This window comes from Meleagris gallopavo, chromosome 2 (assembly GCF_905368555.1).
Source record: "Meleagris gallopavo chromosome 2, MGAL_WU_HG_1.1, whole genome shotgun sequence".
Lineage (NCBI taxonomy): Eukaryota > Metazoa > Chordata > Aves > Galliformes > Phasianidae > Meleagris > Meleagris gallopavo.
This window is the reverse complement of record NC_139405.1, coordinates 41,683,139-42,220,283: the sequence shown is the minus strand read 5'-3', so window position 1 is coordinate 42,220,283 and position 537,145 is coordinate 41,683,139. Positions and strand designations below refer to the sequence as shown.

The 537,145-nt window shown below is 39.6% G+C and overlaps 11 protein-coding genes across 36 annotated transcripts; 3 read left to right on the top strand and 8 right to left on the bottom strand.

The window, feature by feature from the left end:
* Window positions 1–59,492: 59,492 nt before the first annotated feature.
* Window positions 59,493–60,765, bottom strand: PRR18 (proline rich 18). Its single transcript, XM_085219876.1, has one exon. The coding sequence runs from the start codon at window positions 60,726–60,728 to the stop codon at window positions 59,697–59,699; it is 1,032 nt and encodes a 343-aa protein (XP_085076002.1). The 5' UTR covers window positions 60,729–60,765; the 3' UTR covers window positions 59,493–59,696.
* A 1,138-nt stretch (window positions 60,766–61,903) lies between these two features.
* On the bottom strand, window positions 61,904–76,531 carry SFT2D1 (SFT2 domain containing 1). The gene is made up of 8 exons (XM_010707088.4): window positions 76,374–76,531; window positions 71,865–71,951; window positions 70,198–70,280; window positions 67,441–67,522; window positions 66,316–66,351; window positions 65,551–65,609; window positions 64,094–64,123; window positions 61,904–62,589 (listed from the first exon to the last, which is right to left on the bottom strand). The coding sequence occupies exons 1-8, from the start codon at window positions 76,521–76,523 to the stop codon at window positions 62,550–62,552; spliced, it is 567 nt and encodes a 188-aa protein (XP_010705390.2). The 5' UTR covers window positions 76,524–76,531; the 3' UTR covers window positions 61,904–62,549.
* Window positions 76,532–82,780: 6,249 nt separating this feature from the next.
* MPC1 (mitochondrial pyruvate carrier 1) lies at window positions 82,781–91,579 on the bottom strand. Its single transcript, XM_003204070.5, has 5 exons — window positions 91,374–91,579; window positions 89,028–89,031; window positions 87,081–87,177; window positions 84,489–84,621; window positions 82,781–83,754 (listed from the first exon to the last, which is right to left on the bottom strand). Exons 1-5 carry the CDS (start codon window positions 91,442–91,444, stop codon window positions 83,736–83,738), a joined length of 324 nt encoding a protein of 107 aa, XP_003204118.2. The 5' UTR covers window positions 91,445–91,579; the 3' UTR covers window positions 82,781–83,735.
* A 14,109-nt stretch (window positions 91,580–105,688) lies between these two features.
* On the bottom strand, window positions 105,689–371,142 carry RPS6KA2 (ribosomal protein S6 kinase A2). Of its 3 annotated transcripts, none has more exons than XM_031552440.2 (22): window positions 370,930–371,142; window positions 367,694–367,738; window positions 198,542–198,658; window positions 194,383–194,464; window positions 174,660–174,740; window positions 173,846–173,925; window positions 171,011–171,117; window positions 163,474–163,511; window positions 162,478–162,620; window positions 157,105–157,175; window positions 156,175–156,263; window positions 149,352–149,416; window positions 140,483–140,585; window positions 137,623–137,753; window positions 136,050–136,175; window positions 121,974–122,063; window positions 120,725–120,883; window positions 119,423–119,584; window positions 114,864–114,940; window positions 108,913–109,030; window positions 107,811–107,948; window positions 105,689–107,431 (listed from the first exon to the last, which is right to left on the bottom strand). In XM_031552440.2, exons 1-22 carry the CDS (start codon window positions 370,990–370,992, stop codon window positions 107,306–107,308), a joined length of 2,211 nt encoding a protein of 736 aa, XP_031408300.1. In that variant the 5' UTR covers window positions 370,993–371,142; the 3' UTR covers window positions 105,689–107,305. The 3 variants fall into 3 exon arrangements, with proteins under 3 accessions (XP_031408300.1, XP_085075999.1, XP_010705389.1); XM_085219873.1 differs by lacking the exons at window positions 367,694–367,738; window positions 370,930–371,142 and adding exons at window positions 361,746–361,837; window positions 363,495–363,609; XM_010707087.4 differs by lacking the exons at window positions 367,694–367,738; window positions 370,930–371,142 and adding an exon at window positions 264,550–265,059.
* A 19,823-nt stretch (window positions 371,143–390,965) lies between these two features.
* RNASET2 (ribonuclease T2) lies at window positions 390,966–412,422 on the bottom strand. Of its 2 annotated transcripts, none has more exons than XM_003204063.5 (10): window positions 412,261–412,422; window positions 408,141–408,245; window positions 406,495–406,561; window positions 402,937–402,992; window positions 401,987–402,044; window positions 401,032–401,102; window positions 397,514–397,627; window positions 395,462–395,507; window positions 395,177–395,251; window positions 390,966–393,197 (listed from the first exon to the last, which is right to left on the bottom strand). In XM_003204063.5, the coding sequence occupies exons 2-10, from the start codon at window positions 408,227–408,229 to the stop codon at window positions 392,967–392,969; spliced, it is 807 nt and encodes a 268-aa protein (XP_003204111.3). In that variant the 5' UTR covers window positions 408,230–408,245; window positions 412,261–412,422; the 3' UTR covers window positions 390,966–392,966. The 2 variants fall into 2 exon arrangements, with proteins under 2 accessions (XP_003204111.3, XP_010705388.2); XM_010707086.4 differs by lacking the exon at window positions 412,261–412,422 and adding an exon at window positions 408,804–408,826.
* Window positions 412,423–417,873: 5,451 nt separating this feature from the next.
* LOC146544951 (uncharacterized) lies at window positions 417,874–419,965 on the bottom strand. The gene is made up of 2 exons (XM_085219872.1): window positions 419,476–419,965; window positions 417,874–418,424 (listed from the first exon to the last, which is right to left on the bottom strand). Exons 1-2 carry the CDS (start codon window positions 419,906–419,908, stop codon window positions 418,345–418,347), a joined length of 513 nt encoding a protein of 170 aa, XP_085075998.1. The 5' UTR covers window positions 419,909–419,965; the 3' UTR covers window positions 417,874–418,344.
* Window positions 419,322–438,978, top strand: CEP43 (centrosomal protein 43). Its single transcript, XM_085219871.1, has 12 exons — window positions 419,322–419,455; window positions 423,776–423,829; window positions 425,455–425,509; window positions 426,155–426,243; window positions 427,631–427,762; window positions 428,491–428,574; window positions 431,792–432,009; window positions 434,162–434,271; window positions 434,820–434,888; window positions 435,633–435,672; window positions 436,292–436,385; window positions 436,779–438,978. The coding sequence occupies exons 1-12, from the start codon at window positions 419,366–419,368 to the stop codon at window positions 436,851–436,853; spliced, it is 1,110 nt and encodes a 369-aa protein (XP_085075997.1). The 5' UTR covers window positions 419,322–419,365; the 3' UTR covers window positions 436,854–438,978.
* A 15,124-nt stretch (window positions 438,979–454,102) lies between these two features.
* CCR6 (C-C motif chemokine receptor 6) lies at window positions 454,103–466,474 on the top strand. 3 transcript variants are annotated; one of them, XM_085219869.1, is made up of 4 exons: window positions 454,103–456,072; window positions 457,344–457,517; window positions 463,128–463,207; window positions 463,298–466,474. In XM_085219869.1, the coding sequence occupies exons 3-4, from the start codon at window positions 463,199–463,201 to the stop codon at window positions 464,381–464,383; spliced, it is 1,095 nt and encodes a 364-aa protein (XP_085075995.1). In that variant the 5' UTR covers window positions 454,103–456,072; window positions 457,344–457,517; window positions 463,128–463,198; the 3' UTR covers window positions 464,384–466,474. The 3 variants fall into 3 exon arrangements, with proteins under 3 accessions (XP_085075995.1, XP_031408298.1, XP_010705386.1); XM_031552438.2 differs by lacking the exon at window positions 457,344–457,517 and having other exon boundaries at window positions 454,104–456,072; XM_010707084.4 differs by lacking the exons at window positions 454,103–456,072; window positions 457,344–457,517 and adding an exon at window positions 459,878–460,335.
* A 9,510-nt stretch (window positions 466,475–475,984) lies between these two features.
* LOC104909699 (uncharacterized) lies at window positions 475,985–516,417 on the top strand. Of its 18 annotated transcripts, XR_014882159.1 has the most exons (24): window positions 475,991–476,209; window positions 477,031–477,328; window positions 479,788–479,884; window positions 480,894–481,139; window positions 481,714–481,809; window positions 483,577–483,652; window positions 483,936–484,041; window positions 485,505–486,873; window positions 487,989–488,100; window positions 490,877–490,903; window positions 491,990–492,143; window positions 493,358–493,573; window positions 495,373–495,519; window positions 500,678–500,836; window positions 501,517–501,628; window positions 502,003–502,109; window positions 502,372–502,527; window positions 503,796–503,900; window positions 505,540–505,680; window positions 506,707–506,791; window positions 507,161–507,281; window positions 508,039–508,255; window positions 512,131–515,484; window positions 515,580–516,417. XR_014882159.1 is itself a non-coding variant. In XM_085219850.1 (23 exons), the coding sequence occupies exons 2-22, from the start codon at window positions 477,089–477,091 to the stop codon at window positions 508,226–508,228; spliced, it is 4,062 nt and encodes a 1,353-aa protein (XP_085075976.1). In that variant the 5' UTR covers window positions 475,991–476,209; window positions 477,031–477,088; the 3' UTR covers window positions 508,229–508,255; window positions 509,287–509,862. The 18 variants fall into 18 exon arrangements, 17 of the variants coding, with proteins under 17 accessions (XP_085075991.1, XP_085075992.1, XP_085075990.1 ...); XM_085219850.1 differs by lacking the exons at window positions 512,131–515,484; window positions 515,580–516,417 and adding an exon at window positions 509,287–509,862; XM_085219853.1 differs by lacking the exons at window positions 512,131–515,484; window positions 515,580–516,417 and having other exon boundaries at window positions 475,989–476,209; window positions 483,586–483,652; window positions 508,039–509,862.
* TTLL2 (tubulin tyrosine ligase like 2) lies at window positions 511,231–515,749 on the bottom strand. Of its 3 annotated transcripts, XM_085219867.1 has the most exons (3): window positions 515,618–515,749; window positions 514,986–515,106; window positions 511,231–513,115 (listed from the first exon to the last, which is right to left on the bottom strand). In XM_085219867.1, exon 3 carries the CDS (start codon window positions 513,113–513,115, stop codon window positions 511,490–511,492), a length of 1,626 nt encoding a protein of 541 aa, XP_085075993.1. In that variant the 5' UTR covers window positions 514,986–515,106; window positions 515,618–515,749; the 3' UTR covers window positions 511,231–511,489. The 3 variants fall into 3 exon arrangements, with proteins under 3 accessions (XP_085075993.1, XP_019468406.2, XP_010705377.2); XM_019612861.2 differs by lacking the exon at window positions 515,618–515,749 and having other exon boundaries at window positions 514,986–515,132; XM_010707075.3 differs by lacking the exons at window positions 514,986–515,106; window positions 515,618–515,749 and adding an exon at window positions 514,775–514,921 and having other exon boundaries at window positions 511,231–513,119.
* A 5-nt stretch (window positions 516,418–516,422) lies between the features above and the next one.
* UNC93A (unc-93 homolog A) lies at window positions 516,423–536,814 on the bottom strand. Of its 2 annotated transcripts, XM_085219868.1 has the most exons (11): window positions 536,678–536,814; window positions 536,398–536,490; window positions 535,769–535,828; window positions 533,111–533,309; window positions 530,787–530,968; window positions 529,793–530,022; window positions 526,740–526,865; window positions 523,678–523,895; window positions 522,436–522,571; window positions 520,955–521,086; window positions 516,423–516,923 (listed from the first exon to the last, which is right to left on the bottom strand). In XM_085219868.1, the coding sequence occupies exons 4-11, from the start codon at window positions 533,195–533,197 to the stop codon at window positions 516,658–516,660; spliced, it is 1,377 nt and encodes a 458-aa protein (XP_085075994.1). In that variant the 5' UTR covers window positions 533,198–533,309; window positions 535,769–535,828; window positions 536,398–536,490; window positions 536,678–536,814; the 3' UTR covers window positions 516,423–516,657. The 2 variants fall into 2 exon arrangements, with proteins under 2 accessions (XP_085075994.1, XP_010705382.1); XM_010707080.3 differs by lacking the exon at window positions 535,769–535,828.
* Window positions 536,815–537,145: the final 331 nt, after the last annotated feature.

The following is a 537,145-nucleotide window of genomic DNA, read 5'->3' as shown; positions in this document are numbered from 1 at the left end:
TTGTTTTTGATAGCATCAGAAATTAAATGCAATGATCGTTGCCCTAATAGCATTTAGTAACCAGGTTTAAAAATCCTCCTACTGAAAACCAAATCATACATATGCTCCAACTACACATTTTGTGTGAATAAATATACAAGATCATGTGCACATATAGCAATAGATCACATATGCCACAGCTCCTCAGTTAACAGAATTGCCCTTGTCTACATAAGCTGCAGTACAGTAAATCACTTTCTTGTTTTTGTAAATTATGACAGCGTTCACTGTGTACTCAGATTTTCCCAGACCTTCAGCATGGAGCCACACAGCTGTATCTCAACAACAGACAATCAGCTGAGAGGTTAACACCTAGCTGTTGTAACACTACCGTGACTGGGCAGCACTGCAGGTCCCTTCAGGAAAACAATCCTAACTTCTGCCTACAGAAGTAACCAGCAGCTGGAAGCACATCCAACCACAGAAAAATGACCTCTTGGTGATTGTACAATCAATAGTCATACAATCAATAGGTATACAGGGATTAGGTTTAGTAAGATTATCACAGTGGAAAGATAATCAAAATAAACAGAAATGCTCACCAGTGTCACAGGCTCACAGTAAACTCCACAAGGAGCAATCTCCAGAAACAGATCCTTTCTTAGTGTTAGTCAGCTTTTAAATGGGATCTAGGAGAGGTGGAGCCAGGCTCCACCCCTTCCAGTAGCACAGGTGAATTGCCTTCACCTTTGCTCCCGTGGCTGACTCATTGCTCGCCTGTGTTCAATCAGAGGTTCAGGCTGTGATCAACAGTTCCCATACAGTGACAAGGCAGTTATCTGCCCTAGCTGATCTCTTTAGTACCTAAGGCCCTCCTAATACTGATAATGCTTGGACTCTTCAGTCATACCTGCTTTGTATAAGCCCTTTGCCTCCCTAGAGTCTCATTTTCTCATTGTTTCAGCATAAGGTGTGTTTTGAGCCTTCCCACATCCTACAGCATCTCTGCAATGTGCCTGTAGAATGTATGTGGACTGTTGTTACACATCACTCTTTTGGGAATGTCTGTCAAAGAAAGAGAGAAAGGTAGGTATTCCCCAAAAGAGCAGCAAAGTGTGTACTGGTTCCCTTTGGTTTTTAAACGTTGCCAGTAACTTCTCTATGGAATGGCTGCATTCAATGATGAGGTAAATTGCACATTCATATTCAGAATTAGTGGAAATGTAAACAAGGTTCTACTGGATGGGTGCCATAAGAATCCTTTCTCATCAGCAGTGCTGTGATAGACAATTACCGTACAAAAATGCCTCAGGATTTCCAGTTGTTTAAGCATCTTAGAGGAAGGATGCTAATATTCAAATGTCCAAGGTTTGAAGACTGCAATGGTAGTGGCAAAGCAGTTATTGACTTGAGAGGGAGCAGATACAACCTATGAGAGTTCTAAGAATTGTAATATTTCAGAAGTCAGACTCAAATATACAGAGTTTCTTTGTAGTGCTCATAAGAGCTTAGGAATATCTCAAATCTTTTGTTTCAGAACATATTTTGAAACAATGATTTGGTTTTGGCATTCATTGATATACCAGCATATAAGTTCAGAATATCACAGTCTCTTGAAGACAGCATTAATCCATTAGGTATTTTCTTGGCCTTTACTTAACCTGCCTTCTCCGTACATTGTAAATTACCCTTCTTCATATGCAGATAAATATTTGAACTGGCAGTCCCACAAAATCTTACATTTATGCTATTGTTTAACACGAAATCAGACCAACAATGACTTCAAAGAACAATTAAAAAAAAACAACAACCTAACCTCTTCCTTAGGTCTTCTTTGCTTTGAGAAGTTCTCTCCGAATTTTTTCTGCTCTTTCCCAAGTTCCTAATTCCATATTTCTTTTCTAATATTCCAAGACATCTGCTAGATCTGAGGAAAGGGACTCCAGTACCTCTGCAGGAAAAGCTGCCCTACAATTTATTTTCTGTCTTAAATTCAGGAAGGAAACTCCGTCAGGGGAGCAGTCCAAGCCACATATCAGCCAGAGTAAGTGATTTTAGATTGCTCCTACAGTAAATATCCTTAAGCTCCTGTTGAAGACTGATGGGGCTGCTGGTGTGCATTCACACAGTTCTATTGAAATGCCTCCTTGTCAAAAGTCTGCACTGCCTTTGGTTTCCAAATAACATGAGATGCAATGTCATGGTCAGAACATAGCTTCCAAATGGCTTCGGGATGACAGTGAAACTAGTGATCACTAGAATTTGTTTCATATTGCAAAGTCAGAGATCTCCAGTTATCTAGTTAAGTCTCCTCACAAAGGAAGGTTTCCTCCTCTTACACTGCTGTACTGTAAATTGCTTGAGAATTGCTGGGAAGGATGACAGCATTTTGTCACAGTTGTGATTAAAAGACTGAATCCTAAGGGCCCCTTTATATTGCCTCTCTTGTTGACCTAATTCAAGTAGAATTTCATTGTTTTCAATGCGTGGGAGGAGGATTCAGGTGGAAACACCAGCAAATTTCTGCTCTGTCCCAGAGAGGTATGCGAACAGGCAGCAGAAGTGAGCTTTTAGAGAAACGTTTTTAGTGCCTACTGGTGTCTGCCAGTTTTTGTAGGTTCCTAAGGAAGCACAAGAATTCTTCTACAAAGTCATTTATGTGCTGCAGTGCAACGCTTGACTCTTTTGATCTCTGATATTGGAGATAATGAATGCGTAGGCACCTTCAGCTTCCTCAGCATTGCCCGGCAACCCAAGGGACCATAGCAGACTGCTGCTCATCCCATTCACACCAGGATAAATCACACACTGATTATCTCAGCATAAACTAGAAGCAAACTGGGGTTTAAAACCGTTGCGAGAATTTGAGTAGAACGGTGCTTCATTTGCAATAGTAAGCATATTAAAGACAGTGAATAGGTAGAAGAGACACATCACTTTAAACGCGGTTCTTGGTTGCTCAGATTACTTTTGGCAGTTATTCTTCTCATCTTAATATGGTGGCTATGAGAGATGTTCATGATTCTGATGAGAAATTTGGGCTATTTGTATTGTCCTTCCAATGCTGGGAAACCTATAGCTGTTCATTCTCTCTCTCTTATCCAAGTGGCTGTACCTCTTTTATGCAGACCACCACCACAGCAGCAGGTCAGTACCATGCAGCTGAGGACTCCCTGTATGCTGGCAGCTAGTTCCTTGCTAAAAGTTTGTCCAATTATTTGAAAAGAGTCTTATTTCTGCACATAAAGGATTTCTGACAATTTTAAGAGGTGCAACACCAACTGATTTTTATAACTACACTTTTCGTCACGGGCATAAATGTGCTTCTAAAAACACTGTTAGGCAAATTAGGAAAGAAAGTCCTTTATTTTATACAAATGGCTGAAGCAACAATTTAGCATATTTGCATGCAAGTTTCATGGAGCCTTTCCTGGACTTGTGTATGTCCCTCTGGAAGAAAATACAGTTGTGCTTAATGACAGCATGATGATGGTTCCTTCTTTGTCATTTTGTCTGCTATCAGTGGGACTTCAAATACTCCAAGATTTCCCCACGAGAAGAAAAAAAAAGAAAGCTTGGCTGTGGCCACGCAGCTCCAGAGGGCCGTGGGAACCAAGAGCAGGGCCTGCTGGTGAGGGAGGTGGGAAGGCAGCATTGGAAGGAGAGGGGCAGTAGTGGGGGAAGGGGTCACGGTGATGTGGGGGGAAAGGAGCGGAAAGGAGAGCTGCTGCCAGGAGAGGAGGGGAAGCCGGGTGGGAGAAGTGTCTTTGTTTAGTGAAGAGAACAAAGGGCAGGAGAGAAGAAGGTAGCAGTGTAGGAAAAATACATCGCTCATACCCACTTTGAGTCTGCACCCATAAAGGGACAAATGCAAACACACGGAGGGGCTTGATTAGCTCTGAAAACATAAAGGTAAAAATCTAGTGTGGCAAGGGTACAGCTATCATATTGCATTGACCTTGCCATGTTCTAAATTTATGGTTTTTAGCAGCTCAGAAGTACTGATTTCCCTTAAGCAAGGCTGATTGCTGCAAAGAAAACTGGCCTCACCCACAGCACTCTACGTTTTCTATAAATCTGAAGCTTAAATTTGTGATGTTTCCTACTCCAGCTCTCCTAAGGGGCGAGAGATTTATCAGGAAGAAGATGGTTTTAATGTCAAAGCTCTTGCGCTGTTTGTAATTCTAGCTGCTTTGTTTGGGGTGAAAACTTCGTGTGGAAAACAAAAGTACCAGATGTTGGTGGGGAATAAATATATAACTTCAGTAGTCAAGAAGACCATATGTAATATCAAAAATATTATTTTTTTTTCTAAATTAGCCCAGTCCTTTACTGCAGGATTGAATGCTTTTCTCCCAGCAGTACTACCACAGAGCAGTCAGCATTTCAATGTAATCTGCACTACAATGCCCTATGTTAATGCAGACAGATACTTCAAAAACAACACAACATGTTAATGGTCCCTCTCATATAACTCATGGGCCTAACAATTAGTAGCCACTTTTATTAGCAGTTAAGTGCAGAAATATACCATTTTAAAATCCTACAACCTTTGTTCTTGATTTTAGGTGACTTCAACAAAATGTGTCTCTACTAATTCTTTTGAAATCTTGCATGTCTGTTGTAAATGGCAGTTTAACCCCCAGTTTGTTGCCTATAAGACAAAGAAGCAGGGCGCTTTGTTTTACTAAAACTGCTGGTTTCTTTTTAAAATTTATAAGTAAAGGATAGCAAACTTTCTTTGCAAAGTGGGTAGGTTTTTTTCTTCCAGCTCTTTATAAGTACTTGGAACACTGAAAATGATAGTTGGAAAATAATCATACTTATCTTGATGTGAATGGGATTAAAATCTCAACATTCAGTTATAAAATTATATTCAGCACATCAATGTGTTGACTAACACAGCTGGCTCAAAAAGTGAGCTCAAAAGTGAGGACTGCCCATGACTTCCAGTAATATTCTTACTATGAGTTATCATAATAACCATGCTCTCACAAAGTGCACCAATAAGTCCCATTTTTGTTGTTTTGTTAGGTGTTATCTCTTGCTTTGCCTTTCAAACATCTACCATTTTACTTGCTGGTTTAAGACATGCTGGTTGCGTTCTGTACAAAACAGACAAAGCTAGCAGCTATTTTTGGAAGAAATTAGCTTATTCTCCAGACTGCTTTTTGTAATAAAGTTTACACTGCGCTTACATATGCATCCTTGGCCCTGTTGGTAACCAAAGTGTCAAAGCCTTAAAACTTCTGTGTGGTAAATATGCTCCACAGGCTGACTCACTTAGCAGTACCATTAAGAAACAGTCTGCCTAGTAATGCCTGCTGTAGGGCTTCTGTTCCAACAATTTGAAGAACTGGGAGGAGCAAAATTGCTGGCACTTTGGCTTCATCCATGTTTAAATGAGTGGAGTTGGCAATCTGTCCTCAGGGATAAAAAGTACCTGCAAAATTTTGCCGTTTTCCAGCTGTGACAGGAAAACAAATTTGACTGTCCATTTCATGTTCTAAAGAGCCTGGAAATCAACACATATGTATATAAAATATGAGGGGTTTTGATCTGTATAAAATCTCTAGGATATACACACTTCCTTCTCCATCATAAATGTTCATAAACTTTCTGGTTTTTCTTGGAACTCCTCGCTCTCAATGAACATTTGTACTTTAAAATACTGTTTGTGATCCATGTGTAAGGAGCTTTCTGTTGTATTTTTTTCTCCACTGACATTTTTGATTTAAATGTTCTCTTCCTTTGCAATATTCTCTCATACTACTGAGTGTCATCTCTGCTACACAGATCTGTGATCTCTTTATTTCTATAACTAGTTATTGAGAGACTCTCAGACAGCCCACTCATGTGAAGTACAAAGTCTTTCATAAAATGAAACTGAAACTTGTTTTCTTCAACATACCAAGAATACGAACACACTTCTGAATTCAAATATGCTAATTGTACATATTGTTCCCTAGGAAGCTTATTTTTTCATATTCTGTTTTGTTGCTTGTACATGCTGGTACATGGAAGATCTTACACTGAGAAACATTTGCCTCTAATTAAGCTTTAACACTAAAATAAAAAATCTCTCTGAGCCTTAGCTCAAATTGAGAAATTCCTGTTTCATAATATCAATATCGGCTTTCAGTTGCGGTAATGCTGTCCCTTCTGTAAAATCAATCTGCAATTTTTTTACAAAAGAGGAAGATAAAAGAGCAGAGAAAATTCTTATCTTCATGCAAGGCCAGGATCATCGTTAATACTGAGACTTCAAAGTGTGGTCTACACCTGATACAGCTTTTTGAGAAATTAAGAAAATGCAATTTCTAGTCTCTGCATTCTTTTCCAGTTTGGAAGGTTTCTTCTTTATCAGCATAACTAGTAACTCTTGATTTAGCTTCCCAAAGTTATAAAACAAACAGAAGTGTATTCTTATACTGAAGGATTAAGCCATGTACATCAATAGAGTCAGTCCTGAACAAGACATTTTACTCATACTAGCTTCTTAAAAATACTCTGGTACTTTGCTACTTATTTAAGTAGAGACAAAAATGTAGTATTTGCAGAAGTAAGCATTTTCATAGAATGTATGTAATTTGAACTGGAAAGTTGATACAAAAAAAAATTTGCTTTTAAGTCAAATCTAAGTCCTAATACTTCCATTTTTAAGCCGGTTTGAATGTTTGGAGCCAAGTACACCACCTGCCTGGAAGCCAGGTTCCACATAAGGATGGTAGCTTATTGCCATTGGGCCTCCCTTAGCTGCCCTGAATATCCTATATTTATGTAGGAATCAAGGAGGTCCCCCCTCTGGTAGTGCTCCAGAAGTTCCATGACAGGGCACAGCATAGGAGGCTGTTGCAGATGGAAGCCCAGCAGCAATTACTGCTCCCATAAGTCAGAGGGACACAGTAAGAATGCAAGTTGAACTGACCCAAAACAATTAGTATAATTCCAGCAAAGTGAGATAGCACAAAGAATTGTCAAAGACTGCACATGTTGCTTTGTTGTTTTCAGGCCTGAGTGCAAAGCCAAACCCAAACCTCTTTCCAGTTGATTAGAAATTGGACCAAGCTTCCCAACTTGGTACAACTGACTAAAATCCCTAGGCTTTATGGAACTGAAGATGATGACCCAGAATAAATGAGGACAAATACATCAGCACTGGATGCTTCAGAGCTACCTCTTCAAGAACTAGAGGCACAGAATTTGTTTCATGTGGGATTAAAGCACTGGATTGCTGATGCCGTGGACTGCATGATATAGCAAAAACTCTTTTTAAAACACTTGCGATAAAAAATTAATTTAATGGATCTAATTTTAATGCCCACTGCGTAGCACTGTGTTTGCAAAACAATAATATTAGATATCTAGTTTTGGCTGTAACAGGATTATTTCTATCTCTTCATTTAACTACATTTCTTTTTGGGAGCACATTATCGTGGCTTTTCTCTTTCAGCTGAACTAACCTACTGGTAAAATGCTACTCAAAACACCTAAACCAATTTATTTTAAAACAAACTGTGAAAATTGTATTTGCAGATATCTTTGCATTCAAAGAAGCTCAAAATAATGTTCTTTTAAGGGTACCAAAATTGGCACAAAAGACACACATCCCTGGAAGGTAAGGGCATACCTTGCTCTGTTTGAAGAAATCTAGCTTCAAGTTAACAGAGTTATGGACTTTTCAAATCAGGCATCCTGGTTTGCACAGCAGGTTTTTCTTAACTTCAGAAGCAAACACTAGGATGTGATGTTCTGAATATTCACTTTCAGCATATTTGAAAGCTCGCACCTACTTGTACTTGACTGTGTGATTACTTTAAGAATTTCATTGTTTTGAATCACAGTTACTAGAAGAAAAAAAGGTGTTGGAGACCTTATTCTTATAAAAAATCTGGTTTCTGCTTTCAGTCTTCATGAGAGAATATAAATGTTTTACTCACAGTACTGAATGCAGCGTTACCCCTATCTCTGGATAACATCTATTAGATAACTCCAGCTATCCACCACCTTTGAGCCTAGATACTGGTTTCATGCTGGAATTTTTGAGTGAAGAAGAAAGTACATTTCTGCCAATTACTATGATGAGATTTTATGATGGCTACCTCAGAAATGATTCCCTGTGAGTGACAGAGGGTAGATAAGTGAGAAGAGTAACTGCAGAGGTGCTTCCCTAGCAAGCTCCATTTGGGCAGCATAAACTTTCCACTGACAATGCCTGTCCTTTCCCAGGAACTGCAGGAGATGAGACATTTAACAGAGATGCTTAAAAATAGGTCAAGTAAATCCTATCAAAATTAATTACTGTTTCATGTAGGTTTGCTTTAAGAGAGCAAAGCTCAGATTTAATATCTATGCTAAGCATGCAGCATCAAAGAAGTAATCAGAGGAAACCTGCAAGAGAAACCTGTGAAAGAACAGTGCTTAAGTGTTTTGGTTTTTAAGCGTAAATTCAGTAAGAATATCCCATAATCTGAGATTACCATCATATGTTCCTTTGCTGGTTTTGATACTTTTCAGTAAAATACTAGCTAAAGGATGGAAATATTTGTTTAGTTCTAATACTACTGAGTGGTAGCACAACCAACCCACCTGAGTTGGCCATAGTGACAACACAGACAGGACCGAACTATGTTCTCCTGATCATAGAAAAATCTTCACAGAACAGGGAGTGGTTGAAAACAGACATGAACTCCTGCATTTACCATGTTCTGGCTAGATCCACTATTGACTTTATCAGAAACAAACTTTTCTGAAGAGTCTTTAAAAATAAGCCTCCTGGTTAGTTTTAGCTCTCAAGAGGAAGAGTGCTGGAGGGCACTGAAGCCACAGCCTTGTCTGCCTACGAGCCCCCACTCAGTATTTCCAAGTTTCTGCCGCATCTGCCCTGAGATCATCACGTCAATTATACCAAACTGCACAGTGGAATAAAAGAAGTCATTCCCATGTGCAAACTGCCTGCCTCTGGCACCTACCACCTACGTGTCTGCTACAGGCTTTCACTATGAAGCATATAGCTTTAGTTGAGACCCACACACACACACTTGTGCACACACATACACACCCTACAGTAATACTTGGAAAAGCTGCTTTAGTCATGTTACCTTGCAAACCCTTCATTTAACAAACAAACATAAAACCCACCAAACCAAAGCATAGAAAAAAGCTCATTCTTTGATTACTAACCAGATCACGGATGCTGCACTCATTTTCAACGGCTGCAAACAGGTTGGTGTTTTCCAGACACCTGTTCCAAGTAACACCAAATAACACAGGAACAATACCTTATTTAATCATCAGAGGTTTGTGAACCTCTTCGGCTCCATAATTTGGGTATTCACTGGTTAACTACTCTGAATAAAATCATCATTTCTGCAACTGGGGATACTGCAAGTAATGCTTGTAAAACAAGTGTTAGTATAACACCTACTAAAATTCCACATAAATCCGTTAAACAGTGGAGTTCTACTATCTTAGATTAAACTCAGGAGATGTGAAAGCATCTTCATATCAGTTAAAATATCTTCACATAGAATGAATGTAACATACCTCCTGGATGATGTCATATTAAGAAAAGCAAGGTGATAGGTATGATGCAAAGTAACTGCCCTGTACTGTAACTGACAGTAAGGAATTTGAGCAGCTTTTTTTTGTTGTTGTGGTGTTGGTTTTTTTTGAGGCAATCTTAAATTTTTAACTGTGTATGCTCTGGCCAATTCATTGAGTCCTTATCTTTGTTTTTCTATATGAATTCAGCAGCTTTCTCACCTCCTGAAGGAAACATATTGACTAGAAAGTAAATAAATCAAGAAGTTATAGAGTTATTCGATCTCTACAAGTCTAGAAGAACTTGACGATCAGCTGTGAGCAAAGGCCATAGGTGTGGAGCTTTGGAAGGCTTCAGAAACCTCAGTGCAGGATCTATCAGAACTGATGTTAGTGACTCATCATGCAGCACCAACTACTGTCTTCCACCAGAGTGAGCCTAATGCAACCAGGAGAAGTGTATAGCAACATGAGCAGAATCCAACCCAACACACGCTTAAGGAGCTGTTCAGCTGTACACTGAGAGCAAATGATTGCAGTACTGTGTGGGATGGCTTTTCTGTCCTGTATGTAGCACTAAGCAAGAAAAGGAGCCTAACAAAAATAAATCCCTGTGACTAAGAACAATGAAGAGTGAAAGTGCTACTTACTTAACTTTCAGCTGGAACTTCTGTCCTCAGGACTTTTAAAGTTGCATTCCGTAAGCAGCATGTTATAACCACATGTAGCATCTCTGGATTTACATAAACAGCACCATTTCTGTGAGTGATTGTAAGGGCTTTGATGTGAATACTCATGTGCATTGTGTCTTTTTATGATTGGAATTAAAAGAGAAAATGCTCACACATCTGCTTACAGAAATACTTGTCCCATCACCTTTAGAGCCAAAATAATACACTTTTTAAAAGGGTGACAAAAAGCCTTTCATAGAATCATAGAATGGCTTGAGTTGAAAGGGACCTCGAGGATCATCAAGCTCCAACCATCCTACCGCAGGTAGGGCTTCCAACCTCCACATTTATTACTAGAGCAGGAACCTTTCACGCTTGGCTAAATTATTTTACTTTTGGCAGTAATAGAGCGTGCCCATTCTTACTAAAAAACATCTGTTTTTTCCGTAGTTGTGCCTTTCAAGCACCTGAGTAGTCGCCGAAATGGGAAGGGTGAGGACTCGTGGGAAATACGGAGTTAACGCAACCCAGGCCTGTTGCCATGAATAGGAAATGGCTTACCCCTGCAGTCAATTTGCCTAATTGATTAGAAGCCTGATTGCTCCCTTGAAGGGCTAGATCCCCTGAAGGGATATGCATGCACAGAGACAGCAAACTTACAAGGCAGCTTCACAGAAAGGAATCTCCCGTGCTGCTGGAGCCTGGGTTGTGAACTTATTTCTCACCGACCACTTTGGGAACTGAGCTCACGTCCATCTCCAGCGCGTTCCCAGCACAGAACGGCTGCGGACTTGGAGAGAGGGGGCCTGCAGGAGAAATCTGAGTGCTACGTCCCGCACCAAGCAGCGGCTGGCACAGAAAGCAGCCAGCATGGGAGTCTCAGCCCCCTGCGGAGCGGCTCTCCTGTAGAAGAGATGTCATTTCGCCCGTTCAAACACTCCCCCATCTGTAAACAATAAACCAAAGAACACAGATCCCTTCTTCAGTCTCCTCTTTCATTTCTCAGAAATAAACCAAGAATTCTGAGAGACAGAAACTCTACGGCTCGGCAAGCTTCCCCAGGGCCCAGACACAACGGAGCGGCTCTGCAGCTCCCTAATCAACTCAGGAAAGTGACTTGTGAAGCCCAGCGGCAGGAAGCGGTTTATAGTACAGTAACTCAGCCCATTGTCTGGGCTTTTTCAGCTCGCCTTCATTACTATTACCATGATAAAGACCGGTGGTTTTCTTTTTTTCTTTCTTTTTTTTTTTTTTTTCCGACTTCCGTTTTGCCCCTTCAACTCCCTACTTGCTCTTGACTTCTCTGAATTTCACTTTGATACTCTGACACCTTGGTTGTTCTCTCAGACGGATATCATTACAAGAGTTCAAATAAACTCTTTTTCTTTTTTTTTTTTTTTTTGGTAGTGGTGAGGTTTGATTTGTTTTTTTTGATGGAAGGAAGGAGAGAGTGCGTTGGTAATGGTTTCTATTTATTCACTCAGCACTGATGTGAGGAAAAACCAATTTTCCTTTTCCCCTCCTCACATGCCCACCAGTTGCTGAGATTCCCGGACGGTCCCCCAACCAAACACAGTCTGGTCTGTTCAGCTGGTAGGACTTGGTTGCTTGGGCTGCAAAGTGCCAAAAGAATAGCAAATGTATTTCTGTGGTCCCATACGCAAAGTTATCTCTCTAATCAGATATTGCAGAATTCTGCTTCGCTTTCCTGAGAGTAGAAAATGAATCACAACTTCCGTTATGGTTCACCTGACAGTGGCTTAAATAGATCGGTTGTGTCACTTAAAAAAAAAAAAAAAAAAAAAAAAAAAAGGCAGTCAGCTGGTGAGGGCAATACAGTCCTTGCTCAATCTCTAATACGGAGTAAACAGGAAAACCAAAGTGGAGATATGACTCTGACTCTTGTGGTGTTGGTAAGCCCCAGAAACTAGGGCACGTGGGAAAAGTGAGCCCAGCCTCAACAGAAGAATTATTTCTCTCATCTCCATCTCATTATCTGTCACTAGACATACTGTTGCATTATTAGGAAATGGAGCTGTATTTCTACAGGAAGACAGATCTTGTTGCTTTTCATCCTATTACTTCTCAGCTCCTTTATTTCTAGTCCGTTTGTCCTTTGTACATGCATATATAATTGTTGTGGCTCTTAATTTAGCATTACAAGGAGACATAGCTTTGAAGGTTGGACTAGATAATGAGGGTTCGACTAGATGATCTCTAGAGGTTCCCTTTCAGCCCCTACAATTCTGTGATTCTATGAGTCCTTTGACAAAATACACTGGTTTATAAGAGTCATATATGAGGAATAGAGTGCAGTGATCTGGAGGACCAAGTAGTGGGTGCATTTATGAAATCTGTGTATGACCCCAAGTGGGGAGAGACTACCAGGAAGGTGGGCTTAAAATATGACATGTTGGAAGCATGGTCTGAAGAAGTGGCAGGCTACCCAAAGACAAAAACAAGGTAGTGCACATGGGTAAGAATAATCCACTATCTGAATACAGCCTACAAACCAGCTGGTTAAAAAGTGAATGCTAGAAAAAAGCTGAGGGGTTACGGAAGACGCAGGTTTAGCAAACCGAAACACTGGAGGAGGAACTAGAAATGTAACTCTTACCTGGAAATCTCAAAATATTACCATCTCTTTACAGCTGATGACAGCTTCCAGGGTGGCACTGCAACCAGTGGCATTTCAAGCAGTGTATGGAACAGCTGCATGGTCTACAAAATGCACTTAATTAAAAAATAAAGACTGAAGGTATTATGGTATTTACCCAATATTGCAAACCTGCAGAAATGAAGTTATAATATATCTACTTAATCATTCCAAGAGGGAAAATGCAAAAAGATACTAAAGATGCAGGTGGGAGGTTTAGGTTCCAGGTTAATATGTATGCTCTAATGGTAATGAGAGGGGCTCCATCCAGTCCAGGTTTGACAGAGACAGCAAGATCCCCAAAAGACAAGGATCTGTCAGAAACAAGTAGATCTCATCTACAGCTGCACCGGGCAGGGGAATGGACTAGGTCGTCCTTTCAGGTTCCTTCTACTTCCATGATCCCAATAGCCTAGTAAGCCTGGAAAACACGCAGTTGTAATTGATATCTCCTCATCCCTTCAAACATCGTACAGACTTTGGCAATGTTTTCATAAAAGAGTCAATCTTATGAGCTAAGCTACCAATTCACCTTTAGTCTGCCATATTCTACAAAAAGCTCTTATGTGCTCATGCTTCTTTATTATAATACATTAGGAAATAACCTCTTTATTCCTGCAATATGAAGCATTCAATGACCCTTAAACACTATTTAGAATTTTATAGTCGATTGGTCTATAGAAATGACTTTTGAAGATGTCATGAAATCTGCTTAGTCACTGATCTTAAACAAACAGACAAAAAAAAACTCAACAACTCCCCCAACACTTCTATATAGAGATGTATCACTTAGATACATCTGTCTGCATGCATTTGTGTATGCTTTCCTGTGAATTCATACATGCAGAAAGTGAAAAACAAACGTCAGTGAATGACAGACATATATTATAATGTATTAAAATATATTTGGTAAAAATAAATCAATATTTAGACTAATTTGCATTAATATTTTTTACTCAAATTATGCATTTCAACTACAGCTTATCAACATGAGTGGAAACATTCTTTTAAAATTTCTGTTTAGAAACATCACTTGAAAAAGCATGACAAGAAGAGAAAGGCTTCAATATATTTTTAATTTATACAAACTGGCTGTATATAACACAACACACAGTTTGGTACTCCCTCTTTGTTTGCCCTTAGAAGTTTTTAAAACACTGTGTGATGCTGAACCTGATTCAGCTCCTGGCTAAGGCTGGGACATCTCTACTCGATTCTATAAATTTATACCTCTGTGCAATGTGACTTTCTCTTTCTTTTTTCCTTTCAAGCAGAGCACATAGGCAGACTATTGCAGTTACAAATCACAATAAAGTTTTATGTCATTGACACCATCCTTGGACTTTACTGTGAGATCACTCTGCACTTTACAACGGGACAGTAGATCATTTTGTTGCCTTTTTTTTTTTTTTTCCCTGCCTTTCAGACTGAAGGAACTCCAATGTCTTCCCAAATAAATTTTCCCAGGCTTGAGCAATATCCTCTAAATGCATTTTGTTTTAATCATTTCATACAACTTCTCAGCCTGGTAGATGGCTCATTCTGTTCTGAATTATTAGAGTGTCATATTTATAATTATCTAAATATAAGTTAGGATGTATTTTGCATCTGCTTTTCTGAAGGCCTATAGAGCTTCAAGAAATGTTTGGCTTCGCTTTTGTTTTCCAAATTTCAGTCTTCCATTTGGAGTGCAGACTACACATGAATTAGAATGCATTTGCCAGATTTGCCACATGAGAAATGAAAAATATTTTGAATGTTCAAATTTCAGCATCTACTGTGAATTATCACTATGGGTGCACAAACAAGAACATGCAAATATTTGAATCCTCCTTACAAGAAAAAGCTTGTTTTAATGTCAGCAATGATACATTCCCATATGGGCACACATAGATAGCCTTGTGCTTAAAGTATGTTTGTGTGTAAGGATTTTCTGCCACAAAGCACATCTTAGAAAAAACACTGCTGTGTGTTAAGATCTAATCCTAACATTGACGGTTAACATCAAATACAGTTACTCTTGATTGACTCTCTTGCAAATTAAATGCATGTGATTCCTACATGGATGGCAATTCCACTTTCTATCTTCTCTTTCCCCATTTCCCTAAACACATGTTAATGTGCTTAGAAAGTATTAAGATTGTGAACTTTTGGCCTCTTCAAGACACAGGAAAGTTTGGTTCCTGAGTGGTTTTTTTTACAGGATCCCTCAGATGGGGCTTTCTGCTATAGTAAAGGAAAACAAAAGCTACATCCTGGAGCTATCGTGAAGGCTGACCCAAAGTTAACACGATATATATTTATAAAAAATTCTATACATGTCCCCAGGTGCATTATGGCTGCTGTGGGAATGGTCATTACGAGTTTCCTGGCTATAGAGTGATCAAATCCTAACACTGCAGTAATGTCATTTTTCATACTTGAAAGACACAGAAGGTTTAGGTTCAGACATCCCCAAATGGAACCAGCTCTTTTCCCTAGTATGTTAAACTTAGCAATAATAAGAAGAAAAGAAAAGAAAGAGAAAAAAGAATAGCCACATGCAGATGAAACCGTAAGTTTTTCTTTCAGAAGTGCCTCAGCATTTCCGAGGATCGCCCGCCCTTTCACATTCACTCTGCTGGCCAGTAGCTCAACGTACCTGAGACAGCTAATTAAAAAAGGAAGTGGTCAAAGTCATGCTTTTTTGTAAACTTCAAAGGTGATCCCTCTCCTTCCTCCTCTTTACATTTTACTGTCTGGCTCTCTGCCCATCCTGCAGCTGTTGGCTGCGCCTGTGTTTCGTGGCGTCAAACCTGCCTCCTCACGGTCCATAAAGTTACAGCAGGGACCGCGGTGCGCAGGTGTGGGAAGGACAGAAGTGCAAGATGGGCCCGTTAATGATTTTTCTGGCACCCCATGCTGAGCCGCTGAAAAAAGAGAGCGGCTTGCAGAAGGCAAGCGACTCTTTGTTTGCAAAGGTATTTGAGGTCATATTGCTTCTCCCACAGCAAAGGTGTTGGGTTTTCACTTTACGGGCTGTTTGCAGAAATGATTCGCCTTTTCTATGGCTTTTAAAACACGCTTTGAGGCCTTATAATTGGATACAGGATTTGTATCACACCAGTATGAAAACTCTTACTTTTCATTTAAACCCCATCTGATCATTTAATGGTCTTATTAAATGATAAGCAGCCAGCTCTGGCAATGTGAATTTAGGTTCACTTATGTCATAAGCTTTAATTCAGAATTCCTGCACCATTTACATTTTGGGCAATTAACACAGAGAGCATCAACTGCTGGAAAAAAGAAGAAGAAAAAAGAAGGGTAAATCACAACATTGTAATTTGCTGCTCCTCTTGAATTAACAGAACAATTTGGTTACTAATAACTAAACCTCCTATCTTATGAAATTTGCTTAAAAGTCTGCTTTATTTTGAACAATGTCTGCATGGTAGGCAGCATATCAGCAGGCTCAGAAAAGAACTTTTAAAAACTCCAGATCAAGATTTATAAAAATGGGTACCTGACCATAATGGGCTACAGCCACCCAACTTCAACCAGTGCCTCTAGCTCCCACTAGGAGACAGTCTGAACAGTTGCGTTTGAGCTTTAAACTCATCCCTAAGCCCCTGGTTAAGTGTAGGACTTCCAGCACTTCTGTAGCCCCTAGGTCTTAGATCCTCTAGCATCCTAATCTTTTAGCATCTATTTTTTTTAACACTGGCCTTCTGCATCAGTGTTTTAAAGCCAGGCAGTATTTGGTGCTAAGAATTAACAAGCAGAGAAGGACTGAGGGAAACAGCTAGTGAGGAACATATTGAGGAGATGGAAGGCTGAAAACGAGCTATGAAGGCAGATTAGTGCAGACTGCACTGTCATCTCTGATGTTTGCCCACACAACATTTGTTTACAATAAAAATTTAGCATAGCAGGAATTTGTCTGTGCATCATTCTGAGCTGGGATTTGTCTACATATTCTATAAGATGGCTCCAATTTCTGTTGTTACAGCGTCTAAGAGTACTACTGGATGCTGCACAAACCTCAGTGATGCACATCCATCTCATCCTACATGACAGCAAAGAACACTAGACGAATTTCGGGCTCCTGACCTGCAGGTATTTTTTTCCCCCTAATATTCCATTTCCCTGAATAACCATTTCTGATTCAGCAATCCTCAAAAATTTGAACAAAAGAAACAGGAAACTGAAGATGAAGAGTGGTGACCATACATGAGTTGGAGCCAGGGTGTTATGCCTCAGTAGCAGCTGTGGAAATTGTGCCAGTATCTTCAGCATATCTTCAGCATGGAAACACAACACAAACTGCTCGTACCCAAACTCCACAAGATGAGTCTGTGTCCAAAACCAGCAATCAAATAAGGTTCAAAACATAACTTGGGATCAACTCACAGAGTATGCACAAATAGCAAAGAAACAGAAAGAGTTACAGTGAAGCTAACAACTCTGTATGCTTTTGATAGAAACTTGTTTCCCAACTGCCAGGAGTAGGAAAAGGTGAATGCATTATCACTTTTGCTGGCTCTCATGAGGCCAGACTAACCCTCAGCCATCCATCCTGCAGCAGACTAAGAATCTTCTTCTTTGTGATGCATTTCAACTGCACAATGTGAGAAACAAAACCTTTCAAACCCAAGAGATCTCAATATCCTTTGTGCTAAACCCAGAAGAGCACAAACAGGCTGTAAGTACTTTCCATTTCTTATTTTCTTCCTTTTCAGTCAATTCTCACCAAAGAAACACTAAATTATATTGCAGCTCAATAAATCCATGGTAATACGACAATGGCTAAATGTCATCTAAGCTGGCAAACTGATGAGAAAGGCAGGGGGAATTCTGAGGGAACAGTTGGCATGAGAAGTGAAATGGGGCAGCCCAGATATGGTAATGAGGGAAATGAGAAGGGAATGAGAATTCCCAAGCACAGCAGAGAAAGTGTTGCTGTCCTGGAGAGATGAATGTAGAAATTCTGTCCTCTGCGCTGCAATTCTCCCAGCACTCTTCAGCATGGTCAGTAGAGCAGGGGAGGTGATCCTGCCCCTTTATTCCGTGCTGGTCTCACCTGGAGTACTGCAGCCACATCTGGAATCCTCAGTACAGGAGAGCCATGGACCTGTTGGGGCACATCTAGAGGAGGGCCATAATAAATGATTCAAGAGATGGAACACCTCTCCTATGAGGACAGGCTGAGAGAGCTGGGGCTGTTCAGCCTGGGGAAGAGAAGGCTCTGACATACCTGATAGTGGCTTTTGAGTATCTAAAGGTGAGCTACAGGAAAGAAGGGGACAGATACATTAGCAGGGTCTGTGGTGATTGAACCACAAAGAGGAAATGACTTCAAGATTAAAGAGGGTAGATTTAGCTTGGATATAAGGAAAAAGTCTTCTACAGTGAGGGTGATGAGGCACTGCAACAGGTCACCCAGTGATGTAGTTGATGCCCTGTTCCTGGAGACTTTCAAGGCTAGGCTGGTTCAAGCCCCGGGCAACCTGATTGAGCTGTTCATGACCCTGTTCACTGCAGGAGAGTTGGACTACATGGTCTTTAAAGGTCCCTTCCAACACCAAGGATTCTGTGATTCTATGATCACAATCACAATCGCATGATTGAGCAGCAACATGTACGCACAGAGAAAAAGAAGAAAACAGCTGAGGATATCAGGTGAGCAAGGCAATATGAGAAGAATGTGTAACAGAGAAGAAAAGCTTTAAGGAGCTTTAAAAGTAAGAAAAGATGTGGATTCAATGGAAGATCCTACTGTGACTAAAGCAATAGGCCAAGAGGCTACTTTCAATTCTACACTCCGAAGAATGGAAGTATCTGTCCCTGGGAGGACCAAACTTCATTGTGGAACTAAATGCAGGTTTGAACAATGGGTCAGTGCAACAATCAGATGGCATTCAGGCAAAGTTCTCCCAGTATCTAGTTACTGAAGGGTAAAATGCACCATTTCATCCTCAGCAGCAAGGAACAAGGAGGACAGCCAAGTTTAAAAAAAACTAATATACACATCATACTTAGAATTAGCGATATGTATTTCATTGGCACATTAGAAATGAAAGATTGGAGGAGGAGGCACAGTACAGTCACTCCCTAAAGCAGTACACAAGTAAGGCCTTCACAACTCCAGTGACATATTAGCTTCTTGTTGCACAAGGCTGGATTACTCCTTATGTATATATATCAGTGAAGCAAGATTAAAGCCAAAAACATACCCTGAATGACTTGGTAAGATGTATGTTTTTTAATTTTAAAAAGGCACACAAAAGAGGCATCAAAATTAGACAGTTTCTTTTTCTTTTAAAAAAGATGGTTATAACAGAAGTGCCACTTCAATGGGACAGTTCAATAGGGTGAGGATTGACAAGTTACAAATATTTTCCTTTTCAGTTCAAATAATTTTGACAGTGAAGAAATCAAACCTTGAGAGCTTTGAAGTGAAGATTAACATAACCACCCACTGACTTATCAACTCTGTGTAACAATGGCTACCAAATGCAACTCCAGTAAGGCCACTGGAAAAAACTGCCAACAAACATATCGGGTTTTTTTCCACATGCTCAGCTTAATAAGTGCAGAAAAAAAATCATACAAAAGGATCCAGCAAGGGCTGAGATTTCACACTTAGCTTAGGAAATATTTGCTCAGTTTCTTTTTGCAACGGCAACACACCGATCCCCACACTCTGTCTGAACGCTGTGATCAGATGGGAGAAACAAAAGACAGAAGGATGTGTTTATCAAATGGGATGGTCAGCTCATTATGATGTATTTGCCCCTAGTTGTGCCATCTTTAAACTGCATCTTCACCTGGCAAAACATAGCAAATAGAACTATGTGAGAGACTATATTTTCCTCTATTCAGGTCAAATTCCACTTATTTGAAAGAAAAAAGAAAAAAAAAATCTGTTGACAAAGACCACATTCTATTTTTCTGATAGGAAGTTTCAAGCAAAAGTTTGTGTTAACACCTCAAATGATCTACAAACCTACAAACCCTTAGACGAAATAATTTAATGCAATGATTTACTAAATAAAAACAATTAATGCAGTCAGCATTTTTTTTTTAATTATTACTATTTTTTGACAAATTTGGTTGGAAATTCCTGTGTGGATGAAGTACACTTTGATTTTGTAATGGGTCCAATTAAAAATTTCTCTATGAAATTCTAATCAGACATGCAGTTGACAGCAGCCAGATTCTGAACTGGTATATCTAGACAGGCAGGTTTGACTAGAGAAGATCCCAAGCAATCTGATCTAGATTTGAAGCTAGCGTTTCTAGGAGCAGAGGTCAGACTAGAAACCTCCAGCTGTCCCTTGCAAGCAACATATTTTCAATGATTTTGAGTGCACAAAGCAGTAGATCTGATCCAGTCCCCTTAACAGAGGTGCCCTGCATCACTGCAGATGACATCTTGAAAGATTCATGGAGTAATATGTCTGTGCATCTACCTGGGTACACCCAAGGCATCTCAGATGGAAGTAGGTGACTACAGCCAGGTAACTGTGTTGGTGCTTGCTGCGGTGAGCCTGCCAGGCTTCTGAACAGGCTCTGCACTGAGGCATGTTTTCCATCAGCCTTGAGCTAGTCCACTCTTTGTTAGGACACCTCTGTGCTGCATGAGATACAACATAAAGTAGATACGCAGCCTTCAGACAAGAAATAGGTCACATCTGCAGCCACCACTGAGCACAGTGGAGATTAAAAGTGACATGTAAACTCAAGCTTGAAGATGAAAAAAGGTGGTGTATTTCACTGGTTTTGTGTTGAGGTGTTTTCTGTATGCTTTGCTTTGTTTTATTGCTGGGTTGGTTTTTTTTGTTGTTGTTTTTAAATTAAGAAGTCACCACTCATCTGGCCTATCCCAGAAAAAATGCTGAAGTGTAGCAGCAACCCAAGTGTGTTCTGTGACATGAAAGGAAAAACAGCATTGCTTCTGAATATTTCTTTAGCCAGCACAAGTCAGTGTGATGATGAAGAAGAAAAGGCAAGCGTTGGAGTTATCTGGGTTGCTTGCTTAAGAGGGTCAGCTTGGCAACATGCACTGTGATATAGACCCACTCTTTGCTAGGAGAAAGGAATGTGGGGCTTACCGACAGAGCTGGGAACAACTCTGAAAAGAACTGGAGATCATAAAAGACAAGAAATACACCAAGGGCTCCTGATGAGTGAGTTCCTGAGAAAAGGGCTAGTGAGATCCTTAGCAAAATAGGAAGAGGGTAATTAAGAGAGGCTCTTCTTCACTAGACAGTGGTACCACTGGAAAACAGTTCTGACAAAAGTTATGGAAAAGATTCCAACAAATCTTGGGTCAGGACGAAGCCAAAAATAATTTTTGATTGACTGGAAAAAATATTTCACAGTAAGAGATTTAAGAAGTACAGTCAGTTTAGTTGATAGAAACAAAATAAGAAGTGGATCAACACCAAGGTGCAGATATCTCCATTGGGAAGTATTCCAAATACTGAAGCGTGCCTTAAAGAGTTGACAGATACAAAAGCAATGAAAGGATGTTTTTATCAGAATGCAGATATCAGAGCATAAACTTCAAACAGAGAGTATAATTAACAACTAGCACAAATAAGCGGTACAAAGCAGTGAATTTTCCATTTTTGGTGTCATCCAAAAAAACTAAATGCTTCTCTGTACTACATGTAGTGGCCAAATACGTGACAGCAAGCAAAATATGACTGACCCTTAAACAGGATACTGGGTCCTGTTAAAGGTTCTGGCCTTAACCTTAATGAATAAGGTTTAAGGGACAATAGTAGGAGAAGAGGTCAGGGAGAAAAGGTGCTTGAAGTTCTCAGTCTCCTATGAGTACCAGGTTAAATGTTATGCAGTTCTGGATTTTTTAAAAGAAAGTCACAGACTCCTAAACACTCTGTTATAATTCTTCAAATTCCAAGTTTATTAGTCTTACTGTGGAGAAGTACCATCTCTTTCTCCCAACTGCTCTAATTAAAGAAACCTACAATCAAGCTTTTCCCTTTCTTTCTGACCCCACAGCACAACACACACTATGATTGAGAGAGACAGTTGTTACAAACATCCCAGCCACAGAAGGCAGACCAGGCAGGAGGTCAGCTGAGCAAAGAGAGCACAGTGCCAGCCTCCATGGTCCTGTTCCTCAAGTTAGCAATGTATTATGCCTTGTGAGCAACAAGGTCCTAGTGCTTCACTCCTGCAGAAGGCCAGCACAGCTTACACAGGATTTAGAGCAAGAAAGGGGAGTCATTTCTAGCAATCTTCATAATTGTGTCCCCCACAGTTCTTTGTCAGATGCACACTGCCTTACGCAACCTTAACTCATTACTTTAAATGTGCATGTCCATTTTGACAAAACAAAAGCTAAGGAAATCTCAGTCTCAGAGCAAAGGATGTTAAATTTAAATCCCCTAGTCTTTATTAAAGTCATGAAAACGTGAACTTCCCTTTTGTCTCAGTCTTGTTTAGGAAAAAATAAATATCTAAAAGAAAAATCTTACCAAAATGGTTAACTAGTACACTTTCAAAAAGAAAATTTTCATGCACTTGTAACACAAGTAACACGTTCACTTGCATTTGCTACGTACAGGAAACCATAGGAAAACCAAGACTTTCAAAGATGGAGTTTACCAGACATCTTTTCAGCCTTAATAAAAACAGAAGTATAATTACAAACTTTTTTTTTCTTCTTTGCTTCATGCCCCTGCATGTCAATGTAGATCCCCACTTACTCCTTCAGATCTGTTTCATGAGAGATTTTACACTCGTCAGGCAAAGTGTGCCAGCACGGGAGTGAGCAGTGTGATCGGGTGTCAGCTGCGGCACTCTGAGACATCCTTGAGAACTAGCACATCATTAGTGGTACTTTCACAATGGAATGTGTGGGCCTTCAGTCCGTATGACAGACAAAACTAAGGACGTTCTTATGGGAAAAGAAAAACAACATGAAATAACTTTTCATCACCATTCCTGTAAGTGCTCTTTTTGAGTTTGTTTTCAGCTCTACAACAAATTTATAATTTATTTATAAAACAAAATACGAAACAAACAAACAAAAAGCAACAAAAAGGCCCAAGACATATCTGTTTATTTGAAAAGTGCACTGAAAGAAAAACAATCGGGGAAGATATTTTGCAGTGCAATATAGGGTATCACAGATACAAGATCTGATTCTCCCATCCCTACACCTTGGGGAGCCATTGCCACCTCCCTGAATTAGCAGCAGTTTACACCTACTTGCGCTGATATAAATGACAACACAAAGAGCAAGGTGACAGAAAACAGGCCTGCAATGTATAGCTTTGGCCAAACACACCTGCAGCCCTTCTACAGACCATGACATCCAACTCTCTGTATAGGAAAATAACACTAATAATAATATTGAACTACATATAACAGAGGTCATTGGGCTCATGAGATTTGGTAGCGACTGATAAATACAAAGCAGTAAAATGCCTGCTTTCATATGTTACATTGTAAACACATTTTTAAACGAATCAAGGACTTATTCTTTGGCACAACTGAAACCAAACCTGCCAACCCAGCAGCCACCTGGATGAAGGAAATGGTGAGAGCTCACACTGGTAAAGGATGTGTCAACACAAGGCATCACACTTCCTAGAAAGCACTCATAATTCCCACAGGCAAGTACCCATCCCAGCTTCAAGAACACACCACAGACTGCTTCTAGGTTAAACATGAAATACTTTAACCACACTGACATGTTATCTTAGCAGTTACTGTTTGTAAACAATATGGGGTGGATAAGCCTATGTTTTCTAAAAAGAAGTGATGTTGTAACTTGGTTGGTGCTTTTTTTTTTTTTTTTAACAACAAGGTTGCTGAAAGCACCAAGATCAGTGGTGGCCTTGAGCCTTCCTTCTGTATTCCTTAAAAATGATCTGGCATGTTTTTCCCCGTCTCCACATCTCTATATACCAGTCACTGCAGCCAGGATGCCAAGATGCCACCACTGTTATATTATGGATTTCTCTACTGAAGAAAACACATGGTTAACAACTGTGGGTTTGTTTTTTTTTGTTTGTTTGTTTGTTTGTTTTGTATGTTGGTTTTTGTTTTATGTTTTTTGTTTTTTTTTTCCTGCTTATTAAGTCACAGAGATAACTGGAATTGCTTAATTTCTTACTTAGTAACTTCATAGTGGTCTGTTCTACGGAATTACTGTTCAGGTTATTTCCATTAATTCACCCAGTGTAAGGAAGGTGGCTCCTTAACGTTGCCAAGTCCTAAAAAGAGAAGCCCACTCTGAATTCACAACAAACCAGCTGCTTTGCACTCAATTCCACATGGATTATTTTCCATCTATAACTCTGTGACAACATGCACCACATTTTCTTCTTCCCACCCTGACTTGTCATCTTTTTTTTCTCCTTTAATGCTCATCTTGGTTTTGGCTCCCCAGTTTTGAAGTTATGTCTGTACCTTAAGGTAAAGATAGCCAATGTGCTTTTAACAGGCAAACTCAACTACCAGTAAGTCTGATCTACATTGCTTGCAGCAAGCTGTGGGTGTTTCTGATATCCAGCCATCCTAACAAAGCTATCTCTGTGTTATATTGCAAGTCTTGGATTTCTTGTCCCCATCTAATGATTCTTCATTCTCCTCTGTCTCTTGTCTCCTGTCTGAGTGTTCTTCAAAGCTCTATCCTGGATACCATCTTCTGCACCTTATCCTCAGGAAGCCTCCTTTCTTCACACTGATATAATTATTACCTTCAGGTAAAAGGCTCACAAATCTGCATCTCAATTCCAAACCAATCTCCCTCAGTTTAGTCCTACTCACCTAATAACACTTCAGATCTGCTTCCCTGGGAGGATGGCTATTAGCCTAATGCTAAACTCTGCAGTCCTTACCAAACAGCTTGTTTTTCTCCTTTCAGATTACTTCCTTTTCTGCTCTACTCTTAGTAGTAAAATCCTTCTAAATGCTAAAACTTTAATGCTTGATATGTCTTACCTAACAGTACTGGATTACTTACTGTCATTCAGGTCCTCCTCTACAATGAAACAAATCCAGACATGTTTATCTTGGCCATTTAGACTTGCTGCAAATATTTCCTCCTCCAGTTCTTCAGTGCTCCTGTCATTCTGAACCTGTGATGGTAAGTAGACATTGCACTCCCAGGACTTGGTGCACTTGAACATAGCAAGGTAATCAGTCCATACCAATTTTATTTACATTAAAAATAAAGCACAGTAGCAATAACAAATAATTGTTCCATATGCTCCATGACTTTTTTCTTTCAATATTAAACTTCCACTTCCTGCCCATTATCCCTAAATTGGCACCAAGAACTGGGCAACAGGCAGCACGTGCAGTGCCACGCCAAGCACGCTGTCAAAGTGTTGCTGAAATAAGCCAGCTTGAAGCCACACTGAAATCTCTCCTTCAGATTTGTGTCTGACTCACACTCCTATTTCTAGGTACCAATTTTCACAAACTTTTTTGGAGCCTTGAGATTAAGGAGAGCGTGTCCAGCAGGTCGAGGGAGGTGATCCTCCCCCTCTACTTTGCCCTGGTAAAGCCTCATCTGGAGTACTGTGTCCAGTTCTGGGTTCCCCAGTACAAAAAAGACAGGAATCTCTTGGAAAGAGTCCAGCGGAAGGCCACAAAGATGGTGAAGGGCCTGGAGTATCTCCCCTATGAAGAAAGGCTGAGTGAACTGGGTCTGTTTAGCCTTGAGAAAAGACGACTGAGAGGGGATCTGATCCAGGTTTATAAATACCTGAGGTGTGGCGGCCATAGTGGTGAGGCCAGTCTCTTTTCAGTGGTACGTGGAGACAGGACGAGGGGAAACGGACATAAGCTGCAGCACAGGAAGTTTCGCACGAATGTGCGTAAGAACTTCTTCACAGTGAGGGTGACGGAGCACTGGAACAGGCTGCCCAGGGAGGTTGTGGAGTCTCCTTCTCTGGAGATATTCAAGTCTCGCCTGGACGCCTACCTGTGCGACCTGGTGTAGGGAACCTGCTTTGGCAGGGGGGTTGGTCTCGATGATCTCTAGAGGTCCCTTCCAACCCCTACAATTCTGTGATTCTGTGTGATTCTGTGTGAAAGTGACAAGTGGAAGGGGTGGGAGGCAAAAAGAGGGCTGCTGAGTTATAAACCTCATTTCCTTAGAATAAGAGCAAGACTGAAGAAATTATTTACTTACACATTTACACAATTTACTCAAACATTTAGATCCTCACATTAATTTTGTGCCAATCTTGTATTTTCAGTTGTAATGTGACACAAATTTTTGTGCTGATGGCATATATAAAAACTTTTCCATTTCAGTTAGGGATTTGACCATTGAGCAAAAACCAGCTTCTGGCTTCGGGCCAGCCTGCAGAAAGGGAGCTCATCATCTACCCCTGAGCTTGTGGAGTACTTTGACCACTTTGAGCTGAAAGAAGCAACAAGTATTACATTTAAACAGCCATTTTTCCATCTCGGATCTATATTTCAAGGTGAATGAAATGAAGGCTGCTCACTTAGGACATCCTGCCATTTCAGAAAGCTAATGTACACTTGTTTATTCTCAGCACTTTTCACCGCTTTCTTCATACAGTGGACTACAAACCTGTTTTAGGGGCTGTTGATGCTATGTCAGTACTAATAAATCAAGAGTGCCAAGTGAAGTTTTCTAGTCCTGAAGCTAAGGGGCATGGAGCAGCTTGTGCTTATGCAAGGAAACTCTCAGAGCCCTCCAACCACAGTGGCTGCATGCAAACTGCCCACTGCTAACAGCTCCTGCAGCTCTGCAATTCTGCTGCCAGATTGTAGTGGTTCAACATTATGTTTCAGTGTCTAAGAATATAAAGTTTAATTTTGGTGATTGTATCCAAAGATAGATTGCAGACTGCAGTTCTATGCCCAAGATGCATTTTGTTAAAACTCAAATTTCAGGGGTGAATTATGTGCAGTTCTGCTTAGACAAAAATACATTCCAAGAATAACATTCTCTGCTTGGAGTGACATTTGAAAACAGCACCTATTTTCTTCCTATTTAGATAGAAGTCATTCACTTTGACATTTATTATGTGCAGTGGAATCAGCAAAGAAAAAAAAGAATAGTATCTCTCTACCTACATTTAAACTATTTCAATAGCTGCAATACGGGAGAAACTTGCAAGCCCTATGGTATACTTGTGAGATATTTTGCATATTGATTTTCTCTTTTATTTTAACGCTCGGAAGTATTAGAACGCTAAAACTAAACTTTGAAAATAAATATTCTGGATCCAATCCTTCTCAATTCCTGGGTTGTTCCCTGAAGTAAGCCACTAGAAATGCTCCAGAGCAACGAGAAGTTGGCCATGCTGTGAACTGAATTCAGAACTTGAAAACAAGAACTACAGAGGAAAATTAATTTGAAGACTGTTATTATTTTTATTATTCATTTAAATTCATGAGGCCAAGGATCTTCATTCATCAGGAAATGTTCTAGGCAAAGTCTATGTAAAATTCTTAACAACTCCTAAATCCATTATCAAATACGGATTAAAAAAGGAAAAAGAAAAACAAAACTTTCTGGACCTAATTCTCCACAGGTTTGCACAAGGTGGCTAGCCATGTACTGTACTGGGCAGTATACTGTTATCAGAATTTGCTCACTGTTGCAACTATTACTGTTTATGTGACTAGAAATGTATTCCCAAATGCAAAATACTAGGGGAAAAAAAAAGAAAAAAAAGAATAGAGGAGCAAATCTGCATGTATTTAAATGTTCCCCTTTTTCTTTTCATTCCTCATCCTCAGCTTGAGAATGCTTATAAGATGTCACAAGCTGAACACATAAAAAGGGCAACTCATTTCAGTCAGCCCTTTTAAGACCTTGGCCTCAAGTTTTCTATCATCCATATAGAATGTTTCCTCTAAAAACACCTGGACAGCACCTTGGTCTCTTTCTCATTATTTTGCCAACATAGTAGCCTGAAAAGTTGATTTTTTAACTTTGTTTTTAACTCCAGTGGCCTTTTCCCCTTTTCATACATAAAAAGGCTGCCCCTTCATTTCTCTGCTTTATGTTTCTCTCACGTATTCGTGAACAATCACTTCTGCTTCAGTCAAGCATATAGAAACAAGCACTGAGCCAAGATATATTTGTCTTGGGTCACGCAAACAGGGCCCATGTGGCCTACCTCCAGGCTGGGGCAGGATGAAAGGCCAACCAGGCCTCCTCACGGTTTGGTGACATCTTAGCTCATCCTCCCTTCATTTGGAAACAATTACAAAAAGTCACCTGAAAGCATCTACAAATAACCTCTTTCCAAAAGCTAAGAGAGGATGTTTTACACCCAACACTTACTATCCATTTTCTGCTGTTGCTTGCATTGATGGGAATCACACAGAGAAATCACTTAGGACAAACAATTGTTCTGTGATTTCTCTTTCACTTTGCTTATAAGTGTTTGTGTATATATTCACCTTTATTTCATGTAACTTTTTGCCAGATCCTTATGTTGCATAAAAGTTGATCTCAGTCTTCTTAAAGGCATCACCTAGTATTTATTTTAAGAGTGGACGAAACTAGTTTATAGAATTGACATCTACTCAGGCAGCAAAGCAAGATGGACACAAATGTTGCCTCAAAACTATTCCCAGTGGTAAGGCTTTTATGGCTGTACAAATAGGCCTTTCTATCAACCTACAAGAATATATTAAGCAGGCTGTAGCCTGCAAGAAGAAAAAGTGAGGTTTGCCTGTTCAAACCCCTTCACAGCCTAAAGTCAAAATGTATTCTTTTGATACCTTCCAGTCTAAGGCAAGAAAATAGTATCTGAGTCAAAGCAAAGCTCTAACAAGACCTGTACTCCAGTGCTAGATGTTGCCACATGGAACAATGTCTGCTGTTTTTCTGTCTCATAGTAAGTAACAGCACTGCCCAGGGTAGGCAGAAATGATACCAAGGGAGAGGACGGGAAATCAAAGGAGGTAACTGACTCATTGCCCTTTCCCTCATATTCAGGCATCCCATTCCTCTTCCTGGAGACAAAGATATTGGATCAGTGTTAGGGTGCTGCATGCCTGCTACTACTCTGTCAAGGGAGCATAACTTCTCTAGTCAAAACTGAAAGCAACCAAGACCACACTGGTGAGTGGAAGGAAGGACATAAGTCCTCTATGGGAACACTATTATAACTGCTAATTTTATAACCATCACCTAGATTACTGCAGTGAATACATTGGAATCCTGGAGATACAGAAAAAGTTGCTCTGATGATCATTTACCACAGTGTTTGATTTCAGTTGTCCTGAAGGGAGAACAAAAGCTGTATCATACAAGAACATTGAATGAGGTAATACATGAGAACATCTGCTTCATATCATGGAGACACATAAATTTTAAGAAGTAGAATGGTAAAGAAAGTTTGTTAAAATTCTACCACAAAACATCACATAACCCTCTCACTTATTTTTCCTCCCTTTCAAGCCAAATAACCTTATTTGAAAGAAAATTCAATTCTGCTTCCTGTTCTTTTCCATATCTCATTGTAATCAGGAAAAAGGGAAAAAAAATAAAAAGAGAAATAAGATTAAAAGTTCAGCTTCTTTTACTGCAAATAAGTCTTTAGTAGACTGGATATACTTCTTCTCAGATTCCTCACTTACACAATTGCTATTTCACCTCATAGCAGCACTGTCAGAACTCACCAATGCTGGCTCCTTCAAAAGTGACCTGAGGTTAGAAGCTGTATACAGATACTTTGTGTATTTTAAAATAAAAACAAAAGTCATACAATCTAATACATGAGATAAAATTCCTGATTTGTAATCCTATAATTCAAAAAGCAAAAGTATACAACTGCTCTTGTCTTTCAAACTGCTTCATTGTATACATTATCATTTGGTAAACAGGCTCTAGATTTATAAATATATTAAATAGAAAATTTCAGCATGGTACTGTGTACCTAATTTGCTGTATAAATTGCTGTATTTATGGTATAAGTCATACGCCTAAGACAGGCAAATTCAGACACAAAATGACCACTTGTTTATCTATACGCAATTTTAAAAAATTGGATTTAAGATTAGAATATTTAATCTGGCAGGAAGAAACTGAAGCTCACCAGATCTTTCATTCCTGTAGTAACAGCATTTTATTTTTGTCCCTTGCAATATAAATGAGTTTAGTGTGTCCAACATGTGAAATACCTTTGGGACAGAACTGACTTTCCTAAATTAAAGGAGAGATGGATGGAACCATTGAGTTCACGATCATGCAACCACTTTGACTTCTCTCCAGAGCATGCAGTACTTAGGAAAAGAATGCAAACTGCAAATTAAACCCTCAGTTATCCTCAGCAACCTGACAGTCTGGCCCAAGAAATACCGCTAAGTCCAGCAGATTGGGAAAGTGCTGTGCTCATCGCACAAAGGTGTGAAGAAAGTGGCCCGCCCAAGCTCATCTCACAGGGCACAGCTGGTGAACTGTACACAACAAGGGGAAGCAAGTGGACTTTGGGGGAGGAGGTGAGAAGGGGGCTGAGGTAAAAATGGGGGGTATTTTTCTTTCCTTCTTATTCTGCTGCTTTCCTTCATTTTCAACCAAACACTTTTCATTGACAGCTTATTTGAAAAGTGATTTCTATCCAAACAGAAGAGTCAATTTATTCAATTAATATTATTGGGAAAGGTAGTGCTATTGAATCTCTTCATGCATTCTTCAGTCCTGCTGTCCTTTAAAATGATTTCTCGTACCTTCCGTCTAAAGCACTTTCGCATGGGACACACAGCAACAATGAGCTGGAAGGGAAGGTGTTCTACCAAGAAAACTGTGGCTAACACCAGTAAAGATACTTCTAATACTCTCCCTATCTCCCTCTTGTTCCATTTACATACCCTCAAACCCTCCCCCTACCTGAATACCACTTAGTATGGAACATCAAAAACTTGCATATCTTCACCAAGATTCTCTTCTTTATCTTTCTCGTTCCCTCCTGACAGTAGCAGCAACTTTCTGTATTTGACTCAGATTTTTTCTAGCCTGAAAACTCTGTCCAAATAATTAATATTGTTCTCCTCTAATTTTCTACTGTCCCTTCCCAATATTAGACACAGAGTTATTCCTGCAGTACGACAGTAGATAGGATTTCAATATCAAATTAAGAGTAAGACAAATAGGCCATCTCAAGCCCTCAAAGTAAAAGATAAGAGTGTTGATTCTCATTCTCACACTTGCGAAGTTGCAAAAAACTGAGAGTCAAATGCGACATGCCAGAGAAAACTGCCTCACAGTACCTGTCTCCTGGAATATTACAGTAGTCACAGATTTGTGTAAGACAAAGATATTTTGTGATAAGGACAGAGTGTAAGTGCAAAGTAATCTACGCTCTGTATCTGCTGACATATAGACTACTCTCCATAAGTCAAGGGATGAGTTTTGAACAATTTTAGACTTTTCCCTTCATTCACAGTAATCTTGATTCAACCAGCAAGATGAGATCAGTGAGGTAGCTACAGTGCACATATACACAGAATTATGGCAAAGACTGGGATACAAAACCACCTAAGTGTGTAAAAAAAATAGAGAATGCTTAAGAAAGGAGCAAGATAACAGAATAACTCTATCTACATATTTCAGTGACTTTTAAGAGGATCAAAATGAGTAAGTTATAGGAAAATTATCATAACCAGAAGTCTCAGTATTTTTCATCCTAACCCAACAAAGACTATTGTACTTGAGTAATCACCTCAGTACTATAGCCAAGTCAATCACGAACATCACCTTTCTTTTTTCTTGCTGTCACGTTGCTGCCAGTTTTTCAAACCTTTTTGTTTTGTTTTTAAATCTAAACTGCTTAAACATTCAGTTATGAACAAACATCCACGACGTCCATCTTTCTTGTTTTATATCCTCAAGTTCATCTTTAAGCTGCGAACTGTGGCAGTCCTGTGGAATCAGCATCCAAAAGTCTACAAAGTCCTGATGATTCTTTAAGATCCCACAAATAATTAGTTAAGTTCACAATCCAATAACAGTCTAAGAGAATAAGAGAGAGAATCAAAAACAAAAAACACTTGATTATCTAGTAGTCAACAATGCAAGAATGTTCTCTATTTCACTGAAACCTGCTTCCACATTATCTGCTTTGCTTGAGAAGGCATCTCAAAAACTGGCTGAAATCTAACATACTACAGAAGTTGCTTTCAAACATAACCTTGACACTATCAAACCGATTCAGTTCTTCACAGTTGTGTTTCTGTACGTAAAAATGAAAAGAGCACAAATATCTAAGAGTTCTTTGAAAATAAATATGCACAGTAAGAATTAGTTGCTGAATTGAGATACTGGTATTTTTTCCTCAGAAATCCACATTGCTTTTTAGGTTTACTAAAATTAAATCTTCCCCTTGATCAGTCAAAAATAAAATAAAATAAAATTTAAAAGTCCAGTGCAATAGAAATAGATGACACAAGATCTTGGGATTAGAATGTTTTCACTGGTTCTAATTCTTCCTTGATCAGTAATGAGCATACATAACTATTCACCACAAATTATTCAGTGTCCCAGTTAAAAATGGCGGTTTCACTCCTGTTCCCAGCAGGGAGGTGTTCACACCATAGCTGGCACTAGCAGGCAGTCTTGCTAGGGAGACAACAACAGGGCAAGCAAGGATCTGAAACATCAACTTGGACAGCAGGATAGTGGTTTATTTTGTATGTTTGTTTGTTTCTTAGGTCCCTTTGGAATAGGACGGAAAAAAAATATCACTAAATCAAAGATTTGCATCACGTGTGGGAACTCTTTCATTAAGCCTTCAGCTCACAAGATTCCATCCTTTGTCGTCTCTCACAGACTGCTCAAATCCTATCCTATAAAAGCTGAGATTTATGGGATTAATGAATATTTTTGGAGAATGACTGTTTAAGAAAAGTCTGATTCTGTCTAAGGTGTTCTTTTGTTTGTTTGTTTGTCTAACCATACAGAAGCCTTGTTATAGACAAACTCCCCAGGCATTCACATAACACAATTTTTAAAATTATATAATACAGACTGTAATAGATCGGATAATTTTCAAAATTCAAAAACAGTATCCCATGCAATGTAACTTTTGAGATGCACCAGATAATTACGGGTCTGAGGTACTTAGCATCGTGAGACAATTTGCAGTGCAGCACTTGATGTCCAGGGATACACTTAAAAGCAAAATAAAGTTTTGGTCAGTATTTTTATTCCTTCCAGTAGCTGGGAAACAAAGCACAAAACAAATGACAAGTAAACACTCAGCCACAGGAAGCCATTAACAACAGTGGGCACCAATTAGGGCTCAGCAGGTATTCTTTACACCGCCTGGTGCTCTAGCTCCTCCTCAAATACTTTGGCATAACACTCACAAACTCAGTCTTAGGAAACAACAGGCTGTTTCATTTACTCAGCAATTTGTAGCCACATATTCCTGCTGATAGGCCCATAAACCTGTTTGTAGTCTTCTTCTGTTTCCCTTCAAGTTTGTGTCATTAGAAACTACAATTACTGTCTGTCCAAAGAGAATACTTTGCAGGAAAGAAAATAAAATTGAGATACTGTGATCCCTTTCTTTTTTGTCTTTCTCCTTTTCAACTTCTCTTTTGGAAGAAAGTGCAACACACAACGGCAATCAGAGAAAATACTCTGAGCTCTTTGGTTTTGGCAGCAAGGACATTACTTTTTCAAAGCACAACTTTTTGGTAAAAACAAGTTAAAAAAGGATATTACTCTAATGATTAAGACAAGGCTTTAAATAATTGATGAAGAACTGCATGAAAATATATGCTATTTCAGCCAAAAACATTCCATAAAATACATGCAATTTTGATTTCCTTCTATCAACAAGTAGATACTTTGTTTCCATGATCCAAAGAACCTAAATAAAATTCCAAAACCTTTTGAAGTTTGTCTCCAATTGTGCCTTACATCATCAACCCTTTGGCCAAAATCACAGAATTTTATTAAAATGCAAAAGAAAGTAGATTATTAGTTTTGCACCTTAAGACTGTAAAAAAAAAATGAAGTTAGAACCCCTCAAACCACAGTTTTGCCATTGGCTGTTACAGTGCCAAAACAAAGTTCATTCTTACAATTATATCACTTTAAAAAAGAACAGAGGAAAAACAGAACACAGACCAGAGAAGTTAGAGCTCTTTTTAGGATGTGTCAGAATATAATGCTCACTACATTAACCTTGTGACTGCCAAAAGCTGCGGTGACTTCACATGACACTTCTGCACCATTGCTGCCAGATGAGAATTAACCACAGCATCATCAGCTAAGACTTGATAATTTCTGGCTGCTTTTGACATTATGGGAAAACAAGAAAAGCAGACCATGATTGGGCTACCCTTGTCAGATCCTGTTACCCCTTCAAGACTTACTTCTGCCTCTCTATTTTGCCTTCATTTTTAATCATGTTTTTCACCTGTTTCTGCTATTAAAAATAAAAAAATAAAATTAAATTAAAAAAAAAGCAAACATCAGCAGATCAGTGAGTTAGTTTCCTGTAACACTGCATGTTAACCCCCATTGGCTGTTCACAAAGCTGTACTCAACTACCTTTCAGCTACCTTACCAGCACTGCTGCTCCTAGTAGCTCCTACTGAAGCCTGCAGCCTGACAGAGCTGGCCACATACCTAAATCTATCACAGAACATAGCAGAGCTGTGCAGAGATAGGCAACTCCATGACGTGCAAGCTCAAACATCCTTCTTCACAGCCCAGTGGACATGGCTGTGGTAGAAACTTGCTCAATCTTCCCAAAGAAGACTGCTTATTCCATAAGAGTTTAGTTCAGACTGGCCTTTCCCACATAACAAACTGGTGAAAGTTTTGCTGATTTCAGTGAGAGGACCCTGGACTTCTGTGAGATCTACTGCACCTGCATTATTGCATCCTCATACAAAGATTTCAGATTTGTCTTACTACTTCTCAAAAAGATATCTGGGGCTAAATCACATCAAATTATGCACTCCAGTGCTGATCATTTAACGTCAGTAACAAATCCATGCCCAAAACTCCGTAAGAAAAGAGTTAATAAGAAAGGTTCCTTTATTTCTACAACTGTGTGTGTATATATATGCATATACATTTATCTATTTAAGCAATTCTTTTAACATTAAGAAAATATCTTTGAAAACTACAGTTTGTACACTGAGATCAAAAGAAGCAGTCCCCCTCTCACCTGAAGCCACCAACTAATCAGGAGATGGGTCTATGCCAGTCATCTAGGCTCTTTCTCTATGGGGCAAGAGAGATAAATGCCTCCAGATTGCATTTACTCCACTGCAGGAGGTGAGAACAGCAGGTGAGATGAATCACTCTGGCATTGAAATCGGCTGTAGCTGGGGGCTCAGGTGACTGGCTTAGGAGTGGTCCTTTGCTTTTAGTAGCTGGCATTAAGAAAAATTACACAGACTAACAATATATATTTCTACATACTTTTTAGAAATAGTTCACATTATATTTAGACTCATGAAAGAAGTCAGATTTTAAATGCATCATGACAAAAGATCATCATACATTCTCCCTCATTCGAGCTGAAAGTCACTGAATCTATTATAGTCAGATTTTTTTCCTAAGGAAATAAGGTTCACATTGTTCTGCTTTCACATGAAAATGAGATTCACACATTGTGTTACTTTTTGCAAACATGATAGTTGGTTTCATTCAAATGATATAAAAATTGGAAAAAAAAAAAAAAGCGTATATCTGACTACAGTGAAGGAAAGATCTGTCAGTGCTGGCCAAAGGGGATAAGACAGAACATACCAACCCTACAAAACAGATGAAGCTGTAAGAGCCATTTTGAGGCACAGATCCACAGAGGGAACTTGTTTAGTTCATTGCCCCACCTCCCCCCAGTACCACAGTGGGGTAGACTGGGGGAGACAACTGTCTCTTTTACATCAGGATTTCTTCAACAGTGCAAGGTTCATGCAACTGTATTTATGCAAACAATAAAAACAGCTTTTAGTATTGATAACTCTCAGTGGCACCTCTGGCACTGCTGAAGCAGGTACCATTATTTTTTTCTCTGTGCTTGCTAAGTATATGATGGCATTCATACTAATAAATGCTAAGTAAATCCATACAAATGAAAGATCTCAGACCAAACAACTACTCAGATCAACTGGACACTGACTGTCTTTAGGTCTCATGATAAATGGTTTAAAGCTCTAATACTTATTTTATATAGCGAATGATAATTAATGCTTTGATCAGGTTCACACCTGACATTCTTTCAAGGCTGGCTGATAAGGAAGACATTCAGTTCCCTACCGGTAACATACATGGTGTTCAGTACCAGTTTCTCCTTGCATGAGAAAGACAAAGATGGGAGATCAGATAAATACGATTAAGTGAGCACCTGACTGAAAGTAGATATGGATTTAAAAATCAGAGTCTGATCTCAAAAAGCAAGTAAAATGAAGAAATGAGATTTGCCCTTCAATCCACTGCTACAGCTAACTGAAAAGATTCAGATACCAACCAGCAGCACACTGATATTTAGAAGTTAATAAGTAACTGCCACAGCCGTAACTGAAACGCCAGCCTACGCACTGCTTTTCACAGCACATGTTCCTTTAAATACAGCTATAAGCATGTCACACTGACAATCCTACTGAAATTCAAAATGGTTGGGGAGAGGAGCAAAAAGGTTTGGTTTCCTTGCTGGTTCACAGCCACTTCTCCTGCAGTGTCATGGAGCTCAGTGTTGCACTTTAGCACTGCAACTACCAGCCAGACTGCAGAGAAGTAAGAGGGCTGTGAAACAAACACTCACATACACCTCAGAGATCAGCAGATTGCTGACTCATCTACATTTTCACAGCCCCTATTTCCAATATTAGCTCTCAGACAACCAAAGCCTAGGCATCTGCAGGCAAGGAGCAGAGCAGAGCTCCTGCTCCCCGTGACCTATTACATCTGTACATTCATACACCGTGCAACTGTAAGTCTTGGGATCAGAAAGGCAGTGTACGTGAAGAAGCATTAAAGGACATATTTAAATGTCTTGCTGCACAGGAGATGGCAGAAGATATCTTGTAATACTCACTGCAGCCAAGAGAGAACAGATATCGGCAGGAATTCTTCTAGAAGAAAACTCTGCACTTGGTTTTTCCTACAGTCATTTCTCCCCCTTCCCCTACAACATTCTCCAAAATGTATTTTTCTGAAGAAAGCTCTTGTAGAAAAATTTCCAGATTACCTTGTTCTTTTCTCATACAGGCTACTTTGTAAAAAAAAATATATATATACATATATGTATATATACACATATATATATCTACACATACTGGCACACTGGCACAATTTGGCCTGCAATCTGTTGATGATTTCATTTAAATATGTTATTTAAATAAATAAATTAGTATTTACTTAGATCAATAATTCACTTAAGTTTAAATAAACGTAAAAATGACCAATTTTTTGCCCATGTATTAACGCATTACTTTCCTGAGCCAAAGATTTTAAGTCCTAATAGTTCTGCAAACTCCATCAGCGTAAATGCCTAAATGGATCGAGAACTCCATGCTGCCTAAGATGCATGGCAGCTACTTTAAAAGCAGTGAAATTAACAGGGTCTGGGTACACATATCTGGCCATGCCTACACCAGTGAACAGCATAGCATAGCAAAAGCTGGGCCTGCTGAGTGAAAGTCAGTGCTAGGACCCAGCATCTCCCTTGGCACTTTTATTTTGGGCTACTTTTAATCCATATCTGTGGGCTGGTTGTGTGCATGATCCTCCATTCATCCATCCCTGAAGTCAGCCACAGAGTGCCAAGAGGGGACAACTGGAGACTCAGTACAGAAGAGGCTACAGGTCTGAATTAAATGTTAATGTAATGAACTAGTGGTGAAGCAAATTTATGGAGTCCTTAATCCACTGACCTAGGATCACTCTCTAATGTTTCTAATGAACAAAGAAAATCGGTTTGACAGTAAAGAAAATGCACATGTTGAGTAACTAGGTCTAAAGTCATTCACTACATAAATAAGCTTCCAATTAAAAATGGTAGGGATAAAGATTATTTGAATTTTGTTGGCAGCCATGGTCTCTTACTTAAATATGTTTATTTTCACCACCACTGCTTTTTCCCATATGCAAAACACTCTGGGCATGTACATGCAGCCATGTCTGCCAGTGAACACAGCTGTAATTGAGCAGGTATGGGCCTTTGCAACAAAAAAGCTGAGCCGTCCTACCCACTTGTACAGATGCAATCTTACTACATAAGCAGATCTTAAGCAGAGAAAAAAAAAACACATTTTAAGATTTCATTTCCGTATCAATCCATGTCTACAACACACTGAGGAAAATACTTCAAATGCTCAAGATCTTGGAAGGGCAAAAAACTGAGGCTTTTGTATGTTTTTAGACCTTGAGGCCACGCTGATCCCATTCACGAGATTACAAAAGTTGAAACATTTTTTGTGTGCAGGTCCAGGCGGAGGAGGCCTGTGTTTTTCAATCACCCATACGTCTATTTGACATTAATATACAGCGGGAAACAGCGATGCAGAACCCCTGAGCAATAACATGGGAGTAAATCCTGTAAAAAGCAGCATTAGCATACTTTTACCAATCTGAATGACAATTTAGTAATTGGAAACACTGACTTCCACACGGGCTTCCAGACCCATTGACACGTGGGTGTGGGGAGAACCCGTCTAGAGGCCGCAGCCAGCAGCAGGCCCCAGGCAGCAGGAAACCTTTAAGAGAATTTCATAATATTTTTAAAGAATCCTTAGCAGCACACATGATAGGACTGAGATTTCACTAGGGTGACACACAGCAGCATACACAGGGACCCATCCTATTCCTTCCCCATCTGCAGCTCTCAGCTTGTCTTACACAAATGCCATGCTGAGTATGAGCCCCATTCTGGCAATATTTGCACCTCTCATAGTGTATATTTTACCCCTTTCACAAGCTCTACAACTTCCAACAAAGTCATCTAAGTGATTCTGGAATCACTTTTCAGCTACATGAGAAGTATCTTGTTTTCCACCTGACAAAACATGCAGTTACTCCATCTCCCCTGTAAACAGACATTACTTAGCCAGCACCAGGCTACAGTTTAATAGTGACATATCAATCCAGCTTACTGCTTACTAACATAAACCAAACGTAAGTTTAAGTTGCAATCTGTGATTTACATCATTTTGTTTCCAGCTGCACTAAATCAGTGTTAAACCAACAGAAGTTTAAAAGGTAGTTTCCCAGTTTACACGGTGTACTCTGAAACAAGTACAAATTAATGTGACTAACCATTGTAGCCCACAGTTCAGCTTCTGCAGTCCTTTCTTTCTAACCAGCATTTATTTTACCGAGAAAGAAAATAAGACCTAAATGTTTCATTTCCTTAAGATAATTTATACAAGTCAAAATTAAAACTTAAACTTTGCGATTAAAACAATTCTCTTTCAACAGTGACTGTGCTGCTCCAAAAATAATTCAATGCTTCTCTGTTAAATTCAGAGAAAAGCATTTCCTTAGAAGAGGAAATTCTCTTAAGGAAGTTGTTTTAAGATAAATAAAAGTTCAGGATGAAGCCAGCAAAAGGTGTGAAGGATTTCTCTTTGATTTCCCAGCTTGTGTATTTGGGCTCAGACACAGACTACATTTTATGCACATATTAATAGGATGCTAATGAGCCTACAACTCCACTTTAACAAGGACTCGTAGAGACAACCTGATATGTGGCACCAGATATGCCTGTCTTCTTAAGCAGAAGATTTATTTCCCTTCTTTATAAGGAGAAAATCAGATTACTTATTTTTAACTACAAGTTCAGGTGAAAATATCCTGCAAAGTTAGACTACAACTTTTCGTAGGATGCTTCTCAGCTAAAGCAAAAGAACAAGGTAGAAGATTTTTAGAGTAACTACGAGATAATTTAGTCTTTACTGGGAGTATTACACAAAAAATAAGACCAGTCAGTTGCAAACCTGCATATAATTACTAGGTCAAGAAAACAATCCTGATATCAAGACTATAGAGCAGAAAAATTGTTAGCATATATTTAAAGTTTGCTACATTTCAGGGAAATCTTTGAGAGAGATCCTATGTAGTCTTGAACATCAAAGAGATTAAAAAGAGAAAGAAAAAGTTGTAAAGACTCATCTCAGCAATGTATATATCCTACTTTATAGCTTTCTTTAAAAAAAAAAAAATAATAATAATAAAAAAATTCCAGGAATTGTATTGAGTAACATTTTAACTAATTCAACTGCACACTCGAACAAGTCTTCCATGTCTTTTCCCCCAAAGTAACTTTTCACCATTTCAACTTCATTTTTTATACTTCTAATGCTACAAAATAGATTAGAACAAATATGCTTTCATAAATAGAAGATCAAAAAAGATCTTTTGATTAAAAATCACACACAAAACAGAATATTTTTAAAATAGTGATTTAAATTAAAAATAAAAATACTGAAAATTAGCTGTTGACAAATATCTCTTTACCTGCATGAGATTTCTTTAAATCATTTTAATACAATTTTAAAAATCATAGTACAGATTTTTTATTTTAATTGAAGAAAATCATTAGGACAAGTATTTTACAGCACTTTGGTTTTTTTTTCAGTACATAGTTGTATTTTCAGCCTAGTCAATTGGCCAGGATGTGTGTGGCTAGACACTACACACAATGAGTACAAATGCCTTCTCCATGCCTCGGGATGTCCTCAGCTTTACACTTTTCTTGCCAGCTCAGGGCTGCACGGACAGTATTGGTGCATTTGGTTACAGAAGCCAACAAAAAATGGGCAACTGCTAACTGCCAGCTACTCTTCTTTGTCAGGTTGAAGAAAGTAGTGGCTTTTGTGTCTTTAATGTGAAAGTAGAGATCTGAAATTACAAAGCAATATAGCGATGTGAATGCTGGCTGACATGGGATTCCCCTACCCTGCCCTGCCATTTTTACATGGCAAGTTTCGTTTCTTTACTTAACCTTCTGCTCAAGAGAATGAGAAGAGCAGAAACAAAGTCCCATCCAAAGTTGTCTCAAGACTGTGCTGCAAATGATTCACAATGCTCTTGTGCTCATGTAATTGACTTCAAATGATTCTTATGAAAATAATGAAACGTACTGTGAAGTGACCCACCCAACACTGCTCCAGAAATGCTGTTCCTCACATTATCTGGCTGCAGCCATCACTGCACAGTGACTTAGACAAAGTTGTTAATTTTTAAATCTCACCTGCTTGCATGATGGCTGCACTGGAATTCCAGCTTTGAGGAGGCATGTATTGAGCTTCAGGTAACAGACTTGCTTGCAGAGCAAGACAGACACCTCCAGAGGACTATCACAGTATCTTGAGCACTGTGCTGCTCTGATTGTATGACAGGTTATGTTCAAAGAATAGGAACAACTTATGTAACTACTTGTACCTCCCGCAAATCTGCTTCTATTTCTTGCATGCATGAACTATCAAGCCACGGTGTAGGCTCAGTGGAGGAACATCTTGACCCTCAGAAAAATGAGCTCATTGGAAGGAACCAACAACAACAGACATCTCATGAACTGGGATGGAAAAAGCAAGAGAAAGATGAGAGGCATTACTTCTTGTTGTGATTTTAAATCTAAAGACATGAAGTTACTAGAACAGGAAACTGAAAGTGGAAGTTCACAGCCTTGGTACAAGTAACCAGTTTCTAGGTTTCTATATCTGATATTACATATACTTTTTATCAAAAATACAGATTGCTAATATTATTAAGAACACAGCAAGGCCAGTAACAATAGGAAAAGGGATAAGCAGAATCTAAATTAGGAATGCTCCCTATTTTGTGCAGCATCTGAAGTGCTTGCTTAGCTTGAGGTGTATAAGTACCAAAGGCCTTGGATACTTCCCTTCCTGAGTCCAGGACAGAATGATTGCTTGGTTTTGTCACACATTTGCAGACAAATATTTCCACTATAAACACAGCTTAAAATTCAGGCAGAAAACATTCTTTTGATCTTTCCAGTCTTTTAAAGAGTGTGCATCACATATAAGTTTTTGTCTACTACTACTTTTGTCTACTTACTTTTTCTTTGGAGTATCCAGGTATACTTGTATAAATAATATATAATTATAAAATTATATTAATTATATGTAATTTACCTAAAGTTTTGTGAGAGCAAATGTTCACTTTTTTTAAAAAGTGATATCTGATACTTGTAGACTTTTAAATTCACTTGATATGTATGAGATTACAAACATTTGGAATAATCTGTACTTGAAATGAATGGATTTTTTGAATTATACGTTTTCTTTTTTTACTTGTCATAATATTATGAAATTAGGAATGTCTAAAAGTTTTGGATGTTTGCATTTGCTTCCTTCAAGAAGGTATCTTAAATGCATTTTCCATCACATTACGTGTTGCATACAGCGCTTCAAAAAATGTAAGAATACTTCAGAAAAACAAGGAAAAAAAAATCCAACAAAATCCTGACTTCTGCAGGTTCCACTCAAGCTGCTTTCAGAATAAGTGTGAGAAATTCCCAGGAGGCCCTAACATGGGGAGAAATACCTGCTTCCCCTCTGCTTTAGTTTTTGGGAGCAAGCCTGAACGTTTTGTGATGTGAGATCTGACCAGACTCGTACTGATAGGCAGTGCACAACAGGTGGGCTTTGCTGGATATGAATGGGAAGACATTATGGCTTTGCTATAGCGTGAATCAAAGAACCCATAGAAGCTGTGAGCAATAGATAAGACATCTGCACAAAACCATGCTGATGAGGAAAGGAGTTACTTGACAAACATGACAAAGTCCTGACGAGTCAGTGGCAGATAAGAAAGGAAGATATTAATTGTACTAGTGGTCAGTTGTAGGAATATGGAAAGGAACTTCAGGAGATATATGTCATCTTATACACCACTGTTGTGACTAAGCTAGTAAGCAGAATCAGAAACCACATGAGCTTTGTATCAGTGAAATGATGGCTTTGAGATGTGCCCTTTCAGAGGTGCACACTTATTTTGTCTGCCAAGTCACAAGTGTGCAAATGCTGTGCTTTACTGAGATGTTCTGGTTTCAGCTGACACAGAGCTCATTCTCTTCATAGTGTCTGGTATGATGCTACATTTTGGCTTTAGGAGAAAAACAATGTTGGTAACGCACCAATGTTTTAGCTGTTGCTGAGCAGTGCTGTACAGAGCCAAGGACTTTTCAGTTCTTCAGCTTCTCATACTGACCAGCCAGCGAGGGGCTGGGGGGACGTAAGGAACTGGGAGGATGTAGAACAGGACAGCTGACCTAAACTGGCCGAAGAGATATTCATACCATATGACATCATTTGTAAAAGCATAAAACTGAGAAGAGTTGTCCTGGGGGGTGATGCTGCTCAGACGCTGGTTGGGTATCGGTTTAAGGGTGGTGAGCAATTGCTTTGTGCACCACCTGTTTTGTACATACATTACATATATATATGTGAGATATGTATGATAGTATGTAATATGTAGTATACATGTAATATTATAATTGTTACTGTTAGTGTTATTTCTCTCTTCCATCCTAGTGAATAGTTTTTATCTCACTCTATGAGTTCCACTTTTTTTTTCCCTCCCACAACCAACTGAAAAGGCGGAGATTCAGTGATGGGCTGTGTGGTGTTTAGCTTCTTACCAGGTTAAACTATAAATGAATTTAAAGGTGGCAAAACCTTTGCCTCAGAAGCAAGTCCAGGGTCATTTCTAGGACACAAGTATGGCCCTGGGGTGTCTGGGAGTGAAAGCTACCAGCCTAACAATGTAGGGCTCTGTGGGACCCACCACCACCAAATGCAAAAAACTTCCTCACCTAGTGAAGGTCCAGATCATGTGGGTTGTAAGTCATCAGCATAAAAGCTTTTGCCGCAACATTACCCTTCATATTTCTTCCCTCAGTGGCTAATTGACTTGCAAGGATTTGTCAAGAATTAGTCAATTCTTCATCTGTGTTTCTGCATACTGCTTACATAGTTTGTGCACCAGGAAAATGGTACTACTCTTCCAGAACTAAGTCTCCAATTCAAGAACCAGTGCACAGCATGATTGGTACATTAGCAGATTACTTACTGAGACCACAGAGAGGAACTGAATGTTCAGCTTAAGAGAAAAGTAAAGTAGCAAGAATAAGAATATAATAATATACTATGTACTTCTGGTTATCTTGTAGTCTGTGAAGGAATGTGTTTTAGCAGAAATTGATAGCAATTGCTTAGAATCTCATCTCATATCCAAGGGGGAGTAGGTTTTATACAGGGAAGGTGTAAAGTATGGAATGAAAAGTCCTGATGGAAGAGCCTTAAAAGAATCTGACAGTTAAAGTTTTCTTATTTGTTTTCATTATGAAGTTGAGGAAAACAGGAAGGAAAACAGCATCTCTTCCACCAAACTAAATGTAACGATAATAGATACAATTCAAAGTCAAAGTTTAAGACCAGCAATGAAACAAATCCAGTTACTTGTCTTGGCACAGGAGTTTTGGTGCAATGTTATCCACAGGATTTGTCTCGGGCTGTTCAGCAAAGCTACAGCTTGCACTGCTAAAAAAAAAAAAAAAAAGAAAAAAAAAGGTTTTAATGGCTTTGGACACCTAGTTAAGCGGCCTGTTTCCCAAAAGTGCTGATGACCCAGGAGCTCCTATTGACTTCAAAGCATAGGATTTGGGAATGTTTGTTGCTTTAAGATTTATGGTCTCTCTGCATCCTAACTGAGAGATTCAAGAAATTACAACTGGTAGCTCATCTCCATTAAAATCAGAAAGAAGTGCTAGGCTGATTTGTGGCATCTGTTCCAGAGGCCAACATGTTCATGTCTTTACAGACCCTGCAGAGGGAATAAGTAGCATGAAGAAACAAAAGTAGCACAGAGGAAGATTTACTCAGGGTAAACCAGGCAATTCACTGCAAAACCCAGGAGGTGACAGAAGCAGCAGCAGCAGCAAAAAACAGAGAGAAGCGAGAGCTGTTTTGTGCCTACAAGCTATGGCTATTTGAACAAAATGTTGTTCAGATCACTGCCCTGACTGTATTCCCATCCGTGAGACGGCTTAACAAGATTTTATAAGCACAGAATCACCAGCTGAGAAATAACAATCCAAGACAACATGTGAAAATTCATATCTAGACAAAAAAATACCACGAGGAAAAAAACTTTCATGCAAGATTGTACCCCACTTCTCAAGGAAAACGAGACATGCTCAACAGTCAACGTTTTGAAAGGCTTTCTCCTCTTTTGAGGAAAAAAACCATATTAACTACTAAGGAATAAGAGTCCATAAAAGGATGCCAGTGTTAGCAGCCTGAGTGACAGACAGGAAGGGATCTCCACAATTGGCGTTTGGTGAATTGCAAGCTATAAAAGCTGCAGTTTGCTGGGCTGTCTGCAGTTCCTAGGCTCAGCAGTTTAATTCTGTCTGCTACTAGAAGTTTTATTTAAAAAGACTGATTTCTCAATTTCTTTGTGTATCACATTACAGCAATAAAAGGGAACAAATACAAGCCTCTTACTCTGCTTAGTCGTTGGCTCTACAAAGGCGTTTTTTGACATCTGCCTCCAAACTGCATCTCTTAATCAGATTTCTCAGCCTTTTTGACTATTTTGCTTCTTGTAACAAACAGCTAAGTTCCTTAGCTTAAAGAATGTATTAATTTCCAGTAAGAGAAAACACGTGGATCCTTCAGTGAACACATCAGTCCTACTAAAAGTAACAAAAATCGGCTCCAACCTTCTTGTTACATTACCCTCTCTCACTGATACCTTCATATCTCCCAGCTTTATACCTTTTTTCTTTTTATTCTGTTTGTTTGAGCCTAAAATCAAATATTTGAATCTGAATTCTATCTTAACTACTCATATGCACATATAACTGCACATATTTAGCATTGCTCCACGTGCAGAGGTCTTGACAAATTTTAAGTTAATGCTGAGGGAAAAAAGTCTCTCTCATGCACTGATGTTACTTATGTGTTGACAAAAGATGAAAAATATATATAACCTGGATAGACAAAAGATAAAAGACGGAGCTGATGGAGCCAGACTTGTTTTGCAAACTGAAACTGCTTTAAATTATAAAAGCCCTTTGAATAGTCATTTCACATACTTGTTCCATTCTCTTTAAAAGGGAAGAGACAGGTTTGATCTTTGATATATACCTAAGGAATCTATGTGCATTATATTGCTAACGGAAACTAGTTAATACAACAAAGATGAGGAGACATACTTTTTTTCATCATACTGTTTTGGACTTCCTAGGAACAGACATATTCTAGCACTTCCATTTGATACAAATAATGGCTGACTTAACTGAAAATCGAGATATTCTGCATATTCTGGGCACAGATCAAGCAAACAGAAGCAAAAACATTATATACAAAATAATTTACAAAGAATGTACAGAAAAGTTACAGACCAGTAATAATTGCCAGAAAGTAACTTTTGTAATGGTGGTGGTCTTATTTTCCTGAGGAAAATGGAAGACACCAGAGGGTTTAGTCCACGATCTCTTTATCTTCCCCAGTTTCTCGAAGTCTCTTTTCTCTAAACTCTATTAGAAAGAACAGAGGTGGTTTTTCCTTAGTGGTAATATACTGCTAGCTTGTACACACCATCTGTACATTTTCAAATTCCAGAATATCAGATAAGTATAAAAATCTATGAATCCACAACTATCTAATGTCTACATAAAAAATAAAGTAGAATTTTTCACCAAACACTACTGGTAAATAGAGCAACTCCCCAGCAGATGGCAACATTGGTCTGGCTTTGATTTAGTATCAGCTGGTGTTCACCCACCAACCCAGGAAGAACATACCCACAGCAACAGAACTTCCCTCCTTTGAGCTTGAGATACCTGCATGCCTTGAATCCTACTTTTTTTTGTTGTTTAAAACTATATGTATATCTCTTTATCAAAGCTTATGCTTTGTTTCTATATGCTACCTGAGTCTCCATGTGTTTGGGGTACTAACTGCCTTAATACATGTTGCAGAATCAGAATGCTTGTTGTCTAATGCCACAGGCTTGTACGCATTTACTCTCATGAAGCGGTGTTGGACTTGCTCTTTGCTTAAAGTGGGAGGATTTGCTCCTCCAAACCTTGCCTAGAGATTCAGAGATATGAGAGGCATGGAAAGCCAAACTGCCAGTGACAACTGAGGCAAAGAACTTGTTGAATACTTTGGCTTTCTCCTTCACTGCTGAAGTCTTGATTCTGAACTTAGTTACTCAGTAAATATCCTCAATAGGCATGTTCAGCATTGCTCCACATGCAGAACTCCTGACATATTCTAAGGTGATGCTGGGGAAAAAAAAATCTCTCTCACGCTTCGATGTTACTGATGTGTCAACAAACGATGAAAAGTATATATAACCTGGGTAGATGAAAGATAAAAGAAAGCACCAGAGAGCACCACACTGCTGGCTCATGTTCAGCCAAGTGTCAATCAAGACCCCTAACTCCATTTCCTCTACAAAGTCTTCCAGCCACTCTGCCCCAAGCCTGTAGCATTGCCTGGGGTTGTTGTGGCCAAAGTGCAGGACCCAGCATTTGGTATTGTTCAATCTCACCCCATAGGTCTCAGCCCATAGTCTCAGCCCAGTGATCCAGCCTGTCCAGATCCTTCTGTAGGGCCTTCCTATCTCCAGGTGGATCAACACTTCCAGCCAACTTGGTGTCATCTGCAAACTTACTGAAGGTGCACTCGATGCCCTTATCCAGGTCATCAGTAAAGATATTGAATGGGACAGGCCCCAGTACTGACCCTTGCAGAACAACATTCATGACCGGTTGCCAGCTGAATTTAACTCCATTCACCACCACTCCCTGGGCCTGGCCATCCAGACAGTTCTTTACCCAGCAAAAAGTGTACCTGTCTAATCCATGGACCGCCAGCTTCCCCAGGAGAGACAGTTCTGTGGGAGACAGTAGTCTTGTTATTTTTCACATACCTTGACAACTTCAGTTCCATCTACTACGTATCTTTTCTGATCCCATCTCTGCAAGTCCAGACAGCACCCCAGGTCACACATCCCTGCTTTGATTGTCTGTATATTTCCACCTCTTCCATCAGTTTGATCAGCAGGTCCTTGCTCAGCTATGCTGGTTTCCTGCCTCCTCAGTCTCATCCCTTATGCTGGGGAATGAAAGATGTTTCTTCATCTGTGTACAGTTACAATCTCTGGCACTAGAAAAAAGAACAACTGTCATGCTACTGCACATCACTGTTATGCAAATATCATGACTCTACTTCATCTAAAGGCAAATGTCTTCTAGTTATCAGCAATGCTTGTGCTGAAATACAGCCCCTGATTTCCCACTGAACTCTGTTAGGGGAAATGCTAGAGGTAAGCAATAATTAATAAAATATGTAATAAAAATAAATGAGTGAATTAGAGAAACAGGCAAAATCAGCACAGGTGGTATCAAAATCAGTTCTCTTATCAGCTAATTCAAGGAATTACTTGGGCACTTCACCAGCGCAGAAACTCCTTTTGCACCTGGGTACTAAACAGGGAGTTCAGCTTTTGGGCAACCAAATTGATTCACTGCTAATTGATGAGAAATCTCTACAACTAGTAGTGTCAATTACCTGATAACCTGATAATCTAATGGCATTACCTGATCTTATTCCATTGTATCTTCCTCACTTTCTGCACTAAATGCTTATTTTGTGTTTCTCCTGTCATCTTTAATAGTCTCCCTCTGCTTGTTATTCCGTGCCAAGATAAATCAGTATCAGAACAGAGTGGCAACAAATACACACTGCTCTTTCAGCTATGCTCATCTTTGCCAAAATACAGTTCAGAACTTTGCTGGTGATACGAAGCTGGGAGGAGTGGTTGACACACCAGAAGGCTGTGTTGCCATTCAGCATGACCTGGACGGACAGGGGAGCTGTACAGAAAGGAACCTGATGAGATTCAACAAGGGCAAGTGCAGAGTCCTGCACTTGGAAAGAAATAACTGCATGCAGCAGTACAAGCTGTGACTGACCTATGGATAAGAGCTCTACAGAGAAGGGCCTGGGAGATCTGGCAGAGAACAGATTGGCCATCAGGGTGCCCTTGTGGCCAATAAGGTCAGTGGTATCCTGGGGTGCATTAAAAACAGAGTGATCAGCAGGTCAAGAGAGGTGATCATCCCCCTCTGCTCTGCTGTGGTGAGGCCACATCTGGAGTACTGTGTGCAGTTATGGGCTCCACAGTTCAAGAAAGACAGGGAACTGCTGGAGAGAATCTAGTAGAGGGCCACAAAGATGATGAGGAGCCTGAAGAATCTCCCTTATGAGAAAATGCTAAGAGATCTGGGACTTTTCAGCCTGAAGAAGAGAAGATTGAGAAGGGGGATCTTATCAATGCTTATAAATATCTAAAGAGTGGGTGCTGTACAGAACGGAATTGTAGCCAAAATCCTGCAGGCTGCACCAGTAAGATGCAAAGATTTCCTCCTACGCAACCTATAAAATCCTGCTGAAATGCAGGGCCTCTTGAGCCATGTGTGATGCAATAGCATATCAGGGACACTCATACAGGTAAGCAGATATGGCATAGGACCTGTAGGATATGGGAAATAGCCAGAGTTCTGGATGGATATACTGTCATTAAAACAGCACCAGTTGCTCATATGTAGGCAAGGCTTGCTCAGGGTTTTAATGCAAGAAACAGTCTATGTTGGCTGGTAGAGTGCATATCATAAATTTTGAAAAATCTAGAATTTTACCAGGATATCTAAGAACCAAAGCATTTCTTCGATTACAAGCAAAATTAAAATCATGAGAAAGCATCCTAGGCAAACACAATGTGCAAGTTGAGGATAAAATTGCAGCAAGCTCCGATTTTTGATGTCTAGATTGGAATGGGCTATTTAATGGCAAGAGCACAAAACTGCACTGACTCAAAGAGCTAAACTACTCCAGTTCCTCATACAGGAAAACCTGATGCAGTGCAGTGAACTCTACCTGTGACACATTGAGGTTTTTTCGTTTATTTAAACTACCAACAGCTCAGTGTCCAACTCTAACTTAGCTGGATACTTTCCAAGGCTCAGCATTTTTTTAAATGTCATTCTAAGAAGCAGACCCCTCCGAAATCAATCCTGGATTCCCAAGTCACAAAAGCTATAACTTTTGTGACAGTGCCTCTGGGGTTCTGCTAGCTCTCCCACCAGTGGTCAAGAGGCAACACAATCCAGGAAAATACACTCACTTGCCCCAAATGCCGTTTGACACCAAGTCTGAGTACACCTTTCCCGCGTGCAGGAGAAGGAAGTCTGCAAAAAGAATAGATACCATCTCACAGGAATACCTGTCACTGCTGAAAATGACACTACTTCTTCCTTTGCTCACTGGTACAATTGGTCTCCATGAGATTTCAAGAATGCGAGTGATTGATTTTGAAAGCTGATGAATATCTGATGTGTATCTAGTAAGAAGCAAATGGAACAAGGAAAAAGACAGGAAAATAGAAGCGACTGGCACACAAAATGAAACTTTGTTTTGTTTAAAAAACAAAACTAAACAAAACACCAAGAAAAAACACCACGACTTCCTCCTCCCTCTCATTTGCAAAATCCGTCTCTTTGGCTAAACACCAAAGTACTGTTCAATAGGCACATTGCTCACAGTGGGAAGAATCCTGATTGCATTGCAAGTAATCCTTTGCTACCAAGGATACGAGTAAACATGCATAATCCCAGCTGTTCCCACCCTGCAGAAAGGTCTGCAGGCACCCACTGAGCTGAGAAAACCTGAATGCAGCCCTGGCACAGCTCCTCACAGCCCTCCCCTCCCAAGTGTCGGGTAGTAACAGTGCCTGGAGTGGAGAAACACACCAGTGGTACCCAATGGTACCTTATGGCATTGGGACAGTTTTGTGAGTTCGAGAAGAGGGCTAAAGAAAGAAATTTAAATTCAATAGTAGTAATTCCAACCATGCCTGTAGGATTTTTAAATCCTACATTTGAAAGGTTCTGAGCAGTGAAGTGAAGCAAACCTTTACAGTTCTATTGAAACCAGTGAGTTGAATGAGCACCGATTGCACTGTGGATACAGATGAACGTACTCCCACACCGAGTTAATGCTGAATGACATAGGGATCTCCTGCCTCACAAAGGAAGAACTGATGGATGATGCAGGCAGTCACATACTCCAGAGGCAAGGTAATCCTACCGAGAACCACACAGGCAGATTTATGAAAGAGAAAGGGAGCAGTGCCGTTGACTGAGGTATTTTTTGTTCTTTTGCATCATGTCTCTTAGCACCTGCTCACTCTTCTTCATGCTAACGCTATTTTTCTATTTCCATCTTGCACTAATTACCTAACGATACCATATTTGCCTCTTCTCACACAGAGGTTTCCAGAAGTACCATTTTGAGACAATTATGTAAGCTTCGTAGGGCTGAGATCACATCTCTGTCCCTACACCGGACTGCTGCAAGTCTGTGGCTATTCACTTATTTCCTACTGGCATGATTCTGAAACTTATTCCTGATGCAACATCAAAGGAGCTTGAAAAATGCATAGCACTGCAAACGTGGAGAAAGCTAAAGAAACCCAATTAAACAACCATGAGAAAGCTTTCTGGACCAAGATATTCTAAGATTTCTTTTGATCTTGTGTAACTCAACTCTTCATTGCAAAGCTCAAGATTTTGCAGCGTGACTTTTGCTGCAAGTTTCCATAACTCTTATGGAGCTCGTAGCTCCACTTGAGGGGGAATTCAGCCTCAAAAAAAAAAAAAAAAAGGCAAGCAACAAAGCAACAGATGTTTCTTGGAAGACAAGGCAGTAACATAAGCAATACAAGGATGCAAACACACAAAGGACAGTTATACTGTGCAACATCCTGGCCTGTACACCAGGAAAAGCAGAAAAGGTATTCAGAAGATGGATAATCAAACACATGCTAGGAGACCTGTCCTTTCTTTACGTGATCCAAATTCCACTCCAGTTAAACACAATTGATGTGAAGTCTCTGTAAGTTTATTGCTAAAGCCAGGTATGAATCTGCTTGATGCCATACAAAATTTATCTCTGATCATCATGCATTGAATTATTTGCCTGTTGTGCATAAGATGCTATGCCAAATCTACACAAACTAACACTGTCTTGCAACATGGCTTCATTCTTCTGTTACGGGATGTGCTGTCCACCTTGACTTAAGCATTTAAACAAAACGCTGTAGAAAGTACACATTACAGTCCTAACCTCAGTATTTTATCATTTTCCCCACACAAAAGATCAAACACAGATCTTTGTTGTGCCAAGCCACCCGACACAACATATATAAATAAAGGGCCTGTATCTACAGAAATCAAAAGAGGTATATACTTGGAGTAAGGCAACACTTGGCAGTGACCCATCTAGATATAAAGGCATTCAGCTCACAGACTGGTACTCACAAGTCCAAGTAAGACACCAAAACCCACATCTGTAGTGCTTCCCAGAGCCCGAGGCATAAGTTCTGGAGATTTGCCCTCTCACAGATATGCAGACATTTCTCATAATTACACTGTAGAGGGGAAAAAAGTGCTAAAAAAAACACACTGTTTCTCAAATATACAGTCAGACGTTTCACTACAAATCCTGATGTAACCATCAGAACTTCACTCTATCATCTCCAACGATGAAAACTGTCCTGGAAAATGGAAAACCTTCTGTAACAAGCTATTAGTAGTTAATTTCCTTCCTCTTCATGAAGGAATACACGCTCACATCCCTTTACCTTCCAGAAGAGTGGCTAACAACCAGGCTGTTGTCTCAGTGAGAATATTCTACTTCTCTCCTCCGAGTCCATTAGATGAGACAGAGAGGGCACACAAAGATCTAATGTATGCCTAAGACAAGGGGATGAACCAGATAGATGGGAATCCTGCTTTTTATTTGCTTCTAAAAACGTGTGGTTTCTCTTCTAATTACAACAATCTGGCCAGAAAGAAAGAGTACTCCATAAACAAATTTTCCTCTTCCAAATCCTATTCTCCTATCTCCATGTGAACACACAGCTTCCCACACACAGAAAGTTGCCCTCAAAAATGAAAGAGCTGCTTTTGAAACTGGAGCTCCACCAGTCAAATAGGCCACAGCAGTTTCATGGAGAAGTATTTACTACTCACAGGCAAGCAATAAAAATGCCCCTGAGGCAACTGTTCAAACTGTGAAAAGAGACGGAGTCACACGATCTCTATTTGTTGCCTTTACACACACAGATTCCTCAACAGCTGAAATGCAAGGAGTATCCTATTAGTATGCTCAGGAAGCAAAAGCTCAGGGTTAGCCAGCTTTTTACCAGGCAACATGGTCAACAGCAAGCAGAACATGTCAACATCACCAAACAGGGGGCATAATTAGACAAGGGGTTGGAATTTTCCATTCACTGGTGCAGGGAAACCATGTAAAAACCATCGTGGATGGCAAACAAGCTCCTAGGAAGGTAATTGGGCTGCATAAAGAAGAGCAGATCCTAAACAAGAACTGAAGATGATGTAACTTAGAAAAAGCCTATGAGTACATAAGCAACTGGAGGGTGGGGGGAGTGAATTACTGAAGATCTAACTTTTGCATGCTTGACTTCTCAATTGCAGCATATATGCATATGTAACTTCCTAGGTGATTCTTTTCAAAAAGGTAAAGGTGAATGCTAATCTTCCTCCCAGCTTCTCACACAAATGACCCCACATGCGTGCATTACTCTGCCTTCCACACAACTGCCAACAGGAGTGCAGCGAGTGGCCATGGCTCTGGTACCAGGTTGTCATTTGCTTCCTCAGTCGAGCATGGGAGGAGCTGGGGCAGACCATCTACTTTTGGGTTTCACAGAGCTTTGCTAGCTCTCTCAGCATGGTCCCCGCTTCTGTCAGCCCCAGTAGCAGCAGAGCCTCTGGTTTCTCCTAACTGAGCCTCCTGTCCCTAGAGCCTGGCTCTGATCATAGTCATTATCATTTCCCCAGCTGTACTAGGATAGGTTCACTTCCCCCAGATCTGTTACCTCCAGTTCTAGTTGCTTTAATCCAAAGCAGAGCCTAGGGAAGCTGGCAAAGCACTGTATTCCTGCTGCCATTTCACACTCCCCAACCCAGGTAGCAGCTGGGGCTGCTAATGAAGCTCTGCTCCACCCTTCAGTCCTCAGCTGAAGCACTTCAAGACTCCAGAAAAAAATAAGCTTTCAATTAAGCAAAGCCTTAGCATGTGTGTAAAGTATCAGATTTTATTTGTAATTCATCATTTTATCAAATACAAATAACTTCTCCCACCCCCTCTTCCTTTCCCCCCCCCAACAAAAAGATATATATATATACACACACACGTATATTGAAAGGACTACTAATGGAACAAGTTAACTATCAAATCCCTGCTACAAAGCATGAAGGTATTTCACCGAGTGCAACAAAAGACGCATTTTCTTGTTCTTTTTTCAGTTTTGAGTGTAACCGAACACATTTTACTGAAATTTCAAACACATATTTTAACCTGATTGCGTATTTGGGATAGAATTTCATCTGCTCTGGAAGTAGATTAATGGTTAAAAAACAGCATCAGGATCCAAGAGACATCAGATAGTCCTAAATACAGAAAACTGTTTACCCGCTCGTGCTCCAGTCTAGCACAACCAGTCAGTGCTGCAGCACAAATGTTTGGCAACAACCACAACCAACTGCCGTGACAGAAATACATCAGACAGAGGAGAGCAAGCTGCCGGTCTCATGTAGGTTTGATGTCAGAATATATTATCTGTGACTGCACTTTGCAACTCAGCACAGCTTTGTGTGGAAGGTAAAATGCTCTGATTTACAGCACTATAAATGTTTGCTAAATGCCTTAATTGCCCTCTCTTCTTTCAAAGTGGCACTTTATTATTAGTGTTCAGAGTCTGCTATGAAGAGCAGATCATTTTTTCCTAATTCATTATTGACGTGTTAAAAATCTGTATTTTACTAATATTCCCTTGAATAAGAATAGTGTCTGCTGTACCTCTGCTTCCAGTGATGAACAGCCACATTCATCTCCTTGTTACTATGGCAATATTATGTAGGAGGAACAGAAACAGAATGATGCTTTCATCCTCTGCCTTTGTACTTGGAATATTCTCTCTTCCCACCTCTTTATTTTTGAACAAAACAGCCAGGAAGGGGGGATGTGAATCATTCAGAGAATCAAAACAAAGGTTATTTTATTATCTTTGTTGTTATATTAACTGAAGATAAATTTCAAGGCTATGAATGATATATAAACACCCGAGACCTTAAGATATGATCTCATAAATAAAGTATGTTCTATATTGTAGTGAAAAAAAATGAAGTGCAAGTGAACCACTCAGCTTCATCTTGAGCACAGCTGAACCCTGTGGCTGCCAACCAGTGCCCAGGCAACCTGAGAGCATAACTCATACAACTTACTGCCTGTCCTGGAAACTATTAGGGCCGGTACTCTAGGAACAGCGTCTGGTGGTGTGAAATCCATCTTTTTATATGACCCCATCTAAAAGGCAATGGGAATAGGTGGTTGTATAACCATTAACACCACCTCCTCTGTATCCATTTGCTTCTAACTAGCAGTGTTTAAGGAAAAAGATAAAATTGGGAATGCACAAACTCTGCAGGTGGTCAATGCAGTATGAGCAAAGCATTCAGTCATGCTGGGTATAATCAGAAAATTTATAGCAAAACACCTCATTTGCATTGACTCAGCCACTAGCAGAAAGTCTCCCCAGTTGTAGGAGTCAGAGCAAACCTGGTGAACAAAGATCTCCAGCTCATGGAATGCCATGGTTAAGGGAGCAGTCGCATTAAGGAAATCATCTGTGCGCAGTGAGAGCTGTTCCACAGCCAGGTGTCAGCCAGCAGGGCACAGCTGTCTGCTGAGCAGGTTTGTGACACCCCTTCTGCTCTGCTCAAGGGCTGCATTCGTCCACCAGAGGTTAGAGGTCCAGTGTCTGCCTTCATAAAACCCTTAGGGGCAACCTGTGAATTCCAGTAATCCACAGATTGCAAGATTTTAAATTCCCAGTGGCATACAAACCGGAGTTTATTTTGCCATGTTTCTGTAAATAAATGAAAGCGAAACAAACAAACAAAAAAACCATAATCTGGTTAATCTTAACTTTGCTGCATTTCCACTGGGAGCAGGGAGAAACACTGAGATGTATGTGTTGTTAGAACGCTAGACCAAAAAATAAATAGATAGGGTAAGAATGCCTTACTCTGCACAATAAACTTATTCAAACATACCAGGAAGCACAAACAAGTCCAAAGGGTATTGTGAGCATCAATACAAACCCATTATTTGCTGTTCTGTGGTAATTTAAACATGGCGACATTGCAGGTGGGAATTGAAGACATCACTGGTCACTACCAGTAAGTGGGTCAGAGTATTTCCCATTTTGACAGAAGCTTAAGCTCATTGGAAAAACTAGAAAGCCATGGGATTGAAAGCGGCAGATTAATATTTTTTCTACTATCTGTAACTGTGAGCAATGACACGCTAATGGCACCTTGTGTACAATCCTCCAGATACATCAGCCGAGCATCAAGCCCAAGATGGCCTGCATAAAGTCAGCTTTTCAAAATTAAATGCAGCTCGGTGACTACCTACCTATGAGCTGAGAAAAATCGTTCTGCTTAGAACATATAGAATCATACAGTTGCAGAATCACCAAGGTTGGAAAAGACCTCTAAGATCATCCAGTCCAACTGTTCACCTATCACCAATATTTCCCACTAAAACATGTCCTACAGTACATTTAAATGTTTCATGAACACCTCCAGGGTTGGTGATTCCACCACCTCCCTGGGCAGCCCATTCCAGTGTCTGACCACTCTCTCAGAGAAGAAGTATTTCATCATTTCATCATCCAAACTGAACCCCCTTGGCACAACCTGAGGCCATTCCCTCTAGTCCTATTGCTGGTTACATGGGAGAAGAGGCCGGCCCCCACCTGACCACTACCTTCCTTCAGGGAGGTGTAGAGAGCAAATATGTATGTGTATGACTGCAAACATCAAGCAGAACAAAGCATCCTCATCTCGCGTTTAACACCAGGTCATCAGAGCATGCCTTTTGTGCCAGTTCTGCAGTTGCAGTCATTAGAAACCAAGGTGGAGAAAGCACATTACCATGTGGGGAGGCCCACCGGGTTAGAATCATGGAATTCACTCTTAAGATTTATCATTATCCGCTCCCCTTCAAGCTGTGAATAGATTCTGTTTAGCATATGCAATTGCACAGCATTGTTCCCACTTGGATTCTCCATTCAGAAGATGCCCAGACAAGGAAATTGATGAAAATATTCCCCATCCTCACTGTGAGACTTACCTGGAGAGCTGTTGGTACCTCACTGACAGATGTGACCTGTACAATCAAGGCAATGCTCCTAAACAAACAAACAAACAAACAAACAAATAAATAAAATTGGAATACCCAGAATTACCACAATTTGCTCTCTTCTGTGTTAATCTGAGACCCCATAAACCACACAGGGAGCAGCCACGGCTTTCTACACCATCAACATTGGTTGCAGCTGTGTGTACGCCAGCACGATGCCTTGAGCATGTGTGCAGGGAAGGGTTCCCGTGCAGCACGCCGTATCGCAAGCTGCTACTGCAGCCGTCAGCTGCTGCACTGGCACCAGAGGACAGAACAGCTCGTTGTTCAGCTCTGTCCTTCCAGCAGTGCTGAAAAAGGCTGATAAAATCCCAAGTACAGAGCTGCTTCGTTAAGGCTGACATCTCGCTCTTTATAAATGATTTCACAGCAATTAAATGTTATTCAACTCTTCCATTTATTTTATTTTTTAAGTAGGGACATTTCTTTTTCCGTTTCATTCAAAGCTCAGCATCGACCAGCAATCAGAAGTGCGATGACAAGAAAGATTAGGAAACCATTACATCCTCAGTCAAAGTGCTGAAAACTAAACATCTGGTGACCGTTACTAAACAGCTGGCTTAACCGCAATATAAAACTAATGTAAGGACTGGAAATCATTCCTAAACATTTCATAGGAGTTAGAGTTGATTATGCTTACAGGTGCCTTCCAGCTCAGGATATTCCATGGCTCAATGATCTGTTCTGCCAGCACCTCCAAGTGATAGGTAAGCCCTCACGGAATGAATGACCTAAGGTCCTTCTCCTATACCTCACTGCAAAAACACATGCCTCCAGTTTGATAAAAACAAAACAAGAAAATTTAAAGCCAGGTTGTTCCATCAGAGCAGCGCAGCAATCATCTGCACCTCACTTACCACATGTCATTCATCTAGAAAAGGAGACACATGGAGAATGGTTTTGTTGATCGTAAATCACACTGATGTGCTCAGAGGAAGGAGGGAAGCTCTCTACCCTGAAGCAGTACCGATTACTTTAAACATGCATGGCAGCAGCTGCTCACGGCTCCATCAGCTGCTAAAAGGGGTCTGAGTTGGGAGCCTCGGGCTGAGGCTCCTGCTGACATCTGACATGCACAGAGCAAGGCCTGGCTGGCACTGCCCACACCACCCTCCCCAGTGTGTGCTCCCCACCCGTGACATGGAGGGGAAGCAGGGATGAGTTGACATGGGATGTGCTGGGCACCCTGATACTATTTTCTCAAAAGAACAAAAGGTTTTTAGGTAGAACGAATGAGTTTTAACTGCAATAGAGAGGGAAGCTACATGCAGAATCAACACAAGTAACTTATTATGAAGAAAACAACTTCCTTTGCCCTTCTGGATACAGCCTACAAGACCTACAGACACTTCAGATAAGAGCACTTAAAGGTTGTCACCCAAAGAGAAGAGAAAAGACAGCCAATACCGGTGCTCAGCATTTGCCCAGGCAGCTCTCTAAAAGCTCCCATTCCCACGTGAGTGAGGGGCTCATCTCCAGCCCAGCTGCTGTTCTCCTCACTGCTACCCCAGGAAAGAAGTGGCCCAACGTGCAGCTGGCACAGATCACGCTTGGCAGGAGATGTGCCATTGTTAGGGCAGAGCTGCCCGGAGACGCCGCTGGAAACTGGCGGATGCAGCACAACCACGTGCAAATTCGGGTAAAAAGACACAAAGGCGCGTGTGCTTCAGAGCTGGCGCTACGGACAACTCGCTGTGAAAAGACAATCACTGTCCGTATGTTCTCGTGCCCCACGCTATTTCCTCCAGGCTTTGAGCAGAGCAGTTTCACACCTGCATTGGGTGGGTAATATTTTCAGTGGCCGTACCAATGTATCCCAATATTCTTAAAGCATTTCCGCTCTCATCCCTGAGGCTTAAGAAGGAAAAAAAAAAAAAAAAAAGCGTTTGAACAAACCCAGATCAAAATGAAACACTGCACAGATGCGATGCAGTCTCACTTTATGCAGCCGAATTATCGTTTACCATTTATCTCCCGTTACTCTAGGGAACGGTCACCGCAGCCGCGCATCACTCTGTACACACGACTCACAGCACAATGAAACCCATCGTTTCCAATTCGCGGCACTCAAGCGTTTCATTTTACTTCATAAATTCGATCGAGCGGCTCCCGCACCGGCTGGCAGAATGTTTACCCAGCGCGGCGAACGCCGCCGTTCCACGCCGGTTGCCGATCGGCGGCGGCGGCCGCCAGAGACAAGGAGGGGCGCGCCCCGGCCTCGGGGCCGCCAACAAAGCGGCCGCCGCGCTCCCATCTCCGTGCGGGGCGGCGTCCGGGAGCACAACAGCAGGGAGGGACGGAGGCCGTCGTACCACAGAAGTCACCGCATTTATTCAAATAAATAAAAATGTACAAATGTACAAAACAGTCGCGCGCATCTTACAAAGGAGCGGGAAGTCTTAAAAACGGCGGCGGGAGGATGCCGCTCTCCGCGCCGGGCGGGAGCCGGCGCCGCTCCTTTGTCCCCGGCTGGCGGCGGCGCGGCCCCTCCCGTTACGCCCGGAGGAGGCGGCTCACCGCGCGCCCAGGTGCGGCAGGCTGCCCAGCCGGTCCCCGCGCTCGCGTCCGGCCGCGCTCTCCACGCCTCGCAGCCACTCGGTGCACTTCCGCACCAGCCCTTCGTCCGGCGCCGCGCCCGGCGCCGCCGCCTCCTCCTCTTCGTATTCCTCGTCGTCGTAGCGGTGCCGGTCGTTGAGCAGGGATACCTTCAGCAGGGCGCGCACGTCGCCGCCGGACCGCGCCCCTCGCCGCGAAGCAGCCGCCCCGCCGCCGGTGCCGGGCTGGGCGCGCTGGCGCTCGGTGCTGCGGCGCTGCAGCAGGCGCACGGCCTCGGGCGGAAGGCTCAGCGCGAAGCGCGGCTCCCCCGCCGCCCCGCCCGAGCTCTCGCAGGACCTGCCGCCCGCCCCCGGCGCCCCCGGGCGGCCTCGCGGCTGCGGCGCGCCGGGCTGGGGCCGCGCGCCTCGCTCCGCCGGCGGCCGCCGCTGAAGCGAAGTACAGGGCCAGGAACCGGAGACGGGGCCAGCCCTCTCCGCCGGCGCCCCTCGCGCCTTCCGAGCCGCCTTCTCATCCGCCGGCCTCGGCGCCGCCTTCCTGGGGACCGCCGCCGCCGTCGGCTTCTTGGGCTGCGCCCGGGCGGCGGCCGGGGGGGCCGGCAGGAGGGGCGGCAGGGAAGCGGCGCGGCCGGGTACCCCGTCCTGCTCCTCGCCTCGGGCCCAGGGCAGCGCCGCGCACCGCCCCGCCGGCGGGCAGGGACCCGCCGCGCGCCGCGGCTGCAGCCCCATGGCCGGAGCCCCACCGGCAGCCCGGGCCGGCGGCGGTGCGCGTGTGCGCTCGGCGGGCGCCGCCGGCCGCGGCTCGGTCCTTCGCAGCCCGCCCCCGGCCCACCCTCCGCCCGCCCCGAGAACGGCCCTCCCCTCTCTTCGGGAGCTCGGCGGCGCCGACAGCCCGCGCCGACCGTCCGCGCCCGCCGATCGGTCCCGCTCCGCCTCCGGTACACGGGCGCTGCCCGGTCCCACAGCGAGCCCCAGGCCCGCAGCAGGCTCCATCTGTGCAACGCACAGGAAGCGAGAGCCGCACCGCTGTGCCTTCACAGGCATAGAAGTGCGTCGTGCAACGAGAACGCACTGTCTGACCTGTCATACTGCAAACTAAGACACGATGCGAAGGAGCAAGAGGTGCCACAGAAGCACACAATACGGGCTCAGTATGCGGATAAAGCAGATCACAGATCAAGTCTTCAAGAAAGCGAGAGTAACATGGTAAAATATACCAGTTACATGTACATGACAGTGTGACAGTATATGGATTTTTTGACTGTAGCTCTTGAACTCATTTTATTTTGGTGCTCTAATGCAAACCATTAAATGGATGCTCATCACCCGACACGCAACATAAACAACGCCTCTATGGCCAACACAGCACTAACTGAAGGTCGCAGTGATTCTGTACCCAAGCTGGCGGCCAATGGGCAACAAAAGCTCTGCGACAAACTGCCCATCCCCGAAGCGCTCCTCACAGGATGGAGCCTCCCTGCCATCAGCTCTGGTTGGTGCCACTCTGGCCTCCACCACCAAGGCAGGTGCATCCTCACTATCTGGAGTGAACTCAGCTTGCGGTGATGCACCCAGCGTCCCACCACTCACCGTGGCTTGCACGAGGCAGCACTGGGAAGGTTGTGCCACTGTCTGCCCACACACCGAGTGATGCCAAAGAGGCCCAGGGCCCGCAGCAGGATGCGGGCTCCCTGCTCTTTCACCGCATTATAGAAGTTATCTTGCCTCACTCAAGCTTTATCATCACCAACCAGTTACGGTTTGATGGGCAATTTAACTGCAAGTTCATGCAGCCACCTCTTGTACAGCTTCCCCACACGTGTTAATTTGTGCAACAGATGCTGAGATTTAACAGGAATGCACTGCAAGGTGGCTGCTGAGCCAGAATCCTCAATGCCATGTGGCATTTCCCCCCCATCCTAGCACTGCAGCTCACATCTTTCCACATTCCTTCTTTCTTTCATCTGTGGAATTTAAGTTAGAATGCGAAGTTTGTCCAGACATCGGCAGGAACCACTCCTGCAAGTGTAACTGTATTTGGATACAGTCATAAACATACACTCCCCCCATACATTTTCACACTTTATTAAAGAACGATCCTTAAAGCACTTAGCCCTCTGTAGCTGATTCCTCAGTAAGGAAAAAAGTTTAAGCACCTTTCAAACAAATTTCTGTCACAACTCATTTATTTAGACATTATCCACAAGTTTGTTTAGTAAATAGTTTTTATGTTTAATAGTAAAAAAAAAGTTGAAAATATAGTTTTAATAAAAATCAATGCGCTTTTAACAGGACTTCCACATATTCTCATTAAGCTTTCTCCATAAAACACAAGTAGAGCAATTTCAAAGCAGCAGTTACCTTACCACATCTTTACAATGCTCATAAAACTCTGTCTTTGGAAAAGCACACAACAAAACACGACGCAAACAGAAGCGGTGCTGCAGGTTTCAGACAGAACTGAAAAAGCAAACCCGATGCACACTGCCCAGCCTGCACTGCAGCAGCCCACCTGCACTGGGGAACGAGCTGTGTTACTGCGTGCAGGGCAGTTTTAAGACTGCTCTTTGCAAACTGTTTAAACATACTTTGTTTTTTTTTTTTTGGTTAAAAAGCCTGAAGGTTTCAGGGTGAAAAGTTCATCCCGTGTAGTTTGAAAACTGTTTCTAGTAAAAGTTATTTAACCCCCCAAAGGCAAAAGGGGAGGAAAATACTAAACTGTTACTGGGAATTGCAGGAGTGGAAAAGTAAGGCTTTCCAAGGGAAGTTCACAGAAGAGTTGCTTTAAAGTACACGGCGGTCCTTGTTTGCAATTTATTCCAGACAGGACGTGAAGCATTTTATCACAGCGTCCCTTTGAAGAGAGAAAAAAAGGCCAGGTAAGGGATTTGTGGGTTCATTTATAGACATCAACCATAATGTACAGAAAATGAAAAAACACTCCAACAATTTAAGACAGTAATCGTTAACCAAATGCAAGCTCTGAACTGACACAGGATGTTAGTACCCATCCATCACCAGCAGGAGCAAAAGCTCATACCCATTCTGGGCTCTGCCCTCACCGCTCCTGCACTGCATACAGTGTTACAAAACTGCTGTGCAGCACTTTGTGGCTTAACCAAGGCTCAGGGCTGTTTCACAGTGACTGGCCATCAGGGCTAGAGGGCACAGCCAGACCCAGGCAGCCACCAAAGCGAGTCTGAGCCACTCCTGAGATAGCAGCAGCTGGCCCTATTGGGACCGTCACATGGCCACAGGAACTACAAGAATTCAAACCATTCATTTTGACCGGTGAAGCTTGGGATGTCAGGAGGAGCAAACCCACAATGTGAAACATCAGTTAAAGTATTTCACCCATTGCAATTGTATCAAATATATGAACTGTCTTTAAAAATTCATGCCGCTTAATTCTCCGTAGACCAAATCACAGAATGGCCTGGGTTGAAAAGGACCACAATGATCACCTAGTTTCAACCCCCCTGCTATGTGCAGGGTCGCCAACCACCAGACCAGGCTGCCCAAAGCCACATCCAGCCTGGCCTTGAATGCCTCCAGGGATGGGGCATCCACAACCTCCTTGGGCAATTTGTTCTGGTTGTGTCACCACCCTGCGTGAAAAACTCAAGCTTTAAAAAGAAGTCTGTATTACAGACTTTCCTGCAAAGCTGCAGAAATGCTATAGGTTGAGAAGATAAGAGGAATAGATAGCAATTGCCGTTTTATTTCCTCCCCACTTTCACGACAGAAAACCTCATTAAATAATACACACGAACTTAGAAGCACCTTACTCTTTGGAAAACATACTGCCAAAAAGCCACACTGCATTTTACACGAAACACAATAGAAAAACCGTTCTTTACTGTGTTTAATTGCATGTGGTTTCACTGTGCGTTTGGCTGGCTTGTGTTCCCATTTCATACACAAAAGAGGGAAGCTTGCCAAAAAGTAAATGAAAATAAACACCAAGAATTGCTTTTGCCTCTCCTAAAATGATGGAGAAATTCAGAAGCAGAGTTAGTGGCTGAAGTTCTGCTTGCGTGCCTTTAACTAAGGGCTCAGATCCACCAGCTAGCTTTAATTTAAGAGCTGGAAAAGCAACTACAGCACCAATGCATTTTTAAGTAAGTGGAGGAATTAAACAAAAATCTTTTCAGGATGAAAATTAGAATGAAATTTAACAGAAGATTACTATGCACTTGTATTTCAAGCTCACATCAAGTGTTACTCTGAGCTCACCTGTATCATTTTCTAAAAATTAGAAAAAAAAGGATGCTGTGTGTCCACATACTGAATTAAAGGACTCTTCTCTCTCAAGCAAACATTACCAGCTTTCCATTAAAATGGAATTATGCACTCACCTCGCATAAGGAATATATGACAAACTATACCTGAAAAACAAAGAAGAAAAAAAAACATTTTACAGAGTTTTCCTGTCTTTTTGAGAGCCCCACTGCTGTACTTCCGACCAGCGTTAATAAAAGCAATCTGTTCTTGATAACATTACCTACTGAATTTAATGTTTCCTTGTCCAGTTCTGTTTTCTTTTTTACAAGAACTCAATGTACTGCCAAGGACTTCCTGGTTTAGTTTTAACTTCATTTCTCATATAATTTATTACTTTCCTTGCACATAAGCTCAACTTTAAAAAAAAAACAAACAAGTCTGTAGATTTACTGTCATCTTCAGATTCAAAAGGAATATAGATTTCTGGGAAAATTATACCCTTCAAGACAACAGAGACTTTTTTTTTTCAAGTTGAAAAGATACAATACTACAAAAATACAGATCTAATAGCATTTGTGTAGCTATAAATACAGATGCATGCTGTAAGAATAATACGCTGTGGTTATGACATTCAAACAGCTGGCTCTCTATCATCTTCTGAAACTTGCTTCTCACAGCCCTACAGGCTATGCTTTGTCCTCGTCCTCACGCTGCCCAAGTTCTGAGATGCCTGACAAATGACAAACTGTCTGCTGCAAACAGGTAGAACACAGTTTCAGCCAGCAGTCTTCCCTCTGCCTCCAGCCAAGCGTTCATCTGGGTCCAGCACAACACCATACAGTCCTTGTCCTGCACAAATGGTTATTATTGCTCCTCAGATTCAAGTTCAGTTTACGATGCTACTTATTCAGGGCAAGTTCAAACAAGAACTGTGGTCACTTTGGATCAGTGATATTTTAGTACCAAGTAATTCACCCAGGACAAGGAAATCAATTTAAGTTCAGCTGCATCTCCATGGAGCAAGAAATCGCTTCTAAACTTTCTTCCAGGCTTGCAGACGTTCACCTAACTGTGCCCACACATCCCCAGGCCCAGCCCTTTGACTGTATCTGGCCAGTCAGTAGAGTTCTGCTGCACTAGACTGACCCTCTCACAACCACCCAGCAGAAACTATTGTGGACAAAGTATAAAAATGTGATTTAGATTTTTTTTTCCACTTCAAAGATTAAGACTCAGAACTCAAAAGAGAGAGCGAGTCATCAGAACCAGGATGTATAAAAATACAGTTACTTTCACAGCAGAGAAAAGGCATAAGAATTTGCTTTGGCATACACTTTCTTTTCATAATGATTCAAAAAAAAAAAAAAGTCCACACATTGCAGAATGTATTTAAAATTACTATTTTTGCAAGATGACTGCATATAGATTTTGCTGGGCTTACATAATCTAGCTTAGGAAAACACATAATTGAGGCCAGCATCTGGGCACCCTACAGGAAGGGAACACAGACATATCTACCTATCTGTATGCACACTGGTCTATAAGTGTGCAGGTGTAGGGGCATGAGAGAAGAAATCAAAGCGAAACTTACCAGGTCATTGCCAAGAACTGCAATATGCAGAATATCAGTGCCAAGCCTTTTTTGTTCCACTAAGTCAAAATAACACAAATATTGCAAAAGTTAGTTTCTTTCACATGGGTGCACACCGTGAATAAGCGCAACAGACTGGCAGCCAAAAATGGAGTTAAGTGATGAGATTTTTATTTCCTCCTCTTAATTATTTTCTTTCCATTTTGATTCTACTTTCATTTATCTATCGCTCCGTTAGCACAGTGCAATGAAAACCTTCTCTGGCATTGAAAACACCTAACAGAATGGTAACACTTCAGTTTCCACTCACACTATATGCCTGCCAATTTGGAGTTCATTTCAGCTACACATCTAATTCTATGCAATACATAACACAGTGTTTTCAAAACGCTCTGGACACTCAAAGGTGTCTATCTGTTCCAGCTCTCTTCCTTTGTGTATCTTAATTAGTTTAATGGTCTGAAGCTGTTCCTAAAGACCACAGCCTATTTTCTGACAGAAATAGGTCAAGTATATTTTCAGTTCTTAGTCTAAAGATTTGCAGGCAGACCAGTGCTCTGGTTTGTGCGTTCTCATCTACATCGCATGCAGGTGGAAGGCTGTATTTGTAGCCAACAGATTGAACACTCCACCCAAATTCAACTGCGGTTAGGAACTCATCACATACAAGCTTATCTTTCTTCTACAACCAAACCAAATTTTAAAGCAATCAATAAAATAACTGAGTTATATTGCTATTCAGGGGAACAAAGTCTTCTCACTTACCCAGAAAACAGCACACAGAGTCAAAACTAGAAAGAGCTTGGGGGAGAAGAGACCAAAAAAAAGAAAAGAATTAACATTCTAATACACAACAAAGCACATACAAAACTGCCTCAGTGTTTCCAATAGATAATCAGTATTTTTAAGAATTGATGCATGAAAGAAGTAGAGCCAAAGGCTGTCACACAGTGACTATCCACTGAACTTCACAAAAACCAGTGTTTTCCAAAGCACAGTATGATGTGCTCCAAGGCCAAAAGCGTGGGACCACCTCGGAAGAAAGGGAGGCAGAAACTGCCTTCAGGAGTTGAAAGAAATATGACCAGGTCAATGTACTCATATGCGTCAGGACTACTGAGTGGTGGCATTAGATGATAAAGCTTGCTTGAAAGCAGCCAAGGAGAGTGGGAATTGTTCTACTAGTTCAGCACACAGTATTGCTCTCAATCCAGTATTCACAGTATCAATATCCGACAAGACAGGTATGTGCATTACAACAAGCAATCCATTCCTAAATACCCATTCCTGCGTTTGGCAAATACAGCTCCTCCCGTGCCCCAGCTCTTCCCCTCCCCCCCCTTTTTTTTAATATTGTGACAGTAATGAAGAAGCCAGCAGGGAGCAGCTGCCTCATATAGAGTGAGAAAGCTGAAGATTTATTGAAGCTAATTTTGCAGCTCTTTTTTTTTTTTTTTTTAAACTCTTTTTCAGCTGGGGATCTGTACTTAAAATTATACATGCAATCTTTCAAGGTTTTAAGGAAAAATACTATTTATCCTATCCTTACCCTAGGGGCTGGGTCTTGTTTTTCCCCATCCTCCTGGAAGAGGAAATACTGCTTAATGGAAGTAAAGGAACTAAAGGAGAACTGTGAGGATGAATAGGTGGTTTTCTTGACTTTGACAGAATATGTTTTTTCCCCATCTCTGAAAGCACTGAACCACTAAGCTATATAGAGTTGCAGCCAACAAACAACTTCCCAGCTAGACTCGTTGATCACCCACTCAGCTTGACTATTATTATTCAGTACAAACAAGGTGTGGATTCAGAAATACCCCCCCTTTCACAGAGCCTCAAAACCTTTTTAGCAAAAGAACATATAGGGGAAAAAGAAAAAAGTATATTTACCAGCATTACAAGTGTAGCAACTAATCTTTTGGGCTCAAACATCGTCTTCAGTTGCTTCAGAGGCCCCATGAGGAAACATGTACTAACGTGAGGGGAAAAGAGAAAAACAAAAACAAATGGTAAGACACATTCAAGTAAATCTTTGCAAAAGACAACAGATAATTAATTGGTATTCCAACAGTCAGATGACTACAAAGCTATGAAAGGCATTTCAGTGTTTACCAACAGAGACCTGCTAGGATGAAAGGTGAAGCAGTCCATGAACTCACCAGTCCTGGAAAAAGCTCACATATTGAATCACCCTTAGCTATGAAATTCTTTCCACACTCATTACCACACCTAGCAGAGGGTTGTCAATTTGAAACTGATTTTGAAGCTGTTTTAGAACAGACTTGCCAAAAGTACGCACAGAATTCAAAGACCAAACTTCTGCAGAAAACTGTTTTAAAAACCAAGCTTATCACCCAGACAGCACACAAATACCTTCATTCAGGATTATAGAAAAGCTCTAATTTTTTTTTTTGCTTAAACTCAGCAAGCAAAAATATAAAAAGAAGAAAAAAATTCAGTAGTTTGTATTGAATCTCCAACTTTCTTTTCTGAACTTGGAGAGAAAATGAGATGTGCTGAGTTCCAGGGCCCTCAGCACAGGAAGGACATGAATTTGTTGGAGCAGGTCCAGAGGAGGGCCACAAAGATGATCAGAGGGCTGGAGCACCTCTCCTACGAGGACAGAGAGAGATGGGGCTTTTCAACCTGAAGAAGAGAAGGACCTTATAGCTGCCCTTCCACCTGAAGGGGGCCTACAGGAAAGCTGGGAAGGGACTTTTTATAAAGGTAGGTATCAACAGGATGAAGGGAAATGGCTTTAAACTGGAAAAGAGTAAAGTTTAGACTAAATATGAGGAAAAAATTCTTTACTGTGAGGGTGGTGAGACACTGGAACAGGTTGCCCAGAGACACTGTGGATGCCCCCTGCCTGAAGCATTCAAGACCAGGCTGGATGGCACTTTGAACAACCTGGTCCAGTGTGAAGCGTCCCTGCTTGTACAGGCGGTTGAAACTAGGTGATCTTAAAGGTCTCTTCCAACCCAAACCATTCCATGATTCTATGAAATCTATCATCAGCTCTCAGCTTTACCTGTTCATCCAAAGAAATGTGATGTGAACCAAGAATTCACAATTATAGGAATAATAATCCGGCTACACATATTGAGACATTCTCTCCTATTGAAGCCACACCACTTCGTAGAAAATATTTAATTAGAAAGAGAATCCCTATAGGTAGGTAGTGGTCTGAATGTTTTACTAGGGAAAAAGACACCCACGTTTAACTCCCCTTCTAGGTAATGCTTACTTATATATGTAAATATATGTATATATATGAACAATTGGTGAGCTTGTTCCCAAAAGCCCATATTAAATGGAAAAAAAAAAAACCAAAGTAATAATTCTCAATTCAATAGGAATATGTATTTCCAATTCTCTTCATTCCAAACTAACATCTCAGAATATCTTATCTTGGCCCTAAAATTAAATTAAGAGTTAAGCACTGAAGGACAGATATCACAACAAGAACACCTCCAAAAGGTAAGAGAATCCACAGGGTGCAGGAAGGCTGGAAAAAAAAATAATCCCAAGGACTTCCACTTACCTAAGTTATTTCTTCCACACAACACATCCTATAGGAAGTCTATTCATCAGTCCAGGGAAAAATCAAATACGAACTATTACTTCCATATATACTGACAGATAATACAGTAAAAACAGGCCAGAAAGGACTATTTACTTATGCTGGTAGCTTCATTTTTTATTTTTTATTTTTCCTAATTCAGAGACGCAAATCAGCCTGAAAAAGTTTAAATCTTGTCAGGTTAGGGTTTCATTTCCTATTTTTATTTCCTACTGTACTTAGAGCACAGCTGCCTGCTGTTTACATCAAACAGAATTACTGAAAGGGTAGAGGGCTTCTTTTTACTTCCTATTTTAGCTGCAGCTCAGGTTATTTTAGGGAAATGTTGAAAATAAATACCAACCTGTAGTAGCTTTCCTCTCAGCTCACAGAGAATCAAGACTTGATTAATACAGATTTTCTAAAATGCTAATTTTATCTGGAGTAGTGAAAACACACCCAGGGTACAGTTAAAAAGTAACAAATAACAAACAACAAAAGTAAGGGAGAAAAATGGGAAGACACAGTTTTGCCTACCCTAGTAGTAGTAATTTTGTCTTGTTTTAATGTAAGGTGAGGTAATTACATAGAGACAATTCCAGTATAAATAACTTCACCCTCCAGCAAGTTAGTTGAGAAGCAGTACACCACCACACCACTCTGATATTAGTGTCACACTGTCCACGTTCAGCTTAACAATGCTTTGACTCAGCAGTTACACAACAGCCACAGAGTCCATGGAAGTAAGACCAGCATCCACTCACTCTAAGTCCCACGACTTTGCTTTAATTATGCCAAGACAGGAGGAGGAAGACGACCAACCAACAGAATACTTTAACTGACTCCTTATTGACACTAATCCACAAAGCAATCATGTAAGACATTTCACTAAAACAAGAAAAAAAAAGGGATAACTGATATTCTCTGCTTACAATAATTTCAAAACTAAGATTTCTATTAATATTCCAGTGTGAAAACAATGTTGTTTATATACATTAAATACATATCATTATAGAGTAAAAGGAAATGGAAATGTAGATGAAAAAGAGAGTGTTTTCCCAATAATAATAATAAAGAAATCATACCTGGCCAATGCAGCAATGTTTCCCAGGGTGTAAAACACTGCAAAAAGTTTGATTCCCTTTGGGAGCCATAACAATGCTGTTCCCTTAAAAAAAAAGTATATGTTTGCAATTAATTAATTCAATTTGTTAATTATAGACAATAAAATCTTCAAGATTTTCAGAGATTACAAGAGTTCCATTTAACACACATGGACACATGACGATGCTCAGTCCTGCTGACAATACCCGGCGTGCCTCCGTTGCCACCTACTGGCAAAATAATGTATTGATTTAATCCCCTTTGCAACAATTTTACAACTAGGCTACGTTTACTTACAGTGTACCTAAAATTCATTTATATCTTTTAGAGTCTCTTTTGGACATTTGCAGCTTTGTCACGAAGCCCAACAAACGTAGGACATAATGTATCTACCAGGCAGCATCCACATGAAATCAAGGAGGTCAGATACACGCCTGCATGGGATGGCTTCAGTATTTCTTTGAGGGCCTCCTTAGCATTGCAGCAAAGATCAGAGAACTGAGAGAAAGGGTAATTACCAGCACTCAGCTCCACCCGGCAAAGCTCAGCTAGGGAGCTGCCTCCAAACTAATTAAGATACCCGAGGTCCATAAACACACTACTCAAGTCTTGACCCTTCCTTATTTAGCAAGATACCCAGAGGAGAAACTTTAGCAAAACCTTAAGGCCTCTGATCTGTGGTTTCAGTTTCACACCACATGATACAGAAAAAAGCATAGAGATTAAACACTTAAACAACAACAACAAAAGAAAAACAGCAGCAAAAAGAACGTTAGCCTGTGCAGAAGTAGATATTGAAGCACAAACCTGGTGCATGTGAGCATGTTAGTTAAATATTCCTTGTGAGGAAAATAGCAGGGAGCAGTCAACCAACCAGTTCTTAACTCTAAAGAGAGAGGGTTTCCAACCTGACCCTGAGCTCCCAGGACTAGCCTCAACAGGCAGCTGGCAAATTTTGCACCTGCAGGAGAATCCAGCAAGTCACTATGGCTAAATGCCACGACATGCTGCTCCTTCACAGCTGTTTTCTTTCCTAATTACCAAGTCTCCTCAATTTTAAATAGTTTTTACAATAAACGAAAGAGTAGAATAGTTCAGTCAGAAGGGACCTACAAGAATTACCTACATGGATCCAAGTGCCTAAACACTTTGGGATTAACCAAAGCTTAAAGCATATTACACAGTCATCACCTACTGAAGTGTAGGTCTGACAAGCTACACCTGTGGTTTCTTCAGCCTTTAAAAACCTCTCAAGCTTCCCCTTTCTTTCCCCGTTTCATGAAAAGAGTACACATATAAAAATAGAATGGGTATAAATTAAACAGCAAAAACCTCTTTTTAGCACACCATACACGTCTAAGAAAGAAATACAGTATATTTTGTCTGTGTTCATGCCTCTTAAGAAGAAACTGCATTACCCTACAATAAAAACATTCTTTGCTGTGACTGTAAGAAAAATGGCCAGAAATACAGTTTACAGATCAGCAGCCCCTACGTGCTACTTACACATTTTACAGTCCGTTAGATTTATGGATATAAAATGTAGGATTCAGGATCAAGTAAATACTATCACATACTACGTATGAATATTAATGATGTTCTACCACAGAGCATTTAATAAAGTGTAGAGTAAAAACCAGTTACTTACAAGAATAGAACATGCAACGCCAGCAATGAAACATATGGCAAACCACTTGACTCGTGTACCAAAGCTCAGTGTTGAGGCATCAAGAACCTTAATAGGAAGAGAGGAAAACAATGGATATTACAAAAACAGCTTTGAACAGTCTTAAGGACATTTTTTCATTACTAGTAAAGTACTTCATTTCAAAAAATACATCAGCCCAAACCAGTTATTTTACCTTGTTTAAACACAGATGCTTGCACGTTATTTCCCAGCTTAAAAACTATGTTTACAGTTTGGGAACACACACAAAAATGACAGAACCTATGAAGATATATCCTCACAAGAAACACTTCTCCATTTTCAGAGACCTTCCCTTCCCCAGGTAATTAAAATTCTCATGATTATACCGAAGCAAAACAGAACTTTTTGTTCCGAGCTGAATCCTCCTACGATGATACCACTCTGCTCTGCTTCACTGTCCTTATGAATGCAACGATCCTTTGCAAGCATCCCAATTCCTCCTTGGTTACTGTTCCTTACAGGGTGAAGGTGTAAACATATTAACCCAGCTTGTCTCACCAGACAGTGAATTGCTGAAAGGGATAATTTTGCTTCCTGTTTCTCCAGAGTGATTTCAGTACCCGAAGAGCTGAACCAGCCAACACAACTTGTGAAGCGGGAAGAGAAATAGCACTCCTCTTATTTTCTGACTTAGTCTATGCAAGAGCGATAAGCCAAACCAGCTCAGCAAGATGTCAGAACAGCAAGGCTTCCTGATATGGGGAAAGAGGGAAAACCACAGAGCTGGCAGAACAGCCCCTTTCAGCAGTGCTGACTTGTTAAGGCCTATTCAGCTCACTCATCCATCCACATTGTGCCAGGTCATTAAAGTTAAGCATGCTCTCTATGCTTAACTGGTTTATTAAACAAATTAGTACGTCAGCTTACATAAGATGGCTATAAATCTAACTTTCCTTTTTGTTCAAGTGACACAAGCAAACTTCCCTCTAGTTTCTTGTCATCTGTTCTGCAGATATTTTCAATCAAACGTTCTAAGAAAACAACAAACAACATTTTGGGCTTTCTTAGACCATGTCTGAGACATTTCTCCCACTCTTCAGAATCTTTTCAGAGTGATATTTGGTTACTACTTCAAAGGATTTCATGTCTCCACGAATAAAGAATCCACACTTAACTGAATCAAAAGGAAGCACATACATGCTCACACTGTAATGAATCAGTCCCTGAACATGTGTCAACAGAGAGCAGTTCGGACTACTTTCTACTCATAACCTCATTTAATCAAGTTAAATACTTTGAATGCTTGCTTTACAAGGAAGATCACAATACTGAAAATACAGCTTTTATGTTTGCATACTGACTGAACAGACATTGCTGGAACACAGTATAGCTCTCCATTTTGTTTCTTCTCTGTGCTCAGTTAAGACAGAACTTCCCAAAGGTCAGAAGATGCAGCTTACCTTGTTAGGTTCACCTTTTTATCCTTACGTATGCATTAAAGAAAGACAAAAAACAGTAACTGAAAGATGGCTTAGTATTTGAAACCATTTTTGACAGTTGTATTCCTGAATGCTTACAAAGGTGAGAGGGGCAGGAAGAGCTGGCAGCATACAAGTGAAGGTACACGTTCAAAACAGGCAACATGTTTTCAAATCACATTTATACAACTAATCACACCTGCACTACAAGCAGATCAGTTCTTTCCACTCCTGATCAGAAACGAACTACTACTGAATGTAAGATTAGGACTTTGGGGGAAAAAAAACCCAAACATGTCTGACCTAAGCGTACAAGTAATCCTGGATTTCAGAAAAAAAAGAGTTGGCACTACTTTCTAAAATACTTGCCTCAGCAGAAGCTGTTACTGACAAAATAAGACAGAATTTCTTATTCTATACCTGAAAAGAAATTCTTAAGGAGAACTGGGAAATGAAGGGGGTAAGGGAGTTCCTGTAAAACATACTCAGTTTGCTATACTGCTCTTCAGTTTATTTCTAAACAAGAAAAAAAAAAACAAACACACAAGACAAAACACAACCAGAAACCAATAAGTAGAAACCCTCATTTTCTACAGCTGATCTTTAAGGAAAAGTGCTCGGGCAAGAAGCAAAGATTTTTATGCAAAGGTCACTCCAAAAAATGATATATATATATATATATATATATAAATATATCAAAGAAACAACCAGAGGAAACCCAAGGTGGACACAGGAATCTGGAATACAGACTTCCTGAACCATAGGGAATTGTCTTGCAGCAGCACACCACGCAAGCTGCCAACAACAGAAAGCAGTGTCTGTGGTGATGGATACTCAACATGGACATCCAATAAACCATGTGAATGATAACCTCTAAGGCTGCCTTTGATCAAAAGCATTTATTGAAGCTTTGCTCATCTGCTTAAGCTCCCCTCATACATCACTGATCTTACTCACTGGTCTTAAATATGGGCAAAGAAAAATATAATAGTAACTTTTTCTGCTGATCTAAAGAAAGATTCTAGAAGTTCAAAGCCACATCTTTCCTTGTTAAGAAAGCTACCAATATGCCACTAATGGAGAAAACACACTTCCAAACGGATGTTTTTGCAAGATTGAATTCTTTAGCTTGTTTCAAAATTTTTGTGTACTGAGATACATTTTCATCTTTCCTTCTGTGTATTTTTATCAAATCCTCAGAGCAAAAATAAGAAATATCCAGGCTGTTCCTCCATGCTAAAATCTTGTTGAATGCTTTAAGCAGCTGTTAACTGAAAACCAATGGGAAATTACAAGGAGCCAGAAAACAAGCCAGTGTGCACCTTTTTAACATTATTTTTGTGTTGGAAAACTAAATGGCACAAGTCTGCACTGAAATCGTCATTACACCTGTATAGTTACAATTTATTACAGGTTGTTTTTTTTTTTTTTTGGCAACTCCCTCCATTTTTTTTTTTTCCCCAAAAATTGTTGATCAAACAGCAGCAAGACAACAGTTGATTATCTGAAGAGTTTAGAAAGTGCACAAAGATCTCATTGAATCACCACACAATCGTCTCACTTTACTTCAAGTTCCTTTAACAGGAATTACTGCCGACCTCATGGTTATCGTTCTGCAAAGATCAGGAATGAGCAGAACACGGGGACATCCATGAACACAAACCATGTGATTGCTATTACACAACTATCAACTCCTCTTAAGAGAGGATTCATTGTGTTTAATCAAATGCATGCCTCAGCTCCAGAAAGGCCATCTAAAACACAGAATGGTTTTACTGACATTTAACAAATGAAGTTCTCAGCTCAGTTTCTGCTGACAACACCTGAAATACCAAATTATTAAATATTATTAAATATTAATTATTTAAAAATTAATTATTACTCAGCCGTTTATTGACAGATTGCTGCCTTGAAACAAACATTAGCAGCATTAAGTGAAAGAGAATTCTCTGTCAGCATTTGTGTCTCATTTGACATGTGCCTAAATAATTCTCTCGGCATTGAATTTAACGCTAACAGGAGTAAGTACTTGGACAATTGTCAGATGAGAACCTGAAGGTGAAGCATCCCAGGCAGGAGCAGCTAGCCCTAGCTTAGGCATGGAGGGGTATAGACACTGCACTGCTTTCAGAATCACACTGAGTACACAGCAACTCAACCACTTCACTGTGGCAAAGAGGCTAAGCTCATGCACTATACAGACTAGCACCAACTTCACATAAAGAAGCACATCAGCACTCAGCTGATGGAACTAATATTGTGCCATGGATACCAACTATACTGCAGCTGTTCTGGTTCACCAAAGCTCAGGCTGAAACTTCTTTGCTTTCCAGCTTCTTCTGCCATGCTCCTGCATCCTGCAGCACAGGAAACCAAGATCTGCCATGACGTGGGGTGCTTGGATCTGCAGTCACGCCAACTGAAAGAGAGCTGGCTGCATAAATGGGTAACCAGATCTTTATGAACCGAGCAGCACTCAGACCGAAGTGAAATCTCAGAAGCGTCAGATGCCTATACCCAGCAGGGAAATAACTGAGGAGGGGAAGGAAATAAAAAGAATAAGCAGTACTTCAGGAGGACGGGGTAAAAAAAGAACTTCAGCACACTATACAGAGAACTACGTGGCTAGAGAACACATTTTTCGCTTCCACAAATTCGTAGGAGAGTCAGTACATGTAGCACGGAGAGACCTCGTTAATTTCAAGGCAAGACACAGAAAGCAAAACCAACGAAACCCAGACCACCACTGCGCCAGAGCCCTTCCCCGAGCAGGGCCAGGCCCAACACGCCTCTCCGGCGGCTCGCACGTTCCGCACTCCTCCGCCGCTCGGCTTCCCGCGCCCCACGGCCGCGCACTCAGCGGGGGCCGAGCGGCACCCTACGGCCCGCTCCTGGCGCAGGCACAGCCCAGCGGGACCCGCGCCGCTCGGACAGGGAAAGGCAGGGCAAGACCTCAGCTCAGAAAGCGGGTGAGAGCCCCACACCGCCGGTGCGGGCGGAAAAGGACGATGAGGTCTCCGCGAGGAGGTACCTGCGCCGTCAGCCCCTGCTCTTCGTCATCCTGTCCGCTCAGCACCCGCCGCAGCTTCTCCATGGCGGGGCCGGACCGCTCGGCGGCCCTACCGGAAATGGCGGGCTCCGCCTCCCTACAGAACGGCGGCTGGGCGCATGCGCGCAGCATGGAGAAGGAGGGGATGGAGTGGTGTGGCGGAAGGGTTGGTTTATGTGCTTGTGGGTTTCCTGCTTGCTTCGGAACCTGCTTATTTCAGTATGTTCATTAAAAGTGATTTGCATTTGCTCAGTAGTGCGATTTCTCGGTTAGTAAACCCTTTCACTTCCCTAAGAAGGGGCGGCAGGCAGTGTGTGGTGCGGCGGTGGGAGAGGAAGATGAGATAAGCTGTGCTGCTGCCTGAGTGAGACGCGATAAGAGAAGGGCACAGCCCTTCCCCTCCCTGACTCCCCAGAGCTCCTGGCCAGGTCCACATAGAATCAGAATCATAGAATGACCTGGGTTGAAAAGGGCCTCAATGATCATCTAGTTTCAACCCCCCTGCTATGTGCAGGGTCGCCAACCACCAGACCAGGCTGCCCAGAGCCACATCCAGCCTGGCCTTGAATGCCTCCAGGGATGGGGCATCCACAACCTCCTCGGGCATTCACAACCTGTTCTCCTATGTGTTTTGCAAGTAAAGGCCTCTCAGTGAAGCTCTTGGATGCCTGGGTGCCGGGCAAGCATGGTGCAGTGCCACGGACGTGAGCAGGAGGCAGTGAGTGGAGGTCCTTGGTGACCTCCTCATCTGCAGCTGGCCCCATGATGTCAGTATGGGAGTGTGGCTTGGTGGCAGCTCTGTAGGTAAATGCTTCCCAGCATGAGTTGCTGTTCCTTTAGCCCCTCACCACCCATGCCCTGGGTAAAAATTACCCAGAGTTTACTTTTATTGTTATTTCCCCCATGCACCAAAATGCTGTTGGCTTGTGGTTCTTCTAGAAGCTATGGCATGACAACAAACATGTCAGAGCATGACAGTCTCGTCCTCACCTTCCCACTCCCCACAGCTGAAATATTTGGGCTCGTCTGTAAAATCAAAACCATGCAAGCATTTGTGTACCTCAAAGTCTTCCCACAGAGCCCCAGCCCTGTGAACACAAGTGGCTGCTCAGCTGACTGCTCAATTGTGATCTTTGAGGAAGTTGTGCATGGCTAGGGAAAGTCACAGGAGCAGGACCACCAGTGTGGCTAAGGGAAGGCTACCATGCACCTTTCATGCATGACAGAGTGTGAAGGGAGCCAGAAGCAGCAATGAGTGTTTTCCTGAGCTATGACCGTGCTGACTGACACCTGCTTTGAATGTCCAGCGTGCTCCTGTGACCTCCTGATGTCTTCCAGAGTATTTTTAGATGAACTACCATTACCATGCCATCAGCCTCTAATCCACTCTGTCTGGGGAGGGGAAAGGGCTGTGCGTCAGGGTGCAGGAACTGTGGAAGACTGAATTGTTGTGGCATAATGCATGCAATTAGCCAAGGCTGAGGCCATAGTACTTGTGGCAGCTCCGTGTTTGTGTTTTCTGCCTTAGGTCTGTTCATGCCACAGTTCCCCAGTGATGTATGTCACCAGTCTGTAGCTGAGATTAATGCCACAAGCCTAACACATCTCTTCTCCAGCTTGTTATCTTTTCATAGCAAGGCTGAGCCTTTTAATTCAACTTGGACACTGAAATGCTAATACCAGGAATTCCTGATGTAGGCTGCTGTGGGGAGCAGGCCAGAGAGGTGTCTCCAGCGGTGTCTTCCCAAAAATCCTCTGGGCAGTCTGGGTATGGGGATCTGGCATGATGCAAAGAGCATGCTCTCCTCTGAACTCTGCTTTATGGCAATCCAGGGCTCAACGGTGTTCAAACAAGCATTAGATCACAGAATCATAGAATCACCTGAGTTGAAAAGGACCTCAAAGATCATCTGTCTAGTAGAGCATGCACTCAGTGGCTTTGTGCAGCTTCATGGTAATTGCCTCTGCTGTGACTCAAACCTTTCCAGATCCAGTCATCACTTCGTTAGTGTCAGATATTCAACTCATTCACAGCCCTCTGATGTGGGGAGCTGAGGTCCAGAAAAGCAACTGCAGAAATAACAGCTGCTTCCCAAAGTGGTTGGCACAGTAGTCAGGTGTGTTTGTGGTTCTTGTGAGCTACTGGAAAGCTTTTCAGGGAAAGGTAATAACCTTTATTGGCTCATAATGCAACCAACGCAAGAACATTATGAACAGCCTTGTTGAGTTCATCTTTCTCTGTGGCATCATACACTTGGGTCAGGTATCACAGAGGTTTGGTTAACTAATACAACAGTGGGTACCTTGCCAGATCTTTGAGCCTTTGAACCTGTTCCTCTTCCTAACAATAATTTGGCTGAGAGCTGATGCTAATGTTTACCAAGTTACAGTACAAAACCACAAAGCATTAGATTACTGATCACATTGTTGGTTTCATCTGTGCTTCCAGGTGACCCATAACATGAAGTGTGTACAGAAATATTTGTAATTGCTGCCTCATATGACTGCCCTATGAACAAACAGAATAACTGCCTTGAGATCTCAGGGACAAGGAGACACGGTCTTCTCAAATGTGCAAGGGAGAAACATTTGATATAATTCTCTTTTCCCTTAGCATTACTACATGTTAAAATCTAAAGATCTTTCTGTGCTTAAGCCACACTTTTGGACCCAGGCAGACTGCAGAGGGACAGGTTAGAGGAGATTAATATCTTGTCCTTCCAGGAAACAGCTTTAAGATTTCACACCACCACATCTCCTACAAAGGATGAGCAAGGATACCAGTCTCGTTTACCTCAGTACCACTCTGACAAGGCATCTCTTCAGTTAATACAACTCCAAGAACAATAAGCATGATAGGAGTCTATTCCAACTGCCCTGTGTATCAACCAACAAAAACAAGTTACAGCTTGATTCTGCCTCAGATAATGTATAAGTTAATTAGTTCAAAAGTATTAACATTTTTCAAAATTGTAAGCGGTTTGCTTTGTGCCAATACATATTTCTTCACAGCCAAGAAGAGTGATCACGTAAATGCTTGCCAGTGCTGCTATAATCAGCATTGCTTTTACCTGCACTGAGGCTGAGTTCGGGGCAGTTATCCCCATGTAACTGTTTCACTTATGCAAACAACATAACCCAGATTTCATAATAATGAATAGGCTGAAAGTTCTTAGGCTTGTTGCCATAGTTACTTGAAATCTACTGTTAAAAAGGGAAGGAACAAAAGACAGAGAAGGAGAAAGAGTAGGAAAAGAAAACAGCGATATCAAGGCCAGGGTTAGGTCATAAGGATACAGTGATGACCTTGAAGGAACAGAGTCTTGGTGATGACACTAAAAAGCATGCTATCCAGGCAGCCCATCTTTCTGCACTCTGTTTGCTGTTGGGTTGATCTTATGGACATCTTTTTTTTTTTTTATAAGGGTTACCACAGGGGCAAAACATATGCACTGGCTGCTAATGGATTGGCAAAATGGAGAAAGGGATTGGGTGAAGAGAATTCTTTCACAATTTACTTACTAAAAAAATGGTGACAACTTTCATTTCACCTTACAAAGATAGGGAAATTTGCAGCAATGCCTTATTCAATCAGAACAAACTTTTTAGTCACTGTTTAAGATAAAAGCAGAAATATTCAAGTTCTATAAAAGCAGAACAGCAGATGCATTGTTAGCATTTCTCTTTCCCAAAAGCACATGGAACCAAAGTGTCTTGTGAGATATGGGCTGAAGACACAAAAGAGTAACTGTGTGTATGAATCTTTTGCTATGACCATACTGTTGGCAGTCCATCCTCTTACCATAAAGAAACGGTTGTACTCATAATGGCTTTGTGTTAAGCCAACCTGTGAAAGGATCACTGTTGCTATTCACTATTTCATCTTTTTATTCCTGCTGTTCTTCACTTCCTTATAACTGGTATGTAAAGCAGTAATGTGCATGCAGCCGTGCCAGTGTAAAATTGGCTTGTCTACACCAGAAACACACATAATTTAATTAAGCACATTTGATGCCTTACGTAGACCGCACTACACTTTATACTGACATTCACGGAGAGATCTAAGGGAAAGCACTGGAGTATTTGGAAGGTTCCTCTGTCCTAATTTAGCACTACATTTTCTAAACACTTATACTCCAAAGCCTCTCTCAGCCCCAATGAGTTAACTTGCCTATTCTTGTCATCTTCCCTCAGTCTGTAACGTGGCTGAGAATTTTTCATCCCTTTCCCCCCCCAGTTCTCTATGCTGCTGTCCTTGCTCAGATGTCACCATTGTGCTTTGTATGGAAAACAAAAGATAACCCACAATGCTTTAAGAAACTACATTAGGAACGTGTTTTCTTGAAGAACTATATTGGCAGTAGTCTCAGTAAATAACATTTTCTGCTCTTTTCAGAGTAGAAAGAACTCACTCACATAGCAACCAGAGAAGCAAAATGAAAAAAAAAAAAAGTATACTGAATACAGCAGCAGTAACCAAAATGAATATATAACACGTGGCATTTGTGGGAAGTTGAACTAAATTCACTGCAGCTGTCACTACCCTAATTAAAGAAATGTTGCAGGCAATTTCTTGCCTTCCGGCCTCACAATTACAGTTACTGCTTTTTTTGTAATTTATTACTGTGCTACCAAACGGCCTCTGCATTTGAATTATAAATTAGCAAACTTCCAGAACAAGGATAATTGATGTCACAACAGCAGAAGAAGTCACAAGCTATTTTCATGCTACAGCAAATAATTAGTCTCAGTCTCCTCTGGAAGAAGAGGGTCAAGAGATCTCGACCTCAATCTGGGAGGCAGGAGGGCATGACAGAGACCGAGAGTATCACTGGTACTGCCACCCACCCAGCTTCCCAAAGGTGCCACATTCCTTAGCAGCAGTCTGGCAGAACTTACTCAGAAAGGTGACAAATTCCTTTGTCTGATCACATGAAACAAAGCAGCAACTGAAGCTGCAGCAAGACAGAAAAGGCTATGCGGTTCCTCATAATGCTACCATGAAATAGGAACGGTAGACTCAGGGAAGGGCTTGGAATCATAGTGGAACAGGTTTCTAGTGAAGGAGGTATCCCACTGCTGAAAAGTTACTGGGATTAAGGCAAGCTGTGAAATTAAAACCAAATAGCTGTTCCAAAATAACAGCATGTAGAGACAAGCCCTGTAATGCAAATACTGTGCACAATCTTTGGATTACTGTTAATCAGTTAAACTGGAGTAGTTCCCCACTTTTATTCAACACAACCTGAGTGAAAAAAAAAAAAAAAAAGGGATGCCATCATCTCCATTAAGTTGTTCAGATTTCATAATGCAAAGACCTCCAGTTTCTCTAAAATTGTTTCAGGTTGCTCCAAAATACTATCCTCAAAATGCTCAAATACCAATGTGTTTCAGTATTCTGCACTAGAGGAACTGACACCTGCTATTCACCCCTGTATAACTCCAGTATGAAAGAACTTAAGCCTTGCCCTAGCAAATGGCTATAGAGAGATAAAAGGAAAAAAAGTAGAAGGAAACACATGAGAAGATACGAGATACTCTTGTAAATTGCTATTCCCTGTTTAATGAAGTCATTAGAGGCTAATGAACAGCAATCAAAGCACTAGATGACTGGAAGGAATTTGATTTTTTTTTTGATTTATCGCAAAATTCACCCAAAAGTCAAAACCACTATATCTCACCTATTAACTCTAGTAACTGTATCTGTAAGTAATTTCCCTCTCCACAAACAAGTTTATGCAAACTATTAAGTGTTAAGGCAAGCAGCTGTACTTGCCTGCATTTATCTCACTACCCATATTAAGAAGCTTAACATTTCTCCTTTGTGATGGGAAAAAAAAAAAAAAAAAAGATGAGATACCTTCTGTGACCATGCAACAGTACTGGAGGGGCAGCTTAATGCACTAACTTCTCAAAGCAGCAAGTATAAGCTTTAGCAAGTTGTCAGTGTTTGCTTTACTCATCTAGTAAGGCATGCCCCATTTGACTACTGTACACCTGCTACATTGTTCAGCTATTATACTACTAGGAACAACACAATATTAGCCTAGAATTCAAGTCTTTCAGCCTGCCATAGCTGGCAAGTCCTTTAGTACAGGCTGCATTAATACAGTATAGGTAACCAAAAGAAACACACTGCATGTTACAGAGCTGATTAACTGTCTACTGTAGCTGAAGCACTCAGCCAAATCCTCAGCTCCTTTCTCCTAAGGAAAAAGGAAGTTTTAGATAATAGGATCCAGAAGATATTTGCCTTGACTCACTACATGCAAAGGATAATGCCATTTCTTTTTTCTAGTCTGTTTTTGCTCCATGCCATCATAGTAACAGACTCTCCCTCCTAAAACTTCATTTTAGGATCTGATATCACAGTATGATAAACAGAACTGTTCACAATTTTTGAGATGGTTTATTGCCATTTGGAATATGTTTTATTGTTCAAAACACTGCACCTAAATAAAATCCACCATGTACATTCTTTGTCATCTATATTTTTAACAACAATGTAACTTTCAGGCAGGTCATGCATGAAAAATCACTCTTCAATGATATCAAAAAACTAATGAAAGGCACCTTGTGTCCTTCACATCCCAGACTCAAACAAATTAAGTTAAGTAAGTTCTTGACTGAATAAAGATTACATACATCTAGAACTCAAGCAGTAGTAAAACAAATTAGAATTACCTGGAAAATAGTATCAGACTTTGTTGCCTTCCTTCATTCAGTGCTATGCTTTTGCTTTTCACCATCTTTACTAAGTAATGTGCGACTTAAAAATCGTTACCTTTATGTCTCTTTACTGAGACAAGGCATGCAGTAAGAGGGAAAGCTGGCTGCTTCCAGGCTGTGTCTACACATTTGTTCTTGGAGATTAGCAAGCCACTGCTTAAGTTAAAAAAAGAGACTAGGAATGAATGCACCCAAGTTAAATGGCTTTTAAGTATATGTTAATGTATAGAATAACACCACCTACAGTTCTGTTTTACTGACCTCTATTCAGGTTAATTTGGAAACAAAATAGCTTGTGATGGCTTCACAAACTTATTTTCATAATAAGAAATTGGTTTTCAAATAGTGCTGGTTGGTTGAGTAACAAACTCAGTTAGAAGGGTAGTTACTAAGGACAAATAAGGCAACAAAACATTAGAAGCAGTGGTTCCCATCGCTGTATAGTACTTTTAAAAAGGCAAGATAAAAATTAGAAATATTATTGATGGGGTCATTCACAACAGGTGCTTTTGTTTTATCCCCCCATTGTCTTTGTCACAGCAACTGTAGATGGCAGATCTTCCTTGGTTGTAATTCAGGATGACCATATTCCTTGGCTTAGTTCAAGTTAGATATTTAGTTCTTTTTCTCCAACCTGCCAGGAGAAGAACAAGTTTTTTTTAAAAGAGCGAATACTGAACTTCAGTAGTTGCAAAAGTCTGGATGCACAGTAGAACTTCAGGAATGTAAGACACCTAGGTGGTTATTTCTACAAAGGCAGATCCAGTAGCAACTTTCCTAAGTCTTCTTTAATTTATAGATCAGGAGACATCATCTCACCAGATGCATTTCTTAAAAGAGAAAAAACCATACCTCTGATTCATCAGGATTGTTTGGGGTTGTGTCTGTACTACTAACTACATAATGAAAGTGCAAGAATTGCAGTCTGCTCCATGGATACATAATATTAAATCTCAGATCTACCCCATACAGGAATGGTCAGCTTAGTTTTTCATCTTTCAGACATTCACCCCCTTCACCATTTTATGAGTGCTTCAGTCTCAGGAATCACTGAAATAGTCACATGTGGACTAATCAACATAATATATTAAGCAGAAATCAAAGATGCCAGCAGCTGCCGAAAACGTTGTCTGCATCCATGACCTTCCAACCTTTTCTATGTAGACCCCCTCCAAAGCTCACAGGACATGCAATACAAGTCACATTTCAACCTGTGACAACAAGCTTGTTTTGTTTTTTTTTTTTCCTATTATCTTCTACAAGCCTATTAACAAGCTCAGAAGCCATGCAGATGCTTGCACCTCAAGTAAAAGTCACTGAAAGAGCATCCAAGTGCCATCCGCTTCCCATTGTTAAATTAGAACTTGCCTGTATTTGATCAGTCGCCCTCCTTGAATAAGTTGTGCAACTTCATTAGTCAAGTGGCACGCAAAGAGAAGCCAGTTCCTTGGCTGCACTTTGTAGGCAAATCTCATGAAAGTCAAGGAGTAACAACACAGTGCTGCAAAATATAATAGATAACAGTATTTAATATAATCCACTGATATTTTGTTGAGAAATTATTTTCACACCAGCAAAATGTAACAATACACAGAATGCTTCTCACTGGCATTTGAGTTTTCCAGTTGTGTTACAAACTTATGCATTTTTCTGCACTGGATCCTTAAAGTGAACAAGTGCTAATTTTACTATATAAGAAATTGTGGGGCTGGAATCATCACAAAAACCTTCACATTGCTGTGGTACAACTGAAACTTTCTTTAGGTTATGACTTCAATTATCTCCGCTGGAAATTAAAAGGAGTCCTGTTAATACCAATGACATACGACAACAAATAACCTGACAAATTTCTAGGACAGTATTTTTAAGAACTACTTACTTTGCATATAGTTGTTACTGGAAAAGCTCTTTAAAGTTCCCAGATGCTCCCAGCCACCAGAAATTATGAGTATTCAGAAGCATAAAGGTTTCTTACCTGCTTTCCAGGAAGGCAAGAAATAGTCTCAATCCACCCTCCTGCTATAATTGCATTTAAATTCAGAAAATTACAACCTATTAAGGCATCAGTTTTGCAGAGTTCATGCTTTAGCTTTCCAATATGCTTAGAAAGAATTAAAAAAAAAAAAAAATCAGGCAAATTTTCAAACTAAATAACTTTTTTTGCCCAGGTTCAGAACCTAGAAGATGAAAGAAATATTTGTACACATACCATCCCCAGGCATACTTGTAAAAAGTACCCTAAGAAGGACAGTAAGCACAACCAGATGCTATTCCCATCACAAGTTTCAATGCTGCAAGTAGCACACTGAACTATTAATAGTCCTGTGACCTTTTAATTGGAGAACTACTAATGAGTTCTGATTATAAAATGGCAGTTCAGTTACCTGAGTTATCAATTGTAGTGAACAAGAACAAAGTCAAAAAATAGAATTTGCTACCAAATACTTCTTATTTTAGGCAAGAACTTAGGAGATCCATTAACGGCTCTAAGAACCATAAACACCATTCATAAAAGAACTGAATTAGACTTATTCAGGTCTAGCTCATTAGTAGACCACACTGAGTTTATTCGTACTTGCATCTGGAATCACTTCAAGCTTTTCTGAGTCCCGTAATTTGATGTCTGACTCTACACATAGAAAACCTTTTAGTTTAAGGGCAGCCTAGCAACTACTTCATATCTACAAACTTTTGTTCAGCTATAAATCAGATCAAAACCAGGAGCAAGAATAAATAGCTGCAATTAAAAAAAGGCATTAACAAACATTCATCGCTCTCCAAACTTTATCCTGCATTATTTTGTATCTGAATGCCTACAATTATTATTTTTAAGTAACTAGGGTAATAAAAAAAAAGCAAAATCAGCAAATATTTATTTGGAGATATGCGAGAAAAAACAAATAGTAAGAAAAAGACTGCATTACTGCATTTGTAAAATACCAGGTTCGCTATTGAGCTTCAAGTTATTCAGCAATTAAAGTATAAGATTTTTTTTTTTTTTTTTTTTTTAATGGCAGGAACTAAAGCAGTTAAGGCAGAACTACAGTGTGCTGTTTCCGTCTTAAGTGTCTGAACTTTACTGAGCTGGGTATCTGCCACCAAAAATTATTTGCAAAACACACTATTGCTGTACTGAAGACAATATTTAAACTGGTATTTCATCTCTAGGGTAGTAGATTAATAGATTGAATTACTCTAAGTAGAATCTAGTATAGATGAGGCAATAGATTTCCTTAACCCAATGGTATTTTGCGTGGGGGAGAAGAATTACTTGGAATTAACTCGTTAATTCCTTAATCAGTCTAACTGCAATTACACTAGCATTGAACTACCTGTTTAGTAAAGTAGGTTACCTGTTTTATGATAATACAGAAGAACTTAAAATACAGACACTCAGGCAAAGGCTATACACAGGCAAAAAAAAGGTAGAACAATTGTTGCTTATGTATTTAAAAATGAAATTTTTACATCATATCAAGAGCCATAATAGCCTGCTGACATTCAGGCTTGGAAGGAGTTAGTCTACCTCAAGTGTTTTTAGCACCCCACAAACAAAGCACTACTGTTCCTTCAGTGTCACTGTTTATATTCAAGTCTCACACCAATCACACTGTATTGGTATCCTTGATGCAAAGAATAGCACTGGGAAAGATGCATTCTGAACTATTGCATGCAGTAGTAGAGGACACCAAAACAATTACTACTTCAGTCTGGTGACCAAAACTATGCACCAGGACTCTGGATGCAAAAAAAAAAAGTTACTGAAAAGCTCCGCAAAAGACCTTTGCAACTCTGGTAACTCAGTATGAGAGGCCTCCAAGGTTATATAGCACGATTTTTAAATATCTGCATCTGTTCTGATCATCAGTTAATAAGAAATTGTTAATACCATACTGCTTTAAGTGTGGAATTAGTGTTCTATAGTTAGTTCACCGAGAAGATGCTTGACTCAGTACTTACCAAATGTCATTCGGCCACTAATGATTTCTGGAGATTTCTTCATGTCATTAATAGCAGCAACAGGAAGTCCCCAGTTGGCTACTGGCCCCCAGAAGTGCTGTAGAGGAAGAAAAGAAAAAAGCTTTGCAGATACCAACTAAGCTCATGCTTTTTTCTCTTCCCCCAGTGGGGATACTAGAGATACTCTAACACTTTAGAACTGTTGGGGATATTCAAGTTTCTTGCAACTGAAATTTCAAGATAAACACTTTGCCAATCTGAGTATCAGCTTGTAACATCGTTATTAGACTCTGATTGAAAGCCATGTTTGTTTCCTGTAAATTTAGGTTGCAATATTAGTAACTTAAGTAAAACTATATAGAAAAATGGAATGTTACATTACACGCTGTTTTCATATTTTGACCTTCATGCAATATGCAAAAAAGTGTAATATTTCTGTGCCTACAGACTGCATTAGCTCAAATTCAGATTTAAAGGAGTATTTAAGGGCTGCAACAAACACATTTATTTTTACTGTACTTCTGCTGATAGAAAAAAATCACCACCTTTAACAGCTAAAGCCTCTCAAGAGAGAAAATGGCATAACTGAGAATAGCTGCATGGTTACATGGTATCTGTACTTCACAGGTATGTTTAGATAGTGTAAAGAAATGTATCTTTAACTTATACACAAAGTACTTGCTGCAACAGAAGAAGAGCATTTTCAGTAAAAATGTCAGCAGTATGTTGGATACTTTCTTCCAATTCTTTAATGAAACTATTTAAAGGACAGCAAGTGGGCCAACAAGAAGTACCTAATCACATAGACCATCTTACTGTGGAAATCATGGCTAAGACAAATGTATCCACATTATCACACTAAATCAGAGCACAAAAGGTAACTGGTGAGGCAGTACACATTTGTGATCTCTACTGTTTAAATAAGACTCCTGAAACAGCAATTTCAGTTTCAGAAAACAGGTCTTTAATTTTTCACACAGAACATGGTGATGCAGTGGAACAGGTTGCCCAAGGAGGTTGTGGATGCCCCATCCCTGGAGGCATTCAAGGCCAGGTTGGATGTTGCTCTGGCAGCCTGGTCTGGTGGTTGGCAACCGTGCACACAGCAGGGGGTTGAAACTAGATGATCATTGTGGTCCTTTTCAGCCCAGGCTATTCTATGTTTACTGGAGACTTCTGGTTTGAAAGGCAGTTCAGGTCAACTTCAAGTTTTTGTGTAACTGCCATTACAACACAGATGATATACTGCAGACCACTTCCAGCTCCAGTTACACAAACTGAAGAACCATCATCAACCTGAGAAGCCACAGCAATAGTTTTCCTCTGCTGACCAGGGAGGTAGGTGTGAAGCCTTTTCACTTGAGATTGTTATCCAGTTTCAAATGCCTGCAGGCAAGCAACCTTTTGATGTTTTCCACAAACAATAATTAAACTACACCTGTCCTGTTTGTATTTGGTCTACAGAGATGAGCAAGTTTTCCATAACGTTATGATTCTTACTATTATGAGCCATCACAACCATATCATTCAGAGCATAACAGGTCTAAATTATCAACTTCCAGTTTCAGGAGCAAACTGAAAGGTTAAGGGAAGACTCTGCAGATAGAGTTACATGGTACTATTTATTGTCTCAAGTAAAGCTGGTTAGAAAAAATTAAGTCAAGCAAGGTACTTCAGTAGCTACTATGCTACCAGTGTCTCTGCTATACAGAAGAGCAGCTCTAGATAGATTAGATCTCCTTAGCAAAGCATATGGGAAAAGACCCTTTGATTTTCTAGTTACTACTGTGAGACAGTCACATAAAGCCCAGATCTGCAATTATTAGTACACCACTCCTGATGCTTTTCACATGCAAGCAACTTCATTAACAGTGCTGAGGCAGAAAAAGTTTACAAGTTACTGAACTCATGCAAGAAAAAAAACAAAGTCCCTTTTCCACTCCTTACCGTGCTGTTGAAGTGGGCCATCGTTGTTTGCCATTCAAAAGAGCAAACGGGAGAAAAAGAAACAAAATATTAGTTTCCTTCATAATTCATATATGATTGATGCTCACAAGAAATGAAAGACAAGTATAAATCAGTAGCTTATCCTGGCAATAACCTTGGTTAATTTAACTGTTATTTCCTTCAAGAGCTGTTACTATGAGAAATGTTTACTGTTGAAGTGTCATTTACCTTGCAGAACAAAAACCTCATTATGGTTCAAGGAAAGTCTTCCCCGCCCTGCGGACTACAAAGCATCCAAACTCCCACCCTAAGCTAGTTTAAAACAGATGTCAAAAGCCCTCAAGTTTTGTCTAGAACAAAGCTAAACTGCTATAGCTTCACTGTAAAAGCTTTGAAGTCAATGAATTCTCCATATACCTATATTTAAGAAGATCAAACCAAACACTGCCAGAGGTCTTGCTGTCACTAAGCTCATGCCAACCGTGGCTGTATTAGACACAAGCTATAACATATTCAGTGACCTAACATGCCATGTACACACCAGGAACGTACAGGCTTCATTTAAGCCATCATGTAATTACCAGAACTATTAATACTGATCTATACTACTATTAGTCACTCTCATCATAATGGCTTCCATGATCACTTAACAAATGACTATGGTAAGTAGACAGTCAGGTCTACATCAGAGGTCAAGCTGAATCTTCGTTACAAGCAGCAGTCTGAGTCAAGGTGCATTGCTAGTACATCCTTGACTAACCTAACCGCTTGTTCTATTGTTTTCTTATTAACTGTAGCAACAATCAACTGGCAGGACAGTTTCACAAGCCATGTGCACACTCCACCTTTTTTTTTTCCCCGGTAAAACCTTAAAAAAACAAATTCAAATAAGTCCCTTAGCACAATGTTTTTGTGCTAACAGAATCCAACCTTCTTTTTTAAGGTGCAAGTTGTTCACATGCGTGCAGAGGCCTAAAATAGAACCATGCTGCCTGCTGCTAACAGTTCTGGCTAAGGTCTTGCAGCCATCCCCATGCTCACGTGAAACTGGAACAGCTATTATGCTCCCAGAAGAGGGCAGAACAAGGTCATGCAGCTCCTCCAGAAGCAGGCACCCTTCTCAAAGCTCTGCAGCCAACACAGCTGCAACAAATGCTGTAGGATCCTTATTGCAGATACAGTGCAACTACGTATATCTACTCCTGAAGAGATACCACTCCAAATCTGCAGTTTCCAACAGTTACATTCAATCCCGTAAAAAAGAGAGCATTCGGTACTAAAAATGTCAAACCTTGATATGCCAATCAGCTTGTTTTAAGCTAACACTGCTGCTGAAGTTTACAAGAAGGAAAAGAAGCCGTACCTAGAGCTTACATTCTTACTATGTTTACTTTAAAACCTCAAGACATAATTAGTTCTTAAGTAGACATACTGTGTTTCTGCTACAGCAGAAAAAGACTACAGCCTTTTACTGACAGCTAAACTCTAAGCACCGTATGAAGCACAACTAAGAGCCTATACCGCTTTCCTAAGACAGGAACAATGCTGAAAGGCTGCCCTGGGTGGTTCAACTTGCTTCGTGGCACGCCCAGTAATAAAAGGACAAAAGACAGAACCCATCCCACAAAGCAAGAATCCTGTGCATGTTCAGATAACTGAACTTTGTTTATTTTAAGATGAGAACCAAGATGAAATACAACTGTTCTTTTTTTTTTTTTCCAGCTGCCTTTAAGTCTTTGATAAGGAAGGTGATACTTCAGCAGATAACCTTGGTGGTGTTAGGGAGCAATTCATTCTTCCAAAAGCTGGTTGCTTTCCTTTATTACAAAGCAGATCGATGCACTACTACAGCATATGTGCTCCCAACAAATGCCAGCACTATAACAAAGTGTTAGTGTCACAAAGCATCCACCGAGCTTACAGGATACCCTCAGAACTTCCAGAAGGGAGCCCTGCTGAGGCCTGCTCTGGCTGCCATCTCGCTGTGAAGGTGTCCTCATTCCTCCCGCATTTGGGTCACTGCATTGGCATTACTTCCCACCTTGCACAGAGCCCCATACCGCAGGCGTTCTGCTCACCACAGAAGCTCTCTCCCACACAGACCCACCCCGCCTACCCCAAGCAGGGCCGTTCCTCACACCAGCAGATACCCTCCCACGGGCTCGCACAAGGAACAGCGGCCGCAACAGCTGCGGGAGGCACAGCGAGAGATTTCCTGACGTCATTAATACAGCCCCGCCGAGCCTCGCAGCCCGTTCGTCCGCTGCTGCCGGCGCCCCGCTCCTACCCGCCCGCCTCAAGGTCAAATCCCGGGTGGGACGGCACTCCCCCCCCCCCACAGCTCACCTCATCAAATAGTCTCGGAACTCCTTGCTGCGCACGTAGTCCGCGGCCTTCCGGGCCAGCGCCCCCGCCATGGCGGCCCGGCAGCAGACGGGGAGCGCCCGGCTCGCGTGCAGCCCTCGCAGCGGACGGCTCCCCCACGCCGCCGCCCGCTTTACGGCAGCGCCCGCGCCACCGCCCTCTCCGTCAGCGCGGCGCTCCCCGCGCTCATTGGCCGCCGCGGCCCCGCCTCCCGCCCGCTGCGAGCCGAGCCGGTAGCGGCGCTCACAGCCGAGGAGAAGGCGGAGCGCCGTAAAGCGGCGTGAAGGAAAGGGGAGGGGGCGATCGGGAAGCGCGACGCGGGGCCGCCCTCGGCTGAGCCGCCGGCGTTCCTTCGCAGCCCGCGGGGCGGAGCCCTGCCGAGCCGCTATTGGACGCGCGGCTCGGCTGCTGGCTCCTCATTGGCTGGGGAGGCTCTCCTTGAGGCGGTGGTTGGCGCGTGTGGCGTCAGCTTGGACGGGAGAGTGTGTGTGGAGGGCTGGGGTGGTTTCCTAAGGATAATCCTGCTTGTAAGAGCCCAGTGCGTGAGCTTTGCGGTCAGAGAGCGCAGGATTCAGCCTTTCCCCATCGCGCCCAGGACGCGGGACCTAGCACCCGCAGGCACTTTCCATTTCCTGCCCTCGCAGAGGTTGCTTGTTTAGACTTGCAGATAAACTCTAACCCTGCTGTAATACCTTCTCCGTATAATTTGGGTCAGTCAAACAAATACCCGTATATGAATGACTCCTTATCTTTGCTCAGTGTACTGGAGATAGTGAAAATAGATGTTTACCTGCTTCGACTGCTTTCCCAAGACCTGCAGCACCTTTACCACTGGGCTGGCAGCTGGGTGCAGCCTGGGCCACGCAGGCAGCACAGAGACCCACAGCAACTCCCTGCTCTCTACTTCCTGGAAGAATATCCTGGAAAAATGTGGCCCTTCTCTGCTGCATTATTTGCTTGGAGAAGAACAGATCTGAAGGAAGGCACAGTCTGGGCACAACTGTGTCTCTGGCATGTGATATGTGCCCCCCTCATTTGGCTGTGTGGGAGGAAGAGTTATAATACCCTTTATATAATGTATTACAAAGAGTCCCAGTGTGTTTCTATGGCCTAGGACTAGTTAGGCTGCTTATTTAAAAGCAGAAAAGGGAATCCAAAAGAGTTTTGAAGGAGTTGCTACTCAAGTTGGTTCAACTTGTGCCAACACAGGGAGAGTCTACAGAAATCAGTCCTGTATGTGCAAACAAGCTTTTATGTGCTGGGATTCCTCATATCTTGCATGATGCAGCCTGTTTCAGTCAGTAGTTTTTGAGCTACAGTTTTAGCTGAAATCCTTCACTGAATCTTAGAATCATAGAATACTTAGAATCAAAGAATCATAGAATCACTCAGGTTGGAAAAGACCTTAAGATCATTGAGTCCAACCACAACCTGACCATACTACCCTAACTCTAACAGTCTTCTGTTAAATCATGTCCCTGAGCACCACATCCAAACAGCTTTTAAACACATCCAGGGATGGTGACTCAACCACCTCCCTGGGGAGCCTATTCCAGTGCTTAACAACCCTTTCTGTAAAGAAGTGTTTCCCGATATCCAACCTAAACTTACCCCAGTGCAACTCGAGGTCATTTCCCCTCCTCCTGTCACCATTGAGAAGAGACCAACCCCGCTCTCACTGTAAGCACCTTTCAGATACTGGAAGAAAGCAATAAGGTCTCCCCTCAGCCTCCTTTTCAGCAGACTGACAGTCCCAGTTCCTTCAGAGTTCCTTGTAGGGCATATTCTCCAAGCCTTGTTGCCCTTTTTTGGACCTGCTCCAGCACCTCAATGTCCCTTCTGTACTGAGGTGGCCAAAACTGACCACAGTACTCGAGATGAGGCCTCGCCAGTGCTGAGTACAGGGGGCAGGATGACTTTCCTACTCCTGCTCACCACACCATTCCTGATACAAGCCAGTATGCCGTTGGCCTTTTTGGCCACCTGGGCACACTGCTGGCTCATATTCAGCCAACTGTCCATCAGTACACCAAGGTCCTTTTCCACCAGGCAGCTTTCCAGCCACTTCTCCCAAGCTTGGCTCTATTGAAACCCATGCAGTTTGCCTTGGCCCATCAATCCAGTCTATCCAGGTCCCTCTGTAATGCCTTCTCCCTTCAGCCAGATCAACACTCCCTCCCAACTTGGTGTCATGTGCAAACTCAATCCCCTCATCAAGATCATTAATAAAGATGTTAAATAGAAGTGGCCCCAGTACTGAGCCCTGGGGGACACCGCTCTTGACCGGCAGCCAAATGGATTTAACTTCATTCACCACAACTCTTTGGGCCCAGCCATCCAACCAGTGTTTCACTTCTTATGTTTTCGTTGACACTGTGTAAAGAGAAGGAAAAAATCTTTCACCTGCTTGGGAAAACAGTGTTCTTTAGTCTTTCTTCCAAGTATACACAAGCCCATTCAACCCTGTCTCACATGCTGTGCCTTTTAAATCTTTTATCACTTTCCTTACTCCATCCAGACTCTTGTTTACAGCTTTCCAATGTGATTCATAGTGTTTGAGTGAAAGCCTTCCCAGCAGTGCAGAGTCCTCTAATTCTGAGGTATCCCACTTTGTTTTCAAAACAGTTAATAGAAAAATCATTAACTAGATATGTGCCCAGAAGACACCAGCCCCAAGTGACAAGCAGCTGAGCAGCAAAAGCAGCAAGCAACAATTTGAAGCAGGCTTTTGCTGCAGTTCTGTATATATTTATAGCAGTTATATTTACTTTCCATTTAGGCTTCTTGTATCATATGGGACTGTGTCAATAGCCAAACCAACTCAACCCTCCCCCCCCCAAAAAAAAATAACACCAACAACCCTTAATTTATCACATTCACAGCTTCTCTGTTATCCACTAAGATTGTTAAATAGAGATATTAGATTGATTTTACATGATTTGTTTGTGGCAAGTCCATGGTAGGTGAACTTTTGAGTACTTTGTTCCCTGACTGTTTCCTGATTATTTAATAAGTTATTCTAGTGAGCTTTTTGGTTATTAGTTATACAATTTGACTTATAATTTACTGACCCCTTTTCCTCAGACACTTGGTCTTCTCAAATGCTCCTGGACCGTCCTCTTGTCCATGAGTTGGACAATGATCACTAATGATCTCAAGTTGCTTCTGCAAGGGCCTGGTGACTCTTAGAAATAAGTTTCATCAGGTCCCACTGCACATCTAAAATATATTTCAACCCCCCTTTTTTTTCCTGCTCTGAACAATCATGCTACCATTCTTCACTCATTATTTAGACCTGTTGGAGTTATTGTCATACTTCTGCATTTACTTTTTGTGGGCTCTTTCTGCATTATTCAGTATCTGCAATTTTCTTTGTTGTATTTTAATTTCTATTGCTTTTATCAATCTTCTTTAGTCGCCTTCTATGTCCGATGACAGTTGAAACTGATTTCATGCCTTGCCATATTTGATTCTGTTTTCTGCAGGCTGACACTCTTTGTATGGTTTTTATTTTCATCTATTGTATCTTTTTTTTTTTTTTCCTACTAGTGCACGTTCCTTTGCTGGTGCCCTGGAATTCCCTTCCTTGTTTTTTAGCAGGTAGACTCCTCCCATTCGCCAGCAGTTACTCTCCATGGGATACTCTCCAGTAACAGAGGAAATCAAAAGCTTTCCGTAAATACTGTTTGTACAGCTCATCATCTCTTCCTGCCAGCACACATCTGCTCTGGCTTCACCTGCACCTTCAGCTTGGCTCCTCCAAATCTGCAGTGCTAGCACACCTAGCAGTGGCATTTTTGCACACATGGACACATGTATAGATATACGAGGTGGAGTAAACCTTAGCCATTTTTCACAGTATCTCAGATTTTGGCTATGACAGAAGGTGTGATATTGGCTTGACAGCTCTGCTTAGCAAATGGCTGATGTGTTTCATTCAGAAGGGATTTGCCATATCTCAAATCCTCTATTTCTCTGTGCAGCTTGGCAGGGTGAGCCTCCCAGCTGAAGGACCATCCTGTTCTTATCCCAAAACTACTGTTGAGGAATGCATACTTCCTGATATCAGCAGATGCAGGTCCAGTTGCTGTATTTTTCTCCATTGAGGACAGCTCTTTCTTCCTGTTGGCATGACATGCATGGCAGCATGTCTTTGGCTGGGAGCGAGGAACGTACCACCTTGTCTGTCAATGAAACCAGTGAAGAAAAAGTTTGTTGCAGACATCACAGAACTGAAGAGATGGTGCACCAATCAACAGTCATACTTCTGATGTAAAACATGATATCAGTCCTATAGGATATATCTATTACAATTACTGACGAACACCTGCACGGAAAAGTAATGGTGCTTTGGAACTGAAGGAACATGTAATTTGGAGTGCTGCATGACAGACAAGGGTACAGCACGTAAGCTGTTAAGTGTGCTGTGTCTTCAGAACTGAGTTAGGTATTATTTCCTTGCTATTACTACTCCATAGATGCAGAAAAATAGAAAGAAAAGATGAATAAGATGAATTGCTACATGAATTGCAATCTTCTGTGGTAATGAAATTACTTCATTAAGGTTGGGACAAGTCGTCTGGTAGGAAGATGGGAAGACTGACTCGAACCATTGACTATGACATTTAGTTAGCCTGCAGTATCAAATGGAGCCAAGCTAGAACGCAGCTTGATGTGACATCTGCATTTGTCTTCCTATCTTTCATTACAGATGTGTTATCTAGGAGCTGGTGTGCTGCTTGAGAAGTGTTATTCCATGTGGAGTATACAGCACTAACTTCAAGTTTACTGGGCACCTCAAACTGCTGACTTGGGAGGCTGCCTTATGTAAATAATGAATACGCTCTGTAAGATGCATGGTCAGTCTGACACATTGGCAGAAACATCTTTGTGGAAATGGTTTTAATATTAAAGAAAACTGAAATAAAATGTATAGCAGGCAAATCACTTTAGAAGGAACTCTATCTTATTTTAGAAACATTTTTAAATATGCAGGCACACTTTTCTCAGCCCTGAGAAGTACAGCAGCTCACAGGTTGCAGATCTCACAATGAATCTGCAAGCTAATTAGTTTAATTGCAAAACCTGATTAGTTAGGATTAATTTTTACATAGTGGAGCTACATGTATTTCATCATCTGCAGCTCTCAGTAGGATCTGAAGTTGGAGCAAGGATCAAAAACCATAAACGCCAAGGAGGATAAGAAGACAATGATGTAATATTTATAAAATCACTGCAAAGAAGACAGACCCACATTTATAATTAGCCAAAGGAACACGGTGTTATGGGAATTATAAGGGAGATGCTTGAGAAGGGAAGAGTAAAATAGATGCAAAATGGATCTGAAAAAGAATTTGGATTGCTGGGACGTAAGTACCAGCAAATTAGCAACTACAGTCATTGACTGTCATAACCCAGCAGCCAAGAAACAGCTGGCAGCAGAACTGAAGCAAGAGGTTCTGCCTATAACAAAGAAAAAAAGTATTTTGTCAGCATAGAATGTAAGCTATTTCTGGTAGTTGGTGTAATTATCACTGCCTTTCTCTACTTTCCCTGCAGAAAGACTCAGCTGTCATTGGTTTTGGTCAGGCAGGTCTGAACATGTGAAACTTTTATTCCCACTGTTATGAACTACATTGAGCAAACTCTGGCCCTGTCACGGTCTGTTGGGAGTAAGTATAGAAACTCCAACCAAACAAAATACTCCTGTGCCTTTCCATACTTAAGCTTATGATAAAGCCATTGCTTAAGCCCAATTTCCTCCTGGCGGTTTTTATCCCTGTAAGCTAAGCAGTTGTAGACAAAGAGAGCACCCACACAGGCAGCGCTCAGTGCGCGGGGTGCGTGCTGAAGGAGGCAGAGCTGCAGGGCAGCTGGAGGATGTGGCTTCTCTGGGATGAGTCCTAAATTAGTCACACACAATAAAACAGCCAGCCAGAACTACGGCTGGAATTATTTAATCCGACTTCATGCTGTATTCACCTCCAGTATTTTTGGCTGTTTTTATCTGTTCTTTTACCGTTGTGAAGACTAAGTTGACGTTAAGTGCTTTAAGATTTATTTTCCTGGGCTAAAGAAACCTCTGCAGTTTATTTATTTATCAGTGCTTCAAAGGAGACCATTTCAGGCTCTATTTTCAAATATAAGCGTGTATTGGAAAAGCTGCTTAGAATCAGCCAGATTTTGCAATGTAGGTCCATATCAGATCCTTATGAGGAAGATGATTGCCCTGCTGTTTCTAATATCACAGTGCTGCATTGCTGGTATCCTTCAAGCAATTGTTGCTTGTGTTTGAGGAGGAAGGGTTGAGGAGTGCTTGTTCAGTCAGGTGCACTCTGTACTGTATATTGCAAAATCATGTCAGCTGGGGTAAGAGGATTGCTTTTTGCAACACCACATTGCAAAATTCTCCTCCTTCACTCAGGCAGGAGAATCTTGTTTTACAGTTAAATGCCATATAAATGTCATATGTGGTTTCACTGCTGTAATTGTCATCTCCAGTGGAGCAGAGCAGGAAAACTGGTAGCACTCACTTGGCAGGTCACATCTCCCAGAGCGGTGAACTGGGCTGCAAAGCAGAGACTGTAGAGTATGCCAGCTGGATTTAGAAATAAAAGGTAGAAATAGTTTTCTGAGGAAGGAGAACTGATGACATGACATATCATGAACAGCATGGCTGAGGTTGTGAGGGAGGTTTCACACCTTGCAAACCATGTGCTGAAACACGCGTCATGAGGAGAACCAGACACAGGTTTTCTGTCCAGCTTTCTGTGACTACCTTGAGGAGTTTTATCCAATAAAAACGTCTCCAATCGTGCAAGGAGACTAAAATCAAGTGTCTCTTTGTCAGAAGCTGAAGGGATCGAAGTTCAGATGCACTGTTAATTAATGACAGTCATTTTAACTGTATAACCCTCTCCTCAGAAATCACAGGTCACTAGTGAACTGAACAAATATAAATTCAGTAGAACATGATAAAAAGACAGATTCCGAGTATGCTTCACTACTAATAAAGTCCTGCCTATTGTTTATATATGCTGTATCTCAGCTCCTCCCATTTGAGGCTGGGGGCGTGGGGGGCAGGGTGTCAGTCTTGGTGGATTGGAAAAGTTCTGTGCTTCTCACTGCTTCCAGTCCTTCTTCTGCTAAGGAGCAACTCACCTAGAAAGCCTTGAACACTAATATTATAGATTCATACAAACATTAAGGTTGGAAAAAAACACTAAGATCATCAAGTCCAACCTCCAAGCCATCAAAAACATAAAAACCATATAAATGCCAATGCAACTGCTTGGATGTATAAAAGCAGATGAGCTCTCTTGAATCAGAAAGCTGTGATTACATCTGGGCTGTCTTTGGTTTAAATGCTGTATCCTCAGTGGTGTTAAATCTGCTTCAGGTGGAGCCAATTTTTGTCTCAGTGGGTTGAGATTTCTCCACTTGCTGGTGACTGGCGAGAGCATGACAGTATCTGGGATGCTGCTGACTTACGAGAGAAAGTCAAAGGTTGTCTCTGACGGGATTGGTGATGCTCACCCAGATGGGGGCCCTGAAATCACCTTTGGCCTATTTCTTTAACAGGCTAAAAAAGGGGGGGAGATTTCAGTGGGCTACAGTGGATAAACAAACCGTGGGCATACAAGATGAGTAACTTGAAGGTAAACATACCAAAGTCCTTTCCAAAGCTGCTGGGATCAAAGCGAAATAAACGATAGATCCTGGTGGACTTCTACAAGGTCACTCAGGACTCAACAGGGAGTCATTTAAGTTCATACAAAGTCCAGCAGAAAAAAATATCACTGATGCAAATGGGCTTGCTTTTAAGAAAACAGACACATAGACTCACGTGCCCAAATGTACCTAAGTAGAAGGGAGATGAGTGGCCAAAGTCTGTGGTATAGGTCTTTCTCACATCAGAAAACATTAAAATACTGCGACTCCACGAAAGTCAGAGGTCCTCTTTTATATGAGTATTGATCTTCCTAATAAACATTAATATTGAGTGGTAAGGCTACAGTTCAGATCTCAAGGACTTAAAAGGATATTCTTATTTATTTATTTTACTCTGAGAGCCTTATAACGTAAACACAAGAGCCTATGCCCCAAGGCTGTGCAATTCCTGGCTGCTCCAAGCCTGTACACCAAGCTACAGCCTTCATGCCTGGAGTGGAGCACAGGGCCTGCTCTGTGTGCCAAGCTTTGTCATTTGGGTAATGAGGAGGGGAAGAATTAGCCATGCAGGAGTGTGGAAATTCAACATAACCCTAACAACAGGAAATCTGGAGCAGTGGAGTGCCCTTATCATGCCAGCAGCCTGTGACTTGGCTCCTTCTTTCTGCCCAGGGTGCCCTTCCTAAAGGCTGTGCAAAGGTCAGTTTTTCCAACCTGCACAGCACAGCTGCTAATTTTCTTCATAAAACTCAGGAGGAGACAGCGTGAACATCATCACTGCACCATGTGGAAACCTTGTGGTGTCAGTGCTTGCCAAGAGTGCTGCTTTGCAGGGAGCCCCACCAGCTCCTTCCTCAGACTGATGTTGGCCAAACCCACACACCCAACATCTGTACAGGCTCTTTCAGACTCTTTGGGCTGAAACAGGGACTGTCACCCCACAGCAGGGCACCCGGATGGGATCAATACATATTCTGCCACTTCACGCTTCAGGGAAGCTGTTTGTCATGGTGGAACAGCTCTCGCTAGACAGTGTTTGGGACTATTTGAGAATGTTAGAATTTACTAAAAATGGAGAAGTGTTAAAAGTTACCCACCTTGAGGCTGTGTGTATTTATACACGTGCAAGTGTGCAAGTGTTACAGTGGTAGTGGTGTTTTGCCTGAAGAAGCTCCTTGCACTGTCACCCTGTGTTATTAGGAACAGCTGCATTTGTCACTGACAATTTACTTCCCTTCTTCACGTTTTTTGGTTTTTTTTTTTTTTGTCTTTCCCCAGTACCCAGGATATTACAATTAGGATCTTGCAGCCAATCATCCATACGTCTTGGGATACTTCATGGATGTGCAGAAGCTGCATGGAGACCCTCAGTTCATGAGTCATCACATGGCTCCAAGTATTGGGAATTTAAGAGCTGAAGCTTTTGTGGTCTATTTTGTCATTCTCTTTAAGACAGCCTCATTCTAATCGGAGAGCTTATTCAAGATTTAAGCCTTTTTCATCTCCTTGTACAGGGAGGTTTCATTCCTGCTGGTAATCTATTTATTTGAGGCCCTCTGGTGGTTCTCGTATGCATTAACCCGGTAACAGTTTCAGTACACTGCTTCTGACTCCAGGGGGAGGCGGTGACAGACGCTGGGAGTGACATCCCTGCTGCGTCCCATTTGGTTGTGTTGCTCAGGTAATAACTGTGGAAATTCATACTTGAAGTCCACTAATATGTATAGGCCAAATGCTGAGGAAGTACACACCTTCACTTCACTCTTGACACTGACTCACAGCTGAAGAAGCAGCCAGCCTGAATGGATAAGTAAAGCAAATAACTGATTATTGCAGAGTTTACAATAAACAGAAAGAGCAAGCCTAGACAACAGATAATCTGAAAGCCTGGGAAAATGTACCGATGCACTGGAAATCACAGAGCCTTTGTCTGCATGTCTTAACAAGGAGGCTAGCATTAGAATTCAAGCCCACTTTTTCTGCAGTAGAAAGGTGTGAAGTTTTGTGACAGTGGCTGCTTTTACTGTTGAGGACAGAACCTGAAAAATAGGAAGAATCAATGAGACAGGAGTGTGCCAAGCCAGCACAACATGCAGCCTCACCACAGGCTGCGACTCACCAGCCTTGTTATAGACTAATTTCCCCAACAAAAAATGGAATTGGGCTCAGGCCAGCTTTGGATATTTAGAAAACATCCAGTGAGAGCACTACGAATAGCTCTCCTGTCCAATTGGATGAATGGATAGAGATCCACTTCTTCTACCTTGCGTCTGGAAAATGGGTAGACAGCATTGTCAGCAGCCAGTGCATTGCAAGCAATCTGTGGTCAACCTGAATAGACCAAAAATTCTTGTCTTCTGTTCTGCTCTATAGCTTTTAGTGAAAAAATCTGTGCTTGTGATTTTCAGAAATTAGCTTTTATTGTTACTACCTGCTATTTACTGTTCTTACAGGCTGATGCCCTCAGCCTGCAGTTGTGCTGTCTCTGAATGAGATGCTACTCAGATAGGAGTGACTTTTAACCATGTCCTCTGCACAGCTGTGTGTGACAAACACTGGTTAAGCTTGGGTTGCTTCTGATCCTGAATATGTTAAAGGAAGAATTAGAAGGGGAGAAGGAGGAGAAAGGAATACTTTCTTCTGTTTTTTTTTTTTTTGTTTTTTTTTCCTATCAGTCTTCCCATTTCAATGATAAAGGCTCTCCAGAAAAGCCTCCTTTTTTTTTTTTTTTTTAACCACAGCCTTTAAAGTGCAGCTGTCATTGCCTCCCAGGAGAGGCTCTACTAGCCATGGTATGGACCTTTCAGGGGAAAAGCTTGGTAAAGGAAAGGAGGAAGGATTTGTGGAAGGCACAAGGGCATGAGGAAGAAGATGGAGATATACAGATGTCTTAGTGGTGAAAGACCATGAGGAATAAAGGCACAGAAAGGGTTGCTTCTGTTAGGGCTAGAGAAAAGAAGTGACAGAAGTAGGAGGAGGACAGGAGCAGTGGCAGGAGAACAGTCATATGGCTACCCACGGGCACAGCAAAAATGCTGTGCCATGTATTTGGAATCCAAGTTCCCTTGGTTATGCTTACTTTGACCTGGATCACATGCAGTTTTTCCATGCTGGTATCAAATGCAATTCCTGATCTGGACTCACCACTTCTGTAATGCTGCTGGATATCACAGAGGGAAAGAGAATTGTAATGGTGGTAATGCCAAGTAGGCAGACATACTTCCTCCCAGGAGGACAGGCTGGCTTTGCTTTGCAGTCACCTGTTAGCTCAGCAAGAATAGGCTATGCTGGCTTCTTGCCAGCGGTTCTCAGAAGAACTGTGCCACAGGAGGTCTCTGAAATCCATGCCAGGCAGCTTGTATGAATGCTCGCATTTGTCTGGCAGTAAAACCCCAAATATGCCTAGTGGGTGAACTGTCTGCTGATGGAGGGTTACAGGCTTACTTGTTGCTTCCCAAATCAGAGGCTTGAATATTCAGGTTGCACAGAGGTAACAGCTCCAGACTGACTTGGAAAGGTAAAGATGTGCATTTACCATCACCACACTTGGCATTCAAGTATGGACAGTGCTTGGGGACTGGAAAGGCATCATGCAAAACCAAGCGGGATCCCTTCTTCTTTTTTTTTTTTTTTTTTTTTTTTTTTTTTAATTTCTTTATAAAGGAAGGAAAAGATAGGCATGCCAAGCCAAAATGACAGAGTACAGACAGGTGAGCACTGAGGCATCTCCCCACAGCCAGCCCTCGCCCTGCTTCAGCTCAGCTCTCCGGCCAGTCCCAGCACGCTGCCCACCCTCCCACTCACTGACAGCTTTTTGCAGTCTGTTTGTGTGGCTTCACGACACTGTCAGCTTGTGGGAGCAGGAGCTGAAGCCAGCAGCATAGCAGCATAGCAGCACTGGACACAGTACAAGAGAAAGGGGAGCAAAGAGCTTGTTTGAAACAGTTGTGTGTAACAATATAGAAAGTCCAAAGATCGTCAATCTGCTATAAAAATATTACACTTCATAAAACCATGTACCATAAAAAAATCTATTCGGAAATGCTGGTAAACACGACATATCTGTAACCAGCTGTCCTTCTCATACAGGAAATGTAAAAAGCACGAGCTTCAGAAGTTATTGTAAACATGAACGTGAAGCCTGTAAACAAACTCCTAAATCACGGTCCGTATTATGTCAGTTTCGCTGGTACTGCCCAAGGTACCCCTGCACAACTGGTTACCCAGTGGTCCCACTTCACCATCAGGATACTGCTCCCAGCTGGCCTCAGATCTCACCTGAGTTGCCTACAGAACAAAGTACTGATACAACAGTAAGGGGCAAGGTTTGGCTACAAGGAACAATCCGAAACAATCTTTTAGCAACTAGTCTTCAGTTTCTGTACTTCCAGAGGCCTGTTTTCAACTTTTCCTTTCAAAATTCCACTTCATCCAAAAAAGCATGCATTTTCCCCATTTGCCTTTTCCCCATTTTCTCTAAAAATTATAAGCATCACATCCATTTAGGCGACACTTTCTGCACAAGCAAAAGCTACAACTGTATATACCTAGGCAAGAATTGTGATTATACAGTTGAACACTGACCACCGCAGTTAACACAGCACAGGGTGATGCAGAACGTCCCATTCTTACATTCTGAACTTCAGGCTGCAGAACATTTACCCATGCCAGCCAACATTTGCATGCACAGTCAAATGCCTGGTTAGCTGTCTGTTCCTAGCACGTTGTCATTCACGTGCATGCAGGAATGCAAGGTCTAGCCTTCCCAATCTCACAGGTAGCTTGTAGCTAAAATTTGGCTCTGGGAACTAGCGGGACTTTACTTGTTCTGTAGCATTCTCATTCTGCCCACAGGCTTCTACCCACTGCTCGCCTAAATGCTGAGAATTTCAGTTATGTACACATTTATTAACTTCACTTTCTGAGTAACATTACTCAGGTTTTTACTTTCAGAACTTTCCTTGTGCCTGCTGTGGGGGCAGCTGTGGTGGGGCCAGGGCAGGGAGCACATACTTCTATGGGGTTTGGATGCGTGCTTCAAGTGGACATGGAATGGACATGGACATGCACATTTTCCTTTATTACAAACTGTACTAAACCATCTTATCAGCTTTATTTCAAGCCTTTTTATTTTAATCTAAAGGATATCTAAGCTTGTTGGCCTAGTTGTGTATCTTTTAGTATTCAGACGCCAGAATCTCCCTTGGCTCTTGCTTAAAGGAGCAGTCCACAGATGTTCTCCAAGGGAATTTTGCTTCCAATTGTTTGCTTCGGCATATTTTGCTACAAAATTCCATAGATACAGCTTCAACAGACCTGAATGAAAATCATTTTTGTGTGAAAGCTTAGATACCTCTTTTCTGCTACAATAATCTGCCTTGCCTTCCATGTTTGTCTGCCTTCGTCATGCTAGGGATTGCTCTACAAAATAAGGAATTCCCTCTGTGAAAACTGATGATTTCACAGCAAACCTCAGGATTTCTTCTTTATAATCTTCACAGCGGCAAAAATACACACAGTCAGCACCATCTCCCCACAGAGCATCATGTGAAAGCATACACCTTCTGGTTACTGGCAATTTACACAAACTTGTGGCACACTTCTTGAAGCCAGGATTTGCCTCCCAGCTCTGCATGCACGATCTGGCGTGGGCAAGCTGCTTGTCTAAAAAACCCACTGCCTGCACCCACCTCAGTGAAGGGCCCTACTGCCCCATGTCAGTCCAGAGCTGGTGCCTTGCTGCCATTCCCTGCCTGCTCAGATGCCAAACTTTCTTTTCTGACTATGCTGACATTCTCATTTGGATAAGCTGGAACTGCACGTTTTTGATACACACACACATGCATACATCTGGACACAATGGCAACAAAATCTTGATAATCAAATACCACTATATGTAATTTATGGGCTTATAAATGAAAATATTAATTATATTAATAATAATTAATGAGCATCAACATGTAGCATTCTGTACATGGCCCCAACCTTGTATGGTTAATAGGGTGATAGCTGGTGGGCTAGAAAGAGCTCAGTCAGGAAGAGATTCCAACTATTCCTGGAAGAGCAGCATTCTGCAAGCTTGGCCTACAACATAATCAGAAGAAAAAAAAAAAAAAAAAGCTTGAAAAATTAAGACTGAGTACATCAAGAAGGGATCAGACTGTTTCCAGTGACTGTGAGGAGAATCCAAACTGAACCAATGAAAGATGCCAGGAAATTTCTAGTGGAGACAAAAACTGTACCTAGTATTTACAGCACTCTTTCTGCCCATGTACAATGACATATTAAAAAGACATTTCATTGAAACAATTCAAATTAATTGGAAGACCAGAAAATCCAGCCCTCCCTCCAGTTGCCCTCAGCATCCCCATGCCACCTTGCCTTCCTGCAGACAGAAGTCACATCCAGGGACCTCTGCATCAGCCAGGACATCTCTGACAGCAGAAATGTATGAGACTTAATTAACTTCTAATGAGAAGAAAAGTGTAAAAGCAGCAAATAGGTGATATTGAGCACAGCTTAGCCAGAGTAGAGAATTAAGCAAATTATTCTCTGATGCTTTGTAAATAAATAGCCACACCTGTGCGTGTTCCCACACAGCAATTCAAGCCAATTCGTCCTCTGTGTGAAGTTTCACAGCATTGTTTATTCTAGAAAAGAGAAGGCCTTCAAGAAGAGCTGCGTTGCAGCATTCCTGTGTGCACAGCACATAAACCTGGACATTAAATATTGGTTTAAATTATTAAGAATAAATTTAAATTTAAAAATAGACTAATGCAAACAAACAAAGTTCAGTTAACACTGGAACACAGATAGTTTTAGGAAGCATATTGCTATAGCAAATGCAACTCCTCGTCCCCCTGAACACTGATGCCATGACCTGGTAATTTCACATGGCACTATAGTGCACCACTACCCAGCCAGGCAATTGCAACCTCTAGCACACAAAGCTCCATGTTCATGGGTTTTTGTTGTTGTTGTTGTTTTTTCCTCCCTTCAAAATAGACAAAAACTCAATATAGCACATTATCTTCTCCCCACAGAGCATCGTAGGTGACAAAATTCACTCAGAGAACAAAACAAAAGCATTATAAAGAAGAATCCTGGGCAGCTTGTGATCACCATATGCCACAATGGGTAAGAAAAACAATAAAAAAGGTAGCTCAGGGAATAAGGAAAAAGGTCCACTTTGCTGAGACCTTCTCAACCAAGTTTTATTTCCCTGAACCGGAAAAATCCAGGCAGTACGGTACAGATTTTTTTTATATATATATAAATATATATGTATATATATTTATATAAATATAAAAACAAAGCATCCTCCTGTCTCTCCTCCTGATTTATTATTGTTAAAGCTTATGACAGAGTTGGCTGGGCCCTTCAGAAACGGGCACTCCCCAGTGGTGGTGGTGACCTTGCCTGTAGCCAGAGGCAGACGGCCTTCTTATCAGCTGAGACCAGACACCTTTGTCACCTCTCATCCAGAGGCTCCTACTCCACTACTTTAGACAAATCCTCTCCCACAGTCCCATGGGACTCAATAGTCCCCTTGGAGGACTATGTTTCTCAGAGACTTTCTGCTCTCAGAGGACCAGACCTCTGTCAAAGTCAAGCCTACGGCGTGCACTTCTCTTCGAGCGCCGCTGACATTGTTCCAGACAGGGCAGGGGCAAAGTGCAAAAGATTTCTTGAAATCAGAAGGTGTTTTCACCACAGATAGCTTGCTCTCCTTCATGCTGTAAAGCATTAATTTCCAGTAAAGTATTATCCATGTGTGTCTCTGCAGCCTTCAGTCCTGCTGGGGTGAGTGGAGACCAGTAGGCGACCAGTCGAGCACTTCATCGTGCTGCTTGTGGGAACCGCTGAGAACATTCAAACCCGACTGCATCTTCATTACAAAAAGTGCTTTTCTTGAGAAAAAAAGTGAAAACTATGTTCCTGCAGAACATCTTAAAGACTCTTCTAGGGAGGGATGGATGAAGCGTATCTACTTTATTTGGCTTTACCTCAGTAAGGAAACAGAGCTACTGGCAAAATTGGCACATCTTTGTGAAGTTGTTAAACTCAGGATTCTGGCTGGAATGTAAAAGAAATGATGGAGGAATGGCAGACTTTGTCTTATGCTGGACTTCTGCTAGTTCCGGTGATTTCATGTGCAAGTTGTCCAAAAAAGTTCTACTAACCAAGATGAATCTCTCAAATAATAAACTGTGGGTTTCCAAGGAGGCCTTGCGGGGGTACTGCTACAATCTGGTTGAGGTAAGTCTTTTCATGCCCCTCCGCTGAGCCAGATTGGAGGACAATACAGGCTCCAGCCTTGGTGCCTGAGGTGTTCGGTTTAAAGCAAAGTAAGTGGCTGCCATTGCACCCTGTACAATAGAAAAAGAGAAAACATTGAGCTGAAATTCATTTTTTAGATGCCTCTTCCCTCCCTTTCCCAGTCCAATCCCCTGGGTGCAGGCCCAATTTCCATTAAATGATAACAATGATTGCTGGCTGGCAGACAGATGTAGTGCCTGATTCAAAGCAGTAGGCAGCAGTACATGGACAGAGTTCATTGTAAAGCAGCTGAAAGTTAACAATATCAAGCAGATGATGAGTTAAAAAGCTTTACTTTTAGTACAGTGCCATATTAAATTTCGCCTCTGTGGCAAACTATTTTCCCAATTCCTCTCTCCTTTTCCAGAATATTTACAAAAATCCCAGCTCTTTCTGCCAGAAAGGGATAGCTAGGAGTGTAGGACATACCTTCACCAGGTGAACATCCTGTCTGCTGAGTTGATTTTGAGACAGATACTCCCTGTTCACTATCCATGGATGTCTCAACACTTGAACTGCTGTGAGACGCTGATGAGGGTCTACGTGAAGCATCTTAGACACAATATCCTAGGTTCAAAAGGAAGAAAACAGTAAGAGGGAAAAAGTAATCAATAGCAGTGCAGGATTTAGTAAGATCTTCTCAATGACACAGTCATCACCAGCCTGTACAAATGAGAGGAGGCTGCATTTTAGAAATGCCGTATATTTTTTGAAATAAAAAGTCTAATCTTCAAAATGTTCAGGTGTAACATCCAATTCTCAAATGATAATACAACTGAAAAATAATGTGGAAGGTATTCAGCTTACTAAGTGTTAATAATTATGGCGACTACATAAAGGTGATAAACTCTGTCTAGAGAGGATGCCATCTGGAGGCAAGTAAGTTACTAGGATTAATTGCAGTTTTGTGATTGAATATATCACTGTTTTTCCATTCCATAATGCAAGTTGGTAAAACTGAAATCTGGAGGAATACATAAACTGCATCAAACTTTCTAATTAATGCCAGACAATTGGAAGCTCAACAGCTTTCCTGTCCATTCATCTATCTCACAAACCAGTGCATAGTTAATTATTGATTATTCACACCCAAAAGTCTCAGCACCAGTTTGAATTCCAGCTCCTGGGATTTGTGATAGATGTGTGGCCTCAACTGCAGACAGTACAGGAGTTAAAAATGCTAGTTTAAAAACTGCCTGCTCAAGCTTAGGTGGCTCACATATAGACCATGAGTTCATGGCATTGACTACCCTGCACTTCTCTTCAAAGTTCAGTTGCGCGACAGAAGAGCTGCATGCCAATTTGAGAGTATTCACAACTGAAGGTGCTACGTTATGCCTTAGTTTAATTAAAATAACTACTAAAATTCCAAACACTATTTCATGCAGAGTGGTATGAATATAAACAAGCAAGCTCTTATTTCACAGGGCACTGAGAAATAACCCTTCTGACCCTCTCTAAGTTGGCTACAATTGCAGACTGCCAGTCCATTTAAGTGGATAGGAAAAAATCTAAGGAAGCTTCCACTGACCTTTGCAGTATCTGATACTGAATCCCAGTTTCCTCCGGTAAGTGCGTATTTGCCACTGCCAATCCTGGCCAGAATCTCCTCTGGGGTGTCATCTGGCCCATTTGCAAAAGGAGTGAACCTATTAAAAATAAAAGTTAAATTTGCAGGTATTTGACTTCTAGGATCTAGTGATAAACACAATAGATTTCAACAGGGATTTTCTTCCAGAGTGAACTGCAGACATGGTTGCTTCATTTTCACTCAAAAGATGCAGTGCATTGTTTCCTCATATTAAGTTGTTTTGCAGAGAAAAGACATTACATTTTTCTTATATAAAATTTCTATTATGTTCTCAGTTTTATTGAAGGCAATATACTTTTATAAAATTATACAGTCTTTTACTTTTTCTGAATTCATTTTGACTCTGCTTTATTCTTGATAGAGGAACCTTCATAATGGGAATAAAATGTAAAAATAATGAAGGAGAAAAAATCATTTCTGAAATAAAGAAGAAAAAAGAAAAAAAAATTTTGCAATCTATTCTGCAGTCCTTTGTTAATCATAACACACAAGTTTGCTGGACAAAACAAATCTTATGCAATAGGTGATTTAAAAACTTCCTGATCTAGCCAGTCAGAAATCAGTAGTAAAACATACTCAGCTTTACAAAATCAGTGCCACAGGGCCCAGATATTTTTTCTTCACAGACTGACAAGTGATCAGTGACAAGATTTTGCAACTGACTAAAATATACCAGGCCAAAATTTACTCTGTGATCTTAAACAGCTGTCTACTTTTAGAAGAAGGGGTATCTGGGATTTGTATACCTTCCCTTCCGTCTGTCTTTGCTGTCCTGGATATCCATCAGTTTGGTTCTTCTGCTGTTAAACAGATACTGGGATTTGGCCACAGCTTCCTATCCCTTTGTTTTGTAAAAGCATATTCAATTTCTCATGCTGTATTTTCTCATTTCCACCAATGTTTCAGATTTCACAGAAATTCAGCCCAGAAAGATTCAGGCAGTTATTCCATCCCCATCAAAGGGACACACTGAGAGTTCAGGACTGGCTAAAACTCCATTCCTGGTGTTAATAGTATCCCAGACCTGTGCTCCAGCCCTTCATGTCTGAGCCCTCTCTGCTCATAGCAACGCTGGGAGGAGAATAACATCATGGGCGCAAATAATAGTCAGCTCCTACTGCTTTCCTCTGTTAAGGAAGACAAAAGCATTCACAATACAGTGGTGACTCCTCAATTGTGTGATTTGTATTTCAGATTCGAATACATTTAGAATCATAGAATCATAGAATGGCTTGGGTTGGAAGGGACATCAAGGATCATCAAGCTCCAACCCTCCTGCCACATGCAAGGCTACCAACCTCCATTTGGACATATATTTTTTAAGACCCACATTTTAAAACAAAGCATTTTGAATGTATTGTCCTGTTTTTAGCTGAGACAGCCCCATTATATTTCAGATAATATTGAGCACAACTGTACTCAGGATCGAAATAGGGCAGGAACTCCTGGCACCTCTTCTGCAGTTCACAAGGCAAGTGACACAAATAACACAGGACCTGCTTGTTTTCTGCATGAACTTAGGAAGTTTCTTGCCACAGCTGAATGATCATGAAGTAGACTAAAGAGCTGTGACTGGTCACTGCAAAGTTCCAAGATGCACCGATAAATAGGATATATATGCACATATCATAGCCTGCAGCCAGAAAGAGAAATGAAGTTTCCCCGCGCCTCAAGACTTCCTACACCCGAAAGGATAGAAGGGTGGTTGTCATAGGCGACTCCCTGCTGCAAGGAACTGAAGGCCCTATATGCCGGCCCGACCCTACCCGCAGAGAGATGTGCTGCCTCCCTGGGGCTCGAGTCAAAGACGTTGCTAGGAGAATTCCCAGACTGATCTGCCCTTCTGACTACTATCCACTATTGATAGTACAGGCTGGCAGTGAAGAAGTTGGTAAGATAAGCCTGAAGGCTATCAAAGATGACTTCAGGCGACTGGGGCGGGTAGTTGAAGGAACAGGTGTGCAGGTGGTTATTACATCTGTACCTTCAGTGGCAGGAAACGATACTGGGATGAGCCTAAAAACCCATCTCTTGAACAAGTGGCTTAGGAGTTGGTGCAAATGCAGGAGTTTTGGTTTTTTTGATCATGGGGCAATTTACTCGGCACCTGGCATGATGGCTGCAGATGGATGCAGCCTGTCTTCACGGGGAAAGAGGGTTCTAGCTGAGGAACTGGCGGGACTTATTGACAGGTGTTTAAACTAGGTATGAAGGGGGAAGGGGACAAAATGACGACCGCTGGGACTGAGGGGGCAGTTCGAGGCTCCAAACAGGACTTGATGGGTGGAGACAGTGGAGTTCAAAGGCTTGGAGAGAGGTGGAGGGATGCTGCTTCTCTTAAGTGCCTGTATACTAATGCGCGTAGCATGGGGAATAAACAGGAAGAGCTGGAGTTCTGCGTGCGGTCGCAAGGTCATGATCTCATCGCGATCACGGAGACGTGGTGGGACAGCTCGCATGACTGGAATGTTGTCATGGAGGGCTATGTGCTTTTTAGGAAAGATCGGCTGGCTAGGCGGGGTGGTGGAGTTGCTCTTTATGTGAGAGAGCAGCTAGAATGTATTGAAATTCACATGGGGGAGAGTGATGTAGCAGTGGAGAGCTTATGGGTGAGAATCAAGGGGCAGGCTGGTAAGGGTGACACTGTTGTGGGGGTGTACTACAGGCCCCCTGATCAGGATGAGGAGGCTGATGAGGCCTTCCAAAAGCAACTGGATGTAGCGTCACGTTCCCAGGCACTGGTGCTTATGGGGGACTTCAATTATCCAGATATTTGCTGGATGACCAACATAGCCAGGCACGCACGGTCCAGACGGTTCTTGCAGTGTGTTGAAGACAACTTTCTGATGCAGGTGGTGGAGGAACCGACGCGGGGAGGGGTGTTACTGGACCTTATTTTCACCAACAGGGATGGACTTGTTAAGGAAGTAAAGGTAGGGGGCAGTTTGGGTTGTAGTGATCATGAGATGGTGGAGTTCAAGATCCTGAGCGGAAGAAGCAAAGCAATAAGTAGAATTGCTACCCTGGACTTTAGGAGAGCCAACTTCGATCTCTTCCGGGACCTACTTGGAGCTATCCCGTGGGCTCGGGTGTTAGAAGGTAAGGGGGCCTCTGAGAGCTGGTCAGCATTTAAACAGCTCTTCTTCCAAGCTCAGGATCGGTGCGTCCCTGTGAACAAGAAATCGGGAAAAGGTGGCAGGAGACCTTTGTGGATGAGCAAGGAGCTCATGCGCAAGCTCAAAGGAAAGAAGAAGGTCCATGAAATGTGGAAAAAGGGTCTGATCACTTGGGAAGAATATAGGAATGTAGTCAGGGCCTGCAGGGATGCAACGAGGAAGGCTAAAGCCCATCTGGAATTGAATCTGGCTAAAGTGATAAAGGATAATAAAAAAGGCTTCTTCAAGTATGTTAATAGCAAAAGGAAAACTAGGGAGAATGTGGGCCCCTTACTAAGTGAGGGGGGGGTCCTCGTAACGGGGGATGCTGAGAAGGCAGAGATACTGAATGCCTTCTTTACTTCTGTCTTCAGTGAAAAGGCTCCCCTGCAGGAATCCCACACCCTGGAGATTAGTGAGAGGGTCTGGGGAATGGGAGACTTCCTTTTAGTCAGGAAAGAGGACGTGCGTGAGCGCCTAGGCAGTACTAAGGTCCACAAGTCCATGGGACCTGATGGGGTGCATCCACGTGTGCTGAGGGAGCTGGCGGAGGTCATTGCCGAACCGCTCTCCATCATTTTTGAGAGGTCTTGGACAACAGGGGAGGTCCCTGAAGACTGGAGGATAGCCAATGTCACTCCGGTCTTCAAAAAGGGCAAGAAGGAAGATCCGGGTAATTATAGGCCTGTCAGCCTCACCTCCGTCCCTGGAAAGGTGATGGAACAGCTTGTGCTGGATACCATCTCCAGACAACTGGGAGAAAAGGAGGTTATCAGGAGTAGTCAGCATGGGTTCACCAAGGGGAGGTCGTGCTCGACCAACTTGGTGGCCTTCTATGATGCTGTCACATGCTGGGTGGATGGGGGAAGAGCGGTAGATGTAATCTACCTTGATTTTAGAAAGGCGTTTGATACTGTCTCCCACGACATCCTTATAACAAAGCTGAGGAAGTGTGGGATAGATGAGTGGACGGTGAGGTGGGTTGAGAACTGGCTGACTGGCAGAGCGCAGAGGGTCGTCGTTGGTGGTGCAGAGTCTGGCTGGAGACCTGTAACCAGTGGTGTCCCCCAGGGGTCTGTGCTGGGTCCGGTCTTGTTCAACATCTTCATCAATGACCTTGATGAGGGGACAGTGGCCACCCTCAGCAAGTTTGCTGATGATACGAAGTTGGGAGGATTGGCTGACACGCCTGAAGGCTGTGCTGCCATTCAGCGAGACCTGAACAGGCTGGAGAGCTGGGCAGTAAGAAACCGGATGAGGTTCAACACAAGCAAGTGTAGGGTCTTACAACTAGGGAGGAATAATTGCATGCACCAATACAGGCTGGGGGATGACCTGCTGGAGAGGAGCTCTGCAGAGAGGGACCTGGGCATCCTGGTGGACGACAGGTTGGCCATGAGCCAGCAGTGTGCCCTCGTGGCCAAAAAGGCCAATGGCATTCTGGGGTGCATTAAGAAGAGCGTGTCCAGCAGGTCGAGGGAGGTGATCCTCCCCCTCTACTCTGCCCTGGTAAAGCCTCATCTGGAGTACTGTGTCCAGTTCTGGGTTCCCCAGTACAAAAAAGACAGGAATCTCTTGGAAAGAGTCCAGCGGAAGGCCACAAAGATGGTGAAGGGCCTGGAGCATCTCCCCTATGAAGAAAGGCTAAGTGAACTGGGTCTGTTTAGCCTTGAGAAAAGAAGACTGAGAGGGGACCTGATCCAGGTTTATAAATATCTGAGGTGTGGCGGCCATAGCGGTGAGGCCAGTCTCTTTTCAGTGGTACGTGGAGACAGGACGAGGGGAAACGGACATAAGCTGCAGCATAGGAAGTTTCGCACGAATGTGCGTAAGAACTTCTTCACGGTGAGGGTGACGGAGCACTGGAACAGGCTGCCCAGGGAGGTTGTGGAGTCTCCTTCTCTGGAGATATTCAAGTCTCGCCTGGACGCCTACCTGTGCGACCTGGTGTAGGGAACCTGCTTTGGCAGGGGGGTTGGTCTCGATGATCTCTAGAGGTCCCTTCCAACCCCTACAATTCTGTGATTCTGTGATTCTGTGAAGTTCGGGGACTTGATAAATCCAGATTGGATTTGCACACAGTGTTTCCTATTCGCTCCATCACACCTTATTCTTATCCCACACTGCTTATTTCACTCTTTCTCTCAGTTTTTTTACATCAATACTTAGCCAACCCATTAGTAGGTTTCCTAATCCAAATATCCCTCAAGAAGCTCTTGCTGCCTATTCCTATCCTTGTCTATTTACTTTGCCTCTTCTGCAGCATATTTTTTCGAATAGCATCTTTTTTTAGCCTTTTAAATTGCTCAGATACTTCAATAACAACAACCATAGGAGAAGAATGAAGCTGAAGAGAATACGTGTATTAATAGAAACAAGTAAATCTCCTCTTATGTGTAAGGTGGCCATGATCTGGTGTACACTCCAACATTGCTTTCCCAGTGTAGCACTTTCACGCTACTTAAGTGGTCAGTGAACCTTTTAGGACTCGAAGTCTCAGTGAACATTTCTGGGCCCGGATATTAAAAACTAAGCGGCTTGTAAAGTGTCAAGGATATTCATATGTTTTGGAAAAATTTGTTCTAATTCTAGGTCTTGGCATCTGTTTTCTTGCCTCTTACAACTGAGAACATCTCCCAGAATAGGCCAGGCAGTTTGCTGTCTCTATCTTAGACTCCTTATCACTGCTTAATCACTGCTGAAGTACACTCACTGGAGGAAAACCTCTCATCTTACCCTGCCAGCATGGTGTACAACAGGATCCCCAAGCTCCAGATGTCACAGGCTGCATCATAACCTTGGCGCTTAAGGACCTGTGTGAAGAAAAGATGGGTGAAAAAATACAAGTTAATCTGATTCCTGAATTTTTGCTTCTGTGTTGCAAAAAGCATTGAGCAGAGGTTGTATCAGGCAACATTTCCAGGCTTGCCCTAACACCTGGCTTGAAGAGGTGTCTGCTCAGGAGCCAGCTGTTGGTAGTGGCACAGAGGGGCTCAGGCCAGAGTTGGTTGGTCAGTGTGCAGGCCCATCTTTACAGGAACTGAGCTGGAGGTGGTGTATGTTGGCCTTCAACATCAAAGCAGGGTAACCCTTTCTACTTTTTTCAGTGTTTTAAACATTTATTGAAGAAAGCTCTTAATGCTCTTAAATGTGTCCTCTGATCAGGAAGGTCACCAAGTACACTGTGGACGAATCAAGCATAGGGCTGACTGACACAGGAAGCATGTCTGAGTTTTGTTTGGATCTGATACAGCAACTGGATGCTCACTAACTCATATTTTATGTCATACTTGTACAGATACATTACAACTGCAAAGAAAGCTAAAAGGTTTATGTCACTTCTGGTGTAAGAAAGTGGCAGCATTTAGATGGGGATTAACAACTAATGTGTTAAAACTTTTCCACACAGAGAAGGCAAATTTCATGATACTCAGCAGAGATCTGAGAAGATTCAGGATTGGTACAGGATGGACACTTAGACTAGCAAGGATGTAATTTGGATTTAATCTATGCAAATGCATAAGAGAAGAAACGTATGTTTGAGACCCTGCAGGTCCAAGTGAAAGTAAAGTCAACGACTAACAAGCACTGCTGCGATCAGGAGAAGAGCTGTATTTCTCTTTGGCACAGAAAGACTCATGAGCCACCTCCAGATCTTTGTTCATAAACACGAACTACTGTTCTGTTTACTTAACTTCAGTTCTGACACACAAGAAGAGTTTAGTTCCTTCTGATGGATCAGATGCCTTATAATAATAATAATAATAATAATAATTATTATTATTATTTTGGCAAAACACATGAAAAGGAAATGTACAAATTCAGCAAGTCTTTCTCTGACCTGGTTATTATCCAATAGTGATGTCAACTATTTGAAGTTTATCACAGAAAACACCAAGTATTGCTGGAAAAAAACAGTTTCAGAAAATGTTGCCTTGACAAATTTTACAAATGATGAGTGGTAAAGCAGCCATCTGCCATGCTGCTAGGAGAACATCTGCCACATTGAAATAATATGGAGAAAAAACACACTTTCTCCTGTGACAAAGCTGGTAAAAAAAATCCTGCTTCTACCTTTCTCTCCAGTGCTTCATGTGTACTCTCAGGCTGTTTTAATTGTTTCTATGGCTTTAGTTTGTGCATTCATTGCTCCTCTACTATGTTAGAATTTATGGGAAAAAAACCAATCTTTTCTATTTGTCAAGCTCAGTTGCTTCTTGCTTCATATGTGAGACTGAATACCCAACATTCATCCCTTGGTGTAGGCATTCTTGTTGCTTCTTAAGTAGTTACATTTTCATTGCCATCACTGTCTTTCTCAAATAACAAAAGGACGATAGAGTCAAATACAAATGACAGAAAAAAATTAGGTAGTGATGAAATTTAGAGAAGACGGCCATTAAGCAAGTATTCACACAGCCCCAAAATGATGGGCAGGAGTTGCTGCATGCTATCATTCAATTTGCAACAACTCTTCAAGACAACAGGGACATTGACTCTGTTCCATTTCCTAAGAAAGCTTTGGTGGCAAATACTTCTCATCTGCAGCAACATTACTCCATGGATAACAACAGCAGATAGTGAGTTACTAGTGACACTGCTTTTCTAAAATGTCTCTAGACTTTTGCAACTGTAGTTAAAGGAAGAAAATGAAGGTGGTAGGAGCAAGTGCTGGAAATTTTGACCAAAATGGGGCTTTATGAGGGGAGGAGGGGGAGAGATCATTGAACAATAACTTGTGTCCTAGAAACAAATCTAAATGAAAGCAAGAAATCTAAGCTTAATGGAAAAGCTTTGCAAAAGTTTCTGCCCACTAACAAAGCTCCAGTTCTAAGAGAAGGCTCTGGAGAGAAATCATTGTGGCCTTCCAGTACTTGAAGGGAGCTTATAAGCAGGAGGGGGATCGACGTTTTTCATGGTCTGATTGTGAAAGGACAAGGGGGAATGGCTTTAAACTAAAAGAGGGTAGATCTAGGTTAGATGTTAAGAAGAAATTTTTTACTCAGAGTGTGGTGAGGCACTTGAACAGGTTGCCCAGAGGGACTGTGAATGCCCCATATCTGGAGGTATTAAAGTCCAGGTTGGATGGGGCCCTGGGCAGCCTGACCTGATGGGTGGCAGCCCTGCCCACAGCAGAAGGCTGGAGCTAGATCTTTAAGGTCCTCTCCAGCCCAAGCTGTTCTGTGATTCTATAATTCTCTGGTGGACTGCTGGAGAATTTAGGGTTGAGGTCACCTAAAGAATTTGGTGGGATCTGAAATATACTCATGAGCTGCTTTTTAGCTCCACACATGGCAAGGTGTCGTGGTGCCCAGAACCAAACTTCAGCTGGATTCATTCAGTTGTGATAATGGCTCAGATGCTTCTCTAAATCCCTCCTATTTCTATGCATTTTGATTTACTGGATTAACAGTGTTAGAAATACAGGCTTTTCTCAGCTGTAACACAAGCAGGGATGTGTATGGGCATGAAAGATAATAATCTTATAATTTTTAATGAAAAAAAAGAGTTCAAAGTTTTTGGAGGAAATCTGTGGAATGAAGTCCTTTTATTTTATGCAAGGACTACGCTGGGGCTCAGTAGGCTTTTCGCTCGCTGTTCACTCTCTGCAAACGACATCGCTCACACTAGGTGGCAGAGTGCTTCCTTCTTTCTGAGAACTTTCAACTTATTCACTATTCTCATCCGAAGTACAAATTAAATGTTTCCACAATAAAGCTAGACTCAAGTATGCAAATATGTCATCAGCCCTCTGCCGTTATCCTTTTGTGTCATCATGCGGTCTGACTTCCTGCCTTCTTGGTCCATGTCACCAGCATATTGCAGATGCTGCAGTGGTGCTCAGAAAATGCAGAAGCCAGGTCCAGGCTGGAGGGCAGCATTATATCACAAGTAAAATGTAAAAGTAGTGAGGGCTCTATGTAAGCTCTCAGTTACTGTCAGTTCCAGTAACATTTCAGTTAATCTCAGACATTTCCTGCTTTAGTTGGACTTGTCTTGCTCATCACAAACAACCAGGAGAGTGAGTTCTGCCTTCAGTTCAAACCAGAAGAGGCTAAGCTGAAACAGCACTGGGCTGATGACGTTTGTGATTACAGACAATGAACAAAACAGCCCATCAGGAAAAACACCTACACCTATTTTAATCACACTGTATCTTGGAGAAAACCTCAGTGCTCTAAATCTTACAAACACAATTAATCCTTGATTTTGAAATTAAACATCTGTGGGTGCCACAGATCTTTCATTACTTATTTTGATACATTTCATATAGCTAATTCCAGTATCTAAAATGAAAAAACATCCAGACAGTGATAAAATAACAACCCAATCTGTCTTGGCAGTGGAAGTTTTTTTTACTGGGAAAAAAAAAAAAAAAGTGTTTGAATTTATACTGCCCCTGGTGATACTCCCTAATTCTCTTTCTGATGCTGGATCCTTGTATCTTGTGGCATCGTGGAAGGACCATGTACAGGAAGATCATCCCATTTTTCACTTCTCAGTTGCATCCACGCAGAAGAACATTGGGTAGAGGACAGTTATAAGGAAGAAAAAGAGAGGAGCAGCACCCACGGGCAGTGCAGAACTACCACACCCTGGATGTGGGGCTTATTTGGCTTGTTTCTGTTTTCACATCTGTAAAAATAGGAAAGTAGCCCTCTCCTTCCTCACACAGTTGTTGTTAGCTCTGGTAGTGATGGGAACCTCAATGTATTGCAATTCAGCAGAAAAGGGCAGGTCAGTTCTGGGTTATTACTTGCATCAAACAGCCTGTTTCTCCATGAGCAGCTTGGCAGGGTATGGTAAGAGAAATGATACAAGAAGCCCAGAGACTTGATGCCATAAAGAAATCTACTCCTTGTTTCCAAAAGAGAGTAAGGACAGATAGGGAGGCCTAGGAGAGAGGGGTTTTGAGATTTATACAATTTTCCTATCTTTACTATTAGTCCCTGCATCCCCTGTAACAGTGAGATCAGTACTTGAAAAGATCAGGAGGAGAGATGTTTCAGTGTCTCAATGAAATCATTGCAAAGCTCCTACCGACTTCACTGTTGTAAGGATTTCATCCATGGGTATATATCTTTTGGGTCTTATGCCTGATATTAAGACTAAAAACAACTTCCCCAAAAAGACTGACAGGAATAGAAAACTTCTAGTAATAAAAGCTGTGAAAGTTCCTGTAGCTGTGTGTCTGCCCTGCTCCTCTTTGAAAGGCAATGAGAAAAGGGTGAGAGGGACAGAGGACTTCTTTCCATGTCATATGTGTTAGCAACAGCTTTGAAACGTGATCCTACCTCAGGGGCGACAAAGTTGGCCGTGTAGCAAGGAGTCATGAGCAGCCCGTTCTCTGCTCTCAGTTGCTTGGCAAAGCCAAAGTCACAGATCCTGATGGAGTCTGGGTTTCCTGACTCATCCATGTAGAGGATATTACTTGGCTTCAAATCTCGGTGCACCACCTTAATGAGAAAGCAGTGAATAATGAATAAGGAGAGGAGGAGAACACAGGATTGGCTGCCATGTCTGGTTTGTTGTTTGAGTAAGTCAAGAGCTCGCACCCAAGATGTTTCTATTTTGGAGAAAAGCTGCATAAAAACCTCAGGTAAATAAAGGAGAAAAAAAAAAGTTTAAAATCTGTTAAAATAAAAAAGAGTATGTTTTGCAACCTCTGCTGAAATATGATGGAGCCAGCTGTTCTAAGGGGGGGCAATCTTCTTGAGGGCAGTCAAAGGGGCTGCTGTACAAACATGCTGGTGTCAGCATCTCTCGGATAGCCCTGAAATATTCAGCTGGAAAGGTCACAATGAAATCCTGCCATTGGAGGGAAGCATCTTCTTGTGACATAGAAGTGGCTAACATTTGAAGAGAAGGGCTATTTTTCACAAAAATCTTCCCTATAGACACCCAATGCTGCATATTTTACAACAGGTATTGCATTTCTGTGGTGGGAAAACAACCTTTACTGATTATATAACTGGAAAACTATCATGAATACATACCAGTCCAAGTGCAAAATATGCTTGCTTTAACCATGAAAGGAAAAAGAATCAAATATTTGACTAGTTATCCAAACTGTTTGTCCTTGAAAAGTGGAAAAGGAGAGAAAGCTTGGATTTTAAGTCAGCTCTTCAACAGCATGTCAGGAAACTTTTGCATCAGCTGCTCAAATGCCACTTCAATTTGGAAACTGAGCATTTACTTTTTCCACCTGTCTCAGATAGGTTTCTACCTGACTCATATATTCTACTGGAAAATCTGATAAAAGGTACTGCAATTACAGCAATAAACAGAAAGGAATAGCAGTAAACAATTACTATTTCAGAAAGATACCTGAAAATCATTATAGTTCAGGGATGAAAATTCCACTTTGACATACTGCAGTTCAGATGCAAACTTGCTAGAAAGGCTACAAACCTATTTTACAACTCAAATACAATTCTAAATGTGGAAAAAGAATGAAACGTAAGTTCACTGAACTCTGTTTTTGGGGGGAAAAAAATACGTTTATATTTTAGAGAAGGATAATCACAACCATTTGCTTTTTTAAAATGTTGGAGTTTACAGAGGTTGCTGCATAGAAGCAAAAAAGTAATGCTTACCCCCTGGGAGTGCAGGTAGTCCACAGTCCTGGTGATAGTGCACAGCACAGCGCTGGCCTCTCGCTCTGAAAAACACTTCTGCTGAAGAATGCGGTCCAGGAGCTCTCCTCCCCGCATCAACTCCATCACCAGGTACACATATTTCCCATCATCATAGACCTGTGAGAGTAATATAATAAATATATTTTGGACTCAAGCTTCATCTAACTTGGTGAAGGTCAGCCCTTTAATCAGCCTATTGGCTTGATTGTAAGATGTTGGAAGAAGAAAATGTCAGCTAATGCATGGGAAATGTGCTTGTTATGCTTAACATCAGAAAAGGCAACTTTATAACACAACTTCATCATCACTTTTTTCTCGTGTCTGTAGCAACTTGCTGATTTGTCCATGCAGAAACTCAGCCTTCCTGATCTGCTATCATGTCGGCAGAGTAGACCAAACTGCTAAAAGCAGCACAACTTCACACAGCCTGAAATGTCTCCTGGCTCTCACCCAAGCCTCCTTCCCCGTAATGTTCTCTTTCCCGTTTTACAGAGTAATGTTTGCCATTTTAAATACCAATATTTCCCTTTGAGTCATGATCAGCTAAATGAACTGTATTATACTGTTGGCCAAGACCTGCTTCCAATGATGTCATAGAGTTTTTATTTGCAATTCTGGTGAGTATATTGGCATGAGCTGTAACATGTACTTATTTTCAATGTCAATTGAAAGGGGGAAAAGACATTTCTTTGTCTAAGTTGGAAGATGTCCATTTTCATGTCATAATCCTTTATCTAGGTTGAAATAATAGACAACGTTACAGTCATCAATGCCAAGTGCTTTTGGAAAGGAATATAATTTCTCTTTTGCACAATTTTAAGATAGTTTAATATTTAGGAATTGGGTGAGATTTTCTTGGGGTATGTGATCAGAAAATGTGTATAGACTTCTGTAAGGTGTGAACCATAATGAGTTACTGGCTGGAAAATTACTGGAAAGTACTGCAAAACCAGGTGTATTTTGTTGTTCTCCAGCATGGTGCACCTTTGATTTTTTCTGCAGTTGATTAGACAAGACTTGGAGAATGTACAACCTGACTTGTTTTTCCATTTGTTAGCCAATAATTCATTAATGCTATATTTTTTTCCTTGACTTCAATGTGTCTTGTTTTAGCTCCAAACTTAAAGTAGATAATTTTCCAGATAAGAGGTGAGCCTGATCATAAAGTGAAAATTATTTAATATTGTAGTGCTCAGTGAGTACTCACATCTTTAAGAGTAATGATGTTTGGATGCTGTCCGTATCGCAAGAGAATCTCTATTTCTTCAGAGGGGTCTCTCTTGCTCTTGTCAATTATCTGGAATAAATAAAGAGTGGTAAAATACCAGCTAGTAGCATTAATAACAAAACAAAAATTAATATCTAAAATTCTTTTATGAATAATTTTTCTAGTAAAGGCCAGCTCAAACATGTAAAAATGATATTTGAAAAGTCATGATTGTCAGACAAAGTCCCTGATGACTGGAAGAAAAGACAGTATCACACCCATTTTTAAAAAGGGTATAAAGGATGACCCAAGAAACTTGTGCTGAGGCACATGGAAGACTGGGCAGTGAAACAAGATAACCAGCACGGTTTCACCAAGGGCAAGTCCTGCCTGACCAACCTAGTGGCTGCCTATGATAGCATAATTGCCTTGATGGACAAGGGAAGAGCCACCGATGTCATCTGTCTCTTCAGTAATGCCTTTGACATGACCCCCTATAACATCTTTCTCTCCAAATTGGAAAGATATGGATTTGACAAATGGACTGCTTGATGGATGAGGATCTGGTTGCAAGAGTGCGCCCAAACAATGCAGATAAATAGCTCAGTGTCACGATGGAGATCAGTGATGAGTGGTGTCCGTTAAGGGGCAGTTCTGGGACTGATGCTCTTTAATGTCTTCATCAGTGACATCAACAGTGGGACTGAATACACCTTCAGCAAGTTTGCAGATGACAGCATCAAACTGTGTAGCGCAGTTGATACACCTGAGGGATGGAATGCCATTCAGAGAGACCTAGACAGACTTGAGCAATGGGACCACGAGAACCTCACGAGGTTCAACAAAGCCAAGCGCAAGGTCTTGTAGCTGGGTCATGGCAACCCCTACTATCAGTAAAAGCTATGGGATGGAAGGACTGAGCACAGACCCGCCAAAAATTCTCAATCAATTCCCAATCTTGCCCAGTCAAGAGCACTGATTAGTGATTCTCTTTTGCAGATGTGATAACTACAAACCAAAAAAGTAACTGTAAAATAACCCAAAGAAGATACACTTCAAAATTCAAATGCAACTTCACAGGGAGTAGCAAAAAATTTGTTCTATTAGGAACTCATTAGGAGTGAAATATTTGGTAAGAATTTCTTATTTCTAGAAAACAGCATTCAAATAATATTTACAGAAGAATAATGGGTGGCATTATTAAGAAATTCGTAATTCCATTATTGGATGTGAAGACTTCCAACCTTAAATGTGATTAGGTCTCTGTAAGAACAGCACGGAGCACGGATTCAGTGCTGCTTGAAGGGAAATGTCTTTTTAAAAACCTCTTTTGTTGATGGAGATAAATGCTTGTCTGTTTTTGCATGCACTTTCATTGTTTAATTATGGTGATGCACATTTAAGTACACATCTAAAATTTAGTGCATCAGTCATATTAGTGCATACATCAGAGGTTTTGTACTCCTCATGATTGACATGCATTTGTACTGATAATGATGATGGTGGTTGCTTGTGGTTGCAGTATGCATCTGAAGCCATATGAATGATTTGATTCTACCTGAACAGCAGTGTGACAAATTCAAGTGCAACAGGCAGCTGATGCAGGGAAACAGCAGTTGTCCACCTTTCAATAAATGAAGGTAAAAATTCAACAACAGGGGAGAGGAGAAAATCCTACTGGACTTCTCTTTAGAATAATGTTATTCTTCTAGTTCAATACAGACATTCTCAAAAACCCAATGAAATCCCTCATAAATAAAACTAAATAAAACGGTGTCCGAATGTGTCCCACTCAACCAATAACTAATATATAAAAAGATACTCGGGACCACTTTCTTGGCTGGAGCAAACTAATATAGCCCTTGTCAAATTAATGGAGTTACATAAATGTGTGCTCGTTAAGATCTACCTGCCTCCTACAAACCAGCAGAACAGCAAGTATTACTGCTATTGTGGGAAGCACCGCTACCACCATGGTGCTGCAGCAAGTGATATATTCTGGGTTGTTTTTCCTGTGTAAGAAGGTATCTAAGGCTGTGGAAAACTTTAAGCAGCTATTAATAATGCAGGAATATAATTACGTATATATTGCCTAAAAAAAAAATCCAAACCAAAATTAGTCCTAGCTATTGAAATAAAACTCAAAACAACATAACCTGAAGCAGTCTGCTAGTGATTTAGTAGCAACAGCAGCAGACAATATGTCAGCATAAAACAGCAGCTTCTCAATCTCAACATGCTTTATAAATATTCATCTCAAAGCAGTCCTGTTAAATACACAGAACTTTTACTTCAGTATGTGCACAAGCTGTGACTACATGGACAAGCTGCCCAGAAAACCCAACCCACCACTGCAGAGCCTCCATGGGGCAGGCCCTCAGCTGCCTCTCTGCAGCCCTATGACACCATGCAGTTGCCACCCCTCCACCATTTTATAATTGGCTAGAAAGGGGAAGGCTTTAGTGGGAATGGAATGATGTCACTCAAATGATACACGTACTTCACTTATGTGACATTCACATAAAACCAGAACACTGGGTGCCATCCAGCCAAGGAAATGAGGCATGTGACACTCTCACTCCATTGTTGTTCAGACTACTCATTACACTAAAATCTCAATGACTGACACTGATCCTGTCTTCTTGGTAATGACCACTCTCATTTACCCAGATTATTTGAAGGAGCTTCAGCGTGAGTAGGAGCAAGGCTGAGACAAATAGAGCCATAGTCAGCACCAGGGGCAGAGGCCTGAGATGTTCCAAAATCTTTGAGAACACCTCTTCCACAGCCTTCCATATTTATCCATGCGCAGATCTGTACATCAGTGCCAAGAAAATGAAGCAGCTTTTACAGTAACTTGAGAAGTGTTCATTAAGTCAGACTTCCTGATTGCCAGAGAAGGTGAGGGATGCACCACAAAGTCCAGCAGGTGCTGAACTTCCCCCTGTGAACAAACTGAGGTCTATGCTCACCAGCCCCTCCTGGCTCCCAGGGCTCTGCTCCCATGGGTTTGGTCCCAATCTCCTTTCCAGTAGGCTTTCATCAGCAGCAAACCACTACCATAACAGACAAAAACCAGGCACTTTCCTTTCCACTCCACTTTCCACTTTGTTAATGGATCTTCCTCTTGCTCCTTCTCTGGAGTTTAATTAATCCCTCATTTTTAAAGGCCAGTTCTATTGTCAGTCCTTAAGCATGGAGAGGTTTTAGCTCTGCCCACAGAATCATCCAGTGAGGTTTTAGCTCTGCCCACAGAATCATCCAGTGTGGTATTAGCTCTGCCCACAGAATCATCCAGTGGAGACTGTGTGGACCAGACCACAGCATAGGTAGCACTTCAGATCTATCTGATGTGGCCATGATCTTCAAATGCAATCTGACACAACATCTCTCAGAGCTACACTTTCAGAATACCTGCCTTTGGTATTCTGCTCCAATAAAGGCCAGAAACTGTGAATTGTGTCCTACCTAAACACTGAAGGCTGAAATGCTAGGAAAAAAAAATGCATTAAATGTTATGGGTATAGATACAAACACTGCTGTACTCCCATCAAACTTTTAATCACCTGATTAAAAGCTAAGCTATTTCACTTGTAAAATTTCTTGTGGTGACAAAGAGTATTTCCCAGTCTGGCCTCTCTTTGTTTCCCCTGAGATATTGCATCTTGCATGAAGGCAGCCTCTTCCCTATTCCTCTCTTATGGTGGACCATGAACCTCCTGCAACTCCTTGCACAAGGAATGATCTTCCTTGAGGAAAGTCACTGTGATTTGAACTCAACTAAATGTATGCACACCCTCCATTACAGACATCAGGGAAGGTTTGCTCTGCTTTCAGCCCTGTGGTAATATGCAATGCTGCTATTTTTCTATTTCACTCTGTAGATGTATGGAGAAGAAAACCAACGTGGAAAGACATCATAACATATAAATAATTTAACTGAAAATGTAACAGAAGTTCTATTGTACCTTGGAATAAAAGAGCTATGAAGTAGAGAGGTTTACTGTTGTCCTTTAGAAAAATAAGAAACTGATTTTTCTGGATGGGCTCTCAAGGATTGCCTACAAACACTGTAATAACTCTGGAGGAAACAATTTCAGAGTAAAATGGGCTCAACACGCAAAAGTATCCTTTGTTCAGCTTATTCTAATGGTGATTTTTTTGTGTTGTTCCTTGGCTAATGCATTCTTTGTCTATTTTACTGACTAGTTGAAAGAAAAGTTGTATTTTCTTCTGTGGAATTTAGGGTAAAAACCTCATGATATTTTTAAATGAGTCAAGCTCTATCAAGGGATAATACTAAACTCTTTCTCTCTCAAGGGAGAAAGGATCAGGAGATAATATTTTCAAAATCCTATTTAATGTGTCTGGCCAGTTTTCACAAGTGCCATCACAAATCCTCTGCATGGAAAAAAACCACCGATTCTTCCTTACTGATGGGTATTCAATGTCTTCAGCTTTGCCAGGTGTACTGCTGAGTACAAAAAAGAGCATCAATACAGTGGGTCATGTCTCACTGAAAATGAGTGAGTACAAAATATACAGTAACTATATAGACAGAATATATTTGCCGTCTGCAGTTTTGTGGAGGTATTTTTGTGTCTCTGACTGTACAGATGAATTTCTTCTTCTGGAGCTAGCTATGCCATTAGCAGATGTTACAGTCTTCAGCTGTCTGATACCACCCACCAGCTGGGATTTATAGCCTTCATAGCCCTGCCAAAAAAAAATGGTATGTGTGAGCACTCCCTAATCTACTTTGGGCAGAATTAGCCTTGTTAATGGAAATTGCCTTTTTAAACAGCTGAAATTAACCTGGATGACCTTGTGCAAGGAGGATGACTGTTCTTTACACGAAGTTCTCCATCACTACACTTGAGATATTGGAAAAAGGCAAAAGGTAGGAAGTGACAATTTAACTGCCTCTGCTGTCTGGAAAATGAGTAAACTAAAAGAAAAGGTAAGAGAAAGGCAGCTGGGTGAGAATGAAGACTGAAAAGAAACATGAAATGCAGTGATGGGAACAGCTCTGACACTGGCCTTAAGAGAGAGGATGGGCTCTGGCCAGGGTAAGCTGGAGCGAGAAGCAAGGAAACTGCTTGCTGCTGAGTCTTCCTGTGCTGGGGAAAAAGGTCTTTATACATCTTTAATGAACAAACAACTGCTTTAAAAATTTGCTTGGCTCTCGCTTCTTCCTCTTAAGAAATGTGGGACATAAATGTTCTGCTTAGTCATGTCAATCAAAATGGGCAATCTTCCTCAATTTCTCTGGGAAAATCAAGCTAAATGTGCCAATACTGGCACTGTGGTTTAAGCCTGTGAATGCTACTACCACGGGCTCCAAAAAATAAGAAATCAGTTTTAACTTATTTATTCCACTGGAAAACTTCCACTTGCAGTGGGATCAACCACAATCAACAATAATCAGGAAGCATTAAAGGTACAACCTGCAGCACAGGCATAAATTAAAAAGAGGTTGTGGGACTTTGGTGGAATAGATTTTGTGGGCTGTGCTGCATGGGCATAAGGTGTAGCTCTCCTGGATTGTCCTTTTTTACCTCAGTCCCAAACAGGACTGGTGCTATTCTCTTCTTCAGTGCCCCACATGACCTTTCCTGGCAGCTGAAACTGAGACACAGGAATGTGAACTGGGAAAGCTGAGCCATGGACACAGTCCTAGCCTGGTGCTCTGGTTCCAGCGGCAGAGTCCAGCAGGTCAGGCCAGAGACCTGAGCACTGCAACACCTCAAGCAGCCACAGCTGAGGCTGCCAGTGCATTTAGGAAGCAGGATGACTGAAAGCATCTTTTGATCAGCATGAAGACTTCATGCAAAAAGAAAAGAGGAGAAAGAGGGCTTTGTACACTTTCTAAAGATGCTTTATTTTCTACTACCTATCTTGAATTTTTCTCTACAGCCTGTCTGCAATGTAAGTATGGGTTAATCATCTTTAAGAAGAGATTTATATAACAGAGTGATGGTGTGATGCAATGCTCTCTGTAGGAATCCTTTTTTTTTTTTTTTTTTCCCCTGGGAGGAGAGATGACCACAGGCTTTCTATACTGTATCTATGGGCTGAATTCCAAATCTGAAACTCAGGGTACCACTAGTGAGTGGAACTATAGATGGGATATTCATCTTTTCTACAGAAAGCTGGTATAACAACATAGATATTTTAAACTGACAGTTTCATCTCCAGCATTAATTCCAACAAAAGTGTCACAGAGATAGAATTCTGCAGTTTTGTGAGCTGGAAAATGAACAGGTTTCAATTTCAGTAATATTTTCTTTTAAAAATAAGTCCTCTTCATGCCAAGCATCTGTTTTAATTTGGTCCCTTTTTTGATGTCAAATTACTAAAGCTGGAGGAAAATCACTGCAGAAAGGCTAACATTATTTAACAGGCCATGGTATAATTTTACATTTAACATGTCTCCAAGGAGAGCTATTCCAAGCCTAATAGTTTCTGAGGGACTATTTGCTGTGCTATTAGTTTTGATTAGCTCCAGAGTTCCACTTCCCCCATCCTTGCTTAAATCTTTCAGAAAAATAATGAAGAAAAGAAGATATGGGCCTAATTAGCACTACTTTTCTGAAATAAGCATTGGCCATCGGATCAAGATGTGTAGGTGAGGCATTAAGATTTCTGAAGGCAGGGCATGTCCATTGCTGACTTAGTACTCCCAAGCTGTCGACTGCAACTTTAGTACTTATTAATTAATTACAGCCTATACAGTTGCACACATTTTCTAAGCTACATAAACACTAACAAAATTTGTTTCAACAGCACCCGTGAAGCAGAAAACTCATTTTAGAGAGAAACCTGCAATTTTAGGGCAGAATGGCTGAGTGTGAAAAGCTCTCCACTGTTTTAGCCTGCTCTGCACAGCCCTAGCTCACGTCCGTGGATCAAATTGATGAGTTTTCAGTTCGTGAGATGACTGTAGCACTACTCCCACCCTCTCTGACAAAAAGCTTCAGGGCTGAAAACCATGGTGTCATGTTTGGATGTTACAGAAGGGGAAGATTATTACATCAGTATGGAAGACAAATACAAGAAACAGTTTAAATGGCCCCAAAAGAGAAACAGAGCCTCAAAGGACTAAATGCTGTCCAAAATGCTTAGATGTTTGGCAAGCAATCTAGAGACGAGAAACGTGATACTGCTAAACTGCAGGAAAGCTGCTGCCTGACCCCGCATCTCAAAAAGATCCAGTTAGCACTGAAAAACAGCATCATTCTTGAGAAGCTCAGCAATGCCAAGGAGAGGGGCACTGTGAGCTTTGTGACTGAATGGGAGGGAGGTTGTAATATCTTTATGCTGGAGGGGCTGTACCGCCACTGTATATCTCAGATTTGCCCTGAAGCACAAGTTTAAGTGCTGGTGTGCCCACACTTCTATATTTCTATCTGCCTCCTCTGCTTATTTGTTGAGACTTATGCAACACCTTGATCCCATTTAGCCAATTGTCACTATCTAGCAATGGCTCTTGCTGTTACAAACAAGTTCACTGCTTACAAAAGTGCTCAGGGTGCTCCTGGCTCTTTGCCCTGTCCCCCTCTAAGCCCTTCAAGCACAGCCCCACACTCTTTGCTGGTCCATCCCTTCAAAAGATGTAACTGAAGGGTCTTGTCTATTTGAGATGTGCTTCTATGAAGAGCTGACTTACAGAGAGAGTACCTGGCAGAAACCTGAACACACTAAATTAAAACAAGAGAAAAGTGAGGCTGAATGAAGCTTGGCAGGCATCCGACTAAACTTAAATCTTACAAAATGACAACATCATTAAATATGCTCTATTGTCCCTTGCTATGGTGAGCATGTACACAATAATATTCTGCATGGAAGTCAAGAACTTTGGAATTACTCAAAATGGGACAACCTAGAAAGCCTTCAAAATACACTCACAGAACAGATGCAAGACCCTCACAGAAAACTTTCTCCACTGCACTCCTTTGCTATTCCATCCATTTTACTGTGATCAGTTTTCTCTCTCCAACACATACTGAAGACACTGTCTCATGCTGTCTGTAAGCACTCTTCCCATAGATTTCTATTTGCAGTCTGAAGCTTTCCATGGTGGTTCTTTTGCAAAGTGCCAGATGAGCACCCCTCTGGAAAACTGCCCTCCCTGTGCAAATCCAAAACAACACAGAGATTTATGCCTAAAATCATCACTGAAATCTGTACCTCACATATGATACTCTATATCCTATTGAGTCTGTTGCCACATTACCAGCTTAAATATCCATCAGACACTGAAAATAATCTGCTGCTGAAGACTCTGAATAACAGGATTTCACAAATCTCAGATTCATACGCCAAACATCATTGGCTTCATAATTGTTCTCTCTAATTTATCAAGGTAAGAAATAATCTTATAATTCTGACCCACATTTTGTAAGGCTACAACTCCACTAATCAGATCTAATTTCTTTCTATGGGAGGGGGAGAACACCTCAACCATCACTTTAAGAGTATATTACCAACTGCTCTCACTACCAGACTATTTTCCTGTTTCCTATTTTCCTATTTTTTCTTTTTTAGCTTCAAGACATTCTGTCTCATCATGTTGCCTATAGCAGCTGAGTTTTTATTTTTCAATTATATTATCTTACAGATATTAACAGAATTTGATCACATCACGCTGTCTTCAATCATATATATTTTGTAACAATCTTGGATACTTTCTTGCAATTAGTGCATATATTTTACTACTTGTTTTTTTTTTTCAGATTTTCTCTCCTTTGTTTATAATCTACTTTAAACCATAGATACTGAAATATCCCTAACTTCACTTTTTTTGGTATTCATGCTTTCTACATTTAGCACTAACCTCCTGACACAGGCATAATATAAGCTATGGGAAAATCGCTATTGTGGAACCTCCTGCCTTCTGACAAGCATATCTAACTACACCAACCACCTAAAAATAAGCAAAGCAAGACTATGAACATCAATGGATGGGGAAAATGAAATTTAAAAGAAACATTAAACAATTCTAGAATTCATTCATCTGGTGATTGTCACTGCTACTAGCACATAAGTAGAGGTATATAGGAAATCTAACTACACAGGCCTGCTAAAAACAGCTCTCAGGAGTTACTGACTTCTGTTTATTGATAGCATGTTGACATCACTTCTCCAGTTACCAGTGGAGAAGTGCATTTTTATAGCTCTTTAAATTGAACCTTCTCACCAGTCTGTCCATATCAAAACATACTGAGATAAATGCACTTTCGATGCTTAGTAATTACCAGAATTATATATGAACTGTAGGATTTACTAGATCTCCAGCATAACCTAACCTGTATCCCAGAGGCAGACACAGATAGCAAAATCTAGCCTTGCTTACAGCTCGGAACATTTGGAACCAAATAGTTAGTTAGTGCATTACAGAGATAGGAAAAAAAAAGTCATGAAATTCATACATGTTCAAGATCCAAATTCCACTGCAGTATTGTCATCTGCAAAACTGAACTTGTCATTTGGGACTACCTCTGCTGTATGTGTTTCCTCAGGGGAGAAGGAAGAGTGTAACCTGTCCTTTTATCCAATTATTTGCCCTGGATCCAACAGCATAGGAAAACTAAAAATCTATAAGATTTAACCAGGTAGATAGTCTTTTGACACAGAGAAAAAAGCAGTTGCCTTCAAGCTGTTGAATCTGGCCCCCGTTCCACCCAAATCCACAGTGTTTGGTACAGATAATATAACAAGGGTAGAATAGGCCATAGCAGCAGCAGTTTTAACTTAGACTATTATCTTCCAGTAATCTCTCCTGAAGAGGGGAGAAGTCGATCTAAATAGAGAAATTTTGAGATGCAGTCAGTTGTTGTTTTTTTTTTTTGCAAACTTCATCTGGCTTCAGTAAGAAGCATATTTGAAAATTCAGCTTGAAAGCTTCAATAGAAGTAGAGATCCACATTTGAAATCAGTGCAATGATTTTAAATGAAGCAAAAAACTTTTGACATATACTAACTGCATCAAATCTCTGGCAGGTTTTGAAAAATTAAATACATCCAAAACTCACAGATCTCCTTTGTTTTCCAAAAGAGAGCTCTTTTGGAGAATGTGTACAGGTTTCCATCACAGCCTTTTTTCCATGCACAGAAATCCCTCCCATCTGCTCTAGAATCAATCTTCTTATAAATTGACTTACTTTCTCTAGATAGTAGATAGTGATGCAATTGAAATAGTTTAATCTGATTCACTTTTCCTTCTGATCTCGCTGTTACATGTGTACCCATTTGATGCTTGTAATTCTGATTGACACTGACAGTTCCCTTTGTTATTAAAAATCATCCTATTGTAGTGAGGATGATCGATATTTGAGCAGAAGAATCTGAAACATTAGAGATTCATCATAAGAGAAACACTATTCTTTTTTCCCCAGCTTTCTTCTGTTACCAGAGTTTTATAAAATTTTCCAAAGAATGAACAATATTTATGTATTTCTTAACTTTATATTCCCAACTTTCCCTTGGGCAAAAAAAAAGCCTAGGAGTAACATTTTAAAAGTACTTCAGAGTATGTAGTGCAGTAGAATATTATTCAAAGATTTGCTAAATCTAAATCTACCTACACTGATCCAGGCTTGTTCCACTAGTTTCAGGTTAGACTTAGTGTGCAGGAAATCTGGCAGCATGATATTGAAATGCTTTCAATAGTATAGATGTGTTAAGTCTCAATTCTTAAACATTGTATTTAGGAGCCTCTATTTAGGGCAGGTCTTGAATAGACATAGAGTTTGTTATTAAGATTTCATTCTTACAAACAGTTCGGAAGAAAAATCTCTTCTGCAAGTTTAGTGATTGGACTTATGAAGGTATCTCAGAGCCCAGAGATGCAGACAGGTGTCTGGAGGGATTTTCAAAAGTCCCTCAGTGAGTGATGTGCCTCATCTCATTGAACACTGGAAAGAGTTAAATTACAGATCTGTTCAAGTGCTTTTATCATGTCAACAAAGAGCATCTTTACATTTCTAGACCTCTAATTATCTCTATAAGATGGTCTCCAATTAGTTGCAGATGGCCAGCAAAAGAAAAAGGAATGAAATGTTTCTGAAAAATACGTGCTGTTTCTGGGTTAAGAAACATTTTGTTTTTCTGTGTGGATTTTCTGGCAGTAGCTCTGACTCATGTTACTCTGGCTCAGTACTCTGTTGTCTCAGTATGGCTCTACAAAGTGATAGTAAATAAGGCCTGGTGAGCGGCAGACTCCATGGAGTGGAGGATGACAAACCCCTTCCCACAATGATGCCATTACATCATTTCCTTAACTCCTTCATTATTGTCAGTATCCTTTGGGGAGATAGGATGATGCTCTCTGACGTGTCAGCAATCAGCATTTACTAGGGAGCTTTTAATGACGTGTTACCAGACAAATGGGGAAACTGCCTATCTTATGAATGATCATTGCAGATATTTTTTCCTGAGAAAATTATGCTTACTGAAAGAAATCAAAAGAATCTAATTACAGTGATTTTTATAGAGAGAGTTAAAAGATGCATGTCAAAAGGAACTGATATATAATTAAGATAATGTCAGTTGCAACTCCCGTACCATCTAATTACTTGAAATGGTTGCACTGTGCAATCTTTATGAAACTGAGCTACTTTGATAACAAAATGAACAACCTTGATATCAAATAGAAAAAAAAAAAGAGAAAGGATAATAAAACCAATATATTTGTAGGAATAATAATCAAGTGGGAAGCAGTCAATATGCTGGAAAGAAAGTACAAATAGAAACCCACCAGCCGTCTGCAACTCAAAGTCTGTGCTACATGTTTGACTCACTCTGTGTTGGAAACTGACATGCAAAATGAGTTGCCTAAGCTGGTGGTCAAAATCAAGACCTACTAGCATAACAAGAAAGCAACAAGAACTGAAGGAAGAAAGGAATAAAAAGAGTAAATTAATAAAAATGGAAGGGAGCATAAGCCTTGCAACAAACGTGCTAGACTCTCCTGAGGCATTGGATTTCTCCATGTGTTAAGTTTGCTCTAGATTCTCATAGGTACTCCAAACCCATACTGCTAAGTAGGTTCTGGACCATATTGGATTCAGGCACTCAGACATCTTTGAGGATAAAGGTCTTTGTATTTCGGTTTCTTGCTGACTGTATTACACTCATAAAGATGTTAGCAATTCTTGATATATATATAGAGTATTAAAAATATTTAAAAAATTCATTTAATTCACATTTTTTTTACCATGGATGTCATTTATTTCTACAAGACCTATACCTACCATTGCACAATGTCATCTGTTGAAAATTAACAGGTAATTTTTCCATTCATTAAAAATGACAATCCTATCATGTCCCTGTGCAAGCCCAAGACCTGCTTGTAGGGCTGTGCCCCTAATTATGATACTGCAGTTGTTTGAATAATGACATCAACAAATTGTGAATTATTAATGGTTCCCAGAGTTTTGTGGACAGTATTTGGAGACACCAAAACTTTCATGGACTTCAATGGATACTGAATTATCATCCATTTTGTAATAGAAAATAAGACTGAGTAAATACTTCATTATTACTCTATTGACTACCTGTAGCTCATTTATCTATGACCTGCTGTTTGGATCACTTTAAACTCACAGTTTCTTATTTAGTTGCAGAGAGACAGTCTCGTTTACAAGCTAAGTTTTTCTACAAACTTCAAAATACAAGAAATAAACCACCAATACTTTATTTGGTGAGATTGGTCTCTTTTCCTAGGTAACTACTGATAGGATGAGAGGTGGCCTCAAATTGTGCCAGGAGAGATTCAGGAAAAATTTGTTCTCTGAAAGAGTGTTGAGGTATTGGAATAGGCTGCCCAAGGAGGTGATGGAGTCACTGTCCCTGGAGGTGTTCAGGAACTGTGGAGATGTGGCACTGAGAGACATGGTTAGTGGGCATGAGGGATGGGCTGGCGGTTGGATGTGGTGAACTTAGAGATCTCATCTTAATGATTCCATGATTTACTGCAAGTTTAGTAAATACGTCTCTTCGTGCACTGATTCCAAGGAATTACTTTTTTGTCTTCTGCTTATTTAAGCAATCTGTTTCCATGAGATCTTGTAGAATTAAAAGATCTGACTTAACTGTCCCTGTCTTTCCAAATTCATTAAACTGATTTAATCCAATCTTACCACTTTTTGGTAAAAGAACAAAATCACTAAATAATTTTCTAGCACATGAACATTTTAATTACTACTCCTTTCCACCAAAGAAAATTTAATTTTTGTAACTTTTTGCCTGAGAAGTACATTGATTTCTTGACACATACACTAAACTTTTTTTGCCTTCTGTAAAAGCTACATGCTATTGACCAATAGCAATTAACTAAGTTTAAACTTAGCTCTCTGAGCTCTTCCAAAGCAGTTCTACTGGGCAGCCATTCTTTCCTATTATAACAAATTCCCTCATACATGCATTCTTGCTGTTGGCTGCTGTGACATATGGGATTGCAAGAACAAGTTTGAAATTCACTGATTTGTCTTTAATATTCAACTGAATTCTACTAAATCTATATTTTGAATCTCCACTGAAGCCTGTCATTTGTGCCTTTGTGTAGCATGCTGGTGCTGAACATCAAGGAGAGATAAAGAAATCTGATGATTTGTGAATGACCATGCTTTTCACTAACAAATCTCTCTTATTACAGTAAGAACTATCAAAACTAAATTTAAGAAGAATAAAATGTTATTTTGCAATCATAGAGTATTCAATTTTGCAATCATTTTGTTATTTTGTTTGTTTAAGATGAGTCAATTGTAAATTTGATCGTGTTTGATCATCTGCTAATAATCATGTCTAGATTGTGAAAGGAGCAAGGCTGAAATAAGTGGGATTTCAATACAAGACTGTAAAGTGTTTTTTTTTGTCCTGGAATTTTACTTTATTAAAACATGAGAAATAATGAGGCTTATCATGAAACTTGTCATCTTTTGAAAGTAAAAAAGAACCGGCAACACCAAAAAAAAAAAAAAAAAAAGCCAACACTGTAAGACTGATCACACTTCTGCATAGACTGGCAGAGAAGTTTCAACCACACGTCTGGCATCAACCAGGTGACTTTCTTACCTTCACCGCAAACTCGGTTTCTGTTGCTTTATGAACACACCTCTTGCACACTGAATAGGAGCCAATTCCTATGTCCTCCTTGATCTCATATCCATCTGTAAAGTGAATATTGTTTCCATGTAATTGCTATAGAGAAAGACAAAATAAACAAGGTAATCAGGACATGGATACATAAATGGATACATAAAGGGACTAGCCTAGTTGTTCACAAAGTGTTAGATCTCATCTTCTCCACAGCTGGTGTGTTCTAAGTCTAATTAAAAAATATCTGAAGCTTTTTATCTAAACAAGTGTGTTCCAGCCCTTTTTACCTTTTTCTCAGTCTGTAAGAGGGAGTTTTCCGTTTAGAAGTAATAGAAAAAAAAGGAGTGATATTGTAAACTATTTATGGAATGCAGACAACCACTTCCTATTAGAAATTCACAGGGAACTGCAGGCCTAAGTCTCTTGAGAAATCTACATTTCTCGACTACAAAAACTTATTCCTAATTACTGAAAGGCCAGGTAATTTGGGAGGGCAGATTGATGAGGTGATGATGCCCTCCCAAAGCCCAAATTTAAACCTTGCTGCAAACTCAATTCCAGGATTGAAGAAATCACCAGCACCTCTAAAAACCCTCTAGGACCTTCTGTCTAAAAATGTATCCTCGTTGGAAAAGCCTAAACAGAACCTTGTCAGACGTATAACCATGTAAAACGTGCACATTCAATACATTTTTAGAAGAAAACATAGTTACATTTTTTGGGGTGTAATTGTTTGGATAATACTTCACTTAGTGGTGCAGAAAAGAGCTTTTAATAATAAACTATGAATTATTAAAATAGGGATAAAAGCTGATACCACAAGCAAGGACTCTTTCCCTTGTGTATCTCTTGCTGTGGGTAAGAGAAAAGCTTTTTCCTTGTGAAAAAATCTGCAGTGTCTTTGAGCAGTCCTCTTCCTCTCCTGATTCACTGTTCCTCTGATGTGCTGAGCCATTTGTAGCAATTCATTTCTGGTTTACTCCAGTGTGAAATTACAATTGCTGGAGAGAACGTCATAGGGAAATGGCAGCAAGAAACCAAGAATCTGGCAATTTTCCTTCCACTGCCAAGCCAGTCTGGGTTATGTGAGTACAACCAGGCTCTTCTGTAATCACAACAGGAACACTGTGGCCTCTCTATACTCAGGAACTTGGGCTTCATGTGTGTAGGAGCCTACGGAAATAATTCATTAAGCCTCTCTGCCAATACTGACTGTATCACATAACTCTAGACAAAACTGTTGAGAATAACATCAGTCACTAAAAAACAACACTTCATTGCCTGCCCTGTAATAGTGTTTCAGGTATGCAGAAGTACTTTTCATCTGAGCTGTGATAAGGTGTGATCCCTATTTCCTTTGTAGGGCAGTGGAGAATGTGAACATAAAGATAAAAGCCTTTGCGAAAAAATATACCTAATTTTCCATCTCCTACATGAAGCATGGCAACAGATGAGGGTTGGGTGAATTTGAAATGCTGAGGCAGTTTAAATACAATGTGCACACATGCACCTGTCTATCAAGTGCAAAGTTTAGCATTAGCATCCGTACCTGCACAATTGGATGAACGGTGATTTTGTGCACATCCTGCTGTGCAGGCTCCTGCACCAAGTTAGAGGCAACAAAGCTGAACCCTCTGAAAAGATGATGAGCATTGGCACTTGGAGGAACACCTGGGGAATCTGTAGAAGGAAGCAAATGACCTCATGAGTGGCACAAAGGATCAGAAAGTGATAGTACAACAACTGCAATAGACTGTCACCCCGTCAGTCAGCTGCACATTCTGATGAAGTGGTAGAAATGTATTTATCTAATTCACCTCCATAATAAAGACTCTGATGTGCCTTCTCCATCCCTTTCCTCTGGATGTGAACAGTGTAGGGATATTGTTTGCAAGATCACTCCTTTGAATACAGAGGTTTAATCATGGTTAATTTTCATTCCAATGTGAAGCACCGTCTGTGTCAGGAGTATGCATCAGCAGAGAAGGGACAGTATGACAAAGGCAGGAGAAGGACAGATAGCTTAAGGCAGGGCACCCCTTTGGATCAGCAGAAGTTCTCCAGGGAGTGGAAAAAAGCTGCGGAATGCTTTATGTGTCCTTTGTGGAACACCTTGACTACAGAAATTACAAAGGCTAAAGTAATGCAATGTGATGTGTGGATGAGGAGAATGCAAAGGAGAAAAGACCTGAAGCAAGTGTAAAAGCACAGTTCTCCAAGAGTGGTGGTTTGCAGTCTCAAAGGGATCTTTCTGCAGCAGCTTTAGGAGCTGGGATCTACCCCAGGAAGAGGCTGGCTGACTTGTCCTCAGGTGAACAAACTGGCTGGGGGTGTTGAAACTAACCTCCTCACTCCAGAGGAGTTCAAAGAGCCCTGAAATGTTCTGCCTTTGGGATGAAACAACTAGAGAACAGTCTCTGGTACCTTTCTCTCAATGAGAGAAACATCTTGCCAAAGCAAGAAGAGAAGAGGAGCTTCACTTAGAATTCTGAAATGCTTTAAAGAGATCCTTCTCCCACAGCGTATATTTTGTCCAGGGCACTTTCATATGCAGTAATACCAGCAATGCAAACTATTCCTGGGCATGTAAAATGTAAACTGTGGATATTCTTTATTCCCCTTATCATTGTGATTTCTAAAATGTAACCTGTGGTTAACTATACAAGATTCAGTCTTTCTGAAGCTGTAATATGGTAGAAACAATTGATCTGCTCAGAAAAATGAAACTGAGACTGCAGCTAATTCTACATCTCTACAAAGTCTTAGCTTTGGCTGATGTCAGAAACAAGCACAGCGAGTCTAACCTCACTCCAAACTATGTGGAAAAGCCTATTCTTTGGTAAAACAAAGTGGGCTATTTGTTTATTTGTGTGACAATGAGAACAGTCCTTGAAAATACATGGATGAATCTCATCAGACCTCTTCCATTACTGGGTACTTCTTACAATGGTGTATATACTAGAGTAGTTTCCCAAAATATATTAATTAAGAGAAAATAGTATTTATTTTGAAAATGGAATGGGAATAATTCAAATCTTGAACATTATTGAACTATAGAAGAGTTGTGACTCAGCTCTAAAACACAAGTGCTAGGTCATCTCTATTAAAAACAACTGTTCCTTCATAATTCACTGTTAATCTCTTTATGAAACACTGTATAAGAACAACTGATTGTTTGGTGTTCAGTGTTAAATATTCACTACCACTGACTAATGTGCCCATTGTATGGACTGGATGTTAATACATTTGCGTTAAGTGCAAAACTTCGTTTTATGTTTTATGTTAACTGTGATAGTTAGGAATCCTAAATCCTTTTCCTAGTTTTGATAAATACTGAATCACTGTACGTGTCTGACACACTCGCAAGCACCAATCTCCTATAATAGCTATCTTCCTAACTGTGAAAGCTATAATGCTTTGTCCTTCCTGAGCATCTTACAGTATTACAGAATTCATAAAGGCCTAATAAATCTGTAGTAATTTACTTCAGCATGCTTTGCTGGGGTTAGCAAACATTATTATTTTATTTGCAGAAGAGGAGATTTAGATACCTGAGGTGCAATTTTACATACATTTTCTCAGCAGTAAGGCCAGCCTAAGATGCCTGTGCTGCTTGTGGAAAACTGCCCAACCACTTACAACAGTGCAACCATTTGTGGGCTGAACTCTAAGTTGGATTTCTGCAATGATCTTGGTTTGATTCGTGTTCAAATCATCACTTATGGCCTGGATCACTTCTGCTCCCTGTGAGGCTCTGTAGACAGCTGAGTCAACATAAATGAAAAGTTTATGTGGACTTCAGAAATAAGTGACCAGAAAAACTGACTCAAATTCAGATGAATCCCTCAGAAAAGGTAATGTAAAACTGTACCCGCAATGATGAACTGTCAGTATTGGAACTGCACCTTTAGAATCGTCAGAGGAGAGCTTAGGAATCTGCAGAAAGCTGTTTCAACCTCCAGACTAAAGCTTTCTGTGAAACAGCAAACTTCTAGACTGGTTGCAAAACTTTGACTAAACCTGATTCTAGGCAGTAGAGCTCATTTAATAATTGATGAAACATCTGTGGAATACATAATTAAATACTAGCTTGTAGAGATACAAAGTTCTTTGAAGCCTAGAACAGTTATAACAGTTATATTCAGCTAATATAAGCAACAGTAATAGCAATAAAATAGCCAATAATTACATTGTTTCACTATAAACAATGCAGACATATTAATGTGAAGTTGGTGAAATGTTCCTGCCTTTTCTTAGAAATGCAAAACACTCATTGCTTGCTGTTGGGTATCACAAAACCCAGCAACTCCACAGGTGATCAGACTTTTTGACTCAGTGGAATGGGGAGAGAGATTATGAATGAAACAAATCACTAAAAAGACCCATCACCCATGTGCCACTGTGCTAACCTGTGGGGGTCCGAGATGTGAACTCCGGATCAAAGTGGAAAGTGTCTTCTGGCCGTCCCACTGCAGGCTTGAAAGGCGGCTTGATTTCTTTTCTGTACAGTTTCTAGAAGAAGAACAAATCACAGTCAACAACCTGGCAACAAATTCCGCTACTTCAATACTCACATATAGGTTCCCCTGCTTTGGTGCGGCCTTTGTTAGCCCAGCGCCATCCTTGCAGGACTGACAAAGAGGATGATGAAGCCACAGTACTGGCTCTTGTTTAACTGGCAGGTTTCAAATCTATGCCCTAGCTTGTCCCTGCAGTTCTTAATTATCAGGACTCAGAATGTAAATGCAACGTTTCTGGTCAAAATTTAGACCATGAACAGTCTATCTGGAGCATCTGGAAATTCACTGATCTTAAGGGCAGGATCGGAACATGCAATGGTAACACTAGGAAACCACATATGGGTGAGCTGAGCATCACATTAGTGATAACTAGCTCAAAGAACCACTTGGAAGCAGTGACTGCTTTAGCATTTTTTGTTTGTCAAGAACTAGCAATATGTTTGACACCCTGCCAGACGGAGCTGAGCAACAGGCCTTGCTGCTTGGAGCTCACAACCTAAACAAGAGCTTTGTTCTTTTGGTATATCTGGTGAAATGGAAGGAGCTCACAGAAGAAGATCAGATGAAATCCATCTTCCCATCTAAAGGCAGTAGGAAGAAAGCACTGCAGATAGCAGGGAAATCACTTTAAGGGTGAAAATGTAGATTGAGCAACTGAACAGAAGAACAAAACTAAGGAAAAAGTTAAGGAAGAGGGGAAGGTGTACAACAGGTAACATCTGGGTGAGTTTTTGCTGGGGAGTTGAGGGAGCATGTAGGGGACCACCTAAGTAACAGGCGCCATATATATATACTAATACCTTGCCTTTGTTTCAAGGGATCTCCTGGCCTTTTTACCTATACTTAGCAATGTTTAAGAAACTGCTCCACTGTGTTCCTTTGCAAGCATTCATATGCACACCCACACATTCTGGAAGATGAATAAACTTAGTATGTCTGGACCTGACCCAAAGCTTACAGAGGTTAAAGGAAAGAATCCAACTGATTTCAACTATCTTTACATTATCTCTGCTTGAAGCGGCCAAACCTGAGCACCATGCTGATGGTAGCACCAGGAACAGAACTCCCATTTGACTCCCTGCCCCATGTTTCCATCCCTGGGCTTGCTCCCTTTCTGGCAATGCTTTTGTTCTCAGGTTTCAAAGAACTGAACTTGTTGCCACAGACAGTTTCCAATAATTAGGCATGCCTGAACAGAAATATTTTGTTTCTTTCAAACTTTCAAATCATGATAAGAGCTTGAGAGCAATTTAATGACTGTTTACAATGTATATATTCTCAAGGTAACTTTTAAAACAACTTCATAATGAGCTGGTTCTCCAAAACATTTAATGGAGATTAAATATATGCCTGTCCAGCTCTCTGCAAGAAGGAAGATTTTTTAACTGTGATTTTTGTGGTGAATTAACTTCTGTAATATAAAGCATGTGGTCAAACCTAATATATATATATATATGCATCAACATAATTTAAACTTTATTTTGCATAGACAAATAACAGTTATTGAGGCAGGACATTCTGCAGCATAGTATTAGCATTAGTATAAAGCAGATGTTTGTGGCTGAATTATGATTCCTCGGAAAAGTGGAATGGTGAGGTTGGAAATGACTCTGCAGTAATTAATGGCCATTTCACCATAAAAAGTTCCTGCTTGTGCAAAATTGCTCCATATCTTCTGAGAGAAAAAGAGATAAATAATTGTTGTAAGCCACAGTGGAAAGCTAGTCTTCCAAATAATTAAAAGCCAATTGTGATCTTAAGCAGGAAGTGTCACTCATCAACTGAAAAGTATAAACCTATTAATTAACATACACATTTTTCTGTCTGCAGGGCGCTTTAAAAGAGCAGTCAGCACCTACTGTGGGTTTTCCTCTTGCTAGGATTTAACCTTGAGTAAGCTATTTGCTTCCAGCTTCCTTCTATTTGTCTTAATTCACAACTGCAGTGCCTCTACTACAAAAAGCAATCTGGTCACACACACATGCTTCCTCCTTGAATTAAATGCACTCCTCATCCTGTGAGGTCCAAAAATTGGAAAACATTTTAGAACTGTACATCATTTGGGAACTGCACTCTCTTTTCATTATCATAACCATATTCTGCCCAGCATCTCGATTCTTCCCTCCATCTGTAGTTTCTTAAGTGCTGTTGGATCTACTTTTGTGTTTTGAATCCCTAACCCACATCCTCCTCTACTAAGGAGGGATTTGAGATTCATCATGAGTCACATGCCACCTAAAGATGTGTAATCACAAATCCGCTTGATGGGAGGAGATGGAAACAAAGAAGTCGCTTGTGTGGGAGAAAGGAACCTCCTGAGTGCAAACTGGTTGACACCCTTTTCCATTTCCTTTTCCACTTGCAATTGAGTTTGTTTCCAGTGTTTCTGACTAGGTGATTAGGAACAGCAAAAGGTCAACAGCCTAAAATATTTTTCATCCCAGTTTTTTGAATCAGGTAGCTAGATTGAATTGTGAGGAACAAGAATGAGCAGAGCAGAGTCATCTGCAGGCTTTGCTATCCTGGCTCTACTGCTCTGAGAGAACCACTACAACCAAAGCCAGTTCACTGAAGCAAACTAAACCACAGTGCAGAGTTAAAAGTGGAGCCTCACTGCAGGCAGAACACATCTTCCTTTAAATGGCCCATATCCTGTTGACGCCAATTCACAGGTGACACAAACTTACCTAAGAGTCATGGCTATTGTTTTCCATAAAAACAGAGAGCAAATCTCTCAGAGGATTTGAGATCCTTCTAGTCTTTCCAAGAATTTCTGATTAAATTTCTGATTTAAGGTAAAACATATTAATTGATCATGTCTTATCACAGTCCCAAAATTATTTGAGGCTGGTGGCATATCTCTTCCACATTGATCTCCTCCAACATAAAATCAAACAGAGTGGCAAATGACATAACAAGATAAGTCTGCACTATTGTGTTTGACCATTTTTATCTGCCTCTCAAATAACTTCTGGTGATTTTTAAACAGCTATCATCATGTCTACTGATGACACCAAGCCGAGCAGTGTAATTGATAAAGCAGAAGGAAGGGTTGCCATCCAGAGGGACCTCGATAAACTCGAAAGGTGAACCTAATAAGGTTCAACAAAGCAAAGTGCAAGGTTTCACACTTGGGTCGAGATAATCCCAGATATGTAAACAAACTGGGAGAAGAACTTGAAAGTAGTCCTGCTGTGAAGGACCACGGGGGCCTGGTTGATGGAAACCTTAACATGAGCCAGCAGCATGCGCTTGCAGTTCAGAAGGCCAATGGTAACCTGAGTTCCATCAGAAGAGGGGTGGTCAGCAAGACAAGGTGATCGTTCCCCTCTCCTCTGCCCTTGTGAGGCCCCAGCTGGAGTTTTGCATTCAAGTCTGGGGCCCCCAACACAGGAAGGATGTGAAGCTTTTGAAGAGGGTCCAGAGGAGTGCCATGAAGATGGTCAAAGAGCTGGATCACCCCTCCTATGACAATAGGCTGAAGGAACTGGGCTTGTTCAGCCTGGAAAAGAGAAGGCTACAGGAAGACCTCATTGCACTTTCCAGTATTTAAAGGAAGTTTATAAACAGAAAGGAAACCAACTTTTTACACAGGTAGATACTGATAGGACTTTAGAACTAAAGGAGTGGAGATTTAGATGGGGAAGTTTTATACTGAAAGAGTGGTGAGGTGCTAGAACAGGTTGCCCAGAGAGGTTAAGGAAGTCCCATCCCTTGAGGTGTTTTTGGCCTGCTTGGATGGAGCTCTGGGCAGTCTGATCAAGTACCTGATCTTGTGGCTGGCAAACCTGCCTGAGGCAGGGGGGTTGGAACTTGATGGTCCTTGAGGTCCCTTCCAACCCAAGCCATTATATGATTCTGTGAACTCTAATCACAAGAGTCCTGGTTTGGACTTCTACAAAACCCATAGAAGAAAATGTATATGTGATGTGCCTGGAAAACATATTTAAAAAAAAAAAAAAGAGGAAATGGTTTAACTATTTAGTAATTTCCTTGACTGAGCTTCTTTGATAAAAAATTGAATTATTCCTCAGCCACCTTTCAGAAGTAGAAGGATGCTACCCTCCACAGTGTTGCACTTGTAGTGCAAGGATACATCTACCTGTCATAGAAAACCCAATAAGCAGACAAAAAGATGAACTGCCTTCTAAAATATTTGTCCTCTCGTAGATTAATGGCGCAATACTATTACCTTCAAATGATAGAAAAGTTAGCAGAATTCAGGCCTCCAAACAAACTTTTGCTGTTGGTAAAATCTGCCTTAAATAACACAATTCCAGTTCAGTTTGATCTCTGATTAATATTAAAGGAAATAGAACTTGTGTCCTCTTTCTTCCTACTTCTTGCCAGCAGTATCTGACAGTTCATTTTCTAGTCTACCATTTGCTCCAGTTCTAATTTAGTCTGTAATCTAAACAAAAAACACTGCTTTTGTCTCACTCCTCTGCTTGCAGTCTGCAGAAATGAATTTCATTTTTCACTTTCAGTGAAAAGCCAGAAATTCTTTAAGCATGACCTGGAAAGAAGAAACAGTAATACAAATAGCAGCAACCAGGCTGTGCTTTCTAAGACCCACTGATTAAAATTATCTGAAAGCAACTCAGTTTGGGTCTCTCTGTCTTAGAGAGATAAAAGTGCAAGGGCAGTAAGTAGTTAAAAGATCTCAGAAGGAGATGGATAACTGATCTTCCTGTAAATCCCAGGTTTGATCAGAAAAGACAGTCCATTCATTTAACAAAAGAGCTATCCAATTTGTGTCACAGAGCCAACAAAAAGCATTAGAGCAGTAAGACAGACTTTTGCAGAAACCTTCACCTATTTTTCATCCTGGGAAGTGGGGACTTGAAGTTTTGTTGCTAGACGACATAAGCTGTAAAAATAATAGTCATACAGTAATTAGCTCATGCTATAATTTATGTTTTGGCATAAGTACTCTGATTAGATTCTTTAATTCGTTCAGTGCTACCTACACAGAAAATGTTACACCTGGACTGAAGGACAGTGCCTCAGAACATGAGAAGGCAGCCAAGATATTGTGGGAAAGGACTAGAGGAGGACAATTTTCTATAGCCACATCCATATTTGCCAGGATTGCACCTATAGCTTCTGCTGTGCTTAGCATGAGCATCTGGAGCATCATAACAGGGCTCCTTACATCATGTATGTCATTTCCACTGTGTTCTCTGCCTGCATCCAAAACCAGACACTATGTCTGGTTGTGTCTGTCTAAAGACAGTGAAAGATGGAAAACAAGTGGGAAATGACTGCTCCAACAGGTAAACATTTCACTGATAGAGACAATAAGCAAGCTCTTATTCAAAACCCAAGGGAACAGCTCTGACAGTAAACGAAGATACAATTTATACATTTCTGCCTTCAATTCTAATGACTTCATCAGTATGATATCTAGACATCACATATAACTTGGAAAGAAGGAACTAGCTCTCATTTCTGTTTTGAATCTTTTCATAAACTGATACTAAGCAGATTAGTGTTTTTTTTTTCTAGTTAGCATGTCACTTCTGTTGTAGGAAAAAGCTTGCTTAAAAATGACCTCTTTTTACACTGGGTTTCTAGAAGACAATAACCCATTGTGATCCTTTGTGATAAAGGGACTTTGGATATAGGATCATTTTACTAGGGCCCCTGAAAGTTTCTATGCTGCCAATTGCAGTAGTTCTGTCTATCAGAGTTGTCAAGGTGCCTTAGAACCTCTCCAGGAGAGACTGCCTGTTGTCCATGGAGGCCTTCATGTCACAAAGATATAAATCAAATTCACATCCTGCCTCATCAATGCTGTTGTTTGTTTATACTTTTTTCTTCAATGCAGAGATCAGCACTAAACACCTACATGCTCTGCTTCTGTCCATAGAGAACTTGTTAACAGCTATTCTAACTCTAAGTTTTTAGTTCAGGATTGGTGTGGCTCATATCACTCTGAAATGTATACATTACTGCTGCTGTACCTATGTAAGTATCCCAAGATCTCCCTGAGTGATAGTAAAATTAGGAATAAATAAGGAACTATGTTATAAAGATAGTTGATCTATGCAATAATGATTCATCTGTATCCAAGAGAGTGCAATGAGAACTAATTAGATTGGATTAAAATAAGTTTTTACAGCTATGTTTTATAGCGAAGTTACAGTCTAAATAAGACATCATAAGGAGTTAATTATACTTCTTCCCTCTCTAGCTCCAACTTATGTTTGTGCATATCTAGCCTGGTCATGGTATATATTTCCCTTGCCTGCCCGCGTGAACTCACTCAAATGATGGAGGACTGTGAAAATTCCTTAAGACAGGCAAGAGTGGATCTTTGTCAAGATACACTGGCTCATTTCTCCATGATTTAAGGAGATGCTACACTAGCAAAAGGGAAAGGAGACATGTCATCACTGTTCCAATGTTCCCAACTAAATTAAGATTTAAACACCTGCCCCAAAGGTGAAGACCATGGAGATATAAGAGGAACAGACGAAGTAATAGTATTAATAAAAACCTTTTCCAGATTCTGTTTGTTTGAATACCTTTAGAGTTGATAAAGTTGTAAAGCTTTTATATAGCATCTTATGATCAGTAAAAAGCAGAAAATGAAGAAGAGTCTGGATTCCAGAACCTATGTAAGAGGACAAAAAAACAGTGGAGCCATGAAGAAAAGCCTCAAACTCCACTTTCATTGATCATCTTGTAACATGCTAATGACTCATGCCAACTCTTCAGCATGCTTTTCAAAGTAGCTTCATGTGGTTTTCCAAAATAAATGATTCTGCAGGCCACTTAGAGGCCACTTGGGCACCATAAAATGTGCTTTCACAGAGGAATTAGCTTTATTGAAAAGCCATGGGCAGTGGTTTGAAGATGGCTGTGTGACAGACATTCTCACTGTTTTACCAGAATTTATTGTAAGAACTGAATCAGTAAGAACAGTGACGTGTTTTAAAGAGACAGAACAATACCATAACACAAGTCAGACAAAATTAAACAAGAAAATATTAGTGGATGCAGAAAAAGGGAGCTCTGATGCATTGACAGATGCCAAAATCATGAACAAAAAGTATTTGCCTCCAAGTTTCTTTAAAAGACCAAGGCTTAACCTGCTGCAAGTCTGAGTTGAATATTTAGCTAAACTCTACTGCTAGCTTTATGAGCTGTATCTGATAGCAATAAAATAAATCCTTGTTTACCATTCTATGAATCATGTCTGTTTGACATTTCTTATTGGAACTATGTTATATTTGATAAAATGACTGCTGTTCCAATTTTGAACACTGATGTTAAATTAATGACTCACCTCAATAAAACATCAACCACTTGTGAGAGGAGTTGCTATTTCCTGTACTGGTTAGCTGTTTTGTATACCCAGTAACGTAAAAGCATTGCTCTGAAAATCCTCCTATTTGGTATATTTCTGTAGCACCCATCACAGTATTGTAGAAGAGTCAGATCCTGTTTAATATTAACATAGGCGAAAACAGACATGAAGGTGTCGATAAAGCCACCTTAGAAGATTTATGATTTCCCTGGCATGATGTAGCACAACCTGCTGTACACCAGCCAATGCCAGTAGTTGTATTTGGGAAATGGTGAGCCTGGAAGTCTTGGGGCTGCTTGGAGCTGCATGTGTATATACGTGAAAGAGAGGATCTGGAGCTACTCTGTATAATTCAAGAAGAGAAAAGGATTCCTGGAGGTTCCTGACACTGTAAAGAATAAAACTAGGATTTAGTCCCACTTGCCAGATCCAATGAGAAAGGGTAAGTATATCAATATGGAACATAAAAGAATAAAAACCGAGAACATCAGCCTCTCTTCTGAGCATCTCCTTCAAATCCAGTTCTTTGGCTCTGTTTTCCTTTGCAACTGAAATACAGAATTATAGAATCACCAAGGTTGGAAAAGACATCTAAGATCATCCAAGTCCAGCCGTCCACCTATCATCAATAGTTCTCATTAAACCAAGTCCCTCAGTACAACAGGTAAATGTTTCTTGAACACCTCCAGGATTGGTGGCTTCCTGGGCAGCCCATTCCAGTGCCTGACCACCCTCTTGGAGAAATATTTCTTAACATCCAACCTGAATCTTGCCTGACGCAACTTGAGGCCATTCTCTCTAGTCCTATTGCTAGTTACATGGGAGAAGAGGCCAACTCCCGCCTCTACACAATCTCTCTTCAGGTAGTTATAGAGAGCAGAACGATCCCCCTGAGCCTTCCTCTTCTCCAGACTGAACAATCCCAGCTCTCTCAGCCACTCCTCATAAGGCCTGTGCTCCAGACCAATCACAGCTTCATAGCCCTTCTCTGGACACGCTCCAGGGCACTGATGTCTTTCTTGTAGTGAGGGACCCAAAACTGAACACAATACTTGAGGTGCGGCCTCAGCAAGGCTGAGTATAGAGAATATGAAATATTATGGGAACAGTTTCATTTAAAGCTCATCATTTCACTCTGACTCAGCTTTCACAGTTGATGCAGAGTTGAAGGTAGAAATTAGATAAATAGCCTTAGATAGTACTGTGGTAAGACAGCCCATCAACCAAAACAGAAAAAAAGAAGTTAGAGAAAACAGCAGATTTCTATTTCTTTCGTATTTAGATACATAAAAAAATATTTATACATACACAAGAGATATAGGAACCAACTTAAAAAGCTCTAGATCCTATGTTAGATTCACTTAACCTTTCTGATAAACATGGAAGTAGGACTTCCAAATTTAGCAAAGAAAAACGAAAAAATTAAAAGGTTTCTCCACTTACATTCCAGTCTATAGTAATAAAGAAAGGGTGACGTTTAATTTCTTCCACTCCATCGAATCCAGCACCTGATATGAAAAAGAAAGAATCAACATAGTGTCATGTTTAGTAGAGTGCATCTTCTTCAAATTTCCTCTCCAAGTCCTTTTTTTAAAAACCAGAATCGCCATCTAAAATTTTCTTCTAATCGATAAAACCTGAACAGTACAACTGCCGTAACTGTATAAACAAACATATATACAGACAATGGCACTTCATTAATGAAAACTTGATGGCTGAGGGTTTTTATTTTCCTTTAAGTGAGTTTGTTGCCAAGATAGCTCTCTTCAGGCTTCAGGTAAGACATAGGATTTCAGATGCAGCAGAGCACAGGCACTAGAAAGGCCAGGAGAAGTTCCAAAATGTCCCGATGCTCCCCCAAGGCTATGGCTGCCTACCGCCACCAACAGTGGTTGCTGTTGATTGCCTAATCTTCTCTAATCCTCCTCTACCTCTACAAGTAGGAAAAGCTGCAATACAAGTAAGTTCTGACTCAAAATACCAAAAGGTTCCAATTGATTTGAGATAAGGCAACATTTTGGGTTCCCCCTTTTCAAATATCATATTCAAATTTGCATGAGCAACGAAGTCATCGCTCTCGGTGGTATCTTTCCTTCACAAAAAAAAACCAACAAGTATTCAGTAATAATTAAACAACTGTCAGAGATGACTTAGGATGCTATTTTAAGGGGTTTGATTTGACTTCATTAATAGTACTTTTCATTATTTTTTCAGTTGGAGAAATAACACTTGGAAGCAAAGGCTTCACACTGCAGTTTTGAAACTGGTTTTTGAAAGGTACCCAGCAGTTTTTTAAACGGATACTGAGTAGCCTGGATTTCTGAAAGGACTCAGGATTAACAAGCATCTTGCAAAAGGCAATCAGCACCTCAGAGAACTCAGTTTTTTATGTATTTTCTATGCAGTATTTTTTAAATGCAGTATTTGTACTAAAGAATCAACATTACAAGCAGTTTTAGAAAGGTCTTGTCAACTCCAGCCTTTGTAAAATGTGACATCTGCTCTCCTTGTGTACACGACGTTACCAATGTTTGCCAAAATGCACTGATCAGGAACAGCTTCCTACAGTCTGCTTAATGTTCACTGAGTGAATACAAAAAGCAAAGACTTTGTGAACATAACATGCAGGATTATGTCAGGCCTTCTGGATAATATTTCAAAAGGAATACAAGTCTGATTACTTCCGTATACTGGTAATCTTATAGTGTAGACAAACATGAGTGACGCACACGAGGATAAACAATCCTAGCTTGATATAAAAAATTATATGTGCTGAGGTGACCCTTTGGGTTATGATGAATAGTTCTAGAAAAATGCATAATTAAATCAAATCTTAGAGAGACTAAAGAGAAGAAACACTGAACACCACTGCATCGCTATAAATGCCTGTTGTACACCTGCAATGTGAGTGTGGAATATAGTTGATTCCCTCACCTAGTAAAGGGTATATTTTTTATAGGTAGAAAAGATCAAAAAGGCAGAGTGGAAGAGTATGGAATGACTGAGTAGGCTGCCAGTTTTTAACATGGAAACACACGACTGAGGAGAGTATATGACAGATCAAAAAGTCATGATTGCTTGGAAAGTGGGATGCGAATCAACTATTTCATATCTTTTCCAGTACTAGATGTAGGTCAGGAAATGATGCTAGTAGGAACCAGGTACAGAGCATCCTAAAGGTCTTTCTTCAGACAGCAGCCAGCTGTGTGATGTGGAATTCTGAGAAAAAGAGGACATGGATGTAAAATACTTAGATAGGTTCAGGAGGAGACCAGAAAAGTGTACGAAAAAGACATCTGCTGAAGAAATCTGCTTCACTGACAAACCAAAAGAGGTTCAGGAAACTCCTTGCTTGAGCTTAGAGCAGGTGGAGACCAAGAGAGAATTCAGGTGAAGTATTACAGGTTTATCCTGTTCTTGCTCTTTGTGACACAATTTATGACTTCTAATTATTCACCAAGAATATACTAAGACTACATTGAGAATAGACGAAGACAGTAACAAGACTTATTTTATGTCTTCCTTAGCTTAGTTTTTTCCATGCATAGTCTGAGTCTGTATTAGACACCCCTAGCTGAACCATTCCAAATTCAGCATTTCCAACAGAAAGATGAAACTGACACAGTTACTCTGAAAAGAATTACATTTAGCAACTCTTTGGAGAAGAAATATCTGTGATAAATGTCTTGTGCTCAGTTGGTGGCGACTGGAAACTTTGTAATGTGCATTCGATGTTCTTCACTAAATGAGGATGAAACTGAAGCGCCAAACCAATGTCAGAGAGCTAGGATAAATGCTACAGACACTCCTAAGTTACTGGTAGCATTCCCTAGGCTGATGATAACTGGCAATATATTCAATCTTCTCTGCCCTGTTTCACTTTTTCCTGTTTTGAAGGCTTATGGATACACCACTGTGTGATGGGAAGGAACCACCTTTTTAAGATGACCTATTTGAAACCCACACTTTTTGTTCCTTTTTTTTTTTTCTTTCTCTCTATAAAAACACAGAAATCAGAACCAAGAACCCAAGAACCAAGCCCACCTATAACTACTTCTGTTTGTGGAGGCCTGAAGTGTGCAGTAAGGAATGCAGCATGCAGTTGACATGGGTATTTGTTTGAAAAATTAGCATTTCCCAATTGAGGCCACCTTGGAGCTCTGGCACAGAAAGAATACGTTGTTGGGAATGCGATGGCTTGTCTCCATCTCTGGCTAGCTTGGTGTATTAAAGAGATTTAGGATGATAATAGCCTAAGTTTAATAGCCTAAGTTTGCAAAGAACAATGGACTTCTAACTCATAGCAGCTGATTTTACATTGCAGAGAAGACTCAGTCCTTCCTGCAGTTTTTATTCCCTGATCTTCCCTGCTGAGAGACCTACTGGTACAGTCCACATCTGCCTCATAACCCCTGTGCTCTGGCTGCAGGCAGTGGCTTATGACCCGGTCCCCTCCAAAGCAGAAGAGACATGGTCCGAAGATGTTAGCCTTGGGGGCAGTTCAGAGAACCCCTAGGGGCCATCCTGGCCCTGTGTGGAAATCAAAGGGAGAAGTTACAGTGGAGGTGCTTACAGTACCACCTCTCTGGATCCACCCTGAACATGTGAGACCATTCATCTACTGTCAACAAATCTACAGCGGTACTGGTAAGATACGTTCTTTCATAGAGAAAACAAGCCGAGAAGAAGTCCCATCTGGATTCTCTTTCTTCATAGAAATGGACAGTTCTTGGAATAAAGATGAGGACTGCAAAGACCACTGAATTGCAGCACATGCTATGTGGCACATGCTATGGCCACAAACCTACAGCCTTCCTCTGGATTTCTATTTTTTTGTTTGTTTGTTTGTTTTGTTATTTTTTTTCAAACTTCACTTTAGCTACAACTTTGTAATCAGATCTACTTGTGAAGAATTATCTGCAACATCAAATCTACTGCCTGCAAGTGCTGCCCTACAGTCCCACAAGGGTCCAAGATGATAAATGATGCTTTCAGATCAAACTGCAAGGTTAAATACATTATAGAGTGCAAGGATTTATATAAAAGTTGTTTCCTATTAATAAGCAAGAACTTAATTACCTAAGATTGTTTTATGCCCGTAATAAAAGTGTCTGCATGCAGTAACAGGAGAATGTTTTATTTGTAATTATTTTTGATGGTTAAATTATTATGGACAACATGCGCCTTGAAATAAAATAAGGGGGAAAAGGAAAACAATAGGAAGTTTGATTATCTGAATATCCAAAATGAGCAGAAGGATTTTCCAGAATTTTAGTTTCAGCAAATAAAATGTTTGTTTTTATACAGCTTCCTAGTCAGTGGCAGACATTTTGAAATTCATTCTAAGGTTTACAAGGAAGATATACAGTCACTCAACGAAAGATAAGTTTGTTTTTTAAAGATCATCATCTCATACAATTGAAACTATTTGGGACTAAGGAAAAAATACCCACTTATTTGGCCTCTATGCTGAATCTACTAGCACATACTTTTACTTTATACTTTCTTGGCCAAAACTGCCAATTTTGAGGACTCTGAAACCTTTATACCTCTCAGCAGTGTTAAGAGTTCCCAAAATACTCTACATTAATTCACCCACCTGAACAGATGCAGCCTTCTGGGATACGAGATTTAGTCCATTGCTTAATTACTATCAATGCAATAAGCTCATACTTTTATCATACAATTTCCTTTCTAAGATGCTTACACCTTCTTTGCCTGATATTCCAGTTAATCTGCTGTAGTAATATAAAATTACGTCCATTCATAATCTGCAATTTATTGTATTTAATCAGAGCAATACTACCAAAGCAGTGCTATGCAGACTATTTGTTCAGTAAAGTATTTAGCTTCAGAAAATGACAGTGCCCATAACAAGGGATGCTGAAGAATGCAATAATTTCTGTTCCTTAAAATTTTGTTAGAAAGAAGTAGTATGGGCATCAGATTTTAAAGCAAAATCAGAGAGACAGGACTATAAACTTCCCTCTTTCCATTCAATTCTAGTATTTTTTTTTCATTCATAATCCAGCGTTTTAAACAAAGGCTTAAAACAAAGTTGTAAAACTCCTAGTCAATCTTTACTTCTATTTGTTAAAATGTCAACATCAAAAAGCAACATGATAGTCAGAATAAAATGATTTTTGAAGCCCAGCTTCTTTTAGCTTGTTAGAAACAATTTTGGACTGAATACAAACAATCTCCAGATTTGCACACATCTGAAACAAGGACTGAAAACAAGTGTTTGATACATAATATAGTTCCAATTAATTTTAGCATGCTACACTGTTTTTCCAAAGATTTTTCAAAACGCAATGTCTAACTCCACTTGCCTTTCAACTTCAGACTATTTTTCCTTTCTCAGAGAAACCTACAACCTACAAAGCTGAAGCAGGCCTTTTATTTGCTGGTTTCTGTCCAGCATTTAGGCCAATCATTTAAATATTTCTTCTTCAAATATGTTTTCACCAATTCTTTCTGATTCTCAGTTAAAATACAGAGAGCCTTCTGAAGCTTTCTACTGCTACATCTGAAGTTTTAGCCATAAAACTATAAAGCAAAAGCATGTGCCAGTAGAATAAGCATAGAGGCCAAAGACATGGTCATTCTTTCCTTATACTGTAGTTGGAGAAGATGGAGAAGATATGTTCTGCTTTGATATACAGAAAACTTTGTCTTTCAATTTTATGAGACCATAAACTTATTTTAAAAAATAAGTTTCTCCTTCATGAGAATGAGAAAATACTGGGGCTAGAACTGACCTACCTTATTTCTAATGCTAAGGAACTTTGTTTATTTAACTGTTAGTTTTTTGTTTTTTTTTTTCTTAAGAACTAGTATCCAGAACTGCCCACTGACTCCACTGACTTTACTGGAACACGTTTTGGTTGCACAGAAAATTGTGGGAAACCACAAAATGAGCAGAGCAGAACAAAACAAGAGATGGAGAATGGAAAGAAAGCAGAAAAAAACAAAGGAAGGAACTGAGGAAAAGTTTATATTTATTGCTGTGTCTTATCTTCCTGAACATGGATTAAACCTGGAAATTCCAAAACTCTAATTTTCTCTAATGTGAAGTCAATTGCTTGCAGCAGTTGAAACCTGTTGAGAAAATGTGTTCTTGTACTTTCTCCTCTATCAGTCTACAAAAACTATTATTAGGTCAAGAGGAAGGACCCATGGGAGTGCATCATTTCTGTGGGTCATGTGGAGTCCTCCCAAGAGGAGTGTGGCCACAGCAGTATGCCAAAGGACAGGGTCCCCATTCCTAGCCAGCCCTGCAGGCCTCAGCACAAAAGTCCTGCTGAAGGGATTACAAAGGAGAAGAAAACCAAGATGAATATAAGATGTGTACTTTGAAGTTATTCCACACTGCTCTTTGGTTTTTCCTTTTCCTTTAAAAACAAATTCTTCCCTTACTCATCTAGAATACAGCAAAATATGAGAGAGGTGTGAGGCAAAAATAAACCTTCAATTTTTTTTTTCACAGAACAAGATATGATTTTTAAATGAAAAAGATGACAATACTATTATCTGGGTATTATTCATTTGATATGACTATTCTTATTTTTACACATAAAAACTGAATATTAAATTTTCAGTGACAATTATGTGCCTGGCCTGGTCTATGATCTAACCAAATGTAATGAATTCCTTAATAAAACTCCCAAACAAAGGCAGAGATGGTATACGATACAGAATCCAATATATCCCTCTAGTCTATTGCAATTTAAATTGAATTACTAACAGAGGGGGAAAATATGTCAGTGAGAAAGGACATAATATGTTTAGGGCAATAAAGAAAACCAACTGTTAAAATGTTTGTAGCAACCAAAATGAGACAGCATCAAAATGCATTTTAGAACAGGGGAGCTCATGATAAATTTTACTGTCTTTATTTCTCCCACTTCTGATTTGCAGCTCATCTACTCAGGTTAAAACAAAAAGATCTCCCTGTCATCCAAGTTCTCTACATAATCATATGCATGAGTTGCCTTACACAGTTCATAAGTGATGGCGGTTCACTCTCCCTCTTCCTTGAAAAAGAAAATACAAGCTAATAACATGTTTTGTATTCCAGTGCTTTGACCGTGCTCTTTCCAAGTTTCTCTAGTATTCTGAAGGTTTCCTACACTCTAGCAAGTTATCTAAAATGCATGCATAATGAAGAGGATGACTGTCAGGGAAGATGGTCTGAGAGAAATGATCATCACCTGACAAAATCAAGCACATGTAAAAAATGCATTGATTTAATGTACGTGCGTACCTAATCTGTTAGATGGGTTCCTTTTGAAGAGGGCTCGCAGCAGGCTCTGGGCTTCTATGCTCAAGAACTGTGGCATTCCCAGCTTGGCTCTGAAAGGACACAACACTTGAAAAGAAAATAGATTTTACAAACATTTTCTACATCACACTTTGGTTTAGAGAGTGGCATAGCAGCAGTTAGGAGGAGCAAGCAGTGAACTTGCTGACCAAAGGCATGACTACCTAAACATACCACAATACAAACTGAGGGACTGATCTTGTTCTGTTGAAGTTAAAGTACATTTTATCATTGGCATCACTGGAATAGATCTAATGAATATCTTAATACTTTTTGCAGAGCCTTAAAAGGTATTTTTCCTATGGAATTTTAAATTTTTTTTTAGTTTGTTGGAATAATTTTGGGAATCCAGAGAAATTTAAAGACATAAAGTATCATGAAGATAATATTAATAAATTATATATTGATTAGGGAGAATAACACTTTTCTCTCAGTGATTCACAGCTCCAGAGAAGACATGTAACACTGATAAAGGATAAGCTTCAAGCTCTGAAATACTTGTGCTGCACTTAACACTAAATGAGCAGGAAATTCTCTAAAGAAAAAAATGTGAAACCCTGAAAAAACAGAACATAAGCTGTCCTCCAGAATCTATCTCCACTTCTGTATGGTTAATCACTGTGTAATTCTGTATTACAGACACTAATACATATTTCTTTTGTAAGGCCTGTTTGGTAATTCACTTGCTGCTATTCGCTCTGAAGACAATTTTAGAACCATACATCGGATTTAGCTGTGAATGCCTCACAAAGCTTTGAAAAACTCATTATACACATTATTATTCTCTACCTTTCATATACCTTGGACCTATAGGCTGCCCCAAGTGTATAGCTAACTCATAGTTAAGGGAATGAAATAATTTTCAATACTCACTTGAGTATAAGAGCCATTGTCTCCTTTCTGTCTTTTCCCTGGAATGGTAATGATCCCGTCAGCATCTCAAACTGTGGAATAGCAAAAAAAGGTAAATTGAGTAACTGTTGAGACAGCCTTAATAGCTCATCACACACCAACCATTTTCTATTTATTTCAAACAGAACTGAAAAACTGAGAAGGAATGGCTCAATAAACAGTAGTTACGGAAAAAATGTTACAGCAAGTGTAGATTATGCAGAATATAGTATATATATAATATATATGCAGAATATAATATAATATATATATATATAAAAGACCAATATAATTACTTAGTTCAAGGGTCTTAAATTGTTTACACTGATACTTGATGGTAAATTTTGGTAAATTTGGGGAGAAACATCACATGTGCTACTATTTCCAGCATTTAATTCTGTGGTCAATATTGGAGACAAGATGGATGCTATCGGCTGGATACAATTTTAGTTTGAACAGATACAGTTGTTTTTAGGCATTTGGCTTAGTCTGTGCTGTGGGACAAATAAATTCTCCATGCCCTTCTGAGGGAATTACATGCAGCTGTATCAGGGAAGCATCAGGTTGGTATTAGGAAGAGGTTCTTCACCAGAGGGTGACTGGGAACTAGAACAGGCTCCCCAGGGCAGTGGTCACAGCCCCAAGCTGCCATAGTGCATTTGGACAACATTCTCAGATTTATGTTTAGATTAGATTTAGATTTAGTTTTTGGGTGGTGGTTTATGGTTTAGATTTTGGGTGGTGCTGTGTGGACCACGATCCTCATAGGTGTCTTCCAAATCAGGATATTCTTTTTATCTAAATCTTATCACCTTTGTTGATTGCATATTTGCACTACTCAACAATGCCACTGTTATACAATCTTGTCTATTTGATTGATGGTATACTTATACAATCTTGTCTAGTATGGATTCAATAGTAGATCCTTCATGCAGCTCTAGATGCAGTGTTTCATGGGGCTATGAGTGGTACCTGATGAAAGTTATGCATCAGCAATTAAAAATAAACCAAGAACATAATTCAGCCAAGCATAAAGAAGGACAACGTCCATTAACAGAAAAGAGAACAGTTATCCACTTGTATCTGAGATTCAGGCTTTGGATCTCTTCTAGGATAAGTACCTGCTAATTAATGCTCATTATTGTAATTAAATACCTCTTAAAGTAGAACAGTCTCTGCAATCATTATGTAGTTTCTGTAACTTATTGCACAAAAGCTTCACTGCTCTCTCTTATCTGAGATTAAATACAGCTGAGCCGTAAGAAAACTACCTGAAGGCATAAGAAAATTCTACCTACGAAACTATTAAGCTAGTTTTGTGAGGAGGGTAGATGAGAGGCTTAGAAGCCAAATAACTAATTGATTATAATTAATTGAAGGACTTATTTGCATTACGAAAAAATTACCACAAGATAATAAAATACGAGCCAGAAGCATGGAAAAAATATTTTAAGTATGTTTGTATGACTGAAAAATACAGACAAGATTTGGAAAATGCAAAGGTTTTCACTCCTGCCTGATCTAAGAAAGTCAAAGAGAGCAGCTGCCTGACAAAGGAGGAAAAAAGCAGCTTGTCTGCTAAAAAGAAACGTGATAGAGTAGAACTGTTGAAACTGCCTAAACGACAGAGGAGCTCAAGACCTATTTTCAAAATAACTCTGACCTATAAGAGCCTCTGTCCTGACAAAAATGGTCATATATCCCTGTGACAAGGGGCAGAGAAGATCACTTCCCAGAACAGTAACGAATCGGCACATTGTATAATACCCTCATCATGATTTCTAAAGAGTTTCCTTTATGTTCTTGGCAAGTATCTAATATCACTTACATTCGCTCATGTCACTTTAATAATTGTTACAATAGATTTAATTTAACAGCACTAACAATGACTGCTACAAGTCATTTATTTAGACAGAAATGGGCTTGAAGCTGCTGATGTATATGATAACAGATACATGCTATTGTTTGGCTAATGACTTTGTGAGAAGATGGTGACTGTAGCTCCAACCCACCAGGATATCAGAGACAGATCTGCAAACACAGTATGTGTGCAGGGCCAAGCAACCCGAGGGCAAGAAATTCAGATGCAGTGTTGAAGGAGGAAGGAAGGAAAGAAAAAATAGAATTTGCAGGAGGGAGCAGGGGAAGTCACATGTCCTAGAGGCTGCAGGGAGTATTTACCACAGTGCTCCAACAGCTAGCACTTTGTTACCAATTTTACTAGTCTAATGCTGAGACTAATGCAGATTCAGGAGAAATGCACTTAACATCAATATTTAAAGTGAACTACCTTATGTGTTAAATACACCAGAGTTTTTGACTACAGTGAATTCTACTGAGCAGCAGCTGGAAGAAAGCACTGGTTCCTATAAATGCTGCCCTGATTCTAAAATCTGTTCAAGATTAAAAATGAAACAATGAAACTGAAGAAAACTATGAAAAAATGAATATAGTTAAAACTGCTGTATAACACTTTGGTTTCCTCGTTGTTTTTTTTGTTTGTTTGTTTTTAAATAGCAAGACCCTTGCTAAACCTAAACATGAAAACAGAAGCAAGACTTTGCTGCTAATGTTTCACATAAGTTCAGAGTCACATGAGTCACAGTAGGTTGACTGGGAGCTGAGCCTAGGTGTGAACAAACTTTACAGCATTTTTGCCTATTAAAGCGAAATCCATAGTTCTGCTGGGAAATGCACTCTTCACTCTTCCCGCTTCCCCATCTGTATAAACCATCTGTTGGTTTGTTCCTTGCCTCCCAACTACTCACTTCTTGGGTATTCTGGAGAGCTGCCCTCTCAAAGCCAGCACTTCAGAAGACATTGTCTCCTTCCAGCTTTGGCTTCCTTTCCATACTAATATTCAGCAAGAAAGGCAAATATTCCCTGCTCCAGTTCAGCTGCCTGTTAATACAACCACAGAACAAGCTTGGTGGGAATGGATACGAGAAGTGATCCTGTTAGGTCATTGAGAAAGAGCAACTACAAGAAAAATCCACAGCCTGTGGTAACTGCCAGATGAATATTCCTAGCAGATGGAAGGACAGAAGACTGTGCAAGTAATCCTAGCCCAAATCTGCCCGAATATTGTGAGCCTAGGACAAAAATTGAAGTTACAAAAGAAACTTGATATTACTCAGATCTGGATAGTAGAGACACTCTTGTCAGAACAGCTGGCTTCCCTTCTCAATATTTTCAGCAATTTTCCAGGAGGTTGGGAGTAGGTCAGGCACTCAGTTTTACCATCTGTAAAATGCTTTATTTATCACTATTAGCTATATATGAAGCATAATGAATTTCATTTCTTCCAAAGTATTTGAATACCTTCACATAGTAGCTAGCATAAATGTTCAAAATATGGTTCATTAAGAATGCTATCCAATATAATGGGAATAAAACAAGAATATTATGATAGGATTTTGTAAAAGAAGACTTTATTGCTTTGATGTAATATATTGATTTTTCCAGGGCCACTGTACAGGTTAAGGTGGAAACTACCCTAAAATAGAGTACATTGGCTAGCAAGAGGAATATTTTCCTTTCTTGTACAAGCCTGCTTGTGCAGGTCTCCTGATGCAAGATTTCTGAAGAATAGTGTTAAAACTGAGCAACATTTTATCTAAATTCTTCAATACAATAAGTAAGATGCAAGAAGACAAAAAAGAAAAAAAAAAAAAAGAGTCTAGACATGATAAACCACAACTTCCCCAGCACATTTTTAATTGAGTACAAAACAGTAAAAATCACTTATTAAATAAGAGGCAAGTACTTGCAGAACATTAGAGAACAGTGAAGTTGGATAGTGTTGAATTTCTGGCAGCTTTTCCAACTAGCATAAAAACAGCTTATCTAACAGAGGATGCAAATGATGAGCAGAGCCCAAGAAACACTGGAAATCCTTGTACACTTTTTGTGTATGAAAATCCCCTTGCTGTAATCAGTTAATTTATAAAGAGGAAAAAAATGTTGAACTGATTAAATATATTTTTCTCTAAGGTGTCCAGTAGCACTCAGAGGCTTACAGCATCAGCTTACAATTAAAATAGTTTAACTCTCTTTAAATGGATTTTTATATTTTCCAATTCTAACACGTTGAATCTGTGGAAGAGGATATGAAGAAGAGAGATTGAGAAAAAAAAAAAAAGCCTAGCAAAAAACATGTGGCAAAGAGCCAAGTTCATTAGGAGGTGAAAGAAAACCAATGCATGCACCAAATACATCAGTGTTTCTTTTTAACAAAGATAGTGAAAGACAGTGAGAAGGCATCGATATCCTCCAAAAGTAAACACATGAAAAATTTAAAGGGTTGTGGTATATTTATTATAGGAGACATAACCTATTGATTTTTCTGAACAAACACATGTGATTCAAAAGTGCTCAGCATCCACAAGTGGCTTTGTGTCTCTAGGAGATAAGGATGTCCTTCTTTTACATTCAGGTAATTAATTGCAATCTTTACCTTGGATTAACTGCTGTCAACCAGCTAGACCAGCAGTGTAGGCCCTCTTCCAAAATATGCTCACTAGTTTTCACATTGCTACCTGTTGCTACTTTTGTTGAAACCATTTGTTTGCTTAGGGTAAACAACATTTAAATAAACTGTCATTTCTGGAAGGTTTATTCCTATCTTACTTTGAGATAACATTACTTTTTAGCATGAATAACTCCTTTCTCTCTATCATGTTTTTCCTTGTGGTACATTTCTAGATGGTATAGGTAGTTCTTGGACTAATGACCACCTTAAATTAGTAACTTGCTCCTGCAACACTGGATCAAATACTTTATTAAAAGGCCCATGAGAGTGACTTTGTTTAGAAATGCTGATGTAAAGGTGGCAGATTAATGGCAAAAGAATCACTGAGGTACTGTAAAGCACTCAGAGTGCCCTCAAAAATACATTGTTTTTAAAATATATTTTACAAAAAAAAAAAAAAGTGTACACTCCCGAGTTTCTCTAAGAATATGCCCCTAACCTCTGAAATTTCCTGCCTTGAGAATGTTTCCAAACAAGATCTGTGTTAGTAACTAGTTAGACATTTTTTCTGAAATGCTTGCACTCTTACAAGCTTGCCCTGCTCTGTTCCTGTGGAACAAAAATATTTATGGCTCAAAGCAACCAATTGAAACAACATACTACTGACGGAAATGAGATAAAGGAGAGAATCTACGGGCAAATTTTAGCTCATATGCTGCCAGGGGCAGCTTGTTTCCTATTCCTGATGCAATGAAAATGATCAAGCAATTATCACACATCTACTTTCCTATCAACCCTTAACTGCTGGAAGTGATATTTGTTATCTCAGTGACTGCTCACTTTCCAGCCACTACTCCAACAAAAAAATACAACTTTTCCATTACCATGAGCACACCAAAAGACCACCAGTCAGCACTCTGAGTGTGTCCTCTGCGGTTGACCACCTCTGGGGCCATATACTCTATTGTCCCACAGAACGAATACGCTCTCTTGTCATGGTCGATGGCTTCTTTACTCAGACCGAAATCTAAATAAATTGAAATAAAAAGACTTGTCAAATTTCTAAAAGATATTATTAATACTTATGCACTTAAACTGTCCAAATAAAAAATGGTTGGAGAATACATGAAATAGACAGTGGAGCACCCATCCATCTGTGGGCATATTCTGTGTGTAGGAAAGCCACAGGTACACGCACAGTCAAGCTCTACCTACATGAAATACCTGGGTGGCATTTGTTAATATGTCTTGAAAGCACGTGTACTATTTTTTTTTAATCTATCTCTGAGGTTCAAAGCAGAAGAGAATGTGCAAGTCAGCAGATTCAGTTCAAGAAACAGTTCAAGTTCGGCAAAGAAAATGCTGGTGAAGATTCTTTCTTAGTTTACTGTAGCATTAATAGTAATAATCCCAGATGGGAAATGGTGATAACACATCTCACGCAAAGGGATGGCTTTCCAAGATGTCCTCTACACAGCTATAAATTCAGAGAATTTAATCTGGATTAAGCAGTCATACTGGGAACATCCATCCATCCACAGTGGCAAGCAGTCAAGAATGTAAGTTTTATCAGTTGGGAGAGTGATTTTATCAAGAAAACCTATGTTTTCCACATGCTGTGAAGACTGAGAGCATAACAAATCGCCATAAGAAAGAACATCAATATCCAAACTCTTCTGATTCTTAAGCTTTCTTTCTTTCTTTTTTTCTTTCTTTCTTTCTTTCTTTCTTTCTTCCTTTTTTTCTTTCTTTCTTTCTTTCTTTCTTCCTTTTTTTCTTTCTTTCTTTCTTCCTTCCTTTTCAAACAATGATTAAGTTGCATGCAACATACTACAAATTGAATCAGCTTGTAGGCATTAAGTTTCCTGTTCCTCACATACCTGTTATCTTAATGTGGCCCTCTTCATCAAGAAGAATGCTGTAAAACAAAAAGCAAAGATACTTTCATTATGTAGTCACAGACTGCAGTTAACAAAAATGAGTAAAACATGTTTAAGACAAGTAATGAGATATATACAATTCAAATACATGTGCAAACAAACCCTCACTGCATTATATGCTTCCATAAAGAAAAATGATCCCCAAAAGCCTAACTGATCTCATGCCTGAAGCAATCGCTGCCTGTGGCAGTTGAACAGGGAGTCTCCTCTTTACTCCATGGCACGCTCAGGATGAAGATGTGAGCTGAGCTCAGAAAGAACATGGTGTTCAAAGCAAACACCAACAGAGTATTTGCTTCCAGCAGGGGACAGAGCTATAGGTTTTCTATTGTTCTCATAATAATAAAGGCAAGTACAAAAATAATGAGGGCTTGGTCTCACTGGGTCTAAAATTATCTCCAAAGGTAGATACGTTAATGCTGAAGTAATAAAAGTGATTTTAGAGCATAATGACTAGTCACAGCCTAGCTGCATGGATCTCAGCCCCTGCTAATTTATTCTGTCAGGAAGCATAAATGAAATTTCAGCCTGGAAGCCAAATTCAAGTGTTCTCACGTTTTCCACCTGCCAACATTTCTTATTCACACAATGGCACTCCAACATTTCTATAAGAAAAATGACTGTAGTTCATCAAAAAAACACTGCCTTTTTTTTTTTCTTTTTTTTTCAGAAAGAAGAAGGATTGGTGAAACTAAGAAATAACAAGGTTTTGTTAAATTTTGTGCCTATTAGTGCTGACACAGTAATAAGGAATGGTGTTTCATCAGTCCTAGTTAGATTTAGTGCATTTGTGTTTTCAAACTGGTCTAACAAGATGTCAGCTATTTTTATACTTTCATTCTCTTATAGAGTCACTTTGGTACATTTATGCAGGAAGAAAATAAGACAGAAATGAAGCTAACACATTGGGAAAGGTTCTGTGTAACTCTTGTTAAAAGTTTCCTCTGTGCTGAAACATAATTGAAAAGAGGTGATCTTCTGCCATTCATTTGCGTGTTTGGAACAGGCTGTTATTGTGTAACTCATCAAATAAAGGCCAGCAGCTGAGTCACTACTATATGTTCAATAATTAAACCTTTTCTTCTCAATAAAAGCTTCTTTCCTTCGATTTTTTCTCTGCAGATTTTTTGAAGAGGCATAAAATTTAAGTACCAGAACATAGCAGGCTTGCTTACATGTACTTTTGCGACCAAATTAAACACCTACCAGCTTGAAAGCGAGAGAGAATACCTGAACCCCACAGCCCCAGCTCTGCAATAGTGGTTGAGGGAGCACAGCTCACAGAAATCACCCCAGATTTTGTCCCACGCCCATGGAGTCCTTGTGAGTAACAGTGCAAAACAAGTTGTGTGGAATTTTCCCCAGAAACATCAATTTTATATTTCATCGACTTCCTATGGAAAATTCATGCTATGATGCAATATATGGTTTTCATATCTTTTGCCTCCATTAGAGATATGAAGGAAGGCAATAGCCATGCAGCTATCAGACTCTCTTGGGCTGAGTGAGCCAGAAGTATACAATAGACTTTCTCACACTAAAAGTTTGTGTGAGCAGCTAAATGAATGGATCCTGGTTTGCTAGGGGCACATATCCTTTATCTTTGAATACTCTATAGTTTCCTTCTGTCTCATGTTCCCTAAATCTGCCCTTAGACAGAACCCTTGGCTGCCTTCAGCTTCCCTTTGCTCCTGGCAATATGTGTGGGACAGCTGGGGGTTTCCACATTTGCCATCTGCCAATGCATACAATGCTATGGTTATGAACTGAAAAATTACTTTTGATGTAAAAAGAAAGTAGTATGCTAACTGGGAGAAAAATATAATTACTGCAGTGAAACAGCTCTGAATGATGTTAAGAAGCAAAGTATTCACATTGCAGCAACTGACAAATATTTTTTCTTTGATTGTAGAAGCAAATTTACTCTCTGATCATTCTTTTTGTCTTCTTTTATCTCTATCATTCTACTGCTGCTTTTTATCCCACAGTGTCAAATAGAAATTCTATGGTGACAAATTATGTTAGCTGTAGATTGCAGGATCAGCTAAACTGAAATAAGCTACTACTATTTAGGAGAAGGAAAAAAGAAGTTGTTAATGTGATCTGGCCTTGAGAAAAATCTTTCTTCTCAATCAATGTTTCGAAATTACAGTAAGAAAAACAAGAGAAGAAGAATGTCAAACTAAGCTATAATTCCACTGAGTGATAATCTTTCATTACCAGATTTTTTCATTTTATATGCTCAGTTTAAAATTTAACTGTGTTTACAGCATGCTGCCATTGTCAATTTGTTTCTAAACAACACTTCTAAAAAAACAACACCATTTTAGCCTCAGGATGGTCCAACAAAAAAAATTAAACTCTTTTAGTTAATCTCAATTTAAATGTATGCCTTGAGACAATAAAATCTGAAAATCTCCATGTCAGAAGCTGGGAAGCTAGCCTAGGAGCAGGGAATGACATTCTCCAGGCTACAGAAGAAGCTCATGGTAGTGTTAGGACTGTAACTAAATCAGCTGTTAGTTGCTTAGTGTGTTTTTTCTGCACAGAGATAAAAAGCTGTCAATATTAGTTGTTGACATTATTTCATACTGTATTTTAAAACCAAGGCCATAGTAGCTCTCTCTCTTTTTTTCTTGTTTTTTGTTTTGTTTTCCAGAGACAAGCCTTTAAGGCTTCATATTGAACTCCAGTATAACATAATCAATGGTTCTGCCAAAGCCTTTAAAACCATTTGTTTTGTTTTTAACGATTTAATTTCTTTTTCCAAGTCAGCTCAGTTTCACAGGAAATTCAACCCACATTTCATATTTTTTTGGAAATTGTAGCCAAAATCTCAGGTTGGAAGGAAAATCTGAAATTTCATGAAGAATATTAAGTTTGACTGTAGGCTTTGGTCTGAAAGCACTGAATAGAAAGAAATACATAGAGATGAAGATGTTCCCCAACTGTCCACCTTTTTAACATTTCAGTGTATGCATGACACCATACTGTCTCAATAAGCTGAACAGTCTTAGGCTGAAGTCATCTGTGCTGTAGCTTCATCGACACCATGAAGCTCCAGAAAGGGACAGCTTGTTTCAGTGGATGCTGATGGCCATTTTATAACAGAGGTCTTGGCTCCTTATCAATTCTCAGATCTTTCCTCTCTACACAAGACAGCTATGCTCACGAATGAATTGTTGTGCAGCTATGCTCATGAATGAATTGTGCTTTATAGCACATTAAATGCGAGCTATTATATAAGCAGCTATCTGTCCCTTTTATGGACACCTGTGGGCAACACTACGTAAGCCACCTTGTAAGCTAAAGCTTTTACAACAGAACTATATTAAGGTGTAACTGGGTACCTGAAGATAGAATAGGCAAAAATAAATAAAATGCCTGTGCGTTCTCAGAAGGTAGAGTTACTTCTAAGCCATTCACACTCTTAAACCACAGCATACATACATTTCATACACTACTTTAAACTAAGTTCCCACTTTTCTAGTTCGGTATAGTCACATTTAATAGCTTGATGCTGAAGTTCTTCAGCAGAAACAGGCCTCACTGTATAAATGAGGTCTCGCCCATTTCATCAGCTTCAACATGACCAAACAGCAACTTGTTCCACCAGGGACCTCACTGAAATCACCAAGACTTCTCAAGGAGAAGAAAGCAGCATCATCAATTTAAAAGCATCATTACTCCTTGTTCTGCACAAGACTTTTACCAGAAAAATCAATCGTTTGCCTTTTTAAAAACAAGTGCAGCTCGCTTCATGACAACTCCCAAAGTACGTATTCTGGTTGCACTTAAACTTAATTCATAGCTTTGAATTGTTAATACGAATTCTTGTTCAGGGAGTCCTAAAAAAAAAAAAAAAAAAACAAAAAAACAAACAGAACCGGACATTTTAATGTACTGAGGGTTCTTTCAAGTAGTCTGAACAGTGCTATTTTATAACAAGTCTTCTTTGACATAAATAACTCCAACGAGCTTCATTTCAGGATACTTGCAGAGCTGACAGAAGCAATCTCAAATTTATTAGCACTTTTGGGAACTTCTGGAAGATGGCAAGAGCACTAAGCAATGAAAGAAGGAAAAATGCAATGCTTATCTTTTAGCAAAGGAGGAGAAGGACAGTGGGGAAGTTAAAAGTAATTTATCCCAATTTCTTTGTTTTGCAGTCTGATCTGATTGAGTAAATCTTTTTTGATCAGACTAATAATGCTTCTCCTGAAGATGTGATGCAATTCTGGAAGTTCTACTTCAGATGGGATATGGATCAAGAGAAGTCAAAGTGGAGGAATGAAAATGACTGAATGCCTAGAAAGACTGACTGGTAAGAATGTTTTCAGTAACTGGGTTGTTTGGGCTACAGAAGAGCATACTGAGGGTATGAGGACATGCTCACAATCCCCCCCAAGTCTGCTGCTCAGAGCTGAGTGTGCTGCCTGGGGAGTCTGGAAGGACAGGCCAAGGAGCATGGCCTATAACTGCACCAAAGAAATGTCAAATTAGCTGCTGGGGGCATCTTAGGTTCTAGATACCAGTCATATGAATAATACAATAATGCTGAGAGCCCTGTTAGGGAGGCTGTGGAATCTTCACCACCTGTAAAGAGTAGATTAGCAACACATCTGCAGTGACTTTGATATATTTGACCCTGGCAAGGGGGAAGATGAGATCATCCTGTGATAGTTCTCATTTTCTAGTACCATCTCATCTAGAAAGCTATCCTTTTCTAGATGTCACTTTAAAATATGGCATTTTCTCCCCTTCAGAATCTTTTTTTTCCTGCTACCCGTTTGTTTTTTTTTCTAAACTTTAAGTTTGAAACAACCACAGGCTGTCATGCTTTGCTGTTTGAGACATGACTATACATAGATTTGGTACTTATAAAGCCATTTTAAAAGATTGTTTTTTTTTTTTTTTCTTTTTTTCTTTTTACTTAAACAGATGCCATGATTTATTTCCAGGTATAAGCATCAGTTACACCAGTCTGAGTAATTCCTACTCAATAATGGCAATAATAATGTAACTCAATACTAAGGCATTCAACAATATCAGCAGTATCTATTTAACTGCACATCAAGGACCATACTAAAATGTCAGGTTGTAAAAATGTACATTTAAAAGCTAGGAAATACCAGAATGAGGGCTTCACCTTAGTTTGACCTCACTCTATAAAGGTCTGTAGTTATATGGTGAGTCTCCCTGTGTTCTTCCAGAGAACTTCTACCATAAGTGGTAGAACAGATAGACAATACCCAAGGATTTTAGCAAAGCTGTATAGTGAAGGGGATGGCTGACTGGTCTTAGGACAGATGAAAATGCAGAGAACTTGTTCCCAGCTTGGCATTTTCTGTGTGGCAGTGGCAAATCACTCAGATCTCCCTTTTTAATGTGAGCACTAATTTCCTGATTCATTGATCCCTGAGAAGAGACACTATAGTTTGGTCTGCAAAAATATTAAGTACTGTCACTTGCAACTGAATTCAGAGAGAGATGTGCATTAAAATGCAAAGTGACAAATAATACTGAGAACCCTGAAAAACCACATTGTGCATATTTCACATACAGTGAATAGTTTTGACACACATTTAAATTTCTCCTTGGATTCTAACTTCTCTTAAAGCAAAAAAAAAAAAAAAAAGTCTGGCATGTGACTATAAATGTAGCAGCACTTTGACTTATATTTGAATATACAGGCTCATATTTGGATAACTTCTAATAGCTGCTTCATATATCATATGCTAGTATGAAAAAGAATATATCTAACATCAGAAATAAAAGTAGATGATTAACACTCACCAGAAACAAAGTTTAAAACCAAAAAGCTTTAACTGGAGTTCTTAGAATCATTAGAGTTGCAAGAGACCCTTAAAGGTTACCTCATCCAACTTCCCGGAAATGAACAGGGAGTTATTCTGTAATACACATATCTGTTGAAGCTGAATTAATAAAGTAACAAACCTGAGCCCAAAGAGTTGCTGGCAGATGATGCAACAGCATGTGGCAGCAGCAGCTGTGGCATGACTGCTACCCACCTATATCTCATATTGCAAAACCAACTGGTACCTTTATTCCTCTGCTGTTTAATTCAGAGTATAGCAGGTGGAAATTTTGACCACCTGAAAGGGTCTCCAGCTTAAAGGATTGAGAGCTCTTCTTAGGTTAATCAGTGTGAATTCATATTGTACTTCTACTATCGTTATCATACCAAAATCACTAAATAGAATTTAAAGTTCATACTACTGTGCTGTAGATAATTAGCCTCTTCTCCTTCAGCTTTTCACCTACAAAATCCAACTTCTGTTACTCTTGATTTCTTATTTTTTTCTGTGACCGTGATGGAAAGAATTGCATATTTTTTAAATTTTGTGTCACGAAAGGAAAAGGCTTACTTTGCTGTTATATTTTGGAAGTATGAACAGCCAAGCAGACTCCTCTCAGTGGTTATCATTTTAAAATGTTTATGGCCATTGCATTGAGAAGGCTGAAAGTTTGACATGCTGCAGCCTGCTTTATTGGAGCTCACACAGGAGAAGCAGGCAAAGCACCAGCCAAGTGGAACAGAATAAAAGCAATATCACATGACTTCCAGCCATAGCTCTGTGGGTGTCATTTAGTCTACTGACGTACTGCAAAGGAAAAAGAGAAAGGAAAAATCTACAGAGCATCACATTAACAACAGCAAATAGCTGCAAATATCAGCTAGAATCATTCTGGGACAACAGTCTGAATTGTTAATAAAAATGTTTTTTAAATACTGGTTATTATCTTTCATGAAGCACTGCACACATCAGTTTTCAGAGTCTCATTTATGTTAAGCAATGGATGTAGTAAAACTGTGGTGCTACCACACATTTTATATGAGCTAGATGTGGATTTGCTTTGGACAGTCTATCTCAACAAGGGGAAGCCAGATTAAATAATGCAAATCCAGAACAGTGATACTGAAGGGAATAGAACATGTCTTAACCCTGCTTTGAGCTCACTCATTAAACTGAGGCTACGTCATACTGGACCACAGTCACAGTACTTAGCCTCATGTTAAAACAAGATAATAGAAAGATTCAGAGACTGGGGCTGTCAGGACTCGTACTGAATTTATGCATTAGCCTCGTGGTAGAACCAAAAATAAACACAGGTAAAGAGACTGCAGTGCCTCTGTTCCAGACACTGCAGGATCTCCCAGTTATTACCAGCTTGGCTGCTTCTGTAATTATCACAACATCACTGCCTCAGCTGTTGCTCCACCGATTCACCACTTCCCATGCTTCACTGGTGAAAATATATGGTCTTTCCCTACCTTATCAGCTACACAGAGGGGACAAAATCTACTCCCAATGGTTAAGCTCTCATGCTTAGTCTCTCACGCAGGAAGGAAGGCAGAGTCTGGTACTTTTTGATTTACTAGCAAGATGAGGAGCAGAAACAACCTAAAAGCTCGTGTATTTATGTTTTAGCTCACTCTTTCTCATTAACTTACTTTTCTGGTTTTAGATCCCTGTAAATAATTCCAAGCCCATGAAGGTGGTCTAAAGCCAAGGCCAGCTCAGCTAAGTAGAACTTGACATCCTCTTCTGTAAACATCACCTAGAGAGAAGGAAAAGAAGAACATGTCTATTTACTAGACAGTGGTGGGCTGGCTTGCATTAAGCAGACGCAGGGAAGGAATTGTCTAACTCAGGAATGCTGGTAGGCCCATCATATCAGGTTCAATTTTCCATAATTTGTCTGAGCTCACATTAACAATTCTTACCAGATTCTCCTTATAAAACAAAACTTGGTCTGCTGAGTACTCCTGTTACTTAAAACGCGCTGCTCTCATTCATCTGTTTGATCTGTTTAGATGACATCATGTCACAATAATATAAATAAGGTTCTAACTCCTTACCCTTTGAAAGTCAATGGCAAAATTCAACATTCAACATTACAGCCTTTATTGTTTTCATACCTCTCAATTTGCTAAAATCTTGGCATTTGATTCCTGAATTCTCATAGAATAATATGAGGAATCCCTCTGAGGAAGTGTAACGCTTCTTGTTTTAGAAACTGAAACATATATTTTTCCCAAATATGAGCAGAATACACAGCATGAAAACACTCTGAGATAGATTTAAACTCCCATGCATCAAAGCTCCAAGGAATCTCTAGGGGCCACCAGACTCTCACAGGAAAAGATTCCCCAGCTTCTTCACAGGAGGGAAAAGGGCTCCCCTAGCCCCAGGAGAGCACTACTGAAATCCTGAAGCATAGAATTCTGATTATGGTTTTCCAGGTGGAAATATCTCTCGCAGTGTGCCAGAGGTTTTCAACATGGTACTGCTCAATCTTGTATGGTTTGGGATAGCACTGGAGAGAGCGAAAGAAAGAAACCTGGCATATCCTTACGCATGACAGCTAGAAAAAGTGTCCCCAGTGCAAACGAGCATCTACAACAGCTTTGGCTGTTGGAGAAGAAACAGCTTCCCCCTGAGCCAGAGCCAGGGACAGATCCAGTGCAAATGATCAGGGAGCACGACCTCAGGCTGAACCTTAGCAATCCTGGTGCAGATGCCCTGAGCAATGACGTGCTGGCCAACACACAGGGCTGTTTTCATTGCAGGGGAGTTGGAGTAGATGGCCTTTAAAAGTTGTTTCCAATTCAAATGATGCTATGATTCTATGATAAACAGATGCAAAGTATAGGTAGATGAGATGAGCTGCAAACACAGAAAAGAGATGTACTAGGACTGCCAAGCTAACAGATCTCATTATCGATAGCATAAAGCAGAGAATTCAGTGCACTGAATTGTGAAAGCTTTGGGAAAACCAAAAGTGTCAAATGAGTACAAAATCTGAGTCATACTTCCACGTTCCTTCACTGTGCAGAATGTGTTAAGAACCACTTTTTCTCTCTTCTCCCAGGAAATCAGAGAGATTCTTTAAAGACAGAGCAGCGTAACAAATCTGTACTTCATGACGAGCAGCAGGAAGATATTTTGATTTTCTTGAATCTTTTTCATTCTGTTTAAAATAACTGATTCCATATAGTAAATACATATACAGGTACTATTACTTGGCACAGCCATAAACCTACTGCTGATGTCTCCCTGCATTAGCAGACAAGTCTGAAAAGAGAACACTTGGACTTACAGCCCATGGTGGACTCAGCAGTCTGCCTGTCAGCCCATTCCACAGCAGCATTTCACCAGCTGCCATGCCACCCAGACTGGGTTTGTGGGATGGAAAATGCAGCTAGGGAACTTCTGCATGAAAGTTCTATTCTCATAGCCCATCCATAAACTCCCGAGAACAAAGAGAGACTCCCCCCCCTTTCATCTTATTTTTAAATATCCTGTGTCAAGTGGATACAGATGCCTCATCCCCACAGTCTGGACAGTGACCAAGAGCTGAGGACACTACACTGGTGACATCAAACCCTGGAATACAGACAACTCTTGGGACCCCAAAAGCTCCCTGGCTCCTCCCCGGAGGTGACAGGGCTGCCTCACCAAACACTACTTCTGCCTGCAGGACTCACAGACAGGCTCCAAGAAGCACTAGGAGAAACAGGCAAGTACTTAATGAATGTAGATATCTTGCAGCTACCTCTCTCTGCTGGCGTTAGTAGACACAGGTTTGGTTTTCTAACTATCCTATTATTCAGCAGCAGCATCTCTCCACAGGTAGGAGCAGAGGGCAGGGGACTGATCGAGGTCACGGAGGCGAGGAAAGCAGGACAGGCAGGTGGCAATCAAACTGCAAGCCTGAGGCAGGGCATGACCTCCAACCTACTCCCAGCAGCAACTGCAGCAGGTGGCACTGTCCTGCTGGTGACTGATGCCCTAATACTCGGCACACCTTCTGCAGGGGTCAGACCCTGACTGACAGCATCTCTTCCCACTGGCAGCAGTTGTGCTCTTACAGTAGCTCTGTGCTCACATCCTAGGCAAAATGTATTGGAGATGGGCTTCTCAGATTGCCTCTCATCACAGCCAAGTTATATTTGGTCAGCAATGAGCCTGGAGGTATTTTGTTGTGACTGTGGCTACTAGTTTTCTGTGATAGTGATGCTTACTGCCTAACTGCTTAATTATCTGTGGCATTATTCAAATATAATTAATAAGAACCCACTTAGAGATGCAGGATGATGCAGCTCTACTACACATATAGCCTCTATCTATCTATCTATCCATCCATCTATTGCTTTTATTTATATATAGCCTATATGTATATATATGGACTATTTTCAAAGCCCTTTATCATTCCCACCAGCTTTATTGGTTTCTGAAAATCCAGGACAGTCTTTCTTTTCCAAAGTTAAAATCTTCCAGCTTACCTCTTTGGAGAGTCTTGTGAAAAGGTCCCCTCCCCGCAGGAAATCTAGTATTAGATACAACTTCCCCTCTGTTTGAAATGCTGCATTAGAAAAAGATGGAGACATTGGAAATTTGAATCAAGATAAAGTCTCCAAAGAATAAATACTGTTTACTGATGATATATCATTCGTGATATTAGCTCTACTGTCATTTTTCACTTAGTGAACAGAAGAATTAATTTCTCTACAGCAATAAGCAATCTATCTTAGACGATGGGAAAAACAGTATCAGCTGAGAGACAGTGATGTATTACTAAAATATTCCAGTTCATTCTAAACATCTATGAATTCATATTGTTTTCCACTGTACAAATACCAGAAGACATGGAATCTTGGTCACAGTGAGGAGTACCCAGACCTGAGCAAGGTAGAACCGGCACTATTCACAGAGGGATCTTTACAGTAAGTAGTAATGGGCCTGGGGAGCTCCTGAGGCTGGAGTGCAGCTCCAGAAAGACACTGAATTCACAGTCAATAACATGCTGATTATTAAAAATAGTTCCTCTGTTTTCTTAGATGATACCTGACAGCAGGTGAGGGGGTTTGGAGATGTAACTAGCTCATCAGCAACTCCACTAGCACAATATATCACACTACATTTTATGTCAAATGTATTTTGATGGATAAATGGCTAAGAGCTACTTATACTAAAATTCTATGATTTTAGAGACTGTTATATATAGGCAGCTGGTACCTATATGAAATTATAACACATCTGGTTACAATTCTCCTACAAATTTAAGAACAAACATGAATTATACTTTATTATAGTTACCATAATGAAGCTTGACTATGAAAGGATGATTCACTTCTGCCAAAATATCTCTCTCCATTTTCGACCGTACCCGATCCCGAACTACAAGGAAAGAACAATAAGAAAAGCAACACATTAAGAGGCATCATGGTCTGCTGGATACAGTACTGCAATGAGCTTCAGGTGAGCTGGGTCCTGCTTTCACTCTCTTAAGGGTTTGTGGTATAACCATTGGCAAACCATGCCATGCTCTGGTAGCCCCTTATTCTTTCTGTCTTGCGTCTGCAAAGAGTGAGCTCTTCAGGAGGGCACTGCCTCCTCCTCTGTAGATAGCAGCCTGAACCAAAAGCACCGCAGTGTTACAAATGAGGGGAAAGTGATCGTGTTTTGACAACATGAGAGTCAAAACTGTATAAAATCAATAGCTCTATCTCACTTAAGATTACACCAAATGAACCAGTCTCAGAGCTTGCCAGGCTAACCTTGTGCAAATTAACATTTTGTATTGTGCTGATGCTAGCAGTCTTTATTAGATATCTCTAGATAACATTCTCTGGAAATATTATTATTTCCAGAGAATTATTAATATGAACTATCATAAGCCTCCAACAATACCGTTAAACAATGAGTAATAAAGAAAAAAACTGATTAAAAATAATAATAAACCATTTTCACATATGGAGTAATAACTGTGGGAAAGCAGTGAGAAAAACAGTTGTGGCTGAGATGAGACTAAAAGAAAAAGGAGTTAGGGAGGTGAGCTGAGTTCACACTCATCAAAGTGAAGATTTTGGAGCAAGTACCTTTAACAATGTTCAGATGTTGAGGGGTATCAAGCTCTCAGATTGCCAGCTCTTGATCTTAGACAGACATTTTTTAGTCAATCACTGTTTTTCTAAATCTGCAATGGAAGTATTAAAATTTTCTTCTCCTTTCTCTGTATTACACAATGCCAATATGGTTTGCAGCCAAAAGCATCCATGAGGAATGCTATGTGAACTATTTTAGGTGGTAAAACCTGAGATCTTGGTGAGATGCTATCATTGCCTGCAAGTGTTGTAGATCTGTTGAGAATCCAAGCACTCCCAGCACTTCAGTAATGAACATACCATAACAAAACCACATACCCTGCTGCTGCACATTAAGAATTGATGCACAGAAATAGGACAAAAAAAAAAAACAAAACAAAACTGATCCAAAAACCTTAAAGAGGAGTGGAGGAAAACTTGAATTTCTTACTGTTTTGATGCTTTACTTGTGTCAGTAGCAATGTATAATTTGCTAGCTACTCAACCTAAGTTAGCTTGTAGATAAAAAGCAAAACAAAGGGATCTCAGAATCTTAACTCATTATCTCATGAATATAAATTACACTTCATACAGTTAGAAAATGCTTAACAAATTTGAAGGGAGAGTATTCTTCAAGTCATAGATCCAGATTCTTGTGATATGCAGGAATGCTCCCAGGCAGGAACAGGTGGACAGGTGGGTGAGTGGGATACTTCCTATTACGTTTGGTTAGAAATCCTCATAAAGTGCCTCTCTGTACCTCTACATGCTCACACAATGACATATCCTACAAAATCCACAGGACTTTTTTTACAGGAGCTGGGTGGTTTACCATGCACAGTTAGATAAAAGCATCAATCATGCTGCAAAGGCAAGGAACAGCTATTCTGTGCCACTCACACTGCCATCCATATACCTGTTCTATCCAGCATTGACTGTAGCACTGAACAGACACAGACTAAGGTTACTCAAGGCTGGGAGTGTACTGGCTGCAGAAAGTAGCAGTTTTCCATTTGAGGGGCAGTCCAGCATCAGCAGCAAATTTGGTATTTTCTGGCAGACAGCAGTATGTCCTCCTACCACCAGCACTGCAAGCTCTGAACAGCCGTGTCACTGGGTGGTTTGCTGAACTCCTTTTCCCCCCATCCTGCTTGCTGCTGTGGTGGCTCTGTTACAGGAGTTACAGGCTGTGGACATGCAGGGTTACATGTCATCCTCCTTCCCCATGTGTGCAGCCTAGAGTCATGGGGATGTTAAAGCAAAGTCTCTGTCATTGCAAGAGACACCTAAATCTCTAGTCACGGCCTGATAGCCTCTGCTGAGCCTGGTCTCCTCCAAAGCTGCTGTAATCACTACCTTTGCAGTATCAACCAAAAGAGATAATTGGAACCTGTAATTGGGATTACAGCTTGGCACGTGTGTTGGTGACCTGCCCTCTACATCTTCCAGCATCAAAAGCTGTTCGATTTAAATGGTCTGAGGGCAGAAGCCACACAGGTCAGATATTTTAATTAATCATGTTCCCTAGGAAGGCAAATCCACAAGCTTTTTTTCTTTTCCTTCCTTTTTTTTTTTTTTTTTTTTTTGGTCTGCATTCTGTTATTACTGATTGCCTGCATGTACCTGGGCAACACTTGAACTCAAACTCCAAAGTCAACTCTCTAGGATACCTACCTCCTCACAGCAGCTTGCACACCACAGGACACTGTCTTATGCTGCACATTCACTGTCATCATATTTAAAAACGTCCAAAATTTCACGTGATAGTTAATTATACATATCTTAATATTTAATGATGCAATAACAAGACATGGAATTCAATAAACACAAGGGCAGCACAAGGCCCTCCTGCCTTTTCTTTTCTGGTTTATTATTAATTCTGCCGTAAAAGGAGAGAAGATATCTTTTCTCTCATTTCATAGACAGCAAGGAATTCCTCTGCTGTTCATTCCACTTACATTGTTGGGACTGGGGAATCTGAATCTCAAATTCATTAGGAAAAGTTTTAAGAAGGGGTAGCACTTGAACATAACATTCCTACAACACAAGGCTCCAGCTCAGTTTGACTTCTTTGACTTCATCATTCAAGTACAATGGGCAAGAAAATGCATCTTGGGAGACTTTTTCTAGGATTCAGTGGTCCCAGCCTGCCCTCTGGAGGAAGCATCCCTTCTAGTCATATACTGGGGTAGTTGGGTAATTAGATGAATTTGCTCAAGTGTGGTCTGAATTAGTTCTGGCTGCTTATTTTGGCCTGCTTGATCTTACGTAGGGAACCAGGGGAGAGAGGGACAGGGTCTGAATAGCTGCCTTGGTGTCAGGGATGACAAGGACTAAACATTAGCAGCGTGTCTTTCTATGCAGTGATCAAGCAAACACATACATTTTTGCATGGTCTCATTTTGGGACCAGTTAGTGTGTATCACAATGAAGTTCTCCATTCATTTCCAAAATAACAGAATCTCTGGAAAGGACCTACTGGCACTGGGCTGCTCTCAAGCTCAGAGATTCTGCCCAGCCTTTGGTATTGATGGGGATTAGATAAGCTTACCTACTCCTCCTGTTTTCGACCACTTGTAAGGACTCAGAGCAGCATGCAGAGGAGAGGTGCAGGTGGCTTTGGCAGATTCCGCCTGCACCAGATGTTTACTTTCACAAATACAGTCCCATTGGAACTGTTGCTAAACTGCTAAACTCCTGGCCTTTCTACCCATGGGTTTTTCTGCCTATCCTTAAATCATACATCAGATGGAAGCACACAATGTGCAACAACGAGCGTAAAGTCATAAAGATTGTTTGCATGCTTTTGGGCCAGCTAACCATCCCTGAAGTAATCCCTCATGTTGCAAGGCAGAAAAGAGCAGACCAGTGGGACTTGCAACAGGGGAGGAAGCACCTGCTAATTTGAAATAAAAATAATTCCCATTTCTAGGTATTAATGTGATATGAAAGAGAAATGGAGACAGCTGAATATGCATGCATATAAACTCAGCTTATTCTGTCTGCTTAGCTCTGAACATCAAAGAAGACAAATTTACCATTTATTTTATTTAATGCTTAAAGAGCAGGTTTAATTTAACATATGAATTTTATTTCTGAGGCTGTTTCAATTTCAACAATCGTGAAGTAAGGAAGGGAAAGGGGGAAAAAAGGAAAACTACATTCAGAGTACCTTCCAAGGAGAAAAAAACATCCTTCTCGAAAATGGATTAGCAGTCTATTTATTAAAGAAGAAAATAAAACCATAATCTTCACTGAAGTTTTTACAATATCAACTATGTTTAAGATTTAAATACAAAAAGATAAACTGATTTTCAGCAAATGAATTTCATATTTCTCACTTAAAGATTAAGAGTCAGTGCATCTCTAGCATAGACACTGCCAAGGAATGATGATCTGGGGACCTTACTTGATGTACATGCAACGATATTGTATCTGTTCAGCAGGCTGTCAAGTCAAACCTAAGAAAGCTTTTAATTAGAGAAAACATGGCCTACAAAAGCTGTAAAAGGAAGCTTATAAAAGAGATACTAATGTATTTGGTATATCAATTAAAATGTATAGTTAATTTGCCATAAGGGAAAAGTAACTTGCCATATTTCTAGTGACAAGGTACCTGAGTTGAAGTCAGAGCTCCATGAAGTTAAAAACCATTCAGACATCAACTTCAGTGGAGACTGAATATTGCTTCTGGGATCTCTTTGGCTAAAGAATAACTTCTAAACATTTTTATTCAATTTCACTCTTCCCATTGCTGACCAAAGTAACTCTTAGTTCTATTAAAATTTTCCTGAAGCTATCATCTAAATCTTACCTGGAATACAGCTGATATTTCTACTTCGAGAGAAATATATTTTAGTATAAATTCCAGTGCAGTTTTTAATGGTTTTGTTTGTTTGTTTGTTGGTTTTGTTGTTGTTTTTTCATACAGATTTGTTGTTACAAGGCATGAGCCTCGTACTAAGTCCCACAACCAAGCCATGTCCCTGAGGTATCTGAAGCTAAAGACAGTTCTACCTTGCTTCAGCAGCACTGAAGTGATAATTATTTTTCTTAAGAGAGTGTTTAGTGTGTAATTTCCTATATGACTCTAGTCACTGTGTGAATACCTGTGGAACAGGTAGAAGTCAGTGACAGTGGAACAAAGGCAAAAATATAACTCAGACTTGGGAATATACAGTTCAACTTCAAATTCTTCACTTAGCTGTAACATGCCAGTAACACAGAAAATCAAATGTATATATGAAATTACACACAGCATTCTTTTCAAATCCTATTTCTGTTATTTTCTTTTTCTTTTTTCAATCCAAGCTGCTGAAGGCAAAAAGAGAAAAATCAGAGAGCTAGATTCTAATTACAAATCCACACTGTGTATGTCTAGAAGACAAAGTGCTTATGTGGTGACTATTTACACAAGATATGAAGAAATACAGACTTTCCAAAAAGACGTAATCAGATTTCACTGGTTCTGTTTGGGAATACTATTTGCATTACTGCATTTCTGTTCCATGCAGTATTATACTAAAATCTTCTAAACGGCAGCCTTCCATGTCACAGGATTATTGCTACAGAATAAAACAGAACACTGTGCTGTGGCCATCTGAATGCAGAAGTATACCATGAAGAGATTTTACAAACATTTTCTGTGAGATATGTATAAATTTATGAAATCTATTTTTCTGGAAGAAAGGTCCCCTGTGCCTCCAAAAACAAAACATCACAGAGATAAGGAAAGCACCTTTACAACCAGAGCTTTACTACTCAGCGCTAGAGCTGCTGCAACAAAGGAATAAAACAGAATTACAGGGCATGAAGCACATCTTTGTAGAAAAGCACTCTGAAAAATCAATATGGACATAGACTGTTTAGTCCAGTCTAGAGGAGGTCATTTTGTTCCTTTTTTTTTTCTTTTTTCCCCCTTTTATATAAAAGAACACATTTTGATTTTAAGAGATCAAAGACTTTGCTTTTGTACTTTTTTTTAATTAAAGATATTCCAAGCCCATCTGGATGCTTTTCCGTGCAACATACTGTAGGGACCCTGTGTTAGCAGGGGGTTGGACTTGATGATCTCCAGAGGTTGCTTCCAACCCCTGTGGTTCTGTGATTCTGTAAAGTAGCTTGAATGCTTTAGTATTGAGATTAAGAAGGACAGATATATCTAAATTAATTTCAAACTTTAAACGTTCACATTTGAATTACATTATTTATCACCAAAAGTTCACGATTCTCTCCAAATTTTTGGAAAAGTTCACAGAATTTCAGACTGTACGGGTTGGAAGGGACCTCTAGGTATCATCGAGTCCAACTGCCCTGCCAAAACAGGCTCCCTATAGTAGGTGAATCGAGAAAGCCTAATTTCCTACAGCATTATGATCTACACAGTCTTGTTGCTTTTCTTCCAGCAGTAATCTGAGCTCCCTCTTGCACCTTTCCAAACACCCTGCCTGGGCTTTACCTACCACCTTGGGGCCCACTGCTGCAAATGGGGCTCAGATCCCCTCCCTGCTGGGATGCAAAACAGAAGATATCTCCTTGGCAAACACTTCTACACACATTGTAGGAGCTCGAGTGTATTTTAGCTTTATGGTTGAAATTATCCAGTGAGCTCAACCCCATCATTAAAAGTGCACAGACAGACCAGCAGAATAATCCTATAAATCTTGTATCCTTACGTAGAGGTGAAATTTGAATTTTTATATATTTTGAAACAGAGCTGGACCAACTGGATATGCACAGATGTGAACATATTCCTCCTTCATCTAAGGTATGTAAGCAGCAGATATGCAACAAAATCAAATAAGCCAAATCTTATAGGGGCACAACACCAATGAAGTCAGAATTACACCCCTTGCAATCACATAAATCTGTTCTAACAAGCACTGAAAAAATGCACTGAACAAAGGACTTAATGAAGAGAAGAGAAAGCTGACAGTTGCTAGAATGGAACATCCTCAAAAAAGCCAGAATCTACATATCTGTCCATGACTTCTGGGAAGCTGAAAGCTTTCAAAACCTCTGCACAGCTGTACCTCAGTCATCATTTTCTGATGTAAGGCATATGTTTTACTTAAATTTATTTACCTTAATGGACAAGTTATCCTGTAAAATGATCCGCGAGATGACATATTTCTGTTCTGCTGTAATTGATCCATGTTTTGTATTATATTTCCTTAAGTTGAATTGATGCATAATTATTATTATAACTGCAAGCAATAGCAACAATTTCACTATTATCTCTTAGAGATAGGTAATAATTATCTATGCTCTAGGAATAAGTACAACTTCCAAATGAGAAACCAATAAGAGCTGGCCTCAGAATTCAGAGATGCCAGTAAATACTGCTCATCAGCAGCTCTGGAAATGGTGACAATCCAAAGGGAGAAACTGGTGGCTATTTCATAATTTCACAATAAAGAAAAGTTGATTAAAACAGTTAGGAGACAGTTGGCCTTTTTTCAACCTTTGTAAAATAGACATTTAAAACTTGGTACTAACTTACAAGAATCCAACAAGGACTGTTTGATGGATTAGGAATTGGCTGGATGGATGTAGCCAAAAGGTTGTGATCAATGGCTCTGTGTCAGGGTGGAGGCTGGTCATAAGCGGTATCCATCAGGGGTCAGTCTTGGGACCAGTGCTCTTCAACGTCTTCATCAGTGACATAGACTATGGCATCGAGGACACCCTCAGCAAGTCTGCAGATGACACCAAGCTGAGCGGTGCAGTTGATACATTGGAAGGAAGGAAAGCCATCCAGAGGGACCTGGACAGGCTGGAGAAGTGAGCTAATGAAAACCTAATGAGGTTCAATAAGGCCAAGTGCAGAGTGCTGCACTTGGGTCAGGGCAATCCCAGGTATTTATACAAACTGGGGGAAGATCTTCTTGAGAGCAGCCCTGCGGAGAAGGACTTGGGGGTCCTGGTAGGCGAGAAGCTGGACATGAGCCAGCAGTGTGTGCTTGCAGCCTGGAAGACCAACTGTGTTCTGGGCTGCATTAAAAAAGGGGTGGCCAGCAGGGAGAGGGAAGTGATTGTCACCCTCTACTCAGCTCTTGTGGGGCCCCATCTGCAGTACTGCGTCCAGGCCTGGGGCCCCCAGTACAGGAAGGACGTGGAGCTCTTGGAGTGGATTCGGAGGAGGGCCACTAAGAAGATCAGAGGCTGGAGCACCTCTCCTATGAGGAAAGGTTGAGGGAACTGGATTTGTTTAACTTGGAAAACAGAAGGCTCCAGGGAGACCTCCATGGCCTTCCAGTACTTGAAGGGAGTGTATAAACAGGAGGGGGAATGACTGTTTAGGAGGGTGATAGGACAAGGAGGGATGATTTTAAACGGGGACAGGGGAGGTTTAGGTTAGATATTAGGAGTAAGTTTTTCACACAGAGAGTGGTGACGCATTGGAACAGGTTGCCCAAGGAGGTTGTGGATGCCCCATCCCTGGAGGCATTCAAGGCCAGGCTGGATGTGGCTCTGGGCAGCCTGGTCTGCTGGTTGGCGACCCTGCACATAGCAGGGGGGTTGAATCTAGATGAACATTGTGGTCCTTTTCAACCCAGGCCATTCTATGATTCTATGAAAAGCATATACAGCCCACAGTCCTACAGTCCCAAGAGGGATGAATGTTCTCCATCACAATTCTCTAGCTTCACAGTTTCTCCTGCCAGGCTCTTGCTCTCTCACAGCCATTGCCATGCTGCAGTGCTGATGCTGGACAGTTAGCATACAGCTAGAAAGAAGAGGCAGGATGCTTCCTGTTCATGGAGCATTCCAGTATTAAATGAGTGTTTGCCTTCGGTTTGCCCTTGTGACGTTGCTAAGTCAACAAGAACAACAAAGAAATTCAGCAAGTTTTTCTCATCTTGCTTGAGATGGAGATGATCCAGACATCCAGGAGCTGCTGGCTCTGGCTGGGTAACAAGCTTTATCACTTGCTTTCTGAGCTTGAAGCAAATCAACAGCTGGTGCTCTTTGCTCCTACCGTACACCTGTTTATGCATGCAGGCAGGGCTGATTAAAATTTACAGAATACTTTACTCTGGAAGTGTGAAAACTGGCTGCGCTTTGGTATTATCCATAAATATTTTCTACAGCTTATCATCAAAGGCAAAACTAATGTTTTTCTGCTTGAAAAGTATTGGGAATGACCACAGGTTCAGAGGTGAAAATGTAGAGATGTTCCCTCATATGATAATCTTTAGGGAAAAAAAAGATTCTCTTTATTTAGTCTCTAATGTCCTAAAAAGCCAGTAGCATTGAGAAAGAAGTTCCCTCTACTTCAGGGAGAGGGAACTTCTACTTTGAGAAAATAGAAATTCACTGATAGAGCTGGAAGTTGTGATTTTAAGCCCACTGAGTCCCTTCTATTTTGTTTTAGGAGCTCCTAAATTTTCCTCAATGGCTCAGTATGAAATCTTCTGCTTGGACAAGCTGGGATGTTAATGAAAAAGAACAATAGTGTTTCATACAATATTAAGTGAGAATTCCTGGAAGGAGAGGAAATGTGGTGTTATCCCTCTGTGGAGAAAGCATGTACTGGGATGCTGCAATTTGCCACCAGGTCAGTTTAGCTCATAGGCTAAACTAATTCTGGTAAAAGCCTGCTGTAGAGCTGCTTGAAACTGGTAATTTTGCACATTTTTAAATATGTTTTTACTGTGGTTTTTGATCTGAATTGGAACAAAAAGCCTAAATTCAGCAAGTTTTGCCAAAATTGAATAGCAAAAATTTGGTTTTGGTTCATCAAAGTACTGTTTTGCTAAGGGTTTTTAATTTCAATTTTGACCTATTATTTCTTAAACATTAGTTTTGACATACAACTAGCTATAAAATCATTTTTAAAAATAAACATAACTGAACAAGAACAGTCTGCCTGCACTGAAATGCTTACTGTCAGTGATTTTTCAAATGCAATTTCACCTAATGGTCTGTCTCTGTGGATAGACAGTTTACCAGAAAAGGAACTATATGTCTTTTATTTGTCAGTTGTAATGTACATTCAGAAGACGACAGAATATTAAATCAGAAAAGTTAAAGGTGCACTATAGAAAAAATAAGTTCACCAAACCCACCAGAAGTTTTTAAACAAAACTACCCAACCACACATCTTCTAAGTGTGAGGTAGTGACAAAAAGATAATAAATAATGTTTTTGTGACTACCATAAACTGAGAGTCATTTGCTAGCTTAGTCCTGCTAGGGTTAAGGCAAGGCTGTGGCTCATCAGTGATACAAGTTTCTTGGGAAGAGGGATTTGCATGGGTTTGTCACAAAGCATGAGGCAAATGTTAACACTCCCCCTGAGCTAAGCAGCCACCTCACTCACAGATGCACTAAGCTGCCTTTCCACTCTGAATACTTGCTCCATTAGGTTGTTTGCACTCAGTAAACACAGAGCCAATCTTCCTTGACCTAAGGAAATATTTTGGATGAGCATTTCAGGTTACTAAATCCTAAATATTTTGATTTGTGAAATAAGTAGCTAGTTTGCCTAAGACATCACTGAGGGAGATGGGATAGTAGCTCATAATCTAAACACAAGGACTCTTGTTTCTTTTAAGAGATCTGAGGCCTTGTCACAGCTTCTGTTTGTAAACCATGCAGGACAAACCATGCAAACAGCCCACTGAGCTACCTGCACACAGCACAACGGGGAATTTAGAATACAGATATTTCAGGAAAATATCAGCGTTTAATGTTAATGAACAGTCAAACCAAACCTTCACTTTGCCCGGGCTCACACATGCTATGCAGACACGCTTTATGTAGCTCAGCTGATATGCTTGCCTTGGAAATGAGCATCTGCATGACGCCTATCTGTCACTGTGAAAGCCCCCCAACCCAAGCAGCAAGTGTAGTGTGAAGTCAAGGCACGGTCAAATCCTAAATGAGACCATAAGGAAAAGCCTGGTCTCATGTTGTTAATGAGTTAGTGACTAAAGTGCTGCAACCAGGAAAACCTGTCTACACAAACAGTGAGGGTAAAAAGGCCAATGGAATCTTTTTTTTTTCCTGTTAGGAGAGATGATGCACTGCTCAAACAACTGCAAAAGGTTTTTCAGCTTGGACTCCACTACCGTATAGGGAGCCCAGTGGAAGATATGATTAAATTCAGAGAGTTTCTGGGTGAAATCATGGCCCTAAAACAGTCAGTAGTAAAACTGCCATTGACATTAATAGGATCTCACCATCTACATCTCCATCCTTGTATACATTTCTGAAAATATCTGTGACTGTTTGAACTAGAAGAGGAAATCTTCTGTTTTCCTATGTCACTGGGTAATTGCCAAGAGCTAAACATAAACCTTAACAAGCAATGTCTAAAAGGGGAGAGGAGAAGAGCAGATAAATATTTAAAGGAAGTAAACACGATGGATAGAGAAGAATTATTTATCAAAATACAAGGAAAGAAAGGAATATAAATTGAAGGTGCATATAAGTATGGGATGACAGGCAAACCCTAACAGAACAAACCACTGGAAGCAGAGAAAAGAGCTGTGACTGCAGCCTCATCGCACATTTTTTAGAACAGAATTGGGAACAAAAATCTAAATAATGATTTAGCAAGATACTAGCCTGCTCTGGTAGCAGTAGAAGAGGGCTGCAACTTGCACCGTGTGATGCTTTGCTGCAGGGACTCCATCTGAATAAAGACCCCTTTTAAAAAAAAATTCTAGCCCTAACTAATGTACACAATCATGCGGGTGACTGACTGAAACAAAACAGTCATTCACATTAGGATTAATACCTATAGTTATGTCATAATATTTCAGCAAAGCAAAGGAAAAATAGGAAACTAAAAAGCCACATGGGAATGGTTAGAGCCGAGCATCCCTCTTCTTTTGCAGCCTCAAGAAGAAAGCAGCTGGAGGAGGGCAATGTTACTGCCTGCTTCCTGAAGGTGCAGAGAATACTAGACGCTGTTTCATTCCCTTCACAATGCTCAGTCATTGAATAACAACCTCTGGAGTCCAACTGAAGGCCAAGAAAATTATGATGATACTGGAGTATCTCTCCAATGAGGACAAGAGGAATGATCTGAGACTGTTCTGCCGGGAGAAGGCTGGCTCAGGGAGGATCTCATAAATGTCTATAAATACCTGAAGGGAGGTTGCAAAAAGGAGAGAGCCAGGCTCTTTCCAGTGGTGCCCAGTGCAAGGACAAAAGGCAAATTGCACGAACTAGGACACAGGAGGTTCTGTCCAAATGCCAGGCAGCACTTGTGTGCTGTGTGGGTGATGTAGCACTGGTACAGACTGCTCAGAGAGGCTGTGGAGTCTTGGAGATCTTCTGAAGCTGTGTAGGCATAGACCAATCACCCTGCTCCCCTGCTCTAGGTATCCCTGCTGCACAGGGGTTGGAGCAGATACACCCAGATAGCCTTGCCAGCCTCAACCAGTCCATTATTTCCTGATTCCAATGTCAAAGTGTGCTCCATCTGAGCATGAAGGCAGATCTGAGCTAATGGTGTCATTGTTGACAATTGCCCACTAATTGGGAATTGTGTCACAGCATAAAAAAAGAAGAGTAGGACACAGTGCAATTATCTGAGTAATTCAGACTTTGCCTAAATTTACAAAAATAATCTCCCATCAGTTTAACATTGATTAAATTACTGTGACATGGAAACCTTTTAAGTGTGTAAAAGACAGACACATGCAGATAGAAAATGCTATGGACAAAATAGAAAGGAGGTCACTGTCACTGATTGCTGGCCTCTCTTTGAACATCACAAAAACCTCCAAGTTGGAGCAAATGCCACAGGCATGAGGAAACCATAACTGACATGTACAACCCACATGAAGAGTATAAAGCCACAAACAATAATTTCGCTTCCGTTGAAACAAATCCCAGATGGTAGCCTCCTATATAGTGCACCTCCCTTCTACAGAGTCAACTGAGTGCTAGCACACCTCCAGCAGAAGTATGAACTGCATGCCTGGTCAGCTGCTCTGTGAAGATTTGCACACAATCAAAGAAGGAGAACTATTGCCAGCCCAAATAACCCCTACTTCCTGTGGTCACTCTGATTTGAAATGCCATCAAATGCCATTGTTGATCTCTATTAATCTGTCCTCATGCTTAAAAGCAGTAAAATTTTCTTTTTTATCATAGGAACCAGTAAAAGCAGTGGGATGCAACTCCCAAAGGATGGCTATGAATTTGGTTTCCAGCCAGCTATAAAAGCACTGCAGTTGCAGGCAGCTGAAATTGGTTAAATGGCAATTACATTGGATGTTCCAACTGGTCCAACTTATTCAGTGAACTGAACAAACAACAAATGTTTTTCATAAAGATAATAGCTTTGTAGCACAGCCAAAGACTTTCGGAGTCCATTAGTGATGTTAAAAATCCCAGGGATATTTAGCCATTGTATTTCCAATTTAACTTTCCACTACAGCTATAATTTTATGTAGAATTACAGTTGATTCATAGCTCTGATTATTTCAAATAGACATTGCATTATACAGAAGAGACATTGCCTAGCAATTTCTTGTTTGGGATTCTTTAGCTATTACATTGCAGAATGCCACAGATAACGTTTAAGTGGGGAGGAGTGTTAATAACATCATCATTAGTATCTACTACTTTTCATATGGACATCAAGCACAGTAAATGGGAGGCTGGCACTATTAGGGTAACACTGCAGATTGAGAAGAGGAACAGCAGTAATGTTTGGTGTTTGTGAATCAAGTTGGCAGCAAAGACACAAGCAGAACCAAAGTCTTGGAATTCTTGAACTCTGATTGGCCAGGCAGAAAGGCAAAAGGAAGAGGGCAGCAGATAAGGTAAAATGGTGACCACTAGCACTACTAAACCCAGACTGGCCTAGGTACATCCTGTACATCAATACTACGATTAATTCTGAAGCTAAACACAGAAGAGAAAGAGAATGGAAGTTGACAGCTGTGGGGAACCATAAGAAACTGGAAACATTGTGCAGCAGTGCAAGAAACAGTCATATGATGAACAAATCCAAGGAAGGACTGGCTTTTCCTAGGAACCTGCTCTGAATGGGATTCTCCAAACGAGCAAAATTCCAACATCTAAACAACATGACTGCAAATCCAGCGAGTCCCTGCAGCTGTCCTAGGGATCAGCTGGTGGTTGGTGCCACCTATGAGAGCCTTTCACACAGGCAGCAGCACCCACCTCATCACAGATTCCTTCATTAAGCTAGAGTTTCATATCACTCTTGTAGATCTGCTTCAATTAAAGCAAGCTATGCTCTCCCTTCTGTGCTTGCCAGCTATTGCAAGTGAGATGTATGATGGCTGAGTAATCCTTTGTACTTCCCAGTACTTTCCTAGTAGAAATGGGTTTTCTACAGATAAAGTGAAATTGCATTACATTCACTAAACAGGATACACATTTCACTCATGGCTTCAGGACAACCATCAAGGTAGCCTCTCAGTTCCTGAAGCAACAATAAAAGCAACCAATAGCAATCTGCTACTTGATAGTAGAAAATATCAAACGTGGCCTTTTCTGTATAGTGACAAATGATTTGGGATTAACTACAATTGCAAATAGCTGCCATTAGATATACAGCACAATGAATATGACAGAAAGAATGATCCAAGAGAAACCAAGCAGTAATGAAATCTCGTTGATTAAGTCTGTTAAACGGGCTTTGACAAATGAGTTTGAGTCTGAAACCTATTCACTGATGGCACCTATGGGAGCTGCAGTTTAAAGTGGCTCCAATGATACTTACTCACAGTGTCAAGAATGGAAATACCAAATGAAATTTCAAAGAGTTACATGGTAAATTGACTGAAAATTAAAAGGCGATTTTGAAAACCAGTCTTTACTATCAATAATGAAAAAAGTATGATGGACTACTGATTCCTGAGAAAGGAGTCATCACTCCTTTCCTGGTTGGAATAGAGAACTGCTGCTCTTTAAAACAGTCATCTTTTTCTATATTTCACTGACAAAAGAGTGTGACTCAATAAATGTTTAGAACAAATTTGCATAATTTGATCATAGGTGTAGAATATATCCCTTTTCTATCAAAGAAACCAACAGAATTTTCAGTGATCTCTTTTTTTTTATTTGAATTTCCTTTGTACTCTCCAGGGAATCATCAAATGAATACCTGAATATGCAACACTTTCAGCTGCTGCTAAAAGGGCCTATAGAGCTACTCAAATTAGAAGCCAAGACTGTGAGAAGGTTAACTTAGCAAAAAAAGATGGAATAATCTAAGACCGCTCTGTTCTGCATCTAGTAAAAAGCACAAACGTGTATGCTCTTGGAGTCTTCATTGCAAAATCTGAAACTTTACTTTAAAGTTTAAACCTATGTCTGCATTGGCATGAAGTGTGGTGTAAGTGCAGCAATCTGCAGAGATTAGCAGTGGGTGTTTGGCCCTGAGGTCTCCCATACTACACAGCTGCTAGGGAGCTGACTTCACACCCTATTTCGCTGGCCTATGTGCCCTGGGGGGCACTGAGTGTGCTCCTGGTTTCATTTCCTTAGGAGAGAACCCAGCTTGTAGCTCCTAGACTTCTGTGCCCGGAAAACCAAGGGACAGGGAATGGGAATAATTGAAAAGAATACTTCAAAAGCATGGTATAATTAAAAGCACCAATGCTGCCAGATTCTGAACTCCTGTCACAATTTCTGTTGCACCACTGAACTTCTTGTGGAGAGAGTTGGGGTTTTCTTGTAAGTCCTGTGCTGTTGCCAGGGCGTTGGGGAAAACAAAATTGGGCTAACTTGACCAGCAAGATACTAAGCTGCTGAAGTTGCGTTCCAAATGAGCATACAACTATGCAGGAGACAACATTTTCATTTTACTGTAATAGGAGAGTTGTACTTGAACAAATCTGGGGACAGGAAGGAACTGGGCAGTACTGCTGCATTTATGTACAAGATATGTGAAAGATATGGAAAATGATAGGGAAACCGATTATAATTTTCAGTAGTTGTTAGGTGAAGGCTTACTTATTCTGTCCTCTTTTGGACAGTAGGAACTACTTCCTATCTTGCAACCTGAGTATCACTTTTAGAACTGGGACCTCTTTTAGAACTTGACAGCCAAAATTTGCATGAAGGAAATTCTGGATTTCCTTTGGCTCTTAGAAAAAGCTCCATTAATAATAACATCTTTTTGTTTGTCTGTTTTTTTAAAAAAGAAAACCAGTGACAGCCAAACTCTCCCTTGGAAAGCAGAAAACATTTTAAATATCCAGAGTTTATTGTCTGAACATCTTAATAGTGGGAAATTTTGCCCGATAACAGGATCTTCACCATGCACTTAGCACTGTGAAGAGGCTGTAATTTCATCAGGACTTTATACAAGCAGAATTCCACAAGGCTTGGATAGAAACAGATAATAAAATCTTTAAGTGATGCATGCTTAGTTTATTTTTATAGGGAAAAACGTTCCCTTCTCATCCAAACACTGTACAGAATCACTATAGAATATTGAGTACTTAAGCCAGAAGCTACAGTCTCAATGAATGCAGATTAATGCTCCTAGTAAACCATATGAAGATAAACATCTGTCAACATGTAGTATATACAGGCGAAGATGCCCTGTAATATTTGCTGACATGGTAAGGTTGGCCCTTAAGTGCAGTTCTTTCTCCTTATAAGAACACATTATTCTCCACAGCCTCTTGGAAACAATGTAAATGTGCTCTCTGAAATGTACTGTACCCTTTCCTCATTCAGAAACGAAGCCATTGATAAGGAAAATCTTAGAATACGGGTGAATCAGAGTCAAGAAGCTGTTTCTAGGAAGCAGCACGCATCTGAGGATGCTGAGCATGTTGCCTTTCCTCAGACAGTGAAGGAAGGGGACTTCTGCTTGGGTTTGTACTCACAGGAAACTGTATGTGTGGTCAGAACTTCCACAATGAAGTGTTTAGAAGAGCATAGTAAGAGGTCAAGGAAGATATTAAAAAGTTTGAAGAACGCTGTAATATTATAAACCAAAATCTAAAGGTCAGAGCAAGAAAAGTAGCAGGGTCTCTCACCCCATCATAGGGACCAAATTTAATAGGACTAGACACCACAAAAACTTGAGAACCAAAAGTCTAAGTTTATCTCAGGTGAAGGCTCTTTAAGTTCTTTTTCATGAGGTTAACCTGTCCTTAGATTTTTGATCTACAAAGGCTCTTTTTTATCAACCAATTTATCTGAGCTCCAAAAACTTGGAGAGTGCGGCTGTTGGTTGCAGTACTCTTCTTACATTAGCCTTCACTGCTGACAAATTTGGGGTCACGTTATCTAACAAGGGACTTCTTTGGCAAGAAGCAGTAGATACACTGGAGTAAGCACCACTTTGTACTTCTGCTGCTTCTTACACATCCTTATTTAGTCACTGCCAAAGTCCTACTCCTGGACTGGGAAACACCTTGGCAGGACCCTCCATAGATGTTTTTCAAAGTACAGAGCTATTTTAACCCTTCACTCCTGAAGGCATTTAACTTCTTCAAATTCTTATTTAAGTGTGTTTTAATTCTTCATGCTCCTCTCCTTTTTTCTTTTTTTCTTTTTTTCCCCTTCTCATTTCTCCATTTCATGTTTCACAAATCTGCTTTGCAAAAGGAAAGAACTGCTAAGGTACTTGTGTCAGTGTGACCATGCTAATGGCACTGGCTTCTAGAGCTTTGACATTTTCACTCCACATTATACTGTGAAGAATAGATTAGGAAGGAAAATCATCCAGAAATGTCTTTGCATGTCTTTGGTCAGTAAATACTGAATGCAGTGCTAACAAGTACTTATGGCTTTGCTCCCATTACTTGACATGGTAATAAATAGTTCACATTGAAAGGACTCGCAGCCTTTTTGAGTGTAGATAGGCAGCAGCAATTCAGCGCTCTCACTTAAAAGATGAAATTAAGCTGTCAGAAATATTATCTCCGTGCCAGAAGTTACAAAGAAGCTCACTGACAGCAATCTTTATTTTTTTTGCCCTTCTCACTTGCCCTGTGCTAACAGGGTTTTGCCTTCATTTTTGCACCTTGAGTTAAATAGTTGTTGAATTTAACTTATTTATATAAATTAGTATGGACAAATTAGTTCCTAATAATGTGCTAGCTATCTTGAGATTACTGACAAATCTAGAGTTACCAGTCAGAGAGCAAGTAGACTGAATGGGAGAGAAATGCAATACAGAGCAACTTCAACTTTTGGACCTTGTCACCCACACTTGAGAAACTAATAAATATTATGCTGTAAAAGGCTGATGGAGGAGAAAAGAAGCAGCTCTGTGTTATAAAGAACTGTAGACACGGAAAGCATATAGATATGCCTATTATTCTTGGTGTAACAATGATTAAACTTTGAATAGTTTAAAATCACCATCTGTGTTTTGAGATATCCTGAAAAACTTCCATTACATAGACTTTTTTTTTTTTTGCACTGGAATTTAAGATTACAGATGTAGCTATCATAAATTAAGTAACAATAAGGCGTTTGAGGTTGTAGAAGAAACTCTCTCCCAACTCAAAGCTGATTCTTCTAAACACACCCCAGATCTACATATAAAACAGACAGACAATCCAGTTTACACATTAGGTGAGAAGTTGTGAGTTCTCAATAGACACAAAAAGAAATCTCTGATATGCATTTACATCAGAGGGTCATGCAGTCCTTTTTCAGATGCAGTACTCTGTAGGAGATAGCTTTCACCACAGAGGAAATTTCCAAGAGTTGAGTTCATCTCAGTTAGGGCAATTAGTGTTTTTCTATTGGTTGAGACCTTAGAGATCACTCTATTACGCATATTTAATACAGGCCTAACCTTTTACTTTTTATGTATTAAGTCCACTACTATTTAAATCACTACACTGTACTCTTCTACCAGAAAAAAACTTTCCTATCTACATACTAATAAAATATTAGTACACAGTCATCACTTCAAATTTATATTCATTTGCAAAGGCTGTGGCAGGGGAAAAGGCCTTGGAAGTTCCTGACTTGCCACTTTCCTATCTTGACTAGTACTCAGGAAAGGTGCTGTGTCTGTCTGCCACCACCTGCTGAAACATTTCCTGGCAATTAGCAGTAGCTTCATTCTTCTTTTGGTTCCCCACACCAATACACACTAAAGCAATTTGGATTCTTAAGTTATCGGAACTATTTAAAAATTAGCTCTTTTCACTTGAGGATAAACACGTAGGCACAATTCCACATTGTGCAAACACTTATTGTCTCTGAGTAAGTCAAAGAACTGCCCTGGATAAAATAAACCCAGAACAACATGTACAGGCTTTTGGGGGTTAAAAGCAGAGTACAGTACTAGGTCAGGGAAATAGGAGGAAGCATGGATCTTCCTAACGGTCCGGAGGAACAAACAATAAGGGCTTCAGTTGAGATGAAACTTAATGTACTTTTTATTCAGTCCTACCTACCTCTCCCATTACTAGAAACTCTTTTGTGGTCATAGCAAGGTTGCAGCAGCCACTGACCCCAGAAAAGGATGACCAGCTTTAATAATCAGTCATCTGGCCCGAGACGAGTGGAAGCCACATGCTGACTGGTCACGAGTTAGGAAACAATAAGGTCTTAAAGACCTCAGAATGACTCATCACACCTGAAAATAAGTTTCTGTGAATTTTCAGGCATGTAATGAGAAGCACCACCTTCCCAGTAAGAGTCATGCTTTACTTCAGCAATGTCCTTATTTAGAAGTATTTGCTTTAGTTTACTTCAGCTGCAGAGAGATACTGTCATTCTGATACAATTTAATGCATGCCCAGTAAAGTTCTGGAAGTAACAGTAAGAAAAAAAAAGAAAGCAAGATGGTAGGAAGTACCATTGCTCTGTTTTCATGCTCTCGTACTGTGTAGGTAACATATTTTGTGTACCTTTTTTCATAGAACATTCGCTACAGTGATAAACTCCTGTATACCGTCAAACAGCAGTAACACAAAAATGCCAAGAAAAGCAGATGTTGAAGTAGCACTGAAATGCAGCCAATGCCCAAAACCTTACCTTTCAGAGTTGCTTTCTTAAGTACCTTCATGGCATAAAGTTGACCCGCATCAGATCCTTTGATCTTCCTCACTAGAAATACCTGTAAAAAGAACAGTTTGTGTAAATGGGTACCAAGCTTTTAGATGTGAACCTTGCAGCATTCGATAGGGAAACACATACTAAATTCAGGAATTCCAATGAAAATTCCTGGCTGAAAGCACTTTATATATTTCACCTGCAATTGGTTGAGCTAGTTCTGGAAAGCTTCTGTTTTAAGCCTTCACTTTCTGACAGCTCTTCAGTATTATTAATAGTCCTTTAAGATTCAGTTAAAGATGGGTGAGTAGTCATAAACAATGTGTGCACATTTCTACACATTATGAACAGCTTTACATGAAAAAGATAAGTATTCTTAAAAATATTTTCAGCAATTAAATTAAGGAGGAAAAAAAGATGTAGCTTCTATCACAAATCGTGAAAGATGACTAACAGAAAAAGTGAGTGAAGCAAAAAGTTTTTACAGCCTGAAATTTGCTCAGGCATACTTAAGAAAAGGTAGGAAAATTTGATAGGTTATTATAATGAAGACATCCTTCCTTGTTACAGTGTCCTATGTTACAACTTTTGACAGTGTAAATTTTTAATCGGAATAAAATAAATTGTAGATTTTTTTTTTTTTTTAACTCCATGAAACTATTGCTTCTTCTCTGAGTTAGTCTGAACACTAGGACAAGAGAAAAGAAATCAGTAACTTAGTTCAGTCTTTATAGATGTTCAGTATTTTAATATTTGAAAATAAATCAATACTTTAGTTGATTCGCAGGACACTGTTTGCAGAGGTCAGAAACATGACAGCAGGGGCTCAACTGTTATTTCAGCACCTTCACTACTGGACAGAAGCTGGAAGTAAAGCCAAATACAAAAAAACACCGCAAAGCCCACATACGTAACATATACATATAAATACATGAATTAAAGTTTAAATGAAATTATTTTACTCTAGAATGTCTCCTTGGATTGCAAAAATCTGTGGCGATTATTTTAATTCATCATTCAGTCATGAGCCATGCAGCCTTGCAAATTGCCTCCATCCAAAACATGAAAAGCCAAAAAAAGAAAGGAGGAAGTCTGTTTCTAGCACATTATTTGCAAGTTGAAAGACACTTCCTTCTTTAAAAAAAAAAAAAAAAAAAAAAAAAATCTGTAAAAAAAACTACAGTTTTCTCAAGCACTCTCTGAGAAAAAGGTTTGTGGGAGGAGATAACTTTTAACAGCCATCCAGAGAAGCTGAAGGAAAAAAAAGTAAATTCTTTCTCTGAACACCTTAACCAGGGCTCTTACATCTGCACAACATCACAGCTACGACACTTCTGCCATACAATCTGATACATTTTTGGTGAGGCTTTCATTCTCAAGATGTTTCCTGTGCATGTGACTTATGTACGGCTCTACAGCTAAGCTCCCCTAACTTGCTGAGATTGGGCAGATGTTGCTGATTCCTGTCTCCCATTTCACAGTTTGAAGAACGTGCAAGTACCTCTGGTACTCACAACTGCAGAAACAAATATGAAATCTGGATGCAACAGGAACACATAAGAATTTCTGAAATGCTTTCATTAACATTCATAATAAATTAAGCTCAGCTGCTCCAATATTAACAGGAAGTCAATTCATTTAGAAGTTCAGATAGAAAGAGAAATGTTAGGATGTTTTTCCATCCAGTCCAAGTCAAAGGTTTAATTTTTGAATTGCTTTGCAAGGGAAGAAAAATCTCAAAGTAGTTTTGCCAAAACACTAGGTTTTTAGCATTATTATTATTGTGCAAAAATGGATATGGATTTCTTTTTTAAGAAAAAAAAGACAGAAGAAAGAAAATGCTAAATCTCAAAACCTTAATATTATGATTTAAAGACTTACTACACATATAACAACACATATGCTGCATCTGCAGAAATACTAGGCTACAGTTCTAGAAATCTAGAAATAACCCCTATCTTCCACGTTATCTTGCAAAACTAGTATCCTAGTTGCTGTAATAAGTAATCAGTTTACATTTCTAATCACTATTCAGCTGTTCTACGTAGCATGGGATAGGGTATTTGATCTGTATTCCCTCCAAAACAGATGACTCAAGAACACTGTGTGCTGTTTTGGAGGATACTGAAGTTACCAAACCAAAAAGGAAAAAGAACAAATTAAAATGCATTGCCTTGCAAAATGGTGTTTGCCTCCCAACTATTCTTAAAGGTATAGTCTTGCTAGTTCTTGAAACTATGAAGTGGTCCTGGAGTACTTACTGGACTCTTTATATTAGCTTTAAAATAATAATTTACCAGAATAGTATGGGCATATTCCTGAGCAGAATTTCAATTTTCTACTATGATTTGCATGAAAACACCTCGGGTTATGAGTAAGCAAATGTGTTGATAGAACAAGCAAAAGCCCTTTAGCTGGAGTACTGAGTACAACACCCAGATCCCACTCCAGAAACCTAAGCAAATGCTGTGACTTTTAATAGTGTCGAGTGTACTCCCTCTGAAACCAAAGGCATTTTCTTTAATTCTGCAGGAAATGATGTAGGTCCCAGGTGAACAACTTGAAAAACAGCTTTGCATCCCCAGAGGCTTACACATTTCAGCTATCAGCTGAAATACTGAAGTGATGAAAATTTACAGACTGCATAAAAATCTCTGATCAGACTTTGCTCCTCTGTGTCTATGATGATTTTGTGAATTTACTGACCAATTTCACATAAGATACTAAAGTGTATTACAATTACACAATTCCAGACAGGTCTAATATGCACACTCATATACTGATCCTGCAGCAAATCAAGGGAATGTGTCACAGAAACCTGATCTCATTTTAGGAAGTGGTAGCAGAGGCTAGACAGTTCAATTATACAGTGCCTGAAGCTAGAATGCTGAATTTGACAGTTAATAATGAAATACGTCAGTACAATCTAAGACATTCAAAACCCAAATATCATTACAGTGCTCTTAAGCAGTTCTCTACATCAAAACTTGGTAGTGAATACTAATTCTTTTGATGTCTGTCATCTCAGAGATCTTTTAACAATCTTACTTATCAGCACAATTCTGGAATACTCAGAAAGCTACTAAATACATTCAAAATAGCTTTTTTTTTTCCCTCATGAATAAAACTGAGGATTGTGGCTCATTGTCATGGTTCTCAGCTTTTGCTAGGACCTCAATAGATTTTAGGTATGAATCAATTCTTCGAGTTAGCTGGAATGATCCATCATTGAAATACTTATAAAATAAACTAAAATTTAAAAAGCATTGAAAATGATAAGAACTTCCATGTTTGGTGTAAGTTAGACTCACCTTTCCACAGGTTTCAAAGGCTTATTTAGTTAAACCATGGAAAGAATTTAATGATGAACTGAATCTCCCTTCTTTCTCCCAATTTTTCCTTCTTATTCTCATTTGCGAATGACACATCCTTTTGAAAAAGAATCGACTATGGGATTGATAAAAGCCTTGGACTGAAGATAAAAATGTAGTTTCTCAATAGCTTGTCATACATCTAGACAAATTTTTTAATACACATGCTTTATGTATACAATATGCATATATACACACTTTCATAGGCACTTGGCAGTGAAACGTATAAGGAAACACAGCTTGGTTATAGGCGTCAAAACTCAAAACAAAGACACTGCAATGAAAATTAAGTGCTTAGCATCTAGGCCTAAGAAAGCTGCTTTTCCTACAAAATCAGTGTGAGGTAACCAGCAAGGTGAAAGATGGGGACTTTGAAATATGCTTGTGATCACATCTGCCCTCAGCAGAAATTGGGAAACAAACTTCTTTTAAGCTTTTCAGTGTTCCTACAACTGAGCAGCAGTAGCACACTTACTTAACTAGTGGATAGGTCAGAAAGAAGGAAAGGAGTATAAATTTATAAACAGTGCTGTTCACTATCCCTGCTTCCTTTTGTTCCTTAGACTATGTCCAGAGCCAGAAACATTATATATATATATATACACAGGATTACAGCAAAAGACAGACAGATTATTAAAATGAGGGCAGAAGAGGCTTATCTGCCTTTACAATACAATATGTATGGGCAGTGTTATCTGTGCAAATGAACTCAGAGAAAGAAACAACATTTTCAGTGTTGCTCTAAGTGATTAGATGGCATTAAAAATTACCTTTCCATATGAACCTTGTCCTAATACTTTCAGCAGCTCAAATTGAGAAGGATCTGCTTTTTCAAAACCTTCCTTCACATGGTGACTGATGTCTATTTCCTTCACAATACCTTCTTCCTACAAAGGAAACAACAAAAAACATCATTGCCAAATCAGAATCATTATACTAAGGAAACACACTGTTAATTAAAATCTCATCTTGTGCAATGCTATAATCATGTATGAAATTTTGAAAATAGAAGCAAATGTTCGTTCAAATATACCATGTGCCTTTTACAGGAAGGACAGGGTAATGGGTTGGATATCAGGACATCCTCCTGTTTATCAATCTCAAGGATTATGTCTAAATAAAGGTATAGCAAACTGAAACAGAGATATACCACAGAGCTCAGTGCTCATCACAGACCTTGCTAACATAGTGTCATGTTTCCACATCAGTTGTACAGAGGCTCCAGCACAATTCTTTCCACATACTTCCTCATTCTTGCTCAAAGCATCACTTTGAATTCATGTTAAAAGTGAAGATCACTTTAGTCTGAAGCAGCAATTCTTATGAGTAGACCACAAAGGAAAGGCATTGTTAAAAGTACATCTTCCAATTTACCTTGAAGAATGGAAAACTACTATCAGAATCCTTCTAAACAGAAAACAAATTCAAGATTTAGATGTGAAAGTGAGGTGGTAGGAAGAAGAATAGCAAACACCAGAGACACTGCACAAGGACTTTTATCTCTTTAGCTGTAGCAAGAGATATTTGATTTAGTTGCTTGTATATTGTTATTATGGCATGATGCTCTAAAAAGAGAGCAACTGGTTTATGGGAGAGCCAAAGGGATTACACTGAGTTTGCAGCAACACAGAAAGTCATTGACCTGAAAAGAAACCTGAAAGAAATATCTTCTCTTCAAGGACACAGTGGTGAGGGAAGGTATTATTTACACATCTTCTTATTTCTGAAGTGTTCTGTACACCTACATTTGAGGGTGCTTTCCTATTAAAAATAGATGTTCTAATTTCTCAATGACTAAAACGTGGATTTTTAGTATAAAATTTATTTCATTTAGTTTCCCAGATCGAGGGGAATTGCTCATTTAGGCATAGGTTTAAATATTTATACATCTACTAAAAATCATTAGAATCTTTGAAACGTTACTTTTAATTTGAATTTTGCTGTAATTCTTGTTTTGTTTTTTTCTTTCCTCAAGAAGAGACATTGATATATAACATACGTGTAAAGTTTTTCTCTCTTCTTAAAGTACATGTAGTAAAAAACAGAAATAATAACCTAAAATGAAAATACATTCGTAAACATATTTAGCCAAAACATATTTATTTACTAAACAAAATAGATGTTCATTCATTCATTCCATTCATCTCTTCTCCAAGAAAACTGCTGTCACTTTCTAGCAGCTATAATAACTCATCTGATGCATGGCTAGCATTACCCTAACTGTACTACATGCTGCAGTTTCTTCCCTCTTCTTTTCTCCCTTCCTCTTTACACTCATGTGCTTTGGAACAGGGACTATATCCTCTTCTTGGTTTGGAAAGCTTCCTGTACTTTGTGTATGCTCCCAGAATCATGGAATACAGTCATCATCTGACAGCAACTAGTTTTTCTGATCCTAATTTCTCTAGTTTAAATGATTTGCTTGAAAGAAAATGCTTGAAACCAACAACCAGTTTTCACAGAGAGATTTAAAATTTTTCTAATAGTACATATCAGTACATGCCAAGAGCCTCTTGTTTTTCTGGTTTTAATTATTGTGGAGAATAGAGTATCTTTCTGATAAAAATATATATATATCTATACATCATTTCATTTTTCTTCTATATGAAAGAAACAATAGTAAACTAAAATAAATTTGCAAAAACACTGTTTCTTATGGAACTACCTGCATGGAGCAAACAAAATCATCATACCAAGGGACCTGCATTTTTACATAAATGCACACTGTTAAGAATCTTATTTTGAGATAAGCCTATTCTGCTATACTACAGCTTTGGTAAAGTATCTGTGCTACATGGCTCACCAGCCACTGTACTCACAAACAATTATTCTCCCTATAGTCAGGCTTCTGCCCCGACTTATCATCCTTTACTCTGTACACCAGACCTTGTATACTTGGGAGTTTGTTCTCCACTAACCATAAACAGAATTCTGAGAAGAGTGGTTTCCACAGGCCAGCATCTGTGTGCGTACGGCTCTTAAGAACTACGAAATAATGAAAGTACTGAATGACTTCCTTCTCTAGTCAGAACAGCTTGAGCACACTCAGTCACCATTTCAGGATTTTGCCCATCCCCATTTGCCCAGAAGCGCAGCACAGCCAGGACCATCCCTCAGAACAAGATGAAGTATGAGGCAGATACAAAATTTACAATATATTTGGGCTGCAAAGCTCTGAAGAAAGAAAGACCAACCTCAATTTTATATACACCATCTTCCTCAGATTTACTTCTACTTTGATCTAACATCTCAGACTCAAGATTTGTGATTCAAATCTACTATCTGGAGAGAACATCAAATCCATTCATTTCTGTGAGGTATATTTCGGCCTGAACCATTCAATCATTTCAGCTACGTTTGCGGGTTTACATGATGAGTGAGTTTCACTTGATCCATTAAGATTAGTCATCAAAGCCACAGGTCTACAACCATAAGCATATTTCCTATTGTGTTATTAAATTTAATATAACTTCGTTCGTTCAATGTGTTAAGTTACAGGAATATCTTGGGAGTATTAAGATGATGAATTCAAGCCTTCCCAGAGAATAGCATAATTATTTCATAACTTACAATAAGAACAATACTTTAATTACATGTATATTTAATTAAATCTCAAAAAAGGTATATATTTTGAAAAGAACAGGACCACATACAAGGCTGGGTAGTGCTTTACCACTGCACTCATTTTAAAGAGGGAAAAAGGCTGCTAGAATGTGGTTCAAAGAATCATAAAAATGTTGGTTAGAAGGGACTTCTGGAGGTCATCTAGCCCAACGCTCCTGCTCAGACTACCACCGACACTTGATCAGGCTGGCTGGGTTTTGTCCACTGTAGCTCTCACTCCCTCAAACAATGAGGCTTGAGCCACTTCCTATGAAAGATTATTCTTTTTGCCTGGCACAGAAATACCCACAGTCATGTCAAGCTGCCTGCTCCAGGGGTTCTTAGGAGGAAGCAGGATGTTTATCTAGGAAGGCAGGATTTCCTGTGGATTTCCTGCGGTCTTCTCACCAGGAAGGGGCAACAAAGCAGCATTGAAGAAAAACGTGCCAGACTGCTCCTTTGTCCACCAATCACCACTACAGTGGCATTGCTTGTGAGCTGCCAGGGAACAGCTGGTATTTTAGTTGGTATGACAAATCCCCACCTCCCACTGGAGCAAAAAGCAAAGCTTGCAGTATTTAAGACTGAAAACGGACACAATCCCTTTAAGGAAATGTTTCTGGCTCTCTGACACTGGGCTCAGGTATTTTAAGTTCAGCCACTTGCAAGACTCCAGCAGTAAAACAGCCAAGGCTGAAAACAATCCATCTTCCCACAACATCAGAAGATGCTGAATGCCACCATTCAGAATCAATGGAGCAACCATACTACCACAATCTTGACCATTTGCATTAAGTGACCATTAGCACCAGGCACTTCTATTTTCAATGAAGCATCAGCATGGAGACAGACTTGTTAGACCTACTCAGGAAATATAATTTTCTGGAACTATGCAGTAAGAAAGAGTGAAAGTGAATTGGAAATATGCAAGATGAAGCACTGGTCTTAGAAATTCTCTTGACTGAGTTTCTGCATGGCATGCAAATATACTACATAAAGAATCATGTCAATCTAAATTAGTGAAAGGGAATATGTTCTCAAAGAGATGGTAAGTTGGAGTAGTTAGAATTTAGATAGGCAGGTGTAATCTTAACAAGCAGGACCCAAGGTGTAAAGGTACCTAAAGGTACCCTAACTAGCCTTAGAATGCTTAGCTCAATCCTGAGCTGCTCAGTGGCTTTCTGAGACTTCCGTAACATAAGCAGCAGCAAGAAAATTGTCATTGATATTTGTCTAGAGTTATCCAAGTAGTTCAGCTAAGGATTGCTTGCTCTTGCCTAGAAACCAATCCTGTGAGTAAAGACTGCAGAAGAATCCAAGGATTATCAGTGCCAGGCTGTGCATTTCCTTGCATGCATTCAACATCCTCGTGGCTTATTTGGCTGCATGAATTTTGGAATGAGTTGTGCTTGTTTCTTTTACCCTCCTAGAAAAACAAACATAGTTTTATTGTTCTGTTTTAATATTCTTACTTACTTGGATTTTCTCCTATCATTCCTATGATGGAATGTGGGATAATTTTCCTCAGGTACCAATGATTAGAATGAGAACTAAACCAACAGAGCACAAGTGCTGTGGGCAGATCTCCAGATATTTTTGTTCTGAGCTGCATTTTTCAATTGCTTGGTCCAGCAAGCATAACTTACCTGCACTAATAATTTGCATTACAACAACTAAACTGAGGCAAAATATTTACACTGCAGACAACAGTCAGACTTCTGTGCACAATATGAAGAAAATATTTCAGTGGAAAGAACTTCACTCTGGAAAAAAATAAACAATCCATGTGTCAATCTCCAAAGAGGTTTTGATCAGTGAGTCAAAAAATGAATGTTCCACAGTTTGGTCTGCAACAGCTGTGCACAGCAGCCCAGGCTCTTGCTCCCTGCTGACTTATCCCGACACTGCATTAGCAGAAATGCTTGACTTGATGAGGCTTAATCTTTTGTAAACTACTGTAAATATTTATGTTTGCACAAAAAGCATCATCCTGTGACAAAAGTGAGACAGCTTCAAGGAAACATGTAGCTGAGCAGTACAGATGATAGGAGAGCGGTCAAAGAACTGCAATACATGATGGAAGAAGAATGGAGAGTGATTCTCTGTGCTAATTAATACAAGACAGACCAATTCAGAGCTATTTTCCATTATTCACTTAAGCACTCACCTGCACCCCAATTTGGTAGAAATTTTGGACAAACAAATAACCCAGGATTTAAATGCAAGTATCTCCTTTCCACAGGAAAACAGAGCCTCTGCCCTTGCCCTGTGACTGCAGATAGCTGAGACACATCTGCTTTGGTATTGCCCGAAGACAGCAGGGGTAGAACAGAAGGCCAGCTGCTCCCTCTATCTCTGATCTAAGCTCACTTACAACATTTCCTCACACAGATTTTAGAGAAAAAAGCAGTAATGCCCAGTTGCTGCCGGGAAGCAACCACAAAGAACTCTTCTGACATAATAGTGTTGACTCACTGTTTCATATATGAGAAGGATTGGGAAGTGCAGGAATATAGACTTGGGAATGGGATACAAAAAGTCACATGGAAGCACAAGACATCTAGGAGAGAAGCTCTTTTCAGCCATACAGCCTCTTCTTGCCCACACCACAGCTTTTCAGCAACCCTCCCCCAAGTCTCTGAAGGAGAGAAGCTAATGTCATCTTCAAAGTCAGAGACCACCTCTGTCATGAACAATGCATTTCAATCACATGCAGTACCTTTCCTTTCCAAGACTTCCTGAACTGGTGTGAAATAACTGGACATAGTGCCATTCCAGAGTCAGCTATTTTTAGCAACAGATGATTTTATGCAACTATATCACAAAGAAGTTAAGATATGTTGCTAATGGAAGATGATTATTGGTTTGCAGTTTGTAAGACACGATTCTGATCTTTATTCCTTTACCTCCCCACTTTCATAGGATCAAAACTGTCATGCATCTATGGTCGTAAAAAAGGGGCAACCTTCATCTTCCAATAAAAATATCTGGAGTTTTGATATGCAGATTTTCCAGCCTTCAGATTTGATGGGCTTGCTATAGGGACTGAAGTCAATGAAGAAATGAATTAAAACATCACAAGAGAAAATAATGGTAGTCCTAAGGAGAAGTTATCTCTTCTAGAGAATCATTATTAGTTTACTGCACATGCTCAAGATACAGACTTTATTTTGTTACTTGCCTTACCATTTGATAGGTTACCGCCTAATATAAAACCAAATAACAACTACTTAACATCCAAGTACCACAGGCAACACAACTCTCCAAAATAGCATGGTTCATTAGGGAAGCATATTTAAAACACTTATATAGGAATAGTTAGGATAGGATATGTTTGACAGTAATGATTCCAGCTTTTCACTACTGTTTCAGTGGTTCTACTCTGTTTCAAGCCATAGGAGAGTAATTTATGTCAAAATGTAGTAGGCTATTTGAATACCTAGCACAGGAAATTAAATGCTGGCCTGTATTCAGTTCTTTAAGAACAAATATTCATTAAAAAAAAAAAAAAAAGAGTAAAGTATACAAGTATTTTCATTAGCCTCCTCCCAAGCCCGTCTCCAGTATTTTTAAATTTAAAAGATTTTTAAAAAGAAAAAAAAATTCTTCCATTTTAAAAGGTTTGTAACCCAAGTTCTGGCTTCTGTCATGGTCTGGGTAGATGTAAACTGGGCAAGATTGTAAATGGGTCTGTTTGTTTCGCACTCTACTATCAAATTAACTTTTTTTTTTTTTTAATAATGTATTGTATTCACTGAGCCTTTAGAGAAGTATGCAGAACTCTATAAATTCACTGGAAGTTGTGCCAAGTTTGTATTTATTCTTCAAGCATAAAGCCACCTACCCGCCTTCTCAAAAGTTATCTAGAGTTAACTAGTGCACAATAGTTTTTAGAGAAGTTGGGATTTCTCTCACAGACCTCTCATAAAATTTGAATAGTTATCTTTAAAGTGGAATTTCAGCATGCAGGGCAAAACCTAGTGCAAAACAAAGAAATTAAAATTAAAAGAAAAATTAAAGAAACGTCTCTGGAGTGCAATAGAATGTACAGTCCCTGTTCAATTCAATACACATTTCTCGAAAGAGAATGCCTAGCATGCCAAAGATCTTCTCTCAGCATTTCCCCAACTCTGTATTCTACTTTATTTTCTTTTTCTTCCTTTCTTTCTTTCTTTCTGTCTTTCTCTCTTTCTTTCTCTCAAATACATATCTTGACATTTGAGGTTCAGCTGAAATAAAACTAGAAGTGAAAAAAGGCTTTCAGGAAAATCACATAGATCAAGGCCAGCAACTACAATGTGCTGGATAAATTGGTGAAGTCCATGAGCTGGAAGTTTGAATATTAGAGAGATGTGGCTTCTGTGCTATGAGTCTTCCTGTGTATCTTTGATTAATCACTTAGGGTTAGTCTTTGTAAAACAAATGCAAGTGTTTATGGTGGAGGAGACAATGGTTTGAACTAATCGTCCAGCCTTATGCACAGTCATTGGAAAACATACATTTTGTCATGAACAGAGATCAGGTGAAGTCACATTCTTAAAATGCACATTTATCTCTGATGATATGAATATGGAGGTTCCTGAAGTTGGGCGAGATGAATTGCTATCTAATGTAAAAATTTGAAAAATACTTAAGTAGAGTAGTATTTCAGTCAGATTTTAAATAGCCTGACAAGATATAGGTTTGCAAACACTTGACCTGGAAGTTTCAACATAACTTCTACTGAAATAAAATACTTCTAAAAAGAAATTAGATAATTGAAACTTCTAGGTGCTTAAAAATATTCTACGGTGCGGGAAATAATCCAGGCATGGATTATACAGCTTCAATAAATTAGACATTATATCCACTTTCTCCTCAACCTAAAAAATAAGATCAATTGCTTTTTGTTACCTCTTGAGAATACTGTGAGAATTAGCACAGGAAAAAAAAAAAAAAAAAGTGAAATTAATGTATTTCACTGGTGCAACCCACAAAGATTTATGTGGAGTAGTGAGTAGAAGGCACTAATTAAAAAGTACTAGTGAAGCAAGGGGTTAAAAAAAAGCAGAAGAAAAGCAGAACCATCTGGTCACAAAATATGCAAATAATTGGCTGGCCTTACTCCTACAGCAGCACTCTACAAATACTCAAATACATTTGTGAACTTTAACAGAAACAGTCTCAAAATGAGTCACACCATTAAAGGACAAAGAACTCATCAACAATGCTCTGAGCTATAATAAATACAAGCAAGAAAATTTTCATCAACATTCTTTTAGGCTTGGTTTACTTCTAAAAGATAAGTATTCTTATTTCCTTAGGGTGATGAGTTTGTAACATGAAGCAGAATTATGAAGACTACATGGACTAATAAGAGACAGCACACATCCCAGCACGGCTCCACTGTAGCTCAGGTTCTGCTGTCAGGTCAGCAAATGCCCTGCGTGCTCTGCTTGGAACAAACTGAAAACTCTTTGCAAGTGGCTCAGGTGGCTTCTGTGGAGATGTCCCAGGAGCGCTGCCACCTTTCACCACTGCAGCCCTCTTTACACAGCTGGCTGGCATCTGCTGCAGTACACCAGTCTTGCGGAGGAGAGACACTTTTTTCCGTGTGTCCCTAATGAGTGTCCTAGTGTAATGGCAACCCACTGTTCATGCATTTGTGTTGCAGGGCATGGGTAGCCCCCTATGCATTTGTGCCTCATCTCTAAACTGCAGGTATGGCAGGTGGGGTTACTAGAGTAAAAGGGCACTGGAAAGAATATTAAATGCTCCAGAACTGTGCTATCAAGCTCACAGAAGCAGGAAAGCAAACAAAAAGTCTCTCTGTTCTGGATACTACTCAAGAAACATAGCTAGTTACTGTCTCCAGTTCACTTATTGCTATGCTCAGCTTCTTAACAGACTAGAAGAGAAATTCTTGATGTTGTACTAGTGCAGCCAGTGTGAAATAAAAACTCCAGCTGCATTAGGAAGATAAACTACTTAAGCAAAACATATTTGTAACCATTTCCTCACTGTTTCCAAGCGAACCAAAGAAAACACTGCTAAGCATAGTAGTGTAAATACCATTGCTGCATAGTTGGTAGAAAATACTGTAAAAAGCCCTGGTACATTTGTATGGTGATTTAAAAGAACTGAATACACATATTCAAAGACAATATATCAGTTTTAAACTGTGGGACGGAGTGGACGAAAGTCTTTATGAAGAGCTGATTACATTACTAAACTGGTTACTCAGTTTGGGAAAAATACCATTCTGCCATTTAAAAATCACTTGTAAGGTTCATAATTGTCTTTCTGAGAGAGATATAAGCCTGCTAGCACATTTTGCATTGTCCAATAATTACATTAAGCATCAGCAAAGGATTCAGCTAGCTCACACCACAAACTGGAATACTGCTACTATTAGGTTAAGAAAAAATATGTTGTAATGCATTTTATTATCACAGTGGCATTTAACAGGCACAGTCTTAACAGAGAAACAGACTGATTCAAGGCCATTAAGGAGTCAATGCAAAAGTAGTTTCAGTGCTACTGTTCACAGCTCAGAGATCCAGTGAAGGCACCAAAGGCTCTGTAGGGTGATGAAATAGAATAGGACAGACAGAAGATGGTTTTGGCAAAAGGAAAATTCAGCAGGAAAAACAAGACTTAGGAATAAGAAGACCACCAAGACAGAAGGAGGTATCTCAAAGGATAACAATTACAAGCCTGGAGAAAAGAAGGCTGTGGGGTGACCTCATTGCAGCATTTCAGTACCTAAAGGGAGCCTACAAACAGGAGTGGAGTCAACTCTTTGAAAGGGTTGATAACTGCAGGACAAGGGGAAATAGATTTAAGTTGAAAGAGGGAAGATTTAGGTTGGATGTCAGGGGGAAGCTCTTTACAGAGAAAGTGGCGAGGTGGCTGCCCAGAGAGGTTGTGGATGCCCATCCCTGGAGGTGTTCAAGGCCAGATTGGATGAGGCCCTGGGCAGCCTGGTCTAGTATTAAATGGGGAGGTTGGTGGCCCTGCCTGTGGCAGGGGGGTTGGAGATTCATGATCCTTGAGATCCCTTCCAACCCAGGCCATTTTGTGTTCCGTGATTCCGTGAAGAGAAACTATGGTTTGTGCCTTTGTAAGTAGAGAAGTCAATTGAGAGGAGAATAGTAGAAAATTGTTTTGACTTTGCAAACTATTATATAAATGTAGTATGAAACAACTTGAAAATCACAGAGGGCTTTTTCCAGAGCAGGAATGAGCTGTGGTACAGATAACATAATGACAAAAAAAACTAATTGTATGTGACACCAAAGAAAGAGGAAGAAGCAGCTGAGGAAGGAAAGCAGAGTTTGTTGAGTGGAGAGGCCACAAGGACCTTTGAAGGAGAATCCCCTGGGACCAGCACAACTGTGCCTGAGATCAGGATAGTTTCCATGGGTCAGGAGAAATAGCAAGTATATTGTTCTGTTCTTCCCTGTCCTGGTTTCAGCTGGGACACAGCTTTTATATTCCCCTCACAATGTCTGGTATGATGCTGTGTTTTGGTTTTGGGAAAAAAAAAACAACAATATTGACAACATGCTGATGTTTCAGTTGTTGCTGAACAGTAACTGCACATAGCTAAGGTCGTTACAATTTCTTGTTCTGTCCTGCTAGTGAGGGGGCTAGAGGAGATAGAATCAAGCCAGATGACCTAAACTCGCTGAAGGGATATTCCATACCAAATGACATAATGCAAAAAAAAAAAACCATTAAAAAACTGCAAGGAGTTGTCTGCTGCTCAGGGATTGGCTGGGCACTGGTCAGTGAGGAGTTGTTTTGTGCATCACTGGCTTTGTAAATATATATTATATTGTTATCATTACTATTATTATTTTCTTTCTCTCTTCCTTTTCTGTCTTAGTGAATAGTTTTTGTCTCAACCCAAGAGTCCTATTTTGTTGTTTTTTTTTTTTCCTGATTCTGTCTCCCATTCCACTGGGAAGTTGGAGTGAGAGAATAATTGTGTGGTGCTGAGCTACCTGGCAGTTAAACCACAATATATCCCCTTTCTGCTGCGAGATTTTGTTTCCTGCTTTCAGGAACATGGATACAGCTGGTACCCTGAGCAGTGGATGGCAGGAGTAGGCCTCACTGCCATGACAGATTAACATGTATGTCTTTCAGTGCCTGAGAACTGTTACCACACACAAGTATCTTTCTAAGCAGATTTTTAGCAGTCCACTCGAAATCTGGCCCAGGGAGAGGCTTGCTATATTTTGCAGTCTCATGAAATAAAAAGAAGCCTCTAATGTATTTCAAAGATATATATGGTGGATCTTCAAGGAGTGGATTGCTTACTGATAATCACAGGTCCTCTTGCTACGAAAGCAAAAATTGTTTACTGTGCATGTTATACAGTGCTAACCAAAAGCATGTACTTTGTGGATACACCACTCTGAAAAGAAGAGGTGAAAAGAAACAATGTGGAAAATCCATCTGAACACAAAAAAAACCCTTTGCCACACTGTTTGGAAGACTCATTTCAGAAAGGTCCAACTGCTGCACCAGTCTTTGTCTTCTGCAGTGGTTTTCAAAATACAACATGATTTTCCACAACAAAATTGCAGGTGGGAAAGTTTGGTGATTCTCAGTTTATCATGATAGCTTCGTGGCTGCAAAATCTTTTTATATACCAATTCAATGGTATATTATATATAAATACCATCAGACAAAAATATTTAATTTTAATTACTGTTTATAAAACAACAATACATTTAAGAACAGAAAAGAGCTATTATGTGTATATACTCAAATATAGAAATGGATCAACAGCTCAGCCAAGCCTGATCCACAGACTGTAAGGATTTCCAGGGTTGATTCATCCAAAAATGTTTATATCTGAGCTAGCTGTCTAAACTTTTGTGTAATTGGCAGAGAATTGAATACTTTTAGGCTTTGATTTATGTCAGATAAAAGCAAGGCTCTAAAACAGCGCTTGGTAAGCGTGTGACTTTCTCTCTGCTGACTGAAAAAGAACTCTAGGTCGATAAGTTCACATACAGTTTATTTCTCCCTTTCTCAGTGCCTCAGTTGCTCTTTCAGCTTTGGATGGAGCATAAGTACTTTCCAGAAGATCAATGCTCCTTATATTTCCAGGCCAAGCTTTGTTTCACCCCATCTTTCTCATGGATTTTCTACAGTCTCCAGTGCACTATGTGAGATGCTCCCATTATTCCATCTTTCTGGCCTCATGTGTACCTGTTACAGCTATGGCAATGTCTTTCTGCAGGCAGATTGCTATCTGGCCCAGCAAATGCCACGAATCTGCCACAAGTCAAAGAAAACATGGTGCGTTGGTGTTTCTTGGGCTTGAAACTGGAAGCTAAATCACCATGCTTTGTCAGATATTAGGCCAAACTTTCAAAATGGGAGAAGCTTCACAACAAATGTAAGAAAACGCAGGTTTCTTCAGTCTTTTCATTCAAAATACACATTATGCTTTAGCACAATCCTGACAGTATTTAGCCCACTAGTTCCACTGACATCAGTCAGAAGACTGCTTATACAACGTAACACTGAGCCCAACTGCAGTACTTGGTGCCTACAGACAGTGAGACAGGGCTTTCAGATGCCCTGCAGGTTTCTTATTCTGCTGCAATCACGTACAGGGACCTTTACATCATGTGCTCTTGATTCCTGTCTTCAGCTACTTTATTCACAAAAGCTCTATTGAAAGTGAAGGTACAATGGTGACGTAAGCAGGCAGTGGAAAGGAGCTCTTCTGTTTAATTCATTTCTGTGTATAATTCTCCAGTGTTTTAAAGTACTGAGGACATCAGCTCTAGAGTAAATTCACTGCTGTTGCTTCCACTCTGCAAGTACCTTTTCTGCGTATATGCAAACAGGCAGAAGATCAAACTGAGATTAAAATTTCCTGCTAAGAACCAAATGGCTTTACTGAAAATAATAATTGAAAGCAGCAAACACAGAGTCGTGACCTACTCAGGCCTGCCAACCTACATATATGGGACAGAATCCTTCTGGCCCACTGAGGTATCTAATCTGAAAGCACAAGCAATTCTGCAGTCCCACGTGAGCACAGTGCAGGATTAATGGACACGGCAGAGAGAGAAGTGCAAGCCATACCTACTGTCCTAGCAAGCAGATGGATTTTCTCATAAGCTATTATAAAGCTACATCTGAAAAAAGAATAGAGTGCAGATTAAAGTATTCATTTTCTTTGAGACATCAGCATATTGCAGCCTCATGACCTCTCCCATGAGTGAATCCCCATCCAGACAAGGGAATTAAAGGCTGCAATACAGCATAGTATGCGAGATTATTCCTGTGCTCAGGGCAGACACAAAGCTTCCTGGGACCTTTGGAAAAAGATAACCTTCTATTCAGAAACAACAGAAGGGGCATAGTCTACAGGCATTCTTCCTATTCCACTTTAGCTCACATTTCATATAAAGCTGTTCTAAAGTTAAGCTACTGAAGGAAAGATGCTTTTAGATGTTTTCTATGGTGAAAAATGATCACAACGATAGTAAAAAAAAATCAGGCAGTTCCATCAGACTGGAATGCCAGCAAAAATCTCAATAAATCTCGAAGACAAAATTCTAAAGAAGAAACAGATGCAACATTATAACCACCAACCTTTATTTTTTGCCATAGAGAAAACTGGTAACCCACTTGGACTCAATAATCCTGCTGTATATGCAGGACACTAAGCAAACTGTGTTTCTTTATAGATAAGGCATTACTGGACTCCCAAACAATAACATCTGCAGTAGAATACAGCCTTTATTCCGGATCTTATTTTATAATCCCAGTCTTACCATATCTGCAGCACTTGCCATTAAACTAATGTTTTATAAGTGATAACATAAAGACAACTGAAGAGCAAGAGAAGTAATTCAATCAGTAATGAGAGAAACCTGGAATTAATATTGTGGACCAGAGGAAAACTAGACAATGCAATCAGAAGATGACAAGTAGAGAGACCAAGGAGGAAAGCTGTACCTATACAATTGTTTTACCTCAAGTAAGTGTTTAATCAAACACACAAGTATGGTGTTCACTTGTTCTCCCCATTTGTCTTGTCATAAACATTGAACAGTGTCAGAGTTTTTTTCAAGAAGCTACGGCAGCTAAATGTCTATTATTTAAGCCAGTACTTTAAGGAAAAAAAGGTCTTTAATGTAAAATGCTGTGAAAAACTGATTACAAATTTGTCACAAATGTTGCATCATTTGTATTCCTAAAGTTATTTACATTTAAAAGACTGTTCTTTTTTATTAGTGAGTACAAACAGGAACCCACTGTGCCTAAGTGAAGTTTCAGTTTGCTTTGTTAAATGACAGAATCATAAAATATCTTGAGTTGAAAGGGACCCACAAAAATCATCAAGTCCAAATTTTCAGAGTTTTCTCAAAACACATTATTTTTTTTGACTGTTTTTTTCTTTCTGATTGGTTCCAAATGTTCAAAATGTTTTCTTACCCCTCTCCCATCACCCCCCCAAAAAAAAGCTTGGGAAGAAACACGTCAATGTCATTGATGAGAATTATGATCTTGCACACTTGCAATATCTAAACTAGCTATATGGAATATTAAGTGAAACTGTGACATATAATACTGCTGTATAGTCTTCATTTGGAAGTAAAAATGAAAGGAAGTAAAAATTCACATCAGATTCTAATTTCTGTAACTGCTCTTATGCCAACAAGCAGGAACTATTTGTTTTAAGGACACTGAAGGTTGTTTAGGTGTTTCTGTAACTCAAATTCCTGGAACCACAGAGTACAGAACAATTCAAGTCATTTTTATCACAGTGAAGGGTATATACTGAAGGCAGAGGCATCCTTTTGTATATGGGCTCTAAGCTGTTCCAGAATGATGTTTACCAGACACGGTAAGGATTACAGAAAATACACAGCACTGTTTCCAGTTATTAACAAGACAAATATGTATTATTTATATATACATATATATTTAACATATGAAGAAAAATCAGAAAAAAAAGATTTATTAAAAAGTGAAAGTCTATTTAAATATCTAAGTAGTTCATCATGTACTAAACAGCGCCTATCAGTTAAGTCAGATGCTGAATACTTCTTCCTTGGTAGTCACCAATGAAAGGCATGTAATCCCTTGCCATGTTTTCTTCACCAACAAACAAGCAAACCGGATCCCTCCTATACAACATGTTAATTCCCTATCTTCATTTCTACCAACACGAATCTGCTAATTATGAGAGACTGGAGACACATGCAGCAAATATAAATCATCTAATGGATGAAGTCAGAAGTAATAAACTTCATCACAGCATGATTCAGGTTAGGCATTACAGCAATCCTTTCATGGCAAAGTCAAAGAAATGCCAGAACGGAAACCATCTGAGCAACATGTAACCAGATCATATCTTACTTACTCTCAACTGCATCGTGTTTTACCCTGATATTATACTTTGTCTTTGCCAATGGCCTATACTGTATGCACATGGCTATAAATATAAAAAATACTATTAATAAATGATGGTGATTACAAGATTTATAGCAGATATTCAAGACCCACTTTATGAATTGAGGACCTAGATCTAAAAAATCTTCACTCCATTAATAGGCATAGCTCTCATTTATGCTTTTAGCTCCACTACCACTAATGTAAGTAAATGTTTGAGAATAAAGTGCACTTCTAGTAGTTTTTCAGGAGCAGGCCCCACGTAAAGGCAGATACAGATGGCGAACACGAGATGCACATTGAGTGAAAACAACTCGCTTTCCATGGTGGCAGAATGCCAGCTAGTTGGAGTCTGTTGATGAAGGTACAAGAAGAGGAGGAACTATCATGCATATGTGCCAAATTTACTCATTTAAAAAGTGAATTGGGCATCACCGTCTGTTGCAGCTAATCAACAAAATGAGATAAGTAGGGAAACAAATTACGCCCCTTTTAATCAACTAGCACTGTCATCTCCTCCGTAAACAAGGAGAGTTTCCAAATTTGTTTTTGCTAAGTATGAGGCAGTAAAAGAAGATAGGAACATCTTCTGCTAACAAATTACTTTCTCAATTCAAAGATCATCAAAGGACGTTCTACAGAACAGAGACCAAGATCTAACTATATAAATAGCATCACTCTATAAAAGAAATTCAAGGATGAAGAGTACTTTTATTGCTTGGGTTTCTAAAAGTTATTCTAAAAAAAAAAAAAAGAATTAAGTAGATCCTGATTGAAGAAAAACATACAAATGAGATTTACAACAGCGTGATGATAATAATATATTGATGAAGGCAAAAAGGTTTGAAGAATTAACCCTTTATTTTACTTGCTGCTTGGCTGTATCAGTACAGACTAACAACAATTCACTTTTTTTTTTTTAAAGGAAGTAGAAAGAAAATGCTAGAATTGCACAGGTTTGTCTCCCTTCAGTATACAAAAGTCTTCACTGAAAAAGGTAAAAGCCACTGACTCTATCTTCAGAAGAAAGCACTTGGACTATATATTTCTGATATGAATGTCTGAGGAGTGGGGAGGGATGGGAGGGAACATCTGATGCTCCTAACATATCATTGCAGCCAGAAGAGCTTCAGCACTTCAGCCACTTAGATTTTAGCAGTTCTCTGAATAAAAGAGCTCAGTCCAAAACATAATGCTTCACAAAGAGCAACAGTAAATAAACCACATTAAAAAGTAATACCTGAAAGTTTCAAAGAAACTTTTTCAGAAGTGATATAGATCTGAACACGTGACCCATTACACAAAAGAAAAAAAAAAACCTCAACAAATATATGGAAAATGACTAAAATGTTTAGGTTTTCATCCAGATTTGAAAGCTCTTTACATAGAATGCAGCAGATGCTTCATGCTTTGCAAAAATCTTTGCATTACACACAGTTGTATCAAATCCAGTAATTCAAATCTAATTTGGCTGAAAACTAAGTGAGAAACTGCATGGTTCACCTAGTTTAGTAATGACTTAAAATCTTTAGTAATCCAGTCGAAATGGTTTGCCAAACAAAACTACTTCACAATAAAAGGTCAATATATAACTTTTGCTTGTAAACACATAAGGTAAATTGCCTGAATAGCAGCACAACACTGTACTAGTACTGCAGCATCCTTTTATTTTTGCTTTCCTTTCCTGTGAAATTAAATTTTCTTCAGACTTTCCACTACCACTGCAAAACATTAAACAGTTCAAATACAGGATTTATTCTGCTGACCACTAATGCCAAAGGCCTCCCCAAACCACTTACTCTGAAAGAAGATGTTGCAATTTGTAGCTGCATCTATAAAGCAAGGAAAAAATTGATGGTTTCCTTTTGAGTGCCACAGAAATGATTGCTTTGTACATTTCTTTCCTGAGGGAATACATTGCTATAATTTTCCATTGGAGAGTTTCTGTATTCCTATATTGCTAAACTAACTGCGAAGCTTGCCTAATTTGGGTCATCAAAACCCTATGGTAAGTAATTTTGTTAAAAACAAACAAACTTTAATTTCTACACAAATTAACTTCCTTGATTATCTGCAACTATTTCTATAAAATACTATGCAGCACTCTTCAAAAAGTTAAAACTTATAGGCTGTAACTTCTACCTAATTTTGTCTTTAAAAACAGAAAAATCTATATTTCATTCTTCTGTATTGTTATTACCAACAACAGCATATGCGTGGTAGATATAATCCATTTCAGGAAGTCGTAGTAACAGAAACATTATTGTAGTCTCAGAAAACATGCAAGACAGGTAAGTACCTTCGGATGCTGCAAAATTAGGCTGATTGCACATGGCCAACACATTGAATTTGAGAGGACCAAGGATAAAGTCCAAATTTCATGATTCCCTAACCCTATCACAAGAATACAAAGCCCATGAAATCTTGCAGATCTGCAATATTCTCTCACAAAGTGTGCAGATACGTGTCCAGTTCAGTGGAGCATATCTACCCTCACCCAAATGATACTCCAGTTTACAAAAGATCAAACAGCAGTTCCTTAAAGGAAGTCTTACAGGATTCAATTGCCTGTTCCCCAATCCCAATTCTACTAATAAAAATGAGATGGGTGTCCAACCCATCTCTTTAAGTGAACATGCACTTCAGATCACCATACAGGTGGACAATCCCTTCTGTGTCCAGAATCTATCATTGGTACTCACCCAATTCCAAAGTCTACTATTGCAGAAAGTTTTGCATGTACAAAATACTGTTTCAAAAATTATTTCTGGCTTCTCTGTCTTTTTTGTGCCTTCACCTCTTCTGCTAGCTGGTTGTCCCTTCCTCATGTTTTTCTTAAAACTTTCCCTCTGTTTTGTTTGCTTATTAGTCTTTGAGATCTTACTGGTCCTAGCTATTTTGTAGGTTAAGCAAAATCTGTTTGGATAATTAGAAGAGATTAATGAGTCAAAGAACAGTCATTACCTGCAGACATACTGAAAATAGCCATCTCCACAGATCCAAAAGACAGTGACATCAATGACAGTAATCCTCCAGGTAGACACTATTTGCACAGAAACAATTTTTAATCTTCTAAGCGCCACCCACACTCAAATGGATTTCTCTCTTTCAAAAATATGTCAACTCCAGTATTTCAGGAAACAAACTGTGAAACTGGTGCTTGCCTTGTCACTAAGTGTGCACTGTGTTAACACTTCTAGTGATTAACCAATTGCAGAGTAAGCAACTAAGTATGAGGAAAAGAAAAAGCACTTAGTCAATACCAGCAAAGGTTCTCACCAACAATCACCTGATCATGAACAATTTCTGCTGCTACTCACACATACAATGTCATAGATTATTTTAGACGTCTTTTCCAACCTTAATGCTTCTGTTATGCGTAATCATATGGCTGTCCAACAGCAGAGCTAGAGGCACTTAGTTGTTCAGGTTACCTAGGTAATAATAAAGATAACTACAACATAAGAAGACATATAAGACATATATTAATAAAAAACTATTGCAAGCATTTTGTTTTGTTTTTTTTCCAATCAAGCATATTCCGAGAACAATTTTTTAACTGGGGTTTTACAATAAATCTTTAAAAGAAGCTTCAAAAAACTCTTTTATCATTTAAAAGAAAATATATTTTTAGTTTGAAGTTGTTTAAGAAAAAAAGATGTTGCTTTTGAGAACATCCCAAGACAAAAATTGAAACGTTATACACAGAAAGCATTACACAGTTTTCAAAAAGTTTGAGGAAGGGTTTTTACAATTAATGCAACTTTTACAAAGCTGTTATCATTAAAAGACCTAGGTTGGAAGGGACACTGAGATCACCAAGCTCCAAACCCTCTGCCTACCACAGGGCTGCAACCCATGGCCCCATCTAACCTGTCCGTGAACGCATCCACTGGGTTATAAATGCTACAACTTTGTGATTTCAGAAAATATAGTTAAGTAAAATAATTCTATATGAAAGATCATATTGGCTGTGCAGTTGTAGCTACAATGTGGTGATACAGCAGCAGATGTACCAGACTAACAGCCAGAGAAGTGGGTATGGATGAGATGGAAAGCACACACTCAGACATGCACACAACATATGCCAGGTTGCTAACTCAAACAGCACAATTTCACACCACCTCTCCCTACTTGAGAAACACAGGATAGAAAAATTTGCTTCCAAATCAGAATAATAATCCTGGACCCGAACCTGTGAGCGTGTAGCAGAGTTGGAGCCAACCCAGCACTGGCCAAAGCAGCCATGTGGGCAGCAGGATGGCTGTGGGGCACTGCGAGGCCCCTGCACTGCTCCCTCCTTATGGTTACACACAAAACCCATTTCTGAGCCATTTGCTCTCCCTCCTAGGGAGGGACAAGCCCTGCCAGCACATCATAGAGGCAGAGAGCTTTTCACAAAAAGCTAAGTGAGCTGTAGAGCATGTACATACAATGGAGACCATAAAGGCAGCAACATAAGGAACAGGACATAGAGTGACTTAAAGAAAAAAAAAAAAAAAATTAAGTGTCTTATATAAACCAGTGACATTAAACCCTCTTCATAAACACAGCTAAGGCACTCTCTCTCCCAGCCTGAGGTAAGCACAACAAAAAGGACAATTAAGGTTACATAACGCCTCCTGTTCAGCCTAAAATAAACAAATGCCTGAGGCTTTTAAAATGGGTCTTGCAGAAGGAAGAGTCTGGAGGGCAAGGTATATGGGGAAAGGCTGAGGTCCCTGGGTTTGCTCTGCTCTCTTTGACAGCAACAGGGCCCAAAGGAATGGCACGGAGCTCGGTCAAGGGAGGTCAAAGGAGTTGGGGGTTAGGGAAAAGTTCTGCACCAGAGAGTGGTGGGCATGGAACAAGCTGCCCTGGGCAGCGGGGCATGATCCCATGCTGCCAGAGTTTAAGAAGTATCTCAGACATGGGGTTTGAATTTTGGGTGGTCTTGTGTGGAGCCAGGAGCTGGATTCAATAATCCCTGTGAGTCCCTTTCCACTCCGGATATTCTATGGTACTGTGAATGTCAAGACTAGTATTTTGACAGCAGAGTGAGCCAAACAGAGCCTGTGCAACCCCTTCAGCTCTGTGTGGTACTTGAAGTGAGCTGGGCCATGTGGGACATTTAACAGGGGTAGCCTCAAAGTAGGAGCCCCAGGAGAGACTCCACCCACTGCCCCACCTGCTTATTCTTGTTTAATTTTGCTGGGAACCTTGTGGCCCAGCCTAGTTTAGTAAATGCTGTTGCCTTTAGCAGGTGATGTTCCACAACAGCAACCAAACCTCCTGCTGCAGGTTGCCATGTGGGAACAACTTACAGCTCCAAAACCTTTGCCATCCCCTCTCTCCCCTGACCCTAGGTAACTCCAATTCCTGATAAATAAACTGTCAATCAGCAGAGGTCTTTAGTAGAAACACTGCAGAACTCCAGAACTTATGTAAGCCCAGCACCAAGCATGCCTGTTGCACCTTCCCCAGTGCTAGTCCTTCATCAAAGCACAGTCAACCTGAAGTTCACATCTCTCCAAGAAAGGGGAAAAATTAGGGAACGTTGGTTTAGGACAGATCCCAACACAATATCAGTTTTTAAACAGTAGAGCTCTTGAAGTATTAGTGTTTTTATTTTTTCCTATGAGCAATGTGTAGAAAACAAGATACGAGCAGATAGCATGACATAGCATATCTAAAGAATATTACTTTTTTACATTTTGCTATTGATACATTTATACATAGCTCATAAGCCTGTAGTATTTTGCTTTCAACTGTAGCAGTGAATCACTAAAAAGCACATCCATCTTTACTACTAGTGGAATTAAATATTTCAGTAACTTTTCAGTAAGGAAGCATTTAAATAATACACATTATACACATTTAAATAATACCTATTTTGTGTAAGCTTTCTGTATAGGGATCTGATTGTGAGACCAAAAGAAAAAAAAAGCTAATTAAAAAACTTTACCAAGTTTCAAAATCTCTCTGCAGCCACTTCAGAAGACTGCTCATAAATTCAGTAAGGCCTTAAAGATTACTCATGTCTAGAAGTGCTATCGTCAAGGGCAAAGTAACTTTCTTTTTTCTTCTTGCAGAGAAAATGGACTTTTATTACACTGCTAATCACACCTACACTTCGAGTACGCATCAGTATTGGAAGCTGAAAGCTATGAGAAATTTTTTTTCCTCATATTTGGAAGAAGATAATACTTTCACATGTCTCCTTCTGAATATAGAGCCAGGTCTACAATTTTCATAAGGATATCTATTAGATCAATATCAAGTGCCCCTAAGATTTTGTAGTGTCTTTTATTTAAAATTACACCCAATCTCAAATATATGATTAAGAATATCAATATCAATATGAATAAGAATTTCTAATTGCAACTGAAGTCTCTGAAATAGAATCTGACATATAAAATCAACAATATTATATCTGGGGATTATTCATATGGATGACAATCATTTGCTAATAGGAAAAGAATAATTCACCAGTGAAAATTTCCACTGCATGTTCTAGAAATATATTAAAAAAATTAGAAGATCCTGATAGCATAAGGATAAAAAATGCTAGCAAGATGCTAGCATTTAAACCTGTAATTTTCATCAAAGAAGAAAATCAGTAGGAAGAGAACTTCTTTTTTCTTTTTTATAATGTGTTTCTTTGTTTGGTGCCACAGTTGGAATTCCTGGAGGAAATTCTTCAAGGATCCCCAAAATTTGTTCTTCATATTTACTACCGACATTCCTTCAAAGCTGACTGACTTTCAAAATTTGCCAAGACTGAAACTCTTCAGGTCCTTCTGCAAATGCTGCAGCCCTTAATTGCATCAGACACAGACTTAACAGGTTGAGCAAGTCACTGATGTGAACCAGCGATGCAGAGACTACAAATGAAAACATTTTTCCCTGTTCTTCACCACTTCTTATGTACCTGACAAGGTCAGTGGATTGGGCCACCTTCTGTCCTCTGTAGGGTGCCAGGGTAGTGGTTTTACATACAATAAGTAATACATATACTGGAAAATTCCACCCAAATTGATGTAACTAGTGGCTATTAGTCTTCCATGTTTACGTTAGGCAAAATCCTGCCCAAACTCCATAGTGATGAGGAGAGCAGAGAAAAGAGAAGGTCTCCATGGAGAGTCTGGGAGGCTGGAGAACTTCTTGCTTGTTTCCATCAAACTTCTCAGGCCACTCATTGGTGTTTTGCCAGGCCCAGATTATAGAAACGTGACCCTTTTATTGCACTGAATGATAGGAGTTCACTGGGATCTGATAATCTGACTATCATGACCAATCTAAAACTGGAATATGGTCACACACATTTTAAAAATAGGCTGTGTATCACACCATATATATTGATTAGCCCTTGGAAACACTCCAAGAGACATCATTCTGGAAGTCGACCTAGAATAAATATGTCCTGAATTTATTCAGAATAAGTCAAATGAAGCCTTGTTATTAAACTTAGCTTTTTTGTTTCTAATCCAAATCGCACAAATTTAAATGATACATTACTGTCTACATATTAATATCACAGCCTCCTGGCAGTGAATCATTAAATAGAATTTTAATGTGGCTTATTTCACATGTGTGCATTGATATTTAGAAAAGTTCAGTTTTCCATTCTCTGAGTGTTGGAATGCCCTTCAAAATCCTGAAGTTCTATCACCAATATATGCACTGAACTAACCCCAGCCATCCATCTGTGATGTACCAGAAAGACAGACAAATGCTGTCAGGCTGTCATAAACTACAGCCTGCAAAAAGTTCAAGCATAAATAAAAGTACTACTGAAAAACCCATGATAAAGGAGATCTGCAGCCACACTGCTAAAAAATTCAGTCAGCAGTCCTTGTAAGTGCAGCCCTCATGTCTGACTGCACAGCTACTACAGCAGACTGCACCTCATTGCAGCTGGTCCATGGAAGAGGCAGACACCTCACTGCTTGAGAAACACTGTCAATCTTTGTTTTCCACATAAAAGCAAATGATTGCTAATCACTGTGTAAATTAGTTGCTTCTCAAGGTTGATTGCTGCCACTATCTACTGCTACAACCTGAAGAAGTCAGGTTCTTCTGTTCAATATTTGAACATACATACCGTTTTCAGAAGCTGAGAGAACAGCTTTCATTTTCAGCCCTCTGTCTCAATGCCTGTTTGCTGAAATGAACTACTGATGTGCCAGATATTTCTTGTGCAAATAAAATTACATTTCACACCTGCTTCATTAATGCTGATCATGAGTAAGGATAAAATGTCAGGCAAAGTACAGCAGGTACTCTCTGAGAGGGGAAGACTGTCTCAGGAATAACTTGTTTCTGCTCTAGATATGTTATAACAAATTATTATTGGGCATAAATTTTACAGGATGTGAAATAAGCAGCATAAAACAACATCTTGTTGCAACATAAGATCAAAGATCTGTTCTCAACTCCTTCCCAGTTCAGACTCAAGATGCTCTCTGGCATCCCTAAAGGGCATCTGAAGCATGGGCATCATGCTGAGAAGGAGGTGTGGCTCTGTCTCAGCTCTGCCTTGACTTTCCTTTTACCCTGAGAAAGTGACAGAGATCAGGGTGTCATCTATTTTACGTACTAGATCCAGGCAGCAGTAACACATTCCTGTGAGAGTAGGAGGATGTTGCTGTGATGTGGGAAACAATAATGCAACAACAATAATGTGTTGACACATATAGCTCCATCATCTCTGCATGCCACATTACAACTCAAAACCCTTCAACCCTTTCAGAAAATCTTGTAGGTAATTCTGGAATCAATTCTCCTTTGCACAAACTGTACTCTGACAAAGCAAGCAGCAGTCAGAAGTAAATAGTTTATGTAGTTTCCTGAGAACTGTTCTTAGCACAAACGAGAGTGGCAACAAGCAGAAGAGTAATACACACTTTCCATCACACATTCTGCTTCCTCTCATCTATAGTAGGAGGGGGAAAGAAGTGGTTATTCTGTAGAAGAGACCACCATGGAGATTGAGATGACCCTAACAAGGAAGTTTTTCAATGAGGATTTCCACTTGCTTTCCTTGCTTGCAGTGTATCATTCCATACTATGCAAAGAAACTGGCTGGAGTACCCAGTCCATTACATTTAAAATGTTGGTAAACTAAAAATGGATCATGCCACTTCTCTCTGCTCCATCCTCCCCCTGTCCCCCCACACAGTGTGAATATATTTTAGAAGAGAAGAAGAGAATACACCTACTACTTGAGCAGACTCTAAGTACTTCACAGATTATACATATGGGAAGGAAATACTAACGCAACATTTCAGCATATTTGCCATGCTCCATGCCTATAGATAAAAAATGAGCAATACAAACACTTGGGCAGGAAGTAACTATCCCTTGTGAGATAAGGAGCAAAGTGCAGCAATAGCTGAGACCTACTGTCAGTAATTAATGACATATTCAGGTGGATACATGGATTCCTAAAGGAAACAGGTGTATGAAAGTTGTATCCCCAGGAAAATCCAAACTGTTTAATGAAGCAATCTGAGCACTTTGTGATGTATTTTCCCCTCTCTGGTTCCTCTCACTGTGCTATTCAAATCCATGCAGCATATAATTAAATCAAGGATGGCTATAATATCTCACTTGCTAAATTACTATACATTTGCCTAATTAGCAATTACAAGCCACTGTTGCCACAGACATTTGCTGAGTAATGCTTCTGTTCCACTCCAGGCTGGCACACAATGACAGAAAGCAGCACACCAGAAAATGCTGTAGCTGGATGCTTAATGAGCACTGCAGGTAAATCAAACAGATGGTCACAACCTCAAAGTAACCAGTGTTTCACCTTACAGTGCATTGATTAACAATATAATACATGAGAAATATATCAAAGTGGGGAGATGTCACTAAAATTCACTGACTATGCAGCCTTGGGAAAAGCAAACAAACCCCAAATCAAACTGACTGCTGCATGAAATGCTTTACTGGGACACCGCACTTCTGCTCTGCAATCCACCCTCTTCTCTCCCTGCCTGTCTCCTGGTACAAACAAAGACAGACTATACCAATGCTACGCTTCAAAATAAGGTTCTGGGAAGGTTTTATTCTCCTGTGATTTAGGGAACAAGCAATGATAGGATCAGGTAAAAACACATAACGAAACTAATTCTCATTAAAAACTGCTTTTGTGCTTTAAAGGCACTTAACTCTTTTAAAGGTAGAAATGAAAATAGTACATATGCCTACAGACACGACACTTACATGCAGAAGAAAACTCACACTGCAGAAACCACACCTCTTGTCACAGAGCCTCACCAAATGAGAGAACTTTGTTCTGAAATGCATGGATGTTGTGTTCTGGTGAGATCTGGCAATATCAAAGCCTTCTCTGCCAGAACCTGTGCTCTGTAACACATGTTCCAGGCAGTGGATTTCAGTCTCAGAGGTGTCACAGAGAGGGCTGCAGACTCGACACTGTCTCTAACATGTGTGTGGTGCTCACAGCTGCTTCCCAGATCCCACTTCCCACCTGCTGAGACTAACACATCTGCCTCTAGCGCGAAGGTCTCAGGTGTTCTGTTGGGACCAAAATTGTGGCTTTAAAACACAGGAACTTCAGGAGCGAAATGCTTCACCTTTACAAGAGTGAACTGCAATACTTTTGCAGGAAATCTGGATGCATTTCTATCAAACCTGACTTAGAAGAAGAAAGAGAAGTAAAGATATTTAAATACAATTTCACGTTATTATAGGAATTACTGGGAACTCAATGTCTGAGTAATTATGTTGAAAGAATTCAAGTAACGCTCATTGAGAAACAGACACAAGTCTAAATAAAATTATATTAATATGGCTTCAACAGTAGCACAAATCAAGAAACAAATTCAATAAATTCACTGCTGTATAATGAGCTATATGCACACCTTTTTGTCACAGAGTTCTTTTTCATTTGCTACATCTACTAGTCCTACCTTTATGAATGTTTTGGTTTTTTATTTGTGAAGGATATAATTAATGTTTTTATTAGCAAAATTTTTAAACGTCCACTTAAATATACAATGCGTGCAGTTTAGTTTAACTTCTGTTTGAAAAATTCTGTTTGTTACAAAATTCTTCAGCTGAAATCATAAATTGATCCTCTAATAGACACTATTTATCTTGGTACCATAAAGATGATTGATAAAATAATTCATTAGCAATGAGTCCTTAAGCGTTCAGTGCCACCCAGGTCAAATTTAGCTAGAGATTGACCCTAATCCTAAATCAGATTTTCTAGCTAGCCTCTATTCTGACAGCATGGAAGATCCACAGATGGCAGGAATGGAATACTAAACAGGAACATTCAATTTTCCAGACAATTTACAAATAAATGTATCATGCAGGCTTATGACAGATTTATAAATCTTCTGTTGGGCTGAAGAAACACAAAATTAGGTAAAACAAAAAGCTACGTGGGATGGAATACTTCTGGAAGTACGCCCTTCCCACTGAAGCCAGCTCTGAGGTCAGAAAGGACTGCAGTCTATCACACAGATGATGTTGAGGGCAGTGCCGTAGGCAAGGTGACTTTTTCTCATAAATTCTGCTTTCCCTTACCTAGTTTCAGTTTCTCAACAGATCTACTTCATTCAATGTTATTTTTGATGGAACTGCTTTGTTTGTTTACTTGGGGACCTAAGTATAAATAAAAAACATCAATGTCTACTCTTATGTTTCTATTTTGTAATTAATGTTATTCTAGTGTTTCCTTCTTGTCACCCTGGAAACATAAAAAGGCCTTGTGGATGAAAGATTTTACATATATTCTCAGTATGGATCCCCTCAAAGAGTAACAGCAACAAGTGCAGGTGAGGACCCACTATCTGAACTACAGCATTTCTGTACAATACCATTTTTCTCATTAGTGTTTACATTGTTCTTCATAACCTCATATGTTATTTTTATGACACAGAAGCACGCCATGAAAAAAAAATATCACCTCTCATCCTAAGATTAACAAACCCCTTTGGATTATATAACAATACGCTAGATCCAGGCAGGTTTTTTTTCAGAGCTGTGTGCACAAGCAGCAGTCTATGGATTTATCAAAGTCGTTATTTTCACAGAAGTCATTATTTTCACAGTAGTTCATTTCACAGTCTATATATATTCCTTGATTCATTTTTATATAGATAACATCATAATTTGCTACCAAAACTTTCTATAATAATAGGGAAATAGTCCGGATAGAAATGCTACAATCAGCAGGTATCACAAGGATGTGTAGCCATACTGTAGGGGCAGAGTCCAAAAAGGTCTGCCCAGAACCTTTCTCCATCAAACCCTAAGGCATCAGTTGCAGTCCAACAGAGCAATAGTGCTAAGTCCCTCTGGCAACAGACCAAAAGCCAAAGTCACTTTAAGTGCTGCCTTTCTGCTTGATATCCACCCCATCACACACCTATCCCATAAACTTCATACTGGGAAGCTTTCTGATCCATTACTCAAACTGCTTCCATGGAGGGCATGACCTAAGCCATGCATCATGGAAAACTCTGATGGAAGAGCTGTGGTTAGCAAACTTCATCACACTGAGGTGCCACTGTCTAAAATCATCAGCTACAGAAAGCATTTTCAGCGTATTTGTGCAGATGGGTAGCAAGGCTCTGGCAACATGATATGGCCATCAGAATTAATAACTGAAAAATGTTCAATCCAACTTCACACAATAACCATTTATAGTAATAGCAGAGGATATAGAAAGCATACAACCACTACTTCTGTGCTTGTGAATGTGCTAAGTTAGCAGCTTCTCAGATTAGGATAGTAATTCACACTACATTGGAATTAAAATCCGTTCAGCTATAAAAATGAGGCAAAAACACATCTCTCGTTAGGAACTCTCTTCATCTACTTGGGAAATTCTGTCTCCCTGACAAGACTTCTATGAATGATTTTCCAGTTTCTTTGCCTCAAGGGCTGGAAACTCAGTCAGATCACCAAAAATACTCTCAGAGCTACATATACAAGTATGCACAGTCAGAGCTATTATGATTTAGTGAGCCTAGCAGCCTGGCACTAGAGTGAGTGCCAAGCACTGGAAAAGAAACTTATTTGGCCTCTGTTGGAAAAAACAGGAACTGTTTGCAATGGGGCAATATTATTTTTTAAGCACATCTAGGACATTTTCTGGTAAAACTGGTTAAGTGACAAAGCCCAGAAAATTAAGTAATTTATAGTGATATTCTGAAAAGGCAAATACTTCTGTGCCTGAGTTCCAGTGCTGAACAACTGCTACTCTCCTCATTATCAGTGTGAAGAACTGGTAAGCAAAATTGGCTTACAGAATTCTTTTTTCAAAATAAAAAGCCTTTCATTCAGGAGGACTGCGTGCCTCTTATTTTCTCCCAGGAGTGGATATGCCCACTGGAAGGACAGGGTAAGGCAAAAACAGAAGAGTTTAGGCTGTGAAGCTGTAAAACACATCCATGAAGGTGAGAGTCCATGAGAGACTAAGTCAAGCAACCAACAGAATCAGTGGAATAAAAGCAGACGTGTTATGAGGACTGGCTGCTTGGGACAGTAACTCCAGTTACAAGTTCTTTCCCAGCACCAATATGGAGACAAACTAAGTCTTGGATGGCTATAGAGCCTTGAGAATTGAACAACCTATTCCAGGATGACAACTGTCCTACCAGATGAGGTAGACAACAAACAAGAATCTGAAACCTCTGGGTCTTCTGCCTTGTGTCTTGTATGATTTTGGCATGTACTTGTGGTAGTGGGGCTTTTCATATCCTCACAGCAGAAGACAAGAGTTTTCTTTTGAAAGCGGAGCCCAGAACGGAGGTAGCCTCATCTGAGCATAACTGCATCCAGTACTTGTTTCTGCAGCTCCATCAGGACCAAGAGTGCACACAGGACTACTTTATATCTCTGCAGAACTGTTCTCTTTGTGTTTTGGTTTAGTGGAGGGCTGATGCAAAGGGTTCTGGGACTTCGAGGCTGACTGCCAGAAATGAGGAAATTTTTGTTGCAGAAATCCTGACAGGTGATTCTGACACTGCTATCATGCTCGTATCAACACAGCCTTCAGCATCACCCTGTAACAGATATAAAGCAGCTGAACTCGAGAGTGCATGAAATTAAGATGCAGGCCTTGAAGAGACTTTATCTAGAATCTATGGGCTTGCAGATCTCTACCTATACTCTTCAGTAGCACTAGTAATGATCAATAGTAAGTGTCTGCATGAAAACACCTGAGTTTGAATTGATTGTTGAGCTGTTGACTGATCACTCAACTCTGCAAACTCACACCTCACTTCAAGAGAACCTCCAATCAGGGACTTTTGAAAACATCAACCAGAGGATATCAATCAACAAAAGCTAAATTGCAATTAGGGCTATCATATGACAGAGTGAGGCTTAAAGGAGAAAAGCACATTCCTCGGGCATAAGTTAAGAGGAAAAAAAAGGAAAAAACCTTCAGTAACATGCTTTTCACTGTGTGCAATGAAAAGTAATTCATCTTGAAACTTTAGCAGCGTATGTTGAACTGAAGCAGTCACAGCTGACCTTCATCAGTCACTCTGATGAGTCTTTATCAGTTGTCCTCATTACATAAAGACAATCAATTAGAAACTGGAGAACAATGGCCTTATTAAGGTTCATAAAAATTGAATGCAAATCCTCTGTGCCATTCAGCCAGGGACAAGCTATTCCCAGAGCTACAGACACACGTCTGCGCCAAAGTCAACGTAATTTTTTTTTCAAGTCGTGAGCTTGCTGATTACCTAAGGAAGGAAAACAGCCAGAAAGCTACTCATGTTCTCCTGTTCACTGTGACTCCTTCACCCTTTCCTTTTCATTAGCATAGCGCAAAGCAGGAAAGGTATTCATAAAGGAAGTCGTTGTAAATTGTTTGGATTATTGTGTTACTCTAATGTACATGCTCTATGCCAATGCATTTAGCTAATTTACATGTGAATGCCATTTCAACAAGTCCTCATTATTGATCGGGATTGTTAGGGAGGGACACTGAGTAAAGACTCTCCCACTTTCATTCCTCCTAATGGAGGTGTCCTGTATGACAGGCCAAGCTGGATCACAGCACTGATTTCTAATGCAGAACATTACTGTCACACAGGGATTGAAACAAACTGACACCATCAATTTCCAAGGAAGATACACAGCAAGAAAACAATTATCAGGGAAGAAATGGGATCCTGGGTGCTTAAGCCATACAGGTCTGCTACAGGTCACCAGAACTGCAGTTTCTCAATATATCTTTAGAAGAAGAAATATGAGGTCTTGTTCAAAATAGTAATGAGCTGCTGTATATCACATTCAGAACTCCAGATGCCTGCTAGAAAATTTGATAGCTGATACTCAGGGATCCTATTTGGTATACATGAAAGGCAGTTGTTCGTAATATACTTAGTTAACCCAAAACCATCAAGCTTATTTTCAGTCAATGCTGGGTCAACTACCATTTCTTCCTCCTCTCACAACCTTACAAATCTCCCTCGCTAAATAAAAATCTTGTGGTACCCAAACCAAATGGCCTTCCTCAAACTTTATATTACTTTGGTATCATACTCTTGGTTTTTTGTTTGTTTGTTTCTTTTTGCTGTGTTTTTTTTTCCCAATCTCACATACAGACTTAAGTGGATATCCACACATCACATTTGGTCCTGACTTAATGGGACAAAACATCACTATCTGAGTATAAAAACAATGGAAGCCTGTATTCCCTTTAATTGACTTTTTCCCCTAGATGTAATTTAAAGGTGAAAGTAGCTTTCAGAGACTAACTCACTACAAACTAAAAATTTTCAGTGGTTAACAAAACATAAAATAATCCTTATATTGTTTCTCTGTAAAGCTGATCTTCACCTGAAAGGCATTGAAAAAGGTTAACTATTTGGCAAATTTATTTTGCCAAATTTATTTTATTTTAGCAACCAAGACCCTTCTCTAGATAATTCTGAAATCTTTCTAAGCGATTCACATACCACACACACAAAAAATCCCCAACTACATCTGTTAGTTTCTAAATCCTCCTTCACAGTGACAGATAAATATACTTGTACATTGGTGCTTCATACTTCTTCAAGGTAATCGTGGAACAAGTCCAGTCAGTTGACAAAACATTTATCTTGTTTTGATTCCTAAATGAGTGTATATGCTGTCTGACAATAAATAAATAAATAGATAGATAGAGTCTCTGACTTTCAAACTGCCACCTAACCAACAGCCATGTCCCTCTGACAGTCAAATAATGTTAGTCAAGAACCTTCTGTAGCTTGGGTGGGGTGGACAAAACTGTTTTCTCTGCTTCAGTAGATAAACCATACCCTATGATATTTAAGAAACAGAACCCAAGTACCACATTTCATAGTAAGAAAAAAATCCTCTTGACCTTAAAGACACTGGTAGTTATATGTACTCGTTTCAGCTTTCACAGAAGATGAATGCTGCTGACCTAATAAATTCTATCCAGAGTGTCTGTTATGAAGACAAAACCTTATTATCAAGTGGTCATATCCTACATTCTGGATTTCCTAGAGTTAGCTTAGTTCCAGGCCTCCTCCTTGGACAGGGGAATTATGCCTCATACAACACTGTCAGGCAACTTTCATTTGCACACTGTAACTACAAATGCAATATTAATATAAAGCAAATAAGCCACATACATATATAGTATCCAGAGACATGTTTCCACAGAGTTAAAGAAAAGACAGTAACATTATCCAGACCTAACTTAGCCAAATCCTCTTCAAGGATATGTCCTACTGCCTGCTCCGTGCACTTGGAAGTAAAGGATAGTAGGGTCTTGTCAGCTAGCCAGTTTGAGTTACTAACATGAGTTACACATGTCAACAAACACATTTGGCAAGCCAAGCCTTAAACTGATCCAGTATTTTGATGATAAACATCTCAAATGTTTTGTTTTGTGAAGTAGCAGCTTAGAAATTAGCCTCTAAGCAAAACCTTCTCTCAGAAATGTCATGTGTGTTCACTGTCTCATGCATTACTTCAGTTCCCACCCTTCATAAATGTGGGGGAGGTGGGGAAACAGGAAGCAAATGTTGCACAGCACAGTTCTTCTAGTCAAATGAATATAAAACGTATGATTTTACATGGAGATGCTGCTTCCATCAAATCTATATTTAAACATGTGCCAAAATAAGAGATTTAGAATCTGTTTCAAACACTCGCTTTTTTTGCTTGCTAGGAGCACTCAAGCTCATACAAGAGAAATAGATGCGGTTACATTCCACTGAATTACAACACACCTCTTTGAACTGCTCCTTAACAGATTTTCTTACTGCGCCAGCACTATTCTCACGAGATGTACAAATTAGATTGAAACATCACAGTTCAGATGATGCACAAGCACATTCTCATAGTCTCTTCAAAACGTGCTACAGGCAGTGTATATAAAGGCAGAGTTGAAGCCTTGAATCTCATGACTTGCACAGTACAACTCCTTTCAAACAGCATGGGCTATATTTCTATTGTTACGTTTCAGTTGCTCATCATCTCTCAAAATATGGCCAGGTGGAAATCTGCAGTTGGAAAGGCAAAGTTTAAATAAATAAATAAATAAATGAAATCATGGCTTTGGATTTTTGCTGCATGGAAGACTTTGGGAAGACTGTATGTTCTTTAGCAAAGATAATGTTGGTTGGAAAAAAAAAATGGAAATTATAGCACATACTTCAAATATAGCCATGCACTTATGTTCAAAACATTTTTTTTTTCTTTGACAGATTCTACATCATAGATTATGGTAAGAATGGCAGTTCTAGGATTTGATATATTTTAGGACTTCTGGTCTTAAAGATTGTAGCCATTTTAATTCTGTATTGGAAAGGTAGCCTTCGAAAGATTTTCAGAGCAGGAGTAGAACTATTTAAAGTCTAAAGTAGAACTAATTAAAGCCCAGTTGTGCTTTTATACTTGAAGACAAATAAAAAAGCCAATATTTCATCCATGTGTGTGCATACTGTGTAGTTTTCTCTAAGCTCTACGAGCAGCTGGCTATCTGCTTAACTGCCCTCATTTAGCTGACCCTAATTTCTAATCTGGATTTTCCTTCTCCATAAAGATTTATTTAAAAAAAACAAACCCTGAAAACACTTCCAAGCAAAGTCAGACCATGAAAACAAAATGTAATTTATACGCGCTGGCAGTAATGTGTTATATTATGTGCTTTAAAACTTTGGAATTTGAATAGCATTTGAGCATATAGTAATATTTTACCCACACCTTCCCCAGCCCTACCTCTAGCAGAATGATAATAGCTTTTCTCCATTCTGATTTGAACAAGTGGACAGTAATTGCATTAGCTGAAGGGATATGAGAGCACAGGCAATGTAATTTGGATGGGTTTTGGACAATACTTTGGCTGCAAGGATAACTGCATTCTCTGATCACAACTATTCTACAAGCCAGACTTTGTGCCTCCAGAGAGAAAAACCTGATTCTTCACCTCCTTGGCAGCTTCCTGTCTCTTCTGTATCCACCTGGATCATCAGCTCTTTCCTTTAAGAGACTGTGATCAATACGGAAAGGAGTGAAGAGACAGCTTTCCTGAAACTGAACTATTTTTTCATCTTATCAGTAGACATATAAACTGACAAGCAGCTTATACATATACCTCTATCATTCTGAGGAGAAAAGCTGGGAAGAATCTAAATAGGTGATTGATCACCTGAAGAACTTGAAGTCCTTATTGAAGTTGTGTGCTGAGTTGCATGATTTAGTTTAGAATCTAAATAGGCATTTTTCATTAAAAGGTTGTGCTCCCAATATCTTTTTAATAAAACAGGGAGAGATCAGAAAATGAGTCTGGACAAGAAGACTGAGATGAAATATGTTTTTGAAAACTGACAATCTGAAAAGCTCTTGAAAGATACATGGAAAGACAGGTGAACCATCACAGAATTTTGTTATTTTTTCTATTTTGCACATTCTTTCCAAGCTCCATATGAATGCACAATAAGCTACAGGCTCAGTTCCCTTCATGGGTGAGCTCCTCTCCAGCAGTGTAAGGACAGGTGTCCTGGCAAAAACATGCACAAAGAAGCATCTGGAGCTGTAAGCCTTCTCAGGAAGGCCAGACCATTTTGTCTGCTTTACTACATGGCTAATTTCACTGACCTGCATTCTCCTGCAGTCCTCACCAACTGCCTACCAAAAATGGGGAAAAAATAGTTCTGCACTCTTTATTCTGTCAGTAATTGAAAAAACTTACCACTATCTAAAAGGAGTAGAGAGTGATGGGTAAAGCACTCGTATTAAGAAGATACTGTGAGGGATATTTAATTTGTTAGCACATACCAGAACAGAAAGTTTTTCTCCTTTTGTCTTCCTTTGCCCACAATGTCAGCAGAAATAATTCACTGAATAGCGATCATTGAAGTAATTTCTCAGTTTCTACTGCAAATTGTTTTCATTCCTACAACTTACTTGTCATCCTTTGTTGGCTTCTTTTTTCTCTCCTACTGCTTCTGCCCTCCTCCCAGGTTCATTAGATTACAGTGGAATTTGGACATATTTTTCCATAATATTTTGAAAAAGATAAATCAGAAACGAGCTTAAGACCTCTTTCTTTTTTCTGGCTTCGCATTCTTCCTCCAGATTGGCTGATACCAGAGGTAAATACTGACTCATTTGCTTGGCGCTCTCTTTTTGGCTAAATACTTCAATTTTCTTTTTTCTTTTTTTTTTTTTTTTTAATAAGTACTGAACCAGACTTTTTTCTCTCTATATATTTTATCTAGGAGACAGAACTTTTACTTTCCCTGCAGTCAGCCACAGATCTGCTCTCTTCTGCAGATGGATCTGTTTATTTGCATCTTTCCTCAACCTAACCCCACATTGCCATTTTCACCCTTCAGTACTGTAAGAAAAAGTGTAGGCAATGTATTGTCTTTTCTGAATTACCAAATGAACTATTTTAAGAAATATGAATCACAGAAGACACACTGGCAAAAAAAAAAAAAACAACAATGCAGATACAAAGTAAAACAGCTTATATAAATAAAATGGCGAAGATTTTCAACAGAGTTAGCTAACTCTTGTGGGTCCACTGCAACTTGTCTCTACTTACTGTAACTCATACTTTTATTCCTTCAAACCTGTTGGCTTCCATTATCTTTCAGATCACTGGAAAATGTTCTCTAGAAAAATAAACCATGCCATTTATTTCCTCTACTGAAAACCTAGTAATTCAGTATTAAATACATATAAAAAAATTTGCCTGTCCATCAACACACAAATGAAATTTGAAGCATTTAACACATACATATAAGATTCATATTACTAGAACAGGTGAATCCTCACAATCATTTATAATGTAAAGGATTAAACTACGTTAATTTTCTTCAATTTAATGCAAAATGATGAAAAACTGATAGGTTTAACCACATGCCTGCTAATATCTTTCATCTAAGGATATCTTTCATTCACTTTCACTGGAAGAAGGGAGTTAATGGAATCAGCTACCTTATACAACTTTGTCTGCAAATCAAGTGCAGTTGTAAAGCAGGATAAACTGAGACTTTGCTCCCAGACATTAGATCTTGGCCAGACTCTACTCGCTACCAAGAAGTCCCTCTGATGCCACACAGAGGCCAGCTTCTGATGTGCCTCCTCTATAGGCCTCATTTTCATGTTCTCACACAAAATTTAAGGTTTATCAGTTTACTTGAGCTTAGGCAACCCATTTCAGGTTGCTTTGCTTTGCACATAGACTGTAGTTATGTCAGAGATTCTTAGTGTTTTATCCACAAGCTCTGTGAAAGACCTTCTTTGCTTGCATTTATTAAGCGAATAGTAATTGTGAAATTAACCTAAGCAAGATTTAAAGCAAGCATTCACACTTTTGAAATCTTCATGGCTTGGCTGCATGGCCACATAGCATCGTGGCATTACATTTCCAACTCAGGAAATATTCTGAGATACTATATAAGAAGTTCAACTAAAAGTTCACATAAAACCTCAGCCAACCATCCAAAGCTCCAGCCAAACATTGCTCATGTAATGAAAATGCTCTGAAACTTTTGCACTCCTGAGATGGTATAATCTTTCAGATTTGTTTTTTTGAGATAAGCTACTCTTTGGTTCCCAGTAAGTTAATTACTAGAGTTAATCCTACATTCAATTAAACTACAGAGGACAACTCATCTGCATGAAGTTTCTTGTACACCTGAAGTGTTTGTGGATTTTGAAGGCTTTTGCTATAAATGTCAGAAAGTGCATGCCCTACATTGTTCTTACCTGAATTGAATCTAAATTCTGACTTTGATTCGACCGAAACTACTCTACTGAATAATTTTCTTATCTACACTACTTCGTTAGAACTCTGCAATGCTCATTTCCCTTTGCTAGTTCCCTAACTATGACAAATCTGAAAGGACTTTTTGCACCACAAACAGGTATTACAAGAAGCTAAAAAGAAATGTTAATACGTTTTAATTTATAAACTGAGTTGACAAAAGGCTGCAATATAAAAGAACCTCTTTCCTTAACAAATAGAAAACAAAGCACTATTCATGTCAACATTTATGCACAAAATTAAATATAAGCATGCCTACTCATCTGCTACATCTGCATAAGTATCTACATGATATGGGCTCAATTCCCAGTTCCCTTTCAATTCACTCATATTTCCAGTACATACTTTGGAACAAAAATAAATAACTCCAATCATTCACAGCACATCACACTTCCAAATCACTCTATGAATGACTACATGACAATTAGGAACTTAAGTACCTCGCATAACATGGAGCTAAACAGAGGTTCTAGCTTAGGGCCTGAAAAGCCTGAATCACATTATTGCAAGCACTTTGCCAGAAACAGTAATCTGGTCTCTACACAGTGTTAATGATTCCATGCGTAGCCCCTGTGCCAATGATTTATATTGTTCTGAAGACCAGAGCTAGTATATGAACATAGCAACTATGTTTGATTCTATATATGCCTGAAAATACTTACTACAGTCTAGCAAAAAGATTCCTAACTCCCAACTCCTCGTACACAGCTTTAACAAGAGTAAAGATTGTAACATCAGCATCCTTGTTGCAACAACAACAACAAAAAGCTCTTGGATTTAATAAAAAACATACTCAGATGCACTCTTGTTATTTCACCAAAAGGAGTCCTACTGAAGAAAAATACGTTATCTTTCAAGCATTATGTAACTTTTCACTGGAACAGCATACATGTTTGTTAGTGCCTTTTAAAAACACAACACCTTAAATATGTATTCTTTACATAGAGGGTTCTCTTCATCATCACTAGGACAGCTATATAAATCTGAAACATACTTTGCATGGAATTTATATTCTCCTTTACCTGTTCAGGTACAGTGTTGGAACATGTCATCCATTGAAAATGGCATTAACAACAGCAAGTTTTGGCCATGCTCATAGCAGTAATCCATGTCCCTCCCTCCTGTCAGAGCAGGACAGATCCTTACTACCGTACTGTCTCAGCATTAAATGGGTCTTCTCTTTTCCTATACATCAGGCAGATTTTCTTGAAATCATGTGGCTACGACACTTTGCATTTTGTGTGCATCCAAGTCAATTTTTCAGCCTCACTGAAGAAAGCAATCAGTTGCAAACCAAATGGTGGAAGATAGTATAATAGGGCATTGTCCCATAAAAGGAAATGGTGGATGCAGCCCTGAAGCAGAACTTCAAAATAAGAATTTGATAAATGGAAATAAAATGCACTGGTATATTCTGAGAGTCAGAAATATTTGGCACATGAAAATCACAGAATCAGAGAACCACAGAAGTTGGAAGAGAGCTCTGGAGATCATAACAGTCCCAACCCCCATGCTCAAGCAGGTTCCCTAGAAAAGGTTACACAGGAAAGAATTCAGATGGGTTTTAAATATCTCCAGAGAAGGAGATTCCACAAGCTCTCTTGGCAGCCTGCTCCAGTACTCCATCACTGTCACAGTAAAGATCTTCCTCGTGTTTGTGTGGAACTTTCTGTGTTCCATTTTTTTTCCATTGCCTCTTGTCTTGTCACTACATACCTCTGAAAAGAGCGTGGTCCTATTCACTTGACTCCCATTCTTTAGATATTTACAAACACTGATAAGATTTCCTCCCCGCCTCCAGCCCTGCTCAATCTTCTCCAGCTGAACAGTCCCAAGCCTTTCCTCATAAGGGAGATACTCCGCTACTCCAGGCCTCTCACTGTTTTTGTGGCCTTCCACTAGACTCCCTCCAGAAGTTCTCTGTATTTCTTGAACTGAGGAGCCCAGAACTGGACACGGTACTCCAGACATGGCCTCACCAGGGCAGAGTAGAGAGGGAGAATCACCTCTCTCAACCTGCTGGCCACACTCTATTTAATGCACTCTGGGACACCATCAGCCCTCTTGGCCACCAGAGTACACTGCTGGCTCATGGCCGATCTGTTGTCTGCCAGAAAAAAGTTCTTTTCTGCAGAGGAAAAGAACTCCTCTCCAGCAAGTCAGCCATTAATCTGTACTGCTGCATGCAGTTATTACTCCCCATGCTTGGGACTCTGCATTTGCAATTGCTGAAACTCATAATGTTCCTCTCTGCCCAGCTATCCAGCCTGCCCAGGTCTTGCTAAATGGCAGCACAGCCTTCTGATGTGTCAGTCATTCCTCCCAGCTTCGTATCATCAGCAAACTTGCTGAGGGAGCACTCTATTCCTTCATCCAAGTCATTGATGGAGATACTGAACAAGCCCAGTCCCAATACTGACCCCTTGAGTATACTGCTAGTTACAGAACTCCAACTAGAGACTGCACCGCAGATCACAACTCTGTCAGTCAGCCAGTTCTTGATCCACTGTCTGCTCATCTTTCCTGCTCCTTCTAAGCTTACATTCAAGGATAAGCCCTAAGGGTTACCTTATGGGTGACAGTGTCAAAAGCCTTGCTGCAGTCAAGATACACGACATCCATTGTTCCCCCTTCACCTACTCAGCTGGTTACGGCATCACAGAAGACTACCAGTTTGAACAAGTACGATTTCCTCTTGGTGAATCCATGCTGATCACTCTTGAGAACATTCTTTTCTTCCACTTGCATGGAAGAAAAATCTCATGAGCACTGGAATGGCTGAGACAGAGCTCAGTAATTCTGAGTAATTCCTTAGTTCCTGCACACTCAAAGTAAACTGCTAAAAATCACTGCTGAAAACAACATTTAAAAAACAAAAATTAAGTAAATACAAAGAACCAGATTCTGTCATCAGTTCCAATGGGACATCTTCCATTAATAATTCTTGTCTATGGAACCACTGGCAGAGAGTTACACTTTTCCCATGATCTTTTACTATTTTTCAGTACCACTAAGCAGATAAAGAATTCCAGTGATGTAAGAGGAAATCAAAGACACTTTTCTCTCGTTTTATGAATATTCTTGCTCAGTAGTTCAAAGTTGGCTTTTCTTGCTTCATCTCGCTGTTCTTGCCCACATGAAAGGCCTGTACTTCCACTTTTTTTTTTTTTCTTTTTTTTTTAAGCACTTTTCTATCTTCCTCTCTTTCTTTTTTTTGGAGTCAGATAAATTTCTCTCCTAATACTGAAGATAAAAATCTTATCATCTACTTTCAATCTTGATCATTTCATATAACATCTACTAAAAAAGTTTTAAAAAAATTCCAAATTTTGCGATTTGGTTACCATTGCTCCATCCAATTGTGCATGATTGCTGCCAGTTTAGATGCACTGCTGTCAATGCAATGCAAACCTCAAAAGGCTTTATTTCATTTGCAAGTCCAGATAGCAGTTACAAAGAACAAAACTGTTATGACACTATCAGCCTATGGCATGCCATCAAAAGAGGACTGTTAATGAACTACTTCCTTGTCCTGAACCCTCTGGAATAAAATTGCAATGCCTTTGAGCATTCTGGAAAGTTTTAACAACAGCAAGAAAAAAAAAAAGAAAAAAAAAAAAACAACAGAAAAAAAAAAGGTTGAAATATAAAAAAGAAAATGCCCAGATTTTTTTTGCAAGCAGCTGCATGTAGGTGTGAAGTGCTCTGATTGTAGTTTTCACGCAGCTTATCATAAGCAGCTATTTTTTCATCAGACCATGGTGAGGGGGATGGAAACAACATGCAAGAAGGGAAACAAAAGACACTGAAATATCAAGAAATCAACTCTGATACAGTTTGTATGCTTGCAAGAGTCTTTTTCCTGCAGCACCTGCAGACCCTTTGTGAGCTCCAAAATAAAACCCACCTTTCCGAATAAAGAACGAGGGGCATTTACAGGAAAAGTCTGAAACCTGAAGAGGTAAAGGCTGCAAAATTGACTGGTGAGACATTACTTTTGCTATTCACTTAAACGTAGCAAGTACAGTTCTTAGAAGCAAACTAAACTGTGCAAATTACTTTTATGCTTTTCAGTGAATTCCTTTTAAATTTATATGGTAGAGATTACTGACATAAGCTATATCCTCTTACAGGATCAGTAGTAATACAACTGGGTATAAAAACTGAATTACCATCCATTCTTATTTCTATTAGGCTTAACGTGCACTGGTAAAGAAGAAAAGGGATGCTTGATACTTCTGCTCATAAACAAAAAGCCTTGTTGGTTTCCAAAGCTGTAAATCCACCAGTTTTCTTTCCCATTCTAAATTCCTACAAGAATTGAAGGAAATCCTAACTGCTGATAAGGCTTGTGTAAACCTCTAGGAGGAGCTACATGAGCTAAAGCAACTTGCAGCAGCTGAACATCCTTCTTCCCCTGTGCTGGGCACTCAGCTCTATTCACCCATCACTACCAGAAATTTGGGACAGCTCGAGTTGCAGTTCCACCTCATTGCTCTAGCTGGCACAGATCTTCAGTCTCCTTCACATGCCAGACATTTTCCAAGGCAGAGAAAAGGCACATGACTCAAAAAGCTTTTTTTTTTTTTTTTTTCTAAACTGCATATTAGAACAGCTCCTGTACAAGTAATCTATTGACTTGCATGAACTTTAACAGACAAAACACAGGCTACTTCCAGTTTTCACTTGCTTATGATGTTCTTTTTCAGTTAGCATACAAGGTGACAATAAGATTCAACATGCTACTTTGGGCATATGCAAGTTAGTCTCCACATTTTTACTAGGTTTCCTGTGCCCCGGATCCACTACAGTTGATGCTTTTGTGCATCCAATACCTGCATATACAACAGCTGTTAGTCAGAGGCGAGTGATTTTTTTTCTTTTTTCTCCTAACAGCCAGATGGTAACTCCAGATGTAAAGAGTGTTACAAAGACGGGAATGAGAAAATATATCAAGAAAGAGATAAAGAATGGGAAGGAAATTGCAAGAGCAGGAATATTCTATATTTGCAAACATTTTAATAGTTATATTTCCACCCACTCCTTCAAAGAACAGGCAACAGTGCCTAAAGGGTACACCTTTTAAGATCCTTGACGGCTTGCTCTGCAGACTGCTGTCCTTTTCAGATTTCCCAAGTGATACATTAAAGTACATCATTCTGTCATAGCAGTTTTGAACAGTGCAACTACTCACATGTCTATTACAGCCAACATGCTGGGAGGCAGTTGGATGTGATGTGTCATTCCAAAAATTCAATAAAAATGCTTCTTCTGGCTTGCAGTTCTCCAGAAAAGGACAAGAGAAGAAACACACAAAGGAAAACAATGGGGAGTATTAACGATGAAAAAACTTGAAGTTTACATCTGCTAAATGAATCCCTGCATTGAATTTTTTGTGACAATTATGTCTGAGGAAAAATATGTTTCTAGTCAGAGGAGTAAATAAGTAAAGGCTTGCAGACTGTAGCTGGCTGTTACAGAATTCAGGTATTCCTAAATATATATTTTTAAGGGTAGTTTTTTTGAACTCAAAATCTGATTTTTAATACTTGTGGTTAGAATCATAGAGTCACAAGGTTGGAAGGGACCTGCAAGATCATCTAGTCCAACAGTCCACCCATTACCACTGCTACCACAAGCTACTAAACCATATCTCGCAGCTCCTCGGCCAGATGCCTCTTGAACACTGCCAGGGATGGCAACTCCACCACCTCCCTGGGCAGGCCATTCCAGTGTCTGACCACTCTCTGAGAGAAAAAGTTCTTCCTTACATCTAATCTAAATCTCCTCTGGTACAACTTGTGGCCATTTCCTTGGGTCTTGTTTGTTCCCTGGGAGAAGAGGCCAAAGCCCTCCTCATCACAACCTCCCTTCAGGAAATAAAGTTATAAGTGGAGCATCTAGCAAAAGAACCTATCAATCAGAATTACTATCATTGCAATTGCTATTGTTTTCATTACAATTTTTGCAACTTGATCCAGGAATCAGTTACTTTTTCTAAGGTAGAAGACATGAAGAAGTCCATGACTTGCATTCCTTCCTCATAATCACCTAAGGGAACTTCACTTTTGAGTGTCAAAGGAGGGACTGCTGCAAAGCACTTGAGAACTGAAGAGGAAGTGCTCCTGGGTGAAAAGCCTGAACTGTAAAAGGATTTGCCAGAGGGCATGAAGTTAAGTGGAAGAACACCATCACACTGTAAGGGTTTTTTAGACTGCTTTTTCATCACAGTTTGTACCCGTTCTATCCGAGCATAGCAGAAGATTAGGAGCACACTTCACCATAAAAATATAATTTACCAGCCATGCCCTTAGAGGCACGTTTGATACATGCTGCAGGAATCACCTTGAATGACTAGAAAAGGAAGAAATAAAGAACACTGGTATCCAACATCTAGAAGTAAATCCCTTCTGTCAATCTCTCTTTTTTTTTTAATTGCTTCCAAAATTCAATCTCATTTACATTAAAATTACTGTATTATTGCCAAAATAAATTCTTCAGCTCTCATTGTCTACTATCTTGCCAAAAAAAGAATCTCAAGAGGCTTAAGACCAGCTGGTGCACCTACTGGAATCTCATCAATCATTGATGAAGGAGAGCTCCTGAAATTTCCTGCCACCTACAGTCCTTCAGTTGTATGGCAAGCCATGGCTGGGGATAGGCTTTAGGGCCTAGACACAGGCGGGTGGGTACTCTGTGTTTCTTCAGTCTTGTAACATGAACTAATTTGTAAGTGGAATTGATGAGGGGAGAGTTCCGACTTGCAGTTGCTTGTATTCCTGCAACAGGTCCTCAAATATTTTTGCTCCCCCCAACTGCATCTTACTGGCAGTTATGGCTAGTGACTTCTGAATGTTAAAAAGCTTGCATTTCACACTGGTGTCCTTCTTGGGCGAACACTGTGTGTCTCTTTGCAATATAGATTTTTTTTGTTCTAATCAAAGACACAGTTTCCCAATGGGAAGGGACAGGAGAGTGGGGAATGCACGAGGGACCACACAAAAAGTAGTAGGGAAAAAAGAAAAATCAGAGAAGATTGTCTGAAATCAACAACAACAACAATAAAACCTCAGAATAGTAGGTGGTGGTGGTGAGAAATAAGAGCTACAGGATATGCAGACCAACAATCCTATTGCTTCTGAGTGCCAAAAAGCATTACTTAAGAGGAAGCTTATTCACTTCACTGAAGTAGTCAAAATTTTTGCAGAGTCAATCACAACTAAAGTACACAGTACTGTATTATTCATAAGCATTGAGGTCTTTGCCTGGACTTGTCTAGCAATTATGATTTGTATGACAAATACAGTGGTAACATTCACATTCTTTTCCTAGTACACAATAGTTTATATTGTTAATAATAAGCATGTAAATAGCACTACAAGGTCACACATTGCTTTTCATAGGAAAATAGATTCCCTATCTGCCACCCACTCACCAAAAAGAATACAGTTCAGATTATATATTTCAACTTAGGTTATATCGAACTCTATAATAAGATGGGTAAAGCAGCTGTTTTGCCTTTATCATTCAGTGCTCAAAATGTATTCCACTTGGACCATGGCCACATTTCAACACCTTTGCTCCCTTTCCTGGAATCTTTCCAACAAATGTAGTGGGTACATAACTTCAATTCCCATGTGTCCACCAGAAGAGATACCCTGCACATCCCTTAATAATAGCCTGTCACAAAACTCTCATGGATCACGATGGTGGGAAAAGGCCAAAGACTCCAGCTGCAGCTCACAAGGGTAAGTGAAAATGTCTACATCTGGAAATTGACTAAATAAAAACTGTTCTACCACAACTTTCTTTATTTTTCATGCCATGGCCAAATAAAAAGGCAAAGGAATTCCTGACATTCTGGCATAAAGGCTCAGTGCATGGAGCAAAAATGCAACAAGGGGCATTAGAATAAATTAATTCCAGAGAGACAGGTACAGGAAATGTATTTCAGAAAGCAGAATCTCACTCTCTGCCTTAAAGTACAGATACTCATTTCTACCTGGCTTTAGAAGATGAACAAGGACCAACTAATCTATTGCTGAGATAATATTTTTCATACCTATTAAGATCTACAGCTTTTAATCAGCCACTGTAACTGGAAACAGTAATATTTGTTCCAAGTACAACATGAAATTCCATGACTTCCTCCAAATTGGAGTTCATTCAGCAACTCTTCAGGTTTGCAAGATAGATTTCTGAACTGTGTATAGATTACTATGGAAATTTTAAACAAACTACATGACTCCTCAAGGTAAAGTATACTACAGTATCTCTAACTATTCTCTGAAAACAAATTGAGGAAGAAATTACTTCCTAATCTCAGGAGAGTTTTTTTTTATTATTATTTTTTTATTTTAACTAAGCTAAATGAACTGAAACTAGTTTGTCTCCTGCTGATGCTTAGTGGTAATAAATAGTCTGGGGGTAGCACTCCTCCTCCCGAAGTTGTATCCTTGTTTCACTGTTTAGATATCTATAGGCTGGAGGTTATTTTTACTACATCCTGTCTACAGTGAGGGGACAAAACTATCAGGAAGAGGATGCATTAGGCTTTTACGTTAACTGTTGGTAAAACAGCACCCAACAGTGGAATATTTTCTTGTTCACATAAGTGCGCTGTTTGTTACTCTTAGACTTCTCCATGTTAATGCTTAGCTCAGGTGACATAATAGATCCTATGACTCTACAGAGATAGAGCTCAGAGAATCACAGCTCACTAAAAGCACTTGGAAAAGTTTCCTAGTTTTTCACATTCTAGTCTAGAAGAACATAGTCCATAGTGTTTACAGCAACCAGCTCACATGCCACCCCTGAATCATTTGCCTGGGCAGCCCAGTGAAAAACTGTCACTGGAACATTGCCATATATAATTCCAATAGAAAATTGATCTTCTGTGTTTATCTCATGCTCAGAAAAATGACTTATTCTTCCAAGTTGTATTTTGGAATGTTATTTGGTACCAAGATTTAATTTACTATCACATGCCTATTGACTTGCATCCAGCTGGAAATTCACATGCATTATAAGCTCAGGACTGGGAGCATGCATGCATCTGTAGGTTGCTATTGCTATTTTATACAGTTTACACAAACACAAGAGCAAACAAAAAGTTCCTTTTGGATGGAAACTCAATCTAGCAGGTCATCACATCAGCCCAGGAACTCAAGTCTTTGGAACTAAGCTTTAATAGCTAAACCTTAAGCTTTATCTTTCATTGCACTCTACAGTATTGCTTTTATATTCCACATTAAATGGAGCCTTGTCTCAGCAAGTAACATTGGCTTACATCCTGAAAACGTATGTTACAATTTTAAATTCAAGACCCAAATACGATGTTGAAGGCCCTGCTTAAGCATGCCATCAAATGAAGTGATATTGCAACATATTTTTAAGTAAGTAGAACTCGTTTGGAAAGGAATAGCATTACTTTTTAGAACTATGGCAGTAATTGTAGTAAATGATACCATTACTGAAGAGTTAAATACAGAATCAGGTTTTTTTGCATGTCTTTGATTCTTTATAGCAATAGAGCCACAGTTTCTTTCACTTCTCTATATGTATCAACACAGCAGCTTCGGAGAAACTGACATGGGCCATGCATTCTCAATAGTTAATGGCCTTAGCAAACGACCATTTAAGTCTCTGGACTCATTTCACCTAACAAAATTAACACAATGGAGTCTGATGGTAAAATATAGATATATAACATAGAATCATATCTATTGACTTGCTTTCATTTTCAAGTTTAGGAAATGCAAGGCCTATGAATTGTGTAAAAAGTGAAGTGCAAGTGATATTTTAGGATTAACTTTTTGTTAAAATCAGAATAATAAAAACTTTATCTGGAAAAAGACATGGATAACAACTTAGTAACATCATGTTGGTGCTGTTTTCTACATCACTGTTGTAGCCCAATGACAATGTAGTTTATGTTGTAAGGGGTGGATTTTTTCTTTTAATAAAGATCTTAAAATCTTAAATGGCAGTCTGCCAGTGATGCTCTGCTGAGAGCTACAAACAGCAAAATTAACTTGGAAAAGACAGTACTGAAAATGAGACATGAAGTTTGCTGGCTTGCGTCACCGGTGTTTTAGGCTTGGTCTAAAACAGTAAGGTCTTGCTGTCCTAGGTTTGTCATTTGTGACCACTAAAAAAGAAAAGATGCTTGGTACACAGATGTAACTTGGGCAAGCCCCCGTTCTGTTGGTTTTGCTTCCTTCTCTCAGAAAGATGTTTAATGCATTCCTTCGGAACACCACTAGTTCAAGCTACATGTTCATTGCTGGACTTGCCCAGCATAGCTATGCAAGAAAAAAGGATGATCTGTGAAGTAGCTATCTGTTACAGGATTTCCAAGCAAAACTAAACACCAAAAGGTATTAGCTTTCCTCAGCACAAACCCTTCATCTACAGCAGTAATTAGCAGTTTTGATTCACCACACTGCACCTTGGGGAGAACAGAGGTGGGGACCAAGATGTGCAGAGTATAAAACCAGCTGGCAGCAACAGCTACCAGAACAGTCAGAACAAGGTTGTGGTGTTTTGTTTTGTTTCTCCCCACACATACAGAACCATGTACGCTTCTGCAAGTTGCTCATCCTTTTACAATTGTTTGTTCGCTCTGTCCCTCTCTGCTCTCTTGTTTCTCTGCCTTGTACTTCACTGGGCCTCCTTTCCTCCTGCCACCTTCTCTTCTCCTCTCATTTTGGATTTATTCCTCAGGAAGCCTTCCTCTCTTCCAACATAACCACAGCAACACAAGCAGCACCACATCTCTGACAGTTTCGAGTTGTGCTGAACTTCCTCTGCTGCAGCCCCTCACACTCCTAATCCCAGCCTATCAACCACATGCACTACATATAGAGTCCTCAGGGCATTTTCCATTTCTCCAGTCAATGCAGCAGCACAGCAATATCCTGTTCTTACTTAACTACTGGTACCAACATAAAGCAGCCCCAGTCTATGAATAGGCTTCTCAACTCAACTGAAAGCTAGCTGCTTCTCTTATACCTCTCGTGTGGCAAAACATCTTAAGAAGAAAAGAGTTTGTAATTCCTCGTTCCTTCCTCACATCTCAGCCTCTTCTTGAGAGTGCCCAAGGGTCATGCCACAGATCAAGGCAGTCAGCCTGGGGTGCCTGCTGATTCCCAGCTGGGGACAGATATTAGAATCTGTGACATGAGTTATTAGGAGCATAGGTAAGATAGGGGAGATGGATATGCATGCACACGTGTGAATTTGTGCATACACCTGTGCATATCCAGGGACTGCAGCAAGACTGCTGATAGCATCAGAAACCAGAACTGGTAAAAGCAGAGGAGGGCAGTGGAAAATCTGCAGCATTGTACATTTGCATTAGGTATAGAAACTAAAGGCTAAAACTGATTGTTCATTTGAATTACAGTCTCACATAAATATATAATATTTAAAGTCACATAAGATATTACAGAATACAAGCTGACACGTTGAGCTCCAAAAATGCAGTTTGCAGCGTATAACAGTAAGCTTAATTTGGCTTAAAATCACAAACTACTCTACAAACTCTTGACCATTTACATTCTTGTTAATCCTTGCCTAACACGGGTCAAACATATATAATGATCAGTGCTGTTAAAAATATTCATCATCACAACAAACACTAATGCGTCCAAATTCTCAGATACCTTCATTGATTGAAAAAAAAAAAAAAAAAAACATTAGACAAATGGGAAGATGTAGCAGCTCTTAGCTATAAAGGATCAGCAGTATATTCATGCTATTTTATCAGTAATTGTACAAATGTTTTAATCCTCCAACTGGAAGATTAAAAGACCTTTTAAAACCAAGCATGTACACAGCTTCATTGACTTACATACAAGACTGGAGACTGGCTTGAATTACTCACTGCAAGATAAGTTACTTTAATTATATAATGGCTAGATCCAGTAAATCTCTTAAGTGTGTATATTATGATCACTTTCTGAAAATCTGAAACTTAAGGTAGACTGGTATAATAGTGAAGCACAAAGACCCTTGCTTCAATCTTTCATAGACTTGTGTACATAAGATGCAGTTTCATCCAAGTAACATTCTATAACCAAATGAATAACAGACTTATAACAATGTTCTATTTATTAAAAAAAGAAAAATGAAAACAATATTTTAAGTAAGTTTGTAATTAAAAAAAAGTTATAGCTGAATCATTCCCCATTTTCAAATAGGTATTATAAATGATTTTTCATAATATCATTGTCCATGTGCTTTCTTCATTTCCAGAAAACCACGCCTTTTCCAGCTTCTCTAGTTTTCTCTTATTTTTCTCATGTTTGTTCTAGCAAGAGTAAAACTTTTCTCAGATGAACATATGTCTCATTTAAAGAATAAAAGACAGAATGAACAGTATTTCTAAACATTAAATGGGATGTGACGGATATTTACTATCAGTATATTTTTTTCCCAAATGCGTTCCTAAAGAAGAAATATGAGTAACTGAAATTAAACAGAAGAGAAACTAATGTAAAATTACTCTACAATATAAAAAAAAATATATACGTCATAATAATTTCAAGAAGAGGTCATCAACAACCAGAAATTTGGCCTGTACATACCATAGAATCATAGAATGTTTTGGGTTGGAAGAGACTTTTAAGCTCATCTAGTTCCAACCCCCTGCTACAGGCAGATCTGTTGGAAAGATGCTGGGAAAGAGAAAGACAACCTATACTTGGAATAGACGCCACCTTAGTGCAGAAGGAACAACCAGGAGGTTTTGAATCCAACCCTAATTTGTCCAGATCCCTGAGAGTCCTTCCGTAAATGATCCAAGGCTCCAGTCATCAATATCATCATTCACGCCATTCAAGAGCTGTGCAGAGTGGTAACCTAACTGCAGATGGTCCAGGTGTGTGTGGGCAAGTGAATGGCCATGCTCAGTGTATGCTGTCCTACTTGGGCAAGAAATGAGATGGCTAGTGCCAGGGGGTTTGCAAATGAGAAATATAGGTGAAGGGCTCTCCTTCACTTCCTCCTGTTGTTGGTAGTGCCTTGGACTGCTTGGGGTCAGTCCTGTTAATACAACAGAAGGGAACCAAACTGAAAATATTAGGAGACCAAAGCAGGATGATGTTTGAAGCAGTATCATGCTAAACTTCCCATAGTTTTCCATTCCATCAGATGTTCCTGTTCTGTCCTACAGGGAGACTCACTTCCCTACCACAAACGCAAATCATCAGCAGGAGCAAGCTGCAGCACCCCAGGGCATTCTGCTGACCAGCTTGTGACCAAGAGGGCAGATACTTACAAGTAAACAATGTTTCAACTCTGTTTTAGCCTCTGTTCTCTGTTCATGATAACTCAGCTTATTATAGGCTGCTCCAGGGAACAGAGAGATGTTCCATCCACTTCCTTTCTCTTGTGAACTAGTAGCACCATGGGTAAATCTGATTTTTTTCATCTCTGTTGTTCATTCTCAAGTCTCCTTCTTTCTCTCCAGATTTCCTCTAGGCCCTACACCATCTGTCTAAGCACTTCTCTCTGTGCATACTGCTGCATTCTATTCCTTTTCTTTCTCTGATCTATATTTAGTTGTTTTCCTGTTTACACATCCCTCCAGAGAGCGATATTGTTGAATGTGACTAGTCAGGAAGAGAAACAATGTGGTTAGAACACATATCCTTTCAGAAGAGTAATCGGGATGAGAAGGCATACAGGATCGGGTAGGGTATAAAACTTTTCCCTATGATTAATCAGAAACAGAGATCTGAATATAAATCCACAAAACCCATTAAAGTAACCTGATCAAAGCCAAAGAACACCTAAGCACAGCAAGGAAACATATGCACACTTTTTATTTTCTGACACCATGCATTTTTTTTCCAATGGTAACATTGAAAAAAATTTGGGTTTGGAAACCTGACAACATCTGTCCTTTTGCTCAAAACACCAGAAATCTCAAATGTGAATCCAGGGTGTACACACAACAAAAACTTGGAAAGGGGAACTTAAGGACTGCTGGGGAATTCAGTGTTGGTTGGTCAGATACTTGAAACACAGCACTTCAGCAGAGGGGTAGTAAGCATAAAGCTGGTTCTCAAGAAGTTTACAAGAGTGACCAATGAGAAAGCTGGCTGCCACACATTAGGAATCAGGACCAACGAGAACACCTGGGTCCATCAAGGTGAGATAACAAAGATCTGCATCCTAGTGCGCATGCAGTGGGGAGACTCTATCTGACCTGAGTGACATTTGCATAGCAAACACACAGAGCATTCCCCGTCTTCAAGTTTATTCCAGTAATTATTAGCTGATGAACACAGGATGTAGAGAGGGCTTGGTTGTGAAATACAACAGATACTAACACTAAGGAAGATTGATAGCAGAGATACTCTCCTGTAAGTGTTATTTACCACTGAGAAATCAAGTACTTCACTAGCAAACATACAAATACATGATTTGAATAAAAAGAAATGTCTGTATTTCTGCTCCACAGTTTTTCCATCATAGTCATGTAAACAATCTTGATTATCATACACCACCAATAACGTTCCTAGTCTTTATGCCAATAAATACATTGGCAGCATGAGCAGCTAAGGGCAAACATTGGGTAAAATCACTGGCTTCCCTGTTATAACTTGCTACAAAAGCAGAAGCTCAAGGAACTGTAAAACTTCACAGATCTAAAAGTTCTACAAGCGTATTCCACTGGGGATTTCACATTACATTTTGCTAGGTGTTGTGTCACTAGTAGATAGTGAATGATGCAGGTTAGAAAATGGCTGTGTAATGGTGATAAAAGTATTTAGGACTAAAGTAGGAATTAGGTTCTGTTCTCAATGACTAACGAATAAAATCTGACCAAGAGGTGCTACAGCTTTTGGCAAGACACCAGAAGAACGGAGAACAGGAATTGCTGCAGATTGGAAATGATGGCAATAGAAGAATCACAGAAATTTCTGGGAAATTGCACTGCAGTGACCGCTTTTCTGAGTTTGTTTCTTCAGTTAGTGACAGGAATGGCTGTTTATATGATATTTAAACACACAGAGGGAAGTCGTTTAGCATACAGGATGGGCTTCAGCTGGTCTTTATTCCTACAAGGTGTAGAACAGAAGATATATCCAAAGCAACCAGCAAAAAGATGATTTCATCAGCAGCAATTTTCAGTGGCCGGAAGAACCTCTTAAAGACCAAAAGGGAAAAGCCTACACCTGTGAGGACAGGAGATGATCTAGAAATATAACTGGATCATGAGAACAAAAGGGAAAGAACAAGGTCAGAAATTGTTCAGTCATGCCCTGAAAATTGCTTTAGGAGGAGTGTTGATCCTGAAAGAGAGAAACAATTTTAAGAATAAATTATACAGCACTACTTTTGAGGAGATATTTCCATGAATTAAAAATAGAAGTGAACTTTGCAGTAATTTTCAGTCTGAAAGGAATGTCAGCAGCAGAAACCTGAGCTGATAATCTGTTTGGTGTCAAGCAGAACTAAATAAACCTCTGCTCTGAGTCAATAAGAGGTTGTATATGGTATTATGAGATCAAACTCTAATCCTCTTAGTAGCATTTTCCACAGAAAAACTGCATTAATATATGAATTCACATTGTTACATGCATAATTCATATAAATTCTTATGTACAAACACAAAATATGGCTGTAATTACAAGGTATTCCTTATATATTATATAATATGAATCTTGCTCAAAAATTGTCCTAAAAAGGAGTAAAAGTAGCTCTAGGCATTATTTGCATACGTACTCCTCACTGCAAATTACAGAATAGTGTCCGACAACAGGATGTGCCTGTTGGTTAGTGTAAAGCCCGTGTTACTCTCTGTCTCTCCTGTACACATAAATGTCTCATCTTCAATTCAGAGGCAAAGGGTAAGGAGACTGTACAAAACAGGTCAGTTTTAATTCCAGATTGTGGGACACAATTATACAATCAGGGCTTGACTGAAAAAAATTTAGAAATTCTACAGCCTAACCGTGCAGAAATCTTGCCTTGCTCTTGCACAACTATCAGAAAAAGTCAAAATTCTCTGTTGACCCACATGATTATTCAGCATGAAAATATGAGACATCAAACTATCTAAACAACCTGGTCATGTGTAAGTATAGCCCTGTCCAACAGAAGTTTGAAATAAGACATTGTAATAACTACTGCAAAGTCAGAACAAGTAAAAAAACAATATTCTAATATACTTCCCAGGCTTGTTTGCTCCAGAGAGCCTGAGGACTCTCTGCTGCACACTCCAAAGCCTCTCTTACTAGACATCTAAATTCTGCTTTTATCCAGATAAATGAATTATTCATGTCATCATCAGCAAGCAAGACAGGATGTTTCAAGCAAACGCTTGTGTTCAATTATAATTCTGTAATAAGTATTCTAAAATCTAGTGAGATAATGCATTATGTTTTTCCCCCAATATATTCTTACTTTAGCAGCTTATGCTTCTATTTACATTTATACAATTGTTATAATAATTCTATTGATAAATCAGTCATTTTATATTAAGTTCTGTAAATCCTTTTCTCCATATACTATATTAAGATACCTATTTTTCCCCCCATTGTACCATACTGTAAGTGGCTCAAAACAAGCGACCTTAATGCTTCAACAAAAAAATGACTCCCGGATTCCAGAAAACCAACCTCACACCATATTGCATACTGCTTACCTCAAAACATCTCAATAACCTTGACAAAATACTGCTGCTAGTCACTTCTTCTGCCTCAACAATTAGATTAGAAGTGGAAATGCTAAAAAGAAAGAGCCTGCTTATTTTGTATTATAGGAGAGCATTACTAAAAGGCCGCAGTATCAAGATAAATAATTTTATGATATAAGTATTTCTAAGCCTAAATATTTATACAGGTAAATAGACTAATCCACTTGTTTCTGCAGCAAATCCAAACATGCTCCTCACAGATAATCCTAGCTTGCCTCCTGGCCTTGAAGCACAGAAACTATTTGTAAACAGCATAATAAGGAAACCCAGTTTCTTATAACAATCTCTTCCTCTCTCCTGCCATCTTCCCTTCTGCTTGGCTTCTTTAGTGGCCATTCATTTCATGGAACTAGCAGGATCTATTGCCTATTTTCATGAATCTTATATGAACATTGTGTCCTTAGTAACACTGTTCTACCTACATCTGTTAAATGTAGAATGGTTCAAAGGCAAATGGACAATAGGGTGGAAAAAAAACAACAAAAAAAGAAGTATAATTTAGAACACTTGGCTAAAAATGGATCTAAATCGACAATTCAGATTTGCAGTAATTTCCTGTGCTCACATACAGGCAATTCCCTTCAGATAATCTACAGAAAGCATACAGACAGACTACTGTCTCAGAAAAGTAAATGAGAAACAATACAAATATCTGACATTTCAGTTTGCATGCAGTAGAATGGGTCTCTTTTCGTGTACCAGAAACTTCAGAAGCTCTAAATCCACTTCCTTGCACTGTTCTTAATGAAAAAAGATAGATGAAATCTTTACATGAGTAGACTTCCAGATTTAACAATCTCAAGATAAAAGCAATATGTACAGAACATATGATTTCAGATGCAGATGTGTTAATATCTCCAACATACAATTCAATAAGAATTAGCTTGCCAGTTTCCACTTAAAAGACCCACATAAAGTCAAAGCCAGAAGAGAATATTTATTTTGTGTAGTTTTCACAAGCAGTTTGATGTCACAAGGTGGCAGGTGCAATGGAGCTGGAAAGTAGTTACAATGATGGTAGAATGCCCATGCATTCTGATAGACCTCAGGTGTTGTCAAGGAGGAATGAATACTGTTGTATAAGCACCACCACCACTCTGGTAACATGTTTAGTGCCGCAATGATAGTAATACAAGTTTTCTTCCTCTTCAGATCTGATTCCAAAAACAAACAAAACCAGCAATTTGAATTTTCTTTTCATTTTGCTTTGAATTGCGTAGGGTGCACTGTGAGAGTCTTAGGCTTTAAAGCATAGCAAATTTAAAAGGAGTAGTAGCCCTTAGTCACCAGAATACTATACTATAAATAGAAATTTGTGGTTTGTTTGTTGTTGTTGTTGTTGTTTTTAAATCATGATTATATAAACTAATGCAGGCTTCTTCAAAACCTGTAATGAAATTCCCAAGATGAACAAGCTTATGACTTCCAGTTGAGATGGATGATGATGACTGTGCAGAAACCATGCAAAGCCATCAGGCTCTGCATGAATTCACACATCTGAAATGACAATTGACCAAAGCTGATTTTCACTTCAAGGGTTTTCATTCAAAGTTCAAAAGAAAATCTAGAGGGCGCATACCAGAGGAAAAGGTCAGCATTAAAAGCAAAATGGTAATGCAGATAGCTACTGTAGATGCCATAGTGAAATTACTTTAAAAACTAAGTATGGTGCTGTAAAAAATGGTATTGTATAGAGCTGAAATCCCAGACAAACTTTCATGCTCAGCTGGAAGCTGAGTTAAGTCATTGGTATGAAACCCTCACCAATACACTCAGAGCCTGTGCTGTAAGTGGGCTCCCTAGTAGCTTTGGCTATGGAGAGTCAGAAAGTAGAGCCATTTGAAAAGAAATAAGTTAAAGACTACACATATGAGAGCGATAGTTGAGATATGTAATAAGCACTGTATTTGGGGTTTGCTTTGGATCTGTCTGGCCATTGTCCAGACTCAGCTGAATATGTCCTCTGATTCAGCAATTTCCAGCACAAAGCTTTGTTTTCACTGATGACCCTCAAGTTACCTCAGTAAATTGAGGGTGGAAAGTACCAAAACAGAGTCAGTGCAAGAAAAATAAAAAATATCCGATTCCCATTGTCTGATCCTAAAGCGTAAATTAAAAAAGCTAAAGCAGATGAATGACTGAAAGAAGGGAAAAAAACGGAATGGCTACTTTACAGAGGAAACATCTGAGAAGGCAAAATGAAAGTTTCAGCAATACCAGGAGCCCACAATTTAGGGTATGTATTCTGTGTGTGGGACTCCGCATTTCTGTAGTCCAGTCATGGGAGTCTACACATCAGTGCATAGCATGTCCAAGGCCTCAACATTTTTTTTTTTTTTTTTTTTTTTTACAATAGGGAAGCAAAGAGGAAAGAATCATATAAAAGGAAGGCAAAATACCTTAATTTCTCCTCCTCAGTAACTGGAAGATGGAAACTGGAGTTGTTGATATGCCTTCCCTGAAGAGATGATACAAATACCCAGGTAGTGATAACATTCTGGTCACCAAAACAATAAAGAAGTGCTTGCAAACTATAGTAGTACTCCAAGGAGTAACACGCTATTCTTCTTTCTGTCTCAATCCCACAAATGTCACGCTAGCAAAAGGAATTTAAAAAGGGGAAAAGGGCAAGCTTTCTTTTGGATGTGGCCTGTATAGCACATTAAATTTTGTTTGGCATGCTCACAGTTCCCTAGAGGTGGATTATAATCACCAATATTTGTGCGTGTGGAAAACAATGGGGAGGAATGGATATACACTAAAGAAGAAGCAGGGGAAAAAACTAAACAGATAAATAAGAAAACAAACGGTAAAGAGAGGAATCAAAAGACCGACTCATTTTTTGTAAACAAAGTTCTTCAAAAAGCTGTTTTTGAAATGTCCAAGATTGTATTAGAAATGATTACATTTTTAATCTACTGATTTGAACATGTATTATGAGAGAGATGGAGATACTGAGTCCAAAACTTAAGACTTTCCTTACAACCCTAGGGAAAACCCTCCATAAAAAGACAAGAACAACTCCTGCTATAGCTTTACAGATGTCTGCCTGTTATAGCATTTCTTTAAATACAAGTATAAATCAAATGATTGTTATGGTTTCTTTTATAAGCCTGTTACAGAATGAAAAAACGCTTAAGCCAAGCAGGAAAAGAACAGGTAGCTGGCATCATTCCCATGATTTTTCTAAATATATTTACACTTTTTAATAGAATGATACCAATCGTCTAAAGTAAATTAGCCTGTGAACTTTATCCTGATATTTTGAAAGAATATTTTCAAAAAGTCAATCAGAATAAAATGACTACTTTCCAGCTGACTACATGAAGTGCATGTTTTGGATGGAAGCAACAGTCCTCATTGCTGCTAATGAGGACTAAGGTCCTTAGAACCTAAGGTTCCGTGTGGATTTTCCAAACTAGGAAATAAATTTGCCTGCAAGATTACACACACCTGTCGTTGAGAGTGCTGTTAGAAACTCATTTCACACTATCAGGTAATAAATACCATAAGATTTATTTTATTTTATTTTTTTCCAGAAAACTGTTATCATAGATAAGTGAATACAGACTGAATTGCTCTACCGTGCAAGGAAAGATCCTAAAGCATTGGTGGCACTGACAACAGCAAGAAAGAAAAAGAAAACGCCTGGGTGCTGCTATAATTGCACTGGTGAAACTGAGGGAAAGCAAGTAAATGCTATCTCCATATCCTGTGCAGGCACAAGTTCTGCTGCCCATCATCCTTACTAGCATTGCTGTTCAATACAGTATGATATGACAATATATATATATTTTTTTTATTTAAACTTTCAGGACAGTGGATTATATTACCTCAGACTGACAGGCATCATAAACCAGACAACTTTGCAACAAGGCAGAGACTGAAAGGCGTTATCTGATACATGCTTCTTCTATGACTTTCCTAACTCTACATAACACAGCACTTTTTCTGTGTGGATTGGCACAAATTCCACCTACTTCTTGACTAAGTCTAAACATGGAGTTCCACCTTTAGAAGCAGGACTTCAAGGAAAAATGTCAGAATGAAGAAAGAAGAGCTAAGATTAACTAACATACTTTTTTCTCCTCTTGTGACTATTCCACTGGTTACCATATTCAAAGAAAAAGGTAACTCCCTGTGGTATGAGAATCTGGAAAATAAGGACAGTTGCATCACCTTCAGAGATGCACAAAGTTGTTCAAATTAAGGCTCTGCAAAATGTTGGCTGGAAAATGCCAACGCTTTCAATTTATTTTGTATCGACACTATATGATAATTGTACATATTTAGAAAATGTCTTGGTTTAGGTATCTTGATAGTACTGATTTAGTAAAATGTTGAGTTCATTTCAAAAGACCAGTGATTTTACTTGCCAGGGAAAAGCCTGTCTTTTCAACATAATGGAATGTTATTAAAAAAAACTTCTGAAAAATGTACTATTTAACATCTGCATGCATTTAGTAGTCAAAAATTCAAGTTCAGTTATATGAAATGGTCTTGAACTGCCTCATAGAAATAATCTAATATAAAGCCTTGCTTTCAAATCACTGTTTTCAATGCATAATCATATAGAATTTAAGTAGATACTGTGTAGGCTAGCAAGTAAACAGGTTTTAACATATTTAGACAGATGACTTTAAGATGTACACAATTACAACATTCATTTGCAGTCCCAGACATTTTCTAGCTACAGACTGGCATTGTCTTGTGCAGGAAAGGCAGGCATGGAGACATGCTGATGCAGAAGTTGGAGACAAACATATCTGCCAGAGTGACAAAATTTGTCTGTGAGTTGTTCTCAGTGTGGAAGTGGAGAGGACTTGAATAGCTTCAGGATTTTCTTTGTTACTCACTAGTAAAACAACAGTAATTTCCACTAAAGGAAAAAAAAAACTCCCTGACTGAGAAAAGCAAATAGTCACCTAGGCTTTTCGCTTATTTTTTTTTAAGCAAAATTACTTACGTAATCATATGCATCTTACAGATGCTTTCTTTCATGTCTTCTATCAGTTCTTGCCAGTTCGCGTATAAATTATATAATGTGTTGGGCCTCTTAGTGAACAAGCCAGAGTGGTTATTTCTCTGTCGAAGTGTTGGACCAAAGTACCATCTTCTGGGATGGGCAGGACTGATAGATGCCAAGAACAAATCTTTTTTGCCATTCCCAAAAAGGCTCAGTCTTAGAGCACATTCTGTAATACACTGTTCTCACTATGACCACCTTGTTTGTTCACTGTACACTGCACACAGAAGCCTGTGTAGACTCCTGGTGTTCAGCTAGAGGAGGGCTCAAGGCCCTCCTACATCCTACAGTGAAAGCAGTTCTGCCAAAATGCTGATGTTGGCAGTATTTTCAGAACGTTTAGGCAAATTAAATACAGGCTGTTCACAAGCCTAGACTGCCCAATTCTACAGGCATGGCACCAGTACCACAGCAAAGAAGGAGGAAGAAAGGGTAAGGGCAGTTAAACAATCTCCAGTTGCCTTATTGGCAGCCACTAGGCTGCTGTCCCAGCAGGCAACAGTTCCAGGGGAACACATTCTACCAAGCCCCACTGCATTGTCTGCCAGGAGTAGGGGTCCTTTCATGCCTAACTCTGATCACACATTACATCAATCCACAGACAGCAGATGCTTACTTAAACTAGATAAACTGTAACACTCCATGTACTGAAACAGTTCAAACTCTGAAATAATAGTTCTCAAAACAGTGGTAAAGAGTTCACACAACTTTATTCCGACATTAGATTAGATGCTAGCAGGAATTTTTTTACTCAGAGGGTGGTGAGGCACTGGCACAGGTCGCCCATAAATGTTGTGGATGCCCCATCTCTAGCAACATTCAAAACCAGGCTGGATGGGGTGATGGGGCCCTGGGCAGCCTGATCTGGTGGGTGGCAGCTTTGACTACAGCAGCAGGTTGTAACTGGATGGTCTTTAATGTCCATTCCAGCCCAAGACATCCTATAATTTTATTGATTACAAGTATTGATACACCATGAGATGCAGTGAGAGAGATTTCACAGCTAATTCCCCTCACATGGTTCCCTTCAGTCTTCCAAAGGCATGCCTTGCATGCCCCTGGTGAGGGAGCTCACATCCTAAACCAATAGCCTGGGAAGTATTTCCCTTTCTGTGAATGATAGCTGTCTGCAAAGACCCAGAATACATGCACTGTTTGCTTCCTTACACATCGTCAGTTAAGAAGTTAGAAGATAGATTCGATGTTTCAGTTCTTTTCCACTCCCTGTGACTTTGTTCTTCAAGAAGCAAAAACATAACTGGTAAGAGCTGATGGCATCACACACACTTCTGATTGCAGTACTACTTGCTGCTTTCCCTACAGTACAGTGGGTCATTCTTAACATCAAATACTTTTACAGAACCATCACAAAATGAGGCCCTATAACTCTTGCTAAGTGAATAAAAAGAAATGGCTAGCAAATATTTAGATTAGAAATAGTTCTACTTGAATAACTGGTAAATAAACATAAGGGGTTTTTTTGTTCAGATTTCTATTTTACTCGCCAAACTTTTCCAGAACACAAATGCAAAAAGCACACAAAAAACTAATCTTCTCCTGAGACTAGCAGGAAAAAAGACAATTCAAATGTAATTGATAATAAAAATAAGCACAGGAGAATTCAGTTCTCCGAAGCAGACTTTTTGTGCTACAGGGTCAGACAGGACATAATGTTGAGAGGTAAAATCTAAAACAAAATTACATATTTTCCACTTGCATAAAATCAATTTACTCCAAATTACTGCTAGGCAGGGGCTCAGCTACTGCTTCCAACCTGTTCAGCAGGTTCAGATATCTTGTCCTCCTGAACATCCACACCCACATATTCCAGGCATTATCTGCCACAAAGACATAGTGGAGAGGCACTGGCCTCCCCTTTTCATTCATTGTGTCATGTGTTCATGGTCAGAATCCAACACGAGCTCACCATACTGCTCTGTTATCACCAGCCACATAAGGCATGCAAGCACACGGTCTATCAGCTGATCATACAGGATCCGTTTCACAATCAAATGAAGACATCCTGTGTTACACAAAGCAATCAGACCGCTGCTCTATATCCAAACAGACTTGGACCTTGGGTGTGTGATTATAGCCTGTATTCAATCATGTGACATATCAGAATCAATGTGATAGAGTCCATGGACAGGATTCATCATTTCTGGACTGCATGCCAAATACCATCAGATCAAGACATCATGCAGACTCTTACATGTGGAAATGGAGCATAAAGTAACAATTTGAATTGGTCTTTGACAAGATAGGGTCCCTTGAAATAAAGAGGCCATTAGAAGAAGGTCTTCCTTTCCTTCATATGCAAACAATGCTGCTTAGACTGGCACAGGGTCATATGCTTGAAAGTCGTAGAATCATAGAATCACCAAGGTTGGAAAAAACCTCCAAGATCATCCAAGCCCAACCATCCACCTACCACCTATATTTCCCACTAAACCACATTCCTCAGTACAACTTCTAAATGTTTCTCGAATGCCTTCAGGGACAGCAACTCCACCACCTCCACGGGCAGCTCATTTTAATGCCTGATCACTCTTACTGAGATGAAATTTTTCCTAACGTCCAATCTGAATCTCCCCTGGCACAACTTGAGGCCATTCCCTCTGATCCTCTTGTTAGTCACATGGAAGAAGAGACCCCCTTCATCACAACCTCCTTTCAGGCAGTTTTAGAGAATACTTAAATTTCCCCTGAGCCTCCTCTGCTCCAGACTGAACAATCTCAGTTCCCTCAGCTCCTCCTTATAAGATTTGTGCTCCAGATCCCTAGCTAGTTTCATTGCCCTTTTCTGGACAGGCTCCAGGACCTCGATATCTTTCTCATAGTGAGGGTCAAGTTAACTTTCAGGAAGGAGGAAAAACATTTTTTTTTTCCCATCCTACTGCAAAGACTGATAAAGGGGACCTAAAAAGCATTTAAATGCATAAAAATTCTGCTGCAAAGCAAAAAACACAATCTGTCTCTCAGTTGCAGTGAGTAGGAAAAGATGACACAGGCTTAAATTGCCATAATACCTATATTAAACATTAGAAAAGCTCTCAGAAACTAAGGATAACGTTGTGAAACATGCTTCTTAGGGATGCTACGTGGCATTTACTGTGGGAAGTCTTTAAGAAACAATCAAACATGTTTGGTTTAGCTACAGCTGATGTTTTCTGAGGAGGAGAGAAGGTTCAGAATGAGGCTTTTTAGATCTCTCCTAGCTCTATTTTTGCTATGTTCTTCCTGTGGTGTACCTGTTTAATTTTCTTTTTCTGCAGCTCAGCTTTGTTAATTTGAGACTTGGTGGGAGGAGAACATGGCAGGTCTGATGTACAACATACTGTTTATTTGAAACAAAGTCAGAAGTATTTGGGAAATGGAGGAGTCATTTCTTCATTACGTGTTCACTGATGTGCACTCTCTTACTACCAAACCCAATTTAAGTAGGTAGACTTATGCTAAAGAATTTGAACAGTCATCATCATTTCCATCTTAAAAATGGAGAGCATGGGGAACAGAGGTCTAGCTGTGTGTAAGGACACAGCAAGTCATAAAAATGAACTCAAAAGTAAGATTTCCTGGTTCCTCAAAGTGACCCTATTTGACGGACTACGTGCTCTCATTCCCCCTAGCCAGGCAATGCAAGATTACAAGAATTGCAGCATTTCCTCGTAAAAGTCTTGTCTGCAGCTGGGGAAGTCAGACTACAATGGCCCTGATAACTTCTGTAGCAAAGACGCACATCGCAGAGATTGTAATTACCAAGAAAAAAAAAATGTCCTAAAGCCACTTCAGGACTTGCAACTTGTAGAGTTCATCTTGGGCTGCTAATTCTCATCTTTGTTCTTTAGCTTGCCTCTTTCTAGTACTTGACTGAAAGATGATTATCTATAAAAGCAAAAAAGAGAAGGCAGAATAAAAGAGGCACTACTGATAAAGAATGGTATTGCCGGACAAGTGTAGAAGAGTTCACAAGTGCTTGCAAGGGAAGCATTGTTCCAGCCCAGCGTGCAGAGATGTCTAGTTCAGCTTTTACTGAATATTTTCCTAAAGCTGCTGGAACTTCAGCCAGCGGGAAATCAGAATTCAAGAAGAACATCTCTCATAACAGTATTATAAATCCAGTGCCAGTCCTGCTGTACTACTCCTTACCTAACTTCATAGTCTTGTGTCAACTCCTTACGCAACAGCTGTGGAACCCAAGAAGGACCACATTCCAGTCACCAACTAGGGGTCTCACCTCTCACAAGTGGCTATGATGACAGACACTAGGTTTCAAATTAATTTGAAGCTCTGGTGGACTCTAAATCCTGCACATACTCCAAGTAGAATTTAGATTCACCATTAGCAGTAAGACAAAACAAGAATTAAAACCATTAAGGAGTAAGAATAAAAATTTAAAAATACACAAGAAGAGCAAAAGTAAAAAAAAATCTCCAAAAAGCGTTAATGGCAACGCTTAATTGGGCATTTCCTTAAAAAAACTAAAATAAAAACAAAACAAAACAAAAAAGCAAGAAAGGCTTCTGCGTACTGGAATAAATATAATCGAATTATTTGCATGCTTAGATTTTTCTCCAGCTTATTGAAATGGCATAGTGCATTTTCAATTTATAAATGAAGGAATATTGCTCACTGCTGTAAATGCATACTACTGGGGCTCAAAGTCTTTAGTATAGCCATGCTGTGTGTACTTTCTCCTGGTGGTTTCACATTCACGTTCATCAACACTCAGCAAGAACCATAAACAAAGCCCTTCTCTCGGATGCACACATGCAGTTCCCATTGACTTCACTGGATTTTCAGCTGACTTCAATAAGAATTCTGCGTGCACGCAGAAGGGTAGAACTTGGCTCTGTGCATTTAATAAAATTACATCACTAGATGCCTTATAAATGAAGGGCAATGCAGGCCATATTGAAAAATAACAAACTGAAACATGAAAGTGCAGCCAAAGAAGTTCAAATTTTGGCCAAGTCTTCCCAGAACAATCAAAATGGCATACATTTTAGGCAAGATGAAACAAAAATCCTTGCAATATCTTCTTCATCAGGGTGTGCTCTGCCTTCTTTAGCAGGACTGTGTGAAACTTAGCCATCTATGCAGGGCAATGATCTTGTTGTCTCAGATACAGCAATTATACTGGCATATGAAATGACTAAGGAAAGGTCAAACTACAAGCTGTGATTTGCCAAGTCATTTTCTACTTTTATATCCATGTTCTCTAAGTTATGAAGCTCATTACAACTCAATTTAAAGCAAAATACTACAGTAGAAAAATTAACCAATCCTATTATTTTAACAACTGATATTACATTATTTTGAAGCTATTCTTACAGTGGTATTTTTAAAATTTCAACTGATTGAATCCAGGAATATTTATCCTAAAGCCTTCAGCCCTTTCCATCAACCTTCAAAAAGAACACCGAGAGAAAATCCTCCACAACTTAGAAACAGCATTCCTGTTACAAATTTTAAATGTTGTCTACCAACACATAACTTCCACCTGGTATATAAGCTAAGAAAAGCAATGCCACGTGCGTTCTCTCCAAAATTCTTCCCTTTTTTTTTTTTTACTCACTTCATGAAGTAATCACCCATGTCTTTTTATTGCCTCTGTAAAATATCTACCAATTAGGAATGAAGAATATTCTGACTTCTGAAGATCTCTCTACTAGTAGACTTCTTTGCACTTTCTATTTGGCCATAGAACACTGATTAGCCCACAGCTGCAAATTTAAACACAAAAGTACTCAGGGATAGGAACCCCAGAGGAGGCTTGATGTTCATGTTTAGTTTTCTCCCCTCTAAGTAGGAATGTCTCTGATGATTTTCACACTTAAAATAGAAGAAGAGATTTCATGAATTGCTTTTTCTTCCTGGTTGAAACAATCTCTATTCCCTGTTGCTTTATTACGCTGAATTACTTTGCATAAAGTTTGTTATTACTGCCAAGTCAAGGGAGAGAGGGGAGAAGCGAATGCAATGTTCTGAACTTACATGTGCAGCAGGGTACACATCAGGATGTTTCTCAAAGCAACTTACTTTAAAATTATTAAAGATTAGAAAATAAATTTGGTGTAGGACAACCCACCTAAGGAAAAACAATACAATAGATACTGAATTATTGAATATCAATTATTCAGCAAGTTAAATATTCAGTATGGTGAAAGCTGTTTCTCTCAAACTATGGCATTGTCGAATGACAAGCTATGAGGTCTGGTAGGACTCCACTGTCTCAAAGACCCCTCTTCCCCTTCCAGCATCACACTCTGGCACTGGCAGCCTCAGTTGTCACAAGAGAACTCCTTCATGCAACTCCGAAACTCTTCTTTCTGCTGGCTCTGCCAGAGCACCAGCCTGGTAAATTTATAATGCGTTACAGGGAATATCTCTGTCAGCATAGACTTTGCAATTTGGGGGTTCATAACCCTTTTTCCTCAAATAATTAGGGCCGGTGAAAGGAGGAAGCTTGATCAACTGACGGCAACTTTCATTTATTTGTTTGTTTTAAATACATAGCGTGACTTCCCAACAAACAAAATCAAAGTTAGGTACATCTTACCCAATTGTTTTTCAAGGAAACTGATTTTAAAGAGTTAAGAATAAAAGATCAGTCTCAAACTCAGCTTTTTTTCCTGTCCTGCTTAAGCAATGACATATGAAGAACTTTATGTCTAGACAATTACCTACTGCTTTAAATAGGACACTAAGGGAGTAACATTTTAAAATGTATTCGCGCAGCATGAGACTAATCCTCCTCCTGGGAACACCGGTGCAAATCAGAGTAACTCCTTGGAGGTCAGCTGAAGTACACCAGTGTAAAACAAATGTGTGCCAGAGGAGAATCAGGCCGCATCCACCTTTATTTTAATGCAGAGGTTGCAGATCATCTGCAATGATAAAGTGAACAACATAAATAAAACTGACATTTATTCGATTGATCTCACTTCCTGCCGACTGTTCGCAGCTCCAAATATAGGGCTGAAGAACAATGGTTCAAGGAAGGGAGGCAGAAATCCTGCTTCTCCCCCATTCACACATTCCTATCTGCCAATAACTCCAACCTGAACTGCTTTTTATCTCCTGATGCTGCCAAACCATTTTAGGTTTAATTTGACATTGCTCCCCCGCTTCTGAAGAACACAACTTCTTACAGCAAAATAAATAAATTTAAAAACAAAAACAAAACAAAACAAAAACAAACAAACAAACAAAACCGGGATGCATAAAGAGAAGATGAACGCAAGAATCTGTGTAAGCACCAGAATCCATGGAAAAATAAGCAAGAAAACCTCTATCTTGCATACAATAGACGTGCAAGACACTAGCAAATTGATTAATTATTTGGAAATCTAGCACTGAAAAGTAATGATATGTTTGCAGGGGAGGAAGATTAAAATATGAGGCTATTGCAAGTCATGGTGCCATCTGTGCTAATTTAAGTGAATCCGTAAGTATTTCCCACAACTTCATGATGTCCTGAATCAGCTCCCTCCCCCTGTGCCAGGCTGATAAAAGGATCCTTAGCAACGCACTAAATATATTATGCAACATATTGAAGGCTCCCGAGGAAAAGCCCTGAATTACACGGAAACAAAGAACGTCAGGTGTGAGCATCAGCAGCTTTAGGGAAAGACCACCTCTAACTATTTACCATGTCAGCAGCAAACGCAGGCGTTCTCTCTCATCTCTGTCAGCAGCACATAACGGTATTCGCTGCATATAACAAAGTTAACACGGATTTTACCTCAAATCTACTTAGGCTCGAGCTCTTCGACCGAGACTTCTTGCGGAGATACACGGAGAAGAACCGCCGCACCGTGAACTTCTTCATGTTCATGTCCATTGCCCCGTCCGAGCCCCGGTGCGGAGCACGGCGGAGCTGCAGCGCCGGAGAAAGCTAGCGCATCCCGATAGCCCCGATGGATATCCACAGGCAGGCGATGCCCGCCGTGCCTGCCCCTGCTCATCCAGCCCGGGGGCAATGGGCGAGAGGCGCGCGGCTCGGCGCCCACCGGCGTTGTGCTCCGTCTGCCTTCCCACTGTTTACATTTCGGTGCTGCAAGCCCAACTCTCTCCCCACTCCCTCTCCCCCTCGCCTTAGGTCCTACTACGCCCAATCAGGCTCCGCTGCTGCTGCATGCATAATCAGCTCCAGTAGATGACAGCTCCGAGTCCCCGGCGTAGCAGGTTTGAGATAAATATTAGATGCGTCTATGGCTTTGCACTCCTCTCAGCCAGACTCTTTCGATTTCCTGGTTTCTGAATCACATGGGGAACAGGCACATGCTACACTTCTGTTTTTAGCCCGGAATTTCAATGCCGCTATAATTACTGAGGGCTCCAGTGGTCAGATGTGAGAGAAGAGCTCCCGCACCAGAGCCTCTCCCGGGAGAGGCTGAAGACGCCATGAACCCGCAGTCGGAACAGGGAGGGTCTCAGCCTCCTCTCACTCAGGGGACTTGCTCAGATGTGCTTCCCCCACTTTGAAATCAGAAAGCTTATCATGACCCACCAGCTTAGATTACCCACCAGGCTACATTAAAATACCTAATGCTGGCACAGCTCTGAAAATAGAAAGCACACTCTAAATGGTAAGTATTACTATTCTTATTGTACTCCAGCAGACAGCTACAGCCCTTCTCAGAGGTTAAATATGTGCATCTATTTACAGGCTGCAGCTCTGAGCTGCTCACTATATACTGGAAGCATGCAGACTTACAGCTACCCGCATCTCCCTTCCCATAAACGCATTTTTCAGCTTTTATTCAGAAACTAATGAATCTGAGTGTGATCCAGAGACCAAAGAGCTATCTCTGCCTGCTGTGCACAGCTCGGGCTCCTCGTCCTTGGCAGCCTTTCTTTTCTGACTAGCAAGGAGCACCCAGACATGCCTTTCTCTCATATCCCCATATGGAAATTGAATGGCTCTGATGACTTATTAATGACTGAGATAAATAAGCCCAGAGAGAGCTGACACCACTACGGCCTGAGAAAGCTCTCAGAGGTTAAATGACAATACTACTCCAGTCGATCTGCTCTAAGTAGGGTTGGATTTTGCATTAATTACATGCTTGGGCTCTACTGTGAACCACGCTGGCTGGCTGTGCCTGTCACTACCTGCGTTGTTCACAGGCTCTGTCCCTCTCTTTTGTTTAAAGCTCACTGTCATCTATGTACCTGAAAAAGCAAGAAAGTAGAAACAAGTAAATGAATAGTTTGGCATTTATGGTTTCCTCAAAAAAGAGGTCAGGTTTGAATGGCTACCTTCAGCCTGCAATTTTCTGTAGCCTCTGACTCTTCCGTGCCCTGATCACTGCTGCCTCCCCCCACTTAAGTTAACTGCAGTACAGCACAGGTAGCAGAGTAGCAATCTCCTTTGCCTCTTTCTCTATTTGATGCCTCCTTCTGACTGCTTCTCTACTTTTCCATTTTGGCAACAGGAGCGTATCTTCTAGTGCTGCTGTTGGGTGCAGCCCCAGTGTGTGCTAAGCCAAATCAAGAAGCCCTTTACCATGACAGCTGTGCTGGCTTCTGGCTAAACAGAGTAAAGGCAGCCAGTCCAGTAGAAACTAAGCTACTTATAGGTACACTAAAAACCCTTTCCAAAAGCAATAAGCAGATAAAAAGCACTTTTGTTGGTAGACCTGTATCAGCACCAAAATTATTAGCTGATGCAGTTTATGTTGCACCCCTCACCCGGTGATTGAATTGCAGCAGCTGCACTGAGTGGAGCAAGGGCCTGAGGCACTCACCTGACTCTCATGGGCCCTCACCAGGAACTCTCTGTCTGTGCCCTGCCCTCTGCCTGCAGAAGGAGCATCCTCACTCAGCCGTGCTTTCATACTGACAAAGGCTTTTCAGAGCCACACATTCTCATTCTGATAAGACATTCCATCTTTAAATAGCAATCGGACAAGATCAGTGTAGCTTCCTGCCCATCAGATACACAACAGAGGCCCACCAGCACACCAGCATCATACAGAGAAGATTATTTCTCATCTCCTAACATACAGAACTGCCCTATATAGCAAAAAAAACAGTAGTAGTTGAGAGGTTGCTACTACCTATGCTAGCAGGCTTATCACAGCCCTTCACTTTCCGTGATGCACAGAATGCTTTAACATACAAGTACACACTGTCACCATTAGATGTATCAAAACATCTGAGATTATGCAGCCATTTATTACATTCAGAATTTTGTTCTTTACCACCCAAAAAAATGGTGAAGATTATCTACTAGTATACAGTTAATGAGTAGAAGCTGTTGCTTGATGCTAAAGGTTACATTGCAACACATACAGCACGCCCAGGTTGGGAGCAAATCTCTTCTCACATCCCTGCCAGACACAAGTGCAGGCTTGGAAGTAGGCATTATCTGCCTGCTTTCTCACGCCCCTTCCAACCAGGTGCTTAGGGATTAACTACAGAAGGACAAATAATCATCAATACCAGGACGCTGGTCTTTACGTATGGAACAAGAGAGCAGTACAGCGACTGCTGAGTGCATCTTCCAACTATAAACAATACAAGAAACTGAGTTGCAAAAACTAACTGAAGAAAGAGTACAAATACAGAAATCAAAGAAAATACCTGAGCATGTAAACTAAACACAACTACAGATTTGAAAAGCAAATTCTTCTCCTGTTGCATTCACATAGTATGCTACCAGGATGTGGAATTCAGCTTTGCTTCAAAACAAAAAACGTGAAGTGGTTTAAAAATAAATAAATAAATAAATCTCAAACTGTCAGCTAATGGGATAATATCCATTTTCCCCAATGACTCTAGCAGAAAACGTGCAAGAAACTAATTCGATTAAAATAGAACATTCATCAATATATTTATAAACATACAATTGGCAGATCAACCAGCAACTTGAAAAATTCATTGCACTTAGAAATTCATGGCCATAAATTATTATCTGTTCTCCTTTGAGCAATTTTAACTGTTGATGAACTGCTTGAAAAACAGTCACTGAAAATATCGCTTTAAGACAAGAATAAACAATAAAACTGGTAGAGAAGGTGGGGCATATAATGCAAAGGTATCAAGCAGTAATGCTCTGTGTATTCTGAATTATACTTCTTAAAAATATTATTGTATTTGTTGTAGCACAAAATAAATAAATACAAGACTTTGGCAGTTACCAGTGACCAAAATTCAAAAATAAAGTCGTCTTCAATTGGAAAAAAGCTTAAACAAAGAAGCAAACAAAAGAAACCCAAGCCCAGTATTCAAGACAAATTCTCCAAGAAAAGCCACTAGAAATTGGATATTTCACAGCACAGGTTCCACATTTTAAAAGCTAAACAGTAATCCCAATAATATCCCATGAAAACTAAAGGACTGTAATAGCAGTGGTAATTAACTGAAGGACAAAGGCCGGGGAAATTCACAACAAAGCAACCTGCATAGAACCAAAACAATAGGATGCCAACAGCCAACACTGCATGAATCAAGTTTGAAAGAAACAAAGAAATATGAGCTAATTGTTTGCCTGATAGCAAGCACAAACAGAAGACATCTACCAAAAACAGTGGCCTATACTGTGAAATTACTGAAAGAAATTCTACTTACAGACAGTACTTTGGATCCTATGACCAAAATGGACTTTCCAACATTTACGTGAATCAACTATTTATGAGCAAAACCAAAATGGCTCTGCTACTTGAGCAAATTAAGAGATCACTGTAAAACTAAAAACATACAAATTGATACTACGTTCCTTGCGTATGTAGTAATACTGGCTATCCTATCGTACATAGGAAAAACAGAAAAGATCCAAGAAAAGTGACCCCCCAACAAACAAACAGAACATGATAGGCAAGAAATGACTGGGCTTGGATCTCATTAGATCAGCACATCAAGCTGTATTCCAGTTTTTCCAGCTCTGAATCTAGTTGAATATCTTGTCCAGTGCAGTGTCTTGCTTGCTTGACAGGAGTGTTGTCTCAAAAACAAGGATGCACTGTCCAGCCAGCAATGTGAAATACAGGCAACAATACGCCAGCTCAGACATGCCTCTTACCAGTAATGATAAAGCAAGTGATCAGCAATGTTGTCTGGATGAGGAAGAGAGTTCTCTCTGCAAGAGAACTTTCCAGTAGAGAATCCTTTTAGCTATCTTGCAAATTAAAATCACTGTTCAGAAGAAAGACAGCAAAGTCATGCATGTTGTCTACCCATGTCCCATGAATGGGCAGGAAGCTGATAGGATCAGACTCCTCGCCACAGTCTTCTCTGCACCACACAGACTTATGGCTTGGTCTTATTTGTGCACAGAGAACTGAGACTGCTAGGTAAATAAGAGCTTCATAACAAGACAACAAGATTTGATTGAGTTTTCACCAGATGATAGACATTTTAACCCTCACAAAAGCGTCTTGTAATAGTGGCTGCTTGAGCATCAAATTAGCAAATGTAACAAGTGCTGTACTGATGCTGTGTTACGCGCTTTGCTACTTACAGATTCATAACAATGTGCAACAGCATCAACGGCCACACAAATGCCAGTTTCCTGAGGTCTGTTTCATGGACGGAGATCAGGTCATCTAGTAATTTGCACTGAAATTTGGCCAGAAAAGGTGTCAGCTTCAATTCCTTTTTTTCTTTTTTATTGATGTCAGACTTTTACTCTGTTGGCTGATATCAGTCTTGCTTGCCATTTGGTGTCTCGTTTATGTTGCACAAGCTTCTACACCAATGCAGTTGAAGGAGATTGATAAAGATACAATTTTGCTTTATTACCTTTGGATAAAAAGCAGAAACAGACTCCTATAATGGACTAGATGTTTATAGAAAGGAAGATGCTACTTGGTAACTGAAGTATGAACAATTGTACCACATGAATATTTATGAATATCTACTTTTAGTGAATATTATACAACATAAAATTGGATGGCAGAACTTCATGATGCACAGCATATGTTTACTATTTATTCAGACTAGCCATGAACAATTCTACAAAGGAATGCATTCATTAGAAATCTACTGATAGACAAATTTGCCCTGATAGATTCTGGAAGATATTGTACACCTAACAGGAAAAAGTATATGGAACATTTGCTGGAACCCCCATTTTTACATTTAATAGCCATCAAAAGACCAAACTGACAATTCACTAAGCAGAAAAAAAAAAAAAACAAACAAACCTGTTTGCTCTAGAAATCCTGAAAAAAAGAATGTATAGGGCTTAAGAACTTACATTATAAATGTTAGATAGAAATTTTTCCTTCTACTAGATGATGAAACTACATACGGAGGTAGAAAAACAAATGAGGTAGATAAAAAGTTTCACTGTTAGTTCAGCTGACTGACCTGAATTAATATCCATCCATACCTCAGACTGTTTTTGTATAACCTTGAAAAAGAACCTTGCTATCTCTGGCTATGTTTAGCTATAGTCCAAAAAAAAACAAAACAAAAACAAAACAAAACCAAAAAAAAACATACCCCAAAATCAGTCACTTCTTGATTGTCTATGAGAATGAGGGTGTGGATTACATGGTTTTATTATTTCCAACTGGTAAGTCATAGTTCTCACAAAGATAATCCATGGTTTTTTAACCAGAAAATAGCAAGACCTGTTTTCTGGTCAGGTTGTTGATTTGTACAAAAGGATGCATCTCTCAGCATGTCAGACTCAGATTCTGAAGTGCGTGCAACTGCACTTCCATTTAGCCACATTTCCGCTCCAAATCTCCTTTTATAAAATGGAGGTGGAGTATTCTGCCAATTCACAGGAGCTGTTTCAGAGAAAACACAAGGACCACTATTATGTACTCACAGCCAAAATGTCAGTTTGGGCAGGGCACATACTTGCTAGCTTTTCTTACAAAAATAGACTAACAATGAGTAATGTCAAAGAAGAATAAATCAACGACACATGCAAATTTTCCTATATAGGCGCTATAGCTAGTAGGACAAAAACATGAGACATGTAATGCTCACCAAAAGTCAAGATCAAGATTGTGTGAATATCCCATGTTAGATACCACAAGAATGAGATTTGTTCAATAATCCATAGTCCTAAAATCTTTAGCCTTGACATTTTTCTTGTTGGACTTTTTATCACGTAATCACTTTGGATTAATTTTGAAGGCCTGCTTACAATAGTAGCAGTTCTTAAATCCAGATTATAGAAAAAAGAGCAGAGGGAAAAAAAAAAAAAAAAAAAGGTCTGAAGTGCTGTGATACACTCCTTTGTTTTTTTGGTAGCTTTTTTTTTTTTTTTTTTCTCTCCAATACAGCTACAAAAATTTTGAAACTGAAAAAAATCGTGAAAAATAAAAATAATTTTTACTCTCAAAAAAGTTTGTTAGGTTCCATCTGACATTTACAAAACCGTATACTTATTTCTTAATTCACCTTGTACAGTATGGCCCAATGTCCCATTTTGTCACTAACAAACTAAAACCAGCATTTAACTCAGTTTGCATCCACTTTACATAGTAAAGCTAAAATATTTGTATCAGGATTTTGTAGCACTAGAAGCAGAGAAGGACATGAGAAGAGGACTAGCAAAATGACCATGGTAGCATCTACTCTAAGATTTAATGACATCTGATGAAGCAATAAAACCTGAATTTTTTGAGCTAATCATCCACATGCCCTGAGATATATATGCATAATCTCACCAGCAGTACACAACTGTAGTAGCATATTCTTAGACAACTTGTTTAAAACCAAAGTAAAATATCCTCCATTCAATAGTTGACCAAACATGCGAGAATGAACAAGATGAAGTCCCCTTATCACAAGAACAATCTGGGTCCAAAAACATGTATTGTCGTTCAGTGGAAACATCTTAGATAAGGACAAGAAAGACAGGCTATACAGATGCTTCCTCCTCTGGGTTAGAAGTGATTGCTATTACCATGTTGAAGGCTGGCATAATTTGAATATGTTCAATGTATATGTGTTAGATGATCTTCTCCTGCAGCTATATGTAAATTCAGCTACATAGTCTCTCCTTCCCTTAACTGTTGTGCCATATCTCTCATCTAATCCGCCAGGTAGCAGGAAGAGCATAGCCTTTTTGCATAACAGCTCCTGCCCACACTGGAGATGAGTCTGCTTAACTAATGCTTCAACAAATGAAGAAATGTCAACATCTTGTATATGTCTTCCTACTCATCAGACAACTGTGTGAAAATTGTTGAAAGGATATATACAGAATATGAAATATCCAAACACCTGATTGATCTAATATAATCTAATGGGCAAAGAAATGACAACTTATTAAGTTGCCTAATGCTTTAGACATATCTCAGTGAATTTAGTACAACCTTTCGAATCCTGAAATAAACCTATAATTCAATGAGGTACGGATAGAAAGAAACACACTGTATAACACAAACACATCTGAAAGAAGAATCTATTTTCCATATGTGCAATGCCAAATTGGCAGTTTGTTTTGTCTGTTTTTCCTCAAGTAGAGATAAAAATGTGCAATCAATTCTACCATTATGCAAGCCATACCATTTAATACAAGTTCAACTGCTTATTCATACCCTCAGACACACTAATTCAAATCTTGCAGAACTGCCAGTGTTCTCCTTTATTATCCTATGTGGTACAATGAATACTTGTGGCCAAGATGTCTTAAAAATCTTTCCAAGTGCACTGGTTTACCTCAACGCAATATGCCACTGCGCATCCAAACAATATAGAATATGCTTTAAAACAACTCTTAAATTCATTACTTCACCAGTAAACTGATAATGTTTAATTTTTCTTTGAATCAATGAAAAATCCTATGGAAGCCACCTTTCTCCAAAGGGTGAGCTTAACATTAACGTCACAAAAATCTCAAATCCATAAAGCGTGCCACGTGTGAAGTGCAATTCACACATTACACATTCATTGAAATGTGATACTTTAATCCTCATACCTTATGGGGATCTATCTCTGCTATTTCCTATAGATCCAATACACAATCTTATCCTGTGGATAATCATGTCCACACATTAGGAGGCTGTTCAATTTTAACACCCAGAAAAGAATTATCTGTCTCTGATAGAGAAGCAAACATCACAATTTCTACATAGACAAATAACCAGGTTCCCCCTCCTTCCATTACAGAGCATTCAAGGGCAGCTTGCTGGTAGTGGGCAGCCAAGAAAGCTGTGATGCAACCAGACAGCCCTTCCCAAGGCAGAGCAGCATCCCAACTGAAGGCAGTGTTTCAGGAGTGTGATGGTCTCCGTTGCCTGGCTTTCAGGCAGCAGATGCAACTCTTGAAGAGTAGGGTGAACCAGGAGCAGATGTGGCTCTGGCACAAGGCCATACCCTGACTCACACATGCTATCCTCTGAGACTGAACACAGGAGTCAGAGTTGGCCCCAGCCATGGGGTATAAACGTTAGTAACTCCTTCCTCAAAGAAAGGAATAAATCTGCTATGAAAATCCAAAATACTTTGTACAAACAAGAGTATCCCTTGAAAGCACAGTGAATGATTTAGGATTGGCAAGATATGGACAGCCTTGACACATTATTGTGCTGGGAAAGAATAGCTGCTCTGTAGTGGTGCTCTCAACAAAAAGCAGAGTAGTATATTTCACCTCTTTTTTTTTTATATATTATTATTATTTGCTTTATAAAAGGTGTCCATAAAACATTCAAATGTTACTTAATCTCATGCGGGCCAACATACGATTTACTGGAAGACCTTACTGTTCAGCTTCTAAACAGTTTCCTCTCTACCACTTACAGTAATGCAGGAATTAAGATAACATCCACAGAAGCTACAAATAAATTGCAGCTAAACATCTTGTGGAGGCAAAACTGCTTGACTTATCACTGCAGTATTACTATGTTCTTAACATTTGCAATATCTTATTTTCCTTCTTTTGTTATTTTATCCTCTGCTCATCTCCTTTCTCACTTCCTATACCTCAGATCTCTTCTTCACATGCATGGCTCATTTCTTCTTACTTTCCTCCCTCGTCTGAAATATTAAAAATTAAACTTGAATTTAAAGGGAGAAAGATTAATTTCAAATATCTGATTTTTAAGGACTACTTTATGGCATATCTCTGGAATTCAGGAGGTCCAAATACACAAGAAGGAAGGTGAGGGACAAGAAATAAATCAGAATAGAGCATTCAGGGAAATACACATACTATGTAACAACACCTAGGCCAGAAATAAAGACAGAAAAAATCCTTCATGCAGCAAAGTCGACTTATGCACTATTACTGCATGTCTTCTATCACACCTTATCTTAATGTTTAATTAATTAGTTTACAAACTCATGGAAACATATTTCATTGGAAAAAAAAAAATACAGTGGGCTGCCCTAGTCCAGTTAACCTGCTGCAAGATGGGTGTAGATGTAAGAGATACTGGCAAACTGGTAGTGAATTAAATTCTTCATGGGAAGAAGGAATGAAGATAAAGCCACTTGCTTCTCATAAGGCTATTAATGGGTTTGGAGACTGCACAAAGTTTTGCTGAATTTTAGACAAAGATCTTGGCTTTTAACAGTGATATCACTAGTCCTGGCATAAGACTATAACTTGTGGCCTTGCTCTGCCATCTCCAAGTTACAATTTCCTTCTTCCTCTCTATTGGTTCAATTACTCACACAGCCACAGAACGAACCAAACTGGAGAAGAGGTCCAAGTTAAAATTGAGCCAAAACCCACCCCAGAACTTTAAAATAGTTCAGTTCCCTGATCTTTTTCACTGACTGGCTGTACAAATGTTAGTGCCAACCCAATAGTTCCTGTGGTGGAGGCAGGAACGTGTTCTTGGATGATTTGTGCCAATATTAGCTACAGCTTCCCTGATATGGAAGCAGCATGCCTGGTACAGAAGAACTGGAGTCGTTGAGTAGCCCACATCAGACTACCTTTTAGATAATAATGAAAGTTAAGAGAATAGCTCTGGCATGCATAGAGCATTTTAAAATATCCTGAAGTATTTCTCTTTTATAAAACCAGCAGAAATGAACTGGCTAAAAATGTACAAGACCTGGAATAATGAAATGCCATTATATGTTTTAAAAAAATAGAATCTATAAATGATTCTCAGCCTGTACTGAGGAAAAAGATTCCTAAGAGTGAGAAAGACTAATCCAGAGTCATACTGCAAAAAAAAAAAATAATCAGCATTACATGCCTGTTTAATTGACTTAGGGGTGCTAATACCAAAACTTCTCTTGTCAGGCTTTTCCACATTCTGCTACATCTGTATAACTGCACACAGAAACACAGACCTCTCACAAATGTCTGCATGCAACTGTAGCATTAATGCTATATGGAGCACTTGAGTACATCAGGTGCTACAGTTATGAGATGTTAGTGATTCTATCTTTGATTATTACTAGTCCTACATCATCTTTTCAGAGGCTCTGCTACCAAAACTATAGAACACAATGAGACGACTCCTAGACACAGAGAGCTTTAGATTTGCTCAGGCTTGTACCTTTGCCATTCAAGCATAATGTGTACTGCAAAGTTAGTCAGGGCTTAAGTTCGTATACATATTCTAATTACTCTTTCTCATATTCTGTGTATTTATCTGGTTGCACACAAGCCCAACAGGTTTTCCCAATAAGGAAAGTTGGAGGCAGAACAAGTGTGGAGTTACACAAGCAGACCTCATCCCTACAGGTAGAGTTAATGCTGCCCTTACAGACAAGGTATATGGAAACAGAATGACCTGAGATCTACACTGCAGTTGTGTTTTTTATGCACATGGCACAGTGAATTTGATAAACAGTATTAAACAGAAGATGGATATAACCACAAGCAGTCATTCAATGCTTAATTCCTCAAATTCCATCATAAATGTGGTTTAACATTATCATGAGGTCATTATGCAGTTTATCTAAATTTCCAGTGCTAGCTGCTCCCCTTGGAGGCTAAAAGTTCACCTTCCTCTAATAGTTAAAATCCTTGCTATAGTGACTAGTACACATCCACTATAGTCAATTTTAAATCCTTTGCTTCTGTCAGCACCATTTTTTAACTTATATATTTCCTTTTCTACCTACAAGCAGATGTTTTTCACATCCTCTCCCAAACTTGATGTGTGCTACTGAGACTAATGATAACAGCATTACTTTCTCAGTGCTTATAGAACATGGTTGCATCAAACAGACAAAACAATTGCCTTTGAAGTAGAATTTATTTTTTGTAACCTTGATACATTTTTGATAAGCAATAAAAGTTGTGAAAATACATCCTGCATTATTTAAGGTAGTTTTAAAGTTACATCAAGCTGTATGTTTCCTTTTTCTCATGCCTACGATCAGGATTGACTAATTTCCTTTCAGTGAGGTCATAAAGACATATTGAATGTCTTAAAATCATCGGCGTGTTGCAAAACTTTGTTCTTAGCTTAAATGTAGATGATTTGGCCTCTGTCATTGCTTTCACCTGCGTCTGAAACCTAGCATATTTCCTGATGACGTCTTGGCTGAAAATGAACAGCAGGTCTAAAGATCATACCGATAGATTACGCAGAAAATCCATGCAGCTCTGGTTTCTAGATATTTCAGGGGATCTGCAGATTGATTCTTCTTGGAGTTTTTGGAGGCAAATTCATGCCTTGATATTCCAGTGGTAACTTTGCTTTTTGGAGTTCGTTGGAAGGCAAAAACCATAAACAGCTTCTCCAGAATACTAAAAATAATTGAGATAATATAAAGATAATAGATTTTAGCTTAGAGGGTTGCATGAAATAGCCTGTCATTGTTCAGACAGCTCTGTAATAGAGCACCTTGTTAATTAGAGATGATTCACAAATGACTTGCAATAGATTCTGGTAGTTCTGAATAGCAATGATATTTTCATACTGAGCTCTTATCAACTTATGGGTAATGAAGCTTTAACTTTAATTAAAAAGAAACCTCTTTTTTTTTTTTTAAAAGCCTGTAAATTCCAAGCAGTGAAGTACAGAAAATGATTGTGCCTTTTAATAATTCTCCACATTTAAAACTCCACACTTCATAGTTTTGCTTCTGCAATATTCCTCACCAGAGAAAATCTAAATATCTGTGTAACAGCAGTCAATGAGAAAACAATACTATTGCTGCTTAATATGGAGAAACAGACAATGAGGGGAAAAATTGTTTGCTTGAGACCTCAGCCAGTATGTGAAAGCATGAGAGAACCGTGTCCATCTGAAACACAGACCCTTTCAACTGCATGCATCATGACATAACGTCATCTGCTTCCCGTGATGGTCATCCACTGCTTTGGGTGAAGGACTGATATTAAAACCCCTCTTTCAGTAGGAAAGTTCCCACACTGTTACCTTTCCTCTTCCTTTGTCTTGCTTTTTGCTGAAAAATTACTTGCACTACGAAGATCACAGTGGACTTGCCCAAGGACTAATCCTACAGAAGAACAACCTTATACAAGTAAGCTTTCTGCTGGTTTTACCCCCTGAAGTCACCCCCAAGGGACTGGATGATCTTTGAGACCTCACCAATGAGAGATGATGAGGACAGGAGGGCTCATCACAAGACAGGTTTAGCTGCAATGTCAAATGAGACTTTAAAGTTGGCATTATCCAGAACTGAGACTCCAAACCTTGAGCTGCCTTTGACATTATGCTTTTCACGTCCCTTGTCACCCTACAGCAAATATGTTGGGCCTCCCCTAATTCTGCCTCAGATTTCCCATGGTAAATGTCTACCTGTGCCTCTGTACACTGTGCACATAAGGAAGCTCAATTGTGCTGTTCCCTGGGGCTGATCTGTTTTCATGCAGCATAGAAATTCAGAACAAGGCTAGACACACCTTTTTTTACATGCACACTAGGATCGATAGCAAGTTCTTCTACGTGTTCTATTACCTGTAGCCTACGGGACTTCTAAAATGTTTTCAAAACCCAGGGTTGCCAGGCTTTAAATCTCATGAAGTGACATTAATTACTGCATTCAAGAAACTTGATAAGAAGTTGTTTACTAATTGATACAGGCAATTGACATTACGTCTCCTCCTCTTTTTGAAAAGAAAGGAGGCAGCATGACCTGAACACAACAGTGGCAGCATTTCTAAAAGTTCGCCACCACAGAATTCCCTAAGATTTCTTGCCAATAAATAGATTTGCAGAATTCAATACTGTTAATCACAAGGAAAATAGTAATGCTATCACTGCAAAATGTGAAAGTTAAAGAATGAATCCATATCATTCTCCACATCCAGTAGCTAAAAGCAAGCCTTTTTATTTCTCCTTATATACAAAAGTACGGCAAGCATATAAAGCCATACTAACATTTAACTCAAGAAAGGGAAATGCATGTAAACAATTTACTGGTTTTTATTTATTTTCTGTTTGGTGGCATTTTATGATTTTGTTTTTATTGGGAAATGATTACTCGTCCCCAGAAAAGTGCCTGCATAATTCAGTATTCTCTGGATCAAGACCTTTGTTCACAGTCAGCTCTTCAGAGAAAATGCATGTTCTCTCTATCAACATCAAGCATATATTAAGTGCTTGACTAATACAAAAAAAAAGTGCAGAAATCAATAATGACTGCATCTCAATTTGAAGAATTAAACCATCTTGCAAAATACAGAAAGGAGCTACAAAAAAGCATAGCAGAAAAGCACAAAGAAATCAGAACCTTTAATTATTTTAAATATAGAGAACAAGTAACAGATTACTAAACAACAACAAATGCTCAACAAATTTGCCTTTCATAATTGATTTCACTGTACATCTAATGATATGCCATTATATATAACTTTTTTTTTCATTGACCATCATGGTTGTTGCTTGTAGACTAAAACTGAGTTTTACCCAATCTCAAATTAAAGGACATCCATTTTTAATGGAAGTTTAGAGCTAAATTAGAATAATTCAGAGAAGTCTAAAATAAAGCAAGCATACGTCCCTGACTATAAACTGTACCCAGCTTTCACCAAGAACCTATTATAAGGGCACAAGAAGCTCAATAAACTAATCTTCACCATATTTTTCCATTTATCAAGGAAAATTTTTACACTTTCAACTGAAGTCTCCCTTTTTTTTTTTTTTCCCCAGTGAAAATTTCTGGTGGTAAAAAAAAAACATCCAAAGCTCTACAAATCACTGTCTTTAGGCACCATGCTTTAAAAAGCAATTTTTCAGTATGTGCTTACACAATGAAACTTTCAATAAGAAGCACAACCAACAATTCAGTTCCATTATAAACCTCCCTCCAATAGCACTCGATTTGCTTCAGAGGCAGTAAGCTTCTGTGTTAGAAAGCAAGTACCAGTAAGTATCCTCCCATTGTAAGCTCATCAAGCTCTTTACTAAAGTAGATCTGAAGTTTCAAACTGTTGCTTTTTCTCCACAAATCTCTTTATGTGATAAAAATAAAAAATGAAGGATAACTTGACCATAAGCAGCTCCTTGTACATGAATACTTTTTTTTAAATCTGATATGGTACCTAGGATTTTCTACAGCACTACTTTTGTCATCTCAAATTTTTTTTTTTTTTCAGGGCATAACAGAGACCTTATGATACAAGCAATATTTCTAGATAAATTATTTTTGAAGGGTTTTTTCCCTGCTTCTCCACCACATGACTACCTTTTCATACTGCATATACTTGTACCTAATCTCCATCCCACAGCACTCGTCTGAGAACCCCGAGCAGCATTCTAGCTTACACATCAGCCTCATGTCATCCCAGTACACAACTTCTTATGGTTCTTAGGGAAGCTCCAGGGAACTGCAGGCTCTGAATGTTGAACATTCAAGAAGGGTGAGGGTCAAAGGCTTTTGTTTTGCTCATTGCAAGCTATGCATAGCAACACTTTCCTCTGGAGAATGAGGTGAATTGTAACATTTAAAATGCTAATCAAAATAACCTTTAAAATTAAAATTTCAAGAAAGTCCACCATAGTTTTATTCATATAATTGTTCCATAATCTTTCCCACATATAGGCATGATTCTGCTCACCAACTTTGTAACGAGTCTTCCCACAGCAACCTTATGTAAGCAGGCAACATGACACACATCTACAACAACTCATTACTTTCTGTGCATCTAGGCACAAATTTCCATGAGCCCTCTCATCACCTCCTTTTCCCCGAGCATAATAGTATTTTTCTAAAGGGAAATCTGGATTTCAGTTAGGTTTCCATTCTGTATCATACTGTTATTACCTACAGAGAAGTTTCAGGTTTTTGTAAAGGATCCTTGACATTAAAGACCCCTCCTTTAACAGGAATTTCTGCCCAGTGACACAGACACAGCAGTCTCTGAGTGTGTGCAGTCACATGTAATCCAAAAGCAACAGCTAGATATGTAAAGACATATCCAGATTAAACAATACTGAGGAAGGAGGGAGTGAGAAGGAATCCAGAGTAAAGAAATGATACACTTAATTTCAGCCTAGGTAACTAGTAAGCACATAATTAAAGACAGATTTACTCATTCAAATGTGGGTGCTTTGGGTGTTCTTTGGTTTAACACACCTGGTTAAAAAAGTTAATCACACCAGCACACTCCCACATTTGCTACTTTGGCAATACTATTGTGGGTTAATATATCATCACCATTTTTTTCAGAGGTAAATTCTGAAGTGCCGCTTCTTTCATTTTTCACTAACACTAATTGGCACCATAAAGATATCAGAGCTCTACTAAAATCTGTAGGGCAAAACTATGCAAGAGCAGAGTTATCTCTAATACTCTGCTCTCAGAGGATTCTGCCAACCAGGTGTAGTTATGTTAAATAGGTTACTTACTTTGTGAGCAGTCCTCTTAAAAAAAAAAAAAATTGGCAAGAGGAGTGGAAGGCCATTCAGCTGAGCGTGAATCAGCACACCATTAAGAGGAGCAGCCATACTTCTCATTTCAGTTCTGAATCATCAACACCTTTATACTCATTTAATGTTATTGTAACTATATGAAAAGTCATGCACAATACACCTCTTTCCCCTGTAGTCTAAAATGGCGTGTTACATCCAGTTAAAGCAATGGGACTTCTGGCAGGTATTCATTGTTCTCACATTATATAAGTCTTCCTGTAAAAGCAAAGCTCTAATTTTGTAGCAACAGCAGTCTCTAAAAATTCCAGCTCCTGGAATGGCAACTCCTGTTCAGAGCACTTCTCCCTATTCTAGAGACATACATTAACTGCTAGCCTTGTCCTTCTCAAATGACCACGAGGGAAGGCATTAACACACCCCCAGCTCAGAAACAGGGCAGTGGCTTGCACAATTTCTCAGAGAATCTTCTCACGCTGCAGAACCACTTTTCTGGCCCTCAGACCCTGGAGAAAGCATAAGAGGCACAGTGTGCAAGGAATGTGTGTTTGATTTCAGAAGGATAAGAATCATGCAAGCAGCTAGCGCAGCTCTATGCAAAGTCTCTAGCCTTCTAAACACTTCTGTGAAAAAATCAAAGTAGATCACAGAAAGCGAATAGCATATAAAGTTTTCCTCTGTGACTTGTGTGATTTTCATCAATAGGGTAAATATAAGCAATTCTACTATCCTCAAATATTTATCAGTCTCACTTGTTTAGGCTGCTAGTCTCAACTAGGATTAGCACACATTCAGAAGGTCAAATAGACTTCTTCCCAGAGCAATGGCTTTTTGAGAGCTATGCAGAGAGCTCAAGCAGTTGGACTTTCTGCTGCAGAAGCATTCAGAAGGGTAAGTTTTATATTAGCCATCAGTATAACCTAGTAAGTTTTTTGTTTTAATTTCCATCATTTATTTTATTCTTCTATCTTGCTCCAGGAATCTGGGTTGGAAAGGGTGGGCAGGAGAATACAAAAGATGAGGAAGATCTTGCAGAGAGAGGAGGACTTAAATGAAAGGACACACAGCTTTGGGGCTATTCCATTTAAAGTCTGTGACACAGCTTTCTGCTGCATTATGAAACTTTAAATTTTCATTAGAAAATAAAGATTGAAACAAAGTGACAACTGCAAACACGTTTACATGTGGTATTAGCATATAATACTTTGTTCTGTCTTTTTTTTTTTAATATAAAACCTGCAATGATTTTCTGATGAGGCTAACAAATATAAATTTTCTTCCTACATAATGACACAGATGACCTAATAACTCTCATTAAGACAGCCAGGTGTTCCAAATAAATCTTTGCAGGACTGAGTCCTATAATGCTATAATTTCTTTCTACTTCTCTAAAACAGTATGCAGATGACATAGCAGAATTACATACACATCATCTGGAATGACAGCTGATGCTACTACAAACACATTCAGAATTGACACAGAGTTAGTACTCAGCTCCCTATCATCAGATCACACAGATTTATGTGCTCCCCTGCTTAGAGATTGAGGAGATGATCCTGAACTACACTTATTCCCCTTGCACTTCATTTTCATGCAGAAGAAATTCATACAAAAGGCAATGAGCTGTATGATATTCAGGGAAGCTTGTCTGTAAGTTACTGTATAAAATTCACTTTTCGCATCCATTACAGAGTACTTTTTTTTTTTTTTAACCACTTCCTGAATTCAGCACCTCCTCTAGCAAAAACTGCTTTTTAATTAATGGCCATATTGTTTTCAAGGCAGGATAATAGATGACACCATCTATAATTGAGCAAATTTATGTTCCCATCCAAAGTATCTCCTCATTAAAATAACATAGGGTGGCACGTTATAATTGATAGAATAATTGCCATTTAACTACAACATTCCTAGGCCTGGCCTGTTAGGCAGAAAGAAGCCTAAATTAAAAGTGGATAAAACTGTATGTTGCATTAATTTGCAGCACCTCCATATCACCAGGAGGAAGGAAAGGGACCACCACACAAACAGCCACTGTCCCAGCACTTACACAAATGAAGAGGATTCTCTTTCCTCTTTAGACTCTCAGAAATGAAAACTGATCTGGATTTGTAATATTTCATACCTTTTCTTGCTATGTTAATAGTTTCTACAGCTGAGACAGAATATTTGGTTTTGTGTAGGGCCAGGAAAGACTTAGCAGCCATCTGTGCCTTTAGAAATACCATACACTGCCTTTATCCCAGATACTTTTACAAGTATGCATATAAACACACTATTTTGCACTACAACAAATGGTTAATATAAAAAGCCAGTGGTTAAAAGATTAAAAGAGAGTGTCTTCAAAAAGTTTCTTAATTTAATACCTTCCCTAATTATTCTGAAATCCAATGGTGGATTCTCTGAGGAGCAAGAAAGACCACATAATGTGCGTCTCCAAAATTGCATCCTATCACAGAGAAAAGAAGCATAAAGTATCCAGAGTCAATACAAAAGTTACTGATTAATTGTAGATATCTAAAAGAGTAAAGACATGTCTGGGCACTATGGATCAATAGATTCAAATCTAAAACAGGCACACCATAAAGGCTGCACTTTGATTTTGAACATGAAAGTGAGGAAATATTCCTTGTTCAGCTAAGGAATACTTGTAAAGACTGAAACCATTACCAAAACAGCACAAACATATGTATTTGTCTAAAATATATTTAAAAACCTTTTAATATCAATCCATTGTAATTATACTGGCAGACTTTTCCCCTTGTTTTGTGTATTACTGTTATTGTTTTTTTTTTTAAAGCCTAAGATGAAAAATATTTTGACCTTGAAAAAAAATGTGAAATGAAATCCCCACCACTAAACAATAGCTTGCATTTTGAGCTAGACCAGTATCTATCCAAATAAAAGCAATATGAAAGGAGTAGAACTTACCTTGCACTTTGCATACTATTACTCAGTTTTAATCAAAGCAGTATAACATTATTGTACTTTTGTTGTAATGAAACCTCTTAGAACAAGGAAATCAAGTAATAAAGTTCTGTTATAAACTGTGTAGGGAATGCATAATTATTTATTATCTTCATTTTAAATAACATTCACAAATGGGGCTAATAACAGCTGTTAATAACCTACTCTGTATTCAAACAGGCTCACGGACAAAACAATATTAAAAAAAGAAAGACTAATTCTTTAATAATCTGTATGACAGTTAATTAAATTGAGGACAGACACTGAGCTTCGAACTAAGGCAAAGCACAGAAAGCTTTGGCCTCCCCAAGGCCTTTGGCACAAGGTTCCTTGTGACTGGCAAACAAGAGTTCAGTGGGTGACATCTGCATTGTTAACACTCACCAGCATGGGGAATAAAACATGGTAACTTCAAATTTGTAACCTGACTCATTCATGTACCTTTAGCTCTAGTCAACCAATGAGAGGTAGTGCAATTTAGATATTTTGACAGAAAAAGGGGGAAATGAAGCAGTGAACTAAACTGACAGTGGGAACAACACAGAGGCACTGAATGAGGAGGATGGTGTTGCCCAAAACAAAAGGGCTGATTACAGGTGCAAATTGCCTAAACACCAGCATTAGATGGAGCTATCCCCAACAAGCCACAAGCGGAATAAAAGCAACAACCCTTCCCATACAGTTGGAAATAGGGATTGAAACTGCAGAAATGGGTTCAGTTTGCTTTCTACTGCTTTTCTAATTTTAATATGTAAAAGTTTATACTGGAAAAAGCTTATATGCCCCACTTCATCTGGATGAGTCAACATATACATGACCCAATAAGTTGGACATGAAATCTCCAAAAGACTGAAGTCCAGACAACACATTACATACCTGGCAGAGCTCCAGGAATATTCTACATGACGGAGATGTTGGTCTCCTTAGGACTCCACAGCCTCACTCTATACATAAAACTACCTACAGCGTGTAATGGGTCCCAGGAAATCAGTGCTTTTGCCAGTACTTATTTGGGTCACTTCTTGCTGTATGGGTTCCAACTCCGTCAGCAAACCCCACATAGCCTTAAAGTGATGGCCAGGTGATCCTATGCTGTCAGTGTATGCTACATCAGGAATATTTTCAATCTAAAAGGAGTAGGTCAAGGATAAAGAGTGAAAAGCAAGGGTGGACTATGTAGTATGTAGCCAAGATCTAGGTTAAGATGTAGTATGCCCTTTACAAGAAAGAATGGAGTGTGAGGCCAGGATCTACGTTAAAGTCTTTTCAGCTGCTCAGAATGAAATAAATATGATGCTAACAGACAGCATTTGATATCTTAAATTTCAACTCACAGTCACAGTCAAATCAACATCACTCCAAAGCAAGAGGAAATTCTAGGACAGGCTGCAATTTGACAATTTAAGCCTGTCCATCCCTTATTGTATCTAATGGGAAGAAAATAATAGCTTGAACCAAAATTTGCCTTGAGGACTCTGATCTCTTCAAAGAAATCAAACAGCGAAGGAAATAGCTCTTAAGTCCTGTTAAGTACACACTGGAAAAGCATTTCAAAGTCATCTCTAGAGTTTCAATTAGCTTCCATATTGTGCATTATGGCACGGAATTGACTTCTCTATGCATTTACATTACTGGCAGTGAGTCAAATTAAAAAATATAAAGATTCAGTCTAGAGAGCTCAGGCTGCGAATGACAGAGTGCAATGCAGTCAAAACTAAGATTTGCTGCTCAGGAAGCAGAAGAACAATTTTCTATCTGGGTCATGTAGTAGCTCACAACAATCGCCTTATCCATAGCTACCAGCACAGCATGCATTAGGAAAGGCACTAATGGAAGCAGTGGAACTGGCTGAGCCAATACATTACAATTGACTTTGAGAATCCCAGAATAATTTATGGAGCCTAAAAGTAAATACATATGTTGTGGTTTGGTACTTCATACAAAAAATTTTGCCTGCATTGTGAAAACAGACTCCTCTCTGCCTTGTACTTTATTCATGAAACTGAAGATGAGAATCACTGCACATATAGAACAGCATACAGTACTAGATACGCATTATTTATGAAAGCATCAGCATTTAGAGAAGAATTAACTTTCTAGAACCACATTCTTAGATACAGGTCTTAAGTTGACTTTGACAAAAGCACTTTTAATATTTTTGCCACTGAACAGTAATTTTTTTTTTTTAGAATGATAAAGGTTAAATGAAATATCTTCTGATTCTATTGCTTCTTTGCAGCAATGCAAAGTAGATCTTGCATATCTAGTAATCTGGATGTACGCTAGGTTGAAAACTACACAAATTTCACTATTCTCCCTCTAATCCTGATGTAAATACACAAAACATGTTTATAAACCAGGGTACAGTCTCTAGATCAGGTAGCTACAAGCAAAGGACATTTCCCAATCCACATACACATCACAACTAAGGACAGATATAATGAGGACAGCTAGATATGCCCTCTAGGAATGGAGCTGGTGCTAGCAGACATCCCTGTATGCACAACTACATTCAAATAGCAGGAAGCAATACCGTTTTCTTGTTGGCTTTCTAAAGCCATAAAGAAAACTTCTCTTTAAACTCTGTTGACAAAAATGCCCAGACACAAACCACAAAGTGCTGCACATGGAATAACGTTCCCTTTCAAGGACAATTCTGAAAGAATTACAGGAACAATTCTATGTTCCTGCAAGATGACAGTAGTGGGACCTGCCAGTCTGCCTTTCCAAATTGCTGCCCTTTCCTGCTCATCTTAATTACTTGCCTCAAGCAGAGACTTTAGTACAGGCAAACCTGTGATGTCACTGGGATTCAAGTACACCTGATCACATCAGCTGTCACCTGATCATCACAGGAGAAACAGGGATCTAGGTCAGTCTTTGCAGATTAATGAACATGCATACCACAATTAGATTTGCAAGAAACGACACTGCTTGATGCAATTTTACTGTCACAACATTTTTCTGTGGAATCTGGAAAAAAGGAATGCAATAAGAATATTTTACAACTCAAGTTGCTGATACATTTGAATATTTATACAGCTTAGTGGACTTCACGGAAAATTAAGTTCTTGATGAGTTCCATTTAGTAGCTTAAGATAGAAATCTAATGCATCTCTGTTTTCCTTCATCATGCAGCGCTTTTCTAAGCAAGTATCTGTTATTCTGTTACCTTATGCCACCAAGACAATCTGCCAGTTTAATTAGATTTTTATATTTTAAGAATAAACAAGCAATTTACATTTGTACTTGAGCTTTTATTTCTACCAGCCTTTTACTTTGTCAGGTTGGAAAAATAAATGATTAGAAAAAGGGAAAAAAGCTAAGCACTTTCAGGCCATCCTTCAGAGCCAGACTGGTGACAGAGGCACCAGGAGGTGGCCTGGCCAAGCAGATGGTGCTCTCCCAGCACAGCCTGCACGGAAAGCCTTCCATCTGCTCACGCATTCAGCACACAGTAAGTCAGGAATTACAGAGCTTTTATTATAAACAACATTTGTAATACCCTCTGAAAAATATTTATTTGATTCTGTGTTAACATTGATGAACTTGGGCTGCATAGCCCCAGAAGCATGCGGGAGGGGCTGAAAGGATTAGCAGGAGCAGCAGATTGCTGCTTGTGGTGTGCAGTCACAGCTATCACAAAGAACTTCAAATGTTAACAACAGAAAAGATTCTATTGCTCCTGTTTGCTTTAAACAAAATGCTAGGTGCCTAGACACACAAATACAGATTTATCTGATATAGATTCAGTATATATTTGTAAATTTATTTGTTTTTATTTCTTTAAAAAAAAGAGGTTTCTGCAATTAGAATCTTATTACAGATAACACAATGTAAGGAGCCAGCTATCTCTTGATTGTTTCCACAGTTTCTCAAAAGCAAAACTACTAACGAAGTTTTACACAGATGGCCACATGCATAACTGGCAGTCTCTGGAATAAGTTTGGCATGGGAAGATCGTAGCACAATTTCTTCTTTCAAATATTACTCTTATGTGCTTGTGCTAACAGAGTTGTTTAGAAAAGTTATTCAAGTCCCAATAAGTGGTAGTGCTTAGCTCAGTACATTTTCTACAAGATTATGATGATGCATGGCAATGTAAAATTACACTAGCTAATGGCTATCTCGTGGAGCAGCTGCTCAGTAAAACCAAAGGACAAAAACAGGCATCATCTGCTCTCAAGTTCCAGAAAAAAAACCCCTAACTACTACTGATCTGAGTTAAATTCTCAGGGAGATGCTCCAAACTTCCTGATCACCTTCTGGCTGCCTTTAGGCACCAAAACCACCACAGCATTTGGCGCAGTGCACAAGTCCCCAGGGAAATGCACTGTACAGACTTTCCCTCTGGGACAGGGAATTGCTGGGCTACTCAACCAAAAGCAAGAGGTGGCACACAGAACCAAGTGAAACACAAGCAACTTTATTTTACTTTTCTATTTACTTATAGAGAGAGTTAAGAAATAGCTAAAAGAGAAATTAATTAAAACGTATGAAAGCAAGGAGAGACTAATTGGGGTGGTGATAAGGGAATGTTATAGAGGATCATGTGCATCACAACTAGAGGTAACAGGATAAAATTATCTGGGAATATTTGGTCTGCATTCTAGAACAAACTTTTGGGCAACAGAATTCAGGAAAAAATCTTATAAAATGATGCTATTAGCGCAAGCTTAGAATATTTTATATCAAACTGCACCTTACTGAATCATTAAAGCATTTAGAAAAACTCTGCTTTGACAAAGATACAAACTACTGAAATAAAAGGCAGTTTTCATTTCCAGTTGCTATGCAATTATTTTTCAGGCTGGGGCAGCACTTAACATTGATGGAAATCTATTAAATAATCATTGCCATTTCCTGAACAATCTAAGTTACGCTGTTTCCAAAATGGTTTCTTTAAGGGAGTCTAAGTCTGCACCTCAAAGTCAATATATCTATTCATGGACTGCAGTATTTGTTCATCTCTTTTCCTATATTTAAATATCTCATTCCACTGTTTCCAGTATTTAGGAAGAAGAAAACTTAAAATATGTTGGGAAAGTGATCCCTATTTATATATATATTTTTGGCAAGTTGAAAACTTGCTGTGAAGCCTATAAACACGTTTCATAGTACTTAACCACATGAAAACTCATTAACTTATAGATCTATACAAAGAACCATTCAGCTTTTCCTTTATGAAACATTTCTCCTGTTCTGCCCTAGAATCTGCAATACATGATACATGGAAGCAAATGTTTCATTTGCTATGAGAGAAAAAAGAAACTAAAAAATGCTCAGTGGTAGGAAAAAGTTGCCCGAGCCCTGAAACAGCAGCAGTACTTCCTGGTCAGCAGGTGCCCATTGCCATGAGATCAACAGAGCTGCCTTAAACAAAGGCCTTGCAGACAGCTCAGGATTTCAACCAAGCATTTGAAACACTGCCCTAAGTTTATATTACACTGCATCTTTCGCGAAATCAAACTGCATTGTAACATCAATTATTCACTTTGTAAAGCAGTCGTTAGCAGAAAAGAAGGAAGGGGGAGGGGGGAATTTGACAAGAGGCAAAGAATCAGGTTTGCAGTAAACTAGAGCTCACAAAACTTCCATTTTAAAAATCCTCAGACAGGCAGACTTTCCACTATGGAAAGTGGGAAATTATCCAAAAAGGAAAAAAAAAATGCAAATGCAGAGTCCTGAAACATTTCTGCAGTTAGGTGACACCAAGAGATACCAAGGAGTGTCTCAGGTAATGAGAGAATAATAACAACAGAGAAATTAATATTTTATTCCTAGAGAAAAAGAGAAGAACAGGCAGGATAGTACATATCATTAAATCACAGAATGGCTTAGGATGGAAGGAATCTCAAGAATCATCAAGTTTCAACTCCTCTGTTACAAGCAAGGTTATCAGCCATTAGATCAGGTACTCGATCAGGTTGCCCAGGGCCCCATCCAACCCAGCCTTGAACACCTCCATGGATGGAGCACCCACAGCCTCTCTGGACAAAGCATCAGTATCCACAAACTGGTATTACACAGATTTGTATGCTTGTCCCTATTTCAATAAATTAGAAATAACGTGGTACTTTGGATTGTAACTGACTATCTTATTCACTATAAGGCTGATGAATCACTGTGAGAGTTTAAATTCTTCCTGTGAAAGCTGAGGGGCAAAGCTTGCCCTCAATCCAGTATACACTACTTTACTTTTTGCATTCAAATTTCCTACGGGGTAAGTACAATTGAGTTTAACACAGGTGAGCAAAATTGAAGAAAGACAGTGGTAAGCGCTGGGAGCCATGAAGACAGCTCTGATACATAACAGGCACATAGTTACAGATGATAAAGCTTTCAGGAGCTATTTACAAACATTGAAACAGTACAAAGCTGGGGGAAGCAACAGCATCGTTCTCACAATATGCGGCCAATTCAGAGTGCATGTTATTTTCTGATGTAAATTGTGCTAAGATAGCTTATTTCAAGAGCCTAGTGACAAAATTTCATGGGCATCCTAACATTCATACAACTGGAAATGAGTCAGATTAGGTGATTCCTTCTAACAGAAAATTACCAGCAACTGGAACTTCAAATTAAAGCACAACTATTTCAAACAAGCTTGTATGCAATGTATAAACTCCCTTGAACTTTAGCCATAGGTGTTAGGCTGCTTTTGTATAATCAGTTAATGGCTAACAGACCTAAAGAAAAAGCAAGTGTTTTTTGTATGGGTAAAATTTTCCCAACAGCACTGTTCTTTTCCTTAGCCTCAGGAGATGTGTCTGAAAGATCACATCAGCCAGGACAGATGGCAGCCAACACATTCCTTGAGTCACACATCTTTGCTCATACTAGGTCAGGAAGAGCGCCTCTAGGCAGTGATGACTGCAAACTACCAGTAAGACATGTAAAATACACCCAGCAGGCACCTCCCAATGTTCATTTCATATAAATTAACCTGCACAAAGTAATGGGAACAACTGCCTTACTCTTTTGTTCTATGCAGTCAGCAGGTTGCAAAGGCAACCAAGCTCCAGGCAAACTGAGTTGTCCCAGTGCTACACTCAGCAAATCAGCCGAGCTAAGGTTTGGCACTGATGCTCTCAGGGCCTGTAGGGAGCAGCCTGAAGAATAAGTTCCCAGGCTCAACATTCAGCACGATACTAGCACAAGATGCTGAAGCCTGGAGTTCACATTGATAGCGACTTGCTCAATGTGCTGCACAGCACGTGAGAATCTCATTTATTCTCTTTGTCTGTCAGACACTGGATTCTTACTGTGTATCTTCTACGCTGTTTGCTCTAGATCATGAAATCATGGTGACTGCAAGGACTCACATTAGTATTTCCTCAGTATCGTATTTTGTAGCAATAAAAGATTTTTGCTACTAATGTACAGTATTTTAAGTGAATATGAAATATTCACAGGTGAATATTGATCCAGCCTATCTAGACTTTAAAGGGCATCTCTTGAGACACTGAATAATTACACACATCTAACAAGCTCCAGGTACGTAGAAGCAAACAACTCAAAGGTCTTTGTGGAAGTGTGAAATGCAGTATGCCCCAAGAGACTGATATATGCTGGCACAACCTAATAAAATGGAATAAAACTTCACCCCTTGTATATACCACGAAAGCAAGATGCCCAGTCCATCAGCATCTAAAGAGCATGAATGGATAAACAAAGGACCAGAACAAGTGACGCAAGTATGGAAATGCTATATCTCCCAATAGCACAGGAAAGAAAAAATAGAGAAATACAATAGCTTAGGACACCCCTCTAGGCAGAAGCAGGGGAGCAAAATCCCTCTTTCTGTAAACAATGAGCAAGTTTAAGTCCACCTGATGAAACTGAACATGTACAAGCCTACAGGGCTCACTGACATGCATCCCAGGGTCCCGAAGGAACTGGCTGATGTAGCTGCCAATATACTCTCCATCGTATTTGAAAAGTTGTGGCTGTCGGGTGAAGTCCCCAGTGACTAGAACAAGGGGAACATCACTCCCATTTTGAAGAAAGGGAGAAAATGGCAAGCTTCACATCTGTGCCTGGGAAAACCATGGAACAGATCCTCCTGGAAGAGATGTAAAAGTATATTGGAGATGAAAAGGTGATCCAAGACAGCCAGCACAGCTTCACCAAGGAAAGTTCATGCCCAACCTATCTGGTAGCCTTCTATAATGGAATAATGGCACTGGTAGACAAAGGAAGGGCAACTGATTTTATCTACCTGGACTTCTGCAAGGCCTTTGATATTGTCCCACATCACATTCTCATCTCTAAAATGGAAAGATATGGATTTGAAAGATGAAGTATGCAGTGGATAAGGAATTAGTTGGAATTAGTAGGAATTAGTCACAGACAAAGGATTGTGGTCAACAGATCCATGCCCAGGTGGAGGCTGGCAACAAGAAATAACCCCCAGGGGTCCATCTTGAAACTGGCACTCTTCAATTTCTTTATTAATGACCTAGAAAAGGAGACTGAGTGCGCACTCAGCAAATTTGCTGATGACACTGAGTTGTGTAGTTGATACAATAGAAGGAATGCCATCCAAAAGGATTCAGAGAGTTTGAACACTCTAGGTGTTTCAACAAGGCCAAGTACAAGGGTCAAGGCAATCCCAGGTATACTCGCAGACTGGGAGAACTCAATGAAAGCAGCCCTGTAGAAAGGGACTTGGGGATTCTGGTGGCTGTAAAGGTTGATGTGAGTGCACAGTGTGCACTTCAAGCCCAGAAATCCAACTGGATCTTGAGCCACAACAAAAGAGAGGTGGCCAGAAAAGAGTGGAAATTCAGATCAGATATTAGGCTTTGAATACAGCATAGATTGCATACTTGCCTAGATGAACGTTACTTGGTAGGAAGCAAATTGACATTTGAAGCAAACAAATTAAAAGCTTGTTGAAGAACAGTGGCACTAATTTTGGAAGCAAAGGCCTTTCTCATTCTTTCAATTACAAAAACCTAAAGCAAATGCATGACATTCTGAAAAACTAGAAATTAACTTCTTGTCAATTAGCAAAATTTTTGTAGAAACCACTCTTCTTCTCAGGGTCAGGAAGAGTTCTGAAGAGAAGGATGTGAGTAGAATAACATTAAAAAAAGAATACAAATTAAATTTTGGGTAATGATTTTACTCTCTTGTGTATAAGACATTCTGAAAAAAAAGTGGGCTATCTTGTAATCTTGAATTTTAATATAAAAATTTTTGTCTTCTGCTGTAACATCTTGATTTTAACCCTGAAGATACATCCATATTTTCCATTCCATAATAGTAATAGAGCTAATAATAGTGACACACAGAAGTATATTACCTCCCTAAAGGTTTCAATATGCACTGTGTGTCAAGAAAGAAAAGTAATGGATTGTCACACTATTCAAAATGAAGGCAATTTGGGGTAATATAAGACAACAACTGAACAAAATAGCAGGTAGAATGGTCTGAAATGCAACAGGCAGAATATGGTCAGCTATTGAAATAAAAGTCAGAGCTAAATTTATATAGACAAAAGTGTAATCACCTGGACAGAGAGTTGGCCAAGATACCAAGTCAATGCACCTTCACTTTTGCAGAAACAAATAGGTCAGAGATGTTAAGCTACTATTTGCACGCAAGAAATAGAGAATTCAGTAGTACAGAGCAGTTCAGAGAGTCAGTGGTTAAAAATGGACTGGGAAAGAATGAAGACCAGCATAAGGATTTTTAGCGTTCATGTTACTGTTTTTTTTTTGTTGTTTTGTTTTTTGTTTTTTACCCCAAATATATTCTGCCTGATGAGGTTTAAAAACACACTGCAGAAGCTTACAGCAGTACATGGAAAAAAAGGGGAGGGAAAAGGAACAATATTACACCACAGAGAGGTTTTAGGTGTTTACAGTTTTGAGATTGGTTGCAGATGAGTAAGATGGAGAAAGGTTTCCGGGGGGAGCAAAAAAAAAAAACAAAAAACCAAAAACCCAAACATTCTGCGAACTTTCCACATAAATATTTTGGACATGGTTATATTCTACTTCCTGCAAAATCAGGAGGAACTCCACTACAGACAACCTTGTAAAACTTGGGCTAGAAGGTCCACTGTCAGCAGAGATTCATGATCATCACTGCACTAAAGAACTGTGGTTACCCATGATCAAATTACGTTTTTACAGCACTTAAATGCTGTAAGGTAACAGGTGCTTTCAGGGAAGTGCTGCAGAATACCAAATCCACAGCTTTAATCGTTACTGACTGATTTTCAGTATTAATATTAACTGGATGAAGACAGTTGCTTCAAGTATTTACTGTCAGAAGGAATATCCCATTGGCATCTAGAGAGAGCAATATGGATAGCTGCATAGCAGATCGTGCACTCCGAGACAAGGCTTTCAGTAGCAGTCCAATATGTGCCAAAATCTTGACTACATATTGCAGAACTATGGAAAATTTTACTGGCTGGAATGAGTGAGCTAGAAAAATGGTCCCTTTCCCTCCCTGACCTGTAAACTCTGTTTTTTTTCTCTTTTGCTAGGCTTCCTACCTAGGCTATGCTTCAAATATTATGCTCAAATTTGCACAGTGGAAGGAAAAAAAAAAAAAAAGTGGAACAGTTGCTACAGATTAACTCTGAACAGCACAGAACAGACAGATTTACTACTTCAGGGATCCTCTACAGCTGCACTGAAGGGCATCATTTTGGAGATGTAAAACTACCTAAAATGCAATAATGTCAACTGATGAGATTAGACTTTGATGGCAGGTATTCACTGAAAAGAGCAAAGGACAGAAGGCACCATGACTTTGCCTCAGTTACAGGATAGACTACAAGTTACAGGAAAGGTGAGTGCCAGCACCTGATTTACCTCTTTCTGTTCTTTTATTTTTGTCTGAATTTTTATCAGAAAACATTCCTTTGTTGCCTCCTGATATTTCCTCTGAAACATCCTGTGTTTAAACAAACTTTTGCTACAGCCACAACAGGTTTCCTATCTGAAGTCTTACTAATCTGTTCTGTGATACCAAGCAATGAAACTCCCCAGAGAGAGTATAGATCGAGAAGCTGATCAAGAGCCATAGAGAGGTCTTCTACATTTATAGTTCCATTCTGACACTGGAAACAAAGGAAACAGCCTTGAAGAAAGAAAAACAAACACACATGGCTCATATCAAAGATCCACCGAGACCTATATCCTCTCTCTAAAAGTAGCCTATAGCAGTTAGACAAAATTGAAGAGGAGGACATGGCACATTAGGCACCACGTTGGTGGTTCCTCCTTGTTCTAAGCTGTGGGCCAGGGACCACCTGAGACAGAAGCCATCTTCACACTCAATAGCCACATACAAATTTTTGTACTCTTTCGATCTTGTATGAATCTATAAACAATATTAGCATTTACAGGACCCAGCAGCAAGGAGTGCTGCAAGTTGGCTTAGGTAGATCACAAAGCAGCTCTAAGAAAAGCCTTCTCTAGATTCATTCTGTATCCCCTTGTTTTTGCACTGTATGTCAGCTAGTGGCTGCTCACCTTCTCCAAGCTCTGATACTGCAGGCTTCTATCACAGCCCCCTCAGCTGTCCCCTCCTCAGTTGAAGAATTCTCAATTACTTAGTTATTCCTCATACAGAAGCTCTTCCACATATTTGATTACTAAGTGCTTTCCTTTGTACTGTTCTCACTTCCATGACATCCTTTTCTGAAATATAGGAGGAGCAGAGATGTATGCATCAATACATCATAAAAATCTACCATGGAATAATGACACTCGCTTTAAACTGTTTTCCTCTAGTAATTTGTTGTTTTACATGGCTACTGAGCACTGTGCTGACATCCTCTCACAACTATCTATAATGACTCCAGTCTACCTGGTTGTTTTTTTTTTTTTTTTTAATAGTAATGACCAAATTCAGATCAATCACTACATACTGGGATTACTTCCACTCACAATCCCAGTGCCACTGCAGGTGAACTGCTCATCACAGTGATGGTAAGCCCTCTGAACATCAATTAAGCAAGCTCTATCCTTAGGCAAGGCTCAGACCTTGGGGGAAGCATGTACAAAACAGAAAAATCACATTTTCCAGTAAACAAGTAACTGTGTTCAGTTTTACTGTTTTAATCACTGGTAATAAAGCAGGAGAAGTTCTGGTAAGCAGGTGGGTTGAAGTGACAGCATTTTACTGATCTCCAAACAGGCTTCCTTCTGAAACAACTAAGCTTTCTTGCACTAACCTCAGTGGGTGCAGGAGCACAAGAATGCTCTGGACTTGACCAGTCACCAAAATGGGGATGTTTACCCTTGCAAAAAAAACTGGATACTGGGCAACAAGGAGATGCAGAAATCAGTTACCCTAAGGTGATGTAAGCCATTTGAAATCACTAGAAGTGTTGCCAGGAAAAGTGAAAATTTCTTTTTAGTGACATTTACAACCTGTAGTATGAACATATCCTGACACAATCATTAATACTAATATTCAGTTATATTGCATAAAAGAAGTCTTTCCAGTATGCCATTAAAAAAAAAGTTTGTTTCCCAGTATTTACAAGTAGAATATTTGAGAAATTCACTTTATAAAGCACTTGAGGTGTGCTGACTTGTCACCATCATATGGAGCTTAATACTTTCCTCACCTGCATTGTTTCATATCCTAGGCAGCTTATCTCAAGTCATAGCAGTTTGGTAGCATTAGAATCATTTTCAGAAATACATTGTTCTGACATGCATAAGTCTTACTGGATGGTTGAATGGTCCTGTCTGTCCTTAATACTTGCTGGTCTTTGAAAAGTATTACTCTACCTAAACACTGCATAGAGATAATAAGCAAAAGTTTGTCTGACACTTCCAAATAGATCTCACCGAAATCCATCTGCTGATACACCTACACAGCACTATTATTAGAGAGCACCTAGCATGAGATATGTATCATGATGTACAAATAATATTGATCTTACTTGGGAAAAAAAATCTGTTTGCATGCCCAGGAGCCATTACCATGATATTCCACACAACCAGCTCATTCCCAGATATTCCTTTCTTTTGCAATATATCTTGCCTTGCTAGTTTGCCTACCCCAACAAAAATGAATGCACTAAGAAACACACGCTCTACTAGCTCATGCAAGCTCTCATTTAGAGCAACATACTTCCACAGTCTGTATCAGATTTTGGAGAACAGAACTCGAAAACAGCACATACATTCACAGCTACAGTTTTGCCAAACACTTCTGTTGCTAGTTGAAAGTATTGGAAAAACAAACAAACAACAAGGAAACAAAGTAACAACAACAAAAAGCCACATGGTTTTTAAATCTGCAGATAATGAAGCTACAGATCGGCAAACAAGGAGAAATAAACCAGAAAATAAACCCACACTGAAAAACATTTAGTAGTTCCTGTGGGAACAAAAAATAAAGGAAAGCTGTAACTTCCTTATCAGATCAACAACAGATGCAGCGTAACACATGTACCTAAGATTTGTAAAAACTGTAAGAATAGAAAAAACAGTCTACAATCTCACACGCCTTTTGAAAGAGGGATTCATAAATCAGACTGAAAGGAACTTATATAGAAGAGTTTTAGGAATAAACTATAAGACTTCTGTGGTCCAAAATTATCCTCAATTTTTCTGATGGTAAGGATAATCCACATACAGTTAAAAAAAAAGAGGAAATTTAAAACGGTGGTACAAACGATGCAAGTACTAAATTCTACATCTTCTGCCTAGCTGATTCCTACACAGTTTTCTAGAAAATACAAGACAGTTCCTACCTTTATATTTATTATTTTTTAATCTATCCAAGCTTACAGCTGAATAACTTCTGGCTGAAATGAAAATCATAGCTTTCAATGTCAACATTTGATAATACTCTAACATTTTATTTTCTTTTTTCCACCTTGCTCTTTTTATAGCCATAGCCTGTCCTCCTCATGATCCAACATCCTTTTCTACTCCTCTGGTGTCTTAGATTTGCACGTTACTTGCAGTCTGTGCATCTCATGATGGAAGGTTTTTATAAAGAAACCTTCGAGTTTGACCCGCATTTTCCTACTTGCAAAATAGAAATTTAAGCATTTTCTTTTAAAGTAACTTTTGAAATTCTTCAGCAAAAGTTTACAAACACTAAGCCACAGAACACAACAATAAATTTCAGTTAGCTAAAGCAAGAATTAAGGATAAGAACCTCAAAAACAGTTTCCAGGTAATAATCCATAATTGAAAGCCCAAAACCTTAAAAAGCACTTTTCAACTTAAAGACCTGGGTAACTTACAATAACTGCAATTATTCTGCAGAAAAGATGCTGGGAAAAGCACAACTGAAAAGTAGAAACGCTTTTCCAAACAGAATTAAATGAAAAAAGGAAAAACAGCCTCCTAATGCTATTTTGGTGGCAGTGAGGAAAAAAAGAAAAGAAAGCAAAGGACTAGATGATAAGAAGCTAGGAGAAAAACAAGTGACAAAAGCCCAGTGACACTGCCTGATACGCCAAAATGAGTTGAAAAAGGATCAGAGGACATACTTTGACAAATGGCATCTGGAAACTGAAAATACGAGTGAAAGAGAGAGCTTTCTTATCTGTATACTATCTGTATAGAGCAACTAAACAGCTAATAGATTTCTTGAAAGCAGTACTGGACACCCTGTCAACCTAAGCAGAAAAATTCTTAGTAAAGAGCGAAGTTCAAGACATGTATGTCTATGCTGTCTTGAATGGATAAGTCTACTAAATGGACAAGATCCCACATTAAAAACCTTCTGACAGTTCAACAGTGATTGAAAAAGCTCAAAGCATCAGAAACAAAGGTGAGTAAGCACAGAAGTAGAAAGTGAGAGAGCCTTTGTGTAATAAGCAATAAATAGTCCCTTAGTTACCTCTCATGCATTAAAAGAGGTTGCAGACCGTTCAGAAGACATTGATGCAATCAAAAATGGACCCAGAATGGGCATTTCAGATGATAGTAGCATTGTTAGTCTCTACACCTAGTAAAAAAAAAAAAAAAAGAAAAGAAAAAACAAAAAACTGGATTATTCTCAATAAGAGGAAGGAAAAAAAACAAAGAGCAGTTTTCTTATGCAACCTGTCAAGAAGCAAGTAGGTTTCCAGAGCATAAAGCACCAAGGAAATTTTAAACCATCAGTATCAAGTGGCTGCTCTCATTTTATAGTCACTAATGTGAAGTGACAAGAACCTTTCATGAAAAATACTAGAGATTTCCAAAGGTTTTTGAAAGCAGCCATGCTATCAAAAAGACCAGTGATTTGTAGTAGTAACTGGAATAAGACAAGAGTGTATAATATTCCCATCATTGTTAACATTAGCCATGATCGATGTGTAACAAAATTATCTAGTGTGAGCAAACTAAGAAGCTTTGTGTAAGAAAGTTTGAGTTGGAAATTTACAATACATTCTGATTATTTCCATTTTCCAAGTGACAGAAATGGACAAGTTACTAGCGGACAGAGCAAAACACACTGGTCATCTCCTTGGCAGGGAAGACAAAAAAAAAAAAAAAAGACGTTAATAATTACTCCACATGAATCCAGGAATAGATCGCTCTTCAACATCTCTATCAACAACCTGGACAGCGAGATTGAATGCACCCTTAGCAAGTTTGCTGATGAAACTTAGTGTTGAAGTTGAAACAACAGAAGGAAGAGGTGCCATCCAGAGGAACCTGAATATGCTTAGGAAGTGGGCCCATGACAATCTGATGGAGTTCAGCAAGGCCAAGTGCAAGCTGTTACAGGTGGGTTGGAGCAATCCCAGATGTGTGTACAGAGCAGCCCTGCAGAGAAGAACTTGGATGCTTGGGTGGAAGCCAAAACCAGCAATTAGTGCATGTTCACTTACATTCTCGTTTCATAATACATGACACAGTTTTGTCAGTCACATGCAAACAGTATGCCACTACAGGTGACCAAAACAGTTTCTGTTCTGCTTAAAGTTCCGCAAGGGATTAACAATATTTGGAGTTCAAATTCCTCCATGTACTTGGATGGAAATTCTCCATTTATTCTGAGAAACAGATACAGTCAAGGTCTTGGGCTGCAGAACCCATACAAGTATGTCTGGCCAGTACTACCTGCAGCCCAATCCCAGAACACAGAAAACATCTGGCAGGAGACAGCTCATATCACAGCTCTCTGGGACCAGGCTGACAAGAGCACCAACAGGCACACAATCACGCACCATGCAAGGAGGAAGACTGTCATATCCTATGAACAGCAGACAGGCTGCAGTGTTGCCTAGTTATCCGAGTTCTGTTCTCCCAAAGGAACTGCTGCTAAGTAGGCAGAATTTATTATAAACAAGTGCTAAGGCTTTTCCATAAATCCAACATCAGAAGAAATAAAGATGTATAAACAATTGCAGCAATCAGGACATAAATAAAAGCCAATGCAAATATCATGTTTCCCGCATCTACTTTTCCTATCAACAACAGGAGTGACTTTTATTAGACATTGTAATAAATCATAATATTAACCAGTTTATGATTCCAGAAATCAATAACTGTAGATGCATTTTTACTTAAGTTCTTCATTTTCTTGTGCAGTTATCCTTCACAAGAAGAAACTCTTCTTTCACTACTAAAAATTTTAAGGATCAATTTTTATCATCTTCATCCAAACAAACCCCAAACCACTCAAAAATTCTAGACAAGCTTTCTCTGAAACAACCCACAACCTAAGAGACACAGCCTCACTGAGATGCCATAAATCAAATCCCAGCTCAGGCTAAGTCATAGCAGGATTTTCTATAACCTAGGTGAGTGCACTAAATACCCGGCTCTTATATATTCTCAGGTGAGCTGCTCTCAATTATTCTACTGGAGTAACCTCATCTTGTATAACTAATTACACATCCACAGGTCTAACAAGGCTGTTCTTTTAAGCCCACTGGTTATGGGACTCATCTTAAATTGTGAAAGATCCAGATTCAATTAGTATTTTAATTAATTACATAAAGCAAAGCTATTTTCACTAGAGATTGAAATCATAACACCCCAAATTGCCTCAAGGTTAAGAAATTCATATAGGACATTGGTAACAATTTCAAGTTCTCAACCTGAACTACATTCGTAGAACTTAAATGCATGACATTGTGTGCACACTGTTAAGGAAGGTGCTGCCCTGAGTTATTAACTTCTGATATTAAACAACTGTCCCAGACATAGATATTATGTATAATAATAGGCACATATACACATATGTAGGTATGCTTATACAGAATCATAGAATCACTCAGGTTGGAAAAGACCTTAAAAGATCATCGAGTCCAACCACAACCTAACCATACTACCCTAACTCTAACAACCCTCTGTTAAATCATGTCCCTGAGCACCACATCCAAACAGCTTTTAAACACATCCAGGGATGGTGACTCAACCACCTCCCTGGGGAGCCTATTCCAGTGCTTAATAACCCTCCCTGTGAATAAGTTTTCCCTGACATCCAACCTCAACTAACCCTGGTGCAACTTGAGGTCATTTCTCCTTGTCCTGTCACCAGTGAGAAGAGACCAACCCCGCTCTCACTGTAAGCGTCTTTCAGATATTGGAAGAGAGCAATAAGGTCTCCCCTCAGCCTCCTTTTCCCCATACTGAACAGCCCCATTTCCTTCAGTCTCGTATGGCATACTCTTCAAGCCCTTCACAAGCCTTGTTGGCCTTCTTTGGACCTGCTCCAGCACCTCCATGTCCTTTCTGCATTGAGGTGCCCAAAACTGAACACAGTACTCGAGGTGAGGCTTCACCAGTGGGTAGAATTACTTTCCTAGTCCTGCTCACCACACCATTCCTGACACAAGCCAGGATGCCACTGGCCTTCTTGGTCACACTGCTGGCTCATATTCAGCTGACTGTCCATCTGTACACCAAGCTCCCTTTCAATTAGGCAGCCTTCCAGCCATGCCTCCCCAAGCCTGTAAGGTTGCCTAGCTTATTGTGACCAAAATGCAGGACCTGATACTTAGCCCTATTGAAACTCACGCAGTTTACCTTGGCCCATCAATCCAGTCTATTCAGGTCCCTCTGTAGTGTCCTTCTCCCTTCAGGCAGATCAACACTCCCTCCCAACTTGGTATTGTCTGCAAACTTACTGAGGGTGCACTCAATCCCCTCATCAAGATCATTAATAAAGACGCTAAATGAGTGCTAAAGAAGTGGCCCCAGTATTGAGCCCTGGGGGACACTGTTCATGACCTACTGCCAGCTGGATTTAACTCAATTGACCACAACTCTTTGGGCCTGGTCATCCAGCCAGTGTTTCACCCAACATACGCCCATCTAGACCATGGGCAGCCAGCTTCTCCACGAGAATGCTGTGGGGGACAGTGTCAAAGGCTTTACTGAAATCATCGGTAGCCTTACCTTCATCCACTAAGATGGTCACCTTGTCACAGAATGAAATCAGTTTTATATAAACAGTAACATTTAATTACTTAACAGCATGGAATAAAGAGTAAGAAAAATATTTCAAAAGGAAACAATAGAAATAACAAATATTGCTGTAGGAAGTCTGATGACTTTTTCAGGCACGCAGGTCTTGTCTGCAGTGGATATTTTGCAGTTCCCACTACCTGCTCCACAATGCCAGGAGCCTCAAAGAGAAAACATAACAGAATTACCTCTCTCACAGTTACACAGCTGTAGGATATATCTTCCATGCTTTCTTCCCCCTCCCTCTTTTTAAACTAGAAATCATACTATAATGATTAAAGGCATTAATAACTAAATATGCTCAATAGCACATATTTCATAGTATGCATAGAAACTCACAGTTAAGAGATAGTGCTAAAATTTTAATTGCTGTTGAGAGTTCACAGCTGTTTCTTACTACACCTCTCAGTAAATCAATATTTATTACATTTTTTAAATGTGTGCTAATTACACTTAACTTTTTTATTAATATTATTTTTAGGAATATTTCCTTAAAAATCTTTCCTTCCCTTGGCATAATATTCTCCACAGCCTACACTTTTAACTATGGTGTAGAAAAGTAAGGGTTTGTAATTGTATATTAAATTGACAGCATGGCTATTTGACTAATATGCTATTGTAGGGTAAGTCTAGCATTGAATCATATCCCAGTTCGAATTGAATATGCTAAAAACCAAATCAGGGCTTAGATCACACAGGACACAGACACCATTCTTCCTATAAGATCTTACAATAAAATTCTGGAATGGTTCTTCAGAACCTTAGTTTTTCCTCAGTAAGCGTGTGCATTGGTGTAAATTCACAATATTTATATATAAGCATGCACGTACATATTAAATACAAATATTGGTGAATAGATGAACCCTACATATACCCAGCCTATCAAACAGTGCAGTTATACACAAGTTTTCTGCACGCATTTACTTACATGCACGCGTGTACAAAAGGTTGTTTGAACTACCTTTGTCTTTCAGTCTATGGCAAGCTTATTTCTGTCTTACAGGTAAAATAACTAGACAGTCTTTTAGCTTAGTAGTATTCAGAATGCAAAACAGTTTCAATGCGCTCTTAATGGTCTTGAAATTTCACTTAGGAAAATAGAAGGTAAATATTTTATTTCAAGAAGTTTGTATTTTGACATATCGATAATCTTCTGAAGCATCATGTTTCATTTTTCATGTTTTATATGAAGATTTCTGAAGGCTTAAATGTTGTTCTAGGGACAAATGCTATCATGAAAGCTTTGCAATCTCCAAAGAGGACAGGAGTTTCTTTTGGCAATTACTTCATTAATTCACCAGAGAGGAATGACTCTGGAAACATTGAGATTCACAGAAATGACTAAAACCACACAACAATTCCATTCTAAACTTTCCTAAAATTTTACTCAAAAGCATGCGTATCTGTCTTGTTCCTAAGGAGTCTATAAATGGAAGTGGCATTGGAGCTCATGACTCATGTACGTTGGCAGCACTGTGTGGGCAGTTGAGCACAGCATGTTCCCACCCCAAGACTTATCTACCTGGCTGAAACCCGTTTTCCTCTTCACTTATCTTCTCAATAAATTTAATATTTGCATCCTGTCTCTTAACTAAATGTAGACATAAAAGAAATAGAAGTCAACACAGATTTGATTTGGACAGATTTTCAAAATCTTATCTTTACTGAACCTCTACAAACATCATAATAAGGAATGTTTCCTTAACTCTGAGATATTGGCGTGGTTATGACTTTGCTGGGTTTTATAGCCATTATATTAATTCAGAAACTGCTTTTCTGATCCTTTTGGCAGCTCAGCCTTGCCACTGTTCTAATGCTTTTTTAGAATTATTTTAATAAATAAAATCTTTATATCATACAATATTATGCGGAGGTTTTTTTTTTGTGTGTGTGTGTGTGTGTGTGTGTGTGTGTGTGTGTGTGAGTTTGTGTGCGTGTGTTTGGTTTGTTTTTTTTTTTGTTTTTTGTTTTTTTTTTTTTAATATTTGGTGACTTCTCCAATTCCTTTTTCTTACATCTAACAAGAAACTTTGTCACACTCTTCTTGTCCTTTACTGGCAAGAAATTCTGCACAACGCAGACTCAGAATTCTTCAGAAGGAAGAATGTTTTAAATTGTTTTTATCTAATATTCATTTATTGTTATATGTCTGACAAGTTCCTCATTCTACAGCTGGAGCTGTAACTGTGAATATTTATTCCAGAGTAAGAAAATCAATTATTTGTCTTCTTGCAGTACTGAAACTGTGGTAAGCAGTTCTCATTCCTTCTTCCTTCCAAGTAGTCTCAAGCTAATCCCCACTTCTGCTTCTAATCCTCTGCTGTCATGTATGCATTCTGTCATTTCCACCCCACGGTAATGTCCCCCTGAAGCACTGCAAGGCAAACCTAAGCACCAGCAGAATCTTTGCAAAGACTTTGGGGAAGCTCAGTGGAACAGGTTATGAAGATCTCAGTGGCAGAAAAAAACAAATCAGCTTGTCCCTGAAAGCATCCTCTCTCTGCCATGTCAGTGCAGACTACTGGGTAAGTTAAGGTTTGAGACTGACATTTGAACAAAATGAGCAGACACTACCCACCCAGGAGAGCTTGGATCAGGGTGGATGATGAATGGCAACACTGCGCTAGGTTTTTTTGTTTTTTTTTTGGTTAAAGAATTTCAACATGCTCAAAAAAAGCAACTTTATCTAGTCAAAATTCACTAAACGAATGAAGATCAATTGATAAGACCACACCAAAACGCAAGCAAAAAGTCTCAGCAAAATAGAAAAAGCTTAACAAGAACAATGAAAAGAACACAAACCCAGAGTGTACTAATGAAGATTGCTGATATGCGATACCACAAAATACAAGAAAAATATATCTCACTTGCAGCTAGAACTTTGACTAGGCGCAGTTCCAGCTCTGGAGCCTCTTGTCATGGCAATTCTCCATTCTTCCGTTTCTGAAGAAAGGAGATCACAAGGAAAACTTCAGTACTAATTAAGAAAACAGATGTGGGAATCTTGCATATCTTCCATGCTATTCCCTTCCACTTTTTTCTTTCATCCGTTCCTCTCCATTGCAATTTCAGTCAGTGAAAGAACTGAAGCACAAGAAATTCAAGATGATGTAAAAGCTATCACCATACCAGCCCTGGAAATATTCTTATCCAGATACCTGCAAACAAGTTGTTAACGCAGTCAAATTCTACTAGGAATACAAATAAAGACGATGAAAAGAAGACAGAAAAACCCTAAAGAAATTGTAACAAGTACAAGAAAAATCACCTTCTAGCAGTCACAGGAAATTGAAAAAGAGAGGATCTATGGTTTAATTGAGAAGATAGAGCTCTCAGGCAAGTGGGTCTCTGGAGAAATCTGAGACATCCTACTGAATGAACCTTCAACTGTTCCAGGAAAGTAAGCTGATATTCATTTCCAATTGGGAAGGTCAAGCCCCATCTTCAACCCAAGGAAGCAAAGCTGGGAAACAGAAGTTCACTGAGAGCAAAAGGCAGCACCAAATCTAGGAGTTTACATGCTCCATCCAGATCTATGAAACACTGATGTGTGCTGTACAGAGGCTTTGGTTGTCAGATAAGTGGTGGTGTGTAGGCACAGTGGTGTACTTGGAACACAATGCAGGAAGGTCTCCCAAACTTAGTCGCCCCACTGCTCACCTCAGCCTTTCTAGCTATCCTGTATTATCTTTATAGGAACAGCTGATAAATGATATTCTCTCATGTTCTTTTCTGCTTTCTTTTCAAATCCATAGAAAGACTACATGAAGAAACAAGTAATAAATGCTTGTGCCAAAAAGGAAGAACCACCATTAAGTAACCTCTTCCGCTGTTGATGGAAGAAAAATATGTCCTAGGTAAACACCAAAACTTCAAGTAGCCTGAAACTCCTCCTCCTTTTCATCAGTAAGTGGCAAAATGATCAGATACACACTGACAGCAAAAATTTGCCTTTGCCGTCATGCACACCATCTCTAAGGCTCTCATGTCATTTGTTATATCAAAGTCTTTCAGTAAGAGGTTGAATAGGAGCAGATAAGGTGAGGGGAAAGGAAGGCTAGAAATACCTTTTAGACCTACTCTGACATGTGATTAAGATTGCCTTGTAGAGAACAACAATATTTGCCTCAAGAAAACAGTTTATTCAGCTGCTCAGGAAAGAGGCTCAAATACTTTCTGATAAAGGATTTTCCTTATTACACCAGTGATTCATAAGCAACATATTCCATCCAGACGCTGAACGTTTAAAAACACCCTGAAAGTACATGCCACTTTCTAGCATTTCTCCGCAACCGACAATCAAAAATAAATACCTAGAAGGAAGCCTCCTCCAGTTCCACAGATAAGTCTGAGGAAAAACAGGCTTTTCCTATTGATAGGACCCCAACTTATTTCTCAGAAAGCGCAAGTTCAACTTGCTATTCTACCACTGCCTCACTTGGAAGCCATCACTGGGGCATGCTACGTGACCTAATCCAAACAGATTACATCTTTCTTCCTGCTGATCCCAGTAAAAGAAATCACTGTAAAGTCCTTGTAAATCAAGAAAAAGAGACCTGCAGTTCTAATGACTTGTCAAAGGGATCACTGCAAACAGCCCCTACTCCTGCACAAATAGTTGAACCATTTGATCTCGAGCAAAACCCCTTGCCACTTATACTTCCAGCTGTATCTAGAAGGATTTTGGTACAAGAGACAAAAATAAGATACCTTACTCAGTACCACTTCTTGCTATTCTTGGTAAAGGCTAATCTGAATTTAAGAGACAAGATCACAGATTGAGTGGTAGCTGCTCAGATCCTTTGCAATGCACACCTCTATAGTGCAACAGACCAGGAAAGACCAAGATTTTAAACATAGATGGGAGGACTACTGAAGCTTTTGTTCATGTTACAGGTTTAACTCAGCCAACAGAGTCAATAGGTTTGTGTATCCTCATTTTTCAAAACTAAAAAAGCATAAGCACAAGGTCTGATGTGATCTGAGACATAATATATATAAATACACACAGTAGATATTGCAAGCAGCAATCAGTATATGCTTCATCTTCAGGTTAAAAGCTTAGTACAGTGTAACATACCCATCACTCACCAGACAATAGCATGTAAACACATGCTATTGAAGAGGGCCCAGAAGTGTCTCCTCTTAGCTATGTATTACATGAGTCAACATGTATGATTCATGACTCATCACTGACATACCCCCACGCTGTTAAAAATATTTTTTTCTTAAATACAATTCCTATGTTAGCTTAATTTATTTCTCAGACAAAATATACAGAGAAAACTGCTAGAAAACAAAACACTGAATGAAAATTGGTGTATGTTGAAGTACTAATAACCATTTCTGCTACTGGTACAAGCAGGGATACAACACTGTTTAATATTAAGCATGATGTTTCCTTTATTTGACTGTATTTTCAGTTACTTCTAATTTCAGCAGAAGCTACCACTAAAACAGTTCAGCTCATTTCTGAAAATTCTCCAAAATCCTTTCATTTGCATATCTATACCATAGTTTCCTCATCTTCAAGCTGCAAAGCAGCCCCCATTTATCACAAAGCATCGTTTTTGCTAGAGCACCCTGGGATTTTACTAATGTGTGCTGTATGAAAGGAAGGAAATTGCCAAGACAGCTTTCAGAGCAGATAACAATAATGAATAGTAAGTTCAATCTTTAAACCTCATGCTGAAAGAGGATAAAAGCAAACAGCCAGCATGCATACACTAGTTAACTGAATTAATGAGGCACTCCTGGAAATAAATGGTTACATGATTGTATAATAAGATGCAGTGTCAAACCACCTAGTCACAAGTAGTCAGAATCACAAAATGGCCATCTTACTGTCTTATCCCTAAACCTTTAGAATGTTTTGGCAACCTACACCTACAACATAAAAACATCTTCCTCACAGAGCCTTTTTTTTTTTTTTTTAATTAAAATGACTTTTGTCAACATCCTGGATTTTGAGGATTTGTTTTGTTTCTTGCGAATTTTAAATTTTTATTGTAATTTCATTTCCGAGTTCATTTGAAATCTCTGCACAGAATAAACTTCACAGGGTAGAGGAAGGGTTCCGTTGGGAGAACAGGATGAAAACTCTGATCTTATTCTTTTCCTGAACTTGTCTCAACAACCAGGAAAAAAACCCTTCTCCCCGACAAGAAGAATTTGCTAAACATTCACCCCCCAAAAAAGATATTATCCAGATATGTTGCACTGGCTGTAGCTCAGGTGAAGCACACAAATTCTGGCTGTCTTTACGGCTGGACAGATGAAACAACACTGAGACGTTATATAAACTGCTGCTCACTTTGTGAGAATCAACTTCAAGATGAAGCCTGATGCAATTTACACTACAGTAACAAGGTTAACAGAGCTAACCAACACACAGTTGGTTTTAGTGCCCTCGCATACCTCCGATTTGGCCAACCACAACACAGAAACTCACTCGCAGGGCCCTTCCAGCACATACAACTCTGACTGCAGAGCACACAGAACTGTGACCACTGTACCAGACCCCACAGTGGTACATCTCACATCTCTGCTGCTCAGAAAGGGCTAAATACAGTTGAGGTTCTACCCAATGAGATTATATGGCTTGTAAAATGATAATTATAAATCAATGCTAAAATGATTATTTTACTTACATCACCATTTCTCCCTAAGCCTAGAAATTTACTATTGCAGTTTTCAGGCTTTAAAACCACATGTTGTTTTGCAATGCCCTGGCATACCTCTGACATCAAATCTCTTCTACAAAGCACAAGTTAAACGAAGCTACATTGTTACTAAGGGATGGACTTTCTACAAGCCATTAAACCAAGCCCCAGTTTTAGTAAAGCAACAATAGCTCCTGTTTTTCTAAATTAACTGATACTCTAGATAAGTCATTACTGATATTACATTTGCTTTATTGTTCAGACTCATGACAGAATATATTGCAGAATGTAGTTAAGTGCTCTTTCTCAAAATCACTGCCACTTTCAGGCTTTAAGAAAATGTTAAGTGTAAAAGTCGCACAAGTTTCAGAGTTAGATAAAACTCCATTTAAAAGCAGATGCTGGAAAACAGATGACCAGCTTGATGACTTCAACAATTTTTCCTACCATAATGAAAAATATTAACTACATTTTGTTTTTAATATTTTGTTCTCCTCTCAGACTGAGAATTTAACAGTTCTCCCTCAATTAGCCTTACAGGGCTGCTCAGATGACTGAGTTTGCTCATAAAATATTTTATTTCGCAATTTTTCGATTCGCTCTTCTGCTTGAGAACAGAGTAACTAACTTGTCCTGATAAGAACTGTTTGAGATACACTTCCCAAGATGCTCAAGCAATTTCTTGTATAAGCTATAACGTTACTAGATTGCCTATCGTGCAAGTGAGACACTACACTGATCCCCCTCCTCCTCATCATAATTGCAGGTATGAATTCACTGGGCAGGGCTGCATCTTCTCCCATTAACACTTGATCAAGCTAAAGAACAAAATGGCAGCAATTTGTCCAGTCTGCTTCTCCTTGCCATCATCTGCATTCAGCTGGTTGCAGCACCTAACTTGGCATTCTATGTTTGTTATGCATTACATTTTGTGAAAGTACCTCAGAGGGAAAGGAACAGATGCATCTAAGATATCAGCAAAAGGGTACTGAAACAAACAAGTTATTCCCCTGAAGGAAATGAAAACCTTTTTTTTTTTCCCCTAAATATCATCTTCTGTCATCAAATTCATGCTCTCTCACAAACAGGACCAGGTACACTGTCAGAACTTTAAAGAAAATGCTAAATGTAAAAAACCACAACTACACAGTTACACTATAGTTTATTTCCTTGAGAGAAGGTCTGTCTTCACTGGTGCCTGCCTTGAAAAGAAACATACCTGTAGCACTTCTCCTGGGAGATACCTGCATGGGTTTATAGGCACTATTATTTAAGTACTGTCATCAACATTTAGCTCAATATCATCTACACTTTTCCTCCTCACCTTTCTTTGGAAAATAGAAACTGCACCTCCTTCCTTTTCAACATGCTACAACAGAGGTTCTTACAGCCTCAATATACGACAGGTGCTGCCTTGTATTTTAAGACACACATGCATTATGTCTGTAGTTACTTATTAAAGAGGTTAACCTAAAGAGTTTTAACTCAGGAACAGTAGAAGTTTGAATGAGTAATCAAATTTTTAGAGAAAAAGAAGAAAAAACACTATTTAGGTTAGTGCATATAAATATGTATTTAATACATCAGTATCTTTATTAACGATAGAGCTTGGAAGAAGTTCATTTTAGCTTCCAACAGTTAGTGTATCATTAACAGATAAGTACACTGAGACATCAGGTCATACTAACTTTGAAACAGGTAGGAAAACTAAAAAACCAAAACATTCTGAATCTTAAGTTTTAGTAGAAATTAGCACAATATACCACTGTAAGAGATGCTCTGGAAGTACCTCAGCAGTGCTGATAAGCTAACTCAAGTCAATAGGGGTGGTCTCTTTTCAATGAGAAGCAATAAAAGAAAAAGGGGCAAAATGCGTGAATTTCCATACTAACACAAGAAAGAACTTCTGTACTGTCAGAGTGATGGAGCCCTGGAACAGGCTGCTCAGAGAGGTTATGGAGTCTTTCTCTGGAGATACTCAAGACACATCTGGATGCTTACCTGTGTGACCTACTCTAAGGAACACACTTCAGCAGGGGCACTGAACTCACGGATCACTTCCAACTCCTGCAATTCTGTGATTCTGTAAACTAAATAAATCTACACGGAGAAGAAATAACATCCCATAGTTCCTGTAAAGAGTTTATTAGATTCATTTCTGCCTGTGTTGTACAGTTGATTATATACCCAGATTTCATTAGCAAAACTGATGTAGTACTATTCCACACTTCATAAGCACTATTCAACCACAATATTGTGAGATTTCATAAATCCTTACAAAGCACATTTAAAACCTACAAAGACAAAAAATAAACACCTGACAAACAAGAGAAGAGGAAAATTCTCTGTATCTTCCTCTTGAACTACTTCTAATCAGTTACAAACAAGTATCTCCAGTTAACAACTCATCTTCTCAGCATTTTTCAGCACTCTGCTGAAAAAGGGCACTAACATAATTCTTGAGGACTGCATCTGCAAAGGGACCTGAGTGACACAGCTGGCTATGAAACTGACCACCTGAACAGGGGAAGGAATCCATCCAGCCATACAATCACAGTTTAAAAAAAAAAAAAAAAAAGAAAAAGAGGAGGGAACAAAAAAAAAAAAAAATAAAAGAAACATGTCTTTGTCCTTTTTCTGTGGCTCAATGTACCTAAGCTACTTATACTCTTACCTATCCTATTCTTCGAAACTTGAAGGCAGAGCAATTCTCAAAATCTTCACAAACAATACCATAGGTAGTAATGCAATATCACTGCATTTCTTCTCTGTTCTCCAAGAGTTTACACGAGTGCACTGATGCTTAAGCAAATCTATACATATAAGCCGTTCAGAAATTCTTGGGTGATTACAGCCAGGAAAATATAATGGGAATGTATCTCAAGAACTCTATTCACTTCCCTTAATAAATAACTGCCTTAATTTATAAACATAAGGATAAATCCAAAAATCAACCCTGACAGCACACCAGCCTCTGCCATTAGGAATTTGCAAGTGACCATGGTGAAAGGACTGGAGCAATGTAGGCTCACTGGGGAAAAGTGACAGCCAGCACATAGAGGCAATGGGATTAACACCCAGACAGCTGAACCATCAGCTTGGGTGCCTGCTGCATAAAAGCCACGTCAGCACATTGCTTACCTGGGAAGCTGGCTTCTAATCCTTATGCATCTCAAACCACTCTTCTCCTCCCAGTTCTTGCTAGAAGAATTTGATCCAGAAACCAAACCACTTTCTAAATGCAACCACACAATTACCTGCATATGTCCATCCTAGGCTTTGGGCAAAACTAACAAAACTTCTTCTCTCAGTCACAAAAATGCTAATCTGGAGTAAATGAAAGGCTTCCCATAAGGTCACAATTCACACTAGCATGAATGAAAACAAAATCGCACATTTTATTAAGACAAAGATCTCTGAGCCACAGTGAATCTCTGCACTAGTTCCAAATACCAAATTTCTCTATTTCTCATGCATTTAAATAGAATAGCTATAAATCTTTCCATGCTTACTGCTTGGATAAAATCATGCCTTAAGTAAAACTTACAGAGTTCTACAAGTCGAGGTGCCCCCAGCTCTTCTTAATCCTCCCTCTTTGCTATAAAATAGTAGGTTTATTTCAAATACTCTTTAGGAAAGAATAAAGAAAGAAGATACACAAGTGCCATCCAACTGCCCTGTCTGTGCAGAAAAGATGCAGCTCTGTACAGCACAGAAATGTCACCAAGAACCAACTCTCCTAAGGTTTTACAAACCACCCAGCACTAGGGAATGACTGAACTCTGATCTCTTCCTGTATAAATTGATATAAATAATCCAACTCCAGCATGTCTCTCTCATCTCAATGATAACACTAGAGGGAATGGCCTTACATTGCACCTGGGGAGATTCAGGTTGGATATTAGGAAAAATTTCTTCTCCAAAGGAGTGGTCAGGCACTGGAATAGGTTGCCCAGGGAGACTGTTGAGTCATTATCCCTAGAGGTGTTTAAGAAATATAGAGGAATAGATGTACAGAGGGATATGGTTTAGCGGGGAAATATTGGTGGTAGGTGGACATTTGGACTAGATGGTCTTGGAGGTCTTTTCCAACCTTGGTAATTCCACCAATTCTATCTCCTGGCAGGATTATATGTGCCGAGGAATCTCTCTCCAAGCTGTGGAAGGAAGGAAGGCATCAATTCATTCTTTGAGTCCAGGTTCACCTCCCTCCCTGTTAGCAACTCACTGTGCAGTGCTGGGAGAACACCAATTGTCTGTGCATTACTCATGTACAAAACAAGAGTAACATCCTACTCCTTGGATCTAAATGGGAAGTGGATGTATACCACTATTCAAGAGATGGGGAGAAGCATGTAAAACAAAACAAACGCATATAGCCCAATTCTATGAATACCATAGCGAACAAGAAGCCATTTTATTAAGTAATTTACTTTCTCAACAACAACAATTTGGAAGTGTTTGGAAAAGAAGGAAACACTCCAAAATAACTACCAAAATGTTTACTTCCAGCTGAAACTATTCCCTTAATTTTTCATGTAATTATTAATACCTTTTGATAAATTTGAAACTTATCACAAGTTCACAGCTAGAAGCCTTATTGTGAATTAGCAATCATTTCCCCCTCCCCCCTACCCCCCGCCATCACATCTGAAATACCTTCTTCAAAGTACAAAAGCGCATCTCCTATTTGGCAAGCACACAAATGTATACTTTTTGGCAATAAGCTGCTTATTGCAAAGACCATGAAAGTGAAGGAGTCAAAATTAAGCTCATTACAATCTTAAATTGTGTCAGAGTTATGATTTGCTCCACAAATTACCAAATTTTAAATGCATGCAAATATGCCTTACTAGACAACTGCAAATAATTTTTCATGGATCACAGGAGCTCCAAGGAGCATTTCTCTACACATCTTGAGCTCAGTGGTATCACCCATGCAACAGTGAGTATTAAATACTCTGTAAAATCTCTATTCTGGCAATGGCTTTAAACGGCATACTCTATTCAAACTCTCCTGTGAAATGCATAGTAGATAAATAGCAGCTGTTGTATAAATCATCCAAAAGAAAAAAATTACCTAACTTTCTAAAATTCTGCCAAGTCAGCACTAACAGCAGAAAGTCTCTCTACACTTAAAATTTCACCTAAACAGAGCATGAAAAGAAGTTCCTCCGGCACATTCACCTTCCTAAGTTCTCAGAGACACCAGAAAGAACTGCACAGACCTTGAGCAGTGGTTTACTGGAAAAAGGGTAGGATATAAACTGCAGTTACATTTCTGCGATATGTGGTCAGGCACTGTGCTTGGAAACCATTACAGCATGCACGACACAGACAGTGCTTCTCAGTGACATCCATCAGTGGCAACACAAGACAAACAGCTTGCATGTAGAAGTGATATATTACTAGGCAGCAATAAGCCAGTTCCCCAGAACTTGTTAGACTACTCAGAAATCCATAAAACAGCACTGGCAAATTCTACATAGGCAGCTAACAAGCCTCTTCTCCACATAAGAGACAGACAGATGAAGTCCTTTCCACAAACATGTACCTTCTGTTGTGACAGCATTTTTCCTGTAGCCTTTATGAAAACGTTGCCTCACTAGCTCTGCCCCCACAGTAATTGCACATCTCCCCCAACTCCTTACTGTACTTCACAAACCTGGTAGGCTCTGCCTCGCAATACAGCAGATGCTCCTTTTTTGTGGATGACAGGCCCTGCTCTGTCATCCACAACCCCAAAAACACTTCCTTACATTGACTGCAGGAAAACCACCCTGAAAATGTGGGTTCTGATGAGTCAGGATTTTCCACTAAAAATCAGCTAATATCGAGGGTTGGTTGTTGTTGCTGGTTTTCGAAAAGTAGGAGTTGGAAATTTGATAAATAATTCAATTCCAGTAGAAATTGTTGTTCTAAAATTGAACAATATGTGTCAACTGTTTTAAGCACAGTGAGTCATACCTTTTGTCACCATTTGCATATCAATTTTATTTAGTTTTTTTTTTTTTTGCCTGGAATTATTTTTTCCCTTTCGTTCACAACTTCAGAGTTGGCTCTTCAAGCAATGAAGTAATCCACGCAAAACTGCATAATAGTGTCCAAAGAATAAATATCAACCATCTCTGATCAGTTATTGTTAGAAACAAATATTCTCTTAAGATCGCACAGAACTATAAAAACATTGCCTAAAATATCTCAGTGCCTTTATGGAGTGGATATATATGATCTCATAAATAAGCTGAAGCCTTAAGACAGCGAACAGTTCAGATCTATATTTAAAATATTAGGTGGATAGCAGACACCACGGGCAACAAACAGCACAGTCACTGCTATACGGGGAAGTGGTGCAACTCAGTGGAAGGGAATTTGGATGGCAAACCTGGAAACTGATATTCTCTCTCTTCTGCTACTGCTATACTGTGTGAATTCTACCACTGCAAGTGGGGCTGATCCAGGCCTGGAGTCGTCATTTTTGGAAGATTTAAGAAGTAAGAGAAGTTAAGGATAGTATGAAACATCAGCTAAAGAATCCTAGAAAACACATTTTCTGGTTTTGATAAACTCAACAGTGTGAGTCCTTGAGGGATGTGTGATAGCTTTAGGAAAACACTGGATCCTAGGGAGTGCTTTTACCTGAGACGTAGAGGGCACTTGAAGGAAAAAAGCACAGAAGCCAGAAGCCACTTAAATAATTACAGTAAAGGAAAAAAAGAGTTCTTAAGAATTATCAGACAGAAACAAGCCACTAAGGAATTTATCTAGAAAGCCTGGCTACACCACACACATTCCTGTAAGTATAAACTGCAGGTGTCATGAGGAAAATGAGGGATAACCAGTCTGGACATACAGCAGGAGAGTTTGCTACAGGCTTACACCCTGTGAATATGTGAAATAGAAAGAAGCAGAGTAACTTCAAGAAGTGTCAATTACCAGAACATGCTAAGTTACAGGTAACACTATTCATGTATTGAGTCTCCATCACCAGCGACAGATGGGGCTGTGGATTTTCTGCTCTTTACCAGTGACATACACACTGCTCCTGGAACTTTACATGGTTTTCAGAGACATTCAGTGGCCAAACACTATATTGCAACACTATACTAAATAAAACAAGTCTGGAAATCTATTAGATAGCTCTTAGCATGGTGAAAGCTGTAGAGTATATTTTTCCTGATAAGATAAACAAAGGACTAAGAAAGTTCTGCTTCTGTTTTCTTACATGAGATCTCATTTAGCAATGCACTTTTTTTAGCAAAAAAAAAAAAAATTTAGAAAAGTAATCATCAACTCTCCCACAAGGAAAGAAACACTTTTGTCCAACTGTTGCAAAAAAACCAGATTCATAATCAATAGCTTTGGAGCAACATAGATTTCCAACAGTATCTTGAAGTCTCCAGACTTAGAGCAGCACTCCACTGTGCTGGAGATATCATTATCATCATAGCTGCCTGACTGGTAAGGATGCCACTCCACATTACTGAGGAAATAGAAATAGAGGCCAATGTTGTGAAATTACCTCTTCCTAAAAGTCAGCTTCTACTGACACAAAACCTCCCACCTTGCAATTAAACACCAGAAGGTTAGGATGGACTCGTCAGTAACGGTGTTACTGCCTATTAGGATTTCTCACCCACTTGGAGGAATTTCAGTATCGAGAGCCTGTTTGAGCTGTGGCAGAGCTTACGTTCACCTGTCGAAGAATAGTCAAAGGGTGTCATTGTGCTCATTGACTGCATTCCATAGTTTACATTTTCAATAAATTTCTTTTTCAAAATCAGGGTGAGAGGACCACCAGTGGCTTATTTCATCCTTTCCCTGCACTCAGCTGCTGAGGATTCAGTTGCAGCTCCAGGCTGCAGCTCTGCTGGGTACCCACAGAGGATGCAGCAGGCATAGGCTGCAGCACACCCAGCCTAGTCCCACAGCTGCGGCCCACAGGCAGCCTAGCAAGCCCTCAGGCAGCAAAACAGATTGTATGAAGTGCAAGAAGCAGAGACATGTCTACTGGAAACTGTGTGGCTTGCTTACAAATAACGAGGTCTTCTGGACTGATTAATGCTCTTTTTATTTGTCTTCTAGCTCTTTGTGCTATGCTGCACCTAAAAGACACTTTCAAAACACTTCAAAACAAGCAGCTAGACATTTTGTTTTAAAGAGATAAAATAAATTTCTAATGATTTGCACACTTCAAGCAACTGAGATTTTAGAGATAATGCTGAAAAACATGACAATGAACAATAAATGCTGAGCCAAAGCAGTTAAATCCCTCAGATCCTGAATCAAAAATGTAAATCTTATTTCCTTCAACTTGGAAAGAAGCTGAATGGTGTGAGATCCAGCTGAGACAACAGTTCCAGCACTAATAAACAAACACCATTCATTAACATCAGCATTGTTAAACACTTACCAGACACAAACACCACTTCAATAAAACAAAGATAATCGATCCCCTAGACAGCTCATCATTCAAGATCCACAAACAAACAAACAAAAAAAAGAGCAAGACAGAGACAGAAAACATAGCAGTTCACATAGCAGAAGGCAGATACAAAGTGGTCTGATGGGAGATTTCCAGCACCAGTAATCATGCTGCCTTCCTTGTAACTTTCCATGAGAAATGTCGCTGAGCATCACCTGATGACCAAACAAACAAAACAAGCCTCAAGTCTATCAACTATTGCATCCTGAAGAGTTGCAATGCTGCAGATATTTAAGTTAAGGAAAAGCAGGTGGTTTTTAACATTTGCCAACACAAAACAAACACTGGTAAATCATATGCATGATTTCTAAGTTTTCCTGCGTGTACATACAACAGCCTTACTCAACATGGATGACAGTTCTATGCACGTGCAAAAGTGAAGGTCAATCTATTAACAAAGATCTCTTCATCTATGCAGCCTCTAGAGCAGTTTAGCTGGGAATAAGAGTGCAGCTCAACATCAGAGCTACATCAAGCCCAGTGCTGGCTGGGCTACAGTGAACAGGCACACTCCCCATCCCCAGTTACATGGGGAGCAGCATGCTCTAGCATCCACTTAAAATTTTGTAAAGCCTTTCGCTGGATCAACAGCCAATTTCAATCCACACTGAATTTCTGGAAGCTACTAAAGCTTAGGGAATAACAAAACTAAACTTATGGGAAGTATCTGATTAGGGCAGCAAGGAATAAGACTGCTTTCATCTCTCTGAAGGCAACTCAATAGAAAGGAAGCCTGATATGCAAATGACAAAATAATAGCTCTATGAACTCACAAAAATACATTAGACCCCACCTGAAATTCCTCATGGGTTCCCTTCCAACCTAGGATATTCTATGATCCTGTCCCCAGGGCAGTAGTCACAGCCCTAAGTTGGAGTTCAAGAAGCATCCGAACAATGCTTTCAGATGTAAGGTCTGATTTTTGGGTGGTCCTATGTGGAGCCAGCAGTTGCACTCAGTGATTCTAGTAGATCCCTTTCAACTCAAGATATTCTGTGATTCTATGAAATGGTCTCCTTGTCTTTCGGGCTCTTAAAATAGAGGATCAAACAGCCTTCTATCAGAAACTGAGACTTCCTTTTGGCTGTAACTGTATCTTCATTCTTTTAATCTTACTACTGCTACAGTGTAATTCAGGAAAAAAAAAAAAAAGTGAAAGCCAGAAAAAGTGAGAAACAGATTTTTTTCCTATTATTTGAAATTATAAACAATTTCACTTGCTTTCTACTTCCACTTCATTGGAAAAAAATGGAGGAAGAATAGGGCCACAATTGTGTTCTTCATAATAGTAGTGCAGTTTAATCAGTATTTGAAAGGCAATTAAACACTCTGCAGGTGGCTAGCTGATAAGCACCCAGATGTTAGAAGTGACAAATGTGATCCTTCTGGAAGCGAAACAGCTTAGTGAGAGCAGAACATTTGCTCTGAAGTAGAAGCATTGGGCCACAAGGAAGTCCAAGCCACAGGGATTCAGGAAGCCGCTCTGGAGTCACCCACATGAGTGGTGATGGATTCAAGAGACACACTGTAGCAACAGTGGGCTCAAACCTGCACAGACAGATCTGATGACACAGAACAGTAGAACAATAAATTAACCTTTGAAGAAGTTTGTGCCTCTAAAAATCAACTAGAGAGAGGACCTAATTAAGCTAGAAAAAGATTTAAAGGAGAAATACAATAAATTAAATGATACACAGAGTAGCAGGAAAATGAAAGCACATCTAATCCCTTTAGAGGCTGCAAGTTCACTAGCCTTCTTTCTAAACAAATGCACACTAGTTCAATCAAAAATTTTCAGACCATGTGCAGAAATTGCTCAGGGAAATTCTACAGCCTCAGGCAGGCAGTCTAACTTCTGTTCATTTATAAAACTTATGAACCATTCTTCTCCTCTCACTTCAGGTACTTCAAGCATTGTATGAATGTACACTCAAGGTTGTAATCAGTGTATTTAAATATCCACAGCATTATGCTGTTGATTTCAACTGTTAAGTTTTACACCAAATTCTTGCAGGATCACCCTTGAAATCTCCACTGAGTTTTCAGAACTGCACCTCTTCCCATTTCATTAGCAGTCTTCACAGGTGCATTTCCCTATAAGACACTAATCAACACCAGATGCTTAACCTGCAAGTGTGGGTACAGGAATTGGGAACTTCCAGTGATCTCACCCTATCCCTCATTCTGCCACTGCTGAAGTTGCAGAGATCCCACTCTCAGTGTATATGGCACCTTGGCTGGCAATACATGAATAGCAATGCCAAGCAGCTGCATGTGATCTCGATCCTTCAGAAGCTGACTTTTTTTATTATTTCTTAGGGACTCAAATAGATCTGGAAACTGTTGTCATATGTCATCATAGTTTCAGAGATCTGGCAAGAGTCAGTTTAGTATAGCAGAAAACAAAAATGGAACTCTGATGTTATCTTTCTCCTTTGCTCCTGCCAAAGGCTGTGTGGAAGCAGCAGAACTGCCCCTTGTAAAAGCAGAGGGTGAAGAGCACAGATCTAAAGAAAAAGTTGCTCTTTTTAGAGAAACACAGAACAGTTTTTCACAAATGCAGACTGAATAGGCTGTTTACCATTTGTAATCCAGCATACAGGCAGAAGTTTGAATGTCTTCTGCACAGAGAACTGATATATGAATTTAAGATCATCTCACCCCATTCCTTACACAACCTCCATCCAAAACAAAAAAGATAAACACCAGATGCTATCCAAACCAGCGGCATTCCTACTCTGGGCCCCACCAAGCAGGGAAGACAGCAGCATTTAAACAGACTCAGAAAGATAGAGCACTGTCTGCCCACAGGTAGGTGGGTGTAGGGGCTAACAGCAGGCCACCTCTAAGGGTGCTGTGACTGCAGGGATGCCCTCAGACTTGCCAGTGGTGCCTCAAGTACTTCAGTGGGCACACAAAGCCAAGGGGCAAAACCTGTTCCTACCACTGAGCATTACTTGCCTTTCTAGGTCAGATGTTAGGAAGAAATTTTTTACTCAGAAGATGATGAAGCACTGGCACAGCTGCCCAGAGAACCTATGCATGCCCTATCCCTGGAGACATTCGAAGCTAGGTTGCATGGGGCCCTGGGCAGCCTGAGCTTCTGTGTGGCAGCCCTGCCCATGGGGTAGGGACTGGGTGGGATTTAGGGCCCCTTCTAACCCAAGCCTTTCTATGGTTCTGTGATTTTAAATCAAAACCTCATCCCCCTGTACCTAGGAGTAAAGAGAAATATCCTAGTCCTTGCCACCACCCACTTGTTAACCAATCTAAACACATTTTGAGAAACTAGCATGCAAAGTAAACTCCTACCCATTAGTATTTAATCTCTAGCATGAATTCCTTTGAGAAAACAGTACCATAGCACACACCTGGTAATTTTACTAAAACATATAATTTGATTTTTGCTCAGTGAAATGGGTGCATGATTTTTACTCTCAAACATCATATGAGATGACAGTAGCAATAGGGCAGAAATATTTTGTTTTCTGTGGAAAACTACACACATGTTGATTGATTGATCTCACTTAAACAGTCCAGGTGGTTGTGCAAAACAAAACACCTGCCAGTAAAACCTCATAAATGGAATTATGTATTTGCCAACACCATACGTTCACAATGAACAAGATCAGCTGATGAAAGCCAACCTTCTTTCTTCTTCATATGCTAACCTGAAGCAGAAATACATTTTGAAATAGCTTGCCTGAAATAACACGTCCATTGACATATAGCATAAATGTCAATTATTTCTAATTCAAGCTTGCAAATACTGGCAATCTTCATATGCAGACCAACGTGAGTTCAAAAGAGAACTACTGCTGAGCAAACAAAAGGATTACCATAGCAGCAAGAAGGGATTTTTAGTTATCTTATAGTGGCTAATACTAAAAGGGATACAATCTTACAACAGCTAACAGAATAAAGGCTCACCCTCCTTGAAGAATTGAAGACGCAGACAATGATGGCTATGATATCGAATACAAATGTTGCAGCAAAAATAATACTAGTGTAGTATGTATCTATCTGCATGATTGTTACTCTTAAAAATAGAGGATGTAGTTATTTCTTTTGGGGGGTGCATTTCTACCACAGTAGCAGAAATCTTACGCCATTCGAATCAGAATTGAGCCACATCAAATTGAGGAAAAACAATTAGAGGGAAAAAAAAAAAAAGGAACATTCTTGCCTCTCAGAAATAAAGTATTCAGGGCAGACCTGAAGCACCAGATCACTACAGTATATGTTAAGCAGATTGATGTCTAGCAGCAATAAATTTAAAAACTGCAACAGCAGCAATCTTAGCAAAAAGTTACCCAAAAAACTGCTTGAGTTCTGTCTCCTTCAGGCTTGTATTTAAACTATCCCAGTTTAATACAAAGGAGACAAAAGCAAAAAGATAACCAGACCAACTAGAGCAGCATTTGTATATCAGAGATACTTGTAAACTGTGCTTAAGGAAACAGCAAGGATATATAAAGATTTTCTTCCCCCTCTCACCCAAGCCTCCTTCTTTCTCCTAGCCACTGCAGAACCTTTCAGCTTATAACAAGCAATTAATCAATTGTCTGAACCAGCAGCAAGCTTAGGATACATACATTTACCAGTGGCATGACTAAAATTAACTAAGCACCACTATAGTAGCTGTAACACTACAATGCAATGGAAAGCACAGCAATAATAGCAGGGTAGCAAAGTCTTCAGCAGAAACAAGTGAGGATAAGTACAAATGCAGCAGCCATGGACACAGAAACAAAGGAAAAAAAATCTGCTTACCCTTGGAAGACCTCAAGCACACAGCAACCTCTGCCAAGATACCATTACCTCCAATGCCAACCCTTAATTGAGGTCTGGGAAAGGGTGAATCCTGGCTCCACCCATTCTGGTCAGTCAGGTACATTGCATGCACCTGAGCTCTGCTGGGTTGGCCCTGCCTTCCTACCAGGTGCTTAATCACTGGCTCAGGCTGTGACTTGGCATTTCTGCTACGGTAGATATCCTCGTGTATATTTAATTTGGGGTTTATCAAGTAATCCCATCTCACAAAGCATATGTGCACATCCTAGTGAACAAGCCACTGGAACCTGTAAACCCCAGGTATCACTGTTGATCCCAACATTTAAAAGCCTGTGAAGGAGGCTGCAAAGAATACAAATGAGCCTCAATAAACAGCATTTAAGAGCTGCCAATCAGATCACAAACTTTAGTGGGTGTTTGACAGCTGCTGTGTCTATAGCTTTGAAAAATCTCCTATTCACAAAATACCATTTGTCATAGTCTTTGTATAGTACTACTGCTACACAGATTTTAATCACTTAAAACACATCACCAATAGGAAAATACATTTAGAAATTCAATGCTATCAGATTAACATTTCATCAATTTCCAATAAAAATTGATAGTAAGAAAATATGCTACACCAAAACATACAATATTACTACTTTTAAAGGAAAAGATGCCTCATTATTTTCCTGTGTTTTAATTCTGAAAATTTCCACTGAAAGTTTCATTTGGGCCACAGGAAATTGGTGTCAAGGAAAATAGTTGTATTCCCTATCTGCAGTAGTAGGTACTGAGAATCGGTTACAAGTAGGTTTGTTTATTCCATTTTTGGAGCAGCTCTTCTGACTTGGCGAATATGAATTTTTAAAAACAAACAAACACTCTCCACAAAAGAGTCCACAGTGTATTTCATTTGTTGAGAAAGGCACTTCAGCTTTTTCTGCCCACATTAAGTTGCCAGGCATTTATTTAAGGTCATCAAGCCTAGGAAAAGGTTTATTATTCTTTCTTGAACACTTACGGCATTTGGCAAAGTAAAAGCCTTGTACTGACTGAGGCCATCCGGTAAGCTACTACTCATCCCATGTGTTGTGATCTAAATCAGGAGATGCACTGGCATGCTCTTCAGTCTTGTTCATAGAGCCTCTTACCTAGCGCTCAAAACACAGCCTAAACACGTTGGCCTGCTCTGAGGCTAACAGCTCCAAGAGGTACAAGACAGAGCAGAACCTGGCCTGTAATCTCCTTTGCTTCCTGTATTTGAAAAAAAATACAGAGTGATAAAGCTGTTTATCAGCTCATGCCCTCTGAAATCAATGGGTTCTTTAGATATCCTAAGAATATTCTCATGAATTTGATTCAGCGGATACTACTGAATCAAAATCCCTCTGGCAATATACGAATTACTTGTGTTGTTTTGTTGTTGTTGTTTGTTTGTTTTTTTTCCCAGAAAGAAGGCACGTGAATAAGACATTAGAATAAAGCTATGGAGAAATGCAGCTATTCAAAATGTTTGTTTTATGTTCTTCAACTATTGAATAGCTTGCCATTTAAATTAAAATAGCAGCACTCAAACAGCAGCAAAAGAAAAATTTTATTCAACATTATTTTCCTCAAAAAAATTGACTACTTTTTAGTCAATCCATGTTTGATGAAGCCATCTAGAAGATTAAAATTACAACCTCCTATCTTCTTCTTGACTCCGTCTCTTACAGATCTGATAATATGTGTTTAGTAGATGTAAATTAACTATAAACCATAAGATATGAGTAACCTGCATGAAAAAAATACCATTGTTTTGGTATAAAGATGAAGTGAAATCTTGTGGTATTTAATGCAGGCCAAAATTAAATTTTGCAGAACTGCTGAGAGAAAAGCCCATGTTTATTTATAAAGAAGTAATAAGATAGATATTGCATAACAACAACGAAATGAAATAAAATTAACAGTGAAAGTTGAGGGCCAAAGAACCTCATATTTGTATCTGAGGTCATGTTACTGCCTTGAAAATGTTGTTAAATTAATTGTGCATTCAGGTATAAATCTAAGATACATATCTCCTAACAAATGTTGCACCATTTGAAAGCAACGGAACAATTGCAGTATCTCTACAATTCATCACAGTGTTAAAAAAAAAAAAAAAATAAGTATCGAAGAAATGCTTTTATAAAGAAATTGTGACTTTCAAATGGGAGCAAGTTTCTGAGGAGAAAAGAGGGTATGTAAGAAAAGCCTGACTGGCCACATGCCCATGCCCTGTTCTCTCTCATGACCAAGTAGCATCCTGCATTTGTTACTGAAGGAAAAACATAATCCAGTTATGACATTACACCCTTTTTTTTTTTTTTTTTTTAGCATCTCTAACAGAATCATTCTAGAATGCCAAAATGGCAAATTTTATTTGCTGATTAAAATGATTAGAACATACAGAATAAAAGTCATTACACATTGTCTCCTTTTCAAAGCCTATAAAAGACAAATGCATGAAAATTAGTTCAAACCAACTAATACATCCACAAAGGAATTAATGTTGTTTCAGCACTTCCCCATAAAGAACATTTTAACTCCGTGAAAAGCTGATTCACTTAGCAGCCAAATGATTACACGATCTGATAAAGAAGTTTTCAAAACAATGAGGCAGAACAGATATTCATAATTTATATTTTGCCTATTCATACATATTTGAAAACTTAACAGAAAGTGTCAGGCTGAAATGCATAAAGTCAAGGAATAAATTATAACAGAAAAAGTCTCTGCATACAGGTGGTTCCTTCTCCTTCCCCAAAACATTCTCAGTATAACCACAAGCACAGCTAGAAAACATGCTGGAAAAAGGGCACTCAGGTAACTGATGGATTTAAATATGCAGATAACTATTGCATATTTAAAATAAGCATATGGACCTTGGTTATTATGCTTGCATGTTTCAGTAGCACTAATGTTTGAAGAAATATTTACCTTTTCCTAGAATCTTTCCATTGTTGGACTTCAAGTCTATGTCTCTTTTCACCTGAAATACCTGGGCTAGCCAAATACCATATTTCTTAGTGTTTACTTGGCACTCCGCTTGGCTAAAACTTTTGAAAGAGGGAGTTTCTCAAGGAAAAAAATTGTTTTTCAATATAAGTAATGAAGAAAAAAAAACAGTGCTTTACTGCAGGCATGTTCTAAATAAGCAGCAACATGGAAGCAGAAGCTCCACTGTGTGCTCTTCTGACAAAGGTTGATGAACTCTTGGAAGAAGAAGATGGGAAACAAATATGAAAATGAAACAGGGAGGCTGTCAATCTCCCCCAGCAAAACACCATGCTGCAAAGCACTCATCACTTGCAGAGGAAGAATATAGCTATTCCACAAGAACTTCATCTGCAGATGAAGAAATCCAGGACAGAGAAAAGGGAAGAACTGTGTAAAGTTCTCAGCTGGAACTCAGTCCTATAAAACTGACAAGAGAAACAATTCTACTGGGACTTCTTTTGTCACCTTGCAGGGTCAGCTTTGCTAGAGCAGGTAAGATCAATTCTACGGGGCTTGGAAATAGGATTTAGCAGTCTACAGAATGTCTTCAGAAATAAACAAAAATTATTAATATCCCAATGAAGTACATATCAAACAACCATATTTGCCTGTACATTAAAAAAAATGAAGCAGAAACCAACTTGAATTGTTAATGTGGGGCTTCTTCCCAGCAGCATGTTAAGGATCTCTTACAGGATTTAGTATTTGGCACTCAAAGTCATAGCTAAAGCTTGCCAACAGCTAGCAAATCAAGATCCATTTTTAAGCACTGATCAGTAAGAGATCTGCATCATTAGAACAAGCTTTTTTTTTTTTTTTTTAAACATATAGCATGTTACTTAAACAGTGTTATGGGGACAAATTAAATAAGAGATGTTACCACGTCAGGAGAGAATAAGCTGACACTGTTTTATTTTTATTGTAGGCATCAAAGCATATATTGCTACTTTGGACATCACAATTATTTCCTGACCCCTCCACATTACACTTTACACTGTCTGGTTACTAACTCAGTTTAGAAAACAGTTTACCTATGCAATACCTCCAGATCTGCAAAGTTGTATTACATATTATTTTCCATAAATAACATCTTTTACACAAATCTCTTAGCACACTTCAATCAGGTTTTATCCATTGTATATGATCTATCTGATGGCCTAGATCCCCAGCTGCAATATGCCAGTGTCAATTTTTTAATTTACGCAAGTTGAAGATTGCATGTACATGAACATTTTCACTCCAGCTGCTGCACTGCCATTTCCCAAGTGGAAAATTGTGGAGTGTTCAGCTATCTCCTGAACTACTCATCTCAAGTAACTGAAAAATGCTATATCAAAATGAATTGAGTTAATCTACGTCATTACGCACATGAACAATGCAGAAATCAATCCATACGCTTAATCTTGCGGAACACAAATTAACTGCTGAAAAAGGAGACCAGGGTATATGATTAATGAGGGTGCAGATATTTCTGCCCAGGTTGGCCAGCAGAAAACAGAAACAAGTATTTAATTGCTAAGAAAAGCAGGATCCTCTAATTACATCATTGCATTCACTCCCTGAGATTAAAAAACACCAATTCATCTGGCCTGTGGCTGTGCCTACAGTAGTGCTTTATTTAAGAGCAGTAATGGGATTATGAAGCAAATCCTCCCATCATCCATGATAATGCATGTTGGTTGGGATCACCTAGTGATTTTGGTACATATCTATCATATGCCTTCAGACAAAGCGTCTTACTTTCAACTGGGACAGAACTGTTTTCTACAGATGCTATGTTTTGGTTCTAGGAGAAAAACAACATTGATAACACTCCAAAGTTTATAGTTGCTGCCAAGAAGTACTATAAGAGCCAAGCCCATACTCATTGAAGGGCCCAAGGTGCAGGTAAGGAACAGAATTAGAACAGCTGCCTTAAACTGGCTAAACAACATCATGCAGAAGTAGTTCTGAAGGGGCTGGAAGTTCATTTCTCTTCTGCTGCTCAGGAGACTAGCTAGGGTATGGTGAGAAGTTGCTTATGTGTTGTTTGTTATATACATTCTTTTACACAGAATCACAGAATGGCCAGGGTTGGAAGGGACCTCACAGATCATGAATCTCCAACCCCCCTGCCACATGCAGGGCCATCAACCTCCACGTTTAATACTAGACCAAGCTGCCCAGGGCACCATCCAATCTGGCCCTGAACACCCCAGGGATGGGGCATAAATGTACATAACTATATATATAGTCATAATTACTACCTTTTTCCTTTTTCTCTCAGTAAATAACTTTATCTCAGCTCACAGGTTTTACTTCTTTTCCCACCAACAGTTGTTTTGTCCATCCCATTGGGAAAGACTAGGGAGAGAGCAAATTGTGTGGTGCTGAGTCACCTGCCAGTTTAAACCACAACAGAAAGCTAAAAAGTAGCCTCTTCTCCAACTATATACATTTTGATCCCTAAACAGAATGCAAGCGTCTGAACAAGAGACTGGTCTTTTGTACCACGCTAAAACCACTGCTTTCCTATGATAGCTATCTTGAACTGTATGAAGAAGGAAATCCAAAGGTCCAAGCACTGCACAAATCCAAAAGCAGTTTCTTTCACAAAGATATTTAGCTGTACAAAGCTATCGTAGGAGAAAATATCCAGAAGGGTCCTTAATTCCTGTATCCCACATTAACCCTGAAACTAAGAGTTGTTAAATAGAGCAATAAATACAAGACCATTTTGCATGGCCATCCTTTTAAAAAGTTAGCATAAATTAGGTCATCTTGCATTTACTTTATCTGCTACCTGTAATAGCTGATTCAATTCCTGGATGTTTGCTCAGCAAATATTTAATTCTATTGGTTATCCATTAAATACATAAAGCCATTGCTTAACCTTTAACACCAGCTCAGCACTATGCTTGGAAAGCTGGTCATCAGCTCTGATAATTAACACTTCAAACCCTGCTAACATCTTCTCTATACATCACAAAACCAAGGTCAGAGGGGTTAATATTTTATAGTTAAAAATGCTGATAACACACAATTGTGAAAGAAGAGAAGCCTACCAATGGAGAGCAGTTGAGTGAGCTAATTCTCTAATAAATAAACCGAAGTAGATTATGGGAGAATCACAGAAATGAACAAATATGGCTGAGGTGTGTAAGACACAGGATTCTGCAGGTTAAGTGGGTATAGGAGTATCCTTTGGATAGGTTGTAAGAGTTGTGATCGTGCATTTTGGGACATCTCACTTCTACTTTACCAGCCACTGTTACATAGAAAATGGATTATTAAATGGACTTCTAAATTCAGAAGAGCTGGTAATTACAGTATCTCTGTGGGCACTGGAACAGCATTTTATCACTCAGTTTTTAAAGACATCCCTCTTGCCCCCAGTTAAGATATTAAATTATGCAAAGGATGCCCTGTGACCTTTCCTGTGAAAATTATGAGACTTGCTCATAAAAAATGCAGAACATCAAAGATAAGTATTTTTTACCATCTCTCCCGTATTATCACTCGCTTCTAATCTTCCTCTTTTTGCACTTAGCCATACAATAACAGGTACCCCGAAAGAGATTAAACTTGTGTGTTTTCTGAGCGAGAAAAAAAAAATGGGTTGTGTCATAAGGAAATGCAGTTTTCAGAGCAACCACTAACTGAAATAACTGACATTTAAATGCAAGAAGCACATCTGTTCTTCATTTTTGAAATAATAAAATCATACAGGCTTAAAAGCTTCTCTGCACTTGATGTTATATCCTGCAGGTCTGTACAAGATGGTAGATTGAGATTGGCTTAAATCAAAACAGTTTTAAATACTTCCACATACTGTAGAAAGAAACAGTGACCACTTTGTAGAAAAAACTATCCTAAATTACTAGCTCCACATTAAAGAAAAGCAAACAAAAACTCTTAAACTGCAAAAAAATGGAGAAATATTTTTGTGTTGTTTTCCCCCACCCCCACCCTTTGTATGTTTGATTTCAACTCTTGAGAATTTGGTGAGTACAGAGACTAATACCACTGGCTATTATAAGTACAACTTCAAATCATTCCCAACAGATTAGTAGTTATGAAAAAAATTTCTTTGCATCAGGTGGTCCAGCAAACTGCAAGAGCCATTGCAAGTCATTCGTATATTTGTTTTAATTGCTGCTCTGTTTTCTTAGAAAGACATTATAATGTGATATTTTAAGGTCTCAGTTACCTCCATAAGCTTTTACTTATGTACATTTAAATATAATTATATAGTTACACTAGATTAAATAGATAAACTCAAATGAGACCCCAAATGAGACAACAAGAACATCAGTTAAAGTAATAACTAATTAAAAAAAATATATATAGGTAAATTTTCACAGAATCACAGAATTGTAGGGGTTGGTAGGGACCTCTGGAGATCATCAAGACCAACCCCCCTGCCAAAGCAGGTTCCCTACACCAGGTCGCACAGGTAGGCGTCCAGGCGAGACTTGAATATCTCCAGAGAAGGAGACTCCACAACCTCCCTGGGCAGCCTGTTCCAGTGCTCCGTCACCTCACCGTGAAGAAGTTCTTACGCATATTCATGTGAAACTTCCTATGCTGCAGCTTATGTCTGTTTCCCCTCGTCCTGTCTCCACGCACCACTGAAAAGAGACTGGCCTCACCGCTATGGCCGCCACACCTCAGGTATTTATAAACCTGGATCAGGTCCCCTCTCAGATGTCTTTTCTCAAGGCTAAACAGACCCAGTTCACTTAGCCTTTCTTCATAGGGGAGATGCTCCAGGCCCTTCATCATCTTTGTGGCCCTCCGCTGGACTCTTTCCAAGAGATCCCTGTCTTTTTTGTACTGGGGAGCCCAGAACTGGACACAGTACTCCAGATGAGGCCTTACCAGGGCAGAGTAGAGGGGGAGGATCATCTCCCTCGACCTGCTGGACACGCTCTTTTTAATGCACCCCAGAATGCTATTGGCCTTCTTGGCCACGAGGGCACACTGCTGGCTCATGGCCAACCTGTCATCCACCAGGACGCCCAGGTCCCTCTCTGCAGAGCTCCTCTCCAGCAGCTCATCCCCAGCCTGCATTGGTGCATGCAATTATTCCTCCCTAGTTGTAAGACCCTATACTTGCTTTTGTTGAACCTCATCCAGTTTCTTACCGCCCAGCTCTCCAGCCTGTCCAGGTCTCGCTGAATGGCAGCACAGCCTTCAGGTGTGTCAGCCAATCCTCCCAACTTCGTATCATCAGCAAACTTGCTGAGTTGAAGGTGGCCGCTATCCCCTCATCAAGGTCATTGATGAAGATGTTGAACAAGATCGGACCCAGCACAGACCCCTGGGGGACACCACTGGTTACAGGTCTCCAGCCAGACTCTGCACCACCAACGACGACCCTCTGCACTCTGCCAGTCAGCCAGTTCTCAACCCACCTCACCGTCCACTCGTCTATCCCACACTTCCTCAGCTTTGTTATAAGGATGTCGTGGGAGACAGTATCAAAGGCCTTTCTAAAATCAAGGTAGACTACATCTACCGCTCTTCCCCCATCCACCCATGTGACAACATCATAGAAGGCCACCAGGTTGGTCGAGCACGACCTCCCTTTGATGAACACATACTGACTACTCCTGATAACCTCCTTTTCTCCCAGTTGTCTGGAGATGGTATCCAGCACAAGCTGTTCCATCACCTTTCCAGGGACAGAGGTGAGGCTGACAGGCCTATAATTACCCGGATCTTCCTTCTTGCCCTTTTTGAAGACCGGAGTGACATTGGCTATCCTCCAGTCTTCAGGGACCTCCCCTGTTATCCAAGACCTCTCAAAAATGATGGAGAGCGGTTCGGCAATGACCTCTGCCAGCTCCCTCAGCACACGTGGATGCACCCCATCAGGTCCCATGGACTTGTGGACCTTAGTACTGCCTAGGCGCTCATGCATTTCCTCTTTCCTAACTAAAGGGAAGTCTCTCATTCCCCAGACCCTCTCACTAACCTCCAGGGTGTGGGAAACCTGAGGGAGAGCCTTTTCACTGAAGACGGAAGTAAAGAAGGCATTCAGTACCTCTGTCTTCTCAGCATCTCCCGTTACCAGAACCCCCCCCTCACTTAGTAAGGGGCCCACATTCTCCCTAGTTTTCCTTTTGCTGTTAACATATTTGAAGCAGCCTTTTTTATTATCCTTTATCACTTTAGCCAGATTCAACTCCAGGTGGGCTTTAGCCTTCCTTGTTGCATCCCTGCAGGCCCTGACTACATTCCTATATTCTTCCCAAGTGGTCAGACCCTTTTTCCACATTTCATGGACCTTCTTCTTTCCTTTGAGCTTGCGCATGAGCTCCTTGCTCATCCACAAAGGTCTCCTGCCACCTTTTCCCGATTTCTTGCTCACAGGGACGCACCGATCCTGAGCTTGGAAGAAGAACTGTTTCAATGCTGACCAGCTCTCAGAGATCCCCTTATCTTCTAACACCCGAGCCCACGGGATAGCTCCAAGTAGGTCCCGGAAGAGATTGAAGTTGACTCTCCTAAAGTCCAGGGCAGCAATTCTACTTATTGCTTTGCTTCTTCCACTCAGGATCTTGAACTCCACCATCTCATGATCACTACAACCCAAGCTGCCCCCAACCTTTACTTCCTTAACAAGTCCATCCCTGTTGGTGAGAATAAGGTCCAGCAACACCTCTCCCCGTGTTGGTTCCTCCACCACCTGCATCAGAAAGTTGTCTTCAACGCACTGCAAGAACTGTCTGGACCATGCGTGCCTGGCCATGTTGGTTGTCCAGCAAATATCTGGATAATTGAAGTCCCCCATAAGCACCAGTGCCTGGGAACGTGACGCTACATAAGTTGCTTATGGAAGGCCTCATCAGCCTCCTCATTCTGATCGGGGGCCTGTAGTACACACCCACAACAGTGTCACCTTTACCAGCCTGCCCCTTGATTCTCACCCATAAGCTCTCCACTGCTACATCACTCAATACATTCTAGCTGCTCTCTCACATAAAGAGCAACTCCACCACCCCACCTAGCCAGCCGATCTTTCCTAAAAAGCACATAGCCCTCCATGACAACATTCCAGTCATGCGAGCTGTCCCACCACATCTCCGTGATCGCAATGAGATCATGACCTCGCGACCGCATGCAGAACTCCAGCTCTTCCTGTTTATTTCCCATGCTACACGCATTAGTATACAGGCACTTAAGAGAAGCAGCATCCCCCCACCTCTCTCCAAGCCTTTGAATTCCACTGTCTCCACCCATCAAGTTCTTTTGGAGCCTCGAACTGCCCCCTCAGTTCCAGCGGTCCTCATTTTGTCCCCTTCCCCCTTCATACCTAGTTTAAACACCTGTCAATAAGTCCCGCCAGTTCCTTAGCTAGGACCCTCTTTCTCCATGGAGACAGGCTGCTTCCATTTGCAGCCATCATGCCAGATGCCGAGTAAATTGCCCCATGATCAAAAAAAACAAAACTCCTGCATTTGCACCAACTCCTAAGCCATTTGTTCAAGAGATGGGTTTTTAGGCTCATCCCAGTATCGTTTCCTGCCACTGAAGGTACAGATGTAATAACCACCTGCACACCTGTTCCTTCAACTACCCGCCCTAGTCCCCTGAAGTCATCTTTGATAGCCTTCAGGCTTTTCTCACCAACTCCTTCATTGCCAGTGAAGAAGTTTCCAGGATTTCCCTTTATCACAACAATGCATTAATTTGTTTTAGTATTAGTTGTGCCTCCCCCTCAGTCCCCAGCCTCGCAACCTCCAAACCAGCTAAACCATTCATGCTTACTCTCATTGTTGATGAGGCAGTCAGGTGGATTTGACATCACGCCATCTGTCTGTCTGAACAAGTTGTAGTCGTAGAGCTGCTGAAGCTTAAAGGAAATATTTGCACAGAAATCAGTGCCACAAAGAGTAAATAAAAGCTTATGAAGCTAAACAGTAAACAAAGCTGGCTTTCAATTAAACTGTATCCCTGGTAAAGCATGTGTGATTACACCTGTAAGGATACTTTCCCTGCATCTAATCCTAATTTTCTATTGCCACAGTTTTAAGATAGCACTGAAATGCATATCCATCTTTCAAAAAAAAAAAAAAAAAAAAAAAAAAAAAAACAGAAATGGTTTCATTTTAAATGTACACTTCAGTAAAGGGAGAACAAAGAGTGCATGTAACAGGAAACACCAATTCCTATAGTTGCAATTGAGATCTTTTAACTTCTCACTCAGCGTTCTAACTTTCAGCTGAGAATCTGGAAATTTTCACTTACTCGTCTTGAGACACATTTCTATATGGTGGGGGAAACAGAAAAGGAAGGGAATGAGATGAGATCATAGTAGGACAAATGGTCTTTCGAGGAGATAAAGCATTATTAATCTTCAATTTCCAAAAGTTTTGGTAAAGAACATTAAGATTGAAGTAAACAGCCCCAGCACACTATTTGTAAAGAGATGATCAACATGAAGGTGTTAATTTGCTTCTTCCCAGCAAGTCAGAAGCTTTCTTATTGTCTTTTTCCATTCTTGACCAAATATGACCTGTGTCTTTAGAAGATTTAGAAAAGCACTTCCTAAATTATTATGTATATATTTTTCAATATACATAGTAACCATTGTTTTGAGTTTTTTTTTTTTTTTTTTTTTTTTTGACAAAACCTAAGGAAGAGGATAGAAATGAAGAGGGCACTTAAGTTTCACAACACCCTATACTTCAGTACGTGTGAAGAAAGAAGAAAATGGCATGCAATACAGTTTCTGAAAGTTACCAGTGGAGTTTAAGCAATCTACAAGGCTAAATGTTGTGCTTATGGCTACACTCCACATATCAGTTTTGGTGCTGCTTCAGAGGATTATCTACAATCACATAGATTAGTGGGGTTTTAAAAGGAATTAAGGGATTTTATATGTTTTTGTACTCATCATTCTGTTCAATTCACTTAATGTGAAACATTATCCCATTGCTGACCTCCACTGTCTGCAGCTAAGGGTCACTTTCAGTTTAAATTTCAGTCATTTGCAAAAGGTGTACAATCTTTAGACACTCTCTCACTCATCATGAAAGGCAAAAATCCAAAGATTTTCCGAATGAGAGAATTTGCAAACAGGCAGAATCAGTTATTCAGTCTTACCATATTTAAGTTTCTATACTGCAGTTTACACAGAGTAAACTCCACTTTGCCAAACTTAAGTAGTACAAAAAAAATTATGCCAGCCTCAATCTAATAGCGCCTTGAATACTGCAAACTTTGTTTCAAGCTCTTTTTCCACATCTATGACACTGCTTAAATTTGAGTACATGACACAGTGGGTTTCCCTCCTCCCTTCTGCAAGCTTCTCTCCAAAAACGTAAGAGGAAAATTAAAAAAGTCACTCATCTGTAAATACTGATTCTCAAATCGGCTTTTGTAGGATTCCAGACTAAACTTCTTAATTAAAATACAAGTATACAGATCCTTCCACAGTGACGCATGTTGGGACGGAGTGTAAAATAGCAGTGAGCAGAAGCTTCATCTTTTCCCCCTCCTCCAGTTGCATTCTGTCTGGCCCTCCGCCTCTGCGAAAGGAGAGCTCACAATCACAGCTGTAGAAATGGCTATTACCAGTCATCTTCTTTCAACAACTTAGAAATGCTCCCTCCTACATTCCTTCTCCCACTTGACATGTCTTCTTGCGTGGACTCTTAGAGTCTGCCTTGTTCTATTCTTCTACTTTTCTCTGGGTTCTTTAAATTGATTTCCCTAAACTCTAGCTGTTTCTGAAGGAGACACTGCTGCTCAGAGAGCAGGAGCATGAAGGTTCCTCCCTCATGCTCCCTTGACATACGTGCCCAAGAGTCATTAGTTTGCTCTGAGGCCAGCTTCCCCAGCTGCATTAGGTCAATGTGCCCCATGCTGCTATGGAAACCCTGGCCAAAACCAAGTCTACAGCATGTTTTATTCACTAGACTGTTTATATTCTGCTCCCTTAACAGGTGGAGCACGAAACTGGTTACTAATGCTACCTCATTTGACGGAACATCTGCTATTCTGTTTCAACTGCTCTCCCAATGATAGGCATTGAGCTGCAGAGCAGCTTTCATACACGCACACACAGAGTATACTGAGTAACAGCTATTGATGACTGCTAATATTGAGTAAGTGATTAGGTGAGATGTTAACAGGTAAACAAGACACTTTTCTGGCATCAGTACTGGCATGCAGTTTCAGGTCTGAGGACTGTATATGTCCTCTTCAGAAGCAGAAATAAGCATACTGAAGTCTAATGGGAGAGGTGATAAAACACTAACCACTGCTGCCACCAACTACGTATCTCTTAAGAAGTTTCCATCATCCAGTTTCCAAATTTCTCCATGGTATTTATAAGTTTAGATTTTGTTACTAAACTGAACCTATGTTTTCCAGCCAAAAGATGACTGCATAAAAACAATGTTTACAACACATTTCTGAAACAACTTTGCCATGTTTTCTCAGTTTCAATTCCCTAGTACCTGATAGAAAGGCATTATGTTTCACAATCACTCAATGTTTTTACTAATACTGTAAAAGCTAGGGTTTGAGTGCTGTACATAAGGTATTGGAAATATTTCATTTTCCATTTCGTCCTATCAAAGCTGTATAGATAGTGAGCAGAGAAGGAAAATCTGAATAAGAAAAAAACTTAGCTAATTCCTAAGGGTCCACCAAAACAGACTGGTGTTACTCAGTTCAAGAAACAGCTCCCCAAACTGTTTCTTAAAATGGTTTAAAAATAGAAAATAATTTTTTTTAGGAAGGTCTTTCTTTCAAATCGAGTACGCAGTTTTAATACAGGTTTGTTCCCTTTTTCTTAGTCCCCCTCATCCTACGCTGTCATCTCTTCTACCACAACAGGCCAAAAATTAGATTCTAAGCTTTTTAATAGATTTGATAAGCACCGGCTGTACAATGTTGTACAATTAAGTTATAAATCCATTGGTAAACATCGTTTTTTAGTGGAGCAGTCGCAAGCAAGCACTAGATGTAAACCTGTCTAGAGTAACCAACTATTATCCGCAATAGTTGACCACTTGCTCCAACAAAAGACGTTCAGCATTAGGAGGACAATTGCAGCAAACACTCTGTTCAGAAGCTAGAGAAAATCATAGGTTTGTTAGCCTGGATTTACTCAAGTGGGCAACAAGTGCAGCTGCATAACCACTTCTAGAAGCAGGGCTCGTCTTTCAATCAAGAGAATTGCTTTCTGTACTTGAATTTCTCTTTTTCATTACAGTCAGATGATAAGTTGAAGAGTTCAGATACAACTTTTAAGAGAATGAGGTTATTTGAAATGTCCTTTTGATGCAAAATTTGTAGTGGTCAAGTGTTAAGCCAGAGGCCACTAATGGCACATTCTGTTCCAGCAACAAACTGAAAGGCAAAAGACTGAAACAAAGAAAACAACTGTCTTACATTCACCACCATTCTCTTTCGTGTTTTTTTCTTTTACCAACAAATCTCTTGCAATAGCATCCTCAGCTATTTTACATAGGTTTTATGTCATTAGATGAATATTGCAGTTCATTATTACCTTAAAAGATGAAAAAAAAGAACGGTATCTTTTGTCAAAATCTAAGATGCTAGAAAACCTATAGATTCAGGGAAAACCTGAAGTTTCAGTGACAGATTTTTTTCCCTGCTCTCCCTCTCCCCTCTTCTGTTGCTGCTGTTCAGTATTTCCTTCATCTATGAAGTAATTTTCATAACTGGGTATCGTCCTCCAGCTTTCCCAAGCTGTTAGTTCCCCCAAATAAACAAGCATATTTGCAGTACTTCACTGTAAGGCGATTTAGACAAATCAACACCAGAAGTTTGATCCCCAGTGTTCAATTCTCCCTGCTCTCAATATTCCTTTAGAAAACATGCATAAATCGGTGCAAGGTCACAGCAATACACAGCTCTTCAAACTGAAACACACTTCAGCTATTCTAACGCTTTTATAAATGGCTCATTTTTCCCTGCACAACCATGCATCTCCTAATATCTTTTGCTGAAGAAAATCTGCTGTTCCCTGAAGCCGTATAAAAGGAGAGATTTAGAAAAAAATTTCCAGTCATTTTTCCTTTCATTTACCATAGCTGCTAGGTTTGTACTAAGATGACTTTTCTTCCCCACCACACTCAAGAGTGAGACACAGCAGATGCCCTCATACAAAGTAGTTCACTGAGAAGGCTGTGAGATCACCTTGATTTTCAGAGTTTAACAATGTATCCTGTTAAGGCCTCCAGAGATATTCCCCCAGAGATTAAATTTAAGCATGAATTCATTTTCCTTTTTATTAAAAAGATTAAATGAAAGCTAGAACGCCTGTACTCGTTTCCTCGGTCATATCAATCTACACAAATGCACCTTTATTTTCTAGATTAACAGATGGCTTGTATTTAAGTAGTTAAGTCTTTCTTTTATTCTTCAGACAAGGGGGAAATTTTCGATTATCTAGCAACACAAGCTAGGAAAAGAAGAATAAAAGGAGATGAGATCTTATTAACATCCTGCTGAAAAACAAACAGCAAAACAAATATTGCCTTTCTGCATCAACTTTTCAAGGAAATTGGCTGCAAGATCTTTGTGTTGTATATCTAGAAACTACATCAAATGAATAGGGTCTTCTAAGAGCTTTATTTTGAAAACTTGCATTCATTTCTTCCCATTTCTGCAGTTTCAGTGAGAAAAATAAAATTATAAAAATGAAAATCTCCTAATCATATGGCGCCTGCTACAGTTTAATTCTCCAAAAGAAGAACTGAGGAATATCTGAATTCTAAAAGCTTTTGGGGAAAAAAAAGAAAAAAAGAAAAAAAAAAGGACTTTAAACTTGTGTTGAAGAACAAAGGAAACCAAACCACAGTTCAAGCTCAAAACCATGTAATGTATTTCTATGATAAAATTTCAAAATGTTTATTTGATTCTGGCACTGTAACGTAGAAAAGTATTGGCAATTAGTTTTAAGACTTTTTCTTAGGAGAAAGTGATGAAGATTTTCCTTTAGCACTAAAAATTGCATTTAAAGATTATAGCAAAACTCCCTTGAATTAAATAAAACAAAAATAAAAGATACGTTTGTAACCTTCTGTCCCTTCATCCTAATCTGCACACTAGGCCACAGAATTTTCAATTATTTTGGTGAGCATGAGTTGATGCCTACATGAAAGTGGGTTAAACTGCCTGGTCTGGGAATGATCTGCATTGCAAATCCTATCTTAATATCACCAGGAATTCAGAAAAAGGGCATTAGAGCTGATAAAACACATCACATATTTCCATAGAGCATATTCTGCTTTTATATCCAACAACACCCAGCCTTGCTTTTCTCAGGCCATTCCTCTCTTAGGAAGCTGTCCTTAGAGACAAATGAGCAGAACAAAGCTGGCTACTTTTAAAGGATTCCCTTCTGAAAGCACAAGAGCTCTCCATCTTTCAGAATAAGAAAGCAGACATGAAAGGCAGGAAACTAGCATGGTGTGGCAAGGACCTGCTGGTCAAACTATGCGAAAATAAGGGATTACACTAGCTGTAGAAACAAGGGTATGTCACATGGGGAGAATGGAGGGGTGGTGCCCAGACTTGCAAAGAGGGGATTGGGAAAGCGAAGGTGCAGATGGAACTGAACATTGCAAGAGATGTTAAAAACAAGGAATTCTATAGGTAAATTGGACAGAAGGGGCAAGCCAAAGAGAGCATACTTGCTCCACTAAATGAGAAAGGAAAACTGGCTATAACAGCTATGGAGACAGCTGAGGTACTAAATGAGTTGTTTTTGTTTTTTACCTTGGTCTTCACTGGCATCCACAAGGTTCTTATATTTCTTTTATCTCTGAAGCTTGCATCCCTGTTCCTCTATGTAGGAACTGAGGGAGTAAACACCCCCCCACACCCCCCGATCCCACTGAAAGGGTAGAGCAAGTCCAAGACTGTATCATGAGACTGAATGTATACAAGTTAGTAGGGTGCAGATGACATGCATGCCAGGGTGCTAAAGGAGCTGGTTGATATCGTTTCTGAGCTGCTCTCTATCATACCTGAAAAGTTATGGCTGTTGGGCAAAGTCCCTAGGGACTGGAAAAAAGGAAACATCATTCCCATTTACAAGAAAGGGAGGAAGGAGAACCCAGGGAACCAGAGACTGGTGAGTCTCACCTCTCTGGGAAGGTATGGAACAGATCCTCCTAGAAGACATGTTAAGGCACATAAGGGATGAACAGGTGATCAGAGACAGCCATCATGGCTTTACCGAGAGAATGTCATGCCTGACCAATCCAGTGGTACTCTACGGTGGAGTGATGAAATCAGTGGACAAAAGGAAGGCAACAAATGTTCATCTACCTGAACTCATGCAAGACCCTCACCACATCCTTATCTCCAAATTGGAGAGAGACAGATTTGAGGGGTGTGTAATTCAATAGATAAGAAATTGGTTGCTCAGCAGGAACAGAGAGGTGATTGTCCCCTTCTACTCTGCCCTTGTGAAGTCACACCTGGAGTACTGCATCCAGGTCTAGGGCCCCCAGTATAGGAAAGACGTGGAGCTGTTGGAGAGGGTCCAGAGGAGGGCTACAAAGGTGATTAGAGGGCTGGAGCACCTCTTCTACAAAGACAGGATGAGGAAGCTGGGCTTATTCAGCCTGGAGAAGGCTACGAAGAGATTTCACTGTAGCCTTCCAACCAAGCTCAATGATTGGATGTCAGGGGGAAGTTCTTTACAGAGAAAGTGGCAAGGTGCTGAAATAAGCTGCCCAGAGAGGCTGTGGATGCTTTGTTCTTAAAGGTATTCAAGACCAGATTGGATAGGGTCCAGGGCAGCCTGGTCTGGTACCAGGTCTGGAGGTTGGGGCCCTGCCTGTGGCAGGGGGGATGGAACTCAATGATCTTTGGGGTCCCTTCCAACCTGGGCCATTCTGTGATTTTATGATCTCACAGAAGACTTCCTCAGGACTACTGCTTGCATGTGGGCCTAACAACAAACCGTTTCTTTAATAGAGTACTGCTGAAGATTAAACACAGACCTTACAGAGGTATCTTACCATTCTGATAAGATGAATCTCTGAAACTGTCTTTAGATATCTTCAGTTTTGGAAATATACAGTTAGAGCTACACAGTATATTTGCAGCAAGTATTAAATCCTCACTTACATACTAGGTTACAAGTGTACTGTGAGTAATGATTTCTAGTGAGTTTGATGGAACATTATTCTGCTACGTTGTTTACATGACTCATATCTTCATTTATGTAGTAGTACCAGAACTTATCAAGAATAGATTGGTGCCAAGCTCACAGTTTTTACTTCTTGGAAGTTTCAAAACAGAAAGCTCATATGTTTCTGCCTTTTAAGAACCATCGCTTAAAGTCACCAACGGCTGCTGAAAAGGAGATTATGTATCACTCAAGAAAACTTCAAAAATTGGCACGCATCAGTGCTAATGCTGGACTCGTATAGCAAGCAAATAATGCAGCTACACAGGAATTACAACACCACAAAGATCATACAGGTTATATCTGCTGCACAGATACTTGATGCCCATTCTCAAGGTAACACAACTAAAGAAACGGAAGACCAGATGAATTCAATTGAAAGTCAGTGACCTATCACACTGGTAAAACAGGCAAAAAAATAATATGAACTTGACCAGAATGGTGTTCAGACTATTTGAGCATTCTACCTACAGGAAGAATGGCTTATGCCTGCAGCAGAAGGTGCGCAGCATGAGTATTTTGCTGTTAGCTACAGTGCCGAATCCTAGATAGAGGTAAAAGAAGTGGGAAATCACTTGAAAACAAGCTAAGAATGAAGGGATCATGCGTGAGGACAGGGTACAACTTGAGGATTTAGCCAAGAGGATAAGATCATTTAGGTGAAGAAAAAGGAGTTCCATTTTCCAAATGGCATCATTTGGATGAAATAGAAGAAAATAGTACAATAGACTTGGCAGTAAAATTACTGTGCTCAGTGAAAAGTGCTTCCTTGGGGGGGAAATATGAGAAAACAGCAGTTTTAGAGAGAATGCCTTAGATTTATCTGGAGTACTGTGTCCAGGTCTGGAACCCCCAGAACAAGACAGAAAGCTGTTGGACAGGGTCCAGAGAAGAGCCACAAAAATGATCAGAGGGCTGGAGCACCTCCCCTACAAGGACAGGCCAAAGGAGCTGGGCTTGCTCAGCCTGGAGTAAAGAAGGCTGTGGGGTGACCTAATTGCAACCTTTCAATATGTTAAAGGAGCCCATAAACAGGAGGGAAGTCAACTCCTTGAAAGGGTAGATAACAGCAGGACAAGGGGAAATGGTTTTAAGTTGAGGGAGGGAAAATTTATGTTGGATGTCAGGGGGAAATTCTTTACTATGAGAGTGGTAAGATACTGGAACAGGCTGCCCAGAGAGGTTGTGGATACCCTATCCCTAGAGATGTTCAAGACCAGACTGGATGGTGCCCTGGGCAGCCTGGTCTAGTATTAAATAGGGAGGTTGGCGGCCCTGCCTGTAGTGGGGAGGTTGGAGAGTCATGATCCTTGAGGCCCCTTCCAACCTGGGCCATTCTACGATTTGATAAGGATCACGCAGCAGATCAGAGAGCAAGGCTCTGTGATGCAACTAACCTGAACACTCCTTTCTGAAAGTCAGGATGGTTCTGTTATTTGACAGGTTTCTAACACTTCAGAATTCACCCCAGAACAGAGCACATGGATGTAGTTCAAGTCCAGAAGTATTTGTCAAGAGCCAGGAGTGCCAGTGGCAAGCGCTTGCCTGCTACAAAAATAGAGAGATATTGGGAGTGAGAACTTTTGTGAACTGAAGGGATGAGTCACAATCTCTGTAAACGCTGTGCAGTATCACGTGATGCATTAATAAAGAAGGGAGGAGAGAAACTTGTATTGTAATCTTTGTCTGTGTATTTCGAGCATCATCAGTGCAGCACCAAGACTTGAGCAGCTCTGTAGAACTTCCCATAGCAGTAAGGCCATGCGCTGCCTCTGCAGCTGTACCAGGCTTTGCCCAGCACTGTCATCACACCAGTGTCTTCATCCACTTTGTGCCCTCCCATGTCAGAGAGAATCACTCCCATTAGGGAAGATTCTGGGGAGTACAGCTCATGTCATTTTAACACACATTTATACAAGTCAAAGGCTAGTATATGTGTATAAACATGTGAACACATGCATGCACAATTCACAATTGTTGGCTTTCTTTTGTTTCATCCTGCAGTAGTGTCTCACATCTTCCTCTTTACCTACCAATCCTTTAAATGAGGTAATAAATTATAAAACGCTAATTACTTGCCATCATTAGCCTAGTTCCACACACATAAGTTTAAAAGGTATGTTAAAAACCTCCATTTCTTTCTTCACTCTGCCAGTGCGGCTTCTCACCTTGGAGCCACAAACAGTGCCACTCATTCAGGCCCCACCCCATCACCTTCCTGGTTTTACTAGGATAGAAGCCACTGGTGCACAATCATCTGCCACAGCACATGCATTAGCCTCAAGAAACAGATCAAGAGGTCCCTTATCCTCAGCCAAAGAAAATAAAAAAAACAGGGCTATTTAACATGACCACGTACAGCACAGCACGCATCTCCCCAGCATCTCTTCCAGTGCTCTGATATGGTGATGATGGGTCATGGACAGGGGAAATGTCTTCACTGTCTTATAGAGCTAGTGAGGATGTGTCCTACACTTCATTAACAGCTCATTGGAGCACCAAGACAGAGTTAGGAAAAGGTGTACATCGAAGAAGGTTGTTTTTCCTTTATTTAGAAAATATGGGAAAAAGGAAGCCTGCCAGTATAAAACCATGACTCAGCTCCACCGAGTCTTTTGACCCATGAAAGTACAGCTGTTATTTAACCTCCTTAATTCATATGAGAAGTTCAAGGAGTTTCACATTACTTATAAATAAATACATTACATACAAATCCATTCCACATAACTGCTGCTATTCAATCCAAATCTCTCATTAGGAGCACCTTGATGGTTTAAAAGGAGCCTATTTTTTGTCCCTTCAAGTAAAGTGTAACTAAGTGCTTGGCCCCTATTTGTTCCTTAACCTTGAAATGATTGCCATACCATGCATGGCAAATAAAACACCAAGAACTCCACCCAGGCTGCATTGGCTCAAATTAATCATATATAATAAATTGTCAGTAGGGCTTAGTCTTCATTTGCATGATGCCTGCAATCCAGTTACACAACCATTGCATAACAGTACCATCCCAGTGACTGTAGTGCAAGTGCCAACATAGTGGTAGAGTATAAGTTTCATTTGTGCCCGCAGAATTTGGCACAGCATTGCACAAAATACACTCAAGTTGGAAAAATAAAGAATCAAGAAGGATATATGTCCCCAGTAGGTCAATTTTATTCTTCGGTATGGTGGTTCCCATACCATCCCCACAAGCACCACCTTCTGTGGAATTTGCTGATGCATCCCTATCATAGAATTATGCTTCAGCTGCTCCTGTTTCTACCAAATCAAGTCTATTTAGACTGAAGTCTTCCACATCAGAAGCCTACCCAGACCTCTATTCTTTCGCAAACTCACAAGCTTGACTGGTTCAGCTATTTTAGGCAGCAAGGTGAGAAGCATACACTTTGCTTAATTCAGAAACAAGCCCTCCTCCCCAGCTAACTCAACTAAAACACCCCTTTGCAACTCTGACACCAACTACTCTTGCATGGACGTGGAACAGTATATAATCCTGAAAGATTAATTCATAATATTCATCTCTTTTTTAATGAATCAAGGAATTTAAATGCAGAAGTGCTTTATAATATTCAACCTTAATATTGCTTTTATATGGAGATACAATTTTCAGTTGTAATATGCAGAAGTTGTGTTCTTTTTTTACATAATGGAATGTCATCATTAACATACGTAGCCCGATTAGCCTACTTTGTTCTATGTAGATGCCTAGAACTAAACACTAAGGCTACAGTAAAATCATCTTCACAAGTGTTTTTCATTTCTTACTATCTCATGAAATCTAAGAGGCTCATACGCTTAGAAAGCTTCCCTTACAATCTTTCCAAATAGACTACTAACAAAACAAACAGCTTTACCCCCTACCAGCCACAGCATGAGCGCCAAAACCTAAGAGACCTAATCCTGGCCTGTCTATGAGACACCCTCAGTGTAACACTTGCAATTGCTGAATAAGTTTTTTTTAAATGTGCAGAAATGAATATAAGAGTGAGAGCCTGAGCTGCTTCTGCTTGCAACTTTTCCTTTTAAACCCAGCCAGGAACATGTCCAATTACATCCAATTTTGTTTCCACAGAAAACAGCTGTTTTAAGGGATCTTTGGACAATTTCTCTGAATGCCATCACTTAGTCAAGTGGGCATGCATAGTCATTACTAGTTCTCAATTTTGGAGGATCTGAAGAATTATAAATAAGTACATACTAGAAGTATAATTTTCAGCAAACTTTCTTGCAAAGACATCCATGGACTTACAGTCAAATGACACTTTTGAAAGGTCAGTCATTCTCTGTCACCAATTTACAACTGGAAGACAATGCAGAATCGGGGCCAACTCTCGGCATAGACAAAGCAGGTGATTCCTAGAGATGCAGACTGCTGTACATAGCAAATCATTATTATTATTATTTTTTTAATCTTGTCTATATCAGAACCCTGCAAATAGCCAGCTGCAATTCATAGAGATAGGAGCTGCCCAGATCCCCAGTAAAAAGACTGCCTTACAGAAGACAGCACATAACAAAGAAAACTATTAGACACATGTGAAATGCATTGCTTTGCATTAAAATTAATACCAAAACATCATGCATTGTTTTACATTAAAATTAATACCAAAACATCATAAAGATTACAAATACCTTGCCCATGAGTATGACTCACATACACACGAAGGCAGACAAAAGTCTAAAAGATCTGTTCTCTCTCAGATTCCTTTAGAGCTACGCAGCCTTTCATTCTTTTCTCTACTTTCTATCAGTGACTCAGTCATATGTTCCCTCAGGACAGAAACTTCTGCTGGCAATGATGGAGAAAAGGTAGAGATTTCACACAAACTACAATAGGATAATATCTGCTAATACTACAGTCGTTACTAATTAATTTTTTGCAACACTGAAAAAAGAGTAAATAAGAGTTTCCTTTTTTAAAATGGTACAAACATGCATTTGAATATACACAAAGATGAACTTACAACCCCAGATCACTATAAAAGAGGGCATCAGCTGAAGTCATGATTTGTTTTGCTGAAGTGCTTTTCTCCTGTTAGCAGAGTTTACATCTTGCTGTAAAGCAGCAAAATCCTAAATTACCTATTTTTAATAAAATCTATTTTTCTGCTAGAATGATATTTCCACTCACTTTTTATTTTCCTATTGACTCAGTGAGATTATTAAATGTACTGGCACCATCCAAATGGTGCTTGCAATCAAAGTCGCAATTATTTAGAACAAAGAAATAAACGAAAGAAACAGACAGCACATCTGACATCCAACAAAATTGCCTTCAGAATTCCTGTTAGTTACATTCTCAGATGTTGCAGACAATGTTGGACTTGTGCAGATAGAAAGAATCTGGGCTAAGACTTTTATACGGTAAATAAAGAAGAAAAAAAAAAAAACAGAAAACCTACATTTCAGAAGTGAGTGAGCTTGCAGATGAATTCAACAAAAGCTCTGACATCTTATAAACTTAACGTGCCTGATACAGATCCACTGAATAATATCATGAGTTTGAAACACACCATGTTAACTTCTAATGGAGGCATACTCCTCAGGGCAAACTATTTTACATTTAAAACTTTTCACACATAATCATTAAAAGCTTAATTCTGAAACTCAGAATGTACATAAAAATCACTCACTCATATATAGCCACTGGTGTCCAAATAATTAGTAATGCAAGTTGGGTGTGAACTGCTTCTGAAGAGGCAACTAATGGAATCTCAATGCTGTAATCAGTTTGCTGTCATTGCTCAGTACATACTTTCGCCAAGAGGACACAGGACCATTCTAAGGCCTATTTATGTGTTCTAAGGAAACTGTAAATTTAGGGCATTCTTTTTTGCACAGATTTACAAGCACGTTCTTTTAGCCTCTTAACTGCACATAGACTTCTAAACAATTATCAGGTAGGCCAGAACTCAAGTAGACTGTCGTACAGCTGCAATCACAAAAAACAAGAAAAGAGATACGGGTCCTTCCCTAAACTTTCCCCAAAAAGATATTGCTGGGACAGTTGCTATGCGAATAAAGGAAACAATCATCAGCTGAACTACACATCTACCAAAGGACACAAGTTTGAAAATATGTTAAAAAAAACAAACAAACAAAACCCAACAGGATCATAGGTGGAAAAAAAGGCTAACATCCATTAACCTTCCCAACCACCACTTAAAGTTGACTGGGATTTCACCTAATTAATCTTCTAATTATTTGAGATTAGTGCCCATAGCCTAAATCAATCAGAGGGAGAAAACAGAACTTTCAATATCATCTCTGGTCTGATCAGTCAACCTGGGATCATGTAGTCTGCTGATTCCCCTGACTTAAAGCCCAAGATCAGAACAAGTCAAGATTCTGTCTTAATATGTTGATGCACTCGATTCAGATGTATGCAAACATAGCCAGTGGCGGGAAAGAGCCACTTGCTTTGTGGTGCCTACATTTTCCAACATTTAGAAAAAGTCCCTACAAACAGAATGAGCATACAACTTTTAAGGGCTTGAGATGGTCTCAAATTCTCTTCTAGACACCACAAATCAAAACACGTTTTATTGAAAACTCGCCACCTACATCCAGGGAAAATAATGTGAACCATAACAAGAGGTAAGAATGTGAATCCTCAACATCTCTGTTGTATGGTACCATATAGACATCTTTTCACAATAGGTCACGTTCCTGCAAGACCCCTTAGATTATCAATGCTCAACTGCTATTTGCATGTTAAACTATGCTTGTCTCCCTCTTGGTTTCCTTCATCCTCACTTTATCACTTCAAATGACTGGCTTAGCAACAGTGTTATTTCCACAACTACGCTAAGTTCAAATTTAGCAGAGTTTGAGAGAATCAATCACTCTCTTACATTTCTACCCATGTTAATTGACTGAGGACTTCCAGTCCTGTATGCAAGAATATAACAATGTCAACTGGTATGGTTATATCACAGTGGAAAGATGGTCTCTTGATCAGGAATTGCCAGTGGTAAAAAACATTCTCTAGCAAAACAGGAAATTTTCAGGTACCATAAGAAATCCCCAAAGGATAGTTCAATTGCATGTCTGCTATGTCAGTTTTCAGTTGCTGAAAATCAATTCCAAAATAAGTAGTACAGCTAATTATCTGTATCCCTCTAAGTGCCAAAATCAGAGAATGATGTGACAGATCCTAACTACCACAAGAATGTGACCACTGTCTTTGCTTGTACCCTATTAAAGTTGTTTCTAATAAGAACACAGACAAATATTGAATGTTTTATTGAGAAAACAGATATCAGAAGGAAATCCCACAATTTGAAATTGTATTTTGTGGTGAAAGTATAGAACCCAGTTCACTATAATTGAGGCCCCCCCACACTAAAATGAGATAACGCTACTGCATAAACAAACTGTTAGAAGGTTTATCTGGAATGCAAACTGCGCAGACAAGAAGTGAAGAGAAGTAAGGGCTGGAAGGAACACAATTAAGTATATATATTTTCCTAACTACGAGATAGTGCTTATATGTAGCCATAACAGCAACCAGAGATAATGCAGATGTTTAGGAACTGCTATTTCAGACTATCAGTCACTACAGCATTAAATACCCAGCTAGATATAGTACCAAATAAAATATGATCTAGAAATGGTTTCAAACTATAGCTCAAGTAGTTTTGAGTATAGTACTATTTGAAAGCATAGTGTGCTTGTTGAGTTACAAGGGTATATTTGAAAGCACTAAAAAACAACAAGCATAGAAAATATACAGATACCTGCTTTTCAGTACCTTACCCCCAGCCCCCAAAAATAGGCATCGATCAGTGAGCAGCATTTCTCTTGCACTGCAAATGAAACTTGGAGCACTAAAATTCAACATGACAGATCCAGAACATAGAGTGTCAAAAAACAAGGTTACAAGGCAGCACAGTAGAGCAAGGTAGCACAACCTGTAACGTAATCAAACTAGCCTGTGCAGCATGCTGTACACATGTGGTTCTGATCATTTCCATCCTATCCCAAACCACAAGCCAAGAAAACACTACATCAAGGGAACAGCTTCAGGTACCTCAGGGCAAGGGAAGCACAAGGTTGAGCACACACAAACAAGGCAACTATCAAACTTTGTCACTCAATTAATTTTGGAAGGCAAAGCAACAAACCAAAAAAGAAAAAAAGAAGAAGCATTTTACCTTTCTAAGGAAAAACTTCTGTAATTTCTTGTGAGGCAGCTTTATCATTTTATTTCAGCATTCAGGAGCGTGGTGCAGGTCAAACACTCCAAGACCTGGAGCCATTCTGCAGGGCTTTGACACCTTCCTGCTTCTCTATTAACTCGCTGCAGCCAGCTTAGCTCACCGCGTCACCAGGCACCAGCCCTGCCCAGCAGCAGATTAAAGGCAAGAGCTAGACCGGATCCAATCTTTGACTCGACTCAGGAGCTGCATGCAGATACCTAGCTCCAGCAGGAGCCTGGCTGTGCTGGCAGCACAGGGAGAAAGGGAACAGGTTTGAGGGCTGCCTCTTTCTCTGGAAAATCTGCCAAGTTACAAAAAGGTGCTTATTCAGTGGTAAAGATTCACAGGAAAAATGAAAAAGGTGTTCAGGAGCTTGGTGCCTGGCTGCTCCTTTAAAACCTTGTGCTGGAGAGGAAAGGAGCTCAGCATTCAGGACTGAAAAGCCTACCTTGTGCTGCCTGCTGTGCACACTTTGCCACCATGCACCTGTCAGTTGTACAGGCTGCTGATTCATCCAGCTCAGGGAAGCCTGTCATTTGTTGGCTTTGCAGCCCTCAGAGACTTGCTTTTTCTGAATGGTTTTTAGAAAACCCATACAAAGAAAACAAAGACTACATACAAGAGGTGTTGTATACAAATACATACAGAGGTTTCTTATAGACTGCACAAATTCTGCGTTTGATTCAGTGGCACAGGAATCAGGGATCATGGGCATCACTACCTCCTCCTTTGGGAACCTGCCAGAGGAGTTAACCTCTAGATGTGGAGGATGCAGGCTCGGCAGCACACCAACGATGCGTTGCCTTGGTCAGTGGCATTCTACGATGCAGGATGCTGTAGGACAGCCTGACCTAAAACAAAGTGTCCGCTCCCAGTTATGTCAATGGGATAATCCCTGCGTTTAAGAACCGGGCGTACAGTGAAGCAGCTAGTTGAATCAGAGTTTAATATGACTTGATGTCCATCTAGTCTGAATAAGCTACTTCCCAGACCAGAACTATCCCCTCTGAGGTACTCCGCAGGAAAAACTCTTATCATATAATGGCACTAAAATCTAAGACCCTTGAGCAAGACCTGTTGCCCTGAGCATCAACATCACAGAGCACTGTAAGCATTTGTAGCCAACAAGTGCAAAAGCACTTGCTGTGACACAACATTGGTCATGAGAAATGCAATGGTGGTAAGAATGCAGACCCAGAGAAACCACTGAGATAAACCAACAGGGCCGCAATTGATCCGGTGAGAGCAGTATTTAAAAGATACTGTGGCCTACGAGTGCCCAACCTAGTGCTGGAGGAACATACAAACAAGCTTTGAGGAGCACACAGCACCAAGAGCAGCCCCTTCAAGAGGCTGGGCCACGGAGAAGGATCTAGGTCCTCTGATGAGAAATGATCCTTATGCTAGCAGTGTGGAAATGTGAGCAATAAGGCGGAGGCTATTCCTCTGGTGTGTTAAGTGCCCTATAACTTTAGGTCTAATTCTGATAAAACAGCAAAAAATATTTCTTAGAAAAGCCTAACACGCACTGCGTAAAGCAGGGAAGACCTTAAGAAGCCACAACATGGTGAAAATGCTGTGAAGACTTGCGCTTGCTAGCTATGCATTACCAGTAAGTGTTTCACATTTAATTTCAAACGTAAGCAAACCTTCAGGGTTTACATTAATTCTTAGTTTCTTGACTATCACTTAGAAGCACACTGGAGTCAAATAGGATAAGTTTAAAGTTGCAGTTTTTCATACTGTAACAATTTAGCTATATTTTTAATTCTGCACTCATATCTGTAGAAGATACTTCCCCCCCAATGTACACAACAAACCCCAGCATTACTTTTTAGTTATTTGGATTTGTCTGAATATATCCCAAATTTTCCCATGATTTCTATGGTTGATAATTGCTTTTTGTTCAATATGACACTCAGACTTAACACAGTCTCAGTTTATTCACAACCATTTCAACCAAATGTATAATTAAATAAGCATGCAAGCAAACCTCCAAACAGCATGCACATAATATCTGTACGTCCAGGCACTGCTACACACCCTTTTGAATCTGTGTGCTGTTTTATGCTATAGAAGCTTCATATACAGTTTAATTTTTAAAAATACATTTATTTTTTAGAGGCAAAAAGTTGCTTCTTTCACCAGTGAAAGCTTACCTCCTCTTTCTAATGTAAGCAGTGTAAGAAACACATTTTGATAACGCACTTCTTTGTTGATGAACTACACAGCTCTTGGCAGATCTGCTCTCATCTAATCTCAGCTCCCATCAGGAAGATGGCAATTTGCACCCCAGCTAGCCATAAACCATGTACACAAGACTGAAAAAGACATGAAGTATTCCACTCTTGTATTTAGTTGGAATAATTGCATCCTCTACAGAATTTAATACTGAGTTCAAATAAAGCTCAGATTTTACTGTAAGCCTAGTGTTGCTCTGCACTGAAGTTGATGCCAAAGAGGTAGATGGGTTTTGCAGATACTACTTTCTGTTCCTATTTTTAGTTACCCTTCTACATTCCTTCGTAACTCAAAGCTGAAGAGACAAAACATCCTTCCTTAAGTCAGTGACACAAAGCAAGTATGAGTAAAGAACAAATTGGGTAAAAAAGAGTATGCTAGCTTTTTTTTTTTTAAACCGATAATTCTAACATACCACTCCTTGCACTGGCTGTCATTCATTTTAACCTAACATTATTTTGATTCATAAATTCACAATACACCAGAAGAATTAGTTATTAGAAGCTAGTGTTTTTCCTGGCTAGCTCACACCTTACAAAATAAACAATAGACAATGGATTGAATCCTGCAGTATTTATATGCTTAGAAATAAGTAGCACAGCAGCTATGGACATACAGTGCAATCAGGTTCATGAGACCCTAGCTCACAGTGCTATTGATCTGCAAGCTCAAAACAACAGAATTGGAGCTTTCATAATAATTTTTCCCCCCAGTAATTTGAGGTAAAACACACTAAAAAAAAATGTTAAATTCTTTATTTCACTATGCAAAAAGTATTTATTTCTTATTTACAGGACAAATGGCTAATGTGAGTCTGTTCAAGATAATGAGACCTACCCTGCAGAAGTGCTGATGTTGTCTTACCAGTGATTAGAGCAAGAGAGAAGCCACAACTCTCTTCAGGCTACTGTGTTTTTTAAATAGGCACTGAAAAACACAGACTGAATATATTTGATGGGAAAGATTGCATTGCAGAAAGTTTTTTCGCCTCCCACTTCCCAAAAAGATGTGGAAGCATAAAACACCTTCTTTCCTTTCCCTTCCTCCTGACACACTGACTCCAGAGCCACCTTGAGGGAAAAACAAGGAAACATAAGATGGGACACAGCCTGCATTCTGGGCAGTGCAACACAATCTGTAGCAAATCAAGAGCTAACCTTGAGCAACAGAATCCCCTCTCCCTTTCCAAAATAACTGATGCTAGATACACAGTGATCTGAGGAGAAAGTGCTGGTTACAGGAACTGGCATGAGCGTTCTCCCTCTTTCCCTAATCTGTGAACATCTCTGCCCAGCACACCCCGCTGAAGCCTTTGAAACAGCTCTCAGGTAACCAACCCCCATCCCCTCACACATCCCAGACAGCCTGCATGCAGACAGATGCCCAGGAGTCAGATGTTTAGGACTGTGTTTCTTGATGCAGTGAAAGAAATGAGGAATCTTGCTCCTCCATGCAACCTGCTTAGCTTCCCTGATTCCAAGAATTAACCTTCGGGATGCTCTCCATCAATAAGTGACTGTACATCCTTTACAAACAAAACATTAAGACAGTTCATTTTGCAATTAATAAAAGAAAAAGGTAAAGAAGCATGGCTATACTACAGTTAGATAAATTCTCAGTGTAGAAGTTATCATTTCCCCATGCAGTACAACTTCTTAAAAAGGAGAAGTCAGTTTTATGTCTTGAAATGTGTTATGCCCAAAAGGTTAAGGAATCTTGTGGCCAAGGTTTTAAAGGATTCAAGCAGTGTTCTGCCTTTCCTAAAACAAACTAACAAAAATATTAGAGACAAATCTCAAATATAGAAGGTTAACCACCTTTGCATAGGCACAGTGGTTCTGACCTCAGACAATGCTTGACAGCAGTGTTTTCAAGGTTCAAATTAAGACACAAAGGGTAGGGTGTCCAGAAGGTATGGTACAAGAAAAACAAGGAAAAAAAAGAAAGCCTCCTAAGAAGCTTTTCAGTAAACCTTTCTTATTGCAAATCAATAGAAGAAATATATACATGTAAATACACAGAAGGAGTAACAGATCGTTCAGTTCTGACTGCAAACTAAAATTACAGAGGGTTGCTATACTTTGGGCTGTTTTTTCCCCCATGTCTTTCACATGTGGTAGACACAGAACATATAGAGATAAACCCAGAATATACCACATCACCAAATTATTGTTAGCTATAAACTCTGAAACTTGCAACTGCAATAGAAAGACAGACTTTGAACAAGTCCTTTAAAATTCTGACTTTTCCCATAGGCAGAATAGATCTAAACAAATTATCTGGATGCTTAAAATGGCATGGGAATAGTTTGGCTTTTGTATCATATCCCTTCCTTACTACAATAATCACTGTGAGGATGAATTCGCACTGTGGATAATTCCTTATCACCATGAGCCAGAAAAGCCTATTGCCAGAAGCAAATGCCTTATTGTACTCAGGCTTTCATCTCAGCATATAGTTGCGTATTCTAACAAGCATTTACTTCTTGTTCATCCTTTTGGGCAGTCTAGTTATTTTAAGATTAGAGATGATCCAAATGCAGATTTTTCAGAGTTACAGTAGCAGTTTCTTCTATCCATGACCTCTATGCATTGCTCATAGCTATAGAGCATTTAGAAATAGTTAATTAATGCAGAGAGTCAGCCACAGATTTCAGAGAAGAGCAAGAGAGCCTACAGCTGAAAATATTTCACTTATTTCCTTTAAGAAAAAGTCATTCTTAGTTCTGTTGTTCTCATTTATTAGCATCCACTCAAATCTACCCGTAACTCAATGTTACCACACGATTCACACACTTCAAATATCTGTATAGAAAATCAGATTTAAATTGTTTTTTAAATTAGTTATCTTCACTGATCAAAACATGAGAAAAAGAATTACCTTTTTCCCCCATCTCTTCTTACAAAATTCTCTCCATTCCTCTGAACATATTCACCAGCTATTTCATCTCAATAATCATTCAACTACATATTTCTATGGCAAAATATCAGGAAATTAAGACAGAATTTCAAACAAGGAAAAGCCAGCACACTGGCTTAGCTCTGCTGTCACAGCCCATTCCCTTCCTTCTGCCCCCAGTACCTCCCATGCATTGCACAAGCAGAAAAAAAGCAGGAGTGGAGAATACAACTGTTCATTCAACCATAATTTTGCACATTTACCTTCCAAAAATCAATCTCTGCAACTACAGAGCTAGTGGGAGAAAGTAGTCCATCTGTGGACTATGACCTTAAATAAGATAATCCCCTGCCCTCCCCAAATATATTTTGCAAAATTAGGAATGGATTTGATGACAGGATTTTGAAATCAATATTGATCAAGAGCAAGCATATGTTAAATTTGGATAGAGAGAACAAGAGAACCATCTGTACACTGTTTAGTTAGCCAAGCTGTGGGATGATTAACTTAGAAGATGATTAGGAGGAGTTGTCATAGCTTTGACTTGTGTTTGGGCTGAGGTCACTGAACTTCAGCAAAAGTGAAAAATAAATCTGTGCCGGCTCAATGCAATACAGCATCACACTTTAAATGAAATATTCATACCACAACAGTAGAAAGGATTAAAGAAAGGAAAATTTGTTTTTTAATAGACACTGACGCCAGTACTAGAAGAGATATGAGTCACAGGTAACAGAAGTCTCACTTTGGAGTCTTATGCTCTTTAGAGGTTTAGTAAAAAAGTTTTTAAACTGCTCAGAGTTGCTCCACTCAGACTCAAAAGATTAAATAGATAAAAAGAATACTTACAACTGTTTCGGGTTGAAAAATAAGAATTATTGCAGAAATTTTTTAAACCTTGAAAGCAACAGCTATGATCACTTACTATAACAATTCCTGCCTAATGTGACCCATGTACTTTCATCTTCTTGCACCTAAGTAAAGCCCAAAAGGTGGGGCTTAGCTATTTTCTAGAAAGTATATTTTAGAAAATATTTAACCTGACTTAAAGGCTTCAAGAGAAGGACAAACTGCAACATCTCATGTGCAGTTTTTCCCATTGATTATTCATCCACACTCCTAGAAACCTGGCTGCGGTCTCTGACTTTCTTGATTGCTCTCTACTGTTGGGATAGGATAGCAGGTACTTGAGCCAACCAGGACATCATGCATTTGGCTGGCAGAATTTCCCCAACAGCTAGCTAACATGGTTCATTGAATTGCACGTAGTAGCACTTCAACATCAGCTGCTATCATCATAAAAATATTCAAATTGGCATTCAAGATACAAAAACAAAGTCTGAAGAGTGTTTCAGGTTCTCCCAATGCTGATTAATTCTTAACTGATAAAAATCTCCACATTTCTTCCAGACAAGACAGACCTCTACTGTTGAACAAAGTTACTGCAAGCTCAAGAATTAGCCCAGAACAACTTCATAGGAACATTTGAGTTAGAAGGTATTACTAAAGGTCATCTAGTCCAACCCCTCCTGCAATGAACAGGGACACTTACAGCTAGATTAGATCACTCAGCTCCATTTAGACTGACCCTGAACATCCCCAAGGATTGCGCATCCACCACCTCTCTGGGCAATTGGACAAATTACTGTAGTTATTGGTTACAGGATGACAACTCAAGGAGCTCTCTGCAGAGTAGGAGTACAGCTCCTCAGAGGCAGCCAGATAGAGATTGCCTATCACATGAAGGCATCCCTCTCTTCAACACATTTCCTCCCAGGAGGCCATCAGATAGAAACAAATGCACTCTGAGCATCACAGTGAGCTGCTCCTTGTACTGCTGCTGTTGCTGCATGAGATATAGAGCTGTGGATCTGAATCTAGACCTGCCAGGCTCAAAAGATGGAAGAGCAAAAGACTTTTGAGAAATTTGGGAAGGGAGTAGAATTAGTGCATTTACCTTGAATACCAAAATATGGCTATGCTTCAGACCAGCCTAAACTGAGCTCTATGACACCACAACTAATGCGTGCCACTCAGAAAGACACAGCAACCGAAACAACACTCACACTGATAAGTTTCAGTGAATCATTGTATCAGCCTCCTTGCTGCCATTCCCTCACTACTCCAAGTCACCATAGCCTGCAGCACTGTGCAGCTGCTTCCAGCACAGCTGAAGAGGTCACCTAGACATTTAGTTAGGAAACACCCAGTACTTCACATGCACCATCCATTCAGATGGATAGGATTGAAAAAAAAAAGCACAGAAAGGATCTTCCTGTATATCTTTCATTCCAGAAAAAGAAGAGTGAAATCCTCATCCTTAGAATAATTCAGGTTGAGGCAACCGCAAGAGGTCACTCAGACCAACACCTCCTGCTCCAAGCAGAAACCAGTCCTGGGTTAGACCAGTCTGAGGCTGCATCCAGAAACTGAATGATTACAATCTGGGAGGGACAGGATTTAGTAGAATTTAGAGGGGAACTTTTTAGCTTGTTTGCTTTTAAACTTGGGTGAAATGTATTAATGCAGAGACTTACATTAGTCTTGCCACAATAAATAATTAGTTATGATACCTACCAGTCTGAGTACTCAACATTATCTCATACACTTAATGCAATTCATCAGGCTACAAGTATACAAGATGTACAAAACTAATATCGTGTGATACATGAATATACAAAACCTATTTAAAAGCTATGCCAAAATCCATTCAATAGCTTACCTTCAAGACAGTTGCCATATTGAAGCATCACCCTGCTTTGGTGGTTTGTTTGAGCTCTCCAAGACTTCTTCTAAGACAGCTCATTGAGCACTAACCAAAAGGCACAGTACTGCATTACCCTTAGTAGTTCAAGCATGATACCAATACCTAAAAAAATGGTAGTAACATAAATGAGGCAGCGCCATCCATAGAAAATATTAAGAGGATGGAAATCTGTATTATATGATGCAGAAACACGTCCTCCATCACCTTAATTCACTCACCCAGGGAAGGAATTCCCCACAGATAAGAAGGGAACATACATCCCAAAACATCAGAATCCTAAGGCCACACCCTCCCTACAGCAAGATTTCAGAAACGAGCAAACATCAGAAGTCTTAAAAATTAAGTTTCTATAGAAGCTTCTTCTATAGAAGTTTCAGAGGCAAGCTGCTCAGCGGTACTTGAGTTACACTAGATGTCAGTATTGCCTGCAGGATAATGAGTTGCCTTCCAAGCAACAGGCTGAAGATTTACCAAGTGAAAACCAATTATTTAAAATAAGTTGAACTCAGAATCTGCCAACCGTGGCATCCTTCAGCAACAAACATCTGCATAATTGCTTGCTTACAGACAGTGCCATCTGAAAGTACAGGAGTTTTCTGTGCAAGCCTTTAAATGAGACATTTGTCCCCATGGCAACAGACTGCAGGTATGGTCATGCTGCAATTGAAAGATAGGCCTGCAGTTAATTTGCTAGTTTCACCCTAGCTAATATAAAACATTACAACAGCAAAGCCAAAGCAGCATGGCTCAAGCTCCTCAGACACCCAGCACACATTTACTACCTACAACTCATGCTGCCATTCCTCAGCTGCTCCTGGTGCTGAACCTGCTATCCCACTGCTGCGCTGAGACCACATCAGCTACAGAACAGCACTGTCTCTGAATTATGTCAGCATTCACTGTTTGACAGTGTGATACATTAAGAATACTTTAAAAGATATAGGACAGATTGTGCCCTGTCCCTGCCACTCAAAATGTCACCTAAAAAAAATTCAGGAGTAATACAGACGTGGAACAGGAGAGGCCACTTTTTCCCATGCCACAGATAGAGGTACCCAACAGGCTGTTTGGTTCCATTAGCTCTTTTGCCTATGGATATCTTCAGGTTCCATGTTATATATAAGATACATTTCCCTCAAATCTGATCTGATTTTGTAATTACATAAAAGCAAAGTTCAAAACTAATGTGCATGTATGTATGTATCTATTTATCTATATATCATTTGTTTGAGTGTAAGCATCTGAAACCTCTCACCAAGATTATTACAGTCAAAAACCTGAATTAAACCCCTGCCTTGTTTAAAGTGAAAGCACTATCTGCCCATCTCAATGCTGCCATAGCCCTGTGAAATGCTACAGCGTATCACAGAAGTCTATGAAGCAAGTGGCTTTAAATGCAGTATCTCCAATGATCACACAAACCTCCAAGTCCCAGGTTGCTTTTATGTTTATGGTGCCTCAGATTTATTCTTCAAATTAGTCAGAAGACAGGAGGAAAAGAGAAGCTTTGTATACAGCTGGCACCTACCTTCTTCAGTCAGTAAACATCTATGTTAATTTGTACAGGCAAAGCAGCATCTCTTGCAGAAGACAGCACTCGGCCCCCTGGCAGACATGCACCAGAGGAGTGAGCCATGGCTTTTCCAGGTCCTCATGCAGAGAAGGTGGCTGATCCTGGCCTCCCACAAACTATTCCATTGAGAAGTCACACAGGAAGCTCTTTTGCTTCTACACATTCACTAACAAATTCCCTCCACTGTTTATTTTGCCACATTAAATCAAATTATCTCAGAAACAAGGAGAAATAATGACGTTATTTGTTTCAGTCTTGAAGATCTTTCTGTTACAATAACTCTGCATATGCAGATAGATTTGGGTGCCCAGGCCACAGTAATATCCCACAAAACTACTGACTTTTTCTAACCTCATAAAGGACAATCCTTTTCCTATCAAATAAAAAGCAAACAAATTTGTAGCTACTCAAACCTAAAGCCCTAGACTCTGGACAAACTGTTCTCTTTGTACAGAGGACAGTGGTATCTCTGTCTTAGCCCCAGCACATACGCAGTGTTCAAGGACTGTGTAAGCAAGTCAGCTATAGGTATGTGGGCCCCGACACACTCCTCAGTCCCAATACTGTAAAAGCTTAAGCTGTTTTTTCTTGCTTTCATTTTTCTTCTCCATCTTGCTGATGAACAGCCCATAAGCAAGGAGATTCACCCTGCAAAAAGAAAAGGAGGCATCCAAGCACCTGAATTCTCTGATGTAGCAAAGCAAACAGGATTTTCCACTGCTCACCATCCTCCAGAAAGCCTTTAATTACTGCAAACAAACACCTTAATCTGGGTTAGTTTTACTCTTCAAAGCAGCACAAGTCACTATATCCAGATGGCTAGGGAAAACAGAGTTTACTGCTTCTCCTACAGTCAGCATCTCTCTTGCGCAGTGCTTAGGGCATCATTAAATGCTTCCCTGAGCTGTCAGCAAGGAGTACAGTCTCTTGAAAAGAGGCTTTTCCAACTGTTCATGTGCAGAGTACTTCTATGTTAGTTAAAGGAGCAGGAAAACAGAAACTAGGGAAAGCAAGGTTTGAATAGCCTGTTCCTCTTATGCTGCCAGGGACTGATCTCACTACAACCAGGACCTCTGCTCAGGTCAGCCTGCTTGAATGTCCTGTAAACATTTGCACTACACGTGTTTTCTGCTGGTCTGCCTGACTCAGAAAGCCAAATTTGCTTTTATTTACATCAGCAAAGCTGGGGGCTAAGCTCTTAACAAGAAGGATTACTAAAGCTATACAAAAATATAACGAATAAGTCATCAAGATCTGGTAGATAGGCATAGGACAAAGGGCTCTCAATATCATCAGCAAAGAAAAAGTTGACTTGGCTAATTCAGAAGAATCTTGACTTTATATTTGTAATTGTCAGAAAGGAGGCTCAAGTGTTCGCTGATTCTCACAGCTATCCAGGTCACCAGGTGCTAACATGCTTGCTGTCCAAGGGTATGCTTGCAACGAACCTTGCACACTATCAAGATACCAGTCTCAATACCGCATAGTACTTGCTTTGAAAGCAAACAAAAAAAAACCCAAAACAATTAAAAAAAATATAGAGAGAATATGGATACTACATATAGGCTGCTACAAACAAACAACTGAAAGAAGTATGGAAGGCATTTCTCTTTAATCTGACTGCAGTTAATTCCAGAAGGATCTTCTGCTACAGTCAGGAATGTGGGAGTTGGTGGTCTGAAAGTTCCTAAGAAACCCTTAGTGGCTATCTCCTTACATCAACTTGGAAGAACTGCCATTGTCCCGGCATCCAACTGGAAGATTGATCAAGCTATCACTTCAGAAACATAACAAGTGCTGGTCATGTCTCTACATATACCTAAAATATGAGCTCTGCAGCAAAGATGCAATTTGTCAATTGACAATTCTTCAAGAGAAGAATACGAATGCTACAGAATCACAGAATCCTTTGAGTTGGAAGGGACCTTTAAAGGCCATCTAGTCCAACTCCCCTGCAATGAATAGGGACATGCACAGCTAGATCAGGATGCCCAGGGCCTTATGCAGCCTCATCCTGAAAGTCTCCAGGAACAAGGCATCCACCATAGCTCTGGGCAACCTGTTCCAGCGCCTCACCACTCTCACTGTAAGAAACCTTTTCCTTACATCTAACCTAAATGCCTTCTTTAAACTTGAAGACACTTCCCCTTATTCTATCACCACAGAACCTGCTAATGAGTCTGTCCCCCTTCTTCCATGCCAACCTTCTCTGTACCTGTACAGTGACCAGATAAAAAGACAAAAAAACAATTTAAATATCTCAGATGCCTGCAGTACACTGTCAGTCCAAAAAAAACTGAAATTCAACTTCAGGTTTTTCTGAAGAACTTTGATCAAATTGTCTCATTCCCTCCCACTGTGGATGCAGCAAATTAGACTGCTTTAAGACACCTGTTAGAAAAAAAAAGGACTTGCTCTCACAGATTTTTATGAGGTTCTACAAGAATTATTTCCTACTGCTCAACTCAGTCACAGCCATGAATCATCAGCCAGTTAAACAGTTATCCTATGTGAAAGCCAAAGTCACATTTATTTCCCAGTTCATATATTCTAGCTAGTTTTCTATTCTGCACCACAATTAGAGCTTAAAAATATTCCAATATATAATGCTATATTTGCAAAATATTTAATGCATAGCTAAAGTATTATGAAAGCTAAAGTGAGAATTCCAGAAGTCACAATGCCAGAGAGACTTCCAGCTGATCTCCATGAGGATTCCCTTTTCCCTGTCTAGAAGACAAATAGCTATCAAATTCATTTGCAGTCCAGGGAAGCTCCATAGCTCCAGGGATGGTGGCTCAATTCTGCCTGGTTTATCCATCAATAAGATTATGTCAGCTTCAACTAGACATCAAAGTCTTTGGGATTTTCAAATCCTATGATTAGCATGAAAGAAACAAAAGCACACTTTCTTCATTTGCAAACTGAGTATACTAGTCTTGGGTATTTATTTTTGAATATTCTTTTTATTCAGTTACTTCAAGGTTGACTACTCAGAGACAGCACATACATGCACCCCACCCTCCATAAGCCAATTATTTATTCAAAGCTGGCACTGAGGACCCAAAGGTGTGCAAGTCTGCCAGTGACACACAGTATGACAAGCTGTATTTCAGGAAAATGACTCAGTATGTTCAAAATGTTTTGCACATTTAATTAAGCCTTACACTAACTCTTGTTGGCAAGCACAAGCATGAATCATGGAAGCTAGATCACAGGAGCAACTCAGCAACACAAGAGCTTAAATGCTTACTCTTGGAGCTAAATAATTACTACAGCAGGAATTCGAGAGGAAGCCTTCTGCTTCATGGACAAGCATAATGCAGATAGGAATAAGGGGGGTGGGTAAAAAAAAAACTACAAAAACAGATCAATAAATAACTCTAAGCACAGATGCTCCACTACCAATATTTGTGGGAGCATTGGCATCAGCCCCTCTTTCAGCCCTCAGTACGTCACCCACTAAGGCTGCATCCACTGCTGTCACTTTAGCCCAAAGACTAACAGGAAGAGATGCTGGTAACATCATTGGCATAAAGTTGTGTGTGATCATTGTGCATGACATTATATTTACTCAAAATTACCATAATTATTGTTATTTGCGATTCTCTTTTGCATACAGTAGAACACAGCAGTGTCTTGAGCTGCTTTACTTAAGAAGGAGATGCCTTAAGAAGCAACAATGAGCTGAACTGCCAGCAGGAGTTAAGCTTACACAGCATGATTCTGGTGCTAAAATAAATACCAACATTTGTCTGTTGTTCACTGGTTACCCATCTCCAGTTCTTGTTCTTTGAAAGAATAGAGGAGACCGAGAACTTTTACAAATCGAAAACCGCTAAAAAACATGCAAGAGGTGTCTGGTTTAGGATACCCATGAGAGCTATTAAATCACTCCCCATATACACATATTCTTAATTTAATTCATATATATATACACACTCTTCTATATTGTTGCAGGGAAACCAAACTGTCATTATCCTTTGCTCTCTTCCACTATAGTTTTATAAGTAGATTGCAATGAAGTAATCAGTTATTCTACGTTACCAGTTTTACTTGAGAACTTTCCATCACCATTGTGTTGATCTGCATGGTGACCAGCTCTCCTAGTCAATATGGAACCCATGAGTTCAAGAGCACTACAACAAAGAAAAGATGCAAAGACCTTCACTTGAGTCTAGCACTCATTCTCAAGTTTGGCACAGTAAAGCAATACTAACACCTTGCTAGTCAGAGCTAAAGAAGGCTAAAGAAGGCACTGACCATTTGCTGCATTGTTCCCATTTCTTTTCTATCACACTTGTTAATAGAATCACTATCACAATGAAATGATCAGAACAGTGATGAAGTGCCAGAAGGGCTACAGGAGTGTTGTGTTATTCCTCCCAGCACAACAATAAATAAATATTGTAGTTGGGAACGAGGCAAACAGCTCTACATACTTCACCCTAGCCATTAAGCCTTACATTAGCAAAAACTGTCATGGACTTTTACTCATACCAGGGAAAAAATTGTATGAACTGCCAATAGCACTGACTGAAGACAATCCAACATAAGAGGCTCATCTTCTTTCAGGGTTTTTCAGAACACCAGCTAAAGAACTCAGTACATTCTTCTCCTTCTAAGGGACTTCCCAGAAAGATTTGAAAGACAGAGAGAGATCAAGAATTTCATGCTTTCCATCTGAAAATCATACTGAATCACTCCTTGCATGACTTCCCTATTCAGCTGGACAGAGAGCACAAGACAGCTTTGCAAGATCATGCCTGCAGCATGTCAAGCAGGGCACTCTCCATCTTTAACAGGGGATGTAACACAGCTCCCAGGCACACTGAAGGATGAGGAAGATAGTAGGACTACCTTGCCTATACAAGCCAGAAATGATTTTCAGATAACAGAACCCTCTCTGGAGAGGGCTCACTGACCTAACCAAGGCACTACTCGTGATTTTTTTAATCGCTTTCAATCAGCACCTTCTGTAGGAAGGATGATTCATAACTTTCTTAAAAAGGAAATAACATTAAAAAAAAACTGCTGCCATGTTCTTGTATAGAAGGGGTCCCTGAAAACTTTTTATCATAGAAGATTTACTCTTCTTTGTAGAAGAAATACGGAATAAATTAGTGCATACACAGGAGCATATCAGGAAGCAATCTGGTCACATTAAATCAGGCACATTCTTGAAAATGAGACTATCAACTTTCTTAGCAGTAATCTACTTATTGCTCTATTAATTGTATTTTCTTCCTCAAGAGGTACTATTATATATTCTATGATATCCTTCTTACTGCTGTTGAAAACTAGAATAAAGTTTTATGTTGGCAAGTGTTGTGGACCCCATCAGTTTTAGATCACTAGAAATGAGAGCGGTGCTCACTGCAGCACATGAAGACCAGGTCATCTTTTCAGGTATTCAAACATTAATAAATACACTTTAACACCACATTTTTAAAACTAAAGGCACCACAGATAAAATACATCAACAAAAGGATTAGAGAGTACTTCAGTCATCCATCATACATGCAATTGCTCATTAGTTCACAGAACATTCCCCTTCCCCCACTTCTTTTGTCCTTTTCAGTTTGATAACAGAAAGAATAATCCCAGGCAGAACTGAAAGAATCCAGTAATCAGTCTGCTAATTACTGACTTCACAAAAATAGCAATTAAAAGATGAAGAAAGAAGCTACAAAATAGACAAAAATAGCGATCGGGGAACCCAAGACAGGTCTAAAAACTGGGTGGAATCTGTAATTTACTAAGCTCCTTCTGCACATCCAGAGTAGAAGTACTTACATGAAGTTAAAACCTAAGACTTTACGTCCAGCAAGAGGTCATCTGATCACATAGAATCACACGGGTTGGAAGGGATCTTGAAAGATCACTGAGTTCAACCCCCCTATTAAAGCAGGTTCTGCACAATAGGCAGCACAGGTAGGCATCTGGGTCTTGAATACCTGCATAGAAGGAAGGAGACTCAACAACCTCTCTAGGCAACCTGTTCCAGTGCTCCATCAACACTGCAGTAAAGAAGTTCTGCAAGTTTCTATGTTTGTATGCAACTTCCTTTGTTCAAATTTTCTGCCCATTACTCCTTGTCCTATTGCTACGCACCACTGAGAAGAGCCTGCAATTTAGTTATGAAAGAAATACTGTACAGAACCTAACTACCTGTGGCTCCATTTCTAGTCAACAGGAAAACCAGGCAGCTTCTTGAATAAAATATGTTGTACCCTAAATCATATAAGTATCTGGAAACAGAAGTTTAATTTTTGTTACCTACAGTGCTAACAGGATAATTACCTTATATCTAACATCACCCATTTGGGAATACATGTACTTAAGGCACAGTTGGTGGGGCTACCTTTTGACTTCCCCCATCATATCTTTGAAATAAAGTAGTCATTGGAAAGCTTTTTTCTTCCAGAGCAGCAGTGTTTGTTTTGCTTCATTTTTGCCACTTCAATTTTACTTTGGTGAAAGTAGCTACTTCCAAGCTCTGAGTTAAAACAATACACAAGCTGGGAGTTAAAGAAAAGAGAGTTTAGTGAAATAATTATTTTGATGTGAAACACTAGTTCTCATGAGAGAACAAATTGCAGCCAACAAGAAAATTTGAGGAGAAAAACTGACTTTTTCAGTTTATTATAACAAAAGATAATAAACTTTCTCATCCTAGAGCTGCAATTATCTGAGTGTAAAATTTGTGCATTTCTCCCCCCCCCCCTTCCTCCACTTAAAATAAGAGTCAAGTCAACTCCAAAACCACAGCTCTCTAGAAGCACCACAGTCATCATAGAAAGAATTTACCTCAACTCTAGTTGCCAACTGACTCATTTCTCCCAGTGACACCATTAGTTCATAGGTAGTCTCTCAGGCACCAACTACCATTATAGAACAAGTTCATTTGCATGAGGGAATAGTTTTCCCATATATGAATTTTTTTCCTTAGAATAATAACACTTGTCCAAAAATCAAGCATCTGGTTCTGTTAAATGCTTTACAAGTTCTGTATTTTACGGGGACCTTTTCCCCCTTACTCAGGGTGACACTTACTCAGCATTAACTGCTATGGTCCAAAGTAATTGCTGAATTACTGCAACATACTGAATAACAGTAGGCTAGGTTGTGTTGGTGTCTACTTAAGGAATAAAAATAAAAATGGAAAAAATGGGAGGGAGAAGAAATGTAACAGTGAACACCATTTCCCTGAACTATGCAAGCTGCACCATCCCACTGCACAGGTACTTTTTGGAGTACCAAGAACAGAGGCAAGATTCATGTCAGCAGAGTCCTACTTCAAAGCTCAGGATCAACTCTAGCCAATACACATGAGTTAAGCTTCAGCAAGAGGTATGTTATTTTATTTATTCACCCTGTGAAAAAAATACTGTGGTCTGTACTAAAAAAAAAAAAAGACACATTTAGTTTTCATAATCAGTTGAACAGTCGATACTATGCATATCAAAACACCTCCAATTAACTTAAAGGTGAGATTGCTTTATCTGAAGATGACAATGCTTCGGGGATAGAGGATCTTACCAAGGTATATAAATGCCTGACAGAAAGAAGGTTCTTCTAATTGCTCTCTATGATTTTATTGTTCATGCAAGAATGCATGATATCAGCAGAAAGTTACATGCATCTTTGGAAGCCTCAGTCCAGGAGTAGACAGTTAGCCCAGGTCTTACCATTCTTACTTTCACCATACAGTTTTCATAGAGAAAAATTCACCTAGTTCTGTTTCTGGTTGACCACCACAACTTGCGCTGCAACTTCCTTCAACTTTTCTAAAGCTCCTCCCTACAAGTCTTCAATTAGAGTTGCAAACCCCTTTGGAAGAGTGAAACAACTAAAAGCAATGGAAAGCTAAAATCTAGCTTCCAAATGCAGTATCACAGTGCTTTGAAACTTGCACACGCTCATTTATTTATTTAAGAAGGATGCAACCAATGGATATTGCTGCCAACTGCAGCTTCAGGGAAAAATTTTATATACAATATAAGTTCTTTACTTGAACCTAGACCAAACCACAAAGCACAACACTCTTATTTAAGAACATATTTGTGCTTCTAATAACTCATGGTCAAAGTTATTATTCCCTATTAAAAATAATAATAAAAAGACAACCTTGTTAAAAAAAAAAATCATTTTACAGAAAAACAGGATCCCACAAGTATAAGCAAGGACTTGAATTAGAATTTGTCTCTCAAAGAAGTCCCCATCAAACAGTGTGCTTGGCTTTGTGGCAGGGCCAGTTGGGCCTGTGGCCCACTCCTGAGTGCTGACACACAGACAGTTCCCTTTAAGATCCTTGGAGTAAGACGTACACTTCATCAAAATATCAGGCTTACAGCCTCAGCCAGACAGTCTGAAATAACACGACAGCAGCAGAGTAAGGGCAAAGAAACCCAATCGTTTTCCTTAACGATATTCACTGTAGAGCACCAAGAAAAGTTAATTGAATGGTGAAGGAACTTTGACATTTGACAGATATTTCACTGTCAAGGATTTGTTAGTGGCCACTGTGTGTGTTTTCTAATACATAATTAGAACAAATTTCTGTCAGGCATAGCTGCATCACTCCCATTAGAAACACAGGCACTGCAACTGCCTTCCTGCAGCAGGAGCTAAACACAATTACAGATGCCAGAAAGCAAATTGTACTTTGAGCAGAACACACGTAAGAAAATAAGAGAACAGAGAGCTGGGATGTCTAAGTAATCATTACCTACAACTTTTATCTGTTTAAGTTAAAACTTAAGAATCCTAAGGTGCATCCTTAATGAAAATGAAGTAGGTTTAAATTCATTTAAGGAATGAAGCAAAAAATATCCTCCTAAAACTCAAGAGCCCACTAACCATGATCTTAATTTTCAACAATATTCTCAGAAGATATCACGATGAGGACTGTTACCTGCATTTGATTTCAGCCCTAGGCTTTTTGGAGAATAATTTGTTGCTGTCTTTAAAAATTGAGAGGGGGAGAAGTCTACAAGATAAACTTGCACCTATTCCAAAGAGCTCAAAAAACAAGACTCCACCCCCCTCCCTTTCTATCATAAGGAGTTTAAGATATTCCTTTAGCATAGCAAAAAGTAACAACCACCTTACACTTCACAAAACCCAAATATCTCAAAGGTAAAACATAAAATTCCAAGGAGTAAAAGGAACTTACCAGGAGCGGCAAATCTTCATGTGTTCAAAGGAGACAATTTAGACAAACATCTTTACAGCCTCCCTTTAGTCCTAAGATTTTCAGCCTCCTTCACTTTTTGAAATAAGGAAATACAGAGCCATCTTTGACACGTCCTTTGCTTGCTGTCTCAGACCAACAGCATCATCATCTGCTGACACCTCTGGTCAGCACCAACCTGTTATGTAGTCAGGTTTTGCCCTTGGCTGAACAGACGAGTCAATGCTTATTTCGTTCTCAACTGCTTTGCAGCTCCCTATCACCTTCCATCTCTTTTATTTGGCATTTGAGCTCTGAGGCAAGGTTCTTTTTAGGAAAATAGTACAATGCCACAATAATGCAAATAATAAATCAAGTTCACATCAAATGATTAGATTAGCCATGTTTCTGATGAAGAGCAACTCCAGTGGACATACAGGAATCAAAGTTTAATATCATGTAAAGCTAATCAGTCAGGTACAATTAATGGCACAGAAGCAGTGTTATGATGGTGGTTACTCTTCCTGAGGCTATTACAAAATCTCCCCCTTAGGAAAGGCACTGGCCTGGAGAAGTTGTGTTCTTTCTGAGAAAGGCAGCAGAAGAACCACATCTAAAATAATTTTCCCTAGCTTCCAGTTGGCCAAGTCTATCTTTTTTTCTTTAAAGACAAAAAAAGAAAAAACAATCACATTGTACTTACATCTTCAAGACTAGAAACATATGGAGAAAAAGCTCCTCAGACATTCTATTTCTATAAAAGCAAAAGGTTATAATATAATCATTCACTGGTGTGTGAAACACAGATACACAGACTTGCCTCTTTTACAGGTTCTTCATCCAGGGTAGCTTCTTCCACCACAGGCTAAGGAACAGAAAGGAAAATTTTCATGTGAATATACGTTCTTAGAAAAGATAAAGCTCTAAGCCAGATTTTAGCACAAAGCAGTCTGTTTACATTTAGTCAGTTACATCATTCTAAATTTATACTACCACTACAGGTACATTCAACTATCCACATTTAATGCAGGTAATAAGCTTTGAATCCAAGAATATAATCTTCCTCTCATAGATACGTGTAAATTGCTCCAAAAAGTAATGTCTTTTTTTTCCCCCCCAAGGAAACTACAATAGATAAAAAGAGCACAATAACACAGAGAGAAAATTCTTAGCGACAAAGCACTGTATTTCCAACAGTCACCATTAGCTACGCATTTTTGCCAACAATGAACAAGAGCCTGCATGCCACATTTGTCCAAAATCTGTACCAGCAGAAGTGACCCATTGTCACCCAGAACTGAAATGCAGCAGCCACCACTTCACTGTGCTTATATACACTGTTTGGTCTCCATAAATGTTCAGCAAGTGTTGATGAATGTCAATGGGTGCTATTTTCTCTTGCATGGAGAAATTCAATGACACACTTTTGCTTCATCTGCACTTCCATGTCAGACACCATTTTGTCAGACTGCACCTCCGCTGCCATCTGTCACACAGCAATGAAGAGTAATGGGATATTTGTTTAGCCTCTGCTTCTGTACCACCAACACCCACCTCTGATGTCATAGATCAACATAATAAAATAGGAGGCATTACTTCCAGAGCAACCCTCGTAAGCTATGATAAAGCCATATACTATTTGCTGAGTATCTACATGACTTATTCAGTTATTCACAACTTAACATAAATGTAAAAATTTTTATATTACTTTGAGCACACAGAAGAAAGCAAGAGCACACTGGCAATAAGATGGCCAACGAACAGTTGAAACTGGGTTTGTCAGAGAAATGACAAAAGAGTGAAAGAAGATTATTCATGAATAACATAAATTTGAAGCCCAGTAGAAGAACAGTAACTTCTGCTAAGAAGAGAGAACATATGTACACTTAAGGTCATATTTTCTAAACACAACTTCCACATCAATATTAACATTTTAGTGAGTGCTGAGTTCTATTCTAAGCTGACAGAAGGAAGCTGAAAGCTTAAGCAAGCATCCCATCCTCCAAAAAACACATCCCCAAGGCTGTAACTTACTCTGCATCCATAAATCTGCCTAAGCACAAAGAAAATTCAGAGCCAGTAAATATCCTCATGTTATTGCTCTTACCAGGAAGTTAATGACCTCCTGAGCCAACAGATGAAGGCAGCATTTTGTCCCTTTCTTCTCTTGCACAATAATAAAACAGAACATGTCCTCAATGCACTCTTACTTATGATGCGATTGATTTACTATAAATGCTATCATTAATATCTGCAAGTCATTCACCTGAGTCACGCACAAGCACTCTTAAACACATCTATTTTAAAAGGCTTTTTGGCATTGAGGGAGAGGAGAAGCATACCCATACTGCCTAAGAAAGAGGAGCCGTCTCCCTCCTTGTCGACTAACTGTGAAAGGCTTACACAAAAAAAAGAACAACTTGCAGACAGCCACAAAAAACACATTATCCCACACAGCCTGAGAGCCTATGACAGCTCCCAAGACGCAGTTCAGACAAGCATTCAGGCTGCAACAGCCCATCATGGAGCCAATGGCATCACTGATGGAAACTATGAATGCTTTTCATGGATGAGAGCCCACAGGATACCAAATTAATTTTGTGTACCTTAACTAGATTTGAGCAAATAGCACTGCAGGAATTCTTCCCACAGCAAAACCTAAAGGCTGTAAGATCTCCTGTCTATTTAATACGTTTAAAAGAGAACAATAAATCTAGGAGATTAAGTGATGCTTTATCTGTTATTCTTATGTAAGCAGTAAAGCACTGTTCATAACTTTCTGATCTTTTTGTAAGTGAAATCTTATCAAGAACAATCATCTTACATAGTTTATAACTATGGTACTCCTTAAAGCAAGAAATGATTAAAAAACAAGCAGACAAAAACCAAAACCATCCATGTGATTAACTGTCTGTGTAAAGGGTCAACTCGACTGGTAAGGAGACCCACAAAGTTTTGTTGCTTTGACTGGAAGAAGGGCCTAAATGCCTCTCCAGCAACAAGGGGAGAAAATAAGGATGTTGTCATCTCAGGCAGCGGTTACTGGGCCTTAGTGCAAAGCTGAGAGCTTCACCTATGGTCAGAGGTTATTTTTTCCCCAGGGGTTGATGCACAAAAGGACACCTGAGCAATGGCTGAGTGTCTCCTGCCTAGGGCAGAAAGACACTGGGTGCACACACACTGAACAGAGGCAAATATTGCAGTAAGCGGAAAGGTAGATTTGGTTTGAATAAGAATAGCAGCATTTCTATGAAGTCCAGTAGAAAAACTGTCCAGGGATAGAAGTCTCCTCATTGGGGAGGTGACTGAGCAAGGTGCTAGCTGACTACCTGAAGTCAGAAGCAATGTGGAGACTATCAGATCCAGCCTGCATTAGCACACAGGGCTTCTTACACAGCCTGGAGCAGGAGGCAGCACTCGCACTGAACGCAAAGCTCTCTGACTCTTAAACTAGTAATGAACCTCAAGGCTACCGCATGAGCAGCACCAGGATAACAACATATGGTAGCATCACTCCTGCTGTGCTTCTCAGGTACTTAAGCCCACGCTTTGTAGAAAACCTTTCCCAGAGTTCTGGGGCTCCTCCTCTGAGGCATTCAACATTCCCACAGCATCTGGTTGAGCTACGCTACCCTCCACATCCCCTCCAAAATCCATCTCAGAACTGAGTCGCAAAAGCCAGGAAGACTTTAAGCATAAATGAAACTCATCGGTACACAGCAAACAGCATTCACACAAACGCCACTCCTCTATTTACATCACCTGGTGAAACAGTCGACTGAGAACGCACTGTTTCTCACGCACTACTCGGCAGCCCCAGAAATACTCATCCAGAATCCACGGTGCCCACTACATCACTCAAAGATGATGCCCTTCCTTGACATAGGTCTCAAAACTCAGGCGATGAAGCCGCTGCAATCCCAGCTGACGGTACGTGAGGCAAAGCTGCAGGCGGCTGCCCCAGCCCTACGGCACCGGCCCAGCACCTCGGGGCGCTCCCCTCCGCCGTCGCCTCCGGCCGCGCGGCAACAGGTGCGGAGCCCGCGGGCTGCTCACCTCCGTCTCCATGGGCTCCACTTCGATCCCTTTCCATAGTTCCAGCAGGTGGGCGATCGGCATGCTGCCGGGAGATGCCTCGCAGGAAGAGAGAGGAAACGAAATACAACTCAGAAAGCGGTGGCCGCCGAAAACAGAGGGAGGTGAGAAGGCACCGGAGCGAGACCCAGCGCGGGACCCTCCGCCCGCTCGGCAAGATGGCTCCGCGCCGCCCGCCCGGAGCTGCGAGAGGGACGACGCCGCTCCGCTCCGCTCCCCACCGGAGCCGCTCCCGCACCGCGGCCAAAGTTGCGGCCGAGGCTGCGCTACGCCGCTGCTATAGCAACGGTACCGCCGGGGCTGCGCCGTCCCGCTGTGCCCTCCGCCGGCTGAGACCGCGGGGCAGGAGAGGAAAGCGGGAATAAAGGAGCGGTATCGTCTTGGCGGTGATTCAGAGCACGGGGATGTGGCGATTAGAGAGCACTGCTAACAGTAGAGCCGGAGTTCACCGATCTGGATGTTGTTCCGGTCTGGAAAAAAAATAAATAAATAAATAAAGCAAGCGATCATTAAAATAAACGCTTTACTCCCTTAATACGCTGCCTAGGAAGGTGAAGCCGGTTCCCTCCCCCAGACCTGGCAGCTCGTCCCAGCTGCACTACAGCAGACACCACGAGCTTGCCAGCCGCAGGGACCGGGGCTTAAGCGGTATGATTTGGATTCCAGTCAACTGAGGCTAACAAAGGTGCATCACCTCCTTCTGACAACTTTATCATCATGTTCCCAAAAGCATTAGCGGTAAACAAGTCGCTACTCAAAGAACCATCTCAGAACAAATAGTCAACATGCAGAATGCATTTTTCTTCTGTTCCGTGCTCAAAAAGTGACAGATTACTCTACAGCAGCGATTAGCTAATTCAGAGCAAGCATTAAAGACCAACAAACACCACACAGAGGAACACCGAAGCAGCAGCAGCATCCCACCCTGGGCTCTGACCCACATCCCCCCAGGTCTGCTCAGCAGCAAGAAGCTGCCCTGAGAACCCCAGCACCACAGGGGTCTATAGGGGAGAGACAACAGCTCGCTCACAACAGAAGATACATCAGCTGGAGCCACAGAGTTGTGCATTCAGTCACTGCTGCCAGTGCTCAGCTCCCTAATTCTGTAGTGGAATGTGAGCCTAGATCAAGTGCTCAGAGCACAAAGCTTGCTGGCTTTGGGGCACAGAGCATGGACATGACAAGCCGAGAGCAACAGCAAAGCACCTGCAGCAGTAAGGAGCTCAGATGTGCCCATGTAGTCCTGGGTGAGGGAGATGAAGGGAACAGGATGGCCATCGTTGCATCTGCATCCAGGTTCTTCATCAGGTGCAGGCAGATCTAATATGTTTACCTCTTTTACAGAAGAGAGATTTAACTCTTGAGACATGCAGTTTAATGTTTAAATATTTAACTTATGACTAAATTTGGTTATAATGAATATTTTCATTTTAAAAAAAATCAATATTCATTTGTGTGAAGTACAAACAGAAAACTGAATGAGATCTTGTTTCAACTTTTGCAAACACTTATGTTTCAAGTGCAACACACGTACACCAGAGTAGCTACTGAATTCTTTCTGTACTGCAAGATAAATTGGACCTCAATCATCTGGCCTAAAAAGAAAAGAAAATAGAGTCTTTCAACCTCTTCTATAGGAAAAAAAAAAAAGTAAAATAACATAGCCAAACAGAAGCGAGATGCATTTTGTCACCACAGTAATCCCACTGAAGACTGTGGAATGTTTTTGACGAGAAGTTTTGCAAGGACAGGGGCACCTTGACAGATAAGGTTACTGTTTTTCTTCTAGATGAAGAGAGCATTGTGCTAGAACCTTCATCCATAGGAAAAAAGCACCTTGACATACCCCCAAGCTTAAAATTCCTGAATACTTGGCAAATGAAGCTCACCAATATTTGATGTAGTCAAGAATTTGAAACAAAGGTTAATCATGGCATGCTAAAGGTAATTATGTCACTGCAGAATGATGAGTGGCATTTAACTGACAGCCAAGATTGATGTTACTTTCTATGAATAGAGCAGCAAAGAAAAATCCATGCTTCCCTCCCCAGGTCCCTGTGATCCACTTACAGAGATATCAGATGCAAAAGGGAATGAGTTTCACAGAATTGGGAATTTTTGAAAATGGAAAGTACTGTTTCCCATTTGATACACAAAACAGAAGATGGGGACCTTAGGAATGCCCTTGAATAATTCTTTCCTTATTTAAGGGCGTTCCCAAGGTCCCCATCTGCATTTAAATATCTCTTCCTGCTGCCTACAAGACATCATCTACAAGAAGTCCAAAGGTTGCTCATTACAGTAACCTCTAAAACAACCAGACCATACAACAAAGTGTGCTCTCAGATTCTCACAGAGGATGCCTAGGACTCTGAAAGGAATTAAGTACTGCATCAGCAACTCCTCCTGAGATCACTTCAGGTTCGTGTTCCTGAGCCACATTAAAGACTTTCTCTGGTCTTTTCCAGTGATTCCTGCTGTATACTGCAGCCAAAATGGAGGAACACTTGAGGCAGGAAAATCTTTGCCCTGCAAATACACACTGATTTCAAACAAGAAATCAAATTCTAGCTCACTTATTCTGTAGAATATTTGTACGTATGTGTTGTGTACACAGGCACAGATTTGGGTGGAGCACTTGAACAACACTTTGGAATACATCAGCTGATAGTAATCACTTGGTATGAACTGGAGGAATAGAAGACTGAGGGAGAAACATCAATGAAGGTCACGCTGCAGCCACCCCACAGTGCGAAAGAGAGTGTGTACACAGATCACAGACAAGAAGAATAACAAGAGCAAGTGCAGGTGTCCAAGCATATCCAAGTCACTGCACCAGGCTAGCACTGCTCAGTGCCCACCATGAATGCATACATCGCAGCCCTTCTAGTTCACCATGGCACGAGCATAAAAAAAAAAAAACCACAGCCTTGTATTAGTCTCAGTTTCATAGAATTATTAAGAGTGGAAAACACCACTAAGATCATAGAGTTCAACCACCAACTCACTCCTCAGTGCCACACCTTCACATTTCTTGAACAGGGACTCCACCACCTCCTTGGGCAGCCTGTGCCACTGCCTGACCACACTTTTTTTTGGAAAATATTTATTTATTTTTTATAATATCTAACCACAATTTGTCATTATGCTGTGAATGGTAAATGGAGAAAAAGACTGCGCACAATCAGTTCTTTATAATCTATGCAACTCGCCACTGCTCATGTCCAACTAAGTCTGTATTGGACAGATGAAGTTCAGTGCCAAAATACTAGAAGTTAGTGAAAATAGTGCAGTTTAATAACTGCACAGGAGCTCTGCATCACCACAATGGAGCAAAGTCTCAGCTGCCTGTGCCTTTTTTGTTTTTATGCCAAAGTCATCAAAATCCAGTCATGCTGACTGAAAGCAGGCAAACAAACAAGATCCCCCACGCTACTGTTTTTTCCCCGAGAGCAGATGTTGAAATGCTTTAAGCTCATTACTAAAACAAGATGACTGCATTTCCTCAGCAAAAGCTGTCTCTGTTCATGCTTCAGCATTAACTATCTCATGTTCAGTGTTGGTGGATATTCACCATCACTTGAGCAGAATACGGGGAGAAGCAGAAAACAGTGCTTACACACAGCTAAGCAAGCACAGAGGAAATATTGCTTACTCCAACATAAGGGGTGCCTCTAGTGCTAATAAAATCTACTATTTAATTGTGAATTAGATGCCCAGTCATTCCTCAGAAGCACAAAAAAAATGACTGGAGGCAGATAAAATAGGGCATTCAGCATCAAAGCAGTGTGCATCTGTTGCCTGCAAATCTCAGAGCTGAACATTTGCAAATTAAAATCGTGTTCACTGTGTCTCCTGAAATATGAAATGCTGAATGCTAGAGAGCAGCTCTACTTAATTGCTGACCTTTGCAGTTCTCTGGCTTGCCCAGCCGTACTTAATGAGAAGATCTAGGCCGAACAGCAAGATCAATGCTGAGGGAGCAACAGTGGTAATCAAGCTCCATCTCCAAGCAGAATGGAGATGTAGGAGTGGTAAAGTGTCATGACATGAGGCCAGCCAAGGCCATTTTCAGCTGCACTATCTTCTCTTGCACTGACACCTTAGAGAGCTGAGCAGTCAACTACAGGACACTCTTGTCTGCTATCACCTGCATTTAATATGAAATTAATGGACTCCTGTGGTAAAGATGCTGACTCTCAGAAGCTTTCAGTCAAGTAATCTCTCAAACACCAAGCCCTCACACAAGCTTCTGGGATACACCCCACTGAAGTTGTACCCATAAGGAAAAACACCAGTTCAACAAGTTCATTGAATCCTTAGAGTTGGAAGAGACCCTTGAAGGTGATCTAGTCCAACTCCTCTGCAATGAATAGGGACACCTACAGCTACATTAGGTTGTTCACAGCCCCATCCAGCCTGACCTTGAACATCTCTGAGGACAGGGCATCTACTGCCTCTTTGGGCAACTTGTGCCAGTGCCTCATCATCCTTACTGTAAAAACAACATTTTCCTTATATCTGACCTAAATCTCACCTTTCCCCTTGTTCTGTCATAATAGATCCTGCTTAAAGAAAAAAAAAAAAAAAATCTTCCTCCTTTCCTACAGCCCCTATTTGGAAACTGACAGGTCTCTATCATGTCTCCCCAAAGCTTCTCTTCTCCAGTATGAACAGCCTCAGCTCTTTCAGCCTGAGTTCAACACAAATTAAGTGTAGAGAACATTTCCCTGCTGTAAATGACTAGAGTAAGTTCTGCCATTTCACATTTTCAGATTGCAAGCACAGAGGACACCATTTCACTCCAAACAGATTGCATGACTCCTTGAGGAGCAGCTCAAAAGGCAGCAGGGCAGAGCCTCAGCAGACATGCTGCCATGTGCAGTATTTGGCTGAGCAAAGGGTCTCCTGCTTTCAGCAGGAGTAGGGCAGATGACACTAGCAGCTCAAGCCAGGCTGAAGCATGATTTCTCAGCAACTTCAGCAATTCAAACAGTTGCTGCAGTCAACATAAGGAGATGGAAAGGGGAGAGTCACACTGCCCTCAGTCTGAGGTCAGGGAACTGGTTTGGAGTCCCCCTTAGGAACCAGCCTTCATCTCCTGAATTCTACTGAAAGCAGCAGAAACAGCTTTGCTACATCAGCCAGGCCATAGAGAAGGGAAGCTGAAACACCATCTAAATTGTAAGGGAACAAGCCTACATCCTATCACTGTAGTGGAAGATCAGCTGCACTAAACCCAGGGTTGATCATCTACCCAGCCTTAGTGTGCATGGAGGAAGTCGAGCCCAAAAGGTAAATTCAAGTCTTGGTTTGTGGGAATATAAGAAAGGCTATTCAGAGCAGCAACTGTAGAGCAAGATAAACAGCATGAGAAAGCAGTGCTGAGAACCAAGGACATCTCCAGAAGCAGAGAAAAGCAAATAAGCTGTCCGATAGCCATGTGATGATGGTCCTGATTGGAGGAAGACAACATGGCTAGAAGTGATTCATGGCTCCAATTGGATAAGTGCCTGCAGGCACAGTTAAGGAGCATTTGTGAAGTGTTTTGTTGACATGTAAAGGCAAGTGGGAAAGTTAAAAGAAAACTTGTGAATCCATATAAGGGATGTTAGAACCTGTAATAAACAATTTGGATCATTCACATCTAAGTCCATGCCTCAGACACTGCACTGGTTAACCTTCACTGGCAGAGCAGGCTGCTCTCGCACAGCTCACCATTAGTATCCATCGCTGCATTCAGAGGTTGTACTCCTGAAGCAAATCAAGATGCTTCTTTTCTGCTCAGATATGTTGACACTACACCCATTTCAGACACAGAGCCATAGAAAGTAACTTAATTGCGAGGCCAAAATGCTTGGAATGAATGCTTCCCATACAAACTTTTGGAATTCCAAGAAGAAAAAGAAAACACAATCCTCTCTCCCCCATCTTCCTGGAGTCAATATCTAAAGGTTTACACTACAGAAAGAAGAGTAAGTAGCCTAGGAGATACTGTGAGAGCAGAGAAGGTAAGGTTGCCTAGATATACAAGTCATGAAGTGTCTGGAGCATGCAAGCAACACTTCTCCAATGTAAAGTCAGCAAGAGTAATGCTTAAATAACAGAAGATTACACACCAAGTGACAGAAATCCAAATGCTGATTTCCCATTGACTGTGACAGGCATTTTAGGTGTGTGAGGACAAGAGTCTCAGCTCAGTTCTGGACACATTTGCACTTAGAATCTGCTGAAAGATCGCAAAAATTGATGCGCACCACTGAAACAGCATCAAGATAAAATGGTACGCGTAGATTAAGGTGCTCCTAGAAGAATATTCAATTTCAATTAACATGAGGGAAAGCAGCAAAGCACCAGGCAGCGTCACATATGTTGCCAAGTGACATTAAATAGAGTACTCTAAATTCACCAGCTGCCTATTTCCCCATCAGTATGCCTGTCCAAGCAGACAAAGAAACTCTTTCAGTGTATAACAGAAGTATAAGATTTTCAGCAGCTGCGAAGTAGTGGGGAAAAAAAAAACGAAAACAGCCAAACTGTTTGTGCAGAGCCTACTTGCATTTGACTCAGGATGTAGCACCCCACAGAGGTGAGGAACAGGGCACTGGAAAGGTTTGCTCCCAAGTTACTACCAACTCACGCAAGCTGCTCTGCTCTCAAGTGGCAAATCATGAGCTCACCCACACAGAAGAATAAATCCAGCACTGATGGGAACTGTTGTGGCTGGCTTGGTTGCACAGGTTCCTCACTGAGGGATCTACCTACAGACAGAATGCTGACAGCCTGTCCAAAGAAAACAGCACCAGGCCACTGCCGTCACAGTGCTTTTACCGTATCAAGTATCATTAGCTTGGAAGAAAACCACTGCCTCTCAGTCAAATAGATGCAATGAGGAATACAGAAAGCATACAAATAAAATAGGAAGTCAAGAGCTCCTGACCCCCAAAAAGAACATGCAGTGAGATTTCAGCCCCTTTCACCAGTTCACACTATGTTTCCAATGATGATTTTAGCTGGAAAATAAGAAAGCATCTGATGGAGTTTTCCCAACCTCCTGCAGTCTCTTCTATTAATTTTAATGAACACTGCAGGTGATAAGCATCTGATTCTGGGAGGGGAAAAAGAAAACAACCAGCTACTCAGAACTGCTATTTTTAAGCAAGTTTCTTCAGTGTTTTGAAGTTTAAATATGCAAAAGATAAGTGACAGATTTTTTTTCTGTTAAATTATGTCATGCTGCATATTTTGATAACGCTTCCTAGTGAAAACCAGTTATTTTTCCAGAGAAAGCATAAGATGACTGAGGTACAGCTTTGAATATCTTTAGATACTCTTGAGTTTACTGAAATAATGAAATAATGAAATACATTATGGGTGATAACTGACAGTTTAAGACTGTAGTCCAGTGTATCTCTCTCATCAACACAATTTCATGAACAATCACCCTGATCAATACAGTAGTGCAAAAGTGACAGCAGGAGCAACAGCCCCCAGCAGGATGCTGGGGACAACAAGCTGTAGGTGAGACCTTCATCCTGTCACACTCTGACAGTAAGAGAGGAACGAGACAAGGTGGCACCATCCCCACATCATTCATACTTTGGTTTTGTAGGGAAAGGAAAGATGACCTACTAAGCAGCTCAATGGACAAATCAGAACTACATTGCTCAAGGGATGAAACTATTTGTTACTACTGCACTGCCCATTAACAAGAGATATCCACTGCAATATAGCTGACTCCTTCTAAAATAAACATTACACGTCACACAAGTATCCTCAACGGCATAACTAACAAGAAAAGTTACATGTGCAAACTCAAAGTCAATCCTCTTGTCAGGACAGTGGCACAAAAAACCAATCATACCACATAAGCCAATCTCCATCCTTACTGATGAGTGTAAAATTTTAGTACCAGCAACTTACAGTGATGTTAGTGCTGTTACTAATTGTATTTATTGAGAGAAAAATGATGTAGGAGAAAAAAATCCCAGCTAGCAAAACAGTCTGAAAACCTGAGTTACTGATTTCCTGTGTTTTTCCTATCATTTGCCATCTTGTTATCTGGAGAGATTGAAAAGATCCAGTAGAGTTTATAAATTATTCATTCCAACATTCATGTGGTTTCTTGATACTCAGTAAAATTAAGTCTATAATAGAATTTCCTCTTTGGCTTATGTTTGATGTCCCCTTCTACATTATGATTTCTATGTTCTGCTTTGTGAATTATTATGCGTTACTAGTTAGCTTTTGCACTTCTCACAAATTTCAAAGCATAGTTTCTTAAGCAATGCATGAAAGGCAAAGCCTGCTGAAGATGGTCAGTAAAAAGCTTACTTGTATTAGAAAATAAACATAGTCGTTCTGCAAGTAATTATTGCAAATAACCTTTAAAGCAGCCTTCCAGAAAGCTTCAAGGGTTCCTACACAGGCAACCAAATGAACCTGACCACTGTTCAGCCAAAAACTTAGCCAAATGAGACAAGAATGAGACCATTGAGGATTTAAGACTGCCTGTAGCAATTCCATAGCAGTATAAAAATCAAAGGAACATGAGGCTACAGCAGTCAAAGACAAATCAGAGGTCTAGGTTCTGACAGTACAAATGGGGGGCAATTTCCCTTGTCAGAAGTGGAATTCTACATGAGCAGTCTTGCTTCTACGTTTCAAAACAAAGTCCTCATTGGAGTTACTGAAACAGATACTTAGATTGTGTTGCAGACTCTGAGCTAGTCTTAACCACCAGATCTGCAATTTACTTGTCAAGGCTAAGTAATGTTGTATAGACTAAGGTAAGAATAGACCTGCAGAAAGAATAAGAACAAAAAGTTCACATTTAGCTGGCTTGCACAGATTCTTGATCAATTCAAATCTCAAACAATTAGTAGAAGTCTTACACAGAGTTTTGATTTATCTTCTATGAGCAGATCAACAACACAAGGTATATTTCTTTCCCCAGCTTTATTTAACACATCTACACTTCTCTACCAGGTTTAGCATTTCCCCTTGTGAGCTTATATAAAACCCCCAGGTGGGTCATCAGGATTTAAGTAACTCCTACACCGAATGATTGTCTTCAGCTGATTTTTGAGGCTAAAGTTGGCCCTACAGATCCAGCTAACATGGACTGCCTATAAAAATGCTGTTGATACAGACTTCTGCTTTTATAGGGCTGACAGAAGTCCTGTGCATACCACAAAGAGAACTCCACATTTAATTGACTTCTGTTCTGCTCCAGCAGAGCTGACCCTTCCAATCACAGTCCTTGATACAAGCGGGCTCTAACTTTACTTCTCTCTAGGCTCACAAGGTTGAACTAGCATTTTTAAGGGACATCAAATGAGTCTGCTTTCACCTTTCTGTTCCCAATTAGTTTTCAGGTATGTGTTGTCTGATCCCTCTTTTAACAAGTTGACCTTCCCAAAGCTGTGGAGAATATTGCCGTGAGATGTCTCACTATAAGACGTGTTCAATTTCTGTCATCCTTACAAATAGGAAGGATTTCTAGGTTCCCTAGGGAAGACGTCAAGTTCAGTGAAGGGGAACTTGGTTCTAAACTATTTTCAATGCAGAGTCACATCCCCTTTATGAATTTTAAGAAGGTATTAAAAAAAAAAAAAAACACTGGAAGACAGAAAAGGTAACTTTAGCCTATGATAAAATAATCATGAAATAACTAGAGCCTCTTCTGGATTACCTACTATTGCATGCACAATGCTTACTCTCAGCACTTTTTAATTCATACTTAGTTCTTTTACATGAAAATATCTTCTAGTGGGCAAACAAGAAGAGGCGCATTGCAATTTTCCTCTTCAGAACCACAGATTTGCTTCTAGTTCCTTGCACTGGACATATATTAACACACACTTGCTTACCCTTGAGACAAACAGGGAGCTAAAGGAAGGATTCCTAATTCCTAAGGGTTTTAGCTCCTGAACCAAATCATCATAATGTATGGAAACTCTAGTATTTGTGCTGATTTTTACATATTGAACTTTATAAAATATTTTTCATTTTTTCAATCATAGTAATTGGACAGATCAATATGATAGGAAAGGCATTACAACAAAGCTGTGATGATGGAAGGACCAGCACAGTAGAAAGGTGCCATAAATAAAGGGATGAAGATTGCTCACCTGTATCAGAAGATTCCAGGTTCCAGGGAAAGCTTCACCACAAAGACATCTCCAGAAAGAAATCCTTCCCCAGTGGCATTCAGCCATTAAATGAGGTTTAAGAGGGGTGGAGCCTGGCTCCTTCTGATTGCACAGATGAATTACCTTTACTTGTGCTCCCGGGGCTGACTGGGTCTTTTCCCCAGGTGCTCAATCAGTGGTTCAGGCTGTGACTCAACAGATCCCATACACCAAGTCATCTTAAGCTTTTATTCATTAACTGAAGTATTTTCCCACTTCTATGCATGTCAGGTATCACCCTGTCTCGTAGATCCATAGACTGTAACAGACCAAATCTGTCCCAATTTCAGTGTTTAACTCCCCTAAATAGCCTTCAGGCAGCAATATTACTCAACATACATACTTGATAAAAGTAGTATTAGATCCTATCTGCACTGGCCTGGCAAACAAGCATGTTGTAACTAAAAAGTTATAAAACCATGTTAACTACAAAGACAATAAGAAATAATTCTAGTCATGTAAAGAAGGAACCCTAAATTCACTGTCCAACCTCAAACAAGTGAATTTGCCATGACATAAGCATCAATGTTCTGAGGTCTTGGGCAAGTTTTGCATGAACACAAACTTTCCTAGGATTTTCCTAGTAGCACAAAGTTGCAATGAAGGAAAATGATGCTTAGAGATCCTCAAAAGATTTGAAATTTAATAACCACTCAGCCATCAGTATACATATGTATTAGTCTGCTCAAGAGAAAATGTAGCCTTTAACTACAAATTCATATTGTTATGAAGGTCTTTTCTGGTAATTAAGTTTTGGCTTTAAAAGAAGAAAATGCTATTAGCACAATGAGAATCTCATGCTTTATTTCCTTCCTGTTGTACCAATGTTCTGCGTCAACCATTGAAAAGGTGGGAAGCTTTGTGCGCTTGCAAAGATAATCACTAGCCCTTATGGATAACCTCCTAAATGGCCTTGTGATGAATACAAGTGGCCTCAGGGGTCACCTGTACATTCTCAACAGTCTGAGTGAGTTTCACCTCTCATATTCAGGAGTGGAGAATAAAAACAAAGCTCTAGCGAGCTGGACTTGTGTAGTCAGCAAAAAATGGCAGCTGAGCACAACTGGTTCAGTTAATAACTTTTGACCACGTATCAACAGCTCATGTACTTCCATTAAAGCAACCATGGAATTACACTGTTAAGTTTGTGCAGTGTATCTCTAGTCCATTAACATAGAAGCTAACAATATCAGAGGAGTGAGAATTACTTTGCAGATGGCATAAACCCTATTATACTAAGAACATTTTGTTCTGCTATAATTGCATTGATATAACAAAGGGTGAGATCTAGCCCTTTTCCAGACCAGGGCATAACAAATTATTGTTCTCTCATTTCCCCAAACCTCCCGAAAAAATATTCCACTTGATGTTCCATTTTTCTAACTTTAATGAGTGGAGATGGTTCCTTGGGATATGGAGGAAAGGAAATAGGGTGAGGATTGGGAATTAAAAGGAATACTTACAGTCACTAGATATCTGGAAGCTACTTTGCACTGGCTATCTTTCTGTCTCTTCTCTTCCCACTCCCTCCTTTATGATTGTTATTTTCACAATTGACAGTCGTATGTGAATGTTATTTTGCAGTGGTTTCCACAACAATCCTAATATGCTTAATATTGAAATATATGTTCTTAGGCACGTTGTTCAGCAAAGATGATACACGTGGTTATCAAATATCTCTAATTTGTTGTCATCACCATGATTGCTGACCCGTGTCATCTATTGTGAATAGAGTTATATTTGCTTCAGCTACCTTAATTGTCAACGTGCACAATTTCAACTTTTAAACTGTTCTTAAAACTTAGCCTTATGTTACTATTTGCTCTTTTTCAATTTTTCTACTGAAAATCTTTCTACTGCCTAATGTCTGAAGTAACTGCTGACTTAAATGTTCTAGAAATAATTATACACCTATCACTTCTACAGATCACCAATAATAAGTCCTATCTTTGAATCTTCATTCAGCTTAGTTAATTGGGGTTTAGAAAATATTAATTTTTTATGTCAGGATGTTCTCACTTGAGAAATAACTGATGCAGTTTCTACTAAAACATCACCAGCTTTGCCATAAGCAACAATAAAGCCTCACAATAGCCTGTTGAATTAAAAAAAAAAAAAAAAAAAAAAAAAAGAAAAAAAAAGTGTTGTTTTAGTTGTGGAAGTGGATACAGATGGGCAGTGGAGCAGAGTGGCTAATTTAGGTTGGGCTGAGCCTACTGGTTGGGCTCAAGTTAAATTCACAAAATAAGCATGCTGCTATTACAAAGTTCTTCCATTCATTTACTTCTTTCTGAACTCAGTAGATCAAACGATTCCTTGTTCATCTGATACCCATTTTCAAACCTCTAACACTCAAAGACTTAAAAGTGAAATATCCAACAAGAAGACCTAGAAGCTGCAGCCTCTAGGTAGGATCTCAGGTTTTGGAAGATTCTGATATTTGACCTTATTCTGCTTGAGAAGAAGGCAAGGTTTTCATCCCCAGATGTTCCAAATCCAACCAAACAGAAATTTGCAGTGGTATCTGCCATGGAGCAGCGCACATTGAGACATTCAGGAAAGCTCTCTTAGGCCCCATGTTCTCAGCAGATGGTTACACCATTGGAACTCACTTGTTGGGCTAACTGCACAGTGAAAATCTCCAGCAACTTCAGTTTACGTAGTTTTCAAGGACAGCAAAAATGCACCTCCATGTAGGCATCACACATTACTTGGGTGAAATGAAATTTGTCTCAGATTTTTAAAATTAATGTTAACTTGCATTAATGCTATCAATTAGCACATTTTGAACTCAAACATAGGACATTTTGCTTTCAAATTCTATTTCTCCTGTAGTCATTTTATTTGTAAAGTGGCACTTGTAGGCACAAAATATTATTATTTTTAATTGATTTCTCTGTTACACAAACCAGCCTTCTGTCAAATCTCTTGCAATAGCTTACAAGAGAACAAAGCAACTAAGGCTGCAGTGTAGTTTTGCCTAATAAATGCAGCACCACATAAGGGTCAAGTCACAGCTGTTTTCACTTCTAAGAATGAGTTGCAACAAGCTGCTTAGTCCTTCAGTTTCTTCCCCTCTTCTGTACAAACCGAAGCAAGAAGGCTAACATCAACTCAGCAAAAGCTCAGATCAGATGTACAAGAAGTTCCAAGGATTTCAGAGCTGAATTTTCATTTAGGTGATGCTTTTGTTCATCTACAGAATATAACGTGTCCCACCACATTGCAATGCTCTTCTAAGTATTTTTGCTGCATCCTAATGGATGCTGAAGTCCAGGAGTCCAGCTTCTAGGAAACGTTCATTGGAAAATCAAATTCTAGCTATCAGAAGATGGTTGGCCTCGGAAGTTGCTCTTCCAAGACAGAAATGAAAATGTGGACAGTGACCACTACGTGCGACTCAAAAACAATCAAGATGAGTTCAGATACAAATTTGCTCTTTGTCCAACCTGGATAAGGCTAGGTTGACCATCCCTTAGGTTATGACTAAAACCTACTTTTTATCCACAAACTGAAAAATGTTTCCCAAAACTGAAATGAAATTCTTCCAAAAAAGCACAACCAGCAGAATCTGAAATGCCAAAAATACAAAACAAACTTAAAAAACAATAAAAACGAATCCTGCTTATTGTCATTTATATTATACAAATAGAATTTTTCTCTGTTTTAATTTACCTTGAGAGCAGTTTAAGTAGTAGTTAATTCCAATAAATATACAAAGCCCAAGCAGGCATCAAGGTATGCTCTCCCTCTCAGAGTCTTTATGTCTAATTCAACATGTGGAATAAGAAAATGAAGACAAAACCTCTCCCTTCTTTCTGTGAAAACATAATTACTTTTCTAAGACAAAACTACTTAAGTAATATTATCCTTTTCTGCAAAGCTTTCTGCTCTCTTACTTAAATACAAATTCCCATTGTCTTGGAATAGCAACATCTCAAGCACTGTGTTCAGTTTTGGGCCCCTCGCTACAGGAAAGATATTGAGGCCCTGGAGCATGTTTAGAGAAGGGCAAGAAAGCTGTGAGGGGTCTGGAGCACAGGCTTTATAAGGAGTAGCTGAGGGAACTGAGATTATTTAGCCTGGAGAAGAGGAAGCTCAGGGGAGGTATTATCATTCCCTACAATTAACTGAAAGGAGGTTGTGGTGAGCTGGGGTCAGCCTCTTCTCCCATGTAACTAAAGGTAGGACTAGAGGGATTGGCCTCAAGTTGCTTCAGGGGAGACTGAGGCTGGATATTAAGAAAAAATTATTTTCTGAGTGGTTAGGCGCTGGAAGAGGCTACTGAGGAAGGTAGTGGAGTCACCGTCTCTAGAGGAGTTCAAGAAATGTTTAGACATGGTAATAAAGGAAATGGTTTAGTGGGAAACGGTGGTGGTAGGTAGACAGTTGGACTAGATGATTTTGGAGGTCTTTTCCAAGTCTAATTATTCTATGATTCCATGATCTCTTAATGAATACAAAACTGACTTCGAGATTCTAGGAGAAGGCCATGCCAACTTTATCTTCACAAAAAGTAGGTGCAAAACACAGCCCTAGCATAAATACAAATAATGCCACATAACTTGGAAGAGAATCATACTGTTACTGCAAACAGGGAGTTAAAACAGGAGCTTTACTGCAAGTCATTTGGAATACATTGGTTATTTATTAATTAGTACAGCCTGACTGTGATTCTTCTAAACAATAAAACCATCTTTAATCAATAGAAACCCTGAATGCTGTGTCTGGAGCTCACAGCTGCTGCTGTGCTGCAGAGAATTTCAGGGAAATAAATGCTCAGCAATTTTCTGAAAAGCAGCATCAATCTATGACTTTCTGTCTCTAAACCTACTCATGATACTGCATCATATTTCACTCTGAAATCCTTGACTAAGTGGAAATAATTTTATTCCATTCCTTGGCTACAATATATTAGCATTACTCTGATATTTGTAATTGGCTTTTGGAAGCCTTATCACAGTTCATGCAACTTCATTTAAAAATAAATAAATAAATAAAAAGGAAGGATAAATACAGTAAAAAAACTTACAGAGATGGATGGAATTGAAATAGCAAGAAATTGGAATCATAAAAATTGGAGTGTGTGTATCTAACTAAATGTACCTTGTGTTCCTCATGTCATTGATCTTTAAATTACTGGAAAAATTTCCACATTAAGCAAACACGACCAACTAAGCATATCAAATATTACTTTCTCTTGCTGCTTTTTTATTTCCTGGCCAGCGTACTAGAAGTCACTGGCTGCTGATTCAGTTCCTATTGCATTACATAAAGTAAAGCTTCCTTTCATTCTGGTTATTACAATAGAAAAGCTTAAAATAGATTGCGAAGAAATAGTCAATAGGAGATACACTGCCACACTCACTACTTAATTTCACACTGACGTATGATGGCGTCGTACAGTCAGATTACCATAAAACATCAGGACTGGAAGAGATCTCATTAGAAGTTCTTTATGAAGAAGGCAGTACTTTCACAGGATAACAAAGCAGAAGCTTTTTTTTTTTTTTTTCAAAGTATCTGGTAAAATATTCTCTTGAGAAACTGTGATAAATACCGACAGTTCTTGTTCATGTTATTCTTCTCTGATTGACTCTAATGAGTCTCCATTTGTCTTGTAAACTGAATACTTAATCACTGTGTTCAGAATGACATCAAGTTATTACAGAGTTCAGTATGTTTAAAGCAAAAAGCTATTAAGTGGCTGATTTGCAGTCCTGCAGGGACTTCAGAATCTGTATTAAATAATACATAATTTATATTCAGGATTACGGAATTGGCTCCATCTGGCTCTCTGCAGTTTATAAAGCAAACTGCCTCATTAAAGTTTCCAGCACTGACCACTGGTGGCTTCCAGCAGAATTCAGTCAGAGACACAAAATGCTCAAAAATGCTGCTTATCAAATTCTAAGAGTTGGCTGCAAAACTCATGTGATGAGGGAGATGTGGGGAAATTTGGGCATGCAAAGTATCAGGTCTGATCTTGGGAAACTCTGGCTCACCTGGTTTCCCCCGAAAGGCTTAGGAAGGGAAAGACTTCTGCAACTCCACTGCCCCGAGGCAGCTTGACATGTCCCCAGTCACCCCTGGAAGGAGCCAGGTTTAGGGCTGGTCTTCTGTTGCTTGTACCAGGGCTTCACAGTGGCACTGCAGAGACCAGATGCTCTGATTCCCTCCAAAAGTTGAGGTATTTTTAAAATTCAGACTTTAATGATATGTCCAGACCTATGGGTGATGAAATGCCCCTCCGCATAGAATGAATGCATGGAAGTCTGCCTTCATTTCCAAGGGACTTAAAACTTCAACCAGATTTCAAACTGCATTCGGCTTACACAGGAACAGCAGCAGAGCTGAGTAAGAAAACAGATACTACGGTTTCCCTGTTTTCCCATCTGCCCAGACGGACAACACCAACTGTGCCATGTTTCTGTTTAAGTAATTACAGATATCCCAGACTGTTAATTGAGGTTAACCATCTTTTAGATTAATTATTTTTTTCTTAGACATTACTCTTGGTCAGATGTGAGTGTAACAGCAAACCTGTTATCAAACAAAAATGTCAAATAACAGGTGCCAAAGGGATGTGTGGAGCCACAGAATGGTTTGTGTTCGTCATCTAATGCCAATTCCCAATCCTTTATAATGAATAACAGCTTAAAAGTTATCCATCAATCTGTCTACCCTCCTCAGCTCCCTCAGTGATCCCTGAAGCCAGAATCTCTCAAAACAAAAGGGGAAAGTAAGAGAAGGAAAGGGGAAGGGTGGGAGAGGAGAAGGAAAATATTTTGCATGCATTTTGTTCATGAGAGTTGACATTTTCTCTGCTGCAATGTCTGAGACTTCATGAAAGGTTTGGCTATTCTCCGAGATCAAAGAGCATGGTTGGTCTTTCCCTGAGGATAATGAAGGGAATCTAAGAGAAAACAAAATGAGGCTCTGGAGATGAGAGGGCTGTTTGTGTCTTGGAGCTATTTCACTGCGGCAATCATGCATTAGACCTCAGAAGTGATGGTGACAGACTGCTCACTGAAGGCCCTGCAAAGTGTGCAAATGAAGTCTCTTAAGATATGTGGGGTCTGGAGGATACTTGGGCAGGACCAGCTGTGCCCTCCCTGCAGGACACCTGCACTATCAGCCTGAACATCTGTGTGCCTGGGAGATGAGTACTGTTCCTGCTTCACCTGTCAGTTCATCAGCCTCCTTCAAAAATGCGTGCTTTGGGCACCTGGTAAATACCTGAGAATCTCTGCATTGTTTTGAACATAAACGTGTAACAGCTGGCACCGAGAACTGACAGCACAAGAAGTTTGGACAGACAACTTCATGATCATACCTTAACCTATGGAATGAGGGGGTGGACCTGTGGAAGGTTAATTGGGTGAAAGGGAAGCAATTGTGATGGGTCAGCTCTTTCTAACCCGGGAAGAGCTCTGCTGGAGCACGCATGGCTCTCTCGCCTGCAGCAGGGACCTGGAGGGGAAGAGTCCTCTCCCCAGCACTGACAACAGTAAGTTTTGCTCAGCAGTGCTATGCAGAAGTAATCTAATGGTGGGTACCCAGTGGGATGCATCAGGCTTGTTTACGGAGGTGGTAATTATTACATGGTAACTGCTGCTCTTGCTAATTTTGTTTGCGCTTCTCTTCTCTGATTTGCATGTAGAGCATGGATTCCTAATGAACACAATTGTGTGAGTTACAGAAAATTCCGTGGTGAATAATCTGCCCTTCTCCTGCATCAGGCCCCACTGAGCCTGTACACCAGAACTTGTTATCTCCAAAGCACCAGTAACCAAAACCCCTTCAGAAAAGCATTATTTACGTATATCAAGTCTGGGTGGCATAACACAATTACGTATAGCAAGGAATCCTTATCTGCAGGGAGGGAAGGCATGAGATGAGCCTCATCAAGAAGGCAGCCCGAGTAGCAAGGCAGTCCAAATTTGGGATAAATATACTGTTCCTTACCACTGATTGCTCCATTACTGGGAAAGCGACTATCAAAGTCCTGACATTTTCCCCTGCGTCATCAGGCAGCTATAACAATGTTAGTGGCGCCACTAACCTTCCGCAGCCTTTGCTTAATGGTGATCAGAGCCAGATCTGAGCAGAGCACAACTGCCTGAAGCGCACCCACACTGGAGTTGAGAGTGTCTGAATACAAAAGGACATCTCTCTGAAAAGCTCCTGTCTCCACTGCCAAAGCCAGCAACTGCTTTGCTGCTGCAGACATTTGTGTTGTCTGTGTTTGTAGGCCCCACAGCCCTGCTGCTGTGGTGTGATGGGAGCCCTACTTTGTCTGTTCTGACAGGCAAAGGGCCAGCTGAGGCAGGAATCTGTGCTGAAGCAATAGAGAGAACAGGAGCCGTCCTTGGAAAGGGGACAGCCTGTGCTCTGACCTACACACTATGGAATACTTACACATTGTGCATAAGAGCAGACAGACAACTGGTACAAAAAAGCTAAATCCCTTTGTGGAGCTGACTAGTGCTTTAAAACACTGAGACTGAACAACTTCCCTGTTGAGATTTAGTTAATTAATTTAACGATGCAGAAAAAAAACCTCTCATCTTCCCCAGGACGTGTTCAGTTTTCAAGGCTGACAGATTTTATTTTGCTTAAGGAAGTAAGCACCACTTTTCAGAACTGAGAGCAATTCCTGAGATTCCCAACATACTTGTATTTAAATTGTATTAGTAAAACCCTAAGAATTACATACATCCTAATGAAAAGCAATTGCCAAGGTTGGTAATTGGCTATGAGTCATCGCTAGGGATAGCCATAATCTTTGGTCTGAACTTGTGCTGCCATTCATTCATCTGCTCCTTTTGTTGTCCTTAGAGAATCCTTTGTACATATCTCTGAAGCTCTTTGCATAAGTCAGCCAATTATTTTTCAAAAGCCTTCGCATCATCCTAGAAGTTATGCAGGTGGGATTATCATACCAAGTCACAGTAGTTGCATATGTTACTAATACATTTATCATAGCAAGCTGAAATACTAAATATATTGGACAAAGGCCTGGGTGTCCCTGCTGGAGCAGAGTTGGACCAGATACACCCAGGGGTCCCTCCCAGCCACAGCCATGCCGAGGTTCTGTCTGTGATTTCTTTTTAGTTCAACTTGACTTAGCCTTCATCAATCATTTTCTCATTCAGTAGCAGGATTCTTGTTCAGCATGTTGCTGGCTTTGCAGCCTCCCTTTCTCCCTCTCCCATTTCAGATGATACAGTTTATTCTCTAAGTTCTAGAACTTGGCAGCTCCTTCATGTTGCTTGCATTTGAACAGAAGGCTGAAAAGTATATGGAAGCTGCACTGTCTGCTCTGTTGCAGAGGTCAATAGTTTTGATTTGTCTTTATCTGCTAACTATTTTGCAAGAATCAGCTTGAATGCGTAGCATCACACTGTGAAGGCTGTCTCTGTGCCCCTTCCTTCTGAAGCTGGTATTTGCAGCTGTCGGCTTTGCTTAAACTAATGCATTACATTTGAACTGTGAAGATTTTGTACATAATATATTTTGTCTCCCTAGGCATTATTTGGAAATATAAAGGAAAACAACTTATACTGCAGTTAAAAAAAAAAAAAAAAAAAATCAGGCTATTGACTCAAGCTTCCATTAAGCCTGTACAAGAACCAGCAATACTCCCATTACTTCTATTTGAGCTTTCCTTCAGCTGTGGAAAGGAACAAGGAATTAAAATAACCAGCAAACCCAATTCATCTAACAGCATAGTGTACCATTACAGATTCTATGTCTTTTTTCTCACATTGCCCTTGCTCCCAAGAAGACAACGTCTAGAAATTTTGAGAAGTCAGTTGTTCTAACTGAGAACTGTATTCATAATCAAGCTGTATTGGCGTTCTTAATTGCAAACAGACATGATATCGTATACAATGCATATACAAACATATACACATATTTTTTATAATGTGCTTTTCGTGGTTCTTATCAGAACATTACACAATTATTAAAGTCAACCCCATAGAAAATACTGGATCATCACAGCACTCCCTGAAACGTGGCCAAAAATACCAAGGCACAACAGATAATTTCTGGTCTTTGAATCACTTTTCTCTCAGAAATGCATGCAAAATTCTCACTGAACCAAGAGCAGGATTCATCCTGTTACACTTCAAAAAAAGATGTAAAGGTGAATTTCAGCCAATTGAAAGTCACTGAAAAAAACCCCACCTATCTCAAATTTAACATAGTCATACACTCCTTGAAATTAGTTAACCCACAAACACTAACGTACTTAAAACAGCAGTGAAAAACTCTTTACAACAAGTACTACATGCTGCATCCTCTGCCTTTTCCCTTCAGAATTTGACATTTTTGATGTCAAAGAAATTTTGAGTATTTCCACTACAACAATAGGTGTAGGGAGAAAGAATAAAAGGATAACTTTTTTAGTGTTGATTTTAAAGGCTGTATAAAATACTCCAGATCTGTTACATTAGTATATTCCTTGACTCAGGAAGGAAAGAAGTTTGAAAGAAAAACCCACACTGTACTGAAATGTTGACACGCTAAAATGCAGATCATACCCAATCTCATGTATTAAAAAAAATAAAGAATTCAAATTTCTAGAAAGGACTTGAACCCCTCCCTTCTTCCCCTCTTCCCTCCCCCCCAGAAAAAAAAAAGCCACAGTATTCTGGAATGGCAAGGTAACCGCTTTAAAGGAGAGGTACAAGCCAAATAAATATGAATGGTTTCTAAACCTAAAAGATAACAAATTTGTCCTTAACAATGCTTTTACTATTTTTTGCAGTCATACACTTTTCTAACAGATGGTTCTTTGAGTCCTAATTGTCTTTCAAAGACAATTTGAGACACTTGCATCACCATAGCACTGTGTAGAGGATCTCATCTAAATCGGTCTTACTTGGAAGCATGCAACTTTGTGGCTTGTTATTGTTATGGGATTAAAAAACACCATTGCACATTTGTACTTTTCACTGAAATCCTTGCAGTATTTACTGCTTACCTATAAAAAGCTGTTTCTCAGAACCAAGTGATTACATGACAATCATTTTTAAACAGAAGTTCAGGCATACACTTCCATGGAAGTGCTAACTGTTCAAATTTGTTAAACATTAAGAATGTTTCTAGAGTCTAATATTATTTTCCTACAATAGCAGACAATTTAACATCAGTCACTCTTCATGATGGTATTAGTTACTGGACCAAAATCAACCTATGAACAGGTGAGGCTGCAAGTACAATCTTGGGGTTCTTTTAGCAGATGCCAATAAGTAATAGCTGTTAAAAGGTTGTCATTTTCAGGCACCTGTAATCTGAGTGAGGAAAGGTTTAATGCTACAGTGCTTCTGGAGAACATATTTACACAAAGCAGACAGATCTTAAGTTCTTCCATTTTACAATATTCTCTTCAATAAGTTATCATCTCAAGTTGATAAGCACCTTTTTAAAACAAAGAATAACTTGCTACCCTGAGTCACTGCCAAAAAAACATGTGGCTGAAGTGGCAGATTGAACTGCAAATGAAACTAAGTCATCACAACTCATTTGAACACTGATTCAAATTAAAAAATAAGCCAAGAAGTACAGACAGCTCTAAATCAGATTCTGATTTCATCTGTATCAGACCAGCAATTCAAGACTTCAGCCTACATAGCTGGTATTACAATGCAAGCTATTTTTCTTTATAACAGCCAAAGCAGTTATTTGGTTTTCTTTTCCCCAAGCAGAAATGCCCTCACAATACAAAACAAAGGTTTTGTAATATTGCTAAGTTAAAATTACTTTCCAAGGTACAACTTTAAGGGATTGTTGAAGTTAATTTGTTTTGTTGAAGTTTTTCAAGCTCTTGAGGCTCCATTTGTGATCTTGGACTTGTGAAGGATAATAGACTGGGAGAGTGTCGTTGCAGACAGATAACTCCTCTGTTACAAGCTGCAAGTTGGTGTGCATTTGGCTGGATTCACCCTTCGGCTCTGTGCAGTTCCTCAGCTTCAATTCCTTGGTGAAACAGAATTCAATCTGACCAAGTGTTTGTGCTTTTTCACTCTAAAAAAAAAAAAAGGGATAAGATCAGCTTGCTACAGGGAAGAAAATAAACCATTTTGTCAAATATATTGCCTTACCTATTGAATACAGCAGTGCTTGCTTGTACAATTACCTTTGGACAAATCTGAAGGAGACAAGTACTAGAAGCATCCAGTACAAACAGCTTATAGAACATACATATAGACAAGTAAACACATTCCAGTACTTTAATTCACTAAAAGTTTGGGGAATGTGCATAACTAGTAAGACTTATTAAGAAATACCATGGCAGATTATCTTACCATTTAGCAAACTAGCCCAGTACACAGAAACTGCTCATCTTAGCAATGAGCTCTGGTTGAACTCTGAGCATATTAAAGGATCTATCTGACCTGAAAGGCACCTTCCACCAACTCTTTTACAGAAGGATGGGAACTGAACCAAAGAAAACTCTCCAAAGAAAGAAAAGAAGTCTTGGTTTTACAGAAGTTTTTACTGAAGGGAATACAGAAGTAGGCTGCCAGAATTAGTGGAAACATCACTCTTGGACTGCAGAACAGGCTAAAATAACCCACAGTGGGCATTAAAGAAATAATTCTTTCACAGAGGAATGGAGATTTGCAAAAATCACAGAGAATGGCACACACAAAGTATATGTGGAAAAAAGACCTGTTACAAAACCCTTAAGAATGAACAGAAGTGACTGCATCCCTCTGAAAAGCCACATTCAACTCATATTCCCTTGTTGCTTAGAGTAACATAAAAATACAGTTAAAAATAATTTTAACATCAAATTCTTTTTCACATGAAGCAACTTCTGAGTATAAGAATCTCAGGGCACTACTAAAGCAAATGAGCTGACAACATAAGAACTATTAAACTCCATCAGCAACTGTATCTTGGGAAGTTTTCATAAAACTGCTCTCTGTGTATGGCCATAACTCTGGCAAGTGTGGTAAACTACTTTTATTGAGCTGAAGAGGGAGAGCTATCTCATATGGTTTTTGTTGTTGCTTTTTTTTTGTGGCTTTTCTGTGTATGTTTGTTTTTTAAAGTAGAGTCACCTTTGAAGAAACAACTATGCACCTATCTATATATTGTTCAGAATACTACTTCGCTCCTTCAAAAGCATTCTTAGTTCAGATAATGAGAACAAGTACTTTATGCTATAGCAAAGTCTATGTACTACATTCTTTGCTGTATTGCGATTCAGAGTACAATCCTCGGCAAGGAGAAACACAAAGAAATGGAAACATTAGACCACAATAGCTCAAAAGGAAAAACTGAACCTACGACCAAACACCCTCACCTCTTCAGATAGGGGCTTTTGAGAACAAGCTCAGAAACAAGCCTTTAAACTGCTTTATTTCTGAGTGGTTCTGTATAGCGAATAACTTCACTGTGAATGGTTTGTTTTGCTTGAAGTAAAGACTGCTTTTAATGGACAGTAGCCTTGTGAAGGGCAATGCATTAACTAGCTCCTTTCAGCTCATTCTTACTGGGTCTACTGATTTGTTATATGGCAATTATGCTTCAGCAGCAGCAGGACAAAGTACTCGTATACAGTTTACCTCCAGTCTGGTGAGTACAGCATTCTGTAAGAGGTGCCTGTTCAAAGTTTAAGGCAAATAGGGCTTAAAAACCCACAACTCCCAGTGTCTGAGTACCTACACTAAGAACACAGCTGTAGCATAAAGAATGGACACTTCCCTCCATGAACAATATTTCTGTGTTAAGAAATAGATATATCAACAGTAACATAAGCTGAACTCAGTGGTGCCAGAATGAAGCTAATGTTTTTGTGAACTCAATTCTAAGAGCTGAGCAATACCCAATTTCCAAGGAGCTGCACACACAACGAACACTGTGTTTTACTACGCTGCAGATTTTTCACTATTTTTACACTTTTAAAATTTTGATAAAATGTGCTTGTTTGAAAGTGGTTATTTTGTGGGCTTTTTTGTGGGTGTGTGCTTGGTTTTATCTATTTATTTTGTTACCTCTTCTGGTGGAAGACATTGGATCTTTGGTGTAACACCATAAAATTTTGTAAGCACTTCCTTTATATCAGCCATCTGAAAAATTAAAAAGCTTGTAAAAATTAATAAGTCACCACCACACCTTCCAACAGTAAGTTTGCAAAGAGTTTATTTGCAAAGAGTTTAAGATGAAGCACAACTTGAAATATAACATATGCAACTAAAAAAAAGATTATTTACTCTCTAGAAATAACTTTTGCTGGAAGTATACACGTGACACTGCTTTTATAAAAGGTCCTTTCTTACCTGGTAGTATGTACTGCCTGGCTTTATCCCAGCTTTCAGGAGAAAACTGAATGAAAGACAAAACATTTTCATGGTTTTTGTATAGAAATATAACTTCACAAGCATTAGGTAAATTATTGTTAGTGACAACTTAAAATTATGTTAAGCAAGGGAAATTTGCCTTCCATCCTTTGCCAGGCCAAGGGAAGGTGTCCTTTTCTTAAAAGCAACTTCCCGTTAACTAAGCAGAGTCGGCAAGAATCCACTGTTATACTTTACTCTGAGGAGCCAGGAGAGGGACAAGCCTTCAGAAAACAAACAAACAAGACTATATTACTATCATTTGCTGGATCTTCAGATTGCACTGCTGAAAGCCAACGTGGCACCCTTGCATCAAGCCATACTCCTGTGCTCTGGCCACTAGGACACAGAATCTGGATTAACACTGATGCGGAGTTACTTACAAAGTGATTTTTAGAAATGTTTCTGTGTTTTTTAATAAAACAGCTGTTCACATAAGAGCAACAAGGTAATTCTCAACAACCTTTGGCTTAAATACCCTTTCCTTTAGATTCAGTCCTGAGTGAAGTTCACACTTTCAGTTGCTAACAAACCTCAGGACCCAACAGGTACTGAGCCTTAGAATACCTGCTTCTTCACTTCAGCAGTACGTGGAAACGTTCAACATCTCTTCAGATGATGAGCACTAATAATGCTCAACCCTTGCAAGGTCAAGTTCTGCAGTAGGGAGATTTAACCCAACTGTATAAGGGTATACTTGCTTTACAGGAGCCTGTATGATATCCTCTTAATATTAAGATCTTTTTAGGGAACTTGTAATCATTCTAACACTACTTTTCCCTCATAAAAGTATAAATGAAGCAATGAGAACATTAGCAATTATTTTCCAGCAAAGATTAAATTAATTATGCGGGTGCCTTGTTCCCTCCCTCAGTGAGGAGTATGCTATGAGAAATTAACTTCAAGATGTTTCAATCTTAATTCTTTTTCACTACGCATACTGATTTAGAGCCACACAATCGGTCATTGTGCCATCTGTAAGATGTTCTAGTCACACAGTACTTAGGCAGTTGGTTTATCAGATACTGTTGATTTTAACGCTATATACAACATGCAATGTGTCTAGAAAAGCATGATTAAGTTTTACAAGACACCTGCAAAAATGAGTGGGATGGAAAAAAAAAGATTTCTTTTGTGTGTATGCAAAGTAAATAAGACTATTAAATAGATTGCTTGAACAAGACAAAATATGAAACAGATTTTAAATATACATATACATTTCTAAATACAAAAGGAGAATTTTTCTCATCTCTCTTTCTACATAAAGAGATGTTTCATGGTCAACAAGCCCAAGTTAAATGTTTTCCCACCCATAATAAGCACAATGACCAGGGTAGGACTCTAGGACTTTTGATATTCATTTGTAGCCATGGTATGTTTATACAGTGGTTGGACAAGTTCCAACACTTCTATCAAGGTAGTGTATCCACAATTGCCAGTGCTTTGGAACCATTAAGAGAAATCAGTTCTTAGGACAAAGCAAGAATGTCAGACAGTGGTTACTTCTGAAAGGAAAGCTGAAAGCTGTACACACCAACCAAACACTGCACTTCCGGACAGCCTTCCTTGCTATTATCTCTCAGCATCTTCCCAGGATGTTCTGCACAAGTTTGCCTGCTGCTTGCCTTTTCCTCTGAGCATAAAAACTGTATTTCTTAAACACAGCCGACTGTTTAGGTATCAGTACAACTCAGAGATCTGAAGTTTCTGACGCTTGATTTAGAAGTTTACCAGTGCTACAGTTTTTGATAGTGAGATACAGCTTCTCAAAGTTTAATAGCTTGCATTAGAAGATGACTATGAAATGAAGCATGCTGCCTTACGAGAATGAAGTGACCAGAGACATGTTTCTCAAAGCAGAAAACCCTCTTCTACATTCCAGTACTAAAAGTTAGTTAGGCCATGAGATTTTTAGACTCTTTTCTTAAACTACATTTTAAATTTATAGAAACTGTCTGAAATAAGAGCAGACCAGAGAGTTCATTAACATACCCATTAAGGTCAACATGATGGTAGAGTTCCAGGGTTTCACTAAAATATTTCTTCTGAGAATCAAGGATCGGAAGTGAGGCTGCACAAGTGCCATGCTTCTCCCACTCGTGTTTCCTACAGGAAGAAATCAAAATTCAAGTTCTATAAAACATTATTTACAGCAACATTTCTTTCCTTTAATAGAAGGAAATTAGAAGAGCTTTTGAACCAGTAAGGATAGTGAGAGAAAAGCTAAAGCCCCTCATGGTGGTTTGTAGCATCAGGCTAAGGAAGAATTCTTCTGGACAGTAAGCCACATTAGGAATGTATAAATGAGCTGTCCTTAATATTGACAGCTGCAAGAGAAAAACTTTTCAAATAAAGGTAAGAGCTGCAAAAGAGAAAGGAAAGGATGGTATGGTGGCTTAGATAATAGCATGGACCTGGGACATTCCAGATTACTATTGTTTTGCTATACATTATATATATGAATTTGTCCTAAAGTCACTTAGTAATGGTTCCGCTCTGTTATCCCACTAAAAGGATTACACTGTTTTTTTTGCAATTCTGCACTATCTTTCCAAGATTGAACACTGCAAGGTGAGGAGATGCTAAATTGAAAGGTACAGAGCTACCCACAGACTCTTTACAAGCTTTATCATCTGCAGCAAGACAAGGACACACAGGGCCCAAGTTCTCACACCAGTCTTATGACTATTCTAGAGTTGAGAGCTAGTTTAGAGTCATTACAAGACAATTACAGCAACTTTAAGATTATGTTTCTTTTCACATTATTTCATTTTTGCAGCACAGTGACATGAAAAAAACATGATGCAGATATAGCCAATTCTGACCATTCAGCACAGGCATGTGAAGTGTTTAAGTGGAAGAGATGAAGGTAAAACAAGCTGACACAGTTGAACAAGTTGCAGGGAAAAAAAAGGAATGATAAATCATTTGTTCAGAAATTGAAAGAACATCTCAAAATGCTGTTCACTGAGACTTATCCTTCACATAGCCACAATTAAACAAGGTCCTTGTGCCGAGCCTCAGCTGGGTGGCACACAGATAAAGAACATGGCCACCTGTGTTTGTGAAGGTCATCCTCCCTTCCGTACCTCTTCATACTCAAAAGCTAGGCAGTAGCACAGAGAACATGTTAGCCATCAACAACTTTGACATTGTTCTCTTTGTAGGACACAAGCACTTTCACAGTACTTAGGGGTACACAGTAGTGGGAGTTACAGCATTAGATTGGGTTCCACAATATAATTTGTCCTTCGCTATTTTCTTGATGGTGCTCTTAAGATAAAAATACCACACTGGCATACCTAACAGTTAAGTTCTACAAATGGAGTTTTAGGTGGCAGCAGAAATGCAAAGGAATGAAATTGATACAACTCAGCTATGTGATAAAAATGCTAAACATTAAGATTTGGAGCCTCGTTAAATATAATAAGGACAGAGTTCCCCAAGCTCAGTATCTGAGAGATGCAGCCCACAATAAAAACTGGGTGCATGTCAGCTGGGTCCAAGAACTGCAGAAATCACCCAGCTTGAAAACTGGTAAGAACCCACAGCTGCAAGAGCTGCCCACAGAATGTTTAAGATGAGGGATACCCAGCTGTCTTGGGTAAGCACAGATTTCTTCTGCTTTATCAAATGTATAAATTGATCCTGAAGGCAATTCTCTTAACCTAGAAATTTTTATTTTGTTCAAAAAAAATAAGTCTAAAACTTCTCCAAAAAGTGGGTTTTCAGATAGTAAATTTTGAGATGCAAAGCACACATCCTGTTATAAGGCATTCTATTATATCCTATTCAAACTATTGGGTAACAAATGTCACATTGTTCACTAGTAAACAAGGTGAACAAAGATGTGCAATTATTCTTATAGAGGCATCTACAGTCATTCTTTAATCCCCTTGAAGAATCTTTATCTCCTCTTTTAAGCCAGAAATAAGTAAGAGGTAAATACAGGAAGAAACACAGTATGCAATTAGGGTAGTCTTGGAAAAACCCCAATATGATATGCTAAGATATTTAATAATCATTTTGCTTGTCACTGCTTCTGTTCTTTACCCAACTAAGGTGCCTTCAAGTCTACAATGAAAAAAATCTTAGTTTTACTTTCAGGTTCTCATTTCAGTCATTTCTTTTATACTAGACATTTTAAAAAAAAAATTGAAGTAAACACACTATTGTAAATGAATTAAGGCATACGACAAGATCTTACTGGCTTCCAACTAGCTTAACACTTGCATTTACAAAATCTGCAATTAGAATTGCCAATTAAAGTGTGTTTGTTACCTTACCAAGAGGGAGTGAATTACTCTGTCAATCAAAATACTAGTTACAGTGTACTAACTTTACTTTCAGATTACTTTTATACTAGTGATAACCAGTGATAATAAGAGATAAGAAATACTTTTTGCTAGCCTTGAACAGAAACAAAAAAGACTTTGTATCTGTTCATACCTGCTGCCTACCAAAGTATCCGTGTTAGAACAGGTGAGCATTCAGGGCATGGGAGGGACTAGATTTAGGACACAGTTTTCTTATTCCCCTAACAGTTTAGCTTAGCATAAACTTGCAATGCCACTGAAATAGACAGTCATACTCTCCCCAGCACAGTACAAGGAGAAGAGTACAGAGAAGCACCATCACTTTCCTGGAGGGACAGTTTTGATGTTCAGACTGATGTAAGATAGTTCCAAGACCATTTTAAGACTTGGAGGACAAAGGTCTTCTGTAGAGCAAGGATATTATAAGAGACTCCCATTCCCTTCAAAGACCTGCCCTAGTGACACAGGGAGGAAGTAATCCAAAGGAAAGTCCCAGAGGTAATTACAGTTGAAAAAAGAAGGAGGCAGAGGCATTTAAAGCTACATTTATCTGACATTGTCTTCACAGTAGATCTGGCAGAAACAAATCACATCAAATTGCCAGTGATTTTAGTTCAATAATACATTCAGACTACTGAAGCCTGTGCAGCCTCAAACATGCATACTGGTCTTCAGTCCAAGCACCTGGTGATATAGAAGCAAAGAGGAACCAGAAAAGAAGGAAAAACACATGTAGTAACATTGTCAGGAGAGATCAAAGTCTCCTTCTCCTTCCATATGCCAAGCAGGTTGATCTCTAAACAAATTCCTGGTCTGATTTTAGGCTGCTAGGAAAGTAAAGAATAGAAGTCTGAAGAGAAAGGGCTAAGACCACCCAATGCAAATTATTTTTCCATTTCCACCTTCTGAGAAATACCATGCAGATGCATCTCTTCCCTGAATAAAAAGGGAACATTCTACTGCTCACTTTTAGTAAGGTTTGCTTCAAAACTTTTGCCTCAGCAAAAGTTCTCTTCAGAACCTGCTATATTAAGAAAACTGGGAAGAGAGGGGAGTGTGTTTAGATGTATCCCTTTCAGTAGCTTCCTGGATGCCGCTTCTCATGCGTAACTTCCCTGAAAGATAATTAACTCAGACTGACTTTTTTCATAAAATAACATCTAAAGTTGTCTTCTTAGTTTTGTTTGTACTCACCAGAAGTGGGTGCGATTCAGAGATGAATGAATCACATCAGGCCAATAGCGTCTCATGTCTGACATAAGATCCTACAAAATAACAGCTTCTTAATAAACTTACCTGCTGAGCTTAAAAGCTATTTCTAAACAAAATCAACATAAATTGGTATTTTTTTCTAAAACTGAAGCCTTCTCTCTCAGCATCACTGAGAAATTTTATCTGCAGAAAAAGAGGTCCTTTTTCCCACTTATTCTGGAAATGTGGTTGGAGGTAGTAACAGGCAGATGCAAATACCTGAATATCCAAATACATAGTACAGACTAGTAAGATTTTCTTTCAGCTGTTCCTTCAGAAATTGTTCAACTACAGAGCTTTTCACTATCGTAGGATCAAATTTCCCATTCCCACATAAAGAATATCTGGAAGAGGCTGCCTAGGAGGCTGTAGAGTCTTCCTCCTTGAAGATATACCAAGGCTGCCTAGACATAGGCCTGGATGAACTGCACTAGGTGCACCTGCTTGAGCAAGGTGGGGTTGGACCTCATGCTCTTTAAAGATCCCTTCTAGCCTATTCTGTAACTCAGATGTGGACATTTTTAATAAATTAACACATTAAAAAAACACACAAGAAAAACCATGACCTGACTGTAACCTCTTTTGCACAGATACTGGTTACCACTGGAAATTCAATGCCTATATTCCCTAGATGTTTTCTTGCTACAGAGGAAGTGGCTTAACAAATTCAACCACATGTCCACAAAACCAGGTATGAACAGCTGCTACTGATCACATGCACTGTGACTTCAAGCAGTATCAGAAGCACTTAATCGACTTTTAGAATCATACATCTCAGCAAACTACAATCACAGACATCGATTTTGAGTTACATGTTCTGCACATAAGAAGCACAAAAGCAATGGCACTAAGCTGTTTGGATGACACTTTGCTTTTTTTTTTGTTTTAAAATAAATACCTTAATCTCTGTGACATTGAAATGCCATGTCCTATTACATTCTTCACCTTTGTCAGGCCTAAAGAAGCAAAAATCAAAGTGAAAAAAGATATATTTGCTATTACTAAAGCTGGCAGATATCATACTCTCTCAATTTTAAATGAGAGATTTTAGCTATAAATTCATAAACGCTGATGGACAGTTTGTCTTTTATGAAGTTTTGTAAGTAAACTCCAGTACACTAATTATGGCTAAAACATTTCCCATGTAGAGGCTCTTAATTAGGCCCTACAATTCATCACAATGTGTAATAAATGTACAGAGGAAGCACTCATATTGGAATTGTCTTGTTAGAATTGTGCACATCATGCCACTGATAACCCTGAGCTCTCCAACCACTGCACCAAGTGACAATTCAGCAAGTATTATCAGACAGTCACTGGAAATCTATATTTAATGCTGTTCATCCTTCCAGGACACGCAGTTTACCAACTTTCCATAGAGAATTTTTCCATGTATTTGCCATGAAAACCTTCTAATTGCTGCCACTGACACCAACATCATGTAGTTGATTCCTTTGAAGTAAATCAGTTTTTCCCCAGACTTCCACAATATTTGTGCTCAGTTAAGATATTTTACATGCTGTCACGAGTCACTAGCGGAATCTGTGTACTCAGGAAGGAAGAAGGGAAGCCATTACTTCCCTTTCTCTTTGAGAACAGTGGTGATTTTATAAAAATCAATGTAAACAAAATGCTCACATGAAAAGAAGATTTCTGTAGATCAGTGACTCACAGGATGTACAGGAATACACCCAGTTTTACATCAGAACAGACTTTGAATTTCCAATGAAAGAAAGGCTTTTTTTTGAAGCAATCATAAAACAAAATGACACTGAAAAAAGAGCCCTAAACATTTTGGTATAAAAATTTTTCTTTCCAGATTGAAATCAAAACAATCTACAACGATACCACAGTCCATGAATTGTCCAGTAGTCTGGAGGGTCTTGACAATCATTAGCACTCATCTGTAGAAAACAACAATACAAAATATTTGTTATACGTGACCAGAAATAACAGCTTAGAACAAAAAACAAAGCACATTCACTGGTGGCCCAAAGCAGACAAGAGATTCTGCTTGTTCAACTCAGTGATTCCAGGTACACAAAGCTGTGGTAAATCATCTTGCTTAATGCCTGTTGACCACAGCTGAAGTTTTGAAACAGATCAAGAGAACACCAGAGGTATCCCAAACAGGCAGCGTGAACAGAAGACAAAAGGACAAATCCTGAGCTAATAGGAAGATCCATGCTAAATGAATGGAATTAACTCTACATTTATCCTATATTGTAGGTGGCATTTTTCATTATTTTTCTCATCACCAGATCCTTCCAAGAGGTGCAGTCATCAAAATAAAAAACAAATATAAGCTGTAATACTGGACAAGCACACAATCATCTTTAGAAGTCCAGGAGTAGACTTGTTGGTATATTGAAAAGGAAAAATACTGAGAGCAGATAAAAGAAAAAAGTGCTTATTTCAAGTAAAATAATTAGAAAATATTCTTATGCTATTTTGAGTAAAGGGAAGAGAGTGAAAAGCAAAGACAATGTACATTCCTACCAAGGTTTCCAGTCAAGATTTCTGCTAATACAGGAGAAATACACTACACATTAACTATTGTTTAGAGCAGAATACGTATTTCTGAGCACAAATAAAAGTTTCTACATTCATACATCACAGAACGACATGATCATGTTTTCCCTGATTACTATGCTTAATTATTAGGTCTCTCTTCGGTAGACAATTTTCTTTATTTAATAACAACCTCCTCAGATTTTCTTTCCCCAAAATATTATCTTTTCTTTTCAGCTCTGTGTTGCCCATTCTGCTTTAATTACGCCACAAATGCCTTTCATGTGATGCAGAAGCTAGAGTGGAGTATAGAGAAATGCACAGACAGACCTGTAATCTTACTAATTGCCTTCTGCATGCCACAAGCCAGCAGCAGCAAAACTGTAGGCTGTGCTGGACTTTCTTACAAACACACACTGGAAACATAAATGAGACTGCTCCTGCCCAAACAAGCTTTGCAGAGTTGAAAGAGCTCAGCTATCCAGCCCAAAGTGTAGGAAGTTAATGACCAGTGCCTAATCATCCCCTGAAAAGCAGACTGACAGATAACAATCTTGCTCAGCTGGGGTGAGCACAAGAACAGCACAGTTGTGCTCCTTACCCAATTTTTAAAGCACAGTTCCCAAACAAAGAAAATGCCACTGCATTTTTCAATTCAAGTTAGCTGACACAACCAGGGCTTCGGCTCAGACCCAGGACTTGTGCTGTTTCCTACCTGAAATAGTATTCTGGGATCAGAAGGAAAGCTAAAGAGTCAAACTGTGGTCAGACGGCCAACATTTCAAGTCTCTCCCAAGACCAGACTGGGTACCCCAAGTAACTCAGAACACCTGACTTTCAGTGCTGTCACTCAACAGCTCCTTTCCAGCAAGTAAAAGCCTCTTCAAGCTGCAGAGCACTGAAACACAGTGGACTGAAGAGGTGAATAAAGACTTGGCATCATTTTACCTTTAGGTCTACCAGGAATTAGCTCTCCCTTATCATGGTACTAACCCTGCTAGCAGTTTCTTCTACACATTTTCCAACGTTTGGTGTTGTACTGCATGCCTGCAGTGCAGGTGCCCATTACCACCTATAATACGAGTGCAGCATGTGACCTAGTGTTGGACAGCTTCATTCACCCCCTTCTCTAGTTCTGACCATGGTAATTTTCCAATTTCCTTTTAAATCAATGTTGTAAAATGGGAAAACACCAGCACATGTATTGTAAGAGATCACAGCAGGGTTTTGTATCCATTTCTTCATTTTTCCCATTCTCCAGAACAGGAACCAAATTGCATACACACTTGCATCAGATTTTCTATTTCACAAGGGAACAACCCACAAAAGTTATTCTTTATTTACAATCTCCAAGATGCAGAAGCTGCAATCTTAACTTCTATCTTCATAACTTCTTGAATTCAAGATGTGTCCAATTCCACAATAAGGGAGAGCAATCCCCCTTATTTGCCCTTCTGCAGCTCCTACTTCCACCTAACAAAATTCACACTGATTTCTGAACAGAAAATTTAAGTTGAGCCTTACCACAGCATTTTTCTAGAACAGTACTTTCCAGCTTCATTGTGCAGAATACACTCAGTATTAGAACACAAGAGCTGAGCACAGTTACATACAGATTAAAGCACAGGAAGAGCCAAGAGAGGTACATTCACAAATTTTTGGTATGCTGAATCATGTTCCACTACACTTTCAAAAAAAGGCCTTGCAGGACTTCAAATACCTGAAACACCTTTTTCAACACACATATACAGAATAGGTAGGAATTACAACACCTATCAAGAACACATTATGTAGCAAAGTCCTCAGCCTATAATCAAGTTCCTTTACATAAGATGCATTAACTCATATGTGCTTGTGCAACATACTGTAACAAAGCAGTTTTTAACTTAAACAATATAACACAATTGCAGTTTGCTTCACCCAGATATTATTTTTACCTTTTGATATCATGTCAACAGTTTTAAACTAACACAGCAATCATGTCTAAATACACTGAAGATGCAGAATAATCTATTTGTATACATTCAAAGCTGAATTTTGGGAACCCCCCAAGTTAACATACAATCTGAACAAAAAAGAAAGCACTTATAAGAGTAGAGTTGCAATCTCCCTTTTTCCTATGACTCAGGGAGGTGAAACTGGACAAAATGTTGTTTCATATAATTTTAACTTCAGTTTTCTGATCCTCCTCAAAAAGAAAAAAAATCAGCAAACAAACAAAAATAGATAGATAGATATAATAGCTAGATACAGCTAAGTTTTTGTATTGGCATCTCCCCCACACATTTATCATAAGCATATCCCATTCTCCACAGAAGTTTTTGATAGTAAGTTTTGCTGTTACTACTTTTATACAGTATTTACAGCAGGGAAGGGTTCATTTTGTTTCCATCCCCCAAATATAGAAATACTCAAAGACACCTGCCATAACAGCTTTATACAGTGCCTCCTTTTTCCAGATAGAATCTGTATTTGATGAGTTATCATAAAAACTTTGGAGCCAACATTTTAAAGCTAGATCTCAACATGCAAGACACAGTTCAAGTACTAATCTGTTTTCTTCAGGCAGAGAAAGCATGCCAGTCTGCTTACACAGTCTGGTAGAAGACCAGGGTTAAGTTGAGGACTAAGAAGCAAGCAATTAAGGCTTAGTGTACAGCATGTCCCACATTAACTATTACATTTGAAGCACACACACCACAATACCATCATGTTTAGTGGTACCTGAGGTACAAAAAAACTGCAAAAGTTGCACCAAGATCAGCCAATACCCTTATTAAAAGGCAAGTAAGCAAGCAAGATTAAATACTCAATGGGCTTTATTAATTCTCTTTTCAGAGATTTACTGTCTAAGGCTCCCTTTGTCCAGATAAAAGAGAACAAAACAAATCTCACCTTGCATACAGTCACTGGCCAATGGTGAGCAAGATACAGCTTTTTCCAGGTGTGAGAATGGCTATCACTGTAGAAAAAACAAAAATATTGTTCTTCAAGTATTTTAAGAACACCATCTCCAGTCAGCAGCACAATGCCAGCAATGTACAGAGGTTACAAGCTGACTTCAGTGCTGTTTAGCTTCTACTGCAATATTTAACAACTCCAAACACTGTAGGATCAAACAATAACAAATTACATAAAAACAACACATTTAGAATCCTCACTGTTAAACACACCTGCATACTAGCTCCATATGTTTCCCATTTATTAAGATGTACAGGATACATTTTGCTTTACATTTAGGAAATTATCTACTGGCAAGCTTTTACAACACCCCCCCCAAAAAAATACATGCCTAGGTCATTATTAATTTTGTAATTCTGATTGATGAGTACACATTAACTGAAAAGAAAGCATAAAGCTTCCTTGGAAGAGTAAGTACTCCTCTGAAAAGCAAACTACAATAACCACAAACAACGCAGTTGATGCTGCAAGAGATGTAATTTCATCCAAGTATCACCATGCTGTCAGATAACATAAAACTTAGAACTAAAAAAATTAAGAATTACGAAAAGAAACAAAGTAAGCATTTCTGAGGTTTATCATTTTACACACAAACATCACATTTTTAAAGTGCTTAACTATATAATTTGAAAACATTTTAAAAGTTGTGACACTATCATGTTTACCAAGGGAAGATCTATAGAAGGAATACCCTATCTCTCACAAAAATATTTGTGTTTCAAAGCCTCTTGCTAAAGAGATACATAATTCAGAGAGACTTAAGTACTATCTGAATCCTATATGGAGAAAAAAAGCTTACAAGTTTTGTTTAAGAAGTAATGGAAGGGTAAATCATATTTTAGACACTTTTACAGAAGATTCTTTGTTTTTCCAGTAAATCTAAATAGGCACCCTGGCTAAACACCTCTTGCTTCAGACATTACAAGATACGAAAAGCTATAAAGCAACTACACTACATAATAAAATCTCAAGTGAAAAAAAAAACAACACTGCAATTTGCACAAACTGATAGCATTACAAGCAGAACTATCAAAATAAATTGTTACTCCCTGGAAGCTAACATCCATATCTCCTTTGCATACTAAGGGTGCTACAGAAAAAAGTTCCATGAGAAAGCTATTTCTCAACTTGAAATAGAGATGCTCTCACTTTACGTCACTTGCCAGTTTTCTCCTCTGGTTTTGCTAGTTTGTAACAGCCAAATTTTCTCTTATGCATTCACATGCATGTGTGGTTCTACATAATTTATCTAAACAGTTCCAGAACAAATCAGACATAGCGTCACTGAAAGCTATTAATACTTCTAGTTAGTCTTCACTACTGCTGGGGAAACCTGAATAAAACAATTCCCTAACACTGTAGAGTCTTAATTTCCTTGCACAAAATAAAAAAAAAAAGTCCTTCTTAGAAAAATAATCTTTCACCTGTATTTAAAATAACTGAACTTTTAAGATACTGAACTTCTGTGTTATAAGAAACATAGCAAAATAGTTCTCATAAAACACTTTTTGGCTAATGACAGATAAGAACAATGATTTAGGTTATTTAAGTAGTAACGCATGTTTTAAATCACAACCTACCTTTGAGGGAATTTATCTGAAGTACACCAACAACACGATGCCATAGAAAAACAACCCAATATCCAATAGTGCAGCTTAGCAAGCTTCATCTTGCTAATCAAATAGCTGTAAAAAAAAGAAAAAGCGTTAGAAGGAGACATTTGTTCCTTTTCTATTATTCTACATCATAAGTATAGAAACAGAAAAGCACAAGTACCTCAGGAACAGTACAGAACATGAATTCTATGCTATAGACATACAACCACAATTAAGATTAGGGTCTCTTTCAAGGCTGTGCTAAGTTTCCCAGCTCATATAATAATTTCTATATAATAATATTTTTATTTTTTAAACTTGTATACAGTGCAAACAGAGACACTCTCCAATTAACAGGGATGTTTATGGTCTCTATACCAGCAGATAATCAACTCACAGTAATTCATTAAAGAAACTCTAAAGCTAACATCAAACACTCACATTGGATTACCAAGGCTGACGTTAGAAAGCCACAGGAATATGCAGTATGATGCTTAAGAATACAATTCCTTGTAAATAAAGACAGACTACTATAAAGCTATAATGGAACAATAATAGCAGAGGAGCAAAGTCCTTGGACACAGCAAATAAGAACAAAACCAGATACAGCAGCCATGGATACAGAAATAAAGAAAAAGAATTACTTACCTTTAGAAAGTCTCAGGTAGGCAGAGAACTCCAAAAAGAGACATCCTTACCTCCACTGCCAACACTTAAATAAGGTCTGGGAAGGGGTAGATCATGGCTCCACCCCTTCTGGTCACTCAGGTACACTGCACACACCTGAGCTCCCCTGGGTTGGCACTGCCTTCCCACCAGGTGCTCAATCACTGCTTCAGGCCGTAACTTAGTATTTTCACTACAGCTACTAAATTGAAGTTAAGGAAAATCGCTGCTTAAAAACAAATTGATGCCTGTTCTTGTTATAAACCTTTAAGAGCCTCTACAAAAATATGCACCTGCCTGGTTTACTTACTGCCCTGTAAACCCTAACAATCAGGGAAAAAAAACGAATTTCACCAATAGGTGACTTTAAAATTGCACAGGTCAAAAAACTCAAATGCCACCTGCACAGACACTTCTTAAGTACCGAAAATAGAAGCACACGCATGTATTTACATGCAATTATTAACACTACATTGAACCTCCTTTCCAACTTCCTCATTTTCATAGCCCTATAAGTTGCATGAAAAGAAGATACTCTTATAGCCTATGACCCCCTTCCAAGATCTCTCACTATACAAGTGATATCCCTTTTTCCATAAAGACTTTTAAATTAATCCTCTGTTAAAATGGTCAACCCATAAAGACATCCAATTTTGGCTATAACAACTGACTTTGGGACATTTAATCCACAGCTCTTTATAAGAAAGAGGCCACTTCTCCACTGTTACCCAGGGGCTCTGGATCAAGTTATGAACCCAGTATTTGCACTCCTGCAAATATCTGTGGTTGAGCTTACCCACCATTTTATCTACTGCTATTTTCAGCTGGTAACCAAGCAAACAGGATTTCATCTATCCACATGACAAATAGTTATTCAAGTTAAAACACAGAGAGAGACAAGATTTTGTCACATAAGACTCAGCTTTGCCTTCAGAAACAGGTTTGTCAGCCAACAGAAAGTGCTAAGACAACAATGTCACATGCTGCCATCAGAAAGGCTACACTGTGGAAAAGACTATCCTAAGTAGATTGCAAAAGAAATAAACTAGCAAGTATTATGGCATTTATTTTGCAAACTGTATGACTTAAGAAGATGGGCACAAAAAAAAATGGAATTTTTACAGACTTAGGTGCAAAAATAGCATAAAAGTCATAATCTCCTTTTCTCGTTTCCCTACAATTGGTCAAATAATGACCAGAGAAGGGGCTTCAAAAACACTATTATCAGATCACCTGAATGCTCTGGTTTCTTTTGCACACTGCCCTGCCCCCAGAAACTGGAACATAGGGACAAAAGGGATGGCCCTAACATTTTTACATATAAAAAAGAATTTTTTTTTCACTGATAAGCAATACACAACCTGAGGTTTTAACTTGGAAGACCCTGGCAGAAACTGGGAAGAAAACAACGCAGTTACAATGACAGATCGATTTATTCTAGTTCATCTCTTAGCCTGTTGAGAGTGGGAGGTGAAAAGTGTGTCAGCCTCACCCAAAGTATGCAACCTGAGGAAATACACATCTAAACTATAACTGTAATAACTACTGAGGTTCACATTTTAATGAAAGTTTGCTTTTGTTTACTAAATTATACTGGATTATTAATTCCACATGTAAAATAAAAGATTAACAGATCTTATACTAACTATACACATTTGTTGGAGAAAATAGAGAGAGAGATTTTGTATTATGAAAGCTAATTATACAAATCCATAATATTCCAAAGAATTGTTATTAAGGCAACCTACGTTTCAAAATGAAACATGCTCAGATGCATAAAGTCACTATTTGAAACTTCAGTCTATTGACTCATTTTCCTCACAGATAAAACTACAAGTAATACAAATAGCTTCACAACGATTCCTGGTTTACTAGGTCTGGATACCAACACAGAGTGCATGCTAGTAACTGAGTCAGGACAAGCACACTTCCAGTTATATGTGCACTGTCCAACGCTAATAACAAAATTACGTGCACATAGTTATCAAGGGCTGGGGAGAATTTGGCTTTGTAATTATAGTGGACATGCTAAATCAGAGCTTCAAACTGATTGAGCACCTGGTAGGAAGGTAGGGCCAACCCTTAGGAGCTCAGGTGCATGCAATGTACCTGAGTGACCAGAAGGGGTGGAGTCAGGATCTACCCCTTCCCAGACCCCATTTAAGGCTTGGCAGGGAGGCACAAAGATATCTTCTGGGAGGTCCCTGTATACCTGAGGCCTCTGGAAGGTAAGAAACTTCTGTTATTTTTGTGGCTGTTGTGTTTGAGTGAATCTTTACTTGCTACAGTTTAGGACCTTGTAATTTTGTTGTCATTGCTGTGCTTTCTATTGTGTTAGGAATCTTCAGCACACTTAATTGTTGTTTAAGTTCTGATACAGTGTGTTGCAGGTACTGGGTGTGCTTCTTTTAGAAGCTACTAATTATTAGCTACTAATCACCTTTATTTTAGTCACTTTCTTTTTTGGTTTCTAATAAGTAGCTTGTCTAACAAAGCTCACGTGAAAACTTCCCAGTTTACACTTCAGGTCAGCCACATAGACTCAGAGAAGAAGCTGCAGAGATCACTTAAGGTATTTCTTAGCAGACTTGCATTGTTAACAACAAAACTTACAACCAGATTAGCATGGATAACAGTAGCTGGAAAACAGGGCATCTTCCTGGCACCCAGAAGCACTGAAAGTATTCAGGCTCAATATGATTTCAAACAAGGGAGTGAGCAACAAGTTGAACAGCCCAGGTACTAAGCTGGGAGTTAGAAGTATTAATTTCACTTTTAGCAATGCTCCTGGCTCAAGCAGGGTTTAAGTTCCAGCATTCTCCTGGCTAACCGTTCCTTCACATGTAACACTCACATCCACTACCATAGCAAGCCTCTTCTCCTGCCTCTCACATGACCCAGCCTAAGGCATTCCTGGTGCAGGCCACTTTCAGGAGTAGCTCTGTTCTGTTCTCCACCAATCAACTTCCTGAGGAAGTCCCAAGCAAGGCAGTGCTATGTCTTCCTCATACAGTAACCAAAGCACTTTTAGTGCTGTGCTGAACCATTTAACTTCCTGACTGCTCCTGAGGAACAACCATCACCCTTTATTACAGGAGCAGTTCATAGAAAACTAGTGCTGCAGAGATCTCATGGGGACCACTGCAGGTGACAGGAGATACCAAAATTGATGCCCAAGTGCTACCTACACAGTTTTTCCTAACTCTGGGCAATGCTACTACTACTTTGGCAGCCCTTTAACTCGCTTCACAGGGATCTGAAGGAATAAAGCCCGAGACCTTGCCCAAGGTGAGCCTTCACTGACTCCGGCCCGGCTCCTCGCAAACCAGTCATGCAGGTTAAAGAGAGAAGAAAAAGCCCACGCGGGCTATCTCGTGCCGGCCCTTCTCCCGAGACGCGGCAGCGCGGCACACGCAGGACGCTGCCACCGCTCCCTTACCTGCCACTCCGCCGGGACCGCCTGAGCCTCTGCGCAGCGCAGGTCGCACGCCCCAGCCCGCAGCAGGTTGGGGCAGAGAATAGGGGCGCAGCGCCCGCCTCCCTACCGCGGCTCGTACTTCCGCCCGCCGGCACAGCTGAGTGCTGGGCTGTCCAGCGGGGAGGAGCTTTCGGGAGTCTGCTGAGGCCTCTTTGTTTCTTGTTGGTCTGCGTTTACAGCAAGCTGTCCAGTAAAGCGAGTGTAGTGAGGGAGTGCTGACACGGGTTTGTGTGTGCTTCCTCAAGATAATGGGGAAGTTTGAAACGATAGCCACCTTGTTTGGAAACAACAGGCAGCTTTTGAAAAAGAGAGAATGCAAAGCAGTGAATCATGAGTATCCCAGACCATGCTTGGCTCTCATTTTATCAGTGCTGTGATAATCCACACAACTTCCAACACCTGCCTGTCTGCTGGTACATGAATTGCAAATGCCAAGTGGTATTATTAATTACTATTGTGTGCCTCTGAACTACAGGGGAGTTATTGCAACCATCCTCCACAAATGCACTTGAGAAACACGTGGGCAGATCTACTTCCACAGATAAAGTAATGTTTGTTTTGAACAAATTAATTACACTCTTGGCCATTACAATCTTCATTCAAAGTTATGTTATTACCCACTGGTAACATGTTCTAGTCATGTTTACGCTTTTCTTCAGCAAGAAGGAGGATGAGGCAAAACTAATCTTCGCCCTTTCTATGGCAATACAAAAATGTCATGCCGAACAGAACAAGCGATCCATCTGCTGCTGTTTTCAGAAGCAACAGCCTGATGTATCAAAAGTTTCAGGAATTTTGCTAAGACTTTAAAATATTGCGATTCTCCAGAGTTTTGCATTCGTCATTGCTTCTCCTGTTGTTGCTGAGGGCATCACCCCTCCATCTGGCACAGAAATCTTTATCGCTGCTCATGAGGAGTCAGCAGGGGTGGATATGAAATTATTCTCTCTTTCTTGAATGCTATCTTTGCAGAGTAGGGTTGGAGAGACTGGTCTGTACTGCCTGTACAACACAGCATGCAAAATGCTGTGCTCCACCTTTTTTTTTTTTTTGAGGTATTATAAAGATTTACTCTCTGAGGTTCCCAAATTAACTCTTTGCACTGTGTGCAAACTTAGCCCGAAGGCTAGCTTAAAGATTTAAAGAGACATTCAAAGTTCATCCAAGATTTTGTAGGCTCATAAATAACTTGGATGACGAAGCTATGCTTTCATGTCCTTAGATCGTTCATCTTCCACCAGAAGAGGGGTGGCCAGCAGGGACAGGGAGGTGGTTGACCCTCTCTGCTCTGCTCTTGTGAGGTCCCATCTGGAGTACTGTGTCCAGGTCTGGAGCCCCCAGTACAAGAAAGACAGGGAGCTGTTGGAGAGGGTCCAGAGGAGAGCCATGAAGATGATCAGGGGACTGGAGCACCTCCCCTATGAAGACAGGCTAAGGGAGCTGGGCTTGTTCAGCCTGGAGAAAAGAAGGCTGTGACCTGATTGCAGCCTTTCAGTACCTAAAGGGAGCCTACAAACAGGAGGGGAATCAACTCTTTGAAAAGGTTGATAACTGCAGGACAAGGAGAAATGGTTTTAAGTTGAGGGAGGGAAGATTTAGGTTGGATGTCAGGGGGAAGTTCTTCACAGAGAGAGTGGTGAGGTGCTGGAACAGGCTGCCCAGAGAGGTTGTGGATGGATACCCTGTCCCTGGAGGTGTTCAAGGGCAGATTGGATGGGGCCTTGGGCAGCCTGGTCTAGGGAGGTTGGTGGCCCTGCCTGTGGCAGGGGGTTTGGAGATTCATGATCCGTGAGGTCCCTTCCAAGCCTGGCCATTCTGTGATCATTCCATTAAATGCACTATTTTGTAAGCTATCATTAAAAAGAATGTTTTTGATAAATATGAGAGGCACAATGGGGACCTACTTTACATAATATCACCCTAAGACTTTCTGTTTAATATTTATCTGTGTACTGAAAATAAGAACACTGTTAATAAGTAAAAAAAAAAAAAAACCTACAATGTTCCCTGGGAAACTACTTTTAGAGACATTGGGGTCCATCAGTGCTGCTCACTGTTCAACTACTTCCTCTTAAGAGATCAGAAATGGACAATTCCAAAATGTCAAGCAAGTGAGGCAGAAGGCTGGCTTGCCTCAGAAGGAATCTTCTAGAACTTAGGTGAAAAAATGAAGTCTATGACCATAGGAGGCAAGGAAAGGCTACAGAGATCTTGACCACTGCAGGGAGAAAATGGGTGCGGTTGAAGCTGGCCAGTACTGGGAGAGACAACAAAAAGGGCTTTTTAAAATATGTTAACAGTAACAGGAGAACCAGAGATAACATTAGTCTGTTATTCCATGAGGATGGTTGCCTCACTCATCTCAACTTTCTGCTTTTCTAAGCAGAGGCATTTTGTGACACCTTTTCCTCTATTTTCAACTCCAGTTATGGGCTGTAGTTCCTTCAGAGACCTCAAGCAGTGTTAACTTTACTGAATCTTTTTAAACCTTGCATGGGAACTGCTGAGTCATGGCCTGAACCACTGATTGAGCACCTGGGGAAAGGACCTGGTCAGCCCTGGAAGCACAGGTGAGGGCAGTTCAGCTGTGTGACTGGAAGGGGTGAATCCTGGCTACACCTCTCTTAGACCTCATTTAAGAGTTGACTGCTACTGTGGAAGGATCTCTTTATGGAGATTCTTCTCTTGAGGAGCTTCCCTGTGAATCTAGATCTTCAGAGACAGGTGAGCACTTTTCCTTTGTAATACCACTTCATTTGTGCTAGTTCTTTTGCAGCAACTCCTTTATTGCCCTTCCACTGCATTGACCTTTCTGATCGTTACAAATCTATATAGGGTTTCCAATGAAAAATGCTTTTTCTTCCTTTTCTGGTAACATACAAGTCACATTTACATTGCTGTATAAAGGGCAAGCATAATTTTGGTCTGTCTCCTGTAATGCGGTCCTATAATTTCCATAAAGGTGGACTTAAGAGTTATATAGATTTAAAATAGTAACATTTTCTTCAGAATGGCACTGTGAGACAGTTTGAGATGGTACATTGTGTGCTGGATAGGAACTTGGACAACTAAAAATGCTTTCTCGCCCTTTATGTGAAGAATACTTACTAAAGTAATATACTAAGTTTTGCAGAACCAAAAGGGATTGTCTGTGGAATAGGTTTGAAATATTCTATATGTATTGGAGAGCTGGAAGGCAGTGTTGCTAAAATACTGAAATGAATTTTACAAACAACAAATGTTCTGCTGCTGATTAACTGTCTAAGACAGTTTGCTTTGCTTTGCAATTTCTATCAAGTATTTTTTCAAGAGGGTTTTGTCAGGACCGTGAAACAGAAGGCTGGTGTCTATGTTGCATTTGTCTCACAGAGGTGGAACCAGAGTCACTCATGTCTTAACTCTGTCAATCCCTGGTGTATAGTTTTGTATGATATGATGATTGCTCACCCAATTGTTATTTCATTTATTTAGAAAGTTCTTTATACTAACGATGTATTTATCTTCTCTTCTACTAATTCCTTCCATTCATTCAAAGTTTGAAATACAAGGGGAAATGGCTTTAAACTGGAAGAGGGTAGATTTAGACTATGTATTAGGAAGAAATTCTTTACTGAGAGTGTAGTGAGACACTGGGACAGGTTGCCCAGAGAGGTTGTGAATGCTCCTTCCCTGGAAGCATTCAAGGCTAGGCTGGATGGGGCTTTGAGCAACTTGGTCTACAGGCAGGTGTCCCTGCCTATAGCATGGCATTGGAACTAGATGATCTTAAAGGTTCCTTCCAATGCAAACCATTTTGTAATTTTATAAATTGTTAAGCTTATGATCATTTAAGCAAGGACAGTCAAAAGCAGGAAGAATAGCAGGGTTTAATGTGACACCACAAAGATATACTCAGTAGTATGAGAGGGAGAAAATCTCTGAGGTTGCAGAAAACACTTTCCTAAAGCCAGTGCAAGTAAGCGAACAGACCTTTAACTCCAGGTTGCGCTGGTCAGCTTAGAAAGGTAAGTAGTACTTATCTACTATACAGCTGACAGAAAACACATTTCCCCTGGATATCAGACAAAAAATGACTATTCTTGATTGCTGTAACAGGGTTCAAATCTATCCTTGTAGCAGCGCTTCCATGTGCTGGTCCTTTTTCAAGGCTTGTATGGCTGACAGAAGAACTTCACCTTTGGTTATTTTAGTCTCTATTAGCTATTAGTTTAGTCTCTATTTATTTTTGTCTCCATTCTCCCCAGTGCTAGGCAGGAACTCATTTGGGGTACTGATCCCTTTGACTGGGCAGTACTCCCTGTATTGAGATGGTTTCACTGAGCCAAGGAAACTTTCATTATGCCTTTTGGCGGAGGCTCAGGGTAGCATGGCTTTTTTAGCCATAGCAACATGACAAGTTTCATGTGAATTACTGAAATTAACATCTAACTGTATTATATATATTTTTTAAAAATTGCACTTCTTCATTAAGACTGAAGCTTAGTCATTCATAATCTTGTTTCAAGTCTGTCTGAAATTGAAGCTTATATTCTATTTTGCTATTAAAATCAAATGTGAATTTTTATTACCGAAGTAGAACCATTCAAAAACCTTAATTTTCCGTATTTGTTCATTTCACATTTCTAAATCGTGTGCAATTTGTCTTAGAAATAAATACATAATTTCAAGACTTTGTCAGAAGTTACCCATGATATTTAGCAGAGAATAAATGATGTGTTTTTTTGCCAATATATTAGTATGAGTAATTCAGTATAGTACAGTTACTGTAAGCAGGTTTTTCTAAGATATTTAAAGATGGAAGTGTTCTTAGGTAAGGTTAATACTTTATACACTTCATTATTTCTGTTTATTGTTTTTTGTTGTTGTAAATGGTGTTAGGAAATGAGAACTATACAGAAAAAAGGTGTGGTGTGATTTTAAGAAGTTCTGAAAACTTTCCTGTTTTACATTAAAACAATATTTTTAAACTCTGTATTTTGGAGCACCACTCAGTAACACCTACAACCAGAAAAAACTCAGTAATTTAAAAAAAGTGTACATGGGTCACTCCAAAAATAATGCCTCACTTATTTACATGGAAACTATAACAGATAAGAAGAGCACAATAACACTATTTGATAAAGCAAATACTCAGCTACAAAACACTATTTTTTTTCAATATACTCACCACAATTAGCCAATTTGTGTGGACTAACTGATCAAGACTCTCTTCATTTTGTGGTGTGACAGCTGTGGCCAGCCATCTGGAATGTGGCTTGTCTTTCATGTTGTGGTTGCCATTGCTGAAATGCTCTACTCATCACCTCACTGTGCTCACATTCACTGTTTGGTCTCCATAAATGTTCAGAAAGCATCAGTGAATGTCAGTGGGTGCCACTGGGTGCCAAGGAAGAATTTGCTTTGTATGCACATCCATGTTGGACACGATTTTGTCAGACTGCCCTTCTGCTGCCATGTGTTGCATGGTGACAACATGTAATGGAATGCTGGTGGGAATGTTCAGCCTCTACTCACCTGCCTCTGATGTCATAGGCTAACATAATGAAATAGGAGGCATGAGGAGTGCTCTGAAAGTAATATTTCTTCCACTAATTTATTTTGTGCTATCACAAAGTATATGGTACAATCAGATGAATATTTTGAGTTTCACCTCTTTTTCTAATATTTTTTGCAAACAGAATCGTCCTGAGCACTTTTTAGATCTTTGAGTTAGGTTTGGAGTTCTAACAGAGGAATGAAATGGTGGGTGTAGTAGCAGGCAGTATGTTTCTGTGGTTACATCTTGCTTCTGATTGGGCTTTGAGAAGTTGGAATTAAACTACTATTTTCTCCTTAAGAATAAAAATGAAAATGCAGTGCTGTGGATTTAGTTGAATTCAACTTTGTGCTGAAGTGAAAGATGCAAGTGTTTCCAAACTGCAGGACTCCCAGCAGTGCTTCTATCCTCCGCGACGGAGCTCAGTATTTCTTAGGGGATCGCCGCACAATTAGTGCCACCTGCTGCACGTCCTCTGGAATTGGATCGACTTCCCGCAACGCCTTACTTCATCCTCGGGGCTTTCTTACGTCCTCTTGGTAGTCGTAGTAGTCGTAGCTTCGGAAATTCTTAATGAAGTTTTTGAGATCTTTTAAAGAGGAAAATATTAAGAAGTTCGTCCTGGAATAAATATATTCCAAAACCAACTCTCGCGGCTGTGTGTTATCACAGAATGGCCAGGGTTGGAAGAGCCCTCAAGGATCATGAATCTCCAACCCCTCTGCCACATGCAGGGCCACCAACCTCCCCGTTTAATACTAGACTAGGCTGCCCAGGGCCCCATCCAATCTGGCCTCGAACACTTCCAGGGACGGGGCATCCACAACCTCTCTGAGCAGCCTGTTCCAGCACCAAAGAAATTTTTCAGGCGAGACGCCTGTTGTGTTATGATCACATCTTACAAGGATAATAACGTGGTTCTAGAATCTTCCCCAGCTGCCCTATGCCCCTAAAGCGCCGGTAATTAGATTATCAAACTGTTATTCAATGAATGCTCTAGACAGCTTTCGAGCCGAGCTTCTTGCACATTTGCGAAGCCCTCCCCTCAGCAGCTGCGCTTTCACCCCTGCCAAAGCGGGATCAACTCTGGAGAACGCGTGTGCAGGGAATCTGCTCGCTCCAGACGCGAGGAAGCCGAGGGCATAGCCAGGCAGCAGCTGCAGTGGGAGGGGTGGTCCCCTCACAGTCCGCCCTCCACGCTCCTTGCGGATGCTGAGGGGCTGCGAACGGACGCGGCCCTTCCCACGGAGCTGAACGGTCACCGCCGCTTTGAACTTCCCGCGCCCCACTCCCGGCGGAGGACGCGCCGCGCGTTCGCCGCCGCAGTTTCCAAGGCGCTGCGGCCACAGAGGAGCCGGGCGGCCTGTGCTCCGCTGCATCTCTCCGGGACCGCTGCCGGGCGTGGCAGCCGTCTCGCCGCGTTCCGTGCCCTCGGACCCGCTGCTGGTGAGCGCCTCCCGCGGCGGCGGCGAATCTGCCGGGCCCGTCCCGCCGCTAGCGCGGTTTGGGCGGTTGTCAGGGAGAAACAAGATGGCGGCAGCGGCGGCGGAGGAGGACACGGAGCTGCGGGACCTGCTGGTGCAGACGCTGGAGAGCAGCGGGGTGCTCAATAAAATCAAGGTGCGAGCGGAAGGCCTTACCTCGGTGTGCAGCGCTCTCGCGGCGGCGCGTAGGGTGCGCTGCCGGTGCCGCGGCTGCAGCTATGGCGCGTGGTGTTCGGCGGGCCGCGTCCCCTCCAGCCGGCACAGGCCCGCGCCGGCTGTTACAGCCTGGCGGCGACGCGCGCCTTCTCGATGCTGCCCCCAGTCTGCTCGGGTTGGGGCTCTCCGAGGAGCCTTGTCCAGCGCCCGCCTCTCGCGATGGAGCCGGTGCGCGCTCGCTGCGGGCCCGGCCGGCGGGCCGCTCTGTGGGGAGGCGGAGCGCGGCCCGGCGGCTGTACCCTGTCTGTCGTGCAGCGGGTGTTATGTGGCCGTCGGAGCGCCCGCGCTGCTTTCTTCCTGCTGCCCAAGCCGCCGAGCCGTGCTGGATGGAGTTCGCAGAATTTCCTTCTGCTTCCACGCAAAAAGACCCCATTTGTTATCCCAAGCCGGAGTGCTAGAGGCTCGATATTTAAACATAGTGGTGGAGCTGTGTTCTGGGGGTTGGCTGGACCTAAGAAGGGTCTGGGTATGCTGTCTGCCTACTAATGCCACGTTAAAAAACGTGGAGTGTTGCAATGCAGTGTAGTTGGTTTTCAGGCCTTTAGCCTGGACTTGTGTCAACAAGGATATGAAAACATGTTCTGTGGATTCACACTCAAAGCTTCCAGCAATAACTGTCACATACAGCAAAGAGCCATGCAGATATCAAAGCATGAGAGCTGTTGAATCTCCTTGTAAGCTCAAGGAGAAAAGAAGCTTGGATTTCAAATTAAGGGCGGTGGCATTTATCCACAGAATTCTACTTTGAGCATTTCAACAAGTGGGCAGTCATTATTGGTATTCCGGGAATATATGAACAGCTGAAATAGTAGATGGAAGTGAGGACATCCTTGTGTTTGTACTTAGAAGCCCAGTAAGTATTGGCTACCTGTGATCCTTTTGAAAAAAAACAACATTATTATAAACGTATTGAACTTGCATTTTAAATGCATAATCCTTATTTAAATTCCATAGGGAGATGAAGGGTTCAAGCTCGTGCAGCTGTGTTTTGAGTAGGGTGACTTTCTTTTAACTAGGTATCAGAGTAGGCCTTCTGGTCCACCTGTGAACTTCTTACGTAGTATCAATCTGTAGAAGTATAGTGATAGTAAAATCATAATAACTTCAAGAGGAATAAAAGCACAAGCACATTAGAACTCTAAAGCTCCCCTGCTTGTTGTGACCTAATTCCTGCCTTGTGTAGCATGGAAGCTTTTGAACTACTGTTAACAGTTTTGAGTTTTATGTTTTAGTCTAGGTTATACCATGCATTAAATAATAACAGTAAAAGTGTAAATACCAAAACCATTGTCTTTTTGTTAAACTAAATTAAGCATAGTTGCACTCTGTATTGCTGTCAAATGGTTGTATATTTTATATTTGAAAATGAGTACTGGCCGTTTTTCAAGATGGATGAGGTTAGAAGGCTTACTATAGATAGCTATATTTGAGATTTATTGAAGTGGATACATTGAACAGAAAATTATGTTACCTAAATATAACTGAATTAGTATGAGGAATATACTAGAGGTAAAGACAGCTCTGGGAGGATTGGAGAACTAACTGAATTATTTCAGTGGATAAAATGTATCAAGCTGCCAGATAATATATTTGAGAGCAAGCAGGGACTGAGTAATTTTTAGCAAGAAACTTTACCTTTATTTTCTCATATTATATAATTTCATAGTGGATTATAGTTGACAAATTTCTTATTTTCAATTAACTTTGGGGTGTGCTAATAAAGATGTAAATGATTTGGCTGGTTGAGGAAATCAGTTACCTGTATGACAGCTCAAAAATCTGTTCAAGACTTATCTGTTTGTCATAGGTTTTGGGCATTGGAGTATTTAATGAAGTCATATTGTGGAAACTAGGAAATAGGCAAATATATTTGCTATTGACAGTTGAAAATTCCCTGACCTTTCCCTAAGCTGCAGTATCTGTGTATGTTTGTTACATATATGGGAGTAATTAAGGATTGGAATGAAACTGATGGATAAAACTGCTTCCTAGTGAGTTCTGTAAACAAAATTTGGAACATTTGTGCTTTAGTAAAAATAATAACTGATGCTATACATGTGAGGCATGCTGTTTCCTCTATTGGCATGGGTTCTCCATCTTTCTTTTTCCAGTATTCTTCATCTTTTTAATTACATTGCCAGCAAGTTTAGTGACTTAGCCAATGAGGGCTGCTATGGTGAAGTGTTTTCTGCATAAATGAATGAGGAATAAGCATGAAAATTACTGGTTCTGCTTAGGGATGGTAACTTTGCAGGTGGGGAGTGACAGGACAGAGGTAATGAAGCTGCAGTCTCCAGTTTGGTACCAGCTTTGGATACAGGCTAAAGCAGGCTTTTAGCCTGGTGCTTGTAACTTATAAGCCTGGGGTAATCACTAGTGGTTAGACAGCTTGATGTTGTGTTTGCTTGCTTACAAGCAAGTCACCTTGGTCACTCTATGCTTATGTGCTTCTATTTCATATAGTAAAATACTCTAGAGGCATATGTACCTACATGTTGGAATCTGCAAGTGGGAGATATTTAAAAGCTTCAAATGGATGTTGGCAGTCTGAGATGCAAGGGAGACCTGTGGCATTCCTCAGTCCTGGACAATCTATTGCAGCCATTTCAGCCGGTATTTGCTACATAAGCTGTTGTGGGTGGCTTTTACAAGTGCACTGGTTGTTCAAATTAATTGTTGAGGTGGGTGTTTGCTATCTTACTGTTTTTCAAAGAGTACTTCCAAATCAGAAGAAAATTTTAGACAAGCCATCTAAAAATGTATTTGTTTGTTTGGGGAGCTCTTGAGGTAGTAAGAAATGTCTTCTGTCTGGGAACTGCAGACCCTGAGAGATGTTTTCCTGCACAATCCCTTCACGTACATGGTAAGATTCGCTGTTTGGGACAGGATTAACTTAGCTAGACTCTGAAGAGGAGAATGTCCAGCACAGGAAGGATGTTTTCCTGGGCCACTGCTTTTACGCTGCAACAGCAGTCAGTAAGAGGTGATGTCTGCTGAGTTGTTCATGGTAGGAAAAGTGAAAATTAACTCTGATTTTGAAACACTGACCCATGTATTTCCCAACTGCTTACAGGCAGCAGTTGTCATATACGGTATCAGCCTTACTTTAGCTAAGTTCAGTGCCGTTTAATTGCTTTGTCATTGATATGAGCTCTTGTTTGCTAAAAGTTTGTAGAGATGTCTACTGAAACTTGGTGCACATAGGATGGAAAAGAAGCCTATGGCTTTAGTGGATTGCAGGATGATAGAGTTGCAGTCAAGAACTGATTTATAAACCATAATCCTGGTACAGTTTACAGCATAACACTGTTTTATCGAAGGCTTCAAAAGGACCAGGGTGAGGAAGTTCAATAGTAAGCTTCGTTCTGTGTTACTGGCTGTCTAAGTGAGCACTGCATACAACTGGTAGGCATCCTATTCTTTTCCTTATGAGAACTCTAATTAGATTTTTTGCATGACTTTTTTTTCTTTCAGAAAGATATCCAATGATGGTTACTTTTTTTTTTTTTGCTTTGCTAATGAGAAAATCCAGCCACTCTTCAAATAGTTTTTAATTTTAGGTATACAAATTGGTCTTTGAAAACCTTTTTCTCCTTTGCTCTTGAGGAAAATGGCATGCAGAGTGGCAGTGGCTTTTGTGGTCGCACAGTTGCTTGGCACGGTTTATCTACTGGCCACTTCAAAATGTTTTCCACTGTAATTAACTCTTAGTCAGACTATTTCCTTAAATGTAATGCATGTTATTCATTTAGTATGTTCAAATGACTGGAGTCAGGCTCTCTTTTCCTTGAGAATTTCTGTTGCTTTGTGTGATCTGACAAGAACTCATAGGAATTTGTATAATTTAGCACAAACTTTGAAGAAAGTATAATTGCAAGTTATGTGTCTGTGTTTCCTGAAAGAATTGTAAATTAAGGGTAGGTGTTTCAAAGCTTCCCCAAAAAGTTGGATTTCTGACTCTCAAGGGAAACAAGTTGGAGGTGATGCATTTCAGAATCTTCTTGAGAATGAAGAATTTGGGAAGTTATGTATCAAATCCCTCCTGCCTCATTGCTTTTCCAAAAACTTTCTCACCCTCAAGTCACATTGCGTGTAATCCTAAATGTATTAATTGTATTGATGTGGTCTACAATTGATACCAAGTTGCTTGAGGAGGAACAAATAGATGTTAAGATACTTTCTGGCTCTTAGCTTCCTATTGTAGAAATACCATTTCTTTTTTTTTTTTTTAACTTGGCAGGCAGAGTTGCGAGCAGCTGTTTTTTTGGCATTAGAAGAACAAGAGAAAGTAGAGGTAAGAGAATTTTAGATGTTTCAGTTTTGACTTCCTGACAATTCTTCATGTATAATTAAAAATAATTACTGTAATGCTTTATATTTGTGAAGTATAACAAGAGAAAATTCTGTATCACTGCATAAGAGCTTAAAAACAAAACAAAACAACAACAACAAAAACCACACAAAAAGGTCTTCTTTCCAGTATTTAGGAATTCAAAGTGTTACATAGCTTTTACTGTAAGAGTGTAAGAGTTTCTCAAAGGAAACTGTTTATCACTGCTGCTTTTATGTTGCTCTGCTCCACTTGACTAGGGTAACTAAATATCTTTTCTGCCAAATGCTACTTTAAAAATGTCCGATTGAGTGCTGAAGATTTTATTATTAGTAAGGTGTTATAGTGGTCTGTTTTGAGAAGTTTTGTGGCCCCTTTTACTGCCAGAATTGCTTTATTTCCTGTAACTGTTCATTCTCTAGACCTAGACAGGAGAGCACACTGACTGCTGTTTGTCCAGGCTGGTAGCTGGTTGTGCTCTTTCTGGAAAAACACAGATGTTATTGTGACACTGGTAAGGATGGGAAGTATGAGTAATTACTCTATGGCATGAGACTCCATATGTCAGAAACATAACGTAAGGTTGCTGAGGAAGAAATAATGGAAGAGTGATGCAGTGCTATTTCTTGTGGCAAGTTTCAGCACAGTGTGGAGTACCCCTAAAAAAAGGCCTCCCAGACTGTTTGAAGAGCAGTAGGGCTGAAGAGAGAAACTTGCTGCAATTCATCTCAGCTCACTCCTTTTCAGAACCTTTACAATTATCACGACATTTTAATTTTACGCTCCAGACACAGAAAGTATATTAATGCTTATCTATATGCTGAATTCCTAAATATTAGGAAAGTTGTTTTGGTTTGGTTGTTTTAAATATTGGTGAAAGGCTTTCAAGTGTATGTTAACTGTCACTGTTTGTCTGTGCTGCCTCTAACAGAACCTTTCCTTAAATTCAGTTAGGTTCCTAGCCAGGGTGTTTTCATATATTAAGAATGACATTTAGAATTTCATTTGAAGAATTCCTGAACAATTTTGCCTAATCTAAACACAGCAAATTGATTTCTCTCTGCTTAAAAATCACCGTTGAAGGCAAATCTATCAGTGGGAAAGAACATTTTCATAATGTGTTAAAAGGTCCTTTAATTAACAGTAATAAAAAATTGCACTGATTTCTGAACTGCTAACCAGCATCCTTTGTCTAGATGATTTGTGAATAAGTATTTTTTAAGTGTGACCAAATCTCTTTAAATTTGACATTATGTTAGAGGAGCAACTTGAGAAGTTAATTGATTAACATACTTTTTTAATTATCAAATAAATAAAAATCAGTATGCTACTTATAACATCATGGTAGTTCTTCCTGCTCTTTAGCTTTTATAAAGAAATACTAAGACAATGGCTTTACAGCTTTTGCAGATGGTAGAATCAATACAAAAGTAGAATTCGGAGGACTGAATTACACGTACCATGAGCTATATGGAAGAGCATACCCCAATTTGTTGTGTTTGGTTTGGTTTTTATTATTATTATTATTTTTAACTTCTTAATAACATAAGAATGTTATTAAGTAACATTTGCGTTTTGCTTTTTGACAGAACAAAGCACCTCTGGTAAATGAAAGCCTGAAAAATTTTTTGAGTACAAAAGATGGTAAGTTCTGGTTAGCACGTCTCTCAAAATTAAAAACAACAGTGAATAAAGGATTGAATCTTTCATGACATAGAGTATGCTTTTTTTCTTATCAAATAAATGTAGTTATTATGACTGGCTTCAAAATAGAGTACAATCTAGAATTTTTAAAGTTAATGTTGCTGAAGCTTTATTTTTAACTGAGGTGACTGGTATTTTTGAGTTAATATTTCATGATGAGTAAAGCAGTTTTCAGTGAAAACAGATTGCAGAGGTACGGTAGTGAACACACGTAGGAAAAATGCCAAAGTCATGTTTTTAAAAGATCAAAACAGATGAAAGCAAAATCAAAATAAAGGCAAACCTCAATCTTTAAACTTGAATTTTGGACACAATTCCTTTTTTCCCCTGCACTTTACATAATTTAGTTAAAATGGCTGAGTTAGAAATTAGGGAACTGGTACACAAATCATGAATTGCATATGATGTGCACTTGCATGTGAGATGGTAGTTTGAATGTCTAAGTGATGTTTGTAGAAGTGTTGAATCAGTGTAGTTGTTCATCTTGAAGCCACGTATGTATTATAACTTTGAAGTAAATATTGTTTGTCTGGTATATTTCGACTTAAGTTTTTACGTTTTTTTAATTGTTTATTTCTGTTCTAGGTCGTGTGGTGGCAGGTCTTGTTGCAGAATTTCTACGATTTTTCAATCTCGATTTTACACTGGCTGTTTTTCAGCCTGAATCGAGCACGGTAAGATATACTGTTTTTTGCTTCTGTGTGATGCTGATCCTTTGAAGTGCATGCCAGTTGCTTGCGTTTATTCTTATAATTTTTATAAAATATTTAGCATGTAAAAGATATGCTCTGCCATAAAGACAAGTTTAAATGTGCTTATATGAATGATTATTCCCTTTCAAAAGTCAGCGTTTGATGTGTTAAATTTAAATTAACCAATTAATAATTATTGGAAAACTGTGGCAGAGTATACCTGAGAGAACTTCTTATAACTTATAATCTTACCATGACATATTGTGAGCTTAATATTTGTATGTGAAAATTAAAATCAAGTAGATGTCTAGTCTGAGAGAAATTTCAGAGGGACAAAGGACTTTGTCATCAAAGTATTTGCTTTTAGGTTTTTGATACTGAGGTAGCTTTTGTGTCAAAGCAATTTCTTTTTCTCTTTGTGATATAAACATTTTCATAACAGATTTTGGGATTGAAACGGTTCCACTTAATGATGTATTTCTCTCTTCATTTCATATTCATTTTTATTCTTAAAATCTCTTTTTAATTAGTTTAATAAAAAAACTATTCTTATTTGAAGAGTAATTTTCTTTTTCTTCACTTGAATTAGATATTGATTTTATTGTTTTGGCAAAAAATGACCTGAGAGATGGTCATATGAACATATGAGCATAGATTAGAACAACCCAAAACGGTGCTGTACAAATGATATTTTGCTGTTTCTCAGAACTCTGTGTTTCTTTTTAGGGACTTAATCATGCTAAATCACATACATTGTTTTTCTTTATCAAATCTCCTTGTCTGCATTTATTGCATTGGAGACATCTGTGCTAAAATTCAGATTTATACGACTGAACAGGAACAGTCGTGTGTTCTCCTGTGTTGCTAACTGCTTTTGGGAGGAGTCTTTTATTTGCAGCACTAAGGCATCCGGTGCTCTTTGGGGCACTACCTTTTTCCAGTAAAAGCCTCTTCTTTCTAGAAGCCATCTATTGCAGTGCATGTGTGGAACTTGGCCAAAGTTTCAAAAGTTGACCAAGACTGCTGTGAATTACGCTGAAAGATTTTGCTTTATTTTTCTATACCAGTCCCAATCTGAGCACTATCTTTTTATCCTCCATGGTGTGCTTGGTAATGTTCTTGTGTTTAAAACAATTTTGGGTGATCAGTGATTAAATTCAGGTGCAGATCAGAAGTAAATGATGTCATAACTGTTATGACTTTATTCCACGTGCAACAGGAAATCTTCAGTAATCACTGGTTAGTCAGATTATTGCTCTATTAAATACGACCAACAAGCTTTAGGATTTTTTACAAAATACATACTGTTTTCTGACAGCTTCTTCTGTGTTGTGGTTTCTTTTTTGATTATTTTTTTTTTCCCTCACAGCTAAATGGCCTGGATGATCGAGAAAACTTAGCTCGAGATTTGGGAATTACAGAAGAAGGTACTGCAGGTGGTCCCCTATTGTTGGAGGTTGTTAGAAAATGTCAGCAGAAGAAGATATCAGGCAATGAAGAAGTAAGTGCAGTTAATACAATTTCTTTCTTCATAATCCTTTATTTTTATTTCATTGATGAGAAATGAACTGAAAAACACATTGTTTCAAGCCTTTCAAGTTAGTATACTAGGAAAAGCTTTCAACATAATTTATCAGAAAAAAATGCTGAAAGTTACTTTTCATGCTACCCTTTAACTTCTATCCTGCCACAGCATATTAGCATAGGGTGAACCCGAACCCAGAAGAGTGATACAGAACATTCTGCCATTTTTTTTTCTAATTTCTAGTGTGATTAGTTAACACCTTTAATGATTATCTATTGTATCTTTGTTCTTCTAGATCCTAGAGGTCTTAGTAAAGTTAGAATTGGCTTTTTTAAAGCTTTGTAGCTTTCTTAAAACAAATGTTTTAAAAAGCTAAATATATTATTGAAATATCTTAAGGCAATGAGAATGCTATTTTAATGGAATATATAATACTTATTAATTAAATTAATGGAATCCAACCAGTAGCATTTTATTAGTGTCTGTTGTGTTTGTGGTTTGAAAGAAAATCCTATGCACCCCAGATATAGTTGGTCCACGAACCAATTCAGAAGTGGTTGTCATAGTCTTCCTAACACAGCAGCATAGTGTCACATACTATGTGAGCTTGCATACAGCGTGAGCAGGAACAATAGTCTTGTTTCTGTTGGATGGTAGTGTGACATAATTCAATGTATTTCTAGTATTTATGTGGCACATTTTAGGTTGCCCCAGTTCTAAGTGATGGCCTGTGCTCTACGTCAAAATCGTCTGATGGAAGGTCAAGTACACACCCCATACCGAGTAAGGTAAGATGGTTTGTATGTCATGAAAAAGTATACAGGAGAAGCAAAACAGTGGACTCCAGTCCAGTGGATTCCAATGGCATTTACTTAAATAATCAGCAGTTTTCTTTCATTTCTCTTTATTATTACTTCTTTATGCTCAGATACCAAATTATAAAGGATTTTGTAAGTGGAAGAAGTGTTTGGATTAAAAGTCTGAGCAGGTAAAACGCCTGCTCAGAGAATATGCTAGCCTGTGTTTTATGCCTTCCTTTACAGGAAGAAAGAGTATAGAACCTTTTGAGTTGGAAGGGACCCTTAAAGGTCATCTAGTCCAACTCCCCTGCAATGAACAGGGACACCACAGCTAGATCAGGTTGCCCAGGGCCTGATCCAGCCTTACCGTGAGTATCTCCAGGAACAGGGTTTCCACCACCTCTCTGGACAAACTGTTCCATCCCTCACCACCTTTATGATAAAATAACTTCTTCCTTATATCCAATCTAAATCTCCCCTCTTTTAGTTTGAAACTGTTTCCCCTTGTCCTATCACAACAGACCATGCTAAAGACTATGTACCCTTCTTTCTTAGAGCCCCTCTCCCACTTTTAGGTACTGACAGGCTGCTATCAGGTCTCTCCAAAGCCTTCTCTTCTCCAGGCTGTGCAGCCCCAGTTCTCTCAGTGTGTTGGGGAGGTGTTCCAACCTTTGCATCATTTTTGTGACCCTACCCTATATACCAGCAGATATTGCGCAGCAATAAGAGTTGACTGGGGTTCTTACAGAGTAGGCTCTGTTCATGAGCACTTCACTGTCCTTTCCACGTCCTGAGAACGTTTGGCTATTCTGTACTAAGTCCTGTACCTATCTGACTGGATACGCGACAGCACATGAATGTCTGTGAGATACTGTGGGGCTACTTGTCGTCTTCTTGGTCAGTTGGCCGATTGCTGTTTGGAACTGATAAGGATACAACTGTCCTTCCCTTGGGGCCTGTTGCTTTCTCTTCAGTCTTTTCGTGTTAACACAGAACTAACATTATGCAGACCTTTATCTTTTGTTACATTTGACTGAAACAGTTCAGTAGGTCATGAACTTATGGAAAAATGTTTGGCACTGGTTAGGGCACTTGTTTATACCAACTATCCAACAAAAAAAATGACTCAAGTACTCAAGTTTGTTAATTGATGTAATTTGAGCATGTTATAAGTTTGAAGCTTTTTCTTTTTTTCCCCCAAGATAACTGGAAGCAGTTTAGAAGCTTTCTAACATGTCACTGAAAGCTGAGAAATATAACACTGCATGGATGATGTTATTATTTGATCTATTTGAAGAGGGGAGTGATTAAGATAAAAAGAAAAAACAGTTTGGATCTGCGTCATTTTATTCTATTTCTTCAGTTGTGTGCCATGCAAAACCTGAGAACGATACCGTTAGAAAAGCAAGCTTCATTTCAAGACTAAGTCACTTTAATTGCTGTTTGTTGATTGTTTCTTAAACAGCTAGTATTTCTGTAATCGACCTTTCAGTGTAATTCTAACCAATTCATTTTTGTTATAGAAGATAGTTCTTGCTTGGCCCAAGCTTAGGGGAAATAAATCCAAATGTTGATTTAAATATCAGTGTTAGGTATGAAGCAACAGTATTATTGAACTACTTCTGTCTTAGGTCGATGTTAAATTAGCCAAGAAGTACTACTGAGGATGAGATTACAAGTCATAAGTAATCCATACTGCCTTGCATATGCCACCTTTCACCTTAAATTTGTGTGTGTATGTGTGCACACAGATATCTCAAGGTTGATCTGACCTGAAGTGTAGAATGCATTTTATTCATTTGTTTGTCCTTGATGGAGATTTTTGCAATGCAGTTGTTAACTTGTACCTATTTGGTAGTGGTTGCAGCTAGCCAGCCTGACACACGTTAGTTAGGGGTAGATAGAAGGAGACAAGCAGAAAGTATAAAATCTTAAGCCTTTTAAGTGAAAGATAATAACTGATTTTTAAACAAAATCAAAACAAAAACATGCCACAAAGCCACCTTTGGTCAGTGCAACCTGTATGCTGCTTATATGGAACAAACAACATTATTGGTTTTGCTTCAAAATTGTTGCTGTTGTTGGTGTGTAGAGTTTGTAAAGTAAATAGATCTTCTCATTGCTTTCGTTTTCATTTTGTTGCACCAGGATGATATCTACATAAATTTAAATGTTGTTCAGGATGATATCTACATAAATTTAAATGTTGTTCACTGGGCCACAAGGTTTTGCAAAGATAGGAGTTTTACCTGACTGTACTACTTATAGAGCAGTCCTTAAAAGCGTGAGTATTTATAGAACTGAGCCAAGAGCATGATTGGAAGACTGAAAGTTACCTATTCTTAGATACCTTGTTTGTATCATTTTAGTCTTTACACTTTCTCCCTTCTAATGCTAATTCTCTGCAGTCATGTTACATTTGCTGCTTGGAACATAGTATTACTTCATGGATGGCCATTTGGTGTAGTTTTCAGCTTGGTTTAGAGGCATTCTCAAGTAAGCAGGTCTGTCACTGAAAATTGAGAGTCAAGATATGAACCTCTGTGGCTTGTTATGTTCCATGCCATTTCAACTATGCAATTCACATTTGTAGTCTCTTAGTGAAATTACAGTATAGGGCAAGCTTTCTTTTGCATGAAACTGTAAATATTTTTGAAGCTAGGTTAAAAGTTTTGTTTTTTTTTTAAGATGGTGTCATTTACATGAATTTAAATTGATTTATTTTGGAACTGATGATTTTAACTCAAAAGAAATTGTTTATAGAGGAGTTGCAAAGTTACACTAATTAAAAAAAATCATATAACGTGCTTTAGAAATGTATTCAAAGCTAGAACTTAAGAAGTAGCATGTATGTAGATTTCTTCATTTGATGATAATCTTCTTTTAACACGGATTGCTCTTTGAGTAGAGTTCATCTAGATACAAAACCATGCAAGGGATAGAACAAACTTTTTTAACAGACAGTAATAATAAAGAAATTTTCTAAAGTGATTTAAAAACAACTTTTTTCTGTTGTATGATTTCTGATGAGTACAGAGGAGTGCCAATAAGATCTAAAGAACTTTTAAAAAAGTAGTATTTGGCTAATGTTATGATATGTGTATATTACTGCTTACAGTGTTTTAAGAAATAAAAGCTTACATGGGCTTTCTTGAAGAGAAGCTACCTTTTCTTTCAGTGAGGTCTGTTTTCTTTATCTTTCAAGGTTACTGAAGCTACTCAAAGCGATACGAGTGTCTCGTCAGGGGAAGCCAGCAAAAGAAGCATTCATTTTCTGCCTAATGAAACAAAACTAGATCCTCAGTTGCAAAACAAAGACTTAAATACCAAAGAAAAAAGTGATCCAGGTGTGGATGAAGATGATATAGAGGGAGATTCTTTTTTTGATGATCCTATACCCAAACCAGAAAGAACTTATGGCTGGTAAGTGGTGTGGAGAGACATGGGTTTCTTTTGTGCTCCGTATGCTTGCATACCTTCAAGAGCTAGCTGACGTTCAATTGCTCACCCTTGTAAATGCACGTGAACTGTTTTGTTTCTGAAATCCACGTCTCTGATCTCTTGAATGTACCAGAGAGAAAAGCCCGTATCGCTCTGAGGTGCATCGGTTTTGCCATGTAATGTCCCCAACTTATTTCTTTTGTGGATTGAACATGTGTGAGTTACAGGCACCAGCGTTTCTTTTTGCAGTGGAGATGCAGTTGTGACCAACAGTAACAGAAGTGAAAAATGAGAAAGGTGGTGCTTTAGATATTTGTATAACTTTGTAAGGAATACAAAATATCTGGTAAATGTGTTAACTGTAAGCATAAGTAACACTTCCTCACCACTGCGGGTTTCCTCTTCACACCGCAATTCTTTTTATGTGCAGTTCTGTTTTCAACAAATTGTTTTTTCTGTGGCTAGGTCTGGTCACTGGTTCTTGCTTCAAATGGTATTTTTCAGTGATTGAATTGTACAGTAGTTTTGTTACAAAACTCTACAACTTATCTTTGGGTGTTCTTCTCAGAGTTGTGGTTATTTTGGAGCTTTGTTTAACTATCTACTTGAGAAAAGCTGGAACATTATTTCATGGTATTCTTTTGCTGTTTTTTTGTAGTAAGTTACTGGACTCTAAGAAAAAGATTGTTTATTATTTGTTTTTCATTTGATATAAAGAACAGATATATTTTTTTTCTTGAATGGCAGTCATTTTTCTGTGGAAAATACTGTGTGTTACAAATTGCCCTACTGTGTGAGTTCACTTTTCCTTGTTGGAATTATCAGTGCATTTACTCTTCCTTATTCAAGAGTGTCAAGTAGGTGTTAACCAAAACTTAACCATTGTAATACATGGTTGTGATTCCATGAAATAGGTTTAAATGATGAATATTGAAAATCTCATGAGGATTTTCTTAGCGGATAAACTCCCTTTAGGAAAAGTAGTAAAGTCACAGCCCCCTGACTGTTGTACTTCATAACATTACTGTGTTTTAGGTATTATAGTAATGTTCCATAATAAAGCTTGTTAAATATGCAAATAGTAGTAAATGAGTTAATGACTAACTATAACAGAGCTGTTCTTTTTTAGCCTGTTGCTTTTAGTGTCCTGGCATCTCCTCTAGAGCAAAAGAAAAATAAATAGATTTTTCAGATGGAATAAATCTGTTTGTGTTGTACTGGTGCACCTGAATCTGAAAGAGTGGTTAGGGGGGACACCAGCATTAATTGGTTCACAAAAAACATAAGTTCTTTTGCTCTTGGAAGAAGGATTCCTTGTAGAAGGAAGGTAGCAAGCAGTTAGTAACAGTTGATTAAGAGTTGGCCCAAGCTCTCACTTGCCCAAGATCTCTGACCCATTGTTCAAAATTTAGGTGTTAAAATTACATGGTATTTTGATGGCCTATGATCAGTTTTGATGGCCACTGATACAGTGAATGATTCAGATGATATTGTTCAATGTTTGTAAAAATACAATCAGAATAATGGACAAGTCAGCCAGTATCAAATGTGAAAATCATGGTCTCTTTTTAATAATGGTTTCTTTATTCTTGTTTTGCAATTATTTTTTTTTTTTAATTTGAACTTGATATTTCAAATATGTGAGCAGAATGAGTAGTAGCCAAGTGAACTTTAACTGGTGGTGGTGAGATGTATTTTGCTGTAACTGAGAAGTTTCCCTTCTGTTGGGCTGAGTGCTCTTGAGAATGAGCAGTTTCATCAGACCTTAAGCTAAGCTGACTTAAATCCTGACTTGGTCTGATTATATCTGAATCTTTCTTCTCTTGACTTTGTTTACACATGTATATAATAATAAACCCTTTGTTAAAAATGATGATGCTAAAGAAGGTGTTGGAGAAAGAAGTCAGGCAGAAGCCTTTGCATAGACGAGAAAGTGACCTTGGTGAATGTCTTGCTTGACACTGGTGCTAGCTAATGACTGTTCTTAGAGTGCAAAATGGGTGGTCTTTTTCCTTTGTTCCTTTTGCTGTCCATATGGCTGTTCTATTTTTATGACAACTGAATAAATAACAGAAAAGAAAGTCACTTATATGCATTTTCCAGCTCTGTGGAATACTTCTTTGGTTTGTTCTAGGAAAACTGATTCCAATAAAGCAGGAGGTCTAGCATCCCTTTCTGATGCACCACCTCTGAAAAGTGGGTTAAGTTCTCTGACTGGTGCACCTATGCTAAAGGAACCCGATGGTAAGTTTTCACATCTTTTTGTGTTGTGATGAATGTAGGAGATATTTCCCATAACATAGTGAATAGTCTGTATATTCAGATATAAGTTGCCTGTACGTGGCCCCCATCAGTTTGGAATGTGCTTTTTCTTTTTTTAGTGCTCATTTCTGAGTGATAGCATACTGGGTTTTTTTGCCAAATTATGACACATTGACATATCTTGTATTTTGGAGCATAAAATACCTACTTCCATTTTCTGTGTAAAGCAGTTAACAAGAGTTTAAAATCCTACTGTTCATTTTTAACTTTTTACCACGTTACTTGCATGAATTCTATAGAGATATTTAGGGAGATTTGCAAAAGACTCTTGAATGCTGGGACGTTGGCTATTGTTGTTGTTCATGTCTTTAAATGTTGCACAGTTCAGACTTGAAAGTTGAATGTAATACTACCATGATATATTGTAAAATTATATAAAATTACTATAAAACAATGGTTATAATAGATTGTCCAAATGGGAACTTATTGTAGTCATGAGACAAATTTGTTATGGTTTGGTTTTCCTACAGATTTAAATAGAAATTCTGTTTTGAAAGACCTGCGGTTGGTGAATGCAAAACTGGGATCTTTAGAATTAGGTAAGTGTTTAATCAATGGATATACAGATGGTATGTATGTATGTATGTATGTATCCAGGAGCTTGGCTAATATAATTTATATTGGAGAAATGAGAGAAAGTCACTCACCCTGTCCTGGGCTCATGAGATGAACTCCTGATGGAGCAGAGCTCCAGAGAGATCCTTCCCCACTGGCAGTCAGCTCTTAAATGGGTCTAGGAGAGGTGCAGCCAGGCTCCACCCCTTCCTGCAGCACAGGTGAATTGCCTTCACCTGTGCTCCCATGGCTGACTCATTGCTCGCCTCAGGTGATCAATCAAAGGTTCAGGCCGTGATTCAGCAGCCCCATACAGGTAAGTAACAATGAAGCATGATTAAGCTTTGACATTTTCAACTGAAATCTCTGGCCCAGGTTCCTAGAGGAATCTGAGAAAATGAAATATACGTAACGAAAGAGGATCTTCATTTCCTGTTATTTTGTTGGAAAACATTGTGAGACCTACTGGGGTTGGGAGCAAGATCAGAAGTGAAAACTTTTGAGTTTTGTATGCAGATCAGTATTATATGCATACAACAAAAATTTGATTTATTCCCTTCGTACTTTTCTAATATCAGATGATGTGTTTTGTTGTCTAGGTTCCTAAGAAAAGAAAAGTTTTGAATGAATGCTTCTTTTTAAAAAATAACCATATAAGTTTTGATTCTTCATTTGCATTTCCTGAAAAATAATGTTCTTTTTATTAATACCTTCTAAAAATTGTTTAGGAAATGGAGATGATGATGAATACGCTGATGACTTCAACAGGTAAGAGAGAGATGATATTTCAGGAGTACAGTATTTCATACATTCTAAACGTGTCCATTGACATACTTGGATTAACTCATGTCCTGACTAGTCGCTAGTGCTGGACCCTGCCAGTGTCTCTGAACTCCTCTAACCTTCAATTTATATAGTATACAAATTCTAACTATACAAGTATAGTTAGAAATCTTTTTAAGGAGGAAAAAAAAAAGCAAAATGCATTGCTTTGGTGTAGGTTTTAATGAGTTACCTAAAAGCCCAATGTTAACTTTAAGATACTATCTAACTTTAAGTTGCTTATTAACTGGTTTTTCTTTTCCTAAACCATGCACTTAGAGATGCTTAACTGCTTAATTAACACTACAAGCAGTTATTCCGTTAAAAAAAAAAAAGCATCATGAGTAGTCAGTAATAAATATTTAAGAGCTTCATCCTTTTAATCAAGATATTATTATTGTAAACTGTAGGACTGAGGCTTAAGCAAGTATTTATCCTGGTTCCTTCTAGGTAGAACGCCTTTAGTTATTATGAGTTTTTAATTAACTTCATATTTAACTTGCTATGAATATAAACGTAATGCTTGGACATTTGAAAAGAAAGTTCTAATTCTCTTTCTTCTTAGTGCCAGCCATCGCTCAGAGAAAAGTGATATCAGTATTGGTGAAGAAATAGATGAAATTTCTGTGGAAACAGAAGACTTGAATGCCAGTGATAAAGTATGATTCTTTTCAATTTGTTCTTTATGTTTTTGACCTCCTATGAAGGAATGTGCTGCTCTCGTGGGTTTCTAAGTTATTTCGTAGTTTTGTTATTTGTAGTGTTCTGTATTCTTACACTTAGCATTCCTGCCAAGTTAGGAACTATACTGATTTAACAACAAAAAAAAAAAAGTGGTTTGGTAGCACAATTGTGTTACTAGACACATAAAACAGATTTGCTGCTGGTTTAGTATCCAGCATAAGGAGGCCTTATCCTTTATTTCAAGATCTATCTAGGCACCTCCTGAATGAGTTGAAGTCCCGATGAAAGGACCTGATGTGAAGGATTTTGTGAAATAATGCTTTTTTTTTCCTATACTTTCTGAGCTTTTGATTTCATTTGTTTTCTAGCTTGAAGACATCACACAAGACCATACCATTTCTCAGTTCAGTGACGTTGCAGATTATCTAGAAGATGTGGCATAGGACAGCAAAAACGTTTCATTGTGCTGGACTAGAAGACAACTGTGGACTGTTGAATTCAGACAATCACTTTTTGCTGGAATGTCCACTCCCTATTTGTGCCTTGTTTAATAAAGACTGTAGGTGGAGAGGGCTTCTTTACAAGAAATGGTGTGTTCCCATTTGAATCTGATATTGGAATTACTTTTTTCATTTGGTTCAGCCAAACCTTTCACAGCAGGAGTTGGATTTTCCAAGCAGGATGTCCATTGCTGGCAATGGGCGTAATAAAAAGCAGTCTACAAGAAAACATCTACACGGAGTCATGTGGCTTTATAATGAACTTGCACTGTTGTAACAGTTTGAACCGTTTTTAAAGATAACCAAAGCAAGAACCTTCAGAGGTAGTGCTTCAACTTCTGCTTCTTTTTAAGAGTTTTGTCCAGTCAGCATGTCATGCATATTCATAGTAAATCGAGCCACAATACCTAGGCACTCCAGATTTACTTGAAACTACTGTTTTTCAGACTTTTTTGAAAGTTGGACTTTTTAAAAAGACTTATCAAGTTGAGCATATCTAAATTTAGCTAAGTTTTGGAGCTAAATTTAGTACTAATCTTAACTCTGAATATTCTTGTTTAAATATGTTTGTCAGACCATTGATGTTAAGACCTAAGCTGTTTTTATGTATGATAATTTCATTAGTGTCATTGGTTGTTAAATCATGAAAATTGATTATGTAAGGATCCACAAATCATTAATTTTTATTTTATTTTATTTTATTTTTAGGTTTTTAACAGTGTGGAAATGGTTTGTGGAGCTGTTATTGTTGAGGGCTCTTTGCTGTAAGCTCATTTCTATTTCTGAAAATCCTTGCTGTGCGAAAATGGGCGCCAAAAAGTGAAACCAGTAACTGTTTTTCAGATTCTGATTGCCACAGAGAAATAAATGCAGATATTTAAAGCACCGTACTGAAGAAATTATCAGTGCTAAGTTCTAGCTAAGAGCAAATTTCAGTGTATCCTTTATATTCTTGAAAAACAGAGTCACTAGTGGAAACAGTGACAGTTCCTTAACGATGCCATTTTGCATAGCGCTGCTGTAATATATAGGTTGTGGACATTAATAGTACTGAAACAAGACTTCAAAATGTGCACTTTCTGAACATTGTGAACACATTTGGAAAATATACGTGAATATAAATAACTTATTTTTTTTTTCTTTTTTATCACTTTGTAATTTTCTTTTTCCAGGAAAACTGTTGGCCTCTCATCAGTGGCCACCTCAGAAGTAGCATGATAAACTAAAGCCATTGGTTAAGTAAATAGAGCTGCTACTAGCATTGGATGCTGATTTGGGTCTTTCTTGCACTGGGCCAGCAGGCATGGAGCAGTGCCGGAAAGTTAGGCTTTTGTAGTACATAAATAATGAGAAGAGAAGAGAAAAGTTGTGCCTTTTATTTATGTGCGCCCCAAAAAAAGCCAGCAAAAAGCACCAAAATATTTAGTCACCTTTAACTTCTGACTTTGTGCCATGTTGTAGCAGCTTAACAGGAGAATTTTTTTTATCCTACAAATCAATGTGCCATAGGCTTAAGATAACAACGATATTGTAAGAAATAACATACCGTGTCTAAAAATTACTTGAACTATGGAGGAACATGTGTCTCAAGATACTACATGTTAAAAGGTTTTTTTCTGATTGAAATCTTTTTAAAGCGAGCAATAACATGTCTGAAGGATGTAAAATTCAACTTGAACACATGGGAACAATGAATTGCTGACGTTCATTTTTAAGGTGTGTGGAATAATGTAGACAGTGCCATTTGCATTTTTTTGTGTCTTGGGAAAACATAGTTTTGTTACCTGTTAGCTGTAGGATCTCTTCCGATTTGTCATACCAAAAGAAGCTAAAACTATTAAATTATTTCTAATTGCATATGGAGATGTGGCCTTTAACTAATTAGATACTTTAAATGTTAACATGACTTCTGTTAACAGCAAAGTGTTTCCTCTTTCCTTGGGGACTGATTGGAGACCTTGCACTTTGATTCTCATTTAAGGAAATGCCAAAAAGTGGTAAGTCTCATGTGAGGTTTTGCTGAATTGTGTATAATAACTTGCAAAATAAAGCTATTATGCTGGCTAAATTATATTTTTGAGACTTATTGAATAAAAAACGATCTTTAATGTTTAGAAAGTTTGGGAAGCCCTGTAGGTCTGGGGGATTTTATTGAAGAATGTTTTTTCATTTGTTTTCCTCTCCAGAGTCAGTCTAGTCTGCAGTTGAGAGTGTGTGCTCGCGCTTACGTTTCTTTTAAGCCCAGTGAATCCTGCAGTTTCTCATATTGATTCATAAAGTCTGAGTTTTTGGGTATCAGTCTGAGTTGTCAGATGTCTTATGATTCAGCAGAGAGGAGAAAAAAAAATACTACCTTTATTGGCAAAATTTTGTCTTGTTTAGTTCAATTGATTTACTTAAAGATGACTGACAAGTTTAGCTCTTGAATGCTTGCTTTGTTGTACATTTCAAACCATCTTGCTTGGTATTCTACATTTGACTTCTTTAAGGACAGTTGTGTACTCAACCTCTTCTGCACGTTAGAATTAACAACTAGAGCCTAGAAGATGGAAATGTTCTTGTCTGCTGTATTTCTTCTATCTTTTCCCAGACTGCTTTGTGAACAGGGAAGGTATTTTCTGAGAAAATTGGTCTGTGCAGCTTTGCACCAATATAGGTTTGTTCAGAAACACACATTGTGAAACCCTCAGACACTTTAATTTGTGCAACAAATCCTGGGAATTCTGTGAGAGAAATAACTAGGGTCTAAGCTATAGCTGACAGTCCCATCATCATGACTGTGGTGATGATGACAGATGATTAAAAAAACAACACCCTATACCTTTCTCAGTTCTTTGTTGTGTTGCGAAGTTGCTGTGTTCCACTTCACTTTTTTGTTTTTATTTTACTCTATTTTTTTTTTTTCAAGTGAATGAGAAATCACAGTGCATCTGATTAAATATTTCTTCATAAGTGACTGTTTCCCCAACTGTAGTAAAAAACTATTCTCTGTTTCCCCAACTGTAGTAAAAAACTATTCTCAGCCATAGGCTATTTTGACAACGTTGTTATCTGGATCACAGAATCACCAAGATTGGAAGAGACCTTCAAGATCCTCCAGTCCAACCATCCACCTATCACCAATAGCTCTCACCAAACCTTGTCCCTCAACAGAAAATCCAAACGTTAATCAACGTCCAAAACGATTATCTATCATCTAATTCTTCAGAAGACTTAGAACACTTTTGTAGATGACAAGTGAATCGAGTGCTGATGGTAAATAAGATTTTTGTTTTTTTTGCATTTTAACATAGTAATTGTCACTGAAGAAACACTTTATACAAAACCAAGCCTCCTTTCCGGGAAATAATGCATTCTTGGATAGTTGAGTTTGATTATAGACAAGAGCTGACTTCTGTTTTTAGTATTGTCTAGACTGCAGAATCTCAGCAGGATGACTATAGAGTTTACTGTTCATTTCAGAAGTGCCAGATGTTTGATAAGTCTCTTTTTTTTTTTTTTTTTTTTCCTTTTCATTGTTTTCATTGTAAGCTAAGGTCAAAAAAGAGTTAAATCATAAGGAGCACAGTTTTGGTAGACTTGTGATTTCATTTATACTGAAGCAAAATGTTCTACAGACCTCGATGTAGTCAGGTATTGCATAACAGAAGTTGCAACATGACTGTCCTGATTTCACTTGGCTACATGATGTCATTAGCTTAGATTGAACCTCTGAGAGAACTGCAATGAACACTAAAAGTGTCAGTTCCTTTGTGTATCACAAACAGTACAAAATTCCATTAAAAATGAAAAAAATGCCTCATGAGCTCATGCTTACAATTCCTGTTTTGGGGTCTGGAGGTGTGATTTTTAAATACAGAATAGGAGGAAAAATACATAAGCTGTCCTTATATGTAAAAAATGTCACTTTGAACATGTCCATACACTTGAATATTTACCTTTCAGGGAAAAATGTGGTAATTAATTATGGGAGGAGAATAGAGCTTTGCTCTTTTGCATAAAGCTATCTGAGGAATGATAGATCACAACAAAGCTGAACATAAAAGCTTACTTTGGGGAGACTTGCTTCGTGCAGTGAGTTGAATGTTTGCATTTAGTGTGCTGTTTTAGTGTGTTATTTGATCTAGAGGATAAGAAGCTTCTCAAAAAACTTTTCAAAGCCTTATAAGCAAAGAGCAGGAGAAAAGCTGCAGACCTCATGCTCATGAGCTAAATGAAGCACAGCAGCGAACTGAAAGACAGAAGGAAGAGTTGTACAGTGGGCAGGAAACTTAATGGGGCTGAAGCAGGTGTGCATCAGATTTCAGCGTGTTAGGATCAGCATCCCTGCTGCTCCCAGCAAGCATGAGGTGGGAGAAATACAGCCACATAGTGAGGGTAGGAAGCTTTTACTGAGCAGTGAGGAGGAGTGTAGGCTTGTCTTCATCTCCGTGCTTAACACTGCCATGAGCAAACAGCAGTAAAGGAGTTGGTGAAAGAGGATGGACAGAAAAGCCATAGGCAACGTGGGAAACCAGTAACATCATCAAAGTAATGATGGTGGCAAGACAGAATGCATGTATGGAGGGGGAGGATCAGAGTTAGTGCTTGAGCAGGGCAAAGGTAATTTCTGTGAGAATGAAAAAAGGTTTTTCTTGAACTGCAGATGTTTATTTGGAGAAGTGTAGGGCCCTGCCAACAGAATAGTCTTACTGGCATCTAACTATGCCATTGGAGCCAGTGATACCAAGAGAAAGTGGCAGGTAACAACAGTCAGGTACTTCTACAGAGCATTACCCTGTCAGTCAAAAATGTTTTGGAATTTTTCCTTGCCTGAACCCTTTTTTTTTTAATTTTTATTTTTTTCAACAGTACATTGTTGAGAAGCTGAGGCTGTCAGGCTACCTTGTTTTTCATGCATGGGCCTGGAGACCTTGCAGGGGATCAAGGGTGACTGTTGGACTCTGGGGCTTCAGCTGAAGGAGGAGGGAGCTCCAGTGCCAGTTTCTCCTGGGCAAGGTGGAAGGCTTAGGTAATTGTAGATATATTTTGCAGATCAACGCTTGACTGCATGGCTGGGGTCATGGGCAGAGCTTTGTTGGTTTTGTGAGGGTTTTTTTGGTGTTGTTTGTTCTTAATGGACACAGGACCTCTGAGGAATGAGGATTGGTAGGACAAATAAGATTCACTTGATGATGATTAGTATCTTTGCTGACAGAATTCCTAACGTGTGGATAAGATCTTAAACTAGGTTTGTTGGACATGGAGACCAAAGCCTACCAAAGACCAAAGGCATGTGGGAGTTCAGGAGTGTGGAAATCCCCCACTATGAGAAACTGGACTGACCCAGCCTCATCTGAGATTCTGGTCCATGAACAGAAATGCAAAAATAAGACCAGACTGTAATAAACAGGACAAGCCAGTGCAGTCACAAAGCTATGATATCACAGTATGACATGGGTGTGGTGGAATAGCTTGCACTATTGGAATACTGCGGTGGCTGGACACAAGCTTGATAAGTGGTAGGAAAGAGAAATGAGGGGGTCCATGTAAATGTACAGGGAATAAATGGAGCACAAACTGTGACAGACCTGCCAAGAGCTTATCATAAGGGATGAAAGGAGGTGGTTGAGTCACCATCCCCAAATGTGTTCAAAAACCATTTGGATGTGGTGCTCAGGGACATGATTTAGCAGAGGGTTATTAGTTAGGGCAGTATCGCTAAGTTGCGGTTGGACTTTTTTAAGACTCTTTTAAGGTCTTTTCCAACCTGAGCAGTTCTATGATTCTAAGGGGAAGCCAAGAAAGGGAATATTGTGGTAGGTACCTGCAACAGGCCACCTGATCAAGAAAAAAATGAAGCTTTTCTTAATTGATTCCAAGAAGTGTTCTGATTGCATGCTGTGGTTTTCATGGGGATTTTCAACCACCTCAAATTTGCAGGAAGAGTAACATGGCAAGTCACAAACGAGCCCAGAGATAAATGGAGGGTGTGAAGGAAGATTGTGTAAGATTTAGTGCTGGACAGGATTTTCTGGGATTGGGTGCATGGCAGGGGATTACTCTAAATCTACTGCCTCGGAGTAAGGAAGAACTACTCAGATGCAAAGATGGGCTGCAAAGGGTGACTTCTAGAATGTGCACAGGCATGTGGGAACAGTGTATAAGGGACAGAACTGTTTGAGAGCTGAAGGGTTCTGAAGGCAGCAAGAAGGATTACATTGAGATATCAGCAGAAGGAAGACAAAAGAAAATGTGGGCCTACTACTGAATGGAGTGACAGAGTAGGAAAAAAAGAAAAAAGACTGGGTTATTGTTTCTTCTTCACTCTGTCTCCTGAGAAGGTCTGTTCTCAGGTATCTTTGAAAGTCTGTGGTAATTAAGGGACATTCCTGATGATCAAGAAAAGGAAGATGTTATGTCTAGCTCTTAAAAAGGTGAGAAAGAGCTACAAACCAGTCAGCCTCACCTTAATCCCCGGGAAATTTGATCAAAGTCCTCATTGTAGCCATTTCTAAGCACATGAAAATAAGGTGACCTAGAACAGCCAGCATGGGTTTATGAAGGGCAAACTGCACCTGATCAATGTGATCACCTGTCATGAGGCAATTGCTTTGGGATACAATAGTGGATGTCATTTTCTCTGGTATCAGCTGAAGTTTTTGATAGCATCTATGAAGCTAAACTGTGGAGAGATGGACTACAAAGGGTGCAAGGATACTACTTGAATATGTTTCAAAAGGTGATAGTGGATTGAAATCCAGCTGCTGACAGAAGTGGTGTTCTTCAGGGCTAAATACTGATCAACAAAGAGGATGATAGGGTGCACTGCATCCTCATCATATTCACAGATGATACCAAATAGTGGGCAGCAGCCAATTTGCTGGAGGACAGGGTTGCCATTTGGGGAAAGAAGTCAGATGATGTTGAAGATGGAGTTGGAGCATGTGATCTGTGGAGATCTGAAGTCTGTAGCAGAAAAAGCAAAAGCTGTGTCTTCCCCAGTTAGAGGAACTGTCTGTAGAACAGATCTGGACTCTTTTTAGAGTGTTCAGTATAAGGACAGCAGACAACAGTCAAATTATAGTGGAGAAATTTCAGTGACATTTATGCAATAAAACAGAAGTCACCAGGAGAATGGTCCAGGAATGAAGCAGGTGCCTGTTTTCCGTTCTTAGAGATTTTAAAAACAGCCTTGAGTGGCCTAATGGAGCTTCAAAGTTAGTTCTGCTTTGAGCAGGAGACTGGACCTCCAGAGAGCTGTTTCAGCCTAAATTATTCCATTATTCTACTAAAACTGACCTTTCTATCGTTACTATGGGGAAAGGCAGAATAAATCTGGCTGCTGCTCCATGCATGCAAATTACCTTGTTTTCATGTTGAAACTCTTTTGCAACAGAGCGCATGCACACGATAACTGTCCTGTGGAGGAAGGCCATCATTAGGCATAAAGTAACTTGATATCAACTCCAGCATGAGGTTTTTAACTTTATGGAATCCTTGATTCATTAAAGTTGGGAAGGACCTGTAAAATCATTCAGTACAACAAACATGCCACTAAATGTCCCTCAGTGCTATATTTACCTTTTTCTTAAATGCCTGCAGAGACAGTAACTCCACCACCTCTGTAGATTGTCAGCCTGTTTCAATGCATTACCACCCTTTGGAAGAAGGAATGTTTCCTTATATCCAACCTGAACAAGACTGGTGTAATGTAAGGCTGTTGCTTCTCATCCTATTGCTATTACCTGGGAGAAAAGGCAGACTCCCAGTTTGCCACAACCTCCTTTCTAGGAGTTGCAGAAAGCAATAGTCTCCCCTGAGCCTTCCTCTTCTCCAGACTGAACACTCTCAGTTCCTTCAGCCATTCCCCGTAAGATTTGTTCTTGTGAGAGTCTCAGAAAATGTGAACTTGATTGCACTCTGTGTAGGCAGCTGCAACTTACTCCTATTCTTGGATCTGTGTGTTTGTAAAAACAAGTCATAAAGCTTCTAAAAATTGTTTTTCAGTTTCTTAGCAACTTTGTGTTGTGTTGTTGGCTTTTTTCAATAGTTCTAAGGCTATGGGGAAACCACAACACATACAAAGTACTAAAATCAGGTCATTTGCACAGTTCCCCTATAGCAGTATCTATCACATGACTCTTCACAGCAAGAACAGGTGCTTCAGTTTTTTTCTTAGCTTTTTGCTGTTGTTTTGCTCTGAAATAGAACAATTGCCACCTTTTTCTTACAGTGTTGCTGTCTTGGCCAACAAATGACCTTCAGGGCATGCTGGAACGCACACAACTGGGAAAGATATGGCATGTGATGAAGCTGTGCTTCCAGTTGCACTGGTGGCTTAGGCAGTTGTGAAAGAATGACTTTAAACTGACATTCCTGTTATGTTTTAGGCAGATAGTTCTGGTGTTTGGTGTTAGGTTAGGTGATCAAAGACTAATTTCCACATGAAGGTGGCAGGGCGTTGAGTGGCTGTGATTCCAGGCTGGGCAAAACTGGTGAGAAAAGGCATCTTTCTGGTGCTGAGTTCCTCAAAGGGTATGCTTTGAGTTTATGCTTAATAGCTGAACATGAACTAGTGGGAGAGACAGGAAACTTTGAAAAATTCTTTAAGAAGAAAATTGTAGATATGAGAAGCTGATGTTGTCATTAAAAAGCAAGACATCTCCCCATCTCCTATCCAGTTATCACACGTGTAACATTAGAAAAATAGTGTTCCTCAGTTACACACAGTCACAATGCTAAATCGTGAAAATTTATTGGAATTGGAATTTGAAACAGTTTTAAGTAGAGGGAGGAAAGATTTGGGTTGGATGTCAGAGGGAAGTTCTTTACAGAGAGAGTGGTGAGGTGCTGGAACAGGCTGCTCAGAGATGTGGATGCCTTGTCCCTGGAGGTGTTCAAGGCCAGATTGGATGGGGCTCTGGGCAGCCTGGTCTAGTATTAAATGTGGAGGTTGGTGGCCCAGCATGTGGCAGGGGGGTTGGAAATTCATGATCCTTGAGGTCCCTTCCAACCCAAGCCATTCTGTGATACGATTCTAAGATTATGTGTGCCACCAGCCAGTACACAATAGACGTGGCTTGGTGCAGGAAACTTTCTCTGCATTGCCAAAGTTGTGTTTTCTTCCACGGGGATGTGGCCATGGTCTTGATAATTAAGCAGATATTGAGTTGGGCAATTCAGAGTGGTGAGTAGCAGACAGAGGGATTAACCTGAATTAAAAAAAATCAGTAAATCTGAAAAGAAAAAAAAAAACCAGCAGCACATTAAAGACTGGCTAGCATTTTGAAGAAGAAAGGCAGAATCCCTTCTGCAAAGAAAAATTTAGGAGGTGTACTTTGGTTTTGGCTCTGCTGTGACATCATAATGGTTGTGATGAGAAACTATCTGGGGAAAGGATAAAAATCTCTATGCCTGCCTGTAGCTGCTCATATAGACTGTATGGTCTCATAGCTCTGGTCAATTGTGGGTTTTTCTTCTTTGTGGAACCCTACATCTTACTGGGTTGATGGCTCACAAAGTGAGCACAGCTTATTTGCAGTGCCAGCCATGCACACAGTTGTGCTGCCTGTGAAATGCACCGTGTTTGGGGGCCACACAAATGTCACTGACTCCCCTCTTCTCGTTCATGGGGGGAGCAGAACTGCAGAGGGCCTCTTCCTGTGCTGCAGCACCTTCACCACTGCAGCCAGCAGCAATGGCTCCGCCTGCTTTGGCTCTAGTTCTACAGTGCTGCTGAGATTTGAAGCACTTCTGAGAGAGGAGCTGCTTGTCTCTACATTTGCTTTTTCTCCCTTTGCTTACAAATAACACTGATGCTTCCATTCAGATTTAGGGCCAAGTGAAAGTTATAAAGCATGACAGAGTGCTGTGCATCTCCTTCAGAACTTGCAATACCTAGCAGAGACCGCTGCAGCTCCTTCACAGCGTGGGCTTGGAACTGAAGGGCTACATCTCTGCAGTACAGCTATAGACCTGAAAGAAAAATGGGGTCACAAATATAGGCCAATTACCCATGCATCACAGAACAGGAAGTCTTGCAGAATTATCTTTTTTGTTTGTTCATCTCCCGGTGTGGTTTGCTCTTGTTATCTTTGAATAATAATAATTTAAAAAAGGATGTATCCTGACTTACACTGTTGTAACAGAGCTGTTACTGGTCACCAAGGATCTGCTAGACCTGGGAAGCAAACTGAACACTATCCAACTGTGTGATCCTTTGCAATAATAGCATCTATACATGTTGTTGCCACTGCTGTGATTTTACTCGGATGTACTGGTTTTCTTTGCACACTGGAGTTGATTCTCCTTAGGAATTCTTAGTACTTGATTTTCTTTTAGTGTTGCCACAAAGTGTTGAGGGAGAGAAGTGAAACAAACAGTATAAACAGGCAGGAACATAAAAAGATCATTCAGGTCAAGCACACCTAATCAGCTGAGCTTCCTTTCTCTCTGCTCAGTTCTACCAGTATAGAGTTGAGAAAGTGAGCAGTTATGAGCTGACCACACAACAAGAGGTGGAGGGCTTTATTGAGTAACAACTGTCCCTTTCCTTCACCAAATTTCATTCTTAACCTGAGGGTTTATTCTAAAACCACAGAGGTCTATTACTTGCTACCAGCCTGTGTCTTTGGAGCGATCCTCAGTGAACTAAGATTGTTGTTTTAACAAGATATTTCCTGCTCAAAGCTGTAGAAATGCAGAGGCGTCTCACACAGTGGTGAATTTGCCAGGGCTTTGGATGAACTAGAAGTTTTGTCACTTGTGATATTGACCATCAGTGTCAAGTGCCAGGGGAACTGTCCCTAACTTGCCCTTCAACTGGACACCAGGCTGCACTGGGGAAGGGGATTTAATGGCATGCTAAACTTCCCTAAGTGAATGACAGCAGGGGTGCTGATGTATCTGAGAATCTTGTGCAGTGGAAAGCCTTGCACCCAGATGAAAATATCCAGAAACAAATTTATATCCAATCTCAGTTAGAAACAGGACAGAGGAATAACAGAAAATGGAGAATCCTCTGCTGTATGGTTGGAGCCTGAAGGGTCTGTAGTGAAGCAGTGCATGACCAGTGATGAAATCCCAGTGGAACAGTTATGAGACTCACTTTGGGCTGTGTGGCACAGAGCATTCCTTGCTCTCAGAGGCACATGGTGATGTTAGAAAGATGTTGGGTTTTTTTTTTCTTCTTCTTCCCCCTATTTTCACAGTCATGAGAAGGTAAAAAGCACTATTCTCAGAATGACCCTCTGTATTCATTAGTCCTGAGACCTGTCAGACTGGGAACTCAACCATGATAACCACACCATAGGTAGCCACAAGAAGGTGGCTTAAAAAGTCCCTTGACTGATTGCTTCGAGCTCCTTCCCCTTGCAATGGTCCATTTCCTCCTTGATTTCCTTCCTAATTTTACTTGCCTGCTTTCTTGCATTTATTCATGTATTTCCTATTGGATCCCTGTCCCTCTGTCGCCATCCCCACATTGACTCTGTTCATCTGTTTGTAAAGGTCCGATTTTGGAGCCTCAGCTCTGAGCAGATAAGCCAGCTGACATCTGCTGGCTCATAGTCACAGTGTAGCTCCTGAACAGTTAAGCAGGGAGCAAGGAAGCTTGCATTTCTGATGTTACATTAAAGGTGTTTTGAGGAGGGAAGGAGATGCGCGAGTCAGGCAGACTGAGATACTAAGCTTTCAGGAGGTACTGCGAGGCAGAACTGGATGCCCTGAAGATGTGCTTAGAGATGCTAGTCCTTCAGACTTTAGTCTGAATTTCAAAGCATTTGAGTGGGATGGAGACAGAAGAAATCTACTCTGAGAGAGCAAGCTGACAACTGTCCTGGGAAGGAGATCCTGCCTACAAGAGCTTCAAAGCCATGGCATGATTATTCTGAGGGAGAGCAAAAGAAGAAAAAAGTGAGGATCTTGGATGCTAGATCCTCTAACACAGATTGAAAACAGTTCTGGATCTTGCATCAAAGACAACAGAAAGAAAGAAGATGAAAGACATTTAACGTAGGATGTTATCACCTCAGATATAACAAGATAAAGTTGGAGGCAGTGAGCAATCTCTGCTTTTATGTTTGTTAAAAGGAGCAAATCTGATAATTGTCTTTTCCAATGACTAGAAGCACAAAACTAAAACTTCATCAAAAGTCATCTGAAGCCCTCTCTGAAACAAGGCACCCTTAGTACATGACTTAGAGCAAATTGTACTCTCACAAAGCTTCTTTTTTGTTTACTCAAATGGCAACTTCTTCTCTGACACATGAAGAAGGGAGCTGTTAAGAATAAAATCTTGTGCTACCCTTACTGAGGCATCTTCTACAGCAGGAGCTCAAAATAACTTTTAACCACAGATCTCCTCTTGCTTGTACAAATCTTTCAATCTCACATTTTGCCTTGCCTTTCACAGTCTTTTTTGCACTCAGCTATGATGGAAAATAAAAATTAGTGAACACAAAAGTTACTTCAGTCATAAGAATACCCACAAGGAAAACAGCAGAAATATGAGCTTTTCTATGCACTTTTTGCTGCAAGCCTCCCACTTACTCTCCATTTTTCCCATAATCATCTGTGCTTAATCAACATCCTCTGTAGTCCAATAAAAATGGATTAAGATCTATCAGAAAGCCAGCAAGGCATCAGATCTTGTGGAATTTAAGCACAATTTACCAGATGTCAGTTTCTACATGTAAGATAGCTCTGAAATCCCTTGATCCTTTGTATCAACTCAACTCAGCTCTTAATGTGCTTAATAAGGCTGAATCTACTTTACATGCCTGCAGGCTTCTCTCCAGCTCTTGGAATTCACTTTCAGCAGACGCAGTGTCACATGAAAGTGAGGGGTAGGCTCTGAAGTTCAGCCTTTCCTTCAGTAATGTCTTGCCTTGTGAAGTGTTTACCTGAGTAATGAAACATTACAGCTGATGAGGTAACAGCAAGGAGAAAAATTACTATTGTAGTAATGTAACATATCCAGAATTTGTTTTTTTAGTAACTAACCCTGCCTTCGGTTCCACTTCTTTAAAGTCAGGGGAACTTCTGAATCTGAGGTGTAGTCCACGTTATCAGACAGTAGCATCTGAGTGACATAGGACGCGAATCTAGTAATTACAGTGTGCTTCTTTCACAGTTACTCTTCATTTACACCATTAACTAGGGCATCACAATTCATGCTCTTTCATCACATTTTTTAGATTAAGCGTTTTTTAAGCATTCCTGTATTATCACTTCAGGACATCCAGGAGCCTTCTGGCTGAGCTCAGCTGGTAGCAGGTAGCAGGCCACTGCTGAGATACAATGGTTATCACATAAAACTATTGGGGAAATTGCAGCAAAAATCTTGTGTTCAAGGGAGTTCTTTTGCCTGTTTTAATCACACTGAAGCATTAATAGCAAGGATTCTCTGGCAAGAGTGCAAGCTAACCTCCTGGACACCTCCAGGCTGACCGTAGAACTCTGTGAACTCAGACATGAGGAGCGCATCTTGTTGTGGAGCTAGGTCATGAAGTCACACTTAGTGATCTGGCTTGACAGTGAGTGCCAGTCTTGCTGTCAACATGATGGAAGCCTCTCTCTGTTGGATGAGGAAGACTTCCGTAGCACGATCTCCTCTGCTCTCCATGCCGACCACAGCAGAGCAGGTGCGATGGGCACACACTCCATGCTGTGCCTTGCCAGGGAGAGGCCATTGTGTCTCCATAACCAGGCCAGTGTGAGGGCAAGAGGTCTCCTCCATGCTTTGTGCATCACTGTGGATTCGTGTGAACACTTACCTGCCTGGGTGAGTCCTTTACCCTTACTTGCAGAAGGAGTAGTGGCAGAAAGTGCAATTCCAGGCAAGGAATACGATGATATAATGTAAGTATATTGTGCCTGCGAAATAACAAAAGAACAAGTCTGCTGGCTCAAGTATTTCCAGCTGAGGCATGATCCTGACTCCAAGTGAAGACTGGTGAGTTCAGTTGAAAACAGTACAAAATAAGGCTTTGTGAGAGAGAAAAAAAAAACAAGTCTGTCAGATGCACCCCTCTGAAAGGGGAAGGGAGAGGGTTGGGACTATGCTGAGGCATGTTAAAATCAGTTCCTCCTTGTCCCTCTTTCTAGGAGGAAGCAGACAGCCAAGACAATGAATCTCCAGGTCCTCATGCGTGCATGCACTTACTGGTGGTTAGTGCTTTGATAAAACTGATGTTTCCAGTGTGATTACAGAACTGGTAAAGAAAAAAGAAAAGGAATCCAAACAAGTAGCAGGAGATACATCACTGATTGTTTTCTCAAAGGAGCAGTGAATTGTCAAATGCTCTTAGTTAATTCTACGCTGCTCAGAAAATGCAAGGGACCACAGAGATCAGCCAGAGGGAGCAGCTGCAGATCAGTGTGAGGGCATCCTAGGTGGTGATTCCTGGGACAGGCACTCAAGTTCAGCCCTCTGGAGGTGAATGATGAAGCAGTAAAAATTTTGATGTCTTCCAGCACTGGTTAACATACTGGGAGGAAGCTGCAGTGAAGCAGGAAGTGGTTAATATTGACACACTTTCCCAATTCTCAATGATAGAGGTAACCAAAACATTCTGCAGAGAAGCTATCAGTTGCCGCTGTCTTGTTCTGACAGACATTCCTGTCTTTTCCCTTCAGCATAAAAACATGTCTGTGTTGTGCATACAGTGTTATAAAGATACCGAGTAAGGTGTCTGTGCATCATAAGCAATCTATTTCAGAACAGGACAAATTGATGGTTAGGGCCATCCTGCATCTGATACCTGAGCTATCTGCCACAGCTGCACACTGGATAAAGTAAACATTCCCAGAGACCAGTTAAAAATTCTTGAACTTACTGCAGACTGAGAAGTTTCCTTGTCAAGGGCAAGAGCCATAACCAACTTTCCACGTTATTTTTCTGAATCAGTGCCAGAATGCCAACACAACCGAATCTGGCCCTTTCTGCTACTGGCGCCACCTGGCAGTAGTTACACAAGCATATCTGGAGAAATCATTGACCATTCTTCACTATCCAGCCTGTTGCTCTATGATAGCATTTCAGTGGCTTTAGCTGTGCTACACGGTTCTCCTACATATCCGCCCACAGTGTTATCAGGTGCCTGACTGAGTGTGGGCTAGATTAGATTTACGGAAACAAAAGGAATGAAATGTAAAGACATACTTGCATTTTCTGAGCAGCGCAGAATTAACTAAGAGCATTTGACAATTCACTGCTCCTTTGAGAAAACAATCAGTGATGTACCTCCTGCTACTTGTTTGGATTCCTTTTGCCAGTTCTGTAATCACACTGGAAACATCAGTTTTATCAAAGCACTAACCACCAGTAAGTGCATGCATGCATGAGGACCTGGAGATTCACTGATAACAGCAGTTGCCCACTCTTGGAAGAGACTGAAAGGTGAACTGTCCTCTGCTCCTAAACCACATGGAAATTCACAAGTATGTTCATGTCTCTAAAGCAGACAAACACACCTCCTGTTCATTGCACTGAGAGCTGAATATCCAGTACACTTAAAGCTTATTATAAGGAGAGTGATTTAGACTGTGCTTGATTATTTCACCAATCCACATTTGATCATGAAGAGGATCCATGTTCTGGGCACAACCTCCCACCCTCAGAAGTGCAACAAGTTGCATCTCAGTAACAACAGTTTAGGAACTGCAGTGCCTTCTGTGTGGAAGATCTGGGAGGAGATTTTCCTCCTTGCAGAGCAATCTCTTATGGGAGTTTTTGCCTGAGTTGTCTTAGATTGTTGCTGGGATTAGTGGCTACATATTGCATTACAATGCACAAATAACATGGGGGAGTAATTTGCCCTCAGCTGGTGTTTACGTCTTTATTCCCCTTTCTCCCCACTACGCAATGCCTCCCTTGAATTCTATTTTTGCACTGTCCTTTTTTGCTTTGCCTTACACCCCTTTCTTATGTATGTTCTCTTCCTTCTTTGCTCACCCAAGTTAAGTGACAGTGTTGATCCACCTGGGTGATGTGTATGGGTGGGATGGTGACTATCAGACTAACACAATCATGCACTTTTCCCAACAAACAGATCACTTTCTGTCTTGTCAGCTGACTGACAGGAGACTTCTCTGATTGAAGTGGCCAGTCAAGACCTCCAGTCTGTCTTTATGATAGGGAAAATCACAGTCCACGGGCTGAAAAACACGTGTTGCATCTTGGCCCACATAGACTGAGAGAAATCTTTGAGCTGCATCCAGCCCACTCAGGGACTGCATATTGTGCAGGCCTAATTACAAATTTCATTCTTCCATTTTATCACTTGTGGTTTTACATGGGAGTCCGGATCACAGACATTTCAAGATTTCCACACTATGAAACTAATTGCATAATTAGGCATATAAGCACCTTTTAAACTCTAGCTTTTAGTGCTTACTAAGGCCGTGAAGGCTACTGCTGTGGAAACAGAGGTGACTGGGGCATTCCATGGTGTAGGGCTCTTGTAAATACAGTCATACAAAGAACGTACAGTTCTAAAAAGAAATCAGGTCAATGAATTCAACATACTAAGGTTGAAATGTCAGTGCTTGGGAGTACAGTCTGATGACATGCTTTGAGAAACTACACTGGTAGTCATTTCAATGAGACCTGAAACAGAGAGCACGTGAGTGAGCGAGCAAGCAAAAAAACATTACCACAAAGGGTATCATCTGGCTACAGTATCAAAAACATAGAAATTATGTCAACGACTGCACATTTAACTCTACTTCTCTCTTTGCATGGTGCTTGCAACATTTCTGATACTTCTATGTTCTCCACAGCTTAATGTAAATTAGTCACACTGCAGGGTAAATTCATGCCTTCAAAGGGCAGCAGTTATTTGGAAATATTTAACAATATTTTGTCTACATTGTAGCGACACACTTCACTAAAACAATTCAGATCTATTTTAAGGAGAATCTGCTTTTAAGCCTTTCAGTATTGCTGCTGTCATAAGATAGGTGTAATAATGACATATTTTGTAAGTCTAATAATGTGGGCTAGGTTTCATGGATTCATTAACTCAGGTGGGGACAAAGAATGTTGTAATAACTACCTCTGACACGTGCATTTCCAGAGGGGAGACGTTTATGTAGACAGCTGCCCTCTCCGTGACTTCAGAAAAGACGTTTACAAAATGACTGGGTGATGCACAGCTGTATGCAAAACATTGCAGAAGTGGTGGAGAGTAAGGGGTTGGGACTGGTACTTCTCTCTTCTTTGGGATTCCAGGAACGAGCATTTGTTTTCCAGTCAACGCAATACTTTCTCATGGGCAGAGAAGGTAGGTTAATTCAGATTATGAGCTTCTGGCATCTTCAGTCAGTTGTTCCTTTCCTTTCACTACTGAATATCTTCCTTACCTCTATAAAACCTTACAATTCCCAATCCCTTTCCAGTCTAGACTTTCAAAAGACCTTAGGCTGTAGAATGACATTACTCATTGCCTACTTTCTCTACTCTAAGAGGAAATGTAATCTGACATGTAACCTCAGCCTACCAAAGAGAATAAAAGAATGAGCAGCAATAGATTAATTCACCCATTTGATTTTTTTTGTTTGTTTGTTTTGTGTGTTGTTTTGTTGTTGTTGTTGTTTTTCCCTAAACTGGCATATTATATATCCAAACTTCCATTAAAAAACTCCACAATTTTTAAAATCTGTTTGCTTAAAACTTTGATTTCCATCAACATGATCTTTAGAAAAAAATTGTTTTAACAAGCTTTTCTGAATCCAGTGATTATCAACGGAAGGACACACAGCTCTTTGTGCTTCTTCCATGCGTTGCTCAGTTAGGAGGTAGGCTGTTGTGAGAAGCAAGGCTGCTGTGAAGCAGAGAAGTGCTCTGAGTATGACTGTGCTCCTCCTTCAGAAAATTCCAGATTCAACATAAGAAATCACCTCTGATTCTTTACCATTTTCACATGAACCACAAACTGTTTCCCATCTTTTTATTTATCTATTTTTTAGTCTCCATTTTCAAATTGAATAGCACATACATTGATGGAAGAAAACAGACTGTGAGGTTTTACAAATGCAGTCATATGTATTGGGCTAGGAGTGATACCTAAACACTATGCAGGCCCTTAACTTTCCAAGTGCTCTGTAACCATCGTTACCTATTTAATCTCAAATTCACCTCATCTGATTAAACCCTGTAGAAGGCCTTAGCAATGATCTGTCTTCTCTGACTGGTTTACAGATGCCCAACTAAAACCTCGATGGATGCTTGTACTGTGATATTAGGTTGGACCTTGGCAATCCATAGTATACAAGAAGACATGAGTAGGTGGAATCAGATGGGACGGAAGCTGCAAATACCAAGAAAAAAGATTAAGGGGAAAAAAGGTTAAGGGGGAAGCAGATAAGTATTACTACAAGATATAATGCTGGAGAGAAATGATGAGGATGAAAACTAGAGGTGGAAATAAGAGAAAAATAGGAAAGCCAGAAAACAAAAGAGGAAGGAATAGAGAAAACAAAAAAACCCTAAATATAGAAGTACCAAATACAGAAAAACACCAAAGGGAGCAGAAAGCCAGAGGCAAACAGGTGGAAGGAATTTTAAAGAAAATAATGAGAAAATGTATTGACAATATGTGATTATAACTTTCTTTTTCTTTTCTTTTTTTATGAACAGGTAATATAAGCAACCTGAATGTAAAAATACAGTTTACATTTTGTGGTCTGACAGAATGTTGGAGAGACCAGAACCTCAGCTGGTGGTGTATCAGACTAAATTGGTCTAAGTTTAACTGAATGAACATGAAAGCACGAAGGAATGGGGTGCGATATGTGTGTTTTAAAATTAGAAGAACATCCTGAGTCATTCCAGAAGAAACAGGTGGATTCTGGAATAACTCATACAGTGTTTTCCTTATGTTTCAATATTTTCTTTCCTTAATTAGTGGTGGCAGAAAACTAACATGTGGTGAGATTTGAGAAACCACAATAACCGTATTAGCTAAACGAGAGTAAATTTCCTTTCAGAGTTCTAACATACAAGCAAAAACTAGCTAGATGTGGGGGCTTCATTTGCATACCTGGCAGATTTTCAAATAGATGTCTTAAAAAGAAAAAACTCTTTCCATTTGCTGCAGTGTGAAGGCGAAGCACAAAGTGTCTGCAAGAAAGGCTGTCTGAGCTTTGTAACTGGGTCAGAAGAAAATGCGCTAAGGAGGTAAGTTGCGCTAGCTATCTTGTAGTAATTTGGGCATTAACCTAAAAGGACTTCATTCTTCACTTTCTGGAAGACTGTTTCTCTTGCTAAATATTGGATTTATTGCAAGCAAAAAGCATGAGATACATTGAAATTAAAAAGCTCTTGAATATGGAAAAAAATGAGAGATAATTTTTGTAGTGGATAATCTGAAATTCTGATTTATCTTTTAATGAAACAAGCCATCTTACTATGCCTCATAGTAAGATGGTCTCATTCTGTGAAATACACGTGATAGTATTCAATTGCTTCCCAAGCTAAACTGTTAGCATTCCAAATGCAAGCTGTTGTCTGAAAGAGGTGCTGGAAGCTATTACTAGTAGACGTGCTTCTTTGAATATGGAGTACAATCATGATGGACTTGGTTGGTGACATGTAGTCGCATCCAATTTTGTAATATAGATAAAATTTCTGCTTCCATTACTTTTTATTTGCCTCTTACATGACTGCCTTACGCTAGATTTGTCTTTGTACAAAGAAGTTTGTGCGTGAGACTCAGATCCATCTAGTCAGTCCCAGAGACAAGAGAAAGGAGCACTTAAAGTCCCACAGAGGAATGGCCTGCAAATCATTTCACCAACACAGAATGTGCTCCTGCTCTGAATGTGTTGTTTTTAACAGAACTGGGGTACGTGTTTCAAACTGTCAAACACAGTGAGCAGGAATCAGTGGTTTAGTTCAAATAGTTTTTAGGCAGAAAATGAGTTATCTGTATGCAAGATCTATGCTGTTGCACATAGCTGTGTTACTACAAGAAATATAAGCACTTCAACTTATCAAAAGTAAACGTACTGTTTCTCACAGCACTTGATGGAAAGAAGAATTAGAAATGAAACTCGCATTTTTATTTCCAAGAAAGTTCAGAAAATACCTTAGGAACGTTCACATGAAATGTGAATCATGTTAATTAGATTATTTTTGTTACGACATTTTGAAATGCAAATAACAGCAAGTTAGTGGAACAGTAAAAAATGTGTGTTTTTTTTTTAAATAAAATCCCATGGTAAAAGGGATAAGGTGAATTAAGTGGCCTGAAAATTCCCAAGGCTTTAATGATGAAAATTGCAATGAAAATGTGAACAGTTTACGGGCTGGTTCGGTCTGGTTCCGTGACTAGAAGGGCAGAGAGATCCGCAGATCTGCGCCCCCGGAAAAGGAAAATAGGGGACCCCGAAATAGTTGAAAACAGCGGCAACAATCTGAGGTGAAATAAACTAATTTACTAAATATAGTATCAGCAGAATATAAGCAGAGAGAGAGAGAGTGTGTGTCTGGAAGGTGGATCGGCCTCACCACAACGCTGAGATGAGAAGTGCAGTCCAGTTGAGCCGATGAAGAAGCGCAGGCAGAGAAGCGCAGACGGAGAAGCGCCAGCGAAGAAGCACAGGCAAAGAAGAGAACATAAGGTGACCTTGCCAGGAGTTATATCTCCTCACTGACCACAAAGTCCCTTGGGGAAATGTAGTTCTTCTTCTCCTCCGGACAGGCACCCGGAACTTGAGCATCAGCAGTCAAACCCCCAGTGCATTACATGATGTTATGATGTGGAATACTGATAACCAAAAATCATGAAACCATGATATAAGTGAAATAAGTGGTGAGGAGTAGTTTGTTACTGTGATTAAGGATGTCTCGAAAGAGTCACTGGGTTTGGGCAGCATTGGTGTGCACCTTCCACTGCACCATTGCTCATACATCCTCTCTGCTCACAACTCTGCCTCCACTCTGCCCTTAGCACTGACCCACAGCTCAGCTCTCCTTGCTGAGCATTGTAGGCCAATGAAAACGTAGGTATTCTTCTGCAGCTACTGTGAGATGCTGAACCTGGATGGCTCCAAGCAAGGTAGGACACGTGGTTGGGCATGGTGGCAGCTAAGAATACAGGAATGGTCCTACAGACTACAGATCCTCTCGGGACCATGCCTTATTTCTGAAGATGGCCAGAAGCAGAGAACATCTTCCTTGTGTCTTCTGTCCTGGGATATCCTTGCAGCTTTCAGGAGTCTGTTTCTAACCATGCTACTGAGCTGGAAACTTCCTGCAAGCTATTAGGAAAGATTACCTCTGCAGGCCTCCTAGATCTGCATTTGCCTAATCTCTCTTTGAACTCTTGTGTGTGTTTTTCCTCTGTAACATCCAGAAGCAAAAAATCCCCCAATGTGTGATGATATTGTATTTTACCAGATATTACCTGCTAACTCCACAGGCAGCTCCCTATGTTTTTTTTTTTCTCTGATTCAGTAAATCATTTTGCATTTAAAGCCTCCAAAAACTCGTGGTTTTATAGAACTCTATCATGTCTAGGAATTTTCTTGTCCAGACTATCTTCTCCATCTTTCTTCAGCTAGTTGTCCTATACACCTGATAACTATCTAGCAACAGCCTTGCCTCACCATACGCCTCCTGAGCAGGAATGAGCAGAACTGTATTGTAGTTGTGTGGTGGGAGCCCAACAGATTTTTACAGAAGCATTACCATAACTTCTGCTTTATCGCTTCTTGCTTTTCTAATCATTCTTAATAAAATGCAGCTATTTTAAGTCGAGTTTTGTGGAGACTGAGATCAGGTAGGATAGCCTCCTGGCTGCTTAAGACATTATAATTTAGTATCAATGCATTTGAAAAGAAATAGAACATCATAGGCAACTAGAGAAGAATGACAGATCTCTAAAAGATGTCCCAGGTACACAGTGAGCAACAGAATCATGTGTGGTAGTCTGACTCCAAAACTTCATGCCCATCCAGTCACCACAGATCAACAAGTCTTTTGACCACTGCTGTAACTCGATCCTATAACTGCAGGTGTTATCTTGATTTATCAATGTAAATTTGTAGTGGAAATTATCTTAATGGTCTGCTACTAATATTTCTCTTCACTTTCTGTCTTTAAATCATCTTTTCTGCACTGAAACTCTTAAATCTCTCTTCCACATATTGAACTTTTCTAAACCATATTTCATTAGCTCAATTATTTTACAGATTCAGTCTTAATTTTCCCCCGATATGGGATGGCAGGCAGTGCTTTGTTCCAAACAGCAATAAGAAGTCCAAATTATTTTTTATTGAGTCCATTGAAGTTAGAGTCACAGTCCAGATTGATTTCACACTTTTTTGCTCTATAAGCAGCAAAGATATTTTTTCAGCAGCAATAATTTAAACATCCATGGGTGTCTCAGCATACAAATTAATACATAGGAAAAATGATATCCACATTTCAGGGTTTTTAAGTATTAATGTGTATGCTAGTGATTCATGTAAATATGTTGGGATTTAATGGTAGCTGAACCAATGGCTTGGATCCAAAAAGAACCCATAAATATAAGAAAATGCTATATGCCTGCTGAATTGATTACGAATGATGGTAATTTATTTCTAAATCCACCCAGTCACATCTTTGTATCATTTCCTGGTTATGGTTCATGCAACGCAGTACCATACTTAAGCTGCTTGGGATCTGCTTGCATTGTGGTACGCTCTGTTCTGAATGAAAATAGGAGCAAAACATCTATCATCCTATATTTCTTTAGGATCTATTAACTTAAGCGTAGCTTAAAAGACTTCCTGTATTAATGCTATCTGGTGCCTCTAATGAGGTAACAAGGCTCAACTGAACACTCACAGAAACAGTTTTTAAAATAAGAAGAAAGAATATACTATTTCAGTTTTCTCTACAAATTACCCACTAATCTATATTGCAATCAACAACTAAAGCCTAGAAATAGAGACATATATATTTAAAAAAATAATGAATCATAAAATGAAGTATTTTCATTTCTGATTTCAATTAACTTTAACAACAGATGTAAACAGATCGAAGAGTCATAGAATAATTTTCACCAGAATGGGCCTTTAAAGATTATCTTAACACTTTATTTTTAATGATTCTAATGTTGGCTCAGTTTTTTGAAAATAGAATTATTATATAGGTAGTCTCACTCAATTATTCAATGACTTCTCTTTGCCTTGCACATCTCCAGCACAGATAAGGTTAAATAATTTCCTTTACATAAAAAGAAGGAAGTTATTGCTTGTCAGGAGGAAGTGGTGATAATTTCAATTTAACTCCGTACCTTTGACTCTTGCAGTTATTTCTTGTTTTTTTTTAAATCAAAGCGTACTTCTATTGAGGCTGATTGTAAGTGTGCTTGATGAAGAATATAACAGCCATAGAAGAATGTAACAGAGTCGTACAGTATTATCTGACCTATAGACTATTTTCAATCTGGTAAGTACTAAAATAGATTATATATAATGCATGGATGCATGCTGAATACATAAAAACACATGCATTAGCAGGAGGGTGCTTGTAAAGGTAGGTAATGCTTGATTAATAATTTCTGATTTCCTCCAAATGCTGAGAAATCTTTTCCCTACAAAAATCCATCTTTTTCCTGAGGTCGTTCTTCAGCCACTGTCTTATAATTCCAATTCACCTTGTACTTAAGACTGTAGTTTAGTCTTACTTTGGAGTACTCACATATTGCTTCTATAGCTAAAGGAAAAGTTAATGTAGATAGAGTGGAAAATAGAGAGCCTATATGACATTTAATGTTCATAAGTATGTTTGTGTGCATGTACATAGATGTGCCTCTATGTAATAGATAAACACTATTAGAACACACCCAACTGAGCTCACTCCTATATGTACAGAAATTTATTTTTGAAAATTCCCTAATATATTAGTGCAAAGTAAAGCTGCCTATTGAAAGACTGTTGCAGAGATTTAAATCAAGAAGTTTATAGTTCTGATTCAGCTTCCTTTGCAGTCAGTGCACTTTCCTAACAACTTTGGTGAATTCTATTTCAAATTCTCAAAAGGAAATAAACTCAAGAGATTTAAATCAGATTCTAAATCTGATCTCTGCTATTCTGGTTTCAGTTTGAATCTTTCTCTACCCTCTTGTACCAGGCAGCCTCAAGAGGCTTTTGTTGGTCCTCCTGTGATGAAACGTGTGGCTGGTGGTGCCCCAAAGAATTTCTTAGGGATATAGAGAGACTGTGCTTACAGACTTCAGGAAACACACGTATCCCCTTCTTTCTAAATGCCTTCACACTTTTTTTATTCCATTCATGCTTTGTATTCAAGAATTACTTTTATATCCAAGGAAGGTATGTCTTCCTATTTATGTATGTATGTATGTATGTATGTATTTATCTATTTATCTATTTATCCATTCAACAGTAACATAACAGTTTCTAAAATAATAACCTAGAAAGGTATCACGGTTTTATGTTTTTTGATTTTCAGTATTCCGCATCATAACATCATGTAGTGCACTGGGAGTTAAAGTGTTAATGCTCCAATTCCAGGTACCTATCCCTATACATCACAGAAGTTATGGGATGTGGCCCTTCCGGGTGAGGTGGGCTCTTAGTGCCTGGCAGTGGGTGCTGGAGGGTGCCTTCCTAGCCGTTCCAAGCTTTTCAGGTTTGACTCGGTCTCAGTCAACCCTCTCTCTCTCCTATTTTATTTGATTTATTAGTCTCAATTTCAATTAGGTTGAATTATATTGTGTTATCTTGCATTCCGGTATCATAGTTAGTAAAATAAGTTTTCCTCCATAGATTGTTGCCGCTGTTTTTTTTTTTCCTTCCTTGAGCCCAGCTCCCATCTCCCCATCTCTTTTCCCTTTCCCTTCCCATTTTGTGGGGCTGGGACCTACTGCCCCCCTGCCACAGGCATAGATTGATCTAGTTAACTCCGTGACAACAGGTAACTGTTTAGCACAGGCAGTGCAAAGGGTAACAGAGACACCACAAATGGGCATGTGGCTGGCTGAGGCAGAGGAGGGAGAAGCAGCAGCTGCAGATGAGGGTAGCTCAGAGAAGACAGACCAGGGTCCACAGTCCCAGGTGTACTGTATGACTTGGCGGCTTGCCTTATACACCTCTGCACTTCAGAGAAGACACTTCAACTTATTAAAGTTTGCTTCAGATGCTGTTCAACGGCTTTCGTGCTGTCATATCACTGCAGCTTCTAAAAATCAGCCTTGAAAAGCTCACAGAGGAAGTTGGAGCGGTGGTTAAAGATTTGTTTAAAAGACAGGAAAGCCAAAGAAGCTGTGATGTGACCACATGCTTCAAATGCTCTTTTACCCATCTGAAGACGTCCAATATGAGCCAGACTCCTTACTTGAGGACACTGATTCTTGCTATGCCTTTGGAGAGTGAAGACTGTCCTGTCCTTTCCTTCTCCCAGGTTCCTTGTAATATCTGGACTGCTTTGCAGATCTAGATCTCCTGCCTGTGGGCTCCTGTGTGAGGTTAAGCAAGTCAGTTACATCCAGCTTTGTGCTTGTGGCCTTCAATGGCATGCTCCTACCAATGGCATGTTCCCCATTTTATCCATCTAAAGTCAAAACTTTAGACCCTGTGGTCTGATTTGCAGAAGTCTGAGTCTCACTGCAATCACAGTCAATGGATTTGACTTTACATAACTGAAATCCTGCACAATGATAAGCACTCTTAAAAGTGATGTGGGGGGGGAGGGGACAGGTACTTACTGTACTTACTATAAGGACTCCATGCTTGAGTTTCTCTTCTGTAAAAGAGAGTCAATAACATTTTTTCATCACACATACACATAAAAAAGAGGTTAAAACAGTACATATTGTTATGGAGTATAGTAAGATGCTAGGTTCTGCTGCTTACTCTTCTATATTTATCTCAGTACACTGATTTAAACTGTCACACTGCATTTTTGAAAGTGAGATTTGATTTATTCAAATTTCCTGAGGAGTGAAGTCAGTGTGAATTAAAGAACACATACTCTCATCCATCGCTTATAAGCTCTAAGAATATAAGATGGTGCTCTTAGTTATACTGATACAAACCACCCACCTTCCATAACTGCACACCATGCTGCAGAGATGTGCATTTTGTTGAGATATTGTGTCTTGTTGATACAGCTGATGTGATCTGGTTCTTCTTGGAACCCAAGTTCCATTTCCAAATGTTTTTCTGCTTCTTCACATTTCTTGCGCTGTTTTCCCAATCCAACTTTTATTTCCTTTTCAGAAATCTTGGGAGTGCATTTTGAAATTCTTCTCCACATATATTTCCTTCTCAGAAAGAAGCTCACTAACAAAATGAATACTGTAAGTACTTAAACGACAAACCATATATAGAAAGGATTAACACCTATGAATTGACTCTTGATCTTTTCCTTTTTTTTTTTTTTTTTACAGACAGATTTCGGTACAACAGAATATTCTTTTGATATAGACTACGCTTCTCTAATTACACCACCTTGTTCCAAGTTGGAAGTCAGGAACTTCACAAAAGTGTTTCTGCCAGTTGCATACTCGCTGATTTGTATCGTCGGCCTAGTTGGTAACATCTTTGTAGTGATGACCTTTGCGTTATATGAACGAACCAAGTCCATGACGGATGTGTACCTCTTCAACATGGCCATAGCGGACATACTCTTTGTGCTGACTCTGCCACTGTGGGCAGTGAATTATGCTGCTGACAAATGGATTTTTGGTAATTTCATTTGCAAAATGGCCAGAGGTATCTATGCAATCAACTTCAGCTGTGGCATGCTGCTTTTGGCCTTTATCAGTGTGGACCGGTACATCGCAATTGTACAGGCAACAAAGTCATTTAAACTCAGAGCAAGAACGCTCGCATACAGTAAATTGATTTGTTTGGCTGTGTGGGCATCAGCTATCTTAATCTCCAGTTCCTCTTTTCTACACAGTGAAAGTTATAACATCTCCATTAATGAAACCAAAGAGATTTGCGATCACAGATTTGACAAAATGTCTGACAGCATTGTCCTGAAATCACTGCTGCTGTGTCTACAAGTGGGATTTGGATTTTTTATACCTTTCATATTCATGATTTTTTGCTATGCATTCATTGTCAAATCTTTACGACAAGCCCAGAATTCCAAAAGAAACAAAGCAATCAATGTGATTGTATTAATTGTAGCTGTTTTCCTATTTTGCCAGGTGCCCTATAACACTGTTCTTCTTGTGGCAGTTGCAAATATGGGCAATAAAGAAAAATCTTGTGACTTTGAAAAGGGAATGGCCTATGCAAAATATATCACTGAGACCATAGCATTTTTACACTGTTGCTTGAACCCTGTACTCTATGCATTTATTGGAGTGAAGTTTAGAAGTTATTTTGTGAAGATCATGAAGGACCTTTGGTGCATGAGGTACAAGAAATACAATAAACGTAGTTCAAAGACAAATTCTGATATTTATCATTCACGACAGACAAGTGAAATTCTGACTGATAATGCATCTTCTTTTACTATATGATATAATTTTTACAACATTATTTCTGAAGGACTCTGTTCACCAAGCAACCCAATACAGTCTCACTGTGTCTGTAGTAGACAGTCTTTTGGGGCTTCTCTCTACCTCAAGGGGAGTAACCAGGACTTACAATTCCTTTCAGGAAAATAATTAACATAAAAGAGTAACACCATCCCACAGAAAACTGAAATCTTATTTACTTCTTTGAACATTTATCCTCTTCTAAAGTGCACACTCAGAATTATCAGAAAAGTGAAGTTTACAGAGGAACTCTCCTTGTTTCTAAGAAAAATATTGTGTCTTGTTTGTCCTACATCTCTGAAATATCTCAAAAGCACAAAGGAAATGAATCAGGCTATGTCCAGGTTCATTCTACTTACATTTATGCTGTTGTTATTAAGTATTTATACCTGGAAGTCTTATTTAAGTGTAGGTCTCCACTGTATTTTTCTGGTAGACAGGTCACTCAATGGATAATACTAACATAAATGGATGACATTTTGAGCAAAGCACGGCAAAGAAAGCTGACAAAGAAATGAAGAAACAGGTTCCAGGAATAGCTGGAATAGCTGGGCTTAGATGTCAGATCTCATAAACTTTTGCCTGGTTCTACCCTGCACCTGCTCATCAAGAATTGCAGAAGCTTATACTTGGGCTGAGGCTGGTCAACGCTGACAAAGACATAAAAAAGAATTAAAAAAAAAAAAAAAATCCAAAAAAAAAACAAAACAAACAAAAAGAAGAAAACTGCGAAATAAAGAGCACTGGAGCAGGCTCCTCAGAGCAGTGCTCATGGTACCAAGCCTGCCAGAGTTCAAGAAGTGTTCAGACAATGGCCTCAGAACTAAAGTTTCATTTTTTTGGGAGAGTCTTGCACAGAGCCAGAAGTTGGACTCAGTGATCCTTGTGGATCCCCTCCAGTTTGAGATATTCTATGATTCTATAATTGATATATGTGCAGAGAGGTTTTTCTGATATCTAATTACTTATCTTCTGAACTGACAAAAGATCTTTACTTGGGATATTCTTCTCTTCATTTGGCCCTGGATTCCAGTTCTGTGCTCTTTTGAAGCTGATCACCTTGTGAACATTTCTTGGTGTGTTATTTCTTTGTCTTATTGCATCTTTCTAGCTGAAATTCACACTCGACATTCTAGAAGCAAGCAAACTGAACAGAAATGCCTCTAGTCAAATCCCAACCCTTTTTGTTGTAACTAGATTGGTTGCAGAACATTTATTTCTTTGTATTTTGCTACCACTCACAGTTTCCATAGGAAGGGATTTACTAGCACCAAGTATATACATACTTAATTCAGCCAGAATTTTTGACTGAGTTAGTCAGCATTTTACTTACTCTGAATATAGGGATATTTCTAATACATGCAGATACTTGTAAGCAGTAGATCCTACTGGAAAGGACTGTCCAGTAGACCCTCAGTGAAATTTCTGTTCATTGAGAGAACTTCACCACCTTGTAACAATATGTGAGGTGGCCAGGTAGACAGGATAAGGAGTTGATGTGTACCAAAGAGTGGAATGTAGGTAACAATGAGAGCCCCACTACCTTGTGATTGCAGTGTGCTGAAGCTCCTACCAGTTTTCTGCAGTTCCTCTGCAATGAGGGCAAACTGGTTTATTGTTATGCACAATATTCCATTTCTATGGCAGGAATAAATGAATGCTATATGCAGCTGGATGTTTGTCTTGGATTTTCTTTTTGCTCATGGCTGAGGAGACAGGATTTGGAATCAATAACCACTTCTTTCTGAGCAATGCAAAGGGACAAGAACTATAGGTCTGAAGCAAAATAAATAAATAAATAAAATAAAAGATAAAAAAAATTGAGGAATGGTGTTGATATGGTATAATGTGAAATGAGTATTGCTTGCGCTGGTGTAATTCATCCTTGTTTACAGTGCACTGTGACATTCTTAAATGTCAATGCCTGGTGTCTACTTATCATCACTGAATAATAACTTAGGCAAGAATATGATTCAAAATTATGTAAATGCATATGTGTGCATTTGTTGTATATAGCTCTGGTGATTTTCTGTGTGATAATTCAACAAATAAAAAACGCAACAAAGATAAAAAGCCCATCTCTAAGGTTCTAACTACATGTATTACTTTGAAAATTCTTTTATTCAGTGGAAAATCTCTCATACCTGAAGACTTAGTGTCTCTCTTCACTTCATGGTCACTCTCCACCCTGTTCTATGTGGTGTCCCTCCCACAGAGCACTGCCCTTCCTGAACAGATCCTGCCTGTCTTCCCACAGGCTGCAGCTCTCCAAGCAATGCTCCAACATGGCTCTGTATCATGGGGCTCACCCTTCAGGCACTGCTCCACACAGGTCCCCACAAGCAGCAGCACCCCTAGCCCTCCTGCCCCACCACGGGCTGCTCCCCACAGGCTGCAACTCTGGCCTGGGGAGCTCCTGCAGGGGCTCTCCATGGGCTGCAGCTAGAAGTGTTACTAAGGGAAGGAGAACATGGCATGTGCATGAGATTAAAATGGTGTTTGGGTTACAGGTTGTGCTAATATTAAGACAGATAAAATCTCAATCACTATGAATGGTCTTCCGAGAGAAAAGGGGATAAAAGGGTTGGGAAGAGCTTGCAGGAGGCTGCTGAGAGGTAGAATTTCAGCTCCAACCAGCGCAGTGCTGGCTTCATGTCCTTACAGATTTGACTTGAGCTTTGTAGGCAGTTACAGAATGGAAGTCTGGATTGTAAAGCATTTAATTTAAACATATTACTTTCATAAATTTGTTTTGTGAGATATACTCTCAGATAGAAGAGTGAGACCAGTTCAGAGTGGAAGGGCAGATCCCATTTGCTAGATGTTGGGCAGCAGGAGCCTGCTGGTCAGTGCATGTCACTGATGGTCCTCTGCCTCCAGATGTTTGTTCAGTGTCTTTTTTCATTGATAGAACTGACTGGTGAGCTCAGGCCAGTGCTGGGAATTTAGAAAATGCAAAGGGCACAGAGTTGTAGGAAGTGGGGTGGCATTTTCACCACTTGCATAAAAACTTTTCCAAAATTGCTGCAGGTGCTTCTTTTTATTAAAATAGCTTTGGAGTACAAGTGCAGTACACTGTACATACACGGTGAAACTTTATTTTGTTTTACATATATCCCATCAGTTATCTTTGAAAAAGAGTCTTAGTTTTCTATGATGTTTAAGGACAGAAGGATACATACTGAGCTGTGTCATCGCATACATACAGAAGATGCAGCTGAAAAGCTTCAACAAGGCAATTCATGTTCTCTCCCCAAGCTGTAGGCTGGGGCTGGGCTGTGGTATTGACTTCACATACTCCTCTTGAGTGGATTCCTTTCTGCTTTTGCTTGCTACATGGAAGCTTTGCTTGACATTTCCATTCAAGGAGTTCAGAAGGAGGCAGGTCCTCTTTACCCAGCGTGAAATAAAGGTGTAATGTCTCAGTATAGACAGCCTAAAGCTAAACCTATTTTCTGGCACATATCATAAAATGGAACTAATTTGTTAACCAGCTTTCCATAAAGGTGTCAGTTTTCATGATCTTTAAACTTCACGTGCCCTCTTTTCTGTTTATAAATTCATTTTCTTAGAAGAACAGCCACCATAAGCTAATGGACCTGCAAAAGTCATATTGGACAAAGGACATGAAAACCATTTGGGCCTTGAATGTAGGAAGGACAGACAGAGGAAAGAATATGACAGTTACGTGCAAAGAGAGCTTAGAATTCCTGATAAGTAGAAAAATGGAAAAAAATGCGACAAAATAGTCTAGAGATGAACTTTTTTTTTTTTTGATAAAATGTTATTGGAAATGATTAAGTACATAACGGATATAAGTAATTTTATTATTTAGACAAAATTTTACTTTCAATCCCTGTAGGGGAATTTTGTTGACTAGAATTGGGAACATTTGAGGAATTACTGAGCTTGCTGACAAAAATAGCATGAAGACAGGACTTTGAGAATTGACAGCTTTGAGAATTTGGACTGAATTTGAAAAATATTTTTTTGATTCAGTGAATATGATAAAGTTTTCAAAATGTCAAAGCAGTGTATCTCATGGAGCATCTCAAATCTCTTTATCTATCTGGTAAGTTTTCAAATACTGTAATAAAAAAGAAGGAGGAAATGATATCACAAAACCACTGAAAGAGTCTCATAATCTCTTTTTTCAAATTGCTGCTGAGCAACCAGGGTATCCTCACCACTACCTGCCTATGAGTTAGGAGCTCATATCCTCATGAAGATAAAGTACAGATCCCCTTCCTTGTCCCACTCCCCACCCTCTCCTTCCTCTCAATAAATGAATAAATAAATAAATAAAATCTAAATAGAGGATGCTTCACCCTTATAGGACACTACACAAATATCTCTAATTCTCTTCTTGGCTGTACAGTTGCAGGTCCTTCAGGACAAAGGGGAATTAAATAACATCACCTTTTGTGGGTGAATGACATAACCTAGTGGTGAAGATGTGACCACTAGGCAAGGAGCTCTCAAAATGCTTTAAACATAGTTAAGTTCCCTTTCTCACTAGTTCCTTAAAACAAATTCTCCATTTTTGGTTGAATGTACTCCGTTATCTAATTTGAGTTGAAAAGTGTATAGGTTTTCATTCAGTCAAGAAAACAGGACCTATTCATTTACAAGTGATTTCCGTAGTGAAAGTTCTTACTGATCCAGTCACGATCCTTTCCCGATCAAACTGATAGACCTGTTATTTGTACAGTTTTGCAGTTGACAATCATGGTTGGTTTTCTTTGGATTGATGGCTTGCTCCTGATGAACCTTTCATATTTTTAATGAAATTATCATCTTCCATTTATTTTCTTTGCCTTTCTATTAGAAATATGAAGTGTATTATTGCATTATCATTTGATTTATAAGTAAAAGCAAGATAAACCAGTTGAACTAATACCCTTCTATCAAAACTTTTAAAGCGCTTATTCAGTTGGTATAGTTTTGTCAACCTTAAACATTCATTACATATAGTATAGTTAGACAAAATAATGTAATTAATATCCACTTAGTCTAGATTAACATCTTTTAGCAGTGTTTCACTCACATGTGTGATCTGGGCTTTCAGGAGAGGTTAATAGTGACTTAGCTGAGGGGAACCAGTGACCCTCCCAGAGGGATGCAATTTTTAAAACTCTACTAGATATCAAATATCAAACTATGTCCAAAAATAATCCCAGAAAACGGTACAGGAAGAGAGAAATGTAAGAAACAGGAATAAATCCTGAAGTTTTTCATCAGTTCTGCAGCTCATTTTTCTAGTATTAAAGGTGTACAATGGTCTGGTCTGGATCACTACAAGTATCTTTGAAAAAGAGTCTTAGTTTTCTATGATGTTTAAAGACAGGAAGATACATACTGAACTGTGTCATCACATACATACAAAAGATGCAGCTGAAAAGCTTCAACAAGGAACAAAAATTGTTTTGGAATTTGTTTTTTGGGTGTATTTCTGTTCATTTAAATGAGGGTTCATGTTACATTTCAGAAATCACCAAACTAGGGTAACAGTGGTGTTTTCCAAGCCCCAAACTATTTCTAGTATAGCTCTTACAGTAGGGTTCTCTTTCCTTGAAGGGTAAAATCCATCTGTTAGTTCACTTCAGTGCAAACTGATCTGCTGGTTTTTGTGCCGTTATGCGCTCAGCTACGTGGTAGCCAGCAAAAGAAGTAGAAGCATTCTGATGGCAAAGATGAAGGTTTATTTCCCTCTATCAAAATGTTTTCCTTCGGAATTATCTGCCATGTAACACAGCACTGTTGGTGTTTCTTATTCTAAGTAGTCGACAGATTTCAAGGTTTGTGCAAAGTGCTGTAGTCTGTTCCCCCAGAAGATCAGATTTTTATTCCAGTAAAACTTGCAGTATATTTTACTTGCAAAGCAGAATAATGCCAGACTGAACTGTCAGAAGAACAAATTACAATATAAAATTTCCAAGTTAAAGAGATTTTATGAATGCTAAAACCTGAAAGTTTTGTCAGTGGCATTTGAAGAGCAAGTTTAATATGAATTGCCTAGAATTATTTCAAATAAGGGATCCCTCGCTGCACATGTAAACAAATCTTTGAGAAATATCACTGTATTATGTGCTATAAAGGGATCTACTTAAGAGCTTCACAATGAAAACAGTGTATAACTTAGATAATTCTGTGGATAACACAACACAGATCACGGCATACGTTTACTCTGCTTTGAGGAGAGGGCTGTACTAGATGATCTTCAGAGGTGTCAACAAACTTAACCATCTACTTGGGACTCTACTGATGAGACTAAAATGGCAGTTTGTTTAGCTGTGTTCTGTTTGTAAAACTGTTTAATATGGAGAACACCAGCCATCTCTGCATTAATTGGGCAGATTCTCATGAAGATTTAGTTTGTTTTTTATGAGTAGTGTTGCTTATATTTTCAATTCACAAGTTTGATTTAATGGTACGGTACAGTCCCACAGAGAGGAAAATAACAATGTGTAGTGCCACATGTTCTACATTTTTCTTTTCTGAAATCTCTCTCTCTCTGGCTTCCCATTGATTGCATTATAGGAGAATATTGGAGGACAATTTCATTTTCTGCATTTCAGAGTCTGGCACTTAGGGCAACTTGTACTACTCACTAAGTGTGAAAATACTCTAGAGATTTAAGAGAATCTGCATGAATTTGACACAGAATAGACAGAATGAAATTATTGTCAGACAGTGCAAACAGGTCTGTTTGCTGCTCTGCTACACACTGTATGATCTCAGATAAGGTAATGTTTTTATCTGGTGAAGAATGCTATGAATTAAAGTAGTTTAGTTTTTTTTTTTAATGTATTTCACTTCTAGTAAAAATATATAGTTTTGTGTAAAAATTACTCCCAAATACTTCTTCATTGTAGAATTGTTCACAGCAGTTTTATGTAATTTTTATTCACCTATTAAAGAAAAAGGGAGAAAAGAGGAAAACTAGGGCAAACAAACTTTTGTAAAGATGCTTGAAGCAAAATCTGAAGCCGACAGCTCCTTAAAGAATCCTGTGTGAATGCTACAGTTGCCTCTATCTCTGATCACCTCAGAAAAATAAGTATTTGTTGTTAAGACCAAAAAAAAAAAAAAAAAACCAACAGGTAATTAGGCAACCTTCACTTTAGTTTCTCTGCTGACTTCTACCCCACAAAAGAATATTTGGAAATGCAGTTATCAGAAATGAATGTTCCTTCAAATCTTACATCTGCAGCTTCCTACAACTAACATACCCAGGACACAGACAAACTATTAGATACTCTATAAACCTGATAAAGTCCTGAATATCTCCAGCAGATAACTAGAGCATAAAGGAATCTTGTTAGACATGGACTAGTTCATATCCTTGCTGCCTCAGGATAGGAGCCAAAGTATTCAAGTGGACTGACAGGAGAAACAAAAACTACCCATGGCAGTGCAGGATATGAGATCTGACAGCTACAAACACACTGGATAATGTTGTTAGCATATGTTCATAGACAATTATTATTTTTTTCCACAAATCTTAATATTCCTCAGAACTGAGCACTGGACAAACTTTATGGGAAAAATACGAAAAAGATCAGGTGTTATATGACCCACATCAACTGAACCAAGCTCATACTTATGGAATTCTCTTTACAGAGAGTTCTGTGCTCCCAGTTTCCCAGGTAGTGGCTGCCAGTGTGAGATGCATTGTGTATGGATAGGGGAGTATATGCGCAAGAATTTTGAACTACAGGAACTTGAAGTGGGATTTTAAAAAGTCCTTAATTAATGAAGAGCTGAAGGCCCAGCTTTCAAAATAAAACTGCTCACTGTCTTTCAAAGGAAGCATTGTTTATTGGTAACTAGAAAGTCTGTTTTGCTGGTGTAAGCCGTATCCACATTATTGCTCTCACATCTGTTACAGCCTCCGTAGCTTTACTGGCAAAGTGTCCCTGCTGTGGATTTGGCTCAAGGTGCAGTGATGATTCCAGCTGAAGAAGATATCATGTCGTGAGCCAATTAAGACAACTATGTAATATCACCTAGTTCAGAAATAAAGCAATGCTCCATTTAAAAAACCGTCTGCAAATCATTGTTGCTATATTTTTGACTCAAGTTTGGAGTCTTGAGTTTATTTGAAAACTGTTTGGTCTCTTCATCAGAGTTCAGTAGACTGTAAGATACAGCAAAATGCAACTGTTCATAGATTATTCAATGATGTTGAAATTTCACGTTTGATATCATGGCCTGTTGCAAGAAACTGATACTATCTTGAGAATCTCTTGCAATTACTCTAGGAACCATGTGCTTATTTCAAGTGTAAAAGAGTTTTCGTTGTTACGTTTTAAAAAATCATTGGCTGCCTTCGAATTGTTTCTGATTTTTCTCACTCAGAATAGTGCAAGGTTTCCCTCCAGTGGCTGAAAATCATACGAATTATGTAAAAGCATAATGCAATATCTAGTATCTAGTTTTTATAATTTTACATTGCTAGAGATGCCCAGGAGTGCCAGATCTTATATGTAGATGTTCTTGGTCTTTATATTTAGCATGTTTCTTAGCTAACTAAGTGAACATAGAAATATGCTGAGAGCACAATGCTGTGACACATTTACACATTGTTTACTTTTTCACCCAAAAGTCATGCACTTTTTCATTTTTGTGGGCTTGTGTTGTCTTAATGTAATGGAGAATATGGACCCATTTATGTCTTCATATTACCAGTTAGCTGAAATTTCTTTCTCGAGGGTTATTCTCCAGGTATCAAAAAATTTTGTTATTTCATAGCAGATTTCTATGTTTGCAGGGAATTAAACTCTGGCCTTTTTTTTTTTTTTTTTACTCTGCAGACTGCTTTTCTTATGAGGCACAACAGCAGGTAATAAAAGAGGCAAAGAATCACAGAATCACCGAGGTTGGAAAAGACCTTCAAGATCATCCAGTCCAACCACCCACATATCACTAATAGTTCTCACTAAACCATGTCCCTCAACACAAAATCCAACCATTACTTGAACACCTCCAGGGTTGGTGACTCCACCACCTCCCTGGGCAGCCCATTCCAGTGCTTGACCACTCTTTCAGAAAAGTATGTGCTAGTATTTATCACATGTACCCATTTCAGAATTTCAAGTTTGCTTGCTGGGAGCAATTTGGTGACTAAAATCAGCAATGGGCAGCTTACAGTGGCTTAAATCTTGGCTTCCATAAGGAGGTGTGCATGGAGGCTGGTCTACAGTTTTTTCCGCATTCAACATTATCTACCGACAAGAGATTCTGCAGTCACCTTCCTCGCTTCATAAAATCCTTTGTGCCCTCCTGCATCCCCATTGTTTGTCAGAGGAGAAGAACAGGGTTGGGATGTCTGTATTGCTGCAGCCTGCATGAGCACTATGTGTTGTCAGCCTGTGTGGCTGACCACGTGTGTGTGTCCTGAATGTACGTATGTATGGTGAATACGTGCTCAGCCTTGCTACTGGCTGGGCACAAAGCCACAGCAGCTGTGCTCATATCCAGATTCAGCATACGCTGATGCCTTCACCTTGAATACTTGATTTGTTGTCTTAATCTAATGGTACAAAAGGCAGGATAACATTCTTTGAATGAATATAGCCATCTGGATCCATCCTTCTTGAAAAAAAGACCCAAAGATGCTAAAGGAATGTATGGGCTGCCCAAAGTGTAGACCTGGGGCTGGGACAGGGAAAAAGCCAAGGCCCTGAGCACCCCTTGGTGTGAAGCTGCCTGTTCAGCTGGACAGACACCAAGAGACTGGTGCCAAACTCAATGCCTTTTTCTCCTGCTACTTCTCCCTCTTTTTTTTGTTTTCTTTTTCTTTTTTTTTTTCCCCCCTAATTTCATCCTTGTTTTCCCTTTCACCTGAGTTTCTGCTTAATCTGAGAGTCTGCATATGCGATGAGGGAAAAGGAGACTTAATATGAAAACTAAGTATGACAAGAATCTATCTGGAAACTCCAGTATTATTGATAGCTCTATTCCCCCAACCCTCAAACTCCTAGGTAGCTATTTTTGGAAATTATTCAATGTTTTGTAAAAGAAAAAATATTTTGTGTTAATGTGTACTTTTCATTATCTCAGGTCAAACATTTCCCAAAGCATGCAGAAGTTAACAGGAATTAACGGTGCTGCTTAAAAGAAAATTATCACCACTGATTTATGTCTCTCTGTCCTGTTCATCTGTATGCATCATGCCTATGGCTGTTGCTCCACTCTTGGTAAAAGAGTTAAAAAAATAAATAAATAAAAATAAAAAAGAAACAGAAAAGAAAGAGAATTTCAAATAGTATCTTCAAAGAACAGGGCTTCCCCAGGGTACACCTGACAGCTCTCAAGGCTATCAGTCAAGTTAATTGGCTTCATTTGAGGTCTTCAGGCCTGAGTGCTTGTGGTTCACTTCCTAATTCTACATTTGGACTCCTCAGTGAAACTGTCAGGGCTTTTCAGTTAGATTTCAGTCTGCTTGCAGATAAAAATAGAGATTCTGCACAAACAATTAACCAGCCATTCATCAGCCTGTGGTGCTCTTCCCTTTTTGCTCCTGCTGGTTGCCAAGGTGCTCTGTGCCAACCTCACAGGGAGCAGCTGTTGACTGCTTTGGCCACATTTACTGAAGAATGACTTTGTTGCCTGGAGGAGAGGGAGGCTCCCAGTGGCTTTGTTTGAGCCATGCCTCCAGAAGACCCCTAGCAACAGGGCTGTAAACAAGTTGCTGTTTGCTTACTGGCAATCCCCAGCAATTAGAAAGCAAACATTGAAAAGGATCACAGTAGAGCAAGTTTTAGTGCTCTGTTTCTTATCTAAAGTCATCTACGAGCTGACTAGGTCATGTTAACTTTTATAAATAAATTTCTTACTTGTTTAACCTCATGCATCAAGGATATACTCCCCCACACACCTCCTGAGATTACAATATAATGATGAAAATCAACTATGATGAGCAGTTACCAGACCTTCTGGGGATAAAATCTGATATTGTAAAGCTAGTCAGTCAGTGACTTCTTAATCAGTGCCCAGGTTTGCAAATCTTTTCCTTGCTAAGAGCATCAGAGGGACTTCCTCAACTCTCCACAATTCTTTAACAACATTCCACTAGTTGTAGAACTAGAAGCGAGATATATGAGGTTGGAGAGACTCTTGGAGAGCATGTCTTGTTTTCAGAGTCTGTCTTTCATAATTATCAGCTTACATTTGATCATTTATATTTTGGAGAAAGCATGACCAGTACATGAAAATTCCACACCCTTAGTGCAATACGTGACATCAGTAAGTCAGGGCACTAATGGCCTTAGTATCACCCCTCACTGATGAGAGTATTCTTCTAACAGCTTGCAGCTGCTTAACTGTTCAGCATTTGAACTCTGTATCCGAATAGCTTCAGTGACTGCACCTGTTTCCTTTCCCCCCCTTTTTTTTTTTTAATTTTTCTTTTCTTTTTTTCTTTTTTCTCACTCCTCTTGTAGATTCATTCTGTTCAGTTCTCATTTTAGTGCTCAGGCAGCCTGAACTTAGTTGTTTTACATCTGTAGATTTCTAAAATGTTTCCAGTGGAACTGTAGATTACTCTAAAGGGAGTTGAAGCCTGCAAACATCATGTTTCCTAGCTACACAAGCTTGGTAGGCTGTGTATACATGATACATAAACCATTTACATTAATGTAGGATGAAGGCATTAAATCATTTTCTTGAGAATGAAGCCCTTGAAGAGTCCATATTTCTTACAGAGTGCGAGTAAATGATCTTGAATGCTCCCATAGCAGACAAGATAGGCAAGCTTACTAGCTTCAGCTGCTGAAGAAGACACACCTACCCCAATCTTATAAGGTAAGTAGCAAGTCTTTATCCTTTGTTCTACTGCTCTCACTCATACCAGCCGCACGGAAAATGGATATAAGCTGTATCAGCTTTATCTTTTTGAGATTAATATTCTTATAAGCAACTTAAACATCAGATAGCATTCTAATGAGGCTTCCTTCTCCCCTTTTCCTTCCCCAAACCCCCCCAGTGTTATTTGTGTTCTGTTGTTTTCCCCGTTATCCCCAATCCCCTTTTTTTTTTCCTGTTGCCTTAGACATTGAGCTACTTTCTCTAAACTTACAGGCTGGAGATTTAGCTGAAAGACAAGGTCAAGAAACTTGGTGAATTCTTTTGCTGTTTCTGTTCTTATTGCAGTCGGAATCTTAGGTCTGTTCTTTTTTTTCTTTTTTCTTTTTTCTTTTTTTTTTTTTCCTGAGACCTTAGAATTAAATAGTGGGAAGGCAATAGCACTACTAATCCATTTTAGCTGATGGAAATATTGTGATTTTATAGTTTTCCATACTGCATGTATCCTAGCTGTGTTTTATGTGTGTATTTTTATATAAAAGCTGTTTCTTAAGTCAGAAGATACTTTGTATTCAGCCTGGTCTAAAAAATCAATCTCTTGAATTAAAGAAAATAAATTAAAAAAGCATCTGACTATGGGATTTACCATGTCATTATGACATGTTTGTTGTGATGGTTTTTGCTGCATATCCCTAAAATGGATTTCAGAAAGCAGGGCTCTTAAGGAAAAAGACCATATGTTACAGCAGACTGTAAATGATCTACAAGCATGGTATCATCTTCCAACAAAATAATTCAACAAAATAATTTTTTATCCTCAGCTTTGGTTGACAACACAAGTGACTCCTCCAGTAAGCAGCATCCACTTTTTATGGTAGTATGATGGTCAACAATAATGACTCAATAGATGACTTGGGCCATGACCAAGATTTTCTGCATGCAAGGCAATTATGTTATTTGGACAACTCTGATTTGCTTCCTCAGAAGTTGGTTTGCAGTGTAACTGAGACTGGAATTAATGATGCAGGTGGCACCCTAGAAACGTTGATTCCTCCTCTGCTCCCTGCCTCACAGCCTGGAATGAATCAGAGTGCTTCCACTGACAAAAACATGGAGCAGGTAAGTTTGCTTTAAGTAAACACTGAATTTATAATTGCATGCTTCTGATTTTTGCCGACCCTCTTCAGGAAGAAAGGGCTGCTAACGCTTCTCTCTCTCTGTAGGTAGGAGGCTGTACTGACTGGTGTTGGAAAGTAGATCATAATTCTGTGTCTGATTATGTTGCTTTAATGGATCCGTGCAATAATGTGCGTTTCCTATGAGACACTTTTCCCGTTGTTCCCCTTGTTGGATAGTTACTGTTGTCTCTCTCAATTTAGAAAAAAAGGTTGGATATTCTGGCCTCCCATGTAATGATTGTGAGGTGTATCCATATTTTTATTTCTCTTTCCATAAGTCCTCTTCCTGTCCTCCATCTATTTTTTTAATCTTTTTTTCTTTTTCTGGCTCTTTTTCTTAGCTCTTGCAAAGAGATTGACAGGAGTAACCAGACTGTAACTCTTCCGATGAACGTTCCATGTGTTTCTTAGGAGATAATAAACAATACAGTGCCTTAGCTGCGTACTGTAAGGGAACTCTTCTGTTTCCAATCATTTACCTACTGAAGCTTTATCATAATTTTAACTTTTTATTTTTCTTTTTAATGATGTTGATGTCAAAATCAGAACTACTTGTGCTAACCAGGCTGCATCATATGTCTTGCTGTGAGTGTAATTCAATTCAGGGCTTCTTCTCTTCTTACTGATGGCATCACAGCTGTACAAAAGACAAGAGCTGGGAAAACTTTTTTGTTCTTCAATCATAATTCAGGAGATTTGCAGTTGGGCTGTGTTGAGGCAGTAGCTGCCTTCTTCTGTCTTCTTCTAATCTAACCTCCCTGTACATGAGGACGGCAGTCTGTGGTGTTGAGGCTGGCCTGCCATCCAGTTCCTTATTTCTCTTATGAAGAAGATGCTTATAAAACTAGTTAGGAGTCCTTATCATCTTCTCTTTAGACTAGGTCTCAGTCTAATGAATGTTTTTGGTACTCTGTCTATAGAGACAGGAAGCTTGCTAATCTTTTGGGTTTAAAAAAAAAAAAAAAAAAAGGGCTGTAGCTGAAGATAACTTCTTGTGAGTCAAGGAGCTTGCTAGTTTTTTCCAGGATAACATTAAATTTAATGAACAGTTGGGCATTGTTTGTTCTCTAGCCTCTGGCATTTGACTGTGAAGTATTGGAATAGTTCTTAAAGACTCTGGAAAATAAAGAGTGAATTTGTGACTTACTTTGTTATATTGTGCTTATCAAGTGATGCCAGATGGAACAGTTAAGAGTTTAAATTGTTCCTTCAGGCAAAGCCTTGGGAAACTCTCAGCATAGCAACAAGATTAGGGTAACTTTACACTGTGAGTTTCAGTTCTATAAAAGAGCGGGCACTTCATAATAAAAAAAAACGTAGGAAAAAGGCCCATATCTAGTATATGTTGGTGTCTAAGCAAAAGCAACAATCAACATGTAAGATCAATATAGACAATGGTACTATTTTATCTTCACACAACCTGAGTGTTGCAATTTCTGCTGACAATTCCCAAATTTTGGTGGGAATTTTCTGTGCTTAGTGCCTCTGAAAATCAGGCCTGAGTGACCAAACTAGCATTCCACAAACCTCTCAATTAACTGAATTGTTTATGATTTTAGTGTATTTTTAATGGGCACAGTGGAAAACTTGAAAGCAAATTCAACATTTGACTTGAGTTTCATGTATGTTTTGGTATTTTCTTTGATTCATGGGTTTCTTTCATTTTCGTTGTAAACTTGAGAAAAATTCCTAACATTTTGTTGCCATAGCTTTTTATTATTTCTATGTACCCTTCATAACATTTTATGTTGCCATAATCTTTTATTATTTCTATGTCTGTTCAACCATCTGTGTTTGTGAAAGAAAAGAGAAAAAAGTTTGGTCTTAAACTTGCTCTAAATTTCACATTTCCCATAATAAAAAAATGCCATTAGATAGCAAGGAATAGAAAATAAAAACAGGAGAGGATGCTGTTTAAGTTTTTCTTTCTCTGTGTGGTAAGTTAATTTGACTGACAGAATTTTGAAGCTTCTTTTCATCAACAGTTCTGGTAGTATCCTTTACCAAATAGTTCAGCAAGCCACTAAATGCTGGACCTGGACATGTTTTAAAGTTTTATAGAGGAAACTGGACCTGACAGATATCAACTGTCTTGATGCTATTGAGCTTATTGGTGCGAGACATGGATGCTTCCCTCTCATTCATGCTTTAGCTTCCAAGTGAAGGAAATCCTGGCACATAGACTAGAATAAAATGCTGGCTGATGTGAGGCTGAACACTGCCTGCACTGTATCAGTATCCGCTCTGAGTTGTGAGATGGCAAAAGCTTTTAAATGCAAATATCGACATGAAATATAATACACTATTTAAGAAATTCCTAAACCCAAAGGCCATTGATTCTTTCTGATTGAAAAACATTCCAAAATGTAGTCTTATACTGTCTCTTCATGATATTTTCAGACTGCAGGGCAGCAGGATGGAGCACTGAGGCTGCAGATGGAGCAGCTGCAGAGGCTGGTGGCTGAACAGCAGAAAATCATTGCGCTTTACAACCCAGGTACTTGGGGAATCCCTCCTGATGCTGCAGCAACCTTACCTGCCATTATTTGTACTCCAGCAGTGGAATGCAGCAGCTCTTTAAAGAAAGAGGAGGTCTTGTGGTTGTTTTCAGTAGCTTGGGGTTCTTCCTCTGGCAGTAAGGCTAAAATATTTATTTCTCCACATAGACTTATGCACAAACTGTAAACCCCAGAAAATGTTTGTTTTAATTTTTTACTTTTCATTACCAGGAAGTATATGAGGAGGAGTCTTATATGTTTAGTAACAGATCTCCCATATAGATTTCTTTTTGAAGTACAGACTTTGGACTTCTGGTCTCTGCCAGGATCTCCTCCTGCCCCCTTCCTTCACTGGCCTTTATCTGCAGGGCCTTTTCTCTCTCATCCCTCACTCCTCTCTACCAGCTGCTGTTGCACACTGGTTTTTCCCTTTCATAAATCTACTCTCTCAGAGGACACCCAGCATGACTCATGGCTCAGCTCTGGCAGTGGTGGGTCCCTTTGGAGCAGCTGGAGCTGCTCTGATCCGACACAGGGTAATGCTGGGCTCAAAACCTTGCCATGTAAGACCGATACAGGATTCTTTTCTGGAAGCAGTGAGGCTGGATCTGTGATCACTTTCCAGAACTATTTATATGCTTTCCACTTCTAATAAAACATGCAGCAAGGGCCACCTCAGAGATGCTCTGTGATACTTAAATCATACCTGCTAATGTGCTTAAGAAGACATTGGAGAAATGTGTTTTACTTGCTCAGGAGTACTTTGTAAATTCTCTCTAAGCATATTTCAGGTAATTTTGGGTATGTCTGATGTACAGCAAGCACTTTTACAATTGAAGTATATAACAAGAGCACAGTTTCATTATTTCACTCTGACAATACAAAACACCAGGGAGCATGAAAGCAACAGTGTTGTAGTGCAATACCAGCTTAGCAGAGACTTCCAGTTCAGCGCAAAGCAGCTGTCATAAACTTCTCTCATTTTCCTTCTCTGGTAATTATTTTTAGGTTTTTCTGTTTCTCCTGTGATACCTTCCCATCTAGTAGCCACGATGTCATCCCTTCCATGCTTTCCTGCTACTTTATCTCCTGCCCAGTTGCCACCCAAAAATTCTTCACAAGTTGAGAGCCCAGGATGCTTAGAGACCTCCCCATCAGCAGTGCCTTCTGCCCTGCAGAGCAGCTTCCCACCAGTGGTGCCAAACGAGAGCAGTTCAGAAATCTCAGGAGAGCACCTGCAGCTGTCAGATTCAGGTAGGTGAAAAGCACTGGAAACTTGAATATAAACATGCTGTGCAAATCTGAATTTCTGCCCTTCCTGGTGAAAACTTTTATTGCCAGGCAGAGGAAGGCCTGACTTTTATGGCAGTTTGTAACAAAGCTATTAAAGTGTTTTAAAATTTATTTTGGAAAATTTCTGAATCTCAGTGATCCTACTTCTGATACAAACAGAAATTGGGCCTTGTGGATATACATGGTCATTAAATTGGAAATGGTAAGGTAGAGTGAGGTATGGTGAGGGAGAGTGTAAGATATGCTTAAGGGAAGATGAATAAAACATAGGATATGGATATAGCATACAAAGGTGAGAAAAGTGCGTGAGAAACTAAGGCTTGAAGGTGTGGGAGCCCCAGTACATCAGTTTAACACCTGACTGGAAGCTTGTCAGTGCACTTGGCTTTGAAATGTCCTCCAGCTGATTGTGTGCTTGAGGATGGGGCTGAACAGAGCGGTGCTGACTGCTGTGATGAGGGTGGGTTTTTAATTCTGGAAACATGAACAGGGGTGCATCAGCAGCACATCTAATGTCTCTAATTTTTATTTAAAGGGATAAGCACAGAGCCATTGCTTCAGAGTACTGAGATCCCCACAAAACAGCTTTCCAGACAAGATGCTCAGGAAGAAATCAGAACAAAAAACAAAGGTGAATTATACAGCTGCCTGGATGCTTTTGTTCTTGCCTTGTACTGGGAAGAACTTGGGGGAAAATTGTAGTGCTGACGCACTTCTCTTGCTATACCATTCCCATTGCCACTTTTCTTGTAGATAAATAGATAGATAATCTAAAAGACTGGATAAAGCAGACCCTCACTGATGAGACTGTAAGGAGGAAGTGTGGATTCTGCATCACTTGCTGGAACTCACCTGCCATGATGTGCCACCTCCAGTTCTACTACATACTAGACTTGTAGAATCATAGAACCATAGAATTGCTCAGGCTGGAAAAGACCTTAAAGATAATTGAGCTCAACTACAACTTAACAGTACTTAACAACTTAACCCTAACTCTAGCAACCCTCTGCTAAATCATGTCCCTGAGCACCACATCCAAACAGTTTTTAAACACTTTCAGGGATGGTGACTCAACCACCTCCCCTGGGAGCCTATTCCAGTGCCTAACAACCCTTTCTGTAAAGAAGTTTTTTCTGATATCCAACCTAAACTTCCCCTGGCACAACTTAAGGCCATGTCCCCTTGTCCTGTCACCAGTGAGAAGAGACCAGCCCCGCTCTCACTGTAATCACCTTACAGATATTGGAAGAGAGCAATAAGGTCTCCCCTCAGCCTCCTTTTCCCCAAACGAAACAGCCTCAGTTTCTTCAGTTGCTAGGATCATCTAGTCCAACTATCAACCCATCACTACCATTCTCACCAACCATGTCCCTCAGTGTCACATCTGCCTTTTTCTAGAAAACCTTCAGGGATGGTGACTCCACTACCACCTTGGGCAGCCTGTGCCAGTGCAATTCTAGTCTATAGCAGGTGACTGAGTTGCAGAAATAACACTTCTTTATATGTCATCAGACTGAAGATATTTAGTATGTGGCCGAAAAAGCTGAGGGAAGAACATTAAAAACTTTTGTATCACCAATGTCAGTGCTCTACAGGAAATCACTTTCACTAAGTCACTGAAAAGAACAGGATTAGATGTTACCCCCTATGCTTCCTGAACTAGATTGAGTCATGAGACCTGATAGGGCATTACAAGCTTTTGTGTTGCAAGAGAGTGCGTTGCCAAGGCCTCCAGGGGCACTAGGTGTGTCAGTGTCAAAAAACAAGCTTTGTGCTTTCTGGCAACAGCAGTGGTGTTCTGTGTGAATAAGTCAATAAAGACATTTTCCTGAAATTGACAGACCAACTTGAGCTATAGAGCAAGTCTCAATTAGGTGACATTTAGATAAATGATTAAATGCAGTAGAAGCATTCTTTTGTAAGGAACGTAGCCTGTAAGCCTAAATGGAAAGATGGACAAACTTGCACGCTTCTGTGAAATAGAATGGAAAATGCCCAGTTAGAAGGTCTCTTGCCTATGAACATTGCTATTTAAAATGTTTAAAGAACTGACTTGTGAGTCAGCATGTTTTATAGATACAGAATTTCAGTGCTGTCCAGCGATGAGTCTCCAGTGTAATATTCTGCAGTGATCACATTAACTATGAATTACAAGTCTCTTGAGGCAAGGAGTACAAATCACCATTTCTTGTTTCATTATTCCCAGATGTTAGATTTGAGGATTAGTAGGTGTGGGTTTTTTTTTTCAAATTTAATTTAAAAATATTCTATGAAGTATTTTCAAAAGTCAAAACTTGCATAAATTGTTTTCATTGACCTTTTTCCTGCTGCTAAGATAACAGTCAGTTAAAAGAAAGGACTTTCCCTGAAGTTTTTTTTTGTTTTTTTTTTTTTTAAGAACAAACAGAACAAATGAAGGAGATTCCTCCATTTCCCTTCAGCACAAAGGTAGAGACTGGAAACCTAGGAAACAGGTAAGAAATGAATCTAATCAGTCAGTCAAACTACAAAGGCATGTTCTTGTTGATTGTAAAAATACTGTATAACACATACCAACTGACACCAGCCAAAAAAGTTCCTAAAAGGAAACAAAATTCATGTATACTTTTAACAGGATGTTTTAGAGTGGGTCTTCGGTGTCCAATAATACTATATCTTTTGCTAACATGTTTCATGTTGAAAAAGAAGAGAATAAGAACTACTGAACAGAAGATAGTTGGAGAATATTACAAATAAGTAATTTATTTCCTTGCCTAGGCCAATCACAGCAGAAATAGATACTAGACAGAAGACTTCTGAAAAATGTATTGACCAGCTTCAGGTAGACACTCAGTTGACAGAAAAACAGGAGCAGAAGCAGCAGGTACTGTGCCATTGGTGTTTTTACTTTGTTTTTGATGAGTTCTCTTGGACTTGGAGGTTGTATAGGTGCTATTTTGGCTCACTGTGTAGCAGCACGTTTTTCCACTGTTCTTTCATGTGATATTGGAAAACTTTTCAAAACCTCCCTTCCCCTCTCCCCCCAAAGAAAAAAAAAAAAAAAGGCCCCATCCCCACATTATTGGCGTATGAGCGGTTGCGTTGGACCTCTTATTACTCAGTCACAGTTCCTGCTATCTCCCACTGTATTCTGCTCTGCCCACATACTCTCTGGAACATAATTTTTGCCTGAGTCTCAGCTTACTTGCCCAGCTCAGCCAGACATCAAGGTTGATTCTGTTAGCTTCTTAATACTGATCATCTCCAAATTGTTTGCTTCTCAAAACTTTTCTGCTTTTTGCCTTTCACAAAGCCATATGAAGCTTTAGCAGACACAGTTTAAACAATCTCATTGATTCATAGCATATTTCTCACAAAATTAAAAGCAGGAATGACTATAGGTAGTGTGAAAGTGGCATTTGATGCAGAGATGAATGCCAGAAATTACCTTCTCCTTAAAGATTAAGACAAGTTTATGTGAAGGTCTGACTTTGCAATTTCAAGCCCTACAGATTTGTGAAAAGCTGTTCTACAAAGCTCAAAGTTTTTATTTACAGGGGAGACATATCTCCTGTTTTCATGTCCTCCTTTTGTTTTCTAGTCTAGATGATCTTTGAGGTCCCTTCTACCCCAAGCCATTCTGTGATTCTTTGATATCTCAAACACTAGCTTAGAAGCATCTCATAAGTTGTCTTGTCATTGTTTTCTGTGTTAATGGCTGGAAGTTGAGAAGATACTTTTTTCTTGTTGCTCTTTGTGCCAAATCTGACAATAGTTAATGCCCAGAGTTTTGAATCAGCTCAGAACTGGGTAATTGTTCTGTTAGAGGCTAGGTTAAGGCTTTTAACAGCCTTAACCTTAATACCAAATGCAATAAGGACTTCTTCAGTGGGAACCTTTGGGTGTCAGGCCCTGCATTATCTTAGGCATACAGAATTAGAAGGAAGGTGTATGTTTTATTACTCAGTAATTTTCTCTGTCTCATTGGGAAAATAACATTTTAAACTGATGCATTTATATATTTCTGCCACGTTGTACAAAACACTCAAACTGCCTTCAAAAACAAAGGTGAAAACTCTCATCTTTGACCATCCAAACACTTAGCGCTAAGTGTCTTAAGTTCTGACGCTCCTTAGGATTTAATGGAGGTGTCACACAATGACTCATCTTAAAAGTTCTCATACCTTTTATGTAGTCTGCAGACTGTTATTCATGAGCTCAGTTATCCATAGTCAGGTACTTTAAGAATTCTAGTGACTCAGCTTTTTCAATTAACATAAATACTTTTCTTTCTGATGAATGAATCTCAGATTATGATTGTCGTTATTTTTGCTGTTTTTTTTTCAGAGCAAGGCAAAAGGAACACCTCGGAAGACTTTTCTAAAGCGAAAAGAAGGTACTATAAGGGTCAAAAAAACTAAACAGAAGCCTTTAAAAGAAGTGAGCAAGCATTCCAGAACTGATGTGGAGCACTGGAGTCTTTTCTCCCAGCCTGGACAAATGGATGCAGGGATACTGCAGCCAAGGGAATATCCTCATGTAAATCTGCAGATCAGCAGCTCCATGCATATGGGTACACATGGAAAAAAAGCAAATTGTGCTTTAGCTGAGAAGGGAATTAAGGCTCAGACTTACTGTGAAGTGAAAGTACAGGAGCAAAGTGCAGAAGAAAAAGTAGTGATTAAAAGAGATAAAGATGCTTTTGGCTCACCTCATATGAAGTGGACTGAAATCCTGAACTCATGTCCTGAAACAACAGAAATGAACCTACAGTTAGGTGGGGAAAGTGAAACTAATCACAGGGATTCTGTAAAGCAAGCTGATAGAACTGATGAAAGACTTGTGGAGGGTATCCTGCAAATAGACCTAGGTAGAGCAAATCAGCTTCTACAGGGTGAGCTCAGAGAGGAAGAAAAAAGCCCTTTAGAAGTCCTGCAAAAGTGTTCTACACTTCAGGATATAGAATCAGAATGCATGAGGAAAGCAGAGTGGAGTGCAGTCCCTGCATTCATACAGGGCCAGAAGCATGTGCAGGTATGCCCACAAGTACTTGTTTCAGGAAGCCAGAGCCCAGAAAGCAAAGGACAAATCCACACTGGTTTTAAGAAGATCAATGATAAGATCATAAAAATTACTTGTAATTCGCTTGAGGCTATGGAGCAAGAAAGCTCATCCCAGCAGGAATGGCAAAGGAAGGGGACAGCTGCCATGACATGGCATGTTGCATCTTCATCCCACGAGTCAGGCTGCTTATCGTCCAACAGTGATGATGACCCCAAATCTCACTGCAGTCAATATCCCTCCCAGCATGGGCCTCAGGTAGCAGATCATTCTGACAGACATTTGGATCTCTCTGAAAATGATTATGCTAGTGATGAGCCCAGTGAAGCTGAACACATCTCCATGAAAAAGAACATCAGTTCCTCCTCAAGAAAACAAGATATTCTAGCACTCTCAAGACAGCAAAGTCTCTCCCTCAGCACAAGCAGCAGTGATTCCAGCACTGGAGCTGTCAAGCTGAAAGGGAGCAAGGCTCACTCATCTCTTCAGCATTCTGCATTTCATCTCACAAAATCCAAAAGGAGAGAGGATGAACCTGAATCAAAGGCCAGGCATGTTACAAGCCTTGATCTGCCATCCTCAGCAGTGGTTTTTAGGATTAAAGGAGCCCCTTCAGTGAAGCAATCACAGAATAAACTGCCTACAAATGCGTTAGGTAAGAGCTACCTAAGTTTTTGTTTCCATTTCTTTTCAATATGGAAATTAAATTTCTCTTACTTTGACTGATTCTGTTTATGCTCCCTAGGTATAAGCTCACCTCTGTTGGTATTTCTCAGTCAGAAATTGTTAAAAACAGAAAGGAAGGGAAAAAATACCTGCAAGGCCTTAGTTATGCTTGACTCTATGTCACTGGCCATTTTTTCTAATTGTGTTGCTAAGAGATGCAGTTTCATGTACAGACTTTTCACCCCATGAGACTGGTGGATGTTTCAGTCAGTCCCTGGAATCAGTGCTAGAGTTTCTGGTAGCATATATTCACCCCCTTGACTCTTGGCAGTGAGAAGTTCTTGTTTTCTATTTATCCTCCTCAGAGACAATGTGAGATACAACAGGCTGGGCAAAATAATTTCTCACAATTGCTTATTTTATTCCTCAGACACAGAGAGCCCAGTATTAGTAGAAGATTATGTTTTCCTATGAACATCTTCTCTCAGTTTGTCCCAGATAGTGTCACACTTCTTCAGCCAGAAATCCTCCTCTTTTTTGGCTTGGTTATCTTACTTCTGGAAAAGAAATGGTATCCTGCTGAGAAAGGATTTAGACCTTTTTATTAAATTGGTTCTTACTCTTTTTTTTCTCAGCTTCCAGTGTAGGACTTTACCTCCTTCAGGCTAACTCCTCATCTCAAACATACTTGCTGTCTCTCCCCTTTATTTTTTTTCTTAGGGTGATTCAAAACCTGTTGTCCTTCCTGCAGCAATCACTGCGGCAGGAATACTTATTCCTGACAGCTCTTAATTACTCTGTCCCAGATTGCTAAGCTGTTCCAAAAAGAGCATCAAGGACTGTGTAAAAGCTACATTCAAAATAAAGTTGAATTATCACTTGACAACCATATTCACAGTAAGGAATTCAGCTGCTGACACTGATATATCCCCCAAATCCATTTCAGTTATCATGACCTGCAGGGCTTGGACCGCACTACTAAGAACTATATTGGAGTCTGAATACTTCTGTAATTATTCTCTGATAAGTTAATTCTGTTTGACAGATTCATCAGTAAAATTTACTGCAGTTATGCAGCCAGTGCTAATGTAGATGTCTTTGTAGAAGAAACCCAGAACATCCTTTCCAGAGGATTAGAAACTGATGTATATCATGGAGGAACCCTTTCACTGACTAGAGCTGAAGAAGAACAGGACAAAGCAATGCATTTTCTCAGGTAAGTCTATATACACAAGGAACTGATTTGAGCGTGTACTGAAGCCACTGCTTCCATGAGCAAGCTTAAAATCAGGTTGCTAAATCCATAATTAGCAACTTTGTCTGATACAACATAATTAGCTAGCTTTGTCTGAATGGCATTTATATTGTCCCCGAGAACTGAAACACTTACCTGGATGTGTAGATAAAAAGTAAGGTGCCTAACCAAAGGGGCCAACTCTGATAACTGTGGTACAGTTTGGGTCTTAAAGCTGAGTAATGCCAAATGTTTTGTGTAAATTGCTGAACATCTTCAGATTACACTGAAATCTGTAAGAATCAGGATAATTCATTATATGGGATTAGGCATCTGATGGAGTAAAGGATAAACTTTCCTTGTTGCGTTCACATCAGCGTACCTTGTGTTTCCAGTTATCATAAGTGACCATGTGACCAACAGTATAATAATTTCAGAAACACTTATCTTCTGAACAGAATTGCACTCACAACTGCAACTAGTTAGAGGTAATACAAATGCCTGTAATAAAAATTTAGTAAGCTTACTGTCAAATCAAATATCAAATATATACTTTTTTTAATGCGAGGAAGCCTGCCAGAAGTTGCTGGGTGCTATCTACCATAAATACAGAAGTGATTCTTTCCCTTTTCACTTTACTGGTTCTGAACCACTGCTAAGAAAGAATAACTTATTGATTTTTATTTTAATAGATAATGCAAACTAAGAGTGAGGGAGCTGGACTTGTTCAGCCTGGAGAAAAGAAGGCTGCGGGGTGACCTCATTGCAGCCTTTCAGTACCTAAAGGGAGCCTACAGACAGGAGGGGAATCAACTCTTTGAAAGGGTAGATAACTGCAGGACAAGGGGAAATGTTTTTAAGTTGAGGGAGAGAAGATTTAGGTTGGATGTCAGGGGGAAGTTCTTCACAGAGAGAGTGGTGAGGTGCTGGAACAGGCTGCCCAGAGAGGTTGTGGATGCCCCATCCCTAGAGGTGTTCAAGGCCAGGTTGGATGGGGCCCTGGGTAGCCTGGTCTAATATTAAATGGGAGGTTGGTGGCCCTGCCTGTAGCAGGGGAGTTGGAGATTCATGATCCCTGAGGTCCCTTCCAATCCTGGCCGTTCTGTGACTCTGTGAAATTATTTTTCACATCTGCTTGCCCAATCCTCTTGATTTCAAAGACCGTGGGATTAGTGCCAAATGGTATTTTCTTTTTGTCAGTTTGTTTGATTTCTTTTTATAGGTATCTTCCAGCAAAATGCTTTCAGTGCCTTAACAATGGATGACTTTAATAAAGATCTTTCTAGTTTGTGATCTTGCAAACAGCTTGGGTGATCTCCAGCTGGAAGCTGTGATATGTGCTTCAGATGTGAATATCTGTGGGATTTGGTAGTTAATAAAGCTACTCATGAAATTAGGTGCTGCTTTTCCCTTTACTGGTATAAATTTGGGCTGTGGAGTGACGCACAGGTGCTGAATTACTGCAGTGCAGGTTTGTCTACCTGCTGACAGTGCTGCATCACAGATGACGTGACTTTCATTTTTCTTTAAAAACAGTGAAGATTTTCAAAAGAGCTTTCACTAGATTTATTCATGTCATTAGCCATAGTAACCCCTTATACGTCCACACAAATATTTATCCAAATATACATGCCTAGCATAATGTGTGCATCATTTCATTTTTCTAATTTATGAGTTAAAACTAATTGTGAAAGGCAGCTTATCTTCCTTGGCTGTGTTTCCCTATGCAGATTTATGCAGTCTGCTTTGTTATTTTCAAACCAGGAAGTAGCACAAGGTGGCAGCTACATCCAAAGCACATTACTTAGGCCATTTTGGTGACTTACTATGTTGGAAGCCACGAAAACCCTTTTGAGAGCAACGTGACATGCCTGGACCTGCCTAGTCCATCCATTCTTTTGTTTCAAAGTGCTTTGTTTTTGAGCCTTTGCAGACACAAATAATATAGACAAGAAAGTGAAAATGGTTGGAGTGTAGCTTGTGGTGCGTATCTAGTGCCTGGGGGAGACTGGAACACAGCCTGTGGCTCCACTGCTGAGGGAGATGCTGCTGACTCTTAGTATCTGTCAGAGAGTTCAGTAGTGATCTTTTTTCTTGGGAAAGCCTTGCTGCATGTTTACTTTTTGCCTCACAGTCAGCTTGCTGCTATGTGCCTCAGGCAGAGGTATGCCTGGGATTCATGCAAGGTTTAGAGTTGACACAAAGTACTTAGCTTTTCTAATATTTTACATCTCTGCACCTAGCTTTTCGTTTATAGCTGGGATGTGAACAGACTGTCAGAGGCTCCAAAGAAGTACTGTGTGTGCTCCAGGTTCTTTGATTATTACTTTTTTCAAGGCCAGGGGCTGTTTTATAGCCTTGAGCCAAAGGGACACGGCACAACACTTTTGTACAGCTAACCTGTTTTAGAGACTGGGGAGCTGCAACCAAGCTGCCTAATAGGCCTGATCCCTGTCCTGCACTGAACTCCAAACTTTGCCCAGCGTTGCCTTGTGCAGCGTGGGGTGGAGACTCATGGTCATGCTAGTAATATGGCCCTGTGAGCAACTGTACACTTGGGCTGATGCTCCAGCTCTGTTAATTTTATTTGTACAGATGCAACTCATCAACAGTTCTGAAGAGGTTAATATCAGCTGAGATTTTGGAGGGAGTAGCTAGTTGGCTTCTGTTTTGAAGAAACTTAAGAGAGTACTTGTCAGTGGAAGATGTTCCCTGTATATTTTCCATCTTGCTTTTGTTTTTGTATGTTGTATTTCAGGGCAGCTGGTCTGGATTTGGAGCAGAGGTAAGCTATGCATAATTAAGCAGGGGCTACCGATTTAACCAGGATAATGAAAAAAGTATTAATACTTCAATTGAACATTGAGAATTTTTTTTGCATGCATTTAATGAGAATATTAGACTGGCTTATTTAAGTAAGAAAACTGAAGAAAAAAAAAGTAATAAATTGTTAAGAGCAACAGGATATGGGGAGCTCATTTGCCTCTTACTGTTATTGTGAGCTTTCATATTTTGCTGTCAAATAGCTAAACTCCGTTATGGAGAGGAAAACATGAGGTCATGGCTGCATCCTGTAGTTATCAAGTAATAGAGATAGTCAGACGGCTGTAAGTCATGAAGTGAACTGAAGCAAGAAACTAACAAATAATTTAATATCAAATTGAAATTGATCTAGGCACCTGGATCCTGGTTGTACAAATAATGCTCTACAGCTTTTGTAAAGTTTTTAAGCACGCTTCCTGACCACTCATGCCTTGGTACATTGGATATGAAGGCAAAATGCCGTCTTAGTGATGGCCTCTCATATTTGGCTCCTGTAATTTACTCACCTATAAGTAATATACTCAGCCCCTTTCATGCAGGTCCATGGCTGTTCTCATTATGGGGATGACCAAGCAGCTAGAAATACTGCTCAGTTTCCAGCCTTGCATGATGAGGTGCCTCACAGGTGTGGTGCTAGGAACAGGCTGTGCCTTCTGCAAGTCTGCCTTAATGTAGCTTTCCCTGTACACAGCAAATGTGACTATGAGTCTCTAAGTTCATTGTGTTTAGATTATCAGAAAATTTTAATTAAATTAATTAATTATTAATTAAATGAATAAAAGTACTTCCATCTGCCCAATAGAATAAATTTTGCAACTGGTCTTGTACAAGTGCTCCAAGTGATGCGTGAGTTCTCCAACCTCTGTTTTGAGAAGTGCTAATCACTTATTGCCACTCTCAGCAGTATAGTATATCTGCGACATGCCCAAGCCCCTCAAAATTCTTGTCCAGAGAAAGCACGTCTAGAGACAGTCCTTTGTTATAGCCTTTATGCCAACCTAATACTCTTTTTTTTTTTTTTTTTTTCTTTTTTTTTTAACCTTCTCAGCAGAATACGAATGGACCAACTCAAAACTGTCAGGGACCAGGAGCTGACTCATCCATTGCAATACAACAGAGAGCAAACTGACACAAAGGTGCATAGCAAGTTCAAAGGAACAGCTAGAGTCACTGGAGAAAGTGTGAAATCAGAGGAAATACAAGTAAGCTGTAAAATAAATATGCTGTTCTCTTCAGTGAACATTCTTGTTTTTAGGTATCATGTGGACCTGAGTCCTTTCATTTGTACTGCTTATTGAAGATGGCTGTGTGTACAATGAAAATTTTCGTGTTAAAAAACATCACTTTGATTTGTGTTTTAAATGTACAACTTGCTCTCTTTACATAAGAAAAAAGAATAAATTGAAGAACTGTTCCTTCTGTTTTGTACAGAAGCATGAGGGGGGCCCCCATGTTCTTTGTACATCTTTGTACTGGCTTTCCCATATCTAAGTTGAGTCTTGAAACATTTCTATCTCCTGTCATAGTGTGCTTTACAACTTCTTGACATCAAGTGTTGTTATTTCAGTGGCCGTTATTCTGCATTGTTATCCCTGACCTGGGAAGTAGTTTGTTGGTTTTTTGTTTTTTTTTTGTAAACTGTCCTGACCTTTGGCTTTGTGGTACTTTGGTGCTATCTAGTTGGATATGTAACAAACTAAGTCTGTATAATCACACTGCACAGATACACAAGTGAAGGGAAAGTCAAAAAGAAGGAATGTACATGACAGTTGATTACAGAGCAAATTGCACATTTCTGGCTAAACTCTACTGATGTTGCAGCTGCAGTATCCAGCAGGAATGCTCCCAAAGGAAGAGGACTCAGTGTTGGAAGCACCATGGATGATGGAATGAGAAGGGAACAGGAGAAAATAATGGAAATGTATAGCAAGAGGTCCTCATCAAAATGTAACAAATGCCATTAATTCACTTCCTTGAACTCAGATAAAAATGTCTTTGCAATCCCCTGGTGTCTGTAAGGACCATCTAGCTAATCACACTACATGAAGTTCTGATGAATTGCCACTTTTTGCCATTAAAACATACCATGTGTCCTTTTAATGGTGTGGGTTTTTCTGTTTGTTTTTTTTTGTTTGTTTTGGGCTTTGGTTTGGTTTGGTTTGTTTTTTTGTTGTTTTTTTTTTTTTTGCATTATTCGTTTGCATCTCCTGATCTTCCTTTACAAGAATGTCTCGCCTCCTGGTAAGATTATAGGTGCTTGTAATATTTTTATTATTACTTCAAATGTGTATATTGTAGGAATTCAAGCAAGACAAAGAGCTCCATAGTACCTTTTGTGAGTGTAAAGTTGGCATGCCTAGTCCAGAGCAGGCAATGACATGACACTTATTTTTTATTTTTTTTTTTCTTCTTATAGATGTTAAAGCAACAGATTACAGGACTGCAGGAGGAGTTCAGGAGAAATGAGTCCTGCTGGCATGCAGCCTATGGCAAGCTAAGAGACCAGGTTGAGATGCTGACTAGGCAGAACGTGGAGCTTCGAGATGAGCTCAGAGGTTCAGAAGAGAAGAGGCTGAAAGCAGAAAGAAAAACAGGAACGGTGAATCTCGTTGACAGAAAATCAGAGACACCGGTACTGTAAGACTTTGTGTTTAATACTGCCTGAATAATTTAGGCTTAGTTTTTCTTTTTCCTGAATACTTTCACTCCATTCCTGCCCTGCTCAGACTGAAGGAGAGAAATATCAGGTCTACACTAAGCCATGTTTAAATATATTCCTTGAGTGGTCCTCTTCTATTTAACATTAGTTATCCAAGAGATAAGTACCTCTACAAGGGGGTTTAACCAGCCTGTCTCTGACAGCTACGCAGGGGCAGATGGTGCCTGTCTCCCTCCACTAACTACAGAGTCAGTCCAGGTTACAGATTTGCACTGGCCCAATTAAGCCAATTAAAGTCTCCTGAAATTAACTCTGGTCTTCGTGTATGTCATTGACCTTTTTAACAGAACAGCTCTTTAGCCAGATGCAGGCTGTTTTCTGGCAATAAATATAGTGAGACCTTTAAATAAACCTCATTTCAGTTCTTATTTAGTACAGGAAAATTTCAGGGAAGAAAACAGTGGCCTCCCTTACAAAAGCATAGATTGAACCCCTGATGAACAGGAGTTTAATCGTAAAGAGGTTTAATCATAGTTGAACAGGATCTATTGTTCTTTTTTATTAATGTCCAATTTGTTTAATTTACTTGCAGGGTTACTTGTTACTTTACTATGTAATTGAGTACCTTCGTTAAAGGGAGATAAAGGAAGGGAGAATTCCATTACTCCCTTCTTACACAGGAGACAGCAAGTTTAAGGGGAAATTAAATGATTCAGACCAGAAATCAAAAGACAGAGATCTGGTTTGAGTGGGTCATTTCATCTTTCTACGTAATCAAGGGAGAAAAATGTGTGTGTTTAAAGAGGGATTCATTTCATCATATGTGAACTGAGGTGACTGGAACAGATAATTATCTTCCAGATGGTGCAGTCTGGTGAGATGAATTTTATTTATCCATAGAGAGCCTACACCTAGGAGAAAAACAAATCAAGCCTTTTATTCCTAGGTATTTCTCTAATGTGTAGATATAATTTCTAGTAATGCCTTTTTAACATAAGTCAGATACCCCAATTAACCAGTCCCTTGCTTCCTGGACTGAAGAAGTTTTGGTCTCTCTTTTTATTTGATTTCAATGTACTAATTCATGAGATTTTTCATCTAATACTGATATTTTCCATTTGAAAATGCCTTTTCATGTTATGTTTCAGTTTGTTTTTTAATTTTCCCAAACATATACATTAGTGTATAATTCATTCTTTTATAAACTATGAAGTTCAGAAAGAAGAAATTAGTCACACGCAGGATGATTAAAAAATGTAAAAAAGCAAGAATAACAAGAAGCCAATTGGCATCTGTTGCAGGTGACATTATTTCTGTTGCTCTGGAACATATGATGCTATGGAATTACTGCTCAAACCTGTGAAAATTTTTGTTGTGTGATAATATAGTTTGTTTTGTGATGCTGATAAAGATATTAGGATGCTATGGGCAAGGACTGTCATAGCTGATGCTGCTGAGTCTCAAGCCCTAGCAGAACAAGGTGTGGAATTTCATTCATGGTATTTATATACGTAGCTTTTAAATATCAATCCTGAGCTATGCTAGTCCTGGTGTTTTCATAGTGGGAGACTAATACCCTGTGTTGGCATTTCTTTATGAAGGAAAACCTGAAGTTACTTACTGCTGAAGTGTTGCATGGTAGTGGCTATCACTGCACTTAGATTACTTCATTTTTGTTAAAAACAGAAAGCCTCATAGCTTAGAGAATTGCTTGATTCTTCTAGCTGTGACTTGAACTAAAAATTATGTATGTATAACATATTCTTCGTTAGGTTGCAGAAGCTATCCTGCGAGAGACAGCATCTTCGTCCACGCAAGAAGAGAGATCATGGAGAGAGAAGCACAAGAGCTGTATCACCTCTCATGTGGGGCCAAAGGCAGCTTTGCAGAAACACTACTTCAGAGATATTAATAGCAAAGTATGGGTTCCTACTGCCTTTTGCCTGATCAATGGTAAAATCACTTAACTTGCCACAGCTTGTAAAAAACTAACTCAGTATGTCAAGTGAAAGTCTTTTCTCTCTCTTGTGTCTCTAACAGCTCGTCCACAGCCAGTTTACAACACTGTCAAACACATCTCATCATTTAGAATATATAGATACCTAAATATTTCACTGTTATGCTTTTTTCTTTTTTATTGTTTTGCTTTTTTTCTTGCTTTGTATTTCTTGTTCCTTATTGTGAGCATACTGCTTATTACAAATCCTCCTTTTTCTTTTTGTTAGTGTTTAGCTGAAATCTGTGCTTTGTTCAAATGTAGTGTCTCTGAAAATACTTGTATCTATTGGAAATTAATCTCTTGCTTCCACTGAGTAGAGCAAAAATGAGTTCAGATTAGCCAATGTACTGCTCTCTCTGCCTGATTAGGGACTGAAATGAAATTTAAAACTTTTCAGGTGAGAAGAGAGGCAACTATTCATTGATAATGACAATGTATGGCTTGAAAGTCACTAGGCAGTGGATTTATTGAATCATGAGACAATTTCTAAACTGAATGTGCTTAAGAGAGCAGCATCAACCATGTCTGAAATAGTAACTTCAAGTAGGAAGCAGATATTTTCAGCCTTTAAGGCTGAATGTATTTCTAAATAATATATGCTATTCGTAAGTTAGAAGCTGGAAAGTTTAACTGTAGGAAATTATTTTATTTGTTCTATGTTAGTTTTGGATCTCCTCAGTCATTTCTGTAGCTGGGATTTCACAATTGCTTAGTGCTTCAATTGGCAGAGTTATAAACAAGCCCAGTAATGTGGGATAAACTATTTGCAGTTCAGGTGAGCTGTAAGGACAAAAAGCTTTGGTAGCTTATCTTGGAAACTTTCACAGTATGAAACAGTATGTCTCATCTGAATGTCTCAAGTGCTCTTGCCAAATGAGGTAAAACCAGAAATATTTATTTTACACAGGGACTCCTTGTGATTTATTGAGTTTGTTTTCCCCCTGTGGCATGCAGCCATGCACAAACAAACGAACAAAAAAAAAATCGGGGGACTTCAGCAACACTTCTGAGAAGGGGGATGTTGAGGACAGCAGACTTCTGGGCTTCTTGTTATCTGGGCTTTATTCATCCAGCCAGTATTGGATCCAATCCAACTGGAATCTGTCACAAGCATGAGCTAGACTGGTGGGCATACTGCCCAGATGTCCTGGGTGAACTCTAAAGTGTCTGACAGAAACATGTGTTCTTTATCTGATCTCATGGCAGAGGAAGGCCATGCAGTGAACAGAGTGGATGCTGGTGATTTGAATCTAGAATTGAAGGCTCAGGGAAAAGGAACATAAAACAGAAGCACAGAATCAGTGGTGTAGTGATAGATGTGAAAATGGTGACTCACTTGTGTTTCTTTGAGCTGTCTTATTAGCAGATGAAAGTTTGAAATGATTTTGTGACTCTGGACATCTCTAAATTTTGGATGTAAAGCAAAATCTCATGCTGTTTTTCTGTCCAGAGTTGAGATACTGTGCATGGGAGAAATAAATCAAAGTGAAGGGATCATCTTGTGTAACAGAAGCAGAAATACATGTCACAGAGACATGTGGTAAGCTTTATAAGATATTTCACATAAAGCCAGCTAGGAATGGTGAGTTTCCTCAGCTGTAACCAAGAAGGCATAACAATACCTAATATACAATTTATTTCTGTCACAGCTAATAGACTTTGAGGATATGTACAAGAATGCCTGGGGAGCAAATTAAGTAATGACTGGTACAGGTTAAAGAATCAGGAGGACATGATTTTACACAGAAAAAAAAAATTGAGAGATATGCCACTTGCTCTACATGTATGAAAAAGGTGTATTCCGTTGCCCTATAATTCTTTTATTAACGATAAATCCTTTTTTACTGTAATGTGGTCTAGTTGGTGAAAAAATGGCCACTTCAAGCTGTGAGACAAGATAAGCATCTATTTTATCTGCATATCATAAAAGATTCTTTCAGAATGTGGCTTGTGCCCCAAATAGTTAATAATTTATATTATCTCCAAACAAGCTAATTTCTGAATGCATTAGAAATTGGGAGGAAACAAGTTGCCAGTTTCCTGCCAGACATGCAGTTCTCGATAAATTTTACTGATTACTAAGAAAGATATCATTCATTTGCACAAGGGAGAGTTCTATGAGAAGACATACTGACACAGCTTTTAAAAAGTTGCTGTTGGAAAAGTTTCAATCAAGGTCTAATGTGCATACTTCCTCTCTTACTACATGGACTTTGCTGTGTAATTTTGCAGTGGATTTTGATAAGCTCTAAACATGTTATTTCCTTGTCCATGAATATTATTCCTGAGAACTGACTAATTATGAAGCAGGGAATTATGACTTTTGAGAATATGTAGACAGTATTTGTAGACAGCATTTGAATTTTCATTGCTTTATTCATGAAGATTTGTTGTTTTTTCCCAAGTTTTTTTGATCCATTCGTATGGGAAAGTAAACCCTATGATGTAGGATCTGTAGGACTGAAAGAAACCTCAGGAGACCACCAGGTCCCTCCTTTAACCAACAGCAGGATCAGTGTCACTGATGGTTGTTTAATCTCCCACCAGCTCCCACAAGATCCAAAATGAGCTGGCATCTTCTGCTACCTACTGGTATCTATGTGTTCCCAATGAAGAAAAGTAAAACTATTTGTTCAGATAACTTGAGAACTTATGAAAGTGTTTGAATTGAGGGAATCTTTATCAAGAAATTAATCATTCATTATCATCTCAAATACTGAGTAATTGGATCTCTTGAAAAGTTTAGACTTAAATTGCAGCAGCTGCTTGGGCTAGGGCATTTGCTATGATTCATGAAATGATCTTTGAATGACATACATTTTTATGCTAAAAAGACCACAGACAACTCAGCCTATACTGATTTCCCTGATATTTTTTTCTTTAAAAATGGTTATGTTAGTGTATAAGTTAAAAATTGTAATCTATGCTATGCATTAAAAAAAAAAAAAAAAAAAAAGGAAACCAGAAGTTTTTACAATGACACATATAGCAACAGTGCTCTATTTGGTGGCACCCTCAACAGAATTGATTTTTGTTTAGATATGTAGTGAACATAACTTACCATGTTCATGGAAATATATTTTCTTTCTCCCTGGCTTCATCTCTCTCCTTCACTTCTGCAGTCCAACACATTCTATTTCATGAGCTTGTTAGAGCCTTAAGTTAGAAAGGCAAGTGCCTCCTCTCATCCTATTTTTAGATCTCGTACAGATCTTTGCCCCCTGGCTAAGATAGCATACATTGTGTCAGTATATTCTGATTTCTGAACATCCTTTTCAAAGAATGCTTTTTGATGATGAAGCTTTTTTTTTAAAATAGGCTTCTTAGGGCAGAACCTATGTATAAATATTTGCCACAGAATATTTTCTATTTACAAGTCTTATGTAGTTAGTTCTTTAAAGGCTTGATTTTCAACAGTCTCTATATAATATACTCAGCAAAAACAAAACAAAAACCTGCCACATATGAGTGTCTGGCTGAAGTTGATGATAACTTGCACTGCTGTGACCCTCTTGGCTCTTCTGATGATGGTGAGCTCAAAACTAACTGGGCAGAATAAGCAGTTCATTTTTGCCTGACTGCACTTGCTGAACCAGCCCCTTCCCACTCTGTGGTTCCTGGTGCTGTACAGGGAAGGGGCTGGAAACATGCATCTGGAGACAGAGAGGGACTACAGTAATTTGGGTTGAGATTGGCTTGAGTTGTTGTGAAACTGAACCCCTGTTGTGTTTTGTTGCTGTTGTTTTTTTTGTGTTTTTTTTTTTTTTTTGAGTTCTGCTCAGTCACTTAGTAGTTTCAGTCTTAATATTTTTAGCAATATAACAGTGGCTTAGGAGCACTTTCCTTTTCTCAGTCTGCAATTTCTGATTTACATCACTTCATCAAAAATAATTTTGAAGATCTTTACTACTAAATCATTTTTCTTGAGCTGAGGTCCAGTTGTATTTTGTCACTGCATACTCATGTATACTTAAAATGTACAGTTAAAATCTTGCGTTCAAGAAATATTTAGATGTTGTATTAAAGGACATGGTTTAGTGGGGAAATATTGGTGGATGGTTGGACTGGATGATCTTGGAAGTCATTTCCAACCTTGGTGATTCCAGGATTCTATGAAAATGATTGTATTTGGATAATTTTGGCATATTCCCAGAATTTGCCTTCAAAAAATAAAAAGTCTGAATTTAAATAAAAATCATATTCCTTTAGCAATGATTTTTATTCAATTCTGCATCTTTTAGCATACTTGTCTGAAAGAGCTAATTAATAACCTATCTCTTGCTCAAAGCTGTTTTGTGCTTAGAGGAAAAGATTTAGCTTTTGAAAATTCTACCATCTTCTGGTGTTCAGATAATTTTTCTTCATTGACTCTGTTTTTGTAAGCATGACCATTAAATTTTAATGTGATTTATTAATATAAAGATGATGATATCATCACGTATGACAAAAATCCCTTAAACTGTGAGTTCAGTACAGAAAATTTTATAATCATTATGGAAAATTGGCTCTAGTGACTGTTTTTGGAGAAGGAATTGGTTAGTCTTTTGTGTTTGTTAGTGCTCCATTCCTTGAGCAATAAGCCATGGGCTTGGGCAAATGAAGCTGATGGCACATGTGTTTTTTCCATGGACTGCCTACTCTTGTGCTCCCAAGTAGTCATTGTCCAGTGGATGAGACACTTCAAATATAAAAAAGGTGAACATCTGGCAAAAAAAAACAAAAAACAAAAAAAACCCTCCCACTCGACGTACTTTTCTGGATCAGCTCAGTTGTGGTTTCCCAGGGAGGAATACTTTGGTTGTGGTTGGCAAGGTGGCTAGACTGAAGAATAAGAGCCTAAGAGCAGCAACAGCTGCTTTGCACTGTGTACTTAGAATTACCCCTCTCCTTCATCCACAGATGACTGGGGGAAGTGGTCCGAGTCCAAAGAGGGAATAACATACAAAATATGCATATATACATCCATACACAGAGATACATCTTCCAAAAGTTTTAAAAATTGAATGAGCCACCTGCTGTAGAAGGATTCTAATGCTATGTTTATATTAACTTCATGCAAATGTATTTTAATCTTTTAGGCAATAAAAAGCTCTGTACAAAAGGCTGATCCATTGAGACTGGTAACAAAGGAACATCAAGAAAAGAAACCATCTCACTGCACCCTTGGCAGAAGCACAACGCCAACTGGCAGGAGAACACCTCACCAGGGAAGAGTGACACCTTTTGAATCAGAAGAAGTAAGACAATGGAGAGGTCTATTTAAACTACCTCTATTTTCTCTTGACAATATTGTTCAAAATTTAGATTGGGATTATGTTTTCTCACAGAGCTGTTGCTTGGTCTTCTTGCCTTGGTACTGTACCATTTTTTTTGCCTGAAATCATCTTAGGGACTGCTCATACATCGAAATATTTCACAGAATCACAGAACCATAGGGGCTGAAATGGACCTCTGGAGGTCACCTAGTCCAACCCCTGCTAAAGCAGGTTCCCTAGGGCAGGCCATGTGGGAAGATGTTCAGGTTCGTTTTGAATATCAGCCTCTCTGGGCAGCCTGTTCCAGTGCTTTGTCACTCTCCAAGTAAAGAATTTTTGTCCTGAGAAGTTGTTCATGACTGTGATGTGCCATGCTTCATTGTCTTGGCAACCCAATGAGGATCAAGAGAAAGAGCCACAGCTAAAATACAGCTCTTGAGAGGAAAGACAGAGCCCCATCTGGGGCTTCTTCCAGCTCTTTCCCTACAGTCTCTTTCTTCAAAACAGTCTTAATTAAGATGAAACACAAGCACTGTGTCAGTGTATAGGTCTTGTGCTCAGACATTCCCAGGAAGGGGAGGCACACTCCATCCATATCACTGATTTCTCCCACGTTACAGCAAGGCACGACTGTATGTCACAACTTCTCCATATTGCTTCAGGTTGTACATCAACCCTCTCTTACTGGGAGAAGAACAGATGAGAGGAAATCACCTGGAGTTGGCTCACATCTGAGTGTTTCTAAGGGGCATAAGTCATCATCTTATGAAAAAGGTAAGACTTGTGGGAATTTTCTGCCTTAGAGTCATCTGAATGATTGATCTCCAACCCTTGGTTAACAGGAAATATATTGTCACTAAAACTCTCCTACGATTCTGAGAAGTATGAAACTTGCATTTGATAAGAAAAGGAGAATAGAATGTGCTGAATTTATTGCTGTGGAAGCCCAGAAGGTGGAGCATGGAGGTGGTCTGCAGTTCTCTTTGGTCCAGGGCAAAGGACCTTCAAAAATGAGCAAGCCACCATTAGCAGTATAAGAAGCAACATGTCGCAAGCAAGCATCTGAGAGCTAGCATCTTTAAAAATGATCTTCTGCACTAAGTGAAGAAACATGACTATATCCTCTTTAATTTTGCTTTTCCTTATAGGCACACCTTCACCCACTTCAATTATCTCAGAAGACACGTTCCTCTCAAATAAGCCCAGCAATAACACGTGCAGCTTTGTGCTCTGCAGTTACAGGGAGGAAACACAGGTATTTCACTAAGAAAATCTTTAAAATAATTCACTGCCTGTGACTTCAGTTTTCACATACAGCATGCTAACTCCCATTTGACTGGCAACAGTGCTCTCTTGGATTTATTTTCTTATCTCTTCTTATATGATGTGTACACTCTTTAAAACAATATTTTAATGGCTTATAAGTAACAAAGTACATTTCTTTACCAACATATTCCGCATGACCGTTGGACATTAGTAGATTTATGTTGCTAGTTAGTATTTTAATTTTGGTTCAGGAAGAAGAGATTCCTAATCTTAAAAAGACAGAAAAAATGTTAAAACCTCAGAATAAAGTGGCTTTTGCAACGACCCAAAGGAGAAGTGGCATAACTGCATATGAGAACAAAGTACTTACAAGCAGTTCTCCTACTCTTCTGGATGCTGAAGCAAAGGTTGGAGCAACTTGTGATTCTGGGTCTTATATGATGAGTAACTGTCTTTTCCATGGGTGAACTGAAGTGAAACACACTAAGAAAATCTTCCATTCCCATTTCTTTCTTGTCCACTATAAAACTCAGAACTTTTAATCTGAAACTGATACTGAGTTACAATCTCCCAAAAGGACACAACTTCTGTTTCCTTAATGAAATTGCAATTTTGATCCAAGTTTTGATCCAGGGGCAGGAGGGAGGGGGAATATTGTATCTGGAAGATTTGTGCCTTTCTCCAGAATAAAGCTGAAGTATGCATGATGATTTTTTTATTATTATTTTTTTTTTTTCGCTAGTGTTCAGGTCCCACTGCTTGCTTCAGAGCCTCCCAGTACATGGACTTTCCATCCGTTACTGGGCATTCCATGCGTGCTCTGGAAGCAGTACTACTCTGAAAGTATGCTCAGTCCTTTGAACATAGCTTGACATATAGAGACAAGCAGTAGTTACCTCAAACTGTGTTGGCCTGTGTGTATGAAATCCATATTAGTAAGAAGAGTGAGAACTGAAGGATGTTCTATTTAGAGGGAAGAGAAACCGCTATGGAAAACACTTTGCAAATGCTGTGCAGTGGACAGAGGCTTGGGGATCGATCTGACAACTTCAAGCCCTGTGGGAAGCAGTACTCCCAGTTCCTTTGGATCCCACAGGCTGACACGTGCTACTGCTGTAATGAGAATTAGATAGTAACTGCTCTGGATGCCAAGTGCCAGTCCTCAGTTAACTTAAGGCTCCTTTATGCTACCAGACAGTGCAAAGGAAAATTGTAATAGTAAATTGAATGCATAGCAACCTGAATTACTCTTAGTTATTACATAGTCAGCATTACCTACAACTAAGAGCAATGTGGTTTGTTTTGAAAGGTGGATCTTGCTAGCATAGGTGCCTTTCTTTGCAAATCAGTAACCCTGCATTCATTCAAAGGTAATCCTGTTCTTTGCTGTTCTGTTTGTTCTCTCCATTTCCTATAGTGCAGTTTCACCACAATGCACTCATTCCCTGATATTGCTTTGGTAGGTGGCGTTAATTGGAACTAATGCACAACAATTGCAGTTACAACTAAAACATCAAAATTCATCAAAAAAACTATGAGTTCAGGACAATACCGGAAAGAAGGGCAACTTTCCTCTTTGTGTGTAAAAGTAAACATTTTTTTGAAGAGTTGATGAAAATTTGTGAAAATATTTTTACAGCCTGTCTATATAATTCTGACTGTGATATTTTCATAGATGCAGCCTCCAAAATCAATATTATCTAGACGGTCAATGTTACATCAAGAAAGAAGGAAAAATGAGGACATGGTGCAGGAAAAAATAGAGCATCGTGATGGAAAGGTGAGATAAATTAGGGTGCTTGAAGAGATCACCAACAGGGCTGCAACTGATAGGAATTGCTACTTCAAGTAGTCATAGAAAATTATCTCTCAAAGAGTCCTTAATGAAGAGCTTAAGTGTAAAGTTCACGTTATGAGTAGCAGGAAATTATTATATAGCTGATGGGATGGAAATCATTTAAGCAATTTTTCTTATCTCCTACTGCGCTGACTGAGGGTAATCTATGTCCAATCACAGTTGTCAATTCTTGATAAGCCTTAGAATATATTAAGTTCAGACAGTAAAATAAAACACAGGTTTCTGTGTCTATTTAGTTCAGAACTTCTCCTGTCAATACATGTGCTGATTAATGATACTTTCCAATAAGCACACATGGAAAAGGCCTTTGCGATATAACATTGTTCAGGGGAAACTGGTTTGATGTACCTATTATTTTATAACTAGCACTGAGATAGACTGTGTGAAAGTTTCTACCAATCACGTTTCCTTATCATAGAAATAGAAAATACATTATTCATTGTTTTGATCCTTGAAAGAAAAATAATTGTGAAAAAGTCCTTTTTACCACTGTATTTGATTCATAAAACTTAGTGTTGGACAAGGCTTGTTCAACATGAGAGTGGCCAAAAGGTGGATTGAGTCATTAATTCTTATTTAAACTAACTGGAATTTTTTCTAACAAGGACTTTTGTAGTAAGTATCTATAAGAATATCTTTCTATAACTTTTTTTTTTTTTTTAAAACAAAATTATTTCTAAAACTAAAATCTTGCCCTCAGTATTCATCCCCTTTCCCTGAGGATATTTATCCTTCTTGTCTTGCTGGAATGTGTGGTGTTTTTGTTTTTTTTTGTTTGTTTGTTTTTGTAGAGAGCCTGTGACAACACTGGAAATACAAGGAAAAGCTATAGTGCACCATATGGTTTTCTTCTTTTTTTTTTTTTGGACTTTGCTAAATGAATTGAATTATGGGATTTCTATATTCTGAACAGAACTAGCTCCCATAGTCATTCTGGAAAACTCATTAACTAGAGGCTGTATTAGGAAGGAAGTCTTATTCCAACATATTTTTTGTACACTGATAATATTATTGCCACCTGTTAAGAAGTCTTGATCAATTTTGTAAGAAATCTCTGCATACATTTAACTCTGTAGTATTGACTGTCCACTCAAGCTTACGTTACTTGCAAAAAATGGTTGTTAACACGTCAGCTATCTGTTAATATATCATTTTGATTTGCATAATCCAGGACAACCTACAGAAAATGAGTACCAGCATATATGAAAATAGTACAAACCATTACTAACTGAGTCGGCCAATGAACAGCCTGTATTTTTGCATTATTGCCCCAGGGCAATCTGTCTTATCGTGCTTAACAGAAGAGAAGGTGGTGTGGTGGGAATTTGAATCAAAGTGCATGAAAAGGGATGATTTTGCTAAAAGATAATGTCAGACTTTTTTTCTCTCATACGAAAGTGAGGCAAAAAAAAATGCACAAATGCTGCTGAGGTAGCTTTGAAATGCAAAAGTATTGAATGAGTACAATGAGTTACTTCAAGTTCCAATTTCATTGGAAGGCAGTGTAGTGTAACTTGCATCCTTTGACTTCAGCAACATTAGGTGCACTATGTTTTTGAAGGTTGAAGAGGTGCTTACTGATGGACGTCGAATCATCACTTTCTGCAATGGTACTAAAAAAGAGATCAGTGCTGATAAAAAGATGACAACAATCAGCTTTTTCAATGGAGATGTAAAGAAGATTATGCCAGATCAGAGAGTGGTATGTCGCATTTGTTTTCTTTAAGGAAAATTGTATGGCTAAGTGATCTGTCAAACAAGTTCCTACTGCTCATCTTTGTAGCAAAAATGCTAAGTCACAGCTTGAAGCAGTGATTGAGCACCTGGTGGGAAGGCAGGGCCAACCCAGGGTAGCTCAGGTGTATGCAGTGTACTTGAGTGACTGGAAGAGGTGGAGCCAGGATCCAGCCCTTCCCAGATCTCATTTAAAGGTTGTTAGTGGAGGCAAGGATATCCTGCTGGAGATCCCTGCCTGCCTGAGACCTTCTAAATGTAAGCAGACTTCTTCCTTTGTTTTTATGTCTACAGCTGTTGCATTTGAGCACACTCTCACCCTCTGTAACCTAGGACTTTGCTGCTGCGCTTTCCATGGTGTTACAGCATTAATGTTATGTTACGGCATATCTTGAAATAGCATTTCTGGGATAAATTGATGAGAAAGGGTGTTGGCTTCCACAGCCCTGAATAGGGAGGACAAGAATAGAAAGAAGTGAAGATAACAGTTAAAGAAGGGGCGAGCAGGGATTGAGCTAAGCAGATCAAAGGAAACCAGAAGAAGGCAAAATGTAGGGGAAGCCATCTGAAGAAAGGACTGCTTTTTTGTATATTTTAGAGTGGGTTGCACAGGAGTTCTTCCCTCTTAGCATTAGGTAAATATGTTTAATAAGAACATGAGCTGAAGTGGGGATGAGTAAGATCTTGGCAAGAATGTGAACGTTTTAAATTATTAGTATATGGGTTGAAGCTAGAGATCCTATCCGCAGGGAGTTGAGAAGATCACTCTCATTGTTCTGCTCTACACTACAGAAAGTAGAAATATCTGGGAAAAGCCAGGAGGAGAGGTGTGAATGAAAGAAAGGAATTAAAATGTAAACGTATCAACTTTTAGGGATGGCAGATACCTGAAGAAAATGGCCTTGAAATGACTTCTTAAAGTTGGCTTATTTTTTAAACACATTGCTATGATTTAATCATCTTATGCCTCACGAACAGTTCACTGTCCTTCCAGATTTATTACTATGCAGATGCACAGACAACTCACACTGCTTATCCAGGGGGCCTAGAGGTGCTGCAGTTCCCTAATAATCAGATAGGTATGCAAGAATTTGTGGATGTGAACTATATGTGTGGGGATGTCTTAATTGCGTAAGTGTTGTCTGAACCTAACTCCAGCAGATTTGCTTTTTTTCTTCAAATTTGATTTGTCTTTGCTTCTTGATTTTTTTTTTTTGTATGATCCATCACTTTACTGCTCAATTTCTTTCTACAAAGAAAGATAATAAAGGGGCATAAATGCATCATTTCTGTAGCTTTACTATCTTATTTGATTCTTTAGTTTCTCTAGTGGTACACTGGATAAAATTTCTACCCTCACTACAAAGTCTAAAAAAATCTCATCCAGCTCTGTGTAAAGCTATGAGAAATAATTCCAAAGACATTTTTTTAAATCTTGTTTTCCACAGAAAAGCATTATCCTGATGGCACACAAGAAATTGTGTTCCCAGATCACACAGTGAAATGCCTCTATAGTGATGGATTCGAGGAAACTTTTTTCCCAGATGGTACAATAGTAAAAGTAGAAAAGTAAGTCTCCTTTTAGAGACAGGAATTGGCACTGGGCACAAGTTTAATGTTACTAGTGTATACAACTGTGGTTTAATTCTGCATGGCTGGAAAACTTCCATATGAAAGAAATTTGGTTGAGAACAAGTGTTTTGCTACAATGAGGAACTGAGAGTTGTTTGCTTCCACTTTGAATCACAGGTGACCTAATGTCACTGGTAAAGTAACTGCGAACTATTTCTCATTTTGTTGTATGTAACTTTGCAGTCACTCTCAACATCTGGCCAGGGCAACAGTATAACTTGCAAGCAAAAGGGAAGCCAGTTGTTTGTGTTAAAAATGTAGGACTGGAGAAGACTCTTGGGTTCTATTCTTTGGTATTTTACTCACTTTCTGTTCTTGCCAAAATGTTTTGAATTCTTTGCTTCTATTTCATCATATAAAATGAGGACAAATAACAGCAGGAATTCATTATACATGCCTATTCTGTGCATTTGTTGTAAAAGAGATTTTTGTATTAGCAAAATGCCTTGAGATCCCTGCATGCGGTATTCATAAAAATACAGATCCTACCATCCGTTATTATGTATAGAAGCACCTTTCTATTGAAATTTGATTGTGATAACTGATCTCTGATGTGAACACATGTAAATTCTGAGGTGAATTATATAACCTATGAAAGTTTCTACTTTCATTGTGCCATCTTAGGCAACTAGGTATGATAGGTTAATAACGTGCAGTGCTTTATGGCCCATTCACTCATGGCTATTGTTTTCAGGAATGGAGATAAACTAGTGGTATTCAGTAATGGCCAGAAGGAGTTTCACACTGCACAGTTCAAGAGGAGGGAGTATCCAGATGGAACCATAAAGACTGTGTACTGCAATGGCAGGCAAGAAACCAAGTATTTGTCTGGACGGGTTCGAATCAAAGATGAAGAGGGTAATATCATCCTAGATAAGAAGTGATTCCTCCCCTCAGTGGCTGCACCGTATGTAAGTGGCTCAACATACTTTCTCTGTACGATTTAATCTCTCCCCCCTCTGGACATGTGTGATGGTTTAAAAGATTCTTTCCTGATGTCTCTGCTTTTCTGTTGCTGTTAATTATTAAGATTAGAACATGTGCAGCAGTGAAAAACACCATTTCTAATGAAATAAACTAAGGATAATACTCTCAATCCACTGTGTTCTATATAACTACAAATTGCCATCATACCACAAAGGAAAAAAAAACACATAAAAATCTTAGTGGATGGAGACTAGCCTACATTTGTGTCCTGGGGTTAGGGAAGTAGAAAAAAAAAAAAGGAGTAATTAGAAGATGCTAAGGTACCTTTTATATATCAGAAGAGGCTGAGAGCGGGGGCTCTTGAACCTGGAGAAGGCTCAGTCATACCAATGTACATAAATACCTGATGGGAGGGAATGTGGACTATTCAGAACAGTGCCACCTGACAGGGCAAGAGGCAAAAGGCTTGCATTGAGATGCATGAAATGATACAATTACAGTCTGAGAATACTGTCTAGTGTATTTGAAGACAAAATGTAACATTTACTCCTTTTTGGTCATTATTCCAGATAAAAGTGACGCTTCTTACATCTTTCTTTTCTCAGATCTCTTTTGTGTTGCTTTGTTTTTGAATTAACCTCTCCCATTACTGCCTTTATTCTTCCAGTAGTATAAAAACATTTCTGGTCAGTGAATCTCAACAGTTTTAAGGCTCTTTGAATTGCGCTTAATACCTAGAGGGATTAATCATTTACCAGATACTACTTTCAGCTCCCTTCCTGGTAGACTGACTGTCCATCATCTGTCTTGAATTCTTCCAAAGCACTGAAGCATTTCCCCTGTAGAACTCGTCTCACTGCCCAGTGACTGAAAAGACCAATTATTTCCTCGTGCCCTTCAAATTCCTGTAGCAACAAACACACATTCATAGGATGCTGCTTTGGCCTTTTCTCACACCCATGTGCAAAATAATTGCAAGATTATGGAACTTCTCTCTCTTTTCTTTACCTTCCAGTGGACCAGACTGCCAATGCATCAGCGTTCATATTGCAGATCATCTTTGGAAGAAACAGATTGAGCAGAGTAGAAAATGTTGTTAGTATTGATCATACTCATGCTGTTGTTCACGAATTTAATTATGATGTTCTAAATATCCAAGAAGTTTGATGTCAGATGGTGTGGTAATAATATTGTATTATTTTGCTTATGCTTCGTTACAACAAAGGAACAATTTTAAATCTGTGCTCTTCGCTTCTGAAACACTTAATACATTTTATATGTTTTGTAAAAGGAAAGTCTAATCAAAAGAAATCAAAGAGATCATTCTTTTCCGTGTGTTTCACTAAGAATTTCTGCTCAGTGTAACCTCTGATTAAAACAAATGTGTGTGGTTTTTTTGTCTTTTCAATTGACCATCATAAAAACAGTAAATATGATTAATTCTCTCTTTCAGTTTGGTTAGGAAAATTGATGTTTCTAAGGCACAAGTGCTTTTATTCTCAGGAATTTTTTTTAACAAGGAGTGCATATTCTCCAGTTGTTATGCTTACATCCTGTTTGTTTCTATAGTAAAATACAAACTTACCTTAAATTGTTGATTGCCATTCATTTATCTGCGCATATAATCCTTTATAATTTTAAGTTCAATAAGGAATAATTTTGTTTGTGATCTGCTTGCCCTTTGGCTAATTAAGCACTCTTGATTCTATTTGTAGGACATGTTCTTCTTCTGGAATAAAAGGCATGCAGTCCTGTACAGATATAACACTTAAGTGATATGCGTAACCTCCTAGGTCTCTGCACATGTTTTTCAAGCAATATTTTATAGCACAGAAGGAAAGGGATTCTTGAAGTAAGGGGTGCCATTTAATTTTGTTAGAAAGGGAGACAGAAAAATACGTAACTAATGAGCCTTGGCAGGTAAGGAGCCCTTCACAGATCAATTATGACAAGTTATACTATTTTTCACAGGCTAATTCTCACACCTTGTCTCCTTTACCTTCCATTTGCTTTAGGTAATCAGGAGCTGCTTGCTCTGCTAGATATGGTGCAGGAACACTAATAATCCAAATTTTGTGGTGCATATTTACCTTAATTGTAGCAATACACTTGCCTACTTTGGAAAAGCCAGCTTATTATAACTTTTCTTCTGTGCTATGCAGTGAACATGTTTTTATGAAATCTTTGGGGATGTGGGACACAGCTGGAAAACCCTATTTCTCTCCACAGGTCTTCTAGCACTACAGGAACTATGTTACAGCCAGTACCTGGCCTCAATTTTGAGACAAACCTAGAATACACTGTAGGTGACTTCTGAACAATAATTTCAGTTTTAGACAGCTGGGGGCAGCAAAGGTGTACAAGAAAAGAGTAGTAATCTTAAAGCTTCAGATGTCTCAGTTCAATGTTTTTTTTAATCTTCCATGCTTAATTAATCAGAGAAGAAGTTCTACTGAAAGCAAAACTGCCTAATTGCTACACCTTTTGAGTGGCTAACACAGAGTCTGTGAGACAGAGGTTTAATTTGCTTTTCTTGAATACAATATTTGCAGTTTGTCCTGCCCTCCAATATCAAATTTCTTTCTCACCTTAGGAAGCCTTCTTTATCAAGGGCTTATTTGGGTGGGGGAACACCACTGTAACAGTGTATGTCAGTACATTATTTTTTTTTCTTAATAACTCGTTTTCCATAAGATTCAGAATCCTACAGGTCATAAAATGAAAGTTCTTTCATATTGTTGTTTCATACAGTGCAAAATTAACCTGTGGAAAGTGATGCCAGGCAGCTCACTGGATTGTTCAAAAATGTTATTGTTTTGTGTGATTCATATCACCTGCATCTTTGTAAATTGAGAGCAAGTTGAATGTTTCCCTAGTGTAAACTGACCAGCTTTTTCAAATCATAAAGCTGGGAAAAGAAAAGAAGCAAAGATTTCTGAGATAAATATTAAGACAGGTATTTCTGAGGATGTTTTGAGAAATGAAATTCTCCATTTTTATTTTGAGGTTACTTCTAAGAGTTATTCAGCATTTTCATTTTCAAAAATAATCTCTCGTGGTAACTGCTAAATCACAATTTTTACACTGTGTATGCTTTGAAATATTTCCTTCTTATACAACTTCAGTACATGCCCACATACCTTCAAGCTAACGGTGTCATTCATGATGTCTGCATGATTTAACATTATGAAGTTATACAAATCATGAAGTTAAACAGTCTATGTCTTTTTTTGTCTTGTGCTATTTTGTTTGCTCACTAATTTGTTTATTTCCTTTATGATGCTCTTTACATCTGTGCTGTCCTTGGAAGCTTGAAGTGCGGCTTCATTGAAAGGAAAAATAAGCACAAAACCTCCTACCTGGCGGGTAGGCATCTGGTCTTTATCAGAGAGGAAATACGGGCGTGTGCTTAACTTGTAGTTGCAGATTTCAGGTGAAGGTGACCACCGGCTGAGTTGAGCAGAAATGAATGGAGAATGTACAGCTGGGAGTTGTTTGTTTTTAGCTTCAATTTTTACTTGGGAGGATGTTTTTGGCTTATTCATCTTTTCCCGCAGCTGGGAAGTCAGTGTTTCCTTTGGATGTGCTCTGGCAGTTTTCCTGGTCAGGGAAGACACCTTATGAATTGATCCTCTTGCAAACTGCAGGGCAGGTTGTGTTTGAGGAGCAGAAATACAAGTAGATACTTTTCGACCAGAAAGTAAGCCAGGAGTCTCTTCCGGGGTGCTTTGACCAGTTCTTCTCCAGCGTGCCTGCCTTCTAACAGCTTTCGACCCAGGCATTTCATTCTGCCTGTGAGTGTCAACCTGCTTGTAGTTAAGCAGTTCAACAATATCATGAAGAAGTTTTCTTTTCACAGTGTCGTCAATGGAGCAATCTAAACACAAAGCTGGATTGTAGTTCACTTCTAAAAGCCATGGCTTGAACTTGTCATCAATCAGGATGTCAAAGCCAAAGAGCTCAAAGCAATTGGAAGCCTCTGGTAAGGGAGTGACAGCAAGCAGAGTGAGAATCACAATGTTATTCATCTTTTGCCACAGTAGCATGTCATCAACCCCAAAAATTCGAAGGTAAGAACGGAATTTGCTGAATGTCCACTTGCAACCACAGCCAATTCCTTCTTTAAACGTTTTATATGAAGCTCCATATTTGTTTATGCTGGTGTTTGTTAAGTGGGCATAGACGTTGTCTAGAGAACTGAGGTCAAACTTCTCAGTGGCAAACCTCACCAGTCCCTCTTCGTAAATGTAAATGGTAAGTGGGCAAAAACTGGTGACACACACATAAAGGCGAAGATCCAATTTATATCCTGAAATGAGCAAGGGGTTGCTAATGTACTTCTGCACAATGACTGTACAGTGATATACTAAGTCTTTAATGTCTTGGAAAATGAGTATGCCCCTTCCACGGGAGAGATGCACAGGTTTGCAAATCCAGTAGCTAGGTCTGCCTACTGTCTGTCTCTCTTTGCTGTATTCTGCTATAAATTTCACATAGTCATTGGGCATGATGAATGCCACTGGACTAAATTCATACAGTGTTGATCCATATGCCCCTTTCATACGTTTCAGATGCCTTGCCAAATAGTCCTTTCTGGTGATCCTGACAGCTTCTGGATAGTGGTTGAGTCTCTGCCATGGTTTAATACTGTGGTGGTCTGTCATAGGAAAAGGTGAGTTCCGCCAGTACAAGTTCCAGTCCGTGTCATCTTGCTCCTTTTGGTCAAATTCAGTCCAACCACGTTCCAGTAAAACCTCACGGATTATTGCAGGGGCATTTTCATGGAGACGGAACACCAAAGGCTTCAAGGTTTCACTTGCATTATCATCTGCCAACATTTCCATCTTACTAGTTAAAAGAAAACAGAATTGTCAGGAAAGAAACAATGCTACAAGTTGTGCTAACAGTCATCAGCCTTGCTGTATTCTTAACATTTGTCACTCTCAACACATTCTCAAAGCATATCACTCCTGTGTTTCCATTGCCCGTGAAAGAGAAGTCAAAGGCTTGTTTAAGCTAAAAGATATGTTAGAAGGGCATAAATACCAGATAGCTGTTAAGATAGCACAAAGCATTGACTGCTGAAAAGTTGTACATCTTCAGTCTTGCATTTACTCTTTCTTTGAGGTAGCCTACTATAATAGCAGTTGTCCTAAAACTTCTGTAACTCATGAATATTACTGAATATTACAATTTCTTGATATGGGAATTTTTTCCACAGAAGAAAAATAATCTGCCAGGTATTTTTAAAACTCTGAATTTTCTTTGTTTTGAAATTGTCAGAATATCTCACTTATGTTTTTTGAAAAGCCAGATTCGACAGTTCTTGTTCAGAAAGACTTTTTAATGTCTTACCATTAATAAAATGTAAGTTAACATAACTTAAAAGTTTTGTCAGTTGTAGAACAGATTAAGGCTTATTTCATCTGCTTGTGGAAAACAACTCAGAATTTCTTGCATGATATAAAACATGCTTCACTTTCCACATCTGACATTTGGTGGTCCTCTTCTATGATGTATTTGTTGTGGCTGTCCAATACATTTTGCTGCTGCTATCAGGCTCAACTACAGACTGTAGCTGAATTCTCCTTAGTGAGAGCTTTCCTTGGGTAAGGGTTTGTAGGAAACAGGAAAGAAACATGGTAGATACTGCAGCATAATAATATAACTTAGATACTAACACCACAAAGGTGAAAGAAAGACTTCTTTCTGTGTCTCTTGCAGGCAGTACTTCCCAGGAAGCTGTGTTTGCTGTTAAGCCTGTACACAAACCTAACCTGGTGGCATAGTGAGCCCAGGAAATTTTTGTTGTCTTTGCTTCTGCTTTCTTTCCTGGGAGTTTTTTCCTGTCTGATATTAAGCAGCAGTATGTGACATTGTGACATGCTCTGTGTGCGTGTGTGTGTGTGTGTGTGTGTATAATGTGCAAAACAAAGCAAGTTTTACAGTAACTGGTTTACAATCTTAGGCAATGATTATTACATTGAGAAAAAGCATAACTGAAAATAGCCATACTAAGCATTTGGATGAGCCATCTTAGGACTGCAGTTAGTTTTGTCTTTTTTGTACTGCTGAGCATTACTACTAGCAGTGTTTCAGTGAAAAGCACTGTTGCACAAGAATCTAGAGCAGATATGATTAGTCTGGTAGGTAATCATAAATTAGGCTGCTAGTAGTATCTGAAGAATGAAGCTGCCTTTGGTGGTTTTCCATGTCAGGGTGTACTAATGGCATATCTCTCATACCTCTGGCACTCAGGGAACAGCATACAGGAAATTGACTCACCACGCCTTGATATAACAACATGAGCTTTATACTTCCAGGTAATTAAATACAAAGAAAACAATGAGAGTGCAGTTACCTGCTTTTAAAAAACAAGTCCTATCACAAATAAGCAGAAGCTCTTACAGAAATATTAAAAAAGTAACTCTAGAATGATACAGTGATTTTTAATGAGTGAATTTTACTCATCTATACAGACATGTGCCTAGATGAATGCTCACCTCATCATCTAGGAGAGTTTTGCCTGCATTCCCTGAGCTCTCCATTTTCGGCCCATTCTTTAATAACCTGAAAATCCACCTAGGTGTTTGCAGACATTCATCCACAGAGTGGAAATGGCTGCAGCTGCCTGTGAGTGTGCTGGAATCCAACACCCACTGACTATTGTTGCAGATGTTCCCCTCAGAATAAGGAGTGCAGCTGTGACCTCACCGTTCCTGTGGAGCTGTGTGTTGACCTTGGGGCTACCGGACAGTCCCAGCCTCTTCCAGGGCTCCAGGTCTGCCTTGGCTGCTACCAGCTATTTCTGCATCACAGTTGCTTGTCTTTATACCTGTTGGAGGGAGATCTTGTGGAAATATGATCTTTAATGGTTAGGCAGTGAAACTGTTTGCTTGCAGCATTCAAGTGGACTGCCTCTGCATAGCTAAACTCAGCAGACTGACTGGTAAGTGTTGTGTACTAAAATCCTCAAATCCTCAGGGCCACATACCATAATGTGGGTCTGCAAGCTGCCTGCATTGGGATTCTGTCTCACAAACCACCATTCTAATTATTCCTTTAGGTCTCATTTCTGTCCAGTAAGCAGCCCCATACTGCAAGGTCAGGAAAGATGCCTGCCAATCCAGCTTCATCCCATCTGGCTACACCACATGGCCCCTTATGTGCACTGGGTGTGGGCTACCTGCAACAAAAGCTCGCAGGCACTGGGGTAAGGCTGAGCAGGTGCATGCAGTGTCTGATTGAGCAGAAGTGCTATAAGTTTAAAGGCCGGGCAGAGCCCCACTGTACTGCACTCGCTCCTAGGTCAGCCTCACCCCGCGGACCTGCTGACCCGCACGTACCTCTGCCAGCTTCAACCCCTTCCAGGGCGGCTCCGGCCGCAGCTGCAGGCGCTCGAGTGAGCGGGAAGCGGCGGGACCGGCTGCTGGGGCCGGAGGAAGGAAGGGCCGGCGGCCGTTGCTTGGCAATGAGGAAGGGCGGGCGGTGGCCCCAGAGCCTTGTCTGGCTGCCTGCGGAGGGACGTCCTGCTGCCTTTTCTCCCTCCCCCCCCGGGCTTTCGTCCTTTTACGGTGGAAGCTGTTAAAGCATCAGCATTAATTACTCGAAGTTGACTGTCTTAAGCTCCAGATGGTGCTATAATGCATGGTATGCCCACCACCTGCCTCAGCAACGGACGTTGCGTGACCCAGCTCAGTCCGCGAGCTCTCTGGGAAAACTCATCTCACACAGGCAGCCTCAGGCTGAGAAGAGCTGCTACTTCATTGCAGGATGAACGCAGCTGTGGCTGTGGGAGAGATCAGAACCTGTGTGGTATTGCAGTACGGGGTGAAGATGGGATCTCAGTGCAGACAGACCTGGACTGCTTGCTGCCTGACAGTCATGTTCTGGTACAAACTGTAGATACAGCCAGACTATAAGAGAATTCACAGCAAGTGCTTAAAAAAGGCAGAATGAGAAGAATACAGATCTTTATAAATGGTGACTCCGTGATCACAGATCACTGGAACTACTGCATTCCCTGCAATCAGGTGAGCAGTTCCAGTGGCTGCCATCTTCTGATGTTGCATGTGGTTTTTTCAGCCTTGGTTGTAAACCTGTGGTACCAGGTCTGATCCACAAATACAAAATTGTTAAGACTTAAGAGTCTTGTATATATTTAGTGAGACTTTATTAATTAAAAAAAAAAAAAGAGGTGTTCAGTTGTATGAAAGGATGAAGTCAGATAATCTTCCTTTATAAGGCTGAAATGTCAAGAGAAATTTTTACTCCTAAGACATTTGTATTTTCTTGGCCTCAAAATCTGTTTGAAGCTGTGGAACTTTGGAACACCCATAGAAACCTGCCTATAGAAAATGACTTTGATTACTCTGACCCTGATGGCTTAGATACGTGTTTCCTGGGTGTGAGGTCCCTTATTTTCTTTTTCTGCAGCAGCAGGTGTCCCAGGGGATCTCTTAGCTTCCAGGTACTCAACCACTCCATATGTCACCATAGACAGCATAAGCACAGCTAGTAAAATGTACAGCTTGATGTAGACTCGCAGCGTGGTGCTGTAACCAAAGGCAATGACGAATCCACATGATTCCCAGAGACGGTAATTTGCAAAGGCAGCCTCTGTGTGTTTCTCAAATAAAACACCATACAGTCCTGAATGAAAAAAAGGAGACAAGGCTTGTGAAGGTTAAGTTTGAAACTACACATTTTCTGCAACAGGGATAAATAGGCCACGTCAGGGAAAATAAACCTTCCCTCGTAAAGGACAGAAGAAAATACAAACTTTGTTGTAGAATATTTTTGCACTCATATAAATTGTGATAAGTTAAATAACAGGGAAAAAGGGGAAAAAAAAAATGAGAGGAAGGAAGAAAAGATGTGTGGTCTCAAAGTGAAGTGATAGGAAGTTCGTTTTTCAAATTATCAGCCAGAAAAGGGGAAGGTTTATAGGCAAGTTATTACATACTGTCATGTTCTCTTGAAAGCTCCCTCTGAGTTTGGTCAGCTGCACACCCATGCTTGGGATTCAGGCAGGGATTCCCGCCTCTGGGTCCTACTGGTGAAGCACCACGGGAAGGGCAGAGGGCTCACTTACCTCTGGATGCTGAGCTAGCATCAGTGGTGATAACGAAGCCAGTGTTTCCACTGACTCAGCTATGGTGAGCAGGGAGGAATGTGATGAACCTTGACTTTTCTCATTCATTTCTGTATCTAACAATTTGTATATTTGAAATATGCATATTCAGCCAAAAGTCAAAGAGAACGAAGTTCTCTAGAATGCTGGATCTTAATTACCGACCTTGCCAAGTGCAGTGTGGCACCAGTATGTCTGACTGGAGCTGTGGAAGGGCCCACTGGGCTGGCTGAGTGCATGGGCTTGCTGCTAGGTCTGAATCCTTGTTGGCAGCTGTAGGGCTTCACTTTCATGGAAATTCTGTCCTAATTCTGTCCTGCCTGCTTTCCCACTCCTACAGCCTTTTCCCCTTGCTCTGTTGGTAGGCATGGACGTGGAAGAGGACTGCTGAAAATAATTTTTGTCCAGGTTTATAAACTTTCCAGTCTGATTCACATCCTTTCTAAAGGCACCTGTCATGCTCAAGAGAGCTTTATTTTACTGCAGTCTACCTGCGCTGCACAGTTGTTGTCCCTGAGGTGCGCTTATTGCCAGGAAGGTGATAACAGCAACTGTGCTCAGTTTAGATAAGAGAGGGAAGTACACACTCTGAAATGAAGCAGGTTTCAACTGGTAATGGAGTGCACGCATGTACACAAACACATTAGGAAACTTTGTAAGATGAAATGACTCATCTATTGTCTGCCTGTGTACCTCTAGGGGGAACTCTAGCATTAAATATCTACAACAGGCCAAAGTAAACCATCTCTAATTAGCGTAAAATGCCTGGAGTATGCAGCACAATGATGTTGTATTTATTCAGCGGTTAGTCTGCTGAAAGGGAAAGGACATTCATGGGAGCTTGTCTAAGGAAGCACCACAGACCTAATGCTATTTTAGAGGTCTTAGTCTCATCTCATAGCCGTTAGAGTCAGGAATTTCTCTTATTATTTTCGTACTGCTTTTCCTCTATAAAACGGATGAGGAGGAGAAGAGATTCTGTCCTAAACAGGCATTTCAAACTGCTGAGTTTGTTCTGGGATGCAGCATTATAGAGCAATGTCACTGCACAATCTCTTGCCATCATTGTGACAATGTGAATTCTGTGCATTTTGTTATTAGGAGCTGCAGAATAACTGTAAAAGATGACAAAAAAGGATACTGTGCAAATATAAGGAACATTTGTCTTTTTCCTAGTTAGCAACAAATCTGAAGGTTTTAATGAATATCCAGCAGGAGCCTGAACGTGTGAGTGAGTCATGACAGTGCTATAATAGAGGTTAGAGTTGTCACAACACTGCAGAGCTCACTAGTACAATGATTTGTACACACAGCACGCAAACTGTGCCTCGTGAGGACAATTAGGAACTGCACTATCTTCCAGCCTCCATCTCTCACATTGAAGCCCTCTGTACCTACTCCCTTCTCTTAATGAGGGCACTGGGTGCGCCTTCCTCAGGCATGCTGGAACCACACCAAGATGTCCTTGGGGAACTCAAGTATCAGAGGACAAGGACTGCCGGAAAGATCCCTCATCTTAGTGAGAGACATAAGATTCTGGAGAATGATTCTTAAGAGTGTTGGGAAAGAGAGAGGTGGACAGCCAGGGAGATGGCTGGCAGGAGAAGCAGGAAATGAATTACCAGCTTTACTTCAAAGAGTGTAAATCATCACCAATTCTCTCCCTTTATAAACCTGAACAATGAGAGCACTGACTTACAATTACTTGAATTACAATTGTACCAAAGGTACAAGGCTGTGGGTTGAGATGAGAGGGTGTTGCTTGACACGTGTAACAGCTCTGCTCTAAGTGATGTGACCTGAAACTGCTGGAAGGACAGAGCGATCTGACTGGTTGCTTCCTTATTTGTGTAGGTGACTGTAGGAGTTCTGGAAAGGAGTTCTGTAAGCACCAGGAAAAGGACTATGGTGATTTCCCTTTGGCTCTCTAGGAGAAATGTACTGATTTATCCAGTGAGCAAAATCATCAAATCACCTACTGAGCTAACCAGAGAGATGAGAAAGAGGACACCTAGACACACAGGCAGATATGGGCAGATATGGGAACTAACAAGTGAGCTAGTTCTGTCACCTATGTATTCCTACAGTATCTGCCAAATATGAATTTGAGGTAGAGAAATAAGAAGCAAAGTACAAGAGCAAGTGGGAGAGCATTTACAACAGTACCTTGTGGACACAGGCTATGGCACTGGTTTAAAGACTGTGACTGATGGTCTTTAGCAGCCTGTGTTTCAAGTATTTTGTATTGTATTTCAAGTCAACGGAGACTGTAGCTTTTTCTTGCCTTATACAGCATTTTGTAATCTGTCTTCAGTCTGTAGAAGATCACTTCCTCTAGTTCCCATTAATGGTAAGTATAAGTGTGTAGTGTGAAGTGAGTGTGTATCAGCTCGTTGTCTGTACTGTGTATAATGCTGGGAATTAATAATTACATTGTATCACAGAGCAGAAGATCATAGAAGATTTTAAAGATGTGTAGTATATCAGACAAGAAGTCCAAACGTAGATTGCAGTAACAAATTCATAGGATGAGTGTAAGAAATAAGGCAAGTACAGAATGCCTTATTTGCCAAAGAATGGTCTTTCCCCTACTGAGTCTGGCAAGTCAAAGACACAGGGACTTTCTGAGTTTTACATTTCCTCTGTACCAGCAGGCTTAGTAACCCCCAAGAACATTTCCCCATGAAATGATATAATGCCAGCTTAAAACCATTTACATTTTTGGGCTCTTATAAATTCTTTGGCAATGAACACCACAATTTGATTATGTATTTTCTGGAAAAAACATTTCCTTCATTTGCTATGAAGCATGCTGTAGGACAGTACTGTTTGATACCACTTGTTCTGTTATTAAGAGAAATAGTGAATAAATCATTTTCTAATCATCTTTGCTATATTATTCACAATCTCACATTCTGCTTTCCTTATTTATCACTTGTCCAGGCTGAAGCATTCTAGTTCATTATTCTTCCTTCACATGGAAGTCTCTCTTGACTCTGCTTCTTTTTATTGCCTTTTTGTACCTTATCACATTTGATTATGTTTTTTAAATGGAACAAATCAGAAATGCATGAATTGTAGATTTGTGTGGTTGCATAATGTTGTTCTCTGTGGTTTTTACCCTCTTTTTTTTTTTCTAATAACTACTAAAAGACAATTTACTGCTTCTTTTGTAGCTGAGATTTGAGTTGATTTTTTTTGAGTGCTCTCCTATTTTTTTTTTACAAAAGACAGACTAAATGTAACATTCTTCTGAATCTTCTAATTTTCTGTGAAATATGCTCCTCCAGAATATTTATTCTAAATACTGTTATCATCTTTCACAATGTTCTCCTCTCTGCATCATGGAAAAAATATTTAATAAGTATTCTACTTCCTCATTCTCAACTTCTGATTTATTCTAGTCTCTAAAGAGCTAATATATGTCTTTCAGTTGTAGTCTTAAACCTATTCTAATTATTATGCACGTCCTAAAACAGATTGCTTATAAATATAAACATGCAGATTTTTATATCTCAGGAGAATTCATCTCATTGTCACCAAGACTTACCATTAGTTTGTGTCTGCCAAATGGCATCCGATAAGCCCCAAAGAGCAGGGAATATGAAAAACACGACAAGCTGGTTAGAATGAGGTTTCCACAGCAGTAGTGCTATTATACAGGCAGTGTTCGTAGCTGTGGCTGTCAGTTTAGAAAGAAAGCAGAGAAATATAAACGCTATTATATGCAGGAGAGGTAGTGGTATACACACTTCAAAATTCTTCCCCCAGCTAAAGCACAAGGCAATCCAAAAATCTTTCTGGTTCATTGAGATTTGTACTGACTGAGTTGATATTGCATGAAATGCAATACAATGCAATCGTTTAACAGTCTTTTGTTAATAATTCTGAGCAGCGTCCTGAACTGAGGGATCCTGGGAGCTGATATGGCTGTTATCACAGGGGACCAGAACTGCCACTCAGCAGGAAAAGGGGCTGCTGAAAGCCTCACAATCCAAATGTGGGGCATGTGGGCATGTGGCGGGGGAGAGAAAGCACTGTTCTGCTTTGATTAAGTAGTGCTAGATTTCCTTTCAGGGCTAAGGAAGACAATTAAGAATGTCCTGAGGGTCTACTGCCTTCTTAACAGTAGTATGTAAATGGATAACTGATTAGTCCCTGTCACTGGTGCACCTTTCTAGTCTGAGTACAAAGACTAGTAAACACACTTGAGAGCTTCAGAGGCTTTGCATTACTAATGCTATTTTTTTATTGCTATTGTTATTGTTGGGTGGTGGTGTGTTTTGTTTTATTTTGTTTTGTTTTACATCTAAAAGGAGTTCCACACAGACACATATAGAAGAATCACAGATGACTTAGTGATGATAATGTAATGAACTCTAAATTTCTTCTTTCTAGCTCAGGTTTAAAAACTCCTGTGGAGGAAACTCCTCTAGTGATGCACATTAACTCAGCCAGTGAAGTTTCTAATAATACATGTTTTTAACAATATGGGCCTGTGTGATGGAAGCAAGGTATCAATTCCTTGGGGTAGATACTGGGACAGAAATGAAACATTTCTTGGTATTTTTCTGCCCCCGTTATGCTGTTGCTCCCTGAAATTTGTTCTCTGGAGAGAGGGAACTAGATTCTCAGTTACTGGGTTCTCGGTTGGTTTTGCTTCATAAAAGGTGTGGCAATGGAGAAATCCTTTTCAAGTTCATTGTAGACCTCAACATCTGTAATCTGTATTATGGGATCATTTATCACCATTGCATTGTAGCTACGAACTTCAAAGCTGTAGGGCATTTTCTGACTAGACAGTGCCCTCAAAGGCAGGGTGAACTCACCACAAGCAAAGTAACATAAGACAGTGACTCGAGCACAGCTGTGTGCTGTGCTGCCTCTCTTCTCATGAGTTAATTTTGCCTCCACATCGGTTTTAATTACCAGCTGACAGACAGCTCTCACTTTGTCCTGCATGCAAAGGGTCGAGCACTGGATTTGATGTATTATGTGAGGTGATCAGTCCTTCCAGTGGCCTTTACATACCTAATGCAAATAGAAATTTTCTACCCGTGAACTGAGAGATCTTTCCAAAGAGCAGAGAACAAAGGGAATTCACAGCTGAAAAGCAGATCATCACGTAACCAACATAATGAATCCCCAAGGCACAGGTCACATAAGTCTGCAAGAGAAGAGACAGTGGTGACATATTGGCTTTAGTGAAAATATGCAGCTATGGTTCAAGGGTCTTATCATGAGTACTTAGTAAACAGCCAACACAGACAAGGTCAAAGGAGCATAGCTACAGAACTTGCTGACAAGTCTCTGAGTACCAGTACTGACATAGTTGGATTTCAGCAGTGATATTCCTAATCCAGTTCCCAGTCAGACTGATGCCATGCAAACAGGAGGGGAAGAAACTGGAGCACTGCTAACCATGCAAATAAAGCTCCTGGCAGTGACACTAGGAGTTTTCTGCCCTTGCATTCATAGATCAAGATCTGAAATCTGACAGTTGATATATGGCTATTACTGAGCAGTTCCCAGGAAGCAAAGAGGACCTCACCTATAAGAGCATTCAGCCAGCCAATGGATGTGGCCATGGTGTGCCCCTCTCAATACATTCAAATACAGCAGCAGGTGCACTCTTCCATCTGCCTATATGCTAGGTTTGAAAGCTTGAGTATCAAATAATCAGCTCAGGAACTTTGCTCCCTTTGTTTGGAGGCTTTCTCAACAAATGTGTGGAGAACGCACCTGAAGTGTGTCTAGGTTTGTAGAGTGAGGGAGGAGGAGCAACGGTGATCGTTTTAATGCAAAGGCTTCCAGCCATCAATGTTGAAGGTTTGCCCTCTTTCTGTAAAGGTTCTCACAATAAAATAATGTGGTATGTGTGCTGACTTGCACTTATAAAGACTCAAGGGAAACCAGAAGGAAGGAAATAGAAAAGCTTTGCAGACTTCTGGCTTTTCTCCCACTTTGTTATTTACAACAAACTGAAGAGTTTGAACCTGTAGCTCTCTGCTGTAGTCTCTGCTGATGAGTTAAGCTCTCAATGTGTGTTTTTTTTTTTAGGCTGTTCCAAGGCATGTATTTACCACTGGCTTATCCCATTTGAAGATGTCACTCAGAATTCATTCAAGTAGAGGTAAGCAGTTATTTAGCTAACCACAAATCACCATTAAAAACATCTTCATTTAACAAGTAAATATAGATCAGATGCAATTAGTAGGACACAAAGGCACAAAGAACAATTAGACAGAAATAGATTTTCATTGTCATCCACACCTTTGTGTAGTCACCAGCAAGAAATCCCTGTTCAAACCCACTGTACATTGTCAGAGGGATTAGAAGACACTGTCTTTTATCTTTAAGCTGCTGGAAAGTTGCTAGGAACGTAGACCAAAAGGATGGTGTCTTTTGTATTTCTTTCTCAGTCTCTGCTTGGTCAGATTTGATCTGGTCCAGAAATATAATAATCAGCAACACAGCTAGCACACCACTAGCTGCAAAAACAAAACAAAAAGTTCATGAAAAAAAATAAGGAATGCTGAAAAAAGGATGGGAAATTGCTTGTTACTGTTATTGTTCTGACTTAGTGCTTAGCTCTGCAAGGGATGTTTTGGCAGATGAATCTGATTCCGCTTCAGAGTAAAGGCCAATTCTGTGTAAACAAGGAGGCCTGATCTACACTCACATCTTCTTCATACAGCTGTACACCTTGCAAATCCCCTCTGCTTAGCTGTGACTTGGCTGTTATGACAGCCGCCAGGCCAGCTGCATGGCCACTGAGGGTGACGGCTCACCCTTCCAGGGCAAGGCAGGGGTCATGGGGACTGGGAGTTGGCCAGAGAGTGCTCCCTCTGGGTTTATCAAAAGGCTTTAAATCAACACAAGAGAGGAATATACATTTTCAGTGCCAAGGCGTTCATGGCTGGGGGGTGGATCTTCCTTCAAATACATGGAAAGAAAAATACCGTGCTAGAAGTAGAACTGCTGTCTTGGATCCCAGTATATGTAGCCATTTTCTGTTGGCTTTTTATTTTTTATTTTTTAATCATCTCTGAACTGTGCTTTAAGTACAGAGTAAGTGCTATTTTTAAGATGATAGTGAATAATTGTGCTCTTGAAAAAGATGTGTTTCAGCTTTGAACCTATAATTTCTTATCAGAAGCAGCATATAAAAGAGTACATATAGTAGTTAAAAAGTGATCGTGTATGCATCAGTCTACATACACTGCTCATGGAGTGAATCATAAAGATTTTGTTCATGTAATCAAGAAGATATTTGTGGCTCATAATACCCGTGAAGACAAAAATTGGCAACCAGTTTCTGACAGGTAAAAGGCATGACTGTATTTCCTCTCTTGCTGGTGAACATTAGCAAAGTATCCATGGAACCAAGTGGAGTTACAGAGCAAGAGGAGAACTGAACACCTCATTCATATGGCCTGTTTGGTATGCTCCTGTGTGTTCATCCTCTCTTCTGTGAACTTTTAATGCGCAAATATGTTAGCAGATTTACAGAAAATTGCTACATTTTGTAAGCATGTATTATTTCTCACCCGTGTTTCCTAGAATGAAATTATATTCTCCACTGTACTGGTTCTATGTAGTAGCTGGACTGTAAAACAATAGTGGTGTATATTCTGCCAGTGTGTTCATTGGCATGTTTGGGCTGATGACAAGACTTACGAGAACAGGATATTTGCATTTACAGGGCAAATAGTCTAACAAATATGTTAAATGAATCAAGAGTGATTACAGGAGATGAATAACTGCATGGCTTAATAGTGATTGGTATGACCATAAAAAGAAACATCCACAAAATGAACAAGAGGCTTATCTATTATTGGTTCCACCTAAGCAGGCAAATTGTGTACTCAGCAACCAAACAAGAAAGACATTTAAAAAATGTCTGTAAATGAAATATTTAGTTATTTGGTTTCCCTCGAGGTAGGAAAAGACATGTCTTTTATTAAAAGCTTAAAAGAAAAATGAAACCCTACTGACACAAGGTCAGTAGACAGCAAGGTTGCGTTCATTTTGCATGAGCAAAGCCTAAGGGACTGCTGTATATGTTAGTCATCACATTTAAATTTAAACCTGAGAGCCAAAACTGCCTTTAACAAAAATCATCAGCTCCAGCACCCTCTGGAAGGGAAGTGGGGGGATACTCTTTGTGTTTTCTCACTTTGGAGGAGTGGAGGTTTGCACAGGAGAGAGGGTTTGCTGTGGTGGACTTGCCTGGTGAAGTGCTGGCTCTAGCTGGATTGCACACTCTCCGCTTTAGTGTATGACAAGTTCGGTGCATCTGTCTCAGCATTGAGAGTATATCTGTGTGCAGAGGCTAAGATATTTTAACAAATATTTTAATAAGGCCACATTCTGCCTTGCTAAAATACTTCTCATTTATCTAGAGATGAGCCTGTTTTGAGACACATGCATTCTGAACTTTCTTCATTGCTATGAAATGTTGCTGTGTTTTTACCTATCTGTTTTCGTCTTTGCAGTTTTTGATGGCATCAGTCTTCTCTGTCTTTGATTTCTTTCTAGCCCTATGCAAGGAAGGTCGATAGCAGCTGTAGTTACTAAATGAGAGATGTGCCAATTCACCTACTGCTGCTTTTTATCTCTGATTTTCTCACAAAAGCATTATAAATTAAGCATCACAGCTGAGAATTGACTGAAGTTGTAAAATCTCAGCAGGGATCCAAAAACCTCCCCCTGAATGACTGCATGTTCTAGGAGCTGTGGTTCACATCCACCTCTAATTACAGTACAGTTCTCATGCTGAACTGTGGTACACGGGTTAGAACACTCCTGCCTGTTCTGATCGGCATCTGCAGATGGCTGGTGAGTTCAGGTAGAATCATAGAATCGTTAAGGTTAGAAGTGACTACTAAGTTCATCTAGTCCAACCATCAGCAGATAAGAGCTGCTCTTAGCACTGTAGACCTCTGCTGGTCTATATGAATCAACCTGATGCCATCAGTAACTAGTTTGCTATTACTGATACTAAAAATGGTGGATTTAAAATTCTCTCTTGCATAATTGGATGAGCTTGTGTAATACTCAAATTGCAGTGTAAGCATACTTTCAATTCTAATCTGAATCATCTTTCCTCCAGGTGAGAAGCCTTGTTCCTTTAGACAAAAATCATGTGGCACTGGCGCACAGCATTTGAAACCTTTTAGGAAGGAGTAGTTTACAGCTCTCATTGTCTTATTTCCTTCTAGCAAACTGGATCGAAGTAGAAAGTTGGAAACTTAATCCACAATATCATACTTTGTTTCACAAATATTAAGTTCCTTATCAGTGCTATTCATTGATGACTGTGGATTACTTACCAGTGTAGACCCCTAGCAGAGTGTAGACCAAGGTCTTAGAGGGTTCTGCCAAGGCAGTGGTGTTAGTGGTATTGCTCTCACAATCATATGCCCCACAGCATGCCAGGTCTTCTTCTGAGATTTCCACTAATTCAGTAAGAACCAAAAAAACAGAAAGAAAGGCAAGACAGAGACAAGATCAGATGAATGCATACTATATATATAAGGATGTAGTGAAAAGGGAATCTAGCACTCAGTGCCTAATTGTGGTTTCAAATCCTTCCAATTACAGATGTTAACTTCAGAATCCAAGCTTAACATGCACAAAAAATTGGTTTAATGAAAACAGTTCTCAAGACAGAACATGGAATTGATAGTTACATGAAGACACAGACTAAAGCCAGAAGCTTACATCTGACTACAGTCTCAATTTGCATTATTTGAAATTCCAGTGTTTATTTGTAACTTCTAATTTACATTACACTGCAAGAAAGGACTTTCAGTTTACAGCAGAGCTTAACTGCTCTTACAGAAGAGCACATTGTCCCTATTCAGGAAATTTCTGTGTATGATATAGGAATGGAAACCACCTTGAGACATCTTCTGTTTTATTAATTCAAGTTATGATTACCCATTAATGCAGTCTTCTAAGAAACTGGCTTTTCCTGGCTTTATTAGTTTATTACTAGCCTTATTACAATTTGAGAGCATATTTGAACAGAACAGTATGGCAGGGTTTGGAGTAAGACCTTTGCTTTGTTTAATCCCTTCAGCCCTGTGCTGGGCTTGTGCCAAAGCTGCACACACACACAAGCTTACACACCCTGTGTGTCCTCATGACACTGTGCCCACTTCCTTTAGGACCCCATTTGTAAAGGCAAAATACTGACCCAAAGTGTGTGCATGAATAAGCTTTGCACTGAGAAAAGATGATTAAAAAAAACAAAATTATTTCAATATTTTTGTTGCAGAATTTTCCATCGGTCCACGCATAGTAAAGAGCGATACAGTGTACCTTAAGCAGGACTTAGTCTGTAATTTTGAGTTGAGTTACTGAGTAACAGCATTTAGTGTGCTTTTCCTCATTGCTTCCAATCAATGCTGCTGCAGTGTGAAAGAGCTGTTCACTTCATAAACAACTTTAGGTTCAATATAGATCAAAATATAAAGAAAATAATTACCTTACTATAGTCAGTGGCTATAGCTACATGGCTTTGGATGAGCAAACCCTCAGTCAAGTTACCATATGCAAACTGTGACTCACACTAGTAAAGCACAGAATTGTGCGAAACAAGTTTGTTTGGGTTTTTTTATCTGTTCACGTATAATCTGATGATGAACACACGATTAGTGGTATGAGAACTGCAAGGCAGGGTTTGTTTTGTTCTTCTGATAGTAAGTGCAATGTTGGTGAATGAGAAAGGATGACTCTTTTAATTTACATTGATTTCTGTCCCTTGTTGTAGCATTCCATCATGGAGCAGCTTGCCTTGCTATTTCTAGATTCAGTGGTGCGAGTAATACATTAATGCTGTCTACTAATACTGTATCTTTCTTACTGCTCCATGAAACTTTAAGCACGTTTGAAGTGAGTAATACAGGTAGTAGTTACCTTTGCTGCACTGTCAGAGGAGAGGCAAGGAACTGAGTGCCTGGAGACCCTAACCCCCAGCCAGAAGTTCTCTTCTGCTGACAAAGCATAGCTGGGAAGTATGGCTTGTAGCATGGCTGCTCGTCACTGAGATATACATGGCCTTTGGCTTTGAGAGCTGCTCATTGCACACCTCCCAGGAGAGCAGCCTTTCCTGAAATCCCATGTAACTGATAAAAATAAGTACAAGTTAGAGTTTCTTTGGAGTTCAAGGAACATCCTCAAATGTAAAAGTATGGGGGATTTACAAGATGGCCAGTATTTTAATCTTCTTATTATCGTCACTTAACATGATGTGTACTGTGAGGCAAAGGAGAGTAAAATGTTTTGCAGACCCCACCACTGCACCAAATCCTCTGCCCCGCAAATGAAATCAGACTAGCTGGTCCCTCCTGAGACATCATGTGACTCAGTAATCAGGTCAGCAGGGCTCTGCTGCAAGTGATAAAGTTCTTTAGCATTCTGCTTTGACGGTGTTTGGGTTTATTCTCCACAATTATCACAACTATCTTGTTATAAACCCAACGATTCAAAGATTAAAACCTGGTACCAACTCTCTGACAATTGGGTTTAACCTAATACCTATTTGAATATCCCCCAGAGAACATACAATTTAACTGAGCCCAGGAAGAGAGGTAGCTTCTTGCTACTCATAGTAGCAGTGCATGTGGAAAGTCCCTTCCATGTCCATCCTGCTCTGATTTTGACAGTACAGGGAATGGGTGGGAGACTGCAATAAAAATAATACACAGTAGTGCTAAGAATCTCTAAGGTGGTGTCCAAATATTAATTTATCTTCACAGCTGCCTGTTTAAGGCTTATGCCAATTACAAGCATGGGAAGTGAGGGCAGTGCCGTTGAGTGATTTCTTCAACCTACATAAACATCTGCTGTCTGAGCCTGAAATGTGCTGGAGAAATCCTGGCACGCAGATTCCTGCCAACAGCTATTTCTGTTTCTTCTTGACAATTCTGAAAGCACTAATTTTTGGTGAACGCCAACACCAGCTTGACTAACTGTGAATGCTTAACAGCAAACTAATTCAGTACTACAGGCTTTGTGAAAAGGTTGTTCCAGTGTTTTGTATTTTGTTTTAATCTACTTTAAGTCAGATCTAGAAGACTGTCACTGCCAGCAGCCTATCTGTGCTTTAGAGACATGAGAGGAATTCAATAGACATCTATTTTTAAGCTAGATGTCTGAACTGTCTTTATAGTTGATGAAGTGTTGATAGAAAATAGACATTTCCAGAGCAATTTAGCAGATCTGCTGCAGATGAGCTAGCTCATATCTGAAGTGCTTGTTTTTACTGATTATGATGGGAATTGAGGGTCACTAGCTCAACTACAGAAATATGCTCTTCCATCATCTAAAACTAGCTCATGTATATAATAGAAGTGCCAAGTTTTAAAATATGTTTTACCTTTGTTGGAAGATTGGCTAAGTATCAGGGATGAAATAAGATTTCCCCAGATTCCAGAGGACTGAAATATCAGAAAGAAGACCCCAAAGTATTGGTTGATAATGTCTTTCCCAATTTTTCCTGCTTTCTCAGCATATGAATTGCCAGCAATGGTGAGGTAAGTGCATTTGGCAGACCAGAGTGGTGCTCCTCCTAAGCCCAGGATCACAGAGGTAGGGATTAGTGTGTACCTGCCAAAGAAGACTTTATTTAGCAGAATTATCATCTTTAGCATAATAATCATTTATCCAAAGATCCAGAGGCAAAAAACAGACATCAAAGAAATAGATTTATCCTGTGTGTGATTCAGCAAATCTATTGTGTGAAATCAAGAAAGGGCTAACCTTACAAATCTTAGGATCTGAAAACACTCCCAGCTGTGTCTAGGGGCTAAATCTAGGCTAGCTGGCTTTCTGCCCAGGTGCTCAATCCCCTTGTAATTATATTGCATCTGCTCCTCAGAAGATGGATCACAACACCTTTACTCTGTAGAGTTGCATCCACTGTTACTAGAGAGCAGGAGTATACTGTTCACTCGTTTCGAAAGTGGCCTGGTAGGAACTCAACTCCTCTACTCACAGAGCCAGATTTCTCTTCAATCCTTTCAAAAACAGATCAAATAGTCATTTGGATTTTAAAAGAAACCTCTGATTTTGTTTTGACATTTTTTTTCTTAAAGGGAAATCCCTGCAGTACATAGGAGCTAGAGAAGCAGCTTCAGGTGGGTGGATGGATGGATGTATTTATTCTGGCTTTTTGCATCTTTTTACTTCTGCTCTACCTGTTGCTGAATTTATTTATCCCTCTTCCTTTAGGTAATGCCTTTTGCACCTAATATTCAAACCCACAGCTTGGGGGTAGCGTGGGGGTTGAAAAAAAAGAGAACTCTGCCCTCACTGTTATCTAGCCCAGACACAATAAAGAGGATTCAAGTATTTAAATTGGATAATAGTACCAGCTAGCATAGAAGTTCCCCAGGGAGAAGGCGATGTAGCAGCACATGGAGCCTGCAATGGTCCACTTGCAGCCCAGCTTCTTGATGAGAATTGGAGGGAGAAACATGGATGAGATGATAAGAGCAGCATAGAGAACGCTTAGGGAAGCAACGCCCAGGCCTTCCTCAGAGTTGAGACTGCTCTGCATAGACAAAAACAATGGTTGAGACAGATTTTACCACAGTTGTATGCCACTGTGATGTACAGAGGGTGGCTTTGAGCAGAAATAGGGAGGTGGAAGCTGGGCCTGAATGTTACCAAGTCCTTTCCCCAATGGACTCTGTGAATTTGTCATTTTCTTAGTATAACCCCTTTTAGAAGGCATAGTACTGAACCAGTTGAGGATTACTCAGATGCAAAACTTTGGTGAGTTCAATTTTAGATTATTTAATGTAATTTGAGTTTCTCGTTGAAAGGAGGCTGAACAAAGGATGATCTCGTATGGATTTTGTCTTTCTTTCTTTTTCCCAAACAAGAATATTCTTAGTGCTGTATTGCAAGGGCTGACTTGGCAACAGTGAAAAATTCTTTAGTTTAAATTGCAGTCTGTTGTAGTCTAAATTCATCACCCATCAGGACACGGAGGTGAGGAGAGAATTTTCTTTGTTGAATGGTATCAGCGCATTTGAAGACTGGAATAATTGTTTTGTCAACAGGCAGAGAGATTTCCTGATCATCAGAAGTTGAATGTCTGATTTTGTCAGCTACAGCCTCCAAGAATGTGGAGCCAGGCTTTCAAAATCATATGATTTCTTAACTGTTAGGAGTTTCTCTGGGGATGGATGGGAGAAACATTGAAATAAACATTGCCTGTTTTCAGTTCTTCACCTACACACTACAATGCAATAAAATAACCTTTTGATTGTGTCACAGGAAGTCCTCCTTAGCCAACAAAATACAGTGGAGAAGAAGGGATTTACTTTGTAAGTCAGCACCGCTCCCTCTTGCAGGATAGGGGACATGGATGTTGCAGTGCTTAACCCAAACATGTGTGGTTTCAGGTGCTAGGGCTGACTTGCAACTTCTGAGGTTTATCATTGCCCCTCTTTTTAGTCTTCCCAATTTGTAACACCTCCATCCATTTGTAGAACTTCCCTGAGCTTGGAATTCGACAGTGTTAGCAAAAAGAAACTAATCTGAGAGAGAAGAGGTAAATGTACGGAGATAGGAGGGACCTTCAGTGTGGTGCTCAGGGACACGATTTAGCGGAGGGTTGTTAGAGTTAGGGTAAGTTTCGTTAGGTTGTGATTGGGCTTGATGATCTTTAAGGTCTTTTCCAATTCTATGATTCTCTGACATGAGTTTAGCCCTTTCTTGTTACTGCAGATAATTATCATATTATATTTATAAAAAAAAAAAAAAGCCTAAATAATAATGTTTAATTTCACCTTCAAAGCATTCATATTCCTGCACTGGTTGGAAAATCCTTCCAGAACCCACTTGGTTAGGGGCATCTTCTGGTATCCTGCCTAACCCTGCTTATAGGTAGCTGAGATACATGTGTTTGTCATTAGATCAACATTCTAGTCCTAAATGCTTCTCCTTGTGTTTATCTGTCCCGAAGAAAGCAACAGTTTCCCCTCAGTCTTTTTTAGCTATGCTCTGGTGTATGGTATGTTGTGTTCAAATCTCTCTTAAAACCTATCTCATTTCTGTGTTTCTGGATGTTAATTTCAATATAAGCTGTGGCCTGCGTTTTGTATAAAATAATTTTTTTTAATTACTATGTTATATCATGAAGTCAGGAGTTACAGTATTGTTTCATGCTTACATTATTTAATGAGTTAGGAATATATTTTTATTATTCAATATTGCTGTGTTTTAATAATATTGAAAATACAGCAATTAAGAAGTATTCCAAAACCAAAAACTTCTCCAGAAAAGAAATTTGCTTGCAATTTTACAATATATTTGTTTGAGAAATATCTCAGAGAAACTTAGTTTTCATTCAAACAGCTTTTGTGGATCTAAAGAAGTACACTGATGCATGTATTCCAACTGATGAAGAAGTACTAGAAAATTCTATTTAGTAGATGCTATGGACCTGGGTGAGGGATAGTAACCCATGCTATGTTGATGTCTTAACCTATGTCATGAATATATCTATACCTATGTGATATATATAAATATATTGTAAATCTGTGAGGAAGGCATTTTTATATACATATATACATATATATACATATGGAAAGACTATGGAAAGACTGAGGGATTTCACACTATCACTTGGCAGAAGCAGTTCCGGGCCAACTCTCTGCCAGCTATTTGAAGATGCTCCACTTACCTGTAGACTCTGGAGCCCTCCATAAGCAGTGAAGAGAAGTAAAAATCCAAAAGAAATGACCAAAACATTCTTAAGATTCCTTTCCATGTTGATTCAAATAAGACAAAGGTCTCCCAGTGCACAGAATTGATCCAACTATTCCAGGGGATGCTTTGAGTTGGAGAAAAACAGCTTATGTTTTGTTGGGAAACACTTCTCACTGTGTTTGTAGAGGAAAGAGTTGTTAATTATTTGAGTATTGTCCAATGAACTTTACTTTTTCTGATACTAAAACTCCTTATGGAGTTGTTACTCATTCACCTGTTTTGACTGAGGCAATAAAGCATGCTCCCAAGGAAAATATATCAAGTTTTATTAGATTTGCCTTTGATAATTGGGTATATAAGTCATTTGCAGTACTTTGAGTTTAGTATTGCAGTCATACATGATAGGGCTTTCCCCTATCACTGGCACAGAAGAAAAAACTGCACTGAAATGTCTGTCTAGCATGAAGATAACATTAATCCATAAAGAGCAAAGATTAAAAGATCATATTGAAGTCTATATTAGGCCTGTTGCTTAACTAAGGTCACAAAAGATTTCAAGGAAATGGGATTGTTTTTAATCAAGTCTCATCTGCATACAGCAGCTCTCTATATGTATCCAGCGTGTCAAAACAGGGTTTCTGGCTGCCAGGCAAATGGGAGCTTCTTCATCCGCAGGGGGAACCCCGTGGCTTTGACATTCCAAATTTACCAAGTCAGACTCATGAAAACCATTTTTCTCTATCAACTCAGAAGTCAAGAAGAAATCTAGCTAATAAATGAAAGAGCAACTTCCTTTCCCTTTCTCTGGCCCCTGGAAAATAGCAGACTTTGTGGGATGTATTTAAATCTTCCTAACTGCCTGCCTCAAGGGATGAAAAATTCCCCCATTTTATCCTATTCTCCCTGTTTTGTGTTTGTCGGTGACACTCTGGCCACCCTGTGAGACACTTCCTGGATATGTCACTTCCAGGTTTTCCTGCTCTTAAGCCAGGCAGGGTGGGCAAATCCCTTTCAAATGATCTTCCTTCAGCTCTGGTAGGGGACAGATTTTAATTTGGGAGCAAAATGGGATCCAAGACCCATGCTGTACAACGAGCCTGTTCAAATGATGGCGATCTGTAGGGTGTCCATAGGGTTTGGCAAGAATGTATGGTTAAGGCTTAGTATAAGTCCCACTAGATGGCACAATTTTGCTTCCCACTGGGAAGCAAGAGGGTGAGGGGTGGAAGTTGTAGATCATTAATTCATTTAATACGTTAAAGAGGTCACAGCTTGTTTCTCCTCTGGAGAAAATTCCAGTATATGCTTTTTCATTTTCTTCTTTTGTCTTATAATCTCCTGGAATGAATTAATGCAGAAAACATAATCTTTTAATTCTCTTTTGTCAATGGTACTTCCACATTTCAAGTCTAGATAGTGAAATACTGGCTTTTTATTTTGGACTACTGTGCTCAGCATGGAAAATACAACTCCTGTTTTGCAGTGTTTGTAATCCTCTACAAGGCTTATGAACCAAACTGGTGCTGCTTTGGCCTCCTGATTTCACATTTTTTAGATTTATAGACCCTAAACTATCTACCAATCCAGAGCTTTGCATAATATATTTGTACTTAAATGTTGTTCCTTTTTTGACCCCTTAGACTTAGTCTGCAAAATTCTAGGGGACTGAAGTCGCAGGTTAAAAAATGCTGAATAAGTAAATGAGAAAATAGAAGAAGAAGACTTCTCCTAAGCTGAAACATAGTTTTGGCCTGCTCTTGCAGATGCAGGAACCAAGGATAGCACAAAGCACATTCAGTTCTAAAAGCCTTTATTTTCAGTGCTCTATTTTGGCACTAGCAATAATGACAACTCAGCTTAAAAAAAAAAAAAAAAAAAAGTAGAAAAACAAACATTAACTTGACACTACTTTTAAAATGCAGTATTTAATAGGATATCTGATCAGCACTTCTGTTCTGGAGGAATTCTGAACTCTGAGTTCTGTCATGTCCTCTTAGCAGCACCTTGTTGGAGAGCATATGGGGGGATGATGAGTTTGAGGGGTTTTCTTTTCTCCTCTCAGTGATCAAAGACAGTTATGCTTGTTCCATCATTCTTGCCTTGAGCTTTGGGTTATCCAGCTGCCTGCTGCTGAGCCTCTCCCTAGGAATGCACAAAGTTTCTACTGAGGAATCTGATAAGGCTAAGGAGCTCTTCTTTTGGTACCAGGCAGCAGTGTCTCCAGCAGGCCTGCTGTGCATCACCTTTGACATCTCTTTCATTCTTTCAGTTCATCTAACAGAGATTAAGTGAGCCTCAGGAGCTGTGCACTGTACTTTGGGCTTAGTTTTTGCATAGGAGACTGCAGTCACCGAACTGAAATTCTCATGGACTGTGATCATAAACGTAGGACATAGAGCAGGGTAGTTAAATTCAAGACTCCGTCCTTCAACTATAGTGTTTATTCTCCTGTCTTCATTTTCTGAATGTAAATGAGGGCGTGCTTTGTTTAAAAGATGTAGCACTGGGAGCTAATCTCTCATGTTTTTTAATTTCATAATTATCTATCATTTCCCTATTTAGTCTTCGCTGGTTAGATATATTGTTTAAGCAATTATTTTAATGACAGCAACCCAAAGCCCTGAATACTCACTGTGGTATTCTTTGTCTTGGGAGGCTGTTAATTGATTAGCTGCTTGTCCCTTGAGTCTACCTGTAGAAAGGATGAGTCTTTTTGTATGCTGCTCGGATGATGGCTTGGCCACCCACACAGCATGGGCAAGTGTTGCAAGCGCTGCTTGCAGCTGCTGTAAGTGAGGCTGGTCTCCAAGGAGCTTACAGGGAGCAGGAACTGCAGAGGACAAGTGCTTGCCCTTGGATACCTCCAAACAGAAGGTTGATGGGAATGGAGACAGTCTGCATATTCCCACCTGGAGAAATGAATCCAGTTTCTGCCCCTGTTCCATGATGAAGGCATTGCAGATGCCCTGGATGGAAGCACCAGGACAGAGCCCGTTGTCCCAAGCCGTAGCATTACTGAAAAGCCCTTGGTATATTGGCTTGTGCTGGAACTCTTAAAGGTGACAAAGCCAGCAAATTGCATGGGACCTACTGGGCAAGTTACAGAAAACTACCTGGTTAACACTCCCAGCTGGTCAATCCCATGCTGCTGTTATTTAATCCAGTCTGTTAGGCACAAGAGCCGTGAGCTCTCTTACCAGAGAATTTAAGGGGCAGTCAGGACCCTCCTTTGACTAAGCTACCATCATCCCAAGCACTCACCTTATGAACACATCAAACAGAAGACCCTCTTCATGGGCTGTAGCAGTGCGAGTGTCCTGAGGATGGAAATTACTCCTCCAAAGAGTAGGGTACCTGTAAACCGTAATGTTGAAGCATGGACAAAGTTGAATGATTCAAATAGGAAAAATCATTCACAGCTTGCAGCAGGTGTAAGAGAGCATGGCTGATTAGTCTAACTCTACAACAGCCTTTTTTTCCAAAAGTTCTGTTCTCCCAGGAAAAGAGCCTGTCCTGAAATGTCTGCTGTGTTCCCACCCACCAGGACAAGGTCTGAGTTCTCCATTCAGATGAAAAGGGGCTAATTAAAATTCAGGGCTGCTTGGTCCAGGCTGCCGGCACAGCATTTCCTTTCTTGCTGTGGAAGTTTGGCTGTATCTCTCCATTCTTCCCCTCCTCCTTCACCTGCTTTGGTGTCCTGCTGATTTTGGAGCTGAGGTTCATGAAGCCAAGCCACTCCTGACAAGGGACCTTGATTTTAGCTGTTTACTTTGACAAAGGTTAGGTTTGCTCTTGGTATTTGTGAGGCTGTGACAATACCACGAGGGTAAGTGCTGGTTGGGAGATGAAAGACCTGAGGTATAATAACCCATGGTTGGTGGCCTTGGAAAAAGAAAAGCTGTTAAATGCTGGGAGAATCTGAGCTCAGGGGTGAGAACTGTAATGCTCAGCTGGGCAAATTAAGAAGCAAAAACTGGAGGTTGTTCTGGAGAAGGTTGACAGTCAGTGA

What these genes read in the sequence shown, in the direction of transcription:
- PRR18 (XM_085219876.1), bottom strand. Translation starts at nt 60,728, where the DNA reads ATGGAGCCTGCTGCGGGCCTGGGGCTCGCTGTGGGACCGGGCAGCGCC.
- SFT2D1 (XM_010707088.4), bottom strand. Translation starts at nt 76,523, where the DNA reads ATGCTGCGCGCATGCGCCCAGCCGCCGTTCTGTAGGGAGGCGGAGCCC. An exon ending in AGCAGGGGCTGACGGCGCAG is followed by an intron (nt 71,952 to 76,373) that starts GTACCTCCTCGC and finishes CTTCCTATTAAG; the next exon opens with GTTCTTGATGCCTCAACACT. An exon ending in TTGCTACACTTGTAATGCTG is followed by an intron (nt 66,352 to 67,440) that starts GTAAATATACTT and finishes TTCTCCCCCAAG; the next exon opens with CTCTTTCTAGTTTTGACTCT.
- MPC1 (XM_003204070.5), bottom strand. Translation starts at nt 91,444, where the DNA reads ATGGCGGGGGCGCTGGCCCGGAAGGCCGCGGACTACGTGCGCAGCAAG. An exon ending in TAGTGGCCGAATGACATTTG is followed by an intron (nt 84,622 to 87,080) that starts GTAAGTACTGAG and finishes TATATTTTGCAG; the next exon opens with CACTGTGTTGTTACTCCTTG.
- RPS6KA2 (XM_031552440.2), bottom strand. Translation starts at nt 370,992, where the DNA reads ATGCCGATCGCCCACCTGCTGGAACTATGGAAAGGGATCGAAGTGGAG. An exon ending in GAACCCATCTAACAGATTAG is followed by an intron (nt 149,417 to 156,174) that starts GTACGCACGTAC and finishes TTTTCATATCAG; the next exon opens with GTGCTGGATTCGATGGAGTG. An exon ending in TTGTACACCATGCTGGCAGG is followed by an intron (nt 109,031 to 114,863) that starts GTAAGATGAGAG and finishes TATTTTTAATAG; the next exon opens with GTTCACTCCTTTTGCAAATG.
- RNASET2 (XM_003204063.5), bottom strand. Translation starts at nt 408,229, where the DNA reads ATGAAGCTTGCTAAGCTGCACTATTGGATATTGGGTTGTTTTTCTATG. An exon ending in TCAGATAAATTCCCTCAAAG is followed by an intron (nt 406,562 to 408,140) that starts GTAGGTTGTGAT and finishes TTTTTTCTACAG; the next exon opens with TGATAGCCATTCTCACACCT. An exon ending in CTGAATCGCACCCACTTCTG is followed by an intron (nt 397,628 to 401,031) that starts GTGAGTACAAAC and finishes TTCTTCCTGTAG; the next exon opens with GAAACACGAGTGGGAGAAGC.
- CEP43 (XM_085219871.1), top strand. Translation starts at nt 419,366, where the DNA reads ATGGCGGCAGCGGCGGCGGAGGAGGACACGGAGCTGCGGGACCTGCTG. An exon ending in TTCAGCCTGAATCGAGCACG is followed by an intron (nt 426,244 to 427,630) that starts GTAAGATATACT and finishes TTTCCCTCACAG; the next exon opens with CTAAATGGCCTGGATGATCG. An exon ending in AGATATCAGGCAATGAAGAA is followed by an intron (nt 427,763 to 428,490) that starts GTAAGTGCAGTT and finishes GGCACATTTTAG; the next exon opens with GTTGCCCCAGTTCTAAGTGA.
- LOC146544951 (XM_085219872.1), bottom strand. Translation starts at nt 419,908, where the DNA reads ATGGGGTCTTTTTGCGTGGAAGCAGAAGGAAATTCTGCGAACTCCATC. An exon ending in CGAGAGCGCTGCACACCGAG is followed by an intron (nt 418,425 to 419,475) that starts GTAAGGCCTTCC and finishes CCTCTTTAAAAG; the next exon opens with ATCTCAAAAACTTCATTAAG.
- LOC104909699 (XM_085219850.1), top strand. Translation starts at nt 477,089, where the DNA reads ATGATGGTCAACAATAATGACTCAATAGATGACTTGGGCCATGACCAA. An exon ending in AACAGGAGCAGAAGCAGCAG is followed by an intron (nt 484,042 to 485,504) that starts GTACTGTGCCAT and finishes TTTTTTTTTCAG; the next exon opens with AGCAAGGCAAAAGGAACACC. An exon ending in GTCATCATCTTATGAAAAAG is followed by an intron (nt 501,629 to 502,002) that starts GTAAGACTTGTG and finishes TTTTCCTTATAG; the next exon opens with GCACACCTTCACCCACTTCA.
- UNC93A (XM_085219868.1), bottom strand. Translation starts at nt 533,197, where the DNA reads ATGGAAAGGAATCTTAAGAATGTTTTGGTCATTTCTTTTGGATTTTTA. An exon ending in TAGCCAATCTTCCAACAAAG is followed by an intron (nt 526,866 to 529,792) that starts GTAAAACATATT and finishes TTACTGAATTAG; the next exon opens with TGGAAATCTCAGAAGAAGAC. An exon ending in TTGGCAGACACAAACTAATG is followed by an intron (nt 516,924 to 520,954) that starts GTAAGTCTTGGT and finishes TTTTTCATTCAG; the next exon opens with GACTGTATGGTGTTTTATTT.